The sequence below is a fragment of the Hippocampus guttulatus genome, chromosome 9 (assembly GCF_054856545.1).
Source record: "Hippocampus guttulatus isolate MCC_2025c chromosome 9, RoL_Hgut_1.0, whole genome shotgun sequence".
NCBI classification, from domain to species: Eukaryota; Metazoa; Chordata; class Actinopteri; order Syngnathiformes; family Syngnathidae; genus Hippocampus; species Hippocampus guttulatus.
This window is the reverse complement of record NC_141269.1, coordinates 2,987,788-3,548,215: the sequence shown is the minus strand read 5'-3', so window position 1 is coordinate 3,548,215 and position 560,428 is coordinate 2,987,788. Positions and strand designations below refer to the sequence as shown.

Below are 560,428 nucleotides of genomic sequence, written 5' to 3'. Positions count from 1 at the left end.
ATTTCAAATACGAGCCCTGGTAATGGTAGTTTCAATGGGAAATGGCCCACTTGCTGTTTGTTTTCCGGTAAAATGGCCGACTTGCCGTTCATTTTTGGACGTCGGTGATTGAGTTTTCATGATGAACGTGTAGATCAGTGAAATTGGTATCGGCGGACAATTTTTTATTTTTTTTTACTGTCTGAGGACAGGTAAGTGAGTCAGTTCTGGTCGTTCCAACTTGGTAAAAAAAAAAAAAAATCTCCAAAACATGTGGATGGATAACATGGTTTTTGAGTATGGATTCTTGGAATTTTTTTGTGTGTCCTACCAAATTTTATAACCGTAGATTGGTCATATTGGGGTTTTTGTTTGTTTGTTTTATTCTTTTTTTTTCAGCCTAGCGAGTCACTTCTGGGTGTCATGCCTGGGAAAAATATGAACATGGAGAAAGTTCAACACCAAAATGTCTGACTTTGCGTTTATTTTCAGGTAAGGGTCCTTGAGACTTTTTTGATATGCATTTTGTTATAGCAGACGTGTCTACTGAGTTTCACGTCAAGTGGTGAAACTGGTGTTGGGGCCAAATTCTTTCTTTTTTTTTTTTTTTTTTTTACTTTCCAGGCACATGGTTCTCCGTAACGAACATACACAGGTTTCATCCCAAAATGTCACAGAATTTTGTGGACATTGATGAAAGTGGAATTAGTGGACTATGGTTTTGTTCACTTTCCAAAGATGTGATTCAATTCTAGTGTGGCAGCGACTGAGGCAAAATCCCCTAAATGTGGGGTTCCATTCGAAATGTACGAGGTCCTTGAGTTTGAGTTTGTTCAGATTCTTGAGCCTTTTCTTTTTTTTGGTGGGTCAAATCATAAAAGACACGTCTCAAAATATTCCACTTGCGAAGTAGCACGATCTCCATGGGCAGAAATTCTAAACATTTCACTTGTAGCAAACATTGATTTTCATCGGGTTGAGCACACCTGCAAAATTTTGGGGAGAGTATGGATACAAGCCAAAACATCGATAATTGATTTATTCAAAAACTGATTTCTGGTAATGTCAGGACATTCCATTTCCTGTTCTCTGGTTATCATGACAGGTACACTTCAGCTTGACTTCGCCGAGTCAAGAAAAAGGTCATGGCGACACAACGGCCAATCTTCTGTCACCGCTATACTTCTGTGCCAGAGAGGCCAAATCTAACACTGTGGAATGTGCAGTTTTGACATTTTTTGCGCGACCTTTCGAGGCCTATTTTTCCAGGAAATTCGTAACCTTTGGGGAATTCCTTCATTTTTACCACATGCCAAAACGGGAAATTGATTGTCCAAACTGGCAGACGGGCTACACCAATGCTCACACTCCTTGACTGTGTCTTTACACTTCCGAGCCACATGACTGGTCATTGTTGGTGGCGCGGTGCGTGTGGGTAGTGATGCATGGGCTTCAATGGATCGTTTGTATGGTGTTGCAAGCGATTGATTCTAAGGAGGGGAGCAGGGGGGCGGGGAGCAGAGGGTCCAGCATCCACCACCTCTACATCCGAAGGCCTGCTGGGAGTTGGAGCTGCAGGGGTGGTACTGACTGAGGGTCACAAGGCATTGTTCAGCGCCCCCGCCCCACTCCTCTCACGCCGTCTGGAAGCTGTCACACACGTGTAATGGATGGTGAAAGAAACACCGCGAGGGGGAGGAAAGAAGGTGATGTGCTTTTGGGTGTTTCCTACTCGGCGACTTTGACGAATGGGAGGGATCAATGGGATGGCAGAAGCGCTGCAGTGACAGATGACAGGGAAAAAAAGAATAGCTACATTAGCTCACTTATCGGCTGTTGTAATTTCACTTACGTACATGTTAGGTACGAAGAGGCTAGCAAGGAAGGGGGAGGAAGCGCAGCTGCGTGGCGTTGCAGGCACAGGTCTATTCACGTAAACAACTAGGGTGCAGCTCATCCTCTGGCTTAGTGAATGTCATGGCTTGCGATACGCTTTTGGCAGGAGGCCCAAATGTGTCCTAACAGGCATCGCGCCAATATAAATATCACAAATGCGAAGCGCTAAGATGAAGTCTTTCTTTCACTCCTATTAATTTTTGGACCAAGAATATGACACGAATGTTCTGTGACAGTAGTGTGATGGTTTGGGGCTGACGTGCTACTCCAGGACCTGGTTAACTTGCTGTTCTCAGTGGAATTCTAGTCTTCAGGACAACATTTTGAGAATTTCCGTTTGAGACTTCAAGCGAATGCACATTTGGGTTCTGAATCACAATGACACTTGAAAACACATCATCAATCCACTTTGGAATTGCTTAAAATAAACAAAATGAAGGTTTTGGATTGGCCTAATCGATGTCCACACTTGAATCTGAATTCTAGATTAATAGTTAATACGACATTATGAAGAAATATTGATGGAATTATTTCATGAACAAAAATCTATTTTCCTCTTTTGCCCAGATGACAGCTTTGCACATCTTGGTATATTCGCAGTCAGCTTGATGATGTGGGTGCTGCTTAATAATGTGGAATGACTTTCAGATGGGCATTATCAAGAGTTTATAACTTGACTTTCTTGATCTCTTAATGTGTTTGAGACCATCTGAAAAGGTGTTTCCAATATTTTGACTGTTTTCAAAACCGCGTCGTGCATACTTGGGGTGGGGGTTGCGAAATCAAACACTGTGTGTTTGTGTGCGGGCGAGACAAAGCCAATGAGGCTTAATGAAGACACTTAAGCGTGCGATCACAGCGGACAGATGGCTTTCTGTTGTGCGTCCAAACGCTCGCGCGGGACACCTCGCCGAGTTGAAAGGAAGTGCCAAAGGCGATGCTGCCAGTGGGCTTCCATCCTCGGTGGAGGGTCAGGACCAGTCTGTGCGTAAAATGAAAGGAGAGGCCCATAATCGCAATGGCTGTGTGATCTCAAATTGGTGTGTGCATCTCACACTCAAGAGTTGCTGCGGAGACTTCTGGCTAGTCCAAACATAATCATTTTAGCATTATGCGTTAGCATTAAGCCAGTGGACTTTTATTAGACAAAATAATACTGTGTCGTTGAACATTTTGGCGTTTCAATTTACAATGGCTAATTTTCTTTTGTTTGACGCGTACATTTTACAATTAACTGAAACAGCTCGAAGCTAGCACGCTTGGGCTCTTATTTGGAAAACTGTGCAAGCAAGTCTTTGTCTTTCTTTAGCTTAAGTGATATTGTAGGATAGACGACTGTTTCTTGACCGTGAGAGAGTGAAGAGAATATTTAAATATTTAAATAATAATATTATTATTAAATATTTAATATAAAAAAGAGCTAAGAAATGCGGAGCTCCAGCAGGCGGCCCTGGGATCAGAGGATTATTTCAACCGGAGGCGGCTCCGAGCAAGGAGCCACTCGTAGGTGCGATTTGACAATGCACGTGTCAAAGCGTTGGCCCCGGCGCCAGCTACTGCAGAGCATCGGTAGACGGCGGCGTTCACATATCCGGAGGGGGCAGCGAGAGAGTAAAGCGATATTTTTGTTGGGTTTATACGTTCTGTTGACTCTCCTTGCTCCTTGCTGCTGCTGCTGCTGTGTTTGCAGCGTTTGCAATTGGGCTGAGAAAGAAAGAAGCGGCGAGTAAAGGACAAAGCAAGAAACAGAATGACTGGGTTTGTTGGTCTCAATTGACAGGTGTTTGAAGTCACTTGTTGCTAGGCAGAGTTTGTGATGGCAAATTAGTAAAAAATAAATACATAAGTAAACAAACAGTGAACTTATTTTTCCACTTCTACATGGAAATTTAGGATGCTTTTTAAACAATCGTGAACATGTTCTCCTCAGTTTGTAATGAGGGCGGTTTGACACTAGAACAGATAATTTATATTCCCGATTATTAAAAATGGGAAAAATATAACAAGTTTATAATCAAACTGAAACAATTTCTTTTTACTTTTTCGTAAAAATAAATAAATAAATAGAAAAATAAATGTAGGTCTTTCTGTTTCATGATCTGGTTTTGTACGTTTATTTTTCATTTGCTTGAGTTTTTATTTAATTACTTTTTTTATAAAACAGATTTTAGGTCCTAATTTCATGAAATTAAATTTTGGAACAAAATGTAATGTTTCAGTTGCAAATGATTTTTAATGATTATGTTCAGGTAAAATTTTCATTCATTATTTAAATTACCACTCATTCAAATTTTATTTAGCTTCTATGTTTTAATGATGAATTTTGACAAACATTCCAAGGTTTTTTTTCATCTGTATTTTTTTGTTGTTGTTAAAAAAAGCATTACTTTGGAATCGCGTTCTTGAATGAAACAGTATTTTCCACATAATGTATTGATTTCAAAAGAATATGTAAATATTTTTAAGTTACAATTATTCATGAATGAAAAAAAAATCCCCAAATATTTGTTTTACTTCTCTTGATTCATTTCTCACATGTTGATGTTCTGTTTTCATGATTGTAATTTTATCGTGGCCTTCCAACATAAAGTGAAGAGCCTTGAAATTGTTGTTGGTTTTTTTTTTTGCATGTTAATAATTGTAAACATGTAGGAAAGAAATTGCGCAACAAGTCCTGCACTGCATATGATGTGCACTGACGCACACGACGCCAGCGGCTCGTTTGAAGTCGGCGCATGGCTGGAAATCAACCCGCGCGCTGAGCGCTGGTCATTCCTTTGAAAAACAACAAAACACATTGCTAAAGAAAGGTACGTTGCATATGCTTGCCAACTCCCGCGTCGCTGTCAACGACTCTTCCTGCTGGTCATTTTTAATCCTTTGCCAACAACTGCTGATAAACTTGCTTGAAAAGTCCTCTCCCTGGAGTCGGGCGGAATTTCCAATGAATGGCCCAGGGGCGGAATTGTTTTCTTCCTTCCACGCTGCACCCACTCACACGCAGAAGAAACAAACACATAGACAGAAACACATTGAATAAGGAGAAATCCCCCCCCCCCTCTTTTCATCGAATTTATCTGTCTGGGGGCGGAGGGGGGCGATGGTGGCGTTGGTGTTTGGGGGGGGGGTCTTCATGGCAAGGCAGAACTTGTTAGAGAGAGGTAATATCAGGGTATAAATAAATCCTCCGTATCACAGATGTGTGAGGTGGGGGGAGAAGAGGGGCTGGGAGCATAAAGAGAGCCATCCATCAGTCTCCCAGGGGAGCGGGACAAATTAAAGCCCATAAAAGGGCCTCATTACTGGGGGCAGCTCTCTCCTGTCTCGGCCTCCCCTCATCTTTCCACATCACCTCTCTTTCCCGCGTTCGCTCTCTCAACGCTCACTCCTTCCCTTTCTATCTCTCACACAAACACACGTGCAAACACTAAACATCCCACTATCAAGGGCAAATGATGCACATAAAAATAAATAAAACAAAGAAGGAATCCAGGGATGCTGCTAATAAATCCGGATGACAATGTTCACAGGCGCCCGCTGATTCATTCCACTCTAGTGTGCACACATGCATGTACGAACATACATATAACACACACACACACACACACATACACACACACACACACAAAGAGAGAGAGAGAGAGAGAGAGAGAGAGAGAGAAAAGCTGGTATGGTAGTCGACTGGTTAGCACATCCACTTCACAGTGTTTTGCCCATGCCTGCGTGGGTTTTCTCCGGGTGTTCCAATTTCCAACCACATTCCAAAAACCTGCGTGACAGGTTAAAATGGAAGACTCTAAATTGTCCCTGGGTGTGAGTGTGAGCGCGGATGGTTGTTTGTCTCTGCTCATTGTCTCTGCTCATTTTTAAATTTTCACGTTCATGGGGTGTCCGCATTTCGATTTACTGTAATGTGTATTGTATATTCATAATGTGAACGTGAGTTTGAATGCTCGTTTGTGTGTTTGCGCCCTGCGGTTAACTAGCAACAATTCTAGGAGTGTATCCCGGCTTCTCTCCCCCGAAAGTCAGCTAGGATGGGCTCCAAGTCACCCTTATGAAGCCAAACGCGATTGGAAATGGACAGATCTCAAAGGGCTGTAATTCTATTGAAACGGGTTAGCTTAGCGACGAGCGAGAAGCTTGCCAACGGTGAGGAAAAACAGATTTTCTATGAAATTAGCCAGCAGTGTGAGCGCAAATTTCGCAATAAGTCTCCTGTAAATAAAAGCAATTCTCCGTCCATTTGGACAAAAGTATCCGCTCAATCCCGCACATGAATTATTGAGGTGGCGAGGGGACCGCAGAGCAGTCGAAGCTCCAATGCACCCGCGGGAGAGCATATTTCATATCTTTTTTCTTTTCTTATTTTTTGTGCACTGTGTGGAGCCGCCAATCAAGCTGTGATTTGGTATAAGTATCACTGTCGACACACGGCGATGTAAGAAGCCAAATATCTCGGCCCAGGCTACAAACTTTACGTACATAGTTGTCACAGCCTTTGTTTGGTCGTTTCAATTTCTGTTTCGGTGATTTTTGCCTGTTGGTTCCAGTTGATGAAGAATCTGTTACGGTTGGCGACATCTTGGCCAATGAAAATACAGGTTTTGGCTTCATGGTTGGGAAAACCTTGTTAGTTCGTGTTGCAGTTATGGTTTGTACAGTAAAGGCATGAATCCACCAAAAATCCTTCAACCAGTTGAACAACACTTTTCTGCTGATCAAGCTAGCTTTAGACCAGGACCACGAAGCACTCATATTCAAAGTAGCCCATATGTTACAGAATTCCTCTTTGGTTCACAAAGACACATTTTTACTGAACAATTGACAGTTTGATGTTGAGATGGATGTCAAAAAGAGAAGATGGCACACTCAGAGCATTGGAATCCCGCAAGGCTCTGTCTTGGCTTCACTTTTGTTTGACATTCATACCAAGACTGCCCAACCAGCATGTTATTATTATTATTGTTATATACTTTGTGATAGTGTATGTTACAGCCTGTGCACGCATGTCTCACATACTGTACATCAATTTTTTTTAAGTCGGTCACCTAAGTACGTGAAACTGAACGAACCTTCAGCACAGCAAAAAAAAAAAAAAAAAAGATGACGGCGGAGATCGGATTGATTTCCCAATCCATACAGCTGTTTTTAGACACGTGTCAACCGAAGCGGTAACAGCTCGGACGAAGGCTTAAATCACAGCTGAATCTGTCAGCAAGACGAGCGATTGTTTTTTTCTTGATTTGGGGAAAACAAAAAAAATGTCTGAAGAAAAGAAACCTAAAAGCTCCCAAACCTAGACAAAAACACGGAACGCATGTGGAGAAACACAATAAACCACATCGTTCAATCTATCGGTCCAATCAAGACCTTGAGGAAGCAAATAACACTGCCCCGAAATGGGTTACAGTAGGATGTAAACCAATGGAAAACTTGGCGAGCTGGTACAGACCTCGGGGGGATTTGACGGCCCCGCGGAGACGCCGTAAAAAGAGGCCCCGCGTAACATCTCGCTTTATTTTCCTCGACGCAACGCCAAGGCCCCCTCGCTTTCATACTTTTGTCTTTCCAGCTCCAAAACCCGCACGTCAAAGCGCATAGATGATGATTATTTGCATTAAATTATTAATATGCACATGGTAACCCAGCTGGGCTTTGGAGTCGGCGCAAAAAAAAAAGTTAGAAAAAATAAAAAATAATGGCACGCGCATTCTTTTCATGATGAGCACGGCGAGGAGCAACTTCAGAGCCGGTAGCCCCTCATTTAAATCAAGTCAGAGATGGTATTGATTCCGCACTCGCACCCACACACATGCCTTTCCAAAACATTTTTTTTTCTAATTCAAGGAGGGGGAGTGAGGGGGGGGGGGGTAAGTCCCCATAGAGCTCCAAACAAAGAGGACAGACTTGTTTGAGGGTAATACTCTTGTGCGCAGAGTGAGCCATACACTAACAAGAACGAACACACTTAAGGAAGTGGGAGGGAATGTTGTAAACTTCCTGGAATGCGCATCCATGGCCGACAACACTCCTGGTGAAACTGTTTGGATTTTAGGCGTCTTCCACATGAATGCGCCAAAATTCGGTGGTGCCCCTTGGAAAGTTTACAAAAAAATCAAGAACATATAGATAGCCCCCCCACCAAGGGTTTGGCTGATTGACACTGAATCGAACAGGAAGTCGGCCATTTTGGTTTAAAGCGAATTTAAAGTGAATTGCATTTAAAAGGGGCCTGGAAAGTAAAAGAAATATATCTTCCGTGACACCAGATTAATCGTCGAGGACCCAATACACATTGGGGGTGGGGGTGGGGGGGGGGGGGTGATGGGGGTGGGGTGTAAAGTGGGCTGTCCCCTACGAAGATCAAGTTAAGCTTTGGCTACAAGACAACATGGTGCCCACCGTGTGCACACTTGTTATGGGAGTGCCAGCCTGCAGAGGAATGGCGGTTTATTATTGGTGATTTCACACAGTTTGATGTGCACTCACAGAAGAGGGCCGTTGCAGGGGCTTTGCGAGCGAGGCTTTGTCGATGGATCGCCTGATCAAAGTGCTCGGCATGTCTCTTTGTTTGTTTCATGTGTACGGAAGCCACAGTTGGGCTCTTTTACGAAGCACCGGGTTGGGAAAAAAACTGCTAATTAAAACAAACAAACAAACAAATTTCCAGGCTGTTTTATGAATAGAGAACATTTGCGAGTGGACTGTCTGTGACTTATGAAGTGGATGTTTAGATTGAAAACGGAGAGAGAGAGAGAGAGAGAGAGAGAGAGAGAGAGAGAGTATACATTGGGTACTTTATGGAAAAAGAAAGTTTTCTGCTCACACAACACAGTCAATAAAACACTGATGTCAAACTCAAGGCCCGGGGGGCCCGATCCGGCCCGCCACATCATTTTATGTGGTCCGCGGAAGCAAATCAAGCATGTCAATTTGCATGATGCTTGCGAAAATCTCAACCAAAATTGAAAAATGTCATTTGTCATAAATAAGAGACATGTTGTAAACATTTTCTTGGAACCAAATCTCTCATTACAGTAACTTAAACAATAGTTGAATAAACGTATTTTTGGGGTTTCTTTTTTAAAATTTGGTTTCAGTCATAACAGCCCTGCAAGGGAAACGGTAACGAAAATGTGGCCCTTGATAAAAATGAGTTTGACACCCCATAAAATAACCATTAACACAGGGGGAGGAGGGAAGTGAAATATAGTGGGGATGAAAAGTCTACCCCCCCCCGACCAAATGGCACATTTTCGTGGTGTACAAAAATGAGACCAAGATAGACCTTTCAACCCCCCCAACCTCCCTCCCCTCACAGCCCCCCAGCCGCCCGTATTTAAAAAAATGAGAGTGGAAGTAAAAACGAACAACTGAGCTCACACGGTTGCACAAGTGCACACACCCTCTTCTCAAAGGGACGGACGGTGGCTGCGATTTGTGTTTGGCAACCTTATTCAGTGAAGCAAATTGACTTTGCAGAATGAAGGAGTGTTAACCTTTTCCACCAATACGTCTGAGCTGTCGCCTTTAAAAGTCACCTGGTCACACGATGCGTTTCGATTCGCTTTAATTCCGCGCAAACCGAGCAATCTAAGCAATTCATAACTCTTTTTCTCCTGTCACAACAACGCTTGTTTTTCCAACCCCGATGATCTTTTCCATTCGTAGCTGACCGATTATGGAGGCAAATGTCACATGTGTATGCACTCGAAAATGATGACAGAGGAGCTGCCTTTCAACATCGATGGCGCTGAACAAATACGTTCGGCTCGAACTCAAAGCAAGGTTGGTGCCAAAGTTTCGAAACACCGGCAATTGCCCCAAAAATTCAAAACGTTCGTGTGGTGGGGTCGTACACAACCCAAATTCGATTTTAATAACAAAATCTCATTCATACTGTCCATTCGAAATGGGAGTCAGCACACAACCGCCATCCGTTCAAGTTCTCCAAGTCAAGTTCAGCTGTTCTAGTAGGCTTCCCCCACCGTTTTTTGCAGTAACATCTTCAGTCAGGGAAAGGCTTCAAAAATGAAGATGAAAAGATTATTCTCGGCCATTTGTTCTTTTTTTTTTTTAGACAGACGTGTATTGTATTGATTTATGTAATGTGTAAGGAGCCAAGAGGAAGTTCCAGATCATTTTTCTGTTCGGGTTCCAGTGCTCCGGAATGACCAACCCACGGATATTCGAGCTGCTATCTCAGTAGAAATGTTTCAAACATGAGCAGTCTGGTCATCCTGGAAGAGGGGATTCCCCCATCTGCGGCCCTTTCTCAAGGCTTATCATTTTTCTCTAGATGGTTTTTTTTTTCAGTTTTTCCTTCCACTCCTCGGGATTAAAATCAGGGAATGTGGTTAATATTTGTCAACTGTGGCCATGTGAAGCTCTTTTTGGGCTAGAAAAATAAATTTGATTTGATAGGCCCGGCTGTAATTGCAGAAAAGTTTGGGAAAGGATGAAGGGGAAAGTTTACAGGATAAAGCCCTTTTGTTTTTTTTTTTTTTTCTTTTTTTCCCCCTTATAATGAAACATCTAACGCTCCATTGAGTTGATATTTAAAAGATGACAATTAGCATCCATGTGTCAAATTTCCAAACTTACTCGATGTGCTTTTCACAAGCGCTTGGGAAGCTGAAATCGGCAGTGCATGCACAAAAATATATATAATAAAAAAAAAAGAAAAAGGAGGGGGGGGGGGGGGGAAATCTGGCTGAAACTACACAAGAAACAGAGTGTGTCTTTTAATGAAGCAACCGTGGTCCTCGGTCGTAATTTTCAAAGAAGCAAGCCCAAGATTAAAGTCAAAGGAGTCTCCCAATGGCTTCAACTCGGCGCTGCTTTGAAAAATACCCCCAGTGTACAAAAATGCCCCCCTCCCTCCCCGCCTTTACTCCCCCACACCCACCACCTCTTCACCCAGCCCATCATCATCATCTTTTCGCTCGTCTTTGCTTTCTCTGCTGCGCTTGAGCCACCAATTCTCGCCCCCTGATCCTATCATTAAGAAGGCTCAGGCAGAACAAGGGGTGGTGGGTGGTGGGGGGGGGGGGCGTCCTTTTCTTGTTTCTTTTTCCCATTTCGTTTGCCCGCGTCGGTCTGCCAAGCGAGGTGGCGCCCGCCTCTTTAAGTGCAACAGACACCTCCACCTCGGCGACGAAACGCACAATGGCATGAATAATGGATGGGCCCGGGGCTTGACGCGTTAAGAACAGAGGAGGTGTGCCAGTAGCGTTTCACTTCAAATTTGTATTGTCTTTAGTCTCCGCCAGCCATCTACATTTCTAACACCTGCCTCAGTCAGATGTGCGCCGGTGCACTAGCCCCGGAACTACCTTTCATCTCACACACACCGTTAGCGGGGGGGGGAGAAGAGAAGCGGGCGGGGGCGGTGTGGGGGTGGGGTGGGGGGTAAAAACACACACTTTCAAGTGATCATTATCGAGTCGGGAAACCAGGACACAAGTTTCCCTCTTTTCCTTTGTAACCTTTCGTTAGATCGCTGCAGCACCTGAAACAGGAAACGCGTCGAGCGCTCAAAAAAAAGGTTGACTTTTAAAACGGTACGTGGGATATACCTTGGATTGAGCGAGACTGGGCCGACCCGCCCATCGGATTGGGTAATCTGAATGTTCTGGCGAATTCCAACTGGGACGAACCTGAGCAGAGTATTTTGTGCTCGGAGATGACACGCCAAAGATGTGCTGTACGAATACGGCAGTATTTGAATCTGACTTTGTAAAGTGTCCAAATTATTTTTGAATGACTGCATCAGAGTGAAAAACTGGGAACAGCTAACGGCAAAACCGAAAAAGCTGCCAGGCCTCTGGTAGAGGACACGAATTTGTAGGAGATGCGACACAGATGAGGAAGTGACGCTTCCTCGTGTAGCGTTCCATTGCGAGCAGACGTGTTCAATAAAGATTTTTATTTTATTTTTTTTTAAAGAACGTGGTTTCGGTTTTATCTCGAGTGAGAAATCATCATACGTCTCGGAGAGCAAAGTTCAGCCTGAGATGAAAAAACTCAAGCATCCGGAAGACTTTTATTTGGAAAGGTCATGCTTTCGGGTGATTTTAAAATTATACTAACGTGTACTGGTTAGCCAAATGTGCTCAATGCTGTTCAACTTCCTACTCACCCCCCCCCCCCCCCGCCCCCCCAATGCAAAAATGAAGTTTTATCCCAGGAAAAGTTGCCTCGGAGCTCCTCGACTTGGCTGCCAAGCTTCTTCATCACTACGTAATGTCTTCATGCATTATGAAGTCTTGGCCACGAATGAAAACGGCAGTCAAAACAACAAGTGATCAAATATCCCGACTTAACTAGCTTGACAGACGCCACGGCTTGACCATAAACATGCCGCCCCCCCCCACAAACTCCCCCCCGGTGGTGCACGCCCCGCAACTTCCAGAGTGGGTAAACATCACTGTAATATTTAACACAGGCAATGCCAAAGGCCTTCCCAAAAATATAAATTAAATAAAAAACTTTGCTCCCGCTGCTGTGGTTTGGGGATGTTTTTCCCAAGGTCGGTCATCGTTCCACCATTATGACATCACTCAGGACCCCGCGCAGGAGGATTTATCAAAGGGGTCGCGCGGCGTTCATCAATGGCAAAATATTCAGACGCGCCCTCGCCACCCCGAGAAGGGAAGCGTCTCCTTTTTTGCAACGGGGGCGGTCCACTGGCAACACATGAAAAAAGTTACAAAACATCAAATAAAGCGCTGAGGGAGGGGGATGATTAAAAATACAAAATCGTCGAGCTTGAAAGGAAGACGTGTGGAAAAGGAAGGAAAATTTTTGGTTAAAAAAAAAAATGGTGATTGAGCAGCACTTGATTAATCAGCTATCGTTTTCCTGGCTAACTGTCCAACATTACTTTTGATTTAACGCGGCGGAGATCAATACTCAGAGCTGCGGGTGATGTTTTTAATTAAGGTAATTCATGGCGGGGCTGATATGGTAAATTGCGAATGGCTCTGCGCACGGAGGGAGCACATTAGGTGTACGTAGCCCTCACACGAAAGGGGAAAAAAAAAGAAAAAAGAAAATATTGTCTTTTCGTTCTATTTTTTTCCAATCCGACGTGACCGCGCCGTTGCATTTACTTGGACAAACGCACGCGCGCACACACACAAGAATGCACGTTCATGGTGGATCAACTTGTTACTTTTGTGTTCGGGCTAACCAACACGCAGTAACAAACATCATCTTGACTTTTATTATGTTATGTGTTGCGTTATATTATTTTGTTATTTTATGTTAACTGTGCAAAGGTGCCACTGTATATGTGTATTCATTCATTCATTTTCCGATCCGCTTTATCCTCACAAGGATCGCGGGGGGGTGCTGGAGCCTATCCCAGCTGTCTTCGGGCAGTAGGCTGTGGACACCCTGAACTGGTTGCCAGCCACAAATATTCACCGCGTCAATCTTTCCGTTTGTGTATCTTTCACTTCCTATAACGTCCCATCTCACCATTTCCGAGCGGCGCGCTTGACGCTTTACTACTGGAGAGGAATGCTTTCAAAATCTCGCAGCGCGGCGTCGTATCGGCTGCTCCGACCGCAGTAAGTGCAAATCATTCCGTTGAACGCATCCGGAGGCCCACGAGCTATCGTGGAACCTTCGCCGAGGCCCCGCAGCCCACCACACCTCCCCCGCCGCTCCACGTCTAGCGTCAGGAATATGAAATGCTATGTTCACCCCCACCCCCAATTTTTTATTTTTTTACATAGGTAGGTTCAAGTGGCAAAGAACGGCGTGGGGAGTGACAGCCGAGCCGCTGCGCTTGCATGCTTATGCCAGCAGAAATGGCTTAAATACACCCCCATGAATATGCAATGACGCTCTGAAGAGTTTGACGACAAAGGAGCCGGCGCATTGTTTTTGATGATGCTACATCGCTACGCTTGTGTGTGTCGGATTTTACCTTTCTAACCTACTTACATGTGTTCCATTCCATCCTTGGGCTGCTTGACATTTTATGCCCCCCCCCCCCCCCCCAAATTGCTTTTTCATTCTTGTACGGTCAACCGCAAATTCCGCTTTTGTGGTCAGGCCAAAGCAGCTCAAGTATTCATTTGGTGCCAGGGAACTATGTTGAGGTGAGTTGAGGAGTTTTATTGAGATTCCTAAAAAGTAGCATGCAGGCTCCCTCTAGTGGTATGTAAAAGAATCACTGACTGTCCAAACTGGGAAAAGTTACGGTGGCTTCAACCTTTTTTTTTTCCAACGACAGGACAGTACAACTATCTTTTAATGTTGGTCATTGGATTATTTCTTGAGGTGGTACTTGGTGTAAACCTTTAAAAAAAAAAAACTTTCCTCGCCCATGGCTTGGAAATTCGGCAGTATGCCAATATGAGAAGCAGAGCCACAGTATTGGATGTACGGATGAGCAATATTAGCTTCGGAAGTACTCGTAATAATAGTAGTAGCGAGGCTATTTTGCTTTGTCCCAACATTGGGCCAAAATTTGTCAAATGATCTCCTTTCTTAGGTGTGACGATTATTTTGCTACACTAAAACTGCTAGCTTAGCAGCTCACTGATTCCTCCCAATAGTTTATCTTTTCAAAATAAGATTGCCGCTCTACAACCACGATGATAAACAATTATCCAATTATCTATTTTGGCTTAACTTGGGCAGAGGGCGGGGGGGGGTAGCACTCTAATTGTAGCGCACTACAATTAGTGCTACAATTAACCTGCTAGGTTCCCTGAGCCACAGAGTTTGAACCGGCCGTTCCATCAACGCAGCCCCCCCCCCCCCCCGCCCCCACCCCTCGCACTCCCTCTGCCGGAGATTGGCTGCCGTAATTGGTTCCCGCTCTGGAACGCTCACATTCCATCACACTTTATTAACGCCCGTCATGCCGTCCCGGGCTAATCTTTTATTCTGTTTTGCAATTATTGCAAAGTGGCGAGGCTTTTAAACGAGGAGGAGGAGGAGATGGAGGAAGAGGAGGAGGAGATAATGAAATTAACTTCCGCTAACTTAGAGCAATTCTCTGTGGCACAACGATGGCATATTCTCTGAGTCCGGGGAAATGTATGCAAATTTTATGCATCTATCGTCGCCTATTACCACTGCGGCAACATAAAACACAGTTTTTTCCCCGCAACAATTAGACTTAAAACGACGCATGTTAATCAGGCAGGGGATGTGCGGCTGAGACGTAATTGACAAAGTGCGAACGGTTGACAAGCGTCTGACGGGTTGTTTACGCCCCCGCCGCGTTGCCGTTGCCTTTCAAAAGAGTTGCTCGGTAATACCTGCGAGCTACCGTGGGGAATACTCCAGGGCATTTTCTCTCGTCTGTCTATTGTTGGTATATCAGCTTTGTTTGGTTCTTTTCTTCTTCGTTTGTTTCATGGGCGTTTTGTTGTTTGTAGCTTGTTGTTTTTTTTGAGGGGGGGTGGTGCTCTTACAATGGGGATGATCAAGTAGACACACTTGTCAAACCTGAGGCTTCAGTTTTGCGGGCCGAGGAAGCTTCCAAACAACCGGAGACATTCCGTGCAACGAGACTTCTTCAAAATTTGCTTGCTTCAAACCAAAACGAGTGACTTTCCGTTCAAATTTGGCCAAATGGCTCTTGGGACTTCGGTCCACCCATTGGTGAAATTGCTTTGCCGAGGATCGCCGCGACCGACTGGGGGCTCGTTTGAAATTTGAAATCCCTGGAAGGAATTTGTCACAGGACAGACTTTGAAATATTGAAATAAGTACATAACAAAATAGAAAAATGCTATTTGATGAATACAAATAAAAATGTTCAATCTTTTCAAGAACATTTCAATTGTTTGTCTTCTTTTTGGGAAAGTGCAACAATGATAGATTTTTTTTTTTTAATGTGGCGTTGATAGTTTGGCTTCTTTTCAGAAAAAAATTTAAAGAGCTTGTTTTCTTTTTAGGATTGTGCAACATCCATTGCGTGTCATCTTTTTGGGGAAAGTGCAACACTAACGGTCTGCATTCTTGGGAAAGTGTGACATCAATAGTTGTGTCTTCTTTTCACAAAGTAAAACTTCACGCTTTTTCGGAAAAATGCCACATGAATATCGTTTGTCTTCTTTTTAAGAACGTGCAACGACAACAGGTGGAATTGTTTTGAGGAAAGTTTAACGCCAACAGTTTTCCTTCTTTTCGGGGAATGTACAACATTCAGAGTCAAGTGCAACTGCAACCGCGTGAATTACGCGGCGACAAACAAAACAAAACAAAAAAAAAACTAACGGCAATTGCTACGGCATATTTCAGATTTAGTTCATGGACTGCCAAAAGCATATCGCAAGCCATGACCTCCGCTTGCCAGAAGCGGAGCTGCACTGCAATTGTTTACAGAGCCAACGTGTGTTCCTTATAGAAACCGCGGTGGCGAAACGGTTACAATTCGATGCAATCCGCTGCCTTCCGCGGCAAATTAGCCTGGATTTGCTTAACTAATGACCTCGCTACTCAATAACTAACCTCTCCTCTCCGACCCCCTGCCACCTCTGATGTGCCCCCCTCCCTCCCCCCTCCTCGGCTCATCAGTCACCCTGGCCAGCCTCTCCCTTCACCCCCCGCTAATGGTTGTTTGATGACCCTCATAAAAGGAGTCAATGGTATTGACGGAGCCCTCGGAGGACGCACCTAATTTGGATGAGGATCAATTCAGAACAGGGGGAAAGAAAAAGGGAGGGCGGAGGGGCCGGTTCGGGGGTCCGACGGGCACCTGTGACCACGCTTGACAATTTGCTTTCATGACACTCGGTCGTGTCACCATTAAATAATTGAATCCTCCTTTCAGATTGGATTATCACGTCAAGGGGACTCGGCGTTGCGTTTGCTGACTCCCGCGTGGTGTGTCGTTCATTTCCCGAGTCACGAGAGGAGTCGTTTGAAATGCTAAAAGGAAACCACCGCCAGGGCATTCGTCACGTGAGTGAAAGACGATCATTTATATCCTTACAGCAAAATGTCATGCAAGAAGAAATTCTTCTGGATGCAAAAGGAAGAAAATGTCATAGAAATCCCAGATAAAGACGAGTGGGATTTCGGTGCGGCAAAAACGTGACTTTTTAAGTGTTTCTGAAGTTTTGGGCCAGTAGCCGTATTCATGTTGAATGATTTTAATTCTTCCTGCGCTACGATGATGTCACAAATGCACTTTACAAACAGCAACCTGGTTGATTTTGAATGATTTTTTTTTTCATTCACCGTCCGCCATTTGAAAGCATTTTGACATGATCAAGACCCACAAAATATTGTGTTCGACGATCACGCATTTTACACACACTGAATCTACCAAATAAAAAATGCATATCAACGCTATCTACTTGTGGTTGTGCGTCAGTAAAGGTTAAATTTACATTGGTGCCATATTAGGCGCCAATGTAAATCCCCGTTGAAAAAACGGAGTTGACGAGTGGCTGCTTGCTCATGGCAGTGAATGTTAATTAATCAATTTCTTTACTTTGCCAAATATCGGAATCAGCATCAGCCTTTAAAAAAAAAATAGTATCAATCGGGCTCTAAAATAATTATTATCTTTTTCAAGCGGGCATTTTGACTTTTATTGGACGTGCTTCAAAATTCCCATTGCAAGTGAAAATGTTTTATTGGAAGCCGTGCATCCAACAACACTGCAGCTCTGCTTATCTATTTGGCTCTGGCGTGGTCATCAGCAGAACAGGAGGCAGAAGAAGACGACATAGTAATAGTTCCGGTGGCCAGAAAGGAGCGGTCAGCTTTAATCAGGTGCGGGAGCGCAGTTTCGGCGTTCCAGATATTTTCCTTGGCCGAAGAATAATCAGCGTCTGGCCTCTGCCTAATGAGACCCCGACGACGAAACCGGGAGCTCCGTTCTCATCATTTGCATGAGCAGGAGTCGCTCACGCCATCCGCAGAGACGCAAGGAAAAAAGGAAGTAAGGAAGGGGGGGGGGGGGTAAAAAAATTGAGAAAGTGGCGATCGGGTCGAGTTGTCTTTCGTCTAAACTCGGTGCAAAAGTGCAGAAACAAAAAAGTGATGTGATAAATGAGGCACGCCGTCTGAAGTCGCAGGCAGGAAAAGGAGATAAAAGATCAAGGTTTTGTTTTTTTTAATGGGATCCAACGGCAGGTCCTGGATATCTCTTTTGCCCCCGCCCGCCAATGTGGGCATCTCATCCAGAAGAGGACGTGATGAGACTGCATTGCTAATGAGGCAGCGCTCCACTCTTGACTCCACGGAGAGAGCCCCTGCCTTTTCTTATTCCCATTCATCATTAATTCAGCAACGTTGATCATTTCATTAGGCGTCGTCTTCTTTTTCTCCTTCTGTCTCTCTCTCTCTTTTATTTTTTTTGGCAGCACGTTTTCCAAAAGGCCATCATCAATAAATGATGGCCGACGGACGGCGGGCTGCCCCGACTTAGCTAAACACACTCTAAACTCTTTTCATTCAGCTTAATGTGAGCCTGAGCGTGTGTGTTTAAGTGGATTTCAAAGACGGCACTTGACTGAAGATGTAGCGCTACACATAGAGTGAAGAGGAAATGATGACCCCCACTTCGGTAATTTCATTTTATTTATTGACAGTTTCCAAGGAGATTCAGCGGAAAGCTGTCAATTTTGAACAAAAAGTGTAACTATGGCAAATGTGTCCAAACGTAAATATTTATTGTTTTCCAAAAAGACAAACATAACCAAATATTAACCTTTTCCGGGATCTTGACAGGAAAAAAAAATCTGAAAATAAATAATAACACTATTCGTGAAATAAATAATAACCAATCCATTTTTGTCTTACCTAATCTTTTCGCCATTATTCCGTTTTATTTGACAGGGGTATGTCCAAGATTTTTTCAAATGATTTTTTGGGGTGGGAGGGGTGGAGGGCGTGGTTGGACACAGACTGCAGAAGGGTGGAATAGAAACGTACGTTCTATGCATGTAAAAGTCTCAATCGTGGCCAGACTGAAAAAAAAAATGATAGTCCTTCTCTGGTATTGTTCAGGGGGCCGCTGAAATGTGAAGGTGGGCCGTATTGGGCCCGCGGGCCATAATTTGGGGGCCACTGATTTAGAGTCGATTGTCCATTCGTGATGTCCGAGTATTATTTTCGTGGCCTAAAACCACCCAATTTGGTAAAAATATTCAGAATAAATATTTGAATAAAAGCCTGAAACTGTAATTTATTCAGATTTACCTTGCTGGTGCTTGCGGGGAGGATAATGGCCGTGCATGTCGTCGTGTTTATAATCCACGGTGTTCGTGCTTCCTTTTTTCACCTCCATTACAATTTGACGCCATGGATCAGGGCTTTGCAATAAACAACCGTATTCTGTACCAAGAATGGCATTTCGGAAGAGCATATACAACTACCGCCTAAAATCCGACACACTCCTTTAAGCTACTTGCTGACGTCGATGCTACGCTAATGTCCATGCTTTCCATTACTTTTGATAGGACAGCAGTGTCCCCTGCTAACATGACCACCACATTGACGTGTGTTTTATCCTGCTCTAGTCTACTCTAAGTCTGTTTATCTATAACTAGATCAGTGTAAGCCGACCAAGAAAACCAAGTGCAGTGTGAAAAGGGCACTAGAGAGAGTCATCATGGAAACAATTGTTGCGTCGTGAAAAAGCGGCCAGGTACATTTGGAAATTTAATTCCAGATACCAGTATCGCTGTATGACAACAAATTGGGTGAAGAACCCCCCCCCCCTCCCCTAAAAACCCTCAAGGACCCAAGCCCAGAACTGAACAAGGAGTCTAACATTTTAGTTTGAAGTCGCCATTTTGGGCATCATTCGGGCATGGCGTCAATATTTGATCATTTTGAGGTTTTGCTTTGGAAATGGAGCTTCCAGGGACCCTTCATCAAATCTTTCAAAAAAAGGCGTATTATGCGATATATAGCGCCAGAATAAACTGTCTTGCAATAGTTGCGAGTTGTGATGTTTTGTGTAAATAAACCATTATCTAATACACCACACGCACACACACACACACACACACACACACACACACACACAACCACAGCTCTGAGGGGCAGGATCCAGGGATTACTCTAACCACATTTATTTATTAAGTCTCAATTAAATGCAGCTGTCCCAGGGCTTACTAGTGGCTTAGCGAGGAAAGCGATGACAGTCAAGCCCCTCCCACCCTCCTTCCTCCCTGATCTCACTTCCCTCCATTTTGCTGATTAAATAGAAGCGTTTCATGTGCGGACACAATGCTATTAATTAAATCATTAGACGAGCGCTTCGCTTATGAGCATTGGGAGCAGTGAGGAGGCACATGAGAAACACGCTGCAATAACTACTGAAATATTCATTAATAATGTAAAATAAAAAAAGGAAAAAAAAGCCTAAATTCATTGACAAGGATTACATGTGTAGAGACTTTCATTGGGGTCCCTTTTGGATGACGGCGCGAGGGGGGATCGAACAGGCGGCCCACACACACACACACACACACACACACACACACACGTGCACACAAACCTACAATATTAAGATTTTTGCATTTTAAATAGTTGTTTAATGAAATATGATAGTGGAGCTGTAATGCTGAATTATAAAAGCACACCTAGCGGTAACGATAAAAGGGAAGCACTCAACTACAGCAGAACCTCCGAAGCAATATCACCCGCCTTCATCGGAAATAATACAAAGTTAATTAATCTGTCCTGGGATGAAGTCTGTCACGATCATAAAACCAAAAGCAGTTCAAGCAACATTTGAACACTTGGAACTGTCATACAAGTTCAAAGTGAAGTCAATGAAGCTAAAAGAAAGTCAAACTACCCAACTAAGTCATAACCGCAGGCAAGAAGAAGAAGATGGTACGGTCCGCTGTCACAGGTTTTATGACATTCAGGGAAACTCATATGGGAGAAACAGAGTTCTATCTTTGTACAAAACAAATGGATCAAGTATATTCCCCTGAGGAACGCCACACAAATTATGCTGACTGATTGTTGTTACTTTGGATGGCGGCGAGCATCACCATCATTTTAAAAGTTTTGAGACACATGAAGACTCTGCCGACAGGAATCGAAAATGTAAGAAAACGATGTGGTTCCACTCGACATGGGTCGGTAGGCTTCCAGATTCTGAAGGTATGATAACCATGAGAAGAAATATTGCAGTTTCATGACACCATATTACAAGTGTTGAAAAATAATTTAAGTTTCAGCACTTTTGAAACAGTGACTTCTTAAAATTATCATCTGATACTTGAAACTTGAAACTGGTAACCAGCCCATGCCCAGTTTCTGCAAAACTTCAGTGTGTCAGTAAAGTTGTCCATAACTTGTGCGAACTTCTGTGCACTTTCTGCAAAGCCGTTTGTACCCTGACAGGATGTTATTGCGATGAGCAACATGGAGGGTTCAAAAGCCTTTCCAGAAAATGAATAGATGCACTATTGCACACTGCCCTGTGGGACTCCACTCAATAATCTTTCTGCCTGTTTGTTATTTTGGAGAGATGATCAAGATTCCTACGGGAAGTGAAAGCGGAAGAAAATTCTTCTAACAAATGTTCTTTTATCCAGAAAAACATCTTTGATGCAATAGATTTGAATGGATATACTGTATTACAATTCCCCGAGGGACTCCATTCAATATACTTTGGCTTTTTTTTTTTTGACTTGTTGTTGTTGGACTTGTTGAAATTGTTCATGCATGATCATCATTCAAGGTGAACTAAAATATTGGTGCAAGTGAAGATGCAAGTGTCGGTGGGATTTTTGATTTATCCAGAAGATTTATGACCCGAGATGTCACCTTTGCTCGACCGAGTTCTTCCACACCAAACTTATCCAAACATGCCTGCATGGGCCTTTCCTCGTGCACCGACAGCAGAAAAAGGTCTTCTTTAAACTGTTCCCACAAAGTCGTAAGGATACAACTGCCCAACATGGCTGGCTTGAATGAAGATTTAAGTATCCGGGACATGGCACCAATTGAAAAGTTCAGGTTGACATCTTTAATGTTTACACTATTATACTAATAATATGCATATTTTTAGTTAAACTAAATAGTATTTAATGGAGGCTAAAAAGGTCGAGACACGGCTAGCAGGTGTGGAGTCACACAGCTGTAGAGCTAAGGGCAACCGAGTCAGCACGGCGACCGCAGCTGCTACCACGATGATCACGAAAGCCGAAAAGCAGGAAGGGGGAGATTCCGCAAAGCGCCCAAATCCGACACGCGACAACAGAGTCGACGCATTGGCTTCCGGAGACGCCGAAGCTACAAAAGCAGATGAGAAGGCTGCTGCTCCCGCCTCGATGGAGCCGCCGCGCTTTCCAGCATCTGCCGCTTCACCACCCATCGGGGAGCCTCGGTGGGCTCTTCAAACGCCCTGTGTGGGTCCTCCTGCTTTTGATGCTCCTGGAGAGGGAGAGGACGAGCTGGGGTGGGGTGGTGCTAGTTGGGCGAGGGGGAGTGGGGGGCACTCCTCCGCCGGAACAGATGGATTAAAAAAGAAAATGTAGAGGAAACAGCACGAGACGAAAAAGCTGGGAAATTGTAACAAAAAGTAGGCGGCAGAAAGATTGTGTTGGAGTCAAGCCAGAGAGCTGTCAAACGACCAAAATTGAAAGATTGAACGGGAAAGTCGGAAAAAGAAAAAAAACGAGCTTGTTGCGACAGCTTGTTGTCAAACTCAATGACAAAAAATGTCGACTGTGTCATTGTCTTCCCCATTTTACTGACATTTTTGTTACCTGTTAATTTTACTGACCACAAAGCCTGACTCATCATTGTTTTATTTTGTTTAGTTTTGTGGGGTGACGACGACTGTTTTTACTGGAGGTATTCTTCAAAAAAACAAACGTTTTTTCCCCACTTTTTCAAAATGTGATTTTTAATAAAGGTGACTGTTTAGAAAGGCACTTAAAATAAAAACAGAAAAATTACTACAGGAATGTATTTGTAAAAGAAGTTTTTTTCCCCGCTCATTTATATTGTCTTGACGTCAAACCTCACAAAAGCTGTGACAGAAAAATTAGAGCTGCGATCCATTAAATGGACGGCGAGCCGTCTCCACCGGCAACGGCTCGACTGACAGGTGAGGCTGAAGGGTAAACTACGGAGACCGTCCGTCAAACAGACAAAAGGAGAACATCTTACGCCGTGTGATCCTCCAAAAGAGGAGACAAGCGGCGTCGGGAGTGGATTTCAAAAGTGCTTTTGGCAAGAAGCGACGCTCTGTAGTGACAATATAACAACGGAACAAGTGGCGAGGGACACTTTGAAGGTCGACGTGTCAATAGTCAACACATAGCTTTCGTTATTTTATTGGTTTTCGTGACCTGGAATAATCTCGATGTCGCTACATTGTGGATTTTCACATATTTTGCGGCTGAAGAGTCCCACTTGGAATATTTCCAGACCTCCCCCAGAAATGTACCCATCCCAAAATTCGCACAATATTCACCCTTATGTATTATGACGGTGAGAAAAAGCAGGCCCAATAAGGTGATGATGACACAAAACCCCGTGAGCGGCGGGGGCCCCAGTCCAGTGAGCGATGGACGCTGTGGGCGAGACATGAATCATGTGTCTGGGAATTATGTCGGCCACATTTAATATAGCCGCGGTGTATTCCTGTCGGGTCGCGTGAAGGGCCTGTGGGCGAGGCGCAAAACAAGTGCGTAATGGGCTCACAATTGAATCAGGTGTCTGCTCCTCTTAAGGAAATTAAGTTGCGGCTGGAGCTGCGCCACTTAATGAGAGGCGGCCTCGCCGACAGTGACGAATGACGACTGACACGGGCGGCCGAGGCCGTATCTGCATTTACGCCCGAGATGATTTTTCATCCCGGAGACCCGCTGAACATACACCTCCTCTCGCCCCGTTCCTCTCCCACCCACTTTGTCTCGCCTCCCGCTACACTTCTCCACCATCACAGAGGGACGCATTTGTGCCCCGTGTGGTGCCGGCCATTTATTTGCACATATACTGTATATTCCCAGAGAATAATGAAAGTTAATAAAGAGGGGCATCTTCTTTCCGTGTGTTTCCACTCTTGACGGGAGCCATTATGTGATATTGATGGATGCTTATGCTCAATTGTCACAGGAAGCCATGCACAGCAGAGTCCCTGCAGTCCAGGACACACCATAAAGTTACGTTTTAATCTCGATTTTATGGTGTATTATGGATTGCGAACACACCAAAAGTAGCCGTGTATTTACTGTCAACACTGCCGAATTTAGACAAACTTGGATCGCATAGCACAGGTTAGCTTATCTTATTGTAGATATAGATGGATTGCTGGATCAACATATTTGACATAAGGAGGGAATAAACACCAAAATCTGAACTGTATCGGGATTTACTACTGTCGTTTTTAGACAAAACCTGCAATTAGAGATAGTATAGCCTAGTTTAGCATAACATTGTACGTTAGCATGACGCTAGCCGTCATGATATGAAATAAACAATCAGCTAACTAGCTACCTCAGGATTAGCTAACTAGCTAGCTGGCTACCTAGCCAGCTAGATAGATAGATAGATAGATAGATAGATAGATAGATAGATAGATAGATAGATAGATAGATAGATAGATAGATAGATAGATAGATAGATAGATAGATAGGTTTATTGCCATGGGGTTTTGGTTTGGTAAGTTTTGGTTAGCAATAGTCTTAGATTGAAAGATATGGTTCACGAAACACAGCTGAGAGTTGGTGTTGCTGTTTTGTCGAGCAACAGAATTCAAATGAGCCCCACAGTTGACTCTCATTTGTGCGATAGGGAGGAGAGAAGGATGGTTGGATGGATGTCATCTGAGATGGGTTACATGCTTTTGTTAGTGGTGCTGTTAAAGTTAGCAACAGACGGCAAATGGGCACCACTGCTAGCATGATGGACAGGTAGGTCAGGAAGCGGACGCTTTACCGATCGTTCCAGTTACTCCTCTGCCTGGTGCAACTTTTCTTATGAATGGACTTCCAAGTTAAAAATGTCCTCAACCTAACAACCGTGTTCCTCTAGTTGGGGCGAGTGTCTGCAAACTCCCCACCAGTGAACTTTCCCTACTTATCACATTTCACTCTCTCGCCTTCACGTCTTTGATAGCCCCTGCCGCCCTCACCTCAACACCACACCAAATAAATAAATAAATAAATAAACCTCATCCAATGCACAAGAGAATCCTTAAAGAAGTCCTTCCTGGCAAGTGGACGGTTCCTGCCTACTGCCAAGCAGATCTGCCGGATGAAGCGCGCACGGCTGGAGAGGCTGGATCACAGTGCAGGCCATTAAAGATGAAGGACGGGTGGAGGGAGGAAACCGAAGTGGGAGGGCGGGCGATGGTAGCCTCACAAAACCGGGTGGACACTTCCCCCAGTAATGAGCCAGTGCCCGGAATACGGGGTCAATTATTCATAGTCAGTCAGAAACGAGGGATGAGGGGCAGAGCGAAGACTACTGATGCCTACTCAGGCGCGCGCACAGCGCCTGCAACTACACAACTTTAAAAGGCATACGTGAGTGACCACCGACTCAAATGGACGTCCACACAGAGCAGAAATGGCTACTTCCTGATTCGACAGCCTCAAATTCGCTACATCGGTGCCGCCAACTCTGCGAGTTTTGAGGGCTGGGCGGGGCTTAAAAAAAGTTTGGTGAAGGTTGTTATAATGCATCATATCAATGTAGATATGAGCAAAAGTAAACATGATATTCTTTAGGGGATGGTTGTGTATGTGTGTGTGTGTGTGTGTGTGTGTGAGTTGTGTGTGAGTGATCATCGGTGACTGTTCAACCTTATTATGCGTGATTCTACTTGCCCGTATTTCCTGTAAGGAAAACGTTCAACCTTAGAGGTTCCAAAGCATTGATATGCAATACAGAGCAGTGTTCGAATGGTGAAATGTGGAAAAAAAAATCTGCATGAAAAACCTCTCTCACATACTTTCCATCATCACGTGCGAAGAAACAAAAACCTGCAAGCGGCACAAGTTTCACCCCCCCAACCCCCAACCCCAAAAAACAAAACAAAACAAAAAAACAAGAGCCTCTTTTTACTGTCATGCGTGGTGGAAGGCGCTTATCAGAGCTATTCTTGGTTGCTGCAGAGATTTTGTTGGGAATTTTGCCGAGCTGTCACAGTTATCTCCCGGAGACATTGTTTGAACTGGGAGTGTAAGCGCTGACGAAAACGGCAGAGCTGGCATATTTACACCTCCGGTCTGCACAGGACGGGGGGGGGGGGGGGGGGGGGGGGGAGGTAGATGGGTTGGTGGTGGAGCGGGGGCGGGGGAGGGGACTTGTCACCTGCTTGACGGAATCATCTCACCACATTGTTTCACCCCCCCCCCCCCCCAGCCTCATTAGGGGGGCCGGGGATGCGTTTAACAGGGGGTGTTTATTTCATCAAGGTGATGGCGAGGCCCTGAGTGAAAAACAAGGAAGGCAGAAGGAGCAAGCGTCCTCTGGGGCAGTTCATAAATACGTGACATTTACACGTGCCGGGACTGGAAAGAATCCAAGTAGCCCCTTGCCACGTTTTGAGTGGAATAAACCAAAGAGCTAAATACTGTAATACTTGTAGGGTGTGTGCGTGTGGGGGGGGGGGGGGGGGTGGATCTGACACATTTGGAATTCCGACACAGTCACCCATCATCAGTACTGTCACAACTAAAGGTCATCATAAATCAAGAGTACACAGGATACCCGGGTTGTTGTTCTTGTGTGCTAGCTTAAACTTCTTAGGTAGACCGCCCTTGTCCAGTTTACGAGGCCGGACTATACGTTCTTGATACTGAGAAAGGCCCAAAACGTGGAAGAATGAAGAAAAAGAGAAAGAAGAAGAGGAATGTCAATTCTAGGCACAAAATAAACTAGAATAGACAACAATAATAATAATAATAATAGGATTGTATTGAAAAATGTATTGAATACATAATTCAATTTACAAAAATAACACAAGTATGGAAGTAACCTTCCTATATGGATGTAAATACAAACTGCTACTAATCATCATCAAAATAATAATACCCTTTTTTGTTATATGAAACAGAAAAAGCAAGACAAAAAAAAAAGAAATCCTCAAGAATTCTGACAAAATCGATACACATACTGGATCTTCCAATCCTGTTTATTCAATATGACCCAAAGTAACAAAGTTAAAAAATATATTTCAAAAAACGGCACGGAAGTTATTTGCACCTTTTTTTTATATGAAGAAATAACAACTTGGCGAAGGGGGAGAAAGAGAGCAGGTTGCGTTGCTTTGCCTCCTGCACGTAATTGTGTAAATATGTCAGGCAAACAGAGACGATCGCTCCCTCTCTCGTTTTTCATCTCCAGTCCTCAAGAGCGTGCCGCTAGCTTTGTGTTAGCAAAAGCACTTCTCCCCCTCCTCCCCAAACAACCCCCTCCGTCTATTCACCAGGTTTTGTTGGGGGTTTTAATCAAGTGGAATCGCATGTCCATCAACTCACTCTTGACTCGCTTTCACGTCCGGTCGGATTAAGACGAGGAGCCTTTTGTGAGGCGTCCTTTCCTCTCGTGCGGGGAGTGGAGGCCCCCTCCTCGTAATTGGAGGGTAAATAGCAAACTAAACGTCAGGGTGCTGTTTTGAGGTGAAGGCAAAGAAAGAAAGAGGACGGGTGCTAAACGGGAAATGAACGTCTCTTTCAACTGTGTTTCAAGCGTTTTTTTTTTAAACACTGAAACTTCTTACATAAAAAAAAAAAAGAACATTTACTTTTCAGAAAAACAACATTCCATGTGTTTCTTACATTATTATGTCTGAAATTATTATTTCCCATTGGAATAAATGTTTTAATGAGGTAGTATATAGTTTAATATACCATGGAATATTTATTTTAAAAAAACATACAGGTACATACATGGCATAATTAAATAGATTTTGAAAATAACTTAACAGTTTCTGTCATTCTTTCTCCTTCAATGCACAGTGAGGTCCTAATTCTGGCATGGAGACTAAGCTCCACTCTCAGCTTCTCAGTACGGCAGTGATGTTAGTTGGGTGTTTTTTTCACAGAGGATAAAGAACATGTGCCTGTATGTATTGTGATGTGTAGATGTGAATTGTTAGTCGTCGTTTGAAATGCACCACTCTTGGTTTTATGTTTACTTTGACGGCAACCGACAGCTTGAAGCCTCTTTTTTGAAGATTTTTTTTTCTCCTGATTACAGCTGCCAAATCGCTACCTGTTGTGAAGTGAGTTGAGTCATCTGTCAGCATCGAAGCGATCATATCTGAAGTTTGCAGTTGCAAGTCAAAGCAAAAAAAAAAAATTGACCCATCAATGGCTTGTACCAGGGGCGGCCCGGTAGTCCAGTGGTTAGCACGTCGGCTTCACAGTGCAGAGGTACCGGGTTCGATTCCGGCTCCGGCCTCCCTGTGTGGAGTTTGCATGTTCTCCCCGGGCCTGCGTGGGTTTTCTCCGGGTGGTCCGGTTTCCTCCCATATTCCAAAAACATGCATGTCAGGCTGATTGGACACTCTAAATTGTCCCTAGGTGTGAGTGTGGGCGTGGGTGGTTGTTCGTCTCTGTGTGCCCTGCGATTGGCTGGCAACTGATTCAGGGTGTCCCCCGCCTACTGCCCGGAGATGGCTGGGATAGGCTCCAGCACCCCCCGCGACCCTAGTGAGGATCAAGCGGTTCGGAAAATGGATGGATGGATGGCTTGTACCGCACACAAACTTAGAACAGGATGTCAGGTCACTCGCATCCCAAGGCATTGCTGCATTTCAAATCAATATTGATTGCAATGAATTCAAATGGCATTTAATACATTCCGACTTTAATGTCGATCAGACTTTTGCATTTAGAATTATGACCTAAACAGGCGGAGACTGATTTTCTAAGTTTCACCCTGTTGCTCCTCTTAAGCCACAACCGAATAAATGAATCTTGAATCTGCGCTGTTGTGCGGCTGTCATATTTACGGGTCGACCGCGGCGGGCACATCATGAGAGAGTCGACGCAATAAAAGTACAATAAAGCCTAGCCGTAATGCTATGGGCAATTAAACGGGAGGGGGGCAGGGGGTGTCACGAAAACCCCTCATCCATATGCAATGGCAAAATCCATAGGAATTGCTCAGTCATCCACTGTGTGTCTGAGGCATCGGCACACAATGGCACTTTTATCATATGCTTATCGGTGGCTCTTGTGGAGCTCGATCTTTTGGCCCCCCTCAATCACGGAGCATATTACTCCTCTGTCAGAGCAAAGCACTTCCTAACGACAGCCGGGCCAGCTGGGACCGAGCAGAGGGCAGGAGGCACATGCATTAACATAATAATCCAAGCGCGCTCCCACAGGCCCCGCGGCCAGACAGCATATTAGGTGGAGGAAGCCCACCGCCCCTCTGCCCACCTCGCACACTTCTCAGCCACTCGCCTGCCCGCACGAATCCTCGCGGAGGTCATTGGAGAGGAGGAAAAGCGGCTGCGCGCTAACTGTGTCAACGTGTGGCGAGGCCCTCATCAAGCGGCCCTTGATGTTGACTGAAGAACCGGTGAGGAAAATCAGTGGCAAAGATGAAATTATTGAGCAAATGTGGGGGGAAAAAAGACCCCAAAAATTCTGATGGATAATCGTGCAAACATAAAATATGTTATGAACTCATTAGCCATTAAAAAAATAGATAGATAGATAGATAATAAAAATTAGAGCTGTGAATAAAATAAAATAAGAACAAATATCAAATAATTGTAAAAATAAAACAAACAATTTAAATAAATGACAACATATATCAATAAAAAAGTACAATAAAATAAACTAGCAGTGTCAAGGGAAATCATGAACTTTTGACAGGGTAAGGATGGGAAAAAAGTGACAAAACGAAATGAAATGAATTGCAGTGATGCAATAAATAAATAAATAAATAAATAAATAGACTAACGAAGGAATGGCAAAGGCTGTGTTATTTTGCAGTGCTAACAGGCTAACAGTTGACTATGCTAACATAGAGCAAATCAGCAAACTGAGTGGAGAACTCGCTGGGAGACATAGTATCTATAAGAATCACCTATCTTGCCCTTTAGTCGGGACCTTTATGCAAAGAGAACTGATGAAGTGCGATCGTGCTAACAGTTGCTACGCTAACATCCAGCGAGACGTTGCACTGACACCGCATCGCAACAACAAGACAAGCCAGCAGGCTGACTGGTATTCCTGAGTGTAGGAAGCATCTCCTCGCCTCACACATCAGCTCTGAGGACATGATGGAACACGGGGTTGGGGGTTGGGGGGTGGGATAAGGGGGGGAGGGGGCTCGCTCCTTCTTCCCTGTGGCATTAACTGAGGTCTGTGATCTTTTGCACTGCCGGTCCCGTGGTGCCTCGCTCGGCCTTCTAAATCTCATGAGATGCCCGGTGTTGTTGTGATAATAAGCCCCAAAAACTATTTTTTTTAAAAAGCCATGCAGCTATGACACACTGCTTCTGCCCGGAGACAAGACAACAAAAAGGCACAACGTAGCAGCGACAACAAAAAAAAGACACTCCAGAAGGAACTCTCTTCTGAGAACCTTTGGAGAATTGTCGAATGCTAACATGCTAACCATTTGGAGGCCAACATAAAGCATCGTGGCAAGAAAAACGCAGGTATTGCTTCAGTAGATTGATACAGAGTGAGTTTACATTTTCCCATCTAGTTGGGTCACGTTTCAAATGAGAAAAGCTAAAACGATCACAGCTGCTAAGCTAACACAAGGCTCGAATTAAGTAGTTGCGCATCACAGTTTGCAAAGCAAACTTTGCATTTTGCGCCTCATCAAGTGAATAGCAAAAGTGAAATTCAACTGGTCCCGAAAAGCTACGCTCAGCCGGGGGCACACTTTCAAGTGTGGCAACGAAGCTCCAGCAGCTCTGCGCTACTTACGGCGCAGCAGCTAATAACGTGCTTTTGGCTGGCTACCGCTGCAGCTAATCATGTTGCGGAGTCACTCCTAAGTCAGTTTGCTACCTGCGTAGCAGCGAATAAACTCCAATCCATGCTAAATGCTAAGCTGACCCAAGATTGACATTGACGCACATCAAATGGTGGCAACTGTGCGCTGACTGTCATTTAACATGAGTTGAAATGTGACTTGTTCAGTCTCAGCACATTCTGAGCACATTGTGTTTCACAGCTCGTAGGTCACATTAGTGGTGGAAAGAGTTAAAAGTTAAGTTAAAATAAAACTTACTGTCTTTATTTCTTTTTATCCATCCATCCATTTTCCGAACCGCTTGATCCTCACTAGGGTCGCGGGGGGTGTTGGAGCCTATCCCAGCCGTCTTCGGGCAGTAGGCGGGGGACTCCCTGAATCAGTTGCCAGCCAATCGCAGGGCACACAGAGACGAACAACCATCCACGCCCACACTCACACCTAGGGACAATTTAGAACGTCCAAACAGCCTGCCATGCATGTTTTTGGAATGTGGGAGGAAACCGGAGCACCCGGAGAAAACCCATGCAGGCCCGGGGAGAACATGCAAACTCCACACAGGGAGGCCGGAGCTGGAATCGAACCCGGTACCTCTGCACTGTGAAGTCGACGTGCTAACCACTGGACTACCGGGCCGCCCTTATTTCTTTTTATTTATTATTATTATTTTTTAATAGCACAAAAAGTTGCCAGTTGGATATGGGTGTGTAGACTTTTTATATTCAATGTTAAGGTCAAACGAACAATCTGTGTCAAGCAGCAAACAGAAGAAGGTCTTTGAGGATTCAGAACACAGACCAAAAGCAGACGTAATTGTCACTCAAGTAAAAAGAAAAAAAAAATCACTATAATACTGTTTAATTGTGCGGGCAAAAAAAAGAAAAAAAATCTTCCTCAAAAAGACCATGGTAATTTTACCCTGATCAATTATTCATCACACATTTATAACAGTCTCGGTGCTGGGTGCAGTCGGTGAAGTCTCACCGAGGCGAAGAAATTCCCGTCTATGTCGGGATGCACAGCGTATGGACAATGCGTGAGGAAAAACATCCATCGAAATAGCTCTTTTTTTTTTTTTTTCCGGCCAGGTAGACTCACACATAAAGAGGGAGGAAAAGGTCACCCGGGGGATGCGATGAAGGGCAGCGTTAACTATGAACCTAAAGAGACGGCACGCTCAAAAAGAGCAATGCAAATGAGCATTAGCGTGAACTGTGCACCAGGAAAGGTAATATACATAATTGGAGAATGGCGGGGGGAAATCATGGGGGGGGGGGGGGGGGTGTACATGAAGCAACACTTCCCTTACTTAATAATTAATACAATACAGCACGGATGCATATCATCCGTCCATTGTGCCGTGAGACTTCTAAGTGCACTGGAATGTGGGAGATGAAATGGATAAATCTAGAAGAAGCGTAACTTATCTGTTCAAAGTGGGCGACTCAACGCTCAATATTTGTGTGTAAAACTCATCATAAGCCAGAGTTCATGGGCGAGTCAAAAGAAGGGCTAGCGAGGGAATCTGCGGGCTAAATCAACACTGAACACAACTGAGCTTTTCTGTGTGTGTGTGTGTTTATAAAGTTTAGATTAATGCTTAGAGATCATTATTAGTGTGTTGCTACCAAAATGTACACGTTTATTTGCTAACTCAATCTCTGCAGATCATTTTCCCCCCCGTAACTGCATCGTTGTCCCAGTCTTCGATTTTTTTAAACAGTAAAAATGGTTCAGGAAAAAGTGTAGATAGATTGCTAGCTACACATCTACACCGCAAATACAAAGTGCTAGCTAGCTAACTAGCTAGAAAGCAAGCTAGAAACTATGTCATTTACCCATGGACATACCCCCGATATCATTTTGTAATTTTGGCCTTTTTTTTTTTGTTTCAACTTTAAAACCAGGTCAAGGCATAAAAAGTCCCGATTAAACCAAAATATGCTGATGCCTCCCATGTTTGTTTGTTTACGAGGGGGGTGAGGGGCAAAGTCAGGAGGTGTTTAAAGCTGATGCTGCTCCTTCAAAGTGCCGTTGCATCCGACTTCCTGTTGTCGACGTCCTACAGCAGCCGCCGAAAGAAAGGAGTTAATTAGAAATACAAATTCTCCCAGATTGTTATTAATGGGAAGTGTAGAGTAAGCAAAGCAGATTTTTTTTTTTTGTGCCCGGGAGTAAATTCTCAGGTAGCTTTGATGTGCAGCCCGCGGCGGGTTCGCTCACTGCTGGGACAGTGCCAGCATCAGACATCTGGCTACTTTGTTGTCATTGGCTGACGGAGCACCCGAGGGAGCACTCTGGTGACACGCCGGGTCCTGGCAGAGGCTGGATGCAAAGAAAGGATTAGAGCTCAGAAAATCTCAAATCTCTACGGGAGTCCGAAGGGGAGGAGCTCGCCCGGGAGTTCCTCAGGGCTGTGTGCTGACACCACTGTTGATTCGCCGTACTTCCGATTGGGATTTGGAGAATCAGCAGACGGAACTGAGCAATTGCTGTTTGCGCGGCAGTGGAGGGTCAACATTGACTAGAAAAGGGCAGTGCCCCACCAGATGCGGCATTTGGCACATTTTACCCTCTGTCTTAAAATTAACCGAAAAAGTAAAACAAGCTAGCTGTCCCAAAAAATGGTTTCCTGACTACATAACCATGGTACATGGTTACTCCTGAACCCTGCATATACAATAACTTCCATCCCGCGATCATGGTTTCCGGGTTCAATGTTGCTAGATTTTTTGTTTTGTGTAGTTTATAAGATTTTTTGTTTTGTTATAACTCATTTATTTTGTGTACAGTTCCACCTTTAGCCACTAGATGGCAGTGCACCTACTTAGTTTGAGAGTGTAAATCGGAAAGACAAAGAGTGAAAACAGAAAACAGGTCTATTTCAAGATCATCCTAGTTCTTGATGGATTACTGAATGTTATATCCTCTGTAATCCTGCTTTTTATACCAACAGAAAGTGATGACGTACAGTATGTTGCCTTTATAATGTACAATGCAAACGGTGAGATGACAAGTCAAGTTTGTTAGTTTGGAATAAACGTGATTTGTTTCCTGTCAACATAGAGGGATCAGGATACTGAGGAAAACCAACATAAGCATGAGGAAACCTCTGACATGAGGCTTGACACTCTTCCACCATACTGCCGAATATTATCATGTGTGGCTCTGTTTTTTTGTCATTCCTACCTATACATGTGTATTAAGTTACTCCGCTGTCAAGTTTTTTTTTTAACTGACTGATGCACTTTTGCTGCGCCTCCAATTGTGCCGCTTCCATTCGCGTTCCTCGCACTTTCGCCTCGAGCGCTCCCGCACTGTCGCTCAGTTGTAAAGCGCTACTTCCACCTCAAAAGCTCGCCTGACATTCCTTCATCCAAAACAGTTGTTTGGAGGTCAAAGACAAGAACGCTGCCTAAGCAGCAGCAGCAGCAGCAGCAGCATTGGCAGGAGGGCAGAAAGCAGCCGCGACGTGACAGCATGAACCTTATTTATGGGATTGATTGAGGTATCCGTGTCTTTTTCCTCCCCCCCTTTATTTTCCCTCTATCTCCCGGCGTTTCCATTTGTGAATACAAAGCTGCGGTGACCCATAAATATTACATGGTGTGGAGATGCAAAGCAGGAATTAATGACTGGGGCGTGTGTGTGCGTGTGTGAAAGTGAGAGAGAGACAGAGAGAGAGAGAGAGAGAGGGAGAGAGAGAGAGAGTGCATGGCAGGTCCCTGCAGGATTGTGCTTAGACAGGCGGACATGGTTAAGGGTGTGGTCACACACACACGCACACGCACACGCTATATGGAGGGTGCTAACCTGCTTTTCTCTGTGTGTTGGATCCTTTAATTACTCACCCCTTGAGTTGTGCAATGGAACGGCAGTACAGCCAGATGTGAATTCAACAAATAAATATAAAATAACATTACAGAAAAATTATTTGAAAAATGGTGTGATGGTTGCAATTTTATGTTTTTTTTTTGTTCATCGTCAGTTGATTTTAACATATGGTTGCTCCTAGCTTGTTTTATATTGTGCTGGATCATATGGCAAAAAAATATGTTGTATTATCAGCGCAAATATAAAGTGAAATCAAATATAACAATATGACATATGACAGAACAGTTAAGTGAATTGTGAACAAGACTTGTCATCCAAAAAAAGGTGCTAAGGGCCACTATTCTAGAAGTTTGTCCATGCCATGCAAACAATACTGAATGGCAATGTTAGCATCCATGCTAACGCTAACGCACGAGCAGAAGCTACCAAAATCTATTTTTTTTGAATAACAAGTCAACATAGCACAAATGGGATGCTTTTGCGAGGCTAAAACGCTATAAATGACATGATTATAGAACACTGAGCTAATGACATGTTTAGCTATAAACAAAGTCCTGCTTTGCTTTCTATTTAGCTAGATGAATGGTGTAAGGAGGGCCCACTTGACACCTGTCACCCAACCAAGCATGCACCATTACCTCCTGGAGGGGAGGACACAAGTGGATGATGCGGGGGTGGAAGGTGTGTGTGTGAGGGTGACTCATTCCCAGCGAACCAGTCGAGCGTTTGAACATCATTAGCGTTACAGACCTGCGTCTTCGTGGCCCTGTCCAACCTCCTGAACGGCTCGCTTTGATCACCACATGTCAACACCAACGGCTGTATGCCGCGCACATTCGCGATAACGTCACGCTCACAGAGTTGGCAGGTAGCATTCGCGTGATGTTAGCATGCTAAGGCCACAGAGGGCTAAAGGAAATGAGGGAATAAAATGTGGAGTTCGTCCCTCCTATGCAGCTATCACAATTTGATTTTGAGGGGCAACTTTGTTAGAAAATGAATGGAGCTGGTACATTTCCCTGAGGGACTCCACTTTGGTTGGATGTCCCAGTCAACTTCATTCAAAATCATTTATTTAATGTACTACCTGGATTGAGACAAGGGAACTCTGCCCTTTTTTTAAATATACATTTTTAAAATGTTTTTCTTTCCCTAGATTTTTTTTTTGGTGGAAAATACATTTTTTTACAGTTTGGGAGTTTTTTTTCTTTTTGGCCAATTCATTTCAAAGGGCATCAGTTCTACATCTGATTTTCATTATTTGCGGGCCGGCCTGGTCTCTCGTGAATAGTCGGGTCCACCATATTGCCAAAACTATTGGGACAAGTGATGAATTACTCCTCCAGCAATTAAAAATTGGAGAAAATGTGCTTTTTCTTCCACTCTTCTGGAAAGGAAATACGGCGTGCAGTGATGCATAAGCTGTTTGAGTCGTATTTTCCCCTGCCGGTCGAATTCTGAATCGTACAACCCTTGGGGGACATACACGGCTGTGGATGAATGAAAATAGACAGAAAACTAGCGTCGCTTTCGATCGCTAACGACGCTTCATCATCTTTGATAGACAATAAACAAACGCAGGTAAGAGTGACGATGAACAGCGGCGACGCTCGGCTGTGAGAGAGACACACACACACGCACACACACTCTATCTCTCTCGCAGTGCAATGGAAGAAAACTGATCATTATAGCTGATGAGGCGGCGATGACAGCATGACAGGCGAGAGCTTTTTAATTTGTCGGTTCACATCGTGACACGCGCCATCACACGGCGGAGGAAATCTTTTCATTTGTGCAGAAGAAAGGGGGAAAGGAGGTCAATTAGCAACGCCGCTGACAAGCATTGTATTACCGCACCGGATAGTCAAACTAATGAGGGATGTTCGCTGCGGTCTCAGCCCGATTCTTGCGCGCCATAAATCACTTTGCGTGGCACTTGACATGCTTTATGCGAGGGAAGGTGTGACTCCTTCACAAGGCGCCTTTCCCCTCGCCGTAGCGAGTGTCGTCATCCGAGGTCAGCTTCAGTCGGAAGTAACGCGTTATGCCTCGTTAACCCCGCACCATTAAACGCAGTTCGCAGTATGATGCGCTTGACAGTGCGTGGAAGCATCCTGACCGCGATGTGAGATTCACTTGTTACGCAGTGACAAATGGTTTACATTCCTCCCAATGTAGCGTGATCTATCTCACTGGTATGATTCGAGTTTTTTTTTTCAATTTTAGGATGGACAGAGCAAAATCTGGATTTTGAAAGACTCTTGAAAATAACCAAAATGGCCCCAACGTGGCAGTTGAAATGACTCGAAACTAAAATGTCAGACTTGTGTTTTTTTCCAGCATAACTTCTTGAGACTTCTTTATGGGTCAAGTCATGATGGACGTGACTGTCACATTTCACGTTGGGAAGTGAAACTGACTTTGGGGCAGAGGATTTAGTCCAGTTTTATCTCACTTCATGACGCTTTGCAAGGAGGGACAGAGTCGGGCCAAAATTCGGGTTCTGGCAGAGGCTGGATGCAAGGAGGATTAGAGCTCAGAAAATCTCAAATCTCTACGGGAGTCCGAGGGGGAGGAGCTCGCCCGGGAGTTCCCCAGGGCTGTGTGGTGACACCACTGTTGTTTCTTTTTTGTACAGTGCTGTCTTAAAATTAACTGAAAAAGGAAAACAAGGTAGCTGTCCCAAAAAAAATGTTTCCTGACTTGCTTTGCAAGGAGAGACAGAGTGGGGCCAAAATCTGTCCCGGGAATCTGAGGCAATGCGGACGATCCTTATATTGTGGCGGACATGCACGGACAACTTTTCGTCGATGGTGCTGGACGATAGTTTTTTGATGGTGGCGGCCATGTTTAGTCACAATAGACGTGCGCACCAAATTTCCCGATCCTAAGTGAAAATGGCTTCCAGGGCTGAACTTTTGGGAAAACCTCTAAGCGCACTATCAAAGTATACAAACCCTACAAAACAATTTAAGTGCATGTTGGAGACTGTGGAGCTACTAAAACATGAGCAAGAAAACTTGTTTTCGTTGGTTATTTAAATAGTGTTCATGTCACCGAGAAGACATGCGCATTATTATATCGTAGAGTGACTTCCATATCTCACAAAGGCAATATGATGGTCGCCAAAAGCAGAGAGTGTAAGAAAAGATTTTTTTTGAGGGGGGGGGGCGGGGGGGGGGGCAGAGAGGTTTTTATTTGAGTGTCCGTCGGGTATTATATGCCTTCATATTGATCCATACTACCTACAGCTATGTGACACTATTATGAGACTTGACCTTATCATCTGCTGCCCCAGCGGCCTGTGGGCACACGGCGCAGATTCACCAGATTTCACCAGCAAATTCCCCCCGTTTCATTTCCAATGATGTGACCGGACAAAAATAAATTAAAAAAAAAAAAAGAAGAAATAAAATGTTTCACATCATTCCCTTTCAAAATCTAAAATGTTCAACATGTTCAACTCATTTAAGCAATCATGTGACACTGCCTGAAGTGGCCTGTGCTAGCGGGAAATTTCGCTTGCCTTGACCCGTGTAGCATTTTGTCCGAGAATGATGACTGTTGTTTACTGACCCAAAAACCAGAGAATTCACTACATACAGTGACAATACCAATTTTGCACCGTACAGTTGTAATTTTATAAATTGGCAAGCGCTCGGCTAGGAATACGTGGGGGTCGGGTGTTTTTAAACAATCATTCAATTCAAATGCATCTCATATAAAAATGACTTCAAACGTGTACCGAAATAAAAGTCTAACGATACCAAATGTTGAAATGCGTGTCTTAAAGCGCGAAAGACAACTGAGCTGAACTTCAGCTGTGCGTCCTTCTCATACCACTAGAAGGAGCCAGAGCGCCGCAAGTGGCAAAGTTTTCCCCCGAAGTGAGAAAAAGATGCCAATTCAACCCCTACGCGTTCTTCCAACCGTGATTTGCAACGTCATTATGTCCGGCGACGTTTTCCACAATCCGTTCTTATTTTGGTCCAATGAATTTAAACAACACATTAAAGCCGTTTCCTGACCTCGCGCGCCGAGGTTGTGAGGAGGGAGGCGGGAAGCAGTCGGGAGACTTGATCCACTTCCCTTTCTCTCCCTCCCTCTTCCTTGGTGAGCCGAGCAAGCGGAGATTTGGTAATAAAAACAGCTGTCTCGGGTGGTCTCGTGTGTAATTGGGATTGTTAACATGGAGAGCTCCTGGGGGACGATGAGGACGGCGGCAGAGAGGGAGCGCGGAATAGCAGTCGGCGAAACTCTTTGTGCAAAGCATACAGCAGCGAGAGAGTGTAGAAGATACAAAAAAAAAAAAAGCAAACAAGTCACCTGAGTTGTCGGAGCCTTTGCTGCTTGCGCTCGCTCTGTTTTACTTTTATTTCCATACGCTGCATTTTTCCGCTGCCAGAGAGCCTTGAAGTCAGCGTTGTGTACTTTTCTTCTTCTTTCTCCGAGCTGAACTCCACCGAGGTTTAGCTTTAAAAAAAAAAAAAAAAAAGGAAACGTTTTTTAATGTGTGTGTGTGATTTTTTTTTTAAGCAAGGTAAGAGTGCACACATCGCAGTGAAAAAAACAACACCTCTCAATTACTGTACATGTGTGATGGCGCCTCGCAGATGATCTGCACAGACGAAAAGGAACAATAGCATCGCATGTCGATGGGCTCGCCTTTCCTGGAGGCCTTCTTGGCATGATTTGAATTTAGTTTTAGCAATCAGATCATTTCTTCTCTTTATCACTCCCCCACAATTTGTAAAAAAAAACATGAAAAAATGTCACATCATAACATAATGTCAAAATAACCAACAACTAAAAGGATTAAGAAATGCTACGTTCTGCTCCCTTTTCAAATAAATACGAGAATTTGGGTTGTTTTTGTCAAATCTTGTAAATTTCTCCTCACACTCGCACTCTTAATCAAGCAGGAACAAGTTGAAGGAAAGAGCATTTTGCTGAGCTTAATTTTTCGAGATAGGGTCATTTTATGATCAGTTTCTTGACTTTTGTGTCTCATAGTCTACTTGGCATTCTGCATACTGCCATCAATGGTTCATTCATGCAAATCAGATCAAAGAAAAGCCCAATGATGCAAAAATCTTTTCATTCTTCACAATTTTCAACGTTGCTTTTACTTAGGTTTTCTTCCTGCTTAAATTGTCTTTGTGCGCAAGATTGGTGTCTGCGTGGCTTTTATTTCAAGAAATCGTGACTCTGGCTTGCTCTGATAAACAAGGACTTCTCAGTCTCGGGTGTTTGCGTGCTATGGCGTGAAAGAAATAACTTTGATTTGAGTTGGCGTCGACTCGAAGAATCCATTTTGCTTTAAAACCATGAAAATAAAACCATCAAAAGCTTCTTTCCCCAAGGTGTGGCAGTGGCCGCGGCCACCCCTGGCCACCACTTAGCTCCGTCCCTGATCCGTTCTTTTGTATGGATGCAAAATTTTGTTCTCGTCACAAAAAAGAGAAAAAAAAGTGAATCACTTTTTCTGTGAATCACTTAGTTTCTATTTTTTTCCCCTGATTTTTAAGACACTCCCCCCACCCCCACCCCAAAGAATGACTTTTTATGGGGTGCAAAATCCTACTTAATCCTCTCGGGAAAGGCGCAAGCTGATGTGTTAGCCAAGACAAATCCTGTACAAGCGATATTATTTCCATAACAAGCGTTCATTACAAGATGAGGTGTTTTCAAGTCTGTTTTCTATGAATCCCTTTTTTTGTGTACAAAATCCTTCAAAATCCTTTTGGGAATCGAGTGTTATGTATTATTCAAGACAATCCCTGCGCAAGCTTTATTATTATTTGGGGACACCTATAAACATGATCAAGTGCGTTTTGAAATCACATTTGTCCAAATGACTTATATATATACAGTATATAATTATATAAATGGTCAATTCTTAAGCAATTAGTGTTGTGGTCATCATAACATTTATTTGTTCAAGAATGGTTTGTTTCTTTGACTCCTTTTTTTTTTTTTTTTTTTGCTTCTAAATCCCACCAAATCCTTTCGGGAATTGTCCCAAAATAACCTTTTAGACAAGAAAATAACACCCATTATTTGAAGATTTTGTTTTCAAGTCTGTTTTCTATAAATCTCTTTTGTTTTTCCAAGCGAAAACCTACTAAATCCCCTTGGGGTTTGACTCCGTATTGGATGATTTATTATTTAAGACAAATTCTGTACAAGCCAGATTATTTCATAACACTTACATTACCAGAAGATGTATTGTGTTATTTGGGTGAAAATTTGGGGGTGATAAAGCTTTTCGAAATTTTGTGAAAATGCAAAACTTACATTTGTTTAGCAATTCGTGTGGCTCGGTGATACCATGTTCATGAAATGCTTTTTTTGCAAATTTTTTTTAAAAGTCGTTTTTATTTTTGGGGTACAAAAACCCAAATAAATCTTTCTGTTGACACTCAGGTATGGAGTATTATTATTATTTATTTATTTATTTTTTTACCAACCCCACTTGCGGATGAAAATTTTATCCAGGGCGGTTTAGCAGGGTGAAATATGAATGTTTTCTTCAAAGTTTTGTCAGCGATGCAGGCATGTATATTACGCACGTACACGTGAGCAGACACTGATCGGAATGGCTTGACGTCTCTCCCGAGTTGGATCGATCGCCCCTTCCCAGGGTGGAGGGGTTGGCGCCTGCAGCGCCCCCTGTCTCACCGGGGGAGACAACACACACAAACACACTCTCACATGCACACTAAGCACATGTTGACGATTCCCAGAGATGGACTCGACTTGTCGGTATGCATGCATAAATGAAACCCACGAGCTGCCTGTTCATGATATCATTTAACGCAAAACAACAGGCTGTCGCATGTATTTTCGTACTATTCATTTTTAAAAATTACACTACAACTACTCCTAATAAAGTACATTTGATATGGCGATATGATATTTCAGATTTTTTTAATTAGCCTATTATTATTATTCAACCTTGGTAGTTAAAAAATACTTAATAGGTGTAATGTGGATTTTCTTTGCTTGCTTATTGCATCTCTGGTGTGTAAATAAGAAGACTCACGTCTTTCGATTATTAGTAACACCTATTTATATCAATGTCATATCTCTCTGAAAGAGAGAGAAACAGTGAGAGAGAGAGAATTCCATTTCCATTTTTTGTGCATTTTTATCACCGGATTTTTTTTTTTTTTTGTTTAGAAAACCAAAACGTCATTTTCACATTACATGAAGATATATTAAAACGCTCATGTTGGACCACAACTTTATACCTCGGGTGTTGAAAAAGGCTGTAGCAGAAAATTGAGGCTCCGTTAAATTGCCGCGCGCATGCGCAGAGTCCCCCCCCCGCGGCGCCAACGATGCGGCGCCTAATGAAGAATAATAAATCATGAAAAAGGGGGAGCCGGAGCAGGTGTGAGTATGCCTTGCAAGCGTGTGTGTGTGTGTGTGATGGAAAGAGAGGGAGAGAAGGTGTGTGAGGGAGAGAAAGGGGGCGTGGACCGAAGAATCAGTCTGCCCACCGCCTCAGAGCGTCGCCACTTGGGGTCCCAGCAGCATTGGCATCGTGGCGGAGCCTCGGAAACCAACCTGGCCACCTGGAAAACTTTCTCTTCAGAAAAAAAACAAACAAAAAAACCCCCAAACAAAAACAAAGAAACTCGGCTAACTCATTTTTGCGGCTATTTTTTCGAAATTCTTTCGTCAACAAGGACTCATCCAAGCAGGTTAATTTGTTTGGGGATTTTTTTTCTACGTATGGAAAACTGACTCCTGTTCGATTTGAAAAAAACCCCCAGACGTGTGATAACTTTTTTCCTCCCCTGCATTGATTGAAATCCCAAGAAAGAAGAAGAAGAGGCGGAGTCGGAGTCATCCCTTTCCCCCCATTTTTTTTTATTTATTTCTTTTTTTTGTTAAAAAGGCAAGCAACGGCTGCTTGCTCGGACCCGCCGCCAACATGATGATGATGTCGCTGAGCAGCAAGCAGCCCTTCTCCGCCATGGCGCACGCCAGCCTGGCCGAAGCCAAGTACTCGTCGCTGCACTCGGTGGCCAACAACAACATCTCCACTTCTTCGTCGTCGTCTTCCGCCACCTCCAACGCGGTCTCCTCCTCGTCGTCGGCGTCCTCCTCTTCGGCGTCCTCCTGCGCTTCCTCCCGTCACAGCAGCATCATCAGCACCAGCTCGGAGGCGATGCGGCGCGCCTGCCTCCCAACGCCGCCGGTATGTAGATTATCGCGGTGGAACGTTTAAACTCGCGTTTCGCCCCCCTCCCCGTAATGAATTTTTATGACCTTGTTTTTTTGTTTTTTTTTTGGGGGTGGAAATGTTCTAAACTGGAGTGGAAGAAGGGGGCTGCCAATTCCCAGCTGACAGCCGTCATGTGTGCGTTCCATTTGCAATTGCAGAGCAATATATTCGGCGGCTTGGACGAGAGTCTGCTGGCCCGGGCTGAGGCGCTGGCCGCGGTGGACATCGTGACGCAGAGCAAGAGCCACCTGCACCACCACCACCCGCCGCCGCACCACAGCCCCTTCAAGCCGGACGCCACCTACCACACCATGAACACGCTGCCGTGCACGTCGTCGTCGTCTTCGTCCGCCTCCTCGGTGCCCATCTCGCACCCGTCCGCGCTGGGAGGCGGCGGCGGGGGAGGCGGCGCGGGCGGCCACGGCCACGGCCACGGCCACCACCACCACCATCACCACCACCACCACCACCAGCCGCACCAGGCTCTGGAGGGCGACCTCCTGGACCACATCACACCGGGCCTGGCGCTGGGGGCCATGGCGGGCCCGGACGGCTCGGTGGTGTCCACGCCGGGCCACCCGGCGGCGCACATGGCGAGCATGAACCACATGCACCAGGCGGCGCTGAGCATGGCGCACGCCCACGGGCTGCCGCCGCACATGGGGATGAGCGACGTGGACGCGGACCCGCGCGACCTGGAGGCCTTCGCCGAGCGCTTCAAGCAGCGGCGCATCAAGCTGGGCGTGACGCAGGCCGACGTGGGCTCGGCGCTGGCCTCGCTCAAAATCCCCGGCGTGGGCTCGCTGAGCCAGAGCACCATCTGCAGGTTCGAGTCGCTGACCTTGTCGCACAACAACATGATCGCGCTCAAGCCCATCCTGCAGGCGTGGCTGGAGGAGGCCGAGAAGTCGCACCGCGAGAAGCTCAGCAAGCCCGAGCTCTTCAACGGCGCCGAGAAGAAGCGCAAGCGCACGTCCATCGCCGCGCCGGAGAAACGCTCGCTCGAGGCCTACTTCGCCATCCAGCCGCGGCCGTCGTCGGAGAAGATCGCCGCCATCGCCGAGAAGCTGGACCTCAAGAAGAACGTGGTGCGCGTCTGGTTTTGCAACCAGCGGCAGAAACAGAAACGGATGAAGTACTCGGCCTGCGTTTAAAGACCCTTTCCCTTGAACCGGACGCTTTGTATCATAAGTTCCTATTTACGAAAAGACAACAACACACGCGCGCGCGCGCACACACACAAACAGATGAAACACATTTCCTTTTCATTATTTGTGCATAAGGAGAGAAAAAAAGACCGCGCGTGGGGGACGAGGAGCCCGTGGAGCGTGCAAGTAAGACTTGAAAAGACTTCATTCCACCCAGTTTTGAATTTCACGAAAAGAAAAAAAAAAAAAAAAAAAAAAGAGAAGCGAACGGGACAGAACGTGGAGCAACTGAGAGCACTTGGGAGTCTTTGCAGGGTCCACGACAGATGTCATAACAATAACGAGAAGAACGATGACTGCCAAATATTCCTCTTTGTAAATGCATCATTTACACCTTGGTTTGCGTGTCCAAACGTGCAATTTATTCGTATTCATTCCACTTGATTGAGAAAACTCATCAGGGATCGGCAGATTTTATGAAATCATTTCGAGTGTTTTGTTTTTACAAGCCAGCGTGGGCCTGCTGCTCCTTATGAACTATTTATGGAGTGAGGTCATGTTTACTTCATTACATATTTATTGGGATTCCCCCCCACCCCCATCTCCGACACCATCACCCCCTTTTTTCCTCCATATTTGTTTTCTGAGACAATTCACACGCCCCCCCCACCCCGATCATCTAAAGTGGTACAATCGATATAAATATATATATAGATATTATTTCCCCCTTTGCTATTTATTTATTTGTACCAATATATGCGTCGTTTTCCTTGTACCAATCACCTCGTTTGATGACTTTTGATTGATCGCTTCGTGGAAGCAGGAGACCGAAATGTAAATAATGTCAACGATTGCACATTTATTCTATTCGTGCAGGGTTTCTTTTTTTCCTCCTGTATTTGCGGTTTTAGCTGAAGTATTTTCTGTTTGATGTATGTTGGATTATTTTGAACGAACAAAAACTCTGCGTTAAATTATTACCCCCCCCCAACCCCTTATAATTTATTCATGGTATTTTATTTAACAATTGGAATGTGTCTTTCATTAAAGAACAAACTTTGCCATTTTCGAAGGTGGTAACAAAAAAACCCATCCAGACATGCTAATGTTATTTTATATTTATTAATTCGTCTGTTTATTTATTGATAAGGCAGGAGGGGAAACCGCTTTGACACAGCAATGTGTGCATGCACAACTCCGAATACCAAGGAAATAAATACAGAATTGGGCTCCCTATCAGACGCTACCATTTTTGTTTTTAAAATGCAGCTTGCATGAAGATATTTATTTCTTTGTGTCACGTGACTGGCGGCCGACCCATGCAGAGCTTATGCTTTACCTGAGAGCAAATGCTAATATTCTATTAGAGGCTTAATCAAGGGCTCTACGGAGGCCCAGAAGGCTCCCTGGAGTGGTTGGGAGGGTGTTGGGTCTGCTAGGGTGGGGGCGGGGGGGTTTCACCAGATGTCAGCCCGCCAGAAAAACAGCTCGCCTGCCAACGAGAGCCCCCGCCCCCAAACCACCTTTCTGTCTTTAAATCCACCCTTCCGAGGGATCTACATGAAGATTATGGAGGAGTTTCAACGTACAAGGAGAGCGACTTAGTAGCCACGACGAGCGCTTTGCAAGGGACACCATATTTGGCACCCTGATCACGTGACCTCAATGGCGGGAAGGGTGTCGAGATTAGAAAAGGAGCCATTTTGAAGGCCGCTTCAGGCCAGAACATTAGGGACACATGCAGAAGCAAAACAGCGATTTGTCGATTTTCTTTTTTTTTTTTCTGGGCCCATTTTAAAAGGATATTATTTTTCTATTTATGATGCACACATGCCAGCCACAACATTCAGCACGTTCTCTTTTTCTATATATCTATATCTATATATATCTATATATATAGATATATATATGTATATATACACACACATGACACTCGGTTAAGCTAACATCTAATTTATGAATTTAAATTCATTCAAGGTATATTTTGGAAATACAATATATTTACTTTATATTGAACGACCGTATGCATGACACACTAATTTGCATATCGGTGTCACGTTTTTTCTAACAGAAGAAAATATTTCAGACGTCTGAAATGCATTTTCGGTAAGAAGCATATGTAGTGCCATATTCTTGACTTTCTTAATCTTCTATTATTATGTACTTGAAATGAATTTGGCACTTACTAACATCATATGATAGATTCATAATTTTAGCTACACCTGCATTTAATTTGTAATTTGGACGAATCCATCTCCTGAATGGGGCAGAACTGGAAACGGTCACGATATAATTGAAAAAGGGCGTTTCAAACCGCTATCCAATGAAAATGTTTTAAGATTTAAAATGCTTCGTGAAATATAGTCAACACAATCAAAATTGCCAAGCAAATAGGCATGATTTTCATTGCAAAGTGACTTTTTTGGTTTACGTTTGCAACGGTACACACCGAGAGCCGTTTCCGAATATTTCATCTTTCATGGTCACCAAATTATCATCATTGCAAAGTCAAAAGTAGACACGGCGTTTGGTTTGGCTTCATATTTGAGAAACGCATCGAGCGATGTCATCAACAAGCTCTTTGCTAAGCAGACAGACATCAATTAAAAGATGCTACTGGTAACACACGCACACACACACATACACACACACACACTGCTCCCCCCTTTCCCGAAACGATCCATTCACTTAATACGCTAATAAGGGCGGAATTATTAAATTACACATGGAATTATGAAAAGAAGATCATTATGAAGCACCACTTAAGGAGTCATTAGCTGCTGCGGTTAATTACTGCTGGTCAGGGAGGGCCGTGGAGAGTACGTGTGTGTGTGTGTGTGTGTGTGTGTGTGTGTGTGTGTGTGTGCGCGCGCGCTTGTGAAAGAGGGTCGCATCGGGACGTGAAATTAACAATGATGACAAGCTGCACGGTTGATGGTTAGAGCCCACGTGAGGGGCGGGAATGTTGTCTCTCTCTCTCACACACACACACACACACACACACACACACACACACACACACACACACACACACACACACGCACACACACACACACGCACACACACACGCACACACACACACACACAAAAGCCAGCACTCCATCTTTCTCTCATTGGAGCAGAAGTATTTGGAGAGAGATTTTTTTTTTTTTTTGCAGCCGTCACACACCACCACATATATGTTTTGAACAAACTACTCAATATTAAGAATTGTGTCGACATCCTGCTTTAATTCATGACCTTCCACACGAATATGACATTTAGCATTTAGCAGTGACATGCAGACATTTTTTTTTGTAGCAGTGCACCTCCATTTACAGTCTTTTAAAATGCATCCTTTACACCAAAACAATCAATTACATACATGCATGTTGAAGAAAGCAGAGTGAAATCGTTATGTTGTTTTATTGCCTAAAATGTAACCATAGCGGCAAAAAGAAGACGCAAACAACGGTATTAGTTCAAATTTTAACGTCTCAGTATGACCCCCCCCCCCCACACACACACAGGTAAAAAGGCCTGATGAAGGGGGAACAAAATCCAATAAGCAGGTTCATTTAGACGCATGTGCACATCGCGCACGTATGTAGCTTACGTCAAACACGTACAAACAGGAAATAAAAATATACCACAAAGGGCAGCAGCCATGTTTCTCTTGGTCATAATTGTACACTGTATTTTGCTTTTTTCGATGCGTATTTTATTTATTTTGACTCTTTTGGCCACAATATACCCCCTTTTTCTCTCCCTTCCCCACTCTGTCTCTCACACGCTCTCACACGCACACACAGAGGGGCTAGTGATGAAATTTTAATGACGCCAGGGACTGTTGGAGCTCCGCCTGGGGACCCTCGAGTGGAATATTTTAACTGTACATTTACGCCAAGTGTCGGCCTTTCAAAAAATAAGAGATGTCGCACGAATTAGACGTCACCGTAAACTCACTCAAGCTCACAGTCGCACGCAAACTTGATCTGTCAACGTAAATACATGACCACCGTAGTTATTATTATTATTTTTTGTGTGATGGAACATTAATAACAGAGTCAATTTTATAGTATCCGTTAGTGTTCAAAGTGTTTTCCCCTATACATACAATCGAATCGGTGATGAAATTGTTTTAAAAAAATATGGACGGAGAAGAAAAAGAAAGCGGTGAATACTGCCAGCATCAATAGGCAGGCGTCCTCACGACCGCTAAAAATAATAGTTTTATTATGTTAAGAGAAGTTATTATTTCGTAAAGGCATGTGTTTATTTTTTACTATCATAATTTAAAATATAAATCCTACATCTAGCGCATTTCCAAAAAGAAGCCAGGAATTATTTTTGGACATTTTCGCTAATGTTTTGAACGAACAATTTAAATAAATTATTCACAGTTTATTTCAATTATCAACTCCCCAAAACATTTCTTAAAAAAAACCCAACAACAACAACGTAGTGACCACCTGCTCACACATGCGCAGAACAGACTTGACGCCCCCATTAAACATGAATGACTTCAATGCTTTTAAACACATGAAAGATATCAAACGTGGAAGACTGCACTCATAAAAAATATATAGAAAAATAGAGAAAATAGGTGAAATTGTTATGATGATTATTAAATTGTTGAAAATGAGCTGAGTCTTCATAAACAGCCGAAGTGAGATTTAAGGTTGGAGAAAAGCAGTGAGGTTGCAGATGACAAAAAATAAAATATAATAAAATAAGATAACAATCGAACTGGGGCGTGTCGAGTTTTTAATCACACATCCGATGCTTTTGTTTTCGTCGGCTCACATCGTAACGTTGACGGCGTTGCACTTAATTTAGCGGCTAATCGTGCTAGCCTAGCACGTCAAAGCAGGCGCCCTGACAGCAACATGGCTGATGCGCTGGGTCAGGCGGGGTCGCCTTGCGATCTCACCCACAATAAAGATGGCGTCAAAACGCCCCCCTTGACCATCCCAAATTTAACCGCCAAGCGGTCTCGCCAGACCCCCGCTCATACTGGCTATGTTCTCGGGCTAAGGCGTGAGAAATGTGTCTGTGTGTGCGTGTATTAAGGGTGACCTGGACAGGCGGGTTCCATTGCCGATCTATTAATGATCACTACAGTGAGTGCCGTGTTCACTCTCTTTCTCACACGCGCGCGCGCGCACACACACACACACACACACACACACACACACACACACACACACACACACACACACACACACACACACACACACACACACACAGTTTATACAGAGAGGGGTCATTTACATAAAGTCCTTAAGGCAAATAACTGTTGGGGGCTCTAATTTATATCTGATCGAAAATTAGCCGTCATTATGCGCGCCATTAGCTGTGTCTTTAATGTGCTTCTAAGTGCCATTTGTCAAGCGGCTTGTTAATATCCTTCAAGTCTTTAAAGTTGAGAGCTCATTAAAAAGGCTGCGGTGCTCCCATCGCCAAGCCGTTTCATAAGAGGAAAAAAAATGACATCACAGGGGAGAGGACAATGTGTTTTAAAGGGGTTGTTGTTTAACTTTGTTCCGGAAAAGTCAGAGATGTCTTGCAAATAAAGGAGCCAAGATACAATTAAAGCGAAATGTGCCGCAATGCAGTTGAAGCTAAATAGTTGGTTCAAAAATTGAGTAAAATGCAACTTGAGCAAAAATAGGCAACCAAATTCGGTCCGAAAATGAGCAGAAATGTAATTAAAGCAAAATAGTTTGTCCAAAAACGGACAAAGCACAACTGCAGTCACGTAAAGTCACCAGAGAGGGTCCAAAAATGGGCTTGTACCCATTAAAGTAAAAACATTTCATCACAAAACACACGAAAATGCAATTAAAGAAGCCCTAAATAAAATACTTTGTCATAAAATGGGCCTAAATTCAATTGACACAAAATATTTCACCAAAAGGAACGCAACTTAAGCAACATGGAAAGACAATTTGGTTGATAATGGGGCGCCTGGCTTGTCCACTAAAAAAAAAAAAAAAAAGAACAGACTAGGTCATAGTGATAGGGTCAAAGCAGCTGACGATTTTGTAGGTGGACAGTTGACTTGAAACCAAATATACGTCTCAGTTATTCCATACCAAGCTTTAATTGTTTCTTTTCTAACGTAATGCCGGCGTTTCCTTTCTTAAAAAGATGCACATGAAGGTTCATTACCAAGCTAGGCTGTCCTTTCCACGTCTTTGGTTTTGACGCTTAGTTATTGGTTACAACTCTTGCATCCTTAGAACCCACTTCCTCGTCCCCGCCCCCCCCCATCCCCAACTCCATTTTACACCTCCCCCCTTGACTCGCCTCCCCCTGATGTAACAGCACCCTCCAGGCCAAAGCAATAAAGGGAGTAATTAGAATGCTAAAGACAGATGTAAATAAAGGGAATGAGACAGTGGTGAGGGATGAGGCGTCGAGGTCACAGACTCGCGTACTCTCATCATCAAAAATGAAAAAAAAAGGAAAAAAAAAGCCCTGCAGCGAATACGAGACACACGCATGCAAATACACACGTGCACGCACGCTGCATTGAAGTTCAACCCATCTATCAAATTACATAACGCCCAATACGCGACGTGCTTTTTGTGACGATGGGTGATCCTGCCACCACAACTAGTTTTCTCTGCCCCATGACTCGGAGGCTAGGCTGGATGAAGATCCACCATTTCCAAGCCGGACTACAAAAGAACGTTCCAAGGGTTCAAGACATCCAGTGCCAGATGTAGCAAAGCAGCCCCACAACTTAAGAACCTCTTCCATGCTTTTCAGCAAGCTCCGAAATTATTCATTCCAGAATGCCTTGACAGTACTGAAAGTTCCTTGCAAGCTGAAAAGACTCAAGACATCCAGTGCCAGGTAAAGCAAAGCAGCCCCAGAACACAATGTTTCTCCAACAATTGAGGTCAGTGATCTTAACATTTCTGTCAAATTTCCATTAAAATTATGAGACCGATCCCCACATGGCGAACGTCTTCAACTTGCAGAAGCAGAGCACAGAATGCGGGGGAAAATAGTGCACTGTACAATTATTTTCACTCTTGGACGCAGCACTTCATACTCGACACAGTGTGTATGTAGCAGATGGACAGATAACCAAACAAGAATAACCCACAGCTTTGATGAGCAATCATGTACGTGCTGCTTATCAGAGGAAACAACACATTGCAGCTCTTACTTCAATGTTTTACTCTCAATCGCTAAAACACGGGGAAGAGTCTGTGTGTGTGTGTGTGTGTGCGTGTGTGTGTGTGTAGACGTCACATAAATATCAAACTCTTGAGATTACACACGCAGCGAGACAGAGTGCGAGGGAGAGCGATAGATGGGGAAGGGATCTGGGGCTAATTAAAATATTAGCATGATTAAAAATACATCAATGACGAGCACGCAGTCACATTTAACAAGGCGGGCCGCTCGTAAACGTCTCGGCTCCTCCTCATGACATCAGCGGCGTAGGTCGTCACGCTGGGCTTTGAAGGACGATGACGCGATCAAAAGGCAGCAAACAGTGTTGATCAAGTGGTGTCGGCACCTATGCTACGCTACCACGACATATGAAGTGTCCTGGCTGGTCCACCTAATTAGAAAAACTGCTAAAAGTACATCTGCCAGAGTCAAGAGCGAGATGAAAATCCAACTGTTGTAATAATTAAATATAATTAGAATTAATTGTAATTAATTGACTTTATTTTAGCATTAACCTAAATTTAATGTAAAAGACATAAATTTATTGCTTGTGTTTGTGAGAGAAAAAAAACATTGCATGATGATCCTGAAAAAAATAATTGCATATTATATTGGCATCGCAATATTGAGGGGAAGAAAAAAAAATTACATTCTTTCTCAAAAACACGCATCCCTCCCTTGAAACAGCCCAAAACGTGCTAGCTCGATGCACAGCTAATGTTTCATATTGAGGTTTTGCCAGTGACAGCTACCTTTCTTTCATTCAGCAAGTGCAAGATGGGCCATGTATGGCGAGTACGTGTACGCTGATGTAAACGTAACCAAACGTCACCTGATACGTCTGCATAAATATCTTCTCTATCTGCGCCTTTGGTGAAGGTTGATTGCCGCGGTTATATATCAGCCCCGGCGGCTCGGGGCTATTATTGCTTGTGATGAAGACGAGTGGCGTCGACATGCAAAATAAAAAAGAAGAAAAAAGTCGCGTGATTCAATGCCAACATAAAGAAGTGTTAATGACTGTCACAGGCCTTAGTTTTGGATGGCTCTCCTTACGCTTAGATTCTCATGCGCCTTTTTTTGTGTGTGTGTTGGAGCGTGGAAAAATGACGGATCTGTTCATAAGGGCCTCTTGTTCGATCACGCTCCAGTGTCATGTTGCTGCACCGATTTGTGATGACAACTATAGCATAGCATCAATAGCAACCGGATTGCCAATTTTCCTGGTCGTGGACCAGCCAGGACACCTCACATGTCGTGTTAGCACTCACACTAGTAAAAGCAGCATGAAATTGAACCACAAGATAACTTTTAAGATTCAAAGACATGTTGATGCCGCACAGGCTTGAAGAACCAACTTCAGTGGTCGTGGACCAAAAACATGCTTGAGAATTAACTTGAAATGTGAAACTAGACTTTAAAATTCCATCGTATTACGCACGTTCACAAAAAAATAACATTGATATACAGATTCAAAATTTGGAGAGCAGCCAGCACACCTAACATGTTGCATTAGCGCTAGTGTAGGATCTTATACTGCTGCTCATGGTACATTCAGAAGACTTGACATCTTGTTGCTGCTTGGTTTTTTGCTAGTTAGTTGGTTAGTTTGTTAGCTGCCGGATTAGCTGGTATGCTAGCAAACTAGCTAAAACTAGTTAACTCACTAATAGCTAACTGACTCACTAACTATAGTTAACCATAGTTCACTGTAGCCAGTTTGCTAACTGGTTGTTTGATATGCATTGATATTCAACACAGTCAAGCTATTAAGCTAATTGTAAGGATCAATTCAAAAATATGTAATTCTCAGGAGGTTAGCTTGAGCTTCGGACCACATCATTGTTGGTAAACAAACATCTTTATGTCAAGTTAGGACATGTTGCGTTAGCACTAGCTTAAGAGGTAAAATGCAATTTAGAGTACTGTATATTCAAACACTGACTTGACATCTTTAGCTTCTGATCTGGTGTTGTGACTCATTTGTAACATTTTATTTAGCTTTAGGTGAAGTGTTAGTTTGAAAATTTTCTTGTTAGTTATTATTGATTAGAGTCTACAGCATCCAGTTTAGTTGGTCAAGAGGATTAGCAGATTTGTGTCAGCACTGGCTTAGGTGTTAATAATATGGACTGCATGCATTGACGTAATTTCGTGAGTGTTGGGCCATGTTTTTGCTTTGTTTTTGTTTTTTGTTAGCTGGTTGGCTCGTCAGATGGTCATACTAATTAAAAGTAAACAAAACAAGCTAATAAATGATTGCAATGTCTGATGTTTGAATAATTTCCTCTTTTCAGTTGAGAGAGGGCAGGGGGGGTCTTCGGCCGTCAACCTTTGCATATCCTCATGGACAATACTTGCACAAACACGCTAACCTCAAGTTGAAGTCATTGTCATTTGTATTCCTTTGGGCAGGAAAGCACAACAGCAGCACATTTGATTGGAGTATCCCCTCAACCCCACCTCCAACACACGCACTCCGATCCAGTATACATTATTCACAATGGTGGGGTGGATGACTTTGGGCTGCGAACCACCTGCTGGCTTTTATTAGCTAATTAATGGTGATTTATCAGAGCCGCTAAATTGAGCGGAGCCGCTTTGCCTTCAGGTGTGCATGAACGGCATGTGAATTCAGATTGGGGAAATAAAAGGACGGTGTGTATTTGATGGGCAGTTTGTTCAGACAAAAGTGTCCCTGGTTCTCAAAAATCCAAAATGGAAGAAGATCCGCTGAATGGACAAGCAGGGGATGAGCAAATAAATCAGCATAAAGAAAACAGAAATGAAGCAAAAGTGGATTTGGAATGGGGAGGATGGGATGAGACAGAGCAGGACAGGAAAAGAAAAGACAAGCGGGACAGGGGAGGACAGGAAAGAATGGGACATGACAAGATGGGACGGGGGCAGGATGAAACCAGATAGGACAGGATAAGGCAGAAAAAAGACCGGACGTGACAGGACAGGACTGAGTAAGACAGCATTACATAGGACAACGGATGACTGAAAAGGTCAGGACAGGAAAGTATGCAACAGGACAGCATAGGGTTGAATTGGGTAAGATAGGATAAAACCAGGCATGAAGAGAAGGGACAACGTGAGAGAGGACAGGAAAGGATCAGATAAACAGATAAAACAGGATGGAATTGGGATATGGAATATAAAAAGGGAAAGACAACAAAAGAACACGACAGGACATGACAAGATAGGACAGGACATAACCTGTGATGATGTAATGCTATGCAGTACCAATCAACCAGAGTAAATCTCAAATCTTGGCACATTGTAAATCTGTCAGCGTGCAGTAGGATTGACAGTCCCATGACCTTCCCTATTTACCAATGTTCCTAAATGTAAAATCACCCGCAACCCAAAGACTTCATTGTCAACGAGACACCCTGTGCAAGACTGCGCGAGGCATCACAGGGCAATGCGTGCACCCGAGGGAGTCGGAGAAAGAAAAAAAAAAAAAAAAAACAGTGTCTCAAAGCAGGTGAGCCCTGGCAGGCAAAAATGTCAGCGTGGCGTCATTAAGGCATCTCTGCAAAACCGGGGGAACACGGAAGCGGGTTAAGAAGTCTCTGGCGGTCTTTTTTGCCGATATCTTTTCATCCCAGCTCAACTAAGAATTCAAAACGGGGGGGGGGGGGGGGGGGTAAACGGCAGAATCACACGCCGCCTCCAGCGATGCGCGCCTTGAAAAGAGAGTTTGTTGTGCGAGGTGACGTGTTTGCTCAGCGGGGATTGGATGCATCGAAGTCGTACGCTTTAAGGGCAGAACACAACACAGGTGTAGGTACGAGTGAAGCCGACTGTGTGTTTGTCACCTGGGTTGAACTAACAATTACGGAGGCAGGATTGCGCAAGAAGCCACCTGCAATTGCGGAAAAACAACACCGCGCAAGACAGGATAGGACAAGAGAGAGGGGAGGGAAGGACAAGAAATGGCAGGACAGGACAGATTAGGACAGGATAGCATCCGTTCTAGGCTCACGGCTAATTTAGCTGCACAACTTTAATCTTTGGTTATATTTAGCAGCATAAAACGTTCGCGTTCTTGTTTGTTTTTTTTTTACTAGCGCCGTGACATTCATCTTGTCTTATTAGTAGTTAAAATAGGCTTAAGGGATCTTTACTCCTTGTGCCTGGGAGGCGGGTCTTGACACATCAAGACCATTTATTTGCACACAAGTACAGTAGATTCTACTGTCGTAAATTTGCTCACGACACCGGAGGTCTGTGCGGAGCTTCTGTTGAGAGGCTAAAATCTGAGGATTTGGACAATATCGAGTTAAACAATGGCTCCGAACGATTACTCGCTGTGGATGAATTTTGGAATCGATTAATTATCGATTAAATTTCACAGTTCGATTTCTTACCCTTAGTTTGTGCCCCGTGGTGATCGTATTCACTCGACGCGGCTTTGAGAGTCAATCAGGACGTCTGTCAAGCTGTCGCATCAAAAGCCTCGCATGTCTCTGTGATTCTGACACTGACCCACAGAGGTCACAGTTTGAGTGTTTGCGTGGGGTGGGCTTGAACATACCATCGGTGTCCCCCTACCTCACCCCGAGGGGAAGGAGCCATTAATGAAGAAGAGATGGAGGGGGGGGGGGTGAAAAAAAAGGCCCTGAACTACACACGTGTGAACTGAAAATTCTGTCAAGGTGTGATGGTAAAAAAATGGAAATAAGCGCATTGCTCCGTGCCATTATTTCATTTGACGACCATGGGAAATGCTCGGGGGATGTCGGGGCAATGAGTTGAGAGTCGGCTGAATTAATGTTGTAATTCTTTATCAAGATGAGCCGCGGCATTACCTTGAACCGGGCGCCTTCGCTTTTATGCAAAACGCTTCCCGAGCCCTGCTTATTTTAATGATGGTCCTAATTTGTTGGCTCACTCTAAATTATTAATCTCTTTTATATTCACGCCGTTATTACGTGTCATATATCTATGGGAGAGTGGGGGGAATTTAATAGTAGATGCTGGACGTTAGGAAAAAAGGGGGTGGAGAAAAAAAAAGGGGGGAGGCAGTGCAGGAATGCTATGAAATATTAATAATGAGCTAAATATTTACCTTGGCGCCTGGTAGGCCACGCGGAAATGGCAACAACACTTACTTTATCATTTTTATAAGGGAATGATTTTGAGTATTTTTTGGGAGGTTGATTGAAAAAAGTAATGGGGGGGGGGGGGTAGAAATCCCAGAAATAAAATGGGAGCGGGGAAAAAAAATGATATAGCGATGATTGCCTTCAACACAAAAGGGCAATAGCAGTGATGACCAGGTGTGAAATTCAGACCCCAGCATTGTGGAATCCCCTTTCACAAAGACGCCGTCCCCACTTTTTCCAGCTCTGACATCACCGCCAGGTCACCTTAGCACCCCCGCGTTCCGCATTGTTGCCATTGACGCAGAACAGCGACTTGGAAAAAAGGCGGAAAATAGCCGACTTTGACCGGCGGCGTTAAAGGGCGGCTTAAGCCGCTGTCCATCAATCTACCACCACTGAACCATCTGTCAAGCTCGCCCCCTCCCACCCCACTCATACCACCCAGGGGTGCACCCCCTCAACCAGCAGACAGAAGGGGCCTGAGGTGCTAACCTCAACTTAAGCGGTGCAAAGCTAAGTGAAGTAGCACTTGCGAGGAATAACTTCCTCATGCTTTTATTTGTAAAAAAGAAAAAGAGAAAATGTGTGACTAGCTGGTGGTTTGAGGCGTTATCAGGACATATTTGTGTTTGTCCAATAAAAGGTGTGCTACTGCGCTCCACACGCTGCACAATTCAATTAATGTTCCACCGCAATCTATTCATTGGAGGCGCCCGCTGAGGAAGCCAGTGGGAGAGTATTGATTGGACTGTGTCATATGTGCAGGCGAGAGAGGAGAGGGGCGCCTAATGGAGTGAAATAAAGGTGGTGGGAAAGGGCTGTAATGAGGGTCCACCCCCTACAGGCAGAGGGGGAAAAAAACATACAGACTGTAAAAAGACGTGTCGCTGTTCTGTGTAAACCAGGGCGGTTCAAACCTTTTTCTCACAGAGGTCAAAAAAACAGAAGGATACAACCGCCCCATTTGACATTCTCAGACTTGAAGTGATTCAACCAATGCATCAAAGAAAGTATTTGAAATAATAATAATAATAATAATACAATCACGGTCTATGAAATGTAGTATTCTAATTCAAATCAACTTTGCGCAAGGCTTTTAGCATACAAGAGATGCTACAAGCAGCTAGCTAGATGAGAGACAAGCAAGACTGAAGCCACCAACTACCAGTATGATGACGCCGGGATCAAAACGATGATCTCTGAATTGATTTAACATGCAGAAATTGTTATGGAGCGATCACAACATGAATGACGTCACTCACACTTGGGGAGTAACACACAAGCTGAATTTTAATTAGAGCCCGACCGATTCATCGCTCGTATGATTTATTCGGGTGATATTAGCTCATTCAGAATCATCACAAATCGGCCATTTTTTTGTTGAAAATTTATTGGCCATTTAAAAAAATATATTAACACATAATGTTACCAAAATTTGTAATACAATATGTTCTATTCACCCCCACTAGTTCAAACACGCGACTCTGATTAATATTATGTTTGTGGAATATGACTTAAGCATAAAAATCTGCCTGTTTTTCTTCAACTCAAGGGGCGGCCATTTTGTCACTTGCTGTCGACAGAAAATGTCACAGTGTCAGCTTGTGAACCATCACATAGCCAAACCCAGAAAACAGGAGAGCCGTGACAGTCATGACCTGAGCCACTCTGTGCTGTGATGTCGTTTTCAATCCAGAGACAAAATGGCTGCTGTGATCTCATTTTCAGTCCATTTGGGTAAAAGTAAGCCAATCTGATGAAAAATCCACAGCGACCCAGCGATTAGGTCGGGAAAATAGCATTTTGTTTGATTCATGCACTTTAATAACTGTTGGATCAAAAATCACCCAAATTGGCAGTGGCTGCTTTTTGGGTTGTTCATTTAACCCCAAAATTTGAGTCAAATGAATAACCCATAAAACATTGAGTTGGTCTCTCTCTTTTTATTTTTTTAACTCTATTTGATTGTGGTTGTTGGTTTTTTCACCTCAATGTCTTTAGAAGGATTGAGTTATGTATTTACAAAGCAACACGATTTTTTAAAAAGTGCTGTTCTGTATAAAGAAAACCAACAAAACAAATTGAGTCGAAGTAACCAAACCAACGGCTCAATCCATTTTTTTTTTCCTTACCCAAATTGTTTTTTGGGGGGGGGGCTTTTTATTTATTTATTAATAAATTTTTGGACCCAACTGTTTTTAGTGAAAAGGTCGGCATTGTCGGGATGAGATGGGATGTTATGTAAGTTAGCGGATGCCAGAAAGGCCGCAATTATGACGTTTAAATCTGCGGGAAATCAACGACAAAGAAATCTCAGACCTGCTATTATGGCTCGGATGTAGCAAATGGATCCGTTCAAAGCTATTTAATGCACCACACCAGACACTCGTGATGACATGACTTCATCACCTGCTTGCGTCACGCAGTGACGTGAAATAGCTACAAAGATGCTTCGGACTGATTTGCAGTCTTTTGCGCTCGCTGCGGTTCAGGTTTTCATGGCCTTTGCCTTATTTCTCGGTCGCCTTCGAGCACGTGTCACGGAGGCCGTAATGATGGCACCATCAAAGCGCAGCTTGGCTGCCAATCATCCCGTCAACCGTTAAAGGGTGAGGGGGGGCAGTGGGGGGGCAGGGGGGGGGGGGGGGTACATGAGTTACAACTCTCGAGTGTCAGCTAATGACTTGTAGTCCAAACCGGCAAATTCCAGAGACTCTCAGGTGGCTTCGTCTTCCTCCTCGGCCCGTGCAGGCTCTGCCAAGATGATGAAAAGCGGGAGATAAAATAAACTGACACTTGCAACTCCTCGCGAGGAGCCGACAGCACTCCAGCATCGACTGAGACCCCGCAAACCCCCCAGTAGTCCCCACACCCTCCCCCACCCATTTTCCTTTTGTCCTCTCAACGCACAGCACTGTGGAGTAGAGACCTGTTTTTAGTGTCTCTTCCACGCAAAAGTGGTAACCATCCGCTATTGCCTTCGGACAATGAACTTTTGCGGACGGTGTGAAAGGGGCTTACGCTTTTCAGAGATCCATCAAAATTGGGGCATCAGTGCCAAAAGACCCAGCCATCATCTCCCGATGCCCAAAACGCAGCAAAGATGGGATAACGCTACCCTGCCCCACAAGAAGAGAATAGATTGTTGTCACATGGATGAAACAGACACTACTGTACTTGCCAGAAATTCCTGCAACTTCTTCAATCCTTTTCTGTCGGACTTTAGGCAGGCTCCCGAACCAGTTTTCAAAAATGTTGCCATATTTTCTCGGCTCGATGACTTCATAGAATGCCAATGCAACCGTGACGTCCAAAATGTTGTCTTTCAAGCACATAATGGAGGCAAAGTAGCCACCTTTGAAGGGCGCCAAGGAAAGAGCAGCGGTGACTTCTTCGACTGTTTTCGGATCACTGACCGTGCCGCTTCCACTCGAGGCACAACACTGAAGTGCGTGATGTACGCTAGCCTGAGACAGTCAGGCGCCATGCAACTGTGCACGACACCAGGACACAAAATAACAGCTTATTTCCAAAAAAAAATTAATAAAATGTCCACTTTAGTGACTGTCATGGAATGAAATTCATTTGTAAAATATGGATGTAATAAGGGCGGCCCGGTAGTCCAGTGGTTAGCACGTCGGCTTCACAGTGCAGAGGTACCGGGTTCAATTCCAGCTCCGGCCTCCCTGTGTGGAGTTTGCATGTTCTCCCCGGGCCTGCGTGGGTTTTCTCCGGGTGCTCCGGTTTCCTCCCACATTCCAAAAACATGCATGGCAGGCTGATTGGACGCTCTAAATTGTCCCGAGGTGTGAGTGTGGGCGTGAATGGTTGTTCGTCTCTGTGTGCCCTGCGATTGGCTGGCATCTGATTCAGGGTGTCCCCGCCTACTGCCCGAAGACGGCTGGGATAGGCTCCAGCACCCCCCGCGACCCTAGTGAGGATCAAGCGGTTCGGAAAATGGATGGATGGATGCTATTATTTTGACATGCATCGAATTCCACATGATTCATTGGATTCAGTTCATTCCAATTTCAACATATTCCAAAAATTACACCCTGCTGATGACAAAAATCTTCCTGATTCCAAAAATTCAAATCATTCACATCATTTCCACTTGAAATTGAATACAATCAGCTCATTCAAATCAGCTTGGGAAGAATTTTCAACACGCCAAAAATGTTGATTTTTTTTTTCAACAATGCATTTTTTCATTCAGCGTTTCAACATTCACGTGACATTTCTCCAGAAAATGCAAACATCTAGCATCCATCAAAACTGCCCAACACTCAATTTTGCTCAACTCCTCTTTGCACACCACATTTCCACCGCAGCCTGTTGCTGCAGCAAACTCGTCGGGCCTGAATGAATAGCACCCTTTGCTGGTTGCTGACAAATTTCGTGTCAGACGGGTGGCTTGATATCCATATGACAGAGAAAATGCTTAACGATCAATCAGCCAAAAAATAAAAATAAAAAATCCTTCCATCATGCCCGTTTTAGCAGCAGCTGCCTTGAGCCAGTGAATAGAGTCTGCCCTCCTATGCAGACTACACAGTATTAAATATGAATGGTGTTTGGGTGCCGCTTCATTTGCCTCCCCGTCTCCACGTGCCAATCCTTGTAAGTGGATGTTTCCGTAATGCGAAGCCTCCTCAGATGCGCGCCGGCTCCCGCAGCACACAAGACAAACAGTGGTTGTAACCTCGACCCCCCCCCCCCCCAGTCAATTCCCCCCCCCCCAACACCCCAAGCCAATGATTCCCGCGGAATAGAAAGTCAAGGAATAGAAGGGCCGACGAGGAGTAAAATGGGAAATTCCAACGGGCATCTTGGCCGTGTGTGTCTAACCCGGTGAACACACACGGGAGACGTGAGTTTGATAGAGTTATTACACACGGCTGCTTCCAGCATTTGTGCGCCTGAATCTATTATCCGCCGGGCAGACGGTTGGGCTAAGCTGGGATTCTGCCGGGACGTCTCATCACCTCTGTGTCACGGGTCAGGTAATTGCAGCAGCCACTGTGTGCTTTTCATTACTAAACTACAAACTTTAAAGGATTGTCTTTTTTGCCCCCTTCTTCTTCTTCCCCGAGATAGAACAGTGTTGACTTTAGCGGCGATTACGGTGTTATTATTTCTTCCTCTCAAAATGTAATTCTACAGGCAGCCGTTTGTCCCACAGAGGCAGATGGACAGACGTTTTTTTCGTGGTATCACGCGTATTGTGTACAAAGTATTTATTGGGCACAATTGTGATTTTTCCGCAAAGGAACGGGACTGCATCAGATTGTTTTGGGGGGGTTTTTGTTTTGTTTTTCTATTCTCAAATGTGACAGGGCAGCACTGCCTCCCCTCACCGCACATCCCTGATTGAGTTGTCCAGGTTACCTTGGTGTCATTTTTTTTTTCCGATTACAAAAACATGCCATTTGAACATTATATTCATTCATACCACTGAAACTCCGGAAGCAAAAAAAAAAAATCAAATCCTGACTGACTTTTCCTAAAAAAAAATTCAAAAACATCGTATCTATATTTATCTGTCATGTGAGAAGAGCATGCTCATTTTCACGGTACGTAACCCCCGCCACCTCCACACCGTGCGCCCATCGGGGAGTAGAAATAAGATGCTGGTTATCAGCGAATCCACCTCCCCTGACAACTGTCCAATTATGTATATGACACCGGGCCTTACTGTTTGCACTGCGAGTAATCAATAAAGGATGTGGCTGAGTGCACATAGATTTCGGCAGAACCGAATGCATGAAAATCACTCGGTGGTGAACAAGCCAAGGATGTCGGAAGGGGGGCGGGGGCGGGGTGGGGCTGATTAGGGAGCGGAGGGCCAAGTTTGATGGGGGTCTCAAATGGAAAGGGTGACAGGTGGGAGTGGGGATGAAAAAAGGTGGTTCCATGAATAAATGTAAACACAGACCCATGCAATTACCACCGACGGTAACCTTCTTGACGGTGCCTTTTTCTAATGAAACCACGCAGGGTACTGGGGCGTTTAATTGTATATTTATAAACACACATCTCACAGCCTGTTGAATGCAAGAAAAAAAATCCCACAGCTGGAAAATGGGATTGGGTTAAAAAAAAAAAAAAAAAGGCGGCGTTTGGGTTATTGATCTGCCAGATCATCACACGGATTGTTGCCTTGCGGAATAACTTCCAAGATGATCCACTCTTAAAACGGTGGCATATTTACAATTTCACTTTTTCCCATTTTGGAACAGTTGATCACAATTTTCATGGAATAGCAAGTGATCATATACAAAAAAAAACAACTCTACAGTCAAAAAGCTGTTTTACGCTCGAGTATATTTAACTTTTATGATTAGGCGTAATAACGAATTAAAAATTGTTGCCCGAAAAAGAAAGCAAAAGAGAATCCCATTCCCTCGGCCGTGTGACGTCACAGCACCGAAACGGCACGCCGGCTGAATTTATAGCCACACTTGATGTTCTCATCTGCATGCATAATATGCCGGCGTTCCCACTGATCCACTGCAGAAGAGGCAGGTCAAAAGCACGCTACAGTTATATCTTTTCTATTACCCAGGTTAATCAATAATTCATGGGTCACAATAGCAGGCGGTGCGAGCTGGGGGAGGGAAGTAAGAGGGGGCGGTGGGCAGTAGTGGGGGGGGAGAAAGGGGGTGCTCTCCCAAAACGGGAAGAGGAAATCAAAGCATCTCTCATCTGTCGCAGAATGTCGGCCATATTCGCAAACGTGACGATAGGTTGACATTTTCCCCTCCTCGGTCGGTCGCTACGTTGTGCTTTTTGAGCATTCATCACGCCGGGGGTAAAGCCTTAATAGCGCGGGACAGGCGGGCGGCCATTATGGGCTCCTCGCGTTTCTCACATAAAAAACACTTACGGCCCACGAGATGTTAGCGCACCGTGCATGAAGAAAGCTTTTTGATAGCGTGCTAATCTGCGCCATTACTGTGCGGGGTGATTTACAATCACTTAAAAGGCAGGCGCGCACGCGCACACACGGACGTACTCGCTGCTGGCAGGGCGGATAATAAAGATGCTGGCACATGTGGATCATTAGAGAGCTTAGAGTGAATGTGTGTCTGTGTGTAGGGACTGGATGCGGTGGCATTTGGCTTAATTAGTAGGCAATTGTGACATGAAAGAGACAAAGAGAAGACAACGAGGAGACAGCATGTGCTTGTTCAAAAAATTAAATGAAATAAAATGCGACCAGTGAGTGCACCTGCAGTAGAAAATGTAAGGATATATGTGGAAATATATCTACTCTAGATCGATCGATAGATAGATAATTAGCTTGGTAGCTAGATAGCTAGATAATTAGCTAGCTAGCTAGCTAGATAGATAATTAGCTAGCTAGCTAGCTAGATAGGTAGATAATTAGATAGCTAGCTAGCTAGATAGGTAGATAATTAGATAGCTAGCTAGCTAGATAGGTAGATAGCTCGCTAGATAGATAGATAGATAGATAGATGATAGATAGATAGATAGATAGATAGATAGATAGATAGATAGATAGATAGATAGATAGATAGATAGATAGATAGATAGATAGATAGATAGATAGATAGATAGATAGATAGATAGTCAATGTCATTGGGCGGAATTCTGGTATTTCCAAAATCATCACATCATTTGTTGCATCGTCAAAGAGCACAAGCCATTTTCAACACCCACAAGTATTGATTGACTATATATTTATAGTCTATACTATAGACTATACATAAGAAAAAAAAAGGAAAAAAGAAATCCATCAAATTGTGGCATAGGATGTTTCGGCCTGCTAAAGAGTGAATCGAACTGTTCCACTTGAACTCAGCTCAACTTCATTTTGAAAATATATCGAGATAAGTATGAAATCTTTGAGAGATCTTTGTTGGAAATGCTTCATTGACAGTACTGTCAGGGTCGATCATATGGATGAAAAATTACTACAAGAAACTAATTGTTTTACCTCCCTCGACTGAGTCCTACTATGTCGAATCAATCCCACTCAACTGACCCGAATTAAATCACTGCACTTTAAAAAGGAAGCATCCTTGAATCGTATCGCAACCCCATGTATGGAGGTATATATCAAATCGCCTTTTCTTACAGACACAAACATACGCATATAGTATTTGGGGTGTAAGAAAAAAAAACTATGTTAAGTGGAAAATCAATTTCAGTTTAACCAAACCCAATCAAATCTTGAACATTTTGTAATGTACTGTCACAGGTGACATAGTTTTTGTGACATTTTGATTTGGTGGTGTGCCGTGACATTTTTGTAATGTCATAATATGAATGTAACGAATGTGAGCCTTGGCTCAATAAATGCTGATCAAAAGACCTGAGGTCAAGGGACGAGGCTGTTAGAGGGAAAATATTCAAAGATGCTCCATAAGGTTGAGGTCTGGCGACGATTTCGCCAACACCATCACTTTTTGTCCTTTCATAGCAGATAATGCCCCAATGGTGGCGGTGTGGCGCGAACACGATGTTGCATCCACGACTTCAACAGCCCACCCGAGCAGTGATTTCGTTGCCGTGTTTGACACTCCCCGCGAGCAGGCGTCGTGCCACCCGGCGTTACACCTCGTTTCTTTCTCCCGTCGCTTCCTCAACGTGTTAAGCCGAGGGAAATTGCATCAATATTTCATGGCGGGGCCGCACCGATTCAACGGGTGAGGCGATAAACAGTCGGCCATTAATAATGCAGCGCGGTGACACTGACCTTATTTTGCGCCTTTCAACCTGCCGTCGCTGATATTTGGGGATGTGCGCCGCCCTCGAGTACACGCAAGAGGCGGAGCTCTTTTGTTCAAAGTCTGCGAAGGAGAAGAAGAAGAGGGCGGGTTGAATAAAAAAAACCCCCCCACAAACTTCCTGTTTGACAGAGGTTACGTTGCATTAACTGAGCACGGAAGCATATCTTCATTTTCTCAGAAACGCCGCTCGACAAGTGCCGCTGACAGGCGCTCGAGCACATGCCTCCGAGGTAAAGCGGGAGAAGCTTTGACAGGAAACTTGGAAAAAAAAAAAAAGACAAGGCGCTCTGCTTCAGGGATGCTCCTTCTGAAGCAAAAACACCTGGTCCAAGTTTAGGCCACATGTGTATAGAAAACCATCAAACACAATTACTGAAGGGAAAAAAACCAAATCTCATTTTAAAACGAAAATGATCTTTGTGTTGCTTGTACCAGTATCAGCACAACTACAGAATAACGAGGCAAGATCAAGGACGTCTCGAAAATACGAGCACTTGGTACGAGCATCGTGAGCGAGGTTGAATAGTCCGACAGGCAGATGTCGGCCTGGCAGAATTTATAAAGGCAGCTGGATCACGAGGATGATTAGCGACAGGTGAGGCTCTGGAGGAAACGCCCTCCGCTCCCACCGGATATTGAAAAAACAAACATGACAGGATCGTGAAATCCGGTTTATTAACTGTCCGGTTTATAAGCCATTTTACAAGTTTACAGTCATGGATTGACTGAAGAAAATTTGCTAGCAAACCTACTGTTAATTCATCATCGTCCATTTTGTTTTCACCCCATTTCTATATTGCGCAGAAGTTAATTCCATTATTATTTCATATTATTGTTAATTATCGCAATGAGGTAAATGTGTCCCTCTGCTGATGGAACAGATAAACGGCATTTCCATGCATCTCAATGGAAAACATTAACTGAGTTGGCAAACTTTTTGGTTGAAGGATGATTTCGGGAAACAAATTACATTCCGAACCCGATGTTCCACTGTTTATCTTTTCATGGGACACCACTGAAGGAAAGGCCAGCGTATGGTTTGTACAACAGCGGAAATCCGTTCCCTCCTCAAAACAACTCAAGACACCGCAATTAAGAGCCAATATGTGAAAGTATTTTTTTTCCTCGCTGGTGTCAGGTGGTGTGTTTGTATGACAAGATCTCAGGTGTGAATGTGAAGCTCGTGTGTTCAATTTGGTGGCACTGCTGTCACATTCGTACATACTCGAAGTTGAAAATGTTTGAAACCAAGGAAAACAATGGCACCTAACGTACAGTATCAAACAGTCCCTCCATTTTAAAATCGCAGATATTAGGAACACATTTAAAATGAGACTCCCGTGAATTGCGCTCTTTAATCCCATCTAATCCCCGCCCAGGACGGGCTCTCTGCAGATGTTCCCGTCCCGTCGTCTATCCATAATTGATGCAACAGGGAGGTCGCGTGTACCGGCCGCTAATAAATGCTTATTGACCAAACAAGCCAGCGTGGCAGCGAGGCGAGGAGTGAGGAGGAGTTACGAGGAGGGAGGGAGGAAGAGGCGGGGATAAGGAGGACTGCGAGGTGAGCGTCGGAGTGCGCAGAGTGCACTGGGCCAGCTGTCCGCTCTCCTTTCATCTGCGGGCTTCACGTCAGATACAATCTACCTCGCTGTCAAGCATCGGCAAACATCTCGCATCCCCTCCTCCCCCCCTCCTCTCTTGCTCCCTCCTCTATCCCCGTAGCCTACCACCAAGCCCCCCCCCTCTCTCCTCACCTTCTGTACCCCAAACCGTCTCCCCTCCTTCCCCCACACACCTCTCCATCCATCTCTCTGGTGGCCTTGCTCATTCTCCTTCAGCTGCCTCCTCCGACTTCAATGTCTCTCTGTTCACGCCACAAAAAAAAAAAACACGATATTTTCGATGACATCGCATTGGATTGTGTCGCCGGCGGTTGCCTGATTTACCGAGTTGATTTTGTTCGATCTGTCTATCTGTCTGTCAGTTAAGGGGTGCGCATCTCTTCTATAAAAGACGATTCGAGGCGTATCTCGATACAGGGGGTGGGATACGATTCAAGGATGGTTCATTTTAACGTGAAACAATTTGATTTATTTCGATTCAGTGGGGCTTTATGTATCTCACGATGCTAAGTCAACAAGAAAGGTTTGGACGCAGACAACAAAATAATCACATACTGTGATTTTTTACATTTTTCATTTTTTCCAGTGCAAAGGGCCCTCTTGTATAAAAATGACCATTCAAGGGCGGCACAAAACTGCTGAACTGCCATCTTCTGGTGATCGGTGATATTACAATATAAAATTACAGTCAGAGTATTATTCATACATACAGATTTTTTTTCATTCTTTTGTAAAATATATTTTAATATTTTGGAATGTTTCTGTTTTTTTCTGTGATTCCCCCCCCCCCCCAAAATTTGGGGTAACCTTTTTTTTCCCTCAATTCTTTTTATTTAATTTTTTTGAGTTTTTGGGAAAGAATGTATACTAAACGTTTATCAGTGTTTTTGAAGACCTTTATAAGTAGGTTTGCAAATAATTTTAAAATGTCTTAAATATTTCTTCTGCCTATACCAAACCTTATAAATACAGTTTATATTTTACTACTTTATTTTGAAACATCAACAGAATAGTTAGAAATTTTACAATTGAAGAAAAAAAACGACAAAAAAAAATAACCAGCTCTCTACATGACAACGTCTAATCATAAGTAGAAATTCTAAAAAGTAGAAGTAATGTACTTAATTTTAGACCTAACTTTTAATTGTCAACACAAGCTATTGATGTCACACACGTATCCTCCACAAGTGGCTCATTTCTAAGAATCAGCTCGGGGAAAAAGGCAAAGAGGACAACATGCCTCTTCTTTTAGTCTTGGCAAGGAAAAAAAAGAGACAGGCGTTTTTAGACACAAAAAACCCTAAAACACACACACACACACACAAATCTGGAAGTGAGCTAGTTGATGGAGTCGCCTTCGCCGCCGCTTAATTACCGCGCGCCGTCATGAATATTTCAGGCATATGCTTTCCCACTTTGTCATTGGAGTTCGGAACTAAGAGAAACAAGTTCATATGCATATTAATAAGGGGTGAGGAGGGGGAGGCGAAGGGAGGGAAGAGGGAGGGTGACAGCAGGAGGAAATGGCACTGGTTCCCCGGCAGCTGCTCTTTTTAGATCCCCCCTCAGAGGGAAGTGCCCGAGGAGGGCCTCCACCACAAAGGGGATAAAGGAGATGAGGGCTCTTGATGGAAAAGAGGCAAACAACCACTGGGACCCACCCAACCCCACTCCAAACCCCCCCCCCCCCCCCACCATTGCACCGTCCCCCCCCCCCCCCCCCACTTCACACTACCCCATACACCGCACTTAGCCGAGCCTCCGAGGAGTCGTGGCAAGGCCCTCGTTAGCATGCCCCCCCGCTAAAGCCGAGCTAATGGGCGGCGCTCGGATGACAGACTGAAGGTGATGAAGGCAAGGAGGGTGGGGGCCTCAGAGCCCTCTGCCGGTGGAAGCCGGGACACGCCTTGAAGACGAACATTACAGTGAGCCTTCCTTTTTTCGCGGTTCGGCAGTCACAAATTAACTTTTTCCTGAGATATTTTTTTTTGTTGGGGGGGGGGGGTTATTAGTCGATTAATCGTCAGATGGCGTCAAAGTCATACTTTTTTGCTTTGGCCTCAGCCAAGGTGAGTTTTTCAGGGAATTAACACCCCCCCCCCCCCCCCCACACACACACTTTACGACAAATAAATACCGGCTAAAAATAAAACAAATAGCTGCCCGGTGGTCTAGTGGTTTGCGCATCGACCACACATCGCAGTACCGGGTTCGATTTCAGCTCCGGCCTTCCTGTGTAGAGTTTGCATGTTCTCCCCGTGCCTGCGTGGGTTTCCTCCCACATTCCAAAAACAAGCATGGCAGACTGATTGAACACTCAAAAAATTGTCCCTAGTTGTGAGTGTGAGCGCGGATGGTTGTTTGTCTCTGTGTGCCCTGCGATTGGCTGGCGACCGGTTCAGGGTGTCCCCCGCCTACTGCCCGGGAACAGCTGGGATAAACTCCAGCACACCCCGCGACCCTAGTGAGGACGAAGCGGATTGGATAATGGATGGATAAAACAAATAATCGAAATGACCTTGAAAAAAAAATAATTCATGGGCTATCTCTGGTCATAACATGATTTAGGACCCCAAAAACCTTTCATGCACAAATAATGACAACCTGTAAGCTAATCAGCTGTCCGCTGTCCCCGAAAGGGTTAAAATGCTAATTTGGTCAAGTTGCACAAATGATGGATTAGCTCTACGTTTGGGGTATTCGCCAAACCTTTGTAGCAACTCTTCAAAATGGCTGTCAAGACACTTCCCCCTACCTTGATCGCGAGCATAATGACAGTTGAGTGGCGGGACACCAAACGGTCTAATTGAATTCATGAGCTTTTAAAAGCCATCATTTAGCAGGCAGTGGAGCATAATGATATGCTTTATTTAACATATGTAAACAAAGAGCATTATACGCCATTGCGCCTGTTTAATGAAGCGGCGCGTGTTTCTCATTGAGACTGTCCTTTTGCCAACCCCACACAAATAAAAGACTCCCTTCGCACTCCTTTAGTGCTTTGCAAAGTGTTTAAAAAAAAAAAAAAAGTGTCCTGTCCCGAGCTAATTACCACGTTTTCACCGCGCTCGATGAATTTCACCTCTGTCACATCTTTTTCTGCGACTTTTAGAGGCGGGTTCAAGCGGCGCGCTAATTAGTTTGACCTTAGCCACCGCGATTAGCGCGCCTCCCGCCGGCTGGCGGAGAGAACAAAAGCGCAGACGCCGTTGTGGTCCCTTTAATTGACGCTGTCGGGACGATGCGCAACGGCTCATTTGCATAATTCGGAACACAAATAGTACAGATGGACTTGGGTGAGTCATTTTAAACATTTTACAGTGGGTCAAAAATTGCTGGATTAAAAAAAGAGACTTTGGTCAATTTGACTCAACTAAGCCAATTTTTTAATTGAAGAAAATATTGTTGGCCACGAAATAAAATAAAACTGGACTGCTTCTATAAAACATAACTTACTTATAAAAGCAACTAAAATGAACAAAATTGCTTCGTTTTTGTGTTTGTCAATGAACTTCATTCATGAGCTGTCGGGTTTCGTTTCGGTATTATTGTACGGATGTGCGAAAACTGTATTTTACTTGACTACTTTCGATACTGATTGCAACTTTTTTTTCCGGTGCACTTATCTTATAATTATTATTCTTATCTAAAAAAAACTAAAACTAAGACAAAAATTTAAAAACACAATTAAAACCAAACATTTTCCAAAAAACATAAATGAATAAATCCATTCTAAATCCATTTTCCATCCATTTTCTGATCCGCTTTACCCTCACAAAGGTCGCGGGGGCGTGCTGTAGCCATCTCCGGGCAGCAGGCGGGGGACACCCTGAACCGGTCGCCAGCCAATCGCAGGGCACACACAGATGAACAACCATTCACGATCACAATCACACCAAGGGACCATTTTTGGAGTGTTCAATCAGCCTGCCATGCTTGTTTTTGGAATGTGGGAGGAAACCGGAGTACCCGGAGAAAACCCACACATGCCCGCGGAGAACATGCAAACTCCACACAGGAAGGCCGGAGCTGGAATTGAACCCGGTACCTTTGCACTGTGAGGTAGAAGCGCTAACCACTGGACTACCGGGCCACCCTAATTTAAATTAATTTACCGGTAATTAAAAAATAAATAATAATAATATATACAGTATATATATTTTTAAATAACTATGGAAAATGTCATTGCCTGCGCGATGAAGTTTCCACCTACACTGGCTGCTAACAGACTAAAAAGTTCCCGACTGGTCCAGTTTATGCGGCCTGGAAACATCTGTGTGAATATGTCCAAAGCAAATTTTGCGTCGGCCTAATTTTAGTGGTCGACTTGTTCGACGTTTCTTCCCCGGCTGCCGGGCCTTCTGTTTTACGATCAAATTGTGATTGAAATGACGGACGCAGACTTTTGAAAGGGGTTGCCGTGGGAAACTTTGCAATTGTCGCCATCACAGATCCCCCTGCAATTCCGCAATCTTTGTGTCAACATTCTGGTTTGGTTTTCCACTCGGAGAACAAGGCAGAGAAGACCAGCTTTTGTTTTGGTGTCTGTGTGTCTTCCCCCCCGCCCCACTATTACACGCACACACGCACACACACACACAGACTGGTTCCCTCTGTGGGGATCTGGTGTGATTATTACACTTTCAGTGGAGGATTTAACCACGGGCCAGTTGGGCCATCGCCTCAGGGAGGCCCCCCCCCACCCCCCATTTTCAATGCCCGCGTGCTACTTTCTCCCCCACTTTTATTGCCTCGCCTTTTATTCCGCCAGGCAGTCCCACTGACATCAGGGGGCTCTTAGAATAACTTGCCCGGGGCCATCGGATCCACGCAAACCTTAAATCAGTCGCAGCGCGCCCACACTGCGACGCCTTCCACATGTGAAAATGGAAACGGGCACCGCAGCGTTAACGAGCTTTTCTCCGTTTTTTTATTATGAATAGTGTCGGAGAATTTCTTCAAACAACGAAGTTTGGGGAAAACGATATTAAGAGAAGATGAGATGCATGCGTGACATCCATTGAAATGTAATGCCAGATTTATTATTTTTTTGTCTGCTTGTTTTGCCATTGGTATCGTGTCTGGTATCGGGACCCTCCGAGAGTATGCGATACCTTAAAATAAGGGACTCACCCAACAATATTCTTTCGTGCAACAAAGCAAGCAAGTGTTTTTGCTCCAAAACAAGTTTTTGACTTGTATCTCGAAGTTGAGGAACAATAACATGAGGCAATTTGTCATTCTGCAAACTCGTATTTTTTGCCGGTGTCAAAAAAAAAAATGGCTTCACCGCATTTTCATGAAAGAAAAATTGAAAATTGTTTTTGTTGAATTGCCCAACTTAAAATTGTATCAAAGATTGTTGTGGTGAAACTTTTGAGTTCACCCAAATTATTATAAATTCTTTCACAGTGCGGAAATCTGCCGTGTGACTGTTGATCGTAGTGCGTTTACATTGTTTATAACTACTGACATATTAATTAAGACACAATGTCCACTTTTTGACAAGCAAAAATAATCAAACAATGAAACCTTTAACAAGAGGCAATGGGCAAAGAGTTCTGCTCCCCAGATGGGAAATGTGCCATGACTTCAGAAAACAAAAGAGGACGAACCTCCAAAAAATAAAAATAAAAAATAAAAAAATACTAATTATTAGCTTCATTCACCCTACTTATCTAACACCAGCTATGGGTGGATTTCAAAAATATTTTTTCTTTGGTTCACATTTTTATCTTCAAGGGAAGTAAACGGTAGTAAGCGCAACCTAGCCCCCTCTACTGGTCGGCGGCCAAATATGCCCCCCCCCCCCAAAAAGAAAAGATTCCCAATACGAGCACTAGTTGTCACGGTCTTGCTGTTTGGATTTGATTTTTCCTATTTATTACTTGAGTGGCTCAGCGTGCGGTAGGCCGAAAGCTAACTTAAAAGTTAGCCGCTCAACTAGCAGAGCAAAGATGGAGAATGACTCGCGTTTTGAGTCCTTTTCTTCCACTTTCTTTGTTGTTTCACCCCTCCGGATGAATAAGTCGTGTCACGGAGGCCTTCTTCATCTTCTTCTTCTTTTTATTTACTTCGATGAACTCATCAAACCTCGACTTTCATGCCCCTCCCCTCGCAAAAAAGAAAAGAAAAGGGCTCACTCCATCTGGCGCAAACGGACTTGTGCTCCAAAAAAGTAAAGTGATGCAAAAAGGTGAAATCTGCTTTGGATGATTTCCCGTCTTCTTCTTCTTCTTCTGGGTCGTCTTCGTCACTCTCCATCAGGCTCGCCCGCCAGTGTGTTTGCCTTTTCACATGTGATGTGAGCGCCGCATTCTCTTTCAGACGTTGGCTTTTTGTGGCGCCCCCGCTGTTGCCCGCCTGCGCTAAAATGCTATTTTACACTCCCCGCCACCGGCACCCTTCCAGTTGGATTAAAATTGCAGCCGGGGCCCACCCTTTAAGTCGTTTTCATGCGATGTATGTTTTAGAGGGTGCGTCAATTGTTAAAGACGCCATCGGCTTTTTAAGCGCTTTCCATAAAAGTCGAGCCCGGGTGCTATTTTGCTTGCATAAAGCGCATAGAACATCTTAAAATGTGCCCCTCCAACAGAGATACGATAGAGGAGGTGATGACAAGGACGCCCCCTATAGGCCAATATGAGCAACGTCTTCTTTGCGGCATCATTTCAACAGTTGAGTCGATGTTGGCACTGTGGATTTATTAATTTTTTTTCCCCTTTTTACTTCGTTCCCTGGTGAAATGGTTCCACGCAATTTTTGTTATTAGTTCACGTTCCAATTGAAATGTCAAAAACAAATTGAAAAACAGCCCAAATTTTCTTTAAAAATTTGACAGCATCACAAATCAGACTCGATTTGGTCAAATTTTTCCCATCTTTCAACTTGGGTTGAGTAGAATTAATACATCAAAAATTGTTGCGCCGGGAAATTAGATCACCAAGTTGCTGTAATTTGGAAACTTGGAGAGAAAAAAAAATGATTTAAAATAGGTGGTTTAGTTTCTGGTAAATTCCGTTTCTTCTCACCGGGTGGTAAGAGTGGGACTTTTTTCATCAAATGACAATCACAAAATAACGACTATTCACATATTTTCAAGCTTTCTTTTGAGTGAATTTCATCTTTTTCCTCCTATTTTTTTAAAATCCTAAATTAAAGGATTTTCCAGTGAACACAAATTTTTCTTCTCATAATTTTTAGCTCTCGTAAATTCTAAACTGAAATTCTCATAATTCAACTATACTATCATATAATTTCAACATTTCTTGAAACATTATAAAATTACAACTTCATTCTCATAAATGACTATTGACTCACCATTTTCTAACTTTATACTTTTAACTTGTGATTCCGTTATCGTTACTCATCGACAAATACCGTATTTTCACGACCATTCGACGCACCGTATGGTTGGGCGCAGTCTCATTAATGGGTGCTATTTCTGTATTTTACACATAGACAAAACGCACTGTATTATTGGGCGCGATTTTAAAGTGGTAAAACATACGCCAGCTTAAACATACGGCATGCATGCGCGCACGCTAAAAACACGTTAGCTTGTAGCATACGGTAGCATGCCAAGACATACAGATACAAGCTAAAAACACGTTTTTAAAAAGGCAACGAAGCAAAACGGAGTTCCGTTGTATTTTATTTAGCCATCGTACAATGTACTCACGTTTTTCGATCAATCATCACCCAGAAATCCATCAAAGTCCTCATCCTCTGCATCAGAATTGAACAATTGTGCAAGTACCGGTAATCCATCAAAAACGCCGTGTTCCCTCTCGTTGTCAGTCACTCTCATTGCCATGTGGCTCCACAGAAATGATGCCGGCTTTGCCAAAAACTCGAACAACAGTGCAAGCAGACACGTTCGTCCAAGCAGCCACAATCCATTCGCAAATTGTGGCGTAACTCGCCCGGCGCTGCCTCTCACTCTTTGTAAAGTTGTGTTTGCCATCGATCATTCATTGTTCCCATGCCGCTCGCAACTTTACTTTGAACGCCCGGTTGATGCCGATGTCCAGCGGTTGGAGTTCTTTAGTCAAGCCTCCGGTAATAACGGCAAGCTCAGAGTTCATTTGCTTGACTTGGTTTTTCACCGCTGCTGTGAGATGGGCACGCATGCCAAAAGCATAACCGATGGCTTGAAGTTTGAACTGAGCTTCGTAGGCGTGTCTCTTTGTAGAATTTATTTTCGGGGGTTCTTAGAAACCAAAACCGAAGTTGTTTTGCAACAATGCACATAGCCACACTCTATACAGGTGTTGGTACCTGCTTGTAGCGTCGCTTTAGCGTCCACTTACACGCCCACCCTTCACTCATTGGCGGCCTGCTTCCCCGCATGCCTGTCACTCACGTCTGCCTTTTCTCTCTCTTTCTCTCCATATATGTATATATACACGCCCACCCTTCACTGATTGGCCGACTTCTTTGCCGCATGCCTGTCCACAGTCACTTCCGCCTTTTCTCTATATAAACAGCGTGTCGGCTGTCAGTCAGGTTTTGGAACTCAGCGCATAGACAAGACGCTCCGCATCATAAGGCGTCCTGTCCATTTTGGAGAAAATTTTAGACTTTTAATGGCGCCTTATAGTCGTGAAAATACGGTATACTTCCAACAGTTCAATGTCACTCCCACTTGAAATTTACCGTTAACTTAAAACCAAAATAATTACACATTGTGTATCGAAAACAACCAAACTACGTTGCCTTAGGAACTGCCCCCCACTAGCTTAATGCTAACATATAATGGAAAGGCTCACCGATGTGCTAACATGAGCATCAATAGTTGAGGTTGTACATCCCTTTAAGCAACAGACATAGCAACACTCACAGGTATATATTCTTTATCCTCGGTGTTGACTACCATGACAGCACATTGCTGAGTAGAAGAAGTCTGTTCTTCTCTGTTTGCGTCCGCACGACTATTATAAAGTGCTGCCTCCTGCTGGCTAAGGTGGGCGCACCACAGGGAGTAGCACACTGAATTGGAATGCAGCATTAAATCACGACGCGCAATCTGCTATACGTTTTACATTCTATTAAATGAGTTCTTGTACTTGATGTTTTTAAAAGTACAATCTTATAAATGTCTATTTTTCCTTAGCAAAGAACAAAAAAAAAAAGAAAAAAGAAAAGGAGGAATTCTAGGGAGGAATCTGCATGGTTTGTTTTCGATCAGCAGGATTTCACTCTGTATTGTTGAACACGGGTCAATCAAAAGTGAGCGAGATGATATTTGTCGAGGCTAGAATTTCTGATGCGGGATCTCATTAGCTTGCACAGGTGTACCTAATGTTGCAGCCTGTGCTGGTGGAAAATTAATTAGGTTGATACATGGCTGCGGGTGCTCTTGGGGTAACGCGGCATGTCATGATCCCCCAGCAAAGGGGGCGAAAAACACGTTTGCATTATGGCTAGCCGCTAATTATTTTTTAACTACGTCAACTCTGCCCGCGTGTTATAAAAACACAATTTACGGATGCCGCTCAACCTTCCCGTCCCACTTTTGAATCTTCATCAGCCCATGGCCATTCAAGACGAGCCGATGCTTTGACTCTGTCCATCAAGCCTCCGGACGCAACTTCCACCTCCAAAAGGAAAGTTAGCCATAAACGTATTCAAAAATCCGTCTTTGAATCATACATAAAGGGTGCAAGTGGGGGGCACTTTTAATTGTTTTAAGCTCGAGCTAACTAACCTCCCTGCGGTTCACGAGGTTGATCCGCAGAGATGAAGGTCAAAAAGTGATGCTGGTAATCTGACGCACGTCAGCTAATTATCCTGAATAGATTAAATGGAGATGATTTGATGAGAGCAGATTACATATTCCGTATGCTATGACTGGCCTAATTCTGTATGGTTGGAAGACCTGTTGCTATTATGTTGGCCACCGCTGCAACATGAATAACTACAGTAAGTTCTCGAGCAGGGAACACACAGTGTGTGTGTGTGTGCGTTCAGGTGCATTGGGAAATCCTGAGAAAACACACGCACACACACACACACAAAAAACAATCACAATCAGAGGAGTGATAGTTGTCATAAGTCATGATGCATCAGTCACTACAGTGTAAAGCTCCTCAAAATCTGTTGTCTTTTACACCTTGAAGCCAAAGAATCAGTCACTACAGTGGATGCCATGGTGCCGCAACCAAAATGACCAACATCCACTCAGGTAACCAATGTACAATGTTGACCCTGAGAAAGAAACAAGATTTTGAAGAGCTTCCCACAGTAGTGACTGATGCACAACTTCGACATCAAGAGCCGCCCCCCCCCCAAAAAAAAACAGGGGAAAAAACTGTTTTTGACAGTAGTCAATGATGCACAACTTTTTCAAGTCGCAAGTACATATTTTTTTTTTGTAGTGACTGACTGTTGCGGCAGCAGAGATTGGCAATTTACTGTAAATGCTGGAAAGGGGTCACTCGTTTTCTATCAGTGCTACTGGGCAACCACGTAGACACTGTTGAACCCAACAACAAGGGCTTTGATGCAAACAACAAAATCACCAAATACGGTATTTTTTTTTCCCAGTGCAAAGGGCTCGCTTGCAACAACATTAGCATTCAAAGATGGCACAAAACTGCGGAACAAGAAAACTTTCATTCCAAGAACTCATTTTGTACAAAAATCAACTCATCCAAAAAAAAGGTAACATTTTTGAGGTGCTACGCTTATCTTGCATATCATTCCATTTCGCAAAAAATATTAGGCCTACTGATAACGTCGTGAAGGGCAATATAAGACACAATGTAAGCGCAACTGAGGCATTTCCGCCATCTATGGGTGTTTGGCAATATTACAACTTAAAGCCACAGTTGACCCCTGCATCGTCAAAGTTCGGCACCTGCTGGATTTGCACAATCATAGATTATTCTTGCAGGGTTTTTTTACATATTACTTTTTTTTTTTTTTTTTTACATATTTTCGTGTTTTTCCCCCCCCACAATTTGGATTTATTTATTTATTGTAATCAAAAGGGCCACTCAAAGTGTAATCGCCGGTTGCCCATCCGTGTACCGGAGTACACGGTCACCTGCACCTATTTGAACTATTTCAACAAAGTCGGCCATCTTGCCTTGTCTCTACGCGAAGACAATCGGCATAATTTGCCCTACATCCATCCCATAATAGTCGCGACTGTTTGTCTCTATTGTCTTGTCAGTCAAGCCTGAAGAACACACACTTGAGCGGTTTTGATCACACACATACACACACACGCACAAACACACAAGCACACAGGGGCAAGGCTTTTCCTTTTCATATTCAAATGAGGACATTAACATTAGCCATCAGGCACGGCGCGGTCCCTCTCCGTTAACGTCTCATTTGAATATCTCATATCTCGGAGACGCGACACCACTTGTGACGAGCGAGTCATCTGGGCTTTTACTTTTTTGGGGGCGGCGGAGGTCCCCGATGCGAGACGACACACACACACACACACACGCACACACACGCACACACGTGCCACCTCCAGCATCAGTTCCCTCCGTCTGGTAATTTGTCGCGGGACGAGGATGAAGGGGGGTAACGAGCTGTCAAGGTTGTAATGGTGAGCGTAAACATGGCTAATTAATTAGCGGGCTGGTGAGGAAGGGTCAGGTCGCCCCCCCCCCCCCCCCACACACACACACACAGACACACCTCCCCTGCTGCATTATTAGCTCATATGTCACATATATAAATAAATACATCTGTATATTGTATCAAGGGGGGAGACCACCTGTAACAATCTCAAAGAAGGTGCGCTTTACGAATACAAAAAGGGGAGCCATCCCGCATTAGAGATGAAGAGGAAGAGGAAGAGGAAGTGATGCGCGTTGGGTGGCATTTACAAGTCGAAAGAGTCCGCATTAAAGCACAACACGAGCCCAAACCAGGGGGAAGCCATTGATGGGATATGACGTTTAGAAATAACAACTTTAAATGTTTTTTTTTAAATTGTAAAAAAAAAAAAAGAGAGAAAAAGAAAAGTCAAAGTAATTGTTCAATGTGGATGTAAAAATGTAAAATGATTGTTTTTCTTTTAACAAATATTTTATTTCACGACCATGATTTAAAAATTTGAGAAAGTATCTTTTATATCAATATATATTTGAATGTTTGAAAACCCTAATAATCCTGGTACTTGAAATGAAATTACATAGATGCATTTATAATGAAACAAAATACGTTTTTGCACCCAAATTAAAATCATGACAGCACAAAATATAAAAAGAAAAAGGAGGAAAAAAAGAGTGAACCTATTTGTGATTTAAAATTTGCAAAGTGATTTTTCGTCACAGAAAAATTTATTTTAAGAAATTACAAACATATTCCATTCAATAATGTCTTTCAACAAGTACCAGAATGACCAGTTAAATACAAAAAAAAATCTAAAATATCATTTTTGAATGAAATTAAAAATGAGGACACATTTGAGCTTATTTACAAATTTGTGGAGTTTAACGCCATGAATAAATAAGTTTTCGTTTCTAGCTTTAAGTAGCACATGGTGAGAAATGAACACCAAAAAAACCTAAACATTTCAATGAACCAATTTCTGGAAAATTTGACAAAATGGATTCACTGTTACTATGACAGGACTCTTGATAATATAAATGCTGCACAGGCCAGAATTTCAGAACCAAGTGTCCCACGGCCATCCTTTGCCCACCATCAGTCCAGTACATTTGTTCAGCAGTGTGTACAGTATATTTGGAGATGATGACTGAATGCCGAAAGATCCCACCATGCACTAATTACCAGTGGACTCCATCTCATTAACATGAGGCTGGATAAAGACGTGCGGAATGCCAATTCGTCCGCCTCAGGCTCTGTACTACTACCACTTTTTTTTTTCTTTAAAGTAATGAATGCTGACTTTTTTTTTTTTTAAGGCGAAATTCCCTCATGATATCCAAGAAAAGAAATTAGGATCTGTCTGAATTGGAGTTAAGAAGTACTGATCAGATCCTTGATGTATTTGTTTGTCTTAGGTGATGGAAATCACATGATTTCACCAAACAAAGCAAAAGCAGCTACCGTATAACAACCACAAAATACATCACGACATATAAGAGAAGACAATTCTATCTTTTAAAAAAGGTACATTTTGGAAGATATTTTTAAATGTCTTGTTTTTCCTTTTTTACTTGGCTACAGGCAACGCCAGCAAGTTCTGAACCTGTGCCGGGTTTTAACTTTTTCTTTTAATGACAGGAAAATATATATTCCAAAAATCTGAAAAAAGCAGAAGAAATCAGGAAATGCATGTTTTAAAAAAAATCCATAAAGTAGTCAAAAATGTGGACCTTAAAAAAAAAGTCTGAAATAAATTACTCAGAAAAATATATACAGTATTTCTTCTCCTTCAAGTGAATGCACTACATTTTCGTACCACTGCCTTTGTAACTGGCATTAATCAGACGTAGATTTTTCTTCTTCACTCTCAACAATTTTCATTTTTCAAAAGGAAATCAAAATAAACAGAGAAATCCATTTGGTATAAATTCGTTATAATTCCGCTTGACTTTGACTTTCACTTCTGTTGAGCTTTCCGGTCACGCGACAATAAGCCGGTTTGCACGCTACTCATTCAGTGTCACTGACTGGCCTGTAAAGTGACTCAATGTGGGAGGGGGTCTGGCGGGTTGGGGAATAAGGACCCGTGGTGGTGGTGGGGGGTGCGGAGGGTATTCTGCCACCATATGGCTGATCCAGGCCTTGCAGCCTCCCCAGGGGGTGAATCGCGCCTGGATCAGGGAAACCTAACGGTGCAGTTATGCACGCTGATCCGCGTTACGTTACCCCAGCTCAACCTCACACAGCGTCACACCACAGATGTGTCTTGCGCAATGAACACAGAGTGGACGGAGTGGATTTGACAACAATCAACAAGATGATCATCTACAATCAAAAAGAGCACAAACTGTTTTTGCGGCGATTACTCTCATGCTTCAATTCCTGTTCCTGCTGATTACTGTCAAGTGGCACCATGCCCCATCTGCCATTAATTGTAAAATGATTATCCTCCAAGACGCGGGAGCAGGAATTTGAGCTTTATTTATTGATTTATTTGATCGCTGATGGCGTTGTCATGCACTCGCCTGACTTGTGTGCGGGCAGCGTGGTAGCATCGGTTCCCACTCAGTGATGGTGTGAATGTGGATGTGGATGTGAATGATCATTTGTCTCTAGATGTGCCCTGTGACTGACTGGTGACCAGTTCAGGTGGAGTCTGCCTCCTGCCCAAAGTCAGCTATGATAGGCTGCTCCCTGCAACCCTGTTCAGGATAAGTGGTGTTGAAAACACCCATTGAATTCCTTTCTCCACTGATTCTGTCTGTGCTTGTTAAGAGTCAAAGCTGCATTTTATTTCCTTCTCAGTCCTAGGCAGGCATAGGAACGAGAATCTCATCTTGGTGGGCAGGTTTTAGTCCAATCCATTGATTTTCATCCTACCTCATGTCACACTCTCTGGTTCAAATACCAAAGGAATTCCTGTTTCTGCTGACGTTCTGCCAAGGGGCTAATCGCCATCTGCCCCAAGTTTGTCATTCAAACAGCCAAGTGGGAGTGACTGGTGCGCTGTTTTTTTTTGGTCAATTCTGCTTTGGAATAAGAGGCACAAGAACAGGAACAAGAATCTGAGTTTTGGGTTGATCAAAGCAGACGTATGCTTTTTGTCATTGTACATGTCATGAAACAAACGGTGCAGGAACAGCAACGAGAGTCTTCCTCCCCCTTTTAGCTTCTCAGTCCTTATTAATGCGACTGTGTGACGTCCATCACCCGTGCATCACTCCAGAGTCCAAACATCAACTGAATGACTGTTCCTGCTGATTCTCTGCCCAGGGTCATGTCACTTCCTGCCCCGAGTTGTCATTAATACCTCCGGCACTTTTCCTAACGTGTAACATGTTCTCCATGTGGTCCATGAGTTCAGAATTCTGCCAACATAATAATAATCATTTTGTTGTACTTTTGCACTTGAGTCTGGAGTCGACACTCATTCAATATGCAAAGAGAAATGTTGTGATGTGAAGTGCACCGGAACAGCAACAAGGAAAATACGCAATTTATTTGTGTTGCAGTGAGTTAATACCGATACGTTGCGTCAAATGGAATGCTTTCTTCTCCCATTCCTTTTAAAGTAATCTGAATATAATAGAAAACCCTATATAACAATAATAATAATAATGATAATAGAAAATCTAATATAATATATAGAAATATTGGGGAAAATAGATATAGAGTGCAACGGTTTCCTAAAGCATGCCGTTTGTTTAAGTGAAACAAAAAATGATCACACACACATATTCTAATTAAAAACAATGACTGCTTTACGACAGACATTTTCTTCATACTAAAATTTTCAAAAACCTTTTCCAATCAGTTACTATTTGAAAGATGTATTTGTTGTAAGACAAACTTTATTTTGATACATCAAAAATAAATCATGGAAGGTTCAGCGGGAAAAAAAACCCCGACATTTTTCTAAGTATGCAGCAGCACCTGTCGGTCAAGTCGGAGTACTACAGCCACTTGTAAGCAAGCTGCCGGATGAAAATGTCCCATCGCTTTTAATTCGTTCATTAACACTCGAATAACAAACATGAGACTTGTCATACATAATAGATAGCAATTAGGGTGCTAGGCGCTCTTCATCTTCTTCTTCTTTTTTTTTCAAGAATAAAATAAATAAGAAGTCGGGGGATGTTTTTTGGGACTCCAAAGCAGTCACACGCACGCACACGTACACATAGGCAGACACAGCGAGCAGTCAAGTCAGCCTGTTAGGAATAAAAACACTGCTTCCTTAGGACATACTAATGAATCATGTATTAAAGATAATCATTATTGGTTTATAAGGCACCGCTTTTTTTTTATTTTTGCCTCGCGAGTCCCTGGATGTGCAACAACGGGTAATGATGTAATAAAGCAAAAAACATTGGGAACATGATCGGGAGCCTCTGATGATGACGACATATGTATATCTACATATAATGTGGAAAAAAAAGACCATTAAATTGATTATCGGTTTTAATTAATTAATTCATTTATTTGACAATTAAAGTTCAAAGGTTCTATTTTCGTTGCCGACTCAAGTCCAGCCCAACGAGTGGCGCGAATCTGCGGGGGGAGAAATAATCTTGCTTTATTTTGGCATCGCTAGCTGTCACTAGTTATGACGAGTATTTGAATTTTTTTTGTTTTTCCTTTAAAAAAAAAAAGTTGGTTTCAGTTAGAATGAGTAGATTGTTGTTTATTTTATTTAGTGGTTAGCTTGACACTTTTATTTCTGGTAGGAATGTAAAAATAAATTGTTCAAATGACTTTTTTATTGTGATTTTTTCATGTTTTAAAGTTTCTTACTACACGTCTGACAAGCAAGCATGTTAAAAATCAAACTTGGATTCAGTCTTTTTTTTTTTTGTTATTAGTTACTATAAGCAATTTGTTGTCCCTACACTTTACTCTCAAGGGTGGTAACAACACTGCATGCGTGACAGTTAAAAATGTTAAAATGCTTATTTCAAATCGTGTATGCAAAGTTTATAAAAGTGAATTGTCGTGTATTACAGTGAATCCCTGCTTAAGACATATGTGACAAATGCATCACTTTTCTGTCCTCTTGCGGCGTTTTGTCGCTATGGAAGTATGTTGGAGTGAGTTGAGCTTCACTAAGACAAAAGTAGTCCTGTGATGCCATCTGTATGCAGTGATGAACATCTTTGGGTCAATTACTCACCGACTTTTCATATCCACCCCAGGGCTCTTTCCCTATCCCCCACTTATTTCTACAATTTCTGATCTGATCTTTTTTGTTTTTGTTTTTCCTGAAGAAATTGCAGGTACACCTAAGAGTTGTTGTATCAAAATGTTCAGTGTTGTAAAATAGTCCATTCCCAACTAAATCTAGCGTATCAAGTTTTTTTAACAATTATTGGCTCGATCATTCTGGAGCAAATTTTTGTGTCGTGACCCAGCAAGAGAAAAAGCATTCCGATATGCCAGAAGACAAACACAAGTACATGCAACCAGCCCTGGCACAGAGAGATGTGATTAGCCTCATTAAGATGCCCTGCAAATATATTGTGTATGATATAAGGGAAATTAAAGTTCAACAGGTGCAACTTGCTCGCCACACGCGGGTCAGCGTTCACCTTTCATCGAGCAGCCACCTTTGAACGAGTGCTCGCGCATGTGTATGATAAATGGAATAATTCATGATGGCGTCATTAAAAAATGAGAACTTTCTTTTCCGTGCACTTGCGACAGCATTTTGAAATTATACATAATGGACCGTCGAACGTTCTGAAGTTCCTCCGAACATCCTGGAGCTACTACTGCGCCGACGACGAATACCGCCCCCCACCTCCTCGCATTTCACCCGGCAGGAGAGAAGGGGAGGTAACGACCTGGGCTTTAATTATGTGCAGCGCTGGGGGATCATTAGCATAGATGGAGGTGCTGAGTCGCGCCAGTTAAGGCGCTATTCCACCTCTCATGTCACTGACGGCCTTGTTACTCAAGCGCAGGTTAATAAGCGCCTGATGTGAATCCACGCATGAGTGCAAGACCCTGAACTTTTTGACACACTTGTGGTTTTACTCGCACGACCTAACGCAACTCATTTTATTCACACGGTCCACTTTATTTGGAACGTCCTGAACTTTGGGAATGACGTTAGCAACGCCAAATCTACAGGCTGGCTCCTCCAAAGGCCGCATTTTCGGCCGCATGACGTCACTTCCGGTGAAACTCGACCGCACGCGGTGTCCGAATTCACATTAATCATGTCCAAATTCATCATGGTTTGTGCGGTTCACCGAGAAAGAGCATTTTCAAAGTCTGTGACGACATCTCTAAGTTGGCAGGCACGTTCGTTCTGGAAGGGGAATGTACATCTCATAGATGTGAAAGCGAATTGGCTCAGTAGCGCCCCCTCAGCTGCAGAGGACCGCTTTATTTATCCATATGAATTTTGGCTGTCGTGTATGGCATGACTCGATGTACAAAAAAAAAGTCTCAGGTTTCCATGATGTACAATGCACAGGAAGTCGGCCATTTTAATTTGAACCATTTTTTTAGGGCTATTTTTAAGGGCTCCTCGCAACCTCGTTCAAACACGCTACAATTTATTTGCTCCCTTTCTGAGCTTTTTGTTTGGGCCCTTAAAGGCCACCGTATTTTTCCTGAAGCTGGGTAAATTGTGTGAAAAAAATAGAACTCCAATACTTGCATTTGAAATTTTACACTGTCACGTCTGCAAATACAAAGCAGGAATCGTAACGCGATTTCACTTAAATTTTGAAGTTTTAACACAAGGCAAAGTTGAGTGTGTTTTTGTTGTCATCATGAACATTTTGCTATTAGATTGTTCATCACTGACACATGCGCACACACAGACACACACAGACACACACACAAGACACACAAAACAATTATAGAAAAATCTTTTTTTTTTTTTTTTAAAGTATGGCAACCCCTCATCAGACGCTTTGTTTCTGTGCCGCCACTATTACGAACAAATCCCTTGCGGGGGGCTGGTAGAGCAAACTGCAAGTCTTGCACATTATGAATTTTCTCTTGAAATGAAACTGGCCATTTTTTTCCTCGCCCCTCCTTCCTTTCTGTAGCCTCACAAAGCCAAACGTCCCCGCGGCCATTATTAGACACAAACGGCAACGCAATTAAGACCTGCGAGTCCCAAAACAACTGAGTGTGCACAAAAAAAAAAAAAAAAAGAGTGTTTTTATTTGCCTGAAATCACATACGCTTGTGTCTGCCTTACAGGTAAGTTTGAATTTCATTTGGCAACCGGGGATTCATTAACATATGCACAACCAGTCTTATTCAAACAAAAAAAAAAGGAATCTCAATTACAAAGGAAATTGGAATGGAGTTTTCTCCCCCCTGAGCATTGATTTTTTATTTTTTTGGGCAGCACTGGAGTGCTTAATCATCACACACACACAGACCCCAAAAACTGCCGATTGCGCACTGTCAAAACTTGTCACACCTTCCGAATATCTCCTACGTTCATGATATTTGGTCCACTTGATCGTACTGACTTTGTTTGCAAAATAACACACGTGGTCCCCACGCCACAAGAGACATGATTGGCGAAATGAATTTGGTCCCCATAAAGAAGGAAAACAAGAACAAACGTCAAAAACATGCTCAATGGGCCAATGCTTAAAAGGAAAAAAAAAAACCCTCTCAACTAACTTCCGGACAGCTCCGACATGCAAGAGAAGACATAAGAGGACAGAGATGTGTAAACCACATTTGTCCACACAAACCTATAATACAAGCACACATATACACTGAGGGATGAGCCTTCCAAAGGTATGTAGTTTGAAAGCATTCAAACTACATACCTTTGGAATGCTTTCACTCTTCATGAAATGTGATGGGTCTATAAACTGCTTTATTCATTCCACTCTAAGCTCATGTTTCATTCATTGATTTTCTGGTCAAAAGAATAGAGTCACGGAAAAGGGCAAATTTCGCCAAAGTCTCAGCAAAGAGCCGTATTGTAATTCACAATATTATCCCCATCCTTTGTCAGTATTCATCGAAACAGTCAAAATTCATATCATGATTTCATAACGCCACCATATAGAAATATTTTCCTTTCCCCTAACCATGAAGAAAAGACAACATGACTCCGTCATGCACAATTTATTATTCATCCCGGTCTTCTGTATTACAAATGGTCTCCAGATTAGGACAATTCGGGGGTTCCTCCGAACTATCAGGAGGGAGATGTTCCTTTTTATTGTTTTGGGGGGGTTTTTTTCCTCGTACAATACGAGTCAGCTGAGAGGCACTGGCCCCACAAAGGACCCCTTCGACAACGCCTGAATGTCGTGGGAGGAGAAAAAAAAACTGTCGCCGTGTTCCACTTGAGACAAACACAATTTCATATTAATGAATAATTGAGAAAGTTTCTCAACTAGGTTGCCGTGAACGCACACCAGCGTCACATCTAACTGTGTCATTGCTGATTGTGAGGGTGTGTGGGCGTGTGCGTGTGTGTGTCTTCCTACAAAGGTCGTGACATCAAAACTCATGAAATGTTATTCAAGAATGTATGCGGTTTAACTTTTGGTCTTACGTTGCAGGAAAAAAAAGAAATAAAATATTTTTTCTTTAACTTTTTCATTAAAAAAAACAAAATAACAAAAATTACTCCCTGTATGAAATGAAACGAAAATTCCGCCCAAAAAAACATTCATATTTTTTTAATACAAATTCATATCCACTTCACAAATTGAATTCCATTTTATTTTAAATGCAACAGCTTTGTCTTAAATTCATTTTTATATCACATTTTGTACAAAATCCTCTATTTTTAAATTACTTTCCGGATAAAATTTTCAGCAAAATTCCAATGAATTACTTTTTCTAATACATTTTGTGCAATTTTTTAGAAAATGATCACATTACTTTTCAAGAAAACTAAACCCACTAAACTTTTGCATGACTTGTCAGGTATTTTGCACAAAATCTTGCTAAATTCTTAGGTTAGTCATTGTACAGAATCTGGTCCAAAATGCAGCTAATAAAGTTAGAATTTTTGTTTGAAAAAAAAAACAATAATTCTATGGTTATTTTTTTGTCCAACGTTTTGTTTAACCCCTAATTTTTTAAAGTAACTTAATTTGAAATTTCAACTTCACTAAAATGACATGTTCACTTTTCATGTAAAATTCTCAACAAAATCTTACTTAAAATCTCTGAATCCATTTTGTGTAAAATGATGCACACAATCCCACTCAACCCAAAGGTTACTTTTTCCACAAAATATACAAAATCTTACAAAAACGATCATGAGCATTACGGGATCTTTTCTATCATGGGGAAACATTTTCCAATCACAGCTTTCTGTGTATGCTAATGTTAGCCTTGCCTGGCGCTAGCCCCCCTTGACCACCTGTTGGGCTGTCCCGCTAAATATTTCACGGCCCCTCCCGCGTTTCCTTGCCGATTCCTGCGCCGTGTTTTTGATGTTTTTGCTGCCGCTTCTCTTTCATGCACCGAAAACTTTGCATTGCATTCGGACGCGGGGCCGGAGAACGCTCTTTCCTCCCAAGCTCCCCACCCCCTCCTTCCCGTCCCTCCCTCACGTGTAGGTCTTTGATAAAAGCAACGGGGCTGAGGAGGTGCTGCTGGATGCCTTTCCAAAGGTCTCTGGGAGGCTGATTAGCATCGGGGAGCCGGCGTGCAGCAGCTTCTCGTTAATGAGCAGAAATGCCGCTTGGCTGCCATTCGACGGCTCGGTCAAGACTTATTACAGCCGACGTTTTCAACGCCCCGCCGCCCGTGCCAAGTAACTTGAAAGCTTCGCTCTTGTGCAGCGGATCTTGGCGTTGGACACTTTTGCTCGCCGATGGGAGGGGGTGTTCAGGGCGGGGGGAGAGGTTACACATGTGTTGCTGTGCGGATGGCAGCTGGCACGGAAAAGCTGGCACCCTGATGTTTTCATGAGGAAAGTGGTGTGACCACTCTGCGGTGGAACTCTTTTGATTTTCATTAGTTTATGTAAAATGTAAATGTCAAAAAAAAAATCCCTGTACATATATTCTTAGGTTTCTCATTAAAAAAATACTGGACTTTCTGAGTTATTTTTCATTTGGAATTTTGGATCATCCAAGAAAATGCACAACATCATGCTAAATACCTAATTTCTGAACAGTCACAAGAAAATATCTTTTACCAAAATTGTCACCCAAAAAACACTAAATTATGCAGTCAGTTTTCAAATTTAAACTTTTGGCTTTTCCGGGCCTGAGCTCATCCGCAATGGACTGATGCAAAGCGGAAACGTGTGCTGTGGTCTGACGAGTCCACATTTCGAATTGTCTTAGGAAACTGTGAGTATTGTGTCCTCTGGGCCAAAGAGGAAAATTTCACTAACCGATTAATGGGTTGATTGATTTTTTTTGGGGGGTGGGGTTTTTTTAAAAAAAAATAGTTTTGTTCCCTCCGTGCTTGAAACAACAAAAATATGAATTGCAGGCAGAACCTTGGACTGTTTTAAAATACGTTGTGCTTTAAAATTTGTTCAACTTTAAAACAGAAAAAGTTGGGGGAAAAAACGGGCGATTTTTTTTTGACGATTTCTTTTTTGGGGGGGGGGGGGGTGATTGTCATTATCTTTGTCTTATGTTGTTATGTGTTTTTAAAAAATGGGGGGGAAAAAATCTGTGAAAAATTGGCTGATTTTAAACGAGCAAATATATTCCAATGAAATCATCCCAGCCCGAATATCTGTTACTCGTTCTGAAGTTTATCACTTGTAACTGAGATTTTTGCAAAAATACAGACAGAATCTATCATAATTTCTACAATGCGGTTCTCCAACTAATTCAGCATCTTTAGGCCTTGGAAGAGTTTCACTCAAATGAGTCGTTTTTGGAGTAACACCGTTGAAAAGAGAATGACGGAAGCTCAGCCCTGAATGAAATTCCGAGTCTTGTGCCCTGGCGTCAGGCTCGGCTCAACGACGCTGTACACCAGTGATTTTTTTTTCACCTCCTCTTTTGTGTCTTTTCCCCTGTTAGAGAATTGGCGGCAGGGGGAGAAAGGCGAGAAAGATCTAAAACCCCTTTTTTTTTTGTTTTTGACTGAATTTACATCTTCCCCTCATTTCTCCCGCGTCGGAGAATTCTAATGAAGGGCAGAGTGGGATATCTACAGGGATGCGAGAGGACCTGGAGACAGGAGAGGATGCAGCCACGGATGGTGAGAAATTTCCATCAAAAGTACAATCAGGTTGGAATTTTAAAAGTGAATGTTTAAGTAGTAGTCGACGAGACGGCCTTTGATTTGCGCTCCGATCAAACCCGAGACGTCTCATTCGGAGAATAATGATTTTCCGCCCTTAATTTTTACGCCTTTTCTGTGCAGGTAGAGGGAGAGCAAAGCCCAGTAGTATTGGCCCGCCCCCCCCCCCCCGCACCCCCCAAGCCCGCCGACAATACGTGAGAGCACGCCAGCCTTTCTTCTACCACATTAGACGCGGGCAAAAAGAATTGGAAATGGAGATGTGGCATCACAAATCAATGCGATGCGGAGCACCACCACGCTGAAAACAAATAATAATTAAAAAATAATAATAATAAAATAAAGTCGGATAAATATGATCTTTAGATTGATTTTATGGGTAAAAACTTTATGAAATGTGTTTGTTTATCTTCCTATCCCACTCATTATTTTATATTACTACTCCATTTAAAAAAAAAAAAAGTTGTATTTCAAAAAAAGTTTAAAAAATTAAATTAAACTGCCTTTTGTTCCAAAATCAAATTTGTCTCCGTTGTCGGCAAAAAAAGTCGTGAACCTATTTATTTATTGACGTTCCACATTTTGTTCTTACATTACAATTCAAGTGGGATTATGTCATAAATTTCATGTAAAAGCGAGGTGAGAATTTAGCATTTAGTCGGATTTTTGTACAAAATTTGCCCCGCCCCCAATTTTTTTTTCTCCATCCATCGTCGAATCTACTGTGCTCTAATCACAGAAACTCCGCCTCACGGACCAATGGAGGAAGCCGAGCCACAAAAAAAAAAAATCTCGCCCGTAACGCAATGCGGGAAAGGACGCGTTTGTTTGCACAGAGCGTGGCATCGATACGTTCTATGCTTTCAAAATGTGATCTTTCAGACACGCGTGTTTTGGCTGCGAGCTATTACGCTTTCATGGCCTCCTTTTGTGCGTGTGTGTGTGTGCGTGTGTGTCGAAGGTTTCTGACCAATTATTTTCAGACAGATGCAGGGATGCAGAATGACTCGAAGCATCAGCTCTTTTTTTTTTTCTCCTCAACCCTCCGCCTAAGGTAAGGGGAACATGGCCGGAGGCTACGGCAGCCCCCGAGGGACATGCACGTTATATGATTTTATTTGAGTTTTTTTTTATAAACCACAAAACTGACATCTCTAATCTATTCCAAGGCAAACTTTAAAAACATCGACGGCTCCTCTCCCCAAGCGTGGCGCCCGAGAGGGTGTTTAGCATTTTATGAATTTCAAGTATTGACTTTTGACGGCAACTGATCAGCGATCCAGGGACCCAGACGTGTTTCTTTTGATGTATTTGGCTTGGCAAAATCAATACAGGATGGAACCGAGTTTATACCATCGATATGTACATTTCCTGTGAAATAAGTGTTTTGCTTTGTTTTTTTGAAATATGAGGTTAAAAAAAAAAAGCCTCGCGGGTTGCCTCCAGAAATGTTCCCCTTGCTTATGCGGAGGCCTCTTCGCAAGGTCACCACGTTTGAAGGCTGTCACCTCCACTTAGCGTCGCTGCAAAATAATGCGCCACACACGACAGCAACATAGCCCCCCTCCCCACCGAAACAAAAATTACGCTGGTGAACAAATACATTGACTAAATTTAAATCAGAGATGCAAGATTTTGGTTTGTGCGCTCATTCCGAATCTGCCCTTGTTTTTTTTTCTCTAGCAATCAAGTTTTCATAATAATAATAATAAAAATAATAACTTTAATATAAGAGTTAATATAGTAATACATTTAGTAATATTTATGGATTAACTTTAGGGTGTGGTTTGGCGGTGGTTGTATTTTTTTTTCCTGAAACTTTCATAGCTGTAAATTACAAGGCATGGTCAAATCTGTAGAGCGAAAGCTTTTCTAGGGCAAACTTAAAAGCAATTAAAATGAGGATCCCTCAATAATCGGATGTGCCAGAAAAAGAGTGAAGACATGTTTGAAATGAGCATCAAAAATACGTTTAGGGACACACAGTCCTCCCCGACTAGAATTTTAGTGTTGATCAGTGCAGTAATTCAATAATACAAAGCATCTTGAAAGTCATCTTTGAGGTGCAACCTCAATTGTTTGTCTTCTTTTTAAGAAACATAATTGCAATCCAGTTTTCACTCGGTATCAATGAATACAAACGACATCCCAAAGTTAATAAAGAGATCAAGAAAACGATCAATGCTTTTAAGGTCACTTGTGTATGTAGGACTATGCTTGTCATTAGGGCGGCATGAATAATTGAACGTGCCCCACGGTATTTGCAGACTGACTCGAGTCCAAAGTAAGACACAAAAACGGGACAATGCCGTTTCCCAGTAGGCCTAACGAAGCCCCGGGTTCCACTTGCCAGTTCTTCTCACTTGGACGACCATCAATCAGCATTTGTCCGGTTCCATCCCAGACCCTTTATCCCTCCCCTCCACCACCACCACCCCACTTCAACGACTTAAAGACTTCAAGTATGACAAAGACGCTTCAGAAATCTTAAATGACCTCAAGACTGACTCCCACCAGACCTAATCAATTCTGCTTCTCTCCAAACCTCGATAAAAAATGCCCCGAAGGACCACACGACGTGACGATCATCCATGAGGATATGTGATGCAATGAGAAAGGATATACGACGATATGAGCATCAATCAAAAGTAACATTTCTACAAATCCAGGCTGACGGGGTTGGATCTCAAAGAAAAAGATGAACTCCATAACCGAGGGGTCCCTCAAGGCTCGCACTAAAGTCCCCTTTTTTGGAGGGGGGGTGTGCATTCAAAACTAGAAGAGTGACAGAAAAACGGTTCCAGCATAAAAGGCAAGGCTGAATGTGCTACACATCGACAAAAGTATATCACCTACAAGCATTTACAAACACAACAGCTGAAGACCTTGGACATAAAAAGACCAAGCAGCTGAACAGGACAGGTTTAAAATATATATACAAAACTCCACAACTAAGGGGTTCCGCAAGGCTCACACTGAAGGCCCCCCCCCCCACCATATATTTTTTTTACACAAACTCAGAGCTAATACAGCAAGACGTTCAACTCACTGTTCTATGAACATTCACATCGGCACTCCAAGTAATTCCAACAGATACTTAATTTTGAAATGATTACACCACAGAGAGCTGTATGCCTCCAGATAATGACAGCTCAAGATATCCATCCATCCGTTTTCTAATCCGCTGATCCTCACAAGGGTTTGCGGGGCGTGCCGGAGCCTGTCTCACCTGTCTTCAGGCAGTCGGCGGGGGGGACCCAGAACTTTTTGCCAGCCAATCGCAGAACTCAAGATAGGTCTGTCTTAAGTTATTTTAATGTCCACAAGAGCCCCGAAATTTTGGCTCGGTGGAGCTATCTTGGCACATTAGCTGGCAGTGTGCACGAGTCGCGAACAAACGTGGACAGCGTGGGTCAGCGCAAACAGCCAAATCAATATTGAGCTTCTTCGCCGGCTTCTGCCGAGCCAAACAAGCGGAGTACAGGAGGAGACGTCACCTCGCTCCCACCGCCGCTAATTACTCCCGGTCTGCTCTCCCGGCTTGCTCGAAGGCATCGTGATTTGATTTTCACCTGCCAAAATGAATAAATGATCCTCATGAAAGAGTCATCTCACAGTTGCAACCCAACGCTAAGCCGAACTTTGTTTTGCGGGAACCGTTTGTTCCGACTTTGGATACTCAACTATTCCCGATGCCTGCCAATGTGTTCCTTGTATGCTGCTTCTTGGTAGCGCTTTGGTCTTACACAGCAAAGATTTCATTGCTGTTCATTAGCTTGCTGTCGCTTTTCATATAGTTCATCCAGGTGGTCTAAAAACTCAACCTAAAATGCGCGTGAACAAGACTCCGGTAATTTTTCAAAATAAAACATCTTCCAGAGGGCAAAATAAATGAAACAGAAGTGATGCAAGTTATTTATTCTTTCTATGCAGCCCGGCACCAAATCACCGGTGCCGGTCCGCGGCCCGGGGCTTGGGGGACCACTGCCCTACGATGTACGAGGGCTCACACTACCAACATTTGTGACATTATGATGGGGTGGGAGGTGGCATGGGTGGGGGCGGGGGGTCTCTGGGGCGGATATGTGTGTGGGTTTTTTTATTTTTGGTCTCTCTGCAGCACACATTGTCACGATTGCGGTTGTGTCCGGAACATATGCCTCACATTGAACATGGTTCACCGTACCAACATTCCCAACATTTTGGTGACCACTGACCGCGGACAAGCTGAGGAAGCAGGTTGCAGTTTTTCTTTTTCTTTCTTTTTTCAATTTTTTTTTTTTGCCTTTAGCTGCTTTGCCGTCACTCAGGTCCTCAAAGCCTGACGTTATTGTCTCTGTCAGCCGAGAGGCAGTGCTTTGCCACGGCTCGCTGTCACCCCTCCTGTCAGGCCGTGACCGATAACGCTGGCGCCGGTGCCAATCTCCCTTTTTTTTCAGCTCTGCTGGCTGTTCCTGGACTCCGTTTCGCCACTAATTAGCTCTTCAGAGATTTCTCCTCATAGAGGCAGGGGGTTGGATGATGAGGATGATGATGATGGTGGTGGTGGTGGGGTAGGGAAGGTGTCGTTGAGAGGGTTACCGGGGGCTTGAGGCGCGGTGTGGAGTGGAGTAAGGAGAGGAGAGGATGTATGTGGGTGAGCGAATATTATTGGATGATCAGGACCGTCCACTCGGTGATCACTGGGCCGGCAGAAAAGAGAGGTCAACGGAGGGAATGCACAGAAGCACGGATGAATGACGGATGGCTGCACGGTCGGATGGGCTGATGGATGCGTGTATGGAGAAATGACACTTGTATAGATGATGCAGACGTATACTTAGCCTGCTTAGATGAACAAATTGATAGGCAGAGTCGTGGGATGGATGCCGAGATGAATGATTGGACTCGTGGATGGATGAATGGATGGATGACAGAAGCGTGTGGTCCAGGCTCAATGGAGGGATGAGAAAGATGGCGAGATGGATGAAAAGATCAAGTCATGAATGATGGAATGATGCGGCGAAAAATAGATGGAGGGACCGACGGATGGATGGTGGTCAGATCATGGATGCTGCACGAATGAATGAATGGATAGAAGGATGGATCTTTGATTAAAGGATCAACAAATGGATGGATGGATGAGTGGATGGATGGATGATGATGATGCACAAATGAATGAACGGATGGATGGATGTTTGGATGAAACATTGACAGATAAACAGAGCGATGAAAGTCAAATAATGGATGGATGGATGTTAAAACCATAACTGGTTCAGGGTGTCCCCCAGCTACTGCCAGAAAACAGCTGGGATAAGCTCCAGCACCCTCCGCGACCCTTGTGAGGATAAAGCGGTTCGAAAAATGGATGGATGGATGGATGGATGAATGAATGCTTGGTCAAGATGCCCAATGCTAAAAAGATGGATGCATGGTTGGACACATAAATTGAACGGTGACTGTATGTGTAGGTGAATGGAAGGGTAATGTTTAAGATAAGATAAGATATCCTTTATATGTCCCACACTGGGGAAATTTACAGCCTCCAGCAGCAAGAATGTAGGCAGAAAGAAGAAAAAAAGTGTTGGAAGGAGGTTTGGTGGATGGCTGGATGACAGACTGATGAACGAATAGATATGTGTGAGACAAAACAATGTCGAATAAAGAGACTCATGAACACAGACAGATTCTGGATGGATGAATGGATGATCACGATATGGATGGATGATGGAATGCTCTCCTTTTATGGACAGAAAGAAGTTTCTTAGATGGTAGATAAAATGAAGCGGCGGACAGAAGCGAGCTGGCCCCCGGTTCGACACCTGCGGGTTCGAATTTGTCTTTTTCTCGTTTTTCCCAAAACATTCCAAAATGACTCGTGCAATTATGCTCTGACGCAAACCAAATGGATGTTCGACGGACGGAAAGGGCAGACCTGATGTTTCCTGACTCCGTTTTAAAGTGGCGTCCGGCCCTCGTGTCAAGCGCACCCTGTGAGGCTATTAGCATGGAGACACGGGGGGTACTCGGCACATGAAAAGCCGGCCCTGCTTCTTTGTCTTGCGCCGTGTAAATACCGCACCCGCGGAATATGAAAGTAGTGCAACGCAGAGCTACAAAAAATACAGGGAAAAAAAAAAAAAAAGACAGAGATCAAGAGCGGGTCTCGCATCAAGGAGGACCCCGAGGATGTCTTTGTTGTCAACTTCACAAGCAGCAGATGAGGAAACTGGCAGAAGGGGGAAAGATGCCAGAGAGGAGCTCAAAGGGATCGCGGGCGCCCGGGCGAGGTGATCGGTATTCCTCGGCAGTCTGCCTCCTGGCTCAGATCAGCGGGAGTAAGCTGGCAGCCAAGCCAGAGGGCATAACAGCACAAACACACCTTCAACACTAGGATGGTGAGGCGGGGGGGGGGGGGGGGGTTAAGGGGGCAGGAGTTGGACGGGGAACCAAGTGAAAATAAACACCCGCTAATTACCTCTCTTCGTATTTACGTGCGAGTGCTCAACACCGTCCCCTGAGGGACCTTGGCGGTGGCCACGGGTCGGTGAGGACACAACTCGCTTCTGTCTTCGGCGCCGCAGACATGGACCTCATTAGGGTCCCCGGATGGGTGGGCAGGACGCGCGTTAAGCGTTGTGACGGCCAGCAGATGTCCTGGCACAGGCTTGCTGCCTCTGTGCCCAATCGCCACACACGCAAACACACATACGCGCATGCACGGACACACGCATGCAAACGCACTCTAGCAACACCTGCAATGCAACTGAGCGATTAAGTGGATTGCCCAACAAGTTATCACCAGTTAGGCAAAATGAAAATATAGTGTTCCTAGGATGGAGCCCTGTGGCAAATAGCGAAAATGAGGGTATATCATTGCCGACTGATGCCACAAGATGGCGACAAAGCTCGTATTTTCTTTCAGAGCAGGCTGGCTATGGTCTGATGAAATAAAGCTCCTTCCATCATGTCAACGTAGTTCCTTTGCACCAAGATGCCACGAGAAAGCTCAAAAGCAACATTTTGGCTTTGCCCTGATCATAAAAACACTAAATGAGTTTTGCAATGAATAAAGGAGGAATCGGTTGAAAAAAATGACTACATTCTATGTATAAACTACCTTCTATTCCTAATCATATTGCACTTGTTAGACAATACTTTATCAAGTTGCAAAAAGTGCATTTTCGCCCAGAATGAAACACAAAACGGAATTTCCTATTCCGATCACACAGACCTTGAGTTTATGCGAAAGGCCAACTAATTGAATAGATCGGAATATATTTATTATGCTCAGCAAAAAATCCATTAATGATATATGATAATATTCACGGTTATTCCGCGTCTTGATGTAATATAACAGATCAATAGGACGATGAGACGAAGCTTTAGCGGAGCGCCTGCGGAGACCAAGCATCTCGCCTCAAGGCTGCGCTGAGGTCAAACACTGCGTGTCTGATACAATATGAAATTAATAAATTTCACAAACATACATAAGTCATGCCTACATAGAGGAAATATTTTTTTTTTTGCACGGTCCTAATAAGAGTTTCCCCCCCTCACGTCTCCTCTCCTGCTGGAGGTCAAAGCACTCGCATGATAATATGGATTGAATACATAAATGCAAAGAAGAAGAAGAAGAAAAACAATTAGACATGCATCAATAGCACGATCAATAACCGTGTTGGGTAATTATCACTTTTGGGATCGGGGGGATGCGCTCCCCCTCATCGATGAGGCCTAATTCGCAGGTATGACCTGAGGGCCGAAGGAATAAATCAAAACACATCAAGGTAAAGTGCGGGCGCACACACACACAAAATTCCTTTATGGCGAGTGTGAATCGTTAAATATTATTGCTGCAAATATTAAAAAGTTGAGCTTGTTTGCGCGCACGTGCGTGTGTATGTGTGTGTGCATAATGTTTCCCGATTTCATTAGCTCAGTGAGGTGTCACACATGGCGTGATAAAGCACTAATGTCAAAACACATAGGAAAAATACACATTGACATTTAATTTTTTTTAATATACTGTATATGCATATCTATACACATCCATACACACACAATATATATTCATTCATTCATTTTCCGCTTATCCTCACAAGCGTCGCGTCGACCTCACAGTGCAGAGCTACCGGGTCAATTCCATCTCCGGCCTCCTTGTGTGGAGTTTGCCTGTTCTCCCCGGGCCTGTGTGGGTTTTCTCCGGGTACTCCGGTTTCCTCCCACATGCCGAAAACATGCATGGCAGGCTGATTGAACACTCCAAAAATTGTCCTTAGGTGTGATTGTGATCGCGAATGGTTGTTCGTCTGTGTGTGTGCCATGCGATTGGCTGGCAACCGATTCAGGGTGTCCGCCGGCTAATGCCCGAAGACGGCTGGGATAGGCTCCAGCGCCCCCCGTGACCCTTGTGAGGATAAGCGGATCGGAAAATGGATGGGCACACACACACACACACACACACACACACACACACACACACACACACACACACACACACACACACACACACACACAGAGTATATATATGAAAACACAACCACACAACCTGGATGTTTAATAAAAGGATGATGATGATGACCACAGTTTGACCCAGCATGGGAGTCTTCCATATACCGGTGCACCATTCAAGCCCGGGCCTCCTGTTGTATTACTGATGCCGATTGGAGGAGACAATTCAGAAGGTGAGCTGTCTTATCTCCACACGCACAGGCCCACAAAAGCATGATCACCCTCCTCATCCTCACATCTGGCGGCTGGCTGCCATTGATTTTTCGAAGGCCTCGTTGCCTTTCCTTTCCTTCCCTCCTGCTCTCTCGACTCCTTTTGATGATTAATTCACAGAAGCAAAAGAGCAGTGGCCATTGCTTTGAAATCCTAACTGCTCACTCAAGAACCATCTGAGCATGAGAAGAGGAAAAGACGACTAACGGCGGGAGGGGTGGGATGTGGAGGGGGGGGGGCGGCTTTAGCAGGACCACAATCCATAATCGTACAGATTAATAGATAGACGGATGATGATGAAATCCAAGCGTAAGTGAACAGCAAAAATGTGCTGCCTGTGTGGAAACTGACCGACTGGACTAAATTTGTCTTTTTTTTATGTGCAAAAAATGTAGTAAATAGATGTTGCCTAATATTGTGGACAGTTAGTGTCGCTTGCCTATTTGGTCACTAGAGAGGGCTCGTACAAAAGTCAACTCACGACAGTGTACCGAGATGACTAAGTGAGTTTTTTTTAGGCACTCAGTGTAATATTTTTTAAATCATTTCTAAACTCAAGTCAATGATAATACTCCAAGTTGATTACTGTTACAAATGTTGTTTACTCCCCCGCCCCCCCCCCCAACGTTTGATTACAATAAATATAGAATAATAGTTATTCATAATGAAGTGTAGACTATACTACAATTTTATTTGGTGATATACAATTGAAGAGGGAGTGGGACAATTTGGTTTGGTGGGACATTTTGGAGGTGAAACCCACTCGTGGCACTAGTCGCAAAGTTTGACAGTCACAAGACGAGGTGCGTGTGAAATCGCAAAGCTTTTTTTTTTTTGGTTGCCTAAGGACTTAACTCCGAGGACTCACGTCATCCTTATAGCGAGACGTCGACTTTTGAATCCCAAATCCGGATCTCAATCCGAAAAGATGGCAAACTGTTGATAGTCCTCGCAGCAAACTTTGCGAGAAAACCAACTTCAGGCCGCGGTCCAATACGAGCGCACAGCGGGCTGCTCGCACTCGTTTGATCCCTCCGACTCGAGCGTGTTTGTTTGGCCCGCCGAGAGAGCCGAGAGGATCATAAAAGAGTCGTCGGGAAGCTCTCGGGGTCGCTCCCCGATGCATTTTTTAGCGCGCGATTAAACATATCGATGAATATTAACAATTAGCCGCCCGTCTTATTTCATCCAATGCCAGATCCAGGCGCTGTTTTTACCCACAAGCGGCCCCCGCCCCTCCAAACCGCCAAAAACCTCACTTCCATCTCTTGTTTGATACATCTCTTCCCCACCACCGGCAGCATCACATTCAAAGACGTGATACAATATACATGCTCCATCTGGTCAAACTCGGTGAACTTAAAGATACCTGTCAAGTGCAACTTTAAAGTGCGAGCGAGGGCCTAATCCACCAAGGCCTTCATTAAAAGGCAGAGCCCCACTTTCTTTCTCCCCCCGAACGTCTAAATGAGGGGAGTCTTCGCACAGGCTGGCGGGCTGCGAGGCAGAACGAGGAGCCGGGGGTCTTCGCGAGTGGGACCCCGGTTTCGTGGCTTTCATCACTTAGAGCGCTCCTCGGCTTGTGAAGTTGCACGGAGAGGCATCTGTCTCGCTCCGAGTGGGGAGCCAAAGAGACGAGGCGAGGGGGCCGGGAGGACATGGCAGCCTCCTTTTGTTCTGACTCTTCACTCATTTACAGACTCGTTCCGCGGCAATCGTTTCCACTTTGAAGATCCTTTTTTTTAAAAACTCTTTTCTTGTCCGTCATTGATTGGAAAAGCTTGTTTCTGACTTCGAGTATAAAGTTCATGTGCTAAAAATTATTAAGTAAGTATGCAAATATCGAAGGGTAGATGGACTGGTTTAGTGTCGATCGCAGCACATTCAAATCAAAAGAAAGAAGCAGAGCCGGCCTCAAAAACGATGCAACACTGACATCTAGTGTTGCTTTCCAAAAGTACACATAAAAAACAAGCACATAATACAGTGGTGATATTGGAATGTTTGGATCATCCATTAATTTATGTCCTCGTGACAAAACCGATATATTTACATATCAGTATATAAGTACTTTTTAAAATTTGATTTAGGATTTTACTGTTCGCGCTTACATCTTACATTTCAAAGATGGTTAAGTACTTTTAGAAGTTAAATGAAGTCATTAAATGCATCTCTTCATTCCACAGCCAAACTAAATATTCGATTATATGTTTGGGAATTAAATGGACTAAAGAGCATTTTAAGCTAGTGGCAGGATTAGCTTGAAGGGGAGACTTTATTTGAAGACTGGCTTCATGCATTGTGTGTGATGAACGCCACTGAATGTTTCTTTCAAACTCCATTTTAATACTGAATGACTTCCTGCAAACTTTTAATGGTTTATTTTCTCTTCTTTTTTTCCCATTGAGATATTGTTGGAACTGAGCCAAGGCCTGGCTGAACTCTGCGCCAGCAGTCACAAATTTCCCACGCTAGACTCCAAGTCATTTATAGTCAATAAACATCAACACTAGAAGACTCCTGCACACACTGTTTAAAATAAATAAATTAATTAAATTTTAAAAAGAAGAAGTTGTGTGAATTCAATGTTTTAAGACAAAAAAAAAAGTTTAAATATTTTATGAAATATTTTTGGTTTTCCTGTTGCGAAAATTCGCATTCCCACATTAACATCACAAAGTAATAAAAGTTGACGGAATTAACCTTGTATTGTGCCACAACTTAAAGGTTTAAGTTAAAACAAATGAACAAAATTGTTTCGGAGCAAACAACTTACTTGCTCTGTTGTCATAGCTTATTTCGTTTGTATCGGGGAAACATGTACAGTCAGAAGGCTACACGTTAATTCCATCACATAATTATTCATTAAAAAAACAAAAAACTCAATCTCTCCAAACGGAAAAATAATGCAATTTTCAACATTTTTTCCCCTTTCTTTGTAAAACAAGAGAACCCCGAGATTGAAGAAGCCCCACCACTCTTTGGCCGCTATTTGTGCTGCTGTTGTTATTGTTAAATCGAAAAGCGACGTCCAGCCTCTCGGAGCCTTGAAGCCATTTCCTTATAAAGTGTTACCACATGGAAGAGAAAGCCTCCATTGACGCAGTCACATGTTTGTCATTAAATGCTACGGGGAAAAAAAACACAAAAAGGCATCGACACATCAAGGCTCTTGGGTTGATAACGGTTCTAAATTATACTGCCCCCCCCCCCCAAAGTATTGAGACATTAAGGCCAATCACTTTTATATTAGACAGAAAATGTCAATTAATCTGTTTCATTTCTATTTTTTTTCCCATATAGACACGATTGTATTACAAGTTAGAGTTTTAACCGACATAAACTACCAGAGCGCAGCCTATGGATGGAAAAAAAAAAACCCTCCAGTAATTGCAATTTGGTAGGCATGTCCATCAGGAGCAGAACCACAAAAAAGGACGTCTCATTCAGCCATGCCTAAGAAGAAAGAGCAAGTCAGCCAGTTTGTTCCCAAGTGGCCATTTTAGGGGGTTTGATTCTCAGGGGGTCGTTCAAAAGTGAAACTTTTCCGGGGAGCACATGTCAACTGGCTACCAAATTTGAACCACAAATGCTCGACAGACACGTGATGCTAAGTTGGCGAAAATGTCGCCCGTTTTCTGAAGCTGAGCCCTGAGCATCTGTGATGTCATTGTCAGTCGACAGCAAGTGGCAAAATGGCCGCCCCGCCAAAGATGGCAAAAAAAACAAACAAACAAACAAAAATGGTTGGACTTTACTGCTTAACTGATATTCCACAAACACGATATTTAATCAGAATGCCGTGTTTAGTCTCGTTGGGCAAAATAGAACATGACTTCCCCTTTAACTCTGGCAGTGGCACAAGGGAAGCAAAATTCAACTGACAACCCATACATGCGAGCGCACGCGTGTGTGCGCGCACACACACACACACACACACACACACACACACACACACACGCACACGCACACACACGCACACACACGCAAACTGGGTGTGTTTTCCTAACGTAATTAAATCATCCCGTGCTCTGTCTATGGGCTCTCCCCGGAGAGCCTGCGGAGGCCCCACACTGACATTCCCCCCGCAGGTCAGCAGGGTGCACGTTTCCCTTGGACATGCTTCATGAGACCTCTCGCCAGACACGCCGACTGCAATTCTGGAACACGGAGCAGTTGTCCAGCTCAGACTCTTCTCCCCCACCCTCACCCCCATCACCGACAAGCGACATGGGCCCAAGATTAGAAGTCCACACCGGGTAGCCTCCTCGCATTCCGCAAGAGGTCATATAAGGGGTCTTTTTTATGTGTGCACTACTTATGCATAATTTACGAGACCGGTCATGACACCGCGAGCTTTGGATCAACACCACATTTTGCTTTCGCAGTGATAGAGCGAGCCAGCTATTGCTTTTCCAATGTGAGAAAGGGAAGAAATGTGACTTGCAGTAGCATTATTCACAGGGTAAGGAACAGGTGTCGAAGTCAAGGCCCGGGGGCCAGATCTGGCCCGACACATCATTTTATGTGGCCCTCGAAAGCAAATCAAGCATTTCAAGTTTCATGATGCTTGCTAAAGTCTGAACCAAAATTTCAAATTGTCATATGTAATCCACAATAACAGTCATTATTCTTGACTTCTTATTGTAAAACCAGTTATTGATCAGTTTGTTGTGCGCTGTGTATGTAATAGGTGGAGGGAATTAAACATGTATACGGTTTCCCAAAATTCATAGCGGCCCTCAAAGGGAAACCGTAACTACAATGTGGCCCGTGACAAAAACGAGTTTGACACCCCTGGTGTAAGGGATCAGAACATGGTTCAAAATTTGGCATGAAAAAGGAGAACGGTGACTCACAGTGATAAATGTCAAGTGAGGTTTGCAAACGCAAGCTACGTGTGCATCAGAAGACTGAGGATAATAGTTTTTAGTCACAACCTGGTCTCGGACTGAGATTTTACAAAAATGGGATTCTGCAGAGGTCAGTAACTTACTAGACTGGATTCTACAGTTTTTTTTTGTTTTTTTTAAGCCACAACGCAAAGTTTCCCCATTATTCTCAGTTGCCTTTTCACTATTGTTTTGTACATTTTATTTAACACAATGAGAAAAAAAAAATTGTGACCCAAGACCTTTCTTTCCGACACATGATGAGTCACCTATGGGGGAAACATTCAAAGTAGAGTCGATATCAACTACATTAGCCTTTTAGTATCAGTGTCTGGCATCGGCAGCCTCTGTGAGTACCCGATACCTTAAAACAAGGCCTCATTCCAATACAGATACACGTTATCTGTACATTTTCCCCCCAAAATGTTACATGATATTTACTTCATCTTTGGTGCGCAACACAATCGGTGTCCAAAACTGGGGGTTGGCTTCAGCTCCTGAGCCGACACAAATCCAATCTTCAACCTAATCATCAAAATCCACACCTACCTAGCGAGTGGGTTCACAAAACAACTCAGCATTTTTTTTTGTGTGTGTGTCTGAAAGAGAGATGTAATAAAATGTGGCAAATTTGAATGCTCAGTTTTGATGATTGTGGTCCAATTGAAACTCGAAATTGAAATTAGAATATTTGTTGTCGTTTGTTTCTTTAATTAATGAAGACGATTTTTGTGTATTTTTTTTCTGAACACAAATACATATTTTTTCATATAACAAAATTGACCTCAGGTTAATATTAATAAAAATAATAATTATTATTAATAATATAATGCTTGTATGTGTGCTATTATTGTTATTATTATTTATGTACAGCAAGAAGAGATGAGATATATTTGACAGATCTTTGATTCAAGCTTGTTTAATTGTGCCAGTGTACCTAATGAAGTGACCGGCCAGTGCAAGTTGGGGTTAGTTGGAACTCGTCTTGCCGAATTTGCCCTTCACGAGGCGTCAGGGCCTTGGAGTTGGCTAGATTGTGGCTTGTCAAGGCCTATTAATGCCGTACACGTCCAGACACGCAGAGCAGGAATCCCGCCTGGTCACATATTCAAGAAGGCGAAGAGGGGACGGAGTGTGAGTGCGAGGGAATTTACTTGCGATGCTGCTTCTTCAACATGGATCAATGTAACCTAATTGTCTTCACAGCAACCGTGTAACATGAGAGGCTTGATGAGGTTGCTTCGAAGCTTATCAGGGCACAGAAGGTCCATAATAAAGCAGACTTCAGACAACAATTGGGAATTCGGTAAGCTTACAGTCTATCGGCCAAATCGTTTTCCAACCGCCAAAGTTAAGATCAATCCATATCGCTTTCTTCTTAGAGAGAGTGAGCATCTCCATCTCACTTTTCAAAGGAACCATTGCGTCAGAGTGCCACGTCTGGATGAATTTGTGTTTACCTGGACCGATAATACGCGCGCAACAACATGTTAGCAGTATAACGTCCCCACAAAGTTAACATTACTAAAAGGCGAAAAAGTTAAAATCCAGGCTAGCTAACACGATTGTCGATATCGATGCAAGCATCGTGGGAGCGTGAAAATAGTACATCGAACCACCAGAAGAGTTCAAAATGACTCTTAAAAACTTTCATGCCAACTGCGACAGGTCACTTCCAAGCACGGATACCGAGGAGTAAAATTTCAAAGTCAAGACGGTAAGACTTTGTAGATCGTTGCCTTCACAGCCTCGGGGACAGGCAAGCAAACGTGCCAAGGCAGAACGCGAGGTGTGAGGTACAAGGCTGATGCACACGGCCACAGGAACAGTCAAACGTGATACGGCACCAACAATTCGAAAGGCGAAGGTGAGTCGCACGGTACAAGATAAGAAAACATGAAGCGCCGCTGCGATGCTTGGTCTTTATTGGACGTAGACCCAAAAAAGTCTGAGACACTTTGATTCTATATTTTAAGGCTGGTTTTAGAACCACGTGCACATTGTGAAGAACAAAATAAAAGCAGAGTATGTCTCCTTTTTTTCGAGAGGGAGCAACACATCAAAAAACAGATTGCAATCGGATTGCGTTTTCACCGTCACGCACGCCTGCCGTCGTCTTCCAAGAACGCTCAGAGTAAACACGCACAGGAAATGATCAACGTGTCGTTTGCCAGGACCGTTTCTTTTCTTTTCTCTTTTTTTTCTTTTTTTTTTTTTTAAATGGCAAGTTGTCGGTTTTACACGAACAAATGAACTTTGAATTAGATACTTTTCTTCTCCGCGCGAACATTCACCATATAAGTCTGGAGTCGCAGTGCGGACTCGAGGGAAGCCGGACTCAAACACGGCACGCAGCCTGAAGTTAATGACGCGTTACAATGTACGGCGAGCAACTTATTGGCCCGCCCTCTGCCTTTTTTGGGCGGCCAAGCTCATTTCCCTTTAGCTTTAATCATCTCACACAGGAAGCAGCGGTCAGAGGGCAGCCGACTCACTATCACTCTTTCCGCACTCTGGCTGATTCCGTATCGGACGGCGGCCAACTGCGCCAAAATACAATATCGCGGCCCAAAAATCTGAGTGCAAAGTTGTTCTTTTGATACTGATAGGAACTTGTATTCCATAGAATAATATTAACGTGCAGAGGATTGTGTGTGTGTGTGTGGGGGGGGGGGGTTATTTTTTTTTTTCAGGATAAGCTTGTGTGAAGTGACAAATGAATCACCTTTTTGTGTCTAAGGGGTTATCTAAATGAACTTGAGCTTTTTGAAAAGAATTATCTTCACTGATTGACACAAAACATGCTTGGACCAAAACGGGACACACCCCCAAAAGTAAAAAAAAAAAAAAAATTCAGGGACTCGTGGTCAAAGTGAAACAAAAAGTCAGCTCTTTTAAGCGGCCATTTTCGGCAAACTCCAATGTTTGGACTTGAAAAGACAAACTCCTACTTGGGAATTTTGACCAAATGATTTCCACCCAAATTAGGAAGCAGCAAGTATCTTAGGTAGACGGGCGATGCGCTAAATTGCTCCGTTTTTCTGGCTGAGCCACATTATGTGGGCGGAGCCTGTCGTCAAACTCTGATGATCATTTTGAAGATGACTGAAAAAGGCTGAGAAGTTGTTGTTTTTTTTCTTTTCTTTTATATCAGCACCTTAAAGCAGTTTTGCCAATGGACACGAAATTGAGTGGGCGTGTTTATCATAACAGGTTGCATCAAAATGGCCGCAAGTGAACAGGACGTCGGCCATTTTGGTTGGGATTTATGCCACATACGCCCCCCAATAGGGCAAGTTCTATACCTCATCCGATCAAAACTCAAACATTTCTAAGTACGCTCGCTATTTTGTTGGGTTTTAATGATTTGATTTCAGTTGTACGCGCTCGGTGGTTCTCTGACGGTCAATACCTGTCGGTCCATCGACTTTCGTCGGCAGAGTGTGGTCCCATTACGAAGTCTACGTTGATTTCCACCAACTCGAGGCCGCTGCATTTCTTCACAATCACACTTGTAGTGGCCGGAATATCTTTTCTCTGCCAGAAACACAAAATAAAAAAACATTAAGTATTAATTCTGAAGTTTGTTTTATACATTTATAATGTATTGACACTAAACCACACCCACTCAGGAGGCAAACAGCTTCTTAGTGTTGCGTTTCTTCAAGCTTCCTGGATTTAATTGTCAACACAGGTGGGCCCCTTAAGTTTCCCCCCTCGGGGGTGGAATACGTTTCCCATTAAGAGGGTCAAGGGTCGTGTTGGTGCTGGAGGCCAACCGATCGGGAGGGCTGCTTAGATAAGCGCAGGCCGCCAATTGTGGCTAATCAGCGCCATTAGCCATCAAAGGTTTTTATCTTTTGCTTTGAGTGCGGCGGATTCGTGTGAAGCACTTGGTGACTCTTGACGAATTGATCCAGTTTTGTTTTGTCGCAGAATGGCATTCAGAGCATAATTTCTCATTGAAGACTCGAAGACTGTTATGGAATCATCTCGGACAGACACATCGAAGACGTGCCACGGTTGATAAATTAGCGCCTTATCGGAGGCTTAACCACCGCCACATGCTTCCGAGTCTCGTCTGCCCAACTTGTGGGCATCTCCTGCCTGCTTACGATAAAGTCCACAGAGCCTCGTTTTCTGCTGCGAGTGGAACTCCGAAGGAGCCTTTACGGTCCGAAAAAAACTGATGAGTCCTGGCGTTTGGTAATCACAAAGGAATACAAACATAACACGACCCAGCATGAAATTCTGACAAGACCACGCGAGGGTGTTTGACAAGACGCCATAAACATTTGGAGAACTTTCCCAACTATGCTTTTAATCAACGCGCCTTCGGACCAAACAAAAACAAAAACAAAACGATCCGTGCAAAATCACACCAAGATGCGACTAATTGAGTCAAGATATTGATGGCTATCCGCACCATGAAACAATCGAGTAACTTCGACACTCGGCAAGAAAATCTCAGCTTTTCTCTTTCTGACGACCCTCGGCCATTCTCGGGCGACCAATCAACAGGCCGCCATGTGTCTAGGGTTACTATTAACGCCGTTGATGGCCCGAATGAGTCCGCCTTCAAACGTAATGACTTGGATGCTAAAAGGAGCGCTGAAAAACAACACCGGCGGCGATCGAGAGGACTAAGTGGAGGGATTTACGGGGAAGCAGTGGCAGGGGACCAGTCGGGAGGGTTGGACTAATTAAAACAGCAACTGGATTTGATGGAGATTTGGGAACAGGTTGCAGGAAATGGCGCAAGATTGTCTACAGAGTTCAAAACTCCAAGACAGCACACTGGGATAAACTGTGATCAGCAAGCAACCTGTAGCTAAAAAAAAAAATTAAATTAAATACATTTTTTATAATGCTAGATTTTTCAAATTTTTCTTTGATTCCTGGTGCCACAAAAACCACGCATTATGAACCCGAGACTGTTATTGTCAGTTTTATGACATTTGATTCTCACAGCTGTGTTGACAAAAACACTGCATTCAAATTGTCTGCAGATGTCTTTCCCCCCCACCAAAAAGCTGACACGAACAAAATAAGTACCTTGACCTCGACGTCAGCGCCTGCGCATTTTGCAGGGGGGGGGTTGTTTGTTTTTTATGTTGACAATGCCATATACGGCGGAAAAAGAAACTAATCCCAGTTCTGCATATTCCATGACATTTTGTTCAAATTACGTCTGGGATAGTCAAAATATGGATTCACGGGCTTACTGATGAGAGGGGGTGGGTTAGGCAAGGCAAGTTGGATTTATCAGCGCTTTTTAAAACAAGAGCCAGATTGGAAACAGGAATGTGTCCAGGCTGTAGGGAGTCATGTTAAAGACTCACTATCAGTGTGTCTGTGTTTAGCCCGTGGCCACGTCAATGACACGAGACTGAAGATATCATCGCAATGAGAATGTACGCGCGAGTGAGGACGCAACGATGGAAAGCTTTACTTCGGATCAGGTTATAGACATTAGATGTACTTTGTAGTTGCTCTTTCATTTTTGAAATCCCAAAGTACTGAGAATATTCACCACTAGCTGGCATTGGAACACGAACAGGAAAATAACTCAATGGGGAATATAAAGAGACGGTAACTCCATATAAAAGGCGCATCGGATTATAGGGGGCGCTGTCGGCTGTTGAGAAAATGGAATGCTTTTAGGTGAGCCTTATAGTGCGGAAAATACGGTAACTTAAAATAGTTGTTTTTGATGACGACAAGTGCTTCAAATCAAACGAAATTGGAAATTTGGTTGCTCCCCATTACCCCCCACACCCTCAAAAAAAAGTTTACGGTACATAATATTGCGCAAGCCAATACTACAAAATAAATATCTATATTTCCGCCGAGAGGAAAAAGTTCCCCAAAATTTGGTGAAAAGAACCCGGTCAATTCTCCGCTAGCTATTTTTCATCCGATCTCATCACGATTATTTGCGCCTCGCTTCCCAGCCTCCGAATGAAAACAGTTTGTTCATATCTTGCTATTTTTCCGAAGAGGACTAAAACCGAACGGACGCTGCAACGCCACGGAACCCGACGCTCATTAGCTTCAACTTTTGTTTGAGATGCTCTTGTGCCCCAAATTAATGACGCCTGGCAATATATTGAAATGTCTTCCTTCTGTCACAGCCTGTCACAGTAGAATTGGCCTCAAACCTCCTTCCCTTCCGTCTTTCTCTTGCTGTACCACTCTCTGTTCTGTTTTTTTTCTTCTTCTTCTTCTTCCCCCTTCTTGCAAGTGTCCCAGTTAAGAAATTGCTTACATCCTCTACAGTCTGGGGTTGGCTTGAAATTTCCCATCGGGCATGTACCGCTACGCAGAGAAAGAGAAGGGAGCGCACTTCGACAGATGCCGTCAGAGAACAAGCGTGTGAATTACCAGGCAGCCTGCCATCTTGGAGTTCACACGGAATGGCATTAATACCCGATTAGCATCCAAACAACAACAACAACATGAAAGCCGCTGCGGCGGCGGCGTCGACGGGGGAGCAGGTAAAGGTTGCATCATTTATATATTAATGGCTTGACTAACAAAGACTCTGCCGCAAAAAAGTTGAAATGTCACAGCAATCGAGGGACTTTGGAGGATTTTTTTCTAAGGGCGGGGGGGGGTTGAGGGTAGGGCGAAATGCCTTCAGCAAATCACGTCCCGATGAATTAAACATTCGCCACTGTTGACCATGACTTATTAAGCAGGCATGGCGTATTCATGAGTACAATTAAAGACGACACGATCCTGTTAATTTTGAATGCCGGTAAATATTGGCATTACCCAATTAAGTCACATCGGACGACGGCGGAAGCGCCCGCAAGTGAACCGTGAATGAGAGGAGGAAAGAAAAAAAAAAAGTTACAATTGAAGTTGAAATCAAAGAGAAAAAACAAAACAAAAAAACAATGACAGTGTTGTCATGCTCTTGCATGTGGGCAAGGAGAGCCACAGTCGATACACTTTGAGTGGGTTATTGAACAAAATTCCAAACGCGCAAATATAAAGTGTGCTGTCGGCCACATCTCACGCCTCAACGCAGACAAACCTCCAGATGTCACTCACGAGGCCACGCCCCTTAAAGTGGCTACACGATGATGCCGATTTTTTTTTTCCCCCACCAGCTCATATTACAAACACAGCATTTGAAACAAGGGTGTGTAGACTTTTGATACCCACTTATTCTGCATGATTTTCAACGGCACGTAACGAAGGCGCCGCGTGCAGTTTCGACGTCAACGTTTCATCTCCTCCACTGGTCTAAAGTGTTTTCAAAAAGTGGATTTTTTTTCCGATCGCCGTCTTCCTGCTTTCAGCGCACGTCACCATAAGCGCTCCATTTCCAAATCCATAATGGACCCAGAAGCACTTTTCTCCCCCTCCCCTGCGCTACCTTACATTAAACCGTCTTTGCCCATCAGTCGGGCGGCCTGTCATGGCTGAGAGCATCATCTGTCTTGATTGTGGTTATCACTTATTTGGATGGGGGTTTTTTTGTTGTTGTTGTTTTTTTTGGGGGGGGGGGTTCTTCAGAGAATGGTTCTCAACGCATAAGAACAATGATAGGGTGAGCTGATTTGACCCTTTCAGGTCGTGTGGACTGTGTTATTCCTGTCTCCTTATCTTTGTGTGGCGCAGGTTTTGACATCCCACTGATCTATGATGACAGCTTTTTTTCGAGGATATGCCCCCCCGCCCCCTCCACACACACAAAAAAAGCGGTCAGTTTTACTTAGCGGGACATTGCGTGGCCAAATCCTATATGTCGCCTTTGTCAAGAAGCCAAAAGGTGGCCCAAAAATTTTAATTGGTTCATCGACAACTAATCGATTAGCAAATTAAGCGACATCTTATAAAATGTTAATACGCGAGTCATCGTTTAAAACCATTGCTGAACTTGGATTGTCCAAAACTTGTGATTTAAGCCTCACAACGGTCATTTTCGGATTTGGTTGTCATTCGTGGAAGCAGAATCTTATCTTTTAAGTTTTGGTCGCCGAATTGTCACTCAACCCACGTGAATTTCCAACGACACTCCCTCTGTTGCGTCGGCACCGCGAGATCGGTCTGCCAAATTGCCAACTGCACGCAATGAGCCGTGCCCTCGCACGAAACTCCAGACCCGCCGGCATTTGCGCCCCACCACAGATGCACTGACATCCGAAAACAGACACACGCGTGTGTTCTCGTGTGAGCGGAGTTTTGAACTTGTAGCTCTCTTTGTGTGCAACAAGCATTGACGTCACCTTTGTCAAGCGGACGAGAAGCACAAAAAACCCGACGACGAGTGTGCGAGTGTGTTTTCGTGCGAGCGTGCGTGCCTCACAGATAAGTATCGGCAGGCGGTGTCTCAGAGAGGAGCGAAGTGGGAAAGGGGGTGGAGGGGGTGTTCCAAAGGGGGGGCCCGGTCTGTTACCAAAGGGAGGTGGAGATTTACAATCCCACCCAGTCAAAGTGCCTCGCTGGTGCTCTGAAACACACGTACACACACACGCGCCACAGGAAACGGTGAGCCATAATGCGACGGCACCTCGGAGCAGACGGCCGCCTTTGCTCAAACCAAGAGGGGATCCGGCTGCGGCTTTGATAGCGCGTTAATTACTCATGTGATGTGATACAGATGTCTGGGGGCTTCAGCTGAAAGTTTGCCTGACGCTTTCCGAGGGGGCCTGGCGGCAGACAATTTTATGAGAAGCGGTAGGTGGAAAAAAAAGAAAACCTGCAAAAACGGTATTTATTATTGATGGGCAGATCAGTTTGCGTGCTGTCACGGGTCCCGGCGGGCACGGCGCTGATGCTAAACTGTGCTGCTACTTGAAGGGCTGGCTGCTAAATAGTTCTTTGTGTACTTGGTGACAGGCGGGACTTTGAAACAGGAACGACTCGGGGGCGAAGGAGACGCGACATGATGCAAAGGGCTTTAACCGTCACGCTGACAGCTTTTGGAAACTTTACCTACTCTTTTCACGTGACAAATGCTGGTGGAGTCTGTCGCGGTTTCTACCCCCTCCCCCTGGACATTATTATTTTATTTTTTTTGCATTGATTTTAACATGAAATGGAGTCATCAGGAAAATGCCTTTTGAGTTTGAGGTACAGCGATTGTTATGACTGGATAGTTGGGCATCAACTAAATACGACCAAAATTATACAAGTTGACATACCTTAGATTGATTTTTTTTTTCATTAGGGGAGTCAAGCTGCGAGTGCATCTGTTCACAAACTAATGAATTGGTCTCACTGTAACTTGAACCGACAACAAAGTTCTGAATTGGTGGGGTGGTATTTTTTTTGTTGTTTTTTTTTAAGACCCAGAGATTCAATCCCAGGTAAGTATTAAAATGTATTTACTTTATGTATTAAAATATTAATAATAAGGATTCACGTGGTAGGTTAACCCATTCATACACCCTGTAACCTGATAAGCTATCCACTGTAGTAACCGCTGTCCCCGAAAGGGTTCAAGAAGGGTCCGAAAATGGCTGGGACTGATTGAGTTAATGGTAATTTGTCGTTCCTTTGAATTGAATCCACTCGAAAAGTTTGGGCTTCATAGAGCGTGACATGTTGTGAATAAACTTGACAAAAAGTTGATTCCTAGAGTAAAAATGAATGCTTACTTTCAACAAGAAACCCTCTCGAACCAAATCGAGTCAGGCCTTTGAATCGTATTCAACTCTCTGGTTGGGATGAGTCAAAGGAAAGCCTTGAAATACCGTCCATTTTGATCACCGAAGCACACACTCCTGCTGAAAATGGTCAAAATGGTTCAGGAGACATAGAATCAAGCTCCTCCCGTGGTGCTCTCTGTTCCCTGACTTCAACCCCACTGAAAAGCTGCAAAGTGAGCCAAAGAGAAGAGGGCGGAGGAGAGGACGCCGGTGTTTGGATAATTGAGAGTGCAAAGACAAATGGTCAATGATCCCTCTTTTAGGTGCTGGTTTGTTGCCATAAGAGGTTTGTACAATGGATTAACATCAGGGGGTCCAAATATTTGTGGCACAATCGATTAATCTAATTTTTTATTTATTTATTTTTTTTTTTAGGAAAAAAGTGGGATTTTTTTCCCCCTGCTGAATAAATGCACAAAAATATTTTGGTCCAACATAGTCCAGAAAAAAACAATTTTATTGGAAGCTAAAGAAGACATCTGAACCGGGGGTGCCAATAATTGTTGGCATTGAATCAAATCAAAACATTTGTTTTCGTGTGACGCACCAAATCAGTTCGTGAGTCCTAATTCATTCATCTTTATGTAATTTCCACACTGTCAATCTGAAATAAAACATGTTTTTTTAATTCGATTGAATGATTAATTAACAATGAACAGATCAATCAATTATTGGAAAAATAAATAGTTGCAGTCCCCATATATACACACATACGTGTGTGTGTGTGTGTGTGTGTGTGTGTGTGTGTGTGTGTGTGTGTGTGTGTGTGTGTGTGTGTGTGTGTGTGTTGTGCGCGCGCGCGATCATGTGCTCACTCATTATATAGCTAATCTATTGCTCAATTTTTTGCACCACAAAAACCTGCCATTTGAGCAGGCGTGTGTTGACTTTTTAAAAACATGTAGTAGCAGTGTTTTTTTTCCCGTTTTTGTTTCATTTGTCCTCTCAGACCTTGTTCCCTGTGACCGTATTTCCAATAAATATCCATCACAATACTAAAAAAATAAACACCTGTTCTTGCATTAAAAGCATGCAGATGCACTATTCATGCAGGTTGTAAAAAAAATACTAACATTTTGTCTCCATTGTGTTGCTTTAGTGATAACTGGGGAGCGGAATCAAAGCGCAGACAGCGTTCCATAATGGGCGACGCGGCCTTGCGTATGCTGCTGCTAATGGCTTGTATGGCGGCCAGAGGAATGTGTCAGATAAACAGCGCCGGAGCCGAGGAGGAGGACCCCAGGCCGGGATATCTCCAGCACTCCTCCACCCTGCGGCCCAGCCCGGGGCCCGCGGCCCACCCGGAGGCCGTGGTGTTGGCCAACGCCACGGTGGTGAGGAGGCCCGTGCCGCCGCCCATGTGTTTGGTGACCACCTCCATCAACGGCTACTTCAAGTACATCAACACGCTGATCTCCGTGCTGGTGTTTGTGGTGGGCCTGGTGGGCAACGCCACCCTGCTGAGGATCATATACCAGCACAAGTGCATGAGGAACGGGCCCAACGCTCTCATCGCCAGCCTGGCCCTGGGCGACCTCATCTACATCGTCATCGACATTCCCATCAATGTATACAAGGTAGAGCCGACGCCATATTCCTCCATAATAGTGTGAAACTCTCATAGCAGGCCGTTTTGTTTGCCAGCTGGAGGGGTGGAAGAGGGGGCGGGCAATTTTGATGGTGAAATACCATATATAGAATTTGTAATTTACTTATTATTTAAGATTTTTTTAAGCTTAAGTCAAATGAATAAAAGTATTGCTTAACCGTACGCCAGAGTCCAACATTAACGGTGGCCCGCTGGCCACCCTAAGTTCCCTGATGCTGGCCCTGACTGAGCCACCAGTACAAACCTCATCCAACAATAACATGAAATCAACACATTGTTGATATTTCTAATATCTAATCATCAATATTTTGAGTTTTATCCATGAAAAATGCCCCCCCCCCCCATTCACGGACACGTGTCCCACGTGCTTGTGTGCATTATTGTCACTGCGTCGAAACGCTTCACAATTTCAACCAGAGTTTGGCCGACGTATACCATAAATTTCATTCAGTATTTTTATAAATTTAATAATTAAAAATCATTTTTTTTGTTTTTTAAAGTGGCTGCCTTGATCTCCCAGCGGCACGACATACTTAGCTGCATCCTTGCTCCTAAGGCGACATGCTCCTCGACTTAATCCGCTGGTAGGCAGACAAATGCTATTATAAATTTGGTTTAAATATTGTTTTAAATCATAATATCTATATACTGGGGAGTGTGTGGCGCTGACGTCAGCACCCAGCTAATTATCCTCATATGGGAAGCTGCAGCAGCTGTGTGCACAAACTTTTGATCGCTTGAACACAAAACGTCAAGTCGCTCCTCACCCATCAAGAGTGAAATTACACAATCAAGTAAACCTTGAGCGCTGCTTAAAAGAGTAGGGCGCAATTTGACGGGAAAGCGCAATCAGTCGAGTCGCCGTTATCTTCTCCCCACCCCCCTCGTGTGGCCACATGGGCGATGAGAGCTCTGCAAAAAAAAAAAAAAAAAAAAGCCTTGAGTTGACCTGGGACATTAGTCACTATCCTTATCTGGAGGCCTTATGAAAATAGCAGCTCCAGGAAGATAAATCACTTTTTTTTTTCCCGCAAGAAAAAAAAATGGAATGGTGTGTTGATCCCTCAGGCCTTGTTTGATTTTAGTTTAGTACCCGTGCAGCTTCTTCGGAACCATTGGTCTGCATTCTTTTGATATCTATTCATGTTTGTTTTGTTGGGCTACTTGTATTGCATCAAATGTTAAACTAACGACAGTTCAGGTTCCTCCATTTTTTTTTTTTTGCTGGTACATTTAAAAACTCTTGTTTTTGTCTACCTCTCGTTTATATCAGGTAGAAGTACTTTATTTCCCAAAAGCCTACTTTTTGTTGAAAAAGACCATCATTGGCTGAAATCCTGCTTTTTATGCCAACATAAAGCGACGGCATTATCTGAGACATCTTTGGTGGAGATTATTGTACATTGTCAGATAAGTTCGTTCGTTTGGGAAAAAAAACTGATTTCTTGACTATAAACACACAGAGATCGGTACACTTGTCGTGGTTGTACAATACTTTTGTGCGATCCATGCTCTTGCTCTCTCATTATCCCCATTTCATTGTGTTTGTCCAAGCAAAATCAGACAAAAATCCACTCCGTTGGGGAAATGTCCTTAACGTTTGCATTTCATGCTGCTAAAATAGTTAAAAAAAAAAAAAAAAGGAACATAAATGGCCAGCACAGAGCTCCGACGGTCAACGCTTTCATGGTGATAAACGCACAACGAAGTGTCACAGTGACTCTTTAGTACGAAGGAGGGGGAAAAAAAAAAAAAAGGAAGCGGACAACGCTCAAACAATGACGCCCGGACCACTTTAAAGCCTCTTCCTCGGAGCTGTAACGACAAAGCCCAAAATAATCAAGGCGGCCGCAGAGTAAAAACAGTGACCCGAGTGCCTTTCCTCTCCCCTGTGGGAAAACTTAAACAGCTGGCATCAACAATCGGAGAATCCGGGAAGCTCCAACGCGGGGCTCTTCCCTTATCGGAAGCCTAATGCATCTCGTATCCCCTTGAAGGAAAAGTGGCAAGGCGACGTACAGTCGGCATCTCCGCCGCGCTTAGGCCTTAAGAGCTGCGTGTGACTTTTTGGATAGCAACACAAGGATGTGTCGATGACCAAATGAGACATTTAAAGTCAGCTCGCTCATGGGAAGACATGATGCCTACAGGAAGAGGAAAATAGAGGAAAACGGTGATGCGATTTCTCAATTCGTGTTTAGTTATAATTTTAATTTAGGTTTTTTTTTTCAGTTTTAATTTGTTTTTACAGCAAGTTCGCTCGGTATGTTTTTTTTTTTTTGCTAAAATTATTCAATTTAGTTTTTTTTTATAAGTTCGAGGTTTTTTTTGAATAATATATGTGCTTTCGTTGACAATGATAACCTTGGTTGGTCGACCATCTTCCACTTTTCAAGCTCCTATCCCCATTAGTGGCGAATATTTGCGAGCGTTTGCAAAGGGAGCGATTGTTGAGGGTCTCGTCAGGGTTCAAGGGCGCGAATGTTCACCGAGCGGATGCCAGACGCCAGACATTCGCCTTTATTTTTCTTGTTGCAGGGGAGTTAAAAATAAACTGCATAAGTTAATACATAAATAAAAAAAATTAATAACATACCTTTTAAAACTGACATTTTTGGCAAACGTTTGGCAAACATTTGCGACCTTGAATGAATCCTGACAAACATGAACGTGCATTTCACACACAAACACACACACACAGACACTTGCTAAGTGATACTCAATGATACGCTCTCATTGGCTGGTCAACATGTCAGTCCGCCAACATTACGCAACATAAAAAGGCTTTCCAAAGGGCCACGTAATTATCCATGTACTTGCTAAGGTAAATAATTAAGATCCAAGAATCTAATCCAACCCCTGATCTGTTCATTAATTGATTACAAGGTTTGTTTTCGAAATGTCTCGTCACTTTTATCATTGTGATTTCTTTTTTTTATCCCACCAGCTACTAGCGTCACGGTGGCCATTTTACGACAGCGCCTTTGGCCTGTTCCTCTGCAAGCTGGTTCCTTTCCTGCAGAAAGCCTCGGTGGGCATCACCGTCCTGAACCTGTGCGCCCTCAGCGTCGACAGGTCAGTGCTCAGACGGACGAGACTCCGAAAAGATGAATGAATACATAATTTAACAAAAGAAGGAACCACAAAGTCCGTCTTTTTTTTTTTTTCATTTTAGAAATATTTCCTTTGATTTTTTTTTTCATTAACACAGGTCAAGGTGACCTACAGTAAGTAACAGGAGGATTAAAGAGGGAACACTTATGTGTTATTTTACGATTTTTTTTTTTGAGGTCATCACTTGTTAGGAACCATGGACTAATTGCGGATTATCATGTGGGGGATGATGGAAACTTCCATTACAGATTAATGGGTCGCTATTTTTGCAACATTAAGTGCATGAAATATGCATCGCGGATCTAACGTACAGCGTTGAAAGTGTTCTTAAGAGCGAATGCGGTGAGGTCAAGTTCCACTCCGCCCGTGGCCGTTAATAGAAACCCCCCCCCCCCCCCCGATGGAAAAAAAATAATGACAGCCGAGTGCGGCAGACACAACCGGCGAGATAAGAGGCTCTCTAAGGCTCTCGTTTAACGGCCTTCTATTATGGGAAACGAAGATGATGCGTTTGAGAGGTTGTTTTTGCAAAAGTTGCTTCGATTTAAAAAAAAAAAAAAAAGATGAAGGCAGGGTTAGTTTAAGGTCAGGGTGATTCTAAGTCAGCAGGAAATTAAAGACGGACTCTGTAACGTGATGTGAACACGAAGACACGCACTCTCCTCGAGTAGATTTTTCAGATATCTATATTTGAGTATTTATTTTCCCGACTGTTCACTACTTTTACTCTTTATATTTGAGAAATTACATCTGTACTTTGACTTTTCTCAACCTCTGTGAATGATCACAACTTTAAAAAAAAAAGATGTACTGTAAATAGAGAGATGGAAACAAGATATTCTCTTTCACGCGCCTTATTCAAGAGAATTGTTCAGTTGTTGGATCATGGTGAATAATCTGGTCCATAGAACCAGGAAAAAAAAACATTTGAGTCGTCGTATTTTTTTCCAGGGGTAACTAATTTTGCATTTTATGGCGGTTGGTTCATATTAGCAAACCTGTGAGAATGCGTGAATGTTTTTAAGTACATTTCAGTCTGGACTTTTTTTATTTTACATACTGTAAATGGGCCTGAGGGAGTTTAATCAGTACTTTTATTACATATATTTACTTCCATGTTTCAATATTAGAGGATGATGGAAAAAAGGGACGGATCCATTTAGCGCTTCGTGAAATATACATGCCGCCATGTTGTCGAACAGAGAGATTCAAATGCGCCATGAAAAATATATTGTTTTGTCCATGAAATCTTGATGCGTGATTTTACTAAAACATTTTCGACAAGCTCTTTTCTATTAATGAAACAAACAAGCAAACAAGCCGACGGGCGGACCCGCCAAACGCGGAGGCCAGGGCCTGTTCGGCGCCGTCACGTAAATAAATATTAGATATTTTAAATAAACAATTGATCATCTCTCCACATGGATTCTTGAAAGTTTGATGGGGCGCCGTGCTGACTCGACAGTTTATGCGGCTGCCGTTTATCAAGCGAGAGAGGGAGAGAAAGAGAGAGCGAGAAAACCTGCTACCTATATCAAGATTGCAGACAATGAATGCCTATTTTTGGATAACGGCCGGTTACCTAAATCCATAGATGGACTGGTATGAATCGACGGATAGATATGAAGGATAGAGAGAATACAGACATGGCTTTGACTATAGATGTGGCTAGATATGGGGGATAGCTATAGCTATGGGGATAGATATGACTTAAGATGCGGCTATCCTGACGAGATATGGATCATAACGTTGATAAACATGAACATGATTTGGATGGGGACAGGCAGAAAGGGACACAGCACTCTAGTTAGCAAACTAGTTCTAGAGAATGCTTTTTAAATAGCTAGCTTGATGGCTATCACAACAGTTTTCTACTGTGATGGAATTGTAGCCAAAGAGATTGCTAGCTTGCAAGAGCGCTAACTTCAAGGACAGAAAGCACGCGAGTATTAAGCACGGCAGTGGGAATGATAGATAACACAGTCAACAGCTCACTAGCAAGTAGATACAGAGATAGTTTTACTGACTGTATTGAACCCTGAATTGTGAGTGAATGTCGTTACGAGAGTCTTGGCCACATGTACACACACACTTCAGGTGCAATTTTTCTCAATTAAATCAGTTCTAAGAGAGTTATTTGGAAGGGTAATGTTCTAAAACGAGTTTAAAATTATATTGAACTGTTTTGGGATCATATTTTGTTGCAGATTTACAATTTAAAGGGGAAGTCAACCCCAAAATGTCCTTTCCAAAAATATGTTCTATGTGCCTCCGCTAGTCTAAACATAGAATTCCGATTCATATGGTGTCTGTGGAATACGAGTTAAGCAGCAAAATCCAGACGTTTTTAGCCATCTTAGGAGGCGGCTATTTTGTAAAGAAAACTTTGGGTTGACTTCTCCTTTAAACTATTATCTAAGCAATTATATACTGTACATTTTTAGTGATGTATCAATTACCATCAATTTCTTGAAATTAGCAGCAGGGCCCAGTAGCGGCCTAGTAAATCGAGCATTAAATTAAATCTCTCTTTTTTCCCCCCTGTCGCAGGTACAGGGCAGTTGCATCTTGGAGTCGAGTGCAGGGCGTCGGGATTCCACTCTTCACAGTCATGGAAATCCTCTCCATTTGGGTCTTGTCGATGGTGCTGGCCATCCCTGAAGCCGTGGGCTTCGACATGGTCAGCTTCAACTACCGAAACCAAACCCTGCGCACCTGCATGCTGCAGCCCAAGTCAGACTTCATGGTGGTAGGTTGTCATCCCGCTTTTATCATTTGAACTGTTTGGCTTTGACTGGGGGCAAACGTGCTTGGGCGTAAATAAAGTGTTAAAAGACTTTCGTTTTGACTAGACAAAGCTTTTTAAGAGAAGATAAGAGGCACACCTGCTTGTGGGTATTGACTGTTTGGATTCTTTGTTTTTTTGTGCTTAGGTTTTGATTTGATTGAAGGTTGTTGTTTTTTTTTTCCTGAGGACATCATTGATTACGGGCCGAGTACAATTCCAAGACCTGATCCTTGAAGTCACAAAAAACTTAGGCCACATGCAGATTTAATCCATATGCGGACTAATCGAGTAATCACTCTCAGACAGTCGAAATAACATAGTAAAAAAAATAATAATAAAACAAAGCAAAACAAACAAAAAAAGGAGCCTAAGGCAGATTAAGAGCCTGTTGACTGTTGCAGCAATATTTGGTGGCATTTAGTACAAAATACTTCATAACTGTATTTAAGTGCGGTTCTCAGGTGTATCTGGTTTTTACTTGGGTGTTCATTTGTCTTCATTTGACTTAGATATCAAAAAGGTAAAAGAGATAAAAGTCAACCGTGGGTGCAATCTTGATTGATTGACTGTCTCCGTTTCTCGAAATGAATGGCGTGTTACAATTGTGACGTGAATGAGGTGGTATTGACAAAAATTGATTAAGGTGGGTAAATCCCTATTTAAAGGTAAGAAATGCCAGAATCTTTGCAAACATGAGTCCACTTCTACTCAAGCACAGAGTATGAGTATTTTTTTTTTTTTGCCTACTTTGGCAGTATCCATCCATCCGTTATGAATAAATAGCTACCAAATTGTAATCCCAAGATGGATATCTCTCTTTTAGTTCTACAAGGATGCCAAGGACTGGTGGCTGTTTGGTTTCTACTTCTGCGTACCGCTGACCTGCACCGCCATCTTCTATACCCTGATGACCTGCGAAATGCTCAACAACCGGAACGGCAGCCTGCGTATCGCCCTGAGCGAGCACCTCAAACAGGTTGGACGTACTCATTCCAAACGTCATTCATTCAGTCGAGAACCCGCCTCCTGACCCCTTGCGACTTTCGTGCCCCTCAGACCTCTTTATTACCCTCCTCCTTAAGTGACCCTTGATCCCCTTGCTTATACCTCCCCATTTAAAAGTATCCCGAGGGAAGAATTCAGTCAGACGCAAGACGGGTAGCTCAAGAGTCGGCTTGAGGAATAGCTAGCAAAATGGCACGGTAAATAGCAACCTCGAGACCAAGATAAATAGCTTGAGAGATGGTTTTCCAAATCCTGGTGGTTAGCACGGTGGATAGAAGGGTGAACGAACAGGTGGATGTGAAACAGTAAAAATAATCTCTAGATTGCTTAAGAGGATACAAAGAATGCTAGTTAGCATGATGGACAGTAAGATCACTAGCTAAAGAAATAGCTTGCAGAATGGTTACCTACATTGGAAGCATGACAGTTTGTATGATCGTTCAATCCATCAAAACATGCGCAATAGTTAACATAATAAATGGATGGCAAGAGTAAGTAAGCGTACAGTAAATACCCAGTGAGATAGCCAGCCTCGATAATTAGCGTTCCGAAAGTGGATACAAGACAGATAGACTGCGAGAGATAGGTTGTGGGATTGCTGACCTGACAGTTAGCACAATAGAGCGACATGGGTAGCTACTGTGCCAAGATTGATCATTTATAAGATATAATATCAATTTTAAACCAAAGGCAAAGATAATACTCGCATAGTCAATTGAACCACTTAAAAGAAAAAGACCATTTCTCATCACTGAAAATGCCGAGTACAGTCTCATGAACTCGCCAAGTAGGGTCCTCCTAAGAACCTTCTTCCTAAGAATGCAAGTCTCTTTGTCAACTTAAACAGCAAAAATGCCAAACGAGAAATGTTTGGATGACATTGAGGGAATAAAAGCTTACATTGTCAAAGCTTCGGCGTGTTTCAACGCAGAACTCGTAATAGCCCGTTTGCTCGTCTGTCTCCGACGTCTTTAATATGAAGAGACATCGTTGCTCAAATGGGAAGACGTCATGTTTTTTTTCCTCTCCTCGCTGCAGAGAAGGGAAGTGGCCAAGGCCGTCTTTTGCCTGGTCCTGATATTCGCCCTCTGTTGGTTCCCGCTTCACCTCAGCAGGATTCTGAAGAAGATGGTATACTACCAGAATGACGAGACGCGCTGCGAGTTGTTCAAGTGAGTCGAGGAGACCACTGTGTTCATGAAGCCATGCAACATCTTTTTTTTTTTCTTTTCAGTCAAAGCTTATGATTTTTTTTTTTTTACTATATTTCCAGCTTCCTTTTAGTTATGGACTACCTAAGCATCAACCTTGCAACAATCAACTCCTGCATCAACCCCATCATCCTCTACTTTGTCAGCAAAAAGTTCAAAAATTGCTTTAAGGTAATGTACTTCCTCCGATTGATAAGTGAGATTAGACAGTAAACTGGGGGGCAACAAATCTTAGTGAATGCCATCTAGATTTTCTAGAGTGCAGCTGCCATGTTTAGAGGGTAGCCTGAGGAATTGGGATCACAAAAATTGGAGTCCCAATACCAGTTTCACCGCTGGACTGGAACAGCAGAAAAAGCCTCTAAATTCCAAACCCAAAATTTAAAAAGTGGGTCTTTTGAATGAAAGTCACCATTTTAGTCAAATCAAATTTAGATTTCGGCCCATCATTTGATGAAACTCTCACGAACATTTTCAATGGTGTAAACTTTCCCTCAGAGGCCAAGGCAAATCACGTCTTTTGTTCACGACACTCGGAGCAAATGAAGTTTGTCACAGAGCTAACGACGTTATGTTTGCGATGATCTATGAATTCACGTTGTTTTGAAACTGCTGAGAAGTGTCAAAGAGGGGGAGGAGCCTGTGCTGGAGACAAAACATGCCTCGAGGCAAGCTGAGCCTAAGACACAGAAAGACTTCTTTGCAACCCCCCCCCGCCCCACTTGGCTAAAACGCTCTCAATCCTCTCTCCACATGACCCCCCCGCAGTCGTGTTTGTGTTGCTGGTGCTACTCGGACAGCCAGCTGAGCAGCATCGGAGCGATGAACGGCACCAGTGTCCAGTGCAAAAGCCCCGAGCCCAACAACCTACTCGCCGACCGCAGCCTGCGGAAAGACAGCGACTGAGCATGTGGCACTCGGACACTAGTCTAAACAGTTAGGCTTCCAAAATATACTATGCATTATTATGACACTTTTTTTTTCTTCTGAAATACAGTATACTTAGGAGTACTGATACAGCCTTGCATGACACTAGCAGAGGCACCAAGGAAAAAAAAAAAGGTTTCACAGGAACGGACAAAGTTGCCTGGAGGGCTTCGAATCACGGGATGCATTTGAACTGTGAATTACCGTCATGATTCCAGAACAAGGGCAGGACGGTGCGGCACAATGGAAAAGAAGACAACCAGCTGTCGGAGGAAATGACGGCAAACGAGCGCTCGCGTCCATCCCAGGAGTCGGAAAACAGGAAAGCGTGTTAGCGACGATTAATTCTCCATCGAACACGCCCGTGGATGTACTCATGATTCATTTAGCCTCATTGTGTCATCAACTTTTGAGCTTAAAGTCGCTCGGCATCTTTGAATATTTCACAAACGAATGTTCACAGAGACAGCATAGGAAAGATTTCCTCTCAAAACAATGTGACGGTGGCAGTATTTTTGCGATATTTTTGCGAGCGTAATTCATAAAACACGTACCCGTATGTCCACTTTTATAAAGTGATTTTATTTTTGGCCACCAATAGTAAATATTAATCAGTGACAAAGGCAGATGAATAGTAACACAGTCCATCCCTGCATGTTCACAATTCAGCATTCACAAATTAGATTTTTTTTTTGGAGCTTCAAATCTCACCTAGCTGCTGTTTTTGTAGTCTGGCCAAAGCCATGTCTAATATAAAATAGTAATTTGACGCCAGATGGGAACACCTTGCAAAGTAGCTAAGGTGAACTGAGGGGAGGAGCTTCATTTAGTCAGGCTTAGTATAGGCTTGTCTCATGAGAAAAAAAGTGCTTTGCCGCCATCCTGTGGCATCTTCAGGCAATTACAAAACCTTGTTGGATGGGCGTTAATCCCTGATATGCAGAACGTCATGTGAGTGAACTTGGAAACGTGATCATTGACTTCCGATAACAAGCAAGGGAACTGGTTGGTGGCGAGATTGTTAGAAGACGAACTTGCTTTAAAAAAAAAATCAAATAAAATACATCTTTTTGCTAATTTTGTAATTATTTTTATTATTCTTTTTAATTAATGGCTTATCTGTTTGTGTATGACCACATCATGGATTTTTTTCCTTTAAGTTAAAAGGTTCTACATATTTGGTGAAGATACAATCAGCTTTATATGAACATAACTTAGTCTTACAACTCGAAACAACTTTTCAGTCCTTGCTAGAACGTAAGTACAAAAGTAATTGAATTGATAAATAATATTTGATGGACAGTGTGTGTGTTGCCAGGCCGATTATGCCACGTGAGCACAGCAAACGCCCGCGCTAACTTGCCATTCCGCTGCTGAGCTAGTTAGCCGCAACAGACGCTAAGCTAAACCGGACGCGTCTATTTATTGGCAAGTATTCCCTTCGCAGCATCACCACTTGGTACCAAAGAAATATTCTGCCTTTAAGTGTAAATTTATTTTCGCTTCCCTAAACATTTGAATGCACCCGTCCGACTGTTTGATGTTTCAGTCCCATTTGCAATTTTTGCTTCGCTCAAATTCAGCTCAATATTATCTTCTATTTTCGGTTCATCCTGAATATTTACCCCAAAACAGACCATAAACCATTTTTGTGAGCAGTGTATGTATTTTTGTAAGTGTGTGTTTAAGAGTGATGCATGTACATCTTAAGTTGGGGTGTTTTGCACACTGTATACAGAACTGGCCAGATATGTACATATGCTATCATTGTTAGCATCACTTCTTATCCCAATAAATCCAGGTCCAGTGCAAGTTTATTTCCCCAGCCCGCGCTAATATCAGCTCCTCAGGGGGAGTCAAAAGGAGAGCTCTTGTTTCCCCATTCGGCATCTGTGAGAAAAAGACGTCTGGGAGTGATTGCAAGCACACAGTGACCCGCTGTGACCGAGTGAGGCCTTAAGGCTTCCTGATCTCCGTTCGCAGAGGATGTGGGAATTTGAGACGTGTAACTCGATTGTCACATGTGTTGCCAAAAAACAGGATCAATGAGGAGCTTGAGATTGTGTCGTTTCTCAGCTCAACGTGGCAGGAATGCATCTGTTTTCTTTGTAAACATTACCGTTCTGGTCAGAGGGGGGGGGGGGGGGGGGGGAGTACCACCTTGAGAAAAGCTCAAGGCAGGATCAAGCTGCGGCTAACTCAAAATACTATTAGACAAAGAACAATTTTTAAATCATGATCAATTCGTAACATTACGATGTTGCTACTGTGTAATATTGCAAAGTTCTCTTATAATATCATGCCATTAGTCTTATTCTTTTTTTCTTGAATTTCCAATTACGAGACTTTTTTTTTCGGGAAGACAGTCATCATGCTTGCAGACATTTGTGATTGGTATCGCCACCAGGTATCAATTATTGACCAATTCCGGCCTCATACATCGGGTAATCCCCAAGTCTGCTGATAGCAAACACCGATACTTCAAAGTATCTCTGACATTGAGTAAATTCTCCTCTGAAGTTGTTGCCGCTGTACTGCGGCAGTTTGACACATCGGCGAATCGTCGTCTGCGTCAGAAAGAAAGGTTTTGTCTCCTTTGTAATGCATTCTGGTAAGCGCCATATTGCCCAACTGTGAGGCACGATCCACATGAAAAGAAAAATAAAGCAAATCGGGACGGATGCCACATCCTTTAAGCTAAAACACCTCTCGGCTGTGATTAAACGCGACATATGTTTATCCACCCTTGGCTTTACCCTGCTCGACCGTCCCACGGAGAGACCCATTTGCTCGTGTGACTCGTGGCAAAGACGATGTCTTATTCATAAAAAGCCAAAAGGAGAAAGTCAAACATTCATGAACAATCTGTCCTGAAACAACCGTTTGGGTTGGGGCGTTTGCTACGGAGAATAAAAGTTCTGCCTTTTGTGAAGACAAATACATCGCATGGAGGAAGAACCTCCAAAGTCGTACAATTTGTTTTTTGTTTTTAGGTTTGTTTGGGGTTTTTTTTGTGTGTGACATTTGTTGTTAAACATGCAGGACTTTTTTTAAAACACTTGTATGGCAACGAATGCTCCAAAGACTTTCGTGGGCAGGAAGCTGATGAATCTCCATTTATATTTCACCTCCACTGGTGAGTAGTTTTTATGTTATGTTATTTTTATTCAGCATTATGATGGCAGCACAATGCACAATGTATTTTAACACAGTTTGGCCTGGTATCTAGATTTTGCTCCGCGACTGTATTGATGACTTCTCTAAATGCTTTGCCTCATAAGATATGATGAAAAATCTCACTGTAAAAGCATTTCAAGATGATTTTGTTTGGAAAGCAGATTTTTGTATTATCACCAAGGTGATATTTCTTATTTATTTTCAAGATACTAAGTTGGGCGGCCCGGTAGTCCAGTGGTTAGCACGTCGGCTTCACAGTGCAGAGGTACCGGGTTCGATTCCAGCTCCGGCCTCCCTGTGTGGAGTTTGCATGTTCTCCCCGGGCCTGCGTGGGTTTTCTCCGGGTGCTCCGGTTTCCTCCCACATTCCAAAAACATGCGTGGCAGGCTGATTGGATGCTCTAAATTGTCCCTAGGTGTGAGTGTGGGCGTGCATGGTTGTTCGTCTCTGTGTGCCCTGTGATTGGCTGGCAACTGATTCAGGGTGTCCCCCGCCTACTGCCCGGAGATGGCTGGGATAGGCTCCAGCACCCCCCGCGACCCTAGTGAGGATCAAGCGGTTCGGAAAATGGATGGATGGAAGATACTAAGTTCCAAAGCAAAAAAAAAAAAAAAAAAGATAAACAATTGTTAACGAACATCGCCATCTGGTGGAAGGCGTACATCATAAACAAACTTTTCAACCCCTCCCGCCCTGTTTGAAAACATTCTTCATTGATTGGCTCATGCAAACAATGCCGCCAATCACCTTAGGGGTCAAACACGGAAGCAGGAAGTAGCCAACCGAAGGAAACAAGTAAACTTTGAGCCTTAACACCAAAGAAAACCGAGTTGAACTCATTTGGATTCGTCAAAGGATCGACGATTTGTCTTGCTATTTGAATAGCGTTTCAATAAGATATTAAGATTAACGCGGTTTCGACAGCAGTTTAAATACGGCCACGTACGTCGTTTGTTGACATGGCAAAACGACTGCCGAGCTAACATTAGCCTAGCCGCTCGGCTTAGGGGAATTCAAGTCACATGAGCTGACAATAAACATGTCTTCCTAACAATAACGACGACTTTTACTCACTTGGAAGCCTTTGTTAGGATCGCCGTTCGTCCAACGTTTTTTTTTAGCCCCGAAAAGCTTGAATTCGGGTTCGGAATATTTTTTAAAAAACAGCCTGGCGTCTTCATGTCACGATGCCTTGTTCGTGTGGGAATTGGAGAAGATGGATTCGGCCTTTGGTGGTCTTGTTGTACATTTTACTGCTGCTTGTGGTCCTGCCGCTGTGCATTTGGGAACTTCAGAAGTCGGCGGTGAGTGTACCGCCATTACCTGAGCGTGGTGCATTATGGGGCATTTCATACGTTTCTAAAATGGTACATATTTTATTCGAATGAACTTTTTGTTTCCTTCACAGTGATTTCAAATATGTCATATCACATTATCATGTTTTCCCATACTTGTACGGATTTTGAAGGGGCTTAAAACAAAGCTTGGCATAAGAGCCGCCATGTTGGTCAGGTATTCGGCAAAACCAACCATTCAAAGGTATTTTATACAGTTGTTCATGTCACCTGCGTTGATTATTTTGAATATCATTGTTAAATATATCGTGTTACAGTATTTGTATTATTATTGTTTACATATTTTGGCTGTTTTAAAAGGGGTTTCAAAAAGCTTGGCATATTGGTACAGTATTGGGGGGAAAAACATTCAACGAAAGGGCTTTACCAGCAATATTGTCCCCAACAGCAGCCTGACAGCCACATGTTTAGCTAAAATGTTTTTTTTTTCTTGTTGTAAATTATTATTCTCATGGTAGGTTGGCACTCATAACAAGGCATGGTTCATAGCTGGGATATTTGTCTTCATGACCATCCCCATATCATTATGGGGCATCCTGCAGCATTTGGTTCACTACACTCAGCCTGAGCTTCAGAAACCGATCATCAGGTAAAGAAGCATTTCAAACTTGTACTGGAAACGACATTTAATTTTATCATTATTCCTTACCTTTTATTCCCCCCTCTTTCTAGAATATTGTGGATGGTGCCAATATACAGCTTGGATAGTGTGAGTTATTTTTGGCATCATAAAACCTATCGCTCCTTTTTAATGACAGCGCATACAAGTAGGTAAAGTAACAGTTAAAAAATAATAACCTGTAACCTGATAACATGATAAGCTGTCCACTGTAGTAACCACTGTGCCTGAAAGGGTTCAAGCATTCTATCCCCCACAAATATACCAATTTCATTGACCTTTTTTTTTTTCCTTCTCCTCAAAACTTTTGCAGTGGATTGCCCTGAAATATCCCCACATCGCCATTTACGTGGACACGTGCCGCGAGTGCTATGAGGCCTACGTGATCTACAACTTCATGACCTTCCTGCTCAACTACCTAGAGAACCAGTACCCGAGTTTGGTCATGATGCTGGAGGTCCAGGAGCAACAAAAGCACCTCCCGCCCCTCTGCTGCTGCCCGCCTTGGCCCATGGGAGAGTGAGTTCACTTCATTTTCGCAGACCAGTATTTTATTTAATGTATTTATTTTAATTGAGGGAGAAGTTTCCTTTCCTCCAAAGGGTTTTGCTCTTGAGGTGCAAGCTGGGAGTCCTGCAGTACACAGTGGTTCGACCCGTCACAACGGTTATCGCTCTGTAGGTCACACGTCATTCATATTTTGAGATATTGCTCGTTCGTTTTGACGCGTCGTCTCCTCGCACAGCGTCTGTCAACTGTGCAAAGTGTACGACGAAGGCAACTTCAGCTCCACCAACGCTTGGACCTACCTGGTGATCGTCAACAACATGTCACAACTGGTACTGTCAACTCGTCATTTTTCGTCATTCGTCTCTCTCATCGTGTCGCCAATGTCGTGTGTGTGCGTAATGTTCAAATCTTGTGTCCGTCCAGTTTGCCATGTACTGCCTGGTGCTGTTCTACAGGGCTCTGCGAGAGGAGCTGAGTCCCATCAAGCCGGTGGGCAAGTTCCTGTGCGTTAAAATGGTGGTGTTCGTCTCGTTTTGGTAAATACCGTCAAGGGGGTTTTCAAAAACACTAACATTTCAGGATTTTTTTATTTAGGAGTGGTGGCAACTTGATGATTTATTTTTTCTTCTCCAGGCAGGCAGTGCTCATCGCCTTGCTGGTGAAGGTGGGCGTCATCTCAGAGAAACGCACGTGGGACTGGCAAAGTGTGGAGGCCGTAGCCACCGGACTACAGGTGAACAAATCAAGCGCACACATTCATCAATTTTGCAGCCCGTTCGTACCGATTATTGTCGTTAGCCCCTTTGTGTCCTTTTTTTAAAAAATTGTTCATTAGCTTGTTTATGGTGTTTGTTTGTTCGTCAACCAAATAGTGTTTTTTCCCCCAAATTTTCGTGAACGAGATCGTGGGTTTTTGTTGTAGTAAGTTGGCTTTTTCTCTACTGTAGTTAGCTAACTTGGTCATTTGTCAGTTAGCTTGTTCGTTGTAGTTCGTCATCTTGACTTCTCATTAGATTCTTGTTGTTAGCTAATTAGTCAATGTGATTGTTAGTGATTAAGCTAGCTTGTTCACTGTTGTTAGTCAGTTTGAGTTTTTCATTTGGCTCATTGGTTGCAGTTATCCTGGCCGTTTGTCAGTCAGTTACCTTGTTCGCTGTTGTTGTTCGTTAGCTATTTAACGTGATAGATTAGTCGTTGTCATTTTCACCTTTCATTTGATTCAATCTTTCTTTGCCATTCATTCTTTTTCTTTCTCATTATTCGGCTAGCTTGATGACTTGGTGCGCGTGGCTCACTCCAAGCGTTTGGAAACTCAAATTTGACGTTTGGTTCTTCGGTGTGCACCTAAAAAATAATAGTGGTTGCTAGTTAGTTTGTTCTATTTTTATTCACTCGATCATGAGTTAGGTTGATGAAATGCTGTGTCTTTCTCAGGACTTTGTGATCTGCGTGGAGATGTTCCTGGCAGCTGTAGCTCATCACGTGAGCTTCACGTACAAGCCTTACATCCAGGAGGCCGAGGAGGGCTCTTGCTTTGACTCCTTCATGGCCATGTGGGACGTCTCCGACGTCAGGGCCGACATCTCGGAACAAGTCCGCAATGTCGGTCAGTGGCAACAATTCAATTCCTTTTTTTTTTTTTTTAATATCGCACCAAATCACAACAACTGCAAAACAGACTAAATGGAACTAGAAATAATTCATGTGAATATTAGACCTGGCCATCGTTAGCAAGTCAGTTGTGTGGGTTTGCTTGTCTGTTGCTCTCCATGCTAGTCTTAGTTAACTTCACCACTCCTTAGTTACCCCAATTCTTAGTCGAGTTGCTGTAGCTAGTCTGTTGTCGTCATTTAGTTGCTTTGATTGTTAGTCAGCCTGAACGTTAATCAGTTTGCGCGTCAGTTGTTAGTTAACATGTTAGCTAGTAATAATAATAATAATAATAGATTTTATTTATAAGCGCCTACATGATTGGTAGGTGGTTCGCTTGTGTCTCAAGTTTTGTGCAACTTCCGAGACAAAGAGTTGTTGAATTCTGAATTGGGGATGAAAAAGATCATTAGTCATAAAACAAATTGGATTCTCAATTTTTCTTTTCCTGTCTTACTTGACAGGTCGAACAGTGATGGGTCGCCCCCAGAAGCCATACTTTGGTGAGGCGCAGAGCTCTGGCGAGCGCTCCGGCCTCCTCTCATCGTCAGCCTCGCAGGACGCTATCGGCGAGGCAGCGTCTGATCCGCCGTCGCCCGGCGGACACTACCAGGGCATGGGACGGACGCCGCACTCCCTGTCGGCCCCCGCCGGCCTCGGCCATGGACAAGAAGTCGCAAGTGACGCAAGCAAGGACGATGATGATGCTGCTGATGATGATGACAACGACGGGGGCGGTGACGGCGGAGCCAAAGAGCCAGCCCAAGCGGATCTGATCGTCATCACTTAGTGGCCTAATCGTTCATGAACGGGCAGGCCCCGATGACTTTGCTAACTATGGCAAACCAATTCATAACATGACAGCTGCAAGAATGTTCCGTGTGGAAATGACACTATGTGGGATCACACAACTGACTCACACGTCTCATTCATAGACTTTGAAGTCACAATTTAAAGCAATAGCGCCTTTGCCATTCAACCTAATTTGTTACTGATTTGCAGGGATATGCACATCCGGGGTCAAATTACTCACTAGTTAACAATGTATGTCATGTACCAATTTGTGCCATGTAAGAAGAGTATCTTAGGGCCACACTGAAAAGTCACACTAATAATTACAAGAATGAAGATGGAATGTGATGAGAAGGCGTACATTTTTTATCAGAAAAAAAACACGACAATTTTGTTCTCATATCATGACTGTTGGGGGAAAAAAAAAATGTATCCAGTACTATATTCACCGTTTGCGCGTTACATCACAGCCTTCATGGGAAGGCCCCCTCTGCCTTGACGGACGGCAAAATAACTATTTGCGCCTGTTGAAACCGTCGAACTCCCGTAAAGCGTATAGCCCTGTATCCATTTATCGAAGCGATTATCTTCTAAAAATGGTCATCTTGCTGTGCTGTCAGATGTACTTATAGACGAGAGAAACCAAACTGGACTTTTCATCACATACCTAACGATTAAAGACGGCGATGGATAATAGCAATCAACTGAAAGGACTAGCAAGCCCTCCCAAGTTTTCGAGGATTTGCAGCGATCATTTTTTTACATTGTTCATGTATTTTACTCATAATCATTAAATTACTGCATGTTGCTTTGCGCAAACATAGGATGGAATGTGTAAAAAAAAAAGTCAGCATCCTAAGCAACTTTTACTTTTGCCATTACAGGGTATCCACCCCACCCTTCCGGTGTGAGAGTAACATCTCGTCCCAGGGAACAGCCAATGACAAAAAAAAAAAAAAAAAACGGGCTTGAGTCCTGACTTTTATATCAGCTCCAGCTTAAGCGGATACGACATTGAAAGCATAACGATAAAGGGGGTGCGCTGTCAAACAAAAACTCTGCGATTTGATTAAAACAGTGAACACAGCTGTTGAAGAGGTGGATGTCATGGCTAGATGGGCAAAAATAACTTATCAGTCGCTAAATCGCTCCCGTTTTTCTGTCCACTTCAGGTCGGCAGTCATTCACTGTTGCCGTACATCGTGGTGCACTCGCGTGATCACGTGACGTAGCTGCAACGGGTCAATAAAAAAACTTTTGTTGCTCTTTTCAGTGTGGCCCTTCATTCTAATGCCTTCCGTAGCTTTATTTTTTCCCAATAAAACAACAAATGGTGGTTTGTTCATAAAAAGACAGTACGTTTATATTTTCCCAATTGTATTTATTATTAAAATGTAGGTTTTTTGTTCTTAGTTTTTCAGAGGTGAACGCAACGCGAAAAGGCCAAGTGGCACAGTTGAAAAACAATTCATGCTACCACTCTGTTGCAACATCACTCATCTCTCCGCACCTCGATGGAGATGCTGCTGTTGCGGAGCTTGACGGTGAGCCGGACCGTCTCGCCGGCCACGACCTCAAGTGGGCGCTGCAGGACCACGGCAGCCTGCTTCCAGTGAGAGTTCGGGGCCAGCGTACTGACACGAGTGTCCTCATCCAGGTGGATGTCGTACCAGAAAGGCACCGCAGTGATTCTGCCCGACAATGTCGACCGGACCTAAGTAAACGGTCGTACAGAAAACCATTTGGTAAAGAAAACGACTTTGATTTGGATCTTATTTGACTGGACTTTATTCATGTTGCTCGTATAATTTTGTGTCACACTGTTGGCTAATTATTATTCTGATAGCTTTCAACTTGTTTCCGTCTTTCTGTATGTACAGCAACCCACCTGGACCTCCCTCTCGTCGTAGTTAGCGTTAGAGTCCATGAGGTCCAGAACAAAGAGCTCGGTCGGTTCGCTGAGGTGTCGACATGCCAACGTGGAAAAATCCAGGAAAACGTGGACTGGAACCTGATACACAAAACATAATTGGTTGAGACAGTTTTGGGTACACAGCATGCAGTACTCATTGGTAATTGAATCGTTTACACTCACTTTGAAAAAGGCTTGTGAAAATTGTGAAAAAAGTTTTTCGAGATGGTTGCCATCTTTTAATTGATTGTTTTATTTTATTTTATTTAATTGAAGCCAGGGGTGTCAAAACATTTTTTGTCGCGAGCCACGTCGGATTTACGGCTTTCCTCAGAGGGCCAATGCAAAATCTCAACATTATTTATTACCTCTGGCAATTTGACATTTCGGTACAGATTTCAGCAAGGATCATGAAAGTTGACACACATGATTTGCATCCGTGGGCCGCATAGAATGACGTGGCGTGCCGGATCTGGCCCCCGGCCCTTGACTTTGACACCTGTGCTTTTAAGAACATATTAAGCAGGCAATATTTGCAGTCAGGTAGTATTTATCCTCTACGTTGAACAACCAATATTAGCTTACAGTGTCGCCCCATCAGTTTTTGCCTACAGGGGCTTAAATAGCTAAAAAATCTTCACCAGGTGTCACACATTGGCAATTGAGATGCAGATTTTGAGCGACACACACACCCCAAAAAAATATATATATATACTGTATATATATATATATATATATATATATATATATATAGAGAGAGAGAGAGAGAGAGAGAGAGATTTTACTGTTACAAGACAAGCGCAATGTTCATTTTTTAGAATTACATTTGAAAAACCAATCAAAATAATTTCAATGTATGCTGTTTATTGTCTAAATTCACAGACAGCCGCAGCAGATAGATGAAATGACTAGCTACAGTAGTGGATAGCTTGACAGTGGATGGTGTTTATTTGCGGGAGGCATTTTATGGCGACTTACGGTGAACTGATTTATGAACGGTGCGATGTCGAAGCCGAGCGTGGCCTCGCGGCCCTGGACGGCACTCTCCAGCAGCAGCGTGTCTGACTCCACCAGCACGCCGAACATCATCAATTTATGTGGGAAGACGCGACCGCCGCACTCCAGCAGACATCTTGGGAAATGCAAAATAGGAACGTCGCAGGAGCTCGTAAAATAAGAAAATGTTGACTCCACACTGCATACGTCTTGCCTCACCTAGCCAGGGACGCCTTCTCCATCAGCTTCTGCCTGACGAGCCCGCACGTCTCCACGCAGTCCAGGAAGATGGCGCTCCACAATTTCTCGCGTGAGGGCCTCTGTAGCTCACCCTGCTCATCCTCGCCATGGTTGAGCCAAAACTCCAAGCTGCCCTCCGGAACGCCATTGGCGCGCGCAAGGCGTTCCAGCACTTCCTGTTGCTTGCTCTTTTCCACCGAGCTGTAGGCCTTCACGTCACCGTGGCTAGCAGCGATGAGGGACAGCATGGAAAAGCCCTCCGACACATCCAGAACGTACAAAGGGTCCGCAGTGAAGGGTTCCTATCCATTACAAATGACAATACAAATTATTAATTGGGTTTGTTTAAAAAAAAATTCATGGAAAGAGGACTTTGAAAAATCACAATAATTGCAAATAGATTATATTTCAGAATCGTTCAGCCCGAACACTTTTTGTCCACAATCATATAGGGGCTTTGAAATGGTCAAACCTAAGATGGGAGGAGTCATTGGTTAAGACTCAAGAACAATAGGTGGTCCCTGGACCCTGGTTTGAAAGCCCTGGAAATTTGTTCAATCAAATTCCATACGACTGCATACTTCACGAACCTGCGAAGGAACACCGGAAAGGTCCTGCAGACTTTGAGATTGGGCCTTCAACCGGCTGATGAGTTTGGACAAGGCGCCGGCAAAGCTCCGATGGTAGTCGGAATTGTTCAAGAGCGCCATTTCCGAGCACTCCAACATGCAGACGTCTTGGTGTTGCCGCGTTTGGAGCGATGCCAGGGCATTGCACAGCTCCACTTCCGCGTTGGGGACGAAGTCGTCGGAGTCACGAGGGTCCGGACACGTGCCGAGACGGATTTCCTGACCGGCTCGCAGCACAGAAACGCTGCACAGCCTGAGGTAGGCGTCCCGGCAGGACACTTCCACGATCAGCTCGTCGCCGCCTTTTAGGAGAAAACCTGACGGGAAAAATACAATTAAAATTAAGTTAGCATAACGCATCTAGCTGTGATGCAAGCATACAAAGTACTTTTTGGAGGGTTGGCTTTTTTAGCAATCAAGCTACTGTTGATTGAGGCATGATGATGACTGAATTCTAAATGAAGTGGAATCAAAGATCAGGACAAGGAGAGCAATGAGATTCAAAAGGACAGGGGGCGGGGTAAGGTGTGGTGTGGGATTCCTCCAGGAATAACATCTGTTCGTGTCTGCACGTCAAGATGAGAGCGATATGCATACTTCATGATCGCTAAAGACCGTCACAGCCGATCACGGCGCACAAAAACAGCGGACGGGAAGAAGCGGATGGAGTTGATGGGCATGAATGTTGACGGATTCCCGTGACGACGGCGACAGTTAAGTCAGCTGCCGTCTGGAGGATAACGAAGTGCGCGTCTGACTCCATTAGTGTCATTCTCTTCTGATTCCGGGTGGAAATGCTTGATGAAAAGATTTATGTGATCAACTTAATCAGTCCGTAAAGATTGGAAGACCCACTCCAAACGAGTGAAAAACATTATGAGGGCTGACCAATATCGATTTTTTTCAGGTTGATGCCAATACGGAATTTTGGCAAAATAAAATTATGACAACCGACTAATGACTAAAATACTTGTAATGGATGCTGGAGAGACTCCCAATCAATCCCAGGATGCCTTTGAGCAGGGCACCAAAACCTCGACTGATGTGAGACACCACTTGGCGCAATCCCTTGCCCCTTGGAGTTCTTCTTCCTTGACTGAGAAGTGATTGGTGGTGATTTGGCGCCATGCAATGAACAAATTCCCGTTTTACCCTTGGTGGTGTGCTCAGGGTAGATGGCTTGCTCCCAGCAGGTGTCCTCATGGGGCCCCGTTGACAGGCTGCTCTCTTCGTCCAGGTGCAGCTGGAACCACACCGCCAGAGCATCCAGCTCGCCCTCCCGCACCACTGGTAGGCGCACCCGCTGCACCGGCCTGGAGCTCAGACCTTCCAGCTCCTGCAAAGGACATACAATATTCTTATGTTTGACTTCAACTTTGGGATCTAAAAGCCCTACAGGCAAACCAAAACCAAGTGGGTCACATTCGGCAAATTAATAGGTCACAGGTACAAATTGTCATCATTAAAGAACATTTATTAACAGTGCAGGCATGGATTTAATGTTCATGTTATGTCATTGGGTAAAGGTGACCCCTTAAAAAAATTGTACATGTTTATACAGTATGTTTACAAAAAACTTTTTTACTTGCCAGACTGTATTTTTTTTTCTTTTTCGTTTTTTCTTGATCTTGTTAATCCACAAAGGTTGAATCCTCTTCTTGTATTTATTGTGGGGGCTTGTTTCTGAAAACCGTTCAAATTACATATGTATAGGTGGAGCAAAAAAGTAAAAATACATGTAACAAATTGGACATCCCTCATACAAGTGTGAGTCTCTTGACAATAAACCTAAAATAAAGTCAAACGAGATAGCCTGGAAGGTATTCACAGTGCAATACAGTCACCTAGTGGCAATTAAAGGTACTGAAGGAATTATAAATTATACACCTTTACAAATGTTATAATTAACTTAATGCAATCTAATTTAATTTTACGTCTTGCTTTTACTGTACTGATGAAGTAAGCTAGGTCCGACGCTAGTTTTCCAAGCGAAAGTTCTATTGTGAAAAAAAAAAAAACTAACTTCATCAGTCATTGCTACTGTTCATTCCTTTTGTATTCCCTTTCAAACAAGTTAAGCGAGTGACAAGGATGAATAAATTACGTCCGCTTGTCTGCAGTCCAATTGCCGAGCGACGCAGCGTCTGTGCTCGTCTGATAAACTTGTTAATAATAAAATCTGCGAGGAGCTCATGAATGAGACAATCCCCGGCAGGCCAAACATGATGCAAAATGTTTTGCTTCCACGAGAACAACGCCAGTGAAGTCATTATGTTTTGGATGATTCATTGGTGTGGTTATTAGGGCCCCATTTTTGATCAAAACATTTGTGACAAATATTATACATTTACAAAGTGCATATGGCAATGTTGCTTACCGCGTCGCGACATTTTTACGAGCTCTTTCGCAACAGGCATCAGTAAAGTGTAAGAATAATTAAGGCCTTATTTCTGAAAAGGTTCCTTTATTTCTTTCAAGGCAGTGGTTATTTGATGACCAGTATATTACTTTTTTTTTCTTGAATTATGTTTACAGTATTTGTGGAAATGTTGTTAGTAGTAGTAGGTAAATTTACAAGTATGATAATATTGTTCATAGTAATAGGTTTGCACACTTTATTTTTTTTTTACCTTTCTATTTTTCTGAGACTACAAGTTTCTTAAATACATTTTCAAATGATCGTTTTAACCCGTAAGAATTAAAACTGCTCACTGTATAATAATCTATATTTTTTTAAAAATCCCCATGACTTTTGATTACTGCAACAGGGGGGATGGAAATAGATCAACTGAGAATTAACAGCGCTTTAAAATAAGCAAACTAGATGAGAAAAATATATCATTAGGACAAATTATTATTATTGTTGCCGGTATTACTTTTTAACACAGTGATAGTGCCCTGCTGAAAACAGTCGAAGTGCACAAATAATTGATACCAACACAAAAAGGCAATGGCCAAGAAATGCTACAAGATGGTGGCACATCACTAATTTTGCCGTTAAACAAAGTTATGGCTTGATATATGAAGCCCCTCCCATCAATTCGTTTTTCTTTGTTCCAGTCCACACACACTTTTTACTCCTCTAAAAAGAATTTGATTTTTTTTTCATGTCTAAATTAGGTAGTGGGAAACAAAAAATACATTGTCAAGGTGGGGATTCTCCCCTTTGTAAGAAGACTTGACAAAATCTGAGCTATGATGTTTTTAAAACTACAGACAATCTCTTACACACACACACACACACACACAAAAACGTCTCCCGGAAAAGTGTTCAAATGTCGGCTCGCCTGCACGTGGTTGAAGTTGATGTGGAGGACGGTGAACGGCTCGGTGAGGGCCGTGTAGCCTCCCGGCAGCCTGCTGAGTCTCTCGGTGGTGTACGGCTCCATGGAGTCATCCGGCTCAGTGCTGCAGCTCACCGGACTGCGCAGCTGCTCGGCCGCCGCCAATGACAGACCACCCACTTCTGACACGCAAAGCCTGAACCAAAACCAGACAAAAAAAATCAATGAATAAATAAAATTGGTTTATTGCCTTTTTTCAGATTGTTTTGGCCTTTTGTGTCCATGTACATAGTGTGTGTGATGTCAATGATTGGCTGCACAGCCAACAGAGAGAGTTTCCACTTCTTCAGTTTAAAATTAGTTCTTCTTCTACGTCTTAAAATCCAAACCAAATCGCAAGCTCATTTCAGAGGTTTATCCCTGAACAATACGGTTTGTTTACTTATTGTGCCGACGGATCTCCAAGCACTCCACAGCCATGGCGAAGACGGTGGCTCTGGCGGGGATGACCCTCCCGGTCGCAGAAGGGTCCGTGGATGCAGTCTCCCCACTCTGTATGAAGACACAACACAAACGACTATGATGCAGCAATGCAAGATGGCAGCTCATTTCACAAAAGGGGAGTGCCACTGATGTCAATTGCCGTCAAAAATGTTGTTTTTCAAATTCTTTATTTATTTTATTTTTAGGGGATTGGGCTGATAAAAACGATTGGTTCAATTTATCAAGCTGGAAAAGTTATATTTAGATGTAGAATTGATGCAATGTACAGACATGCACGCACACACACAACTGAATACTACTACTACTAAATAATGTGCAAATAGTTCGTCAAATGTAAAACTCTGGCAATGGTGATATTTGTCAATCCATTATTTTGCCATCAAAAGCACATTTCCATTGTGACTGTGGGTATTTTATCAGTGAAAACGAGAGCATCCATTCTATTGGGACTCCCTTCCATGACTGCCTTTGTCGTTACCTGCGGCGGCAGGAGCAGGTGGTGCCAGGCATGGATGAGACTCTCGATGATACCTTCTCCGAACAAGCCAGCGTCTACCGTCTCCGTCACCACCAGCGACACTCTGGCAGATCAACAAAGCAAATGAAAGGGGGCGAGTTAGGAGGAGGGTCGGCTGGAGAGACAGATTTTTTTCTTTCTTATGTAGTGTTAGTACTGCCTCGAGATATGGTTCTACTCTTGGATTACAATGCCTACTTAAGTTTGCATCTGATTGGTCAAAGTGAGAGAAATGCATACAACGCATATGAAAGTCATAATTTATTGCACACCTTTGCAGTGCGCACATTGCATGTTGCATTTTCCCAATGACAATATTTTTTCGATATGTTGTGAGGCCCTAATAGATTACATGAGATCAATTCTCAAATGGTAGGACAGGCCCCCCTGGAAGCGATACGAGGGGGCATTTGTGTGACCCAAGGGGAACATGCGTTTTTGATGTATTGCAATTTCACATACATGACAGTAGGTGGCAGTGGTCATCTCATTGTTAGAGTGTGCGTGGGGATGACCAATGTGCAATGAATGACAAATCGTGGCTCACCTGTTTTGAGTTTGATCATGTGACGAATTTACAAACTCAAATACGATCCTTATCCCATCCTCGCAAAAGAACCTTGTGCGTACCTGTGTGGGATGTCCTTCGGCACTTCCATTTCCAAAGACTTCATGTGGAGGATCTTGGTGCCTTCGTCCATCCCGTTGGCCGCCACCACCTCGCAGGCCAGCTCGTACATCGTCTTGGAAAGCTCGCAGGCGTAAACCTCGGTGGCCCCCGCCTTCTTAGCGCACATGCTGACAATGGAGAAAATTGTCGGGAGTAACGTTAACGATGAAGCACGACAAGGTCGCGCCCAATCACAAAACATACCCGAGCGTCCGCATCTCACCCAAGGATCCCAGTGCCAGTACCTATGTCCAGTACAGTGTTGCAGCCACCGCGCACCGCCTTCTGGATGGCCTGCTGGTACTTGCGGTTGCGGCCGTGGTCATTGAGCATGAGGAAGTGCCAGCGCTCCACCAGCCAGTTAGCCACACGGTAAAAGTTCTCCCTGGCCTCCGGGAAGTCTGGCTTCAGCTTCAGGGCTTTGAAGAAATGGCCCGCCGCTTCATCTCGGAAGCCCATTCTGAGTTGTTTTTAAAAAATGGTTGACAAAATGTTATCCCCAATAGGTCGCGTTGGATTTTCATTGGCTAATTGCACGTCAGTTAGCGTTCAGAAAAATATACGAGTAATGCAGTCATGCTAACAGAAATATAGTAGACTTTCACATCTGCAGTAAGTGGCTCAGTAAGCTACAGTAATATTGTTTTTGTTTTTTACAGAGGATAAAGAATATATGCCTGTGAGTATCATTACATTTTCTGTCTCCATGAGTTGTGTTCAAATACCCGTTGCCAGATAGATGCTATTTGTTAGCTCATCAATGGTGTTTTACGTTATTTGTTAGCATTTAGCCAAGCCTCAGGTATCAAACTCAAGGCCCGGGGGGTGTGAGATCATTTTATGTGGCCCGTGAAAGCAAATCATGTGTGTCAAGTTCCATGACCCTTGCTAAAATCTGTGCCAAAACTTTCCATTTTTATGTGTAACAAATGTTAAACAATGGTGATGATTATTTTTTTGTTCCCCTTTTTACAGTGGCTTCAACAATAATTCAACTATTATCCTTGAATTCGGATTTCGAAATTAGCGTGCCATCAATTTGTGGTGTATATGTCAGAACACAATGAGACGATTAAACATTTATTTAGTTTCACCGTCATGATGGCCCAGTGAGGGACGCTGGAACTACGAAAAATACGATTTGGACACCCTTGAGCTACTGTCAGGGGATTTAAAACATATCTGTGTGGTCGTTTTCCATACGCAAAGTGGAAACTGTTATGTTGCATGACCATCAATAAAGGAGCTCATACCTGAAGAGGTGCTCGCCCATGCTGTTCAGAATGAGCTCATCTGCAGGGAAGAGCTCCAGTGCTTGCTCGTAGCAGCCAAAGAGGTCCTGAATGCGGCCCGCTGAGTCCAGCTCCTCGGCCCATTTAAAGAGTGTGAAGCGGAAGGACTCCTAGAATTTTATGAGTGTTTCAGTATTGGCATTGAGGTATAAAAGTCAGAATTTTGCCATCATGACAACACGAGTGCCACCCTGTTTGTTTGTGTTTTTTTAGCAGCGTGCTCACAGACATTACCCGGGCAAAGTCCTTGAACTCGGGCGCCAGGTTGAGGACCAAAAGGTAGTGCACAAATGCGGGCCCATAGTCTTGGCTGAAGAGGCACTGTTGGGCACTTTCCAAGGAGCTGGCCAGCAGTTCATTCCTGGCCGGGTCCTCTCGAGGACGCCTCCGGGTTCTCCTGCCACTGTGCTTTGGCTTTGCGCTGGCATTAGGCATCCCCTGGAATGGTTATGGGACATTTCGGAATGCATTCACATTCACGCCCCATAAAATGAAAAAGAAAATTGAACTTATTACCTCATGCTTTTTATCGCCTTTTTTCTTTTAATATTCTATTTTTCACGTCTCGCTATTAAACAAATAAAAAATAACATTTTTGCAAAATGTATATTCGTCATCATATTACCATTTTAATATTGTGATGTTTTGCTACTAATCTTATGAAATTGTAATTTTAACCCAGCAAATGTATGATTAGTTTACCTCAGAATGTTACACTATAAATCAGCATATATTGTATTGTATTGTATGTTGTTGTTGATCTTGACATGTTAAAAATTTTTCAGGCAATATTTTCAAACCACTGCTCAAGTAGTGCTGCTGTTTTGCTTTATCGTGTGATTTTATTATTCGTTTTTGTGTATGCAAGGAGCGTCACTACGAGGACACATTTGAGCATGGGCAGATTGACATATAGTACTCTAAAATTGGGATACTGTACTCTATAAAAAGTTATGTGTTAATGAAATACACCACACCAAATGATCTGAATCATGCGTCATGGACATGTATTAATTTTAAAAAATGCGACTCGCCACGCGTCACTATTGTTGACCCACCGTAAGAGTTTCGATCACAGCCAGGTAATCTCTGCAACGCGGTGCTTGTTGTCGTTTCAAAACAAAAAGTAAACAATACAAACAACGTTTTGGCTGACGTTTCGGGCACGCTTTACGTCAAAATATGTCTTTAATGATAAGCCTCCGGAAGGCTCTTCTTCTCCAAGGAGGCATCTCGGAGTTGGTTCCAAACAAGCAGAAAGAAACCACCAATACGTAAGGTTTCCCCCTCTCAATCCAAATACACTGGCCGCGTTGTAAAACGGAGTTAATAGCACTATGGAGCTAGCCGTGTCCTTACGGTAAATCTACTCGGGTGTTCAACACTTAAGAAAATAACGTTCCGCCTCAAAACGTAGTCTCCCTCGATTTTAAAAACGTCGAAAACGTTATTTCGCAAAGACATAAAACAATTCGAAAACTAAAATTAGAAACAGCCATGACAATGACAGCGTTGATTCGTGTTTGGTTTGAGATCCTGAGCTCTTTTATTGTACTATTTAAGCTTATTCGTGGTCATTTTTTGCATCATTTATTGCATTGATTTTTATTCAGAGCACCTCAAATTAGTTAGTTTTCACAATGTGCAACCTCAAAATGGACGTTTTTAAGTGATTACTTAAATGTATTTTCAGTACTATACTACTATTACCATTATACTGCTAATACTGTCTTTCTACGACCTTTAGCAGTCTTTCTACAGCTAGCACAGAGAACGTCCACATTTTAAACCAAAATGCACGAGATATGTCCGATATTACTGATGTCTGAAAGGCTACATTTCCAATCCAAATTATAATGGGCTTCCCCTTCATCTTGGCCAGACGGTCAACTAGCACATCTCCAAAAAAAAACCCAAAACAAAAATGGTTGCTTCATTCAGTGTGCGAGAAGATGTGTGAGCTGTGGCAGGACAACCCACACGTCTGAGCATCACGCAGTTCCTGGCCGAGAACATTAAAAGCATCCTCAATCACACCTGAGCTGTCTCCGTGGGATTTTCAAGACAAGACAACTCCAAGAAGGCCATGACGACAGAGGTGGATGATCCTTGGAGAATACCTCCAATATAGGATGAAGGGGAAAACTTGTAGTGTTTAGTTTTGATTTGAAATGTATTGTCTGTGACATCAGTCCTATAACTTTTCTGACATGCTCATTCGATTTTTGGGGTGGGGGGGTCACCGTGGCATGACTAAAACATGCATGGCAGGTTGATGGAACACACTGAATAGTCCCTAGGATTAGTTGTTCGTCCATGCGACTTGACTGTCTGGCAACATGTTCAGGGTGTTCCCGCCTACTGCCCAAAGACAGCTGGGATAGGCTCCAGCACAACCCTTGTGAGGAAAAGCACATTAGAAAATAGATAGATAGCTCGATAACTAAATAGATAAATGCGTGAGTAGAGGGTTAAACTGGGGGCGGATTTGGATGCCCTAATGCTCCTCGACGAGACCAAGAGTGTTCACTATAATTTTTTTCACGACGTCACATTATTAGCCAGCCCATAAGATACGAGGCTATTTGAACAAGTGACTTAGGTTAGAAGCTTGAACATTAATAAGGTTACCACGAGTGTTCTTTTGGTTTGTTTTTTTTAACCGTGTTATCTCAACCGTGCTTTTTTGATTGCAATTTGTTGAGTTGCCATGCAAAAGGGGAAGTGGTAAGGAATAGATTCTCTCAACAGCGCTGAGCACTCTTTGGTTGAAGTTTCCACCTACACGCACGTAGTTGTCAGCAGAGTTTCTCAATCTGTCACTTTGCTAGGTGGAGTGCGTCTATTGAGGGCAAAGAAAACATGCACGCGGCTGCTTTCTGACAACCGCCCTGGTGTGGACCTTCTTCTACCGATTCGACCCGTTTCTGAACAACACCGCGCCTCGCTTTTGCTAGCTCCTCTTTGCCCTTAAAATTTGACCACTAAAGAGCAACTCTCGCGCGCGCGTGATACAAGTAGTAAACCATGCTAACCGACGTTAGCCGCTCCGAAGCTAACTAGCTATGCCGCTGACCCAAAAAGTATAGGTTTTATCCCGGATTTTCTTTTTTTTTTTCCCCCTCCAAAAGAAGTCGAGAAGCCTACGGAGACATGGGACTTCACCCGCTGGAATTCAGTGAATGCTATCTGGACAGCCCCTGCTTCAGGGAGAAGATTAAGGCTCACGAAGCGGAGCTGGACAAAACCAACAGGTTCATTAAGGAGCTGTACAAAGATGGCAAGAACCTTATTAACGCCACCAAACGTGAGTCTACTTGTAGTGGTCTGTCTGGGCTCAAGTTTATTGGTTGTCTTGTGGAAAGGTCTACTCGCAGAGCATAAGGTTTGCAGAACACTCCCCCTTCATTCCTGGATAGTACGTTTGGCTGATGTGAAATGCATTGATGCGGTTCCGATTGCGTCGAGACGTTTCGTTTGCACGAAGACTCTTAATGTGCTGATGTGAAATGCATTGATGCGGTTCCGATTGCGTCGAGACGTTTCGTTTGCACGAAGACTCTTAATGTATCGTCATGTCTCACCAGTAACTTGCAGAATAGGAAATGTGTTGTCAAAAATATGCGCTTAAAAATTAATGAGTGCAACTATCACCTAGTGTAGTGGATGTGCAATTACACGTCATTCTAGTACACCTAAAAAAAAAATGTTACCCGGGCTTAGCCCCCCCCCCCCCCCCCACCGCCTTCAAACCCCTCACACCCCTCCTAAAATGTGATGAATCAAATATCATGACTGACCGAGACTCGTTTTTCCCCACCTTTTTGGTTGACACTGCAGCGTTCACCATGCCAGAAGCATTTAAATAGCAACGTGACAAGTCAAGTTTATTTGTTATTTATTTGTTAGCGCTATCACTCTTAGTCACAAAAGAGTCTCAATGGGCTTCACAAGTCTACAGTTGGCAAATATTAACGCCAATCCCTGATCTCAACGCCCCCTCGCCCCCAACCAAGCAACGAAAAACAAAAGATTTGCCAAAAATGACAGACTGTCAAAATGCTGAATCTGTTTAGAATAGCCCATTCAATCTGTGTTAAAACATTTTGAAAGTCACATGAAGGGTTCTGGAGAAATTGATTTCAAGTGAGAGTAAAATCGTATATCTTGATTCGTCACTACCAATATATCTCCTCGACCCTTTTGTTTCGCCTTTTACTCATCCCTCATCCTTTGCCCCCCCTCCCCAACAAACCCAACCTAAATCGCGCTAATGTAACATTATTCATGAGAAGAACATCGTGGGCAGTAGAAAAGTGACTGGTTGCTTTTTTTTCCGTCAATCTCTTCATTAATCCCCTTGAGAATCTGCAGCAAAAAGTGTTGCATCCCTGCAGAACAATCCTTATTCTACGGAGAGCGAATCTTGATTCTGCGGCCTGAAAGTTGATTTTCCGTGGGTGTTTTAAAAAAAAAAAACGTAGAGCGAATCTTGATTCTGCGGCCTGAAAGTTGATTTTCCGTGAGTGTTTAAAATAAATAAATAAAAGACCTAAAATGATCAGTGATAAAAAAATGGACTACTTAAGGAAAATTTCTTTTGGGAAATCATTTGCAAAACCAAAATATTGTGGAACATTGTGGTTATAAAATAATCAACATCTCCGTTACGTGACGTCCTCTTTACTGGACGTCTCCATAAAATGAAGAGAAAGAAAAGCTTTGCCATTTTTCCCCCGTAATAATCCCCCCTCCCACCCCGCCTGCATCGCCCTCTTTCGACATAAGATGTTAAATGAACCCCGACGCTTTGGCTCATATTAATTCGGTAAACATGGCTGCACGTGTCATCGTCTTTTGCGTGTTTGTGACTCGACGTGCTTTAAGGGGGTGCGTGTCACATCACGGACGCGTTCAGTTTGCATGAGAGGGACTCAATTTGGTTTATCATGTGAGCAAGCACATCAAAAGGATTTAACCCCCCAAAAAAAAAATTCTGAATTGGGTGTCACGCCCTGAAGTGTGAACACAGCTTGTCTGTCCACGACGATGAAAACGGCATGTAAATAATGTTTTGCAGTTCGCCCGTATTTTCCACAGATAGCTTTCAATTTTACGGAGAGTTTTCAAACCCGCGGCAAATTCCGTAATCACAGATTCCTGCGGGGCCTAATTTGTTCTGGGGGGTTTTAGAGGAGCTTGAAATTCTCATTTCTTGTTTTGTTTAGTTTTTTTGTTTCAAAAACTCCACAAGGCTGGCAGTCACTAGTCATGTTGCAAATTTAATGTGTCACACCAGACACGGCGGTGCTGAGTCACTCAGTGAAAGTGCACATTGTCACTTTCACTGCAGTCTTTTTTTTTAAAATTTTATTATTTTTTTTTGCTTTCCAATGGGTTATTTATATATATATATATATATATATATATATATATATATATATATATATATATTTTGTAACCTGTCCGTGCGGGTTGCCATGTCACTGCTGTATCCTATTGTAAAAACCTCCCGCCTGTTACATCAGGTACTTGGAAACCGCTCTCGAGATTCTTCTCTAAACCTTTACCCCAAATTAAACTAATTTAACAGTAATAAAACAATGATCCAACTATGGAGACAATAATAAAAAAATTTAAAAAAAGAGACCTCAGTGTTCTGGAAAGCAATGGCTCTGGAGCTTCTTGCCTGAGCTCTGATCCAGTCAGACCGAAGCCGATCCGGTACACTAATAAAACAATAATCCAACTTTTAAGGAAGATTAAAATGCCACTGCCAGATGCCCAGAGTGTCCTGGAATGTCCATATAAAGGCAATCCAGGACCAACAACATTTTAGAAACCAATGAAAAAAAAAAAGCTGACAAGGATACTTTTGATATCTTGATCAAACAATCTGAGTAAGAATTAAAACAGTCTTTTTTTTTTGTTTGTTTTTTTCTCTTGAGTCATCACTTTTCGGGCACGGTCTGACTTTGACCTCTTGTTGTCCTCCACCTCAGGGGCTCACCAGGAAGCCCGTCCTTTCTTCACTTAGCTCACGTTTTTATGGTGACTTTTTCAGGCCTTGAAAAGCATCCACAAAGTTAAACTCGAGTTTGGTAATTCGACTTGGAGTACGTTACATGAACCCAAAACGATGCGTGCCACTCTGCTTTGAGTTGCGCCATATTATCGTTGCTTCAGCTTAACTTCCCATAGCTGACCTCTGGTTGTTCCACAGTCCCCAAATTAGCCGAGTTTCAGGACACAACTTACTTTTTAGGACGTAAACTACTACCTATTGAGGAATAAATCCTCTAAAATAAACTCGAATCTTTAGGATGTCCTCTCTTTTTCAAGGTATGTGTTGCAGTTAAAAAAAAAAACTGCTCACGTTTTTGACCTCGGAACGTTTGCGATCGTGTGACGTCTCTCGCTCAGCGACTCCCTTCCATTCCCTCAGCTGGGAGGATGTCCCGCTACGGAAAGTCCTTGGGTTTTGGAAAGGAAACTTGGCATCGGGGATACCAGGGGGGGGCCAAGAGAGCCGTGACATGGAAGTGTCCACAAGAGGAGCAACAAGCAGATGGGCTTCTATTTCTTGGGCTTTCCTCCTCAGGAACCATGTCCTGTCTGTAACTGTTGCCCTTAGGAAACATGTCGATTGATGGTTTGTCATCCTCGAAAAAGTATGAGCGTATCTGACCGAAGGCCTTATTTGCATTTGACCTCTTGGTCCCTCTACTGGAATTACCTGGGAGTTCAAAAAATCTCATCGTCATTTCCGCAGCCGGACTTGCTTGCGCCACTCGCTGCCGGTCTCCCTAGAAAAGAGGCGTCTGGGTTTTGCGAGGGTCTGGGTTTTAAAGAGTAGTCGGCCTCCGCGTGCTTTGGCCCGCTCCGCTTCACGAAAAAAAAAATCACCTCGCGACTCGTGCCAAAGAGCCACATCACACAGCCTTTCATTAAACTTGCATTAGCCTCACGGTAGAGGTTTTCATCTCGGACCGGAGAAACAACAAGACGACAAAATAGCACTTTTGAGCATCGTAAAGGAAGGACGCCACCGTTGGCGGTGGCGTGATCGCTGTTGCCGTAAATTAAAAAAAACAAAACCAAAAAAAAAAAAAAAAACGAGAAAGAGATGCACATCTGCGACCAGCCACATGGTCATTGTTGCCAGGAGGCCTTCCAGCATGACCTCACTCCCCAGGCTTGTTTTGAGAATCAGGAAGTGTCAGATGGACTAATGCATCAACGGGATTGGGGGGAGGGGGTTATGATCTCTGAGCAAGGCTGCGGTAAGGGCAAACGTCGGAGGGGAAGGGGGTGCGGAGCGGATCAGCGTTTGTTGGACTGGAAAAGACGGCAGATTGAAACAGGAAGGGGCTGTGGAAAAGCAAAGCGTGCTTGCTGCTCTTTCAACGTCCGGGGGAAGGTGAGCTGCGACCGACGGGAGTGGAGCAAGCAAAACAAACGGCGCGTCGGGCGGATACGAAGACGACATCTTCAGTGCTTAAAACTTGGACTTTCCCTTTCTGATTTGTTTTCGGGGAAGCATTTGAATCAACTCTTGATGCGCTGCTCTCAAGACAACAATCGCAGCCACGACCTAAAGCGAAAGATTGAAAGAAATTGCAGTTGATGCAATACTCAATGGTTTTCATTTGACTTTTGGATATTTATGACCTAGTGGCCTGGCTTGGTCTGGAGTGTAGCGAACACACCCTGTACAAACGAAGACTTGCATTTTTAATGTGATATGAATTGTTTTATGCTCCCTAAACATGCACCACATTTGTTTCGGAATCAGAATAGCTTCTTTGTCGTCGTCATACTACAGCAGTGGTTCTTAACCTTCTTCGAGGTACCAAACCCAACCAGTTAATATGCACATTCACCGAACCCTTCATTAGTGAAAATAAATAAACAAATAAATAAATATATATATATATATATATATATATTTTACAAATTCAAGATATAACCCCCCCCCCCCCCCCCACGTTTTAAAACCAGAAAAAAAGTAAACATTTCGAGAGAATTTTTTTTATTTTTGTACGTACTCTCACAACATTCACACGTTGACTACAAAGCGAAACAAAATTTCCCAATGTACTGATTGGACAAGCAATGTCATGTGATCATCTGCAGCCAGAGATGGCCAAGCGGGCGTGTCACGTTGACACGTTACAATACAATACATCCTGATTTATATAGCGCTTTCATAACAGCTGCAGCTGTAACAAAGCGTTGATTCGGGTGTGTCTTAATCTCCACGGCAGAGGCTCCGTCGAACCCCTGAGACCGATTCACCGAACCCCTGGGTTTCGATCGAACCCAGATTAAGATCCACTGTACTACAGGGTGCAATGAAACAGAACAGATGCAACCCATCCAAGTGAGAGAAAAAAAACGGTGGCCAACAGGTTGATACAGAACGGGAGTCTGCCGGGTCACCTTTTACAGCAGCCCGGCAGACTCCTGTAGAGGGGAGCACACTATGGATTTGGAAAACAAGAAACGCTTCTGTGCACTTGGCTGTGCACTGCACAACTCTTTCCCTGAGTAGGGGTACACGTGTTGATGTGACACAACCGAGCCTGTTTGTTTCCATACTTTCCAGGCTGGTCACAGAAAAGAAAAGCATGCCTGTAACATCAGATGGCTGCAAGGTGGAGTCAACTCATGACTCATCGCCTTGAGCCGACGGAGTGGGGGTCTCTGGCTCTCTGCATAGCAACCAGCCAAGTTTGACAGTTCCCAGTTTTGCTCCAAAATGCCCCTCAAAACCCCACCCCAAAAAGTCATTGGACTCAAGTATGTCCGGGTATGCGTGTGTTTTTTGTGGTGGTGATTCTGTCTCATTGGTATAAAGACAAATTTCTGGGTGAATTTGACATTTTGGGATGACTTTTTTTTTTCTTTAATCGGGGACACAAACTCACTATTGCTTCTCTGAACGCTGCCTGTTGTTGATTAATGCCGGCGTCTCATGCTTTCATTCCTTGTGTTTTATGTCATGAAGTCCGCACAGCTTGTCCTCATAATGGCCTGTGTGAACCCTCCGCCCTTCAATCTGCTAGCCACGCGCGAGGCTTGCATCATCGCGCTGTGGCCGCAGGCTCGATCCGCGCCATTGCACTTGCGTGTCTTCAGTAGAATGCCACCCATCTTCCATTAATCTCAAATATTAATTCGACTCTTATAAGCATAACATTTTTTTAACCTGTCTCCAATTGATGTCATAAATACTGTGGCCTAGCTAGTACGGCTAACACCAGTCTGTTGTCGCTCTGACGTTACTTCACAAAACGAAGAGACAATTCATGTCATATATATATATATATATATATATACTGTGGCCTCACTATCGAGGCAGCTAATTCGCATGGCTAATGCCAGTCTGTTCTATCTCTGACGTTACTTCACAAAGCGAGGAGACAATTAATGTCATATACACTGGCCTTGCTATCGAGACAGCTAACTAGCATGGCTAACACAGTCGGTTTCCCTTCAGATATTACTTTACAAAGTGCGGAGCAGCAGAGACGTAGCTATTTGCTTTCTTCTGTTCGACATCGTGATTTTATTGAGAAAATTGAATATATACTGTATATATATATATATATATATATATATAATTAGCATTTACTAATTTACCTACAGAGTGCGTTCAATGGAAAAAAATATTTACCAAAATGTTTTGACCAAAGTCAGCTGCGATAAAGTCCAGAATGAGACTGAGCCGTATAGAAAATGGTTTGATTGTTAGTTAGCAGTTGCTCATTTAAAAAGTTAACGTATCGTCCTTAGGTGTCGTTACGAGGTTTACACTGGACCGCGACAAACTGTCGGAGTGACTTTGCAGTGTGACCTCACGTCATATCACGTCTTGTATGAAGCGGTGTCTCCGCTTTGTCAAGGTGTGTCCGGGTTCTTTGTCATGTTGTGAAAACATTTGTGCCATCAGTGGGAGCTGATCAGGTTTCCACTCTGTGTCTAACAAGAGTAAAGGCCTTACTTATTTCCAAACAGTTTCCAAGGGGCAAATAACACAAAATCAAGCTGGACCATAAAAAAAAAAAAAACAAGTTGCCCCCCCGACAGATAATGTGTTTTGCATGTTTGTTTGGTTGGTTTTTTTTTTTCTCGTATTCACCAAAAGGATCCTCTCTTTGGGACTCCTCCTCATCGTATGTAATGTTTGACAAGGCGGTCATAAAAAAAAAAAAAACCCTAGCAGTTGTGCAACAGTTTGCGAAAGTAGTTATGTCTTGACAGGGGTAAAAACAACAAAAAAAACTAAAATAACAGAGTTTAAAAGTAGCGGAGGTGCAAGGTGGCAGATTCGCCGACGGTTACCATTAGCAACCAGACTGCAAGTCAAGAAGAGCTATTCGTGCTGCAAGCGCCATGACAAGAGTCACCTTTTATGGGCTTGCACACCCTGCTCTGGATTCCAGCACGGTGTGTGGTTAAGATTTGTTCTAGATTAACAATCGGTTCAAAGTCAATCGCAGCGCTCCATACACTGCAATATTTTATACTGCCAAAACATTTTGCTGACCCGCTGTAGCTCCATTGCTGGTGGTGGAGGTGTTACCCTTGACTGATAGATAGTTCTGAGCACTTTGTGAAGAAAAAAAATCACTCTTATAGCCTATGATGAAGTTTCAAGTACCTACAAGCCCCCCTCTCCAAAAAAAATTGAAGTTTGTTGTTGAGTATGTTTGTTGGTTGTTTGGTGGATTGGTTGAGGAATCGTGTGTAAACTGAATCCATCTTTTTTTTTATGCCAACGTTCAAGCCTATAAATTCCCAAGTTGTTAAACATGGCACAAAGTGCACCTGCCATTTTGTCACGTAAGGCTTTAAAGTCCTTTAAACAATGCCTGCAAGCTTGAAAGGTTTACAGTTAGACTTTTGTACCAGCACAGACATTTTCAATGTATGCTAGTTTGTTTGCTGGCGCGATTTTTTAATCTTTTGGTTTTGTTTTTTGGTTGTGTTTTTTTCTCTAACTCATTTGACCGACACATATGTACATGCGTTGCTGCGCACGTCTCTTATTGGACATTTGGATGGTTAGTCATTCAATTTGTTGGTTGGTTTGGTGGTTTCAGAATTTTGGGGTGTTATTCAGTTCATTTGTTGAGTGGCAAGTTGTTGTCAATTTGGTTTGTTTGCTTTTTTTTAAAAAATTGATTAAGGAGATAAATACCTCCCCGACTTGTTAGTCGTGAACACACAAAAAACATTTTTCTTATGCACATCTTGCACCATTTCTTCTGACTCACAGTGTATGTCAAACCGCATGCGTTTCCTCTTCTTAGTGCTGAAGAGGAACCCTAAAGTTGTGCATCGGTGTCCCCCCCCCCCCCCCCCCTTGTGCTCACCTTGAGCAGACTGGCCGTCACGGCTCTCGTGTTCGGTGAGGCCATTACCTTCGTGTAATCCACAGCACGTGTTTGCAAACTCTTCAGAGCCCCTCGAAGCTAAAAGGTGACTCCAACGTTTTGTTGGATACTTGAACAGGAAGATGGTCTCTACATTGCCAAGTGGATTGTTTTCGTCAAGGCCGGAGACACGCCAATGCTCCCTTGCGCTGCACTGCTCCACTCTTAAAATACCCTGTCCGCATTCTGCCATGCTTCTTCCCAAGTGGGGGCGGGGTGGGTGGGGGACAACGCTACTGCCGTCGTATACATGCCAAGTCGAGGGAATCTCTGGAAATAATTTTTTTAGTTTTGCCCTGTGTGTGAACGCTATTTTCAGAGTCATTTTCTTTTTGCTGGTTGCCGTCGATGCGTGTGGATCGTCAACCCACCGCTTCATACAAGTTTTGACTTGCGGCCGGCCGCCCGAGCCTGGAAGACAAACAGGATGTTTGCAAAGGGGTTCACCACAATGCATCGGAGGGTGAAATGACGTGGTCGAAAGGCCGGGCGAGTCGACGGTTCACAATGCGTTTTCTGCCAAACATTCCCGAGGCAAATGCGCGTACAAGAAAAGCAGTGATGTCATCAGAGCCGTAAGAAGACTCCAGTCAGATTGCGCCGATGCCGTCTGGTGCAGATGGCGGAGAATGATGTCATTGTAATGCTGGCGGTTCTTGAGATTCAAGTTTAACTTCACGGAATAAAAAAAACTCAGCAGTACTTCCACCAAGTGCTGTGTATAATTCTCAAGCACACTTGACACCAAGGCCCCAGCACGTCATTAATTGCAAATCAAAACAATGCAAATCAGAATTTAAAAACAAAAATGGTGAACGGTTTTAATGTGCTTTTTCCAGAGTTGGGGATGGCGCAGCGAAAGTTCGCCCAGTGCCTGGGAGAGTTTCAGTTTGAGTACATCGGCGACGCTAAGACAGACGACGAGCGGTGCATCGGTAAGCGCGGCCTTTGTGGCGTCCTATCCGCCGAAGCGCGGTCGTCTGTGTCGCCACCAAGTGCAAATGCGTTTCTTCTTTGGTTCTTCACGTCCAGTTTAAATAGAATCACTCCCGTGCATTCTGACGGCAAAGCAGCATGATTTAATGTTGCCTCAAATGTTTTGAATGCCTCTATGGTGAACCCCCACTCTTCACGCTCTTCATCTTTTGCGCTTCAGTTCCATCGCCGATTTTTAAGCAGCTGTTTTCGAGTAGCTTTTTCCAGTATACTGACAGGTCAGTTGAAATTTAGACCGTAGGACTGAAAGACGCTGCGCTGCAACACGCCAAGGCACAACCGAGCTCTACAGGAGAGCACGCAGAACAAGAGGGAAGGTTCCGAACTCAACTGGAGTGATTTTTTTTTTTCATCCCCGCAGAATGTCAAGAATCAAACAGTTTATGTATCAGGAATTAGTTCAGTTCAAATCATTTTCCTGCTCCTTCTGGTGTGCCCCGCCTTAGCCACCAGAAGAACGTAGTATCGCTCAGTCCTACAGACAAACGAACAAAGTGTCACCGCTACGCTCGGTGACTTCATAAGCTGCAACAGTGTGACATTTTTTTCACAGAAGATAAAGAATATATGCCTGTTAATATCGCCTACCATATGCTGCACCACAATTATGTTCAACTATGCGTTGCTTCCAAGGACAAAAAGCAGTTTGGCTATCGTTGATAATTGTTAGCATGAGGCTAGCGACGAAACGCTTGAGGCAAAGTTATTTTCTGGTTTTGAATACACGTCATTTTCTTTGTTTTATGTTTGGTTTGACCGTAAACTTCAACTGGGAGTGGCATCAAACAAGTTTCACCATCATTTTATTTCTTTATTTTTCTCGTAGAGTGGGTTGAGTGATTTTTTTTCCTTTTTTGCAATGTTATCAGAAACCATGAAACTCATGTTTTCCAGATGAGTCACTGCAGGAGTTCTCCTCATTCCTGAGGAACCTGGAAGACCAAAGAGAGCTGATGGTGAGCGCCCTCGCCGACCAGTCAGAGCCTGCTTACAAAAGTCCGGGAAATACCTGCATGTGTGTTTTGAGTGTGTGTATTTCCAACCACAAGCACATACTAATGTCCATATTTGGTACTTGCATCTATGAACATCCTGCTCCGTCATCCAGCAAAAGGTCCCGGGAGGCAAATTTCATTTTGTCCAGCAACAGCAGCATCGGGGGGGAGGGGGGGAACTGCCTGCTTCATTGGTCACATGAATGCTGATAGTGTTGCGAATCCTGCCCGTCTAAGGGTCACCGCCGCTGCACCTTCATGGGAGTGGCCGTTGTGCTCTTCTCACTAGAAATCCTGCAAGCTCCAAGGTCATCGTTGTTGTCGTTATGTAATTAGAAGCCAGAGTCACAAACTCAAGACTCGGTGACTGACAACTGACTGTTTTTAGGGCCCCCCCCCCCCCCCCCCGAGACAGTAGTGCGGTTCAAGTGTGGGATGACATCACTGCGCAGTCAGGAAAAGTGGGACGGGCTGCAAGCGCAGACACGTCTCCGTGGCCGCAGTTGCAGGAGAACCCCCGCGCGAACTGGGGAAAATATTTTGCCTTTCTTGGTGGGACCTCCAAATGTTTCGTCACACTGGTTGACTTCTAAATTGTAATTATCCCCCCCCCCCCACACACACACAATTCATAAAAGGCTTTATTTAGTTAAGAGTGTTAAGGCTTCATTTAAAAACAACACAGAGATTCAAGTTGGAAGTTACATTTGAAATTAAATGTCATGTTTCCATAAACAAAGGTTTTATGACTTTGAGATTAAACATGAACCACCCCACCGCCCAAGACTCACCAAATATAAACCTAACCTCTATGATCATTTTAATCTGAAAGAAAAAAATGGACACCCTTTTTTCTTGAAATATTTTGTCTTTGTTCTCTCAATCTTATGATTTATATCTTGGAAAAATTCAGTGGGATGGAGACAGAGCCTTTAATTGAATCGAAAAAATCTGCACGTAAATGTGATGCAGCTACATGGGAGCAAATCACAATTTTGGTCTAAACATCATCATCAACATCAATGTCGTTCCTCTGTGCTAAGGTACCACAAAAATATTAACTTCAAAAAGTAAAGCTATTCCTTTTGAAGCTATTATCAACGGACTGATGAAGCAGCAGCTAAAGATCAAATGTTTTGACGGTTCTGGGCATGTTAATGGACACGAGAGTTTTGCATGGGCTGAATGCATGTCTTCAAAGGCAGTGAGTCTTCAATAGTCACTGACGGTATTTAACACGACAAATCTTTTGCGACGGGCATTGTCAGTCAACAAACGGAAACAAATCATGGAATGTTTCAGGTCTTGATGTGTTTTGCATTTTGGACGAAAGTGGAGTTGTTTTAACGGCGTTTGTCTCGGCTGCTGTCTAGATGAGAAACATCACGGAAACCCTCATGAAACCCCTGGAGAAGTTCAGGAAAGAGCACCTCGGCACAGTAAGGGTACTGTATGACGGCTAATTGCCTTCTTTTTTTAATCTTCCCCCCACGCCATCTAAATGAAAGCAGTTTGCCTTGCTTTGTTTCTCCCTCCGCTGAGATTGACACGGCTCTTCTTGGCACAGGCGGAGAGGAAAAAGTATGAGAAGGAGACCGAAAAATACTACAGCTCGCTGGAGAAGCTTCTCAACATGTCTGCCAAGAAGAAAGAGCCGCAGCTACAAGAGGTATTTGGAAGCACGCTCGTGGAAAAAAGCACATGTAATTCGAAGGATCTTACCGTTATTCTGTGGTGACCATTAGTGATATAACGTAAGTAAAATGAAGGGGAAAGAAATCACTCATAAACCCATGGAGACCGAATGCGTTTGGTATCACTTTTAACTCATTCAGTACCAGCCAATTCTGGACCAAGTCTGAAAAGACGTTTAAAAACGTCATTGGGAGTGAATGAGTTAAAGTACAAACTTCAGGAATGAATTTGTGGAAGTTGCTTCTTCTCTGTCTATTTTGAAAAAAAAGACGACAAGATGGATAGGAAACAAGAAGCAGCAATGGTCGCCATGGCAACTAAGTTTAGGTTTGCACAGAAACATTTTAATGTTAGCCATTCTAAGATTTAAAAGAAAAACTTGAGCGTGGTTAATAGCCGACGTTTCGTCATTCCTTGAGCACTGCCCGGTTTCAAAGCACAATCCGCTCACAATTTTTTGGTGCGCTCTGAATCGCCGAAAAGGCACATTTGAACAACGTTCAAAGTTTCTGAAAGGTCTATGTGAAGCAATTTCCGAACGTGCCCACGATGAGGTAACAAGGATTTGGAAGGGGGACAAGCTATCATGTGCATGGTCTCAGTTTTTGAAAACAAGTCGCCTCTCCCACCAAAAAAAATAAATAAATGACTGGTATGACTTAGAAGGAACAAATAGAGCAAGACCCCCCCCCCCCCAAAGAAAAAAACTGCAGTGGATGAAGTTATCGTCACAATTGAAAAGTTGCAATAACCGAACCCCGAAGTAGCGAGGAAACACTGTAAAGCAAACTAAAGGTGTGATTTTTAAAATTTGATTAGTTATATATCACACATAGTGATGGTACCATTTAGATATCTACAAATGTAGATCAACCGATTTGCTTTGATTCTTTTACCTGGCAGCTTTTTGCAATGCAAAATTCTAAAGCATTTATTCCCAGTAGACAACCCCCTCCCCCACCCCACCCCTATTAATCTACACAAGTTAACCACCAAAAAACATATATTCTTTTAGCTTTAAAATCGAAAGTAGTTTTTTTGTCATCCGTCCATCTTTTGTTTTTTTTTTTGTTTTTTTCAAGTGACGAATCTCAAAGCCTCCATGCCGCTCCTGAGCCTCTGAACGCTCTTGTTTAGTCAGGCCTTGTTTGGGTTGTGGTGTTCCGCCGCGAAGCCCCGTTCGGACCACGTGAAGCTCCCGGTGACGCAGCTTCGAGTGACAATTTTCCTGGCACGCTTTGCAGAGGAAGCATGCACTCTCTGTGACCGTAGCACCGAGGTCAGCCGTGGCCTGCTGCGGCGCGCACTACAATCCACGCTGCCGTCTGAATGGAGACCCCTGGCCACCTCTTTGGGTTGCTTGTTTTTGCTGTCCCATGTATGTCCATGTAAGGTGATAAGTGAGGACACTCGAAGCTGTTGACATTGCGACTGTTTAAACTTTGTGGCGCGCGGGCGCAGGGTCCACGTCCACACAGTGGCGTAATTTAGATGATAAAAATGAGTGGGCATTTGTCAGTACACATCTCGAGCAAATGCTGAGACGGCGGTGCCTTGACATACGAGTTTAGTTCATTCCTTGACTACACTTGGAACTCAAAACATTCACATGTGAAATTGTTCTTTCGTCATTGAATTTTTTTTTGAAGAAAAATACTGTAGATTGATTCATCTGTTGATTAATTGAAGAATTGAAATTACGATTCAGTCACAGGCTTCATCTGCAACATGTCAGAAAACAGTTGTATTTTGATTCAACACAGAACTCGCGGAGGACGACGCAAATGATAATATTTACTGTTGAGAAGGTGAATGAGAAAAACATTTGGCCAGTTTTAAATTTAAAAGGTATGATGAAAAAATAATAATAATTCTTTTGTTAGCTGCCAAAATGTGTCTATGAGCAGTCAGACCCGAAATGTGCCCCGCTGTGACAAAACTTGGGGCTAATTTACATAATAACCCCACACCGAGTAAAGAAAAGGTAAAATGACCTGGATTGTGAGCATGACAGAACATTTCACATAAAATGACAATAATAGGTAAATTAGCCCCATGTTAGGTCACAGTGGGGCAACATTCAACCCCGATTGCGCTCACATTTTGGCAACAAACCAAAGATTTTCTTGGTTGTTTGATTCACCGTGACGGTTGGTACGGCAGTCCGCAGACCCAACTAGTTGTATGAAGGCAATTCAGAAGTCATTTTCAAATCTTCTGTCTCCATTGACGCGAAGGCCCGAAGCGGAAGAAATCCTCCTGTAAGCTCTTCATTATTATAATTTTTTTTTAAATCCATTGATGTGCAAATAACATCTTACAGCTGATGATAGTCTTTCTGTTCGGATCGTAACACGCACATAATTACGGTGATTATCTCGCCGGGATTTCCTCCAGTCACAGGAACGTACACAGTATTTACCCAGAGTGGCGAGTCCTCTGTCCTCTTGCCATTTTTTTTTCTTTGCAGCCATGAATTCTGCTCGTATTTTTGTCCACAAACGAGACTTTCAAGCCACCGCCGGTTGATTTTAATCATCCTCGAGTTTGACCGAATGATTCAGACTCTCCGCGTAGCATCACATATTCCCCTCCAGCGTTCCTCTTCCAGCTCGTTGACGGTTATTCAAGCTCCACTGCTCAATTTTCAACGGTTTGAATCGAGCGACGACAAGGGAGAGCCCGCTAAGTCTTTGCGCACACTGCAACATGTTCCACTGGATTCCAGGCTGCATCTGTGCACGATTAGAATGATCTTCGCCGTGTGTGTGCGTGTTCTCTACAGGCGGACGTCCAGGTGGAAACCATGAGGCAGCACTTCCAGGAAGAGTCGCTGGACTACGTTTGCAAGCTGCAGGAGATCCAGGAGAGGAAGAAATTTGAGTGTGTGGAGCCGGTGAGTGACGTGCCCGGCCATGCATGTTTGCATGTACTAACTGTCTATACCAGGGGTGCCCAAACTTTTTGGACCGATGATCGACTTCTCGATCAACCAACCTCCCGGGATCGCCCCTTACCTATCCTGGATGCTGGTTACCGTGCATGCTAATTGGTACATACCTGCGGAGACCATTGATTTGAGCTCCCGGCTCGATTACTGCAATGCCCTTTACTTTGGAGTCAGCCAGTCCTCCATTAAGCGCCTTCAGCTGGTCCAGAATGCCGCTGCTCGCCTCTTGACTGGTACTCGTAAGAGGGAGCACATAACTCCTACTCTGGCATCCCTTCACTGGCTCCCCATTCATTTTAGAGTTATTTTCAAGATCCTCTTATTTGTTTTCAAATCTCTGAATAATCTCGCGCCACCTTACCTCTCTGAGCTCATCCGCCCCTACACACCTGCCCGGGGCCTCAGGTCTGTGGACCAGACTTTATTAGAAGTACCAAGAACTAAACTGAGGCTCAGAGGGGATGGAGCCTTTTCTGTTGCTGGTCCCTCTCTCTGGAATGACCTCCCACTGAACATTCGGCAAGCCTCCTCGCTGCCCATCTTCAAAACCCTCCTCAAAACTCACTTGTATTCTTTGGCATTCGACTCAGCATGACTTAGATTTGTTCTTGGTTTTACTGTTTGGTGCTTTCTACCGCCTTTATTACCGATTTGTCTTACTGTTTATTGTGCATGTTAAATTGCTCCATGTACAGCACTTTGTATGCAGCGATGGCTGTTTGAAAGTGCTCTATAAATACCGTTGACTTGACTTGACTTGACTGGAGCTCGAGCAAGTCTTGGCTGCTGGATGGCGTGCATATAACCGCCGTCTTGGGGGTGTTGGGGAAACTTGGCAAATGGGGTGATAAAAAGTAAGACCGTCCTTTATTTTAGAGGTTAGGGTTTTGATGCATCTAACTTTCGAAGCAGTACTATGCACTGAATTTATTTTCAGTCTGTGGACTGTTATACAGTACCAGTATTTGATTTGTGGTTGTTCTTTTTTTTTTTAACTACGATTTTTTTTTAATACAGTATTGCATAAAAAAGTAAAATGAATACTAAAACTAATAAAATTGAAACATTTTTGTCAAACTCAGACAATCCAACAAACCCACTCTGAAAAAAAAAAATTGAAATAAGAACCAACTACCATGAAAATTCCCAAACAATTATCACGCTGATACTGTATCCTAATTTTCTTCTTGTCACCCTATTTTTGCAGATGCTGGCCTTCTTCCAGACGGTCTTCACTTTTTATCACCAGGGTTTCGAACTTGCCAAGGACTTTGACCACTACAAACGTGCACTACAGATCAACATTCAGAATGTAAGTCATATCGTTGCAAACTTCCTGTTTCTACTTTCTCCGTACCGAGGAGAGAAAGTGGTTCCTAAATATTATGGCGGGGGTGGAACCTGAATCTCGAACCTACGCTACCATAGCAGCAGCCATAATTAGGCTCCAGTAAGCACACATTTTAAATACGAATTTAATGAAAACGCCTGAAAGTGTGTCACGAAATTAGATTTTCAAATTCCGGCCAAAAGTGTAAAACCGTAAGAGCGGCCGCCTATCATTTCGTGTAATCCTTGCAAATGTCACGCCTCCCCCCTCGCAGACGAGGAGTCGATTCGAGGGCACGCGCTCGGAGGTCAACGAGCTTATGAAAAGGATCCGAGAGGCGCCTCAGGAGTACAGACAGACGAGCCCAATCAGCTGCGAGGGATACCTTTACGTCCAGGAAAAACGTAAGGATTTCTGTTGCTGTTTAAGTCGTCTTTTGTTGTAAATACTGCTTAGCGTCCATACAAACGTGCTGCAAACTCGTTTGACTTGCTCCGACACTAACGGTAAAGCCCAATTTCCTTGTCCCCGAAAGGTACTTTAGTTGTCGTTTTGAAATTTTGACTTGACTTGATTTTCCATCACAAGTTATTATAAACTATATTTCATATCAACCTATCTCATCCATGGCGTTCTTTTTGGTTTGCAGGACCGCCCCCTTTCGGTTCAAGTTGGGTAAAACGCTACTGCACGTTTGTCAAGGAGCAGAAGATCCTGCATATGGTGACTTTCGACCACAGATCTGGCGGAAGGAGTGTGAGTGTGCCGTTTGCACAAATTGGATGTTCAAAGTTTCAGACCTGCTGGCAAAAGTTCTTTCATCCCGATTTGATTTTCGTCTTCAGGGTGAGACGGAGTCGGTCACGCTCAAGTCCTGCGTCCGCAAAACGACGGACATGTTGGACAGGAGGTTCTGCCTGGAGCTCGACATTACAGATCGGTAGGGTTCGATTTTCTTGTCTTTGAAATGGCGGCTCGTATTTAAATAGCGGCCATTTTATCTTGATTACTCAACTTCAAGCTTTCATGTTTTGTCATAAAGTCAACTCCTCGACCAATCGCGTCCATAAACAGCAGTCATCACACTTCTCAGTGGATGATAAACGCTGTGACAATTTGGGAAAGAGCGTCTTTTCAAGGAGTGGACTCTATTTCATACGGTGTTGGCCCTGGTCTAACTTTGCTGGTTTCTCTCAGGCCAGGCACAGCCCTCACAGTGCAGGCTCTGTCGGAGGGTGACCACAAATTCTGGATGCTGGCCATGGGTGGGAAGGAACCTGTGAGTCACTATGTCATCATCCGCAACTCGCTCTGCTATTGAAGTGGCAGCAAAGCGATTGTTGCGCTGACCCGCGGCTGCCCATTGCCACTGTAACAAACTTGTCTCATTACAGATCGGCCGCTATCTCGAGAGGACATATTCAAAAGAAAGAGGAAGTAAGTGTCGGGATGATTATCAAAGGTTTCGCGTAATGGGGGCCACATTGAAAGGAAAAGGGTAGTATTGCAAGAACAGCACTGTAACGTTACAACAAAATTCAGAATATAATAATATTGTCTGGAATAAGCTATAATTTCAGAGGCAGTAAGTGGAACATTTGAGAGAAAGTACGAATGTGAGCAAAAACCCCTCTGTTACAATACAATATAATACAATACATGCTGATTTATATAGCGCTTTCACAACAGCGGCAGCTGTAACAAAGCGCTTAACAAAACAGTTAACATAAAGTAAAATAATAAACACAACACATAACATAAAACACGGACAGTCGTGTAGTCCTAACCACTTTTCCGTCACACGCTTTGTTGTTTGAAGCAGTTTGAGATGAAAAAGGAGAGAATCGAAGTGTCCTTTAACCAGTGGATCAGAGACGTTATGCTCAAAATGTGCACACGTCGGCTACAAGCTAAGTTTCAAAGTCAACAAGAAGCTGTAGCATCCATTGACGAAGAAAGAGATTGGTTCACTTCTCCTGTCCCATGGAAATCCATTTCAATTCCAAGCGGCAACTCTCAGTTCCAAATACGGATCGGCGCTCTGCGCCAACGCTCCTCTCTCCTCATCCTCAACTTCAGCAGTCATCCATCCAGCCGCCCCAACGCCGTCTGTCCAACAGCGCCGATATATCCACTGAACAAAACGGGGTTGTGAAAAATGCTGCCCATTACAGCCGCAAAAAACACAAGCGCCCCCGGTCTGTCCAACACCGACAGTCAATGGCGCCGACATTCCTCCCAATCACAATTTGTGCTGGTACAGGCGTGCTGCTGAGAAGGCGCAACCACCAAGCACAGATACTTCTCCTTTGACGAATGTCGTGGCCACAAAACGCTGAAAACAGTCCATATCAGGTCCACACGATGAAACGACAAACAACATGTGACAAAACAAAAAGACAAAACAAAAAAAAAAGCAAGGCTCTTGAAGAGCACTTGCCAAGGCTGCCTACTCGGGCGCCATCTTGGGGTAAGAAAAAAAAATGCTACAAATAATTGTTGTGTTGCAGTCGACGCTCAGCTGGATGACGTGGGGCTGACTTTTGTGAAGAACTCCATCAGCGCCATCGAGACACGAGGTGAGCATCATTTAATGATTTCGTATACATTTACCAGGAGAGTTCTCGCTCTCAAAGTGAGGGAGAAAAGACTGCTGACAACAAAACCGTGGGGGAGGAACTACTCTTTTGCAGTATCTCTTTTTGCACACCAGGGGTCAGGCGTGCACCAGTTTTGAAAATGACTTCCCCGCAAAGAACCACAGTTGCTTTCTGCTGTATTTACATGCAAATGACAACTTGTCCAGCATTTATTTATTTAATGTCTCTGCTTATTCTTATACCACCAAAGCCTTTGCGATGCAACTCAAGCACCGTTTGATGATTGTTGCACAGGAATAAATGACCAAGGCTTGTACAGAGTTGTTGGCGTCAGCTCCAAGGTGCAAAAGCTCCTCTCCTTAATGATTGGTAAGTTGTTATTTGTTTTTGTCTTGTGGGGGCAGGGGGTTTATGATTTACAAACAGTTCCCAGGTGCCTTCCAAACATGTGCAACAACCCTTCAAAATTGCCATGAGTAGGCTATCTCAGAGCTCGGCCGCAAGTCTGGTTTTCGTAAAACCCGGGGAGTGGGGAGGCGGGGGGCTAGAAGTTTTGCAACTAGACAAGCAGATTCTACTTGAGCAGGTGAAGGCTAGAAAGAATTTTCACTTGTGGTGGCAGCACTTCATACAATTATTAATATGGAGTTGTGGTGTGGCGCAAGTTATGTGAATAGATTAAAAGGGAAAGTAGTAATTTTTTGTTTTATAAAGAACCCAATGTTGAAATAGAAAGCTCTTAATTTATTGAGAGTAGTAGTTGTACAATGACTACTACAATGAATTACAGGCAATACAGGAAAAAAGAACAAAGTCACAGTATTGCGAGAATAAAGTTGCCGTCTTGCGATAAATAAAAAAAAGTGATGCTTTTAATGTCAAGATTGCAAGATGTCAATGTTAGGAAATTATCAGAAAAAATTATTGTGTTGAGATTTTTTTTTTTAAATTGTACTGCCAACTTTACGAAAATCGAGTCCCACACTTTTGAGGATAGACAAAAATGTGCCCCGCCCCCCAAAATATACCAAATTATAGAATAGAGAATGTGATTTTGCAAGAATAATATGGTAAGTCACGACACCTCATGTATTAGTCATGCAGCGTATATACGCACGCACGCACGCACGCACACACACACACACACAAAGTCATCTTTTACCCTCAGTATCACTCCTCGGTCCTTCATTTGCCTACCCCGACATTCACCCCCACCCCAACTCCTGCTCTCGGGTTTGCCGCCTCCTCTGGCAGACGCGGGGCTGACTTTTCCAGCTCTGTGTTCAGAATGACAACAAACCCAGGCATCGGGAGCAGCCAGGCCTGTCTCGTCTTCCACAGAGCTGCACGCTCACGCCCGACGCGTTAGCCGACACTCTTGAGTCTACTCCATAGTAAAGCAAGTGAGGTCCAATGCAAGAGCGGCATCAAGAAATGTGCCATTGGAATCATGATAACGACACTCACTTGTTCGATTGTTATTGTTCAACAGTGGTTGTTCTAATTTTTCTCTTCACAAGCTGGAGGCTTCAAAATACATTAAATATAAAATGCATGAGATGTTTTTAACACTTGACTAGTATTTTTTTTTCTTTTTGCTAGCTTTGCTGCTTTGACCCAAACTAATGGATTAACTAAACAATTTTATCCAAGATCTGACCGGTAATATGTCTGGCAGATCTATTTAGCCGATAATCAAAACCAGTGGTGCAGATCCGTTCATGTGGTGCATGTAGCTGACACATCAGCGAAAACAACCCCCGCTCTCCATCCGCAGATTTGCCGAACTTTGTGACACCTGTCAGACGCCATCGGCAAAAGCAAATGAATCCCTCCAGAAAAATTGTATGCAGCTATGCTTACCTTTAGCCTTGGATATGATAGTGTTCCAGACAAGCTGCCATCACTTGAAAGTGGCTCTGGGTCTCCCCCCCAGCATTGCCACCAAGTAATCAGAGGAAGGAAGTGATGCAGTGGCGATGATATAAATTAGCCTCACTTGCTCGAACCAGCACGTAAATAGGGAGCTAACAAAAGAATGACTTGGTTGTTTGAACTCACACTTGATGGGTGGGCACGCATCCAACGAAAACAAAAACTCAACTATTTGCATATAAGCAATGATCTCATGTGTACCCCTCTTTAGCGCTTGAATTTTATTTGAAACTCATTTTACATTACCCTTAAAATAAGACAAAGCGTGGCGGTGACTCTCTGTAACAACCCAGGCTAAACTTAGCACCTTCCCTACAGGCAAGGATAGTCTTCCAGTCTGTATAACTTCGCCATTTTTAGGTGACACTAATGACTACTTTCCTGTCAGCTTTTGGCGCCAATTTGTGGCATTTTAGAAAATGCCCCCCACCCCTCAAAAACCCTGAAAAACATGCTTGCAGGTAGAGAACAGTTCCTACAGGAACAGTAATGGGTGGTTTGTGGCTAGCAAACAGCAAATAGGTGGTGGTTCACTGTGTTGTAACCCCCCCCCCCCCCCAAAATGTGTTCAATTACAAGCATTTGTCAAAAATAATCAAATAATCGAATCCGCATTAAAAAAGTGTCTGGGTCTGGAGTCTGCCCACTGTAGACCTGCAGCGTTGACTGCAAGGCAAAAAGAAATGAGTGGGATAAAGTGTCCTGGAAACGGCGGAGGACAAAAATAGATGACTAACGTTCCCGTGCCTGACGTATGACGCAGCACGCTTCTGCAAGTTCAATTCCCAGTCCGAAAGCTCTCCAGAGTCCCCGCAGAGGCTCTGAAGTAGTGAGGGATTAATTAATCTTGTAATTAGTGTAGAACCGCTAACTTGCTCTCGCGTCCACTGGGGCCGAAAGCCCTCCCAGCTGCAGCGCTTTTATCGCCTCGTACGTCTCGTTACAACTTTTACTCTATATATATATATTCGCGCCTCGCTCAGGAAAAGTCCCAATTTGCTGTTAGATTGCGGGCGCGTATTCCCAGAGGTGGCCAGTACAGAAACTCGTGTTGAAAAAAATTACTCTGGTTGAAGTGGAATTAGTCATTCCTGTACTTAAAAGGGGAACTGAACGCAAACATGTTCTTTGCAAGAATGTGTTGGATGTGCCCCCATTAGTCTAAATGTGGTATTGTGATGATGATTGTGTTATTTAATTATTTTTACTCTCCATCCTTTTCGGGGGGTCGCCATTTTGGCCAACAGCTCCCTCTGCTGTCGACTGAAATTGACGTCAAACCGCCCTCAGACTAACATTGCCAATGTCGCGGTTCAACTGTTTTCTGGGTTCGCTCCTGCGACATTCGCAATGGCAGCCCGAGGGCAGTTGTGATATCAAAGGACAGTGGATGAAAATGGGTATATATATTTTTTATGTATTTATTTCACTTCGAGAATATCTTTGTGTGATTTGTTTAGACGAGAAGAGCAACGAAGTGGACCTGTCCACCAGCGAGGACTGGGATGTCAAAACCATAACCAGCGCGCTGAAGCTGTACCTGAGGTAAGGTTCTGCCCATCCGTCGAATGCAACAAAAAAATGCCTAATTTTGCTTGATGAAAGCACAACTGAGTCGATCATGCAAGGTCGCCCGTCGATTCCGCACTCGCTGCCCAGATTGACGGCATGTGGGTGAAGCGCCGACATTAAAATGCACTTTGGCTCCAGCAAGCCAAGTCTGTTGAAATGTATGTATGTAAATGTAAGCAGTTTCGTACTTTAGGTTGACTCATTCGTAAAAGTTTGTCCCTTTCAAGCTGCCCTTTGAGTTCATCAGTCTGTTCTTCGACGGTACTTGTTGTTGTACGAGCATACGGTGAACGCCCCCAAGGTCCAACATGGTGGTTAATGTTCAATTTGGGATGCCATTTTCCCCCGTCGAAAATAGAAATCATCTGTCGTCAAGCTACTTACGTAAATCGTACATATTGTAAAATCCTGTGAATAACACTCATTTTATTTATATATATATATAGTGTGTATATATATATATATACTGTATATATATTTTTTTAAAGAACTCTCCTGTTCATTCATTTCCTAAAAGTTGTTGACTCGGGGAGTAATGTGTTTGACTTGTCTACTCTATGTCTGGCCTGTTGGGATAAGACCAATGTCCTCAGTTTCCTCCGAGACTTAAAGTGCCTCTGGACAGCGTCCAGCTCGGCAGTGAAAGTACCTTCAGATGAACTTGGTTATCTCAAAAAAGGGCGCTGTCTAATTCCCCATCCGTACCCCTCCACCCCTCCACCCGAGCCACATTCATCATGACTGTGCACACAACCCCATAAAACAGTTAACGGCTGCTATTTCTGTCTCCCCTATTCCTGCCCCTCTCACGTATTTTGACTCTCCTTCTGCAGGAGCCTTCCCGAGCCACTGATGACCTACGGACTTTACAAAGAGTTCATCAGCCCGGCGAGTAAGTGTTCGAGTGCAAGCAACATGGAAGTAGCAGTGAACACGTGCAGTATTGGGTGGAACAATAATCGCGAACAAAATGGTGGTTGCCGTTAAAAAGAGAGTGGATGTGTGAAGGTTTATTATTGCCGTGTTAATTCCTGTGAGCCCATCTATAGTGTTTCACATATGCTAGCATTGTGTGAGAAAACTTTCATGAGACAAAATAATGTGGTTTGGTTAAAAAAACAAAATGGCGTTGAAAGGACAGTGTTTCGTTCTCATTTCTGTTTCAGTTTTACAGTAAACTGGGTGTGAAGTCTTGAAGCAAACACTGGGCTCTTATTTGTGCTAGCTCGAGTGAGAGGAGTTACTTTAACTTTAAGTCGGGGGTTTTAATCATTGTAAGTGTGTTTTAAAAAGTTAAGATGTGGTAAAAGCATGCAAAAGTGGGAAACGAAGATTAGGATTGTTCAGTGTAATTTAATACACTCAAAAACACAAATTTCGAAGCTGTGTTGTTGTTACCTCGAGGAGTAGCCGTCCGCGGGGGGGTCACAGACTCCCCTTCTTCGAGTCGCCAATCTCTGCCCGCTCCGCTTTGCAGTAATTTCATAAAACCGAAGTTTTATCCTTGTTCAGTCTGAAGCGACACCCAAGTGCAAAACATTTTCATCGTCAATGGACATTTGTCGCTTGGAAACGAGTGGCCGCAGCAACAAATGTCCGTGCGGGAACACGGAAGGGGCCAAATATTGGTTCCGACTGCTGCAAATACATTTTAAGAATGTTCATTATAGTTTTTTTACTTCTTCTTTTTTTTTTGCCCTAAATGTCTTGCGGATTTTATTGTTTGTTTTTTTCAGTCGCAGGTGCGTCTAGTATGTATTCCTCGTGATAAAAGGGTTCACTTCACAAAATGGCTGCCATTACCAAATCATAAATGCCGTGTATTTGTGAAAGCACTTCAACTGAAATCCAGCACTTCAATCACACCTCGATTGGTTTTACTTCAAGTCCTTTGCGGTGCTCGTCGAGAGAGCCTCCAGCACGCCGACTGACTGGCTGATCTTTTCTTAACTTTGTCTCGCACTCACTTTCTGTTCAGCATTTGTTCTTGAAACTTCTGAGAGTTAAAGCATCAATGTAAAAATGACATTCATGAGCCACTCATCTCTGGAGCACTCTTGTCCGTGTGTGTGTGTCGCTTTACGTTTAATTTCTCTCTTCTTTTTTTTCTTCACCACCCTTGTGTAATATGTTATTTCACTTACCTACAAATGTTCCCTGCGACCTTGAATAGCAACCATCCTTATTTCAACCCGTGTATGATGTTGTTTTTAATTAAATCTTATTCAAAACAAGTGCTATAATTGGATGAGGTTTGACGACATTTTTATCAGGCGCTCGCAATGAGAGGAGAGGGGCTTTGAAAAGTGGATTAGCGGTGATTTTTTTTTTTTTGACGGATGACGGCGCACCCCTCCTCCCCCCCATGTCGTCGTTTCCATAGTAATGCTATCCGGCGTGGGCGCTCAGATGCCCAAGTGTGAGGAGATATTTAAGCCATTCTGGGTTTTATTTTTTTTTTAAATGTAAATCTGTCTCCTCTGCAAAGCCCGCTAGCCCCCCCCACCCCTCTCCATCCGCTTCTCCCACTGCCAAATTCCACCAGGCTTCACGCCGTATATTACCATTATGCCTCTTAAACGGAAATGCATCATTCCCTTGCCCTTAACGCCGCGTCCCGGAGCTTTATGGCCCCACCGATGATTGCGTCCTTACAGATCTGCTAACTTTTTATTTTTCGTAATGTGTCCTATTAGGCGCTTCGGGCCTATAAGTAGAATTGATAGGATGATTACAGTCTCTGTCCGCTCTTGGCTTTCTGCCACTTGCTTATTTGGGTGTTTTTTCTCTCTCTCCCCACCCCCCCCCCCCCCTTTCCTACAGAGGGCGGCAGTCCAGAGTCTCGTATCCAGGCCGTCCACTGCCTGGTCCACAAGCTGCCAGAGAAGAATCGACAAGTCCTCGGGCTGTTTATGAAGCATCTGGCCAAGTGAGTGATTGCCGTCCCTGTAGTGGTCATAGTTCATGCAATCTGCATCCTCCCCAAGCTCGGAACTCGCTTCGGCCTGCCTGTCTGTCTCCTCGTTCTCACTCCACATGCTTCTTCTCCTTCTCCCTCACTCCCACTCTTCAGTCTTCACTCCCCCTTCCCTGCTGTCACTCCATCTCTTTCTTCGCCACTGACGCCGCCAGCAGCCTCGCGCGTTAGCGATTTTCTTTCGCCTTTTCATGTGTTTTGACAAATAACGGCCAGAGGGTTGTAGATTTGCTCAACTGCAGATGGGGCGAGGCATCTGTTAGAGAATTTTTCTGAATTTTTGGAATAGCACTGAGCAGTGTCACATGTATTTTATTTGATGTTTTTAATTAAAGAAAAAGTTGCGTATTTCCATGGGACCATAAACATGGATGCGCACAACATCGTGCAGTGGCGGTGGGTGAGGTGTACGTGCGTATTCCAAGGTCGTCTAAACGATAAATTTAAAAAATGTCGATAAAACAAAAAAATAACAATGTCGGTAAAAACACTCTCTGGTTTTTTTTTACCCCCCAAATTCCTTCCAGAATTCAGAATTATATCACACTTGAAAATTTAACGACCAGGTAAGTATGAGGTAGTTACTGTCATGGCTCACACGTTCCGAAGCTGAGTCCTTGGGCACTGTGATGTCATTTTCACTCGACAGTAACTGGCATTACAAGGCAAAATGGCCGCCCCTTGAGATCGATAAATACAGGTCGATTATTCTGCCGAATTCACATTCTATAAATGTAATATTAATTAGAAGAACATTTTTAGACTAACGGGCGGATTTTTTTTTTTTTTTATTTTTTACTTCCGCTTTAAAAACAAGCATTTTCACTCTTGGAGGCAGCACTTCATTCACGACACTAATCTGTCCATCAGACAAAGCTCTTCTCACAATCGTGTGTCAGACGCCGCCATCTGGGTGCCTCTTGACAATGTGAAAAATAATTGCTCGTCACGGGCGGAGAAAGTGCGGAAGCAGTTATGATGCAAATTAGCTGAATTGTGACATCACAATCCAGCCGAAATGGCTCGCTCACTGTCACAATCCATCAAACTATCCATCCTTTAGATACAAGCGATTAAAAAGTTGCTTTTCTGTAAAATGTCCACTTTAAATCGATTATATAGTTTGTGCTATCTAATACTACACATACTTGCACGTCAAACCGCAACGGTATCTGTACCATACAGGGCTCCATGGCCATACTTTCAGCCCCACCTCTCGACTGCACAGCCGTGGGTGATCAACAATTGCGCATCGCTCTTTATCAGAGAGATTAGATCAGCAAGAAATAATGTTAGCTAACATTACAAGGTTTTACCTCGGCAAGCTTTTTATAAACTTAATATGAGCAAATTGAGGATAAGTAAATAATCCCACTCCTCCCTGGGGCGGCCAAAGTCTGCTGTATCTTATTTCATAGAATCCCACTGCGGGATCAGGCTCTTGTTGCAGGAGGGGGAAAAAAAAAAAAAGGGAGCGCTATTGAAATTGAATTTGGATTATCCGCCGTGAAATTCTCCAGACTGGATAGACTGGGGGGGAAATCTACAGATATATATTTATATATATACATTTTATTTTCACCCCCACCTCTTTCCTGGAGTTGGCGTGTGTGTGCATGTCCTGCGGGGGGGAAAGGAGGAAGCAAAGCCAGAATTTCACACTCCTATCTGAAATGGTTTCAGCGATGTTATAAATGCGAGTTGTCACCGGCGTTTTTGTCTTCAAAGGAATCATCGGGAGCTATTTAAGAAGCCGTTTCCCCTGCAGATGCGCCGCACTGCAGCAGAATTTGACTGTGAAATCCCTTCACCTGTCTTTAAAAAAAAAAAAAATCTTCAAAACGGAGATTTTTACCCCACTTTTTTTCCACCTCCTCACACGAACTAAAATGCTCCAATTTAATATAAAACAATTTCACGTCTTGATTCGATGCTTTGTCAAAGAGATATTACGGTAAAACTTAATAGAATTAATATAGTTGATACAGTGTTTAACAAATTGATGAGACGACCTGTCCTGAAAGCGAGCATCCGGGATCTGATGTGCTTTGATGCGGACGGACTCTTTCAATTTCTGCGAGCACTTGACCTTTTTCCCGTTTTGAAGAGCAATGAGAAATTTCAACCTTTTAGTCTCTACAAATGTGACAGCAATGATAATTAGAAAATATTTCAACATTTCTCCCTTCATTTCAAACATTTTGATTTAACAGTACAATAATAGAAAATGAACACAGTGAGCTACGAAAAATTGACCCCTCAGAAATAATGAAAATTGAAACATCATTTTAAAGTTAGGATCCGTCGTAAGCATCGTTACTACTTGCAAATGTGCGCCTTCACAAGATGACCCGATTGATTTTCGCCACGTCGCTCTGAAGATCCCGAAGGAAGTTCTCTTGTCAAAATCGCTTCATCTTTTCATGACACCCTACCAGCCGCACCTTTAGCTGCACCCCCTTATTGTTACTATTACTTTCCATCTGCCTCTCTGCGACCCGGTTGGGGACAACTGCCCTAGAATAAATCCATTTTCACCATGATACAAACCCTTGCCAAACGGTGTCTTTTTTTGTTTTGTTTTTTTGTATTTCTGACTGTGGTGTTTCTTCACCCTACAGCGTGGCTGCCCACAGCAAGCAGAATCTGATGACGGTGGCCAATCTGGGCGTGGTCTTCGGCCCGACGCTGATGAGGCCACAAGAGGACACGGTGGCCGCCATAATGGACCTCAAGTTCCAAAATATCGTGGTGGAGATCCTCATTGAGCACCAAGAGAAGGTAACAACTCTCGAAGGCGGATATCTCGGATTGGTGTGGAAGGCTAAATGGCAACTTCATATTCACCCAACTTTCTCCATCCATCCATTTTCCGATCTGCTTATCCTCACAAGAGTCGCGGGGGGTGCTAGAGTCTATCCCAGCTGTCTTTGGGCAGTAGGCGGGCGACACCCTGAACCGGTTGCCAGCCAATCGCAGGTCACACAGAGACAAAACAACCGTCCGCGCTCACACTCACACCTCGATACAATTTCGAGTGTTCAACAGCCTACCACGCACGTTTTTGGAATGTGGGAGGAAACCAGAGTAACTGGAGGAAACCCGCGCAGGCCCGGGGAGAACATGCAAACTCCACACAGGGAGGGCGAAGCTGGAATTGAACCTAGTACCTCTGCAAGATGAGGTCGACGCGCTAACCACTGGACCACCAGGCCGCCCACCCAACTTTCTATTTCATTTAATTTATTGATGTTTGACATGCTTTGTTTGTAGATAGGTGCACAAACTGTACTCCCCATTTATCGCATTTGACACATTCCAGACCTGGGGGGGTTTCGTGTTAGATTATGCACCACAAAAAAAAAAATCCACAATATTTTACCTCTGTAAACCACAATGTAGCGGGTGTTCACTGTATCGCTCTTAAAATCATTTTAATGGGGGAAAAAAAAAAGTTCGACCCAAGTGTTCTCCAGATTTTCTCTTTCGTACTTGTTGATGACTCACTTCATTACTAATTTTCCGTGCGTGGAGAGTCTCTCGGCCGTGGTTCGAAAGCGCGCCAGTCTCCACACCTATGAGCCAGCTAGGAAGCGAGCGAGCTCAACCCTTAATTAAGAAGAAATGAAACGCAAGCATCCAAACCCTCACTCGAGCGCGCGCGCGCGTGTGTGTGTGTGTGTGTGTGTGTGTGTGTGTGTGTGTGTGTGTGTGTGTGTGTGTGTGTGTGTGTGTGTGTGTGTGTGTGTGTGTGTGTGTCTCCCCCACCCCCCGCCCAACTCTTGGCAGCCGTGAACGTCAATCTGAATCTCAGATATTGAACACTCGTTTAAACAATGTAATACGGTTACGTGTTCATCTGATCGCCTAATCTCTCGACTCATAGTTATGCGCGCGGAACCTCAAAGGAGGGAAGAGGAAAGGTTTGAGATTAGTTTTCTAATCTGTTTGGAGCCGCGCTTAAATCAGACGGTGTGCCAACTAAGAGCTTTTAGTGTTGTGCGTGTGTCTGTCTGTGTTTTTTTTTCTCCTTTTTATTCCTTCGGCCTCCTTAATGGAAGGATGGAGAAATCAGCCTGCTGGCAAACCTATCATGAAATAATGGCAAATTCTTCTGCTGTTCAAAAGATAAGCACCTTCACCAAAGGTATTTATTCCTCATCATAAAGACAGCAGGAATGTTTAATTGATGAGGGATTTTATTTCAGGAAATTCTTTTTTTTTTTTTTCACACTAATACTTACCATAGTCCCTTTTACTAGTAAAAAAAAAAAAACAGGACTAATAAATCCTGACTCCATCTCCAGAAATGCCTGGCATATTTGCGGTTGCCTTTTCAAAATCAAATATTAACAGGGTTTTGTTTTTCTGTTAACTTTTTTTTTTGTGGAACCTTTTCCCATGGAAACTCAACTGTTGCCGTTTTTTGTGCTCTTTCTAAAACGCCACCAACGCTCTGTCTGAATAGGAAACTTGTTCCGTACCCAATGTCAAGGAGGCACCGAATGATGAAGTGATACATCCCAACTGAGTTTTTAAATTTGGACACATTCTCGTGCTGTTAAAAAGTTTTTGCCTCGGTCGTTACTGGAAAATACATCAAGTCTTCACCGCATTTGTTTTTTGTTTTTGTTTTTAATCAAAGCATCTCTAGGCCATGTATTTTGAAAGTTGCCATTGTAAGATGAGTTTGAAATGATGTTGCGAGTGTTTTGGAATTACGATTTGTGATTTTTTTAAAAAGTTAATTATGGAAATGGTAGTGGGGGTCAGTTTCATGCAGGTAGCGGTACATTTGGGTTAGTAAAACCCCTCGGTTACTATTTGCTGAATGAAATACAGTAATCCTATCCATTGATTGACAAAACTCTTAATGACCCGCAATCAATAACACTGCATCGTGCCCACTCTGGTTAGAATGCAGCGAGGGCCTTTTGGAAGCTGGAGCGTGGAGGTTTGGACCCAGGCGAGCGAGCGAGCGACTGACAGAAACTTTCCACACAGCCAGAGTCCAACTTCAGACTGTCAATACCCTGCGATAGCAGAGCAGCCGCGTTTTACATTCACCTCCATCTGCCCAGAGAGAGGCAGCCCAAAGTCTCAGCCAGATCAGATTTCACACTTTTTCTCTCTCTCTCTCTTCCTGTCTGCCTTGCTCCAACAAACTTTCTCTCTCATGCCACCCCCCCCCCCCCCCATGCGTCTGCCTCGCCTGTTCACACTTGCGTTTTTCTGCCACTCTCTCACACACACACACACACACAGAGTTATTCCTCGCACCGCCATCCTCCTCATCTCTGTGATCTTCTCGCAGGCTCTGTTGCTGAGGCTTCCTCTCTCCACGGCACGCCTATTCTCTTTAAACTCCACTTCTGATGTCTCTATGTAAACACTGCTCGGGACCAAACCCTCTTTGAATCCAGAACCTGTTTGTTTTATTCTACCAGAGAGCAGGGCCAGTTTCCCTAAAGAGGATACTTACTGAAGTTACTGGTACCTTTTGTCTTGGTTTTTTTTTTTCTTTTTTCAGGGGAGGTGGTATTTTTCAACTAGGGTTTCTCTCAGCTCCATGGATCATAATCGAATTGTGCTTCACTATAGATATGCACCTCTTGCATATGCCTGAAGATTCATGCATTATTCAAAAATGAATGCTTAAGCCCGCAATCTGAGCAAAAGTCTGGAATAAAAAATCCAGAATTCGCATCATGTGCTGCGTTCGAGCCTCTTGGAAATGGGACGTAGCTCAATTTAGGTTCAATCTGGCGCCCTGTTGCTTTTCGATGGTTAACAAGTTTCCTCCGAAGATAGGGAGTAATCATTAGTCGATTTATTTGCAAATTAGGTGGCCCGGTGATCCAGTGGTTAGCGGTTCGACCTCACAGTGCAGAGGTACCTGGTTCAATTCCGGCTCTGGCCTCTCTTGTGTGGAGTTTTATGTTCTCCCCAGGCCTGCGTGGGTTTTCTGTGGGTAGTCCGGTTTCCTCCCACATTCCAAAAACATGCACGGCAGGCGGGTTGAACATTCAAAATCGTTCCTCGGTGTGAGTGTGAGCGTGGATGGTTGTTCGTCTGTGTGTGCCCGGCGATTGGCTGGCAACCGGTTCAGTGTGTCCCCCGCCTATGGCCCGAAGACGGCTGGGATAGGCTCCAGCACGCCCCGCGACCCTTGTGAGGATAAGCGGATTAGAAAACTGGATGGATATTTGCAAATTACTTTGCGAATCACCCAATCTGTGGTCGCCGACATTGCGGCCGAATTGCAGAGGATTGCATTTGCATTTCGACTTCACTCAATAAAATCCCCAAGTTGTTCATAACTTTTACATTGTATGTTCCGTTCTGCATTTTGACTGATATTCTGACCTTCCCTCGGCTATTGATGTAAATGAGGCGATGTTTGTGGTCATCCTTTGACTACTCAAATCGTGCACAGATGCGCGTATCTTGCTGGCGCCTTGTTTTCCCAGCTCTTCTTTGCATTGCGTATTCAGATCTTTACAGACGCTCCCGAGTCGTGCCCTCTCTCACCCGCCGCCCCGTCCTTCTCCGCACCCACGAGGCAGTCCAAGAAGATGAATCGACAGAGCCGTCCGCTGGCTGTCTACAACCCGCAAGTTATGGACATTCAGAGCGGTAGGAGATGCCCCGCCCGTCTTATCGTCTTCCGTCTCCCATCCACCCCCCCCCCCCCCCCACACCAGATTTGAACGAGTGCAGATGGTCAATCGCACCAATCACAGCGGTTCATTTGGGCGCGTTTTGAGGATCACCGCGTTTGACAAACGGTAGTCTGCGTGACATCGCATTGATTTGTAGCTTCATGCCAGAGGCGTATTGATGCTTTTTGTATCTGGATGCAGTCGTTTCCGGATGAGGGAAAACTATTTCTTTTAATTCTAATCAAACAGACAAGGAAAAACTTGGTTAGAACACATTTGCTAGCCTGGTCAAGCCATGAGACAAACAAGGACCTGTAGATGCCAGTGGTTGTCCCAAGTGGCGTAGGCGGCACAACCGGCTCGAGAAACATCGACCAAAAACTTACTTTAGACCACGTGTCAAAAGCAAAATTGATCACTCTTTGGTTACCGCAGTAAGGAAGTCACCAGCATCTAGGGATATTTTGAACACATTAGAATGCTGCAATTTTCCTGGTTGTGGACCAGCAATTTGCTGTGCTTCAGTATTTTGAATCAAAAGTTCAAAACAAAGAAAATGTGTCCCCTTGCTCAATGTTGAAAGTTACTCTTAGATAACTGGGGTTGAGATTTTGGCGCAGCCTGGACACACTGTCCTGATCCCATTCATTATTGACGGCACAGGATACAGTGTGAGATGTCTGCTTGGTTTTGCAGACAGGTTGCTGTTTTTAAAACTGCATTGATGACCAAACTGCAGACACTGTCCCGTTAATTAAAACATTTTTATGTATGCTACATTACACCAACTCATCCTTTTTTTTTGGGGGGGGGGGGGGTCTTTGTCGGGGCTGGGGGTTGTAGTTCCTGTGAAATCATTCAAGAGGTCTGGCCCAGTCTAAATCTTCACATCGGCAAATTTTAATATCTGGGCTGGCTGTTGTAATCCCTTTTTTAAACTTTTTAAGCGGCCCCTAATAATGGATTTAGTCTCCGTTGTCTCATCCGTTGGCTGGTTGAAGGAAATGTAAGCGGGGATAAAACAAGAGTCTGAGCCTGTGTGTGATGCGACATGTGACCGACATCCCTCACTTTCATACACTTGTTGGCTCGCAGGACGCCACGTTTAGGTCACAAATGGCAGCAGGTCAATCCGAGTTTGTCGTCGAGCCAGCACTTACATTTAATCCCACACTCGGATACAGGTCATCAAAAAAAAAAAGACCAGACTATAATATTCAGTTGCGATGGCACAGCTCATTCACTTGTAAATTTTTGCCATGTTTGTTTACCACGGCTCGTGTATAAACGTGTCGATGTACAGACTACGGCATTTTTGCCAGAGAGAAATAATCACGTGAAAGCGCCCAAAAAATTGTTGCCTAATGCACCATTAGACAAAAATAAAATAAAAATGGAATGTTAAGGGTTATTGACTGCATGTAAGCATAGTTACACACACTACAAATGCATTTTCTATGGATTTTATACTTGCAGTATTTCAGTGTTGAAATCCAGTTTTAATGTGTTTAATTGTTTGTTTTTTTTTCGATATTGTGTCTATGGCCGATTTCCACCAAATGCAGCTGGTTTAACGGGGGCTTACTGGATCTACATTTTGTGACATTTGTGTTTGCTATTGTGCCGCGACCATTTTCCCATGCCAAATCAATGTATAAATGCCTGGGCTTAATAAAGTTCGGGAAAACACAGTGCCGTGCCGCCGCGCTGCCCTCGTTTCAAATCAATAGCCATAAAATCCGCTCATTTTGCTCACTCCGCATGATTACTCAACAAGTGTTGCTCTCGCTGCTGACAATGTGGCCATTTGATGTCGTATTGCCATTCATATTGATCAATCATTTAGCTTTCAAGCTTTCATATCAGGCGCGCCAGAGCTGGAAAGCCATTATAACCCGAGGGCAAGATTGTTCATGAAGAAAACAATTTTAATGAGTGCAATCCCCGTGTCTTTAGCCTGCGACGCCTCCAACCTCGCCGCGGACGAGACGTCGATGGGCAGCAACGAGTCGGTGTCGTCGCAGTCGTCGTCGGCCTCCGCTTCGGAGATGACGACCCCGTCGGAGAAAAGCGAGCGTTTGCCTCTCAGCGTCAGCCTCTCCTCGGGCAGCAGCAACTCCAGGTGAGTCACGCGCAACGCCGGCCCGTGAATGTCGTCCTGAATGTCGATGCGGCGAATGAATTGTGGGTTCACGCTTCACATCCTTCTTCTTCTGCTGTGTCATGTCTATGAGTTCACCTTGAGATCTTTTCCTCGCTCGCCCTTCGCCGAGTCCCATCAGCGCCTGACAGAGGGGGGAGATGATGCGCTTCGTTCTTTCATTCTGACCCCTCTCCGCTTGCGTGTCTGCCTCGCAAGATATGCGGGAGTCCTCCCACAACTTCTTCTTATGCCGTTCTCGTGCGATACATGTCCCACCCATTATTGCATCGTCGAGACTCGACGGGGGTGGAACGTTATGCCAAAAATCACGGTTGGCTTTTGTCCTCTGGCCTCGTATTTTCCAACATATGTGGCGTGATTTTGGAAGGATGGAAGGCAAGCAAGCCGGGAGGTCATCATGAATCTTCTCTCTTATTTGCTCGTCGGGACAGGTGGCCGCTCGTCCGCCGCGTAAGTCGTATTGACGTTGGCCAGATATTCATCTTGTTTACCCTGCTCGTAGCCGCAAGCCCCTGTCCCTTTATGAAGGCTTCCGCCGTATGTCACCGGGTGTCACCCCGGCTTTGTTCGCTCATAAATTGAAGCCCGGGCGAGATGGCGTAGGATCCGTTCGCTTGTTTGCGCCTCCCCCGGAGGGGCTCAAACCCCGCAGCTTCAGCCTGATTTCCCCCCCCAAAAAAGAGCTGGAATCTGTTCTGTTGGCCTCGTGAATGTCTTACCAATGGAGGTGATTCTGGAAAGCGAGATCATTTAGTGGCGCAACAGAATCTGTGTCTGTGGATCCTTTGAAGTTAAGAAAAAAACCTTTTGAGATGAATGGACTTTAACTTTCACAACGGAGGAAATACGAATCCATGTCAAAAACGGTGCAGAACACGCAAATTGTGTGCTGCTGACCAGAACGAGGGATGAAATGGTTTCACGGTGTATCAATAAAATTGACAAGCACAAGGTGACTTTGGTCATATACTCAAAATGTGAAAAGAAAATTGTTCGACAAATAAACACGAGAATGATTGCGATGATGCCGATAACAGTGATTATTTCCGTCCCCATCATCTTTATCTCCCATTTTAACACCTTTTCATCTCCAGTCAGTCACCGATGCCAATTTCCGCCGCCAATAACAGCAGCTTTGCTTCGCTTTTATTCTTTAAACAACAACGTTTCTTGGTGTGGCTTGAAAATGCCTTTGGCTCTTCTTCACCAATTCCCACGATAAAAAAGTCGTTGACTCGTTATGGTTCCCGTTAATGCTCGTTTCACGTCAACGGCATTTTTTTAGGGTGGGCGTCAATTATTCACATTTTTCCGCTTTTCATGACGGTTCCGTCCACATCCTCTTCGAATGACGGATTACTGTACATGTTTAATATCTGCTCATTGTGTCGTAATGTCAGCTATCTCCCACTTATCATCTACTAAATGTTATCTGTATGTATTTGGAAATATTCCCCACATCTCCCCATTTACTGCGTGTAATTATGTTTACCGAAGAAGCTTAGCTCTCTCGCTGATGGAGGAAGACAACAGATGAGCCACTGCAAAAGCTCGGCGCTATTTTTTGCCGCCGGAGCAACGGCAGTGAGCGATTTCCCTCGCTTTGGCTTAGTTGTAATATAGACAGCTACCCCCCAACCCCCACCAACGAATCCATTTTACCTCCGCCGCATTTAACGCATGTCTAGGGCAGCTACGTGTCCGCTAGTTGCTAACCTCAGCGTCGATTTATTTCGGTAAGTTTAATCGCCCTACATCGGATGCCGTTGATGAATGTCAGTGACTTTCCCCTCATCTTCACCCTCTCGGCTGCGACCGGGGCAAACCGCGGTTGCGCCGGGGTGCGGGTTAATGAGTGGATTTGCTGCACGGCGGCATTCGGTCCCCTCACCCCATGCCGACGCGGTGCGGTCGAGCCCGCCGCGGAGCTATAAATCATCCTCGAGCGGGGTCCCAACAGGGCTGCCACCGCTGGGTATGGACCGGCTGGGGGAAACCGAAACGAGAAAACTGCGCAGAATATCCAGACACTTTTCTGCAGCCGTCGCCCCCCTCCACCGCCGACAAGGCAACCTCGCATCCTCTCGACCTCCGGCCCCCTCCCCAGCCGTTCCCTTTAATTCCCCTGATTAGCGTCTCTATGGGAGCGGCAGCTCGCCAGCAATTTGCCCCATTATGTGATGTATTAGCGCTGGCCCTGGGGCAGGCATGGAACGCAGAGGGACGCCTGGCTTCTCTTCACGCTCTCCTTGCCTCCACCTCGGCGTTTACCTGGACCCCCCGCCTGCCGCTGTACGTCGAAGCCCAAGGAATCGGCAGTTGCGACAGCGGGCGACGTAAAGCACTGCCGCAGCCGCTGATGCTCCGGATTAGGGTTGAAGCCGTTTACCGATAAACCGTGATATGATTTCAGACGTTTTGTGTTAGCCTTTCAAATTGTCGCTATGGTTACTGACGTTACCGATAAACCGTGATATGATTTCAGACGTTTTGTGTTCGCCTTTCAAATTGTCGCTATGGTTACTGACGTACTTAGCATCTCAGAAAGTAGCAGTTGTCCTTTGGAGAACGAGGTGCAAAAGGTAGAAGAAGACAAAGCCCAAAGGATGCAAACTAAGATGACGTCAGACGCCTATGTTACCGATGTACCGCGGTGACAGAAGGTGGTGACAGATGACGTCTTACGTTACCCTTGAAAATACGACACTTAGAGATGATCTGATTTCACCAGTACAAAAACATGAATGCGGAAGATTCTCCAGACCTTTTGCGAACACCCGAGGCTGAAGTTAGCTCCCCCCCCCAACATGCAAAGACCTTCAACAGTTGAGTAGTGTCACTTTGACATCTCGAGGGTTTTGGCACCATATTTTGGCATCTTCGGACATTTGGAAAATGCAACAATACACCTGGAAACTCTGCATAGGACAATATTTCAATAACGTCAAAAGGATTGCTTAAAAAAAATGAAGAGAATGAAAGAATTTCCGACTTGTGTTCATACCGGTGAAGATGTAAAACTAGTGTACCGAGGTAGGATGATGAAGCATCTTGCAGTATGAAGAAGATGGCTGATCCTTTATTCTGTTCTATATGTATGGCCTTTTCCCAAATTAATATTCAATCAAAATATGACTTGCAAGCAAATTCGGGGCTACGTCACCATCGTAGGAATGGAACTCTGGAACTTCACTGAAGTATGTCCCGTATAGCGTAGGGAATCCTTGGTCCACAGCTACCATTGATTATGATGCTCTGGGGACGCTTTGCTACATCCGGCACTTTGTGCTCGTTGGCCTCTATTCACCTGGAATTAACCTGCTGACTCTCAGATGCAGAAAGAAACAAAAAGATAACACGACACAATGATTTGACACAACACGACACAACTCATTTGTCGGTGTAAAATGTAAGTACAGCACTCGCATGACTACATGTGATCATTGATTCCGAGGAAGTGGTCGGAGTCAAATCGATGGGAGTCCACATCATCCGATCGTTGCCAGCCTACATACTATTTGAACGTACGACACACTTGCACGGAGTTTGGCCTTCTTTGAGGCAATGTGAAAGGTTCATGCTTGTCGCCATAACAACGGGGCATTCACCTATCTTTGCATTTGCTACCGATGCTGAATACTTAAGCTAGTCAACGGTAGCTCATAAAACTTTGCCACTTTTTGACCCCCCCCCCCCCCAAAAAAGAAAGAACTGTTGCCAATGTATTGTTTTCTGAGCCTGAATGTATTTTGAGGTGTAAATCTGTCATATTTTATTCTGCAGAGCGTCCATGGCAGCAGCCTCCTGGTTAGGAGAAGGTCAGCATGTCTGCACTCCTGAAAAAGAAAAACCACTTGAAAGGTATTTAAAAATAAATAAATAAAATTATTCTACACTTACTCCTTAATGATTTAATTTTGCCATTATTTGCTTACGACATGAATGCAGCACAAGCATCAACCTCGTCTCCTTTTACTGTCAAAGGCGAGGCACCTGAAAACTCATTTGTCATTCTGAGTCGACTGCGATGAAATTGGGGGCTCATTTGGCTGCTTTTAGGTGCGACGCAGGAAATTGTAAACAGCTCAGGCCCTTACTCTGTCCAAGCCATTAATGTTATGAACACAAATGTTGATCGAAATTGTTAACCTGCAAACTCACTGACCGCGAGTTGCTTTCCACCCCCCCCCCCCCCCCCCAGCATCTTACCCTCCTTCATTGCGCGTCGTTGCAAGAAAAGAATATGAAATATTTATCAACTGCGCCATGTGTTGGAAGCACCCGGCGCCTACCTGGCAGTGCTGCTGGCTTGGAGTTAACACTTTGCGATGGCAGGCAAAACAGCCAAATGTTTTTTTTTCTTTGTTTTTTTCCCAGGAAAGAAAAAGCTTTCTTCTATGTCTGTATTTGCGCAAGCCAAATTCAGAATTCTCAGCGCCCTATTTAAATTGTTTCCACTCTCGGCGTTTGATGTGAATGCACTGCAAGATTGACATCATGCAGTTACAAATGTTTTCCAAAAAAAACGTAAGGCAGCGTAAAGAGATTAAAAAAACAACTCACGAAGAATCGGAAATCCTCAGATATACAAAACCAAAAATTAAAATCAGATATGACCAAGCAAATTGTGAAAAAAAAAACAAGATATTGAGAGCCTTCTAAAATGTTTATAATTGCCGACATGTTTAGTTTGACATCTTAATGTCAAACTCCTCTCACAATATTAGCCTTAAAAATTTGAATTTCCACAAACAATCCAGACTAAGCTCAGCTTCTTCCCCAGCATTCAAAGCTTATCTCTGTCGTTGAGCTGTGTCACTTTACGCTACTTCCTTGACACCAATGTACTACTTTCCTACTAGACAGGGCTTTGGCGGCATCTTGTGGCATCTTAGAGCCTTTCAGAAGGAGCACAAAAAACATGGATAGGTGAGTTTTTCAGCCAAGGATAGGTGGAATAGGTTCCACAGGGAGAAAAAAAACCCCTGCAAATTGGTGAGTTTGTGAATGGATAAGTGTGAATATGCGGGGCAGTATTGTAACAGAATAAGTCAGCGATGGGCAACTGCTGGGCCCCAACCACACTTTGAGTTATTTTATTTTTTTTACAAACCCTAAAATATACAAAAAAAATGCTGCTAAAAATTCATTGAATGTTTTCCACCCAATACGAGAGAAAACTGGTAGGAGTCCATGAAAAATAGAAAATACCCAAAATATATATATATTTTTAACAAAAAATAAATTCCTAAAAAGATGTGTGAAGATGAGAGTCGGCAGGGGTCGACTGTAGTTTTAAGTGGTAATATTGTAATATCACCATTCGCCTCTAGATGGCAGACATTGCTTAGTGGTGCTTTCCCTGGGTCTTATACTTAACGTTAGTCGGAATAATTCTTTTTTTTCCAGTTTGGAATGACATACAGGACAAACATAGAACTTAATAATATTAAACTTTGGAGTAAGTTAATTATTTCTTATTCATGCAGAAAATGAATTGGTTTGCTGTTCAGCAATTTTGTGCCGCCCTTGAATGTGAATTCTTACGCAAGCAAGCCCTAAAAAAATATATAGTATGTGTTAGTTTGGTTGTTTATTTCAAACCCTTTGTTGTTCTCTTAGGACAGTGGCTCTTTTATACATTGCACTGAGAAATGTATTATGAAAAATGGAATCTGTATTTTGTATTTTCAGGAAAATAAATGTGGCCTCCAGGATTTAAATTGCTCATCCGTGGAATAAGTTATGGCCTACTGCCAATATATTAGCTTTGTGTTTAACTAAACAGGCCCAGACTTCACATGTTGTGAGACTATATTATTAAACACACACACACACACACACACTCACACACACAAACGTTAGCGTGCCGCATACAATATGAACCAAACCTTAAACTCAAAACCAAAATATTTTACTGAGCCATGATTTTTTTTCCCCCGTATCGTTACACTGCTAAGAGCCACCCAATCAAGTCATCGTTCAAGGGAATAGTCAAATTCCCCTCCCTCGATCTCTCGCGCCGTTCGGAGGATCAGTTATGAGGTCTCAGGTCTCGACTGAACCGTTCGGTAATCCCCCACCAAATACTCACTGATTGCCTCCATTTTTCAGTGTCATCAGGAAAGCCAAGGCGGTGTACCCGTGCGAGGCCGAGCACGACTCGGAGCTCTCCTTCCAGGTCGGCGCAATTTTCAACGCCGGTAAGTGCTATCGCGCAATAGCGGCGGGCCGCGGCCGGCATATTGGATTGGGAGGAAAAACGAACTCCCAATCTGATCTTCCATCGAACGGAGAGATAAGACGGGAAGAGGGAGGGCCACGGTGCCGGTGGATAGGAGACTCAGATTTCCTCCCCAGAGGACCCACGGAGCCTTAATCACTCTCGCAGGAAATGAAGATTAGGTTGCCGTACAGATCCCACGATGCTTTTCCCATTGTCGTGATCGCCATTTTTTGACGGGTCTTTTGTTGTTCGTGAGCAACATTTCCACATACCACAATGAAACTATGGGACCTGGGATGGTGTTCAATTTGAGCAGTGGCTTCAAAATGCTCTTCAACTCACACGTGTGTCTTCCTTAAACCTGCAATGTCGCAAATGATTTTGAAGTATCGTGTATAGGATTAAGTCCATTATGCCCGCGCTCGATGGTCATAATTTATTGCAAGGTCTTAACTTGAAATCAAGGGGTGTTAAAATATCCAAAGTGTGTCTTTATTAAACCTGTAGATAACCTTTTATGGTTATGAAGAAAAAGTTGGAATATACTGAGCCCATCCTGAGTGGGCAAAACTTGTCGGCATCCAAAAGAAAAAAAAATGAAGATGGATACTAATAGTATGGGCAAGAAATTGGCATCACGTTTCTTAAAATGCTAATCCCGTATTGTTCATTCCTCGTGTTCATGCAAACACAAATAGAGACAAATAAAAACAGAATACATGATTTGCAAATCATGTTCAACTTATATTTATTTCAGGGAAATACACGACAAAGACAAAATATAGAATGTCAAAATGAATTGATGCTTTTAGAAAAATAATCACAAACGTGGAATTTTATGGCATGTGGCGGCCATGTTGCAAAACAAAGAGCAATGTCTCAAGCAGTAATATTTATTTGATGCGAGGCGGTTCAAGTGCCACACGCAAAGAAAATCAAAATAATGGTGAGATCCCCCCAAAAAACACTCACTTCCTGTGTGCTCTGTTCTTATCTTATCCGCCGACCACTGAACACCCTACTCCGAAAACACCTCACCCCTGCCATCACCACCACCACCTCCTCCTCCATGTCCCCTCCTTCTGCAGTGACCCAGTCCAGAGAGCCGGGCTGGCTGGAGGGGGAACTGGAGGGCAAGCGGGGCCTCATCCCTGAGAACTATGTGGAGATGCTGTAAACCTCCAAAATGGACACAATGAGGGGATTTATTAGTTGACGCCTTATTCTCACCTGTTGTGTTCTCTCAAGCCATGGACCTTTTTTTTTTTTTTTTCCACCCGCCCACTTATACATGGTATCCATGAGACACCCCTGGCCCCCTCTCACAGAAGCGCTTTCGGTCCGCCACTGTGCCTTGTCGAGCCCTGAATGTTAACGGGTATGTATGGCCATAAATCATCCACATGTTTTTTTGCTTGCATATTCCAAATGAGGTGCACTTCGATTTTTTTTGGCCTCCCAAAACTCTCTTTATACAATCGGTGCACTTTTTGGGCTTTCTTTCAGCAGACATCCAAACATCGCACCCCTCTGCCAATCGTGCCTTTTTGTTTTTTTTAATGTCAGATGAGTATGTTCATGTCAGCATCAGGAGGTAACTTTCTATTGAGATTATTATCGAAACCAAGTGTTTTATTATTTTGATCTTTTTTGGGGAGGTGGGGTGGTTTTTAAGCTTTTAAAGTTCACGTTGCCTTTTCCGGGCAGAAACACTCCTGCAAAACAACGTCTTGATTTAATATGATTTTATTTCAAGCGAAAGAAAAAAAATCTGATTTTTATGGTAAATAAGCTCGTAGAGTATTTCAATTCAATTTGTGTATGTATGGTATCGTGATGATGAATTTCACAAGGTTTTAAGGTGGAAGCACGTCACTTCAGTTTATCCCACCGGCGGTTGCAATAATGTCAAGTTTTGATTTGTGTTGTTTGTAAAGGGTTTTGGATTCATTTTTATACACCTTTCAATGGGGGCATTCTCTCAACCAATGTTCAATAAAACATGTATTCTTGCAGTGAAATAAATCTTCCAATTGGTAATTTTTCGAAGGAATGGTACTAAAATGGTTGTTTCCTGGTGCATTTTTTTCCTTTACTCTCTTCAACAAATACGGTCGAGACAGTCATTAAATTCTGTGATAAAAATCTTCCCAAGCAGTGGTGAAAATAAAACTGGCCCAAACTACAAAAAGACCCCACAGGCCATTGAAATCAACTCCCAGTTGAAGTCCAATGTCAAGACTAAAACACAAATCAAAGAATGACACTTTATTTTGAACCGCATCTTAGCCTTTCAGTCCGCTAGCTCTATGCTAATGCTAATTAGCATCTATGTGGTGGTGCTTTCACCCTTTAATCAACAGATCGAACACCCAAGTCGTTTTACTTGTTTATTTTTACCAAACATCGTTAATACATTTTTTCTGCTTGGTTTATTGAAAAAAACATTTACAGTCGAGTTTTCAAATTTTAACTTGCTTCTGTCATTGTATGCTAGCTTAACCGCTGAAAGTATCCCCGCTCATTATCCAAGATGATTAGTACTTGATTTATTCGAGCAAAGTAACGGCTATGCGCTTTAGTCTTTCTCCATTACACCCCCCCCCACACACACACACACACTAACTATGATATGCTTTTCACTTAGATTGTAAATGACCCACTAAAAACAACGCATCCATCATCCAAAATTGTTGGCGGTTGGTTCATTAAAATCAAAATAACCGCGTGTGTGGTTCGAGGGCATCGCAAGCGCCCGTCTTGAAGTGAGACCTAGCCAGCGCAACAATCAATGACTAGACTCAAGTCGAAAGTAAGCATACAAAGTAGGAATGTGCAGATGAGTCAGATAGGAGTTGGGAGAGGAGGACCAAGAGAAGCGGGAGGAGGCGGAGACAACAGACTTGACAGACAGTCTGGCTGGTGTCGCCTCTATGATTCAGCACTATTTCCGAAGTGGGGGCAGGACGAGGGAAAAGGATGAAGGGCCCTGAGGGTGGATGGTGGCAGTGATGGAGGGGGGAAATGTCACCCATCTCATCAGTGCTTGTTACATAATCACCGTGTGTGTGTGTGTCTGTCTGAGAATGCAGCTACAGTAAATACAGTGGAAACACTGCATAAAATCATACCAGTGCCAAACCTTGGCTCAGTGAGCACCGAAGGACTTGCTACACACAAGGATCTTTTTTAAACGAAAAAGGCATTTTCTGTTACAACGCGACGATTAAAAAAATACAAAAAACGACTGAACAGTTTTGATCGTATCGTATGTGCGTGAATCTTAACCACATGCTTGTTTTCGTTTATGCCGGCTTCCTTGTTCCTCGAAACGACTCGGCTAAATTTAACTAAATACTTATTATCTTGATTACGGGATAATGAACATTCTCATTTAAGTGGCTGAGCGACAATAAGTGGCATGCAAGTCAAAATTTGAAAACAAGACAACGTGGAGACAAAAGCCACTCGCTATTTGTTGAATTAAACTTCTTGGATAAGAACTGATTTCTGCTTTTCGAGCTGATCACGTACACAACGAGGAAATAGCTAACAGGAAAAAATATATATATATAAAAGCCACTTGCCGTTACTTTGGTTGAGCCAACCAAATACTAACAATCTCCGAGAACACTGGGAAGCGCATTTTTTGTTTAATTAGGCCAAATGTTTAGTTTTATTTTATTTTTTTAATTTTTGGGTGAAGAACCCAAAATTGATCTGTTTTTCTCGATTACATCAAGCTAGCTATATGAGCTATCGGATCCCCGTTTTCTTAAAAAAAATACATCAAATAAATGTCGGGATGGAAATAAACCTCAAAAATGGAACGGTTATGAGCTTTGGTCAACTAAAAAACAGCAGCAGAAAACAAAATGGATCTTACAACTGTGCACATGGTTAACAAAGTTAAGTGAACAGCCAGCTCCAAAGATGAGTTCAATCGGGATGATTGACGGTTAATAAACCATCTGAAGTTTTTCAAGAGCAATGACATCCAGGACAGCAAATTGACCATTATTTGGAGTTATCTTCTCTCTTAGGTTAATATCTATAACGTGGACAATCCGTATCGATGGAGTGTGCACACAGGATCGAAGAGTTATAACCGGACATCTTCATTTGTCCTTAATCAATGCTTCCTGGCGTTGTTCCAGCCACGCTGTGATGCAGTGTCCTTCATCTTTCTCCACCACCTCCCCACCTGTATGCCATCCATACTTCATGACTCGGCGTGCGTGTGTGTGTGTGTGTGTGTATATATCTTTTTTATACAATCCTATTTGGATATATGAATATATATATATATACACATACAGAATCTAATACACATTGGTGTGTATGTATCTCTCTGTCTCTCTCTCCCTCCCTCTCTCCCTCTCTCTCTCTCTCTCTCTATACATATATTCACACACATACCGTACATATATACATAAAACATACACGCACAGTATAAAGTATGCCTGAACAATCGACGGAACTGTGCGAACTCTGAATCTTGACGTGCTCGTACATGTGCTGAAAAACACTTATGCAGTTTAGTGTGGAAGCGTTTTTGTTTTTGTTTTTTCTTTTTATAGGCCATGTGGGTGGATTATTTTTTACGACACGAGAGGGATTTTTTTTATTTAAAGACTATGCGTAGACAAGGACTCAGGTATGTGGGGGGTGGGGTGCACATGCGCGAAAGCATGCCACATTCGAGCACAAAGCACGGAAGCATTTGTGTGCGTACGGTAATAGTTAGCCGGCTATTGATCATAAAATTTTACTGTTGTGCAGTTAATAAAGCCCAGCTAGGCAGTGTATCAACGCCAGACGACAGATTAGCTTAGCTCTAGCTTGCTGGTACAACAAAATACAGATGGTTTACTGGACCAAAACAAGGATGAGGCATCCTGTGAGGTGAAGTAAGATATTATAAATGAGGCTTTTTAAAGCAATTTAGTGGAGATAAAGCGCCACATAACTGCACTTTATTTAGCATCCCCTCCTTGTGATCAAATGTGATTTTTGTTGGACAATAGAATGTTTTTCAGGAAAAATACAGTAAGTCCGATTCAGGTTCATTCTATACTAGCTCGTTAGCGTGAACAAGAATAAGCCAACGCAGATATTGGGTGCCAGTCCGAGCTCCAGTAAAAGGTATTTGTACTTCCCGCCACTGCAAACTAACAACCACAAGCGAGCAAATGCAAGTGAGTTTTCTCGGGAAGACTTGGAGAAAGCCGAGTGTGCGGGGCTGCAAAAGTGGGCCAGAGATGCCGCCGCCATGTGCGCGGGCGCAGCCGTGAAGTCATCCTGATCCAATAGATTTTGTTTATCTGGCACCACTACAAGTGAAAGTGATTGAAAATCTGGGGGAGATTTGGAAAGGCCTTGCGGATTTGAATGGGGCGGAGGGTGGGAAAATAGAAAAATAAAGCAATACAGTCTGGCAAAGAGATGCGTTTGCAGATTGTGAGGTCAAGTGATTCTTTTTTTTTTTTTTTCTCTCTCCGGCCTACCTTTTTGTTTTGCTGGCTTCTGAGTCGTCCAGCATGGCGCCAATGCAGCTGTTTTAAATTCAACCGCAGCCAAATTGAGTTGGGCTTGTGCCCCTCTCAGTTGAGCCGAGCAATCAGTGGTCAATAAATGTCACGTTGCTTCATTAAAATGTCGGAATGAAATGCAATGGGAAAAAAGAAATAGGTTGTGTTTTTTTTAATTATTAAAGCCAGTTTGAACAGCTGAACTTTATTCGAGTTAAAAAGAGTCACTTTAAATTTTGGCACATTGCGTATTCCCATTTAACATGATTGGTAAACTAGCAAATAAATAATATATGTTTCTAATATTTTATTGAGTTGATTAAAAACAATGTCAAACATGACAGCAACGAGATGGAGTGACTTGTTGATTTTATTGTGGTGCTGGTCAACAATAGCGCCTTGGATTAGGAAATCATCTCAACAACAACAAAATAAACAAACAAACAAAAAATCCATCACTTGACACATTTTGTTACAAAATAAGAAATACTTTTTTTTTTTGTCACATGAGCAATGATGAGAGGAAAAGTAACCAAAAATTGGGAGAAAAAAGGTTGTCGATATCTTCTGTCTCACATTCAGGTACTAAGTCTGTCACAATATATATCGTACATTCATTTCTCTTTCCAACACAGAAAACGCGGCAGGGGGCAGGGTGTAGGGTTACACACATCCTTCCGTAGAAATGTTTTCCACTCAACAGAACAAGAAGGATTTTTTTGTTGTTGTTGTCGTATGTACAATAGTGTTGAACTGTAAATCGCATGTGATTAAAAAAAGGCACAAGTTTCCCTTTTTCGTTCTTTTGTGTCTTAAATACAATGTAAACATCTTGTCATCAAAACGCATGCATTTTTATCAACATCTTACAAAAAAAAAAGAAGTTAGCTTTTTTTGTGTGTGTTGACAAAAGTACTTAAATATTATTTTCCAGCAAAATATAATAATCTCAAAAATACTTTCCCAGTCAACCTTATTTAGATAGCGCTGATTCCTTACGAAGGACAAACAAATGGGCGGGAGCAGAGGGTTTAACTTGAGGGTCCCTCAAAAAAAAGAAAATGTTTGCGTCGCTGTCTTTTTTTTTCCTTCATAAATACAGTGGAACCTTCAAAGTAGAACAGGAATTTTATTTTCTCTCAAAACGATAACATTGGCGGTTACATTAACTCGATAATGTCCTGCAATGCCATTAAATTGCCACTAGGTGACACCCATTGGATGACTTCAAAGGGTGTGTGTAATTTTACGTTTTTTTTGGGGGGGTTGTTTTGTTTTTATGTCGTTGCTAACATTTGTAAATACTTGTGGTCATTACGTTTTTAATGGACTGTAGATGCCACATGATGGAGAAAAGCTGTTCTTTCGTTTTCCCCAAATCACTTCAACTTTGTCCCTTGGCACAAATATGCCATAAAATAGAGGCCAAGCACTACTTTTGTCTAATGGAAGCCTCTCAATTCACGTCGACATAGTTTCTTGTCTACAAGATGGCGCCAAAGTAATCCTTTTAGATAGAGCAGGAATAATTCTGCCCTATGAATCCTGCCTAGCAACAAGCAAAAGGCAATTTTTCCTGCGAAATGACCTGAACATGACATGTGACACGAGCACGATTTTTTTGGTATTTTTAATATTTATGATTTCTAATATATCTTCTTTGTCGTAAAATTTCGATTGCCCTCATTGCCTTGTCTGTTTTCCGTAATTTGTATTCTGCATATTAGACGTGCTACAAAATGCTACCTGGAAGTTTTACCATGGCGACAAATTGATCGACATTGTTCTCTCTGCGACAAAAACAAAAAGCAAACAAACAAAAAATTCCACTTCCAGCAACTTGGAAGTCTACCGGCCTGATGGAGGTTCCACTGTATTCAAAACGAAAGCCATCAAGGAGAGGTGTCCCCATTCCTTACTGCGCTCGTCCCAAATTGTCGACGTAAACGAGGACGTAAAGGACGACGATGCCCACGAGCTGCTTCTCAACCGTACCTCCTTTGTGCAAAAAAAGAAAATAAAGCAAACAGGATATGGCGAATCCACCAACAAACCCACATCATACACTTTTCACACTGTCAAATTAGGGAAAGTAGTACTTGGTGGTCTTGGGTTCGAGAGGCAGGGGGGCCGGGGGAGATTGCGCTGTTCACGCTCTTCAGTAGCATTGCAGTTTTGGGAGAAGTCTGCGTCAACTCAACAAGTGTACAAAATCATACCGTAACGCGTTCTTCCAAACTTTACAATAGCTCGCGCTAGTTTGTTAGTAGCTGTACATTAAGCAATGCAGATTAAGTCTCCATTTTAAACCAAACTGTACAGGGTGTGTGTGTGTGTGTGTGTGTGTGTGTGTGTGTGTGTGTGTGTGTGTGTGTGTGTGTGTGTGTGTGTGTGTGTGTGTGTGTGTGTGTGTGTGTGTCATTGCTATTCAATTAAAAGCATCTATGTCCAAATTTTGTGAGTTTAAACCCGAAACCAAAAATAATACTTGGTTTACAGGGTTTTTTTTAATATTCCCAAAAAAAGAGAGACCAAAAAAGTATGTCATTGTTTTGGGTTAAAATAATAATCTCGGGTTTTACATAATTTTTTTAACATACAGTATATGGTGGAGGTTTTGCCGAGAAAAACATCCCTAAAAGATTATTTTTAAGTTATTTTTGTCTTTTTTTTTTTAAATCTAAAAGTAATGTAAGGGGGTGTACTTGTACAACCCAAAATAGTTCCTCGCAATTTCAAAATGTTTATTTTTAGAGGGGTTAATGTAAAAATAAGAATATTTTTGCAGGGGGGAAAAAAAATCCAATTTAAGGTGATGATAATTGTACTGTAATTTAATGTTTGTTTATAGTTCCCTTTTTGGGGGGGGGCAATAATTCTTTTTAGGACTTGTTTTTTTTTATCAGCTTGATGACATAAAAATTGGACTCTAAATTGCTCACAAAATCGGGACATCGTTTTTGTTGTATCGCTATCGCGTGCGTGTGTGTTTGCATTGTTGCATTTAAAGTCACTGTACAAAGATTTCGCCTGGCATCGGTAAGAAATGAAGCACCTTCATGTCAAGGGAGCGGCTTGTCTGGGGGGGGAAAAATAAAAATAAATGCAGACAAGTCTTATAAAAATGCTTTATTTGTGGGAAGAGTCAGGTCACAAAGGGCTGGCTGGCTTTGCTTGCGAGTCAAAATAGACGTGAACTCGACAGCTGCTCTGGAGATAACACAAACGGCCGGCCGCCATTACCGCCCAGCCGGCCAACAACGCATTAGCGGCATTTTGTAGTTGTTGTTTTGTTTTTACAAACTGAATCACTCAACATTATTGTCTTGATTGTACAACCTCTCGAGTGACTCCATTAACCTTTTGCATATTACTTTGGATTGTTTCGCTGCACGAAAAAAAAAAAAAAAGTACCGTGAAGTCCAAAATAATTCATGCCCCTTGGCAGAAAGATTTGACGTTTGAAGTGAATGAGTGAGGCTGGAAAGGAGACAAGAAAGTGACAAGAATGCATTTCAATTTGTAAAGGCGTGGCCGTTTTAGTCGTGTGGCAGTTTTTATTCGCCTGGCGGGTTCTTTTTCAAGTCATTAAAATAACGACTCATGATTTTCATCTCGTATTTTGTAACGTCGATAGATAGCTACATTATTAGCGAGATAGTATGTCACAAGAAATTTTCGAGGGCTGAAATTTGAACAGGATTCAAACTTTATTCTCTTTTAATGATCAGGTTCTGGTAAAAAAAAAAAACAGCTGTTCTCAAGTTATATATTATTTTATGAAGATTATCACTTTTTTTAAAGTTCAGATTTTTTTTCCTCAGGGAAAATGCAATCATCCTGTATTTTTTACATGTTCATTAGATTTTTTTTTCACATTCAATTCAGATCCCCCCTCAAGAAAAAAAAATGATTTTTTTTCCCTCATAAATTTAAAATTGTTTGCCCATAAAAAAGAAAAGTTTTCTCTATTGTTTATTTTTGGTAAAACGACTTTATTCCATTGTTATATTGTTACAGTATGCATGAAGATAATCTAGATTGTTGTCAAACAAAAGTGTTGTCTTGTTTTTTACTCATAAATGAAGATTTATATAATCTTTTGTGATTAAAAGTTTTAGATAAAAATCCCAATTAATTTTTTTATGTAAAGTTTAGAAATGATATTTTTTCAGCTTTCTTGAATTTTTTTCATAAGTAGCTTTATTTCAAGTTTAGCTTTTTTTCTTCATAAAAGTCCTTTATGAACTTCAGTCTTCTAATTCAGTATTTTTGAACTTCACGACTGTCTGTTTTTCTTTCTCATTAAAAATATTTTGTAAAGTATTTTTTGAACTTTTTTTCTGTTCTGCATTTACAACTTTTTCCTCATAAATTAAAAAAAAAATCTCTTTTTTTCATCTCACCAAAATAATTATCCATCCATCCATCCATTTTCCGAACCGCTCGATCCACACGCGGGGGGTGCTGGAGCCTATCCCAGCCGTCTTCGGGCAGTAGGTGGGGGACACACTGAACCGGTTGCCAGACAATCGCAGGGCACACAGAGACGAACAACCATTCACGCCCACACTCACACCTCGGGACAATTTAGAGCGTCCAATCAGCCTGACATGCATGTTTTTGGAATGTGGGAGGAAACCGGAGCACCGGGAGAAAACCCACGCAGGCCCGGGGAGAACATGCAAACTCCACACAGGGAGGCCGGAGCTGGAATTGAACCCGGTACCTCTGCACTGTGAAGCCGACGTGCTAACCACTGGACTACCGGGCCGCCCTACCAAAATAATTATGACTTTTTCTATTGAAATGCACACCAAAAAAAAAAAAACCACTTAAATTGTCAAATCACTCTCCAGTTATTTTCCCCACTTTCTCGTGTTGTCTCCTGCATATTCGACACGTAAAAAATTCACTCGAGGTATGAATCATTTTGGACTTTGATAACACCAATTGAATTTGAAAGTGAGCTCATGGTGAAGCATGTACATCCGTTATTCATACATGTAGCCCTTGGAATATATTTATCTAGACCTTTGGCCTTATAGTCAAGCGTGGTGTTTGTTTATTTTTTTATGATACATGTATTTTTTTGTCTGCCCTGTAGTCCTGCTGTAGATACGCTGCAAAGCAAATGTCTAGCTATTGGCATGTATACCATATATTGATTTATGTATGTGAGAGACTGCATATAAGCCACAGTTAATTTGAGTGATATTTTTGTTAGGGATTTTTTTTTTCTTTAGTGCATCTGTGTCGTGGGGTGTGTTAGTGTGAACGTAGCACTAGCACATCCTAGGAAATGTATGGCTTTATCTCCGTTGAAAAGATCGTTAAGCGTCTTTGGGGTGCACAAGGAGGGTTATGGGGGGGGGGGGCATGGCAGAGGGATATATTCCCGACTCCGATCCGACAATCCCGGTCTTTTGTTTTCCTCCATCACGTCCGGATGGCGCACAACGACTGCTCGCGACGTTTTCCGCCCTTGCCGTTTCTCCAAAGTTCTCGGCCAAGCGTTTCTGAATGTTTTTCGGTTTGACTTTTACATTTTTTGGGGGGTGGGGGCCCCCGTCACTTCTTGTGGAAGTAGATGGTATGGGTGAGTCCCGACTCCACCTTTGGTATCTGGTCGCTGATGATCTCCACCAGCATGTCGGGGAACGCCACCTTCAGGGCCCGCGACTCGCGGAAGGTGTAGAAGCAGAAGTCCAGCAGATTGGCCACCAGCTGCCGCACAAAAATACAATATTATTAAATTTCCATTGGGCTTTTTTTAAGTCATTTCCAGCATTTTTTTTTCATCCTGAAATGATTTTAGTCTCTTAAGTGCTGATTTTTCGTTTGGTTGTTGTTCAATGATTATTAGATTAATTTATCATCAAGCAGTTTGTACATTTTGTAAATACCAGTATTTTCAAAACTTGATTCAGGCCCAAGAATTCTGCCTAGCAACAAGGTTTTTAATGCAACCGGCGGAGAACGATGAAAATGTAAATTCACAAGTTTATATCCGTTTGTTGTGAAATCGCTGAAAATATATATATATATTTTTGGGGGGGGGGGGCTACTATCAAATCTAAACTTTATTTGTGCCAAATTACGATGACATTTCTACGTTCACAGAAAAAATGGGTTTTGGTGGTATTGCAGCTTCATAAACAAAACAATCTTTCCTCATATATGAAGTATTTGTATTGCGATTTTGGCGTTATATTTTCTTGCGATTGGATCGATACCGAATTTTGCGGAACCGCAAATGCGCGTCATTTTTGGTCCTGGAAAAGGCACAAAAAAAATGACAAATTCACATAGGAGACCAACAAATTAAAATCAGCTCTTTGTAGGACTCTTATGTAGAGCAACCGAAATGGACTCTGGCTGTACCCTGCTTTGTGCAGCGGAATGGACTCCGACCCCTTTCCGGTTCAATCTACCTCACCACAAGGGGGCACTTACGATTTCAGCATCTATGAAATCATCGCATTCATGTTTGTGAATCTGGGCAAATAGGCGCTCTACAGCGACCACTGTGATCCAGAAAACTGTCACTTGGCATTGATCCCCCCTTCTGTTCTGGTCGGGCCGAAATAACCGCAACCCCTCGGGGGGCCGGATTGGGATGCGGTAATCCTTATTTGGAGCCACTGCATCAGCCAACCGCTAAGTATGATCCAAATCTGCTCTGCTGCCATTCCAGAAAGAAAAAAAAATCCAATGATATCAGTGGCCCAAAGTTGCCAGTGAGCACCTCCCTGCGTGTGCAACGCTTCCAAAGGAGGGGTGGAACTGCCGGGGTATACTTACACCATGCATGGCGTCCAGTAGCTTGGTGAGCTGGAAGAAGCGCTGCCAGGTCTGGCCCGAGTTGTTGGTTGCCTTCCCCACGGAGCGCCGGAGCTCCTTGATGTAATTAACTCGCATTTCCTCGAACGCCGCCTGGTTCTTCAGACCCTCTTTGGGAACTGCGAAGCAAGCGGATGCCACAGTCATTAGACAGAGGGGGGTCATTAGAAATGTCTTAAATTCAAGACATTTAAAAAACATTTATTAAAAACAGAAAAAAGGAAATACAATGACATGGCCTGAGTATAGTTTTGTTTTTAATTGTATGACGTACAATCACGACAGTCACACGGTGACAACTGAGCGAACTAAATTTCCCGCAGCACTGATTGGACAAGCAATGTCATGTGATCATCTGCAGCCGGTGATGGCCAAGCGGGCGTGTCATAACTAATTGACATGTTGAGTCGGGGATGTCATAACCTCCATGGCAGAGGCTCCGTCGAACCCCTGAGACCGATTCACCGAACCCCTGGGGTTCGATCGAACCCAAGTTAAGAACCACTGATACACACACACACACACACATATATATATACACATATATATGGGGGGGAGAGAGAAAAGATTTGGTTTGGCCCAAAAACGATAAGCCAGGAAGTGTGGCTTCCACATTTCAACAGATTGTCTGTGGCGCTGGAAAAGCGGCCAAACACGCGGACCGGCGGGAATGTTATCGTCTCGTAATTTCTTTGCGTTGAACACACGTCACCTTTTTATAGCACAATTTTTTTTTTTTTTAATCCAGCAACGCTTTTGAAGAGCAATGAGTCCACAGTGAAGAAGCAGCGGAATGGCTCGCCCGTTGGCCACTTCCTGTCAGTTAGCATCGCATCTGTTTAAGGACGGGATGCTGCTAAGGTCAACGACTCGGCACCGGGCTTGCGTATTCGTCTGATCATTTTTGGCTCTTTCGCGTACAGATGAGCAAACACCTGGAGGCGTGGCTTTCACCGGGAAGATTCAAAAATAGGAGAGTGTGAGGCGGACGGGACTTATTTCATGGCTGACATGATGAGAATGTGCTAATACCAAAAGCATGTGTTTGGGCTTTTGTTTTTTGGTCTTGTTTTTTTTTTTCTCCCTTCCTGCTGACCTACATATGCCCTGAATAGAATGTGACCTGGCATTTAGGAGCGGTACAGAGGATGTGCCCACTCCACGGACCCCCCCCCCCCCCCCCCAACCTTCCCCTTCTTGAAACAGGTCATGCTCCTATCGCGGTAATTGGTGCCAGAGATGTTTTCGCTGTGGGTAACGAAGCCTGTTTGGAGGCCTCGATATGCCTGAAATTTGATTTAAAACTCGCTCAGAGGTGACCCCCGGAAAAGTTGGAAAATATTGGGTGTACCGGTCCATCCTAACAACATGGATCAAAGTCTCCGAAAATTGACTGTTTTGTTGTGTGTGAAGCAGCCATTTTGGGAGCGAATTCCATGAAAAAGGGCCCTGGAAACACATACACACACACACACACACTTGTTTCACAGCTTGTTTCACAAACTGGGCGAACGTGTCAAGAAGCCATGCCTTGACTGAGCAGGAAGTCTGCCATTTTGTTGTGAAGCAGCCATTTTGAGAGCAACTTCCATTTTTTAAAAAAGCGGCAATCAACACAAAATTCTGTGCACGCGTCTTGTCACAGAAGTCACCCCAAAAAAAAAAAAAAAAAAAAACTCTGGTCAGCCTGCCTCGATGTAATCTTTGTATAATTGACTACCTTATCGACTAGTCCGTCAAATAATTGAGTCATCGGATAGCTAGTTCGAGAGCAACGCTATTTATTAATTTTTTTTAAATACTTGAATAAATGCACATATATCCGACCGTCACCAAGTCCCGACGATTTGGTGTTCTCAGCGGTGACTCATTTGCAGCATCATGTCCGTCTGCGCAGCAGTGAGGCCAAAGCGCGATGCCAAACGGGGGGGGGGGGGGGGGGGGTCATCGGACACCACGGGCTAGATTGAAACCCAAACCCAAGGTCAGTGAGAGCATTAGCAGCTCCTTTCTCATTCTCTTTACCCCTCACCTCCCTCCCCGTGCTTTCGTCGGTTCCGGCCCAAAGGCGCTCATTGCCCGCCCGTCGTATGCCGACCGGCTCTGACAACTACAGCGGAAACACTCGCCGTGAAAACGAGTCATGGCCGCTTCCCCGAATCTTATTGCGCGTCGCCTCGCTTTTCCAAACGCTCGAAGTAAAGAAAGGGGAAAATGGCAGCTCTTGGAGCTCGGCCGTGCTCGGTGGCAAAGCTCCAGGCGAGCGGTGAGCACCGGAGGGGGAGGCCTCGGCAACAGAAGGCCCGGCGATGACCCCCCTTTGACTCCCCTTTTGTCTTTGTTTTTCCAAAAATGGCTTCCTTTTTCACTCATCGGTTTGTCCTCAAATGTACCCCATTTAGGAAGAATCCATCTTGGATTATTTTTTTAAGAATATCCATCCTACTTTTTGGTCAAAAAAGTATCTGGGCAGGTTTTCACGACTTTGAGTTATTCATCAGAATATTTCTGGCAAATGACGAGACGGTCGACCAATTGGGTACTTCACTAGTCGATAGTTGACTCGGCATGTGTTCTCTGAGTGGCCTGTGCTTTTAAGTTCTCCCTTCCAGCACGCACGGTCTTGACGCGACAGTCAGTGAACTATTTAAAGTCAACTTAACCCTTTCGTGCACCTGATCAGATGATAAGCTGTTCGCCGTAGTAGCCGCTGTCCCCTGAAAGGGTTAAAATTTGGGAACGGTGACCAGGGCGGCTTCCCTGCACACAGCACGTAAACGTAAAAAGCGTTTTCAAGTGCGTCTTGAGCCACCAAATGCTATTCCTCAAACGGTTCCGGTTCCCGGAATTTCTCGTCATGTTTCAGTCGACTTCAGTGAAGCTCGCCCTGGTACGTTTTGTAAATTGTAGATCTCGGGCAAGCTCATTTTTGCTTCATCCTGTGTCTAAAAGCACAGTGCAACCTTCCCCCCCCCCCCCCCCTCCCGCCGTTTTCTTTTGAAAACCTTTTTGGTTGTATCTCAAAAGTGCCTTTTTCACCCAGTCTGATCGGGAAGGTCTGGAAAAATCTCCATCGTCGACGACTTTTCTGTGCATGCCGAACGTCCTCACGCGGCCTCGATATTTCCATTGATCGGCACCGGTGTCGCCGGTTCAAAGACGCTCAGACGGCACGCAGACTTCTCAAACTCGCCCCTACGCCGCTTCACCCCCCCCGGCCCCCATCCCCACTTCTCCTTCCACCACCACCGGCATGTCAAATTCATCAACGGCGGGTCCCAGTGGGCTTTTGAGACTTTTGGCGGTGTCTAATGGCCACTGACGGGTGTGAATAGTGACCGTCTGTCGAGAGTGAATGATGGGGGAGGGGGGGAAAAGTCACATTACAGCCTACCGATAATACAGTGACCAGGTGTCTTTTTCTTTTTTTTTTGGACACGGGCTCGTAGCTTCTTACTTGTGCTGAGAAGCAGCAGGACTTTCATGGAGAGGAACTCGTTGTAGGTGAGCTGCAGCCGAACAAACTCTTGGCTCACCTGCCTCATGCCCAGGCACAGGCTGTACATGGCAGACTGCTGCATCCGGTCCCTGGAAAATGGGGTCGAGGAAGGATATCGTTAATGTGGCGGCACGGAGACAAAAGGAAGCAGCACTCTTTTATCGTTGAAAGTATTGTTCGCTAAGATATCGAGCGTAGGAAGAAACCTCCCCCGGGCCTCAAAACAGTTTGCGAGGCAAAATTTCTCGTTTGAGCCTCATCGAAGCACAGCGAATAGTCAACAAAACAAACTCAAATGCAAAAATCTCATTCGCTGACGTGACTCAGCAGGGGCAGGCCACGCCTTTTAAAGCCGCACGCCTTCAAAGTCACATTTCGGAACTCGAGGATGGTGACCCCAAATGAACAGAAATCACGCTTGCACCTCGTGTGTATATTTTGCATTGGATGTACCTGTACATATCTAAGATGAGGCAGAGTAAGAGATAAAATGGTCACCTAAAATCATGCAATTTAATGTGATATAACGTCAAACAACATTTAGGTGACAGAATGTAAGTTATATCACTTGCGTCGAAACATAATACAGTCGAACCTCGTTTCAACGCTATCATGTTCACATTTCAAAATCCCGATTTCACGTCATTCGCTTTCCATTTGTTGATTTTGCTTACAACGTAAACTTCATTATAACAAGCTGCGGGAAGCTAACTGCCGCCGCCACCTTGCTTATGGACAAAATGTACAGCGCGGGATTACCCTCCGTTGCCTGGCAACATGAATGATCAACTCGATACAGTACATTGCTGTACTTTCACAGGCACGGCGCAAAAACTGAAGCAAATCTCGCACTCGGTGAAAGCTGAAATTATCTCTCACTTTCGAACGAGGACTCTCCCATACACAACTCCACCAAAACTACAGATTGGCAAAGTCGCCGATTTCGACAATCATCTGTAGTGGCGACAAAATCATGGCGGAGTTTGAGGCTAACAGACGGAAAGATGATCGATCGTAAACGGCCTCAGGGTGCGGCGCATCCTAAACCGATGACACTTGGCTTCGTGGGCGGCACTGGCAGTTAGTTGCCGATGGCGACTAACATTTGCTGACTGAATGTTTTCAGTTAGGAACGCGACAATCGTTTGGCTTATAACATCTTTTTTCTTCATATACGCGTATTTGTGATTGACGTGTCATACAGGTTTTTACACCTATAAACGTTCACACTGTATTATACATCGTCGTTGGCGTACACTATTGGAAATGGTTACGATGAACTACTCTTATGTCCCTCGAGGAACGTTCTAATGAGGCTCGACTATATATTGTATTAATTTATGGACATGTCGGATTTATGTGCCGTAGCATAATTTAAGACCATCCAATAAAATAATATTGCATTTAATGCCATTTCTATCGACTGCAAGTTAATCGAATATATCTAATTAGCATATTGTTCACGTAATGTACATTTAACATACCGTATTTACCGCACTCTAATGCCCTTCGGATTATAAGGCGCACCTTCAATGAATTTCCTATTTTAAAACTGCTTTCATATATTGGGCGCACCGCATTATAAGGCGCACAGAATAGAAGCTACGATAGTGGCTGAGGTTGCGTTATGCATCCACTAGATGGAGCTACGCTAAAGGGAATACAATACAATCCGGCTTTATTTATAGAGAGCCTTCACAACCGCTGCAGTTGTAACAAAGCGCTTTACAGAACATTTAAAATACCACGTCCAAGAAATTTGAATATTGATCCATATATATGGCGCATCGGATTATAAGGTGCACTGAGGAAATTGAATGATTTTAGGTGCGCTTTATAGTATGGAAAATACGGTAATGTAAAACGTAAGGCAATGACATCTGATGTCATGTCACCACAACATACAGAATGTCAGGTCATAACACGAACATGCCGACCTCAACAGAATAAAATGCGATCTTTGTGCTGAGTGGGGCTGCGCATATTCTCTCCAGCTGTTTTCTTGCTTGCTCACTGTCTAAAACGAGCTGCTGCTGCCGGTTTTCGCTGCTCTTTATTTTCTCTCCAAATTGTTTGTACTTGTCTCAAAATTCTTTTCCCTCGGCCGGAAGAAGCACTCATCCTGACGTTCGCGTTTGGGCAACTGACACAAGTCGGCGTCCATCTGAAGAAACAATTAGATGCTTTTTTTCTTCTTCTTCTTCTTCTTCCCTGGCCAAGCGTGACATCAGAATTCCTTTTTAAAGGGGGAACAAACGTCCCATCCCGCTTGAGCCGTCCGTGTATGTTACCGTGTTTTGTGGGCAAATCCTACTGGTGATATTTCTTCTAAAACCTTCGATTTTGCCTAACTTTGGCATTCATTGTTGTCACTTGTTAATTATTTAATCCTTTCATGCACAAATAATGATAACCTGATAAGCTGTCCACTGTCGTAACCGCTGTCCCTAAAAGGGTTAAGGCAAATACCGACTAAAAAAAAAAAGGACATTCGCTCTGCAAGTACCACCAAAATGACTGAGACAGTAGTGTAATAGGCCCAAGTGTTCATCCAAAAACAAGCCGTTTTATTTGTAAAAAGGAGACTTAATATTATTGTCAGCTACTTTAACACCGTGCTTGTAAAAATGAAAATAAATACTTCAATTAAGTTGAAAAGCATTTCCCATAAAAGTTCAATAAAATGTTGATCTCAATAAACATCGTACGAAAAAGTGAAATATAACTGAACTGTACTGTATTTTCGTATGTTGAAGCCACTGTAACGTTATGCACAATTTAAACATTTAATTGAGTGAGTCGATCGAGTACCACTAGGTGTCCTTGAACCACACTTTGAGAATCGCCGATTTCAAGTGTTTGAAATGTATTTTGCGGTTTGGATTTCACAAAATGACCTCTTTGCTGTTTTGTGTATGAAATTTGATGGTTCTCGGTGTTGGTCTCAACGAAGCTTGTTCAAGTGAATTGGGGAGCTTAAGTTCCAAATAAGGAGTGTTTTGACGCCATCTTGTGGCATCTATGTTGCAATTAAACTTTTTGTGGGGGAGGGGGGGTAGCAATAATTATTGACAGATTTGTGACATGAAAAATCGAGAGGTTCACTGTAGCTTACTGTAATGCCATCACAGGTGGGAAAGGAGAGCCAGATGCCCTTGCATAATAATATATATGGTATTTTCGACTCACATAATACTTGAAATATTTTTGGTGTGTTTGAAAAGTGGATTAAGAATATGTAAAGAGTATGGGCGGGCTAAAATGTATTTTGGGAGTTGTTTTCAATGTGGTCTGCCACAAATGTTTTTTTTGTTTTTTGCGTACGTGCGTGTGGACTTACTCGTTGAAGATGAGGTCAGGGGCGAAGTAGAGCAGCTGTCCGTTGGTGTGTTTGTAGGAGCGCCAGCCGAGACAAAACGAGGACAGGCACATCCACGAGTACTGGATCAACGTAATTTGGTCCTCGATGGGCAGGCCTCGAAAACCTTGGCAAGAACACACAAATTCAATCTGTGTTCATATTTTAATTTCCATCCATTTATTTAAAAACAAAAACAGGACAGAATTTCAAATTGACCTTGCAGCAAATGCCCAAACTAAAAAAAAAAAACAAGTACGATGACGTGACTGGTTTGGTCCGTAACATTAAAAGATGCGCGAAGATGTCGAGCGCTGTTTTCCAAAGTCAAAGCAAACGTTTAGCGGCTAAACCGACTGCTAGCTAGCATAGAAGGCAACAGAAATCGGAGAATATTCACTCTTCAGAGGCTGAAATGCCATGACTCGATCGTGTGATAATTGTTTAGTTGTCGATTAATCAATGCGCCTCTAGACGCAACAACATTTTTATTTTTCAGATAACCATCGGCTGTTTCTGATCACACAAAAATTACAATTTGGAGGCCCGTGCTTTTCTCCGGACGGCGACCTTCCTCACCAAAGTCTGCTGACGGTTGTAAGCAAACGAAACAAATCGCGTTTTCAGCAGTTTCCCAGAGCGGGACGCATATCTTTTCCCGAGTGTCGCGTTATCGCTACGATTTATTTGCAATGTGCACGTCAGAGGGTAACGCCGCTTCTGCTGCAAACATGCAAAATCCCATTGAGGATTCTGGTTATGATGCCTTTGCGAGGGCCTCCAGAAATAGACACCTGAACGGGAACGCTGCCAAACTCTCAATCAATGCCTGGCGAGGAGCTCCACATAACAACACCCCCCCCCCCCCCCCCAAAAAAAAAAAAAGAACGCCAACTGAGGACAGACGAGCGACTTATCCGCCGGGCGCTGGGACTATTTGCGTCTGCGGGGGGATGTCGGCGCGCTCATTCCGAAACATGTCGCTCAAATTCCGTCATGTGATTGACCGCTGCCTCGACGTACGAGTTCAGTTGGTTCCCTGAGCACACTTGTAACTCAAATTTTGAAAAAAATTTGACATATGTAATAAAAAGAACAAGGCTAGCATAAGCTTCAACATGAGAAAAAAAGGCAATTTGACCTGAAAAATCATGTCACAGTACAGCCATAATTTAAAAATAAATTTTAAATATGTATTTAAATAAAGAGGAGTAACTAATTTTTAAGTTTTAAAAATAAGGTACAGGGTTAATTTGACTCACAATTACTTTACTTTTTACTTTGCTACCGTTAAAAATGACTGTCAAATTCACACAAGTTAAGAAAAATATGATATTATTATTATGATTATTTTATATTCTTATTATATTTAAATAAAATGACAGGTTTTATATAAAAGATTCAACGTTTAAAAAAAAACCCCATCTCATTTGACTCACAATAAACCCCCCAAAAAACATTTTTTTAAAAACTGGCTAATTCAAAAAGAGAATGACTTTTATCACAATCATTTTGTACATTAAAATCAAAGCTTGATTTTTCTTTTTTTTTTTGTTTTCATGGGGCAACTTGACGGGCAACGTAACAGGATGGGATTTAATAGGCCTCTGACTTTGAAGCTAACCAGTTCATATTCACAGACGGAACATCCTTATCTCATCTAACTGCACTTTAATGAGACGCATCAGAGGCAACATCTGGCCAGAGCCGCCACGTAAATGCCTTCACTCTTCTAAGTCCACATTTCTATTTAACGCTCAAATAGGATTCCGTCGCTAATCTCATTGCAAGATTTGCCAAACCGTTTCCGGGCCTGAAAGCAAAGAAAAGCGGGAAGCCCGCCAGACAACGCGAGCGAGCGCGGGCATGAATATCGTCTTCGTTAAAACCATGCAATTGCATTACAAGAGGCTCTGCGGAGTGACATTTCATAGAAAGTGGAAGGTTCAACGTGCAAAACTAAAATGACAATTTACGAAATATTGTCCAATCAGAAATGTGTCTCCGTTTTTTTTTTTTTCCAGGAATCAGGATGTTAAATTTTTACTTTATAGCACTACGCCGTATTTCATTCATCACCGGCATTGTTGTTCATATTTGAATGCACTGTTCAATTCAACGTTATTGCTCCAAATGTCGTTCTTTTCAACTGAAAAAAAAAAAGCTAAGTCCAAAATAGCATCGAGGCCACCCGTCCGTCCGTCCATACTAACCTGGAAGTACTTTGGCCCACTTGACCATGCGCACCATCTGCTTGCCGGCCAGGCAGTTGAGGCTGGACAGCAGGTGGTCGGTGGTGTCGGGCTGCGTGTTATCGAAGCCCGAGTACACCTCTTCGGGCTCGATGAGCTCCAGCACACTGCAGATGGACGGTGGCAGGAAAGGTGTGACCACACTGGCCCCGCGGGGCATCAAGGCAGCGCTGGCGGCGTTGGCGTTAAGCTCCTTCTCCGACGACAGGAAGTCCACGCCGGCCGCCGGCTGGCTCTCCTTGGTTGACTGCAGGTCGTCGCCGACGCCCTTTAACTTGCCCAACTTCTTGGATTTACGAGCTGTCGGAAGGAGCGCAGCGTTAGCCGCAGTTAGCGAAGATGACCGAGCAAAAAATAAATCAATAGTGTGGGCTTTGGGAATCAAGAGTTTCATCAAACTTCTTCGAGTGAGGGTGGTGGTATGCGTGGTGAGCAGTCTGCATGAATGAAGAGCGAGACAATTACGCTAATCACGATCCTTGATGTGAGCTGTGAAGATGAAATCTGATTTGGCGGATGTAACTATTTTGGTTGCCTTTCGTCCGTCCGCTGAAGAGAATTATTTCCACTTGCTGAGTTGGAAAAATTTTGGTGTGGCTCCACCAACTGATGTCATAAAGGCGTTTTTTTTCAGCAGCTAATAGTGTCGTTTGAAAGTATAAATGTGCTTTATCTGCACAGTCAAAAGGAGACTTTGTGGCACTCAGGTATTTGGTCAAGAGGCAGCATGTAAATGGGAACTAAAATCGGACCTAAGATTGAACCTTGCGGTGCACCACAGGCAAGTCTTAGGGGTGGGCGAGTCTTGATTACCGATTGGTGACGGCAATAGGTTCGTTTTTCAATGATAGGAATGGGTGTTTGATTGTATTAGCATCTTAGCTACGGTACTACGAGTACTCACCTCCGAGGTTCATCCCGGCCTGGAGGCACTTGCGCACGCGGCACGCCGGGCAGTTTTTCCGTCGGATCTTGTCGATGATGCAGTCGTTCCTCCCGGCGCAAAGGTAGTTGTGCTGGCCTAAGAAACAAATGACGAAAGTCAGTGTATGATTCGACGTTTGGGGGGCAAAGTAGTGCCGTGCTCGCTCCACGTGAACCAGCACAGGGCACGTTTGTTGTGATTATGAACCAGCAGAGGGCACGTTTGTTGTGATTTGTCCAATGAAAAGCTGTTTATGATCAACTTTCATGAAATACTGACAATTGATTTGACTGATGCTTGGACGACCCCAGCATACTTGCGGGTGGGCACTTCCAAGATTTTTTAAATATTTTGGGGGGGGGAGTTTTTTTTTTCCCAAATCATGAGGGATGAACTTTTTCACCAAATTGGAGTTATTGTTGATCCACCTTTGAAACGGACAACGATGACGTCAGATGGACAAAGTGTCATTATGCGGCATCGAAATCATGAGATTTGGCAACGGTTCAAAATCCTGAGGAAAACCATGATTAACGATCAAGAAAAGTCACTGCCATATAGATATAAATCACCAAGATATACATCCCGCAGACTTCATTGCAGCCATAAAACATTGAAATCACTCTTGCAAAATGAAAACAGCGGTGTTGAATTCTTTGTGGTCCAATTCTGGAATAATCTGCTCCCTCCCAAGTCGCTAGCTAGCATACTACGTCCCCATCTTCACCGAGCATAAAGAAACAAGACTCGGAAATATGCTGTGCCAGTCATGAAAAGCAGCACGAAAGAGGAAGTCTACACCTTCCAAAATTAAAGCAGAGTACTACTGAACGTCGCATGTAGGCTACGAGAAGTGTCTCCAAGAAGCAGGCAGACGCGACAGAGATGCTAACGAGCCCCGCGTCTCGCCCTCGGATACAGGCTTCCTCCTTTTCCTCTTCCTCTTCTTCCATTTATCCATCCATCCTTCCCTTCTTGAAGCACCATACGCCGACACACACACACACACACGCACACACACACACACACACACACACACACACATAGTCCATGCCGCTCCACTTGGCAATTTGAAAAAAAACACACACAGACACACACACACTGCAATCTTTGTATCTGGCATCCCCAACACGCACACACACACACACACACACACTGTGAGCCCAGTGCATGACCTCGCTCTACATAATGAGCTTGTGTGTGTGTGTGTGTGTGTGTGTGTGTGTGTGCGCGTGTGTGTGTGTGTCTTCATGCTTTTGGAGTTGTTTTCATGTGCGCTTTTTGTACGTCCTGGCGTCCATTGCATTTTTGTGCCAAAAGCCAAGGAGGCGAGCTGCATGAGGAGAGGCAGCAGCTGTAGCCCCGCTTCACTATTTCTGGCAAAGTCACATGACCGTTACATAAGCACATTTTTCCCGCTCTAAAAAGCAGTAAACTGCGACACAGGAAACACATAGCAGGCAGGAGCAGTCAGTGGACCCAAGACCACCCCCCTGCACCCCCCCCCCCCCTCGATGCACAACACAAACTCACTCACACAAACACCGTTGCAACTCTTGACCGTTGGGCTCATTCCCCCGAGCTGGGTTAATGATTGTGAAGTTGACACGTGGGCAGAAGTCAGTAAATGTGCATGCACCGTCAGATGGATGCAAGAATGACTGAAATGTCACTGAGCATCAATCTATATAATAATGAGGGCCAGACCGATTAGATGTATTTATTTATTTATTTTAGGTCAATTTCGATCGACAGCAGAATAAAATTCTGATACCTGATTAATTGGCCGATTCATTTGTAAATGCCCACGACGACGATATGAATTACAAGCAGAAAATGTGACTGTTATACGATATTTTATACTTTAGCGTTGAACTTAGCAGAGAAAAATCTGTGTGGGTTATTTATTTATTTATTTTTGGGGTGGCGTGGTTGAATGTCATAAATTTTGCCTTATGTTGTAAGATAAAATAAAACCTTTATTCGTCTCGGAATGGAGAAATTCCCAATTTACAGCAGCAAAGTTATGAAAGGAAAAAAGTAGAACAAACAAAAAGTAGAGGAGCTGCTGTAAAGACAGCCACTCTCGCGGCACCAACTTGAAGTCACATGTTAATGTGTAAAAAAAAAAAACAATAAATTACAAGCCAGATTTTAAAACCAATATTGGGCGATTTAATTGGTTTGCCGATTAATCGGACGGGTCCTAATCAAAGTACATTCTGTGCACTGCCTTGACAGTCAAAGAGCAAACACCATTAGGTTTGTATCACGTATGCTCGAACACTGCAGCAAAGCCACATGATCGCAATGGATATAAAAAGTCTACACACCCCTGTTGAAATTTTCGTAATATAATAAAATGAGAAATCATTTCGAAACTTTTCGCATCATTTATGTCACTGAGAACATGTGAGTGGGAGCGTAAAAATGAAACCGGATAATATGCCCAAGTCTGCGCACCCTCTTATAACCGAGGATGTGGCTTTGTTCGAAATCAACCAAATGTACTCAAACTCATCTTAACTGGAAGTCAACACACACCTGATGCCATTAAAAATGCCTGATTAATAAGTCCCGTGTCAGGCTCAGATGTTCTAGTTGGCTTTTCCTGACATTTTTGTCCTCATTTATCTGAGTGCAAGCTATGGTCCGCAAAGAGCTTCCACAACAAGTATCAATCAGGCCAACAGCGATACTGAAAGAAACGCAGGAATTTCTGGCAAGTATTGGCTGCTTAGCATATGTGACAAATATCTCTTGTCTTCTTTCAAGCCGGACTACATTTTTGCAAAAACACACTTGAAATGTGTTTAAAAAGTGAAAAAAAGTCTGGTAAAAATGTAAGAATGTATTTTTCATTATTTATGAATGGCCGTATTATTTATTAATATTTTTTTTTAGGATTTGTGCATCCAGAAAATATATTCAGCATGTATTTATTGGAGCTTTTATGTAATGTTGCACTTGGTAATTGCTCACTCTGGTGTCTTGCTGCATCCTGTTACATCATTGTGCAAGGGAAACACTCTCTTAAAAAAACAGCGCGAGCGCACACACACACACACACACACAGACTTTTTTTGAAGTAAAGCCAAGCTGACAATTCATTTCTAAAGACAGTAACATTTTAAAGCCTCGAGGAAACAACAAGTGCGTGCCCCCCCTCCCCCTAATCTTCAGTACTGTACTCGCCAAGGCCATTCAGCGCCGCCGCTTACGTTAACGCAAAGAAGTCGGCATCCATTTGCTAAAATCCACGTCAACCGATGGATTAACACATTTAATCAACCTTTCATGACAAAAAAAAAACAAAACGCTTTGTCCAACCTGTGATGGCCGCGCATCAGCAACTGAAACCTCTGCGATGGAATTGTTAGCGGCGAGCGCCCAAATCACTGATAAAAAGATTTCGTTGTCTAACTTGTGTTTGTTGTTCACAGTCCGATGCTTACTCTGCACATTTGGCATTTCTTCCAACCCCGCGGGAATTATTGGCTCCAATAATGAGTTGTCGTTTCTTTTTATCGTCTGAATAAGTCTTTTTAAGGCTTTTTTTTAAAGCCATTTAGCATGTTAGCGTAGCTTCTTGAGTGTAGGGGGAGCCTCGGAGCTGAACATGCTTACTGCATATTTTCTAGGCTGCACATCGCTGCGTCTCTAACCTAAATACCTTCGACAATGTGGGTCACACGCACACTTACAGTAGCGTTACTCCTGCACTCACTCACACACACACACACATACTTGTTTGAACACGCGTCTGAGAACGTCTGGAGCCTTTGCGATTACGACTTGTATGTTGCTAGACGTGTTGGCGAGGTGGCTGCGCTCCAGCTGTTGTTACATAACCCCCCCACCCTCACACACCCACATGCACACACACGCGCACATACACACACACACACACACACACACAACCTGAGCCATTCAGTTCTGTGGGAGGCCCCGTCCCGAGCTGGAAAAAAAACAAAAAGCGATTGGACGCCCCGACAGCGCAAGCCGGCGTCCTCGCCTGACCTCTCTTTTTCGCCAGTGCGAGACGTAAGCGCACTGGCAAGCGCCGTCGTTTTTGAGCAAGGCGGCGAGTTGCTGCCGTTCGTAAATCTTTGCGCTTCAATGAGAGTGACGAGCTAAAAGGGGAATATTATTACGCAGCGCCGATGCGCCAAGCCGCTGAGGACGTGAATACTGCGCTGGTGTCCCTACGCCGATGCGCCGGGGCGCATGGAGCTGTTTATCAAGCGCAGCTGTCCTGTATTATTAAAAAAAAAAAAAAACTCAACAGAGGAGCGCTTGGCCGCTTACGCCGTTCGTTAGCGACGGCGTGACTTTAATAATAATAAGTCATAAAAGAAAAGTACAGTTGCGGATGTGTTAAGGTCGAGAGTTTTGAGAATGCTCAATCGTTACGGGGACGGCAAGGAGGTTTGCATTTCAGCAGCGGAGGGTGCGGGAAGGAGTGTCTTGGTGGAGAAGGTCGGAGAGGGAGGAGGGGGGGGGCTGATCGTGAAGGGCTTTGGAGGTGAGTAGGAGAAGTTTAAATTGAATGTGCTGGGGAACGGGGAGCCAGTGGAGGTTTTGAAGGGCGGGGGTGAGAAGGCGGGCGGCGGCGTTGTAGTTTATTCAGCCCAAATTCGAATCGGAAGTCAGCCATTTTGGGTTGAAGCAGCTCATACATTGATGGACTCCATCCTTCTGTGAATTTTATTCTGCTTATCCGGAGTCCGGGTCAGGTCGGGTAGCTGGCGTAGCGTCACGGGCTCGGAATCCGAGAAGTGTCCCTCCCCCAGCCGCTTCGTCCAGCTTTTGCAACGGGGAAATATGCATGAGTGTTGTAAAATATGTGTATTGCATATACTAGATTTTTATGACTTGGCGGCACCGGCGACTGGTTCTGCCTGTTATGCTGTCTTGAAAACCAGGAAATGGCTAAATCTGTCAGCCAATCAAGAGAAAGCGATAGCACGCTCCCACTTGGCCCCAGTAGGGAAAAACCAAGCTCTCGCATGTGGCGTTAAAGTTTGATGATCATTTCGAACACCCCCCCCCACCACCCCCCAAACATGCTTTCCTGCTTGGGTCCGCTTTACCCGAACGACAAGAATGAGCACCGCTTTCGTCGTTTTACCCTCCACTGTCGCTGGGTTCCAACCCTTGAATGCTAATTACTTTTGCAGCAATGAGCCAGTTAGCAGCCCAAACGTTGGCGCTCCCTCTAGGCAGGAAGTGCCGAAAGAAATCTGAATGAGGGTCAGGCTCTTCTCTTTTCCCCTTGTACGGATGCCCGCTCTCTGCTGTTCCTCTCCATTGCCCACTCAGAGAAGGAAATCGTGCAATAAAAAAAGGGTAGGCGGGGACGGGGGGGGGGGGGGGGGGGGGTCACGCTGCTGACGCATGGCTTCCCATCCCTCTCAATTCCCCCCGTCTCGTTATCTGTCTGACTTTTTCTTTGTCCTTCCTCCCCGCTGCATCGCCGTCCTCTGTCTCTCCTCGCCTCGTTGCGTCCCTTCCTCTCTCTTTTACACTTTGGAGCGGAGATGACGGGAGCGGGGGGGTCAGCCGAGTTGCGATTGCCCGGCAACCTTGGTGGCGTCACGGGCTGCCCTCATTATGCTGCGGCGGCGGCCCGCGGCGGCAGGTGTTTGCGGCGTCGAGAAACTCCGAGCGATCCTTTTGTTGATGTTATTTTAGGACGGACGAGACAACGTGAGGCGTAGGACATTCGGTCGGTCTCCCTAGCGACGGTGTGTCAACAAGGCCAGCCTGAACTCGGCATTTGATTTGGAAAGTGCGCGATGGCGCTTGTTGAAATTGTCAGCAGAGCACCCGGAGGCGCGTCGAGGCGGCTGACTGCACCACTCGGTCTGGTTTTCATTCAGCAAATGTAAAAATAACCCCTGAAGCGAACCAATTAAACCTGACCTCTCACCCCCCCCCCCTTTTTGACGGCGGTTCCTTTAAATTGTTTTATATTCTTTTTATTGTCTACATTAGATGATGTAAGCAAAATAAATAAATAAATAAACTCCATCGGCCACGGGTGTCAAACTCAAGGCCCGGGGGCCAAATCTGGCCCGCCATATCATTTTGTGTGGCCCGCCATTTAGTGGCTGACGGTGGAATTACACACAAAATTCATGAGGGCCTGATATGATGTTCGACATGTGCACCCATTTTCGAATCGCTCCATGAAACTTGTGTCTGGAGTTTGTTAATCTTTTTTTTCCTTTCAGCTCGTTTTTCATAGAATTCGCCCCTGCCAAAATGGCCAACTTTCTGTTCAGTTTTGCCTCTCCCGTCTTTCAACAACCCGACAAAGTTAATGCACCCGCTTTTTCTGGATAGTACAAGTTGGGCGTCTTACCTTCCACAGCTCTTTTGAAGAAGACCTTGCAGCTGCCACACGTCACCACGCCGTAATGGCAGCCCGACGCTTCGTCCCCGCACACTAGGCACACCTTGGCCGTCGAGGAAGGTTGCCTGAGCGGCGAGCTGCAAGGACACAAAACAAATGAGGCATCGCTGAGGCACCAACAGTATTTGTGTCACGTTCAAAATCCCCGTAATAAACACCAACCGCTACCCGAACAGGCAGATTTTGCTCAGAGTTGCTTCCCATGTTAGCCACCGCTAACCGGCCAGGCAGTTTCGGCTCTCTGAACCATTCACTCTGTGTTTATAAAAGCTAAATGAATGTGCCGGCCCCCGCCCCACCCCCCGAAAATTGCAAACGTAACACCATCGACCAGACGCTACCCGACCAAGCAGCACATATTATTGCTTGACCTGAAGTAGCTTGACAAAGCAATCGTATTTAACATGTGACAGCATTTGTTGAAGTGATCTGTGACTTTTCGAACAAGGCCAAAATACAAGGCAGGTTCGGGTGGCCCGACGTTGCCCCCAGCCAACAGAAGTCCAAAAGGGTATGTTTCCAATTCTCGATTCCCCCTCTCCTCACAATGGTCAAATTTCAAGGGCATCAGATTTGACAGAGCACTTTTCCCTTCCATTGCAGGCCAGACTGCAGTGACTGCACCAAAAAAAAAAAAAAAGTTCCAACTAAACAACAACCGCTACCCGACTCGACAGCTTGTAGATCATTATTACTTGGCCTCATCGCAAGCTTTCATAGGTCCAACTTCGAAATACTAAATAAAAATATCTCTAAATGCTTGATCCGCTAAGAAAAAAAAAAAGCGTCAAAACTACAGTTTGTGACACTAAGCCATTTCTGATTAAAATTTGCTCATATGGTCTCCAAAAATTGGTTATTAGCCTCCATGACGACTAATCAGTACCGGTGTTGGCCCTGCCAAAAAAAAAAAAAAAGATCACTCTCTCTTTCGTGCAGAGGTGTCAAACTCATTTTTGTCGTGCGCCACATTTCAGTTACCGTTTCCCTCGGAGGGCCTTTATGACCGAAACCAAATTTAAAAAGTCAATAATGGTTTATTGGAACTTAACTCTTGTTTAAGTTACTGTAATGAGGGGTTTGGTTCTAAGAAAATGCTTACAATATGTCTCTTATTTATTACATATAAAAAAATATATATTTTGGTAGAGGCCAGATCTGGACCCCAGGCCTTGAGTTTGACACCACTGCTTTAGTGTTTATAAAAGTAGACCTTACAGTTTAACTGGACACCGTCCGCTTCCCTTTGAAGCAGCTTGTGGTTATTTCATTTTTATTTATTTATTTTTATATATTTTTTAAGGATTCATTTTAAAGTTTGTTCGTGCTCAAGAAAAAAAAAATTACAGTCAGAGTCATTTTCTTTGGTTGTTTTTTTTCAAGCGCTTTGCCTAGTGCCCTATATAGAAATCGAATAACCCTCACGCACATTTCGTGCGGGCGCACACGCATGTAGATGGGTACACGGTGAGAACAGCTTGTATCAAAACATCCAAAGTGGCCTCAGCTTCCCTCTTCTTTTCTCCACTAATTGCCTCTCTGCCATCTAAATCAATGAGATGCAAGGTGATTGTCTGGTTAACATTCTCCTTCCATCCTTCATCAAGGCAGCTGCCAACCTCTCTCTCTCTCTCTCTCTCTCTCGCTCTCCCTCTCTCCCTGTCTCGCTCACATTTCCTCCAAGCTGGGAAGGGCCCCGGCGTCGGCGGCGCACTCGGATGCAATCAGGAGCGCTGATCTAATTCCCCCTCGTCCATCTACACACACATTCAATTTGTTAGGACGCTTAGAGGAGTCTCTGGTGAGGTGTTTGTCTGACTCTCTGGCACTGGGCCGTGTCATTTCCCCTAATGTGTGTGCGTGTGTGTGTGTGTGTATGTGTGTGCAAATCCAATCCATGTCCAGCCATGTTTTTCAGCATGTTAATCTACAGAACACACATGCGAACATACGCCGCCGGGCCTTATCAAACCGTTGCGAGCGTTGACATCGCAACCAATCACTCTGTACTGTGACGAAAGACTAACAAAAATAAATAAAAGCACACACACACACACACACACAACACGTGCGTCCTGACTCACATTAAGAGTGAGCCAGCCAGCCAGCCTGCCGGTCCATGAGCAAGGTGACTTTCTCTCCCCTAGAGGGGTATATAGGTCACTCACTGCGCGCTTACGAAAGCAGAGTTGACAGGCAAGGCTGCAGTGACTATGCACAAAAAAATTAAAAAAGAAAACAAAAAAAAAAAAGCCCCAAACTAAACACCAGCCGCTACCTGACTAGGCAGCTGGTGCATCGTTGTTGCTGGAACTGAAATTGATCCAAATGATATAAACAGGCAGGATAAGGGAGGATTCATAAACAAACCAAACAAACAAACAAAAAATGATCCCAGGTACTGCTAGCGTTAGATAGAATTCATTCCCCCCCGTCCACCACCCAACCGTCAAAGCCAGGGCATTAGCTTAGCATCGGGGTAAGCACGCAGCTCAAATGAGTTTGTCGCTTCCACTTATTTGTGTCGATAGCTGTTTTTTTCTGAGGCACTGGTCATGTACTCGTCTGTTGAACATGTTATTTTGGGGATGGTACACAGTTGCTTGGACAGGCTAATAGAACTTAAGCATAAGTTCTGAAAATGTGCAAAGACTGAGAACAATTTCGTACTGAATTGTTGAAGACTCCTTTTCACCATTTCGCTCGCTATTCAAGTATGGAGCGCTGCCATTTCAGACGACCTGGCCAGCGGTCCGCTCGCTAGCTAGCTAGCTAGCCCGCGAGACCCTCTATATTATGTCGATTGTAGACCCACACACGACACAAAAGTGAGTGAGTCGCTGAGTTATTGGACGACAACGACAACCGCGGTCCCTGGTCCGCAGGCTAATGAGCTAGCGAGCCTCAACTCGAGACACTTTTTTGTCCTCAAGGAAGCAAAATATTGTCCTTGTGTGATATCTGCTCCCCCGATTCCATTTATCCAATTCTGCGACCCTTCTTGCATCGCTCCTACAGGGGTAAATCCATCCATAAAGGGCCGCAAATAACGCATTATTTATGTATTTGATTCTTTGCTCGTTTATTTATTTATTTTTCCTGCTGCACATAACGCACACGCCAGAAACGGCCACAGCAGTAAAGATCGGAGATTCAAATCTCGGGACCTCAAAACCGGAAGGCTGTTAGCTGTTAGAGCTGCTAACCCAGAGGTGGGCAAACTATGGCCCGCGGGCCAAATCCGGCCCGTTGGTCTTTTTAATCTGGCCCGCCGAAGATTGGTACACGATTATGGTTTGATGTCAACGACTGCATTCATTTCATTTGGACTTGTAATGACACAGTTACTTGAAGTTGCAGAGCATAGTGAGGAAGGGGGAGACGATACGGAAGCCCGCAGTAGCGCCAAGTCAAGCAAATCCCGTTCGATACGACGGAATAATGTACTCTTAAAGTCTGAAAAAGGTGCCAAAAAATGCAAAATACTGCTTTTTAAATAAAGAAATCCAATTAACATTATGTTGAATTTAGTTCACCCTTTTGATCCGGCCCTCCATAATATTTTCTGGTTCTCATGTGGCCCTATGCAAAAAATAATTGCCCACCCCTGTGCTAACCGGTGCCCCGCGACGGCTCTAAAAAATATATACAGTATATATATCCCCCCCCCCCCCCCCTTCATCATCTCGCGTACGACCGAAGCGCCCTGCGGTGTTGTGAACTCGGACCACGATCTTCCTATCCCCCGACCCTCGTCACGTCTCATCTCCATTTCCGACGGCCGACGACACAGATTAAAAAAAAAAAAAAGTCTCATTCTTCGCCCCGCCACTTCCTTTTTTTTTCCCCTTCTCCCCCCTTCTTTTCCCTTCCTTTTATTTTTCTTCCTTCCCCGCAGAAAGCCCAGAGCTACCGCTTCATTGTTTTCTGCGTCCTTTCATCTCTTAAAGAGAACACACAAAGAGAGCTAACTGGTGGAGCTGATGTTTATTTCCCCCGACCGGCGCGAGTACACAAGGCCCCCAGTTTTCTGCCGCTTCTCAGACCGACCGGCGGGGGCTGCTTTCCACGCAGGATAATAATAGAACCAAAAAGGCCCAGTGTAACACAGAGATGTTTTGGGCCGTGACTTCTCCTCGAGCTTTTCCTCAAGTCATCTGCGCGCTGGGAGGAGGAAAAAGAAAAAAAGAAAAATGAAAAATGGGCTCGCAGCAGGGAAGTCCCACCAGTGATTCATCACATCTTGCAGTCAAAGGCGCTCAATCACGGACAGTCGAGTCACATCGGGCCTGACAACATGGCTGTAGAAGCTGCCTTGTCGGGTTGTGGATGGGCTTGGGGGCTTGTTTTTGTTTTTTTATTTCCCTGTGCTACTCTATCCACCATACAAAATGACGGGTAGACTTTGCTGAGCGTAGGAACTGCCTTGTCGGGCTGCGGATGCTTGCTGGTTTAGTTTGGGGCTTGTTTTTTTTTCTTTTCTTTTTTTAATCAAGGAAAAAGTTGGATTTTTGCAAGGGGAAAAAACCCCCCATAATTATTCAACAAAAACAGCTGATTTTTATTTGGAGTCTTTTTAGTTGAATTTTCTTTCTTCCTCCCTCCACTTTCTTTCTTCTTCATTTCATTCTTTCATTCTTCCTTCCTTTTTATTTCCTTTCTTTCCTTATGTATTTCCGTCCTTCCTTCCTGCCTTTTTTTTTTTTTTTTGCTCTTATTTCCTTCAAGTCCAACCATCCATCCTCTGTATATCGCTTATTCTCACCAGGGTGGCGGGTTTATCTGGAGTCTTTCCCGGCTGACTTTGGGTGCGAGGCGGCGTACACCCTGGACCGGTTGCCAGCCAATTGCAATTGTATTTATTCTTTCATAGAAAAATCGGTTGCCATTTTTGGAGGAGAAAACCCCCCAGCTCTTATTCTGTTGTCCCCCCCCGCCCCCTCATACTGCTTGGTGCAAACGTGCTGGTTACCTTCACCCATCCTTGACGTTACGGTAGCACTTCTGTAATATTTACACAACTGAGCACACGCAAGCTTCTCAGAATCTATTTATATTGCTCTCGACTTTGCATATTGGCAACGTGAAGGGAGCAAAACTAAACGGGGGAGAGCGAGAGAGAGAGAGAGAGAGAGAGCTTACATAAGACAGTCTAAACGTTTCGGCTGATCCCCAATCGACAGAGGGGAAGAGAGAGAGAGAGCGAGGGCGTACGAGAGCCAGCGGCGATTCGGTTACGCTCACCAAGGTGACCCTGGCATCATGCCCGACCGAGCGGCACCCGGGCGTACGGAAAGGCGAGACTTCCCCTTTTGTGACTTTGCGACTTCCTTGCGCTCTCAAGGTGGACGCCGACTTTTGCCTCATTTGTATATTTTCATTGCAAGCATCAAATATGCGCCTCTGAATCTTTTTCACTCCCAAATGTTTGTCGGGGTAGCCAGGACACAAGCCAATATTTAGATGTAAGCCTTTCGGGGACAGCGGTTACGACAGTGGACAGCTTATCGTGTAATCAGGTTCCAGGGTGCATGAAAGCAACAGAATGTAAACCGGTTCTTGTTGGCATCTCTTCTGAATTCAGTGCGGCCTGGACATGCCCACTATTCAATCATTGATACATTTAAAGCACGGGTGTCAAACTCAAGGCCCGGGGGCCAGATCTGGCCTGCCACATCATTTTATGTGGCCCGCGAAAGCAGCTCAAACACGTCAACTTCCATGATCCTTTCTAAAATGTCGACCAAAATGTTTAATTCTCATATGTAATAAATAAGAGATATATTCGAAGCATTTTCTTGTTGCCAAACCCCTCATGAAAGTAACTTAAACAATAGTTGAATCAACAGTTATTCCTGACTTCTTGATATGGTTTCAGTCATAACGGCCTTCCAAGTGAAACGGTAACTGAAATGTGGCCCGCGCCGACAATGAGTTTGACACCCCTGATTTAAAGCATCATGAATGCTTCAAGTTGAAGGTCAAGCAAGTTTGCGATAAAGAGAACGGCCTATTTCTCCCAACGGTCTGCAAGGATGGACCAGCTAGGAAACCGTCCCGACTCAAGCGCGATTTACATTCAAAGCAACATTATGTGAAAATGGGACTTTAACATGACATTAATGGGTCAACGGCTTGCAATAAAAATGAAAAAACATCCCTCGGTGGATTTTAGAGTATTGATGGACCAGCTTGGACACTGCGCCCCGTCCCCTCGAAATTTAAAGCAATTTCGTAACACGTAAAAAGCTTTGCTATGTGAGACGTGATGTCATTGTTGTGACCCGACCGGCCTCCCTGCTACATTTATGCATGCACACTCCGAGTGACCTTTCCCAAAATAGAAAATCATGATGATCACTCTCATGTACAAAGACAAGGCTGTTTTGAGTGTAAACAAAAGCACACGCACACACAAAAAGTCGGAGCCCAGGCCTCCCGAGGGAGCCGGTTCAGTCCGCGGCCAACGACAAACTTCAGAGGCGCGACAAACGAAAGGTGTCCCTGATGTTTCATTTCAAGTCCGTCTCAAATTAAAATGCCAACTCCTCGGATGCCCTTCGGGCCGGTGGGGGCGCCACAGGGCACGTTGACACAGGAAGCCATCTTGGATGTCCGTGACTTCCTGATTGCAGGCGGCACTTGCGCGTTTTTCAAAGTAACTTTGTCACGTCACCGATGACTTAATTTTAAAAGTAAGTTGGATGACAGGTTATTTTATTAGTTGCGTTCAGCAGACGGCGAAAGCGTAACATAAAAACGACACCTGCTTTGGCTCATACTTTCTTAGAAGTGCATTTTGAACAGCGATGTTTAAGGATAACTGCGTAAACGCGTTGGCGGCACCACTGAAGGTGACATGTGAACTTCTGTTCCAGCCGCCCCCAAAGAAACAACAAAAATTGTTGTTGCGTGTGTTTTAATGCGTACCGGTAATGACCGTACACGGTAATATTGTACTTGATAAAAACATAACCTAAATCACTTCATTAAATAGAACTCATTGTGATTCCCACTAGAGTTTTTGGCTAACAAGCAGCATATCATGTGCTGTCTTGTCTCAATAATTTTTGCCATAGTATTTGGAAATTTTGGTTCACACTTAACAAATTTTGCAGCAATGGGTTTTTTTTGGGGTGGGGGGGGCAGTTTAGTGAAGCCTGGCAATGAAGCATGTCATGCACTGTCTTGACAAAAGAAGTTGATTCGTCCTCGTACTTTGCCAAATGTTGACTCAAAATGTACATTTAAAAAAAAAATTATTCCCGAATCTTGGCAGAAAATAGCATTCAGGCACTTTTTTTTTGTTGGGCCCAACTAATTTTGTATCGTGAAAATTTGGGCACAGTTTGGGTCAAAATTAAACAATTTTGCATCAACTCTGCTTTTTCTCCCGAGATGGTCAAGACATGGCCTGAAGTATCTTTTCTACTTTGATTTTGACAAATTTAGGGTCAAACTCACCAACAGTAATTGTGTGTCTTCTTCCTGATTTCAGTGAGTCAAAGAAGCTCAATTTCCTCAGTGTTTGTTTTATTTTGGCGATGAATTGACACATTTTGTGTCCAGGATCTTGTTTTGTTTTTAGTATAATTTGTTTTTCCCCTTCCTGAATTTCGTCATTCTTGGCAGCAAGTAGCATTCCGTTCACTTTCTTTACACACACACACCCCAAAAAAAGCATGTATGTTTTCAGATTTTGGCACATTCTGAGTGACAACGAACAATTTCCAATTGCATCCAAGATCCTTTTTTCTTCTTTGTAGTTTGACAAAGCATGAGCGCAAGCAGCATAATCATGCGCCGTCTTGTCTGTCGAAGCCTAGTTGTCCTCAAATGTTGGGTCAACATGAACTGATTCAGCCTCCGACATATTTTTCTTGCTTCTCGAGCGGCATATCCTACACTTTCATCACGAAACAAGTTTATTTGTCCGCCTGTTTTGGCACGTTTGATTCTCTTTTCCTGTGTGACCCAAGCGAAAAGGATATCATTTCTGACGTGATATTTTAACGCTTTCAGGGACAGCGGACACTACAGTGGACGGCTTATCATGTTACCAGGTGACAGGGTGCATGAAAGGGTTAAGCTGGGCGGCACAGAGCACGAATGGTTAGCACACCCGCCTCACAGTGCAGAGGTGCAGGGTTCGATTCCGGCTCCGCCCTTCCTGTGTGGAGTTTGCATGCTCTCCCCCCTGTGCCTGCGTGGTTTTTCTCCGGGTACTCCGGTTTCCTCCCACATTCTAAAAACATGCACGGCAGGCTAATGGAACACTCTAAATTGTCGCGCGGTGTGAGTGTGAGCGCGGATGGTTGTTTGTCTCTGTGTGCCCTGCGATTGGCTGGCAACCAGTTCAGGGTGTCCCCCGCCTAATGCCCAAAGACAGCTGGGATAGGCTCCAGCACGCCCCACAATCCTTGTGAGGATAAACGGTTGAGAAAATGGATGGATGTATATTCTAAGCTAGCTTATAACAGGCGGGTGAAAATACAGAGCTGCGGAGGTCATTTAACCTCAATTAAAACAATATCGCCATTCATTGGCGGCCGCGAGAGTTCGGCCCGTCACGTGCGGCTCACATGCACCACTCATCCGCTATTGATGCCACGCCGTGGCTGTTTTTAGCTGCCCGTTAAAAATGGACGCAAACAGCTGGATGAAGGGTGGCCCGGTTTCCTCGGGAACAATGCAAACTGGGAAAATGATTAACACCTGTCGGAATGTTGATGATAAGAAGACAAATATCCCTGCTCGTCAGCCGAAATCTCCCTAAATAGACACCTCGCATGAACGCAGAGCTTCAAAGCTGCGCTGGATCAACTTGAGACTTTGATTTTGAAGCCAGCCGCCCACCTCACTGACCGAGATGGAACCGGACAAACGCAAACCAAAATGGTGTAGCTTGCAGTTTGAGAGGTGGGGACACGATAAGCTAAAGGATGTAGCAGCAGCCTGCTAGTGCGAAGCTAAAGGATGTAGTAGCAGCCTGCTAGCAATGTAACAAAAAAGTGGCGTGGTTTTGAGGGGAGGGGGGCAATGGATTAAAGGCTTGTATATTTGTTTCAATGAGGAATATTGATTTGAGCTTGGTCACGGCATGAATTAAACTTGTAAGTCAAGGTATCACTGCGCAGTATAATGCTACGGCTGAGGCGGCTTTTAGCGTCCTTGGTACCCACAAATGTCATTTTTGTGGTGAACAGTCATTCTGGCTGACTCTCTTTGCTGTACATTTACGATTCCACATTTGGTATCGCAGCCAAATGAATTGCCGACGGTCGGCAACTCATGAAAACCAATGGGTGTGCAGCTTGCTTTATTGCTTACGCCGCTTCCCGCTGCACGGCGCATGGCCGACTGGGTTCACGCAACAGGTGACCTCCAAGAGCTTAGAGGTCCGCGGCGGGACAAATCCCTGGAGAGGAAGATTATCCTGAAAAGTTTTCAGCCCTGACCTGAGCACACACACATAAAAACACACTCCTCATCGACTGCTCTCCGTACTTAGCATTAGCAACAATTAGCCTTGCAATGACTACATCCACCCGCCCCCGTTCCCACAATTTAAACCCTTACAATATAAGACAAAGATAATGCCATTATGAAACATCCCCACTCCTAAAAATGAAATTGTCAAAAAAGCTGCCGACGGTTGTTTTTTGAACTGCATTACAACATAAGACGAAGAATGCCATTCAAGCATCCTTGTTGGCACATTTTTGCAGATTTTTCAAAATAGACAAGCGCAAAGTATTGTTCTGCCCGTATTTCATCCCTCTATTGTTGAAAGCATTAAGGGAGCAAAATGAATTTTCATGAAATATTACCTACCCTTATTTTTGGCACTATAAGGCGCACTTAAAAGTATTCCATTTTCTCCAAAGCTCACAGTGCGCCTTATAATCCGATGCGCCTCATATATGGATCAATATTCTGATTTCTCTGACTGTATTTGAAATGTTCTGTAAAGCGCTTTGTTCGAGCTGCAGCGGTTGTGAAAGCTCGATATAAATCAAGCTGTATTGTATTGTATTCCCTATGGCGTCGCTCCATCTAGTGGATGGATAACGCAACCGCAGCCACTATTGCAGCTTCTCTTCTATGCGCCTTATAATGCGGCGCACCCTATAAATGAAAACAGTTTTAAAATAGGCCATTCATCGAAGGTGCGCCTTATGCCCCAATGCGCCATATAGTGCAGAAAATGTGGGAAATGATTCATCAGTTATCGGTTAATTCGTTCAACCAATATTGTCATCGGCCTCAAAACATCCATATCGGCCATACCCCAGGGTGTATCCCGCTTCTTTTGCCAAAAGTCCGGAATAGGCTGGAGCTCACCAGTGACCCAGAGGAGGTCAAGCAGTACAGAAAATGGCCGGACGGATGACAGATACTGTACCTCAACCTCAAAAAGCAAGTCAACTGAGCTGATGGGCAAAGGAAAAGTGAACCCGGCCTAAAGCATCGCTTTCCGACGTCGACCTTTCCGTCTCCCATGTGACGGTGGAGGGAGGTCTGACGCCAAATGTGGGTTAACGTCAGCTGACACATGTTGCCAGCGAGCCTGTGCAGCCACCGTCACATGTCATCATCCTCCATTCCCACCAGTCATTTAGCATCCCGACATGTGGAGAGAGAAGACCTTAGGGGGTGCGAGTGGGAGGACTCCACACCAACACAAACACACACACTCAGCCCATTGTACGACCAAACGACGGCTAAAGTTAGCCGCGTCATGGGTGTTTATTGTTTGTCCACTTAACAGCCGAGTGGCCGGCTGAAGTCGCAGGGAAGCAAAAAAAATAAAAATAAAACCCCACCAAGACCAAAAGAAGTGGGCTGTGAGCAGCTGGCTCCCGTCCAGGCGGTTAACACCGCCGCTGCACATTCTGCACGTCCGCTCGAGAAGTGCTCGCTCGTCAGCGCCTGGGAAGCAACTGACGGCACATCAGCGCGCAGTCAACTCTGAAATATGTGCTGGGACAGAGATGGACGTGGTTATCTTGCATCGTTTTATCTGTCCATTCATCCATTTTCTAGAACACCGATGGGGTCTGAATTTTATATATATACAGTATATTTTGTTGATTCTTTATTAATCGCACAACAAAATCAGTGTGTGCGTGTGTGTGCAATACTTTGTGTGTGTGTGTGTGTGTGTGTGTATATATACTGTGAATGTGTAAATGTGTGTGTGTGTGTGTATATATATATATATATACACACACACATATATATATATATATATATATATATATACACACACACATTTACACATTCACAGTATATTAGGGCTGAAACTACATTGGAGTGTGTGTGTGTGTGTGTGTGTGTGTGTGTGTGTGTGTGTGTGTGTGTGTGTGTGTGTGTCATTGAGATTTATCAGCAGTGAGTGTTGTCCAGCTGCTTATCTGCCCCTCCAAAAAAAATAAATAAATAAAAATCACTTGTAAAAATGACCCGTGAAGGTTGTTTGGATGCTTGATTCTTATCAGTCTTGAGATAATCACCACTGGGTGAGGGCATTACCATTCCACAAAACCTTCTGGAGTCACATTTTACGTTTATATGACGAAACCTCAACGTGTCCGTTCGAGGATCACATCCAAAATTGACATTTTGATATGGGGGAGAGCATGAAAACAGAATGACGGGATTACAGCCACGACGCTTTAGCCAGCTCAGCATCTGACCTCTCACTGTAAAAAGCTTGACATCACTTTTATAAAAAGGTCATCTCTAAGATTGCGAACCGGTAAGCTAGCAAAACGTGCACTCGGAAAAGAAAGAAAGTTGGAGGGCAAACACACACACACACACACACACGCACGCAGGAGTGGTGTGGTGTGGTTAAACTAAATGTGTCTGCGCAGTGACCTTTTTCAAATTCAGTTTGCTCACCTCTTCAGGATTAAAGGCCCAGATGGCCAACAGATGAACAATGCAGCACCTGCTGAGGGACATGACGCTATTAGCTTTGACAGAAAAAAAAAAAAAATAGCGCAAAAAAGGGAAAACCGCTGTCTGTGCATAATGGGCAGCATGTCTTCACGAAACGGTACAAAAAAAAAAAAAGATGAGCACTAAATTGCACACGGAACTTTTTGCAGCAATATGAACGACACCGAAGACTCGATAAAAACTATAATCGGCCACAAAAAAAAAAAGCACCAGATTTGACCGTAATTTTTTTTTTATTATTATTGTTTTCACAGTGTTCTTTACCACCTAATTCTACAAAATTGTGGGAATAATCACTCTTTAATTTCACAGAAAAGCGAGAAGTTCCATCCAGAATTTTTATTTCTTTTTTTTTTCAGTTAGTTTTAATTCAGTTTTAGCGGCGTTTTTAATCATTTGCATTTAATTCTATGAAAAGGCTTCATTTTAATTCCATTTTTATTTGTTTTAGTTTTGGATTTAGTTTAGTTTTTTTTATTTATACATGGATTATTTCTACGAGCAGGGTAAAGAAAAAAAAGTTCATTGTGTAACTAAAGTAAAGTGAGAGCTATGAGAGTCTGCACTCACAGTCCGTGTCAAAAAATAATCACGGCCGAATTCCGCAATCGAGCAAATGATCTGAAGCCGTGAAAAAAAATTGGGGAAAAAAAATTAATCAACTTCTGGCTGGAACACTGATGCGACGTCGTAAAGTTGAAGATTCGCTTCAACCCCGATTCAAAGCCAAGACGGTAGCAAGCTAACACAGGTCATGTCAGTAACCTTGACTCAGGTGAGAGCCGCCGCACATTTTTGGGATGCATATTTAATAAGGCGCAGCGTTTGCAGTGGTGCATGCGGCCGCCCTTTCCTGCAAGTCTCTCTGCGGGTCTGCGGGGGATTGTGGAATTGAAGGACAAAGTCAAGGCACGACTGAAAAAGCAGTAAAAGTTCATACACACGGACAGAGACGGTTGAGGCCGCTTTGAGACACGAGGAACGACATCACAAACTTTTTGGGGCATTTTCAGGCCGCTTGATAAAACATTAAGAAGTTCCAGACACATTCCACCATGATCATTACAAAGGGTTCTCGCGGCTCGCTATCAGCTGCTATTGTCCGGACTGCAAAGAATCGTCACTATATTTACACATAAATATATGTTTTGCATTTTTAGTGGACGGTGGATAATTTTGACTTGGTCAAAATGTTTAGTCCGGCCGGAACACATTGTTGGTCTTTATTTGTGGGGTGTAATTCCAGTATCAACCACTCGGTGGCGGAACAGCATTGTGCATAGCAGTGTAAACCTGAAAGAGGAAGAGAGAACAGGAAGTGTGAGCCTCAGAAGAGATTCGAAAGAGGGTATTGCTTGTCTCAAAAGCAACAGCATTTTTTTTTTTAATTGCACGTCTTTGGCCATGATTATTGATGACTAATGTGAGGTAAGTTACATTTCTTAGTTTGGGGGGGGGGGTGGAAAAACGGACTTTGCTCTTCTTATGCTTTCTCCATATAGTCAATGTTATTTTTAAGTGTGTTTCAAGACCTTTAAGCCTTTTGGGGACAACGGTTACAACAGTGGACAGCTTGCCATGTTATCAGGTTACGGGGTGCATGAAAGGGTTGAAATAAAATTCCCATAAATGCTCCAAAAAAAAAAAAAAAAACACATGCCATGGGAGTATTTAGAAAGGAAATGACCAAATCCTGGATTTCACTTATTGCTAAAACGTGACCCCCGCGATGGACGGCAGTTTACCGCACTTGTATTATTGTACTCTAATATAATATCAGCAGCCACTATTGTTTATCGTGATTGTTTCTGTGAAAATGTATCGTCCTAAAAATTATGTTCAGGCCTCATTTAAATGTCCCCTATTCAAACTACAGCCGGCAGGAAGGAGACAAAATCATCATCGAAGCCATTTGTGTACCTTGTTTTCGCCATTATTTTGCCTTGGCCAAATGACATGTTAGGATTTGATTAGCAGCGGGCGGCACGTTTTGGAGATCGCTCATGACGTCACGGTTCAAGAAGATCTCTTCAAGCTTTCCGTATGTTGCCCTTGGGCCGGAATTAGCATTCGCGCCAAGCTAGCCCGTAAGGCTCCTCGCAAAAGCCCCAATGGAAGCGGAGCACGTTGGAAATGCGACGTTCGGCGCCCGCCGTCATCTGACACCAGCGTCCTTGGCCTCTCGCCCGAGGCCGCTGCAGTCACGCGTTGACTCGTGTTTCGCCGGCACGGACGCTCGTGTATGAAGTTTTTTGCCACAAACTTGTCATTCAACCCCTCGGCTCCGCCCTTATTTTAATGAATGATAAAATCAGGCTTTGCCACAAAGACGGCGTTCAAACACAGCTCTCGGCCGGGGCTGGCAATTTCAGCATGTTTCCGAGGGAGAGGAAGACTGTCGAGTCATTCCTCTGTTTCCTCTGCCCCCCCCGCCCTCCCGACTGCTCTGCTCCCCTCTCTCTCTCTCATGTGCGCACCATCTTGACTTCTTTGCATGAGACGTGTGAAAATTGTGTCAAAATGTTAAAATCTAAAATCAGACAAATTGTAGTTTTTAAACATTTGAACAGGTCAATTTGCACAAATAAAATAAATAAATAAACTTAAGAAGGGAAAAATTCAGCTATTTAAATTTTTTTAATGTTTTATTTTATTTTAATTTTTTTGTGAAAAATGCCTATTTTAAGTTTTAAAAAACCAGCAAAATTTGGCCTGAAGTAAAATACGCCTATAAAGGCACCTAAAATCTTACAAGTTTAAACTTTGGAATCTGACCTAAATCGGTGTCGCACTGAAGTCTCGAAGTCACACAAATCGCAACCACATTTGGACAAAATCTTCAAAGCTCGCATGTAACCTGAGAGTTTGCGCTGCCAAATATAGCTTGAAATTTTGAGCCAGGATAAATTGCATGTCAAAATACACAGGCCCACTTGCCCAAATCTGGAAAAAATTTTATGGTGCCCTAAACATCTGGGTAAGAAACTAAGAATTGATCACATTTGTGTGTGTGTGTGTGTGTGTGTGTGTGTGTGTGTGTGTGTGTGTGTGTGTGTGTGTGTGTGTGTGTGTGTGTGTGTGTGTGTGTGTGTGTGTGTGTGTGTGTGTGTGTGTGTGTGTGTGTGTGTGTGAATGTAAAAAATGTTGCCTTTAAAGTCACCCAAAACCTCTGTGTTGGAAAGTAAGACTTGGGTTTTACAAAAATTTAATTTGAAGTAGCGCAGAACTACAGAGTTCACGCTTCCAAATTCAGGATAAAATTTCAAAAGCGACTCCTCAAATGTCACTCAAAATCTTTGAAATTTGAGATTCATATTAAAAATAAACCAAACAAAAATGTTGTTTTAAGTTGCACAAATTCTTAGCTGACTGCTAACGCTCTTTTACGATTATTTTTTTGGGGGGGGGGGGCTCCATTTGTCTGCAATGCTTACTTGCTCCAATTTCCGACAAAACTACACATTTAAAGGTCAAATGTAAAATTCCGAAGACGGACTTTGCCGGTGGTCTTTCTGTCATCGCTCGTGTTCCCTCAGCCTGGGGCCTTTCCACACCTCCACGTCTTTTCCCCGACATTCCTTCGCTGTCAGCGTCACGTCCGACTGCCGCTTTTGCGCCCTGAGCAATATGGACTACTTATTCCCGTTCCGATTAAAGCCATTTGCTCGCGGGTGACGTGCTTGCCAAACATCGATAGTGGCGCGGCGTTAAACAAATCCATACGCGCTGAGATGAACCGACGGCTTAAAACGCATCGCGGTTGAAACGGCTCAGCTGTCAGTCAAATCTGCATCTGTATCCATTTACAAAAACTTTTTCCCAGGCAATCTGAAAGTCGTGCGCAACTTGTGTGCCAATAAGCTCGCAGCCATGTTTCCACCAAGCGAGTCCAGTTCAATTCGTCACGGTAAAATTTCAAACAGCCATCTTGACTTGCACTTGTGTAGGCCATCGGCTACGTCAATAACACAGCAGTCAAGTGTCGACTTCGCCTTCCCGTACTGCGGGCGTTCTTGAACGTTTTTGGGTCCAGAGACCCCTCTTGGGAGAAATGAGGCCCAGGGGAGAAAAAAGGCAGATAAAGAGTTCACACTCACTATTTAGGATACACATTTCTCAGAGGTGAGCATGACGTCAGTACAGTACTGACAGTTCGTCACTGGCGGACGCCCATTTTGCTGACGAATGACGGGTTACTTAAATAAATAAATAAAAATGATGGACTCAGCACTGACGGAAGTGGGTTTTCGTCTGTCAGCGCTAACCGGGTCACTGAAGGAACGCCCGTTTTGCTGACGACTAACAGAAACATGACCGAAATGTACGTGAGAGTGAGTGCTCCTGTTTTCAATAAGATCTCTGTGCGGGCGAGGACTGTGATGATCAGCTGTGATTGGCTAAGGAGGCAGAACCGGGTGACGTCACTTTGACTTTGCTATGACAACACAAATCTTCAATCTTGATTTGAGTCTGTTGTACGCATGCGTATTTATTTGCTTAGAAACCTTCATGGTTGTGATTTTCTGTTGAATCTTGGTGAAATAATTTCGATTCAAGACACGTGTTGGTTCGTGGTGCTGAATTGAATTTGAGCAAGGTTGCTTCCATTGACGAGCGATGGAAACTCTCTCGCTTCCTGTACAGTAGGTGGCGGTATACACTAAAGAGCCATGAACCGCCAACGAACCAAGAAGATGGAGAAGCATTTGCGATTTTTAAAACAAAAAGTCATCCCACATGTCACAATGGGCTCCTAGTGAGCATAATGAGATTACTGTGCTACGTGTCAACAAACATGAGACCAAAAAAAAAGATTGAATATGAAAAGAAGAATCATCGAGATCCGCAAATAGTGCATTTTTGGGGGATTTTGGAAGTTATGTGTGTCACCGGTTGCACACTGAGTCCCACGCAAATGAATAACAAGTCTGGTCTGTGACCGGCAAAATCACTTTTGGCTCCTCATTGTGTATTAATGTCCAGATGGTTGGCCGTAATCTGCCCAGCTTCCTGTTTACAGACAGGTAGGGTTATAAAGTGTCTAAATATAACACGGGGCTTTATTGAAAAGGGTGCAGACGCGCTGATAAACGTGCCGGCTGACGCTAACGAGGAAGGCTGAAAGCACTGTTTGCTTTATTTACTGATTTATCACTGATTCATTTTCATTATTTTGCCGAGTAAAAAAATGTGTAAATGCCACGATAACTCATCAATTAAGCCTGATTTATCACGATTAGAATCTCACTTCCTTTGATAATGGATTTGTTTAGGTCTCTATTGGAAAACAAACTGCTAATCACCATGGTGGCCACTGCTAGCGTTAGCATGACTTGGCTTTTTTTTTTTTCTTTCCCAACAATTGATGATAAACAGCATAAATTCCAACAAAATGTCACCCAGAAGCAAACAGTACATATAGAGAAGTATATAAATCTATTATATGAAATAGATATATATGAATGTTCCACATCTAAAAAGTTAGAACAGATCAGCGCTAAATTTGGCTAAAAATGTTGTGAAAACAGCATTACAAAGTCACACAAAACTTAAAAGGAGAAATGCTGATTTATTTTTTCCCTAAAAATACACCTACCTCTATGTCATATAAGTCTTATATATATATATATATATATATATAAATAAATCTATATATATATATAAATCTTAGCTGACAAATGTGGCCAGATATTTCGGAGGAAAATCCACCACTCAAGTAAAAATTCAACTCTAAAGTCACACAGATCACAGCTAAATTCGGCCTTCGTTTTTCGGAAAAACTAGCGTAAGGAAATTTGTTTGTAAAGTCGGATAGAACCAGTTATTTTTTTTTTTAACTACTTGGCTTTTTTTTTTTTTACCATTCAAATTTGCCAAGGGTTGGGCTCGCCAGGGATAACACCATGTTGTGTCAAATTTAGAAGACATTATTTTCACCTTGCCGGCACTTTAATGCCAGTTATTCAATTAACTTTTTTTTCTTCTTAAGTGTCACTTCTTTAATTCTTTGCATCTTGTGACGCCGTTCATACCGTAGCTCACACACTTACTCTACTGTATGCATTATGAAAATCAGACTTGCTCTGTGAGTGCAGCTGCACAGGCAGCGTTTTCTAGGTCAAGCGCGTGCACGTCGCCGTGTCGCGCATATTTGCCGAGAGAACCTGCTTCCCTCCAATCTTCCTTCCAACTTTTTTTTTTTGGTCAGGTTAGGACGATGGGGTGCGAGGAGTGGAGGGGCTGTCGATGGAAACGTCTCACGGGGATCGACATGCTACATCGGCGCCGCGCTCCGTGTCACTCTGTTTTAGCGTCACTGAGATTATGTCAGCGCTAACCCGCCCCCGCTCGCCTTTCCCCTCTTACCCCACCTCGAAAAACTCTTCCAACATCCTCTTGGATTCTGAGGCTTACATGTCAGTCCCGTGATATCAGTGCCTTTCACATTAAGCGCCTTAAATGCGGTGTCAATGCATAAATGTGGGCCAATGAGTGGGCCCCCGCTCAATCCAATTAGCCGTAATGAAGGCGAGGAATCTCTGAAGCGACACTTTCTAATCGTTTTCCGCCACATGACTCTTACACAAAATATGCCGACTTTAAATAGCAGCCTTTACGTTGGACCATTTTCAGTACAGTGAAATTTTCACCTATTTACGATTACACCCATTCATGTTTTTTTTGGGGGGGGGGGGGTGTAAACAAATCCCTGCTTTGGCTATTTGTGAAACGACACAAGATGGCACCAAAGCCCTCCTAAAAGGAAAGTAGTAATCGTGTCAAAGAAATATGCTTAAAATTATACATATTGACAGGCGGCCTGGTGGGCCAGTGGTTAGCGCATCGATCTCACAGTGCAGAGGTGCCGGGTTCGATTCCGATTAATTTGTTTATTTTTTTTATTTTAGAAGCCATTGAAAAAAAATGTGTCGGACCTGTTGTATATGACCTTAAAATGACCGCTTCATCAAGAATACACAGATTTTAATATATTTTTGGCTATGAATGAGTTCTTGAGACATTTTTTGTGGGTCTGCTCTTGACAAGCCAGCCAACCAAATATGTTGCAAAGTCTAACCCACCTTTTTCATGTTGGGGGATGCTTCTGGGTCAATGTTTGTTTGTTCAAACAATTTATTTGGCTTTGTGTAGTATTAACAAAATTTGGTCCGGATGGACGTACTGTTGGACTTGACTTTGGCTTACGTAACATTGTGATAAATATAAAGCGTTAGATGGATGCAACAGCACAGATCTGAAAAGCAGATTCAGTGTTTACTTTCCGTGCTTTTTATACAAATAAGGCCTAGCGTGGTGGACACAACTATCAGTTGGTCGCATTGATTTTGGCACAACCCGCTTACACGCTCATTTCTTGCCAAGTTTGTCTTCACAGTCGCCCGACGCGACCGCGCCTTCGAGGCCGCACGGCGGGCTAACAATTGGTTCTTTTTTGGCGCCTGCGTTTGGCTCGCCCATGTTTTTGTCTCTCAGGTTTTCCTCACGAGAACATGTAAAAATAGTGTAAATTCCATGAGGCACAAGATCATGCAACCCCCCCCCCAAAAAAAAAACAAAAACAAAATGTATTTCCACCATGTGTCTTTACAGCTTGCTTGCATCGGAGCTAATTGGGGGCCAGTGAGTTCAGACTAGTCTTTAATTTCATCAAGTGACCCTGTTTCTCCGAAGTGTACATTCTTCCTAGTTGTACTCGCGGTTTCATATAATCAACATCTTTATTTAGGACAAAGCACCATTCATGGTAAAGTAATGACAGCATCGGTTCTAGTCATTAGGTTATTTAATGGTACACCCAGCACTGAAATGTGTCCCTGTTTTTTTTATTGACTGTAAATGTCGATTTTCAACGCAAAAGTCACTTCCTGGAATCAATAGCAAATGTGTGGAAAATGTTGAGCCTAGACAACTCGCACTCATCAACGTGCGTTATCATTTTCCCAGCGCCCGTAAGCCGCATTTTAGCTTCTTCGACTTGGCTGTTCATTATTTTTCTGCCGCCGATGAATTAGGGCTCGCGTTTCATGAACAAACAGCCAAATGAAGACCAAAATTTTGCGTTTGGATGTGGGGTGGAATGAAAAACATAAAGTGGGAGCCCGGCAATGTGGAAAAAGCCCGCATGTTGGCAGTGACACAGCTGTTGTTGACAAAATGTCACGAAGCTCACGTAAACCCATGTGGATCCGCGGGTCCCAGGCAAATCTGAGACCTCCATCTGGAAACAAAAGCCCACTTTTAGTCCCCTCGCTTGTCATCTGACGGCTTAATACTTGGAGAGGAAGCCAGTTATGAGTAGAGATGATTTAAAAAAAAAATATATATATATATATATATATATATATATATATAATTTAAGAAGGAAACACAATAATCTTCAGTGAGGGTCCTCACATGAAGAGTTGCCCGTCTCTTGTGTAGTACCGCCTTAAACCACGTGTGACTGAGGTCAACTGAAAGGGATGCCGTGTTGTTAGAGCAACAAGAAGAGGCAGAGATGGCCCTCAACTAAGTTGCACTAATAGCAGAGACATTGCATGCATGTGAGTGCGCGCAGATTTATGTGAAGGTTAATAATCAATGCTAACTTTCGCTAGCGGTGGGAGCGCGAGTCGACCTCACAGTGCAGAGGTAGTGGGTTGGATCCCGGCTCTGGCCTTCCTGTGTGGAGTTTGCATGTTCCCACCGTGCCTGCGTGGGTTTTCTCCGGGTATTCTGGTTTCTTCCCACATTTCAAAAACATGCATGGTAGGCAGATGGAACACCCAAAATTGTCCCTAGGTGTAAGTGTGAGCGCGGATGATTGTTCATCTCTGTGTGCCCTGCGATTGGCTGGCAACTGGTTCAGGGTGTCCCCCGCCTACTGCCTGAAGAAAGCTGGGATAGGCTCCAGCACCCCCCACGACCCTTGTGAGGATAAGCGGATTGGAAAACGGATGGGTGGATTGATGAACTTTTGTTAGCGCAGCTATGGCATTTGCATCATATGTTAGCATTAAGCTAAACTTTCTCCGCACAAAATTTTATGGTTTGCTCGAACACTTGGGTATTTTGTGTTTAAATATACAACCTTTAACTCTCTCGTTTTATGTGTCCATTTGAAAGTAAACCTCAACTGGGAGTGACAAACGGCTTGAAGCAAGCATGCGTTGCCTCTTATCTAGACAATCGGGGAGGGTCTTCGTGTTTTCATTTTCTCAAAGTGATGTTGTCAGATAGTCTTCTCCGAGAGGTTTTTGAGGACTGCGGGGTTAACAGAAACAGTGTAAATGACCTGACCCGTCGCTAGACATTCAGTACATTGAGAAGATTCTCTTAAGGACACCTCAACCGTGACCACAGATGCTCATAACGAACCGTTGACAAGTCAGAATGTTCCCGGGTGTCCGCCCCGTCTGGCGTCACGACAGCATCCCTTGAAATAGATGGGAGCCTTCCTAAAAAAAGAAGTGCCGCGTTGTTACACGCGTGGTGCATTCAAGTTCTCAAGATATTATTGTGATATCGCAGTCATTAAATCATTGTAGAAAGTTACCAAAAAATAATAATAAAAATAATAACAAAACAAAAAAAAAACATCATGCTACAGTACCACAATGCTGAATTCACTTTACTTGGTTTTATTTTAAGAAAAAGCAACACAGGCGCAACTTGTTGGACATATCTATTAGTATGTCGCTAATAGCTAACATCAGGCGCTAAGTATTACAGTTACGAATATTAAAATGATACTCGACATGCTCCCGTCATTTATCAGTCATTAGTCAGAAAAAAAGATTTGGTACCGTTCCTTTAAGGTCCATCTGCGCCCTATCGTTAGATGGTAAAAATGAACTCATAAAATCATATGACGGCAAACGAGAAACCACATCGGAATGCCAACATGTCCGCACCGCAGCTGGGTTTGTTTACAAGTATGTGTGTGTCTGAGTGTGTGTATGTGTGTGTGTATTAGCCACATGGGGACCAAAGCAAAGGGAGCCCTCGAAGGGAAATCACTAAACCACTCATCCATATCACAGATGTTCAATAAATTCCATCATGTCAAAAGTATCGGAAACATTCCGGCATTTTCTTTTCAAAAAAGCGTCAAGCTGTGCATTTGCTACCTGGGCATTCAGTGGGGACTTACGTTATCATCCTCTCTGTATCACCTATAGGGATAGGCAAGTACACATACGAGGTATCAGGTTCGGGCCGATACTGGCCTTAATTTCTTTTTTTTTGGGGGGGGCGGGGGTATCGGAGACTCATGAAGGCAGCCGATACCGGCCACAGATACTTCAGCCAAAAAAATAACATAAAATCTGACATTGAGCTAGTCTTCCACGGCAACAGTTGGCGCTCCAATGCGGCAGTCCGACACATTGGCAAATACCTATCTGTGTCAGAAAGAAAGGACGAGTGATTCCGAAGCTCCCTGGCAGATTTGACTGACACAGTGGCACAAACATCGAACAGCTAACGTCAATGTACTGCAACCAGTACATCCAAGAGAAACACTCCAAAACTAAGACTGTTGGGAATAAATTAAAAACATTTCATGCAATACACACACAAATATGTTGTAAATGTAGGTCAGTTCTTCTGATAGTGTTTCGGCTGGCCGAGAAGCACTTTCTAGCCCTGACGGACCACTACTGCGACAAAACCTCGAGTGACATACAACGACATCTGTAGCGACCGGCGTTAGGAATGCCGCTGACGGGATTGACAGCGGCAATGAGTAGGTAAGACTCGGAAGAACTCAAGTCAGTAAATGCACAGAAATGTTGCTTCTAACCTCACTTGGTGCTAATTAAGCAAAGACGCTATGACGGTAAAGTGTATTATAAGTGAGTTACTCCTTGTCATTACTGATTGAAGTTAATCGCTAAAGGTCACATACGTAAAAAAAGACCACATCATTTTCGAACCACTTATCATGTCTGTCGTCTTGCTTGCGGGCTGCGCAATTACTGTCACGTGACATATAACATGCTCCAATGAGGAGTTTCAACCAAATCCATAAGGTGAACCTGTAAACCCCTACAACGTGAGACAAAAAAAAAAAAGACTTGCGTAGCGATACATTAGCGCAAGCTAGCTTGTGAAACATGGTAAAAAATAGCAAGCAGAACAAAATGTGCCACACAACAAACCACATGACATCGAATTTGCTGGATAGACTCTCAAATAATAAGTGGACAGTAACACAAATAATCCCTGGCTAAAGTAGCATTTTTTAATAATGTCAATCAGCACAAGATAGCTATGTTCTTAAACAGCTGAATAATTTTTTTAAAAGCAAGAATTGTGCTCATTTGTGCGCTAATTGCTAGCATGCTAACTGTCAAAAGTCTAATCCAATTACATGCCAACCGTAGTAATATCAGGATCATGATTTGGTGGGACCATCAGCCTGACCACCCAACAGCCATTTCAGCCTTGTACAACCAGATGACGGAGAACATTTTGAAAGGGATAAAAGACTATCTCATTTTACTCGAAGATTTGTTTAAGTGCATTTTTTTGCGAATAGAGCCCGAGTCTGTTTTATTTTGTTTTTTTTTTTAATGCATTTCATTCACAGTTCTCCATTTCAATACCAGTGTTTATTATTCTGGAGAAATTAAAATTGCTCTGAAAAAGATATACTACTATTATGTTCTAATATCATTATGTCAGTGGCATCATTTATCGTGATAGTTGCTGGGAAAATACTGTATATTGTTCTAAAAAAAAAAGATCATGTGAAGGGCTCATTCATTTTTTAAGTGTTTGAAGCGGTAACTATAAAAAACAAAAAAATCAAAATCAAGACATCAAAAGATGGGTGGATGGGATTTGAACTGTAGAACTCCAGAGGCTAGAAAGATGGCCCTGAAACCTTTAGCTGCGCCTGCTCGCCATCTCTGGCCGGCGTCCAACAACAACATAGCGCCGATAAGCTTATCTAGCGAGGCAAAAATCTAGATAAACTAGGGAAAACCGGTTCTCCTATGACAGAGGGGCCCCCGAGCCAAAAGATTTGCATGCAGCGTCGCCCTCGGCGGGTGATTTGTAACTGAATGCACCACGCGCCTGATCACACCAAACGTGAGGTATCGTTTTTCCCATGAGATAAGAAAAGGGGCAAGGCAGGTGAAGCAAGATGATGCCACGATTAAATATTTAGGCCAAGTGTGTGACGTAACGTTGAACTTCAAGTGAGACATTCCTGTCAAATGCTGGCTTGACAAGCTGGGGGGGGGGGGGGGGGGGGAAATCCCATTTCGGATTTCTTTCCTCTTGTCAGAGCTTGTGAAGCGTACAATATTTATTAATAATAAATATGAGTATTTGTATCCTGCTGGGGAGGGGGGGTACTTGGAGGAGAGACTGTATTCATCGTGGACAATTATTTTTTTGGGGGGGGGCGGGAGACAGTTTCACTTAGCAACATGAAGCCTGGCAAACATTTCTATCTCAAGGTCGACCCACCTAAAAAAAATAAAAATCTTGAGAACCCAAACCAGAGAAGACACAGGAAGTCAGCCAGTTTGATACAAGGGTCTTATTTTCAAAGACTGACTCTATACAATTTTTGTCTGATGGCTAACACATTTTAACCTGGTAGACTAGACGGCTAGGTGACCAAAATTGCAACGAATTTGCGTTTTCATCATTGCACATAGATGCGGTACGAGACAGCAAAACTTTCCTGACTCGTCATAAAACATAAAACTCCAATAAGTCAACTCGACAAGGTCTTGAAAACTCAAAAAAAAAAAAAAAAAGCCCAGGAGCCAAAAGGCGATATTTTCTCAAGTTGTATTTGTCCTTTCTCCAGGGCTTCATGCTTAATGTACACGTCAGCCTCAGCCACAAGCTAAGCCAGTGGTTATGAGAACCCCATTACACATGCAAGATCTTTTTTACAAGAGTATTAGCAACGGGAGATACTAAACCTTGAAGACACCAAAAGCCATCTGTCTAGTTTCGATTGTCACCGCATATGACCTGTGTTCAACTTGGCAACGGTGGCGCGGCACAGGTGGACCAGAATCATGACCCGCCCATCTAATTTGTCATCTAAAATATGCCTCCGGGCAGAGTATAATATCAGCGTGCTTGAGTATGATTACATAAAACTCCTGTAATTAATCTCGTCAAAGGTCGTTTAGTTTTTCGCAAGTCGAATTGACGGTGTGTTGCGTTCAAAACAGAAAGCCAGGATAAGGAAGGGTGATTCACAGTTACGTAAAACTATCGGAATGTGGATGACGAAATGCTGCATAGACACAGATCTATCTATGTACACGCATAGACACAGTCGGTAGAGGTCCCTCATAGCCAATGGGATGCCAGGATGATGCTCGGTAATAGCCAATGGCAGAGCAGCTCGAAGTATATTGCGTTCAAGAAACACGGAACTACGAGAAGCAGCCCGCACTGTATTTTTTACCTTTCATATCTTCAAATTTATTTTGTAACAAGAGGCAATATTTTCCTGTTAAGGACGTTTACGTTAACTTGAAAATTCCGTATCAACAGACGTTCGTAAATAGAGATACCACTGTACGTTTATTTTTGTGAAAAGAAAATGGGCAAAATGATGCCACCTGATATCAGTACTTGTCCATCCCCAGTTGTTTCCTAATAATGGGATGGGCTCCAGCACGGTCGCGACCCTCGTTTAGGGTGCGCGGCTCAGATAGCGAATGGATGGATTGCAGCAGTTTTCCTGCATCTTGCATTGGCACGGTGACTCATTTTGTGATCTCATTCCGAGCCGCAGAGTCAGTAAAGCAAAACCTCGAGCTGCCATCTGATCCTCAGAAGCCTCTTTTTACATGCTGGGTCACTGTGTCACGCCGGCTTCCTAAGTTGCCCCGCGGAACGACTGAGATTCAGAAAACCATGTTGACTCGATTGCTAAGCCGCGTATAAATGAATCGTGTCTCTGTGTGTCGTTGTGACAATTTTGTCGAAATGATTTCATTCTCTAAACAACCCATTCAACAAAATAAAAATGTTTTATCTACTGGCTTTGGAAGTCGGATCATGACAAGAAACGATGACCCTTACTTTGTGTAAATAAACCAAGCCCCGACAACCTCGAATCGCAAAACAGATCCATTTGAGTATGTGCAAACAAGTTTCAGTGAGTTGTGTTTGTTGTGTGATCCATTTGCTTGTCTTAACAAAGTCGCAACATAAACATAAATAGATATTAATTAACATTCTTCTTTTGTTTTAATTCCTCTTAGTAAGTCACGGCGTCCCATCACCGGTATGCCATTTTTAGAAGAGACCCGTGGGCTGCTCATGTTGTCTTTGTGGCTAACGGGTACTGCTAGCACAGTTTTGTTTCCTTTAGATTTTTTTAGGACAATGCAAATGACTAAACAGAGCAGGCTCCCTCCCTCCTTCACCTCGGTGCATAACTGCTCAACCCTCCCCTCTCCGCTCACCGCGAAGGAGACAGCCAGTATTAGCAGTTATTGACGCCATGACTTTTTAAATCCATGCTAATCCGTCAAATCAGTCATCAATCTATGCCTACATTCAAATGCATCAAATTGCTCCATATCAAGACCTCAGTGAGTGACCGAATAGGAACGGGATTCACAAGAGTCGTATTTTCCTTTTGCCAATCCGAACCGATGTCATGTCAACGGTAGAATCGGAATAGCCACGTTGCATCTGGTCTGCATATGGTGTCGTGACGTGAATGCATAGTAGCGCTATGACGTTGATCTTGTTGGTGCGCAGCCCTTGACCGGAGCCTTATTTTGAAGGTTTCACGACCCAGTCCGCTGTTTTTAAGACACGTCACCAGGAAGTATTGACAGCTAAGATCAGGGCTGAAACAACAGCCAAAACGGTCAGTCAGGTAAGATTTTTCCTCTTCACCCAGAAACAAAACAAAACAAAAAAGACCTGTCTGGAAGAGAGAAACTTTAAACCTAGTGAACGCATCGTGGCGTCGTCATTTACATGCACACTTGAAAATGGCAACTTCCTACCAGAGCTTATCCGCGATGGGAGAGCCTGTTTTAAACCACTTTTAATTTGTCTTTCTCTAGCTTTTATCAAGTGTAATAACAATCAGTACCACTCAATGGATGTGTGCACTTCATCTCCATGAATCATGTGACGATGGCATCACCCTCCATGTTTCACGGCTGTAAAATGGCCGCCGTGATTAATGTCGTGGCGCGTCATGTAATCGCCTGATCGGAATAGGTCACGCCACATGTCAACAGTTGACATCTTCAGTCTGAATGATTTCAACCAAGATGACAAAAACATAAATAAAAATCCAGCTACTGACAACCTCTTAAGTCACTGTTCATGCTCGTCAGCAGACGGTCGGTCTCAAACTGAACTGAACAGGAATGACAGCTTCTCTTTTTCAGAATTTCTATTGAACAATGCAGCCCAGTGTGAAAATCCGCCGAATAAGCTACGCCTTTCCTGAAAGGGGTTTGCTGTTGCGTGTGGATGCCGTAAGATTGCAGCAGCGCACGTCAATCGGCGAAGATCATGAAACACGGCACTGTGCGTCGAATTTGTACCCACTCGTGAACCTATCGTACATCAATGAGTCAGCAGTTCAATGATTCAACACAAACAAATCACCTTCACATCAGTCAATACGGTGAGCTAGCTTAACTAGCCCAAATAACAGGCTAACACAAACTAGCGTGCCATCACAAGAATATGCCCAAGAGCATTTACCAGAAATGGTATGAAGTCATTCACTTCACCTTTCGGCAGTTAGACAATAACGCTATTACTGTGAAGTACCACAGGTGAATTGTAACGGCAAAGTCGGCTACTCGGGCTACAAAACGTTCGCTTCCGTCGTCTCGTTTGACTGTTCACAATGACAACAAACAAAACAGGAACCTCTAAAAGGCAGAGAAGAAAATAAATCAAACCTAACACCACCACAATTCCACCACACGGTGCCAAATACTTGAATTGCTTTGGCCCGAGCACACACACACACAGTGAGGAGCGAAGATTTTCCGCGAATAACAACAGGTTCAAAGAAAGAAAGAAAAAAACCGACGCCACCCTCAATGAAATGACAACGAATGCCTGTGAAAATTGGTAAGTGCTGAGCGCAAATAAAAGGCACACCACCCAAAAAGGTCAGCGCCATTAAGGACGCCACACCCTCGAGTATTAATTCAGACCCGCCTCCCATTTATTTATTAGATTTATTATTTTTTTCCGCACCACAAATGGCTCTCGACTGCATATTCAGGTATTTTAATGGCGCCAACTGAATGCCATCATAGGCAAAAGATGCTGTTCGCGTCTAATTGCGGTTGGCAGTGACACATCTGTGAAACACTTCTACCATTTCGCAAGCGACATCCCGAGGCGCAGACAGCGGTGGGGTAAACGTAGTCAGTGCGGCATTGATACGACTCTTGATTCAAGCTTTTAGTTCGACATGAAAAGAAGGGTAGGAGGTGTGATCAGACGGGGGACTTTGGTCTATTTGGCAACCGAAAGTCAAGTGCGGATCTGAATGAAGGATTCGTCCCCTGTAAAACAATTTCCCAACTCAGCCGAAATGGCGCCGTCATATAAACATTGACTGTGCAAGTTATTTTTATTAGTTGTCATACGAGTGGAAGCAGTAAAGTGTCAAAATACTTTATGGTTGTGTTAAAAACCAACAAAGGATTCTTCACACACGCTGTTATTGGTTTTCCCCACACTTGAATGTGTCTTAATAAAAAGTGTCTGCCGTTCTTTTGTCAAAATACACAATGTAGAAAGAATTATAGCAACACAGTGACAGCAATAACACTTAAAAAATAATAATATGAACAAAAAATGACAAGTATACATATATATATACTTTTATACACACACACACACACTACATAAATCTAATAAAAAATATATTATAATAAATAATATATAATAAAAACTGTCACACAAAAATTGAACGAGATGTAATGAAAAATAATACACGCAGTTCGTTTGGACATATTTCCTACTCCAATTCCAAGCTGGTACATTTTAAAGTGGAGCAATTCAATTCAATCACATCTTTGATATCTAAACAGATTTTTCCAATTCAAATACTTCCTTCCAATCCTACACCCCAATATGTGTCATATAAGTTTGGAATATGAGTAATTAAATATGACAAAATAATACAAAAAATATGTTCCATATGTGCAAAATAAATACAGAATATGGTGTTATTTTAATATTTCTAAAATATATTTTTTTTTAAAATGTAAAAAGAAAACAACTTATTTTACATCCAAATAATGTTTTAAAATTATGTAACATGAATATCAATGAAAAAGAAACTGACAATATATCCATCCATCCATTTTCCAAACCGCTTGATCCTCACTTGGGTCGCGGGGGGTGCTGGAGCCTATCCCAGCCATCTCCGGGCAGTAGGCGGGGGACACCCTGAATCAGTTGCCAGCCAATCGCAGGGCACACAGAGACGAACAACCATCCACGCCCACACTCACACCTAGGGACAATTTAGAGCGTCCAATCAGCCTGCCACGCATGTTTTTGGAATGTGGGAGGAAACCGCAGCACCCGGAGAAAACCCACGCAGGCCCGGGGAGAACATGCAAACTCCACACAGGGAGGCCGGAGCTGGAATCGAACCCGGTACCTCTGCACTGTGAAGCCGACGTGCTAACCACTGGGCTACCGGGCCGCCCCTGACAATATATATGTATATATATATATTTTTTTAAAGAAGTGCAGGAAACCGCCTCAGGAGCCCATAATTTGAGTTAAGTCAAAAGTGCATTTAATGTCACCAAAGTGGGCCGAGGGGGTTAAAAGTGCAACTCCAGCACCGGACGAGTACGAAAAGCCGCTTCTCTTGTCACCCGGCTGTATTTTTTAGGGAGAGGTTCAAGAGAGGACAAGCATTCACACATGCTGAGAGACCCCCACTCCACCCTCCCCCCCCCGTGTATACCTCCCCAGCCAACAGCGATCACACTTTTATGGGGATCCAGCCTGCACTGTGAGAATGTTAACGCGGCTTCTTGTCTTCGCTTTCGGGTATGTGCACGTCGGTGGTGGCTACAACAGCATCCCCTCAAGGAAATATTGAAAAATTTGCAACACGTACATGCATGTGTGTTACGAGCGGCATCTGGGGTCAACGAGACTGGCCCAGTTCTCGTTTCCCAGGTTACAGCCACTTTTAAGGATCAACAAAAGGCATCGGGTAGAGATTTGAACGTTATTTCCATTACGACGACAGTCTGCGTTTATTATTATTTAGTCATGGGGAAAGTATCGTCATTGGCCGGTTTTTGGTTACTTTTTTTTTTTTCTATCCTTATTTGGGCGTCTTCAACATTAACACGACTTGGTTAAAAATAAGCCAATATGGGTTCAAAAAAAAAAATCAATATGAGTACAACATAAAATAAAATAAATAACCCAGCAAAAAGAGGAAGAATTATTCAATGGAAGAACAAATTAATTTGAATGATGTCATGAAAGATATGAAAATGTTAATAAAACATTTGAAAATATATATATACTGTATATATATATATACATGTATATACATATATATATATATATATATATAGGTAAACATTTTTATTTCATTAAAGACAATAGAATGTTAAAGATTTTTGGATTGTCTGTCAAAATGTAAATTATTATATATATATTTTTTTCATACATACGGTAATTTTTTGTTGCACCTTCAAAAGTTAACGTGTCCTGTGAGGAAAAAAGGATGTTTGGTCACTAATTTTTATTCCATATGCACCTTGAAAGTATAAAATTTATTGATTTTTTTTTTACAGTTTTACACAAGTCAACAAATTTTTAGTTTTTTTAAACTTTTTTAATTAATGAGGTGCAAGTAATTTTTTTCTAAATATATCTATTTTTTGCGCTAATTCCAATTCTGCCCTCCTCTGCCCATCCAGTTTTCAATATAACAATAACAATCATATTAAATATGATATCGTAACATATTTAATCATATTTAGGAATTACGGGTTAGGTTCAGAAACAGTTTGAATATTTTTTCTGAAACACATACAGTAGCAACGACAGGCACAGGCACATTATCGAGTTCCTCTGGTTTAATGCATTGAGACATCAATGACTGTGCCAGCACGTGAGGGAAAGATGAATATTGCTCCACCTGCAATGATTCATTTGTTTCAATAGTTTGCGTAGCCAGTGGGGAGATGCGTCACGGCCGTCGGCGGGGCAGGAAAAACATCTTTTCATTCCAAAGAGAGTCTTCAATGCAAGAAGCGTTGGGCCTCTCGTTGAGCCAGCCCGGACCGATCATGCTAACTATTCATGAGCTCTAGGTGAACACTTCCATAAGGTGGGGAGGGGGTCAGGGTGTGGGGGGAATAACCTCATTTTGCTTGCAGCGAGTGATTTATTGATGTGCTCGCCCCAACGCGTAACAAGACAGTTTCAGAATATTATTGCAGACTCGGTGGGGGGGTGAGAGGGTGGAAGGGGGCTTGGACATAACTCCACTCATGACACTCTTGTTTTGCCTTTTTTGTGTACATTCCATGACCACCGGTGAAAGGTGAACATTTACGATGAGAGGGATATATATATTTAAAAAATAATTAATTATAATAACACAGTTCCAGATATATTTTGAGAAAGGTACCTTTCGAACACACTCTGAACACACAACGTATTAAAACATACTTTCTATCGCAGCTGACTGAGCGAGTGGCTGGGTTGCACCCTGGAGGGGTCGCCAGCTAATCGCAGGACGCAAACAACCTCACATTCATACCTAAGGTCAATTTAGAGTCTTCGGTGAACCAAGCATGCATGTTTTTGGAATGTGGAAGGAAGCTGAAGTACCTGGAGAAATGAGTAGTAAAAAGTAAAAAGTACGGGGACAAAAAGTAAAGTTCACACAAGAACCTAAGACGTGCAAACTACTCGACCACTGTGCTACCAGAAATCAATTCAACAGTGAAAAAAAAAATCATTTTAGCTCATAATGTCACCAGAGTAAAACAAGATTTTTCATTCCATTTGTTAAAACAGCAGCTGGCGTAAAACGGGGTCTTGAGGAACACCAGATGAAATAAAAGGCATAGAGGATGAACGGTAAAGAAAGTGTTGCCTTTGCTCCATTATTTTTAAGATAAGATATCCTTTATTTGTCCCGCAATGGGGAAATTACAATCAGAATTCAGAAAGGAAAACGCTGGGTAGGGAGAGGGAAAAAAAAAAAACCACGCTCGAACTATCCTCTTCTGAGGATAATTTAAGTCCGGGATTAAAAAAAAAGACCCTAGCACATAAATAAGCATATGACAGTTACAACAAGTCACAAGACATAACATGTAATAAGGGGGAGGATGAATGGGAATGGGGGGGGAGGGGGGTGACCGCGACGCGGCCGTCCTGACCAGCTGCACGGACACACGTGCGCTCTGCAGATCGAACCACGTCACGGGGGAAAAAGAATCGGAGCGATGAAGACGGTGATAATAAGGATGTGTACGCGCGTGTGATTGTCCAGTTGTGTATGTGTATGCGTGTACAGGTCATAGCTGCTTCGTCGAGGTCTGCTCATGAAGACAGTCCCGGCTTATCAGGATTTATCAGGAGGCTTATTAGGCCAGTTAATTCATGTGATGATAATGTGACCGCATTTAATTCGGTGTTCCTCAAGGTTCTGTCTTTTGCCCGTCAAAGTATGAATAAAATATAAAATTAAAATGATTCAAAACAATGTTCCAAAACATTTTTTTTAATATTTGAAAATGACTCACGTCCAAGTTTCATTCAAGTCTTAAGTGTATCCACCAAATGATTCCATGAGCCGCTATGTTTCATTTTACCGCCATTCAAATAAAAATAAAGCAGAAATGACTTTGTTGCATAAAACTAAAGCCCATCAGGATGGGCTGGTAGACGAGGAAAACTTTAATCTGAATTTATTTCCATTTCACTTCAATAAAGAAATTGAAAAACTAAAACAAATAGAAAGAACACTTGAATCTATTAAAATTGTCATAAATATAACCCAGCGAGAATACACCAGCAGTTGAGGAAAAACAAGCACTACAGAAATATTCCGCCACAAAAACAACAGGCGAGAGCTCACAATGCGCCGGGAGTCCACTTGTGCACGCTCAAGCTTTAATTGGCGATTTAGTATCCAGCTGTGTCTGAATTCATCAAATCATTTGCATCCATTGATTTAGCGGAGGAACATACAATTAAAGACTGATTAGGACACTCTCTGGAGTACGCCTTTTCGGCCCCTCGTAGAACATTGAGAGTTGGACGGCGTCCAGAGCGAGCCGCTCGCCTTGCTTGCTTTCATGCAACAGACACGACGCTGGCTTCCATCTTAGCACAAGGTGCACATGCTTTTAGCAATTAGCGATTAAAACTGATGCACATGGCGCTAAATTTAAGAGGGAAGACTCTAAAGTAGCATGAAAAGTTGTTGTCTATAAGTGTGAAATCTCGACTCGGGTGAAAAAAATATTCATGCACGTGTTAACTGGGAGTCAAGAAGACACACCTAGTAGAGTGCCTCGAATTAACTCCAAATAAAGTTCAGCTGTTCTTCTAGTAGACATTATTTGTAAAAGACGAAAATCTTTTTTTCAGTTAAGTTGGATAGTTAATGATATTTCTCTTCTCTTTTTTTTTATTTCACAAAAACGTCTTGTTTTTGAACAGGGGTGTGTAGACTTTTTATATATCATCGTATGCCTTCTTTTTACATGTATGCATGTTCAAAAGTGACTGCCTTTCTCTTTTCGTGAAACTCGTCATCAACGAGTGAGTATTTTTACTAAAGAGGGCGGCCATTTTGTCACTTGCTGTCGACTGAAAATGACATCACTGTTGCTCAGTTGTGATGTCATTTTCAGTCGACAGCAACTTGCAAAATGATTGCCAGATGAGATGGCAAACAAAAAACAGGTAATTTGTTTTTTCTGATTAATTCATATTCCGCAAATATAAATCAGTAAACGGATCATTTCTACTTCTTTTAATCTCGGCAGGAAAATACATTCAAAGATGTATATGTTTGTTGTGCTACACTTCCAAACACGTTGGTCATTGTTTGAATACGCGCCATCAAACTCAAACGCTTTGCATTTCAGTTCAAGTCTCATCATGAAAACTTGAACGGCACGTTGCGGGCATGTGACATTTGCGTAAAACAAGAGAAAAATCCTCCTCTCCTGGGGATCTTCAGTTAAAACTCAAAGAATGCTCCGATGAAAAAACATTTTTAATTAAAACCACTTACAGGGGAAACGAACAGTGAAAGAGAGGAAGAAGGGGAGCGAGGGGATTTCGCTATGTTATCCAAAGCTCTCGGCGGATCAAAGTTTGTAGGGATTTCGACTGGTTACATAACTTTTTCTTTTTTTTTTTTTAATGTCTATGCAATATTAGGCCCTGAATACAGTAGCAAAGATCTCTCTTTCTGTCTGCTCGGAGCATGTAGGCCAAGTCTTTCACTGACGTCCTGTCTGACACCAGGGCTAAGCTGGATGTCATTAGGACTTAAGGTGGCAGTGATCCTGTCGGCGAGAATACGAGCCAAAGTATGAGCCTTGGAATACCCCCCCCCCCCCAAAATGGCTGCTTCAAACCAAAATGGCCGACTTCCTGTTCCATTTTGGCCATAGGAACCAGAGAGATTTTCATGTGGCCTGTTATGATAAAAACATCCCAGCAGCCAGTGGTGATTTTTTTTTTTTCCTCGAAATTCACAGGCCCATTTTTCATGGCAAATCTTTAAAAAGATCCTCAAACATCGGCGGTATAATCATAAGAGCTTTGCAATTTAGTGTCGCAGATTGGGGGATATCTTGGTGAGTTCCTGAGAAGTCGTTTATCAAAGTACTCACAAAAGTAAGTACCAACCTGCGTATATATATATATATATATACTGTATATATGCATGCCGTCGGGCAGTAGGCGCGGGATACACGCTGAACTGGCTGCCAGCTAATCACAGGGTACAAATAGACGAACAACAATTCGCACTCACCATCACACCTATGGACAATATAGAGCGTTCCCATTAACCTGCCACGCATGTTTTTTGGAATGTGGGAGGAAACCGGAGTACCCAGAGAAAACCCACCCACCACCGCGTCTCTATATGCGCCTTGCGACTGACTGGCGACCACTTTAGGGTGAAGTCTGCCTTCCACCCAAAGTCAGCTGGGATAGGCTGCATGCACCCCCCCCCCCCCCCGCGACCCTGTTCAGGATGAGCAGTGTTGAAATTGATTGATGATAAATGGATGGATAAATTGATGGAGATAAATAAAATACACATAACACATAAAATACAAAGCTAATTTAAAAAAAAAAAGCATTTTCAAAAAAAAAATTAATCAGCAACTAACAAAAATTAACAAACCCACTCTAAAATTAATTTGAGCTAATTTACGCGCCAAAATCTCAATTCAAAACAAAATCCAAACCAAGTATACTGAAAAAAACCTATTGCAACCCTGGCTGAAGGCCATTTTTCTGTTCGCAACTAAGTGAGTTTTGGGTGGCCGTGAGTTCTGAACAGCTCAAATCCAGCACCATGTCGGAAGAACTTTTGTTTGCCGCGGCTGTTGGTCTAGAGGTGGTTGTTGCAGTGGTTTCCTTTCGCCCGTTCGCCTCGTTTCACAATCCAATCCAGCCCCCGAGCGCTCGTAATTGTTTATTTCGTCAGTCTGGCAACAAAAGCGCGTCATGAATCATTCATAATTCATGACGCTGCCAACGCTCTGGCCCATTAAATCACATATTTTTCACCCAGTGAACGCCTTTCGCGCCGACAAAGCCTGTGCTGAAGACGTCAAATGTCTTACAGTCGACCACACAGTACAGTATAGCGCGCGGCGCGATGCTTTGATCTCGTGGGAGGAATGATCCCGACGACTCCCATTTTTAGCCTGCGTTTCTCCAAGCGACTCACTTCCAAGTACCTCATGCTATAGCACATGACTGCAAGCGAGTGCCCTGCCTTCTTAAGAGACAACCTGTTGGAAATTCAGTCCGATAATTATCCACACGAGGCGTCGGCAGTGAACTTATTTGGATTGTAAAATTATTTTTTTTGAAATAATAGAAGTGCGTATGAATGCACTCAACAAATGGCTGTTACGAGAATACACTCATGCTTTGATGTGAATAAAGACAAAATATGATGGGGGAAAAACATTTAAGAATGAAGTCGGAATGTTATGGAAAATAAGTTGTAACGCTACAGAGGGGAAATAAGGAATAAAGTTAGAGTTTCAGAAATGGGTCGACTTAAGTCGGAATACTATGAGGAAAAAGTTGCTGTGTTCTGTGAATCAAATCTTTCGAGAAGAATTAAATTGTCATTTTATAGAGTTGGGAATTTGAAAGAAAAAAAAAGTCGTGAACAAACGGGTTAAATGTTTTTATTACGAGACGGAAATTTTAATATGAGAATAAAGATTTGGTTTTAAATGAAGCTGAAATATGAGAAAAAAAGTCAGAATGTTACAGAATCAAAAATGGAATTTTACAAGCTAACCTATTTAGAACTTACGACGGTAAGGTGGAAATATTTTTTAACTTGAGTCCTAATATTAAAAAAAAAAACAAGATATGAAAACAAAGTTGTAATCCTATTTGATCAAATTTATTTGAATGTTATTGGAACAGAAGCTTGGATTTGACATGAATCGAGTCAAACTAATCAGACAAGAAATTAATTATGTCGTCGGGGGGATGTTTCAGCGTTGAGATAATAAACGTTGCAATAGGTGGGAAATGTCGTCACGTGACAAGTGTAACATGACTAATTTTGCGTGAATCAATTTAAAATAGGATGAAAAAAGTTTGAATGTTACGACAATCAAATCGTCAGGTCATCGTTTACCCCAATAATGTTGCAAGAAGGTTTCGAGCATGAGAACAACGTCATTTTACGTGAATGAAAGGAAGATATTACATCATGAAAAGTTGGACTGTTATGAGAATGAAATCGGAATTTCAGATGGATAACGCCATAATATATCCAGCCCCCCACACCCCCCCCCCAAATACATTTACAAGATAATCTAGTGTATGAGAATCCTCATGCGGCGTGCCAGAAGACCACCGTCCCCAAGTTGCTCCCCATGTAAGCTAAAATCCAAACAATCGCTGTCAAAGCCAAAATCCGTCGCTTACCTGACCATGCCGTCACCGATGCAGTTCAGACCCGGGTATCCGTCGCCCCGGGCCGACAGCGAGCCCTGCGGCATGCCCGGACGCGATTTCCACGACTCCATCAAGGCCGCCACCGGCGATATTAGATTCAACAAGGGGTTGGACTGGTCCCGGACGTCGTGCCGCGCAAAGGACATTGTTCCCTGCGTGCCAATCTGGTAATGGAATGAGTGTCCGCTGGAATTAACTCCGACAATGGCCGAAGCGGGCACGCCGTTGCTCTCCTGGTAGTAGTCGCCATCACTGGACTCTTGCTTCACCCCTTTGGACAGGACGTCATTGGCGAACACGTCGGCATCGTAACTCCCGTTGAGGGACACCGGCGGTCCTAAGATTCCGGAGAGGCTGTATTCGTCGACGTTATTCCTCAGGGACAAGTAGGTGGTCTCGGACGCGGGGAAGAGGCCGAGCGGCGGAGACTCTTCGCCGTAGGACTGCGCGTTCATGCACCCGTCGCTTTTGTCGGGTTCGTTCTTGATTTGCGTGATAAACGGCGTACTGGAGGTGTTGCATTTGGAACCGCCCAAGCACATGCTCCGAAAATCAGTCCCGGGCTCGTTCTTGATGTACTTCACCATGCCCATCTGGTCCAAACCCACGTTGAACACCTCGCCATCCACCATCTCCACCTTGGGGAGCTCAAAGGGCTTGAAGTCCAGCTCGTCGGTCACAGCCGTGGCCTCGGGGCTACGGGTGTCACCCCGCGCCAAACCCAGTTCGCCGGTCGGACTGGGCGCCGGGAAGCCTCCCGAGGAAGGGTTCTGCGGGCTTCCGATGGCCATGGCCGGACTGCAGGCGGGGGGCCGGACGGCGGCGGGGCTGGAAGCGGAGGACCTGACGCTGCAGGTCTGCGGGGACCTCACGCTCGTCATACTCCGAGGGCTGGACATGGGGGACCTCAGCAGGGGCGGCGAGCCCACCGTGCTCGACTCCACAGGGCTGCACGCCGACGGATTCCTGCGCCTGGCTCCGGACAGGGCCGGATGGCTTACAGGCGAGCACGCCGGGCCGAAACCCGCCGGGGGGCTGGTGGTGGTCGACGATACCAGGTTGTTACCGCCGCCCGGGCTGGAAGTTTGGGGGCTGCCGGACAGCGACGAGGCTAGCATGGAAGCGGAGCTCGCCGGGGTGCCGACGGTGCCGTCTCCTCCGCTTGGCGGCGGGAACGCAAACCTTTTCAGCTTGGGGCTCCTGGCCGAGCCATGCTGGCTGTCCCCGAGAGAGCGCCCGCATACCGGGTAGTGCATTTTCCCAGGGCTGGACGAGCCCCCGTGCTGGCCGAAGGCAAAGTCCGCCTCCCTGGCAGCATTCATGTAAAGGCCCATGGACTCGGCCACGGTTTTGGAAAGCTCCTTGGAGTCCATTTCCGGTTTGGCACCATGCAGGGAGCAGTTGCTGATGTGTGGCGGGCCGAAGTGTTGGTTCGGCCCAGGACGAAGCACCGGCTGCTCCGGCTTCTTGGCGCCGCCCGCTTTTGGGTCGGCGACATTCGCCATGTCCAGGCTGGAGTCCTCGGCGGTACAGCCGAACTCCATGGTACTGGGGATCTGAGACCACCTGTTCTCTGTATCGCTCCCCTCAAAGAGACTTTGGTATCTTTTGGTCTCCATCGCTGGCTCATGGAGTCACCTTGCAAAAAAAATAAATAAATAAAATGTTAGACCAGTTCCAACCATGAGGTTTTGATATAAATATGCCAGCGAGCAATTCGATTAAATGATGACGACTGTGCTGTCCAATGAAATGCCTTCGCTTGTACATTTTGCCCCTCGTACCTTCCAAGTTTGAATATTACAAGGCTGAAGTCATAATTTTGCAAAAAATGAAGATGATGATTTTCCTTTTATAAAGTTTTCATCAAGAAACAGACCTACAACAAAAAATAAAGTCAGAATGTAACTTTAGGGGAAGTCAAACCAAAAAAATGTGTAAGCACAGCATTCTGATTAATGTTGCTTTCGTGCAATATGAATCAATCTGAAAATTGCACACCTGTTTTTATCCGTCTCACAAGGGCGGCCATTTTGCCACTTGCTGTCGACTGAAAATGACATCACGTTGCCTCAGGGCTCAGCTTGCGACTGTCACGGGTGAGCCATGACGGTTGTTACCTGACCCCTTTGGCAATGCAATGTCAATTTCAGTTGACAGCGAGAGGCAAAATGTCCACCGCCCCCGGTGGATTTTTCTGATTGATTTATATCCCACAAATGCAATATCAATCAGAATACTGTGTTGAGAGTATAGTAGGAGCACATCGGACATATTATTTTCAAGAAAATATTTGATTACACTTGCCCTTGTAATATTACGAGACTTAAAAAAGTTGTGACATTTTATGCGATAAAATTTTAATAGTACACGACAAGGATTTTATCATATGAGAATAAAATATAGCATTTGGAAATAAAGTTTTCATGAGATTAAATTCGTAATTCTGTGTGAACTACTTTGAGGAAAAAAAAAGTAAGGGTCTGAGAAAAATGAAGATATTTTAAGATCATACATTTCTGACGGGTTGAGATATTTTGAGAAAACAAAAGTGAATTATTTTCGCTCATTGAAATGTGACCAACAGCACCTCTGGTGGTCATAGCTCAGTACAGCACCCTGTATTACATCAACGCACGATTAATCAATTCCAAAGAGCAATGAATAATTTGGTGATCAAATGTCATCATGGCTGGAGTGGAGTGCCTCCAATTATGCTTGACTTTTTTCATTATCTGAACCGCTTTATCCTAACGAAGGGGCGCGGGGCGTGCTGGAGCCTATCCCAGTCGTCTTCGGGGTGTCGGCGGGGTATACCCCCTGAACTGGTTGTTGCCATCCAATTGCAGGGTGCACATAGATAAGCTACTCTTCACACTCACACCAATGGACAATTTAGCTAGAGTGATCAATTAAGTTACCCAATGCGCATGTGTTTGGAATGTGGGAAGAAACCGGTGTACCCGGAAAAAAACCACCCAGGCACGGTAAGAACGTGCAAACTCAGAAAAAGCCCGGAACCCGGAATCGAAACCTTGACCTCTCTACCGTGAGTCCAACGCGCTAACCCGTCAGTCCTATGTCACCAACCTTGACTTAAAACTTTTTTTAATGCAGATCAACACAAATGTCTGTGTCATTTTTGCATTTTAGAGGATAATACACAGCTTGACAGGTGGTAGGTGCCTCGTAAGAGTTAACGCGTCGACGTGACGTCTCCTGAGCTTCGTGCAAAATCAGTTCCCCTGCCTCACTCCTATTGGACGAGCGGACCCAGAGCTCACGCGCAGATTGGCTCCCAGCGCCTGTCAATCGAAAAGTTGCAAGCCTCGGCGGCCACAACAGTGCTGCGACACAAAGTTGGAAGGCTTTGTTTTGGTTCGGAAAAGACAACATCCACACGTTTTACGTTTAGGAACAGCCTAAATTAACCATCAAAACTGTTGATTTTTATATTGTTACGGATATGGTTTAAAGCCGTCGCGGCACGTGCATGAGGAGTACACACCCCCTTTTAAAATAATTTCAAAAGAACCTACGCCACGAGCTGCGTGCTTTTTTCCCCCATAAATACTGTAAATGCCATTTCAATTACATCGTGTTTGTCATTATGAAGTGAGTCATTTAGGTCGTAAAAGGTGGCAAACAGGCGTTCATGAAAAAAACTCGTTCATGAAAATAAGGCATTTTTTAAAATGATAAGAACGGATCCAACTTGCAAGCAAGCAGACTGGTGTTTTTATGATTAATATAAAATGACTAGCGTCAGTAAAAAAAAGTTAGTTAACACCTTTTAAAGCGGCTCTACGCATGCACTGAGCCTAAAATAGAGTCCATTCTTATTTTATTGAGTCTTTTGGCTTACCTTAAAGACTACATTCGGTGGGTGGTTGTCAGGTGTTTGCATCCAGAGGAGCGCCAAGAAAAGCAAATAGAAAGGAAAAAGTCGTGGTTATCGTCATAAATAGGAGTCGCGAAAGAGAGTGTGGCGCATAGTTGCGCCAGTTTTTTTTTTTCTACGCAGCTCGGCTCGGTAATAATAATTATTATGATAACGATCCTCAGCGAGCTTTGCAGCAAAAGCGCAAGCGGGGTCCGACGGTGTTCCGCTCGGCGTACTGCTTTGCTCGCTGGCTCGAGTGGAAGTGGAAGAAGGAGAAGGAGAAGAGGTGCGGGGCGGGCGAGCGAACGAGGGAGTGAGCGAGCGAGAGAGAGAGAGAGAGAGAGAGAGAGAGAGAGAGAGGTGGGGTGGGAGGGAGGGAGGTTGGGGGCGGACGGGACACCCGTCTCACTTGGGGTCCCGCGCCTTCGCTGTACGCTCCCGTCTCGATGTCGTAATGAAAGGAAAAGCTGTGATCAACATTAGACTTGCGTGAGGGCGTGCACGTGCGAGTGCGTGCAGTCTAGGTGGCTCGCTAGTCAGTTATAATTTAGGGCATCATCGGCGTTAAAGTCACTTGGGCTTTTTTTTTTTTGTATCGTTCGTTGCCATTGTTTGACTGTACAGTATGTGGAAAAACTCCTTCGGAGAATCACCTGTAACACGAGCCTCCACCAGGTGGCGCGCTATTTCAATGGACCTGTCATTTGCAAGAACCCCCAACCCGAATTAGCGCGAATTAATGAACCATGAACCAGATACAAATATAAGGCGTTGCTATTATACGAATGATGTGCATATTTAATAATGATAAAAGTAAGGCCCTGTCATAAATTACGCAAGTCAATAGATGGACGGACGAATGGATAGATAGAGAGATAGATAAATAGATAGACACCTCTTGATGGCATGCAAATGATCTGTTTGTTGACCTCTTGCCATTTTTGTACTGAACAACCCAGACAGCGAAAGCATGGGCCACTTAGTTCCATTCCTACACTTGATCAAACTCCTTCTACTTGGCATCACTGATACCCTTCTGTGGTATCATATTTAAAACAACAAAAAAAAAAGCCAAAGGAAAAAAGCATTCAACATGAAATAAGTAGGCTTCATCCATGACGAGTGATTCCTCTGACAGGCAGACACTTTTTGTCGGCCTGCTCATCTGCGAATGGGCCTCACGGGGCACGGGGATAGTGGGCACAGGTGAACTGGAGCGAGCTAACTCTCAGACGAAACCCCCCCCCCCACACACACACACACACACACCTCACCCTTGTCGAGATGTCGGCAGAAGGTAGTCATGAATTTGCAATATCACGAGGGCTGAGGAGCGGAAGGGAGGATTTGGAATGTACATTACAGTACAGTTGCAATAAATGGAACAGCGTCGCTAACTACCATAATCATTTTTCATCTTTCTCTTATGATTAATTCAACAGAATGGAGAAGTCCATCCATCCATTTTCTCTACCGTGTACCCTCATTGGGTACACGGTATATCCTGTTCCAGCTGACTTTGGGTGAGAGATGAGGTACATGCACCCTTGACTTCTGGCCAGGGAATATAAGGTTTAGAAAAGCAAGCGTTCACATTCATATGCATACCCACACACTCCATAAAACAAAGTTGGGTTTAAAAAAAATGCTGTCCACTGTAGTAACCGCTGTCCCTGAAAGGGTTAAATACATATATTTTTTCACATCATGACCGCGGAGGCCGGCTTCTAGATTTGGTGGGGCTCTGCCCCGAACTACAAACACAGTTTTTATTTAACTACGATATTAGGAAGAAGAAAAAAAATCTGCCGTAAACAGGTGTAAACAAATATCAAAACAAGTCAAAAATTGTGCGTTGACACAGATTCCCGTCACCTTTAGCTGCCCCACTACGAGAATGTCACGGCCGATCTAACTGCTGAATGAAATGCGTCGGCGCACCTCGCGCCGTACTATGCGCGCGCCACCTGGGGTTTGTTCACGCACCTCGCCACACAGGCTACGGACTGGTTAATGGAATAACATGTTTACCCCGCCGGAGACATACATACATATTCAGTGGGAACACGGGATTTATAGGTTGCCGCCAGACTCTGGATCAGACCATTAGCATGCCGGGAATTATCACTAAATAATACGTTTGGCATAACTGTGTCAAGTCGATTAGGAATTGATGTTCCGGCTTGTAAACATGCTTTCTGTTGAACAGATTTGATTGCAGGGTTCGATTCCGGCTCGGGCCTTCCTTCCTGTGTGGCGTTTGCGTGTTCTCCTCATGCCTGCGTGGGTTTTCTCCGGGTGCGCCGCTTTCCTCCCACATTCCCTAAACACGCATGGCAGGTTAATGGAGCACTCTAAATTGTCCCTAGTGTGCCTGTGAGTGTGAATGGGTGTGTTTGTCTATGTTTGCCCTGCGATTGGCTGGCGACCAGTTCAGGGTGTACCCCGCCTATACTGGCCAAAAACAGTCTGGATCGCCTCCGGCATGCCCGCGACCCTTGTGAGGATATGTGGACTTGAAAATGGATGGATGGATGGCCATCCGAGAAACCTATCATTTGTTTTCGATGGTGGTTTTTTTTTGGGGGGGGGTGTCAACCCCCACCCTCCACCCCCAAAAAAAAAGGGCGATCTCGTAAGCAATTTCATTTCATGACCAAGTTAACATTTGTCACATTAATTATGCCACACTTGGCTGCACTTTGTCTCCGTGGTCTCCCTTCATCTATTCGTAATCCTAACCTCACGTTACTTCTGCAGCTGGATGGACTGCGAGCGCTTTCCAGGACAGCGTCGGGTGTATAAATAGACCGTCAGACCCACAAGACACTTTCTACAGACGTAAAGCCTCGTTACGCATGAAAGAGTTCATTATTTCTCATCCGGTTCCCCTGAGTCCAAACAGATAACAAACAACGTCCCGCTAATTATCAAGCAATGTTTCTTTTTTTTTTTTTTCAACCACCCCCCCCTTTTCCTCGTGTGCGCCACCTTGTGTCTGATAATAAGCTGACAAATGGGTATTTTGTGCACTTCTTAGTTTCGTCGGCTGCTGAACACCCGGGAGGGTGCGGGGGGGGGGGGGGGCGACTGAAATGTGATGCCTGTGTCATGATTAATTTTGCAAGTGAACAGGCTCTGCGATGTCAGTGGTAATTAGGCATCACCTATTGCATAACACACCATGTGTCAGTGTGTGTGTGTGTGTGTGTGTGTGTTTGTGTGTGTGTGTGAGAGAGAGAGGCAGCATCTGTATGAAGAGACAAAGAAGTAATTTTATCGTTCATGAATACCTAGACAGAGTTTGGACGTGCCGCTCACGAGACGTTTGGTTAAGATCGGATCTCGCGGAGTCGGATGACGGGAGTTATTTTTTGTTTTGTTTTGTTTTATGGAAAATCGTCAAACTTTGTTGAGAAACTTTGTCAACACACATTGACGAAAAAGCACATTTTTTTGCAAGTTAGAGTCACCCGTCATGTGGTTCAAAATTGGTCGGACAAAATCTCCAGGTCAGGCTCGCCTTCGATGGACTCCTGGAAATAGTCGACATGACTCGAAAACGGCAACTTCAAAACAAAATGGCAGGCTTCCTGTGTCTTTTTGCGCTTGGGTTACTGAGACTTTTTTGTGAGCCTGTTATTGACAGACATGCCAATCAAATCCCATGTTGCTAAGTGAGAGTGGCTTTGGGGGCTGAATTTTTAAAACATTCGTGGCACTATCTTTGTACGACCCCTTGAAAATGAGACACAATTTGGCCAATTCAAAACAAAATTGCACACTTCCTATGTCTTTTCGGGCTTTGGGTTCTTGAGACTTTTTCGTGGGTCTATTCATGACCGGCATGTCCAACAAATTTCATGTTGCCAAGTTAAACTAACGTTTCAAAAAATATATTAGCTGTAGGGCAGGCAGAATTGTGCCCTTTGAATTCTGCATGGCAACAACTGACCAGGAAAAAAAAGATCTATCCTGCTGCACCTGCTAGCCAGCTAGCTCAAATGTTATTTATATTCTCAGGTGTTATTCTAAATTGTGTCGACTATGTTGTTATTAAGTACGTTGATAATGGATGTGAAAATTGAAAGTCGCTGAACAGGAAAAGTTGTGATCTTCAAAATGTAAAAAGGTGGTAAGAAATGTATTGGGTTAAGTTTAGTTTTAGACCGCTTTTTGGAAAATAAAAATAGGACTGACAGCGTTCTTCTACTTTTTGGGGGACCAATTATGGGGGGGGGGGAGTTGCAATTGTACCCTATGAATTCTGCCTAGCAACAAGTGACCAGGAAAAAAAAAATCGCTGAGTTGGATGCTAATTAATCTCTTCCCCTCGTCTGGTATCTTGCTATTGGCACAGAAATCGAATATTGGAACAAAGGCCGATCAAACCATTACGCATTAGGTGTGATGGCACATCAAGACCTCGTCTACTGCATTCCATGAGTGTCAGCTCGATGCAATTTCTCCCATTTCTTGCCAGCTATCTGGATAGTTTTTTAGTCGCGTATATCGTGTTTTGTTTTGGGGGGAACAAATTGCCGAGTGGTTATCCAAATGCCCTCAAAGGCAAAGTCTCATTGTCTCGCCGTTACATAAAAGCTTTATTTCGCCGGCTTAGACGCATCTAATTTTCAGCAGTGACCCGCAGCGCACCTGGCAAGCTGCGACACACGCCACACACACACACACGCCACACACACACACAAAACTTTCAAACTTTAAACCCGCCGATTTAACCACAAGAGCATTTATTAATCCGTCTAAAACAAACAATGGCCCCCATATCAGTCAAATTAACGCAGATTGGGATTTGACGCGCGCCGCAGCCAGATGGCCTAGCTCGCTCGCTCGCTCGCCCATGGTGGCAGCTGAGGATGAGAGCACTTCCAGAGCGGATTTCAGAGAATCTAGGCCAGCGAGAGCGGCCCGCCAGTCATGTTGCAGTGCGCGCTTCCTGTTTCAGGAGGACGCCGCAACTTGTGTTGTGTGTGTCCCGTATGCATGAGTGTTGCAAACAAGCTTTTTGGGGTGAGATGAATCCCAGCTTCCATATTTTTATATAAATTTTTTTGTCTATAATCACACTTGGTGCGACTAAATGTGAAGAGTTGAGTGAGAACGCGAACAAAAAATGAGCATGTGCAATTTATTTATTTATTGCATCCGCAACTGGATTTTCCAACCGTAGAGCATCTGTTCCTTCACACAAGTGAGACTGTGAGCACAAAAACACTTCGCAACCCACCCAAAATAAACAAAATAAATTATTAACAAGAATAGCACTCAACCACCCCCGCCCCCCAAAAAAAATTGAATTTTGGAATTTATCGTATTCACGCTGTTTCTGTAATCAGCAACGTTACAGAATGAGGCAGCAGATGGCAGGTCGCAAGATTCAACACACACACGCACACACACGCACACACACGCACACACACACACACACACACACACACACACACACACACACTTCTTGGACTGTTACAAGAAATGAAAAATGTGTTATCTTCCGCAATCAGCAGTGTGCATTGTGACAAAAATGAGGCAGCGGGTGGCGAGGCTTGACCTTCGTTGGCCACACCACGATAGCTGATTACATAAATTCACATGAAATCAAATTAAAAACAAAAATGGCAACCGAGCCGAGAGTCAATTTTGACCAATTTTGACTGTTTAAAACTTTTTTTTTTAAACATGAAATCGAAAAGAATCGCGAGAGGGGTTGTAATAGTTCGCAGGAATGAGTAGCCACCCTTTGGTCGTCATAGCAACGAAAAATTATACACTGTATTTGCATGAGACAGAACCTCCCCCAAAACCGAGCCAGTTTAACCAGACAAGTTGATATTAATTGCGGTATGATTTTTTTTATGTGCATTTTGTCTGAATAATATCAGCTAGTGTTCATTAAAATACAAACTTTGTTTTTAAATAGTGGAGAAAAAAAATAATCTGCTAAAAATGTCAAATCAGCATCTGGGTGCCTAGCGACTCTGTAAAAACTCAAAGTGCCAACATAAATCGCAGAGTGTAAACTCAGTGAAACGTAAGCGCAACTCCAGCGCAGGTGAGAGGCAAACTCTCGCTTTGCAAACATTCCCATGCAAGGTTTTTTTTCTTTTTTCACTTTGTGACTCATTATTCAGATGCCGAGGATCCATCTGGAAAGAGGCGAGGTTTGGCTGCCTTCCTGGCATCGCCATCGAGGGAAAAGTGTGCGAAATTGCGAGGATTCGCGTGCAAAAAGGTGTCAATTTGTCTGGTTTTGATGACCATTTTCTTTGCCGCCGCCGCCGCTTTTTTTTTTTTTTTTTTTTTTTTTTTTTTTTAAACACCAACGAGGAAGGGTTAAAGAAAACTTTTAGCAGGTCAGGAACACTTTGGGGAGTTGTTTCATCGGAATGGTAAAAGCAGGGGAGGAAGACGGTCGGGATTTCAGATGGGACTGAAAATATGGCCTCTTTTTAGCTGTCTGTCATCTTCGAATCTGAGAGTAACCAAGAGAATATTTCCATAAAATTCATCCTAAAGCTTTGACTCCTCCAAATGTGAATCATCTTTTGTCCTGTACGCAACAATTAGTCGGACCTGAACTTTTAGCATCTGATATGTGACAGTTAGTAGAGCCTGACCGATTTTTTTTTTTAGACCGATATTTGGCAGAAGAAAATTCTGATCACCGATTAATTGGCCTATTAATTTATATATATACAGTATATATACTGTATATATATATAAAGGCATATAAAGGTTTTCTTATTCTTACAACAATCAAAACATGAATTACAGCCAGAACATTGAACTGTTTTGTAGTACTTTGTCTATTGGTGTTTGCTTAACTTAACAACAGAGGGAAAATAATTTAAAAAAAAATTTTTTTTGGTCAATTTTTTTAGGGTGGTTGCGGAACATCATTATCTTATGTTGTAAAGTGTAAAAGTGTTTTTGTTTGTTGGTGTTTTTGTTTTCTTTTTTTAAGGCTCATTTTAAAAGACTGAATATCGTCCTGACAATGAGCAGCTTGATTGATCTACATCACGGGGTTCCCATTTTGGCCTTAAAATTGATGTCAAACTGCCCTTGAGCTTGCAAGGTGAGCATCACAGCTTGTCTCGTGATGTTCCGATCTGTTATTTGGGGTTTTAGGAGCTTTCGGTGCTGAGCTTTAGCAGTTGAAAATATGGCGGACTATCCAGTTCAAGAAAAAAAAAAACCTGCCATCCCTCATTAGCCAACAAATGGACGTAAGACAGCTGAGCGGATTCAGAGTCGACGCAAAGTTAGGAATAGCTTCTGCCCGGCGGGTAAGTGTATCGCCCCATTTTGATTCTTAATTGGGTGTACATTCCAAAAAGTAACACTTCAAACTGATAATAATTACTGTTGCAGTAACACTCCATTAGAAATAATGGAAGTCATGCTACAATCGTAGCAGCCGTGGCTAACGTCGGCTGGTTTACAATGCTAATGCTAGCTTAATATCGCTAGCCCTGCTATTTCGTCTAAGATGGGGAAACGTTTAAGTTAATATACAGTTGTACAATTTTAAACTTGTGTTTGTCTAGTCGCACCGTTTCTGCGATCTGCAGCTCTGACAAGAGCGGGGCAGTCACACAACAGCAATGATGATCTATTCTCGGAAATCACTGAGCAGCAGACCCAAAGAATTGTTGTCAAACGCGACTGAGGTTGCGGCTATTTTTTTCTACGTCTTTTGCGGGCTTTTTTTTTCTCAAAAAGCCTGGAAAATACTTAAATAAATGCTGATTAAAAAAAAAAAGCGTGCGCACGGCCTCTAACAACGCATTCATATAAATTACAAACTGGCAAAGTTGAAGTGCACACAGAACGCCAGCATTGCATGTGTGTGTGTGTGTGTGTGTGTGTGTGTGTGTGTGAATGGCCCGGAGTGCCAGACAGCACCTTCTGTTTGGATCGATGGCCATCAGCATACAACCCCCCCACCCCCTTCCCCTCCTTTACAACAGTTCTGCTGTAACCCACAAGGCTGGAGGAGGAGGAGGAAGCTGCTCTTGCAAAACAACTTTTTCTTCCTTTACGCTACGCATTATTTTCACGTTTGGATGCTGGTGGCATGTCGTGGGGGTTTGAGAGTGAAACTAAGTTTAAAAAAAATGTAAATAAAATAACTCCGGGAAGCAAATAGCACAATATGGCCATTGTAGCAGAACAAGCCAAACAGTATTTGTGTCTTAATTAGCCAAATCGAGGTACTACTAAGGATTTGTTTCATTAAAAACACGTTTCCAGGCACACTATATATTTGATGATTATACCACACTAGAGGACAATTCCCTTTTTTTTTTTAATTGAAGAAGGTGCAAGGTTGTGTGGTGTTTTGTTGCATTTCTGACATTCATTCCTCCACGTAAGACCACTTTAGTGCAATAGAAACAACTCACTTAAGTAGTAAAGGAGCAGTTCTCAAAGCATGAGATGACCTTAAAAAATCCACTAGCCATCTCGGAAATAAATATTATGCCGACTAAACGTGTATGGCAAGCTTAGTAGAGAAAAATTACTCAATTGTAATACGCAATTATATTATGGTGGTCTCTGGACGGCAAACTTGTTGACAATAAATTAACAGCGCCTCTGCTGGTAGCAGCCAATTAGTGCACTTCATCTGACTTCAGTTGCTTCAAACAAGATTGACAATTCATTTTTAACAATCACTTGCTACCGAATAATTGACAAAATTTCATTGGGTTGTTCAGTAGTCTTGTTAAGAAAAAAAAACTGACTCGAAATTTCATTTTTAAAAAATGAGAAAAAACTAAAATGTTAAAATGAGTTAATCCTAGCACTATGAGAAAAAAAAGAAAAGTTACTGTATATTTTTGCAGTAGTATGATTTGATATTTAGAAATTGTCTTTTATTTTTAATTATTTTGCTACCTCAGTGGCACCAGTTTGAAGATATATTTTCTGTATAACTGTGTGAGTCAATAGTTAGCCAAAAAGTGAGCAGCGCTTGTTTGTTTTTGAAAATTAATCTACCGTATTTACCGTCTCATACGTAATCTTCAAAGAGAACGTGTACAACTCGTGGCCACCCTGGAGACGTATTGATTTGCAAGGTTTCCTGGCAACCAGCAGACACCGCCGGAGCTGCAACTCGCTGTTTTTTTACACTCCTCATACTGAAAGAAACAATAACAACAAGTAGCGAGCTGGCGTGCAGCTTTGGAAAGGTGCTGCTGCTGCTGCTGCTGCTGCACATTGTCTGCTACTTTGTGCTAAGCTAAACAAAAAGGCTCGGAGCTGAAGATTCAGCACGCACATGTGATCTTGTCACTGCAGCTAAATATGCATAATGGGGGTCCATTTGGCCTCATTTCATTCCTGTTGGTTTTCCTGTCTGTGTCAGTGGTTTGGTATGGTTCAAACTTTCCTGGCTAGCGGAATGGAAATTCTGGAGCCCGGTTTGGCGCCATGAATGATTTGTGGAAAACATTGGGTAGAGGCCCAGATTCACCAGATTTCTAAAATTGTGCCCCGCAGATGATGTGATGTTGTTTTGCCCTCTTTGGAATTTAACTTTTGCTGCATGAAAAATGGAGTGGGAAAAATAATGGTAAGCTCGGGAGGTGCCACTTTTGAGGGCCTGTTTCGCTTTTATTTTTATTTTTTATTTTATTTTATTTTTCACATTGCAATCGTGTGAAAGTGATTCCAGCTCATCGGGGTCTTTCAAGAGCAATGTTGTCGCCTATGATACAGTATTTGAAGTGAAATGACATCATATTGTTGCTTTTCAGTTTTGACTGATCCGGAAGTCTATTCGAACCGTTATCTTCACATGGCACAGACAGTTTTACGGTTTTACATTTACACTGGCGCATCCAATCTTCCCCTCGCATCGCCGCAAGACATGTGCCCGTGTAGGAGGACATTTACGCTAAAGCGAAAGGCATCTGTCCTCCGATGACACCACCTCAAGTGATGACGACAGAAGCCGTAAATCGCTCCCGACGGCCAGCGCTTTTTAAATTTGTTCTGCGACCGAGGCCGCTTTTGATCAGGTCTATTTCGTTCCTGATGCTGTCGAAAATGACAGCAAAGCTGCTGCAGGGTCGTTGCAGTCGAAGCTGTTCCATGCCAGTGCTGCAGGTGGCAGTAAATCGCACTGCATGCCTGTGAATACTCTCATCCATCTAGGTCATTTCATTCTCAGCGCATTGAATCTGTCGCAGTCGGACTGTTTTGAGTTCCACCCCGAGACCGCCAGAACACAACAGTCCATTTGCAATCGATCCACCGTCCTGAGAGCAAAGCACATAACCAACGTGTTAAAAGTGACAAATGTACAATTTGGATTTGAGCTCGTCTTTCAAAAAAAAACCTGACAAGCTTCATTTGGTTTAACATGTAAAGATGAACCTACAAACCGTAATGTGTGCAAAGCAAAAAGGCCACACGTCAATATTTTTATGTTCGTGTATGGCTGCATAAAGATTTTCATTCCTCACCGAACACGACCGAAAAAACAAAGCTTTTCTCTGTGGACATAATGACAAAGGAGTCCACTTTGCTTTGAAAGAAAAAAAAATAATCGGGAACTTATATCGTCGATTAAAGCCGTGTGCCGTTTCCAAACCTCTCCCCAAAATTCATAGTCAAGTTTAGCAAAGCGTCGCCGCTCTCGCTGCCGTTGCCCGCGCTAACCTTTTGATAAGGCCCGCAGACAGTGTAAATTAAAGGCATTAAATCATGATTTGCCGGCCGCGCCGAGACATCCCCTTCACACTCGGCTGCTCGGCCCGCGCTGGTCGGAGCAGACAGGTCATCCGGCCGTAGTGACGAATGGCTTTCATCAAGGGGCCTGCGGGCTCCCGTGCCAGGGAAGCTAATATTTATCTAGCAGCGACCGACGTCGGCGAGATGGGCGACGATAGAGTTCAGGGGTGCGCGTCACAGATGAAAAGACGCAATTGAACGCTTCGCTTTGCGCCGTCTAAGCGCAGGAAGTGGAGTCCAGGTCATTGACTGTCTGGCAACATGCCTGAATTGCAATAATTGGTTCAGGATTACCGATTTTGATGGCGCATTTGACGCCAAATTGAATTGTCTGGAAACGGATGCAAAGTAAATCGGAAATTTTGTAATAATCATCATTGTTCATATATTTTGGCTTCAATATTTGCTATTTAATAACAAAAATATGATGATGGGGAAATATATGTCAAAATGTGAAGTTATTTGAAACAAGCATTGACGTATTGCATATATATATATATATATATATATATTTTTTTTTTTGCCAAACCTCACAGTAATTTTTGACCCCGAATACTTAAATTCTTGTTCTAAATGAGTTCATCTAACCATTAATTAACCCATATACAACAGGACGAGACAATCTCATGCTGCCATTGGCGTTAAAAGCCGTCAAAGTTACGTTGGCATTTTGTTGTTGTTGTTGTAGGTTTTTTTGTTTGTTTTGTTTTTGTTTTCTAATGCTGACAGGAAAATAATGAAATGTGAAATAGAGAATTGATGAGTAGAAGCTGTCAAGTGCAACCCCAAGACAGGCCATCACTTCACTGTATAAATATCTTGGTATGCAATTATTATTATTTTTTTTTTAGTTCAATCCAGTCAATGTGGTATATCCCGTCATTACATTGCAATTGCTCCTAAATATAGCCTCCTAATTAGTGCCAAATAAAGAAGTAATTAATGTTGCCGCGGTGGCCGTGGAATTGTCGTCGTGGAGGAAATATGGCTTGTCCAAAGCAGATGAAAAATGGAATGTTAATGAGTGGCACCTGGGTTAATGAGACATTTGCAGCTGCTCAACCAACGCCATTGTCCAAAAAAAAAAAGGACCACTCATTGGGCTCGTCTCCCATCAGATTGGGTGTTATCGCTCATTTCATTCTTTGAAACTTTTGTAATTGCAAAGTTTTGTAAAAGTGCAAAACTTCCTGAAAGTTGCCAGTGGACCGAATTTCACTAATTACAGCTTTAGGAATTTGTCTTATAAATCACTTTTAAATATTTCTCAAGTGTCAAGTTAGTTTGTGTTCCTGGAATAAGCGGCTCAACTAAAAGCTCGTCTTGGAAAAACAACAAATCTGCATATGTTATATGTCAATTGTCTTTATGTTAGTTAAAAAAAGTGAACCCGTATATTAATCAACCACAGATTTGCATATTTAAAGATGTTATAAACATATGTATAGTATATATAGTTTGATGAATGTAAGATATAATTTCGGTTATTTTTGTTTTTTAAAAGCACTTTTGTTTTCATTTCATGAACAAAAAAGATTTTTTTCTTAAATTTTAGTTTAGTTTTTTTTTTTAAAGGTTTCGTTAGCTACAAATAACCTTGGTGCTTAATGGAACAGCCAAGACACTTCTCACAAGTCTGCTGCTATCTTCTGGTGAAACGTAGAATAGCTTTTTTTGTTCAGGTGTATTTTCTCTTCTGGTCATAGTGGTGGCGGACCATGCATTATTAATTTTGTGCCACAGGCTGCAGGCCGGTGGAAATTTGAAAACGGGCCGCAATTGATCCCCAGGCCCGATATTGGACATGTCTACTTTAAGGGTTTGGTCTGGTTGTGTTATTTTACAAAACTTAACATCCTGCAAATGTTGGTGTGTAAATTTCACACCTTAATGCTTTCAAGAAATCTTACAAGTAGAGTATCTCTTTCATGAGTTTTGTATTTGGATGCTTCATCTTAAGTGAAAAATTCACGGCGAGACTTAAACCTTCACAGGATTCATGTAAAAATCCAACGATAAAATGTAATGTGGAAAGAAAAAAAATATCTCCATTCGTTTCCACTGGCCGTTTACGACCCCGTAAAGCACAATATGCATCCCGGCCTGGGATGCATGTGACACTTTATGCTTGGCGAAGACATTAAAACCATCTTTCTGCGTAATGGAGAGCAATCTGCATAATTTCCAGTCAACCTGCTTTACATGAGAGCCAGATGACTGCGTTGACTCTGATCCGAAGGTCGGAATTCCAGCGGCCGGAACACGAGAAGGATGACAAGCGACTCGGCCCTTTGCTTAATTTGCTCGGTTCAGGTCATCCCGGTCGGGACCGGATTTGCGGCTAAATCACCTGTTCTAGTTCATCTTTTGGGGCCCCTGCGATCTTGACTTTCTTGAAGGGATTTTTGATCTTTACCGTAGACCAATGGTCTCCAACACCCGTGCGGCCGACCGACACCGGTCCGTGGGTCATTAGGTGCCCGGCCGCACAGAAAGAATAAATAACTTACATGACTTCCGTTGTATTTATTCCGGAATCTGAAATATATTTTATTTTGAAATATTACCGGATCCTCTGTTACGTCCGTCTACAATATGTCACTCTTGACTGGGTCAAGTTACGTTACGTTAAACGTTACCAAAACGACCAGAGAGTGTTGCGGCCAGATAGGACGTTCCTCGTGTCGTGATTCGTGTTTGTTTATTATAGTTTTGAAAATACCGCCGTTTTCATGCAGGTAATATCATATTATTTTGTTGTATTTATCCGTCACACCTTAAAGGCCGTTCCCTGAAAATATTGGTTGACATTAAACATGACATGACGATGTAGTACCACATTGTGCCACAATATGCATGGCAGCATTGAGCACACAGATGAGCGATGGACAGCTTGCAAACAACGAAAGAATCTGGGAGTTTTAACAACACAGTTACACTTGATGCGTCATACCAAACGATTATATAGCATGACCAGGAGTAAGCAATGTGTCACAATGCCACAATGCATATGCGGCCAGTTGGGCAGTATAAGTCATGCAGCACTTGTCCTGCACAATCACGCCACGGCTCCAACTATCACCTCCACGCTGCGGCAGGCTGCTCGTCGTCGTCGCTCACCCACACACTTCATTACTTGAATTATTCAAATCACGCCAGGCTAAGACGCGCTTCTTGGAACGCCGGCGCAGGAATTTGTTCCGAAGATTATTGTTATGGGAAGTGCCGCAAGACAATTTAAAAATGATTTGAAGAGTCAAATGTAATTGGACATGTCGGCTTGTGCCTCTATCTGGATCTTTAGCGCATTTCTCCAAAGAATTTGCTCGTGTATATACAAAAAGGCAAAGTGAGACCGTTTAAATGTCGGAATGTTCCTGTTCAATTCCCATTGTCACACACCGGTGACGATCGTTTGTCAGCCAATCAAAAAGCAGCAACATTACTGGCCACCCACTGACAGTTACCACTACAGCCAATGTGGTTCAGAACTCAACGAGTTGTGTGTGTCTTTTCGTGCAATCGTGTGTATATTTTCCATGTATACAGTAACCCCTCATTTATCACGGGGCTTACGTTCCAATTTATAGTGACACAAAAGTAGAACTGTATTTTCTTAAAGCCTTATAACAGCATGAAGATACAGTACTATATATATATATGAAACAATCACTGAAACTTACTATAAAATATTTTGCTTTCATGGCTCTTTTTTTTTTTTTTTTTAAATTCAGCCCATGGCTTTGTCATTTCATCATCTATATTATTTCCGAACCAGCCAGGACACCACTTGTGTTGTGTTAGCATGAAGGTCAAAGCTTACCTTACTCTACAGAGCTTTTGAAGTCTTTGAAGACATGATGTTGGACAAGTTATGTTTGCATGTAGCGCCAACATTTAGCTTTCTTTTGTTTTTGCGACTTAGCCTGTCTTTTACTGCAGCAATTTAGCAGTCGTTACTTTCTTACATTGGCCTCAATTAAATCCGAGGAAACTGGAAAACTGATATTCAAGACTGCGCCACCACCTGTGCCTTTTGTTTACCAGGACTTTGTCTTATTTAAAATGCTACGGCTCCACAACGCCGCTCTTGTGACAAAACCCTCATTTGAAAGGAATTAAATGAACAAATTCTTGTACGCCGAAAGCTTCACAACATGTGAGACTTCACCCGGGCCAACGTGAGACGGGAACCAAATGGAAAAATGAGCAACAGATGGCAACGAGCGGGATGAGGAGTCGAAAACCACACCGCCGACTCAAGCCCGGAGAGGCTTTTGGAGACAGATTTTGCCTACAACATAGAATTTTTATGAGAGCGAGGCGGTGTCTGATAATCAGAGAAATTTATGTCTCATTATACGCTTTCTTATTCGCATTGCTATGCTACCCTTCATTAGCCTAAAGCAATAGCTTTGATTATCCACCTATCAACAAACCGCTAATGTTCTCTTTGTAATCAATTTAAAAGCCCATAAAATATGATCATATTATTATTTAAAATAATTTGATTTCTACTTAATTTTAAATAGCCTTTCGATGGTGTCATGACATTCCTATGACTACACAGGCAGGTATGGGATGTCCATTTTCAGAGCAAATATGATACACTGCTTGCCAAATGAATAGTTGCGCATGATTGTTTGTTTTTTTTTGTAAAGGCACAACTTTTCACACTGATCACATGAGATTGTGCAGGTGGACCTAATAAAGCGTCTTGTCAGGCTCCTCAAAAAGCACACAAATACTGTACGTTGTTACATCACTGCGACACTGAGTCTCCAACCAAGTGTGTGATTCACAGAGAGCAGCAGCAAAGCATCATTTGCTGCCGTCTCCACGCCACAGACCGCGATTGGGGAGCTGTTGCCAGGCAACAGATGCGAGGTGTAACATCCACAAACAGGACAGGCCCGTGTCAACTACTTCAATTCGATTGTTATACGTAAACAATTGGTCTGTATATACTCCTACAGGCGCACACACAAACTCAGAGGAGCTCATCACTCAAATCGATCCAGATTATAAATAAAGCAACGGACGGATGCCATGGTTGGTCTTATCGGTGCCAGTTGCTTTACAGGAGAGCATCAGTCAAAGCACCCGACACATAGCGATGCATTCCGTCATTCACTGCGCTGTATATCTGAATCCGCAGTGTAGCCTCGCAACAAATAACTAAGAAACACATAGCATAGGAATAGAACACAATCTCTGAACTCAAGGTTCAAACTGCATCGTGTTGTAGTAGCCATTTTTAAAAAATCCAGCCCAGTGCATTTATTAATTTTAGATCTGTTGAATTTCATTTTTCCGTACAGCTGCATTCAATCTTTATAACCATTTGATTTCAAACATTTAAGTGAAATGGGTTTTAAACATTTGTGCATTACATTTTAAATGAAGAATTCAGTAGTTGTTTTCCCACATTTAAGAGCACTTTTAATGTTATTAATCTTCACACTTGTAATGTGACAGTGTAATGTGACTTGCACAATATGATGGAGCTTTTAGGAATACAATTGCTTTGTGCTACTGTATTTTCAAGTTGGGGTAGTACTACTTTGAGGTAGTGTAAAATGTTTGAGAACCAACACTTTGTTTGACATGCATGCAAACTCAGGATGGAACCGAGGACAGCTTTCAAGTCAAGATGGTGCCCGAGTAGGCAGCCGTCAGCAAGTGCTCTCATGAGCCTTGCTTTTTTTGTTGTTTTTGTGTTTGTTTTGTCATTTTGTGTTTGCCGTTACGTCGTGTGGACCTGATGTGGACTTTTTTCAGCATTTTTTGGCCACGACATTCATCAAGGAGGAGACTCTGTGCTTGGTGGTTGCGCCTTCTCGGCAGCATGGGTATACCAGCACTGTTTTTGACTGGGAGGAATGTCGGCGCCATTCGACTGTCGTTGCTGGACAGTCCCGGGGCGCTTGTGTCTTGCGCCTGTAATGGGCAGCATTTTTCACAGCCCCGCTTTGTTCAACTGAGAGATCGGTGCTATTGAACGGTCTGCGGCTGGATGGATGTAAGTCTTGAGGAGCCGACGATGAGAAGAAAGGAGCGTTAGCGTGGAGCGCCGATGCGGATTTGGAACTGGGAGTCGCGGCGTGGAGTTTGAAGCGGATTACGTGGGACAGGAGAAGTGAACTACGGTAATCTCTTTTCGTCAATGGACGCTACAGCTTCGTGCTTGCTTTCAAAACTTAGCTTGTAGCAGACGTGTGCACATTTTCAGCATGACGTCTCTGATCCACTGGTGAAAGGACACTTTGATCCTCTCCTCTTTCATCTATAACTGCTTCAGACAACAAAGTGTATGCAAAAAAGTGGTGAAGAGTGCACGACTGTCTGTGTCCTATGTGTTGTGTTGTGTTATTTTTGTTATTTTGACTTCAAAATGGCGCCGCGTGAGTGGCTGCCTATCCAGCAGCTCCTATATTTTGTTGTTCTACTTCTTCCTTTCATAACTTTGCTGCTGTGAATTGGGAATTTCTCCATTGCGAAACTAATAAAGGTTTTCTTATCTTTTTTTTTTCATATATGAATTGCCAAAACATACTGGAAAAAAATACCTTGAAAATATTAATTGCTAATATGACCATGACTCTTGGATCCAAATCCATAGCTTTTATTTATTTCGTATCAAGTAAAAGCGCACTGGGGAAAGCCTCCCAAAGCTGTCAGTCTTTAACATACTGTACAATTGTGGAAAGCATCCAGTCCACATTTACATTTGGACACGACGCGTGTTGCACTGCTGGAGTCCCTGAAGGATTGAGACTGACATGGCTTCAGGTACTCCTGGGGAGAAAGTCTGAAGAAGTTGCTTCTTTATCGAGGGGAAAACTTGCTCACTGGAGGAGAGCTGTCGATTTTTGACACACAGAGGCCTGTCAAACAGCGCCATCTGCTGATCGAGCTTCCAATAAAACTAGACAATTTAGTTCAGAACTGCTGTTTTTGCCTTTACCGTTTTATACACTTATTAAGAGTGTTCAAGGACTCCTTAGCGACCACGTAGCCCGTCTTAAGTGTGTTCAAGTGGTAATTTTATGGTGTTTTGTTTATTTACTATGTAAAGGAGTCGATAGTTAGCTAAAGACCATTAGCTAACCGTTTCCGGAAATGGATTACGTCAGCCTTTGAAGGTCAAACATGTTCAAATGGGGGGTTGACCATACCCAAGGTCACGAGCTCTGCCGATGAGAGCGTCAAGCGACTCTGACGTCAGGCAAGTTAACCTGCCAGCTGGTTTGGTTCGTATGCACCGCGAAAGACAACCGTCAGCGTCCCAACTGCTCGTCATGCAAATTTTCTGACACATTCCATGTGCATGATGATGTATGCATCATCGTTCATATTTGCTAATCCTGCGGGCTTTTTTTAGGGGGGGGGGTTGCATCCATAACATTCAAAGTTAAAGATTATTCGCTAAAAACACATTTTATCAGTTTGAACATTAAATAGCTCGTCTTTGTAGCGTCTTCAATTAAGTGTATGTTAAACGTGTTTTGGAAATCATTTTGTATTCTGTTTATGTACAACACACCGTCCCAACTTCAGTGGAACTAGGTTTGTAGTCAACTCTTGAGATTTTTCTGTGACGTAGGGGATCTATTTACAGCGTTGCCCCGGCCTGCACATTCAGCTATTCCCAGTTTTGGGGGGGGGGGGGACAGATCCTCCATTATTCGCTTTAAAAAAATGCTTTCACTGTTTTTGAAACACGCTAAAATGCCACAAGATGGCGCCAAAGCCAAACTATTCCTTGTGCAAGACTTGGTTTATTTTAGACTGGATAAATTCCTTGTCCACTCCCTTCAGTTTCGATCTAAAATGCCATAAATGCATGTTCTATAGTGTTTACGTTCCGTGGTGGGCCCGGACAACCTAAAACCTTCCACTTCTTCCCCCTGAGGGACTCTTTGTTTTGGAAGTGTGTCAATATCGAGAATTGGAGCTCAGTGTTCCAATCATTTTGGAGGGGATTGGAAATGAAGCTGGGAATATGTTTTGTAAGTGCTGGTTTCTTTTGCACAAAGCATGAAAACAATGATTATCCTCCTGAGTTCGTCATAATATGATCATTTCAGTGAACGCAGTGAAGGGAACACGGACCCGACTTTGAAGACTTCCCCTCTGACCTGCTTGTTGTTTATAGAGGAGAATGGGACGCCTGTCATCTTGCTGTACAGGATATCCTGTTGCCTGGCTCCAGGAAAAGTGCTCCAATTTGCTTTCTGCGCTCTCACTTCCTCCCTTGCAGTCGCCTCACGCGGTACATCCGACACAGCTGGCTTGGGGAGGGAAGAATCCCGCAGGCGTCCTTGGAAGTACGTGGGCGGTATAGTTGTAAAAATCTCTTGATAGTAACTTCGTTCTCAGATAAACAAAAATGTATAGAGATATATTTTTTAAATAATATATTATTGAATATAATACAATAATTTTACAGGCATAACATGTTAAGATTAAAAAGAATATGATGTTGAAAATAAAGTCATAATGAGAATAACGTTTCATTGTTTTGAGGAAAGAAATTGGACCTCCCATGCACGGGAGAAAAACTCCACAAGGGTAATATTGTATTTGTATTTTTTTTATTTATTAACAAGTTGCAGTATTTAGAAAAACCAAGTTAAAAAAGTTCTATTTTTCAAAGAATGGAACCACAATAGTCCCAAGATAGTTGTATGATTTTAAGATAGTTAAAACGTTTCATATGCACATGTCACATTACTTTGTGCTCAAAATATTCATGAAGAAATGTAATCTTAACATGTTAACGTTATATTTTACAAAAGTAAAACTTCATACGACAAGAATGTGTTAATACAACGATAAAGACATTTTTGAGAGAAAGTTCATTCATTCATCTTCCGAACCGCTTTATCCTCACTTGGGTCGCGGGGGGGTGCTGGAGCCCAGTTCTCTTCGGACAGTAGGCGGGGGACACCCCGAATTGGTTGCCAGCCAATCGCAGGGCACACAGAGACGAACAACCATGCACTCACACCTAGGGACAATTTAGAGTGATCAATCAGCCTGCCATGCATGTTTTTGGAATGTGGGAGGAAACTGGAGTACCCAGAGAAAACCCACGCAGGCAAACTCCACACAGGGAGGCCGGAGTTGGAATTGAACCCGGTACCTCTGCACTGTGAATCGACGTGCTAACCACTGGACTACCGGGCCGCCTGAGAGAATGTTGTTTAATAAAACGCACGCACGCACGCACGCACGCACGCACGCACGCACGCACGCACGCACGCACGCACGCACAGTAAAGGGGGTTTGATTCCCCCTTCGGACTTAAAGAACCACCACGGCTGTGTCCAAAAACGTATACTGTACTGTACTTCGGTCTCATCGAATTGGGCAGGCATTAGGACCCGGAGACGTGAGTGCGGGTTGGGCTTCCGGGCTTCCCTGGCTCGCTCACGCGCTATCCATTCATCCAAACATCCATTGATTCATTATATTTGACACAATTCACGCTCGCTGGCCGCAGTCGAACCGCGGAAAGCTGATGGAACTCTTCTCGAACCTCCTTAAAGTTTCTTTGGACCAACTTCGTCGTCTTCAGGACAACTCAACATGTCGAAGCAACTAAGTCGAACCGCTTTTGGGCTCGTTTTGTAGCAACCTCTGGCTCTCCGATCGTCACCGAAAGTTGGTTTGGGTTTAAAACACCGCACGACATGTCGCTGAGCAGGAGCATCGAATTCGAGCACTTTGAGGAGCGCGACAGCAAGCAGCACCGGACGCCGAGGGCTGCGGGCTTCCACGCCGCCGGCTCAGGGTCCTCCCGGGGCGCGGGACTGGCGGCCAGTCCGGCTCACAGCGCGCACTGCAGCTTCTACCGGACTCGAACCCTGCAGTCGCTCACGTCGGAGAAGAAGGCCAGGAAAGTGCGCTTCTACCGAAACGGGGACAAGTACTTTAAGGGCCTGGTGTACGCGGTGTCCTCCGACCGCTTCCGCTCCATGGATGCGCTGCTCATGGAGCTGACGCGCTCGCTGTCGGACAACGTCAACCTGCCGCAGGGGGTCCGGACCCTGTATGCCCTGGACGGGGGCAGGAAGATCAGCAGCCTTGACGAGCTGGTGGAGGGTAAGGTGGTGAGGAAAAAAAGCAAGCTAAAGCGTACAATTTGGGAGCTTTTTTTTTTTTTCCCAAGTGTCCGTCTGGCCCAAAAGTCGAACCCCTGGCAAAAGTGATGGAATCACCAGTCTCTGAGGATGCTCATTCAGTTGTTTAAATGTGTGGAAAGAAAATTGATCACGGACATGACACAAAACTGAAGTCTTTTCAAACGTCAACTTTCTGGCTTCAAGAAACACTATAAGAAAAAAATTAGTCGTCAGTTACACGTACTTGTTTAGACCGAGGGGGGGGGGGGGGGTGGACAATATGCTCATTGTCGATATTGTGTATGTATCCTCTTAGACCACAGGTGTCAAGCTCACGGCCCGGGGGCCAGATCTGGCCCGCCAGATCATTTCAACTTCTCATATGTAATAAATAAGAGAGATATTGTAAGCATTTTCTTCTTACCAAACCCCTCTTTGCAGTAACTTAAACAATCGTTGAATCAACCATTATTCTCGACTTCTTTCAATGCTTTCACAGTCATAATGGCCCTCCAAGGAAAACGGTCACTTCAACGTGGCCCTCGGCAAAAATGAGTTTGACACCCCTGTCTTAGACTAATTCCTGCAATAAGTTATCACCGGCATGTATACTGAATTCTGTGTTGATCAGTGAAAAGGGTCAGAGGGGCACCGCTAAATTGCAAAGCCTTTTTTGCTAATCTAATGTGGGCGTCAACATTTGCTCACCATTTTGAGCGCTCGCCATGAAAAAGTGACGCGACGGCCCAGTCATTGGCGCTTACAGCTGCAATTGGTCGTAATTTGTTTGACTGGACTGTAAAATGTTATTTCCCCGGTGCAATTCAACGTCAGTTCAGTGCTTCCTCCATAACAAAGTTTTAGCCGACTTCACAGGCTCAACTCACTTTTATGGTCGGGATGAAAGTAGTGAAACCTCTGGACTGCAATCAAACGAAAACAGAGCTTCAAAGATATCCAGAGAGGAGTTCAGATCAGCCGACGAGCTACCTCTTGTCATCTTTCCCACTGCGTGGGTCGACATTTTCGCAGCGCTCAGCGGTTTGCTGCCATCGATTGAGGTCCGTCAACAGTTTTTTGTGCGCAAATCCAACGGAGAGCAATTGACTCGCGACTGGATGGGATTACTGAGCCGGACGTTGCCGCTCCGGTGAAAAAAAAAAGGGGGGGGGGGTGGGAGAAATGTTTATATTAGCCAGCATTGGCTTTGATTCATTGACCTGGATGCGAAAGGGGCGAATGAGTGAAAAACGTACTCAAGGTGTCATCAAGGTCCCTCAATTGACAAGACCGAAGAGCCCTCCGCTTCATTTTGATACTTTAGCTCTGGGCTCGGTTGTTATGGTAACGAACGCCCTACTCAGCATTTGCCTGAGGCCGAACCAGCCCCCGTACCACCAAATGAGTCCAACAACTAAAGCGTTGTCAATCTTATTCTTTTGTGTACTTGTGACAGAAGATCAGCAGAGACTATTTATAAAGTCAGTTTTAAATTGTGATTAAAAATGTATGGCGTATCACCTCGAAAGGCTACCTCTCTGCATTTCGGCAAATAGACCTGGGGGCGGGGGGTGCTTTAATGCTGGCACAATTTGCGGCCCTTTCCATCTGCCGCAGTAAATCAGGCGGGGTAGCATTCCAAGCCAACTCCTGCATAGTTCGTTCATGCTAATGGTTCACTTGAGGGCTTCACGGGTACAAGTCCGAGAACACATTTTGGCGCCTGTGCAAGCTTTGAACCTTTTTGTTGGACGCCTCAAGAGGATCGACTGCGGGACTGCAGCCTGAAAATGTTCGGGTTGTCTCATCATCGCTTTATTTTGGGTGGACTTTGTGTTTAAAAACAGCTTGCTAGTTCCCGTCTGGCGGGCTGCTTTGACCGCATCTGTCGTCCGCAAGAGGACGGCAGACTTGTCTCCCGGGGGCGACTGGAGGTGGGCGGCACCTCCCTTTGCCGCACCTGAGATCCGTGTCACTGGTCCTTACACAGTTGCGAGGTGATCCAGCCCCCCCGCCACCCCACCCCACCCCAATAGTTTAATGACAGCCGCATAAAAGTCCCCGTCCTCCTTCTGTGGCCTCGCTATATAATTAGCAAGCCGAATCAAGCCAAGTATCAAGGGAGACCTCGTCAAAACGGCCTTGTTACACCGAGAAGCTCCGTTCGTTCCTCTTGACACGCATTAGGAAACGTCAGCGTCTCTCTGGCACGTAGTTTTGAAAGGATTAGCCTGTGCGCCGCTCATCAACTGCTTCCCACATGCGCATCACCTGATCAGAGGCGGATGGATCAGCTGCGCTTAGCGGATTCAAATTCAAGCGCCGCAATCGGACCGATCCGCTGCCAGCGTCACACTTGGTGCTAGCTCTGAGGGGGAAATATTTGCGTGTCCACTCCCCGACTGGAATGCTGGCAGAAAATCTTGCCTTGGATGAAGGCCAGCGCAGCAGCTCACTCGGCAGGCCAATGTTGAAAAGGCCGAGCCTGCCTTTTGTTGACATGGTTCGATACTTGGCCTTCAAATGAGGAACGCGATCTCTTGATTTGAGGAGCTTTTGTTTGCTCATTAGATTTGCTCTCTGACAAAGTTTGTTCGCCCTTTCGACTTTGACGACGTATGGCCAATTCGGTCCGGGTGGACATCCGACGGTCGCTCCACGGTCTCTTCTTGCTTTTACGACACAAGCTCGAAGACAGCGGTCACCGACGTGGTGCCCGCGGGCGCCAGGTAGCCCGCCGGTGCGAGGATTGTGATTTGCTAGTTGAAAAAAAGATACAAACACGGGCAGCATTGTGACGCATCTTTAAGATGATCAGAGCCTGAAAATTAAAATCATTAACGATGCAAAATAACACATTCCTAATATTATTAAATGTACAGTAATCCCTCGTTTATCCCGATTAATGGGGACCGAAACCACCCGCGATAAACGAAAATCCGCAAAGTAGCGACCAATTAACATGTACTGTATATTTAAGAAAAATTGCCCCACGTGGGCCTTTGCGCTTGAGCAGAGCGCACTAACACACACACACACTGATTTTTGCGGACTTCAAAAAAAAAATGTTATGAATGTTTGAAAAATATCCGCGATGCGCCGAAGCCGCGATAAACGAACCGCGAAATCGCGAGGGATCACTGTAATTTGTACACACGTTATTTCAGACGCGTATCAATTTGGTATCCCTTCACACAATCGGTACACGTGAAGTAGCTCTCACTCTCAAAAAGGTTGGTGATCCCTGCTTTAAGACATAGTGGCGCGTGTCAATCAAACAAACGTTCGTTGACGTTCTCTGCGGCCCCGAAGCAAATGCTCCACTTTCTTTCTCTTCCCCCCCCTAGGAGAAAGCTACGTGTGCGCCTCCAACGAGCCCTTCCGCCGCGTGGACTACGCCAGGAACGTCAACCCTAACTGGGCCGTGGGCAGCAAGACGGGCACGTCGCGCTCCATGTCGTCGCTGGTGGCGCCCAGGGGCGAGCAGCAGCAGCAGCAGCAGCAGCAGCAGCAGCGCCAGCCCAAAGACTTCATCAAGCCCAAGCTGGTCACGGTGGTGCGCAGCGGCGTCAAACCGCGCAAGGCCGTGCGCGTCCTGCTCAACAGGAAGACGGCGCACTCCTTTGAGCAGGTGCTCGCCGACATCACGGACGCCATCAAGCTGGACTCGGGTGCCGTGAAGAGGCTCTACACGCTGCAAGGCAAGCAAGTAAGTGTCTTTGTTCAACGCGTGTTGAAGGGCTTCGTTTCCAATATGGTGCCAGGGGCAACGGTAGCCGCGGTTTGACGAGTGGACAGCTGGCAGCTTTGGAGCTTCTTTGTTGCCCTGGCAGAGTCAAACGAATCCTCTGCCTGGCTTGGCCTGGCAGCATGAGCATCGGTGTCAGCATTTTAAATTGGAGCGGCAAATCGGTGCCGTTGATCAATCCAGCTTCTTTCATCCTAAGCGGCTGGCTAAAGTAAAACCTCTCACGAGCACTTTGAAACAGTCATTCAGGCCATCGTCGCATCTCGGCTGAATTACTGCAATGCACTTTACTTTGGAGTCAGCCAATCCTCCATTCAGCGTCTCCAGTTGGTCCAGAATGCTGCTTCTGCCAGTGTGCACTGCCGGGGGGGGGAAAGAATACAACAGTAGTTTTCCGTCCAAAAACAAATTCACTCAAATATTTGTCAGGTCAAACATCTCAAATCTGTCATGTTTGCCCATCGCCGTCTCACCCGCGTTTTGTCCACAGTGGCCTGAAACATGGCTGCCGCAGCAGCTGCGCCCGCGCTGTCGACTTTGCCCTCAAACAAAACAAAAAAACTCCCCGTTGTCTCCATAACCTCAGAAATCCGCTTCATTTTCGATGATGCTTCACCCCAGAAGTCCAAGTGTGCCATTCGTGTGCCATTCGTGTGCAGCAGTTCACAGCGTTCGCAGATCATTGCCTCGATCGAGGTCAACTGCCCACATCGTTCTTCGTCAGAACCAGACTGACTTAGCGGCGCCCCTGTTGGTCGCCGCCGAGTAACGCGCTCCATTTTGAGCAGTTTGGTGATCCGGTGTAGACGGCGATTTATCAGCTGCAGCTGCGTCAGCGGTCCTAGTAATTAAAACGCATTCAATCGCGTGGGCACGTAATGACACGTCGCAGTCACGTCAACCAGGCGCAAATGAAGACACGTTGGAGGCCTCCGTCGTGCGCGAGTCAAGTTCGCGCCCACCCCCGTTCCAACTCGCCCCACTTGCGCAATTGCCGCAATGCGTTCTTAAAATATCATGAGGTGAGTGCTGGAGCACGTGCGACCACCCCACCCACCCATCCCTGAAAAAACAAACAACAACAACAACAAAACTATCTTTAGTGGTCAGTAATCAACATTTCATACGAAGTTAAATCGTCAATTCTTTTGCATTTTCACTCAACATTCTCTCCTGGAGTCCAAAGGCCGCTTTTTATTTTCCTTGAAAGCCCTTTGTTTGCTCACTCAGTCAAGCCAATAAACACAGTGGACACAACACACCCTGTGAGGGCTGACGCCCCCAGCTGCAGCCTACCATCTGCTCCTCCTTCAAAAAAAAAAAAAGAAAAGGGGGCCCAGCCACCCGCCCTGCAGACGCCATTGGAGTCCCACCAACTGCAGGCACACATAAACAGTAGTGGGGTGTCGCACACGTGCCCGCATGATCCCCCCCCCCCCCCGCAATCTACTGGGGCTCCATGCCACCACCGGATAATTAGACCGATAAGCTGGAAGGGAGCGCCCAAGCTCAGCTGTCAGGTGGCGTGCGTGCGGTGCGTGCGCACAATGGTGCTCTCTCTTGACTTGTGCTCTTCAGACTGAATGTTCATTCTCGCCGCTCATCAGCCGCCGCTTTGAAGACACAATCTCATTTTTACGTTGTTGAACTTCACCAAGAGCTCATCATATAATCAACCTCACCTCTATCGCGGGTTCAAAGGTCGCGGTCCCGATATTTTCTTTCTTTTTTTTTTTTTTGTGATTACACTCTCCTTGATATTTTTGTGTACTTGCACCTTTTCGCACGGAATCGTTTCAGCACCCACCAAGTCCACTTCTATCCCAAAGCGCTCAGTATCTGCAACTCGGAAGGTAAACAACTCGGCAGGGAGAGGAAACGAGCCCCAGCGCGGATAATTGGAACATCTGCTCTTAAAGAGCTTCTCTTTTTTTTTTTTTGATATGTGCCGCCTGTTGTCGATTGTCTCGCCTCAGACTAACGCGAGACTCATACAGATCCTGTTTGTTGGTCAAAAGTTCAGTGGCCCCAGAAGGCCGTTAATCGGTTCACATGAGTATCGCAACTTGGGACCGCTTTGCTTTGCCTTAAAGACGTTTTGCCTCTCATCCGTGCCGGCTTCATCAATTTATGTCGCCAAGGCTTGGATTGGTTTTCACCCGCCTAATTTGCTGCGGGTTATATGACACCAAATGAAGCTTGGTTAGGACTGCTGATTGAAAAGGGCATCGGTTTGTTGCGAGCAGCCATTTTGGAGGAGATATCTGTGAAAAAAACAGGCCTGGAAAGTTAGGGGGAAAAAAAATGACCCCATGACACCGTTTTAGATTAATTTCAGCGCTCATACTTTGATGAAATGCTTCGAAGACGTTCGTCCAAATGAGCCCCAATCGGAAGGCTGTTTAAAATGTTTATTTATTGATTTTTGCCTACGCCATTGAATTGATGAAGTTTTTTTGAACTTGACCGGTGTTAATATGAAGCCTCACGTGGTTTCTGATCGCGCGATCAACCGAGCAACAGCAAACGAAGGCCATTTTCTGGCTCTGGGCGACATTGCAGATCAAAGACACGACAGATTTTGGCTTATCTCCACCTTGAACGACTGTGGCATCATCTTCCACCGCTGCCTTGCTGGCCCCGATTCTCCAAAGCAGCCCTCGTCTCCCTCCCCCCCGCCCCCCTCTCTTGCCCCGCCATCAAAAGGTTTCACCGACGAACAGGTTCATCGTCATCGAGGGGCAACGCGCCACGGCGGCGGCAGCCTCAGACAGATCAGCGCGGTCGGCGTCGCACGGGGATGCCATCTGATCGTTTTCAGGGCCAAGTGTGGATTAAAGCGCCGGCATTAAGGTCATCGGAGGAGAAATTTGCTTTGTCCCGACCGCACGTCACGATGGAAGTTATCGAGCATTTTCTCTCCGCCGCCAAAAGTTTGCGAGGCTAAAACATTGACTTTCCCACGCTTCAAATAGTTTGCAAAAGTCCAGCAGACAACAGACGGACGGTTTTGTTTTAGGGTGGGGGTTGGGGTGTGTGTAGAAAGTGTGAACGGTGGCGGGGGGGGGGGGGGGGGCAAGAACGGGGACGGCGTCTATTGTGTTCCATTGTATGATGTCATCAGCCTCTCAAACGCTCTTTTCAGGTCCAGTCGGCATCACGTTGGGGGAGCGCAACCCCCGCCACCCGCCTGTATCATTAACTGTTGTCCGACAACTGCCTCCCGGCAGGTCGGAAAGACAAAAGCGGGGATTTTTTTTTTTTTTTTTTTTTTGTATGTGCAGGTCGCCAAACGTGAAGGGCAAGAAATGTCGATTGGCAGCAGGTCTTGCGGAAACTTTTGTGGTGGCTTTTGGAGCAGCGGTGAGCCACGTTTTTGGAGCCTCCAAGCGGGGACGCAACCGCCTTCATTCTACCTTTTTCGTAGCGCCGATTCTATCAGCTCGGCTCAACGACGCAAAACCACAAAACTGTTTAAGCGCACAGTTCGGAATCAGTCTCGAAGAACGTGACAACAGAACCCCCCCCCCCCCCCCCCCAACAAAAACCAGGCCACCAAATGGCTTGAAATCCTACCAAGTGGAAAAGAGCCCACCCAGATTAGTTTCCGTCCCACATCATGTGCCTCGTTGTCTTCCTGCCGCGCCGTTGCGGCCACGCGCGGCTCAACGAGCTTTGCACTTGAGTTGTTGCGACAAGGCGTCATTCCCAACGACGTTCCAACCTTTCTGGCGGCGTGATGGTTAATCCCGCCTGACAAAGATGGCCTCCTTTTTTTTTTTTTTTTTTTTTTGACCCCTTTCCAACCTCCAACTGTCCTCCCCAGTGCGCGCGCCGACGCGCTCGTCTCTCGTTGGTCGCCGAGGCTAATGACCCGAGATGTCGAGTCTCGCTCCCCGTTTGGCGATCAGTTTGCCCACCGTGTGCAATCCGTCGGTCATGTCCTTAATTTTGGCCGGCAGGAACCGAAAATTTGACATCATTGTGGCACCCGTCGTGCCTCGCCCGGAGGCGTGGGGATGGGGGGGGGGGGGCTACGTTTCCACGCCAGTCGTCCTTCGGCGGTCATCGCCCCTCGGGGCACCGTGCCGGTCACACCCGATGCCGCAATAGCCACGCCCTGACTATTGAGGCCGCCGCCCCTGCAGGCTTTGGTTGCCACGGCAACCGTAGCATTCGTCTCCCCGGTGCGCTGCTCAGCTGCCGAATTCCGACAACAAAATGACGCCGCCCGGCTTATGCATGTCAAACATGTCGTGGTTTTGCTGCGCGTGCGCTTAAAAAGCGGATCGTACGGGTGGACGGAAGCGGACCTGATCGGAACACGCCGGACCTTCTTTTTATTTGTCCAATGCCGTAAATGTGCTCGAGTTCCGTTTGGTAGCACCGATGACTGCGCCTGCTGCCCACATGAGCTATTTTCGGCTGTTCACTCCCGCCGCTCCTTTCTCGGTGGCGTTTGCTTTTTCGGGACACCTCGCACCCACACTGCACGCAGCAACATGCGATTAGTAAAATGACGTGGTTACCAACGTGCGGGGGCGATCATTGAACTCATCTTTTGCAGGTTCTCCCTTCCCACTGTTACATGTACAACAGCAGCGGAGGGACGCATATGGATGCTTGGTATTTCTTCTCCGTTCTCACCCGGCTTGGAATAGTTTTGGATTTTTCATGACAGTCATTTTTATTTTGTTTTGACTTTTTAAATTTTTTTTTATTCACTTTACATTCGTTTTTAAAACATGCCTGTTTGTTATTAACTTTAGATTTTTTTTCCAAACTTGCTTCGTTTTCTTTTAGTTTTTATTAGTTTTAGTATTAGTTTTATTTTATTTAAACATGGAATATTTGTTTAAAAAATATATATTTTACTAAGACTTGTATTTAAAAATAAATAAATAAAATAAAAACGGAAACTTTGACATCCTTTCTTCTCTACGGAGATAAAATACATCCGTTTAAAATGAACCTCGAAAGCTGAGGCTTTTGAGATCATTTTTCAGATTTCAGTTCATTCTTGTTTTTTTAAGCATTTTCACTCACTAAAATAACCTTGTTTTTTTAAAATTATTTTTATTTTTTCACTTTGACCAGCAAAAATAAGTCGCCCGTCGACAAAAATGACCTGATTTCACCTGCGGGTCTTGAATCGGATTTGTTCCAAATCAAGTCGGCAACCACAACTGTGTATGCACTTAAAAATGACATCAAAACTCACTTGACCCGCATGAAATTTGGTGGCCACGTCTACAATAACAGGAGGCATGAAAATTTCCACGCACACATGCTCCGCGCCCATTTAAAAAACATTTCTTTTATTGAGGTAGCCATTTTGGAAGCCAATTCCATGAAGAAGAAGTCAAGAAATTTCGGCGCAACCAAAAATCTCATCGACATGAAATTGCTCAATCGTCTTTATCCGAAAACAAAATGCACCAAAATTCTGCCGTGCTTTTGTTCCAGATCACGTGCTTGCAGGACTTCTTCGGCGATGACGACGTGTTCATCGCGTGCGGCCCGGAGAAGTACCGCTACGCCCACGACGACTTTGCGTTGGATCACAGCGGTAAGGCTTCCGCAGCCTTTGTGACGGGTAGGCCCCCTCCCGACGAACTGCGCACGCGTCCGTCTGTCGTTGCCGTCGTGGTTTCGTGTCGTGTTATTGCAGCTGTTGGCCACTGTCGCCTTTCTCCTCTCGCTTGGACCACAGAGCGTGTCGTGAGTGCGTATGTGCTGTATGCGTCGGGTGTTTCCCTTCTTTGTTTTTTGCGGCGGAGTTTTGTTTTGGTGCGGCTGCTCTTTTGATTAGCGTGGGGAGAGAGCGGTATTGATTTAAGTTCGTTCATTGATTGGCTGACGAGGGGTCAGGAACGGGAAGTGTGGCCAATGCGAGCGACCCTCGAGGGAAGGAATCCAAAGTTTATTTCGGTCCAAAGCGTTGACATCCTGTTGCACTTTATTTTTTTTTGTTCCTTGCAGTTTTATCAGCCGAACAAACGACACAAGACGCTCCCCGATCCAATCCAAGACAATGCCGTGTTCGCTGATGTCATGAGAAGGGCTTGAACAATGCTGGAAAATAATCAAATTATGATTTTTTTTTTTTCGTCAGTGTTGTGATTGTGTTTGAACCCTTTCAGGGACACCGGTCGATATCCGATTAATTTTTTATTTTATTTTTATTTTTTTAAATGCAGAAATGTGTCGGTTAGGCTTATGCTGAAATCAAGGCAAAGAGTTTATTTACGAAGCACTTTGCAGTCCTGACCCGCGAACACCAGCACTGCCATTGGCCGTCAAATCCTCTTTTATTTTTATGAACATCCAAGACAATTTGGAGTCTTCAACCAGCCACCGTGGATCATTTAAAGCTTTAAACGAAACCGAAACCGCACTTGTTTTGTTAAAAGTCACTTCGCATTAGCGTCTCTCTGTCCGTGATGAATTTGTATCAAACTGTCATCTGCCAAAGGGACAGTCGATGAAAACGAACATTTTAGCTCATTTCTGTATATTTACGTCCTGTAAGAAATGTGGAGGATGTACTTAAAAAAGATAAACAATAAAGATTGAAGAAATGAAAGAGAAGAAATAAAATTAAAAAAAACATGGAAATAGCCACTTAAAGTCTTCCATGAACCTAAAGCACAATTTCACCACAAATGAGCGACTAATCAATCACATCACGTCCGAACATCACGCCACGCGTCCGTATCGTCGTGGCATCGTGACGATGTGCCGTCATGCGGTCGACTCTCAGTCTTTGTCGGCCTTCTTTGACCATCGCGACAACATTTCGATTGATATTGTGTCAACGTTTGGCAGAGTGCAAAGTGCTGAAGTCGTCGCACGGTCGTTCGGTCACCCCAAACCGGACGAGCAAGAGTCCTGGACCTTCGCGACGCAGCAAGTCTCCCGGCGCAGGTAATCCACAAGGTGGCGCTCTTGCAGGCTGTTCTCCCGTCTTGTCCTATTCTCCAAATCCACATCTTGGCTTTTAGCGAGGCGTGCAACCCGCTACTCCACCACTCAGTGTCCTGCTAAATCTCCGGGTGAGTTTAGGACATGCAACACATGCTAACCCCGAGCCTTTTATTTTTTTTTTGGTTTTGTTTTAATATACACAAAGATGCGATCTTTCTCCACGCAGTAAACGGTCACGTCGCCACGTCGAGGTCGGCCAAGTCGTCCACGCCGTCGCCCACCAGCCCCCAAAGCCTCCCCGCTCTCAAGGTAGGCGATGCGTAGCTCAGAGGCAGGCCCGCGATGCTTTTGACCCACTTCAAAATCAATTCGGTATCGCGGCTGGCACTTTGGGAGTATTTTCTGGCGTGTGGAAATGTTAATCTGCTTTATCGCCGGATTTTTGATGCTTGCAGACGACACAGAGTCTAGATTGAGACGGCTGATGCAGCCAATTGGCAAAGGCGCGTGCCCCCTTCGTAGGCCGAGTCGAGAATTAGCGACGGATTTTAGGATTTGGTGACATGGAAGCGGCCGACTTCGCATCAACCCAAGTCCCTCAATGTGGTCTTAAAAGCACACGCACGAAAGTCGCAATGGGTTAGATTAGACAGACGGGTTCCTGTTGCCATGGTGATTGCAGCATCGATTTGATTCGAAGGCCAACTGTGATGATTTTTGTTCCTTCCGTAGACGGCTCCTTCACATCACAGCTCCAATTCAAACGTCAGCGGCTCGCTCAACAACCACCAGGGGGAGACAACCAGTCCAGAGGGTACGCCCCGGTCTCCTTTCCTCGTTCTCGTCCGCTCCCGTTTCCTTGTCGCCTTTTGACTTGGTCTTCTCATTTCTCCTTTTCGCTTCCCGCCATCTTTCATCGTCTTGCTTCTTCTCTCTTCCCAGATCGCATGCTCTACCCTATCCTTCGCGTTCTCATCTTTTCCTTTCCGTTACGTTCTTCTTCTCATCCGCAACAATGCGGACTGACCATCCTGTCCAAAAGAACCCGTGTGACTGTCGCCTGTTGATGCTGTGCTTAAATTCTACAGTTAACGGTCACCATGGCGACCAGACCTCCTCCGTCGTCCTGGAGAAATACGTCATCGGGAAAGTCATCGGAGACGGCAACTTTGCTGTGGTGAGAGAGTGCGTCGAGAGGTATGTTCACCTCAATGAACCTGTTGGTCCAATGGTAAGCACCATAAGTAGCGCAAAAAAAAATTTAAAAAAAGCACAACGACCCACACCCATCCAATGTTTATTTAACTCAGACCGAAACGTAAACAACGTATTTGCAAGAATAGGTTATCGTTGTAGCTAAGAAGATAATTACGTAAAACCTGAGATTCATGACCTTAAAATGTGACATTTGTCACATTGAAACGTCATATTTAAATTCTAACCTATTTCATTGCTTGACTGCAGTGCCAACTTTACACCAATAGAGGGAGCTAATAAACGGTGAAACTGCAAGACTGTTACCTTACAGACTAAGTATGTTGTCTGGAAATGTCTACGTAGAAAAAAAAAAATATATCAACATTTTGGACTATCATATATTTTCCTCACCACCCCAACAAAGATCCACGGCTGAAAAGTTTCAAAAACCGAAACTACCGATGCCACCCGCTAACGTGTGAGTGGTGTTTTCAATTATATGTTAGCATTAAGCTAAATGGATTGTCGTGAGCCGCAGCTGCTATGTAGTTGCCTCAATTACAAAAAGGTGTAGTTGTCTTTGTTTCGGCTTTCATTGAACAGCAAACTTCCAAACAGCTTGAAGCCTCTTTGTTGACGACATGTTGACCGTTTGCCAAACTGCCGACTTTTGCGGAGTGAGCGCCGCCACTGTATCGCATAAACAACCTAGCAGCAGCATTCACTTGTTGTAGCGTGTTTGTTTGTTTTTTTTACCAGTGAATTCCTCCCTTAAGGGACCATTAATTTCTCCGAGCTCTTCGCTAATTCTTCTCTCGCTCCATTAACTTTGTCTTTGCTCCCCGCTGAGCTCTTCAAATGCTTTTCTTTTTACGGTTATGGCTGCCGTCTAATTGCGGCGTGTCTGCTCAGGGCCACGGGAAGAGAGTTTGCCCTGAAAATCATGGACAAGGCCAAGTGCCGCGGCAAGGTAGCCGTTAATGTTTTTTTTTTCTTTCTTTATTCATTCCTGATCCTGTTTTTAATCCGAGTGTGTTTTGGCAGGAGCACCTGATCGAGAATGAGGTGTCCGTGCTGAGGCGGGTGAAGCACCCCAACATCATCATGCTGGTGGAGGAGGTGGACACGCCCTCGCAGTTGTGTCTCGTCATGGAGCTGGTCAAGGTACACGTTTGACGCGCACTATTGATTTATGTTCAATACAGAGCAATGCCTGCGTCGCGTAACGTATCGACAGTTCGTTTTATGACTGAACCTATCCGCCATGCTTTGCTAAAAAGCCAAAGCAATGTTACTTTGTGTTCGTTTGAATTGATTGCTTTTGTTTGTTTGTTTTTTTTCCATCTGCGTTGAGCAGTCCTGTTTTGTCGTCTTCCAATGCACCTCGGGCACCATCAAAAGTGAAAAATTCAAAGACGTAGCTACGGCTAGCATGTTATTTAGGCTCGTGATAAATGCTAACACGAAGGATGAGCCTCATGTGCTAGCTGCTTGGTTTGTTTGAAAATTGACTGAATACTCTATGTAACACGGGCTCATGATTGTGTACATGTTAGCTGCATGGTGTTGATGCTTTATGATCTCTCTCACCTTGTGGTAGATATGTGCAATCACTGGCCCCTTGTACTTGAAAATAATCACAGAACTTTTGTCCTTCCATTTGATCGTGTGTGCCCAAAAAAATGTATCAATTTTTCCCTCTTGACTCTTTGGTGGTTCGCGACTAGTCAACGCCACTCTGTCAACGTCATTGTGGAGTGATAAAGTTGATCAATTGGTGAGTTACCGGCGTGCTTTGCAGGGCGGCGACTTATTCGACGCCATCACGTCGTCCACTAAATACACGGAGAGGAGCGCCGGCGTCATGGTGCGCAACCTGGCCGCCGCCTTGCGCTACCTTCACCACATGAACATCGTCCACAGAGACATCAAGCCGGAAAACCTACTGGTCAGTTTTTGATTTTGGCTAAGCCCGCATCGGCCCGCCGTCACCGATGCCGTGTACCCGGCAGGTGTTGGAAAATCCAGACGGCACAAAGTCGCTCAAGCTCGGCGACTTCGGCCTGGCGACGGTGGCGGAAGGACCTTTGTACACCGTGTGCGGAACGCCCACGTACGTGGCGCCGGAAATCATTACGGAGTCTGGGTGAGGCGCTTCGTCTTGTCGTCGCGTTCGTCCATTTGCAAAGAAATACAGTTGCGGTACTTTCAATCGCTGAAATGAATCGAAATGAGCAGTTTAGCAGTGCAAAAATGTTACGTGCACATGTTTGATTGCTTAAAAGTTAAATACAACTGAATGACACTTATCACATGTAATATACCGAATTTCTTAAAAAATGGTTGAAGCCACTGTAACATCAGGACGTTTGAGCATTTAATTCAGTCGTTCTTTTCATACCGTGAGTGGTAGTTGTCCCACGCTTTGAGAATCACTGTCGTCGAGGACAAATACAAAAATAATACTTGCCTGTGAGTCGTGCTTCATTGTCTGTCTAAATGTGTTGCTCAACCGGTTGTGTTCGTTTCTAAAACCGCAAATGTCATCGCTAGCTGTTAGCATGTCACTGTGATTTGTATTGTTTGTTAGCGTCACGCGAACAATTCAAAACACCGCGCGTTGCTCCGCAGTTACGGCGTCAAGGTGGACATCTGGGCCGCGGGCGTCATCGCGTACGTCCTGCTGTGTGGCTTCCCTCCATTTCGAAGGTGCGTCCCGACGGGACGAGAATTCACAAATTAACCACTTCCACATTTGACTGTGCGATTGCGTTTCAGCGAGAACAACCAGCAGGAGGAGCTGTTTGAGCAAATTCTACTGGGCCGAGTGGAATATCCCAGTCCTTACTGGGACGATATCAGCGACTCGGCCAAGGTTGGGCTCATCTAACGATGTGCACCTTTTCACAAGAGCGCCATCGACACATTTGGAATTGCGTTTGTGCGGCGTGTCCCACCGCAGGAGCTGATTGGCAAGATGCTACTGGTCAACGCGGAGGCTCGCTACTCGGCGCGGGACGTCCATGCGCACCCTTGGGTGACGGTATCTCACTCGCTCGTAGGGCCGCACGCACGTTCGTTGGGCGCAGGAGGTGCCCGCCGTACTCACGCGGTGCCGCTTTTCAGGAGAACGACAACAAGGCCGAGAACAACATGAAGGCCGAGGTGGCGGGGAAGCTGAGGACGCACTTCGGCTCCACGGCCAAGCAAGGCGACGCCACGGCGGCCGTCTCGCTCATTATGGTAAGAAAACATCGCAAAGCGTATTTAAGGCCCAAGTTGACCCAGCGTTCAAAATTAGGCCGTTTGCGGGCATGTAGGAAGCCGGCGGCCATGCAAACGCCTCGCCGGGAAGGTCACCAAAGGGATTAAATAGGAATTTGTGGTTCATATTTGTTGGAAATGGACGTGAGAGTTCATGTCATCCTGCCGCTAAAACCTCCCAAAACACGTCTGCTGGGATTTTCAGAGGCCGGCTTACGGACGTCACACTTGACTTCCTGCCATCGTCTCCTGTTCTTCTTCATCGTCACACTCGCGCTTGTCTTTCAAATGTTGCTCCTTCTGCTGTGTGAAATGAGCTCTCGACTAAAACACATTCAAGAAAGAAAGAAAGAAAGGCGTTTCCACTTTCCACTTCTTCCTCACTGTAATCGAGCTCTGATGCCATCTAGTGGAGAGAAAATCTGTGATGGAGTTATTTTTAGGCTGACAATGTTCTTTTTTTCGGAGCTGCCTGGTGGCCGACTGGTTAGTGCGTTGACGTCACAGCGCAGAGGTTGTGGGTTCGATTCTGGCTCCGTCCTTGCCTATGTGGAGTTTGGATGTTCTCTCCGTGCCTGCGTGGGTTTTGTCGTACATTCCGAAAACACGCTCGGCAGGTTGATGGAACATTTTTTCAATTGTCCCTTGTCATGAGTGAGCACGGATAGTTGTTTATAACCATTTTGAAAAGTAGACTTTGGTGGCTCCAACCGAGAGAAGCTTCTTGCAATTCGCTGAAACCTTAACTGGGACTTTTTTCTCATCTCTCGTACCAGAAGACGGCCCTCGATAAGGAGACCCTCCAGCTCGCCGCCCACCCGCCGCCATCACCGGACCCCCCCAAATCCCCGGACGCTTCTCCAAGTGCCCCGGCGTCTTCGTCGTCGCCGACGACCCCCGAGTGTCCCGTCAAGCACGTGGTCTTCCTGCCGCTCTCGTTCCCCACGCCGCCCTTATCCTCCGCCTCGCCCCCGTCGCCGCCCGGCTTTGGCGCCATCGAGAGGACGGGGGTCGCCCAGGAGCTCGTGGAGGAGGTTTGAAACACGACGTGGCGAGGTCCGACACTGAGCCAAACGAGACTTGTTTGTATTTATTGAGGAAGGACTCAAGTGGAGAGAATGTTGCTTTTATCAGTCTTGTCTAGCAGAATTAATTTTAATTGACGACACATTTCAGATTTTGCTTTGGAATTGCGATACTGTGTATTTGTACCAGTGTTGTGTCCAACGACCGGCAACCCGAGGCCAAGGCCAAGGACCAAGGACTTGCCTCCAAGGCCAAGGACCAAGGACTGATTTTGAAGCTGAGGCCTAGCCAAGGACATGTATAAAACAATGCGATCATACCACTTGGCAGGTCTTCATGATTTGCAACACCCCTCCATCATAACCCCTTGCACTCCCTAACGCTTGAATGAAGTGTTTTTATTCAAAGAGTAGAACAGTCAGGATACGTGTTATTTATACTGAGAAAAACAAAAATAAAAGCAAATGATATACTGTACATTTATGAATTCATGTTTTAGTGCAGTCGTTTCTTATTATGAAGTAAATCAACACTCAACAGGCATGACGTGGCACGGAAGACAAGCTGAGAAATGACTATGCATACAAGTCAATCACTGAGTGCAGAAAAAGCGGTCATCTCTGCAGTGATCATTTTACAGTTTACCGGATCAGAAAAGTATGAGTCCCATTATGCATTGAGAGAGTCCCAAATTTCGAATTCTGAAATGGTCTACTTATTCAATTGCATATGATAATAACACAAACAACAACATATACATACAATGATAAACAAATGCTGCAAAAATTTAAATAATAATGTTTATTGTCATAATTTGTGAACCTCACATATAACTCCTTATAACTTTTCTTTATTTAACAGTGAACACAAAGTCCAAATTGGGATGCAGCTTACTCTTGAAGGGTATTTTTCTGTCCATCAAATTGTTGCGCTCTCCATGTCCTCTTTTCTTCTCATGCTCTCCTTCCTGTCACCATCTCGATCAGGAGCCAGATGTAGCCATCTTTTGATTGTGACATCAATTTCCTGGTCTGAGGCCCAAGATGTTAGGCTGTTAGGTCTCACAGCGGCTGTAAGAACTGTAAGAAAACAACAATGGACAGTGTGTTAGGAAAACAAAGTCAGTAAAGTAGTCAGTAAAAATAACCCCTGAAATTTCTTATAATAATACATTTCATTAAAAGCGTCTTTCAAGACACTCTAGGACACTTTACAACCAAAACTAAACTAGGTGTGACGCTGTGGGGCGGAATATTTGCCACCAAAAATTAAACCTGAATAACTTTTAAATAGTTTATATTGAATTTGAATGACGTGAATTGAAGGTCAGTAGTAAGGCGTTTTTAGCCGAAAAAAACGACCATGTATAGTAAGGCGTTTTTAGCCGAAAAAAAACGTCCATGTATAGTAAGGCGTTGTTAGACGAAGAAAACGACCATGTATAGTAAGGCGTTTTTAGATGAATAAAAATGACCATGGATAGTAAGGCGTTTTTAGACGAAAATAACGACCATGTATAGTAAGGCGTTTTTAGCCCAAAAATACGACCATGTATAGTAAGGCGTTTTGAGACGAAAAAAACGACCATGTATAGTAAGGTGTTTTTAGCCGAAAAAAACGACCGTGAATAGTAAGGCGTTTTTAGCCGAAAAAAACGACCATGTATATATAGTAAGGCGTTTTTAGACGAAAAAAACGACCATGTATAGTAATAAGTTTTTAGCCGAAAAAAAACGACCATGTAGAGTAAGGCGTTTTTAGACGAAAAAAACGACCATGTATAGTAAGGTGTTTTTAGCCGAAAAAAACGACCATGTATAGTAATAAGTTTTTAGCCGAAAAAAAACGACCATGTAGAGTAAGGCGTTTTTAGCCAAAAAAAATGACCATATATAGTAAGCCGTTTTTAGCCGAAAAAAACGACCATGTACAGTAAGGCGTTTTTAGCCCAAAAAAACCCCGACCATGTACTGCATAGTAAGTAAGTAAAACGGCTTACTATCCATGGTCGTTTTTTTCGTCTAAAAACGCCTTACAATACATGGTCGTATTTTTGGGCTAAATACGCCATACTATACATGGTTGTTTTTTTTCATCTAAAAACGCCTTACTATTCATGGTCGTTTTTTTTTCGGCTAAAAACACCTTACTATACATGGTCGTTTTTTTTTTTCGGCAAAAAATGGCTTCCTATACATGGTCGGGTTTTTTTCCGGCTAAAAACACCTTTCTATACATTGTCGGGTTTTTTCAGCTAAAAACGCCTTACTAAACATGGTCGTTTTTTTTTCACCTAAAAAACGGCTTACTATACATGGTCGGGTTTTTTTCCGGCTAAAAACACCTTTCTATACAATGTCGGGTTTTTTCAGCTGAAAACGCCTTACTAAACATGGTCGTTTTTTTTCACCTAAAAACGGCTTACTATATACATGGTTGTTTTTTTTTCGGCAAAAACCACCTTTCTATACATGGTCATTTTTTTCGGCTAAAAACGCCTTACCATACATACATGGTCGTTTTTTTCGGCTAAAAATGCCTTACTAAACATGGTCGTTTTTTTTCACCTAAAAACCGCTTACTATACATGGTCGTTTTATTTCGGCTAAAAACGCCTTACTATACATTGTCGTTCTTTTTTCGGCTAAAAACACCTTTCTATACATTGTCGTTTTTTTCAGCTAAAAACGCCTCTCTAAATATGGTCGTTTTTTCCACCTAAAAACGGCTGGTTGGGGTTTTTTCGGCAAAAAACGGCTTACTCTACAGTGTCGTTTTTTTCGGCTAAAAACGCCTTACTATACATGGTCGTTTTTTTCGGCTAAAAACGCCTTTCTATACATGGTCGTTTTTTCAGCAAAAAATGCCCCCCCCCCCCCCAACACTGAAAAGAAAAACAAAACGAAAGTAAATTAGAAGAAAGACACTCACACACCACACCACAAACACACATACAGGCACAGTGAAATCGCGTTGATCGCACAGTCAACTCGTGTGCGGTGACTTTTATGGTTAAACAATGAGAAATTTCCTTGCGTCCCAAAAACGCACATTATTTGGAACTGTGCGTCCCGTGGGAGAATTATGCGTCTAGGACGCGGGACGCAGAGGTAACGAGATGGCTGAATCTCTAAACATTCTCTGAGTACTGCTAATTATTACCACTCCCACTAATACTACATTAATTAATTTAATACCTTCAACTTCACAATAAGAATAAAAAACAATTAAATCAACCATGATTTTAAACTATGTATTATCAATATTCATTATTCCAAACATGAGAAAGCATTCAGCAAACATAACTGGAATCGAGCAAAAGGACTCCAAATCCCAACGGCCAAACCCGAAAGTGATGTGCCGACATTATTGATTCCAGCTGTAACGCAAATTACTTGGTTCAAACAAACATTCTAGTGCGACTGCACAAACGTGACGACTGTGCAAAAATAACTAAATAAAAGACACCACTGTTACAGAAAGGCTTTACACGCTATTTAAACTGCCGATCGCGAACGGAACGAACCGTGATTGAAACTGTGATGCCGCTCTTTACACGTTGTACTGACTGTCAGTGACAGCCCCGCCCCTCTTAAAGCGCCAGACAAAGTTACCAACGTGGGTTTCCCTGGATGGATTTTGTTTGATTTCTTTGTGATTTTTGTGGTCCTCTGGCCCACTTTATACCTGTGGACGAAGGATTAGGGGCTCTAATCCCTCGTTGTATCCGAGGACCGGCAACCCAAGGCCAAGGCCAAGGACTTGACTCCGAGGCCAAGGCCGAGGACCAAGGACCGCCCTTCGGTCCTCGAGGCCAAGGACCGGCTCGAGGAACACATCACTGATTTGTACTGACTGTACATTGCCTCGCTTCAGTCAGACAACCGTATACCCAAATTGATGATGTCATAGGATTTATTTCGACTCTTAAATATTGACTTGAAGAAGTGGAATTTATTTTTCATAAATCAGCAGTAATTTACCGCTTACAATAAATAAAGAACAATAAAATTATCTTCCCTTTATTTTGCAATATTGTATGTGGAAATTTAAGGGACCATTTTTTTTCATAATTCCATTTTAAAATACGGCTGTAACCAAATCCTGAATACTTTATTAATAAATTGTTAGTACCCCGATTGGCCACAAGAGGGCAGCAAGCGTCTTTGTCCACTCACACACTTCCGTCTCCTCGTCGAACCAAACTATTGGCCAATGACCCGAACTCCTATTTGATCACATTCTGACAACTTCTTCACAACCGTCTCACATTTTATTTCCAAGAACAAAGAGAAACCTACATTAGCGTTTTGCTTTACTGTGAATCAGTGAACTTATTTTTAGCTGTATGATTAAATACAATGCATCTTTAGTGATATCGCGCCGTCACAATAGCTGCAGCCGTAAGAAAGCGCTTTACGGGACATTTAACATAAAATAACGACATAAGTCCAGCGTTGTTTCTGAGAACTGCTCCTCGCCTGCCTCGCAAGGTCAAAAATGTGCTGGATGAATTGAGACGTGCTTGCAGATTTTGCTTTTCCTTGAAAGAAAGAATATTCAGTCGTACTGTTTCTGACAACTGCTTCATACAGTATCTGTGTTGAATTGAACCCACAAAGTCAAGTATTTACTATGAACGGAAAGATGCGGTCAGATTTTGATGTCCCCCGTTTCCCTCAACTATTTATTAGTATGAGCACTGTTTCACGGAAAAATTCTGCTTTTACTGTGAATCACTGAACACAAACTCGTTGCATTGTTCTTCACTGAATCCTTTCGGCACGTCAAAACGTTTTATGAAAACTGCTTCGCATCTGTGTTACGTTTTTTTCTGTATAAAGTGAAATGCATTTGCAGGTTTGTTTTTTGTGTAATTGCAAAACCAAAATTCTGCTGTATAATTCATATTTTACACCCGTGTGAAATGTTTCTTCACCGACTCAAACATGACTACACATTGCCATTTTGTGGATAAACATTTTTGGAGAACCGCTTCACACCTGTGTTGCATTTTTCTTTCCAAACCAAAACATGGACAGTGTAAACTGCACATTTTGCTTCCCTGTGAACGCCGAAACTAATATTTTGCACTTTTTGACAACTACTTCACATGCGTGTTGCATTAAAAAAAAAAAAAAAAAACCTTGGGGGAATGTCTCAATTTTTGGGTGTTTGGCAAGTCACCAGTCAGTACATAAGTTGACGTTAGAAAATTCCATTTATTTGTCAGAATCCTACACGCACGTGCGCACGCGCACACACACAACAACACAAGAGGGAGGGGGAAAAAACTCACCAGATGTCAGTTTAACGATGTAATCTTCGTGATGACTGGTTGGATGTGGTCACGTGACACGGTAAAGCGAGAAAACCGTCCTCTTACGCCGCTAATGTTAGCCGTTGAACTTTTTTCACGTCGTTTCTCGATTGCTCAGTCATTTATGCAACAACAACAAAAAAAGTCAGCCAATGATGCACAGATGGACGTTTTTAAATACGGAAGATAACAGTGAAAGTGTATAGATCTATATATCGATATAGATTTACATACATATTTGTATAAATCCCCTTCGATTAGCAACTAGTGAAAATGTTGCAACTTCATCAACCCCAAACACGCACACACAAAGTACAACATTCACCCTAAAGTACGCGGGAAATATTTGCATTGTTACGCGTGACACGAAAAGAGGAAAATAGACTCTTACAGCTAAAAATAGATTTGTTTTTAAACCACATGATAACCACCGGCAAACCCCCCCCCCCCCCCCACAGAAAAAACAATTCTTCATTGTTATCTGGAAAATATATAATATGTATATATATATATCTCAGTTTCTTCTGTGGTGGTTTTGAAAAATAACTTCTTGCTGGGATACATTCAGCATTGACTCCGCACGGCGCCGCTGACAGGGTGATGTTTGCGTCACGCGTGTGACGCAGTTTTGGTAGCTTGGTTGGTTGGGTTTGGGGTCAGTACCTGGTCTGGTACTCGTGGTGCCACCTGTTGAAGTCGTTGTAGAACAGCACGATGCTGCCCGACGCCATGCCCGTGATGATGCACCTGCATCACATCAACCACACGGGCAAAGTTATTTTATTTCTGGAATCATTATTTTCTGTTGGGCATTCCCGCAACACTTGTGTATTTATTTAGTTACCGTATTTTCCACACTAAAAGGCGCACTGGATTATGAGGCGCACCTTCAAAGAATGGCCTCAATTGTAATTTTTTTTCATATATTGGACGCGCCGCATTGTAAGACGCAATCTACAATGCATCCACTAGATGGAGCTACGCTCAAGGAAAGGCCAACAGAACGATCAGATGTCAGTAAAATGTGTTTAATAAAGCAGCGACACAGTTCACTTAATCAACAGCAAGTTATACCATTTGACTCGTTAACGTTGAACTTTCTTGCCGCTGCTCTATGTACGTGTTCAACTGCGTAACACGAGGCGCATCAGATTTTAAGGTGCGCTGTGAGCTTTTAAGAAAATGGAAGGCTTTTCGGTGCGCCTTTTAGTGCGGAAAAGACGCTAGTTAGTTCGTTATGTAGAGAAAGAACTGTTTTTATTTATTTATTAATGGATTAACTTTTGTTCAGGTACATTTTAAATGCACCTTCAAGCAGTTGGTGAAGTGAGGTGATGACTACGTGGGCTGGGTCGATCTAGCTTTTTTTTTTCTTTGGTGGCCGATGCCGATTTTTGGCAGAGGAAAATTCTGAGAAGTGATTAATCAGCCGATTAAAAAATCGAATAGCTAATGGGTAAAATAACGATATTTTTTTGTGCCCTTAACACTTATAACAACAAAGATATGAATCGCAGGAAGGGGCGTTTGATTCATGTACAACACTTTGTCGTGCGCTATTCATTTAACAGGCAAAAATTGGCAGATTTCTTTTTCTTTGTTGCCAATTCTACGTCTTTTTATAATGTGATCATATGTGTGAAAAAAATAAATGATGAAATCATCAGCCAGCCGATAAAATCGGTCAGGCACTCATGGCGACCGGGAGTGTTTTGGTGAAGCGGCTGCAGTTTGCTGACCTTTGGTCATGAGACATGGCCATGGAGCGGATGCCGGCGTCGCAGCCCGGGTAGGCAAACAGCGGCTTGAGGTCGTGCACCCGAAGGACGGAGATGACGCCGCCGTCGCCGCCCGTCAGCAGATACTGACCGTCACGACTCAGCAGCATCGCCTGCCGATGGGGAAACACAAACACCTTAAAGAGGCACGCCATCTTATGTTCCTCGGAAAATTCATATCGTCTTTCCACTTTCTGATTTTTTTTCTCCCAACAAGGTATAAAAACACATGTTGCACTTTAAAAACGTTATCATAATGTTGTGAAGATATTCCTTCAATTAGATGACAACTTTTCTTGTATCACTTTTTTTTGTCAAGACGTTTTTCATATCATCACAGAATTCTCACCAAAATCACTCCCAATTTTTCCTGAAAACAGATGATGAAAAAAAAACTGTAAAATTCTTTGTCAGGATTTTAATGAAATAATTTAAACTTATTTTTCTTGGAAGAAAAAAGTTCTCCCAAGAGGTTATTTTACCTCAATATTGCAGCTTGCGACTTTCTTGTCCTCACAATACTACAGTGTGACTGTAAAGTTTGCATTTTCTTGGAACAAATTAAAAAGACAACTTTCACAAAATCCCTCATGTGCTTTCAAGTGTAATTCTGAAGTCATTTGCCCTTTTTTGGACCACGATTTATTTTTTATTGTATTTTTTTAAGGGCCAAATAAGAGTATATACGGCATCTGTGTTTCCGATTTAAAAGAACCTCGTAAAATAAGTCTAAAATATGGATGCAACATGGTTCTCCCGCCAGTGCGTCGCCGCAACGGCGTGTTCCCCCGCTGCGAGGCTGACATTTACTCGGCTTTTCCCGCTCGCCTCCGCAACACGCGGCCGAGAAGCACACAAATCACCGATCGCCGCCGCCGGCTTACGGACGACATCGCGCGTTTCTTTCCTCGCAGGTGGCGTGGTCATGACCGAAGGGAAAGGGGGGGGGGGGTGACACGTGTGTTGAATCAAAATCACATTAAAGGCGAAAGTGAAACTTAAACCGTCAGTTTGGAGGAATCCGTGCGAGTCACAAATGACGGCGGCCTAAATCAGAGCGGGTTGTGTTTGTGTGTCGTTTTCCAAGCGCGGGATCGGGAGTTCTGGTTTCCATCAAGCGCGGGCTTAATTGGCGCGCGGCTACGCCATCCGACGTGGCTGCCGCGACTGGAGCATGACTGAGTGTGAGGAAAATGATGACCGTCGATGCCTTGAAGTGGAAGCAAACGATTGTTTTGCCACAATGACGCATGGAGGAACTTTTCAAATCAGCCCGCAAAAGTGAAAGAAAACATTTTGCGCACCATTTAAAAAGAGTTGCCGGGTGTCTTGACAAGTAAGATCAACCATGACAATGCACTTATCAGTTCTGTTGAAACCGCTCACCTCACGTCCTCGAGAGCCAACGGTTAATATTTCACCCGGTGTTCCTCAAGGCTCTCTCTTTCGCCCAATGTTATTTCCCCCAAAAATGTGCAGACTATACGGCCATATTTCTAGTTGGGTGAAAAATGACGAGAATGGTTTTTTTGTGGCGTTAATGAACATTTCTGACATAATCCTCGGAAATCCTCGTCTGCTACAAACGTGTGCCCGAGACTGGAGTTCCACATTTACTGCCACACAAACCAGAAAGCTTTCAACGCTCGGGCAGTTGGCTTATCCATGACGCCGCAGAAAACAATTGTAATTGCATTCAACAAATATGACTGCTCTGCTAACTGGTTGGATTTTGAACACAAATTGGGTATTTTTTCACATGGGCAAGCAATGGGAATGACTTTCCTTTGTGGATAGGATGGAAGGCATCAAACGATGTGTAGAAAATGTGGAAGTCATCGGCCCCCTCCCGCGACTTGTAGTGTTTCCCGCCCGCCCACTGTTCCAGACTCGCTACAAAGTTGCCCCCCCCCGCCGGGAGGCCGACATTTACTCTGCTTTACTTGCTGGCCCCAACGCGGCACGGCTGGGAAGTACACAAATCAACGACTGCGCCCGACGTGGAGCATTTGTCTCCTCGCAGGTGGCTTTCACGGGACTCAGCAGATAAAAATGGGGAGGTGAGCCAACGTCGGTTCGTGCCTCCAACACCGCCGCCGTATCTGCGTTTCTTGATAGAATGCGCAGAACGAATGGATGTCATTCTTTTGCAGCTCTGCTTACAGTCGTGTTTCGAGTTTTGGCGGCGGCAGTTTGAATTCTGTCATGGATGCAAAAAGTAACAAAAGCATCTGTTCTTTGTGTTGCGATAATATTGTGCATCCGGCGACACTGCAGATCTGCTTTGCGTTTTGTCTCTTTGAGACCACTGTTTTGTCGTTTTTAACGCGCAAAAGCAGCCAAAATGTCTCAGATTTGAGTTTCCCCACAGTAGAAAATGGATGGTTGGTATTTCTTTTTTTAGAGTGTGTGGAAAATACGCATCTGTGCAGCCAACAACAGTCCAGCTCTGCTTAAGCGTTTTGTCATTTTTGATTTGAAAAGGAGGGATTTTCAACACCACTGTTTTCAGATCTACGCCAGGATGCGTATTCAACCTTGATCATTCACGGCCACTGATTCCAAGTATCGATGCCCTTTTCACGGTAAAATTTCAATGAACACAATGACAGGGAATTGAGATTCCCTTCAGATACGCGTGGAGTCCGCCCTTGTGTCAAACCGTGGCAGTTTAGCGCCAACTACTGGTGAGGAAGAGTTTGCCAATATCCGATTTTTGGGGGGGGGGGGGTACCTTCAGTATCGTTGCCGAGTATCGACGGCCTTCAGTATTGTCGCCTTGTATCGACACGCGTCACGAGGACCAGATACCTCAAAATGAGGTGAACGATGAACCGATACTGATTTCTGGAATCGGTACTCGCACGTCCCTCGTGAACTTTATGGAAAGGCAGAGAGTCCAAAGAGCCCATTCATTATTTGACACAAGTCAATTTTCCATATTTTGGACTCAAAATGACCTACCCAGGTCTAGGTTCATCATTCTGACATGACCCATTTTCCGGGGGTTTACGACGCAATCGTTTCTGCTTTTCTGAAAGTATTCTGGAGTGCACGACCTCGCCGACGCCCAGCAGGAGGCGCCGTGCCGGCAGAAAAGGCGGGACGCCGCTCGCTCGCTCGTAAATCCTCCGCCGGACGAGCGACCGCTCAAGGCAAATGTTCCGCCGCTCAGCGGGAGGTAAGCCGGCCCGGCCGGCTCGTATGACTCCACGAGAAAATGCGCTCAAATTCTCCCGACTTCTCGCAGGTAACAAATGGGAGCAAAAGAGTCGAGATTTACGGCACCGTTAAGGCCCCCCGTCGAAAGTTGGGGTTCTCAAATTTTCTGGGTCCACGGACATGGACAAGGGAGACATTTTTCCAAGGGTCCCCCCTCACCCCTTCATGATCCTCACGCCAACTGTACCCCTCAACGCAACAGGAATGAAAAGAAAAAAAACAAACAAACGTCTGAACGCTACAAGAAGAAACGGGACATATTTTGAAAGCAATGACATATGATGAGAATTAAGTCGGATGTTTTCACAATGTTTTTTTTTTTTTTTGGGCGGGGGGAGATAAAAGTCAGTCTTAAAAGGATTAAAAAAATTCAATAAAATACGATGACATAAAGGTTTAAAAGTTTAACAAGGGGGGGAAAAAAAGTCATATATTGTGAATTTGTAAATTACGACGTGAGGATGGGCACAGACGTTTTTGGAGCCTCTTTAATGTTTCGTGAAATAGTTGACATGCAAAATCACACGTAACCTAACTACCGACCCGGAAAACAAACATTAAGAAGCAACATTTATTTGGTCAGCTTACGTTTGACGTCTGTGCCGCAAACACTCCATTTTTGAGGAACACATTATTATATAACACATTTATTCAACAACCAGGGCTTCAAATTAAACGCGGTAAAACTTGAAAAAGCGCCTCTGGCTGGCAACCAGTTGAGGGGGTCCGAAGACGGCTGGCAAAGGCGCCAGCGCGCCCGCGACCCTCATGAGGATCGTGGAGGGATGAAAGAACAAATTCGCAACCAAGTGGAATAATAATTTTAAGAAAATTAATAATAATATTAAAATCACAATCAGGGATGCCGTTATCAAATATTTTGGTATTTGGATATTCTTCTGAAAATTCTATTGAATATTCAACAAGCATTCAGACCCAAAAATAAATAACTAAATTTTATATGAATTTTGCTTGGTTAAATAAATAACACATTTTATTTAATAATAAACAACATTTTTTTCCATTTCCCCTTTAAATTTGGTCTACGCATACGCGCAAAAATTAAGATTCCGCAGGTTTCTCAGTCTGTTTTTTGGGAGCGCGTAGCGGCTATGAAATTCAAAGTCATGAGTATTTGCTGGGAACAATCGAGTTGATCAAGTTGAATATGAAATATTGTCTTTGTGGTGTGAATTAAATATAGGTGGAACAGGATTTGCAAATCATTGAATTCTGTTTTGGTTATTCATATATATATATAAACTAATAAAAATTGACCTAAATTAAAAAATATATATTAAAAAAAAACAATAAAAACCAACACACCAGGTATGAAAATTGAAACTATGCAAAAACAAACTGAAAAAATAAAAACAAAGTCAACACGAAATAAAACTATCATGAACAACCCACCACTCTTCTAACCCTGTGCTGTACCAAATAATCCAAATATGCGCACCGTTACACCCCAAAACATTTTGGAGGGCAAACGGAAAGGATGAAAGCCTCATCGAACGGACAATGTCAATCTTCTGTGGGACGGCGTCTGCTTCCAGGCTAACTTCTCACGGGGAATCATTCCTTTTCCCTCTCGTGAACGTACAGACTTGCCTTCGTACGCTCCCGATCGCATTTCACAGCGGCCATGTTTGCAGTGGCGTGAGTGAGAGCGGCGCGCGGCCGCCGTGTTTCAGGCCCGACAATCACCGGAGGCTTCCTAATGGGAAACAGACGCGCGGCGTACATTTACATTTCCCAGGCCAGGCCGGAAACAACAGGTCGGGCCAGGCCAAGGCGGTAGCTGCCATCCTGTGTCATTTTAGCCAAGAAGAGAGGAAGTCTGGGAACGTGAGACGGAGGCGCGGGGCTGCTGGGGGTGGGGTGGGGGGTTAATGGCGTAGGTGTGCGAGCCCGACGGCAAGTGCGGAATGTTCAATCGTCGCGCGGGCGCCGCGTACCCGATGCGAGCTGACAACGAGCGGCGCCCATCAAAAGGAGCGTTTCCTCTCTGCGTGAAAGGGCCGCGAGGCCTGTTCAGAATGGGCCTTTAATCAGGGTGACTTACACGAAGACCCCCCCCCCCCCATATCACTGGCCTCAGGAAGTGACATAATTGAAGTACTATCGCATGTAATGACTAGCATGAACACAGACCGATGAAAAGGAAGTGACCTCACAACTGTCGTCGGGCAGGTAACGTTTGGCATGTGGACTGACCAATAAGGAGGCGGCGACACGACTCACAGACGTAACAAGCAACATTTGTTTTTTTTGTTTTTCGAAGCTAAATTGTAATTGAGTAGTTTTAATTAGGCGCAGACCAATTTTAATTGCCTGACCAATTTAATACAGACAAAATTCAGAAAATATTTTTTTATAAACCTATACCAACTTAAGAAATAAACTTATAAATATTTGATTATTTTTGTTTATAATGTAATGTTAGTGTTTTTTTTTAAAAAGGAATTAAAAAATGAGAAAAATGTATTCAAAAAAATCTGCCTTTTTTGGCAGTTTTTTGTTGTTGCAATAACCAACCGCAATGGGTTGATTTTTGTACAAAATAAAATCTGCCTTTTTTTGCACCCTGTTTTTTTTTTTTGTATTAGCTGCAATGCGTTGACCGACCTTGATGGCGTCCTCCACCCGCATGTGCCCCAGCAGCTTCCCATTGACACTGAAGACCCCAAACTGTCCTTTGTCGTAGTAGATGACGCAATGGCCCTCGGCCGAGGCCTGGATGAGGCGCGGCCGCGAGCAGCCCTCCGGGCCCTCGAGGGTGCCCAGCAGGTCCCCGTTCATGGAATGGATCAGGCACGGACCCTCTGCACACACCACGTGGGGGTTTGGGGATTTAGAGGGAGTCGGGGCAAAGCGGCGGGAGCGGAAAGCGAAAAGCGGCTGACCTTTGCATCCGCTGAGGACCAGACCCAACTCGGCGCACACGCAGGCGCACGTGACTTCGCAGTCGTGGCCCGTCAGGATGGCCCGAGGTGTGGTGATGCCTGCTGGGGAAACAAACACACGCGTCACAACCCGCGCACGACAGTCAAGCCGTTTGTGGTCAGACGAGACCCCGTTGGTTGTTTCGGTGACCCAAACCAATGAAGAGCAAGACGGTGCCGGACCTGATGACTGGAAGTGATGAAACTAATCACGAGGAAGCTTTTGAATTCAAATTGCTGGTTGGAGTCGGTCTCGGAAGCGTAAAAAAAAAAAAAAAAAAAAAAAAGGCTATTTCTGTGTTTTTAAATTTTTCAGTCTGTGAATGTTTATTTAAATGCTGTTTCGGACGATGGAACAGAATTTGAATGTCTTTTGGTTTGAATGATGGTTTCTTAAAATAAATCAATAAATAAGAAGACAAGAAAGTCACACAGCAGTTGCAGTTTTAAAATGTCATGACTACCATGTCGACAAACCACTGAAGAGGATTCAGATGTAAGCAGCTAATTCCGGGCGCCGCACGAAAAAATATGTCAATGTACCTGCCATTGATTGGCCAATTCTTCAAAAATCCTGAAAAAAATGTCCTTGGCATTGAATGAGTTCAATGACATTGCCAAATTGTATATATATAAAAAAAAATCTAATAGATTTTCTAAATTAAAAATTTGATGTATTTGGAAAAACACAAACAACAATGTTATAAGAATAATCCATATTTTTATAATCATAATTTTCAAAATTATGATGAAAAAATATTTTTTAAAAATGTCCTTGGCATGGAATGAGTTCCATGACATTGCTAAATTGTTTTTAAAAAAAAACAAATCCAAGTTTAAATGTTGTTGTATTTGTAAAAAACAATACAACAATGTCAAAAGAATGCCCCGTATTTTTCGTTTTTTTTACAATCATCATTCAAATATGAAGTCATTGACAGTCATTTTGGAATGTTGTGATGCCTTTGATGCTTTCCATTTTGTCGTCGGCAGATGTTTCCGTTTGAGAGCACATGTTGGAAGCCGAAAATGAAGAAGAGGAGGAAGCATTTATGCGCGTTTGCTTTGGCACGAGCTGAAAGGAACCGCCCCCCCCAAACCACTCGCCCCCCAAAAATAAAACCTGAAAAAAAACCCTGAATTTCGTCTGTACTAAGTTTGGACTTCACTGACATTTTTAATTATTCGCGCCGTATCTTGAGCTTGAGCACATGCAAACATCAAATGCAATGTGATACTTTTAGTGTTCCAATGCTTGGACGCTTACAAAAACTAAAAAGTCGTTCATCTGCAGAGAAGCCGTTGCCACTTTTGTACTCTTTTTTTTTTTCTTCCTTCTCTCAATTAAAAAAATACACAAGCGGCTAACAGTCAAGTGTCATTTCTGAGTGTGACCAGCTGATGGCGACGTTGTCTGAGGAATCGGTGCAGGCTGCACTTGAGCCAATCGGGGCCCTTTGGTGTCAACATCACCAAGTGTGTGTGTGTGTGTGTGTGTGTGTGTGTGCGCGTGTGTGATGTGCAACCGAGTGCAATGCGCCACGAGTGAGCTTTTGGTCAAAGTCAGGCATTGTGAGTGTGTCACTGCGGTCGGTCTCTTGCAATGTGGCATTGAAGGCTTCGTCAGCTCTGCCGTGGCCTGACACACAAATCATGTTGACAGTCGACAAGATGCGTTACACAATCGGGTTCGATCAAATCCAATAGGCCGTATTCGTTTTTTGTTCTTTGAGCCGTTTTGATTTGAAAAGGAGGGGAAAACATTTTAGGGTCTATTATAATTCCTCAAAGGTATTTGTGAAAGTAAAAATGGCGAATGAGGACTAAGATAATTGTGAAACAATGGAATAATTCTGAAGGAAATTAAATTTGTTTATATTGAAATTGACTCGAAAGGGAAAGTTGCAAAAATGTATGGAGAAAAAAAAGCATTGATGGTATTTTCTTGACAGGAAAATAATATCTGATTTCAAATAATTAGTTGGACAACAATCAATAATTATTGATTAAAATGTTATTTTTTTAATTGAAGTTCTTTTTTTAACTAAAATGAAACGATCAAACATGAACACTGATTATGAGTCGAAAAGTTACCGAAAGAGTGATTTGTTTTTCAACTGAGAGTCTGAAATGATTTATCTTGGTCTCATATCACAAAAACCTGTCATTAGAACGGGGGGGGGTGTTGACTTTTGATATACACTGTCCATATCAAAATATAGATGGATCGAGATTTATCTGGATACGTGAGGCATATACACACATTGTAAATAGAGAAGTACTCATTAAATCGTGCGTGGGGAAAAAAAGTTTGAAAAAAAACAAAAAAAAAACTACCGGGATGTATGACTAAAACAGATGATTGACATGAACGTGATGTCATGCATCCTCAGTGTTTGATGGCGCGGTAACCGAGTGCCTTTCCACGCACGTCACCCAACCACGTGCTCGTCCGGCGAATTAGCATCCGACGACTCATGTGCGCGCGATGCTTTGATGACTGCTAATGCAGCATATGACCAAGTATAACCCCCCCCCCCTCCGCCCTCCCCTGGCAAAAGTAACATTTTTCACATTTATCGACCGTGTGACCCGCACGCCTCCACCCCTTCTCAGGCGGCGCTGAACTTTCATGTGCCCGCCAGCGGCGACCACCCCCGCCCCCACCAGGACGTCCCATTTTGAACGTCTCCAAGTGGCCCTCACTTTCACTCCGCACACAAACACGTTACAGAAACTCAATCTGTGCATAGGGGAGGGGGAGCCCCACCCCCCAAGCACCCCCACCCCACCTTCACATGAAACAAGTTGTTACTTCACAAGGAGAAAGCCGTAAATCATAATATCTCAACTGTCCAGCCGGGACTCGATATTAAGGGCGGTGCCCACCGGATGGCGCTATTCCCCCCCCAAATATCAGACAGAGGCATCGGTTTGATTGTGGCGTTTTCGCCGAGCGGTCAACTTGTTGGGCATTCAAACAACATACGCCATATTTTCCATTTGTTGATGTGTGACAAATTCTTCCCCTTCAAGCTGATAACATTCACTTTATGTTTCCTTCACGCACCCACACACAAAAAGGGGGTGGGAGGACCTTGGAAAAATACACATATATATTGAAGGGAATTTTAAAAAATCAATCAATAAAATAAAATAAATCAGAATAAGCAAATTTGGAACTGAACTGCGTTTATATGAGAGTCTGCTTTTGGTTTCCTTGTGTAGCCTAGCGTTTGGTAGCACCTCCAAGGAACTTTTCCAGTCTCCCGTCAACATTGTGTGTGTGTGTGTGTGTGTGTGTGTGTGTGTGTGTGTGTGTTGTGCACTTACTGGCGGCGCTCTCGCCGATGCTGCTTAGCTTGCCGTTCCAGTACCACAGTAGCAGAGTGGCGTCACGCGAGCCCGACACCACGTAGCAGTCGCCGCCGATGTACGACTCGGACCGGGCCAGACACGTCACCACGTCGCGGTGACCGAACACAATCTGAGTCAGCTTGCCTACCGACAAAAAAACCCCCACAAAAACAAAAAGGGAAGCATCGACATGGAGTAATTTGGTTTCTGCATCAAGATTCCATAACTTGAAGCATGTAATAAATAAACACGGTCATCTAATGCAATCATTTCAAAGGGTGATCTTGGCAAAGGATAAAGAATATATGGCTGTGAGTATTGCCGTATGTTCCGTCTGGATGCGCTGCGACTGCTCGTGTTCAAATCCAACAGATTTAAATGTTAATAATTAGCACCGTGTTGATGCTACTGTCGTCAGTCCAACGATGGTGTTTTTGCATTTTGTGTGTGTGTGTGTGTGTGTGTCAGCATTAAAATAGCAGACTGTTGAGTCACAAAATGAATCTGATAAGGTGAAAAACAATTTGAATCTTGAAGTGAGCATTTGGCTTCTCTCTTTGACGCTTGTTGCGAATAGTTTTCCTTTATTTTAGTTTTATGATTTTTTTTTCTGGTTAAAAAGAACTTTTTGGGGGGCATTTAAGAACGTGAAAATATGTTTTCCAACATTTCTCTGAAACATACTCGTTTGATCATGGAACAGTCACCCCGCGTGATTTTCATGTGCACAATTTCTCATGGAAGGGGTCACTTCATTAGGGACATGTGGAAAATCGGATATCTTGAACACGACGGCTCAATGAAAATTCAGATGAACTTCACCCAGAGCCAAACTATTCCAATGTGGGTCCGAATGTTCTCAGGTTTCATGCAAGTTGAGTTAGTCACTCCCACGAGCGAGCGTTCTTCTCCTTCCAGGTACAGAATTCAGAGGTGTCCCTAATGTTATGGCACTCGAGTGTCATCCAAGGCGGCGAACGACGAGATAATAGCGGGACGTGACGGCGGCGGTTTGCACTTTTTGTCACCGTCCGTCTGCTCGTTCTGCAAGATCAACACACGAGCGCTCCGACTCGCGCGAGAATAAATATTTGTCCCGCGTCCGCGTGTGCGAGAGGCTAATTGCTGTCAGATTTCACCTCCTCCGTCGACCGCGGCTTCGCCGTCTAATCCTCATTAAGAGCGACCTCGGCCCGTCAAAGTCACGCTTGACATTTGCACCCCAAGGAAAAAAAAATAAATTAAAAAAAAATCTAAAAACGTCCATCTAATTGAGTTGTATCGGCATGAAAAGATGAGTGTTATTCAAGAGGGCGGCCTCGAAACCAACCATGTCAAGCGTTTGACGTCTTGATAAACACACAGGCGGGGACGCCATTGAACGCACGCGAGCGGACCCGCTCTCATTCGAAATCATGCACGAACGCTCGATCGCTCACACAAATCTGCTCTCACACAAATATACGCATGATCACACTCTCAACACACACACTCATAGCCTCTTATTCGCTCGCAGGCAGACTCATTTTCATACGTTCTCGCGACACACACTTCCATTCTATCACTGCCTCACCCCCCCACACCCACACACACACGTTTCCACACAATTGATCATTCACACACGCACACGCACGCACACACACACACACACACACACACAAGCTCGCACTCACTCATAGTCTCTCACACTCTGACAATCACTTTTCTCGACACACACACACACACACACACACACACACACACACACACACACACACACACACACACACACACGTGCGCGCGAGATTGGACGTGTGAGACTCCATGTAGCAATCAGCCCTGTGTAATTGTTAACCGCCCTGTTGCGGAAGGCGGGTGGGGGGGGGCAGTGTGTGCGATTAAACCGTGTTCCACCTGTACACCCCGGTGGCAGAGACACAATCGAGCCATCTTTACACACACACACACACACACACGCACACCACCTCACCTCTATTAAACATGCGGGGAGGGGTTGCGCGACCTGGTGAAATTGATTCGGAGGCACTTTGTGGAGGATTGAGAGTGCAAAAGAAGAAGAATAGAGCAAAGAGCTGCGTGCAGATGAAGGCGGGACAGTTTCATTCCGGAGCCCCGACCTACTCCCAGATGGCTGCATTGGCCGGAACAAACAGGAGAGAAAACATTCTGAACAGCTCTCGGTAGAATGCATGACATGCACAAGCAGAATAATGAGAAATGACCTCATTGACCAAAATGGGGTCATCCAAATATTAGCAAAAAAATAAAATAAAAATACGTTGAATAAATAACTACTAAAATATATGTTTTGAAAAAAATCTACTAAAAAAGAATTTCATTCTATAAAATGTGTAAACAAAAGCCAACAGAGAATAATTGCTCCGTCCAGTAAATGCAACTTGGCTGCAAATGTGACGGAATAATAATTTTGGATTTGATCCTTGAGCGCCGTTGGGGTGTGTCCAGAGGATGGTGCTCGAGTCAAGGCCGCGAGAGCTCCTTTTCCTCCTTTTCTGGCTGTTACGCTTGCGTCTTTTTGCCGCACGATCGGGCTTAGCGGATTTCACGCTAATCAAGCCGCAATTTGCATCCCGTGTTCGGGGGCTGACATTTGGCTTCATGGGAGGGAAAAGAAAGACTCACGGGCAAAACGCAAGAGCTTTTTAGAGATGAGAAATCATTCAGGTGTCGTTCCATCACGCGCGCGATTAGGTCACATGAAGTGGGGGAAAAAAACGTTTCTGCGATATTATCAAGTCTCATCCCCTGAATGAATTGCCCATTTATTTCTTGGTTCGCTGGACTTTGACGTTAAAAGAGCTCATGCACGTCCTTTGTGGGTTTTTGTCGCCACCGTCGCCTCTCTTACCTTCGTGATGCTAACATAGCAACGTCGCACTACTACTCCCCCCCCCCCCCCCCGATTATATGACGAGCACAATCCCTCACGAGGTATCGCAAGAGCCTCCGCCAAGTCGGCGTTGACCTACCCGTGTCCGTGGAGTAGATTCGGAAGCTCTTATCCCAGAATCCGCAGAGCAGGACGAAGCGATTGTCGGCCGTCACGATGAAACACTGCGAGCTGATCTGGATGCTTTGGTCCAGGAGGTCCGAGATCTGCCGCCGGTGGCTGCCCATGTTGCTGGCTGAGGAGAGAGTGGACGCAAAACATGTCCCATCAACTCCAGAATGCTTTTCTCTTGTGAATGTGAAGGAGGAACCTCAAAACTACCAGATTAACAGGGGAAGGCTGCTGGTCCTTTTTTTTTTTGTGGCCTAGAAGCACCCAATTCCGTTCAAAATCGACCAGTGTTTTTAGCCGCATGGCTACAGTGAGGTTAAGCTAATGTTTATGCTCTTTTACTTCGAACAGGAAACTCTCCACTGACTCGCTTTTTAGCCTGCTCTAGTCTACTGGACGTCCGTTTATCTTCTGATAAGAGAGCAGGTAAATTCTGAACGATGCGATTTGGAAAAGTATTGTACTAAAGGGCGTTTTGAGTGAACCGGACTTTATTTCGGGCCTGTTGAATCAAGATTCCTCAATATTTTGAGGCCGACTGGAATGATGGATTTTCTTTTGCGTTAATAAGGACAAGAAGTGGCACCGAAAAATCCCCCCCTTCCCTAATTATGTTGATGGTGGCAAACGAGTTACGGTTGAATTCAAAACTGCCGCTTCTCCCCGTTATAAACGGTTTCGGATGCACACACTTCATTTCAGAAGGTGGCGGTAACGCACCAAAATATTTGTCGTAAGAAAGTAGAAGAAATGGCCTCTCACGGCAACAAACTAAGGGAGCGTCTATTCAGCTAGCTTGCTAGCTTAGCACGCGGCATCCGCTACAATAAGGATTTACTATTTAGAGCCCCAAAAGGCTCAAGAATTGACTTTGATTCTAACTTTCGGGCACAATGTGATGTGGGATTCTAATTAAGGTAAGTCGTTTTAAAGTAAAAAGGACAACATTTTTGAAGTTTGACATCTAACCAGAAGTTGTTCTCTGCCATTACCATCATTATGGAGTGATGGATTGTGGGTAATAGTCCCAGATTTAATTTTAATATATACAAGTCGGACCTGATTACAATTCGCAGGGCGAGCCCAATATGAGAAAAAGTGCGACTGTTATCTGATCTTTCTTCTTGAGCGTCACCTCCAGTACATTCTGGGATTAGCTTTCTTTCTGATCTTGGTCTTTAGTTAATCTAGTTACATCTGCTAAATCTGAAATTTAGTGCTCCGGGCGTCATAAACAAAGATGACAGTCCGATAATCACAGCAATAAAAGTACAAGAAATACAGTCCATGAGCGAGGGTCACATTCCAACACGGCTGCATTCTATTTTGTTGCCACGGCGATTAAAGAAAGAAAACATTAAACACGCTGACGGTGGTGTTTACGGGCCCTGAGAGGCTGACTAACGATGCAGACTTCACCTTCCGGCAGTCCGGACGGAGGCTCGCTGGTGAGAAAGTGCACTCGGCTGACCCGCGCTCATCCTTAAGAGGCATCTTTGGGTTTATTTTATGTGACGGATGAGTCCATTTGGAATGTGGGGGTGTCAAAAAGGCGAGAGAACAGGTGTCAAGAGGAGTGCCTCCAAAAAGTGAGAAAGGCCAGCGGCACCTGCACCGCGCGCTTTGACGTTTCCCAGCATCCCCAGCACTGCTTTTTGGAATGCGCCATGTGTAAATATATTGCTGATAAGCACAAGATCGGCTCAGTGGATGCGCTCACTGTAGAAGTGGAGACGTAAGGTGGTGGATGACCCCCGCTGCATACTCCATTTGTTACGTTGTTTTCATCCTACATTGATCCGAAACATCTTCGCTCCGATTCACAATCGCTCTCCGTTTTTTTTTTTTGTTTTGTTTCATCTATCTAAATGCATGTTTGTTTGCATGCTTGTTAGCCACAACAGCTCTCTGGCTTTTGTGTCGGTTACCTCGTATGACTGTAGTTCTAATATCAATCGACTGTAAATCTGAAACGGATTGTAGACACACAACACGCGGGAATGAGTTATGCGGCCATTGTGCTGAAGGGGGGGTCTCATTATTGTTCAACATAACAGGCTAACTCACTCCATATAATTGGCATTACTGCCCTCTAGCGGAATTCACGGTACATAGCACTCATCAATACTGTCATCGATTTTGTTTTCGAGTGGGCCTGGAACTTCTTTCATGAGATGAACTGGGGTTCACTACACTACGAACCCTTTCAGGGACGGCGGCTACTACAGTGGACAGCTCATCATGTTATCAGGTTGCAGGGCGCATGAAGAAAGAGCCTTCTGGATACCGTCAATCAAAAATGACGACGCGAATTTAAATGCAGCTCTTCAAGAATGGTCAAGGTGTCCCTAATAAAGTGACTGATGCGTGTCCACGTTGGAAGTGAGGTGAAGTCTCACACACGTACACGAGTGTGGCCCACTTCCACCACCACACCTCCTCCTCTCGTCTGCATCATCATCATCATCATCATGAAACAAGTCGTGAAGGATGAGAGGCGGCCATATTTGTCCTGACAGCCCATCGTCAGCCCGTTCTCAATCACGCATTATTACCGCATTCGTATTCATTGCGGCTGACACGCGTCCTTTTCCCGGCGCTCAAATTAAAGCAAAGAGGATGCATTGGAAGGGTGGGGGTGGGTGGGGGGGTATGGAAAGGATGGTGGGTGCGGGGTGGGTACTTGATGATGAAATGCCGGGCCTAGGCCACAGCTCATTGCATTCCAATTTGCATGCAAATGGCGGCGGGCGAGAGCAAGGCCTATATCACAGGAAGACAAGCGTCTACGGTCATGAAAATCATTTCATGCACATATGAGCTTGTGCAGCAAGGGCTCTTTGAAAAAAAAAAAAAAAAGAAAGCGCACCAACGAGAGGGTCGATCTCCACAGGAAGTTGGTAGTCCTGCTGCTGCACCGCCGAGCTGGGGTGACCTGAAAGGGAAACAAGACACACGAGATGATTAGTGAAATGTCAGCGGGCGGATGGCTGGATTAGACTTCATTGTGGCCGCAGTCAACCAACGTGGTCACTCGCCGCCACCCCCGCAGTCACACAGGCGTGATGTCGGAAAAGCTGCAAAGCGCAATGCGGGAAAGTCGATTTTGAGAAAGCTTACAGTGTGTATTAATTACAAAAATACAAAACTGAAGTTTGAGAGGATATTCACTGGTTTCGGTGCTCAGGCCAAAGCCATAAAATTGGCACTCTGGCGCTATCTGGTGGGATCTTGCAGTCCTCTATTTTGGGAGTCAGATACTTCAGAAAAAAATAAAAGTGAGACTATATTGTGGTTACGCTTGGGAGATAAAGTCAGAAGAATTATTGCAAACGTCATCTATAGATCATACTTTTGAATTCAAACTAATCTGATAGGATTATGACTTTAATCTTTCAGCGTTCGGTTTTCCTTTTCAGCGCGGGCTCAATACTGCTACGTAATGAATCACTAGTTGACGACCGTACCGCCCAAAATATGTACACATGACTAATTAAGACAATGAGATGTCAGCAGTCTGGCAAAATGGGCCGCTTCGCTCCCATTTGATCAGCCGTCACGTTCACAAATTTCGGAAGATCAAATTTGATATTCCTGCCAGAGTGTTGGATGGTTCGGGAATGAATCGGGCTCAGCTGATGGATGGAGGTGGACGTTTGGCCAAACGAAGGCTGCTAAGTGTGTCACATTTCATCTAAGTACAATCAAGGGCCGTCCCGCCAGCAGATCAGTCGAAGATTGAGCGGGGGGGTGGGGGGGGGGGGGGGTGGAATTTTATTTATTTTTCTGTGGTCACAGATCTTAGGAATGACGATGGCGGGAAAACGACAATGCAACAAATTCTTCTCGGTAATCAGCGGAGATAACGACAACAAAAAAAAAAAACGTAATCAAAAATCTTGTTTGAATGCAGGAAGATATTTCAAAGTCATAGATACGTGAACTAGTACGCTGACAAAAATGCAAAAATAAAAAACACGAGCGCGGGCCAAAATCAGTCGCAATTATAGCAAAAATTGAAAGAGTGAAAAATAGCAGAAAAAAATTAAAACAGCAAAATTATGTATTGGAAATGCAAAACAGGAGTAAAAATAACAACAATTGTAAAGATCACAAAACAAACCAAAAAAAGTACAAAAATAGTAAAAACTGCAAAAATAAAAATTAAAAATAGCAGAAATAGTTATATATTTTTTAAGGTAAAATGAGTTGAGTTAAATGATCAAAGATGTTGCAAAAATAGTAGCAAAAACTACTCAACATAGCGATAATATCAAAAATCACAAAAACACCTAGATTACTGTTGCTAAATATTTTAGCAAAGTAAGTACAAATAAAGTATATGATTTACAAATGAACTTCTTTCAATAAAAACACTCATAAAAAATATAATTCATTTCTGTTGTCTTATTTGTTATTATACAAAATATAAATAAAACCAATAACAAAAAAAAAAAGAGTTAATGGAAAAATTCACCAAAAATCGGAGGTGCTTTTGGCACGCAACGGCATCGCAAATGTGAGTGTAAAAAACGTTTTGCTGTTTTTTTTTTGGTCAAAACGACGACAACGCTGATCATTGACACATCGGAAGCGCACGTGCCGGCGTCTGACCTGCCAGGCCGTGCCACTTGTTGACGGCGAAGACGCGGCTGGCGGTGACGGTGATGACAGCGGGCGCCGCCAAGCCCGGCTGCGTGTTGGCGGCCACGTGGCTCACGGGCGAGTTGGACGGGAACTTGAGCACCATGATGACGTCCTGCTGCATCTGCTCTGTGAACATCAGCGGCGTCTGCAGGAGAAGATACTGTTCAGGTGTGCCCCCCCCCACCCCCGACAAAACGAGGGATGGTGGCGACGTGCAGACACGATGGGGATGGAAAGTGGGGAAACGTGGTTTTATCGGGGGAGGGGCGGAAAAAAAGAGAAGGAGAAAGAGCGTCAGGACAGGTGGCTAGAAACACTGAGAGGCTTTTATTTGGCCGAGAGAAAAGTTCAACCGGGAAGTCCAGAAAGTTAGTCATGAGTAAAAGATAGAACAAACAGCACTAAAGATCGGAAACGAATAGTAAAGATAGCACAAATAGGAGTTAACGTTTAAAAAAAATAAAGGAACAAAAATAGCCAATTTAGCAGCAAAAACTGTAAAAAACAAAACAAACCCCCCCAAAGCAAAAACTATATACATTAACACAGTAAGTCAGCATAAAAATAGAATCGAAATGAATTTTATTGCAATAAAATCAGTTTGGCAGCTTCTCAGTTAGCAGGGATGTAGATAAAGTCGTAAAAACGTTTTTTCAAAATCTATCTTAAAAAAGTAATGAAAGAAAAATAGTATCAAAAGAATTGGAAAGATAAAAATGGTGGCAAATACAAGCACAAACTAATCGTGAGCATAGCCGTAACGGTTTGATAAATAGCAAAAACAATAGTTAAGATACTTGAACGCAAAAACAGGATGCACTAAAAAGTTCCACGGACCCGAAACTGAACACGAAATTGGCCATTTTGGGTTGAAGTAGGTTGGCGAAAAACCACAAAATCAGGCCGAGTCACCAGTTTCAGTGATCAACACCAAATTGGGTGGACATGTCTGTCACAACCAGATGCACCAAAAACTCTCAAGGACCAACACCCAAAATTCAAGAGGAAGTTGACCATTTTGGTTGGACGAAGACATTTTAGACGCATTCCTGGGCTTCTACTTTGACAAGAACCCAATTGCGAATATTTTAATTTTTTCCTCTGCCTTTTGATGATCATTTGGAGGGTTTGCCGCGCTATGGCTTTAATTCTTATTGTTGCCTTTAGTCCACATGAATCGTGAAGCAGCATTTAGCTCGTGTGAAGAGAACACAGATCTGAGTTTAACATCAAAGAAATAAGTAAATCCACTTTGTGTGTGTGTGTGTGTGTGTGCGCGCACAACAGCGAAACAGACACACTGGCGGTACGATTAGGACTAGCTCACATGCCGACGCTTTTTACAACACACTCCAACGGAGGAGGTTAAAAGACTAAAGAAGGTAAAGAATCTTGACTTTGCAAACATCTCTTTTGAATTAGCTCTTAAGTGAAGCGTTGAGTGTGTGTGTGTGTGTGTGTGTAGTGGTGGTCCGCGGGCAGCTGTCAGCACCACAGGGACACGGCGCTAATAAGGACTCAAGGGGGTTTTCAGGGCCCATCACAGGCGGCTTCGCATTTGGCCCTTAAAAAAAGCGGCCGCACTTCACGCTTTTTTTTTTTTGCTGAGCTGTTTCAATTCGGGCGGTGGGAAATTGCGTAGGTGGGAAAAGTGTCCTCTTTGGATAGACCATTAAAAAAAAAAATTCTGTCGCCCCTTCATCACCATTTAGACGTGCTTTCCCACGTTTGAATTGAATTCTGTTTACATACAATAATAAATTCATATTCATGAAAAATATGTTTTGAAAAGTGCTACCACTTTTTGGGATGTACATTTCATTCATGTCGATCGGTGAAATGGGTTCAGTGGCTGATTTCTAATTAAAAAAACAAAAATGAAAAATCCAGGCCCCTCTTCATGGAATTTTTCTGCTCAAAATGGCGACTTCAGGCCAAAATGGCTGACTTCCTGTTCAGTTTCAGGGATGGGTCCTTGAGACTTTTTCTTATATCCATTTATGTTAACCAGTGAAACTGTCATTGTGGGCTATTTATCCGACCTCGTGTGAGGATTGGAGCGCCATGTTTGCGGCCGGGATACACACATTTGCAAAAACTGCTCCGTTTTTGAGCACACTGAAGCATCATCAAGATTCCACGAGCTATCAAGACAGTATCGGCAATAGCAAAAAAAATATAATAATCAGAGAATGCGTGTATCTGTGTATATTTATGAAATCGAGCGCTAAAAACTGTCCAGAAGCACTTACCATTTGCATAGCCGAGCTTCGGGGGGTGTGCGGCTCGATGAGCAGCTGGCAGGGGGTCTGCCCGAAGCTTTGAATTTGAGACTCGACAGCCTGGGAAGACACAAGTAAACATATCGAGTCGTCTCTAATGCGCCGAACAAATCTGTATGGCTTCGTATCAGCGACCGCGTGGATAAATGCACACTCTCGCTCATATGAAAACACTTTTGCACTGCCTTGACACACGCGCGCGCGCGCGCGCACCAATTGATCCTCCACAGAGGGCGGCGGCGTGCAGGCTGGTTAGGTGGTGTTAATGAAGAGGTATAGGACCATAAATGTCAGAGTCGACGCCGGCCGAGCGGCCTCTGGACATTATCACGGCGCTCACTGTCATCGGGACTGCAGCACGCCTTTCGGGGGGTGCAACCTCGACGAAAATGTCTTTAAAAGTAATCCAAAAAAATATTCCAAAAAACTAACAAGGAGAATTTTGAATTTAGAGAAAATTAAAAATGAATTTCTATGTCCAAAGTCCGTCATATTAATATTACAACAACATAATGTGTATTTCGAAAGCATAAACGGCCCAAAAAAAAAGTGTTAAAAAAAATAATCACGTAAACGTGAATGATAAAAGTGATTTGCAACAACAAAAAACATTTGAAGAAGTTGTAAGGACAATGTTTGAAAAATGATAGATCAATTACAATCATTCCTTCTTTGATTGCTGTAATAAAATAACTTTTTTTAAAAAACAAAATAATTTGACACGGCATGTAAAATAAGTAAATAAATGAGAAAAAAAAATCTGTGATAGCAGCGATATGCAGCCCGGTCGATGTGGCAGCAGATTGAACGCGAATGTGATTCGGGAACCACAAAAAGCTCTGGCGGCTGAAACATTAAAACAATCCAATTGTTTTTCAAACGTGATCCTCAAATAAATGAGAGGCGACAGCAGAAAGCGAGGTCAGAGTCAATTCAACGTGAGGGCGATAAGAGCGAGGTGACGTGAGAATAAGCGTCAGAGTTTCTGGCCGGGCCAAAATGATGACGGCGTGTCGGCCTGCGTGGGAGTGACGGTTTGTGCGAGTCGACTGACTCGCCGAGGCTGCGTGAGAGCCGGCTCACGCTTGGAGACCCACGAGTGCTATTTTGCATGAGGAACACCAGCCTCGCTGCTGCATTGACTTGAAAGCACGTTGATGCGAAAAGCATATTTGCTCAACAAGACAACTTGAAAAGCGACTTGAACCTCAACAAAAAGGGGGCAGTCGGGGAATGACCACACGACAATTGAATTCAAAATTTTTCTTTTGTCGAGACATATCGGGATTTTGTCAGCGGCCATGATTAAGGTGATCATTTTACAACGTATTTTTGTTCTTAAATTTCCAGGCTGCTTTTTCATGGCGAACTGTCAAAAATAACAAAACGTTTAACATCACAGGATGCCCACATTCGATGGCATGAATGTTTCATGGTTTAGCGTTAGCTAGCCGTCTCGGATAGCTGCTTCCAAATGGGTCACGTTAGGGCAGATTTTCTTGTTGCCAAAGTAGTAACTCTGGAATGTATCCAGAGAATTTATCCTCTTAAAGCTGGAACGGCTGACAATTTGTCCCGTTTCACCGACGGCCATCAAAACATTTTTCGTGTGTTATGTTAGACCAATGATTGATTGAGCTGCTTTCAAGTGGTTCTGTGAAACAAACACAGTTAGCATTTCAAAAGAACAAGCTCTTATTCTTTTCGAAATGACTGTACATTCTCAATTCTATTCTGTTTTAATGTCTAAATTCAGAGTGAAGATGTAGGCCGCTACGTTAGCTTAGCATGTGACTCTGCTTTTTGCTTTAGCGCGTTCCATGACATCAGCGGTTGACTTCATTGAGCGAGACAGCGCCCGATTGTTTACGCGGCTGTGTGTGAGGTTGGTGTGGCAGCAAAAAAGAAGAAATGTGCCTTTAGTTTATTTTGTTGACATCAAGTCACACATGAGCGCGAGCGTAGTGAAAGAGATCCTTCAGAGCGCCTCGTCAGCCTCGTCCAGCTGTGGGAAAACATCGGAGACGCGGCGCGCTGTGACTGCAACTTCCATTCACGGAGGAGAACGCTAACATTTTCCATACCGGCCGGCGTGCTAAGTGAGAGGACAGCAATGCATCAGTCAAGGTCATAAAGGTTGCCTTCTCCTCTGCTTAAGCATTTTGCGCCCCCCCCCCCCCCCGCCCCCCCCTGCTACGCTGCGAGTCAAAATGGCCTTTTTTTTTGTTGTTGTTTTTGACATTCATTAAAACTGATCTCTATTGCACACCCAGCAAAGTGTGTCAACCCCGCTTGAGCGTTCGATAACACTCGGATGAAAGTGAGCAGGTAGCACGACTGCCGTTCGGGAGGTTCGAACGGAGCAGGAGCGTCAGCTAATGCGTGGAAGCGACTCTTCGCAGCCACTCAACCCGTCTTCATTAGGGTGACGTTTACGAGGTCTCCACTGTAGGTCAGCGCGTCCCGTCTTATACGCAGGTGATTATATGCTGGGGAGTTGGCGGTGGGGGGGCCCTTGGCCAAGGCCAATCCCTTTTGGGGGCGCTGGCCCATGTCTGATGAGGCTTTTCTATATTCTATACATTTAAATGGCGGCGACGCCCTCCGACGCCCGACGTTGCTTGATTTACGCTGCCGCTTGACAAGACGAATCCGCATGTCAAACGTGACAAATTTAGGCTAATCTGTGCCGACAACACAAAGAGGTGAATAAAAAAAAGGCGGTGCAATTAAAGTGGGGAGGGGAAGAAAAAAAAACTGAATTAATTTTTTTATTAAAACGAGATGGGAAAGTGTCCACCCACAATTGTATTTATTTGTTGGCTAGTTTCCTTTTTATGAGGTCATATATATCTGGTTTTATTTTGTTCCTCTATGTTAGTGCATGTCTCGTATTTTCACTCTATTTTTCTTTGAAAAAAAAGAGTCATTCAATAAAAACAAAAAGCTCTACGTTTTATTTTAATTACTAGTATATACATTTGTGAATTCACAAAAAAATGAAAAAAGTTTTATTTCATCCAAAATTTTGCATTTGAAAAAAAACAAACATTTCAAGTTGTATTTTAATGGAGTTGTGATTCATTTCACCTATTAAAACGATTCTCATTTTACTGATGGAAAAAAAGGGGCAAAATAACCCCCCCCCCCAAAAAATCACAAAAATCTAATACAATGATAATCAGATAGATCGAATGTTCGGTATACTTGAATTATTCGACTTCACTTTAAACTCACGATGTATAGATTTGTTGAACTCACTTTCCTATTATTGTTACATTTAATTGATAATTATTCTACCCCCCCCCCCCCCAAAAAAAAAAAACCGTCAGACACAGCCTGCCAGACCAAATCGTATGACTTCATCAAACACTGAGATTTACTGTAAGGTACCCAAAGACTAAATAAACAACCAGTGGGATTTTTTTTTCTCATTTCCTTGGAACCCCGCTGAAGTCCGCCAAGTGTGCGCAATCCCGACGAGGCTCAGCAGCATTGTGAGAAGTTGCAGGATTTTCCCGTAATCATGAGCGAAAGAGGGGGAAGCCCTGCGCGGCCGTGAGAAGGCCACGTCGGCTGCGTGCTTCTCTTTATTTGGTCAGAGGCAACACAGATGTGCATTAATGTATCTGCGCACACACACACACACACACACACACACGCTCTCCTAGTAGAGGCAAGACAGGAAGTAATCATGCTTCTGCAGTGGTCTCGGCAACATGCCCCAAACTGTGCCGAGATATTCCAAACTCCCCGAAAGACGGAAAATGCATACAAATCCTGTTCGTTTATGTCCATGCGTTTATAAACACGCACGTGTATGTGGTCACCGAGCAGAGCGTGGGCACGCGTGTGTATTTGTCTACTCATCAAAATTCTACAACCTATTTGAGGACGGATGAATTTGTCCTTATCACGGTGAACCTTGACTTATTGCAGGTACGTCGCAGTGCATGGCATCAACAAACAGGCTGGACATTTTCACATCAGGGTGTCCTCGCTTTTGTTGCCGGCCGCTTAGACATAAATGGCCGCATGTCGAATTATTTCGACGGGAGGCGGTCAACTGTCGTAAATGGTGTACACTGACTTACTTTTTCTTCCATGTTGCCCAAGAATCAAATGTATTTTTATTGCGTATTTACATCCTAGGCATGTTCGTTGGATATTAAAAGTCTACACACCCCTGTTCGAATGGTCTTGCGACAGTGTCTCGCGCTGTAAGGTGTGACCACTGAAATGCCTGAAAAACTTTCAAGAAAATCTGAACTTTACTTGGGGTGAATCAAAAGCGCTCTAAATGATGGCAGGTGTGCCTGCTGACTGCCGCGAGCGCGGTTGGTTCGTTCTGAACACAGTGAGAAGAGGGTGTGCACACTTAGGCAACCACATTTTCCTCAGTTGTTTATTTTTTCAATTGAGCTGTACTGGTTGTAGGTCCCTGGTTAAAAAAAGTTTGTCAATTCTCACAAAAATGTGGCACTTTTTCTTTTTATATCCACTGTTGGTGTGTCTTAAAATAAGGACTCGTTGAAAACATTTCTGTCTCTTTGCAATGAAATTAGCCATTAAGTTTTTTTTCATAAGCTCATGCGCTGCAAGGCATCAACAAATGTCCTTGTCCGTGTGTGTGTGTGTGTGTGTGTGTGTGTGTTTGGATTGGGCCAAACCAAACCAAGCAACCAGGAACACACAAGCCACTTCCCCGGTCAACTACTTTCTTCCTACCAAACAGCAATCAAACACAAAATGTGCGTCTCGCTGCCGTGACAAAGAACAGCCTCCGGGAGAAAAGCGCAAGTCGCGCTCAAAGCGAGCTCGCCGCTCAGTAATGGCCGACTCCGGGGACACGGCCTTTGTCGTCTCAAAGCTCCCGCACAGCTCTCGGGGGTCGGTGACGAGCAACAGGCCCCCGCGACGCCACTTCCGCAGGAGCTGAGCTTAAGAGGCAAAAGGCTCGGCCGAGCCGGGACGGCACTGCGTGGGTTTATTTAACTAATTAAGGCGAAGGACGACATGTGAGACGTGAAGACTCGCAGATTCCACTCGCCGAGAACGTGCTAAACCAGGGCTGGGCAAACTTTTGCACTTTTTTTGGACTGTTACAACGGACTGATGGGCCAAGTAGTTTCGGGATGAGGTGGAAAAAAAAAAGGCTCAAATATGTCCGTAAAATATCTTATTTGAATTCTTGCTATTTTTAGCAATCATTTCATTCCTGTACCATATGTGAGCATCCAGCATGAAATCGATGAGAAGACGCACTGTCGTGTTTTTAGCCACAGCTCAAAAAGCAGCGACTATGTACAAAATGACCACTTTCAGCTATGCGATTGCAACACCGGAAAAAATGTCAATAAGAGACTACCGTATTTTCCACACTGAAAGGCGCACTGGATTATGAGGAGCACCTTCAATGAATGGCCTATTTTGTCTTTTTTTTTCATACATTGGACGCACCGTATTATAAGACGCAATTTACAATGCATCCACTAGATGGAGCTACGCTCAAGGAAACACCGACAGAACAATCAGATGTCAGTAAAACGTATTTAAGCAGCGACACAGTTCACTTATCCAACAGCAAGTTATAACATTTGACTCGTTAACGTTGAACTTTCTTGCCGCTGCTCGATTTCCGTGTTCTACTGCGTAACCGATCGCCTTAAGTTTGAACTCTGCATTGTCAGCATATCTCCAGCAAGGAGCCATTTTGGGGTGGAAATATTACCGTAATGACCATACACGAGGCGCACTGTGAGCTTTTAAGAAAATGGAAGGCTTTTAGGTGCGCCTTTTAGTGCGAGAAGTAAGGGAATCGGCTGCCGCCACGCGCAAAAAGGACATCATGTCGCCTACCAATTAAAAGCTTGTGGTTCTCTCGGGTTCAATTCCAATTTACACATATGAAAAAAAAAAGGCCATACTCCGTTCCCTCTTGGTGTAAACAAAATATCCAAGTTGCCGGGCCAACTGATTGGTCAAAATGACTTTGCAACATGCCCACTTTGAAATCCAGGCGATACTTCCAGGGACAAAATGGCTTCAGAGAATTACACAATAAATAAAATGATATTTGATAGAATAAATATATAATGTAGAAAATAATATTGTCTCAAAGTAATAGAAACATTCAAAAATTTATGAAATCGTTTTAAAGATTATTTTTTAAGTGTTTCATCCAAGTTTTGGCGAGCAAAAAATACAGAAAGCAACCCCCCTACCCCAAAAAAAAACAAAAAACAAACAGACATGGTTTTACCAAAGTGTCGGGACACCACCATCACATGCCCAAGCCCTTTTTTTTTTTTAGACTAAATAACACGCATGCACCAGCTGCTTGACGGTACCGCAAATGTGTGTGCGTGTTTTTATGATCCGCAAAAATAATGAAGAAGCACTGATCCATTACTGGGGACTGCGTGTAAACCAAAAGACGGGGAAATGAGCTTGGGCTTGAACTGTGCACGTGTGTGTGCGTGCGCGCAAATGACCGCGGCGGCACGGTCATGAATCTGCATGCGTACGCCCGCGTGTGTGCGCGGCTGTAAGGCCAGAGCACATCTGGATGGGAATTAGGGTGAATGAGGTGATAAATCAAAGATTCACCCCTGGTGCCCGTCAAGCTGCGGCCACTGAGCATGAAGGGCATCTGAAGTCGTGCGGTGTCTCCTTGTAAAGCCGCAACTCATCTCCATCCCCGCTCAAAAAGACCCTCGCTTCAAGTAGAATTGCTGCTTTATTACATTTAGCCATGCAGGAGTCCAGATGACCACGAGACACACAGACAGCTACGTTAGAGGTCCCTCTTAGCCAATGGGATGCCAGGAAGATGTTAGGTCAGGGATGTCAAACTCATTTTTGTCGCGGGCCGCATTGTAATTACCCTTGGAGGGCAGTGAGGACCGAAACTGTATAAAGAAGTCAAGAATAACGTTTTATTCAAGTATTGTTTAAGTAACTGGAATGAGGGGATTGGTAACAAGAAAATGCTTACATTCTGTCACTGATTTATTACATATGAAAATTTGAAATTTTTGTACACAATTTAGCAAGCATCATGGAAATTATCGTTGATTTGCTTTTGCGGGCCACTTAAATTGATGTGGTGGGCCACATCTGGCCCCCGGGCCTTGTGTTTGACACCGGTGTGTTAGGTAGTCGCCAATGGCAGAGCAGCTCCAAGTATGTTGCGTTCAGGAAACTCGGAGCTGCGAGTAGCAGTCCATACATACCTTTCGTATCTACAAATTTCTTTGGTAACCAGAGGCAATATTTTGACCGTTGAGGCGTTTCGTAACTTGAAAATTTCGTAGCAAGAGACGTTCGTAACTAGAGGTACCACTGCATATATATTTTTACGTGCGATACTATAAGCCGATAATCGTTACAAGACGATCCGCGCTCCAAACTCAAACAGCGCCGACAGGAACGCGGCCAACGAGCCGGTTGCTGGCTCGCCGCTTTTTTTTTACTTCACATCAGATTGGCGAACTTGTCATGAAGTTGTTTGCTGGGCTGGGTTTTTTCGTCGCAGCGGTTGGCGCGCGTCGCTTTCGGGCTTGTGCGTTCAGAACGGAGGCCATGAATAATGAACGAACGCCGAGGCGGAGGCTCGGAGCCGTCGGAGTGCGAGACTTGGTAGCGGAGTGCTTCGCTCAGCGATATCGGCGCCGCGCATTGTTCATGCGTGCAAGCGTTTTAGCAACACGACTAATGGCCTCTCCGTGAAGTACCGACGCAGAGATGGAACACACGCTTTTTATAATAATCACATTATACTTCCATTTGCCCTAATGTGCACGTGTGCTCAATTGCTGACTCAGCAGGCTCTTCAACGGAATGCAACCTCAGGCTTGATCAGGCCTTGAGGAACCAAATTGGTTACTGAGATGGCTGTCGTGTACGCACGTTCAGACCCCCCCCCCCCCAAAAAAAAAAAATCCAAACGCAAAGAAATCCAAAATTCATAAACATTAAAAAAAAAAAAAAATCAATACCTAGAGGTAGCCGTTTTTGAGTTTGATGTTGCCAAATATGGTTCCGCGGGAAACCAATATGCGTCTCACCTCTCTGAGCACGGGGTCACCGATGGAGCTGAGGTTGACGGCGCCTTCGTAGGTGAGATAGTAGAAGACGTTGAGGGCTCGGGTGGCCTCGGGCCCCTGCTGCTTGTAGCCGAAGATCAGGTCGATCCACTGGTGGAGCTGGCATGACACAAACTCGCTCTCCAGAGCCTGCGAGACGACATTCTTGTGTCATTTTCAGATCGAAAACAACCATTCAAAGAATGAAAATTCACTTTTACAGTGATTCGGCGATTGTATTTTTGTGGGGTTGGTTTTAGAGTACGCATGCAAGTCCAATAGTGCCCTCGCGCTCGCATTGCCAACGTCACAGCTCAGGTGTTTTCCGGGTTTGGTCATGTGACGTTGGCAACGCAAACCCGAGGGCACCTTGATGCCAATTTCAGTTGACAGCTGGGGGTGGAATAATGTCAAAATGGTAACACGTATTCCATCAACGTGATAGGAATCAGAAGACCACCTTTAGGCCAGTGGGGGCACATCAAACAAATGACTGCAGAGAACATTTTGATCTGATTTCCCAGACTTGAGCACTTTCGGTGGACTGCCACATGCAAGACAGCACTGAGCTAGAATTTAGATGCAGCGTATTTAAGAAAAAGAAGAATTAGAAGCAGAGAAGCTGCAGTAATCCCACAGAGAGATTTTATGGCTGCGAGCACAGCTTGCGCAGCTGCTCTGGGTGTGAAAGACAATGCTAATTTCTGTTAGCCTGTCTGTGGCATTTTACATTATTTGTGAGCATCATGCTAGCAGACCGGCAGCAGATGAAATTATTGGTTTCAAAAGAATATTTCGGTGTTGTAATACACAATGTTCAATTTTTTTTGGTTTTAATGGGATACGTTTTACCGTCGGCGTCATTCGGAAGTGGTGACAAAACGGCTTGAAGCAAGCACTCCTCAACAGGGTTTCATTGCAGATGCGCACCACCGTCCCTAAACATGTTCATCATGTCATTAGCAGAGGAGCGGTAATTCCTCGAATGTCGTCAAGTCCTCGGAGAACGCCAGCGAGCCGTTCCCTGCCACGCAACCTGCCAATAATTTCGCTAACGAGCAAAAAGCACGACACGTCCATATCTGATCATTTGGGGAGCATCCGGCCATTAAAGGAACTCTTGTTGTTCATTAGGGAGACATTGCGAGGCTGCCGTCTTTGTTCTTCTCTCTACCGAGTGCGCCGCAGAACAGAGAGATGCTCGCCGCTTTGCCTCCTCATTAGCCAGCCATAGAGGGGGGGGGGGGGGGGGACATTTATGGCGGGCCTCGTGAAAAGAAGGCAATTGTGTTAATTTGTGTAAAGCTGTCGGCGCCACAAAAGCCCCTCTAAGCACAACCAAATTAGAATGAGACAGTCCTTGATTGTCATTGCTGCCTTGTGTCACATTAATTTGCGGCAAAACATTAGCCGGCACTGCACTTAAACGGCAATTTATATCATTTAATTTTTTACGGCGGAGCCGCAGCGCATCCCTCACTTAAATGTGACTTTTTGACAGCTCGTTCCGCCGCTAATTCGTCCCCAATCTCTTAATTACCTGCTTGCAATCATGTAAGAAACTGCGGGGAGAAAATAGGAGAGTGCAACTCAGACACAGACCATATTTTTTTAAGTGCGTACAGTATTTTTTTTTCTTTTTTAATCACTTTCAAGAAGTATTTCAAAAGGAATTTCTTACGGTGATATGACATGACATGGAAATGCTTCAATCAATCAACTTAACAGCATAATCTTTTCATTATTGCCTGACATTTTTATTCTTTAGTAACTTTTTTTTTTTTGTAAAAATTTGGAATACAGAAGCTATCGCACCTCACACATAATATGTAACAGGGCTCGGGTAACAACCAATCATGGATCATCTTCAGAAAACAGGTGAACTGTGATTGGGTGTTAACTGAGTAACTATGATGTCATTTCCTGTGGCCAGAAATGGGCAAAATGGCCGCCTGCTGTGATGGCCAAAATCAGGTGGATTTTGAGGCTTAATTTATATTCCACATTTTTTTCCCCCAAGCTGGTGCCCGAGTTGGCAGCCGTCAGCAAGCGCTTTTCAAGAACCTTGCTTTTTTTTGTTGTTGTTGTTGTTTTTGTCTTTTGTTTCGTCACATGTCACATTAACCAGAAAAACAGGTTTTAAAGTTTTGAAAATAAAAACACAAACAAAATATTGTGGCCTTTAACATAAAACTTTTTTTTTAATTGTCAAATTACGAATGTTTCCTTCAGTTGATAGATTTGTATGTGGTTAAGGCTGGAAACAACCGAAAAAAAAAATCAGTTACTGGGTTAATGTTTCTAATCAAGTTACGCTTCTCAAAAAAAGAACAACTGTGAAATATTAAGTATTGCGCATTTGACTATGTGCCAGTTTGGGCGTGTTGTGTTGAAGGAGCAGAAGGTTTGGGCCAGATAGCGGAATCCTGAGGTGGGATCGAGTGTCCCCTTCACAAGGAAGCATGCAGGATTATTGATGGGCCAATTAGCATCCAGTTTTTGTGCCACCCTCATCCACAGGGGCTGCTGTGACAATTAATGAATAATTTAGTAGCCTTTATGTAAATTATGACAGGGAGGGGCGGGGGGGGGGGGGGTTGAAGTCATCACAATCCCAAGTTACTATTATTTCATATATGACGAAGTACATGGATGAGACTCACATTTGTCATCAGTGGGGCGATTGCCTTCATAAACAATAACCTTACCGAAATATCAATTTATATCCATGATAAGTTAAGAAATTCATATCAAGCAGTCGCATCAATCTTGGTATGTTGAAACAAACTGCCAAATAAATGTTTTTTAAACTTCGGTTGGCACTCTCAAGCCAGTTTTGCGGGGCAACGCCCATGCCGTCTGCTCAACGCAAATTCGCACCAGGTTGAACCTGGCTGCAAAATTTAGTGAGTTTATGAGTGTGTGAAAGTCTTCGAAATGGTACTTTATTTGGTCCAAGAAGAATAACTACAAAGGAGTAATGAAGTTACCAGAGTTGAATTTCAAGCGGTTGTCAAAATAGGCAAACAATAGCTCTGGGTCTGCATGGGTTCGAGCTCCGCTGATTGAGGACCCCTCCACTAAATATCCTATAACAGTCAGAAGTGTCTTTTCCAAAATATCACGACCGTTCTCCCCCCCCCCACCCCTTTCAGTCATTGGGTGGGGGGGCTGTCTCACAAAAGCCAATGAAAATACACCCAAAAAAAACGAACATGCCCAGACTGGGTCAGATTACTTGAATTATTTTCCTCTTTGAAACATAAAGCATGTCACTGGACAAAAAAAAAAAACAAAAACAAAAAAAGACTTGACCACCCGCCCCCTCAAAAAAAAACCCCCAAGAGACATCTGCAGACCGACACTTTGACTGAGTCGCTGTCAACATCGGACACATTACAGACACCATATTGTTATTTTTTTCTAAAGACACGACATCCTTCCCATAAAGTCCCAAAATACAAAGGGATCAGTTAAGCATCTGGCTGACACTTAGTTTTTTTTGATCACGATCTCCAAAATGTGACCTAAAAAAGTTGTTTTTTTGGGGGGGGGGGGGGGCGGCTTTTAGGTCATGACTATGATCCGTATTTTCCTACTCGAAAGTTTGAAAGGCCACTAACGAGTCTTTGTGAAATGTTTCTACGCCTGCTTGTGGTTTGTGGCTTTTTCATAGTCCACGCCGAGCGCGATTTACCTTAAGGAAGTGAGCCCAAATACTTTTGGCTGCACAAATCCATCCGAAAGCCACCTAACAAGTCGATGCGCTCATTTGCATGCAAATGCATGCGCATGTTTGATGCATAATTGGTTGCACATGCTTCGTGCGGTGTTGTCAGCGCTACAAATGTTTTTGGTTTTGGATCGATTACAGAAAGATAACGCAAACACGGATCAGGTGTGTATACAGAAAACATGTTTTATTACGTCCTGTTTAGGAAGGGGCGCCTCGGGTTTACTACACAGTTCCATTCTTGGCGTACCGTTTTTCCCTCCATAATTTACCATTTGTAAATTCTCCTATTCCCCCCCCGCTGCCCCCCTCCCCAACCATTATTTGCTGACAAACTCACTTGTTTGTGGTCATAATATTGCTTTGGTACCATCTTGTGGCATCTCGTTGCCAAGAAACTAGGTTCAGGTGAGGGGAGGAGAGTCATTAAGGCTATCGCCCTTTTCGAATAGAAAAGTAGCGCATTGACACCATTTTTACATCACAAGATCCCACACAAATTGTGCGTTGCTTTATATGCATTACCGCCACCTACAGGATTGGAAGGGAAGAACAACAACCAGCAGAAAAAAACGGAGTCAAGTTCATGCTGAGGGTCATTCGGGTCTTGACGAGCTCTCCACTGAGTCCGGTTTTTGATTTTATGATGATGAAACAGCGCGATTTATGGGGAGTAAGGACTGAGACCTGCCGTGAGGAGCAAAAATCTGCAGGTAAGCGACGCCCACCTTGCTTGGCACAAAGATAGCACCAGATGGCCCCTGGTGCTAAACAATATTTTGTTACTAGACATGGCTTTAGTCTGAACACAAAAACAGCAAATAGGTGAGTTGTTGAGTCAACACCAAAGTTTACAAAAGTCAAACTCAGAGACGAGGCCAATTTGAGAATGCCAAACCGCATACATGTTGGGGGGTCACTGTATTTAAATTGAAATAACCAAAATCCCCGTCATAATTCGTAAATTGTCATCATTAAGTACAACTGTGCCACCCCCAGCCCCCTTTTTGACTTTTCCTTCCTGGTCAGCCTTCTTTTTTTTTTCACGCCCCCCCCACACCCTTTTTTGCTCTTTCTTCCAGTCATTTGATCCTCGGGATCAACTCCCTTGGACTCGCTCCGGCCCGAAGGTTGACAAGCGCTCTGATTAAAGGGCTTATTAAGTCGCTGTAAACGAGAAGCCGACTGTCATCCAGGGAAGCCCGGACCGAGGGGCCCGCCTTGACATGGACATGGGGGGGGGGGGGGGGGGGTGACGTAAGGAAGGAGAACCTCGGAGCAGCCGTTTGGTTTATTCACATGCGAGAACCGCAGATGGGCCTTGGGGGGAAGGGGGAGGGGTTCAGACCCCCACCTTCCAACCCGCTTTGCTAATTAGACAGGTCAAAATTGCAAAAGTTGCGGCCGTGGGTCAACGGCGACAGTCACGGGCAACTCGAAACCCGATACCAAACCTTCCACCGCCTTCATCCGCTCGAAGAGGAGACTCGAAGTGGAAAAGAATCCCAAAGAGCAGTGATTGGACCGGTATCTCGTCAAAACAAACACGTCTCGTCAGGCCGGGGTGAGCTAAGTGGTCTCATTTACGGCACAAGACAAGCAAGTAAACAACGCTGATTGGGAAGTAAATGGGCAAATCTAATGGCAATGACTCAATGCTTTGGTTTGGTTTCATTTCGGGGTTGAAGGTGACAGACACTGATGGAAATACTGTACATCTAGAACATAAACGGAAACAACGACACAGAGAGGCGACGTAGCCTAAATTGCACCACTTTCCACATTTGCCAATATTCCCACAAGAAAAAAAAATCAGATTAATGAATACATTGAACAAATGTTCTTCAAATAAAACATTTCTTTAAGAAAGAAGTCAACACCACAATTTTCTCTAACGTAAAATGTTCTTTGCACCTCTGCTGTGCTAGCACTGCAGCTACCGCTTAGCTTGTGCCTTTGACGTTCATGACTTACTTAAAAAAGTTCAACAGAAGCCAAAACAACTAACGCGACTTGTCCGTCGAACGGACGCCGAGATAAGGACAAAGTTGAAAGAGAAGAAGAAGAAGAAAAGCGTTTATCCGGGAGGATTGAAGGGAAGGACAACATTAGCGAGCCGGCATGTCAGCAGCAGTAGATCAGCGCATTTCTCAGGCTCTCCGTCCGTGATGTCACCAAAGAAGAGGAGCGAAATAGCGGGACGGGGAGGAGGGTGGGCTCGTAAAAGGCGGTAAACATGTCCTCCCTCTGCCGCACGACGATCCTCCTCTGGCCAGCGCCGTCTGACATTAGCCAGATCACCGCCAGCGCCTGGCCTACGCCGCCCTGTTCCCATTGCGCGGCGGTGAAGAGTAGATTAGCGTGGCGCTAACGGGGAGTGCTACTGACATTCACTCAGTTGGCGCGTCAGTCCATCTTGCGGTGGTTTACCTCAACTCACACGTGCGTCCCGGCGGAGAGCGCAGAGAATCTGGTGGGATTGACATTTATGCGCCAGCTTGGATAAAAGGGGAACGCAAACAGACGTCACATGACGCTTCATTATGGATGGCCGCCGCTGTGAGCGCTCGGGGAAGCGTGGGAAGAAATGTGGGAGCTACTTTCGCTTTCTATATCATAACGTAGATCCACGTATACAGGAGTAGCTTACGAGAGCTCAATTCAGTGAGTTCGAGAGCTTTTCCTTTGGCTGGTATAGACACAGAGAAGTGAAATGTTTGTGACTTTTTTTTGAGTAGTGTTGATATTTTATTTGATTATTAATTGTAAGGGGAAAATGTGGTGAATATTTTTTCTGTTGTTCATTGTTTATGAAAAAAAAAATTATGCTCATGGCTTGCTAGCTTGGCTGGCCAAAGATTCGCCATTTTCAAGCACAACAATGTTCAAGCCCGGAAGGTAAAGAAAAGCTGCAGCGTTAGCTTCTAATAAGCGGCTCATACTTTGGCAACACGATAGTAGGAGAGTATTTTTAATGTGGCGATGTATCTGCTGCATGCGCCACAGCCACATATCCACCATACTCATGGACAAGTATAATTTGGAGATGAAGTGCTGCCTCCACAAATGAAAATACAGTGGTGATGTGACTGGTTTTGGAGGACATGAGCTGTCACTTAGCTGATTTTTTTTTTGTTTCAAGCAAAAAACTGTAATGACGACTTGATGATGGTAGAAAACTTCACAATAGGCTGCAAGTAGTAAAAATGTTGTCGCAAGCTTAATGCTAACACAATGCAACACGCAATCGAAGGCATCAGTATAGCCGTAGTTATAACCCTTTAACAATGGCTATTTGACCATAAATGACCTGTAACATTTGAATATAGCAAATAAAGCAAGAGTGACAGGTATGTATTCTTTATCCTCTGCGTAAAAAAAAAAACTACTAATATTACTGCTGCTCAGTTGGGCAACTCTTTCGTGTATGTCTAGAACGGATTAATGGCCTTTGCATTCAATAATACAATGGAGAAAGATGCTTTGAGTAAGAAGATTTTGCGTTACATATTAAACTTGTGAGTGAAGACATCCCGTGAAAAGCAGACAACAACCTGGACTATAAAGAGACAGACACACATTCACACTCACATTGTCACGGAGCGAGAACTGCACCCTCACAAGTCATGCGAGTGAATCACTACACAATCAGTGTTGTGACAGGGGAGCCGGGCTGCCATTCAAAGGTATGGAAATATGGTTTGCGTCATATTAATATGCCATGTGTCCATTCACGCTTCAGCCTGGTCTTTGTGGTTTGCTGTGTTTCAACAGCTGCAAAGTGCACCAAATGCCCCCAAGGGAGAAAAGTCGTTTCAAGTATGACATGCATTCGCAGAAGACAGAAGGTATCCGCTTCGCGAATGACCAATGCGTGGTTGGAGATGACCCCGCCAAGTGCAGTACAGTGCGTAATTTGGAGGTGGACCTAAATTTGGGGGTCTATAAAGTCGCGGCAAGTTAGCATTGTTTCAAGACTCTCGCTACTGAGGTGTAGACGCATGTGTAGGCATAAGAAAGAGTTTAGACGATGATGGTTTTATCACGGTGACAGCTTGACCATGAAACAAACGAACTCGCCATCCGCCGGCAAAGGCTGAGTGGAAACGACAACACTGTGTTGTGGTGTCTACCAATGAGGGTTGAGCATGTGCTATAGCTTCTCAGCGTCAAGAGTCAGAACCATCGCTCGTCTTGTCTTGAACCTTCAACACCAGTGATGGGGAACCCCCCCCCCCCGCCCCCCTCTGAAAGCACAACACATGATTTACAAAGCATGCAACTTATAATACAATAGCCCCGTGTATATGTGTTCATTGTGTGTGTGTGTGTGTGTGCGCGTGTGTGTGTGGTTTGTTGGTCTGTCAGCGCCACGACGAGAGCAGCACGCCTTTAAGTATGCAAATATGAGAGCAGGGATATAGGGAGCAGAAAATGTGAGATGTGTAGAGTTTTACTACTTTGGACAGGAATGGTAGCCCCTCGTTTACCCCGGGAACATTCTTTGAATTACTACGGATCAGTGCCTGGTTTGATGGCCCAGAATTACACCCAAAACACAAATAATGAAGGCAAATAGATCATTGTATCTTCAATCATCTTTCTCCTTTGAAATGTATGGCAGGGCCATTTCATTACCTCCATTAAAAATCCCTGCCAGCAAAAATAAAATGTTGATGGTTTGGTTTTTAATCCAAGAAAATTAGCAGTACTTTATCAAAACGTGGAGTGATTACAAAATTAAAAAGAACGTAAACCATTAAATTAGTGTGCAAACAGGTGTTGCTTAAAGGGTTGAAACCGCAACTGTCAATGCTAACTGTGAGCATGTCAATGGCGCTTTGCTTTATATGTTAGCAGGGGCCGTTCTCAACAAAGACCGCTCGCTGCTGCTGTGTTTCTAAACGGAAGAAAAAGAAGACGCGCGCAGTGTATCTGTTGCAGCAGTCATAATTTACGCTGGATTCGTTTTATTGCCCGGCGAGCAGCGCTCGCAGCTAGGAAAACAAGCTGCCGTTTGGCATGATGGCGACGGCAGCGAAGACAACGACGACGCCATGTGTAATCCTTTACTCTGAGAGTCTTTTAATGGCCTCTTCAGATTGGACCTTAATTAGCTGTTAATCATCTCGGGCTCATAACCGCAAGTGGAGACAGCGGGTTGGAGTGTGTATATGCATGTGTGTGTGTGTGACTAAATCCGTGTTGCGGTGAGGCCATTAGCGGGCCCGGCAGCCCAAGTGAGCCAAACAGCCCATTAAGTCCTTCACTCTTCCGTCTCTGCTCAGTGCCGCGCTCATCCCTCTCGCGACGGTGCCAGCTGACACCCTGAAATGCCAGCGATCTGTCACAAGAGCAAGCCTGTCCACCCACGCAGCCGTACCTCAACCTCATCCTTTGGCACCATTTGGGCTTTCCTTCTTTTTTTTTTTTTTCTCCATTGAAACCAGGCCACCCTCTTTTTGGGGTCCATGAGGGTTGAGCTTTTTTTCATGTTGCTCGTATGTTCATATGATGAGTGAAACCTCTGCTTTTGTCATTCTTTGGTTTTTGTCATTTTCGAGATCTTTTTCAACACTGAGTAGTTGTTGGTACCCCTCTGTTAATAAAAGATAAACCCACAGTGCTCACAGACATAACTTCAATATGACAAAGGTAAACTGCTTAGCGATGGAAGGTGGGGCTGGGGGGTGTTCCTCCAGCCTTTACCTTTTCTGTGCTCATCATTTTCTTTCTAATCACTCAACCCCTTTTTCATTTACTTACTCTGGTTTATGTTTAGTGTGGTACACACCACGCCGTCAAACAGCACGACGACTACTTGCGGCATTATAGAACGAATGACTGATTACGTTTGAAGTCATTTGCGATGCCAATTAGATGACGTACCTTAGTTGAACATGACACTCGGGTCAAATTACTTTTAATCATTTTTGCCTCGGCCTGTTTGGTGAGTTTTCTTCAAATTTGGGCCACAATTCAATCAATATCCGATTTTCATTGATTAATCAAGTCGAGTCAACAGTATTTATAGAGCACTTTCAAACAGCCATCGCTGCATACAAAGTGCTGTACATGGAGCAATTTAACATGCACAATAAACTGTAAGACAAATCGGTAATAAAGGCGGTAGAAAGCACCAAACAGTAAAACCAAGAACAAATCTAAGTCATGCTGAGTCGAATGCCAAAGAATACAAGTGAGTTTTGAGGAGGGTTTTGAAGATGGGCGGCGAGGAGGCTTGCCGAATGTTCAGTGGGAGGTCATTCCAGAGAGAGGGACCAGCAACAGAAAAGGCTCCATCCCCTCTGAGCCTCGGTTTAGTTCATTATTAATCAAATTAATGTTCATTAAATGTGATTCATTATCACTTTCATTAACCGAAGGGTGAGTATTTTAAATATGCACATCTTCTTTATCAGCTTTATCGCATGTACTCGCTTACGGGGCCCACCAATTTTAGGTCTTTTCACTCTAGAAAAAAAGAGTGTGAATTTGCGAGAATTTGACATGGGGATAGAGTGCCGAACTCCGATGGCGACGAATCCTTTCAGAAACGTGAAAAGAACGCCACAGTTGAGCAGTCAGTGTTTGGACAGGCTTATCGCCATCAAGGCTGTCTGTCTCCAAAGGATGCAGCCAATTTGGAATATACTGTAAGGACCTGAAACTACATGACCGGGAACATACAGCCTAACAAAAAAAGAAATAAAAATTGAAAGAACCCCAATCCTGAAAATAAAAAGGATATTTCTATAAATATGATGTATTCTATAAATTATTTGTATTTTAAATATGAAAGCACTTTTGGGCCTAGAGGCGTAGAAAAATACAACACAAAAGGCATGCAGATGGACCCACAAAAAAAAAGAAAAAAAAAAAAGACATGATGCATGATTAATGATCGGGGTCTGGTCATATTAAGCGCTTGGTTAGCAGGTCCCAGTGGCCACAGTCATTCAAAAGGCTGAAACGCCCGCTCAGAGATGGCCAGAATGTACACCGTCAGGAAATAACAATGTCATTTTGAGTTACCAGCGAATTCATTCTAATTATGTTCCTGGGCGCAAAGGAAACCTTTTGTCGGAAAGCGAGCGGCGAGGCTTACCTGCCGATTGATTCGCACAAACTCCTCCGGGGTCTTGGCCCAGGGGGGCAGCTCCACGTCCGAGACCGCCGTGCCGTCTTCCATCACTCCCAGGTTGTACGTGTTGGCGTTGACAAACATCTCAGGGAGGTAGTAGAACTCCGGAATCAGCTCCTGCACCGTGAACAAAACAATTGCGATCTTAGAACAACACCAAGTTTGAGCTGGGAACATTCTAGACTAAGACGTGGATTTCTTGAGTCTTTTTTGTGGGTTTCTCTCATGATAGACATGCCTACCAAATTTGAATGTTGCCAAAGAAAATTGGCCCGAGAGGCTGACTATTCCCTGACGAACGTTTCCGTTGAAACAACTTCAAAATGTTCAAGGTCCACTCTGCCATGCTCGGCTCAGAAACAATGACGAAAATTAAAATCCTTCGCCAGTCGTCATAACCCATCTGTCTTTTAAATATATAACGATCAAATGTGGTGGAAATCGGGCAAAATTTACAAGATCCCCTGGAAGTTGATCCAAAAATGTTCGCTTCAAATCAAAACGGCAGACTTCCTCTTATTTGTCCTTCGGAATTTTTTGGTGGGTCTCCTCATGACGGCAGAGTATGACGGCTTTATTTGCCTGTCTCAACCAACACAACATATTCTCCGCACGTACGACGGCGAGACGCGATCCGGTTATGACAGCGAAGACGCGAGCCCTTCCCCAACGCTAACAAAGCGGAACTTGTAGCATAATGAGCGTAAACAAGTGCAGACAAAGCTGCCCTCGGGGTTCCCAGCGCGTGTTATTGTTAGAGACCATGCTTCTCCAATTAAGGCGCCGCGAAAGAACCACAATGCCTCATTGCTTGGCCCCCGACGTGTAAACAACTGCGATGATTAAGGTGGAAGTTATACAGAACCATGCGGTGAACTGTGGACATTAAAAAAGATTACATTTCGTCTTTACTTTTTTTGGGCTGCTTTTCATGCTACGCCAAGACACGGTAAGTCATTTTTGAGAAAAAAAAAAGGGATACAAATAGTCAGAATATCAAAATTGGAATCTTCTTTGATGCTACTTATTTTTTGGTAAAATTAATGGAGTGGGACAGAATATCAATTACGTTTCACTTTTTGACTGGTCATCTACTTGAAATAGCTAGGCCAAGTTTGGTGCTATGCATTTTGGACGAACAAACCCAAGACAACTCAACTCAAATGTATTTAGAAAGCACTTGGAGACAAATCCATTGAGCTTCAGAATGGCTTATTTTCCAGGCAGTTTTCACATTAGTTGCACTTTAAATAATGATAATATCCACAACCCAAAATCTGAAACACTTTGACGGCAAAAAAAAAAAAAAAAAGAATTTAACAGTTTTCCAGGGATTTCAGCTATTGAGCAACTATTTTTAAATAATAAACTCTGGGTTGGTACTTTTTGGTTTTTATTTTTAGGCTTTCTTTTACACTGTCAACACAAGTAAAAGTGCAACTTTCATCTTTTCTCAGCTTACAACACCACCAAATTGTTTTTCAGGCTTAAGGACGTTCTCTGTGTATCATGTTGGTTACACCTCTCACTAAACTCAGTCAACGGCATCCATTACAGGCAAAACCATGCACATATCTGCTAATAAAAGCTCAAACGTTAATCTCTTATGTTTTACGAACCCAAATGTTTGAAATGGGGAAGACCTCACCGTTCCAATACCTTTGGGGGCGAGTGTATAAAAGGGGCAATGAGATCTCCAAGCAACACAGACAAATGTCGATGTAGACACAAGGGCTCTAAAAACAACACGGCGCTTCCCCTCACTTGTGAAATGTCTTCACTGCGCAAAAAGATGACCTCCGACTTAAAAAAAAAAAAGACCCCACTCTTAACGAGACCCCGGGCTCATGGGGGTTCAGCGGCTGCTGTAAAAGCGGGCAGACACACACACACGCACACACACACACACACAAAGTACGCTGACGAAATACACACAGAGCAGCAAAAGCTGGAGGGCTCCACTCGAAGCCGCCTCGCATGCAGCATAATGTGCAGTGGCCCCTTTCCTTGGCCTGGTCAGAGGCCAGCCCCTCTGATCCCCAATCCTGTCCTGTCATGGGTCACTGCCCCAACCCCCCCCCCCCCACCCCCATCCCCTCTGCATTTCCACTGTTGCTACTTAGAACCTCTGCAGGTTTCTCTGATGCCTTTAGGCTGAGGCTAGGGGTCAAGGGATTGGGGGGTCACGCTAGCGTCACCCAGGCTAGAGACACATTGAATCTGGGTGTTGTAGCCTATTATCACCCCTTCGCCCTCACTCTTTGTTTTTGTTTTTTTGTTTTTTTTTTTAAGTAGAAATAACACGCTGGGGCTTTTTGCCCTCTGGAAGGGACGATGGGCTTCCATGAATGGCTCTAATGCTAAAGCTAAATGGTATACTTGCCATGCTAAATTGAAATGTCTCTTCGCTAATTCCTCCTTTGCGTTGGGAGTGAGTGTGTGTGTCCGAGTGGAAAAAGTCGACAGACGTGTATAGAAAATGTATGGAGTGGGGGGAGAAATGGTGCGGTCCAGAGTTCCTCGTTTTGAGGTGATGTTTAGTCTCGGTAGACCGATCCTGGTTAAGTTGAAGGTGCGTAATTTTGGAGGGGTACTTAGTTTTTGTTTTCATCTGAAAAATGGCCAAAGTATTTTGTTTCAGGTTTTGTTTCAAAAGAACCCCCCCGCCCCTCCCAAACTTATCAGGAGATTTTTTTTGTTTTTGTTTGCATCTGAAGAAAACATGCTCAGTGTTTCATGTGACAGATATTAAAAAAAATTATATGAACGTCATTAGGCAGAGAAGATTTAGCGTTTTTTTTAATCGAAAAACAGTAAAAATATATTTGTTCAGGTTTTACCTAAAACGAAAAAAAAAAAAGATTTGGAGATAGCAGATTTTGATCGGACGATATTCCAATGTTGTGATGCGGTCCAGATCCGCTCCTTATGTTCATGTGACGTTTAAGCCCTCTTGGTCTGATCCGCCTTGACGGGTCTGGACACAGGGACACAACGACCGCTTTCGCAATCAAGCGCCGGCCAACTACGCTGTAACACGATCCACATGTTTTATCTGTGGGGTGAAGGAGGGAGAGGGGCGGTGGGTACCGGCGCGCAATCAAGCGGCAAAACCCCGCGACACCCCACCAGCGCCCCGATTCGGTGACCCGGTGCCAAGAGACCCTGAGCTGGAAGCGTTGCTTTGACATTGAATGTCGGACTGTAAATGTTTTAGAGGAACAGTTAAAAGTGAGCAAGGACTAACTTGGGCTGTTTTGGGGGGCAGGGGGGGGGAAAGGGGGGGCACATCCAACAGTGCAACTGAGATTTCGAGGGGGGGGGGGTCCAGGTTATGGGCTGGCTGAATGGGAGACAGATGAGGATTAGTCTCCGGCTTTGATCACAAGACCGGGAAGCTTTCATTGCCACGGGATTGTAATTGCTCGTGACTGGCCATCGCCAGTGCCTTTTTCCACTGCCGCTCTTCCTTGTCTATCGGAATATTCCACGGCCTTACTCATAGTTTACAGCGGAACGTCCCTCAGCTCCTACACTTGAGAGTCAATCACACTGTAGGTGGAACAACACGTCATAAAATCTGGGAGCGAGCGTATCTCAAGACAGTCTAAAAAAAAAAAAAAAAAAAAAAGCTCTGATGACACAAAAAGTCCCGAGATATGTTTCTTGTCACCTTTTTTTCAAAAACGGTCACCAGAGCGGTCGGCAAAGTGCCAACACCGAGTGATTATTTTTTTTCGAACCGTACCTTGACATCCGACGTGTCTCTCTGGCAGTTCCTCCAGGCGCGGGACACCGATGAGAAAGTGCGGTCGGCGTGGTCAAACTTGCCTCCTTGGAGGTTGAGGAAAAACGTGGTAAAGGGCTCCTGCGTGTCACCAAGAAAAAAAAGGAGCGCTGAGAGTTCATGCTGTATGGAATCAAATCGAAAGCGTATTATATGATAATAATGTAGTGAAGTTTCAAAACTGTCAGGTGAGATGTCGTGTAGTCGAGCTGATTTTATACTAACCCTGCAATTTGACAAAAACGTTTCTTACTAGATTTCCACCAGATTTTAATGCTGCTTAATCAATGTGATAGCTGCAACAGGTTTCAAAAAAGGCTGTGACAGGTGGCCAAAAAGATTGAAAAAGTTGAGAAATGCTCATCAAACACCTACTTGGAACATCTGTATGAAAAATGTGTGTGTGTGTGTATGCATGTGTGCGTGTATATATATATACACACACACACACACACACACTGTATATAGTACAGCGAGTTTAATACGGCCCGACAGGATGTCAAGCCATAAATCCACTCTTGAAGTTGGCAATTTGGAAAACTGGGGATGGAAAGTGAGACCAAGCTAACTTTAGTTAATCCTGCGTGTTAACTTTAATTAACTTTAATTAATACTTATTGTGTATTTTTTTTAAATCTCACACATAAGGAACACACAAAAATGTTTAAAAACCAAAATGACCACTAAAACAAACAAAAAAATCATCTAAAATGAAGCATTTCCCCAAAATATTTAAATAAATTAACCCCCCACCAAAAAAAAAACTCAAAGTGAAATAAAAATTATAATGAAAATTCCAGCACTATTAGAACTCCGTTTACAAGTCAAAATGGCAATAATATGGCAATTTTTAGAACAATGAGTCATTCGGCTCTCCTATTAATGCGTTCAAGCTTGTTACAAACACAACGGGGGGACGGCAATCCCAGTGTGCCTTTAAATCCAATAAAGCCATGCTCCTGATGCATTTCTAATCATGTATAATCTTGTTAGGACAGATCAATCGTGGTCTCACTGGCCCGACCTCCGAGTGAAATGCCGGCCATACACCTAAACATCAGCGGCGCCTACCACTGTACTAACAAATAATTTATACAATATATGAGAGGGTCATCTGTGGGACATTAATAGGCTTTGGAGAGTTTTAACGTGAGGCTCAAGCAGTAAAGCGGCCTTAGCATAAGCCTGCTAATGATGCTCGTGGATCAATGCGGCAGCTCAACTGGGACTCGCTGACAATGGTGAGCTAGTGGCGCAATAACATACAGAGGGGGGAGAAGGAAAAAAAAAAAGAAAAAAAACTTCGTAGCCTCCCGATCCCTGGGGGGCGCTATGACCAGATTGATGGCACCCACTCAACAGAGAGAATATTGCAGTGTGTACTGAGTCTCTTAAAAACTAATCTCAAGCAGAAGCCAAATTTGATTGCGGTGTGGTGGTCTGCGAGGCCACTCGGATTAGTTATTTTTCATACAGATGATAATGTATATATATTATATAAAATACATACAGACATGCTGAACAACTGGAACATCTACGCTCCAATCATTTCATTTTTTTCACCAAGGATAAAGAATATATGCCAACTTGTATGCGGACTCGAGTCAGTTGATGTTTTGCTACTATTTACATTCAAATATGTTGTTTAAAGGTTCAGAATTACCGCGACATCGATGCGAGTTTCACTATTCTGCATTGTGTGTTCGCGTTAAGCTAGCAGACTTTCATAGGACAAAGTGTATGTGGTTTGTTTAAATACACAATGTGTTATATTCGGCATTACGTTTAATTTTATGACAAACATGAATTGGGAAAAGCAATAAATAGTTGGATACAAGCATTTCATATCTTTCACTAGCTGCTTGTTGTTAAATTTGGTGCCACCATAGCTAGTGCTCATATATTTTTTACTTGCAACTCAAGAAAGAAAAAAAAAAAGCAGGTCATATCTTGGAAAGACTTGAAGGGCGGGCCAATTGTAAGTCGAGGTACATGAATCACATGTTTCAAGCCACGGTATGAATGTGAACTGTACGCTCTGTTAAGTACGCTTACCATGCGCAGTAGCCACATGAGAGTAAAGCTGGAGGTGGAGTAGTGGGTGCCATAGTGGAACTTTGGCACCTGGTCGTCGTCCCACGACTCGTAGCGGTCGGAGAAGAAGGCGGCACGCTTGGGGTTCAGGGCACCGACGGGCTGTGGAGGGATTTCAACATTAGTCTACTTTGTATGAGCATTAACGGCTCATTAATAGCACTTGAGTCACCCTGTATAGTGGAGAAAAAAAAAAAGATGAAGTCATATTAATTTGCCATCAGTCTGAGAATAAGCAGTAGGCCTTTGTCTGGAGGCTGTTATTTAAATCCTCATTTATAGAAATCACTTTCAGGATGCTTCGATTTTTATTAGCCCTCCGCTGGTCACGCCCAGCCCGCCCTTAATCCATCACATCCACACACAAACATAGCGGATCAATGCTAATGGAATGATGGCCTTTTGAGGATGAGGGCCGAGCGGGGTGCGGATCAATGGCATCTCTTTCATATCATAGGCCACCTGTCACTGGTAGACTCACGCCGGACTCGAAGTATTGATTTGTGCTTTGGCTACTGTTGTGTGCTTGGGTAATGGGGCGTGTGTGTCTGTGGTTGTGTGGGTGAACCGCTTGGCGAAAGCGTGTCACTTTTTCTTTTTTTACTCCAAGGGTGGGAATCACAGTCAATATTTGTTCCAACATTGAGGACATGCAAAATTTCCAGAACACAACAATATCAATATTTACCGATACTTTTTCCAGTAAAAAAAAAAACAAAAAACAAAAAAAAAACAGCCAACAAGATTACATTGGGGTATAAAAATAAAGTTTAGATGAAATCCCCCAGATTTTAAGCATAAAATATTAATACAGCAATCCACCAACAATCCAACCATCCATGACATCGACGAGAAAGGAAAGTCCTCATGGACATTAACCACAAAAAGTAATGGAAGAAAGTTGTTATCCTACTACAAAATTGTACTTTTCTTACAAAATTTTACCATAGAAATATAAAAAAAGGCTAATATGATCACTTTTTTTTCCCAGGCGCAAGCAATTTTTTTCTCACACTATATCTTTACGATACTTCGTCCCGATCAGAGTTTGTCATCAAATAGATGACAAAAATGAATCGGCACAACTATACACAGTGATGGCAAATGTACCTGAGTGTGCGTTTGTGTGTGCGCGTGTGTGGTTTTACAGAGTGCCACCGCAGTGCTGTGTAGCTCCGAGTTGACAATGATACACTGTGGATTCCTCGGGGTGGGGGTCCGCCAGGGTAAGGGGTGAGTACACATGGTGAATTATACATCACAGCCATTGCTCTGATTTATAACCCTAATAACAGCCGACTCATTAAAAAAAGAAAAGGCTTGAAGGAGGCATATAAAATAAGAAATAGTGAAAGTGCCACAGTGACATCGCACAAGTGCACGTGCGCGGGCTGGTCTGACATCATTAATGCTGTAAATTATAGCGTAGCGGGGGTTGGGGTGGGATGGGGTAGGGGGGGGGGGGCGCTCTGGTGCGACGTTTACAGTGCATACAGCAGCGAGGTGCTTCACGAGGGGCGGAGAGCCCCCTCCGCAGGCTGCAAATTGGCCCAATAAGTCACCAGGACCGACGAGAGGTTCAGATCAACGAGTTAATAGCACAGTTCTAATTAGACTGGAGAGTTAGCCAAAGGAAGCTAACGCGCCACAGCCATAAGATAAACATCTGCAAATTAGTCTCGGATTAATCCGCAAAAAAAAAAAATGAGTTGAACTAATTAAAAGAAAGAAACGACTCCCAGGAGAGTCCACAATCCAGCGCAGTGGCTAATTTGCAGCCCACTAATTGCTTGTCATTTTATTGAATGTAAAATAACACAGGAAGGATTAGCGGGGTCTTCAAGAAGCTTTAAGAGCTTTTCAAAACCATTTGTATCAAATTTAAGCCTGTGTTTGTCATGTATGAATGAAAAGGAAACAATAACAATAACATGTTACATGCGAAGAATTTTCTTCAAAAGACATGACCTTGTGGAGGCGAGTTATTAGCCAAAAATACAGTGGTACTAGTGTTGGTTTTGTTTTACTCCAAATTGTCCCAAGGTGTGAGTGTGAGCGCAGATGGTTGTTCGTCTGTGTGTGCTCTGCGATTGGCTGGCGACCTGTTCAGGGTGCCCCCCGCCTATTGCCTGAAGACAGCTGGGATAGGCTCTAGCACCCCCATGACCTTTGTGAGGATAAGCAAATTGGGAAATGGATGGATGGATGGATGGATAGTTTTAGTTCTGTTCTTCTCTTTTTGGACGAGTCAGTTTTTAGTCGACTCAAAGTCTGAGCATTTCAGTCATATTAGTCAAACTTGTCCATGACTATTTTATTCTCGTTTTAGTTCATGAAATCTGATGGCGTTTTAGTCCAGTTTAGTGAAAGATAGATGGAAAACTTGCCCAGCTTTGATGAATTTGCGGATGAGGATTGATCAAAAAAACAACGAGAGTACATGATTAAATACTTCAATAAAGTACAACCAAACTCAGTTTTGCTCCAGCTGCCTTTGTAAAAACATAAACTAGCATGCATCTTTCAAGCTAGCATACTTTTTACCATGCCTGCGTCCAATAATGCAAGTGTGCCTTGTGCAAATACAGAAATAGCACGACAGGCACTGCGCCTCTGAATACGGTGCGGCTTACGGTCGTGAAAATACAGATTCTTCAAAACAAAATGGCTGACTTCCTGTTCAATTTGAGGTCTTCTTTCATGTGTCTTGTTATCATAGACATGTCCACTAAATTTGATGTTGATCGGTGAAACTGTCGACACTTTCATGAGAGCGCTAACTGAGTGAGTTTGGGTAGGCTTTTTGTCATTATTTATTTTGGGGCGTTTCGGTTCACAAGTGATAAAGTAAAATGGCTGGCTGATAATTTGGCTATGCCAAGTGCTGTGAGCCATGTATCAGTAAAGGTCTTTGTGTTTATGGCAGCTATTGCAACAGTGGAAATGGTTGTAGGGGAGGCACCCTGGGGGGGATTAACATATGGGTCACGCATGGTTCAAAAATCAATACGCCATTAGCTCATGCGGCTACAAGAGGTCTGTTATGGCACAAGGCTGCGCTCGATAACACCTCGCTACAATGCCATCGCAAAAACAAAACCGAACACAAAATGAGTTCCAGAGTCTGCATATTGAGACTACTACAACGTTATCTCTGAGAAAGGGGAGGGGGCAGCATTTGATGTCAGCTGGAGGTTAGAGTTTATGATAAGAAAGGCCCCGGGGTCACTTCGGCGGTGGAACGTAAATTGCGTGTGGCCTCTTGCGCCGGCGGACGATTATAGTGTGTGACACGACGAAGCATTGCGTTCACGCCACTTTGGCTTCTCAATGTCACGGTGGGAGGGCTTGTCACGTATTTTCGTTTTCTGGACAAGACCGCAGCCGGCATGACGTATGAGGACGGTGAGAAAGATGCCTTAAGTGAGAGGAATTAGGGTGGTCTTGACTGTCTTCAGTGGAGTCTTTTTTTACTGTGAAGCACGTCCGACAAAAATAATGGTACAGTAGCGTAGTAGTCCTAAGTATTATATAAATAAATAAAAATCTTAAAAAAGAATAGCTCGGTGTTCCCTCGCTACTTTGCCTTGCTATTTTTCTTCTACGTTGGACCAGCCCCCACACCCCGCAAAAAAAATCTTTTGGAGGGGGGTATTTGTTAAAAACAAACAAAAAAACCAACAACAAAAACCACCATGAAAATTAGACAGCTTTTGCCATCAGTAGCTCGGTATTTTGTATTTTAAAAATGTGTGTGTGCGTGTGTGAGGGGGTGGGTGGGGGGTCTTAACGGCTTTGAGGCATAAATTGCCCCCCCCCCCCAAATTTAAAAAAAAAAAAAAAGGTCAACCTATTTCGTGGAAATTCACTTGGAACATATTACCCGTGAAAAGTGAGGTAACACGGTAAATTCAATATTAATGTAAGCCACTGTAATGGAATGCAGGATGAATATTACGGATGGATGGTTTTATAGATGGATGGATGGACAGACAGATAAAGAGGCAGGAAGGCAGATGGGTGTACATGGAGATCAACAGATGGACAGATGGAAAAGCCGGCAGACTATTGGATGGATGGATGGCCAGCGAACTAAGCAAAGAGAAGGATGGATGCATAGACGGATGGTTGGATGTCTAGACATATGATAAACCAACAAGCAGTCGGAAAGATGATGGATGGATGGATGAATTGATTTTCCATTTGTTAGACTTGAGCAATGCATAGCGGTACATTTCTTCGATGTTCATGCCTCTGTTTCATTCTGACCAATACGAGTCATTTGAAACCCAAGTCAGCAGGACGGTCATAAAGAAGAAACGAAGGCCCGGCTGAGCTTTGAAATGTCACAACAATAAAACGGCAACGCAGAGGCGCGCACATGATCGTCAGAGCAAATGTGGGGGACGAGGGGGCTTGATTGAGTGGGTGGGGAGGAGGGGGTGTCTTTGTTGGCCTTTTGCACACATTGCAGTCTGCCACGCTCCAGCGAGCGTACACGGATACCACATGTATGTCAACGGCATGAATAAAACGCAAGTCATACACATCTATTACCACTCCACTCGAGTGCTGCGCAGTGGCGTTGTTTTGTCACATTTCAACCTCTGCCGGTGTAATGTGACGCCGCAAAAAGGAATCGCGTGGCTTCCCATCGGGGAAGTGAAGGCTCAAGTAGAAGATGAAGGGAGAGCTCTCCACAGAGGAGCAGATTGAAAGTGAGAACTGGGGCGAGTGCGAAGGGATGAGGCGTCCACTGCTTTTGACAGGCCGACAAGGGAATGATCGCATTTCCGTATGATTTGTTCCATGGTGTTACATGTGTTTTGAATAGAATGCGCCTGTGCCCAAATACCGAGTCGACCTGCTTCTGATTGGGGCTCATTTGGATCAATTTTCTGGTCCCCGTCAAACCAAGATGGCGGCCTTCCTGTTCAAACCTGGCCATGGGTTCTTGACACTCTTTTGTGCGTTCTGTTCTGATAAACACACGCACCAAATTTTGTGTCTGTAAGTGAAAATGGTGATGGGGGCGATTTCTTTTTTTCTTTTTCACATCGTAAACGTGTCGACAATACTTGCTCCTGACCGTGGGCTCACTTGGGCGGATTCCCCATGACACGGGTGTCGAACTCAAGGCACGGGGGCCAGGTCTGGCCCGCCATATCATTTTGTGTGGCCCGCGAGAGCAAATCAAGTATGTCAACTTTTCCATGATGCTCGCCAAAGTCTGAACCAAAATTTTAAACGGCCAGACGCAATCCATCACTACATAGAGATGGTGCAAGTATGATCTCATTTCGTACTTCTTACATTAACGTAAACAATGGTTGAACTAACCACTTTGTTGTGAACTGTATATGTAATAAGTGGCGGTGATCAAACAGTGATACGGTTTCACAAAATTCATAACGGCCACCTCAGGGAAACTACAACGAGGCCCACTACAAAAATGAGTTTGACACCCTCGCCCTGTCAGATGTTTGTGAAAGTACGAGCCCCGGAATTTGCCACAAAATGGATGCTTCTAACCAGAATGGATGGTTTTCTGTTTCTATTCAGCCGTGGATCCTTAATACTTTTGTCCAACAAATCTTCTGTCTTTAAATGATCGTCTCCTTTCAGCTTTACACGCCAGTGTCTGGTCTTACCTTGGACAGATCTCGAAAGTTGCTGGGCAGAGTCAGGTCCAGTTGTTCCGCTTCGTAGTTGGTGATGATCCAAGGGAAGACGGGGTACTGATTCAAGTCGTTGTAGGTCCGGCCTGGCGGTAGAGAAGAGAGGTGAGGACGCGACGTGTGACAAAAGAAGAAGCGGAACGTGGCGAAACGGGCCCTCACCGGAGATTGTGTTGAGGAAGATGAGGTACTCGAAGTTGGAGATCTCGCGACGTTGCCAACGTTGACTCATGTTGGAGGCCTTGAAAAGCTGCTTTGGGGTGGCCAGGGAAATACGCCTAAAAACAACGCTTTGTTATTGTACGGCTGGGAAAACAAAAATGGAAATTCTTACCATGGTAAAAGCTAAGCATGCTCACGGAGAATTCTCATAAAGTTAATTCTGGAATATCTACAGTGCGGAAAACGATTGAGACAGTGTTATCCGATCGCTCCAATATAGTGACACAGAATACTCACATACAATTTTTAATTCACGGCGCGCTAAAGAACAAAACACAGTGGGGGCGGGGGGACCCTAACAGGCCTTTGAGTTCTACTTGACTCTTACGACAACTGCCATCGTGTGGAAAAATATGCAGAGCTTCACTCATTAAGATAAATATGCAATTGGCCTGAAGGCGCACCCTCGCTCATTCACACTCACACTCACACACACACACACACACACACACACACACACACACACACACACACACACACACACACACACACTTACCGTGTGCTACATGTGGTGGCACAAAAACAAATGAGTCCCAATCCAATTAAAACAAAGGGGAATGATGGAATAAATCACTGTCAGGGCGCTGATTGCTGTCATTAGGGTTCTTAAAAGTGAAAATATGAACCCGCTTACACCACAAGACCTTTTTTCGACATTAAAATCAAGGAATCATCGACATTAAAAGCTTTTTTTGTTTGTTTTTGTTACCTCATTGTGGATAAATGTTTGCATTCTGCTAAGCAGCTGATGAAAAGGAGAAGAGTGAGTCGAGAATATATCGCAACTAACATTGCGCATGTGAATGTGCATTGTTGGCTAGGTGAGCTGCTGTCGAAGGTCAATGAGGCAAAGTGACCCTGCTCGGTCTGCAAACTAACCTGATTAATGGACCTGAACACACACACACACACTCCTACCATGACCACACTCAGTCATCACCCGATGCACTCTTGTTCATTGAATAATTACACAGCGTGAAGGTATTAATTACTTTTTTTTTCCTATCGCTGCATTTTTTTCCCCTGCACAAGATGTTGTGGTTCAAAAAAGATAACATGCAAATAACATATAAAGTAAAAAGGACACTGAATGGTTTCATTTGGTGTAAAATGTTTGGCCTCATTCAATATTGTGATACTTTCCACAAAACAACTTATCAGTATTGTACATATTGTGTAAATATTAGTCATGATATTATGATCCATTCAACCATCCATTTTCTGAACTGCTTTATCCTCACACGGGTCGCGGGGGGGGGTCTATCCCAGTCGTCTTCGGGCAGTAGGCGGGGGTGGGGGACACCCTGAACCGGTTGCCAGCAAATCGCAGGGCACACACTGTCGAACGACCATCAACGCTCACACTCACACTGAAGGACAATTTGGAGTGCTCAATCAGCCTGCCATGCAAGTTTTTGGAATGTGGGAGGACACCGGAGTACCCGGAGAAAACCCACGCAGACGGGGAGAACATACAAACTCCACACAGGGAGGCTGGGGCTGGAATCGAACCCTGCACCTCTGCAGCTGACCACTCGACCACTGAGCCGCCTTATATTATGAGTTTTTTTGTTTCATTGAATATTGAAAGACTGGAAAATCAATACGCATAAATGTGCGTCTAACCTGGTCTGTGGGAGGCCAAAGTTGGTGCCGAGGCCCACGCGGGGAAGACTGTGGACCACCTTCTTGACGGTGGCGGCATCGGGGAAGTTGAACATGACAGCAGCTGTGGCATATTTACATTGAATATTCTTCAATTAAATGTTTCCAATGTTGAAATAAATACAGCGATACCTTGACTTGCAAATTCCCCAATTCACATTCCAGCTCACTGAGTCAATTTTTTGTGACCTATGAGTGAGGGTTTTTTTTTTTTTTTTGGTAAAGAAAGAAGCCAATGTCAATTCAGCCTTCCCTGAGCATGCCTCTCATCTGTGGTACCTCGAAACCACGGACTATTACTACAGCTTCACTGCAAAATACATGTTTCATCATCAAAACTCCATTCATTATTGTATGTATTTAAAAAAAACGGTTTCAAATGTGTAATTATTACTGGATTTTTTTTAAAATACAGTATATGCACAGAATATGATAGAGCACTATTATACTTATTGAAACACTTCATTGAAGAAATTGTTGGCAAGTTTCGAGGGCCGGAATGGATTAGCAACATTTCCCTTGGGAAAATTTCAGTTACGAGATTAGAACGATCCGCATGATCACGGTGTCGATCAAACTGTTAAGCCAAGGTACCACCGTATGCCGCCGCCTTACTTCTGTTGGCCATAAAGATCTCCAGGGCGGTGTTCTGCAGGAGGTAACGTCTGGAGAAGATGGCCCGGATCTCTGTAAACAGCCACTTGCCGTGAAGACCTTCCGTGTATGCTAAAATCTACAACAACAAAAAAAACAAACAAACAAAAAGACATTGAAATAAAAGACAGCTTTAAAACAGGCCCAACAATGGAAATAAATATGTTTCAGCAACCCGAGTGTAGTGGGAGGATCACCCCGGTTCGTTTTTCACCTTCCAGCCCAAGCAGCACGATTAATGTGTTTTATTGATCAGCCTCCATAAAAAATAAATAAATAAAAAAAAAGAGATTCCTTTAGTGCTAAAATGGCGGCTATTTAGCACGTTGAAAGATGATTTATTGTGGGTGGTGCTGGTTGGAGCCTTCTTGTGAGAAGAGGAACACCTCGTTAGCACACCAATGTGGGGCTGACGGAAATAAGAAAGTAGTGGAAACAGCTCCCCACAAAAAATGGCCCATCAACGGCATTTTCGGCATCTTCGTATGCCGAAAATGGACCGAAAGACTTTTTGTCACCAAAACAACTCATCTGAAAATGAATATTGTGATGACGCAAGAAACAAACTTGCAGTTAGAAGAGCTGCTGCATGCCGCTGCTGCTTCTTCTTCTACGCTCGCCCGCGAGACTAATCCACATTTAATTGAACTCCAGAGACTTTGAAGTGAGTCTCTCGTATTCCTCGGAGAGAAGGCCCAAGCGGTGGTTGTCCTCAGCTGGTCCCCTCCGCAGGCCTTCTAATGAGCTCCTTTAAACTCAACAGCCAGCTCGCCTCGGCTCACCAGCGCACATTTGCCTATGTGCGATGAATAATAACAATGTCTCTAGAAGAAGTGCTTCGTGACAGCTAATGCCTCCCACCACTTTTTTTTTTAAACAATCGTAGACAGCTTTAAAGAAAAAAAAAAAGGCCTTGTTAACAAAGCGGCGTTAAGTAGAGGAGTAGCACGTCTAAAGGCAGGAATTAGCAGCAGTGCGGAGGAGGTCAAAGAAGCCATGTTGACAGCCATCAGAAATCGTTACGCTCACACCCGTCGTACGTTGACCTGAACTTCAGTTTCCTTTGAAATGATGGCTAAAACGCCTCAGCAAGGCAGCAGCGGCCGTCATCAAAATGGAGTTAAAATTGTTTCCATGGGAGGAGTCAATTGTTAATCTCAAGATATATTAGCTGCAGTTCAATGAAACATAATGAATGAATGTTTTTTTTTTTCACAACTTAGAGCATTTGCCAGGTGTCAAAAATACATGGCTGTGACATGCTTTTTATTCAACCTTTACATGCAAAAAAAAAAAAAAGAAATCATTATTTAAGCACAGTGTTACTTCAAAGTTTCAGTTTACTATCAGATTAAATAGATATATTTTTAGGAATAAAACCTTTGTCTCTGTGCGACTGTATTTCAATGTTGGTCATGGTCAAAATGACCATTAACGGATGTGGCCCTCATCAGAAGCTAACACTGTTAGCTTTGTCTACCTATGAATCAAACACCACTCAGCGCAACTGCGCTTTTCGTTTAATCCGGGACGGGGGAAACTCAAAATCACATTTTTAGAAGCGCAAAACAAAATATTGACTTAGTTGTTTGATTTCAAACTCGTCTGGGTTGGTCACACCTTGAAGCTCATCGCTAACAAGTGAACAAGCTAGCTAAAAGAAACCCAGTGGCAAACGGATAAGATGAATAACCAAATGAGGAGGTACCAAAATGAAATCTTCAGATGCGCGACAAAAGAGTACTCGGCGAGTAACCTTTCCCCTCCCCGAGGGGATTGCGGCAATCCTCGTCCGTGTCAAAAAGATGCACACAACCGATGGGAGTTCCGGAGATAATAGATGCCACAAAGCGGGAGGCCGACAACTATCATATTTTACCACCATGTGACACTCACACAATCTCAATGTCCCCCTCAAATCATCCTCGCCCCCTCCCCACCGCCGCCGCCACGGTCTTCGTCTTTTTACCTTGCAGATGAAAAAGCGGCGCAAGTGACAAGCGACCTGACAAACTATCGGCGCCGTAATGTGACCACGTCCGGGACAAATGGACACGGTGTGGAGGTTACTGTCCATGCTGGAATGATTGCAGATTCCGAGATAAATAGGAATGCTGCAAGTGGATCAATCATAACAGGATATGCTTTCAGAAGCACCAAAATACCAAAAAGGTTCAGGTCTTGATTAAATCTCCAGTCACGGTGACCCCCCCACCACCACCACCACCATTGGCCATCATATGGATTTTCCTTTCACATTCCAAAACAAAGATGCATAGAACTGCAGTTGCTCCAGCAGAAATTAGTTTTAACAACGTTCAAAAAAACTTAATTCAAAGAAATCATCAATTTTGAGGGTGACTGATGAGGACAAACACGACCAAGCCACCGCCCCAAATGTATTTTGCCCATCTTACAGTTGCAGCGGAACATATATGTTCGATGTTATTATCCGGCAGGCAACATTCATCAGCTCCACAAATCATTCAAAATCCCCAAAAGTGGTAGGCTGGCTCACTTGTTACATTACTAAGAGTTGAATCTATTCATGTTTTTGGAGGACACTCATTTAGATATCCCTCATCCGCATCAAACGAACCGTCAACGGTTCGTTTGGGAGATCAGTGTTGTGGTGGCGACCTAGGTTGAAATCTTTCATGGCCGATAGCGTCTCGAAGCAAACTCGGCAAAAAGCCTTTGTGTTTAAATTTGGTGAACATAAAGCATGATCTAAACCGATATTGTACGCTCTATATTGGTACAGTAATATAGTTTTCGGTCAGATCAGAGTGAACCATGATAAAAGAGCTTTTTAAAAGAAGAAAAGTGAAACGAAGGTCAAAACCAAATCAAGGCGGCACACTTCTATTGACATTTCATTCCGAGAGAAACGGCGTGTGCGCATTCGGGTCGGCTGCAGCAGCAGATCAATTTGAAGGCGTCACGCCGCAGAAAGAAAACAAAGGAACGCTTGATTGCTAAGGTCTGCGCGCCTATTTCAACCTGTTTGTGCGCGTGGCTGCCGCTGCCGCTGCCGCTCATTTCTGCGCCGCTGTCGTTTGTCACTGTCAGAAGCCCAAAAGGCTGGAGAATGAAGAGGGACACGCCGAGAAAGAAAGGGGGCTGCGGAACCAGCGCTCAAATGGAAAAGAAAGCGTGAAGCCTCGACTCTAGCACCTGAGTATGCCGTTTTCCAAACGCACCATCTTGTTAGAAAAGGCGGGTTGAATCTATAATTGGGACATTGATGAACCCGCACGGCATTAGGGAGTAGCTAGGTAACGACCGCGGTGTTTTGCAGCTTTTTGAACGTGGCGTTTTGTTTGAAAACGGTGAGAATATGACAAACTATTGATGGTTCAAAATGTCTGCAACGCAGAAAAACAATGACGTCATGAAAGGATTGAATCTGGCTCGACTTTCATCACAATCGACTACAAAAAAAAAACAAAAAAAAAACCTTTCGGATGCAAACACGCACCAACAATGATCAACGGTGAACTTGAAAACAGATGAGCCGCTGCACTGCCCTCATGAGCGTGTTTTCGGCCTGATAAGATGACGCCGCCGGCAAATGAGTGCAACGATCTGTTTCGTCGCAATGTAAAAAGCCCCCCCCCCAAAAAAAAACGTGAGACAAATTTCTAAAAGTGCGGAATAAATCAGAGCATCTGCGTCTATTCGTGGAGGCGTGGAGGGGGGGGGGGGGGTGAGGTGATTGAAGTTCAATTTGTTGCCTGTTATTAAGTGTTTCCGCATGGCTGCCTCGGTTAAAGGATAATGGATGAGGGATTTATCATTACCTTTTTTGGGTGGAATCAAGAGCTGTGTGCGAGATAAGGTGATGAAATTAATGAGCGGGAGGAAGAGAGGTGATCCATCAACATCAAAACGCAGGCGCAAGAGAGGAGCGAGCGCATGGAACATTCATAAAAGAATACAAACAAACAAAAAAAAAAAAAGTCCCAACGGTGACCTCATCAGCATTGAGGCTCACCAATTGCTTTTCAATCAACCAAACGACGCCTGCTTCACATCCATTCACATTACTAGTACGGCAACAAGATTTTGCTATTCTGATCAGGAACAGTAACGTAGTTTGCGTCTCGTGTAATTAAATAAGCCACCCAAAACATTGAAAAGCCCACAAGTGTATTTATAGAGCACTTTAAATCAAACACCGCTGTAGACAAAGTGCCGTACATGGAGCGGAAAAAAAAAAAATCCCAATTGCAGTCTTGAGGAAAAAAAAATATAGCAATTGAATTCTTTGTTCAAAATCGTTCAGCAGTCTTGTTGTAGCCCACAAGCCGGCAAACCGGGCCCTGTCAGTCGGCTCGTCAGCAAACGAGTTCATCGGACTAACGAGTGAGCAAAAGGCACCTCAACGCCCCCCCCCCCCCCCCCCGCACCAACCCCTGACTCCCTAACAAGGGCGTCTGTTGGCTGTCTGAGCCCGCCGACCAATCGGGACCCTCGTCAGCGTTGACACAAAGCCTCCTCCGGCCCTCTGGAGCCAATTAAGACGGATTTTGCTTTTGAGATTGAGTGATAGGCAGGGGGAGAAAAATAATAATGGAGGCTGGATTCTGGATTGCATAAGCACAAGGATGGCGTCAAAGAGGGACAGAAACCTTTGGGGGAGGTGCGAACGCAAAAACAATGGCGGCTAATAAGTAAAAACTTGCATCCACATGACTTGGCTTTCACACTCGGATGGTCATCCGGCAGCCAGAGTGTTTCCGTCGCTTGAACCGGTAGACCATGACGCAATCACTTACTAGAATGGGGATCTCTGCGCGCTCATTTTGTTGTTTGGGACGTTGCGGATTTTTTTGTTTGTGTTTTTTTAGTTGAGCTGGAAATTGCAAAAACTCAAGCCGTTGTCTCTGCTCCCCCACGCTGTTGCTGCGTCCCCATAATGTGCAAAATCTACGTCCTGCTCAACTGTCCATCAAACATGATCTGGTAAAAAGAGATGCTTGAGAGTCAAAATAACAACACCGAGATGCTGTGTAATTTGTGGCAAGACGTATTTTCATAGTGTAACATAGCTAGCTAGCTCATTGCACGCTGTCATGGTAGTAAATAATTCACAACAGCTATTGATGGAATTAAGATGCTCAGTTCTTACATCGTGGGAGAGAATTGAAAGAGTTATGTTTTTAACAAACTTATATATTATATAATATATAATATTGATCAGTTTTGTTGAATTTTGAAATATACGATTTCCAGTTCTTCTCTTTTGGAATAAAACTAATAAAATAAACAGAAACTCAACAAAAAATCCCAGGTAACCCAATGTGCAGAACAAACAAAAATCTTGTTTGCTTGTTGTTAAAATCACACAACCTTATTGTCCTGTTCTGCAAAAGAAAAGCCAAAGCAAGCAAGCAAAAAAAAAAAAAAAAACATTTAGAACCTGCGAAAGATTTTTGCAACTCAAGTGGGGGGGTTTTTCCGAAGAATTTTTGTCAAGTTAGGTTGTACACAAGCTCATGTTTTACCTCTCTTAATACAAAAAAATCATAAAGCCAAAGAAAAAGCGATCTCTCGCAAGACACCAAGAAAAACTAGAAAGGATTTTGGAGGATATGCAGTTAAAGTACTTGAGTTTTCCCGATTTATTTAACGGAATTCGTCACATGATTATATATATATATATATATATGTTTTTTGTGGGGAGGGGAGGGGTGGCAAGGTCACACATTGTACAACCTTAATTTTGGTCGTTTATGTTTCCACAGTACAACCGAATAAAATCGCGCATCTTTCCTCAAACCACTGCGAGTACAAACACACCACGCTTTCAATTTTTGATGACGACCATTACGACACAACCGTCAAACGTGGTCAAAATCGCCGTTGTTTACCGACGAGTGACAGGACACAATTGTTCCGTCGACATGCTCCTAATTCAGGATGTAATCACCGCTCACGCATAAGAAAGAAAAAGTTCCCCTTCCCCTCGAGGGAAGTCAAACAAACTAGCGGCAGGCAAGAAAAAATAAACCAGAGTAAAAAGGCTGCGGTGGGGTGCGATTTAAGAGGAGAATGAAAGGAAAATAAACAAGCCCAGCATGCAGTCAGCATCGCTCTGAGCTTATGAAGCACACCCTCACCCCCACAAAAAAGAAAGAAAAAAAAAGGCCTCAAAGCATTCAAGTCCCCAATCGCCGAGTCTGAAAAGTCCCCTTTGAACGCGTCTTAGGGGCCACTTAGTCTGAATTTAGCCTATTAAGGATTAAAGCCTCTTTTCAGTGTTTGCTAACAGGTTAGCCTTTTCTGCTGCCATCTCTTCCTCGACTGCTTAGCCTTTGTGAAGAGGCGCAAGAAAAAAAAAAAAAACACTCTCGAGGTTAATTCAAGAAGAAATGACAAAGTGTGCATTAAAAATGATTCTGCCTTTGAGCAAAAGATCAGTGCGAAATGATGCAGACAGGAGACCACTGATTTTGCTTCCAAAATTAACATTTGCCTTTTGAGGGGGGGGGGATATATATACTGTATGTATGTATATATATATATATACCTGTATATATATATATATACTGTACACACACACATAGTATGGAGAATGTCAAAAATAATGTATAATTATAAAATTAAATGGGAGTGGAGTGTGAAAATAAAATGATCCATTATGATTGTAATGTTTTTTTTTGTTCTTCTGCCTCAGTAGGTTTTCTTTTCCATCATGTGCCTTAATTGCTCATTTGTTTCTAGAAAATGTTTTACTTTTCTGTTTTATACATTTTGATTCCCATTTTTGCTGATTTTTTTAAAAAAAAAGTAGATCTTGCTATTTATATTATTTGAAAAGACTGTCATATTTTATTTATTTTTGTTTTATTTGCAGTGGTCATCTCTCTCAATTGCAATTCCATTCTTGCACAAGTGCATGCATGTTTTTAAGTTTCTTTTTGTTTCTTATCCATAACGTGGATACAACACACCCATGTGCTTTGCACTGATATTTTGAAAGTCGATGAGACAGGCCAACCTTCAGAACGCACCGTGGCAAACAGACAGACAGACGGGTTCGGACGGCTGACCGCCTCCTATCGCATTGGCCCCGCTTTGCCATCAATTTGACATTTTTGTGGCTATTTCGTGACGGCTTGGCATCTAAAGCTGCCAGTGCTGGAGTAAATTCTTTCCTAATCCTGCTATTGTGGTGGGTTTAAGTGGGTGCGGGGTGAAAAGGAGACCCCTCTCAGGGAATTCGAGGCTGGGCATCCAAAGCGGGCTTTGAAAGACCAGGCAAAGAATAGGATTTAAATTGATGCTTTGTATATCGTAGATACTGTATATAACACGATGGTAAACTGCCCTGCAGTTGTCGTGCTGAATTCCCCTATAGCGCATGCATTTCACAAGACTTTTTGATAAAACATTCTGTGGACTGACAAAAGTTGAACTTCTTGGAAGGTTCTGTAGCTCCTTACATCTGATGTAAAAAAAAAACAGTATTTGATAAAAAGAACATCATGCCAACAGTCAAACACAGTGGTGGTGTAATCGTCTGGGGGGTGCGGTGCAACAGCAGGACCTGGACAACTTGCTGTGATTGATAAAAGCATCAGGGATGGCAATGGCTAGTGATGAAAAAAGCGGAAAGGGGCGTGGCCTGGACGGGGCGACCAATCACAACAAGTAAGACATCATACACGTCCAATCGCAGGGCTGTTTACAATCGGAAGATGGAAAGACTGATCGGGAGAGCTCGTGAAAACTCGACGATAAGGTACCTGACCCCCCCTAAAATTTTCTCAACGGATTTAGACGATTCACAAAAATGATCAATTTAAGAAATAAAACGGCGGATTTCTATCCGTGGAAAATTGCCATCCCTGAAGCATACAGTCTGCTGTCTATGTAGACATGGGTCAGATAAATTTGGATTTCTTTCCCCTTCATAATTAAATCCATCATTTTGAAATGGCCTTTTAAAATTATTTGCGTTGTCTTGTGAGATATCAAAACTGGTGTGATGATCTGGAAGCAGACAAATACTTTTGCACAGCACTGAGTAGAAAGAGCTGCATTGCCACAATAGTACAGAATAAACATTATTTTGACATTTCTTGAGAAAATTTGTGTTGCTTGTCTTTGTTATGGCTGAGTCTGTCATGTGCCACAACACCCCAATGGATGCCCCATTTCGAGCGGATCGCATGGATCATCAACCCCAATGGCAATTGAGGATTGAGAACTCAGTACTGCAGCGTTGTGCGTTCCGTTTGCCAGACGAAATCTTAAGACAACAGGCATGGTTAAAAGTGTATTTTGTTTTCATGAGGCTTCCAAGCGGTAAGTATGCAGATGAAAAGATACTTCCCCGCTTCAGACCGCTCAAGCTATTCATAGATGATCCCCAAGTCCATTTACAAATCCAAACAGCCGCCCGCTTTGGGTTGGACAGTCGCTCTTTCAATTCTCGCTGACCCCCGGGCCCAATAGTGAGCGAACAGCAGGTACACAGGTGCTGATTGTAATATCAGCGGCTTACCAGGCGCGCTGGCATCTGTAAGCAGGCCTATCCATCAGGCGGCGGTGTCGCCTTTGACACAGGGTGTCGACGGCAGCCGAGGGGAATAAATGATGGAGCGAGGGGATCAATCAAAAGGAGGTGGGGAGGGGGGGGGGGCAGCGTCCCAGTCAAGCCAAGAGACAAGGCATGATGGAGGGGCTTGGCTCAGGTGCGAGCAAATGGGGGGGGGGGGGCAGCATCTCTTTGTGTGAAGGTGCTCTGCGGTTTGAGTTGAGTGTGGTTGCAAAGCCGAGTTGAGTCAAACTTGTTTACTAGTGAAGCTCTAGAAGGGACACATTAGTCATCATTAGATGGCAAGGGGACCACAAAAAAATGCCTTAGCGCAAAATTGACTTTACGTGGACTGTCCTACCGGCTTACCGCTCGCGTAAGTGATTTCTATTAGCCTGATTTTGAAACTCTCTTGTATAAAGTAGGAGAAACAAATCTCGTGCCAACGCTACATGCGGGACTGCACATAAGTGGTGCACACTGAAAATATTAATAGAGTACCAGATTCAAGCCTGTCACTGTGCATTTGCGATGGACAGATGTGGTCTTTTCAAGACCGATCCCAATTATTAGTTGACAAGGAAGCTGATAATCGATATTTGGAGCCGATAGTCGGTTGCAGTAAAAAGGAACATGTTGGCGCCGTTTGAATAATACAAACTTCAACACTTAAAATAAAGGCCTTGAAGAGTCCAAAGCAAACGTGGTGAAGCAGCAATTAGCTGTTATGCCGCACTCAAATGGAATAGGCTGCTAACATTAGTGAAGTCCACGCCAAGTGTAAATCCAGGTAGGTTAAAGACCAGTTGGTTTTTTTCCCCCCCAGATTCATGGTTATGGGCTTTCAAAGCATTTTCAAACAACGTTTACCACGTTTATAGCAATGTTCGTCATTTGAGTAAGCAATTTTTTTCTTTACTTTGCTTTTAAGTGCTGTACTTTAACTATGTGAAGTTAACTCGTGTACAAAATGCGCTATATCAACAAAAATGCCTTACCTTACAGAACAGTATATTAATGAAACAGCAAAGTCAGCAGCAATTCAGACTATGAGCCACTAGCCTGTTTTTAGCCAAGGAAACAGAGCTCAGATTTTCTTGGATCAATTCCTCTCGTCACGAATCAAACAGAGTAAAGTAGATAGACTTGCACAACTGTTTATTGCTTGTGGTTTTGGCCATGGGTAGACAGAATCGGTGCCGGAATGCAGCAGCGAAGCCACTGTCAAGAGAGAACTTTAAAATACGTCATATGGTGGATATCCGGGACTCCCTTGTGCATAGCTTATGTTTTAGAGCAGATTTTCCCAACCACCCGCACACAGGCCAAGGAGGAGAGTGACGCAGCGCTCCAATCATCAACTACATGCAAGATTTTTCTTTTTGCACAAAGATCATTCATGCATTCATACTAAGGAAGAAATTGAAGTGGAGTTCCTCAGGGAAGTGTACAAAATCCATTCATTTCTATAAAGGAAGCATCAATCTCGTGACCGTAAGAATTCCAAAAATGTTGAGGGGCCTTGCAGCAGTTTCATTGGTGTACAGTATCGCCAAAACCACATAGCTTCTGCTATGAATGTCGGTTCAATGTAAACCAAAAAAAAAAAGTGGCAACTGCTGAAATTTGGATGGGCAATGCCCCTTATGGAGAAGCGCCATTGTTTTCATGGTGCTTAGAGTGCAGAAAGAAAGTCAAAAGTCTTCCTCCTGCTCATCATCGTCATTGTCATGGTACGGCCGAGTGATTTATGGACTAAGCTTTGTCATTTGGCAAGCGGCAAAAGAAAGTGGAGGGGCGGGGGGGTGTGGAGGGTCAGCAGGGTGTGTTTCCTCAGGCTCATTGATAATGACATACCTGCGCGGCCTGTCCGTTAGCCCGATAGCACAAACTACTTAGGCTCTAACTGGAAAATCAATAGCCTGTTCGCTTGGAGACCATGCTTCTTTGTGATTGGCAGCCGCAGGCTGGGTTGGAGGAGGGAGGCGGGGGTGTCATGAAGGGTAGCGGTCCCTCTTTTGGGGTAACGATCGGCTCGCTCTTTTCCCGAAACACTCGGCTGATTTTCTCCGAGCGAGCGAGCATCAATCCAGACGGCGCGGCTTACCCCGGGTAGCCATCACCGCCTCACTAATTAGGCTTAGCAATGTCTTCTCAATGGGAGGGGGACAGGGGGGGGGGGGGGGTTGTCACTGGATGCTGACCTTCAAGGAAGCGTACAGCAACACTTTGAAATGGTTTGGTGTAGAACAAAAATCAGTTTGTCATCATATTTGGAATCAACACTTTGGAACACCAAGAATTCTCTCTGTAGTTTCCTTTCTTGCAGTTACTTGGAATAAGACGAATGAAGCATTTTGACTTTAAAATGTGCCCTTTTTTTTTTTTTTGCAATTTAATGAAGTGCAACAAATGTGTGATTCGTTTTAATGTGAAATGCTTTGATGGGTTCTTTTCATTCTCACTTTTTTTTTGGGGGGGGGCGGGGTGAGTCACACCCTGTTCATATTTTCAAACTCCTGAAGAAGACTTCTGAAGGAATTGCTAGTTTGCCATTTAGAAACTTCATGGCTCAATTGGGTGACAGAATCTGTCGCAGTATCCCCTCCTGCCCTCACCCCTCAATCAACTTTACATCATACGGTTTCTTGACAAAACACAGGGACAAACGTCCTCACTTCCTTATTCAGTCAGTATTAGAAGCCTTTAAAAGAGGCTCTGCAACAACACATGCAATATTGATGCCTTGCGTTGAAACACAGAGTGCTGCGTGCGCGCGCACACACACGAGCATCTATCTACCGAGCAGATGCTTCGCCCCGTCCGCCAATTAGTCGCCTGCGATGATTTTTCTCTTTTGCAGTGAGCAGCTGCCGTGAGAGAACGCACATCCCTAACACACTTGACGTCGGGGATGTCTGTTTACACGTCTGATGCGTTTGTATTCGTTGCTCATGGGGGGTGGGAAGGGCGGGTGGCGTTTGCCCCCCATAATTGCAGCCATAACACGAACACGATGCTGAGTAGATGATATCTTGTGTATGTTTTGGGAACAAATCTGGCCTTGGAGGAGGTTCTCGTCATCGTAAGTGTATACACAGTAGCTTGACGACCAAATATTTAAAGAAGCCAAACATTTTTTGCTGCGTTTCTGCCAAGATATTTATTCTTATCAGGCAGTTTTATATGTATGAGCATTTCATTTGCTTCAAGCATTTTTTTCCACCTTTCAAAAGTATTAAATCTTACTGTTGACATCGTCTTTCTGGTTATTATTAAGCTTAGCATCAAAGAAGAAATACCATAATTCTACATAGGTGGGACACTGTAAGTTTGAAAGAGGAAGAGTGAAAACGAAGTTCGTAAAGCCAAGACTTGTTTATGCTGAAGAGAAATGACAGTCAAATTCTTTTTGGTCCTGCTTTGTATGTACACCTACAGAAAGCGACGGCTGTCAGTTCATTTCAGAAAGTCCATCTGCGGACACAATTTATCGACATTATTTTGTGAGCTGATACGCTAAGTTGGTTCGTTTGGAAAAAACTGAATATGTTTACTGTGTGCTTAAAGACCTTTAAAAACATTGGTATACATGCAACATACCAAGATCACAAACGTCACTTGTCGTGGAGGTGGTCTGGAATTTCACCCCAGCAACATAGGGCGGGATTATTATTTTTGAAAAGCTAGTTTTTAAACGGCTTTCATTTGTCTCAACCTTAATATTTCTTTTATTGTTTTTGACAGGGCCGCCCCGAGCAGATGTGGGCTAAACATCGCGCGGCAGACTGTGGATCTCACACGTAGCATCTGGACTAGCGCAAGGGGCGGACGGTGGACCAGAACAGATCCGTTATGTCTTTATAGAAGCCCCCCGGCTTTGTATCACCATATATTATGCTAAGCTATGGCTAGCATGTCCTTCATAATATTTGGACACTTCCTCTCTACCCCGTGCCGATTTATTCCTACGGAGCTCCGTGCGAGATAATAAACAGTCGCACACCCACGCGATCCGCCGGCCCCAGAGTATTCCTCCTCTTTATGGTCCAACCCCACATTAGGACATTGAGCCGTTACTCACAACAACAAAAATGGGAGTTAAAAATCCTCACCACGAGACGTTGGAAAATATCGAGAGACATGAGCTTGTGGAGTGTCTAAATACTTAATTGCATGTTTGGCTTTTTCTTTGTCTTCTTTTGTGGTCTCAGTCATAAAAACATAAAATGTGATGCTGGCCATGGAACTGGAAAGGGAGCTTTCTGCATTCCAAAGACTACAATATGAGCAATATGGTATACTTCAGGTATGATGAGTCAACGTATTCTGATTATGTTTCCATGGAAAACAACCAATGACCACGACAAGAAAAAAAATCGATTCCCTGTTCTTTCTCCACAACAGCTGTAGTCTTCAAAGAGCGAGTAGTTTTACTTTCTTAGTTTTCCCAACACAGCGGTTAACATATTTTTAGATTTGCATGACAGTTAAAAACTTCCATCCAACCATCCACTGTCTGCTTATCCTCAAAAGCCTCGCAGGTGTGCTAGAGCCGATCCCAGCTGACTGAGTGGGGGGGAGGGGGGTACCCCATCTCTCACCCCCACCCCTCCAGTCACAGGGCACATATAGACAAGCAACAATTCACGCTCAGATGCACGCCCATTGATAAAAAAATAAATAAATACAATTACAGAGATGTTATCAATAATACGAATAGTTTTACTCAGGCATAATTTTTACTATGCATTTAATCCACCACATTGCCAATCATGGTCTCACTCGTCACTGCAAATCTAGTCAAGAGTGGTCTTTCAATGCTTTCAGCATTATGGCATTATATTAACAAAAATATATATGTAATAAAAATCATGATGAAGTCCAGAGTGTGCGTAGCAAAGGAGAGTTAATTAATCTTTGCCTTTTTTCTGACAGCTCAGCTCTCACAGCTGGCCACTCGCTCGCTATCCTCCCAATGCTCAATGCTTCATGCAGGCACTAGTCTTAGATCTGGCCACCAAATGCAGTCGGCATTTTCAAAAAAATAAGTGCGCGAAAATAAAGAAAGCTTAGCATTACTTTATATCCCCCCCCCGGCTGCGATCGTCAGCGCTGTCGGCTGCGAAATCTCATAATGACATTTTCCACATGGCAATAACAGCAGGGGCAGCAGTTGGCTCTTGACCTATATTTAATATTTCAATCAGAATAATTGTGTGTTTTTCGTCAAAAAATGTCGGACGCGAGTGCTGGTGACTGACTTATCGTCAAGGTAGCGCCACTGTGTTCTTATTAATACGTGATAAAGAGCCAGGAGTCGGACCCCGGTGGGGAAAGATTGTGGTTGTCTACAGTCATATAGAACTCCTTGGATGTGGCTGCTCGATGTCTTCATGTAAGTGTGTGGGCGTGTGCCGTCACATCATCTACACGTGTGTGTGTGTGTGTGTGTGTATATATATATATATATGTGTGTGTGTGCATTTCATGAGTGCAACAACACGAGGTCCTGTTGCAAAGTCGTAAAAAAGTTGCACGGTAACTCAGACCACATTTGAAATGTAGAAATAAAAATAGTTGGTCAGAGTAAATATGTAGAATTCCCTTTAGGGTGTTTTTTGTTGTTGTTGTTGTTGTCAGATTAGCAGATGCACATTTACATGCAATTTAAATATCATGGAAATCATATTTTAATAATGAAACAAGGTATAAAATGAGTAAAAGCATTTCATATAACACCGCATGAAAGCACACCTATGTATCTATGAATGCATCACTGACGATTATCGAAAGTATGATGAGCATTTATTCATAATTATCACTTGTACGCAAGTGTGACATTTTATGCTTATTCAAAAAAAAAGGTGACCAGACAACATGTTCCTTACATATATTAAATATATAAATGTGGTGCTGTTGTCTTAATTACGAATAAATGTTTTTCCTCTTGTACACACTCACAACCATTCTAAATACTCTAGTCCACAGAATGTCACCATTGATACAGGGGCTCCCTCTAGTGGTACGTGAAAAAAAAATTCGAAATCTAATTATCTTTCAAAAATATGAAATACAATCAAACATACTACGATTATGCTTGTAGCTATGCAAAAAGTCTGTTCAAGATGTGATTAATCTAGTGCAGCACTTTTTTTTTTTACTTGAGTACAGTTCACTTGTCTTTAACTTTGAAAATATGTTTAACCCCATTTTTGTTTACTTTATACGCATGCAGTTCGGTCCCATTAAACTTTGAAGTACATTAAATCTGGTTTCAAAGTTTTTGAATGGCTTATTTTTGGCAAAACACATCCAATCAGTTTGCTATTTCCACTTTATGTACATTTAAAGTGTATCTCGAAGCAGTTTCCTCCTTGCATTTATTTATTATTTACGTTTTAGAAAATAAACCTCAACCTCGTTTTTGTTGAGCACCTGGACTTTCTATATGCTACTTTATTTGAGTGTTACTCATTATAGTGGTGCTTGGATAGCAAACTATTTTTTTAAGTGGTACGTGGGATAAAATGTTTGAGAACCACTGACTGCTACATACCATTTTTTTTCAATGCCATATTTTGAACAAAAGGCAAACAAATGTGCATTTTTGTTATTTAAAGCTAAAATATTTGAAAAGTTCCAGTGCCTTTTTGCTCATTTTTATTCACGGATCTTTTAAATATTAGCGGTATTTTTAAAAAACTGTATTTTAAAAAAAGGGTCGCTACCCCCCCCCCCCCCCCCAATGCACCGAGGTGGATATGACGGTCAAGGTGTTCGCGTGGACTACTCGCGTTATGTTGCGGGTGTATGTTTGTGTCTCTCTCTTTCTCTCTCACACGCGCGCTCACTTTCTTTCTTTCTCTCTCTCTTTTTCTGTCGCTCGCCCCCTTCCAGCCGCCTCGGCCGTCGCTGATTGGCTGCGCGGGGGCCGGGCAGCCTTCACTCCTGCTCGAGGAGCAAGCCGGGGCTCCTTCACTCTTGCTCCGGAGAGCCATTCATAAAAGTGCGGCTTGAAGGACGAGCGGGACCATGAGCGAGCCGCAGCGCCCAAGTCGGACTTTGTAGATCCGGGAAGCGGGAGTAGCAACTTTTTGGTCGTTCGGAGCTGCGTTTTGAGTTCCCCCGGTCCCCTTCTCCCACCCCACCGGTCAGCGTTGGATCCGTCGGCCTACTGCGACTCCCCGGCGTACGGCCCGGACCTGTGCCCCAACATGATCGCCACGCAGGCCAAGCTGGTGTACCAGCTCAACAAGTACCACGGCGAGCGGTGCCAAGCGCGCAAGGCCGCCATCGCCAAGACCATCCGCGAGGTGTGCAAGGTGGTGTCGGACGTGCTGAAGGAGGTGGAGGTGCAGGAGCCGCGCTTCATCAGCTCGCTGAGCGAGATCGACGCGCGCTACGAAGGCATGGAGGTCACGTCGCCCAACGAGTTCGAGGTGGTGCTCTACCTCAACCAGATGGGCGTGTTCAACTTCGTGGACGACGGCTCGCTGCCCGGCTGCGCCGTGCTCAAGCTGAGCGACGGCCGCAAGCGCAGCATGTCGCTGTGGGTGGAGTTCATCACCGCTTCGGGCTACCTGTCGGCGCGCAAGATCCGCTCGCGCTTCCAGACGCTGGTGGCGCAGGCGGTGGACAAGTGCAGCTACCGCGACGTGGTCAAGATGGTGGCGGACACCAGCGAGGTGCGGCTGCGCATCCGCGAGCGCTACGTGGTGCAGATCACGCCGGCCTTCAAGTGCACGGGCATCTGGCCGCGCAGCGCGGCGCAGTGGCCGGCGGCGCACATCCCCTGGCCGGGGCCCAACCGCGTGGCCGAGGTCAAGGCGGAGGGCTTCAACCTGCTCTCCAAGGAGTGCTACTCGCTCACCGGCAAGCAGAGCTCGGCCGAGAGCGACGCCTGGGTGCTGCAGTTCAGCGAGGCCGAGAACCGGCTGCTCATGTCCGGCTGCCGCAAGAAGTGCCTGTCGGTGCTCAAGACGCTGCGCGACCGCCACCTGGAGCTGCCCGGCCAGCCGCTGAACAGCTACCACATGAAGACGCTGCTGCTGTACGAGTGCGAGAAGCACCCGCGCGAGGCCGACTGGGACGAGGCGTGCCTGGGCGACCGGCTCAACGGCATCCTGCTGCAGCTCATCTCCTGCTTGCAGTGCCGCCGATGCCCGCACTACTTTCTCCCCAACCTGGACCTCTTTCAGGGCAAGCCGCACTCGGCCCTGGAGGCGGCCGCCAAGCAGACGTGGAGGCTGGCCAGGGAGATCCTCACCAACGCCAAGAGCTTGGACAAATTATAAGAAAGAAAAAAAAACACGCAAACTCCCGGCTTGTACTTTTTGCTTTCTTCTTTTTTTTTTTTGCGTGGTAAAAAAAAAGTGACATCGTTTGGGGGCTTTGGAGCAGAAGCAGGAAAAAGACACGAAGGTACATTTGTTCTCCTTTTTAAATGTTCTCACCAAGTGAAGAAAAAGGAACTTTTATTTAAAAATGCAATGAAAGCAACGTGCCAACTGGTTTTCCTTTGATGGGGAGGGAGGGGGGGGCAAAACAAAAAATGTTAATAAAATGTTGGAAGTTTAAATCGTAGGTCCCGTGGCATGATTTAAATATATTTTTTTCTCTTTTTGGGGGGCAGAAAAAGATTCAAAGCATTTAAATGACTTTTTTCTGGCCCATTTTACTGGAACTAAATCGCACGAAAATGAAACATCTAAATGAAATGTAGAATATACTTCAAAAGATACTGCCGATTTGCAGACCGTTTAAATTCATCCCACTGCTTTTATTTCTATGCCACGTGTGAACAGCGTTTATACAAATCGATGACTTTTTCTTACCCTCGCGACGTCCTCACGTTCAGAATTTCGAATATGCGAGTGTAGCCCTCAAAACACATTTCAATGCACTCGACCGCATTTAGTGGAAGGAAAAGGGCCACCTGTAGCTTCACAAAAGTGGTATCAAATGTAGATTTTCATACTCAAGATGTCCTTTTTAATGTTCATTGTTTTTTTTTTCAGCTCCGGCACCACCTTTTTTTTTTTTTGCTTTATACTTTTACCACAAAAAAAAAAAACAGCAGTGACAGTTAACGTGAATGAAAATATTCCTTTTAATTTATATTAGATATACCACGTCCTCTGTGGGCCCGTAACTCGTTTTGCTTCTGAAGACAAACGCTTGCATGAAAAAAGGGAGCCTTTTAAGTGACTTGCGTGTGTGCGTGCGTGTCTTACCTTTGGCTCGATGGCCTTGAAGGCCGAATCGTCCTCGTCCACCTCGAAGTAGAGCTCGGAGGCGGTGATGGATAGCGTGCCTCGCACCACCGCCACCGGAGCAACCAGCTGGGCCGTCGTGCTCACGTTGACCGGGCCTGCAGGCAATGCATGCATGGTGCACGCCCGCAAAGCCAGGAGCGGGTAATGCGCAAAAAAAAAAAAAAAGAAAAAGAAAAAAAGACGCAGTACGTTAAAAACAACAAGGACGTATCGTAGAAATAAACGTCTAGGCTAATTAATCCTGTGAGAGGGAGAAGGGAATTTAAAAAAAATCAAAGGAGAGAAACGACGCCCCACTCAAATGGAAAGAAAATATTAAAAATGCAGCTGAGAACCTGAAATGCTCCAAAATGTTCCGCATGTAAAAATGTTCGCGTTTTGTTTCTTGTAATTTCGCAGTGACTTTTCAATCCATTTTCGTCGTTTTCATTTGTGACAAATGTATCGTTAAAACACACACACACACACACTCACACACACACACGCACACACACACTATGAATTTACATAAATAATCACTCAAACCAAGGGGAAAATCTTTTTTTAAAAAGGCCAACATAATCCCGTTGAACATTAATTTAATAGAGCCCTGCACTGTATAAAAGGATTACATCATCCAATCGGATTACCAGACGATAATATTTGATTAGCAGTATTTTGATGTGAAAGGGTGACAAAAATGGCATCAAATTGGGTTTTTGGTCAACTAAAAACCCATATCTGCAGTGTAAACCTATTAGTGTTACTTAAAGTGTGTGTGCGCGCGCGCGTGTGTGTGTGTGTGTGTATGTGTGTGTATACACATTCACTCATTTGAGCCATATAAACAGACTTGCATCATCGCAAATGAGATCAAAAAAATGTTCATTTACCCAGAACCCCGCCCCCCACCACCAATTTTTTTTGTATCAAAATGTTTGAATTAATCTTTGGTAGCATATCCCAGGTTCCTGTCTCATATTTGTAGTCTGTCGTGCAGCTAGCCTCAAGGATTTCAATTCTTTTCAGTTCGTGGCGCCATGACAGGGTCAAAATATTAGGAACAGCTCTTGGTTCAACCGCAATACAAATATGCACAGTTGAAGTGGAAATGTTTGGAGTCGACGACCAACGGAGCCATACTGGGCACCCTCCAATTTCTTTTATACCACTGTGAGGGTTTGTAACATTTTGGTGCTCTTATTGAGTGACACGGGCACAGTCAAAACATTAGGGACAGCTCTCCTGATAAATCAACTAGATATGCGTCATGGTAAAGAACCACTCTGTAATTCCAATTGACAGCCTCCATTTCTTGATATGATCTTCTGTATGAGCTTGTGAGAACATTCGAAACACTTGTCATCCACACTGTAAAAAAATAACTTGTAATTTTTTTTCGGTGGTGGCGGTAACTTAGTTTGGAACAACTTTGAAATATAAATTATTGACATTTATGTCACCAATGTTAGCTTGACAAAACAAGCTAGTTGTTTGCCCCATGACAACTTGTTTTTGTCTGTACTTTTAGGGGGACAAGAGACGATATACAATTAGCTCTGTAAACTCTTTTCGTTTTAGTGATAATGAAGGAAAGGCAATTATCATATTGTCGTATATCAAATATTCTGTTGAAGTGTCCAACTTAAAATGTCGTCCAGGTTTGTGGCTTTAAAATTTTGAGTTCACCCAACTTTTAAAAAAAAATTTTTTTTAACAGTGTTATAACCCCTCCTGGCACCATCCAAGTTTTTTATGGCATACTGTTTAGGTTTTTAATATTTTTGGTATCTTACCAAACAGCTAGACGAGAGGGACAAAATATTAGGGATATCTCTCATAATAAAATGTTGAACTGGGAAGCACTGTGGTAGACAACCAGTACCCAACCCCAGTGACACCCCCCCCCCCATTTTTTTTAAAATAGTTTTGTTGGGAACATTTAGACATGAGGGTCAAAATATTAGAAACAACTCTCAGCTTGAGAGTAATGAACAATAACAACCACATAACATAAAACCACATAACCCCACTGGGCACTCCCCAATTATTATTTTTGTTGTTGTTGTTTTTTCATACCGGTAAAGTTTTCAAGCTCTTTTTCCTCCAAAGACGACAGCGTGTCATCGTCGGCATCCAGCGAGGCGTCGCTCTCAGAGTTCTGGTGCGCCACAGCCTGAGTCTTGATGGACTGTTTGCCTTTCAACACGTCGTCTTCGGTCACTGTACGACAACAAGAGGACATCCATGAATGCGGCATGCTTCAGCACAGTGCTCCTCAAGCATTTGACACCACCTTCAAAAATATTAAGCTCTTCAAGTGCCACCATAATGGCCAACATGAAAACATCAACACCATGGTGGAAGTTTTATTTCCAAAAAGTCAAAGTAAGGTTAAGTACAGTTTGAACATTAACACGAGGTGTAAAAAAAAAAAAAAGCCTGCTTAGCGATTCAATTGAAATAAATTACAAATATAAAAATTGTTGTGAAACAGTTGCTAAAGACTACAGGCAAATACACACCCTTAAAACTGCTGGGTCCAAAATAACCCAATGTCGGTCAGAAAGTGGACCAAACTGCTACTTGGGTCAAATCGATCCAAGTAGTGGGTTGGTCCTTTATTATTGTTTTTTTTTTTTTAAACCAAAACTGGGCTATATTTGACCCAGTTTTAAGTATGTACTGTACTGTACTTAAAAGTTAAATACAACTGAACTGTGCAAACAAACAAATAAATAAATAAGAAGAATAAAAAAGGGGGCACTGTGGATTTGAAAGAGTGAATTAATGTTTCACTCATATGTTGTGAATTTTATTTGTATTTAAATCGGTGATTCTTTCACGTACCACTAGTGGTCACTGTTTTTTGTACAGGAAAGGCAAACAGTGTCGGACCAGGGAATAACAGTACTTTCGAAAATATTCTCAATTTTACTCACATCAGATAATTTAATTAAATCATCAACTTTTTTTATTTTGAAATAAAACATGCAAGAACCCTCTTTAGACTGTTTAGCGAACAGGAGGCGCAGTTTCATTCCCTCTAGTTGTACATGCAGGTTAAGAAGAGAGGAGTGAGACTGAAGTCTGAAGGCGCTGAAATTGTAATCTGGCGATCACAGCGTGCATGATGTCACTCACGTTTGCAAACAGCTGAGTTTGAAAGTAAACAACTGTAGTTTTTTTCAACAGCCAATAGCCGAGCGAGTAACGCAAATGGTTCAATTATCTTGTCCCACTTCTTCACTTCACGTGACTTAATTTTTCGTGTCGGCTTCACGTTCGGCGCCGAAGCACCTCGCGGTTGGAGCATCGTAGACAAGCAGTGAAAAGTCCAACAGCGACGATAATCTCTGCTCAGAGAAAAGAGGAAAAAAAAGAAAAGAAAAAAAAAACAAAGCCGTTATAAACATGTTGCCGGTGAAGGTGCAACAACACGCGGCGACCCTCTGCTACTGAATGGCAGGGACAAAAACCGCCATAAATAGCCCATGACGGGTTAGCACAACGCACAATGAACATTAAATGACGCAAAAGGTGGAAAGGTAGAAATTCACGAGAAAATTAGCAGAGCTGCTGTGACAGGCTGCCAGCTCGCAGACGTCTCATTTCCTGTCGGATATAATGGGACTGTTAACTTCACGTATCTGGCATTAAAAGGTAAACATTGTCGAAGGACTTCGATCAATGTCTCAAGTGCTTCGTTGTCTCCGACTCTCCGTGTTCAACAATTTTAGTACTAAAATCAACTCCATGACGTGTTATATAGAAAATAGAAAGTGAATGAAAAGTAAAGAACGCCTTGAGATTTTAACTAAAATAAATACAAAATACGATATAAAACATCATACAAATTCAAATTAATAATAAAAATCAAAGTCAAAATCAAATAAAAACACCACAAGTATCAAGAAATTGAAGACAATGAATATACAACAAAAATCAATAAAAAATATAATTTAAATATTTTAAAATTTAACAAAGGAAGGTTCATGTTTATCTCCGACACTGTTCATTTGGGAAATACATAAATACATAAATAAAGAAAGAAATAAAATAGCGCATGACATTAGGCAGCCTTTTCCCAAACTTAGGTTAAGAGTTTGTTTTCTCCATACGGCAAAACGTCAAAACATTTATCATGGTTTGATCTGCTTGTTTCCAAGGCAATAACACGAAGGGAGGGAGCACAAAAAAATGCAGCCAGGGATGGCACAAAACCATCAGGTTTTTGATAGAATACAAAACAAAAACATTAGGAAAAGCTCATTAGAACAGCTGAAGTTTATTTGGGCACCATCAGAGGCATTTTAAATGGCAGCAGGTGGGCGCTGACTTTCTATTTAACATCAATTTGAATTTGACTGGTTCGTTGTTAACACTGCCACATCCCCATTTATAAGAGGGTGTGTGCACTTGTGCAACATTATCTCAGTTATTTTTACTTCCCCAGCCAAAAATATATATTTTTAATTAAGATAAGAAATCCTTTATTAGTCTCGCAATGGAGAAATTCCCAATTCACAGCAATTAAGGTTATAGGTGACACAGTGGGAAAAGTTTTTAAATTGCACACCTTGGTAAAATATTTTAATATCACAAAGACCTGAATCTGAACTGGGGTGTGTCGTCTTTTTATATCCACCAAATGAGTGCATTTGTCATGACATGTGACGGCATGCTAAGGTCACACCAAAGCAACAAATGAGCCTGCACTGAAACGGGACTACCGTAACACCACAAACACTGCGGGATGGAAAAGCTAACGTGCTATAAACATTCTCGTGCTGCGCATGCACACAAACATCATGACGCTGCTCCGGTGGTGTGTGTGTGTGTGTGTGTATGCGCGTGGGTAATGTTTTTTAATCCAGTCAGTCAGCGAAACATTGTTGTGTTGTCTTCCATCAACACCTGAAGGTGGATCAAGACAAGTTAAAAAAAACAACAAAAAAAAAACATGCACAGCTGCAACTTGCGTCTTTGAAGAGTCGGGGGCCCGTGGGGGAAAAAAATCCCTTGTCATAGAAGAAAATATGCAGCCGGTTGATATTTAGAATGCTCTTCCTGTAATTAGGCCTCCCTGGAGGATTCCTTAGTTAGCAGCACTGAAATTACTACCAGTGCCCCCCAGTCCTAATACGTACCACATGACTGTGTTCACACCAGGCCGGTGGGCATGAAAGACGGGGGGCTCCAAAACGGAGATGGATTTCAAATTTGACGCTTTTCACTTGAATACGCGCCCCCCACCCTACCGCGCAACCTGTTAAAAGCCACACTAGAGTAGCTCGATCTTGAAAGATATCTTGGATGAATGTGTGAGGTCATTCCCGAAATTACCAAAGTAGTCAATCGACATGTTAACATTTTCAGTATTAACACAATATTGTACATTATATGTATTTAATGCATATTATTTCATGCAGTGTTATCATCTAGTCGAGTGTTTTCTGAGTTTCCATGTTAAGAATTTAAACACAAAAAAATGCAATAAAATTAAGTCAAATTTGAAATGAATTGGAGATAAATAATACAGCAAAGAAACGATACACAATATTGAGTGGGGGGAACATAGAATTGAATGTGAGAATTATTAAAGGACACTATAAAACAAAAATGAGACAGGAAAAAAAACAGGGACATCAAACCAGATCGCCCCTGGAGGGTGCGCTCGTACGCCCCTACCACCGTTTGTGCAATCAAATTACAGTCAAAAGTTTTGTCGTTTTAGTTCGCAGTTGTATAAGCGTCACTCTACGATTACACTGGGTTATGTTTTTTTTTTTTTGACAAAAAAAATAGAATTGCTGTCCGACCAAGTGTGTAGTTGGGAACAATTAAGCGTCGGTGTTAAATAAACCGGAAAATATCCATCGTATTCAGTTTGTGCAAACATTTGCTATAAGTTATTAGTACAAGATTTCAGGAATTTAAGACAAGGAATTAGCCTATAGGCTATTGATAATGGAACAGTCACAAAATTGAGAATTTACATTTACAATTACTTTTACAATATCGAAAATCAAGACGTCCTAATGCAAAAAAAAAGTATAGAGAAGATTTCGGTTGTTTTTCGGATTGAAAACATGACATCTGGTAACTGTTGCGCTATATTATTGTTTTTGTTTGTGAAAAATGATTTTGAAAAAAAATAAAGACTTCAAAAAATATATATAACGTACGAGCCAAAAACTGGGAGCCAACCAAAAACGATCACGACGATAACCAAGTTCTAAATAGCATGTTGCTGACAGGCCTCGTTAAAAAGCAAAGCGGCTAACTTTCCACTTTTTCTTGGTCCAGCAATTAAATTGTCAAAAATGAGTCGTTGGATGACCAGAACACAGACATTGGTCTTCAGGGCCACCCCCCTTGGCCATGGCGAGGTGGTACTTTTCAGACGTAAACAGCCGACTGTGATTTACCGGCAGCCTTGCGACCATCTTGGCACGCCGTGAATGACGACAGTTGTTCGTAACGTAGAAATCCCGCTAGTACCCCCCCCCCCGACACCTCCCTGCCAAATCTGAATTCAGGTCCATCCCTGTCCCCTAAAAGAAAGCGAGAGGGTGCATTTCTTTTCGCACCCCCCGCACTCCCCCACCCAGTCTTGTTCTTCTGCCTGCCCCTCTGCGTGCGTGTGATGAACATAATTACAGCCAGATATGACCTTTGCGCTCCGTGCTTGGAAACCAGGGCCCGACGTTCTCATCTCCAGTCGCGCTTCCGCAACAAATGTCGGGTCGGCGAAAACAAGACGAAAGGTTACATCGGAGGGGGGAAAATAAAGTCTGAGTTATTTTAATGATCTATTCCCAGGGCATACTGGGCTTTTTTTTTTAAACTCCTCTGATGTTGTTGTGCTATGACAAGAGAGGCGACAAAAGAAGTTGGCCACATTTTGAGATTTCATTGAAACGTTGAAATTCTTATGGAGCACACTAACACCTGCCGAGGGTAATCAATGTCATTTTTTTTTCTCCTTTTCTTTTTTATGACACTCTTGTGGCTTTCGAACCCAGTAGCGACCTCTTTGTTTGATTGACCTGTTTGAACCAGGCAACAAAGGCAAAACTTGATGTGTGAGGTGCTTTAAATGCTAGCCAAAGGACTAAAGGGGCGGGTGAGTGAGGTCGTTTTCAGGATAATCTGTAAATTAGCACAGGGACGGGCAACTGGCGGCTCACATGCTCTGAGTGGCCGCTTGATTAATTAAAAAAATATATGTATACACACACACACACCGAATTTCTCCGTCTATAAGCTAGGCTAGGTGAACATTTGCCACTTTCAACCAGCCCGATTATACTCTCACACAATCAAAAACCAAAAGGTAAGCAGAGCTGCATTGAGTTTCGGATGGCCAGAATCCAGTAGTTGTCCGCATAGTGGCTGCGGGGCGCTATTTGTGTTCATTAGCCTTTGCGTATTTTAGCAAAAGCATGTGACAAACATGTTATTCGGACACCCATTTTAAATGGTGAAACAAAATGCACACCGTCCTCTTGAACTATTCCCAAAAGAAAGTAAAAAAAGGGGATAGAAATGTTACTTACCACTGATACCAGCCACTGTTTTGTAGCAAAGAAAGAGAAAAATGAACATTTTAAAAGCTGTTGCCACTCAAATCACAAGTGAATTTAATGTGGTACCTGCCGCTAGCAGCTAGCAGCAAGCAGACTTACCATGATCAGCGGCGGCCTTGAGCGTGGCCTCCGAGTGGGTGGATCCAAAGGGGTTCCTGACGAAGCGGCGACGCCGTCTTAAGTCGTCCTCCCAGTAGTCCAGGCGCCAGAACTCCCTGGGCCGGCTGCAGCGAGACAGCGAAAGGTACGAGCACATGTGTTAGCAATTACCTAGCCAGCGTGCTCCGGCCCGTCCCGGCATTCGCGCTCGGGCCGGGCCCAAGAAAGCTGCATTGTGTGTCAATCTTTGTCAAAACCTTCAGAGCAGCTATCGCCAAACGGGCGGCCGCGAACCGGTAGCCATTTGTGGCAACATTGAATATCGGCTCGCGCTGAGCTACTGAACAAAAAAACATTTGGATCAGAGTCTGAAAGAAGTTTTATTTTGATAATCAGGTGCATCTGTTGTGTCTCGGTAAATGGTAGTTAAAAAAATAAACTTAAAAAGTCCATAAATGAGCAACATTTCAGAAGAGTTTGTAAAAGAGGTAAAAAACAAAAAAAGAAATTGAACATTTAAGTGCATTTTGTAATTGAATCACAAAGCACATTTTTTGTCTTATATTCAAGCAGAGTGTTTAATGTTGAAACTGCATACAATAATGTTGCAGTAGCTTCCAGTAATAGGTGAGACTTTTTTGGGGGGGGGGGGGGGGGGGGTATTGCCTGATTTTTGATATACACTTGAGCAATATACTCAAAGCAATTATCTTGAAATCTACGAAATCTAGCTCAATGCAATTGAACTGAATGAATTCAATTTGATGTGCTGGCCAACATCTTTCAAGAATAAGAATGCTGCATTTGAGAGACTAACGGTTAAACAAAGATAGCATCACAAAAACTTTTTTTTTTTTTTTTTTAATGGCGGTTATTTCGCAAACTGGTCATGTATGGAATGTGTGCTGTCTGTGTGCGGGGGGTTGTTATGGTTTTAGCAGTGCGGCGGCTGATGGAGGAACCCCGGCGTGCTTTATGCTCCAGCTGGGGGCGCCTCGCAAATCTTCCTCTCTAATGGCAACGATCACACTGCGGCCCTTAAAAGAGCTTTGCGGGAGAAAATGACGACAATTTCTCCAAAACGGGCCTCTTAAAACCTAGACGTTTGTTTGGGGGGGGGGGCCTTAAAAGGCATCATTATGTATCAGCTTATGGATAAAACTATTAAGACTTCCGCCAAGGTCCGACTGTTAACTCAAGTCAGATAGAAATCATGAAGTTTTGTGAAAAGCCAGCCGGACAAGATTACATCATATCCCATTGTTGGAGCTTTGTATGTGATGGAGTAGCAGCCGATCCGGAATGTCCTCAACTTTTCACACCAAAAAGTCAGCCGGGATGGGCTCCAACTCACTATTACCACCCTGTCACTATAAAATTACTATTATTACTAACGTTGAGTAGCTTTACAGGAGATTACGAGCGGTACCATGAGATATCCTGTAAGTTCAATTCATTCCTTGAAAAAAAGAGCACTTTATGACGCTGCACAAAAAAAAAAAAAAATACATATAATGTACTGTAAATAATCACACGGTACGTGCCTCATAATTTAATGCTGCAAGCCATTTCATTGTGCTGCTACTTCTGGTGTGCCCATGTTCACCACTGGGAGGCAGTATAATGCTGCAAAGTCATGCAGACAAACAAATCAGAATAGACTACTTCGAGAAGAACTCGAAAAGATACTATAATATAATGGTAGTCATTTTTCAATGAGGATAAAGAATACATGCCTGTATTTTTTTTTCAATATGAACTGTGCGTTGTTTCTTCACTGCCATACTTCAAAAAAAAACAGACAACCGACGCTAAGTGCGCACATGCTAAGGGTGTTTTGCATTACTTGTTAGCATTAAGCTGTGCGGACCTCGCGTAAGGTAATGCTATGTTGTTTTGAAAATACACCACAAGTAATTCTCTCGGCTTGATGTTCGGTCAGACAGTTAACTCAGACTGAGAATGACATGAAACAGCTTGAAGCTTCTTTTTTCATATTTTTTTTTTTAAAAGAACTGTGTACTATTTGCTGAAATGCTGCTATTGCAAAGTGAGTTGGAATTTGAACTTGAGATAAAAAAAACCAAAATGAAAAAAATCTCGACTGACGGCTTGTATCACGAAAAAGCCTGACAAATCGTACTTCAAGGCGACACTGAAACTGGCAATTAGTCCGGGTCTACCGCACTTCACTGAGCGGTAACCATTTTGCGTCTCGAACCTTTCGCGTGCATACCCACCGTGTGTTTGCCTGCGATATTGTGTGCATTTCATCATTCTGCCTGTGATGGTATTCATGGAAGGAAAATAATGATTCAACTCTGGATCAGGACACAACATGTCTCTCATCTCCCGAAAGGGCGAGGGGGGGGGGTGCTTGGGGGAGTCCTCTATGCGCCTCACACAATGCACATTAATCCATCAGGAAGGTGAAGCGGTGAGTTGGAGTAATTAGTCAGAGGAAGGATGGTAAAGTATGGGGGGGGCGCGACAACCTCTGCTAGTGTCGGGCTGGAAGGGGGTGACAATGGGGGTCCTAATGAGGGCTGAGCGTGAAATATACCTCGACCGCTCGCGCTTCCGCAAAAGTGATAAATTATTCAGCGCTCATTCATCCCGCTCCGGCGCATCCTTGGCAGGATTTACTGCTTCGCTTTAGTCGCCACCGCACTTCAAAATAACAACAATTAAAATAACAAAAGGGATGGGGGGGGGGGGGGGGGGATGTGCGGTGGATCACGTGAACCACTTTTGTGTGATTACGAATTAGTGCGCTCATAAAAAGGCATTTGGATGGCCTTCTCGTTAAGCCAATCTGCTCTAAATACAGCAAGGAAAGAGCTAAATTTATACAGTCTTAAAACTGATGTCACAGAGCAGCACATGACACCCACGCACACACACACGCACACACACACACACACACACAAAAAGGTGTCTAAGGTACACTAAATGCTTCCACAGAAGAGAACATGCGACAATGAACCACAGCCACATACTCGTCTCTGTGCCGGCCGTTCATATTTGATTATTAATTCACAGAGATTTAAAAAATAAAAAATAAAAAATCACAAGCGGACAAGCAAAGCCACCCCAGAACGTAACCTCCATGATCACAGTACAAAACTGTCCTTTGAGGCACTTCCTCTACCAATGCTTCAGACCACACCTCCACTAGTTCAGTTGAGACTCACTCATGAGATGAAGAGAAAAGCTAATGGCCCTGACAGGTTCAAGACTAGGCTTTCCATGATTAGGATTTAGGAGCCGATCACAGATTAAAAAATGAGAAGCGATGATTGATCCAATCAGAAAATGGACCAATTAACTGTAACTAATTTACTGTACAGTCGATCCGCTCTAATTATGGCGGATTGGGACAAGCCCAGCCCACAAGTAGCCAGAATTTGCATGTAGGTGAAATGCATGAGGGGGAAAAATATGAACCCAAAATCAGTAATGACCATCCAATAATTATTTTTTTTTTGGGGGGGATGCCTTGAATTATTAACAGCAGCACAAAAGGTCCCTGCAGTGAACGAGATTGCATTTGCTTTGAAGTCTTATTTTGCGTGTCCGACCAATGTCACTGGTCGATGGTGAAACGATGACATTACAACCGATCACCAATTTTGCAGAAAACGCTAAATATTTGCTGATCCGATCCGAGTGCTGTGTAAAGTCATGTGGCAAAGTCGCCTCAGAACATAACGACCATGTTTCAGTCGAAAACCGCCGAATGTACTGTACTTCCACAAATACTGAAGAGGAAAGGAGCTTGCCTCAAGATTGGCTGCAAATTTGATCTTAACTTTCCCAAGAATTTGTCCCCCAAAGATTTTATGTTATCGCAAATCCTGTTACGATTGACATGTACCGTATTTTCCTCACTAAAAGGCGCACCTAAAAGCCTTCCATTTTCTTAAAAGCTCACAGCGCCTTAAAATCCGATGCGCCTTGTGTACGGTCATTACGGTAATATTCCGACCCCAAAATGGCTCCTTGCTCGAGACATGTTGAAATTTAAGGCGATCGATTATGCAGTTGAACGCGGAAATCGAGCAGCGGCAAGAGAGTTCAACGTTAACGAGTCAATGTTATAACGCGCTGTTGGTTAAGTGAACTGTTTCGCTGCTTTATTAAATAAGTTTTACTGGCATCTGATCGTTCTGTTGGCGTTTCCTTGAGTGTAGCTCCATCTAGTGGATGCATTATATATTGCGTCTTATAATAGCGGTGTGCCCAATGTATGAAAAACTTTACAAAATAGGCCATTCACTGAAGGTGCGCCTCATAAATCCAGTGCGCCTTTTAGTGTGGAAAATATGGTACACCCAATTTCATGTCAATCAGTGAAATTGGCATCAGATATTTAGGCCCCTTTTTCATGCAATTTACCACAGAAATGGCGGCTTCAAATTGGGTTCCAATATTTTTTTAATTGTTCATTATAGTTCATTTTTTATTCACTTTGACTTTTGTTTTAATTCATTTTTAGTTTTACTCACAATTTTTTTGGGAACTCAAACTTTATCAAACATATGGCACTAGTCAAGTACAATTTTTATTTTATTTCGGTCAGTAAAATGTCTTTTCAAATTTAGTTCGCATCAACCGAATTTCGTGTAGATTGATGAAAGAGGCATCCAGGGCTATTCTTTTTTTGTTTGTACTCGCAACTAATGGCAGAATTGCTCTTTAAAACATTTTTTTTTTTTAATCAATGAGAAATCGCTGGCCTTAAACATAAATGCATTGCGGTTCTTCAACGTCCTCCCATGGCCTTTTCAGTGTGCTTAAGACAAATTATTTGCCATCCAAGATTGGCAAAAATGTTCTTTTAAGCGCCATGAAATATTTCTCCTTCCATTCCCGAACGTGTGAGCGAGTACGGCAAATGTCGCCGCTATGTAAATGATACGAGATGACCTTTCTCGCAGCGAGCGAGCGAAGGCGCTTTCATATATCACCACAAGTGACTGCACTTGGGCACAAACAGTCATACATAACCTTTTCCACTAAATTAATTTGGTTGTACGGTCAATGAGAGTCGAGGATTTCCTGCCCCTCGCTTATTTGACATTAATGCCGCTCGCTATTGGCGGGGCCCCTCAAATTGCTCAAATGCCGCCGCGTAGTGCCAGGGATCATTTGGGGGGGGGGGGGGGGCATTTGCATAAAGCGCTTGTTGGGGAGAAAGGCCGAGATTGAGGATTTGTCATGTGGGGCGATCACTGCCACGCTCTTTTGACAAAGAGCCAAGCACTCTGGCGAGTCGTCGCCAGACTCAAATTAAAAAAAAATAAAAAATAAAAAAACAGGAGCAAACACCTTCCCGCCCGAGATTGTTTGCTGTGATTAAGTCCCAGCCGGGTGATTTTCCACCATGCAGCTTTAAAGAGAGCATCTATATGTTTGTATGTTAATTCCCCCTTGGCTAATGGTTGGGAGATGAGGTAACGTTCGGGTCAAAGAAACACGAGACTGGCTTGCAAAATTGGCAGCAACAACCTTCAAAGGGTTCTTACTTTGTTTTAATAAATGCGATATTCTCGCAAGAAAAGGCTTACCGATGATTTGAGTGAGTTTTTGTCATTCCAGGACACACGGTATAACCAGCAGCCACTCGAGCCAATGAATTCCAATTCAGCCAAGCGCTTCCAAAAAGCACTCCGAACTAAAAAGACGCGGTGATGTTATATCCAAGCAGCTTGTGCAGATCAAAGTGCTCCCCAGGGTGGGAGGCAAAGGGGCTGCCGGTACCTCACCCGAAATGAAAGGATGCAAATTGAGGCCTAATTATCAGCAGCTTAATGTGCGCCTTGACAATTAGCAGCAATTACACTCAGTAAAAAGCGGGTGTCAAAAAAGGCACACAATGACACGATCATCTAAACGGTGATGATTAAAACATTATGTCGTAAATCGTGATTAAAGTCGGCAAAACATAGTATCTAAGCAGGTGCAAAAATTTTTTTTTTAAGATGTGACAATTATTTGTAAATACGGAGTCGCGTTGAAGTGGCACCATCTGTATTTTTGATGAAGCGTCAATTTTTTTTCCTCCCCGTGTTTTTGACAACAGTCCGTTATGGCCATTTATCACCGCCGCTGCCGAGTGTAATGAGGGCCATCCGCCGGACCCAGGTTGCATAATTCTGCCATTACTGGCCCATTTTAATAATCCCCTGACCTCCAGCTTTCAGAGATGCTCTTGAGCGGCGGTGACAAATCTGACGGCGCGGCGCAGCGCCGCGTGTCTGTCACACCTCGAAAAATAAGACAAAAACAAAAAACAGCAGAGGAGCTCAAGGTTAGATGGGGATAATTCGCTCAGGGGGATAAAAACAAGAAATATACAACCATAGATGATCATAATGTATCCTGTCATATGGTTTAGAATGTTTAGAAAGTACAGGTATTTGAACGACATTGACTGGCAACACAAATGAGCAAAAATGCCATCACTTCATCAATATTGATGCAAGAAAAAACATTTTTGGTCCATTTTGGACATCTCAAGTAGGTATAAATAAGCCAAAATTTGAATGCAATTTAAAATTTTTAATTATGATGAACTTTGTAGATTGCACGACTGAGTGAGTTTTGAAGGAAGTTCAGAAGCACAAAAATACAGGATACTCGTAAAAATTGAGTTTTTGAGAATGGCGGGGCCCCCGAAGGTTTGTTCATCGTCAGTGTATATAGTAGAATAATAGGAGCAACATGAAAAGTGGCTGTCAAATTTGTGGAATTTTTCCACAAAAAAAAGCAACAAACAAACAAATCGATAGATCGATCGATCTCCATAACAGCTAAATTCATGGAGCAAAAAAATATATTTCTAAATCTACAAAAGATATATATTTTACAGCACCACATTTCTCTTCACAACAAAAAATGTTTCACTTGCCAATTTGAAATCAAGCGGTAAATCAAGCGTCGCAGCAAATTTTGACCCATTGAATTGGGAGACCCACCAAAATTTTAGCCCATACGAGCTCATTTGTGGGTATTTTTAATTGAAACTCAGAGAAGGAGTTTCCCAACCAGCAAAATAAAGAAAAGCTTTGAAACGATATTTTGGAGTTATAATGAAGTTATACTGGTACACTCTGATCTGAAGGTGTTTTCTGATAAAACCTTCCTTTGAGCGATAACCCAAACCCCCCCCAAAAAAATGTTCCAACACAAAATAACTGATTTGTCTGGAAACCATCACCCCGTTTTCAAAATTTTTGTTACGGTGTACTCAGCATGAAGTACTGTAGTCATTCCAAATAGACTAATTACTTAAGCATTTACAAAAAAAGACGATGTAACACAAAATAATAAAATGAATATATATATTTTTTTGTGGGAGTGGGCTTTGTGGAGATGCCTGCTATTTGGATAAAGAGTAAAGTTCAACACCGAGGCTGTTCTCGCGCGGCTTCTTTACATGTCCCTGTTTGTTCCTCAGTAGTAACAGGAAGTGCTGGATTCCCGAGATAAAGGCCTTTTTTTTTTTTGCGGTGCGGGGGAATCAAACGGCGAAAGCGGCAAAATAAATGACCTGCTGGCGCTCGGGCGTAATTACAGCTGCGGTTGAGTGTAACAATCTATCAGGAGGAAGAGGAGGTGGTGAAGGTGTTAGTCAAAGGAGATAGCCTTTGACTAACTACTGGCCCCTGACAATCGATACGCGCCACATATTGCACCTGGCGAGAAAGTGAGGTGGGGTGATAGGGTTTTTTTTCATTCAGATATTGATCAGCCCACCTTTTATCGTGACCTTGGCCATATACTTTCTTAAGGGTATATGAAACTCATAAATCTGAGAGTTGCAACCCAACCAAGTCCAGCCAAGAGCAGCCATCTTTCATCGCGCCCTGCGAGGCATTCCGTAGCTGTTAAGCAGACCACATTGAAGAGGATCCAAAGACATGATTAAAAGAGCATGTTTCAAAGTCCAGTGGTGCCTTGACTTAAGACTTTAATTTGTTGCCTCAAAACACTCATATTTCGAACCACCTTTCTCTATCCAACGGGAAAAAAATGTGATGAATCAGAATAGCTTTATTGATGGTAATCAAAAACCGGTTCTCGGTTCTTTGGCACCGTTTGCCGTACTCGTAAACGATTCCCTTATCAATTCCAGTTGGGGAAAATGACGTCACCGCGCACGTTATTATTTCGCGCGGCTCGCAAGAAACAAGGGCGCCGAACGCTTGCTTGAATGTTTGTTTAGATTTTACAAGAAAGGATAACAACAGGGCAACTTGTATTAAAATTTAATTGGCGGGAAGAAACAAGAGCATTATGCGGGAGCATTTGCACGCACAGCATGCGATAACTCGATGACGGTCGCGATTTGATCCGCTTCAGAGTGCTCGACACGAGAGAGGCTTAAAACTACTCTAGTGGCCAAAATCTCTCAACAGCATCCAGGAATGAGTCCATCCTCTATTATTTCTTTCTTTTTTCTTAAATCTCTCCTGAACATCGAAACAACACAAATGCACATAATTCCGTCAACAGCTGCATCTGATTGGTGACGGACTTGGAGTGTGACATCTTGCCCGGTCCGAGTCACAGAATGAAATTTATCCGGTCGTCTGAAAGCGCGACCATTGTGAATGACCAAAAACAAAAAGTCATTTAGTTTGACAAGGCCAAAATAGAAACTACAGTGAAATGATGCTAAAATATGATCGTTTGAGGCCTCATTAAGTATGTCAACCCAAAACTTTGAGTTCATCATTTGAAATAAAAGGACTTGTACCTTTATATGCAAAAAGGCACATAAATCAATCCAGATTCTTTGGGAGGCGTGCCGTCTCTGAGATTTAAGGCTGTTTTCATGATGATTGATGATTAAAGAAAATAAAAATATATATTTTGGGTTATCAAACGTTTCAAATTATTAAGAGAAAACAATGAATACCGTCACTGTCATGCTTGTATGAATGCGAATAAAAACACGTCATTATCAAGTAGCCGTTGAACTTCACCTTCTTTCCAAACGCTCGAACAAACATTTACATCTGCGAGACAGCTTTTCTGCCGTGTTAACATATTAACATATGGACATCCTCAGCCGTCAATACGCTCCGCCGTGACACGTTGCTGCAGTTCCCGACCACTGCACTGTATACACAGCGGAGGTAAATGTTAGCGTTTGGGGTTATATTGTAACACAAGCTTGGTCGCACGGTAGGATGCTCGCTGTTATTTCACATCTGTCAGATGTCATCGAACACATCCTTTTTGTCCCGAAACTCAGTCAGCTGAAGGTTGTCCGACGATATCCATGTCCATAACCGGAGGCAGGGCTAGCTTACATTTCTTCGTGTTGTGTGTTTTTGATGGACTGCGGCAAAAGCTAATTGTAGTCGAATGAGATGCAGCTGCCACCGCTCAGCGTGAGGTCCAGTTTTGTGTTCAGATTTGTTGAAAAGCAGAGCAAAAAATATTTAAATGGCTACAATAGATGACGTGAATGATTGCAAGGGGTGCTCGGTTTACGATGGGAGTTCCATACCGATGGCAGCAAATGTCACACGGATTTCTATACAAGTCAGAACGCAAGATCAGTTTTTTTTTGGTTTTTTTTTAGACCCAACAAACTCCTTTCTCACATTTTTTTAAACGCATTCACTGCCAGCCCAGTTAAAATTGATTGCTGACTTATAATAGTGGGCAATGACACTGAGGGAGTTAACCTCTTTACCGCTAGCCCATTTTAAATGTTTTTTTTTAATGAATTTTTAAAAAATCTATCTTTGACGTCTATAGCCGTCACTGGCAGTGAATGAGTTGGCAATTAGAATGAGTGTCGATACTTTGCAGTTGGGCGGGGGCCCATTGTATTCACAAAATCAGGGAATTAAAGTAATTGTTTTCCATAATCTAACTCCACCCCCACATCCTCCCAAAAACTTTCAAGTAACAGACTCCCCCCCTCCACACACACACACACACACACACACACACACACACACACACACACACACACACACACACACACACACACACACACACACACAAAAGGGATTCTCCCCCCCCCCCCACACACACAATGATTCCTTTTAAGATGTGCCCATTTGTGAGTAAAAATCTATGGCTGAATAAAGACTGGCAATCACTGGCGAGGTAAGTCAAAGCTTGATTTTTGGGGAGGGATTTGGGCCATTACCAGCGGTCGTAACAAAACAACTTCCAGGTTTGCATATCTTATTTTTATTTCCAGTATTTCCTTTGAGAAATTGTGTCCGTGCGCAGCTCGGATTTAATTTGATTTGACTTTTATGACAAACATCTGCTTTGAATGTTTTTCCTCATAAACATGTAACATAATTGAAAATGGATGGTGCCGCTCCACATGATTTAAAATGCACCCACTAAATTTGGGAATATTTATTTGTTTGCCAGCTGCTCTGCACGCTGACTTTTTCAGTCAGCCAACAACACCGCCGACCGTTTTGCATGCAGATTTTGTATACTCGCTGACGTACACTGCGAGAAGAGGAAAGGATATCTTTATTTTCACTTGAGATGAATCTTTTACTCTGCCTTTCATCCGTCCTCTCTCTCCGTCTTCCTGCCCGTATCGTGTCACGCATTTCCGAGGGTGCGTGTACACGAAGCGCTGATAATCCCCATTGACGTGCCGAAGTCCTACTTCCTTTTTCAGTCCTGCGCCGGTAGCACCCCCCCAAAAAAATAAAAAATTTGCACGAGAAGGGGTGACGTAGACATAGTGCAGGCCTCGGCTTGAACGCGTGCGATACATTCACAATTATGTATCATAATTGTGATTTAGGTCTGTAACGGAGAAACGTCCCGGGAGAGATTCATCAAGCTGCCGCGGCTTCTCGCGCGCACATTTGTCTTGTGATGTGAACACGACTGTCCTCGCCGTGGAGTGTGCAACTGTCTACAGGAAACTCTATGGAAGAAGTGTGAAGCTCAGCAAAGCCTTTTCTCAAGTTTGTTTCATGGCCAATCCTCAAAACGAGCGTGAACCTTCAATGCCATGCTCTGCCCATATTAGAGAGGCAAAAAAACCCACCATATATAGTACCGGTAATTAGGATATCACCTTCTGATTGGTGTTTGTTTGGGCAGATTTTCTCGTACAGTGATTCTCAAATTGTGGTATTCGAGCTCCTCCTTGTAGAAACCCTGCCCATGTACAATTCAGTTGGGCTTAACCTTTGAGTAAAGTTTTTTTAAGAACACATACGCCCCACAAATTTCTTTAGAAAACGCTGACAAGCATTCAATATGGGCTTGATGTAAAAATCCGCAAACGTAAATTTGCGGGTGCCGAACTGCGAATATGCATCGACTAAGTTTATGTTGTAATATTAATATTCACCACTAGATGGCAGACATGACTTGGTTGCCATTGAAGCAGGTCTTTTACTGCCCTACACTAGAACATGAGAAGGCCTAAATATTGTTTTGGCAGATTTGGAATGAGACAATGGACAAACAGTACCTTAATAGTATCAAAAGTGAATAGATTTTTTTTTTTTTTTTTTTTTTTGCTCGGCTGTTTTGTCCCATCGTTGAATTTGCACAAAATTATTTCATAATTTGAAAAGGTTTTTCTTAATTCAAATTGTTTTCTGAATCTGAACAGATTGGCCATCTTGATTAAGCAAGCAAGTTTGTTGGGTTTATTTTATTTTTAGATTTTACCGCCCATATTATTTCCGGGGTGGGATGCACATTTGATGAGGATATTTAAGTTAAAGCAAAGAGAGCAAAAACATTCAAAAAGTACAGTGACATTTAAAAAATGTGAATGGCTTTTGTCGCATGGTCCAAGTCTATTTGAGTGTTTTCTCCTTCCATCTCTCAGGGGCATAGTGGCAAAATGACACGGCACAGCATGAAACAGTAATGCCAATATCAATAGTTTGTCCATTACAGGTCAGCTAACTGTCCAGCAGAGGGGTTACAAAGCTGTCCATTTCCCATCTCGCAATCAATACGGGCCATACTGTTTAAATTTTGCCCGTATTGATTTCCTCGGCGGCGCGCCGACCTCGCGGCGCATTCGTCTTTTTCTGAAGGGGCGGAAGATTTGATTTAGTGGGGAAAAATTGGAGTGCACATCACAAAGATTTTTCGCCAGGCGGGAGTGTGACAAGTCAAAAAGATGGATGTCCCTCGGCTGGGAAGCCTCTAGCCTAAGGGTGTCCATTAGAGCACCTCTGCTGCAGAAAATGAGCTGCTCGTATGAGGGAGAGCAAAAGGAGGAGGAGGTGGGGGACGGCACGGAGGAATAAAGCCTGAATGAAAAGGGGATGCTGATGCGGCCATAAAAAAATAAAAATAAAAGTGAGACAAAAACACCAGGGAGATGGGTTGCCCCGGGCATTCTCTAGAGTTGTTCAGGAGAAAATGTGTATCATAAAAGGAAATTGCTCATTAAAACAATTACGTTTTATTAGAGCCCCGTGTCCTCGATTGCTCCAATCTGCACCACCCGTATTGGTTTACGTCACCCGTATGGCATACTTTCTGAAGCCCGGCTGAGTAGGGACTCTGCTCGCAGTACCTGCGAGTGTGGCTGGAAAGGTGCATGTATTGCGATATTCCAGTACGCAGATCAAATTAGCTAAGGGACAGAAGATGTAACTCACTTCGTGCTCCAGCCACAAGCAAGGTCGAATGCTGATGTTGATTTCTCTCCCTGTTATTCTCCCATTTATTGGAGGATTTACTGGTCGAGAAAGGTCAAAAGAAGCCTGCAAGTTCTATAGCATACTCTATTTGGAGTTCTGTACTCTGAAATTAAGGCTGCTATGAGTGTAAAAACGTTTCAATCTCGACTCGAGATACATTTTCATATTCCTATTTGGCCTCTTTTACTGCCACTTCTCCACTCTGCTCCTCAACATCTCTCCTGCTTGGAATGGGGCTAAGTGGTGATGATTAAAGTGAGGTTGTTGCAGTCGGGATTCTGAATCAACCAACTGGGACTGGTCCTGAGGAGGACCACTTTCCTGGAGGTGTTGCTGAGGAGCATGCTGAAAAACTCGACCGGGACAGTTTCTGGGGAAGAACTGCTTCCCCAAAGGTGTCTACCTTGCGGCACTTTGTGGGCCTGAGAAGTCTTTTCAGACTATTTCGTCACTAAGAGCGATGTAAATAAACACGACTCGCTAGCAGTTCCTAATGTTTCATTAAATATCGTGAAATGTGGTTGGTGGCCGGCGCAGTTCTGAGATTGGAGCTTCAAAGCTCAGCTCCAAACTGTTAGCATGAAAACGAGTTATGAGCGCAACCGTGATTTTTTTTTGTCAGGCATACAAATCCAATGTAGCCCCCCCTGGTGAGCTATAACAATCTAGAATGCACGCGACATTGGTCAGTTTATAAAAATGAGAATGAGGAAGAGACAGAAGTAAAAAGGGTCGAGTGTTTCCCAAGAGACCGCAAGACGGGCATCCTCCATCATACCGGCCGACTTCATATGAAACATGCAACCTGACCTGAATAAACACAACGTGGACAGACTGCGTTAAAGCATACACTGCATGATATTCGCTTTCATTCCAGGAAATAGGACAGGCTGACGTGTACGGATGGACGGATAGTCCCAATCCGTCCGCTTTGCGGGAGACGTCCTGAAGCGGGACGTGACAGACGAGGGCGCAGAAAACGACGGATGCTGTAGGCGGGAATCCTCAACGGATGCGAACCAAACAAACATAAAGACGAAGGATGGGGGCGGAAAAAAAATTACAACTCACATAACGCCTGTTCCCTCTCGAGGCCGCGGCTGCTGTGAAGCGGGATATTAAGACACAAATTGCGTTCAGGCGGGTCACGGTGATATTAGACGGCGGCAACAATTCCCAGCAGCGAGACGGGAGATAATATTTTCATTCACCGACTCTTTATTGAAGGGAAACTTTGGGGACTATGCTTTTTTTTTTTTTTTAAAGCAGGTGCGTGCAACAAAACGGTTATAAGAGTGGGTGTACATTGTCTTTGATTAGAAGAATGCCTTGCTGAAGAGGCTGCAGGTACACGTGTTCCTTTTTTCATTTTCACAGGCCCGTTTCATTAACTGGTTCCATTGTTTTTGGTTATTTTTTTTCTCTCATATTGAATTATTTTTTAATCCATCCATCCATTTCGCGATCCCCTTTATCCTCACAAGGGTCGCGGGGGTGCTGGAGACTATCCCAGCTGTCTTCGGACAGTAGGCAAAGGACACCCTGAACCGGTTGCCAGTCAATCGCAGTTATTTTTTAATAGTGTACTTTTTCTCTATTTTTGGTGTATTTTCCGATACAATTTTTTATATATAAAACATCCCTCACATGGGCCCACAGGTATTTAGATTTTTATTTTATTTTTTTACAATTTTCTCTGCAGCAGATGTTCCCGCAAAGAGAACCCCGCATAGTTCACCGCCACTCTGGTGCGAAAGCCGCGCCACCTGACCTTCACAGTAATTGACCAAAAATATTGACGTAACAGCACCAGACTGATTGTGATTTATGAAAAGAGCAGCGGCGCTGCGAGGCCCCGCGCCAATGGCTCGGCACGCCCATCGGCGGCCATTAGGAAAAGCATCAATAGCCGCCAAGGTCTGTAATGGGAGACTTTGAGGCCAGGGCTAGTGTAGAACACCAGCTTCCATTTGAAAACGGAACTGCCTTTGTGTCTGTATACTACAAAAGAAAAGGAGGAGGAATGAGAGAGACGTGGACACTGAAGTACAAGACGAACAAAAACCAAAACCAAAAAAAGGCCATACATCGAGGCCCTCTGGGGATTGTGGCAGCCTAACAAGCATCGTCTGATGGACATTACACACTCGAAGGCGTCAGGGAGTTGAAACATAAACCCTTGACAATTAGAGTTTCAAATTGGTATTAACGTTAATACCGTATTGAGCAAACAATGTATTATATATTCCCGGAATCGCTATTGCTTCGGACTTGTAATGACTTGTCATATTTGGGGATTTTCTTTCCTACGTTTTACATTTTCATTGAATATTTTTGTTGATCAGTACCTGCCAGAGGAGGCCCCCCAGGCTCCGTGCTTGTCGGTGAGGATGTTGACGATCTTCTGGATGAGCTGCGTGGCCGTCACGTGGTCTCGGTACTTGGCGGCACGGATCAGGTGGTCGCACATTTTCTCCTCGTCGCGCTTCTCGGCCGAGTACTGAGCGCAGTTCGACTTGAGGAAACAAACGGGGGTGAAATTGTTAAACAGCTCTGGCGCACTCCCAAAATGTTTACTACATTCAAGAACCCGACAGACGGCATACCACCTTTACCTTGCACAATCACCCTTGACCCCGAACACATTAAAACAAAAAACTGAAATCATCAATGAATAATATCAAAATCAGCATGGAGGAAATGATTGAATGTAAAAATGTAATTTCTTTGACCATCCACACAACTGCACAAAGATGGCACACTCCCCCACAGGAAGCGCATCTTTCCAAAAAGCACATTTCAACATTTTCTACAATGTAAAATCATTCTACTAGGATACCATGAAAGTTTTAATCTGGCGCAGCCCCTTTGTGGTGCTATTCAAGAATTTCTAGTTACCCCTTCAATTTCTCGAAGAAATGCACTGAGTTACGGTCAGTGAGAAGGGGGCGACAAAAGAGGGTAGGGTTGGTAATTTCAGTCCTGGTGTCATGTTGATTAATAACAGTGGACACATGGCTACTAATGCCCCGCGGCACACCCAATCACACGATACCGAGGACATTTTTCTCTGTCGGAATATGTTATCGGGACAGAGCCTTTTGAACCAATGCTTTTCCTGTTCGCAAACAGCTCAAAAGCAAGGAGCAAGTTGACTTTCCACGTATTCCTGTAATAAAATTAGTCTTAAGAGACAATGATGCATGGCAGATGGTTAAAAACCCATTTCCCAAAAGTTCACTTCATAAATTGCTTCCTCTTCATATCTGACAGAAGATCCATAGATATAAATCACATTCGAGGAGGCTTTTTTCCGCGGGTGTAAGCGCCTTAATTATCAATCTATGTCTCTTTGTGCGCCATCAGAGTGGGTCTTGACCCTCAGAGCGAGTGTGATGAGCGAAGGGAGTACAGCTGGGGGGGGCGTAAACGTTTGGAATCTAGGCCACAAAATGGTGGCTGCGAATGTCATGTGACCATCTGTCAGAGGAGGTCCAGGCACCAAAGTAAAAAGGGAATACGTACAACATGTGTCAAATGGAGGAGCGTGCATTATTCGTCCATCCATCCATTATCTGAACTGCCTGATCCTTACGTGGGTAGCGGGTATGATGGAGCCTACCGCAGCCATCGTCGGGCCAGAAGAATCCATAAAACACAGCAATGTAACCGAGCAGACATCCTTCGCTCAGTTTCTAAGGGTCAGTGCCTATCGGGGAGGCTCTTATTTTTGCAAACCATGCCAAACGACCTTGGGTGAATGATCCACATACAGTGGTACCTCAACTTACGAACGTCTCTTCATACGAAATGTTCAAGTTACGAAACGCCTCAACAGGAAAATATTGCCTCTTGTTACGGAAAAAATGTCAAGATACGAAAGATAGAAATACAGTATGGGCAACTAGTCGCAGCTCCGAGTTTCCTGAACGCAACATACTTGGAGCTGCTCTGCCATTGGCTATTACCGAGCACTATCCTGGCATCCCATTAGGGATGCCCCACAGATTAGGGCATTTACATGGAAAACACGTCTTTACGTACTACATTTTCTTGTTCAGAAATTTCTTCCAGATCCAATTAATTTTGAAAGTAGAGGTACCACTGTACTGCTTCACCGAGGTCGAAAATAAGCGCATGATTATGCCAAGCCATCTACCAAGGTCCAGATAGTAAAAATTTCCATTACACTTGTCTTGCTCTTGTCATGGATTTGCAAAGTCTGCAGTGCGATGGCATGAGCATAAACAAACACTTCATTGAGCCGTCTCTTGACCAAAGCCAAGTTCGGAATGGTTCAAATTCAAAGCCTCAGCCCTCAGCATTAGCGTCCAAGCACCATGAAACCACAGCGTTAGGCTTGTTTTTAAGCGGACAAGAAATAGGAGTTAACTACCCGGGTCACTCCCACAAAGCGGACTTTAAAATGTTAATGAAGGTCAACATGGCAAAAGGACAGACGCAGCAGTCTTTTCGGGGGAATGTTGAGGCAAGCACGCAAACTAAATTAAATGTTCCCTGTCGCTTGACAAACATGCCTCTTTCGGTAGCCCGGCAAAAATGTAACTTTCCTGGACCCTTTTTCCATTGACCGCATCCTCAAAACGACTGGCTTCATTTTCAATTTGAGTTTCCAGGCCGTCGTCATGCTATTCGGCCCCAAAATGGGTGATCCAAACGAAAATGGCTAACTTCTGTTCAATTTCAGGCAAGGGTCCTTGGTACTTTCTTGTGCGTCCAGTTATGACAGATATGTCCACCCAATTTTACGTAGGCATTGGTATTGGGAGCAAACGTTTTTCTAACTTTCTTTCTTTTTTTTCCAAGTGTAATTCACCCTAAAAAAATGTCTGCTTCCAACCAAAACTGCCAATCTCTTGTTCACAATTGGGCCCTTGAGACTTTTTTTTGTGCATCTTGTTAAGATAAACATGGCCACCCAAGTTTGCGTTGACTGAGGATACTGGTGCCGAGGCAAATTTTCTCCAACTTTCAAGGCGTATTTTTTTTTCATGAAATCTGCCTCAAAATGGTTTCTTCAAGCCAAAATAGCTAACTTTGATTTCAAGCCTGGGTGGGTCCTTGAGACGTTTTTCATGCACCTTGTTATGCTAGACGTGTCCAGTTTCTTGTAGAGCCGTGAAAGTGGTGTTGGGAGCATGTTTTTACTAATGGAGTGACTTTTCCTCAGTCCACACAAATTAGCGAGTTTTCAGGCATGTCGAGCCCCCCCCCCACCAAATGCCATCAATTCGTCGGAAGAATAATAACAAACAGCATCTGGCGTTGAGACCCTAAATACGCGTTCTGGCATTTACCAAAGCCGAGTGTGACTTTGCCGTGATGACTCGCGACACTAATAGTGGGCAGCACCTTCGCGGGCCAGGCTTACCCGAGCAGACAGCACCTCGGCAAAGACCAAAGGATAACAGTTGGCGTTAATCGAGTCAATTACGCAGATTCGCGTCTCCCGCAATTCCTTCACCGGTCAAATAAATAACAGTGGATGTAGTTTCAAGAGGAGGAGGGCGGGAGAGTCCGGGAAGTGACTGTGAGGTGGAAAGAGCGGAGATCATCTCCAAAAACCACATCATGGTACAAAATGGTAAACGAGGGAGCAAATCATGCTTTAAAAGACAGTCCAAGGTTACATTTGTAGAGTTATAAGATCAGTTTTCATACTCTAATTTCAGGGGGAGGGACTGAGGAGGGGGGGGGGGCCAGATGAAATGCCTTCTCGAGCTGACAAATTGGGAATACGTCTCCAAGACGCATTGAAAATTTTTCAAAAACATGTCCCCCTCATGACGGAACGTACAAAAAGATGGCTCAGGGATTTACTTGCGAAATTAAACAGGTCACCAAAAATTAGTCTTCTGACACAAATTGAATCGATCAAGGCTAGAGTGGGTGGACACGTGTACCAAGCAGACGCATGAATAAGTCTCAAGAACCAATGCCCGATGAGGAACAGGTCAAGTATCCAAAGCCGCATGTACTGCCCGGTATCAGAAAGGTGTCGGCACAGATGTTGATAGTCCAATCCGGAGCGTATATGATGACGTCTCCAAGACTTTGCCTCAGCCACCGCCCTTTACACCTGACACCGTGTTTCCCCACTTTTCACCTTGTTGCAGTTTAGCGTGCAGTATTGTCCCCGCGGCATGTCCTTGACTCCAAAGTCTGCGTGCAAAGATGTCGGCAAACGTGAAGTGATGGAGTAGACGCTTTCTTCTGGGCGGAAGAGATGAAGAGGCTGCCATCAATGTACGGTGACCATTCCATTAAAGACAACGCGAGAGGAAGAGAAGAAAGATACTTTGTGCCGTGTTAACCTTGATGGCCGCGAGCAGGGATCTCTTTTAACTGGATTAGATTTTTTTTTTTAACCCCCGAGAGAGGGAAAAAAAATAAAATCAATAGTGGGGAGCGGCAGCATGACAGGAGCATCACTCCAGAATTGAAGTGGCTGTCAGCCATTGTCATTTGCTGACTTTTGTTCGCCATTGTTCTTTTAAACCCTCGTTTTTCTCTCTCTCGTGCCCATTGTCTGAATTCCCCGCTGATGTTTTATGTTGCAATTTGGAAACTACGGGTCAAGGGATCAAGTGCAAGTGGGTCTTTTTCCGGAAAAAACAAAAAACAAAAACCAATTGCCGGACCCCCTCCGAGTCTCCCTATAACCTCTTTTGTGTTTTCCCCATGTATCTGCATTCTGAGCTATCAGAAAAGGACAAGGCAGATTCCCCGCCATCATCCGGACCCCTTTGTTGTAAACCATACCCCGCGGGAGTACTTGTCAACGCACGTGAGAAATTGGAGCCCATCGCGGAGCGACGGCCCGGCGGCTACGCCGCCGAGCGTCAAGAGATTGCGAATCAAGCATGTTCGTGTCTTCAAACAGAGCTTTAAATTCCCGCCTCTAATGTTTTTTTTTTGTATGCGGCCATACCCCTGGACCTTCCTCTGTCACTCTAATTGATAAACAGAGGGCTGATGCGGTGTAATGAGGCTCTGTTCTCCTGCCAATTATGCTGGTTAACCCTCACAACCCACTGAGAGGAAGAGGAGGAGGGGAAGGACGCATCAAGCGACAAGTGCAGCATTTAAATAATGATGAGAGTGAACTCACACGCTCCCTCTTTATTCGCATGCAGGAACGCTCGCTCGAGAGTGTGTGTATGCGCATTTGTGAAGCGCGTGGCTACAAGGTGAGCTGAAAAGCTTTAAAAATTAGCACCAGTTTCCTTGACGGACATCAAAGGTGGATCTGTCTATCAAGGCACAAATATGAGGACCCATGACGTAAACGTAACTATTTCAGTTGAAAACAACCATTTTTCAGGGGGTTGAGAGTTCTGTGGAAAACGGACCTTAGAAGTTTGAAAAAATGTGTCCAGGTTGTCAATTTCACCCACTGACACAACATTGTGTGGACATGTCAATCATAACAAGGTACATGAAAATGTCTCAAGGACCTGTGTCCGAATTGGAAGAGGATTGCAGCCATTTTGGTTTGAACCACCCGCTTGTTTGACAAATTACAACAACCGGGTCAAATTTGAGTGATTTCCTTTCTGCCGATTTTGTTTCGGAAAGTCTATGATTTGTTTATTATCTGTTGAATATTTCCAATGGCGAAACCGGTGTGAGGTCAACACTAGGTTGGGCGTTCAGCAGTGGATTTTGTGACCGTGCCATGAAACGCAACAAGAGCCAGGCAGGAAGCTCAAATGAAGCCCACAATGCAGTTAACAAGTTCTTCTATTTCTTCTTCTAACACCGCTGTGTATTTTCAAACAGTCTGGTGGCCCTGTGGCACCATGCTGCCTCTCACAGGTCAGTTTTGGTCCTACAGTGTGTGTGTGTGAGACGTTCCATGTCGGTCTTCTCCAGACCGCTACGTCTGCCTACAGTGTCAGAGCTCCACATCGAGGACTACAAAAACCGGCACGGCCGGACCAAAAAAACCCCGCAAATGCGGCACTTGGAGGCATGCCCTCGTATTCTATTCGTTCCTTGAGCTGCAAAACTGGTTTCCATCATCTCGGGTCCAGTTTATGACTGTCCGGCACAAGTAAAGAACAAGGTGCTTTTGTTATAGACGCGTCTCCACCAATAACAATCCAATGATAATGCGGCACTCCACTAGACCGAAGGGACGATACTAAAAACTGGGAAGGTCTTTGGATAGGGGAGGGGCGTGGGCGTCTGGTCAGTCAGACCCGCGCAATGAAATGAGGTGCAGAGAAAGCACCGGGAGACTTCATTACGCTGACAAGACAGCGGGACTGAGACAGTTGCGTTCCCCTGATGCTCTTCTGCTCCACTCTGCCGGGAAAAGCTTGCACATCACAAAACAAGCCGCGATAGAATAAACATTTGGACCACGGACTCCGCATTTGCTATGAAGCTAAAAACGACGAGTGTTAAAACTAGCTTTGTGGTGTCTGGATTTTCCAATCATGACGTGCCGTGTCACCGTTTGGACATGACAGCTTGTGCACAGCCGGTGGCGGTGTCAGTCACAAAGCGGTGAAAATAGCCTTTGGGGGTTGGGGCTCTCTGCTGCGACGACAAGTGTGTTACACCAATTCCAACAATATAAAGGGTGAAACCATTGTGAGAGGGTTCAACGTTGGATCACAGAGATGGCCCACTCTGTAAACGTTCCTTTTTGCCAATTTCTTGTATTCTTTCGGGCCGTCGGGTAAGAGGGGCGGGGATACCGCACTGCAAGACTCATCGGCTCAACGTTAATGTTATTCATGTGGGGCGGAAGGGCTCGCATCATTTTACAAGCTCAGCGGAGGAAAGACAATGACGGCTAACATTAATTAGCGTGCTATCGTCTGGCTTTCCTTGTATCTCTCCCAGCGCCAATTCAATTACTCCACATAACGGCGGCGGGATAAAGCGAGGGGCTGTATAAAAAAAAAAGTGAAGAAAAAAAGGGATGAGAAAGAATAGAAATGACATGGGTCTTGCTCACTCTTCTCTATCTAGACCTTCTTATCTGCCCTCGTGGCCCTGAGAGCACCACATTTCATCCCTAATGAACAGCCCCATAAAAAAAAAAAAAGAAAAGAAAAAGAAGGACTTCGATTTCTCCCGCATTGCACCCGCCCCCGCATTCCGTTTTCCCTATCTCTCGAACGCCCTCTCTTTTCCGGCTCCCCGGCGAGATATCTCTGTCTATCATTTGTTGTGTTGTGATCTGGAGATTCCCTTCACATTAAGGATTGAAGTTATCACTTTTACATGTTAAGCTTAAAACTATGTTTCGCAGACAGACAGACTTTTGACTATAAACCTCACTCTGAGCCTTGCAATATGACCGCCAGTTGAACCTTATGAGGTGACCTTGATTTGAACTGCCTTGGCAACAGAAAATACAGTTAACACCTTTCGTGAACATAGACCACACAAGTACGTAAGCGCGTCTGGTGGCTCGATTGCGGTTTCCCACCTACAGCTGTGTTCCATCCAGAACATTAAGTTAACTTCTGAGAAATGTCAGAGCATCTATCATCATGTTTTATAAGAACACGACATCAAGAACATCGGAGCATAAAAATTATGAAAAGAAATAAATAGAAACCAAGGACATTCAAACCGTTATCCAAGGGAAGAAAAAGAAACCAAGGACGTTCAAACCACCATCCCGAAACAGAAAAGGTGATGCCCATAACAGGAAAAGATGATACCCATAAGGAGATACGCCCCGCTTAGAACATATAAGACTCGTATAGGGACTTTGTTTTTTTAGCGCATTTGTGTCTTGACCTCAACACTTGTTTGTATCACACTTGTGCCCTGAACGTTCAGTAAAACCTCTTGCAAGAACTTCTCCATTTGCAGCCTCTGATTTTCGCACCTCAACTCAGCCCGAATCCAACGAACACGCGGAGGACCTGGGGGAAGCGGAGGGCGGTGAAGGGAACCCACCGTGTCCACAACACCACGCCCCCCCCCCCGCTTGATCGCCTCCAACAGGATCCTATTAGATAAAGAACCTTCAACGGTAATTGGATTTCCCCACCTCGCCAGCCACACTTTAAGTTATCTTCCGTATCGAGTTCGCCTCAAGACCGTGATAATAACTCATTCAACCGGTACCGGGATTACTCAGTTCCGTCCCGTGGCGTTCCACGCAAAACTATGTTCAGTGGAGAAGATTTCGGGCAAAAGTGAATCCCCGCTCTATCGTAGTTCACCTTTGGTGCCACTGCTAAAAATCTTTCGATCCTGGTCAAAAGTTGAGTATAACTTCTCGGTCAATGGCTCAATAGTTTGGGAATTTCTCAAGTTCGTTTTTTTGTCTGGCTGAGCAGAAAGGTATGTTATAAAAGTGACTCTGAAAATGGAAAAATAAAATCCAAACACCTCCACTGGTGCAAGAGGGCAGGGAGGGCTGCGGGGGGAGGGGTTGGCATGTTTCATTGGCCTGTTATTTTTATTGGTGCGGCGCAAAATGAAAGCGTGGGCTCCATCAGGCTGAAACAGAGCTTGCACCCAGGCAAAAATCAATAGAGCAATATCAGAGAGGGACTTATCAGGGGCTCTCACTTCTTCCCGGGGGGTCAGTGAGGAGTGAGCCACATTTGGGAGGGGCGGCGGCGGGGGGGATTCAATTGTGAAAAGATGGAGTTTTGGGGATGGACAAACAGACGCTGTCAATTAAAGAGATGTTTCAGCTTTGTATTACTTACCCCCCACCACCACCAGTGCATAGTGCCGCTTCATTGAAAAACATAACTAGCCTGGTGGACACAAACAAGCAGGTTTGCACAAGAAACTATGGGTACAAAGTCGTAGTCTGTCATGCTAGCTGTATAAACTATGTATCAATAGATGATAGAATAATCGATACGATAGATATTTAACAGCGGCAGCTGTTATGAGCCGTGTATAAAAGTGTTTCAATTTATCAATTGTACATAGAAACCGTGTACCGCCATCTTAAAGCATGCGTCTCTATGTATGAATTTTAGCTCTGTTCCTTGCCGTGTCCCATCACGCGTGCATGTCAAGCGAAGACTAAACCGTCCACAGGTGTCAACCCGAGTGCGACTCAACGTTTGTCTACATGCGACGAGTCCAGAGTATATCCTGCTTCTCGTACCGCAAGTGGGCTGCAATGCATTGGGCTCCAGCTAAACCATGACCCTAATTAGGACAAGCGCTATTAATAAAACGGATACATGCGAGAAAGGGAGGTGTTTATCAGCCATAAGTGCACCAAGTGACTAATTGGTGTGTGGCGTCTCTTTGAGGTAAAAACTTATTTTTCTAAGCGCTTTGCCCTTTCGTTCACACTGTCAAACGGTTTTATAGTGCACTTAAAAAACAGCTCTTGGAAACCTTTAACCAGGGTCCTTTTTTTTTTTTTTAGTAGATATACATTTAGTACTTGGACACGTGTGGACCAAAACTGGTCTCCTGGTCATTACGTGCAATTCAAAAAAGTGTCAGTAAGAGCATAAAAAAGTATATGTAAAATTGAGGGTGATGCTCAGGCCCGCAGCTTAGCAGTGGAGCTGCAGACACACAGTCAGGCTACTAATGTCTCAGGCCTGTCTGCCGCTTTTAATGCCGGGCCAGATCCTGAGTAAGGGGAGGACGCCATATTCCTGTCATAGGGCGAAATACACCCCCAGCGGGAGTATTATGGACAGGATCTCTGCAGGACAGGAAATGATTGCGAGGAGATCTAGAGAGCAGCGGGTGGGAATGGAAGAAGGGTGGAGGGTGCAGCCGAGGGTGCCTACAGTTGGAAAGAGAGTTCCCAGTGAATGGCGACGTTTGTGTTTAGCAGAAGGGGCGTGGCGGTTATGCCACATTAGCAAAATGTTTGCTTAGCAACATGTGCCGAGCGTGGTGTCCCGTTCACCGCAAGCCTTTTTGGGACGGACCCGACCCGACGGGCAACTTCTAAAGTTGCCGAGTCAGCTCCTCTGAGATATTGAGTTGTTCTTGTTTTTCACGGCTTGTGTTTTCACACGGAGCCCAAAATGATATTAAGTGGTTCTTTTAACATGACGGGCCAGACTCCACCACTGAACACTGACCTCTGATCAAGTGTTACATTTGATTCCGTGCCAAGCGAGAAAAAAAAAAAAAAGATTTGGTCTGTTATCATTTTAAAAATGAAGCAACATCCAAAGAACTCCAGACCTCGCTGGCCTCAGTTCAGGTGAGTGTTCACGAGACTATCATAAGAAAGACACTGGCCAAAAATGGCATCCATGGGAGACTTCCCAGGCGAAAACCCCTGCTGTCCAAAGAGAACAAAAAGGCTTGTCTCACATTTGCCAAAAGACATCTTGGTGATCCTCAAGGCTTTTGGATAAACAATCTGTAGACTGATGAGTCAAAAACCGAACTTTTTGTAAGATGTGCGGCCCGCTCCATCTGGCGTACAAATGGCACAGCATTTGATAAAAAAAGAACATTATGCCAGCAGTGAAGCATGGTGGTGGCATTGTGATGGTCTACGGCTGCTTTGCTACCTCAGGACCAGGACAACTTGCTGTGATTGATGGAACAATGAATTCCGCCGAGTACCAGAAAATCCTGAAGGAGAACATCCGGCCATCAATTTTTGCCCTTAAACTCAAGCGTTCTTGGATCATGTAGCAGGACAAAAACACACCAAAATAAAAATCCACAGCTAGCCAATGACTGAGTTTGGAAACCAATTCAGCCGTTTCAATGTGTATAAATCATCTCTCTTCGCAACGAGTAAAAAAAAAAAAAAAAAAAAAAAAAAAAACATGATTCTCCATGTATAAATAATGCCAAAAAACTGCCATGTATTTACATTTCATAAATCATGCATCTTCATGGATTTCCAGGTGTTTCTTACCTCGAAATCTGCATGTTTGTGGATGTCTTCAGCCCTCTGCCGACTGAGGATGAACTCTGCTTCGTTTGCCACACGGACCAGGTGGTCTTTCATGGTGTGACTTAGCAGCCTGGAGCAAAGGAAACATTTGCATACTTAGAATATCATCCCTTTGTTATCATCCCTCGCCGTCCGCTTCTCGGAAGGCGAGATCCGGACGCGGCCGTGTAACAGCCATAAAACGATGGGTAAAATAAGCATACCAAATGGGCAGAAAATCTAATTTGCACGTGAGAGTGTGACACCGGCATCCCGGGGCGCAGGTGCTAATTGATTTGTTAATGATATGAATCTTGACAGGAGGGCCGGCGAGTGTCCGGCCCAATCGGTACTTATCTATACTAATCAAACACGCATGTTGTGGGCAAGGAAAGAAAAGAAGAAAAAAAAAAACCTCGCTGCATGGCCCCGAAAGGTCAGCGGTGTGCAAAGTGGAACAATAACAGACGAAGGGCCAGAGAGGAGGGACTGCATGGGGGTTTAAGGGGGACGGGCGGTGCTCCGACTGTAACTAAAGCCTGCTGTTTCAGCGCAAGGCAGCAGGGGAGCAGAGGCGCCGGGGCCTCGGCAGCCTCTCTGGCCCTGACCCTGCTATCAATAACCGCTGCGATGCACGCACACGCATCCGTACATTTCGAGTCTTGAATGTATGTCCTAGTTCGTACCATCGGTGAAGAAATCAACTTTTTAACAGTTGGTCCTATTGACACTGTTGCCTCCATTTGAAGAGGCAGAACAAGTGCTGACCTCAATTCATAAATGGTGCATTTGGCAACAAGGAGTACGCGATTCTAGCATCCTCACTTTCGTAGTGGCAGTGGTTATGTTGGGAGACGAACGATTCGAGTTTCGATTTTCTCCAGATATGAGCCGTCATTCGTTTGACTTTTTTACTTTGACTTGCAAGCGCAAACTTGAGAGGCAAGCTGTGTTTCGTGGCAATAAACTCAACTCACTTCATACCAAGCAGCAGTTTGGTAAATAGTAAATGATTCTTCAAAAAAGAAGCTTCAAGCCTCAAGCTGTTTAGAGCCGCTCCCACTTAAGTTTACTGTCAAACTAAATAGAATGTAAAACAAAGATTACACGCTTGGGGAGGGGGGGGGGGGGGGCTCAGCCACTGACTCGCTGGCTTAATGCTAACATTCTGCTAAAATTCTATTGATGGGCTAAAGATGAACACAGAGATACTACATACAGTGCAGACTGGCGGTATAATGGTGACATAATGGTTTCCATTTGGTTGCTTACCTGCCTTCGTTGACCAGCTCGATAAAGGCCAGACCGGCGTTCTTCTGGATGGAGTTCTGCCATTCCTGCAAACACAGAAAAAAAAAAAAAAAAAAAAACCGAACATTATTCCTTTGGATGGTAGGAGCTGCATTTAGGAGGTATGCCAAAATCATCCGCTGATTAGAAGTTGAAACATTTCACCAGTCATGGGACAAACATTGTGGAAGTGAGGGACTGCTTTGGCCAGCACAGGCGTGAGAATTAATGGCCGGCACTGAAAGAGCCAGGCTCAAAGTGCATTTATCACTCCGAAAAAATATAAATTTCCTCCTCTCTTTGACCAACGTTTTGCTTTGGAGGTGTCAGTCCAAACAACCTGACCGCAAGAGACCCTCCATCGGTTGGGGGGGCGAGACGAGGGATGGAGGGAGGGGAAACGCGGCGGTCGGCGCGACTCTCATGTTCTGTTCCAACGTTTCAACACCTTTCGACGCGAGCGTCAAAAGAATAATAAAGCAACAAGGTTGCGGGGGCCTGTCTGAACCTCGCCTGGCAGGTTCCCCCCGCCCCCTCCTCTTTTCCCTCACTTCCTCTCCGGGGAGTTGAAGAAGTATGCATGAAAAACCTCATGTGAAAGAGTTAACGACTAAACTACCCTTTAAGAAAAACACGACGTGCCCCTCGAAGCAGCTACAGTACATATTCCACATCACTTAATACAAATGAGCCGTGTTTTGACAGGACATTTTATTGGACTCTTAAGGTCACTCTGGTGACTGCATAGAGCCGCTTCCAAAGTTCAGCTCGGTTTTTCTTTAACTTGAGGCATCCAGACAGGACTCCAGAAGATTCTCTCTTTTTTTGTTTCAATATTTCTTCAAATTTGGTGGTGATCGGACACAATTTTTGCAACAATTTGGTGTTTGCATGACGCCTGCCAAAATGACTGCAAAATGTTTGCATTAAGCCAAAATGGTGGACTTCCAATGTGGGCACAGCGTACTTTCTTAAGACTAAATTTTAACGATGATAAACGCTTACATTTGTACCAATTTTGCTTCATCCATCTCTCCAGTACAGGTGGTTGAAATTTGATGTAATCGGACAAAACGAAAATAAAATGTCGGCTTCAAACCAAATTGGCCATCCTTTTGAATCTTTTCAGGCATAGGTTCTTCAAACTTTTTCATGGGGCTACTCAAGATGGACATGCCACGTTAATTTCATGTAGTTACGTGAAATTAGCTTTGATACCTTCGCAAACGTTTGTCTCTCGTCATCCATCTGTCTCGTATCCAATTTAGTAGCAATCAAACAAGGTCAAGGTCAAGTTTATCTTTACAGGACTCCTGGAAATTACCAAAAGGACCCTAAAATGGTTTCTTCAGCCAAACATGGCAGAATTTTTGTATATCTTCTGGCATGTAATTCATGACAGACTGCCTGCCAAATTTCGCTTCACTGGCCAGAGAAAAAATCTCTCGGAACCGTTTAATTTTGAATGACCCCCTGGAAATGGCCAAAATGACCCTACAATGACATGCCAACTTCCGGTGTTTTTTTTTTTGTTTTTTTTTGGGGTGGGGGCCCAGGATTCTTGAGAGTTTTTTGTGGGTCTACTCATGACAGACATGCCTCCAAAATTCAAGCAGCTGAGTGAAACTCACTATGTGGCTGATTTAACTATCAATCAACCAATAAAGGCATAACATTTGAATAGCAATGATTTTTTTTTCCCACTCAAAATACGCATGTGCAAAAATATTTTCGAGCAATTCTCTACCGCTGATCAAGAATATGTCGCCACTTAAGGAAATATGACTTCAAAATGTAACTAGCACATGAAAGATTGGCAGTGAAAACAAAAAGTACTTTCGCATCACCTTGTTTTCCCCCCCTAGAACTCTGCTGTCATCGTGTCGCGAGCTGATAAGAGGAAACCGCGTGTTTATGCGCACCGAGCAACTCTACGGTAAACTTAGGAAGCCCGCCGGGACGAAGATATCTGCGGAAGGAAGGATCAATTTCCAAGAATTCCTCATCTGAAGCCAGCGCCTTTCACATACGTGATGATTTTTGAAGGAACGTATGCGAGCCCGGAGGCATCGCGGCCAATCACTCCGGCGAAAACGGCCTGCGCGCCATCACTTGCGCACGCAACAACACCGCACTTAACCTCAAACTCGCAACTGTTTTTCATCCCGACGAATCCTATTGGCATTGACCGCGTTTACCATCCGCTCCAAACAAAGAAGGGCGCAACGGGGAATAGGAGCTCACACTTGGGAGGCTGGCACTCCGTGGCGCGACAAGAAAAGAAGCCTTGAGGGTCTCGAAGGTAGAAGTAGAAGTTGAAGGACATGAAACACGAGTGTTAGTTTGCCTGTTGGCTGTGGGGATATTCCAGACCAGACTGGGCCGCGTTCTCTCTCAAGCTCTCTCCCTGCGCGAGCCGGATTTCAAATAAACACCACAGGAAGTCAGGCCATAAATAGAGTCACTGCAGGAGCAAACGTTATATTTCCTTACACGATTTCTCGTAAATACTCGCCAGGCGTTTTGGTACAAAACTGAGGCTGGCTTTACACCACGCCAAGTGATGTAATTCCATCGACGGAATATGCCGATGGATGATGTACACACACGCGCACGTCTACCCTAAACAACACGCCCATCTGAATAAAAAACACCCGCGGTCAATCAAAGCCACTGCCAAAAATCTTTTTTAAAGCGCAGGGGTCCTCAATTAAAAGTTAAACAGGTCCAGTTCAGGAAAATGCAGTCAAGTCGATCAGACTACATAACAGGCATTCAGATTCAAATGTCGTCGTGTTATGGTAGTAGTACTCCTATTGTGTGTGTGTGGGGGGGGGGGGGGGGGGTTCTTTGTTTTTTACCCTGGAGCATGGCAAAAACTGATTTCGAAAAAAAATATCCATGTACTTGTGAAAAGATCAGTCCTAAATAAGCAGCAAAGTTAACACAATGTTACATAGATATGCTATCTATTAAATTGACAGTATGCTCGTGGGAATTTCACTCCGATAGCAATTTGAAAGGTTGAAAATTGGACAATGGGTCGCGGCACTTTTGACCCGTTCACTGACAAAGCCACCGGAGTGTTACCTTTACACAAAAATTGACATTTTTTTCATCAACATATTTTTTCATCAGCTTAAGAATTTTGTTGTCGACAATCGTGATTAACGTTGAGTCGATTAATCGATGACATCAGTGATTTTAGTTATTTATTTATTTTTCGCAGCACACCTAAACCTGTCGGTCCATCATTGGACCGACAGGTTTACGCGACAAAGATGGAGTTACACTTGGTGTCGCTGCCGTCGTCACTCGCCGCCAGTCGCATGGTTTGAAGTATTATAAAATGAGTGGTGATCAGAATAGCCAAAGCTAGCAAGCTGTTTTCCTCTTATTTTCATACTCTTGGACCCAGGCAGGTATACGAAGAAGCCTTGTTGGCTAGACATTTTGTGCCTCTGGACAGTGTACAGTTCGACGACTGAAGGAGTCCTCAGCAAATTGGCCTAATGGGAAGCGCGATGACAAAAACATGATTAACTCTTAGTCGGCAAGCTTTAAACGCGGAGTAGACGCGGAGTAGTAAAGTTGACAGGTTGACGAATTTCTTCAGCGCCTAATAAACAGTGATATCGGATGTGGATTATAGAGTGCTTAAAAACGTATTCGAGCGAGGAAAAACAAGACAGTGACCAGGCAACATCGTAAAGTGCTTTAATGTGGATTCTTTCAATTTCAGTGAATTTGACCTTTTTACCCCATCGAAGCGGAATGAGGAATTTTCAAGTCAAAGTCACCCAAATTGGAGCCAGAATCGAGCACTTTGTGAATCCAACTGAGCCGACCGTCCAAAAACTGAAAGTGAGCTAGCAGAATAAAGCACAAGCCAGCATCCAGCGCTGGTCGAAAATGAGCGCTGACGGACGCCTTCGGCATTTGGCGGCCCCCATCGACATTTGGCGGACACAAGACTAATGGCCTCATTACTGGCTACGAGGTGGCGACTCTTCTGGAATTAAAAAAAAAAAGCGATGACCCCGATCTGAGGAGAAGAACTTGCTGATGGAATATTGGATTTTTTTTTGGGGCCATCCAGCGGCGTCACCGCTTTTTACGGCCGCAGTAGGAGGGGGCTCTGGCGAGGGGAGTATGACCACCAGTGCCCCTGATGAGAGGATACAAGCAGCCATTTGTGAACTCTCACCTTTAACCCGACCTGCCGACAGATGATCGGGTGGAGAGTGTGGGCTGCCCCCTTGATCATGATTGGAAGGCTAGGGGGAAATTCGACCGACGTCGCATCGCAGCTCAAGGGGGAAGCTCATCCAAAAACTGAATGGGGCACACACTCAGCATGTGTGTTCTGTGGCCACGACGTTGAGTCGAAGCACACATGCCATGCACTTCCGTCATTACAACTCATTATCCATAATCAACATCCAAATATACCGCCACTACGGGTGAGAAAGAGCAGACTTCCAGAGCGAGCGCGGCTTTCAAAATCAGGCTTGAAAAAAAAAAAAAAGAAAAACTATTTAAAAAATATAAATAAAAATCATGTCGCCGCTTTCCCAAAACAAATAAGTCACTCGTGCTGTTCGGTGACATCGCTCATAATTACAAGTATTTGTGTATTTGCCAGGCCAAGGGCGAGTTCAATTCTGATTCAATGACATATATCACATGGAGCATTTTAAAGGCAGAAATCAACGTACGGCAGTCCAATTGCATCAATTCATGACAAATAAACCCCCCAAACAGCAAAAACAAAGGACTAAAGTGCATATGACAACTTGCATCATGACATCTCGCATCTACTGTACACAGTGGGCAACGGACAAAGGAATGAAGGAATTAAGGAAGGTACCAAGGAAAGATGAAGGAAGGAGGGAGAAAAGATGGCCAGAGGAAGAAACAAGGATGGGGAAAAGGGTAGAAGGAATGAAGGATGGGTGGAAGGACAAAAGTATGAAGGAAGGACATAAGGACAAAGGATTCAGTGAAGTGTGTATAAAGAGGAAGGTAGGAAGAAAAGGATAAAGGAAGGACAGAAGGAAGGGAGGAAGAATGAAGGAAGGAAGCAAAGCAGACTAGGAGCAAGGAAATGGATATGTGAAAGGAAGGATGGACAGAGGAAAGAATGGAAAGCAGGCAGGAATAGAGGAAGGTAGTGAAGGCAGGACCGATTGCTTTATTGTATATGTGTAGTGTTTATGTAGTGTTTGTGTTTCCTCATAAGAAAAGCACTTTTGACATACAGTATTGTAGTTTGTTCCCTGACTGAATGCGCGCGTCTTGTTTGCGAACCAAATGCTGCTCTTCAAACTCAGGCAAGGTCCAAACCTTGACTTTTGCTTTTACTGATATGTGGAGTGACGACGAGCTGACTATTTGGAGCCAACGTCACAAGTGATCCCCCGGTGGCAAATATAAAAAAGAATGTCATTCCACCCATATGAAATTCAAACACACCATAGGGTCCATAGAAATTTGATGTGGCTAGCGTTGACATGAGCTACGGATGAAAACCAAACTGTAAACGTCCCAATAAAGCGGTGATAAAAGGTGCAAGGCAAAGTTCATGGGTGAAACATTTGCTTCGGGGTAATTGTTTCCTCGTGTTGGGTCCAAAACCCGCTCAAAGAAACGGATCCAACGCTCGCTAAAAGACGTAATAGCCGCCGAGGGTGCGACAACTTTTGAGGCCCCGGACCAGGGCAATGACAAGCGTGAACTCTCCTTTTTTAACAATCAATCACGTCCGAGACCTTAACGAGCCTTTGCGCACGATCTTGATCTGAAGGCTCCCGAACACGTTTTCTTATCAGCGGGGTGGCCGGCCGAGCAGCAGGGAGGAACATAAGAAAAGATTCCAAGGTCTTCAGCGCACACGACCCCAAAGAAAGAAAACATCACTTGAACGTTGGCTCGCTGCAGGACAGGCGCTCGACTGAAACACAATTTCACACCACGCTTGTCGGATCAACAAAGGAAACCCAAATTAAAACCTTTAAGGATGCCCTTTTCCAGTTTCCAGGTATCTTAAAGGGGAAGTCGAGTCAAAATTGTTATTTAACAAAAGTATGTTTTATGTGTCCTCACTGGCCTAAACATGGTATTCTGATAAATATTTCTTTTGTGGAATACAAATTAAGCAGCAAAAGCCACCATTTTTATCCATTTCGTCGGCGGCCATTTTGCCATGTTGTTCTTTGCCTGGCCTAGCCTTCAAGACATGGGCAGGAGAAACCGTAGGGTTATTGGCTTATGTGATTTCGCCAAATTGCGTCGTCCCAATGAGGTCAATTTTAGAAGAAGCAGCTAATATTTTATATTAGATTCATTTGGACAAGCTGAAGCTTTGTCGGGGGGGGGGGGGGTGCTAAAGATTTCCAATCGCTGAGCGGAACAAAGCTGGATGCAAATGCTAGTCAAGCTATTGCTAGCGACAACGCTCCCATCGAAAATAGAGGCAATGCATGCACGTTGAAAATAAGCCACAGCTTGCTCAATTCTCAATCATGAGGCAGATTTAAATTTTTTTTTTGGTCAATGCCAAAATTTATGCGATCAATACAGAACATACATGCCTGCTCCCCCCGTCGCCAATGAACATCGATCGGCCATAAGAGGCTTTGACTTGCGACCACCGATCATGTCCTTTTTTTCCCCAGGAAAAATCGTCCGATCACGATTGAAAATTGGCACTGAAAGGCAAGTTGTGATTAAAAGTTCTACTTTTCATCATGTGTCCGTCCCCTTTAAGTGCTCTCTCATCTGATTCTCGACGTGCCTTCCTGTCAGGAAGGGCCCCTCTCGACCCGGCCTCCTCCCCGCCGCCTGCATAGCTGGCAGAATTAAGTGACAGTTGGTGTTAGCGTGTTTTCTCTGCATCTCGCAGGAGAAGTGCCTTTCCATGACGTGACCTTGTGGAGAACGACAGCGGGGTGGACGCAGCGCCGTGTGGCACGGCCGTAAAGGGGCACCGGGGGGGAGGGGAGAAGGAGGGGAGAACAACACTGACTCGCACCGGTCTTGAAGTTTTTGCTCGGCCGTTTGACGGCGCAGCGTGGTGCGCCTTCTGACAAGTCAGGGGGAAAATGATGGCCCAAAAAGTATTTTTGTCCTCCGGATTCACTGCATTCCTCGCCACTTCTCTCACCTCTCGGCCGGGCTCCCCGAGCGGTCGGCGCGGCGCAGTCTGCGACTGATCCGTCAAAGCCTCGCTCGAAGGAAATATGACCGCTGAACTTGATTTATTGCTATTCTGAGGCCGCGTTCCACTTGAAACAACTTAAACTTCAAGCCATAAAAAATATGGACAATATTCATTCTGGTTCTTTTTTTTTTTTTCCAAACCACTGCCAAGGTGAGTCAGTTTTCCAACAATCAAGTTATTCACATTCAACTGAACCAAGTAAAGACGTCAAATGCCACACGAGCTTTTTCTGAAGAAAGGACTGATTTGAATCGTCAGGGACTGGGGTCGAGCATTCGCAAAGACGTAGAATGTTACGTTATCTCCGCGCCCTGACCGCGCGCAGCAAATTCAAGGTTTTCCTGCTGTCGGTTTTGAGACGACCGGATAGACTGCGGAGTCCTGTTCTCTCTAACAGCGGGGCGGCAAACGTCTCTCTGGCCGCTAACCCGGGGGTCAACGGGTGAAAGGGTCAGGAGGAGCCAAGTGTTTAGGGAAGTCAATGTCTGTCTCCCCACAGGCTGACAAGAGAGGTGCCCATCTGTTAAACAGGTTAACTTTGACTGCGGCTACTGGGAACAAATGATAATGCGCCCAAAGTGGATTACTGGAGAATTATGTGAGCCATTGCTCACTGCTAATTGTTAGTTATTTATAGTTTATTTACATCCTTTTTAGAGCACCAAAGGGGAATGAATGTTAAGACAAACACAATATGTTCTAAATTGAGGCCGACTGGCTGCTGTCGTTCTGCAGAGGTTTGTCGGCCCTTGGTGAATGCGCTTAATGAATCCAGAATTCAAGATTAAATGACAGATTACCATTAAAAATTGATTATTCATAATTATTAATGTATTGATTTTAAACCAGTGGTTCTTAACCTTTTTAGAGGTACCAAACCCAACCAGTTAATATGCACATTCACCGAACCTTTCACGAGTGAAAAATAAATATATTTTTTTTTAAAAATTGAAGATATTAAAAAAAACAACAAAAAAAACGCATTTATTAAAAACAGAAAAAAGTAAAAAAGATCAAGAGATAAGTATTCTTTTTTTTGTAATTTATGACGTACTATCACGACAGTCACACGTTGACTACCAAGCGAACTAAATTTCCCGCCGCACTGACTGGACAAGCAATGTCATGTGATCATCTGCAGCCAGTGATGGCCAAGCAGGGGTTCCGTCGAACCCCTGAGACTCACTCACCAAACCCCTGGGGTTCGATCGAACCACTGTTTTAAACCATCTTATTGCATACATAAATATTTTAGGCTGTATTGAAATATTCTCATATTTTTTAATACCATTTTATTACATCATTAACATTTTACACCTCGTTTATTATTCTTGCATTTCATTTCGAATGACACTGGGTGGTCCCTTGATTAAAAATCTCAATTTTTGTACAATTTTGTTGAAGTTTTGTTATTCACAAATCCAATATGAATGTGACTTTTTAGTGAATTGTACAAAAACCCTCATTCAAGCGCTCAAGGGGTGGACATGGCGCAATCTGGCCTTCCGCTATGCTGCCTTCCCTATTACTTCCTTCCTTCCCACTCATGTCCAGGATGCATTTTTGATAAATGGCTGAAGGATGGATGGGCTGACAGAGGGCCGGACAATAATGGCTGATCTACAGGACACAAATGCAGCTACTGGGGAGATTTATGGCCTCGTGCGCACACGCACTCGACCAGTCGGGTAACCGATGAGATGATTTCTCATATCGGCGCCGGACCGAGGGGGAAGAGCGCTTCCCCTTGTGCGCGGGACATTACTTATTAATTCGACACTTTCAAGTCATGGAGCCGGTAAACGTTAAGTCGGACGTAAATGTGACAAAGATTGGGAGAAAGTCAACCTGTGCAGGTAAGTACGTTTTTGATGGAGGGCCATTGTATGTAATACGGGAAAAACTGACAGACACAAAACCTTTTTCACCATAAAACCGTACCTTACATAAAATAGCCAAATGGACATAATTGTACATGGTGGACAGGGTTCTGATTGATGGGTAAATGACAGAGTGAGTTACATAATGGATGGTGGTTGTTTTCCAAAGCCAAATGTGACACGTTGGAAGTTTGGGAAGCATTTAAAGTTTGATCCAAGCCATACTACAGCGAGCCGAATCAGGACTGAATGACGACGACAAATGAGAATAATTGCACCAAAGCGTACATTTAAATCAATCAATCCATCCATCCATTTTCCGATCCGCTTTATCCTCACAAGGGTCACGGGGCATGCTGGAGCCTATCCCAGTCGTTTTCGGGCAGTAGGCGGGGGACACCCTGAACCGGTTGCCAGCCAATCGCAGAGCACACAGTGACGAACAACGATCTGCGCTCACAATCACACCTAGGGACACGTTAGAGTGTTCAATCAGCCTCCCAAGCATGTTTTTGGAATGTGGGAGGAAACCGGAGTACCTGGAGAAAACCCACGCAGGCCCGCGCAGAACATGCAAACTCCACAGAGGAAGGCCGGAGCTGGGATCGAACCCACGACCTCTGCACTGTGGGGTCGACGCGCAATCCATGAGTCCGCCGGGCCGCCCCTCGTTTAAATCAAATCATTCAAGTTTTTTTTTTTTTTTTTAGGTCACAGCACAGAGGCGGCCACATCAAAATCGCCAACGACCTCCTCCTCGCAGCTGACACATCAGACTTGTCTTTCTCCTTGACCTCTCAGAGGCTTTTGAAATACTTTCGCCACACAGTCTTCCAAAAATGACATCTGTCACAAGTAATCCCCCCCCCCCCAGCAATTCTGCCATTTTTGGTGTGAATTTCGAAGAGCAAATAGTCGAAGGATTACCTGGAGTAGACATGGTACTTCTTGGAACTACTGTACAGTATAGAGCCATTAATCCTCCGTTTGTATATGCAGCAGTCTGTAGTAATCAATAGCGCGACGCCACCCGAGCAGTTAATGTCTTCGCAAAATGGGCCTTTAATTGGAAGGCCTGTTGTTGCCGTTGAGAAAAGAACCAGCCATCAAAGAGTGGTTTACCATCGCCCCCTCAATAGTGTGATGATGTGGTGGCCAACGCGACTCTCTCGGGGGTCCCTGATTAAAAACTGCTCTGGAGTCCCTTGCCTCCTGACCCTTCAACCCCAGCTCTACTCCATCTCCACGCACGGGAAATTAATTAAAATTTCACACGGAAAGGGTGAGATCGCATCGCCGATGAGGTGGGCTTGGGAATCAATCAAAAGCATCATGCCCCAATCCACTCAAGATGGCCGCTTGTGTGCTTCCTGTGCGAGAAATGGGAACTTCCTGGGCTGGGAGGGAGGGACAGAGGGTGGGGCCGGCTAAATGACATCATCAATCACACACAGGAGAACAAACACACGCACGCACACACGCACACGCACAAATGATTACATGCCGTAATTTAGCCCAGAGGAAAGTCTGTCCCTGCGTTTCCTTTTTTCTTGCTCACAATAAAATTACATTTGCATTAGCTGTGAAAGAATTTGGCCCAGATGATTTATGGAAGCAATCAACACTGTGCGAGCCAATCCCAGTGGTTCCTTGTAAAGTGTGTGCGTGTGCGTGTGCGTGCGCGTGCGCCTGCGCCTGCGTTTCTGTAGATTTGGTGGGAATGGCTTGGCGCAAAAGGAGCAAAGCCAGACTCGGGGACCGAAGAGGAGTGGGGGAGGAGGGACGGATTGAAGCACTGTGGCCTGGCTGTAACAATCACAGAGATTCCGCCTTTGATTAGATTAGCATTAAACAACACTCTGACAGATATGACAAATAGCAGCATTAGAGCCTGTCATTCTCGCCTCTATCTCACCGTACTCGCCACCGTTATACGAGGGCCGACGTCGCAGGAAGGGGTTAAAAAACGCGAGCGGGAGACGGCATAAAGCCAGATGACAGGTACTATTTATTTGGCAAATTAAAGCTGATAAAATAAAAAAAGGAACGTGTGCTTTCCGGTGATGTATCATTAATCAAATGTGGGGTTTTTTGTGTTATTGTGCAGTAAATCGAGAAAAACAAACCGTTATTATCAGCTATCCTGGTAACTTGAAAATAAATCCACTGTATTTCCTTAAATAAACAAACCTAGCCCTCAGTGTTCCTACGGAAGCGATTTATCCCGAATTTGTGCCTAAGTTGGAACACACGATAAGCTAATACAGGAGTAAAGTTGATCCTGATTTTACACAACACGTGTAAAGTGTACTGAATATGCTAGCTCGCGCTTAACAACCTGAAAATTGATTTTTCTCCCGTGTGAAAGCTTCCGTGAATTTGGACCGGCTGCTATTTTCAACGACACCACATCGTGCAACTGCGATTCCAATTGTGAATCGGTGCGAATCCACTTGCAAAAACCAACGGCCGAGATTTGTGAAATCTAGTGGCAGAAACTGCACACTGTGCGAATGGTGAGTGGAGTTGCGCCCCATTGCTCAGTTGAGTTTGTTTAATATTATGAACAGTGTTTAATATTCTAAAAATACTGCTGTTGTGTTATGAAGTTCCTTTGCAAATCACGTATGGAAATATGGTGAGTGATTCAAAGTATAATGAACAAAATGGTGGGGCAACCGCTTTATTGGATTCAGATTGACAGCAGTAACAGAGCACCCATCGCCAGTGTGATGCTAATCGGGTATCCCGCAATGACGCTATTGACACCGGCTGTCATCGATCCGCCCCTGCCTGCTTATGATCCGAGAATTAGTATTCATGGATGCGGTGGCAGGCTAAATAAACTTGGCAAGGTAAGCGTCCAGAAGACAAGAGCCAATCAATGCAAAGCACTATCAAATCGACATTATCCTTCCTCGGCGGTTTGGGCCCACAAGGGGCACCGTGAGGCCGGGGTCAAAGGGTAGGCGGGCGGGTCGCCCACCCTTGACCCATGCGGCCGATATCTACAAGCAAAGGCGGCTTTCGATCCGGTTTCTCTGCCTTCGTTGGGGGGGACGGGACCAGAGCGGGAATGGAGAGATAAGTGACCGGATGGGCTCCGAGTCCTGCCTCTGTTGTTGTGGTGGTGGATTTAGTGCACTCAAGGTGAGACTGGTAAATCAAAACTATGGCAAACGGCATCTGAGAGAGGAGATAAAGATGCGAGACTTGCCTGTGAACACAGCAGCATGACGAGCTCCACCACCGAACTGCTGGACTTTATGCACACCAGGCCTGGGGGAAATACAACAAGACAGAGAGTTGGTGTAATTTGACAAAATGGGCGCCTTTTTCCAGCGAGCCGTGTAGTCCAGTCCGTCACGCTTTGAAACAGCACAAGCAGACCAGGGTTGCGCTTCCACCGCAATTAATACTCGAGTGACAGGCATTTGATCATTTTTCTTCGGCGAACATTGAGGATGACAAAAATAAATTTGGGAGTATATAGGTGATGATAAAACAAAGCAAACAAAAGCTACATTTCATCAAAGCTACAGCTAGAATTGTTTGAAATTGATTTTAGACGAACCTCCAAAGTGAAGTGGCTCAAAACACGTACCATTTGTGGTGAGAAGATAAATCAAAATAAAATGATAAAATTTGGAGAGATCAGGCGTGACCAGATTTAAATAAATAAAGTGATACCAATTAGACTGGCCGGGTTAAAAAAAAAAAAATATATATATATATATATATATATTTTTTTTAAATGGTATGATTTGGAATAATCAGCACTGCTTGGTAAAAACATTCATGCGGTGCTTCACCTGAACAAGTATTAGCTAACATGGTCCCCATCTGTAAGGGCGCGTCGAGTATTGATGCGCCTAATGAGCTGACATGATGCGAATGTAAACTAATACATATTTGAGCTTTGAATTACAGGTCCGACTTGGGCCGGCATATGTCTCCTATTGATCCCTAATGGCCAACCACGGGGACGTTTGAAGAGATCAAGGGGGCCACTGGAGTGTCCAGAGGCCCAGACGAAGAGATGGGACGTAGATATGTACAACAACACACCTCCCCCTGCTTGCCTTCTACAGTCACCCCTGACACCCCCCCCCCAACCCCGTCCTGCAACTATCAATCAACTTTCCATTTTGTTTGGTGGCAGCAGACATCCCAAACACTGCTATTAGGGGCCTGGCCTCTGACCCGGGCCTCTGGAAACCTTCTAGCGCTGCTACTGGCTCATCAGCCTACTGCGTGAAAGGCAGTTTAAGCAGCAGGGACGAGATGGACCAATCAGAAAGTGTCTTTACAGAACCTTAATGGTTACGTTCACGTCAGATTTGTAGGAATCCGATCCTTTCCTAACAAGATTTAGCCGCATGTTTGCAACGAAATTCAACCGACATGGCAACAACTTTCGGCGCAACATTTCTCCTCTTGTCACTTAACATAGAAGGATGGAGGGAGCGAGACAAGACGCTCAAAACAGAGATGCCTTTTTGAGCTAATTAATGTGCTTTAACCTAAAAAAATTGCCCCAAGGACAATATGAGTAGCCCACAGTTTTTTTCCTCCAAATATCTCAACAGTGATGAGACGCTGACTACCGTATTTTCACGACTATAAGGCGCCATTAAAAGTCTAAAATTGTCTCCAAAATGGACAGGACGCCTTATGATGCGGAGCGTCTTGTCTATGCGCTGAGTTCCAAAACCTGACTGACAGCCGACACGCTGTTTATATAGAGAAAAGGCGGAAGTGACTGTGGACAGGCATGCGGCAAAGAAGTCGGCCAATCAGTGAAGGGTGGGCGTGTATATATACATATATGGAGAGTAAGAGAGAGAAAAGGCAGACGTGAGTGACAGGCATGCGGGGAAGCAGTCCGCCAATCAGTGAAGGGTGGGCGTGTAAGTGGACGCTAAAGTGACGCTACAAGCAGGTACCAACACCTGTATAGAGTGTGGCTATGTGCATTGTTGCAAAACAACTTCGGTTTTGGTTTCTAAGAACCCCCGAAAATAAATTCTACAAAGAGACACGCCTACGAAGCTCAGTTCAAACTTCAAGCCATCGGTTATGCTTTTGGCATGCGTGCCCATCTCACAGCAGCGGTGAAAAACCAAGTCAAGCAAATGAACTCTGAGCTTGCCGTTATTCCCGGAGGCTTGACTAAAGAACTCCAACCGCTGGACATCGGCATCAACCGGGCGTTCAAAGTAAAGTTGCGAGCGGCATGGGAACAATGAATGATCGATGGCAAACACAACTTTACAAAGAGTGAGAGGCAGCGCCGGGCGAGTTACGCCACAATTTGCGAATGGATTGTGGCTGCTTGGACGAACGTGTTTGCTTGCACTGTTGTTCGAGTTTTTGGCAAAGCCGGCATCATTTCTGTGGAGCCACATGGCAATGAGAGTGACTGACAACGAGAGGGAACACGGCGTTTTTGATGGATTACCGGTACTTGCACAATTGTTCAATTCTGATGCAGAGGATGAGGACTTTGATGGATTTCTGGGTGATGATTGATCGAAAAACGTGAGTACATTGTACGATGGCTAAATAAAATACAACGGAACTCCGTTTTGCTTCGTTGCCTTTTTAAAAACGTGTTTTTAGCTTGTATCTGTATGTCTTGGCATGCTACCGTATGCTACAAGCTAACGTGTTTTTAGCGTGCGCGCATGCATGCCGTATGTTTAAGCTGGTGTATGTTTTACCACTTTAAAATTGCGCCCAATAATACAGTGCGTTTTGTCTATGTGTAAAATACAGAAATAGCACCCATTAATGAGACTGCGCCCAACCATACGGTGCGTCGAATGGTCGTGAAAATACGGTAACTAAGGAGAATTAAAACAAGAAGAAAGTTACCATATATTTATTGAAACTACTCTTCTGTTTTTATGAATCTATACTTTGTAGATTGTGAAAATGCCGTTTCCAAAAAATGGTCATTTTACAGCTGTAATTTTAATACTCATATAGTGCCTTGCTGGAACAAAAATATGACCTCATGCTTTATATACGATACAATATAAAACACAATAATTAAAATAATATATTTCCTCATTAAAACATATAATTTAGTTTTTTTTTTTCAAAGTTCAGTTTTACAATCAAACATGATGTCCCGATCCGAAACTGTTTGATTGCCAGTGACCGTTTATTTTCACGGGTGACACTGGTGATGGAAACGGATGCTCACGAAAAAGTTACAGTATAAACAGCATATTTGGGCAACTCGTTAAAAATCCGAAAGATGAAATATGATTTGAAGAGGAAAAAATAAAGAATTTTTTTGATTGCGCACGAATTCTGCATTGCAGAGATGTCTGAAATGTTCACCCTCCGACGACAACACTGTACTGAAATGCCGAGAAGTCGGATTTGATAGGCCTTCACCAATTTGCTGTCTCACATGACAATGCCCAAGCTAATCGCTGTCATATGCCTTTTTTTTTTTTGCATAGTCTGACAATTTGTACTCCCGCAGCGGTCTTGAAGGCATGGTAAGACTGCGGCATCATACTCACTGGTCCCCTCGATGAGGAGCTCCTGTCCATGACTGCCCAAAAGCGTCCGGGAGAGGAACGGAGCAAAGTCCACAAAGATCTCTCTGAGGAGGGGGGCCGCCTTTTCTAGGGCATGTTCCAGACGCTCCGAGATACTAGAAAAAAACGAGATGAGATGACGGGCAAAAAGTCAGGCAACTCTACTCGAAGGTCACTTTTTTTTTAAATGAGGAACACTTGAATCAATAGAAAAAGATATGTACAAGAATGCATGTGTGTTGTGTGGTGTGTGTGTGTGTGTGTGTGTGTGTGTGTGTGTGTGTGTGTGTGTGTGTGTGTGTGTGTGTGTGTGTGTGTGTGTGTGCGTGTGTACAGGGTGGAGAAAAAAAAAAGATGAATCACCTCATATTGGGGGCTGTGTGCTGGGTCACAGGGGAGAGCGCTGGGACAGATGGCAAGCTAGCGCTGGCTGGAACCTGGCCACCGGCTGCAGAGGGAAACCATGGAACTCTGTTATTAGTCTGGACTCGCACGCACGCGCACAAGCGTGCACAGACGCCCAAGGCAATACGTTATAAGGCCAGCAAAGTGCCATAAACTGGCGTAGAAACATGCCTCTTATGAAATCATACAATGGCTTCCATTCAAATGTTGGAAGAGAGGGGAGGGAGCGATTTATGGTGGAGTAGGGCAAGTGGGGGTACAAGTATAATTTTTATGGTTAAGATAGTGGATGATGTACTCCGGGCACAATACGTCTTCCTTATCAATTTACAATTCAGAGCGTTTCATGATGAGGCCTTTAAATTACATACTTAGAGACCGGTAATGTTTCACTGCCACTCGCTGAGTACGCGCCCACGCAATCTCCCCCACCCCACCCCAAAATACGCCCACCTCCCCACCCTGCACCACTGTGCCGAGAAATAAGGTTGCACAATTTGGAGACTGACCAAAATGAATAGTCAACATCGGTATTTATCTTGCTAAATGGCATATTGGTGTACTCTGGTCCTTTTTATGGCGAAGAGTTAAAAAATAAAATAGGAAGAGCATAAATCACAGAAACAGAACTTAAAAGAAATGTCGTGGTAGCACAGTGAAGAGTGTCTGTCCGAGCTGCTCAGCACAATATGGTAAGAAGAAAAAATGTGATGGTGACCATAAATCACAGAAAGTTATTATGATGTCACAGTACTGCAGTGACAACGGTGGTAATAGGGACTGTGTCTTGGCTGCTCAGTGGAAAAAGAGGAAAACTAGGGTGACCATAAATCACGGAAATAGAATGTAATGCGCGGTGGTGTTAGCTTAGACACAAAAGACAGTAAAGGGAACCCTATGATAATTATTGTGAAATGTTGGTCGCATGGTGAAGACGATGGCAGAAACAACTCGGTCCTGGCTAATCGATGCAATGCAGCAAAAAAAAAAAAAAAAATCGGAAAAATATGATGTGACCACATACCATGCAAATTGCAATGACTGCGATATGAAGGTAGTATGGCGACAATTACGCAACTCTGTCCTAGGTGATTAATACGATACAACAAAGGCAGAAAAATGAGTGACCATAAATAACGGAAAGTGAAATTATCGTGAGATAGAGGTAATGTAGTGACAACAATGCTAGTAGCAACTCTGTCCTGCCTGCTCAGTACAATATTGCAAAAAATTGTCAAATATGATGGTGATCATAAATCATGGAAATTGAAATTCTTGTGACATTGCGGCAGTGTAGTGATCACGGTAGAAGCAAGTCTGCCTCGGCTGCTCAGTACATTACAGCAAAAGAGGAAAAATAGGATGGTGACCATAAATCACGGGGAGAAAAAAAAATGTCGATGTAGCAGTGACGTACTAACGACTGTGGTAGGAGTGATTGTCTTTAGTCTGTTCAGTACAGTATGGGAAGACTGCAGATGTATGGCGGGGTCCATAAATCTCATGCATAACACATTTTAATGCAATGTAGAACTAAAATATTATAAGAGGTGGATGAGTCTGTGTCAGAGGAACCATCGATATGATGGCAAAGAGGGAAAAACTATGATGATGGCCATAATTACGTAAATTTAACTTATTGCAACACAACGGCAGCATAGTGATCCAAGAGGTGGACGAGTTCCTGTAATGGGTCTTATAAGCTGCAAAGAGGAAAAATAAAATGGCGAGCAAATCACCGAGCGCAAACTTCCTGTGAAGTAGCAGTTGCACGAGCGGCATCGGTGCTAAAGGGGGATTCTGTATTAGCTGCTCAAGTTCAGCAAGCGAAAGAATATGACGATTCCCATAAATGACGGAAAGCAAAGTGAGTAGGACGTTGCAGTGAACAAATACAACAAGCCGCCTCGACTTCAACACTCATTAGGTCATCGCAGAGCAATTCGGGCCCAGCTGGCTGTTTTTGTTTTTTTTTGACCATTTGATTGTTGGTCTAAAGTCGACGGGATGAGGCAGGGCGGCGCACGCGCTACGCAGTCTACCTTTGATTGATCCGCCAGTAGATGGGCCTCCGCGCACCTCGTAAATAATATCATGCACGGCTCAAGATGGAGGAGCAAGAGGAGGATTACACTCCTTGCTTGTTTTTCCAGCCGGGGCAGTCTCCAAGAAAGGATAACTCCTTGGGAATGACATGCGTGATGTGGTTTGGGATGACTGAACGTCCATGTGTGTGTGTGTGTATGTGTGCGTGTGCGGGCATGCGTGTGAGCGTGTGTGCGCGGTGTTAAGTGTGTACGGTGACTGCACAATCATATGGCACTTTACAGTAGGGGTCGAGAAACCGTATTTGTTTTGTCAAAATGGACTCACCAATCAGCAAATACAGGGGAAAAAAATATTTTTTAGAATTTAATTGAATTTACTGATAAAAGGCAATCAAATCTATCAGTTACAGTGGTGTCTCAAAGCAAAGTTCAATTTAAAAAAAAGTTTTTTTGTTATTTTCCGGTGTTGTAAAATGACTTTCAAAATAGTGCAAGCCAAACAAAAACTACATATCATATCAAACACATTAATTCATTTAAATTTCATGTTGAAAAGTATTCTAATTGAGCACAATAACTACTGTAAAATATTAAGAGTATTCAGGACTGCTTCAATGATTAATAAGTTTATTAATTAAAATCATTCTTTGAACATTTAACATTTTTAAAAAGTCCGCTTCATAAATGTTATTCATGAGGGTTTTTTTTGTGCGTGTCAAAAAATCTTTTACGAACAAATACTTCTGTTTCACATAGTTTTATTTATTGGTTCTTCATTTATTTGTGTTTATTCCCCCCCCCCCCTCTATATATTTTCTAATCCTACTTTGAAGCAAAATCACTGGAGCTGGAGTTTCATGCCATTAAGTGTCGCACTGGTGTGTGTGTGTCCTGAGGCCTTAGATAAGCACATTAAGCTACACAAGCCACACAGGAGTAGCATTGTTGAATAAATATTGATTTCTGGCAAAGCCAAGTAATTCAGTCTGCGCCCTGCACGCCCTCTAAGTGTGTATATGTGTGTGTGTGTGTGTGTGCGTGCGTGTGCGTGTTTGTGCATCTGCTGACCCTCGGCATTGCTGCTGGTCTGTGATGCATCTCCAGAAGAAACCACGGCCACGCCATCAACGGGAGTCACGGGGGGCACGCTGGGGGGAGCGACAGCGGTATTGGCAGCAGCGGCGGATGCGGCGGGCACCTGAGATGTCACGCCTGCTTTCTTGGGGGCAAGCACAACACTCCTGCATGACAAAAGACAACATTCACGTCAATGTACACAACAGACATATCAATGTACGATGACGCAAAAAAAAAAGCTCATTCGGTCAAAGGATTTTACATTTTCAGGATTAGAGTGACAACGTTTTGCTTTTGAGTGTAACGTTCAGGAGTCAGCCTGAATATTTTCATAAAATATAGCTTTAGAAGTCACAAAACTTCAACGACGGCTCAGAGGATCAACACTGGTTTTGCTTTTTCTTTGAGACATTCACTTTAAATCACGGGAGTCAAACTCAAGGCCAGATCTGGCCCACCGTGACATTTCATGTGGGCCACGAAAGCAAATCATGCGTGTCAACTTCCATGATCTTGCTAAAAATCTGTAGCGAAATGTCAAATTATGTGTCATCAGTAATGTTGAGATTTTGCAATAATTTTGCTACCCTGTTTATGCTCACTCGAATAATTGAACAAAGTAGTACAGTTCAGCGATTTCAAAATTTGTGGTGTGGAAGTCACAATTCGATGAGACGATTATTTTGGTTACACTATCATAATGGCCCTCCGAGGAAAGACCTCTCTCCAATGCGGCCTGTGACAAAAATGAGTTTGACATCCCTGCTCTCAAAGATGGTGTCGCCTAAAAAAAAGGGACGTTCAGTGAAGAATAAAAATATACACAGTAGAGGAAGTATTTTACTTCTTAGATTAGTGGTGCCCTTTGATGGGATGAATTCACAAGGTAATAAACAGTGACTGCTTTTCATGCACATTGCTGCTTTGTTCTGGAAAATTTGCCATTTACAACTCGCAATAAAGGTTTGCCGTGATTCGCAGTCCTTTAAATTTTCTGGAAAAATACACCTTGAGATGTCTCCTGCGAGAGTGTTTTTTTTCTTTCGCTTTTTATGCAAAGAATTGAGAATTCAAACTACTTATAAACTGTCGCTTTCCAAATCCCATAAAGTCTTGATTTCGTGCAAGCCAGTTCAGAGGATCATGGGATTTTTTGCTGCTGGTATCCGCCACTCCACACAAAAAGTGACCATACAGTTGGGGGTAAAATAATGCGGTTGGAGCGAGTGTGGGTTGAAACGGCAGCCGGGGAGGCAAACGGCACGCTGCAGATAAGCCGTCAGTCTGGAGCAGGGCTATGACAGAGCACTGGCCATATCAAAGGGAGGCTGGCCCCGCTTATCAGTGCTGACACAGGGGAAGCAGAGCCTAATCACTGACTGCTGCTGCTGATGCTGACACACACACTAATGCACAGGCTTGCAGATGTACGGTCAAACATGCAATGCACATGTTTAAGTACAGCGGAAGCAGAACAAGACCAAAGGATGACGCACGGTCTTGAAGAAACCGACGAGCGTGAGTTAAGCCTGGCTCAGCGGGTAGTAAATATAGCACAAACCTCCCTCTCAGAGTTAGCATTCAGGCTAACCAATCGAACGCAAGTCTCCTCAAACTGGCCAAGTAGACAGGTAGGTTACCGGAAATGGCTAAAGAGTTTAACCAGGCTTGCCAAGTTCTCATGAAAAGAGCCCAGGAATTAACACAAGCAAGCTAAGTTAATCCACAGTCGGCTGAACCTCACACAAGTTTACACAGACTAGTCATGCTAGTTGGCAGGCTAGTGAAAATAGCCCAAGAGCATAATTTAGCTAGCAAACATAGCACAAACTGTATGTTTACCTAGAAGAGTCAATTTAGCACACAGGGTAACAAAGCCGGCACACAATTTTCTACTCAATCAGCCTCCAAGTCCTCCATTTTACGACTTATCTGTGGTCCTATTTGTTCTTCATTTTGTGACATACAGTATTCTTTATTTCCAGTCATCCATTTTGTAATGTGTTTTTTACAGTTCTACATTTTGCAACGTATCAGTTACAGTACTCCATTTTGTGACGTCATTTTCACTCCTCCATTTTGCCACATTTCCATTATTTACAGTCCTGCATATTACGATTTGTCTAGACATCCGTTTTGTATTCATTCTGTTATTCGCAAAACTCCCGTTTGTTATGTTTGTCTCTTTCAGCAGAGCACTTGAGTTGTTTGCCGTGCTTTATTTTATGACTGATTTGCATGGGTCAAATCAATCAGGTTTTTCTTCCTGACTGGAAGCAGGCCCCAGACATTATCTACCAAGTTTTGCTTCCGTTCAGATACCCATAAGACAGGACAGCCCTATCAGGATGTGAAGAAGAGCGCCACAACTAGCTGAATGCACATTCTATTCATGGAAAGCACCATCGAGTGCATAAATAGACGCGTGTTTGTGTGGAGCCTTCCATCTACTTGTAAAGGAACCGGTAAATTATTCAGCAGGTCATTAGCCACACTTATCATGAGTGGGCCGCCCCTGACAATTAATGAGACGTCAGCCAGCCACAACACGGGAGGCCTAAGGTGCGTTGTGTATTATTGAACATTTTGAACCTGTTATGTTTGCGTCAAGTAAATGTTGTATTCTGGTAATCACCACAATTTCAAATAAAATGAGGGAACGTGTTTGTGTGTATAACTTGTACGATGCCTCCAAGACCAGCCTCAAAGCTGCCAGGACGCACACTGGCATTAAATAAGATGATAAATAGAAAACGTAAAGATCATATTTCCACGCATATACACCGTGCTCCAATTAGTCATCTACTTAAGAGGATGAAAAATAAACGCCTCCCTCAAATAGAAGACTCCTTTTACTGCATCAGGAAAGGGGGGCGGGATTAAATATGATGATCTCAGTTTATGCTTAACTTTCCTCACATGGAAATTAACAGTCCTCCCTTTTGTGACATTTCATGCAGTCCTACATTTGGAGTGCTCCTTTTGCGACATTTGCAAATGACAGTCCTACACCTTGCAGTATATTGGTTATTGACAGACTTCCCGTTTTACAGTCCTACATTTTGCAACACTTTCATTATTTTACAGCCTCAACTTTGCAATTTTTGTTTTGGTCATTAACAGAAATACGTCTTGCGATATTTGGCGTCCTCCATTTTGCCCAATGCAGTTTACTGCGCCGTTCTCCATTTGGTAACGTTTTTATCGTTTGCAGTCCTCCACTTTGAGTCATATCCATAAGTTTTGCAGTCTTCCATTTTGGGACATATTCATGATTTACTCTGCTTCATTTTGTTCATTTTTGACATATTTGTTACTTCCAGTCCTCATTTTATGACATTCCACTATTTACATTCCTACATCTTGTGATATATTTGTGACTTGCAGTCCTCCCTTTTATGACATTCCGACGTCTTGCGATATATTTATTATAGACAGTCCTCCATTTTGCAAACGACGCGATTTCAAGCGACAGTTGCAGTCCTCAATTCTGCAAAACGTCCATCAATTCCAGTCCTCCATTTTAAAGCGCGATTCGAGAAATTAAACTTGCCGTCATTCAAACGCTATTTGAGATTCCTCCCGAACGCTGCATTAACAACACTTCACGATGGACACAAGTCTTCTGTACACGCACGGCAGGAATGCAAACAAGTGCGCCCCGTGTATATCCCCCCCTGGCCAACGCTCGCACATTCTGCTGATCTAAATCAGCGGCTTGTACAATGACACTGTTTAGTTCTGGTTCGTGTCAGCAAATATTTGCAGACTGACTGTCATAACAGGGGCACGGCTGAGAAATGGATGGGAGAAATCCACCAGGTCTGCGCTAGTAAATAAATCAGCTGGGGGGGGGACGACATCGTGTGGATACTTCCCCCTCTGACCCACTCCCGGTTTTTATCTGGATTTTCTTGCACCCTCCCACCCCCATGTCGTCCTCGTAAATCCAAGCGTCTGGACGCGAGGAGAGGTGGCGTGTTTTGGCAAGCACGTCTGTGTAGAATGTCAACCCGTCCCGTTGTCGTGTCGTGTCTTGCTTGTAGATGCCAGCCGTGATGGACGTGGCAGATGAAACGGTGTTCGTGCGCGCGTAGTGCACGGCGGGAAAAACTAATGAGAATGGAGAAATCACTACATGAACAAAATGAGAAGCTCCAAATTGGAACATCCAACGGAGGCCTGTGGAAAAGATCGCACTGGATGTTTACGAGTCCCAACCTGAGCAATGTCCTCGTGCAAAAGAATTACCGGTCATACCTCAATATCCATATTGCATATTTATCAAAATTAGAATTTATGAGCGCACACATTCAAGGAATTTGCTCATATGGTATTTATTTTCAGCGCAATACTTCAGGGATTGGGAAAACTTCAAATAAAGTTTTCGGTATTCCCCCCTCCAAATGAAATAAAAATGTGTGGTGGGCCTATGAGTTTCAATATCATATCATATTTAGCATCTTTATACGATATTATTTACGCCTTTAAGAAAATATTACTTATGTTTAGTCCTGAAAAGAGCACTTAACCTGCCACACAAAAATAAATAGATAATGAATAATAATCAATGATGATTGATCAATTTTAGTGGTGAAAAATAAAAATATTGAATTTTAAATCTTAAAAAGGCAACACCATATTGATTTCATCATAATCATTTTTACATTTGTACTGGCATAATCTGACCAGCGTCAATAACCAATCCCATTGTGGCCCCGCACTATCGGGCCACTGTTAATGTAGAACTCTGTTCCGTCATAAATATAATTCTCTTCGCTTTAATCGTCTTCCGTTCCTCACAGCTCCCGACAAAAGTTACGGCTCGTATGTATTCAAAAAAAAAAAAAAGTTGAGGTACCACTGTATTCATTTCACCTCAAGTTGCAGGCCTTATCGGCCATCTGCCTTATCGTGTGAGTTTATGTTAAAGCCCCTTCCTGCCCCTGTTGAAGGTGTCTGGCTGTGAACGGGGCCTCGCGTGTGTTGCACGAGGAGGCTCCCCAAACTGTTGGTATATGGTTTCCAGCGCTCCTCGAGTCCTCAGTAAAGCAGCCAGCGGGCAGGAGCCAGTCTAATCCCCCTGATATGGGGAGCACCCGCAGACCTGACAAAGCATTCCTCAGATAAAGACACGCCGTCATCACAGAGATGTTGCGGAATTCCCATCGTTTTTGGTGGGCGGGGGGCGTTGGGGGTCATACCCGCAGACCGACTGACTGGCTACGGGGAGGAGGTGTTTTCTTCAAAATGTGAGAACCTCAACTTTGACAGTCTCCCCCATGGAGGAGTCTCTTACTCATCCTCAAAGTCCAAATGTAAAACAGACCCAAGGACCATCGTTCTCACCTGGGCCTGTCTGCGGACTCACCACATGACTTTTTCCACTCCTCCCCGCCCCACTGCAGGGTTACCGGCATTTCGAGCAGACAAAGTCGGTTCAAAGGGGTTTCTGTTACAAAATGTTCCTCTGGATGCAAACGGGGTACCGTGCAGAGACGGCTTCAAGGTCAGCAGCTTTTGTCGGGGATGAAACTGTCGACTTTGAAAAGGAATTGGAGTCTGGGGGAAACCAGTGTCCACCAACACACAGGAGCAAAGTGGAAAAATAGGGCTATACAGTAATCCCTCGTTTATCGTGGTGAATGGGGACCAAAACCACCCGCGATAAACACTGATGACACCCAGCTCTACCTCTCCTGCAAGCCAAACTCCATACTCCCACCCCCCTCCCTCACCTCTTGCCTCTCCGAACTCAAAACATGGTTCACAACAAACTTTCTTAAATTAAATACTAATAAAACTTAAGTCCTCCTTCTTGGCACCAAATCCACTTTATCCAAAGTAAACAGTTTTTCCTTCAACATTGACAGCTCCCTAGTGTCCCCCTCCCCCCAGGTTAAGAGTCTGGGTGTCATCCTGGATAGCATGCTCACCTTCCACTCGCATATCAACACCATCACCCGCACTGCTTATTTCCACCTCCGCAATATTACCAGACTTCGCCCTTCCCTCACCCCCCGCACCACTGCTATTCTTGTCCACAGTCTTGTCACATCCCGCCTTGATTACTGCAACGCTCTCCTCTTCGGCCTACCTCAAAAGTCCCTTCATAAAATCCAGCTGGTCCAAAACGCCTCTGCTCGCATCATCACAAAAACATCTTCCCAGCAGCACATCACCCCCGTTCTCCAACAGCTTCACTGGCTCCCTGTTCAACATCGCATCAATTACAAACTGCTTCTATATACATATATGGCCATCCACAACCTGGCCCCTCCTTACCTATCCGACCTTCTCCAGGTGCATATCCCCTCTCGCTCCCTCAGATCCTCGTCCTCCCTCCGCCTGTCAGTGCCCCCTGCCCGACTGAGCACCATGGGAGCCAGAGCCTTCAGTCACGCTGCTCCAAAGCTCTGGAACAACCTACCTCCGGACCTCCAAAACTGCACACCTCTTTCCACTTTCAAGTCCCGTCTAAAAACACACCTGTTCAGGATTGCCTACAACACATAGCTCTTCCATTTCCTATGTTTTTATGATTTTATGATTTTATGTCCTGTTTTTATATAATATCTCGCTTACTAATTTTTACATTGTATTTTCTTATTGTCTGTACAGTGTCCTTGGGTGGCATGAAAGGCGCTTTTAAATAAAATGCATTATTATTATTATTATTATTATTATTATAAACGAAAATCCGCCAAGTAGCGACCAATTAACATATATATATATATATATATAAAATAATAATAATAATAATAATAGATTTTATTTATAAGCGCCTTTCAAGACACCCAAGGACACTTTACAATAACAAAAAACACAAAACTATACGGGTTGAGCAGCGGCAGCCAAAACTGCCCCACCTGGGCCTTTGCGCTTGAGCAGAGCGCATTAACACACACACACACACACACAGGCCAGCGATCCCCGCTGGCGTGCAGCAGACGTGTTTATGAGTAGTCAATTAACTCATTCAGTACCAGCCAATTCTGGACCAAGTCTGAAAAGATGTTTAAAAACATCTTTGGGAGTGAATGAGTTAAGGTTGTTTAGACAATTAAGGATGAAGAGACCTGCTTTTGTTCTTATAAGTCTCTCTCTCTCTCTCTTAGCAACACACATACACTCACCTGCGTGCCCATGCGTGCACCCCACACACACACGTGCCCCACGTGGACCTTGCTCACACACTAGCACGCATGGTGAATAACACTTAGACACTGATTTTTGCGGACTTCAAAAAATAAATAAATAAATAAATAATTTTTTGGTGATTGTTTGAAAAAATCCGCGATGCACTGAAGCCGCCATTTTTTTTTTACTTTAACGCACTTTGTGTTGCACATTTGTGATAAGGTTTGTACATCTTAAGAAGGGTGTTTACCTTTTTCGTATGATTGAACGAGGATGGGTAAAAAGTGGTTGACTTGTTTGGTGTTTCCCACACTTGTCGGAGTGTGGTATGAAAGAGCTGAACTCGTGATATATTGATCCCAAAACTGTTGGAGCAATATTGATGTTTGAGCCGCTGAAAATTAGAGTGGGCCATTTTGATTTTTGTCATTTTTAAGTTCAGTACAGAAATGAATAGACAATCAAGGTTTAGTTCCTATGTTGACAGGTAGGGGACAGTTCACTCTTGCACGTTGCACTTTTCCCTGATTCGTCATTGCAAAAACAATTTCTTCTTCCAAGACGCCAACAACTATGAAACCAAGTTTCACCTTTCACAAAAGCATCCCAGAAAGTGAGGAAGACTCAGAAAGTGCTTAACTTGGGCGCCAGTGCACTTGCAAGTCAGTAAAAGTGACAGATAAAATATTGATCGATGTGACAGATGTTTGGCCTTGGCAACAAACTAAGACCGGAGTAAAAAAACAAAAAAACAATTTCTGTCCAAACAAATATCCAGAATAAATTATGACTGCCATAACAACACCCAGATATACCGTAAAATCCTTCAGATTGGATTGCAGCCATAAAAATAAATCACTCACCGGCAAAACAACAAAATGGAGTCAGCCCATGATAGTTTTTGGTGGCTCATTTGTATTTGTGTATTTCTGTGGGCACATTTGTGTCAAGAGATGCGCTCACCTGTCAAAAGATCGGATCTGCAAGGAATCCCTGGGAACGTCACCCACGCCCACCCCGCTTCCCAGAAAAGCGGGCGGCAGCAGGCCAGGGTCCACCATGATGTCGTCGGGCGGGGCGCTGACCAGGCTGCGCAGGATGTCCTTCACGTTCTTGCCCTTGGCTTCGGCCGGTCTGACCTCTGAGGACAGCGTGGACAGGGCCTCCGAGACGGCGTCGGGTCCGTGGGCAGCACCGCCAGTGGAGGACGCCTCCGCCTCACTGGCCGCGGCGATGGAGGCGTGCTCATCGCCGATGCCGGAGTCGTAGCGGCGGAGGGCGACACCATTGTCCGACTCTGGCAACGCAGCCGCGGCACCGCTGTCTGTAAAGAATGTCATCGTTCAATTAAGATTAAGATATCCTTTATTTGTCCCACACTGGGGAAATTTACAGCCTCCAGCAGCAAGAATGTAGGCAGAAAGAAGAAAGAAGAAAAAACAAACAAACACCGTTCAATCAATTAATCAATTAGTGGTCTCTTACAAGGGTGACTAAAGATTCATGAATCCCCCAAAAATCAATTTGGGGTTTCATATCTGGATCTAATGCCAAGGTTAGGTTTTCAAGGTGGGGTTTCAAGTCAAGTGCGTTAAAGTTTCAAATTAGGGTTTCCGGTCTGTAACAGCAGCAAGCCAGTGTTGTGATATCAAGTCCGGGTAAGGTTTTCACGGTAAGTGTTTCCAACCGGCGTTCCAGAGGTACACTTTCAACGGTGGGCGTCAAGCCTGGAGTAGGGTTTCAAACAAAGGGTTAGGGTTTCAAATCAGGCCTCCTATACCTGTGCTGCGGGCCGACTGTGATCGCTGGGGATGCTTGTTGTCATTGTGGGGCTCCAGGATGTCTCGGTACTTGGACACCATGAGGACGGAGATGAAGTAGACCACAGCCAGAGCCAAGAACTGAGCCTGCTTACTGTCCTCCTGGAACAAAACAAGAATACTAAACAACATCCGTATTGATGTGCGCTTGTGTATACATAAGTACAGCAGAAAGTGTCACGAGAGTCCTGTCAGGGGTTCCTTTTGCACCGAGCCTTACAGTTCTTCGATGAAGATAATGTACACAACCGTATGGAGGCTACAAGCGAGAGAAGCCTATTTTGTTTTACGAATTGTACAACGTTGGGGTTTTCAGCAAAGCTAAGGATTTCAATTTACTGCTATGTCCTGACTTATGAATTACTCCTGACTTCTGTTTTGACCACAATTGTTTGTCAGAATGTTGTGAACACTGAAGGGACAGCAAGTCAAAGTGTTTAACAACTCCAACCGAAGTTGATAAGTGCATTCTCTTTCTTATGAATTCATGGTTAGTTTGCCATTAGTTTAGCATTAGCCAAAAACGCTTTGATAAATCAAATTGTTTATTGTCATACAGATAAATTTATTGCATGTGTTTGTTCGAAACCACACGGGAAGACTTTTTAAAAAACGATTGCATATTAAATCGCAATTGCAATAATGAGGGAAAAAAAAATCAACAATAAAAAAGTTTTTAAAATAGGACAAATTTGATTCATCCATCCATTACCCGAACTTATGCTTTCAAATGAGGGTTTAAAATAAGAGTTAGATTTCTCAAGTTAGCGCTCCCCGTTGTATGGGCCGATTGATTTTAAGGGATGTAAAATGAAACGAAACTGTGGGGTCCTGGTGGAAACAAAAACCATACTGACCAGTTGTCAACAGCTTTTGAACTTAGCCGTGTGCGGGCGTGCTTTCCACAACTCACAATATCTCGGAAGACGATGGCCCTGAGGCGGTTGATGTCCATGTCCTGCAGCAGCCGCTCAAAGTCGCGCACGGGAGACATCCCGCCCGTCACCGCGTCCACAGGACTCTGCGCCAATCATAAGAGACATTTGATTTGTTCGCCGAGACACAAACGCATACGTGTAGCGGCTTGGGTATCCTCTGGCAGGAGGACGGTGTCCTTAACATAATGGCTTTTCTATAGAACGGCTGCATTATGAATGAGGTTTAACACACGCACGGCGACGGTTCAGGGAAGGAACGGCATGACTTTTACTGGAAGTCGCTGGATCAGATCAACAAAACAACAAAGATGAAGGTGGTGGGGTGGGGGGGGGTAATACAATAAGCTATGAGCTAATGCAATAATGTCCGGTGCTCAGTGGTCAGTGGGGAGGAAAGGGCAGAGCTTGTATCTGGACTGGAAGTGACTACAAAGGGGGGGGGGGGGGGGGGGGGGGGTTACAGGAGCAGAATAAGACATCCTGGGTATGACTTGCCTGTGCAGACACAGATTTGCCGGAAATGGCTGAGTTTGCTTCTTTGCTGAGCTTCAGCTGAGCCTGCTGACACTCCAGGCAGTTTCTCACCGCCATTGCGCACACTACAAGGAGCAAAAGAGGTGATGAAAACAGAACTCTGCTGTACATAATCGGCACACTTGATTTCCCCCAGCTGATTAGGAAGCTTTTATTCAACATGGCAAGGCTCTAGGCTGAGACCAATATGGGCACCGAGACACCCTAATTTCTTTCCAGGAAAAAAAATAAAATAAAAATCGGTTGCACCAGGAAAAGCCTTTCAAGGAGTTGTGAAGAAAGGTATTAGTGACTCTCAATACCTCTGCAGCAACGTTTGTTTTTCTTTTGTCTGCATATTGTATGTTTTGTTTTTATATTGCTTTTGTTGTTGAAGTGCAAATACCGAAACAATGATGCCATTAGGTTTACAAGGTGATGCCAACAGTGTCAGCCTGGTTCAGTGTATCTGCCCCAAGGTCGTACAGTGCAAGGCATGCTCTTGAATCACACACACACGCACACCGACCGACTTGTGTGTGCCGAGTTGGCAGTGAGAGACACTTTCCCCTCCTCGGCGGCAAATAACATCTTACCCTGATGCGACTTCACTTCACATGTGGCACACTTATAATCTAATGTCATCTAATGTCATCTATTGTAATCCACAACCCCCACTCAGCGCTACTGGTATTTGACAACTGACAAATCTCAGCCTTTGGGAAAGCGGAGGAGAGAATTATTCCGTCTGGAAATGGCCCGGCTTTTTCCATTAGGACCACTCTCTCATACGGCCATTTGTAAAAAGGAGACGTATGGGAGGAGGGGAGGAGGGCTGGTCGACGCTAAAACCTTGTTACACTCTGCCCAAATCCGATTAGGGCGCCTTCAATGGGAAGCACATACCTCATCAAATATTCATTTCATAACAAACGTGGCTGCTGATTTTCCAACGCCGGTTCTGCAAGACAGCCGTTGCGGTTCGTTGCTATTGTAGTACAACTTTGCATGAGAGAGGGTTTCATTACTGTATCCTGCACTTAGGGTGACAAAATGGGGTTTGAAATTAGAGTTAGTGTATCCAGCCGGGGCTCGTGTTTCAAGTAGGGCCTGACCAATATGGATTTTGTGAGGCTGATTCCAATGTTTGGTAGAAAGAAATTTCAATAACTGATTAATCAGACAATTAAAAAAATTTAAATAAGAGGAAAATATGTTTTTTATCCCTTAGTGCTTGCAACAACAAAGGTATGATTTACAATACTTTGTTCTTTAATATTTAATTGCCTTTACAAAAGAAGAAAAAAACCCTGCTGATTATCAGTTTGTTAGTTTTTTCAGGGGGGAATGTTGTTTTGTATTAATGTATCAATACAACCCCCCGCAAAAATCTAAAAGTGCAAATAGGGTTCAGACAACGGTTAGGGTTTCAAGCGTGGATTAGGGTTTCAAGTAAGCCTTCAAACTAGGGTTCAAAGATACGGTACAGTACCAAGTTTTTCAATTAGGATTTGAAGCCTGGTTTCGTTCTTCAAAGTGGGGGTAGGGTCTCTTGCCGGAATTGGGCTTTCTAATTACGTTTTCAATCCCGGAATCGGCTTCCAAAGAAGGTTTCGGCTTCCATGTCACAATCTGGTTAGGATTTCAAATGAGGTTTTCTAGCCTTGGTGAGGATTTCAAGCATGTGGCCAGGTTTCCATGCAGCATTCAGGTTTCAGATTCGGGTTTATTTGTGTTGCAGGTGAGCACATCCAGATCAAATGTATTATTCTAGTGTATTTAACAGCCTGGAATAAAAGGTATGAAAATGGCCTGGGGGGGTTTGGGAGAGGGAGGCGGGGGGGCTTCGCTCCACACGGCGCAGTAGCACAGCCGAGGCCATTAAGTCTAAATCACTACATCACGATAGCGACCGTTTTATGACCATTGCCATGCGGTGGGGGTTATAATAACAAGATAAGGGAAGGAGAGCAGTACACACAATGGCAATTTTTCAAAAAAAATAAGAAACACGTGAGAAAGCGACCCTACCAAGGCGGAGGCACTGTCGCAGGATGCCGCCCGACGACATGTTCTTCTCAGCCTCGATCTCGGCAAAATTGAGCGAGCTGGCAAAGACCAAAATGTCCATGAGGTTGACGAGGCGCTGCAGGAAGGCCACCGAGGCGTCCAGCGTCAGGCCCTGAGAAGGCTCGATGTCCTCCAGCTCGTGCTGGACATCACAATAGACAACGCAGATATGAAAGCAGCAGGGAAATGGAGCAGAAGCAGACTGCAATTTGTTTGCAAACTAAAATGGCCACCGCAAATAGTGTCTGCATTCAACAGCAGGATGGCTATTTGGGAGAACATGAATGACATTTTTTTTCTTCACTCAATTAGATTTTTTTATTTGTAAAGCTGCATGTCATTTATTTTTAACAAGCTTATTTCTTCAATTTCTTGACAACAGATTAAAAAAAAGTTAAATCTTACTTCGATTAACCAAAAATTGTTGACCTTTTTGGGAGATTTGTACCAATTAATTCCAGTCAAGACATTTTGGCTATTGTCACCAAAACCGAGTCAGTAAATGGTCGGTTATGACAAAGTGGACAAAAAATTATGATAATTATTGCCACACAAATTAAATAAAACTACACAAGTTGGTGAATTAACTAAATTTCATTGTATTTAAATAGTCACGACATGAATCGGATTTAACTGAAAAAAAATTATCACATATATCTGAACATATCTTTGCTGCGATCTGTATGTTTAATTCCAGGCATGAGTAAGATCCAATCAACGGCCTTCCTTCCAGACGGTATCTATTTGAAGGGGCGGTGCTTCGTCTTGCGAGCGAAGAACGCACTTGTCTGGATTTTTCCATGAACGCTGTTGCTAATGTAGTTACAACCAACAATAAATCTAAATGTCCGAGTCGTATAGAAGGACAGCATCTCATAAAAAAAAGTAAGGTCAGACCACAGACCAAAAAAACAAGCTAACGATGTTAAGGAATCGACCAACAGTGGGATAACGCGACTGACAGAAGGTCAATGCGGATGGATAACTCACTCTTGTGTGTGCGCCCGATCGTGTGTCACTGGCCCGAGACTTACCGAGGAGGAGGTGGCGGCGGAGAGCAGCGGCAGGATGCCGCCGCACGCCATGACCAGGTTGTCCACCACCTGCGAGATGAGGTGCACACTGTTGTGCACAAACACCACATTGTCGCTGCTGTTCACAAAGTCCAGGACCGTCTTGGTGGAGTGGCTGAAGAGAGAAAAGTAGACCAAATTTCGGTTTCAGAAAAAGATTGCGTTTTCAATTCAAAGCTTCAATCCTCAGCTTCAGTTTCAGACAAGGGTTAGGCTTTCAAGATCTGTATTTTGCGCCTGGGTTAGAGTTTCAAAATTAGTTTGAAGATCTGCTTAGGGTTGGTTTCAAGCCAGAGTTTAAAGCCAGCGTTAAGGTTTGCAACAAATCTTGGGATTCTAAATTACAGTTTCAAACCAGGCTTAGGGTTTTTAGCCTGGATTCAGGTTTTAAGTCAGGGTCGGGTAAAGTTCCTCTCAAGAGAACAAGAGATGGCTGGCCTACCTCCTCCATGCTTGCACGTCTGTTTCAATAGCAAAGAGCAAGTCTGTGAGGAGGCGCTGGTGCATGTGGGACCAGCGGAACTCCGGGATGCGGAACATGGTGGAACGCGGCACAGAGGTTCCGCTCTCTCTCGGCTGGGCTGAGGAAGGTCCGCCAGCTGCTGTCGTCGCCGTTTGGCTTGTCTCCTGTTGATACCGCAACGATATTATGAGGGCCGAGGAACACCACGTAAAAGTAGACTTTTTAATTGCTTGTGTACAAATCGTAAGGTATCTCGAGTGTCCGCCGACCTGTCAAGTGTGAAATGAAACAATCAGCTAAAGCTTTTGTGAGCTGCCTAGTTCCCAAAATACCAGCCGTTTTGCTGCAAAAGGCCGTAAAAGCTGTCAATGACGCCAGAAAGAGTGGGGAGATTTGAGAAAAAGATACATACTGTTGAGTGCGTCTCCCTCAGTTCCAGTCTCTCCGTGTCTAATGCTACATTGGCCACATCCAGACGGGCTATTTTGATTTCTTTGGTCTTTTGGATAGCAGTGCTTCTGACAGCCACACTGGAAGGGGATTCCTCCCCAGAGACGGTTATGTCTTGACTCGGTGAAATAGGATCTGAGCCTTTCAGGTCCTCCTGCCCCATAGAGGGTGCTGTTGGCGGCTGGTCGGTAGCTGCGGGTTCCTCTTCCGGTGGGTCTGTCACATCTTCATCTGCTACAGTGGTCTTCGGTGCTGGGTGGGTCTCCTCACCCTCAGGCACCACAGCTCTGGTTTCTTCATTGTTTTCTTCTAAGGCAATTTCCTGCAATTCACCAACTTCCCGCTTTATATCATGCCCTTCATTTTTTCCGACCGAGTCCTCTTCAGTTGCAGCAGAGGCGTACGACAACTCCCCCTGGCTGTCGTCAATGTGGTCGCTGACGGAGGAGACTTCCGCCAAGTTCTCATTGAAGACTGAGGCACCCTCCAGCAAGATGTTGTCCAGAGGTGCCGCAGGGTCGGGAGAAACTTGGTCATTCTTGGGCTCATCTTCATTGGTAGGGTCTCCATCTTGAATGACTTCTCTCTCTACTGCTACAGGATCTTCACTCCGAGGTGCTTCTGGGAGATGATCCGGCTTCTCAATCGCTTCCTGCTGATCTGTTGTTCCACACGGTTCTTCTAAGTGGTTGTTTGCAATCGCAACATCTTCTTTGGAAGCCTCTTGATACAGCCTCTGCTCCTCTTCCACCACTTTGGACATGGTAACGGATACGTCCAGTGGATCAGACTCTTCAGCTGAGGGTTCGTCCACCGTCAGCTCGATGACAGTCGAGGGGGGACCGTTGGTACACTCGGCGGTCTCGGAGCTCTCGCTGGCTCCAGAGACGGTACGGATTGTGCCGAGAGACCCGGTGGATTCTTGATGCTGGTACTGGCGGAACATGCGGGACAGGTGTTCCTTGTGCTGCTCGAAGGTCACCTGCAAAGACACAAACCAAACATTCAGTGCCATAAAAAGAATGTAAAAGCAACCAAAGGTAGAGTCCCGATGAGATTAGACCTATGCCGCAGTCGTAGTCAGTTGATTCTCAAAGCTACCATGTTATCATGACTGTAAATTAATTTGCAAGATTCTGATCCCCCCCCCAAAAAAAATTAAAAAATCAGAAAAGGGCCATTCATTTTTTTTTCATTGGTTAGGGATTGCCCCGAGAATTGAATTAATTTTCAGAAAGCTACTGAGTAGCATTCTAGTATTGATTCAATAGCATTTGAGGCTAACTGAGCCATGTGACAAACCCTCCCCTCTCTTATACACGCAGCTACTTAAGACCTATTAACCCCGATCAGTCTGGCTTGCATCAGATAGTGCCGGATGGACCAGACTGCTCGTCCATAACCACAATGGTTGGCGGTGGCATTTGAGGAAGAGGCCGCACTTGTAAGCAATCATAGATTAGCGGCAGATGCTATTAGCCCGCGTCTGCCAGCAGTGCGGAGTGCGTGTCCGGCATTGGCAAATCCTCCCACGCCTAATACAAGACCTCGCATTAATCACTGGGGCTACAGGACAGAAAGTCAAAGATGGTGCTGGAAGAGGGAGGGGGGCATTTGAGTGAAACTAGACCCACTTTGCAGCTTTTTTTTTTTTACCTGAGGCTATTTGGACAGCAGGAAATGAGAGAGGGTTGGAGGGCTAAAAAAGAAAAAAATGACTAAAACCGGAACTAGAGGAGTAGAAAGAAGGTGAGTAATTGGAATGAGAAGAAAGTAGAGCTGGGAAGAAAGCAAGGCTGATTGTTTGTAATTAATTAGGCGTTATTGTTCTAAATTAGCCTGCTACAAGGTTGATCATTAATCTTCTGTAGTGGGGAGCCTGACTACTAATCCATAGCTGCCTCCTGAGTGCAGCAGCAGTTGTTATTCCAGACGCCCCCCCCCCCCCACCAAACCCCCACCCCCACCCCACTCTTCGTCGTTCTCGCCCAGACTTCAGAGCCGCCCTGCCATTAGTATGGCCTTAATTGAACGTTAGGCAATTAAAAGCCTGCATTCCGGTTGCGATGGAAATGATGCGGTAGGGCGGAGTGGAACATAACATCAGTACACAAATACACTGGACTTACAAGGTGTACGGGTGGTTGGTTCTCACAATCTTAACATCAAAGACATGGGGGGGTATACGGTGCAATACAACGCGATGCGCTACAGCAGAAAGACAGATCAACGGTGAGTTCAAGCTTAAAGTCGATTAATCACCAGTTGTGTGTTTTGGTTTTAACATCCAGGTTTTGGGTCCGCAGTAAAAAAAAAAAAACGCCTGACAATCGAGGGTTTGCTGACTGACAGGTGAAAAATGCTCAAATGTGGCAAAATATGCAGCAGATTACGGTACCAGAACAAAAGATGCTGGTGGTAAACACACTCCGGGACGCGTCGTCTGAAAATGTTTTACCCCGTTTGATGCTTATGAAACAAAATCATGAAGTCAAGTCAAGTCAAGTCAACAGTATTTATAGAGCACTTTCAAACAGCCATCGCTGCATACAAAGTGCTGTACATGGAGCAATTTAACATGCACAATAAACAGTAAGACAAATCGATAATAAAGGCGGTAGAAAGCACCAAACAGTAAAACCAAGAACAAATCTAAGTCATGCTGAGTCGAATGCCAAAGAATACAAGTGAGTTTTGAGGAGGGTTTTGAAGATGGGCGGCGAGGAGGCTTGCCGAATGTTCAGTGGGAGGTCATTCCAGAGAGAGGGACCAGCAACAGAAAAGGCTCCATCCCCTCTGAGCCTCAGTTTAGTTCTTGGTACTTCTAAGAAGTACCAAGTAATAAAGTACCAGTAATAAGTGGGAACATATTTGCGAAGGCGCGCATGCTCTCGTGAGGATTGCTCATATTTATGAGGCCTCGTCCTCCGACGGGTGCCGGCACCGCTCCGATGAATATTCAATGGGTTTGGATAGGAGAACGGGTTTCCTCGAGAGGGAAAAGGCAAGAACGGGCGCCTAGCGACTCGTTTTCTAATACACACACACGCACACACACACACACACACACACACACACACAGCCCTGCAGCAGTGGGATGGGCAGAGCAACAGTGACAAACAGCTTCAGCGCTACAAAGGTGGCAGGAAATCTATCAAACGGGACAATAAAATTGCAATTGAGTTTCTTTAGGTTTTTTTATAGAGCATGCATGTATCTTTTGAGGCGAATCAGAGCGCTCGTAACCGTGTGTGTGTGCGTGTGTGTGTGTGTGTGGGGAGCTGGAATCTTACAAGAGTTACACAAAGGGCTTATGTTTTTATAGCCTTTTTTTTTTTTTGCTTTTAGTCAGTTCAATGACAGAAAAACACAAACAAAAACTATTCCACAAAGATTTGTGCAGATTCTGGATTTTTAACACTGCTGCCATATTTCTTTCATTTCTCAGCGTATAATGTAAAACTGTGACATTCTGAAGCTGCATGACCATGTAAAAACACGAGACATTTTGGTTAGTCACTCTCACTTTGGAGCCTTCTATTAAGCAGAGAACAACATTTGGACATCAAGTGACTCACTGTCAAGCAGCAGAAGCATTCTCCCAGTCACTCAACAGTGAGGTGTAAGTATATCATTATTTTAAACTTAATGTACTCAACGTCGTATTATCAAACATGAATGAATGAAAAAATACTGATGGAGAAAAAGGATTGCTTTTAAAATATTACCTATAAAAAATATTTGAATGTACAATAGTAACTTTCGAACAATTAATTCTAAAGGGATTTAATTAAATAGCATGAAAAAGTATCAACACAAACATTTTCTTGAAAGGAATATATATTCTACGCAGCCCCAACAGTTTAAACACGGCATGCTGATGCATATGTGGAATAGAAGTAGTAAAATCCACCCATATTTGGGTGGACTTCCCTTTTAGAGAGAATATAATCACGGTCATAGACAATCTAAAATAGATGTTAATAAAGAAATCACTACATTGGTAAAAATAAATAAATAAATAAATCGACATACAAATATGAGAAAATATGTTAATCAGAATGTAGCCATGGTTGTACATGCATTCTTTAAAGTATAATAATACAAATGCAATGTGATATTGAAACGTGATTAAATGATCAAATGAATGGATGCATAGTATTTTAAACCTGGACAAAAGTCACTATGACCAACATTTCACTGTTACAGTCATTGAACCATACAATTCAATTATAATCATATACGTTCGTAAGTTGAATAAGATACCAGTCACTCGTGCAGGCATTCCATCATACACATTTTATTTTGGTCCTGTGGTCCCTTGAAAAGCACTGGCGACAGTCTACCTGCGCCCCCTACAGGTTACCAAAACTCTCTGCACCCACACCGTGTCAAGTGGGTGCCTCACATCACAAGCACATCTTTAACTCACCCTTCACTCTGGCAGGGCTTTTAACTCGCCCCCCACCCCTACCCCCCAACCCACCCAGACCACAATCCCACACCGTCCCACGGCTACTTCACCGTTTTGGAACAGACCAATGTAACATGATAGCCACAATGACTTTCTTCAAGCGCTAAACGGGGCTTTTTTGCAAATAAGAAGTGCCAGCAGTTGATTTTCATCTGTGAATGAAAGCTATTCTATACGTAAATAAAGAACCAAGAGAAGCTGACTTGACTGCTAATACTGACACCCCGGCTTTGGTGTTACTCTAATGGGACTGCTATAGTTGAGCGGAAGGTGTGCTAATTTTGATGAGTTAAAAAACATTTTATATAAATATTTATATATACACACACACACACACACACACACAGTGGAACCTTGTTGCAACGTACCTCGAGGGGCATAACGAATCAGTCAGTACATTATAACGGTAGTTTTTGAGAAGTACTAATACAAAATAGGTATGTGAGGTATAGGTTGTATTTTTGCACACCGCCATCCTTCATGTTCTACACCAGCGGTCCCCAAAAGTGTAATTTAGTTACAGTCAAATTCATGAATAAAAATGATAATAATAATAATAATAATGGAACCATTTTTAGAGAGGGTGGGGTGGGAGCGTTCATCAGCGTGTGATAGTGCTGTCACCAAGCAGTGAATAGGCATGTCTTTGGAAAATATAGTTGGATGCATGAAAAACTGTCGACAGGAAAAGCAAAGCCTCCTTGGTGTGGGAAATAATGAAAAAGATGACGTGACTGATGAATAAAGCGGTGTCGAAACCTGCACTGGTGTCTGTATGCGTGTGAGTGGGCCATAATGAGCTCTCTGACCTTGGCGTGGGTGATGGACAGAGTGTCCACCCAGACGCGCCAGCCGCCCCATTCATACTTGACGGCGTGGTAGAGTAGGATGCGGAAGACGGCGTACACCATCTCGGTGACTTTCTGTTCCTCGCTGTTGCACGGGCTGATGAAGCAGAGCGACAGCATCCACTCCTGCCACACGGAGCACTGCAGCAGGCTCCTTGGGGCAGACACATGGCATGAGGAAGGCGCATGGGTGTGTGTGTGTGTGGTGGGTGGGGCATGTGTTCGTTACCTCCGGTTGTCTCGGCTGTTGTTGAACAGCTTGATCATGTCCGACAAGAAAACCTTGCGCACCTCCATTGTCTCCGGCAACAGTGGGGAGTTCTTCAGCAAGTTGGCTATGACCTTGAGAATCTCTGAAACATATGTTACTTTTTTTGTTTTAATGTTCTTTGAGATTTAAAAAAAAAAAAAAAAAAGGGGGGCAGGGGGCAATCGAATAAAACAATATTTTAGATTTTTTTAAATATTGTATTTCACATGGAAAAAAGTCAATATTACAATATTAGATTTAAGGGGTTTTGTTGTGAAAAGTTCTGTGGCTAGTTGCATTTTTGCAATAATAATCGTATGATTACATGATTGAAGCCGTTTTATTTCTCACGAAAATGCAAATGATAGTGGGGTTTTTTTTATCAGAAAAGGCATCATATTCAGGTAAACTGCTTCAGACAACAAAGTGTATGCAGAAAAGTGGTGAAGATTGCATGACTGTCTGTGTCCTATGTGTTGTGTTATTTTTGTTATTTTGACTTCAAAATGGCGCCGCGTGAGTGGCTGCCTTTCCAGCAGCTCCTATATTTTGTTGTTCTACTTCTTCCTTTCATAACTTTGCTGCTGTGAATCTGGAATTTCTCCATTGCGAGACTAATAAAGGTTTTCTTATCTTATCTTCATATTTGGAAGAGAGAAAATAATTCTCAATAACAAAAATCACATTTTTGTTGAGAACATTTGTTCATTTGTCACTAAAATTTTTTTTGGACTGGTCAGGGATGAAAAAAAAATTGAGAACATCACTTAAGTGAGAATTTACAGCTATTAATTTCTGTGACAGTTTCAATGTAGCCATTTGGCTTGTGGGGTAAGGACTATTACTAGAAAAATGTCATGCAAAGCCCATTCGAACAGCTGAACTTTAATTAGTGGCCGTTGTGTTTGAATGTGACTGGTTAATTCTGAACACAGACAGGTCTCCTGTTGTAAGAGGTTCTGTACACTTTTTCCCCCCTAACTTGCTTCACTAAAAGATTTTTTGAACTGGTCACATCAATGATGGAAAAGTTTTGAATGTATCTTGGTCTCTTTTTTTTTTAAATATCAGAGGAACCTGTCATTTGAACAAGACTGCAGAGAGGTTTTATATCAACTGTCGTTACTAGATTGGACACGACGTGCAAATCATTCTGTCACAAACAATCCGAAGTCTGAAAAATGGATGACAGAAGAGAATATTTAAAGTATAGATAGCTATCTTACAGTAATGCTTTCGGTATTGCTTGGGCCCCCGTAGAAGGTTTGGCTCCAGTTGCGATGAATTACCGAGACAATGTCAGCAGTTGGGGTTTGGGTTACACTTGCCTCTTCAGACCTTGGCGCTAACAGTCGCCCCCTTAGCTCCGTCGTCATTTCTACGCTTAAAGTCGTGCAAATTATGAGTCGCTGAACCTTCACCGCCAGAAAATTAGCCAAGCAAAAAGGACGGAGGCATGGCGTAACCCTCCCGTTTTGTTTTTCGAAGTTAATTTGAGGGAAACGGCACTTCCTCAATGTAGTTTGATTGGCTCTGGCGTTCCTAAAGAGTGCAATCAGAGGGCTGTTTTGAGACTTTGTCACAGATTAAAATCAAGAAAAGGTGCAGGGGGCGTAGGAGAAGCATATCACCATTCGTACAAAGTGATCTGGCCCGGCTGGGATGCTTTTTAACATAGCCGTGGCTGCACATAATCAGCGTGGGACTGCAGCCGGACCATGTCACATTAAAGAAGCCAGCCTGAACTCACGCCAGACCTTTTTTGGGGGGGAATTTACTGACTGACTGCACGTGTTCCTGTGTAGAAATAGAAATGAAGGAGGAGTGAGCCCACAACACCAAGGCGCATCAGAACTATAATCGGGGGTCCTTGATTTTATGTCTATAAATACAGTACTAGTACTAGTTATTTGCAGGCGCTCTCTAGTGGTATGCAAATGAATTATTGTTCCAGGACGGTGTAGTGGTAGAGTACTTCGCATTTACAATTAATTTTTCGTAATTTCTTTACACTTTAAACGTGGTCTTTTTTTTTTTTTTACTTATGTGGGATACATTTTAATTAAATCATTAAGTTGTTGTCCCCCGATGTTTAAGCACAGTGTTAATTTTCAAACGGATTAAAACAAAAAGACAAACTAGAATGCTGCTGTCCAACAAAAGGCACGAACCTCCAATATTCTTGAGTAACACTGTTGTATTTTCAGCAAAATAAAATAAAAAAATAAATAGACACAGGTTGGCAAAACATAATTTTTGACAGACTGTTATTCGACAGCATACAAACAAGGATTTACACAGGAGGATTTTTTTTAAAATATATCCTCGTGTACCAAATGTGTGTGTTGTTTGTTGGACCTGTGCATTGCAAAGCAACTGTTTCCTTGGGGAATGGAGTTGCCGTGCAGGGAGCCAGACAGAAGGTGTGCTGTGTGGCAATGGGGTGGGGGGCGCTAGTGATTTCAGGACAGGCACTTACGTGGGTTGATGATCTTCACAGTGGAGTCGGGTTCCGGATGCTGTTTATGGATGACTTGTGTGCAGATCTGCTCGGCGAGGATCTGAAGTCGGAAGGGAGGTAAAATAACACGCAACGATACATTCACATGGCACATCGTTGTCATAGCATTATCGTTATCATAGCATTATCTTGCTTTATTGAAAGTGAGCCGACCTCAAAGAGCACGTTGTAGGTGGTCATCGAAAACTGGGCCGAGTGGAGCATCAGGCGCTCCGTAAGCAGGGAGAAGAGACCGTGACTCAGCATGACCTCTGACTTCCTCCTGACGTAAACAACAACAACAGAGGCAAAAGCAGGGAGAAATCAGAAAAAAATGCAAAATCATTCTTTTCTGAGAGAGAAAAAAGTGCGGAAATGAAAGTTTCAGCATACTGAATAAACCAAAATGTACACCTAAAACCATTCATGCCATTTGCAAAATTCGGCCTCCGACTATTCATCGGAAAATCGATTTTATATTATAAAACTGAATTCACCTCACCCACACTTACAAACAAAAATATATAATTTATATTATTCTAAAACTGGATTTGCATAATGAAAGGCTTGCCCCTATGTACAGACAAAGATATAATTGATCGTTGTTATAATTCGAGGCCTCGCTTTATTTGTGGAGAAAAATCAAATATTTGACATTATAAAACTATATTGTATGAAAAAAAAAACCCACATTCTCATTCCCCCCATCCCCTTTGTGGGGGAAATTTCCAGAATACAGTCATCGTTTTCATTAGAGTGCGGCCCTGGCCGATTTTATGTGCAAATAGTGTCGATTCACAAGTGAAATGCCTTCTTGTCCATTCAATATAATCATAACAGAAATGGTGCTTACTTGGGGGGCAAATGTTTGAGGAAGTATCCCAGCACTTTGAGCGTCTGCACTCTGATCCCTTCGCTTTTGGATGCCAGAAGCTTGTAAATCACACTGCCACCGAGATCAAGAATGAAAGAATATTTCACATGAAGTTGTCGAGGGGCAACATTCAAACAACTGCGTGCATGCTCCTGCTATACCGAATGCCGTTCCGCTGGTCAAAGGCCTGCACCATGGATCCAGGATGTTCCGACATCAGTGCCACCAGCAACTGCAGCACATCCATCAGGTTGTCATCCTATATTAGGACAAAGACAAGTGACACATTTTTAAGATTTTTTTTTATAATTATGCACCACCTCGAGCCAAATATTCACAGATACCAATTTGGGATTTTGTTTGCTTGTCTTTTGCATAGCAACGGCAAGAGACGAAGTGTTGAACAATGGTGCCATCTAGTGGTGATTTTGTACACCCACCTCGTGCATGGTGAGGAGATAGTTGAGGATGCTCTGGAGCTCGTCTTCCTTCACACCGGTGTCCTGAAACAACAGTGGAGGTGTCTCATTAGTAACCAGGGTTCTGTCAAATGCAAAAGAAAAGCTCAACACTGGGGGGGAGTTACTTAACAGAGGAACCCAGAAATTCCAAACTGTGAGGCATTGTGTCAGGCAAGTACGCATATACTTTTTAGATGATGGCTGAAACCAGGTCAGTTCAAATTTTCTAAATAAATACAATTAAATCAACACAGTTGTGTAGGGGTAAACGGTACGTAGGGTGTTTTTGGTAGACGGTAATTTGGCACTCTACCGATCAATTGCAATGTTTGCTGATGTCATCATGCTTGTCCGAGGGTAAAAAAAATAAAAAAGGCTCCAAACACGTCTGACGACGAAGCGGGTAGAGCGGCCAGCAGCATTATTGTAAACGAGCATACAGCTAGTTAAAATATAATGGAACTCTCATGTTTTAATTCACTTGGAACTTTACCTGAGTAACTTGCTTAAAAATATCACAAAACCTGATATTCTATCAAGCAAACTGTCGCCATCCTACTGTAACTAGAATAGTTATGTAGTCCCTCCACATTGTATTGGATTAAAAAAATAAATAAAATTTAAAAAAAGAAAAAAAAACAATATTTTGTTCCGTACTTGAAACTTTTCAAATTTCATTCTAATGCAAACGACGAGTGTAGCTATTGTTAGCGTGATGAGCGGGTCGAAAACTAGCAAAGTACTGAAAAGTCTTGCCTTTCATTATTTTCCTGAGTAGCCTCTCCTAGCCAATCGTAATAAGGTCATGTCATTTCCACTTCTATGGTTAGAATCACACATTTTGTTTGCCAACACACTGGTACAGTTTTTGTAGGGGCAGCAACCAAAAAAAAAACCTAGAAACGTTGGATCCTAACTGAGCAGAAATCACAATCAATGCTGAGCTGAGCAACGACAAATTGTGGTTGCAGTTTGAATTGGGCCACTTGTGATGTGTCACATAGGTGTGTGCAAGTAATAATAATAATAATAATAATAGATTTTATTTATAAGCGCCTTTCAAGACACCCTACTAGCTTACCTTCATTATGAGCTGCTTGACAAACAAAAGCAGAAAGGCTCGCAAAGACAGCATTTCCTTTGGCCTTGGACCATCTGGAAAAACGATGGAAGCAGAGCGTCAGTCGATTGTTTGACGTGAACGGCAGTCGAATCAAGTACTTGACGGACACTCACCGACGCCTTTGGGCACAACTCCGCTGCGGTCATGCGGATTGACCACCCAGTAGTAGTACTTGAGCGTGTGCATGACCTGCAGCACGGTGCCCACCCGGCGGATGGCGTTGTAAATGGTGACGGTGCTGATAAACTCGGTGGCCAGGTACGTGTACAGAGTCAGTTGCACCTGCGAGGCAACATCAGAGGAAAAAGGAGACAACTCAGTGGGATTTATAAGTGATTTTTGAAATACTCTTGTCAATTTTAGTCAAATTGTTACAATTCAAACAACTGTTATTGCAAAGCTATCATCATGCTGCCATTGTGATTTTTGTCAATTCAAATTTTATTTCTTAAACGATACTTGAGTCATATTTTTCTAAAGTACTCTAGTAAGAGTACACATTTTAGCTACTCGACTCAGCTCTGGCCCTGTTAGAGTACTTAGCGAGCATTTTTGCCATATCGCGTTGTTACCTTGGCGGCGGCATGGATCCAGATGGCGGGATTGAACAGAATGTGGTCGCACAGCTGCTTGAGCAGCAGGATGCCGTTCTGCAAGTTGCTCAAGTACCGGGAGAAGGCCAGCACGATGTCCAGGACGGGTCGCGTTACGTGCACCTTGGATGACTGCAGCGGGGTAAACATAAGAGGCACAAATGAGATGATGACGTCTGTGAAGAATGGCAAAGGCCATTTGCCAAGCACACAAACAGCTGTGACCTTCAAAGAGGAGAAAATGTAGAATCACATCAAGTCTGTTTGACTGGTCACCAAAGCCACGCTAAGACGGAGCACTTAAAGTTCAGTTCCGTGTATACATGAAATACCGTGCTTCAGAAAACGATGCGGCCATCGAGACCATTCAATATTATGAAGTGCTTTCATGTGGACTCCTTCAATTCCAGTGAGCTCTTGATGTTTTGCCATTTTTGTGAACTCTCGCGGTGAAATGACCAAAACTTGAAAATACATTATGACTAAAATGTATGTTACAATTGTATTTTTGTTCCAAATGCAATGATGGGCATGATCAAGAATGCACGTAAATAAAAATGTGACATCTGAATCCATCATCGATAGTCCGATTAAGTATTTTTAGTTGTTTCATTTTATATAACTTTTTATTTTTCTCTTCTGAAATTCAAGTAAAATGTTTTAAATTCTCCATTGAGAAATATTGTGCTTTTATTTTTTCTTTGTTATTCTTACGCTTTACAGATTGAATGGATATATAATTGACCAAAAGCAAGGTTGCCGTTTTGGAGGCTTGACGGGTGTACGAAATGGATACTGGATATTTGACCCACCTTTTCCAACGTGTATCCAATGACTAGGAAGCCTTTGCAGGCCAGGACCTGCTCTTGCATGGCTACAGAGTTCTTCAGCAGCTCCATCACAAAAGATAGCAGCGTGCAGCTAGGAGGCAAACGCGCACAGAGACAAAAACAGTCACAACCGTGACGGACAGGAACAATAATCCACGTGAGCTGCTGCTGCTGACAAAGCCCGGAGTGCGAAGGGGGCCGAACACAACATGTGATGTGATTGAATGAGGGTGTCGTGTCCTCGTCGTTCCGACGCATTACGCCTCGAGAAGGACGAAAGGGAGACAGGACCATTAAGACACGTAGGTAATTCTTGTCAAGCTGGCATGCGAAAAAACGGAACGAATTAGTCATGAAACCCAGTCGTGCCTTGTGGAAAGTTGGATAAAATTAGCACCATTGACAATTGGTTGTGCGGACGTGTATTGTAAACAGAATACACGCCATGCATGACGTTGACCAGGATGTTGGCCATTTTGGTTTGAGGGACAATGAAAAAGGGCCGGAGGAAGTTTAATAAAAAATTGCTCCTGTTATCAGTTCCGTCAATCGACATATCACACGACACGTAAAAAAGTACCAAGAAATGAACAGCAAGTCTGCCATTTTGGTTTAAAGCGGGCATTTGCGGGGCAAATTCCGGGAAATCGGAATGTGGAAAGTCAGCTATTTAACTGATCCAGACAAAATTCAGTGGACACATCTGTTAAGACAGAACGTATGAAAAAGTCTCAAGGTCTTCATGACCGAAATTAAATGGGAAGTTGTTCATCTAGGGTTGAAGCATCCATTTGGGTTTGGGCCATGAGAACAACTTTCATCCTCGTGTGGCCTCCTCCATGTTGTGTCTCATCTTTGTTAAATCACGTTTTAGCGTGCAAGGTTTCTGCCTTGGAGGAATAGATTCGATCGGTGGTGGAACAAGAATCGCAAACCTCGTTTGCGGGATGCTGCGTTGAGATGACCGTAGCGCACACAGTATGAGCCAAACTATTAAATACCAGTTGTATCTTCATAGGAGTTTAAAAATCTCTTAAAAATAGATTTTTTTGTTTTAATCCTTGTGCGTACCTAAGAATGACACTTGGTTCCCAAGTGTTACCATTGACACACTTGTGTCGATGCACTCATCGTGTGTTTTTGATATGAACCGTATGTGCGTTTCCATAGTTACCAGACAGAGGTGTCCAGCTCGTGGCTGGAGGGCTGGCAGAAGTCCAGCTGTGCAAAGAGGGGGAAGAGGACCTGCACGCCACCAATGGAGTGAATACCGCTCTGAACAGAGTGAGTCACCACCGCTTTCACATCCTGCACGAACAACGCCACAATGAAGTTACATTCAGCCATGGCTCGATTCAACATGACTATTAATGATGTCGAACAAAAATGACATCCTCCGATGTCTAATACCACCACAATACAGGTAACATTGTGCAAATTCCCAATACTGTATTTTACAAAACCAATGATGTATAAATTCTCTATTCTTTACCATTTCTTTGACTGTGCTTTATTTCTAATAAACACTCAATGTCACATACATATTAGGGTGAAATTTTTAATTTTTTGTTTAGAGTAAAATTAACGATCTATGGTGAAGGGATATTAATTCATTTTAATTTGTTTTGTATTTATATTTGTAATATAGCTTTATTTATTTGTGTTGGATGTTGTTTATTTTTAACAATCACTCAAGTGCCACCTAAACTTACTTGGTGCAAAATTTATTGATTTATGAGCACTCTTTTTGTCACTTTATAACATAAAATACATGAATAAACAATTGTAGTTCTTTTTTTTGTGTTTTGGATAAACACTCAGTGCTGGCTAAATTTGCTGAGTGAAATGTTAAGATTCTTTTGAATTTTATTATCGTAAAAAAAATAAAATGAAAAATACAGGTTCGCCTTTTTTGCATAGGTTTGTTTATGCCATTCTTTGCACAAGGCACTTTTTACAATCTGAGACCTTATGCTACTGTATGATATTAATGCATCACATGGTAACATACAGTATCGGAAGCTGGTTTTAGATTCATTTACTTTTTCAGCGTCATTTCTCACAGGGTGCTGCAGTATTGCAAGCTTGTTGGAAAGCACACTGAAAACACTTTTTTTTAATGAGAGGGAAAAGTCAAAAACTGTGAGAAAAAAAAATCAAGAGGGAAAGGAGCACTGTATGTGTGTTTGTGTTTGCTACTTGGACAGTGTGTGAGCATCCTAATAAGCAAACCTGCAGGTATTGCCAGCAGGTGAACCTTCTGCTCTAATGATGCGGCTATACTGAAAACTTTCTCCACCTTTGCCAAAGTGAGGGGGATGAGTGAATGATTCCTAACACAGTGACTGTACAGAATCATTCACTCACGTTTCCGACTCCCGAGTTTTAATATCTGCAAACTTACTCTCGTCGCTTACGATATAATGAAGACAATAGTGGATAAGGGAGTGATTCTGAACACAAACACAGTTTACCTGGAGCATGAGCGCGTGCGGGGAATGCACAAAAATGGAGGCGTTGTCCTTGGGAGAGGACTCAAGGCAGAGTTGGGCATCGGTGGCGCGGGCGTTGTACGCAAAAGCAATGGCGGCGGACAGCTTGCCATCGTACAGCAGCATCTTGTGGTGCTCGGCAAACAGCAAGTCGCTTTCAGCCTTGTACTTGAACGTCCCCTGAGGGGCAATGAGGAGAGACAAGATGAGGAGGAGATATAAAAAAAAGAAAAGGAAAAAAAAGGCCTCGCAAAGTGACGGCTGTCTTTCTGTTTTGGCCCTGAGGTGCCTGAAAAAAATAACTATATAAATAATATGCAGCTGCAACAATCCAAATTGACAGCAGTGATCTTTATCGCCTATCTTTTCATATCTTGTCTGTTGCACTCAATCACATTTTATCATTTCTAATTTTTGGTCTTGGACTCTATTTTGATTTCCTCAAATATTGTCAGCTGTTTACGTACTCAAAAACAGAGAAATCGTTCGATAAAAACAGGCTGATTATCAAAAGCCTTATTAGACAGGGTCAATTCAGTAATCTGGTGGTCATATTTTCTAGGATTTTGCCAAAGAATGGCAGATTTGATACGGGCTGAATTTTTCGGTACTGCGCCATCTTCTTTGCTTGACTAAATGACAGCTTTTAAAGGACTTGGGAAAAATTCCAGTCTGAAGTGGGCTACTGACCAGATGAGTGTTTTGAGTTACAAGCATTGTTATGGAAATAAACGGCTCATTCAAGGAATCGCTGTGCTAACAATATACTATATGTTTAGTAAAAATAAAAGTTTTTTGGTCAGTAGTGCAGTTGAAATGAGCAGAGTTGTCAAACTTCTCTCCATCTTACCTGATACCCTGGCCCCAGCTGGTAGATGGCAAGGATCTGCGCAGCATTGAGGGCTTCTCCAAATAAGTAGACGGCACCCATCTGGCCACAGAAGACCCGGTTGGCGTCGGCCGTTTCGGACGAGCCTAGGAAGCACTTGTCGAATGTCTGTGGGACAAAAGCATTCTGTTTTTGAGCACTCCAAAAAGCGGGGAAAAAAATAACATTTTAAAGATGAAAAGAACACGTATTAAGGTGTGATGATAAAAAGAGGCAAAAATAGCAGCAAAGATGTTCGGACAACATGCTATAAATATCCTCAATGACAGCCTCGCTTCGCATTCGGCGCCAGTTCTTTTTTGATGCGCGACTGGCGACTCTAGTAATCCTCCATGCTGTGACAACAGTGCATGCAGTGATTTGTGTGTAATGAGCAGAAAAGAGGTGCAACTTTTACACCATTTTGCCCCCTTATAACTACAACCAAAAATGAGAGACTGGAAATAAAGTCCTTCTGTAAATGACAGTACTGTATCCAAGTGATGAATTAGTATTTGACAGAATACAGGAACTGAAGGAAACTCTAGTGTAGAGCTACGTTTTTGGGGGTTTTTTTCAGCCAGGTTGAAATGGTTCAAACACATCCACAGAATTGGTACACCCCGATTCCCATGCGCCACAAACCGCTACCTCAAGCCGTCACCATCTCCCTAATTAAAAAAACAAACAAAGAATCATTTTCTAGGTTAATTTTAAGTCGTAGAACAGCCTTTCCCGGTCTTTTAAAGCCACACCCACCCACAGTTGACTCGGCCCTCTCTCCAACCACATAATCAGCCCCGGGGGCGCACCGCAGTTTGAGAACACCTGTCTTAGACCAATTAGCCACGCTTTCGCAAAGGCTTTCTACTTACATCGCTGGTGTTGACAAACCAGGCGATCTCTCCAAAGGATGCCAGCTCACCGTTGACGTAGCAGCTGATTTCGCTGTTTTTCCAGCGGTTGTAGACATGTACCAGAGTCACCATGTACCACTACAATGGAAGAAACGACAGCTTTTGTAAACAGAATGGCCAGATGACACAATTATTACCCCCCTACCCTGTTGTTTGATTTTTCGTTCCCATCTTACCTTCTGGGGTTTGAAGTCGTACTTCACACAGTGTTGGAATCCTTTCCCCTTGGTTTTCAATGAGGTCACAATCAAACAACCGCCTACAAAGTGTGCCGAATAGCCGAGGCCTTTACTGGTGCGGAAACTGAACGAAAAGCAGAGAAGCGGGTGGGTAAGATTCCGAGGAAGGAAACTGTCTCGCTGAGATCGGGGTGAAGGAACCAAGACTGACCAGTAGAGGTAAGGCTTGTCTTTGTCCACATTGAGGTTGTTGAGAGGGTCCATGCGGAGCCATGTATGGAATGTAAAGCCATTCTGGTACGGCCATTTTGCAATGGGTGGAAGCGCTATTGCCTGTTGGTAAACCAACACAACAAGACCAAATTCATTGTAATATGTTTGGGTGGGAGTGGCGGGGGAGAATTTGGTAGATTGTACTCACGGCTGCGTTTTTGCCAGGGAAGCTAAAGAAGGAATCTGGGCCATTCCTGTGAGCCATGTACTTCAACACTGACAGGAGCTTCACGGCATGCCGAGGCTGAAAGAATCCAAAAAGAAATAAATAAAGGTCCTTGCGTAACGTAGCCTAGCCCTGGGAATGCACAAATTTGGGTAAAGCTGAAGTCCACACGAAATAAACCACTGCGCTTAATTAACCAGTCAAGCAAACAATTAGTTTGTCGATCAATCTGGACACAAACAAAACAGGGATGGAGATATGTTTTTTTTTTTTTTAATCCAGGCATTTAGCTGTTTATTTAGTGGTAGTTAAGTAGGTCTAAAACTGTTAGTCAGGTAGGGAGATAGAATGATGCTATAATGCTGCATTGATGCAATGAATTCTACAAACACGCCTCAAGAGGTGAACTGTTTGATCGCTTCGTATATCTGCAGCGTCACACTGCACAGGAACCAAAAGCGCCAATGAGAAGTGAAGCAAATCCTCCGGACCAACATCATGAGCTATCACATCTGTGTGACAAGGACATCGATCTGGCGAGGCGGGGGAGGACAACGCGCGGCCGACGCCTTCTCAGCACATTCTTCGCAAATATGCCCGAGACAACAACACTATCCGACTCACCCACTGGCCTTTGTCTCCTTGCAGTTTGCTAAAGAATAATTTCAGCTCTTTGACAGTGATGCTGTAGCTGGCTAGCACACCCAGCATGTCCACCAGCAAGTCTGTAAAAAAAAAAAAAGGGGGGGGGGGGGAGTCAGAATGGTCAAGCATGAAATCCAATTGATGTACATGAGCAAAGTCGACAAACAAATTGGATGTCTTTGCCATGAAACCATGAACTTTTGATAATGGCATATATCAGGGGAATGATCTTAAAAGATGGAACGTTTTCACTTGAGTAAACATCTACTTTACCCTCACTTGACTGCACAGTTGCTGGAGGCTTGCGCTGTTCTCGCTGGCGAGAAGAGCACTGACGCAAACACCGTCCCGTCGGAATAGATCCCAGTAATGCCGGCAATTTCCCAATGTCTCACAACAGAGTTGTCGCAAAGCCTTTTATCCCCGGAACCAAAAATGTCCCCCAAACAAGCCTCACTCCCACAAAAGGAACCAAACTCCCATTTACACCTCAGTTGATTTCACGTCAATCCAAAACATTTTAAGTACGAACGTGACAAGATTTCCCAAAATTGAGTGTGTCAACAAAACAGTCCTGATTTTATGTTTTAGAGATTTGGTGGGGGGGGGGGGGGGGGGGGTTGAATATTTGGGGGCTAAAAGCGAATAAAAAGTGCTATTTTGATATAGCTTTTCTTACATAATGAAAAGGTCAAACCAATTTAGTTGGAAAAATATTTACATTTCTTTCACCCAGTCAGTCAGTGTCCCCACTTGGCCTTGCGTACCTGCGATCATGCTGTCGGTGTCGGAGATGCGCCGCAGCACCAGCTGAATGAGGCCCACGTCGGTGCACGCCTGCAGGTTGCGCACGCTCTTCTTGAGAATTGCGGTGAAGATGCTCCACACCTCGGCCTGGCCGGTGGGCTCGCACTTATCCAGGAGCTCCACCATACACACGATGCTCTCGGGCTCCTGGATGATAAAGTTCATCTCCAGGTCAAACTGGCCGCCGACCAGCTGGGTGGGGAAATGGAGAGAGGAAAAAAAAAAGAGGAGAGAGGAGGTGAGAGGTGAATTTTAATCGTGACAGTAACAAAGTGTGCTTCAAAATCCATCTGCCAAATTTTCAGGATTTGAAGGTTCAAAATCAAGAAAACTATTTGAAGCTGAACCTTTAAGTTATGTTGCGGATCAAACAAAAAATCTAGACAAATATCAAGGGTGTGAAGTGCATATTTTGTCTACATTTTAAATGGAGTTTTTTTTTGTTTTGTTTTTTACAGTCTCAGGTGATGCTGTGGGTGAATATGACCCATTTTGAAGCACACAAATATAGAATAATGAAGGTGTGCTGCAACCATGTTACGCTGCGTGTCATATTGACTCATTTTTAAATTAAAAATTAAAAAATACAATACTGCACAAACTATTTTTTCTAGATTTTAAAATGGGGAAATTTACACGAAGTAGATTGTGTGTCAACGTAACCCGATTTTAAGTTTTTAAAAATCTAGGGGGGAAAAAAACTTACTCTCTTATAATATTGAGATTCAAATTATTGTTTTACAAATGTAAAAATATGTATTATCAGTTTTAAAATAATGTTTTGATTTTTCTTTTTGCTCGCCTGACTTTTTCTTCATTCGATTTTTTTTGGGGTTCCAGACGCACAACAGCAAACAATCTCAGCAGCGCCACGCTCAGATCAAATGTTCTTTGCGCATTGGCAAATAAATGGTGCCGCCAGCCATAAAAGTCACACTCTCTCACGTCCAAATTGCGGCCGTGACGTTTTTATTATTGAAGCCGGCGTAAACAAAAGGAGATAAGGAAAAAAATAACAACATGGATGTCAATTTCATTCCGCCAGTGAGGCTGTCATGTTCCGACTCGACGGCACAAATGAACACGGCGTGCGCCTACACGGCCATTACGCCGGCTGTGCGTGAAAACAATATCGGATCAAGGAATGGAGGCTGTCCAATTAGAATGACTGAGGTGAGATTCGGTGCTTGCGTTTGTGTGCTCTGCGCAAGATAAAGGAGGCACGAAATCATATGGCTACCCCTTTAACCTCGCAGCGGGATACCAACAATGACACCATCCATCTTGTACCCCAAAATAAATATATAAATAACAAGGTTGAATTCCTGTTTCGCTGCTGTATCTTAAATCACGTCCAAAGAGAAGTACAGCACGCCGTGATCCATACATCAAGAAGTGATCAGCGATGGAATGCGCCTGGCTCTGAAGCGACGCCAGGCATTCTTGAACTCTCGTGTTAAAAGGGAGAAAGTCGTGAATTTGAGGTCACGGCGGCCCTGGCGCCGGCAAACAACACGTGAACGCGGAAAACCAAATTATTTTCGACAGGTTGGTGCCAAGATTGAAGAAAACGGACGACAATGTTGTGAGCCGAACAAGTAACATAAAATAAACAACTCTTAAAATGCCTTCCCGCAGCTCCCCCGAGGAAATTAACAATATCTGCACCCCATTAAAAACGTTTTACGCCACATAAATGTACATGCTGACTACTTTTTCCAAATATAAAAAGTGGACACGCTTTGCCAGGTTTTAGTGGTATGCAAAAATGAGACCAAGATGAATCATTTCAAAACTTTAACCGTTCATGTGTGTGACATACGTATGTTGGTCTAATTTTTTTGGTTTTTATTTTTAAAATGGCATTTGAACAAGGGTGTGTAGACTTTTGACATCCACTATATCTCATCAAAATATCTAACCAACGTAACAATATCCATGAGTAACAGCTACTGCCAACATGGATATACTTCTTTTTTTTTTTAATACAGACAATACACCAAGTGCACTGTTCGATTGACATAGCCACAACTCCAAGAGATATATTTGCAATTTTAAGATATATACAGTATATATAATCATCATCATCATCATAACTAAAAATCATTCGAGAATTTGATTGGCCACTTGCATTTAAAGTGTGAAAAATCTTACTTCCTTCTTTTTAGGAAAGTGTAACTTGTAATTGCTTGAATTCTTTTTTGGAAAATGAACAATGCAGATCAACTTGCCTGAGGTTGGACTACGCTGCTGACAAACCGTTTCTGTTGTTTTGCTCTGTTAACAGTCAATCTTTTGGACAGGAAGAGAGATTTTTACAGCGCCCCTACAAGATTAAACTTTTGGTTGAACGAGTGCAGCTGCGTCCAGATGTGCCATCGGCCTCCTTGGTGCCCCCCCCGCCCCCACTCAGAAAGTTCTGATTGATGAGGCTGCCACTCAAAGCGACTCCTCCATCCATCATTGTTGACCGATGACAAAGAGGACAGATAGAAAATATGAAGACAAGCTCGTTGACGCACATTGTGGGGACACACTCTGCATTAATTACAGGGGGCTGAATTTCCCCCCGCTTTGATTCGGAGCAAGTCATTATCTGGTCGTGTGATGTCACGCTGAGAGTCGAAATTAATCTGATCTTGAGAAGGACCCTCAAAGAGTTGTTTGATTTCATCTGTGTGACAGCAACTTCAAACGGTGGCGTGCCATGCAACTGAGGCATTCAGAATGCTTTGTACAAAAAAAAAACAAAAAAAAAATCACAATATAATAGAAAACATTTGTGCCATGTTCATCGTCTTGAGCAGTGCAGAATCAATATTTTGCCAATAGCATGACAATACATTTTTTAAATACACACACACACACACACGAGAGATGCCGATTAATAAAACATAATGTACGCAGTTGGCTAGAGACGTGTTTTGCTCATTGAACTTGGCTTATTCTGACCATCCGATCAGATGATTAGGGGGGAGAAAAAAAAAGCAAACATCGTTGCGGGCAAATTTGAAATTTGATTGGTTAAAAATAACAGCTAATATTGTTTAAATTACATGGGCTGATGTGGAAAATATTCGATGTATTTTTTATTTATTTATTTAATTTTTGGGGGGGGGGCATTGTAAACCTTGAATTTGCTCCGATGCTTCCGAGATAAAACACGGCACCATAATATGATTGATCGACACATCCTGGAACAAGGGCAGCCAAAAGGAAACACCACCAAATGAAGAGCATTCGTTTTGAGTAAATTAATACAATTTTATAGCAACACATTATACTCGTTAATTAGGTTAGAGCTACTGATAAGCGTTTCGGCTATCATCCGCCACAGCATTCAAAACAACTTCACCGAATGAATGGACACAAAAAACAGAGCCCAGCTTCATCATTCACATCCAGTCGCTATTTCGGGAACAAGCAGTCCAAGGTTGCCAGCTGCAGCCTGGGCTCGATCCCAAGAGCGCTTGTGCACCTAAACACTGCAGCTTTATGGCAACCTGACACCAGATCTCCGGCTTGGTAACCTAGCCTGCCCCCCATCCCCAACCCCACCCGAGGTCTACCTGAATTAATCATGGCTGAGCAGCCACTGGGGTGCAACACCAAGTACCTTTTCTACGGTCACCATGGTGAAGCCCGGCAGGGATCATGGGGACGTAGCCCGATGCTAGGCTAATGTTTTGAAGAACAAAAGAAGACTTTGGGGAAATCTACAAATGTGTTTGGCTGGTCGAAAAATCACGATCAATCATTTGTGATCAACCGCCGGCGTACTCGGCTTGCGCTCGTTTGCACGCATGACTGCCACTCACCATTTCAAAACAGCCAGCCAGCCAAGAAGCCCCAAAAGCACACACGCATAGTAATAAAACGCATGCATCTCTGCCGTGTCACAGAGTTGCACGCAGAGGCCGTTGGCTACGTAGTCCAAGTCAAGGTTCCGCCGCGTTTTTGCCTGATACGGCGGTGCCTTAGGACTTCAACTTCAATTCCATCCATGATCGAGCTGGCTCGTAACCCAAAATGCCCACATCGCAAATCATCTTTCCTCATTGAAAGGAATGGGAATGGCCACATAAGAAAATGCAGTGAAAGGAAAAAGGGCATTTCATAATATTGTATTTTGTAAGACGTGGACGGCCGTGACGACGTTGCGGAGGTTCCCGGAAGAATCCTTTTAGGAGTGCATCAAGTCATGGCAGAAATGGTTTGGAAAGTGAGTTGGACTCCAGGGATTATTTTGAAGGGAACAGTAGTTTGTCGTTTGGGATTTGAACGAACCCATTTGCGAATGGCAATTTTCAGACACGCCAACAATTCAACTGTCTTTGTTGGAGCGCTAACGCATGTGAACACGAAGTCCTTATAATCGCGTGTAGTTAAATCTCACATCGCTACAATTTGAATCAGACCAAACACAGCACGTACTCCTGTTGTCATTTGTTTGGACAAGTTCCACATGACAACATCTGATCCGCGCATGGCAATATCGACCTTTCGATGAAGGCCACACGCAACCGCTTCGTTTGTCTTTTTGACAAAAGCGAGGCCGAAAAACACTCCAAACGAGCTGTCGAGGCGACAACACGTCGATGGCCTACTTCCCCCCGCCCCAACAACAGCCCTTCAAAGGCATCCTCTATTTAACGAGCCATCTCATCAAACCAAACGCGGTTGAGTGCCTTGGTCCATAAGAGCGCTTAGGCAAGGAGATGCGTTGGTCACGGACGGATAACACGTGAGCTATTTTGACGCCGCCGAGACGTCAAGCAAACAATGTGGTCCGAAGGATGCTTAAAAAGGCACGGGGGGAAAAAAATGATAGCTCCTTCCATGAAGAAGCTTTACAATACTGTGAAAAATCTGCTGTTTCCGAAGCCTTACAGATTGACATAAAAAACTGTTTACATAAAAGCATCGGCCGCTATAAACTAGAAGCGTGATTTCTAACTCCGCATCAGACCATCAGATGCACCGCGGGGAATGAGGCAATTTCCCTTAATTTCTTTCTTTATTTATTTGAAACTATCTATGCCCGCGTTGCATCGTGACACGCTGAACAATTGAAATGCTTTTCCACTAGATGTAAGACGAAACAAAATATGCCGGTGTACACATTTTTGTGATATTTTCGGTGAACGGAAAATCTGTGCCTCGGCTCGATAAAGGTAGAGAATCACTGAACTCGAAGGTGGGTTCCAACCGCATGCCGTCTGCCTAGTAAATTCCAACAAAAATAAAAATAAGATCGATGAGTCCAATCCATCATTTTTTTTCTAATGAACCCCTCAAAGGAAATTTGACAGTTCATCCCTCGTACAGGCAGCAGCCGGGGTTTCGTAGCCATGTGTCTGATTTCAGAAAGGACTATATTTTCCGCACTATAAGACGCACCGGAGTATAAGGCGCACCTTCAGCGAATGGCCTATTTAAAAACAGTTTTCATATATAGGGCGCGTAAAATAGAAGCCACAATAGTGGCTGCGGTTGCATTATGCATCCACTAGATGGAGCTACACTTAAGTGAATTAAGAAAATACAACACAATACAGCTTTGTTGATAATCGAGCTAGGGTAACTTAAGAAGAAACGGCGACCAAAGCCAGGGCTCCCACTTTCATGCTTGGCAGAGATCATTCAAGAAATTGTGAAGTGGAACACCACACTTTTCCCACCTTTCTCTGATATTCAATCAAATGTACTTCCGAAAAACAAATGCACCAGCGAACAATAGGTCAATGCACGGAAAGATGTAATCGGACAAATTGCTTTCTTAAACCGAATCTCCCTTTCAAAATGCGGTGTCCTCCACACCACCTCCCCAGACATTGACCTCATTAGTCTTTGCCACTCTCATTACACTCTTTAGTTCCCAGGAGAAGGATTTACATTGATGATCACACGGGGAGGTGCTCACTGGCACGAGGCAAGTCGCTTCATTTTCTCCCGTTTGTTGGTCAAAGCAAACCGTGCAGTGAGCATGACAACAAACCATCCACTTCATGAACATGATGCAGGAGTGGCAGCAAAACAATGACCGTGAGTGGACTGCCCACATTCGGCAATTGACAAATAAAGAATTGCACTCAACCGACAAAGTTCTCATTGGGCTCACATGCTTTATAATCACTTGTATTCATTCATTCATTTACTTATTCATTTTCAGATCCGCTTTGTCCTCACACGGGTCGCGAGGGGTGCTGAAGCCTATCCCAGCTGTCTTCGGGCAGTAGGCGGGAGACACCCTGAACCGGTTGCCAATCAATCGCAGGACGCACAGAAACGAACAACCATCCACACCCACACTCACACCCGGGGACACGTTAGAGTGTTCAATCAGCCTGCCATGCATGTTTTTGGAATGTGGGAGGAAACCGGAGTACCCGGAGAAAACCCTCGCAGGCCCAAGGAGAACATGCTAACTCCACACAGGAAGGTCGGAGCCGAGCTCATACCCACGACCTCTGCGCTGTGAGGTCGACGCGCTAACCACTGGACCACCACTTGTATTCAGATTGGGACATTTGACACGGTCATGGGATTTCTTTTGTTTTGTTTTTTTTAAGGCAAAATGTGTTGATGGCAGGCGGGGAGCAAGGTGAAATGGTCTATTTAAAAAAATAACAAACAAACAAACAAAAAAACCATCTTTCAGCAGCTTTCCAAGAATATCTTCAAAAGAGCTTCAATGTGAAACGCCAACTTCACAGCAAGGGTATGGTTCCACGACCCATTCCGTTCATATAAAATAATACGGAGAATATTTGTGCATCTCCAAATTCATAAAAGAGAGCACCAAATGGTGCAAAACACAACATTGCTGACATCCAGCGGCATTTTTAGTGGAAGGGTTGGCTGCCATCACCAACAAAATTAAAGGGCTTGTGAGGAAGTTCTCCTAACACGCAAGCCTGACACTTCTCTCTTTCTCTTTTGGTCCAACGAAATCAGCATCTTTGCAGACCGAACGCTCGCTTTTAAAAGCTGTGCAAAACATGCAATACGTGAAGATTTTTTTTAATCTTCGTGTGTAGGCAAGGCGGTATGAAATGTTTGGCATTAGTCAGGTTCACGCTGAAGAATGCGCGAGCGGACAGAGGCGTTGTCGGAAAAAGGAGGCGATGCCATCTCAAAGTAAACAAAGAATTTCCTTGTTTGGTACATGCCATTGACCCAACGGGTCATTGAAGCTCTGCGCATTTACTGGGCATGAGATTCACAATATCGGGATGATATATTCAGAAGCAGCAGCCGTTCTAATTCAAGCCGACTGCCTTGTGTTGGCTCTCAAACCAGTTTTGCAGGTATTGCCCTTCGCATTCGACGCCCTCATTATTACTTCCACTGGCGGTTAGTGGCAGTTAACTACCTCATCCCACCTACAGGTTTTGCATTTGCAAGACAAACTGCTCAGTTTAAAAAAATAAAAATCAAGTTGTCGCGTTGTGTGTGGCCAACACTTTCTTTTTTTTTTTTCCTCGTGTAATGGGTGGAGGTAAGTGTCGTCATCAAGGACGATTTTACTTGGGAAAAATCCTGAACGGGAAATCTGCAGAAAGCTTGGAGCGTTACAATAAAACGTCTCTCCTGCGTCACGACGTATAGTCACCTCTGTCAGTCAGGGAATGTAGGACGGAGTGCTGACTCACTAAAAACTGTCATTCAAACTGAGCATTGTTATGGTTGATCATTTTTGATACTGTGTGACTGTGCTAAAATTATTCACCTATATTATCAATAATTTCCCGCAGGAGCTTGGAGTAAAGTAATCCCTCACTAGAACGCGGTTCATCTTTCACGTTTTTTTTTTTTTTTTTTGTCAACGGCCCCCGCTCCTCATTGCTGTGCAGTTCCAGGACAAAATGTTCTGGACAGTTGTTCTCAAAACTGTCACTTGTTTGGAAAAGAAATTGTTTGTTTTTTGACATGCTTGGGCCTGAAAAAAGGTTTCAGTCAATACAAAATTGGAAACGTAATAATTGTAAAAAAATAATAATAATAAAGACTTAGGGGATTTCACTGATCAGGGGTTCTTTTTGGAATGTAACCGCAGCGATAAACGAGGGATTACTGGACATCAATCTTTGGGATCAGTCAGCATCTAATGAAGGGAAAATTCATTTTGGTGTTTTGCTTTTTCTTTTTTTTAACTATGTCATTAGTCACCTTGGCACAACAACTAAGAGGGCGAAAAACTGCTGTTTGTGTCAGTGACAACATACATTAAGCCTAAAAACACCAATCCGAAAAATTGCTGGTCTGAAAATTACTCGTGCGTCCTGATACGATCATGTTTTCCAGACAATGTAGGAGGGGGTTTCATCCTCATTTCACCTCAGGGGTATCAAAAGTGAGTTGATGTGAGAGGTTATGATTTCATCGAATGATGTCGGATGTCAAACCCATAACCCCAACGACGCGCACGCAACCTCTAACATTTACGCTGCGCTGTGACCAGCGCTGCCCGTCTAGACACGCGATGGGACGTTGAGATTCTCGCAAAAGCCCGATGCTGAACACTTTGAGGTAACCGTGCAGCGAAGGCGTAAGGTGAGAATGCAGAGTTTTGAAATGCTCGTTCCACGCCCAACAGATAAGCCGCAGGTGGGGGCGCCACATTCCAGCCCGTCGTGTTGGCTGACGGACGTCACATCCGACTGTCGCACTGTGGTCTTTATGCATGCGGCACTTTTGCATTCCCCGTTGGCGTGTCAACTTTTAACGTCACGATCGACTTTAAGATTGGCGCTGCAGATACAGAAAAATGATATCACAAAACTTAGAGAAAATGAAGGGAGTGTGATGTTTTCTTTAATTTCTTGGTTCATTTTTAATTCTGGTGCCTACTAAAGTGAATCAAGTGGCTAAATGACGCCAAAGAAAAGATGGAGGGCCGGAAAGCACCGGTTTAGGCAGCACAATGCGATCACTATCAAAGATGTTTTAAAATTCTGAGAAAAACACAAATTACCCAGCAAAAGTCGGTATGGATTCAGAGTAAATCGATCTACGGCACTGGCATGAACAGCACTAATCGAAGAAATGACGACCGCAACTGACCCAAAAAAAAAATGTGATTGGGTTCTTTATTGGTTGAAAAAAAAAAAAACATTTGCTACACTATATCATAAAATATTGATAACTAAACTCGAACAAAATGGGATTTGAGGGATAGTTTCAAATTGGGTGAGGAGCTATTTGGAGAGGAGGCATATCACCTATATAAATTTATATTTGTATTTATTTATTTATTTATTTTTGTGCATGCAAATACTTCATGTTTTTCTACTTTCTTCCCTCCCAATGTTGCTGCTGTAAATTGTGAATTTCTCCATTGTGAGACAAATAAAGGTTTTCTTATCTTATGGCATACAACAAACGTTTAGATGGAGCACAACAGACTTCTGGAGAGGAAAAAAAAAAAGAAGGCTTTTTTATTTTTCATTTGTTGTTCGGCACTGAGAAGAAGGGAGTCTTTGCTCTCCCTTGCAAGTGTGTGAAATTGTGCACCGGTACCCGGCGGACGCGTTCTTATCTCCATCAAAAGGCTTTGATCACCTGGGTTCGGAAATGTTACTCAAAATGCCTCTGGTCATTTATAACACGTGCTGCTGATTTCATTGTGAGGGATGGAAATGCACAAGATCTTTTGCTTTAGGGGAAAGTACATTACCAAAAAAAAAAAAAAAAGAAAAAGTTCTTGAAATTGTCTGATGGTGTTATCTCAACATTTGCCTACATGCACTTAATCAGCGAGGACAATCCCATTAGAAGACAACTAGGGCAAACAAGCCTGATTTGGATTAGTACCAAATGGCCGGAAGTTTTATGATTAAGATTCATGTATAACAAAAAAAATTAAATCAGCTCAATGATGAAAACTGTCTCAACGCACAAAAATGAAGGTAGGGGTGTATGATTAATATTAGCATGATTCAAGAAAAGGAAAGAGGGGGAGGAGGGATGTCGAACTCTGATGCAGCAGGAGTCAAACATCCCAGAAAAAGTCCCCCAAAAACTATCGGTTGGAGAAATGAGAGGAAAAACTACAAAAACACTTCTGAAAAAAGTGCTGACGTAACGAGACTGAAAAGATACAGACCTACAATGACAAAAAAGACTTGAAAATAAATACAGACTACTTGCAGGAGAAAGGAAGTCTTTCCGTGGATCGCAAAAATCCACAAGTAATTGACTGCCCCACCCCTCCAAAAAAAGATTTATAACGGCCTTTTGTACACATAGCTTGGTAGTTCCTTGGCACCAAGATGCCACCGTGTAACCCTAAAATCAGTACTTCTACCATCTTTTACGAGAGCAACAAATAGTTTTTCAGCAAAAAAAGAAATGAGAATATCCCACCACACCCCCGCCCCAAAAAAAAGAAAATAGCTGAATGCTGCACTGGGAATATGCGATGGGGTCGTTTCACACGCAGTCTCTTTCCATCGTGCCAAAGGAAGCAAGACTCAAGAGGTTAGCGGCGCCGTCCTTGCCTTCAGGTAAAGCCGCATTCCACACCGATAACTCGTCAAACTCCGGCGGAGCCCCACAGATCGGCCGCGAGCCCAGCTGTCAGGCCAGCTGTCCTTCACTTGGTCCAAAGTGACTCGGCGTTGCCTCAAAGTGACATCGGCTGCCGAGGCCAAAGAGTAAAGCGTTTTTTGTGTTTTTTTAAATGGACGAAAAACAGGGTGGTTTGGGGTGAAAACGCAAATTTAGGTGGATAGGTCGGTCGGTGTATACAGATACTGGAATGCTGCATTTTGTGTGTGGCCACACTGGAGAGAAAATAATGACATGACTAGCCATATTTGGGAAAGAAAGTCGTATATCGGGCCAATTGGTTAAAAAAAAAAGTATCGTTATAAAAGAAAAAAAATCTCAAAATATTAGATTAACCTCAAAAATAAATACCTTTTTACCTATCAATTTTTGTGTCTGTGTGTGTTGCATTCTTTTTTTTTCTTTTCAGTGCAATAATCCATTTCCATTGCCGTACGGAAGCAAGCCTTTTGCAAATAATAAAAGTAGTAGTCTCTGCCCCAACAAAACGTCCGCACTAGTGGACCGAACATGCACAACTTTGACACGCAGTCATTTAAAAAGGATCACATGCACACACACACACACACACACACACACACTTTCAAAATAAATAAATAAAATGACTTCCTGGCTGAAGAAGAGAGTCAAACATTTACGAGGCCTTTTCTCAGAGGTTGGCGAGACAAAGCTGACCTTTGGACGGCGAACAAAGAGTCCAATGGTTCTGCTTTGATCGAGTTTGGGAAGCTAGTTTCCAAGGTGCCTTGCTTTCAAGACATGTTTCATATGATCATGAAATCATATGGATTTAAAATTTGGGATAGGAGAGCAATATCGTCTTCATCTTAGGGATAGAAATGCTAATTAATTTGTCCTATTAAAATGGCGTATCCATTCATCTATCGTCCCTCAAGGAAAGAGTGCCCGACCCATCACTCGTCCTGATAGGAGGAGCGCAGAGTTCGCCAACAGGATGCCCACGGGCCTCTCCTAAAAATAGCTCAGCACTGATTGGACATTGTGATTTCCTTGTCATGCTGTCGACGTGACCACTTGTAAATGTGGACAGTTGCCGCCTTTCAGAAATAAAGTCTTGCGTGCGGATATTTCTCAACCCTACCTTCTTAAAAGCATTGATAGTTATTGCGAGAAATGATGGCGATCAGTGTTTCCACATAGATTAGTAGAATTCATTATGAATAATAATATAAAGGTAGTTGAAATGAGCTTATTTCAAACGTGTGTATCAAACTGTTATGTCCCCAAAAATTAGCTTTAGCTTTTTAAAGTTTTATTAAGATAGGGTATGGTTTGGATGTATGGTATATACAGTACTTCTTATGGTATGGTTGTCGTTTTTTTTTTCTTTTTAGCACCGCGGTGGGGGACTGGTTAGCACATCCGCCTCAGAGTACATAGTTGCAGGGTTCGATTCCAGCTCCGGCTTTCCTGTGTGGAGTTTGCATGTTCTCGCCGTGCCTGTGTGGGTTGTCTCCGGGTTCTCCAGTTTGCTCCCACATTCAAAAAACATGTGCGGCAGCTTCAAGGAATACGGGGAATTGTCCCTTGGTGTGATTGTTAGCGCGATCGATTCATTTTCCGATCCGTATATCCTCACAATGGTCACAGGGGGTGCTGGAGCCTATCCAAGCTGTCTTCGAGCAGTAGGCGGGGGACACCCTGAACCGGTTACCAGCTAATCGCAGGGCACACAGAGACGAACAACGATCTGCGTTCACACTCACACCTAGGGACAACTTGGAGTGTTCAATCAGCCTGCCGTGTATGTTTGTGGAATGTGGGACGAAGCCAGAGTACCTGGAGAAAACCCACGCAGGCACAGGGAGAACACGCAAAGTCCACACAGGAAGGCCGGAGCCGAGATCGAACCCACAAGCGCTGCACTGTGAGGTCGACGCGCTAACCACTGGACCACCAGTATGACAATATGGTACTGTATTGATTTTATGGTATGGTACAATATGTTTTCATGGGCATGTTATGATTTTTTTTTCGTTGAATTATGTGCATATATCTGTCGGTGTAGCCATCTACAGTATAGTAGTTGTGAGTTTTGGTTCGAGAGAGATGCTACAAACCACGGTACCAACGGGTTGACGGTGATCGAAAGCCGCGTGGCTCCAAAGTAGGGCAGTGACTCACACCCGAGACTCTTCCCGTCACTATTGGTCTTTTGCAGTTACTTTATCCGTGAAGTGGAGGACGAACACGGGAGGGCATACGAGGCCGCCACTGTAGGCAGGGGTGAGCAATTAACATAAGGCCATTACACAGACGCTAGAATCACGCATATACAGCTTGGCTACATTTACGGTATGCAAAAGGCATTGTAGAACACATATTTTGTAAACTACACAAGCCACTGGTATGGGGCGCACACGCACACACTGCCTCGGGCAACAATTGGCCAAGACACACCAGAGAGCTAACCCAAAAAATTTTATTTTGAGAGTATTTTAAAGGGGTGGGAGGAGCAAACATTTTCTGATGAATACTTCTAAAAGGATGAAACGAGTGGTTATGTTTTGATGACAATGTCATTGTAGACTACCCAAAAACTATAAGACAGACCAATTTAAAATACCACAAGATGGTGGCAAATCCCTGAATAATAGGCAAGTGGTACGGGTGTTGCAATCATAATTTGTGATATTTAGTGAATCCCGCGTATCTGTGGTTTGGCATTCACGTATTTTCCAATTTGCGTGAGACAAGGCCATTTCTAATTTAAAAATGATTGCTGTGGTGCCCAATAACTACATAGGTGAGAGGAGCTTCATTTAATCAAGCCATAGCCTTGTCTAATAGACAACTGTAAGAGCCACGTTTATTTTATTTATTTGCATTTGCGGCAGATGGCCACAGGTGGCAGTGCAGGTGCTCTCTATTCCATATAATCAGCACAAGTAAGTGATTAGGGGGTGGGAGTGGAAGATCATGCATTTTTTTTACCACTCAGACACACGACACTCATTGACAAAATCTAATCATACCATCATCACGACTGAAGTTCTTGTTTTCGTGAGTTAAGTCATATTTGTGTGCGTAAAAATTACCCCACGGAGGAAAACGGCAAAGACAATTGTTTGCTTGAGTGGAGGCCATCGAAAACATCTCCCACACCAGAGCACAGCGACTCCAGGAACCAAAGACAGTCACGACAAGAACATTTACGTTCATATTTTTGCTATTTGCACCAGGGCCGTGAATAGCGAGAGAAAACTATTTACAGTTCAATCTAAGCAATTACAGTCAACCCAACCGGGTGCTCTAAGATAGCAACAATGCACTTAAATGGGAAAGGGTCAGTGAAAATCTGCCTCTAGAATGTACACAATCATGAACTCCTGTTATTCAAAAGAGTATTCAGTAGCATTAGCGATACTATTAGCTCGTACACTACCCTGAATAACATCCCAGAGGAAACTCGATGGCGACACCACACATTTGCCAACCAATACACAAATCCACTTGACACAAATGGCATTACCTGCCATCTCAGCTTTTAGTATTTACACGGTAATAAACGTTAGGGCCTACAGTCAAATTGTGACGGAAAAGTTGACTACCACACGGGCTATAATTAGCTACATCAGCAGAGAAACAGCTTTCAGTTTCACTTTTGACTGCACATGAGGTGCATTAAAAAAAAAAAAAAACACACACATGGCGGTTATAAACCAAGGCCAAAATAATTAATATTATATTTGGGTAGCTCTTGGCTCTATCCGTGTTCCTCGCAAATACTTTCTTTGTGAAATTATGAAAACTGAAGAAACGATCAGCATTCAACCGGTGTCCTGGAATGTATTCCAAGGCACTAAGACTGCAATATTTCATCACTTTATTGATTCGCAGGCTACATCCAAATTGCCGTTTCTTACGGGCATGAGCTTGAAAAGCTAAAGAAGACTCTGGTTCTTTGAAGATCTATTTTAGCAGTCTTGTAACACCCATAATGCTTGCACAAAACTGCCTCGCCAGCCAGTTGATGTCTTATTATTAATGAAATACATTTGCCTCGCACTGCGACGAGCTTCTTAACTGTGACAAAGCAGTTTTGCAGGTTCTACCTTCACCACTGCCACCCCATCCCACCACCCCCTTCCTGCCGAGCTCCAGTTGCATGTCGTCCTTCACACTGGCCCCCCTGTTCCCTTTTGTCGCACTCTCCCGCCGAAACGTCCAATTTGAGAATCTTGTCAGTATGCCACCAGACGAAGTAAGAGAAGTGGCCAACAGGTTGTACGAACACATACTACCGTACGTACATACACACTGTCACTGACCTGGATATGTCGCAGGCTGATTTGCTTCTCCTGGCAATGAGGATCCTGACACCAGTCATCGTGTCACATTCAATTTACCGCTTCCACCTTGCTTTTTCTGCACGCGTCAAACCTAATAATTACTCACTCGCCTCAGTCTGTGATTATAAGTCCTCCCCGATACAAGTGACACAGAGCACTTATGTATAAGAGTCTGGAGCAGCAGCTTCTTTGATAAATTATGAAAGTAATGATGGATTGGTACAAAATTCAAACCACCGTATCGACAATGTTATCAATGTTTGTAAACACTAAGCAGCAGTATGCCTACAGGTGACATAAAAGTGATTGACTAATGCCGACTTGAAGGGAAATTTTAAAAATGTGTTCAGGTTTTGAGGTTTCAATTTTTTGTAATACTTCTGTCAAAAGAATCTAGATTAATCCAGTGCAACCGCCAGAGAACATCACAAGACTGTCTAAATCACAGGTGTCAAAGTCAAGGCCCGGGGGCCAGATCGCTCATGAAAGCAAATCAAGCATGTCAAGTTCCATGATGCTTGCTAAAGTCTGAACCAAAATTTCAAATTGTCGTATGTAATCCACAATAACAATCATTATTGTTGACTTCTGATTTTAAAACTAGTTATCCAGCTGTATATGTAATATGTGGAGGTGATTAAACATTTATATGGTTTCCTAAAATTCATAACGGCCCTCCAAGGGAAACCGTAACTACAATGTGGCCAGCGACAAAAATTAGTTGGACACGCCTGGTCTAAATGATGCGGCAGGTCAGATCTGGCCCCCGGGCCTCGAGTTTGACACCTATGTTCTAGAATTTACCCAATCTCATTTACCCAAAGAAACATGTTATGCAAATCCAAAAAGCAGGTGGAAAACATCAAAATAATGATCCATTAGAATCATACGGCAACTTTTAAGTAACTCAAGAACGCTTCAGGAGGGCACAGGTTGGCCACCAGCTGATGGGATTTGACAGTGAACAGCAGCGTGACAGAAGAGTCCAGTGAAAGTCCAACATGCACGGGTGGACATAATTTGTGTTTTTTGTGAGACTACATCGCTCTTTTCCCTAACATGTCACAATTATCCCAGCATGAAGGTGCTACCTGGGGCCTATTCTGAGCCCGGATAATCAGCTTACCAGGTTGAACACAGTCTCCACGACGTCTCGGTTGGAAACTTCCCCAACTTCCATGAGGCCGTCCAGCACGGCGAATTTCATCCGGATACCTCGTATGGGCACAGCGGGGTTGAGCGGCAAGGTGCCCGGCGCGGTTTCCTCGCTCGCCATTGCTCAAGGTGGGACCCGCAGGGCAGGTGTCGTCCACAGGTAAAGCCACCTGTTCAACTCCAATGGCGGCGGTGATAAGTCAAAAGGGGGGGAAATGAGGAAAGGGAGCGGAATTTATGTACCTCCCCCGGTTAGTTGGTGGCAGTCGATAGGCACCTAAGCAAGAGTACGTCCCTCGCCATTCACGACAAATAAAGTCAAATAAAGTACAAAGAGTGTCGCTCCGCGGTGTGAAATGCCTCCGCGAACTACTCCTCTTCTTTTAGTCCGTAACTTGATAGTCCGCAGGCGGATTAATGCCGTCCAAAGAAAAACAGGGCGAGGTGAGGTGAAAGGGTCGCGGGTAGCAGGTAGAACCACGGCGAGCCCTTCGCCGACGTTCGCGTCCTCGAAAAGCGACCAAAGAGGAGCCACTTTACAACCGGCGGAAGTTGCTATTGTCATGGAGTCCGCGCACTTGACAGGTAGCGGCGCCAAACTCTCGAAGCTCGGACAAACGCTGACTGCCACCGCCTCAGACGGAGGGGTCGGAGAAGGAGCAGTGGGGGAGGTGGTGTCCGGTGGCCTCGACGAGCCCAGAAAGTGCACTCAAGCCGGCCTAAGAGAGTGAAGCGTTCGCCCAGCTGCTCGTAGCGCCCACCTTCGCTTCCTGATTTCGCTCCCCGGTAGCTTTCAGACCGTCACCGCCATGACAGTGGAAGCCCTCGAGTGGGAACGTTTGCGCATGCGCGGCGACGAGTAGTGAGTTGGAGAGGGCTGATTCCGCTCCAGAGGTGGCGGGCGAGGCAGGTGCGCGCAGCTCAGGTGAACGGACGCGGTCGACACTCTTTAACGTCGTCCTTTTGTCACCATTTACATGTTCAAATGTGTACTTTGTGCCACTTCCCATAGGAGGAGGAATGAGATATGTATCGAAATGATATCGTGACTTGGCAATCCAGCATTTACGACAAAACTAACCCCTCGTCAATCGCGGGGGTTGTGTTCCAGACCATCACTGTAGAAAGCGAAATCCACAATGTAGAAATGTCGTATTTTACTCCATTCTCGGCGTGTTTTATAACATGTATGGTACTGCAAAAAAAGTCTTCACTAAACACACTTTAAAACAATACAAACACATTTAAACACATAATATAGTGAAAGAGAGAAATGTATGGCATTATAATATGGTACAAGTAGTGTTTCAAAAATAGAGTAGGAGCTGGAATGATGGCAGCACAGAACTGGCTTGAGTGTAAGTTCTGACACCTCACTTTTCTACCCCTTTTGTGTTGAAAGCAATTCTCAAGTCAAGTCACTGCAGCGGCAGTATCACACCATCACTGTATTTTACATAAAAGGCTCTGATAAAGCAGGCTCTCATAAACTAACAGGGAAAAATACGAGTGATGGATAAACATGCCTCTGTGAATGATTGAAGGACATGGGCCAGTTCTAAAAATATTTTCATGAATCGTCAGTTACAGTGACCTCTCCTGGCTAAAAAGTAAACCGTATGTTCAAAAACGTCATTGTCGGTGAATGCGTGTATTTATTGTGTTGTTGGTGAGAGAATGCCGGGGTTGGGGGGGGGGCATCGTGTGGGTGTGCTTTTGTAACTATGGCTGAAGGTGATAGGTCGGATGGGCAACACACAGATTTTTACTGAAATCCATTTCATTATGTTATGGGGTGCATAAAAATATATTTTGCTCATTGGAACAGGTGAGGGTAAACATTTTAATGGTTCAGCCAGTAAGCGATTCTTCTCTTCCCATCCAGCGGTGGATCAGTCATGTACTGCTGCACCAGTAGCATCCGTGATGGCTGCGGAAAGGAATCACCTAATTTATCAATCATCTGACCTGATCGTGAAACAGTCAGGTGATTGATTCAAAACAATTAATCAGTTGCTGCTTCTGACATAAGTCAAGTGATTTGAAGCAAGTTAGAATTGGAGTTTGAACCTTGTATTGAAGTTTCAGTGTTGACCTCCTATCAATTTACAAAACACTGTGTTTACAGCAGTAATTCATGTGTGGGCACATAGTGGACCGTTGACTCATCACCTGGCATCACCAGACCAACTGGAGAGCGAATAAATCCACATGTATTGTATTGTTTCCGCACTGTTAACCTTTGTGCTGACACGACTTACCAAGGGTATCAAACTCAATCGTACAGGGGACCAAAACTCATAGCATTTTTTAGGCCATGGGACAACCAGGATAAACATTTTGAACAGACTAAAACAAAACTTTTTGAAAATAAGTTTGAATTGGAACAGACATGATACAATATTATTCCAATATAAATCGATTTCAACTTAAAAGCATTTATCTGTTGCTCTATGTTAAAAAATCTCAAAATTATACCAATTTCAAACATGCGCTACTAATTGCCACATGGATCCCACAGACCAGTACCTGTGAAAGCAAAGATATAAACAATTGATACAGCAACTCTGACACACCCGCTGCGTGCCTCCAGAGACGTTAAGCTATCGGGGGGCAAAGTGTCAGCGCATTCCATGTATGGAGAAGGCATGAAAACCAGAATAACAAGGATACCTACAGTACCTCTGTTGTATACAGTTGCAGTTGAGTAAGTCTACTTTGAAACATAAACCCTAGTTCTAAACCCGACATTGAAACCCTTACCCTAGTTTTAAACCCTATACTTTCAAACCCTAACTCATGTTCCCAACTCTAACCCTATTTTTAACCACCCCCCTTTTTGAAACCCTATACCTAGTATTAAACCCGATATGCAAACCCTTAACCCTAGTTTTAAACCTTGTAAACCCTACCCCTAAGCTTAACCCCATCCATTTTCTAATCAGTTTATCCAAAGCTTAACCCCATCCATTTTCTAATCAGTTTATCCTTACAAGGGTCGCGGGCGTGCTGTAAACTAGAATCTTGAATCGAGAATTATTTTACAATAGAATGCACGTAGATGGAAAACTTGCCCCCAACAATGTGGCGGTCGCGTAGGCACGTCGCCGGTGTGCTCGAGTGTGTGCTCGACACTGTGTGCTCGAGTAGGCGTCGCGAGAGGACGTCACAAAAGCGTCCCTCGAGCTCGTTCTCTCTAACTCTCGCGCGATTTTCTCCTTTCCTCCTCTTTCACTCCCTGTAGCCAACATGGCAGTCGGCAAGAATAAGAGGCTGACCAAAGGCGGCAAAAAGGGTGCCAAAAAGAAGATGTAAGTACGAAATACAGATAGTAGTGTATTAAAGAACCCGTTCACTTCAGTTCGTGACCGAAAACTCACTAAAACAATACCGGATGAGCACGATATTTGGCGGATAAGTAAGGCTTCGGCTACTGTGGTCGTTGCGGCCCTGTGTCGTTGGAGCTTCGGCTTGAGGTTTTGTTTTGCCGTGTCCGTGGATGCATTTGGTTTAAATATTGGTTAATTTGGTAATTAACTTATTTATTGGCCGCGTAGTGATAACGAGAAGTTGGGTTAATAGTTTTGCTGTGTTTGACAAGTTTATCTCGTTTCCTGAAGCTAACTCATGTTAGCACGGATTTAGTCGGCGTCACATTTACTTACGAGTTGTACTGTACGTGTAATACATAATCTGCACATTTGTGAGTCGTAAACAACTACTGTTGAATTGATATGCAGTGGAATTAATTGAAATGTGAGACTTGCAGTCGGAATGAATTGCACCGGTGTAATGTAGGAAATGGGTGAACACACGTCTTTGGCAATTATGCGATAATTCAGGAATATCATCAATGTTTTGACTAATGGAATGGTGTGTAAAGGCAATGCAATGTGCAAGGAGGTAAATATGAAATGCCTGTATTAGTTGTTTGGGTGTTCTGAACTTGAAACATGGAAAGTAGTAATTTAATAATTGAAGAATGAAACGGAGATGGATGGGGGAAGGAGATGGAAGTGTTGTCTAATCATTTTTGTTGACAAAGAAGCACGCTAACTAGCTCGATCGAGATATTGATTTTATTGTTTGGGGAATCCACATAGGGGTGTATGCTCAGCTCTTGTGACTTGTGTCACTTTTTTCCTAAAAACTTGTTACTGCGTTGCTTATTAAAAAAAACAAAAGCCTGCCTCGTTTTAACAAAACATCCCTGAAGTGCCAAAAAGAGCATCTATAACATGAAGGCCTATAGCAACATCATCTGTACTTTGTTACAAACGATGCAGTATTGACCTGTTCTCGATACATAGGCAAGGGGAAAGAAAGTGAAGCTTTGCAACGTGACTTCCAACAGTTTCAAATACAAAGCAATTGCAGTTTGGAAAAATAACACAAGTGCAATGTTGACCCCATAGCAGTTGTGATGATATCAGCTTTTAGAGCTGGAAATGACCCAAAATTAGATAAAAGTTGCAACTGCAAAATGTTTTCTGCAGAATAAAAACAAACTGTCAATTCTTTCAGTGTGGACCCTTTCTCCAAGAAGGACTGGTACGATGTCAAGGCGCCAGCCATGTTCATCATTCGCAATATTGGCAAGACCTTGGTCACCAGGACTCAGGGAACCAGTAAGCCTGTTTTTGTTTTGGGTTTTTTTTCTCCTCTATTGCTGAATATTACATCGACCCGGGGGATATATGTCTAAAGTGCAACCTTGGTTTAATCAATCAAAACATTTTTCCACATGCGTTTGGGAGATTATCACATGTACGTGCCAGAAATTCCTGCATCGATTGAAATGTTTGTCTGCCTCCTTGACCGGTTTCCTTCTTATAGTTTTATCAATTTTGAGTCATGCTACCCTTCATCGCATTCCAATTGATCCCTTGGCAATGATATTGTATCTCTTTCCCGGCTGATACCATTGAAAAAATGAGATCCTTCTCACACTGTGAAAGTTCTCTAAAGACCATGGCTTGTGCTGGAAGATGACAGAAATGTTACACAACCAAGGAGCAGCTTTGTTACTGATACCTTGGCCCGTTTCGACACACTGTGCAGCTAGCAATCAAGCTATGTGTACTACCTGAAAAAATGTCTACCCTTAACTTATGTTTTGTCTTATTTACGATACAGCGGCAAAACGTAATGTCGTGGCTACACTTTGGTGTGGCTTGGAGATATTTTTTTTTCTTCCCTGTTTAGCTACATTGGCTAAGAGGCTTCGTGAGCCCAGTTCCAACTCTGGTTTTAAATAACATAATATGACCATGGTTATTTGCTTTGAGAGGCAAATTATGACAACTTGTTTGGGTCCCAAATGACTGTGTGATTAATGCCATGTTGCTGCCTTTTTTTTTTCCTCACCGCGGAGTATTTACTCGTCATCCAGATGGCCTCAAACCTTTCATAATACCGGCTGTGCCGTGTCTTCACACTCTCCCAGGAATCGCCTCAGACGGTCTGAAGGGTCGTGTGTTCGAGGTGAGCCTTGCCGACCTGCAAAACGACGAGGTGGCCTTCCGCAAGTTCAAGCTGATCACGGAGGACGTGCAGGGCAAGAACTGCCTCACCAACTTCCACGGCATGGACCTGACCCGTGACAAGATGTGCTCTATGGTCAAGAAGTGGCAGGTAACTTTTTTTTTTGTTGTTGTTGAATGGCAATAATCTCGACATGTAAAAAAAAAAACGCTTCAAGGATGTCCACTTTTATATTTCTGTGACTCTTTGATTCTCTTACAACCAGATGATGCACATGACACTATGTTCGGTGGTCACTTTCCTTTGAGGACCTTGTGTTTGAAGCTTCTTGAGCGCAAGGGTTCTCAGCGGGTCATGGCCACTGAACTTGCTGTCAGTAGCAGGTTACAATTGAGATACAAACAACCAGCATGTCAGCCATCACCAGGCACCCCACTTGCAGACTAGCCGATTGTTGTCCCATTAACAGCCAACTCTGCCCCTCTTTCGCTGACTCCCACGTCACTCAGCAGGCCAGGACCCATCTTTTAAAGCCACACTCACGCTTATAGTTTTGTCCAATAGTTTGTGATGTAATGTATATAAAAGTCGATTCAAGAATCAAAATACTCGATCATTGCAGCCGTGTCATAGTCCCTAAACATGAGGGTGTTTTCTCAGACCATGATCGAGGCCCACGTGGACGTGAAGACCACGGACGGCTACCTCCTGCGTCTCTTTTGCGTGGGCTTCACCAAGAAGCGCACCAACCAGATCCGCAAGACCTCGTACGCCCAGCACCAGCAGGTGCGCCAGATCCGCAAGAAGATGGTGGAGATCATGACCCGCGAGGTGCAGACCAACGACCTGAAGGAGGTCGTGAACAAGCTGTGAGTGGCGCGTAGTTGAGGCTTCGGAGTTGTTACCATCCCTCATTAAACTGACATTTTGGCGTGTTTGTTTTCCCTCTTCCAGGATCCCTGACAGCGTTGGCAAGGACATTGAAAAGGCCTGCCAGTCCATTTACCCCCTTCACGATGTCTACGTCCGCAAGGTCAAAATGCTAAAGAAGCCCAAGTTTGAACGTAAGACTTGATTTCTCAAACTGAATCCACATCTAGCCCATTCACAGTTGATGCCATAGCTTTGGATGCACCTCCAAACGGCGGGGCGATAATTCTATCACATCCCAGCCAACTGAGTTGAGTTGACTCGCTGGGCTTCGACAACCAGTTTTTAGTGCAGCAGTGCAAAAGGAAATTGATATTACAGAAAAGGTCACATCACTTGTTTGGTAATATTTTGGACATTTTAAGTGGTTGGAATGGTCCCCCCTCCCCCCATACACTGGTTTGACATTGAATTAAAATAACCTGATTTATTGTGTCTTGGATCATTACAAAAGGCTTCGGGCATGTTGGGCATGTTTCTAATTTGATTAGCATAGTAGACGTGAAGAGATTTGAAGTGCAGTTTTTGGTTGAAAAATATTGAAAGCCGTTAATTTTTTTTCAAGTGTGTTTATAATAGGGGGATCTGCAGGTGCCCAGAGCTGGTCCTTTCTGCCATTTTTTTTTTTTACCATCTCAATTTAAATTAATGGTGTTTTGTCCACTGGTTGTTAAATGTCCATGTTTCTCCCACAGTGGGCAAACTGATGGAGCTCCACGGCGAGGGCAGTTCAAGCAGCACTGCCAAAGGATCCGGAGATGACACCGGAGCCAAGGTGGAGAGGGCCGACGGTTATGAGCCCCCCATCCAGGAGACCGTCTAAAAATAAATGCCCTCACAGATTTAATAATTAAAAAATGTAAATGACCAACCTTGGACTTGTCTTGTCCTTGCTGTTCAATGAAAAGTACGAAACTCCAAATGTGTCGGCATACTTTAAAAAAGTACATTTCTTTTTAGTGGTCTTAAAAAAAACATTTCTTTGTACTTCAGATAAAATAGACTAAATGCTACTTGACAACAAGGACCGCTCCTGGAATGCTCGAGAAATTGTAAATTCTGGGTAATATGTTGCAATGCAATAACAACCCACCAGGTAGCGCCAGTGTAAAACTTATTACAGAATTGGTAATCAAAGAACACAACACGCAATTCTAAATGTAATGCAGCAGAAAATATTCACTGATTTTTAATACTTCATTGCACAAGTACTTTAAGTTTGAGTCCAAACTTCAGAGCACTTGAACATAGTCTTTAGGCACTAAGGCCCGTTTGCCCCTCAAGTCACCCAGGAACCATTCATCGTTGATTGACTCCAGGTTGGTGATGATGTCCCCGACCTGTATCAGAACCAGTTGTTCCATGTCAGAGTAATGCCAATGCTTTATTACACATTTAAAAAATATACTTGGGAGGGGGGGGACTACCTGCAAAGAAAGCTCCTCATCGCAGTCTGAAATGAATTCGTACATGGCCCTTCCCTTCATTTCACCAGCTTCAAACTCGTTAGTCGGCAACTTTGGACCTGTTCATAATCCAAAATGTGGGTAAAAATGGTCAGTTAAGATGGATGTAAACTATGTTTTAAAATCCTGAAATCCATATCAGTTCGTCATGGTTTGTTAAATCAATGAAAAAATATTTTAAGTAGCAGCAGACGTAGGAAATTACAATTGTTTGGGTCACTTGTTGCTCGGTAGAATTTGTAGGGCTCAATTATTAATGCCTCAAAAATAATTAAAATCTATATATTTTTCATTTTAGCTGGAAGAGAGAGAAAGTGTTTATCTTTCCCCTGAACAGTCACAAAATCAGTATTTCATTCAGAGTTGCACTGCACGTCATACCCGTGCGACTCTCCACAAAAACCTTGGGAAAGATTCCTTCTTTGCCGTTGAGTCTTCCGCAGCTCCATTCGGCATCGACATGCCTGGTGACAAGAATGCAGTCGCCCCGCTTGAAAGACAGCTCATCCTCCGCATTGGCGTCAAAGTCATGTTGAGCCAGAGCCCACTCTACAGAGGACTGTGGGGGCAACACAACAAAGTGTTACTGACAACCTCTGTTTGGAGTAATAAGAGCCTCTCAAAGAACAAACTACCGGTATATTTTTTGTGTTTGTTTTGTCACTTTGTGTTTGTTGTTACGTCGTGTGGACCTGATGTGGACTTTTTTTCAGCATCTTTTGGCCACGACACTGCTTGGTGGTTGCGCCTTCTCGGCAGCATGGGTATACCAGCACTGTTTTTGACTGGGAGGAATGTCGGCGCCATTTGACTGTTGTTGCTGGACAGTCCCGGGGCGCTTGTGTCTTGCGCCTGTAATGGGCAGCATTTTTCACAGCCCCGCTTCATTCAGCGGAGAGATCGATGCTGTTGAACGGTCTGCGGCTGGATGGATGTAAGGCTTGAGGAGCCCGACAATGAGAAGAAAGGAGCGTTAGCGTGGGGCGCCGATGCGGATTTGGAACTGGGAGTCGCGGCTTGGAGTTTGAAGCGGATTACGTGGGACAGGAGAAGTGAACTACGGTAATCTCTTTTCGTCAATGGACGCTACAGCTTCGTGTTTGCTTTCAAAACTTAGCTTGTAGCAGACGTGTGCACATTTTCAGCATGACGTCTCTGACCCACTGGTGAAAGGACACTTTGATCCTCTCCTCTTTCATCTATAACTGCTTCAGACAACAAAGTGTATGCAAAAAAGTGGTGACTGTCTGTGTCCTATGTGTTGTGTTGTGTTATTTTGACTTCAAAATGGCGCCGCGAGAGTGGCTGCCTTTCCAGCAGCTCCTATATTTTGTTGTTCTACTTCTTCCTTTCATAACTTTGCTGCTGTGAATTGGGAATTTCTCCATTGCGAGACTAATAAAGGTTTTCTTATCCATCCATCCATTTTCCGAACCGCTTGATCCTCACTAGGGTCGCGGGGGGTGCTGGAGCCTATCCCAGCCGTCTCCGGGCAGTAGGCGGGGGACACCCTGAATCAGTTGCCAGCCAATCGCAGGGCACACAGAGACGAACAACCATCCACGCCCACACTCACACCTAGGGACAATTTAGAGCGTCCAATCAGCCTGCCATGCATGTTTTTGGAATGTGGGAGGAAACCGGAGTACCCGGAGAAAACCCACGCAGGCCCGGGGAGAACATGCAAACTCCACACAGGGAGGCCGGAGCTGGAATCGAACCCGATACCTCTGCACTGTGAAACCGACGTGCTAACCACTGGACTACCGGGCCGCAGGTTTTCTTATCTTATCTACTATTTGCATCAACCATTCGGAGAATATTATCTCAGTATCGTGAGTAAAAGGTTAGCTTTACATTTTGTTGCACATTTTGTCCTGATGAGCTTTGCTTTTATTTAATTGTTGAAGGTTCTGAGAAGATGATGGAGATGAATCTTTGAGTAGCCCTCACAGATATAAACCTTATAAGAGAACATGTTTAAACAATTGTATTCTTACCAATTAAGTGCATGTATCACTTTTCCCAAACTTCTTGATACAACCATAGCGACACAAAAATGTGCCGTAGAGACAGAAAATAATGTGAGAACGCCGTGGAAAAAAATTAATATTTTCAAGTTCAAGGTGCGCTTAGCGATGGCAGCGCAAGATGGCTGCCAGTGGTGTCACATCTTGCTACAGTGAGTATGTGGCATTGTTAGTTCTTTATAATAATTCTTTCATAGAGGATAAAGAAGATATCCCAGTGAGTATTGTGATATAATTTGTGTACACGTGTTGTCCATTTGTGTTAAAAAAATGCGTCCGTGCTAACGATTAGCATCTAGGATTTTCGACATGTCAAACGAGCTTCATTGAAGGCAACATCGTTTGGTTGATTTAAATACATTCAATCTGTCATTTTCTTTTGTTTAATTTGACAGTACATGTCAACTGGCAGTGACAGTTTGAGGCCTCTAATAGTTCACTATTTGCCAAACTGCTTCCCATTGTGAATTGAGTGTACATAACATACAACACCTGTATCTCAAGTTTGCGCTTGCAAGTCAAAGCTAAAAAAAAAAATCGACTGAATGACAGCTTGTTTCTCAAAGAACACAGAAATGGACCCACTCATAATGCAAGAAATCATTGTAAAAATAAATATGGGCTACCTGAGCCGGTTTGACAGCTTCTGGCTGATGACTGGCCATGCCTGGAGAAGTGACACAGAATTCAAAGTCACATGCGTGGGAAAGTCTGAGTCATCGGAATGCAGAAGGACTGAAATAAATTTTCCAGAAAACAAACAATATTTTTTTCTCCTATATTTCAGCTAAAAAGGATTCTATTTTTCACCCTGCTTTAATTTAACCAAAACACGCCCCCCACCCCCGCATTAAACTATGTCTCTCCAAAATTTTAACAATACCACAACCCAGAGATAATTGAGCAAAATCCCAGCCACTGGAAATAACTAAAATATTTTGTTGTTTTTAGAAGAATTATGTACGTGTGTCTTCATTCAAAATTGAACCTTTCATGATAAAAAAATGTATTTAAAAAAATCTTAGCTCTGTAATCTATATTGGACATAAACACCAAATCAGGAAGAAAGGTCGAAAGAGTGGCACTTTTTTTACTCGTGGTGCATTACTTCTTACCTGGTAATGCGACCCTGTTGGGATTCGTCATACCCTGGGGCCAAGTGGGCGTTGACGGCAGATCTTCAACGACTTCCACAAAATTGAGAGGGAAAATTCCGGAAGCGGTGCCCAACTGCCCGCGGGCCCACTCATCGCCAACGTAGGCTTGCAGCCGGATCACGTCGCCCTCCATGAACGACAACTCCTCCCCACTGTCGCCCTCGAAATCAAACCTAGCCACACATCTGGGACCACTTAAAAAAAAAAAAAAGATATGTAGGGTGGTTGATAGGTCAAAGATCAAAAGATCTTTGAGGGTCTACACCCCCTGTTCAAACGACAGAATTTTTTAGACAAATTATTTCAAAACTTTCTCCGCCATTATACTATTAACCTGAACAACCCTATTGGGAAAAAAGTATTTGAGAGCAGGGATATGAAAAAAATACAACCAAGATAATGTTGCACAAGTGTTCACACCCTCTTATAATTGGGGATGTGGCTGTGTTCAAAATTAATCAGCTGCATTAAAATTCATGTTAAACGGAAATCAGCACACACCTGCCACCATTTAAAGTGACTGTGATTCACCCCAAATAAATTTTAGCTGTTCTAGGAGGCTGTCTATTCCATGTCACAAAAACTGGAATTTAAGTACCGGTATTAAAATAATTCTTTAAAGAAAAGAAAACTTACGTGACTATAGCAGAAAGTGGCTTTGGTTTCTTCTCGGGAGCAAGTTTTGGTGGTGCATCCGACTAATTGGAGAAAGAGAACAATGATCATGCATTTGTACGATACTATTGATGAGGACTATCACTTACTTACCAGCACTTTGACGAAGTTAACTGGGAAGTAACCAGTGGATCCTTTACAAATCCCCCTGTACCATTCACTGTCCATGCGCTCCACCATGTTGATGATGTCACCGGCCTTCAAGCCCAGCTCTCCTGGACCCTCTAATGTAACAAAAAAAAACAATACTTGTCAAGTCCATATAATATATCTTTTTTGATCAAGCACAGGTCACCTTATGTCAGAGTATTATTTCGGAGCAAGCAGTTAAAGTCAAATTTGTAGTCACTTGTAGTATTTCATTATTTGTGTAAATGTTTCAGCTAAAATGAAAAAATAAATTGATTAAAAACGGATGCTAATCTAACCGCGTCAAGGCTTTAGTTATCAAACCCTTTTTCGATACTTGCGATATCAATTTCCCAAAGCATCAAAGAAACTCGTGCTATGAGTCATTCAAAATATTGTCACCTGGAGTGAAGTCATGCAAGGCTTGAACGTTTAATCCTTTTTCTTGCTTGCCAGTTGGATTTGCAGCCTGCACAAACAACCACAGTCTCCATGTTTACGCATCCAAGGTCTGAGCCAGCATGAACAGTTACTTCAGGGGCACCGTTATGAACAAGCCCTATGCATCCTGCCCAGCAACATGCGACTTGACAAATTTAACGCAGTGACGTATTCAATTTTGTCTTCAGCATTTTAAATACACGCGTCATCGGATTCCAGTTAGATGATTGACTTGGCCATTGCCTAACATTCCACTTATTGGCCTCCAACAATACTTCTTTTGCTTTCAAGTCATCGTACATCAGCGCTGTGAAGCGCCGCCCATTAAGGTCTGAGAATTTGGCTGAGTATGAACGGATAATCTTGCCTGAAAGACTTCAGAATTCCTCCCGCTATTGTCAGCAGATACATCAGCAATAAATACAAGGGAACCAGTTCGACTGGCAGCCTAGCACATATTCTATCATAACTCCATCTCACCTGGAATGATAGTTCTTCGCTGTGGCTCCTGTTAGAGTCCGGGGCGGCGGATCCATGCGGAAGCTTGTGGAAAGGACACACACACACACACACACGCACAAAAAAAAAAACGTCATTGGAAACACAATTACAGCAGAACGGACATGCTTTTTTCACCAATCTTCTCACAGTGTATTTGTCATAGAGGCGATGGCCCTGAACAGGTCTGGGAGGCAGGAGGAACCCTTTGGTGGGCTTGGTGGCCTGCACGCTGGGTGGCGGCGGTCGTCCAGGACCAGGTTTAGCCGCAGGTGGGCGTGGCGGGAGCGGTTTTGTGATGCCTTGCCGCCTGAAGTTTCACGAAAAGGCATCCCTTCAATTATGAAATAGAAATGGGTTTTTTTGTTTTTTTTTAAGTGAAGTTTTTGCTTCCACTCACTGATTTGGCAGCGATGGAACCCTCTTGTCCTTTAATAATCCCTGCAGAAAATAATGAGGATTTATGCTCTGCGTGGCTTGTGTGTTGGTTCCCAGCCTAGCTATCGATTCAATGACATTCCAATGTCAATTGTAATGCACTGATCGAAGAAGGTAGGCTTACCGGTACTTTGTTTAATTATTATTGAGTTCATAACCTCCTATTCAATGCATACTGTACCTGAGTTGGGATGCTGGGTAAGGATTTTTGCCTGGGAATGGCTGCGGTGCCTGGAGCGCCGACAGGTTTCCGAGCAGGAAGTGGAGGAGGATCGCCCTGAAGACTCTCTGTGGCTGATGGGAGGTATCAGCTGTTGGGTTCCATGGTGCTTTGTTTGAATGCTTTGTATTTTAGCTACGCGGGGGCTCACCAATTTGGCTGGGGACTCTGATAGTGGTGGGCCTTTTTGTTAAAGGTGGCCTCGCCTTGACAGGAGCCGGATCTGAGGTCACATGTCAATAAGTAAACATTAGTTTGACTCACATCACAGCTACGCGTAGTTAGCACTTTTGCTCGCTTTTGATATCGAGGCCCTTGCTTGTCGCGCTAATCTTAGCCTTAAGACTACGGTCAAGATTTTTGTTGCATTCAGACACGTGCTTTGTTTACATCGAAACAAGGATAGTTTGTTTAAAATTGTTGATTCCAATTGAAAGGCTATTTTCGAAATGGGATAGATTAGCTACTTTCACAACTCAAGATATCGGTGATCTTGGATTAAATTGTTTTGTGGTCCTTTTACTCAGAGCGCATTTGAATTTGTTCATTTCGATAAAATGTAATCAAAGGACTTAAATATTCAAGGTGAATGACAAAAATCACTCCAGGTGTTCTGATCCAAGAAACTGTCTCCGTTGTCCCGGTTCCAATCTATTGATGACACACTCGAAGCTGAGTGGCCATTTTCATCTGACATCATCCCATTCCAAGCCTGACAACGCTTCAGAGCTAAATTTCAAATCCCACCCAATTCTGTTTCAATTCAAAACCAAAATTCGACTCACTTGGTGGAATGTGGGCATTTTCGTCATTCCTGGGCATGGCGGCGGAGTTGCGGTTGTTGATGTTGAGGTTGGGCTTCAGTGGTTCCTTTGGTGACTTCACTGGCATTCTCGGTGGCAAGAGTGGCGCCTCGTCATGGATGCTGTAATCCCTGGTTAATACTGCCGGGCGTGAGCGCTGCGGGGGTCCGCCCTTTGTGAGCAGGGTCTCCAATTCTTCTCGCATGGGATTTCCAGCAAGTTTCTGGGGCGGCTGAGGTTTGAAAACGGCTGTCTGATCCTGCCTTGATACATTTTGACTGTCCTGAGCCAATACAGATCTGGAAGGTAGTGGAGGTTTAGCGGACACCTGTGGCTTTGCCGGCTTTCTAGGAAGAGGCTGTGGTCTGATCGGCTCGGAGGCACTCCCGTGCTCTGGGGGGAGCTGGCTCTCAAAGGCCTGGATCCTGGACTGGATGTTTCGCTGACTGTTCATCTCGCCATGAACTTGTTTCTCCGGATTTGCTCGGTCTCTGTTCGGACTAAAGACGTCCAGCAGCTCCTTCAGATACTCATTTGAGGAAATGTTAACAGCATCTGTGGGGAGCTCATCATCTTCAAGTTTGACCAATGTCTGATTGTTAGCTTCGGTCTGTTTTCTGGATTTTATGCGAGGAAGCGGGGCAGGTCTGGGTTCTAAGGCGGGAACACAAAAAGTTGTCGCACTAGGGCTTGGGTCGGGTTGCACAGGTGTTTCCCAGTGGACCGTGACTGATCTTTTGTACCGATCTCCTGAGTCCCGTCTTTCTTGTGACTTGTGTGGACCACTTTCAGAAGCACCTTCAGGTCTGAGCAAGGATGGTCTTGGCGGTTTTTGCGGCTTTTTACCTGAAGAAGAATCACAATCAGGAAGGGAATGAGATTAAAATGCATCCCCAGTGCAACATCCATTGATTTTACCGGGCGATTTTTCCCTGACGGGGTCAGTCTGTGTGGAGCAGGTCGTGGTGATACAGGGAGAAAACCGTCGGGGAGCCGCGGTGGGCCGAGCAATGTGCTCCTCTCGGGTCTTTTCTTGAATCACCTGGTCATAGGACGGTGGGGGCTGAGTCGTAGAAAACAGAAACATTAGCAAGACCATTTCTAAACTTGTTTTCATTTGAAATACCAAGGAATCAAAAGTCCCAAAGACGGGTATCCCTAAGAGCCACCATTTAAGGTCGTCAAGAAGCCACCAAAGTTTTTACAACCTTTCTTTTTGACATCATATTTGTAGCATTACTAGTCCACAAAAATATGATAAAATCTTATCTAATTAGTTACTTTTAAGTTGTACTTCAGTGGAATGTCCTCCAGGTAGGTTGGTTACAGAGGATGCTCAAAAGTTACAGTTCGGAATTAAACCGACATTTTTACAGCCTTACTCACGTGAACATGATAAAGACCCAAGATAGACCAAACCTGGATGCCTGTGGACCAGCTGGATTGAGGGTCGGAAGAACAAACCACGGGCGATGCTGAGAACCATTTGTTGTCATCCGAAGGTTCCCCGGCGATGATAGTGATCTCTGGTTGCCTACAAAAACACAACACACCATTCAGCGCACCAAAACCCACAGAGCATCGGTTCAAAATAACATAATCTAGCAAGTAACTCCTGCCTTTGTCAAGAAAAGGACTTTTTAAATACCATGGGTCTCTCGTGTTGTCACTCAAAGACTTTGCCCTAGTTGCGAATCAACTTACCTGGAATGCAAAAGATCTGCTTTGCTTCTGTCAAGATGATCTGCGAAGATGAAAAGAGTGTGTTTTTTTTAGTCATGTTGTGTTGCCAGGAAAGACTGCTGTCTCTATTTGAAGTAATTATTATCTGTAAAATAAAACTGTTTCATTCTTTTTATTTGATTTCATGATGTTGTGATGCACTGTATGTTTTTTTATAAAGTACACTATTGTGGAGCACTATTTTTCCTCATTAAAAAAACACTACAACATTTTTTTTGTTTTTGGGGAAGGCTAGAACGGATTAATGGCATTTCCCTTCATTTGAACTGGATATGATGATTTGAGTGTTTTGTAAGCGTGGTCACGGGAGAAATTCAATTCTTATCTCAAGACGTCAGTGTATTTAACTTTCATGTTAGGTTGACACCATCATGTCATCGGCCTGTAGTTCGTCATTATATTTAAGATACGTGGCATTTTTTAAATCTATCGATCTCTCGTCATTGTTCCTCTGTGATGTGTATATTGTTGAGAGATTGTTATCTAAAGATTTGTTTAAAAAAAAAAAAAGGACCGTCAGTACGCCATCCTATTTTCCAGTCATTGGGATTAAAAATTAACACACGGATTCAAAAGAGACCTGATGACTATCTAAAAAAATTGACGGAGAAAGTCCAAATGTCAAACTGAAAGCACTCATGCGGCATAAAGCAGATGCAACCATTTTAGTTAAAGAACGATACGTTTGAAATCCACATAAAAAGCACCTGTCACATCTGCAACTTGTTTCTTCCGTTTACTCACCTTCTTCAACGACACCGGTGTTCTTTCGTTTTTCAGCCTGACAAAGCTTTCAAGCTACCACCACTTCCTTGTTTACATACGAAAGAAAGAGGTCCTTTTACACCCACGGGTGCGCCACACCTTGCACCTCAAGGTGGGATTACCTGCCGAGGAGCTATATGAATTACAATTAAGTCCACCATTAACAGCGTGTTTCCATTCAGATCCTCTTTGACGGATGACCTAGTAAGACTGAATAGGTTTGTGCCAGCGCGCGCGCGCGCGTGTGTGTGTGTGTGTGTGTGTGTGTGTGTGTGTGTGTGTGTGTGTGTGTGTGTGTGTGTGTGTGTGTTTTTGTGGTGTACCTGTGACAAAAGGCACAAAAGTCACACACCCACAATCACCATGTTGAACCAATCACATTAGGTGGAATGCGGTCCGTCAGGAAGTGGAGCCCATGCCACATGACAATGCCGGAGTAGAAAAAGGTTTCACATCAAAAGATGAGCAAGTATAACATCAAATGGTGGGGGGGGGGGGTTAAAATGATAAGAATTCAAAAAAAAGAAAACGCCTGGCAAAAGCAAAATGAATAAATGAGAATTAAAACTTCAAAATTTGCCAGAAATTTGGTGACATACAGTACATACATACATACACACACAAAATTGTGCAAATCTTGCAAAAAAATATGAAAGAATTGCATGCATGAACCTACCATGCACATTTTTGGAATTTGGGAGGAAACCGGAGTACTCGGAGAAAACCCACATCTTTACAATTTGACAAAATGCAGGTGAGCTTACACCTGCAAAAAAAAAAAGGAATTGCTCAAAATTTGATGCACATTTTGGAGAAAAAAGAGGTCTTGGAATGTTTCCAAATGTTGCTCCAAGTGTTACCCAGCCAAAAATATTACAAGAATTAGTAAAAATAAGAAATAATAAAATGTGGCACATAACTGGAATACCTGACAAAATGACTTAATGTCATGAGTCTGAAAAACACAAGAACATTTCCTTGCAGGTTAAATGACATTTGCAAGAAAAAAAAACCTTACTCATCAAAAATGGACGCTCGAAAAATAAATAAATAAATAGATAAATAAAAATACAATGCGTGCGTAATTTAAAAGATCTAAATGTTAAAAGTTGAATTAAATTCAGCTCTTCTGCAAAAATAAATAAATAAATAATCCAATCTTAAACAAATGCTTTTTTGCTTAATTTGACCTTGAATCAAGCTTGTACAATGTCCATTTCTCATTTGCAATGTTTCCGTATCTTCCGAAACACAAAAGTGAACCAGAGTGGATGTTTAAACTGCAACGTGCCTTGATGTTTTTGTGTGAGTGGATACTAGCCCACATGATCTGTGAAGCCGCTGAGGTCAGCAGAATACGCCCCCCCCCTCCCCCCATCACAACTGCCTCTGTGCCGCTCCAACATATGCACACATGCTGACATTTTATACATGCTTTGGACCACAACAGGTGCATGGCAGCTGCACAACAAACCACCTGCCTGCTTTGTTAAACTCACAATATTTAATCTGACAAATATTTGTTTCATGAGCACACTCGTAACTATAAATGCTTTTATCTCAAATCATATTTCCCTATTGAAATGAATGGAAATGCCACTAATCCATCCCTGTATCTATTTAAAATAAGGAGTAATAAGTTAACATAGAGTAAATTGAGTAGAATGTCGTGAATTAAAGAGTTTGAAGATCATGATTTAATGCTGCAATCTAATTAATTGGGATGCTCCTTCTGGTGTGCCTGCCTTGGCCATCGAGAGACAGTCATGCAGACACGAAGGAAGAATTCTTATTCTACTACTACAGTAAGTGCCTCTGTAAAACACTGTAGTATAAGTCATTTTTGTTGAGGATAAAGAATAGATGCTTTTTTGAGTTATCTTGTTATTGATGGACTTGTTGCACCTTTGTGTTTGAATATATTCATTGCTTCTAAAACCATGACTGTCGATGCTAACTGTTACCATGTGGCGTTTTACATTGTTTGTTAAGATTAAGCGAAGTCGATTTACCACAAGGACAAAGCTTTTTTTTTTTTTTTAAATATACAAAGTGTAATTCTCCTTGTTTGATGTTTATTGAGACAGTTAACTCCTTGAAGCCTCTTTATTTTGATGAACTGTTCATTACCTGCAAAAGTGCGTCTTATCGTGGCTTCACGGGCATTATACAGTGCTTGTATCTTAAGTTTAAGATCACTTGTAAACACAAATGTCCAAAGGCATCATTGTGTGTCTTTTTTACTATTACAGTCAATTTGAGTTCTAAATCTAATCAAGCTTGTAATGCCAACCTACCTGTTGCTTGGTGGATAACACGGTGAATTTCAGGACGCTCCTCTTCTTGCTCTCGCCTCACTTCTGCCATTATGAGTTACAACAATGAAGAACAAGAAAGAAGTCATCACAAAGGCAATTATTTCGATAATGAAGCATGTGTTCTCTTGAGAGAATGTGAGTTTGTTTCCGCGGCGGACAGAGTGGTCCTGCCAACTGCAGCACTTTGTGTGGGTGGGACACAGTCAACATGGACCCCACCCCACACTACCACTGAGGCATAGTTTTGTTCTACAAGTTTTAAAATACCAATCAATTACCTACTGTAACTGCAATACTACGCGGTACCTTACCACACCAGTTTATGATATGATACCACGTGATCAGAACATACCATGTCCATACACAGTGCTAACATACCACAGCCTTTTTTAGTACTGTATAATCATAATGTACTATACCTGATCACAATACCATACCACACCATACTGTACCAAATTACTTTTCTGCACTAAGTGACCCTCTGTACAAGGGTAATAAAGTTTGGAGAGGTATTTGTATAATCACTGTAATTGTAGTTATATTATATACAGTAGTACTATAAAAGTGGTTTGTGTGCCACGAATTTTACTCGGGGGTCCCTCTGGTGGTTTGCTGATAAATCAATGCCAAAATATGCTTCAGTTGTGTTTAACTTTGAAGTTAAATACAATTGCATTGAAAATTTCATACATGTTTATTTTTTACATGTGTTTAGTTATAAATGAATGAGTATTTTTTAAATTGAATCATTACTTACAATTTTTCCTAAAAAATATTTGTGAACGTTTTGACTTTCTTCTCAACCCAACTGTATTTGTAGAGCACTTTAAAACAACCACCACTGTATACAAAGTGCTGTACATGGAGCTAAAATAATTCACACAACAACAAACAATATTCTCCTGGCAAATTACACTGGAGACATGCGTGTCTTTTTTGGGGGGGGGGGATTTACTGCAGCATTTTATACAGTTGATCACAGTACTCTGTTCGCTTGTTGACAGCACCTGGTGGGCATTGGAGGAAGCGCCCTTGGGTGGTTTAGGTCCTATTTGGCTGAGAGAGCTTTTTGTGTTTGCTTTGGTTGCTCCGAGTCACGAACTGCCCCTCTGTGCTGTGGTGTTCCGCAGGGTTCAGTTCTGGGCCCTCTGTTGTTCTCACTGTCCTGTAAAATTACTTATTTTCATATACAGTATCCATTCATCACAAGGGTCGCCGGTGTGCTGGACCCTATCCCAGCTGTCATTAGGTGGTAGGCAGGGTAAAACCTTGAATTGGTAGGCAGCCATATAAAGGCACACATATAAAAAAAAAAACATTGACACTACCAATCACACTTAACGACAATTTAGAGTGATCAATTAAGCCACCGTGCATGCTTTTGGAATATGAGAGGAAACCGAAGTACCTGGAGAAAACCCACGCAGGCACGGGGAGAACACGCAATCTCCACGTTGGCGTATTTTCTTATGTAGTAACTTCTTTGTCCGGTAGAGGGAAGCAATTAACAAATTCAGTATTACATTGCATCTCTTCGGAGAGCTCTTCACTTTATTATATAAAATTCCAGAAAAGAATGTCACATTTTTGGAAATTAAAAACTAAAATAAATGAATTTATCTTATTATTATTTTCAAAGGCAAAACTAAGAGTCGACGTGACACGTCGATCATTTGAGTGGGCGGGACTAAAGGGTTTGTCTCTCTCCTCTCTTCACCTTTGCAGTCGCATCGCTGCCTTCCGTCCACACCTCTTCAATTTTACACGTCAAGACCTGCTTAACTTCGGGATTTGAAGGACTTAAACTGTGTTGTGAAAGTGGCTACGCGTCTGTAAGGAAGAGGTAAGAAAAATAGAAGAACATGTATGCCATAATGCTTGTGTTTTTCCTCGCTCTTTCTAAATGTTTACACTCGCTGTGACTCCCAGTTTGGCTTCACGTTACGTGTTGCGAGAGAGTTTTTGCGCATGCGCGGCTGTGACTGACACGCGCGTGTGGTTCGGTGTATGATTACAAATACGATTACTTTTAATACTTTAATGTTACGAAGGTAGCACTCTGTATCACATTTTTTTCCGCCCATGAAAACGAATCCTTTGGATGGTCTTCTGTGTGGTCAAAAGTATTGGGAACTCCTTAAAATTGCCACAAATACCCTCAAAATCTTCCATTTTTCTTGGTGTTGTTTTGTTATTGATGTGTGAAACGTAAACGCAAAGTTCTCTTGCTTCTTTGTTTAGATTGATGTGACGGCTCTTGGAGCTCAATGATCAGGTGTGATGCAGGTGTTGCGTTACCTGATGAGGTGACACCGGATGTCATTCCATACACTCTGGATTATGCTAGTCATTAGCCGTGATGCTTTTAAAAAAAAAATAGATTATAACACTGGATGATGTCGTGCTCTGTAATTTTCATTTCCCCTTTTACCATCACCAAAGAGCAAAAGCTCAACATGAAGTCATCATTCAAATGTATGACAACACGTATTACTTAGTAGGAATATGCTGATTATCACGAATGAGGATAATAATGAGTCATGTGATGTATTGCATTGAATTTCATTGGCTGAGTAGCTGAGGTCAAACTAATGTGATTACATATCACGAGTCACTAGTTTAGGAGTGTCTCGTATAAATTAACATACAAGTTCTGTCCAAAAATGTTTCTCACAAGGAGTAACAAGGCTTTGTTTCATTTGGTGCAGGAGACTGAGTCACGGTCAAGAAAAAAGTAGGTTTTGTAATCTCCAAAACAAAGTCACATTCAAATAGCAATTGCAAAAGATTTTTTTTTTAAATGAAATAAATTTAAATGAAGGCCAATCTTTATATTTGCAAAGAAGCAACCCACTAGTGTAAATAACCAAAACAGAATGCAGATTTTGTTCTTTTATATAACCTTGTGAGTGCCTCTTTGTCTAGAAATGTTGCAAAACAAAGTGGAGATTAATATTTGGATTATACAAAAACAACAATTTTGTTGAGCAGATGCCATCGACCAGATCAGCTGTGTCCCGAGTTTGGGATTAGCCCCTAACGATCCCCCTCTCAAAACACCTCCAATGTATTTTTTCCATGTCATTTATTGTGCCAATTTTAACCCCTCAGTGCGAAATGTTATTTCAAAAAGGCATTACAGTTTACAGAAATTGTATAATAAAACTTTTAGAAAGGTTGAAATGTAACACTATACAGTATAAACAAAAACAATCAGTTTCGTAAGCTTCTCCTTTTTGTGGAAAGTTTTACGAATTTAACATAAAACTCAGTTTGACCCACTTGTGTTGCCTTTCATGCCAGCGATGCCCTACATATTGCATACAGGGCCCTGTAGTATGGATAATATATCCACAAAGGTTGCCTAAACAGACTAGATTGACAGGGAGTCATTTGAAAAATGACATGATGAAAGAAAAGTGACAAACATCGGCGTTTTAATACTAGAGTAGACTCAATCAAGTTACACCATTCCAACTCAAATTACACAACTCGGCCATAGCTAGGCGCTAATAAAAACACCTTGAAGGTAAATTGACGAACAAATAAAAAATAGTCAAACCAGTTCTTTTTTTAAACAATGTAAAAGCAAATATTTGATGAACTGATGAATCAACATTCAACTCAAACTCTCTTCCACATGACTTGTTTGGATCGCTAAAATCCGTCGACCTGCGTCTTCACCCTCTCATGGCCGTTTTGGTTTTTTCACCTGTGCGTATGACATCATGCAGACAAGCCAGCAACGAGATCGGTGAGGCAGACGAAAGCCTATTGTACGCCCACCCTCATCGAAACATGAAAGTCGGAGTGATGTCATCGCATACCCGCATTGTGTTCATACAATACCTCACTTTAGCTTCAGCTTTGCGAGTGTGAAGGTTGCGAGCCCGAAGATAAAACAAGCTAATTTGTTACCGTCCTTGAAAGATGGTCGGAAGAATATGTGTGGTTGATTGGAATCAGCACCCCGGCCAAAGAAAATCTTCCCTTACATATTTTCTTTCATCCTTTAATGACTGTAAAACTAATCAAATCACATTTTTTTGTGTTATTTTTCTGAAATGCTATAAGTGGCTACAAGATGCCATCAAAGCCCTGACCAATCGAAAAGTAGTGCTTAGGTGCCATCTTATCTATGAAAACCTCGAAACATTTTGATGGGGGCAGCGTTTTTCTGTTTTTGGTCTTAATCTCCTGTCAATAGCGTACAACCCATCTCAATTTGTTTTTTGGTGGTAAACGCTAATCGGAATCTATGGTCATGTGTCGTCTGAACTTTGTTCATAGCTTTCGTGTGCTTTTCATCAAAAAGTAACATTTTTGTCCTTTTCTTTTTTACTTCACTGGAAAGAAAAAATATGACAAACTCAAAACAACATTTAGGTTCACGTTCGGAGAGGCGCCGTGTGACTTGTTCTTTCAAATTCTCATCTTGCACTTGTCAAGATATTTCACATTTGCTTCATTCTTTCACGATGAGCTCAGTCGAAAACATCTGCCACATATCCAGTATTTGAACAATTGTCAAGGTGAAAAAAAAATAGCAATAAAGAAAGCTAAACATTTCAAAACGCTGACGGAGCTTGTTAGTGCTGCAAAGCCACATCTCTGGTTGCGGAAAGCGCGTACCAACACTTTTCACCGCTCTGAACAAGTCAAGTGAACAGCACTGAGGCTAATGCTAGCACAACACGAGCGTCGTCCAGGTCCACCGTCTTTAATTAAGGAGCACAAAGTAGGGGAGAAGGTTACACTGGGAATGGTATAGTGCTCATGTTTTATTTTATTTTTTTAACCATATAAAGTTTGGGGTTTCAACATGAAATAATGTAGACGTCAATATGATAGCATGTAGCATTTCTTCCCTGCTGTGTTGTTGACTTGCAACGGCGACTTCGCGTGTAGCTTGAAATGTTTGATCAGACGCTATCCCTATGGTTGTGTCGCCATGGCAACTGCCCGGAAACTCTTCAATGCTTTCTCTGAGCAGAGATAAAGGAAAACTCATCATATGTCAGTAGAAGTAATACTGCAGCAAGAACATCGTGGGTGTGTTCGGTTCTGCCTGGAGCTATTTGGGCATGGCACACCTGTGCAAGCCTGTACAAGTGACGACAGCAGCTTAAATTTGATCAGAAAAAAACTCCTTCGGGACAGTTTTTTAAAATTAAATGTAATTTATTTTTTAAATACACACTTAGCAGTTGAATTAATTGTGTCAGAGCTTTTAACTCAGTTTACTCAATCAAGCCGATCACGTCTTCCAAGTAATGTTCGTCCCGCTCGCCGCTGACCAAGTTGTCCACGATGTTTATTTGAACACTCATTTGACATGAACGAGAAAGCCACTTCACATGACCACACGGTACGATTCCCACGATGGATGGCATGAAGGCGGCCTCCCGATTGCCCTCACCCCCCACCCCTCGCCTCCTCTCTCTTGCAGTGACAATTTAGCATGTTGACCCTAATGGTCCAGGACAATGCTCTTATTGTCTTTGCGGTCTGGAATGTTGAGGACTTCCTTGAAGGAATGCGGGGATGAGAAAGCGCTGACGTTGCCTTTTTTCGGGGGGGGGGGGGATGGACGCTCTGCCTGCTGCACATGTGGAAGTCGTCATCTTTCATTGTGGACTTTTTCTCACCCCCCTTTTTTTTTTTTAAATCTCCTCCCCTTGCGTCCACGTGCTTCTCGGAGTATCTTACTCACGTCCAGTCATTTCCCAGCATGCTTCGCCTCCCACACTCATCACACAAACCATTCCCAAAGGCTCTCTCTCTCTGTTTTTATGAAGCCGGCGTGGCATGAGGACGTCTTGTTCGGTCGAGCCCCGCGTTCCTGCTTAAAGATGCTTCGACGAAGGTAGGACCACAAGAGCATTCCCTTACATGGAATTCCAACCCGATAGCAAAACTTGGAACGACTTCAATGGGAATTCAAAAATGGGCCGCTGTGATTGGACAGAAGGGACGTTTAGGAAGGGCTCAGATTTGTTGTCGTGACAGCTTTACAGTTGTTGAATCCTTCTTGAGTGCGGTGCCCACACAATGGAACAATGCAAGCAGGGTTACAAGCGTTCTAATCCGAGCTTTGTTGAAAAATGTGGATGGGTAGCGCTAAACAAGAATTAAAAAATGAAAATGTTTTTTAAATGAGCTGTAGTTTCGTCTACAAATGAGCAAGAGGACAATGCCAAAAAGAAAACAATAATTGTACTGTGATTGTTTTTTCCCCCTCCCCAAGAAAAAGTCATAATTTTATGGTGCGAAAGTTCTCCTACAAGGGGAAAAAAGACTTATTGCAAGAATGAAGTCATATTTTCTTTTTCGAAAGAAATTGTAAATTAATGAAATAAATTGAGATATTAGTGTTTTGTTAAAAGATTATTTAAGTAGAGTAGGGCTAAAACTAACGCTTCTTTTAAAAATTGAATTTAATCTGTCAATTGTTTTGTCAATGAATCACACAAAAAAAGATACGTGTTTTAATTTTCGTCCCTTTATTCCAAAATCAGGACATTATTTCAACTAAGCAGTTCAGAAAACTAATTATGATTCATTTACTGGTTTGCCTCACAACATGCCAGAAAGTAAGCATAAATGTTCATCGTTGCTTTCCCGAGCAAATGTTTTTTAATGTCGCAAAAAGGGAATCAACTTGCTATCATGGAGAGCAACAAAAATCTGACAGTATTTTACTGTTTTATTTTTTATTTAAAAAAAAAACAACACAATTTTCTATAAATTCCTTTAAAAAATGGAATCTTATGAGATAAACTGATAAGGCAATATTACAAGAATAGTTGTATTTTTTTCTTACATTAAAGTTGGAATGTTTAGATGCACACAAAAAAAAGCTTGTAATTTTACAAGAATGACTTAAAGGCAGCTGCACGAAACTACATGTTTTCCCCGAACACTTAATATTTTTGAAAAATTTTGATTTATTCAAAATGTAGATTTCAGGCACCGAAATAACCCTTTTTAATGGCATTGTTGCATCATTTATCCATTTGTTTATTTTTAACAATGATGTCACAACTACATATGACACTCCCAGTGGCACAAGACTCGTTCGTATCCTGTGTTTGGAATCGTGACTGGAATTGCCCGAGCAGGTTAAACAGGGTTGTCAAAGCAAACCGCTGTCTTCCATTTCCAGTCGCCTACTCCAAACGAGCATGTTTTTCCTATGGCCAAACGGATGACGACTTTCTCCAATGAGCCGCAGAGTTCCAGTCCTTTTTGTCGGCCTAGCGGGCATTGCTACGCAATAAGCAGCCAGCGAAAAGATTTGTTTTCCCGTCCGGTTGGCACATAGCCACGATCCGCGCTGGAGGCCTCTCAGAACGTCTGGGCTACTCCGAAGAGCAATTTGACAGCTCGGCCCCAAGTGGGCTCCTCCACCCAGTCATGTGACTTCTCGTGTTATTGTTCCTGCATGCCTAGCATAGCTGGAGCGCGGCGGCGCAGGAGGGGAACGGCGCGCGGCGTTGTCCTTCAAAGAAAAAGCGCCGCTGCCAGGTTTTTTTTTCTTTTTTTTTTAATGCCTCAAGCAGGTCCTCTGCGGTGAGTCTGTCTCCGGTGGTTACGGCAGGCGGGGCCTCCCTCCTCTGACATGGTGAAAGAGGCATAGAGAGACCGGTCCCCGTCATGGCCTCCATGGTCGCCAACGGAAACCAAGATGGGCCGTCCGTGGTGCTGCAAGGGGCGGATCCAGAGACATGCATGATTGTGTTCAAGAACCACTGGGCTCAGGTAAATGTCTGTGAAGAAGTTAAAAGAAAAAAAAATACAATGACAGCAAGAAAAAACTAAACACGCAGTCTTAACCTGATGACAGACCAAGTTCGAGTTGCAACTTTGTAAGAAGTGTAAGTAAGAGGACCGCTGTTGATCGTAACACCCAACGCAAAAGGCGTGTATGACAGCTTCTGTTGGAGGATTTTATTGATTTTTGTCAAATTTCCACAATTGTCACTTTTAAACAAGATTTTTTTTTTTTTACCTGCTTGAAAGAATTTTGACCAATTCGTTGCGAGGGGGAAAAAAGTTAAATCAACACCCGATTATCGAGCATTTTGTATAATCCACAGCAAATTTCTGTTAGAATATAATATTTATTTATTTTTAACCAGGTGTTGGGCGGGGGGTTCTTATTTTATTTACATTTTTAGGAGACGTGCGGGGGTTTCTTAGAAATTTCACAGGATTATATATTTTATTATTATTTTTACCAAGTACAATTCTTGATTATTTTTGTCAAAATGTGAGTGTTTCCAATTTTGAGCGCATTTTCATCCTCGCACTTCATCACGTCTGAATATTCAAAGAACAGTTAAGGGGCCCAAAAAACACATTTGGTTCGCACTCTTCAACGTTTTGACAACAAACGTGAAAAGAGGAATGACATATTCTCCTCAAATAACTCCCCCCTTGTCTCAAAATGAGAATAACGATTGGGTCAAGTCTCACTGTCCCGTCATTGAGGCGAGGCCCGCTGAAAAGTATTTGTCGCGGCAGTGACGGCGCAAAGCGCTCCAGCCGTGTCCCGGCAACACTGGAGGGCAGCGCGGTTCCTCTGCCAGTGGAATCTTGGCAGTCTGTCTCAGCTTGCCCCAGTGGAACTCGCTCGCAGCGCCGCCACACCCGCGTGAACCCATTTCTACGCTGCTTTGGATTTCAACAAGATATTTTGCGCAGCTCCGTAAGCCTCCCAAAAGTCCTCATGCATCATCTCCCAGGATATTTTCTGCGTGCAACCTTTTCCAAGGATCTCTCCTCGGAAATGTACTCGGGGAAACGCCCGCGATTCGAACAGTTTCACTTTTGGCACCAACAAGGACATTTTCATTCCAGATGTGCAGGCCTGTAGAAGCTGAACTATCGTGAATGTTGACGCCGACGCTACAAAAAACACTTTGTTTAGCCTCTCTCTTTGTTTTACCATCCAGCGGTTATTGAACGGAAATATATATTAAGTCAAGTGTCAAGTATCAAGTACAACTTTATTGTCAAATACAGCACAGGTGAAATTTATGTTTTACCCAGTGGGGTCAAGGCGTGACTCTTTCTGTATCGTTAGCTGGGATGCACTTTCCAACATTTTCATTTTCTTCCCCTAAATTTCTGCACACCACGGAGGAAAGACAAGACAAGAAATGTTGGTCGGAAGAATTTCCCGGGGGCTTTCATCTTGTTAAAATTCTGGCTGTGCCAAGAAAAGTGACAATGGCACTCTGCGCAACCGATAATCATGGCAGCCTGGTCATCCTGGAAGGGGGGTTCGCCCATCTGCGGCCCCTCCTCAAGGCTTCTTTCTTTTTATTTTTTTTTTTTTTCCTTGCCCTCCTGGAGGTTAAGGTCAAGCGATGTCGTGAATACTTACTCAACTGTGGGCCCGTGACGCCCTTTGAGACCGTTTGTGCTTAAGGGCCACAGAAATAAATAGGACATGACAAGTCTTTGGTTGCGCAGCGCTTGAGTGCTGTTTGTTCCGCGAGGCGAGGCTCCCAGCGGGCTCCCGTTTCCATCGACCCGCTCGTGTTGTGCGGCATTTGTTTGTTGCCACAGCAAAGGTAGATGACGGAGGAGGCTGGCTCGATTGTCGCCGGGGGTGGTGTCGATGTCACACACGCTCAAGGAAAAGGAAATAGTGCATGCACAAAGGACAGTGTCTCTCCCTTTATTTGCGCGTCTAATCGTATCGTGTTTGATTATTAACTTGTCGGCGTTTGGGGCAATCCCTTCCGTTTGATGTTGATATGAAAGGTGATCGTTGTGTTAAAAAGATGATTAACTGGAAGTAGCTATGTCAATGTCGGTTTTGCATTTTGGAGTGAGAACGTAAAACTGTATGGATGCTCATTTAGAGTTGGGGCTTTTGAAAAATAATCGAATTGTCTCCCCCCCCCCCCCCCCCCCCCGCCCCCTCCTTCAATATTGCGATTTAGTAGGCGATTGTTTTTTAAATAAATGTTTTATCCTTATAGGCTAGGCTAATGCTAACACAAAGGCGGCAAATGAACCACGAATTAAAACGAAAGAACTTGAACTACTCCTAAGCCTTCACTAGGTGCACTCCAGTTGGATTTAACTTTTAGTGTACGTGCATTCCATTTACAAGTCAACATTTTAGAATTGTTTGTTGCCAAACATTTATTCAGGGACAAATTGGGGAGTGTGTCGTAGATTTAAGAGTGTTTGCGTAACCTTTAGGGAGTGTTTCAGTAAATTTGATTGTTTAATCCACTTAAGACTTTGAGTAGATCCAGCACTATTTGGGTTACGTTGCACATGAACGCTTGGGCCTACTACGCAACTGGATTTTAATGTTGCTATTGTGATGATATCTCAAGGATTTTTATTTTTTTTTTGAGGTGGGTCTTTGTCTAAAAAGTTTGAGAACTATGCCTTACTCGACTTCAAAATAAGCCTCTAGATAGCAACATGCTGTGTTTATGTTTGAAGTTTTATATCAACTCTAAATTCCCGTTTCTTCTGTGCAGGTGGTGAAAATTCTGGAAAAACATGACCCGTTACGCAGCGGGACTTTGGCCTCGGCGCCCTCGCTGGGCGTGCTGGGCCCGGGCGGCGGGCCGCGCTTTGGCCCCGTTCCGGGCGACGAGGCCAGCGCGGTGCAGAACTACGTGGAGCACATGCTCTTCTTGCTGATGGAGGAGGATCGCGGCAAGGCGGGCGCCATGGGGCCCATCCTGGAGTTTGTGGTGCTGGAGAACGTGATGGAGCGCCTGTTCGTGTGGAGCCTGCGCCGCGAGTTCACCGACGCCATGAAGCTGGAGCAGCTGAAGATGTACGAGATGCTGGTTTGCCAGTCTCGCCAGCCCCTGCTGCACCACAAACCGGTATTGCGGCCGCTCATGATGCTCCTGTCGGCGTGTTCGGATTCGGGGGGCGCGCCCGACGTGGAGGCCCAGCTGGTGCTGCTCCTGCACCAGCTCTGCTGCGTCCTGGCCAAGGACCCGTCCGTGCTGGAGCTGTTTTTCCACACCAGCGAGGACCAGGGCGCCGCCAACTTCCTCATCTTCTCGCTGCTCATCCCCTTCATCCACCGCGAGGGCACCGTGGGGCAGCAGGCGCGAGACGCGCTGCTACTCATCATGTCCTTGTCGGCAGAGAACGGGCGCGTGGCCCAGCACGTGGCGGAGAACACCTTCTTCTGTCCGGTCAGTGCAACAGTTTGTCATCGAATCAGATTTGAAGTTCATCATCGTGAATGCCACGTGAACGGAACTGTCACTTGTGTACTTCTAAAAGGAAAAGTTGATGAAGTGATTTATCTTTGGTCTGCATTTGTTGAAATCACAAGTCGACTTCTATCTCCACTCTGTACGACCAGCCATTCAATTCTAACCTCGGGTAAATGCTCATAAACGAAATCATATTCCTTCATCGATGTCATACGGGCCTCTGATAAGAAAAAGGCTCCATGGCCCTGCCGCACTGCAAAGTCTTTTTCACGTGTCTGGTGTTTATTTAATTATGCTAATCTCGCATCCGCAATGCCATTGTAGCCTCAGGCTCAGACATGGCATGGTAGAAAAAAAAAATAAGCAGCTTTTGAAACCAGTCCATTCCTAACAATGGACACCCCTGAATGACACGGGCTACAAGGATAATCTGACTGAGGATAAACTGCCACTAATGCTGTTCTTTCTGTTCTCCTAATAACCTGAATCAATTAACCCGAGAGAGCAAAGGCATCCAATGTTGCTAACTGCTAACGGCACGCTTCAGCATTAGCAATTAGCAAGTGATCTCTTTTTGCTTTCATGACATGATTTTTTTTTTTGTTGTTGTTGTTTTTATTGCTAACCGCTAACAGCAACGATTAGTTGTTAATAGTCACATGTCGATGATTTTGCCGATTAATCAATGAATCTGCAAAATCAAACACGTTGATAGTTCATCCCTATATTCATCAACACGACATTATTTCAAATACACAGTGCAGGAAATGCACCTTTTTTGAAATTAAGATTCTGTTACTGGTTTGGTCCGTAACGTGACCAAAAATAGGTAAAAATGTGGACCGCTGTTTTCCAAAGTAAAAGCAGTTGTTTGCACATGTTATATTTTGATTCAACACAAGGCTCATAAGTCTGCTTCCATGGAGGAAAGTGGACAATATTTACGGCTGAGAGGCTTGGAATTTAATCATCGTGTGACCTTTGGACTTCAGGTTCTTGCCACGGGCCTCAGCGGTCTGTATTCATCTCTGCCTACCAAGTTGGAAGCTCCCAGTGACGAGTGGCACTGCCTGCAGAGGGACGACTGGCTCCGCGTACCCTCCTTGGTCCAGTTTCTCAATTCCCTGGAATTCTGCAATGCTGTCATCCAGGTAAAAAAAACAAAAAAAAACCCAAATTAAACGCTATAAACTTTCAAGCCTTATTGCCAACTCCTCTCTCCACTTCTCAGATAGCCCACCCTGATATCAGAGACCAGTTGTTGGGCTACATCTACAATGGCTTCCTCGTGCCTGTACTCGCACCCGCGCTGCATAAGGTTCAATACGCATAGCACTTTTTTTTTTTTTTGCATTTTCCAAAATATATTGTTCTAATAAGTAATGATAGACACCATGTTTTTGTCAACTAATAGCAACATAGTGGAACATTCACGTTCACGTCCTTTTTTGTTGCTAACTTTCACCAGCACCTTTTTATCAAATCGGCAGTTTTCTAAAATTACCTAATAATTTACTTGTTAAATTTGTCTAACTGCTAAGAGCAGGGTACTTAATTAGCAATTGGCATTTTGTTCACTTGTCACTTTCGCTACACTTTTAAAACGATCGTTCAATCGCGTGGTTTTTTTTGTGGCTAACGGCGCATTGTAGCATTAGCAGCATTTTGCAAAAATAGTTCAACCACCTTAAAATGTCAAATGATTGTTTCATGTCAGTATTTCTGTTAAGACCGTTTGGAACGTGAGCAATTAGCCTTTCACAGACATCATTTTGCTAAGTTACTTAAATGACAGTTTCATGTGATATTTGGTTGCTAACTGCACAGCTTAGCACGAGCAGTTAGCGTTTCGATAAAAATCTCCCATTGTTATATTGGTCAAAATCCAAATCTCATTGGAGGTTTTTGTCACTCACTGCCAACAACCCATCATCATGCCAGTCGTCATCTCACAGTATTAAATTGGCAGTTTTCCATCAGAATTGTTCATTTTCATTTTTCGGGTGACACCATGTAGCTGACTGTCGAGGAAGTGATGACCACCACGGCGTACCTGGACCTATTCCTGAGAAGCATCAGTGAGCCGGCCCTGCTGCAGACCTTCCTGTCCTTCATCCTGCTGCACCGCCACGAGAACGTCCACATTTTGGACACGCTCGTCAGCCGTATCAACACTCCCTTCCAGGTATGCCACCGAGATCATAGATTCAATTGCCATTTGAACCATTCACGTTGTATAACTGGAGAGTGTTGCCGTGGCAACACCGGATTGCTGATCCAGCTATGTCAATGAAATGTGTTGACCAACAGTCAACAATGACACACCTACACATCAAACACGTTTTTTACATTTTTTTATTTTTTTCCCCAGATTTGTACTAGAACTACGACTTTTTGAGCAAACACTCACTGACTAAACATGAGCTACACCTGAAATGTTTTCCTTTTTTTCCTCCAGCTGGGCATCGTGTCACTGGCACTTTTCCGCACTCTCATCGGTTTGCACTGTGAAGATGTCATGTTGCAACTCATCCTCAGGTGACCAAAAAAAAAAAATAATTAAAATATGAACTCCGAGAGGTTTGTTCACCGCGCGCCATGTACATCCTCAGGTACCTGATCCCGTGCAATCACATGATGCTGAGTCAGCGGCGCGTGGTGAGGGAGCGTGACTTCTACTCGGCGTCGGCGGCCAAGATCCTGGCCTTGACACCGTCCTGCTGCTCCCCCGACAGCAGCCCGCCGCCGCTCCGACAGCTCGAGTCCATACTGTTCTCCAAAGGTGAGTCCTTTGCACTTCAAGAGCAATTCAAAAGGCTGGGAAAACAAAAAAAAATCCCTTCAAGCCTGGCTGTCTTGGACTTCTTATTGATTTTCCCTCAGACGGCATCTCGGCTGAGGGCGACCCGGCCGGCAACTCCTGGTGTACAATTGGCTCCGAGATCTATTTGGATGTCAGCTACCTCCACTACCTGGACGACGCCCACGAGCGCATCGGCGTCTGCATGCGGGCGTGCCGGGTGTGGTCGGCCGCGTACGACGGCGAGGACCCGCCTCCGGAGAAATACAAAGCGGGTGTCCTGGAGGAGCCGGCACCCAGGAAGCCAGCCCCGTGGGGGGCATCCTTGGCGATGGCGCAGCACCCCAGAACCGAACTACCGGCCAACCAGTTGGACCTGGAGTGGGACGACAGCTACGACGCGTGCCCGCCCGGGACCGCCAAGCCCAAACCTGCGCCTGTGTCGCCTCCTTCCGCCGAGCCCCCCAAGCACATCGAAGAGATGCGAAAGTCGGCTATTTTGTTGGTGAAGGGCTCCTACATCGAGGAGAACGAGTTCCAGGATGACGTCAAGGTCTACGATCTGGTAGCCAAGAAAGACACCGCAGCCACCGTGGCGGTGGCACGCAAAGACTCGAACCTCCGGAAGAACGGACTCACCCAGAAGCACACGGCCGAGAATGGTCAAAGTCCAACCGACTTGGGCCAGGACCTCCTGGTTCAGTACGAGGAGCTCATCCGGACGTTTGACAGCAACGCAGGCGCTAAAGCCGGAAAATGTGACGGAGAAGCAAAGGATGACGCCGTGGCACAAGATGAGGAAATGGATTTCACTTCCTTCTCGCCAGAGACGCCGGAGCCGGAGAAGCTGCAGTCGCCGTTTGGGTTGCCGTTGCGCGGCTCTGCCAGGAGTCAGTCAGCGCCTTTTACAGGTTAGTTGGCAACGTAGTTTAAAATCTGAATCGGCTTTTTTGGCCAGGTAAATTGAAGCAGCTCTCCAATTGACTTTTCATTATTTCGCAATACTTAGTGACCTTTTTTGTCCCACACTCGACAAATACTCCATATATTAAGTTTGCCCATTTTATTGATTTATATATCTGTAAAAGTTAAAATGATAAGATTAGCACTTGAAGTTTGCATTCACAATGCTACGGTGTACGGTAGGTGTGAGCATTTAATCAAAATTCAGTCATGATTTAAATTTTGGCTTTTCAGGATTCTAAAAGCAATTATAAACCAAGAAAAACGATGTATGTGCTGAAGGCTGTAAAACTAAACGCACAACAAAAGCAATAACACTGCAGTCAATGTAGAATCCCATCGAGAGGCTAATTGGAAAGTTAGCATAGATTTCCTGATATGATATTCCTCCAAATAATGAATATTCACACACAAATGATGTAGTAATGGCGAATACAACACCACTGAAGAATATATCGATTTCCTAATCTGACAAAAGAAGCTGTACTAATCAAGATCTATTTCAACTTTCTTCTTAGACTCTTAATCTGAATGCAAGTGTGTACTCTGTGCATGTATGGCGCAACACTGCCCCCAAGAGGCCAAGGCGCACATAGCGGAATCAGCCAGTATTTATTTTTATTTGTTGTTTTTAAAATTTGTGTTATTCCAGTATATTCTTATTTTACTGTGTTGCTAATTGTCTGGTTGTTCCTTAAAGTTATGTTAAAAATTGAACAAATAATACCTTTTGAAAACATTAATAATTGTGTGTATTAATTGTGACTTGGATAATGATGACAATTTTTCCATAATACCCCAGCATGTGGCTCCTCTTTGCTTTTTAAAATGCAAACCAACGCTGCCCTCTGCTGGTTGGAGTTAGAGTTAATATTAATTCTCATTGTAGAAGTTATTTGTCCTTTCTGCCAACGAGCAGAAAAACAGACTGATGTTCTGACTGGGACTTTACCTTGTTGCTATAAATAAAACTGCTCAAACGTCGGTAGGTCCCTTTATCAGCGTCCTGTTGTCCCGCCTGGAGAACATGCTGACCAACTCGGTGCACGTCAACCTGTTGCTGACGGGCATCCTGGCACAGCTGGCTGCTTACCCTCAGCCTCTGCTGCGCTCCTTCCTCCTCAACACCAACTTGGTCTTCCAGCCCACCGTTCGCTCACTCTACCAGGTGACACATACTTGGAGATTTAGGGCCGTCGCAGACAAATGGGTTTAGAAAATCGACTATCCTCTCATTCCATCAATTACTCGGGTAATCATGCCTCCGATTGATTTCCTGTCAGGTTCTGGCCACGGTGAAGAACCAGATCGAGCAGCTGGCTGCAAGCAGTGAAGACTTTCCCGAGTTGATTGTCGCCGCCCAACACTGGCTACTGACCAGGGACACGTTGTACGGAGAAGCAGGTAATGGCTATGTGTCGCGAATAAACCAGTGACGGGGAAAAAAATAGATCAGTAATAGAGCTGTTATACAGATATTTTATATAGAAACATTATTTTTTGCTTGGCATTCAATCGTAAGAGAAATGTTTGGCATGTTGCTCAAGGGTACTTTGGCAGTTCCATCAGTACACAGGCACAGTACAACTTTACCGATTGCCACATGATCATCGTCCGCAAAGGCTTATATTCTTTATCCTCTACACAAAAAAAGACTATTTCTGCATCCTCGTGGTGTGGCCAAGGCGGGCACACCAGAAGGAGCAGCACAATGAAATGAGTTGAAGCATTAAAATCAAAAGATGCACAAACTGTTTCCATTTACTTCTCTATGTTCTATTTAATTAGGTTTGTACTCTCTTTTTATGCAGTAATATTCCACATTTATTTGTGAACGGTACTGATTGTTTTTTTTTTTTTGTGAATAAAGTGGAACATATTCCATACCTGCAAAATAAGGTCATCGGAATCATTGAACAATCTCTTAATACGACGCAGTGTTTATGAAACGAGAACATGTTGTTCAAGTGTGACAACCAAAAAGATGCAATATCGATCTCTCTTCTGTTGTACTGCTTGGAGGTAGCTCATGCGGATTGTGTTGTCCTCCTCAGACAAAAGCAATCGAGTGCGAGGCGGCGGCATCCTGAAGAGCTCGCCACCACCGCAACCGAGGTCCATCTCTGCCGAGCGGACCGACGTGTTCGCCACCGTCCTCTTCAGCGAGTTCCTTAAAGAATTGGCCGCCTTGGCCCAAGAGCACTCCATCTTGTCTTACATTCCCATGGAAGAGTAATTCAACCCATTATACGAAAAACAAAGACATTTTATTTTTCTATCAACTTTTTAGGCCTCCAACCAAAGACACGTTCGATATACATTTGTATTTATTTCATTTTTGGATTTTTTTTTTTTTTTTTTTTTTTTTTTTTTTAGCAACCACCGGCCCTTTAATGCAATTGTCTCAGGGTGGGCGGCCATTTTGAACTCCAGCCTGGCCTAGCGTTAGCGACATCAGCATCAGCAAGCACAATCTAGGTATGGACTGTCTCCTTTCGAGCGATGCCATGGCCACCTTTAAACCTCACAAAGTGACTTTATTATTCTTTGTACCTCAGAGTCTTTGAGATTGAAGCCATGTTTTCGCTACTTTCGGTCACTCTGGCCTATTTAATGACTTGTACATATTCACTATGCAAATTAATAAGAATATTAATGAATATTGTCAGGTAAGGTGGTTGGGTAATTTAAGTGTTCCTCTCTGCGCTATTTTTTGGAGGGGTGGGGATTGTTATGTTTTATTTATCGCGACATAAGCTCGCATTGTCTGTTACAAGGCGATCTTTATGCTAGTGCCTTTTAAAAGATCCATCCATCCATTTTCCGATTCGCTTTATCCTCACAATGGTCGCGGGTGGTGCGGGAGCCTGTCTTTTAAAAGATACATTATGGAAATGTTTTCCATATTGTAAGACTGTAAAAACAATACTCGAAGGATCAAAAAATGCCAATACATTTTTACACACCTTGCAAAAATTAGGCCATTTTTACATGCCGACTGTCTCTGGCTGATTTTTACTTGATATACAGCACTTTGCATGCAGCTATGGTTGTTTTTAAAGTGCTCTTTAATTAGAGTGGAGTTGAGTTGTACTGAAAGGCCAATGCCGAGTACAGCCCTTCTTTATCGCCGCGACTGGTGGAGCTTAGCGGGTGAATAGGCAAGAAAAAAGCCACCATAAAGGCAGCACTTCATACACTTTACTCTTTATGTGGCACATGGACATATTCCATAGTACGCTGACCTGCCGAAATTCAAATAGCAATTATGTGCCACCTATCAGAAGCTAATCTGTGTATCCATCCAAGAAAACCCCATTCGCATATGCTAGCTTTTTAGCTTTGATGTGATAGCTTCTGTGGGGCATTTTGGTGTTTCTGCATTGTAAGTGTTTTAGACTGTACTATACAGATGCATTCATTTCAGATGTGACAAGTGGGCAAGCATTTCAGAAGCCCCATGATAACATACAAGCTTTTAAAAAGTGAATTTTACATATGCCTCCTTCAAAAGTTATACATGAGTTGTAACAAATTCAAGTCAAAAATATTTTCATTGCGTCACCTGACTGGAAAGAATCAAACTCATGATTGATTAAATACGACAATGAACAAAATCAAATTTGTACTTTTTTTTTTAGGTTCATAAAAAATCTTTGACATGTGATGTCATCTTTGAACAGATGAATGTAGTCATGTTAAATTCAGTTTATTTGAAATCCTAATGTCTGTTGTGACATTTTACAAGCAATAAATTACGCAAAACAATCTCAATGTTGTGCTTATTTTATTGTCGTAACATCAACGGAAATAGCAGCACCATGGTGTTTTTTTTGTTGGTCATTTCGACCAGCGTTTGTGAAACTATGGTAGAATCTGTCTCCACCTTTTTGGGGAGGGGGAGTAGCCGCCCCTGGGCAAGCCAACAAGTGAACATCAATCCAAGCAACAAGAAGCATGGCAAGGGACCTCGGGCAGCTAGCCGAAAAAGAATGACCACGTACAGTATAGTAAGGCGTTTTTAGCCGAAAAAAATCACCATGTATCTAGTAAGGCGTTTTTAGCCGAAAAAAAAGAACCATGTATAGTAAGACGTTTTTAGCCGAAAAAGAATGACCACGTATAGTAAGTCGTTTTTAGACGAAAAAAATCACCATGTATAGCAAGGCGTTTTTAGCCCAAAAAACCGACCATGTATCTAGTAAGGCATTTTTAGCCGAAAAAAACGACCATGTATAGTAAGTCGTTTTTAGCCGAAAAAAAAGGACCATGTATAGTAAGACGTTTTTAGCCGAAAAAGAATGACCACGTATAGTAAGGTGTTTTTAGCCGAAAAAAACGACCATGTATAGTAAGGTGTTTTTCGACGAAAAAAACGACCATGAATAGTAAGACGTTTTTAGCCGAAAAAACCCCACCATGTATATATAGTAAGGCGTTTTTAGCCGAAAAAAACGACCATATATAGTAAGGCGTTTTTAGATGAAAAAAGGACCATGTATAGTAAGGTGTTTATAGCCGAAAAAAACGACCATGTATAGTAAGGCGTTTTGAGACGAAAAAAACGACCATGTATAGTAAGGCGTTTTTCAACGCAAAAAAAACAACCATGTATATAGTAAGGCGTTTTTAGCCGAAAAAAAACGACCATGTAAGGCGTTTTTAGACAAAAAAAAGGACCATGTATAGTAAGACGTTTTTAGCCGAAAAAGAATGACCACGTATAGTAAGGTGTTTTTAGCCGAAAAAAACGACCATGTATAGTAAGGTGTTTTTCGACGAAAAAAACGACCATGAATAGTAAGACGTTTTTAGCCGAAAAAACCCCACCATGTATATATAGTAAGGCGTTTTTAGCCGAAAAAAACGACCATATATAGTAAGGCGTTTTTAGATGAAAAAAGGACCATGTATAGTAAGGTGTTTATAGCCGAAAAAAACGACCATGTATAGTAAGGCGTTTTGAGACGAAAAAAACGACCATGTATAGTAAGGCGTTTTTCAACGCAAAAAAAACAACCATGTATATAGTAAGGCGTTTTTAGCCGAAAAAAAACGACCATGTAAGGCGTTTTTAGACAAAAAAAAGGACCATGTATAGTAAGGCGTTTTTAGCCGAAAAAAACGACCATGTATAGTAAGGTGTTTTTAGCCGAAAAAAAAGAACCATGGATAGTAAGACGTTTTTAGCCGAAAAAATCGACCATGTATAGTAAGGCGTTTTGAGCTGAAAAAAAGAACCATGGATAGTGAGACGTTTTTAGCCGAAAAAGAATGACCACGTATAGTAAGTCGTTTTTAGACGAAAAAAATCACCATGTATAGCAAGGCGTTTTTAGCCCAAAAAAACGACCATGTATCTAGTAAGGCATTTTTAGTCGAAAAAAACCCCGACCATGTATAGTAAGTCGTTTTTAGCCGAATAAAAAGGACCATGTATAGTAAGACGTTTTTAGCCGAAAAAGAATGAACACGTATAGTAAGGTGTTATTAGCCGAAAAAAACGACCATGTATAGTAAGGCGTTTTTCAACGCAAAAAAACCAACCATGTATATAGTAAGGCGTTTTTAGCCGAAAAAAACGACCATGTAAGGCGTTTTTAGACAAAAAAAAGGACCATGTAGAGGACGGCGTTTTTCGATGAAAAAAACGACCATGTATACGAAGACGTTTTTCGACGAAAAAAACGATCATGGATAGGAAGGCGTTTTTAGCCGAAAAAAACGACCATGTATTATAGTAAGGCGTTTTTAGCCGAGAAAAACGACCATGTGCAGTAAGGTGTTTTTAGCCGAAAAAAAAACAACCATGTATCTATACGTATATATAGCCTGAGATACGTATAGTAAGGCTAAATACGCCTTACTATACATGGTCTTTTTTTTTCGGCTAAAAACGCCTTACATGGTCGTTTTTTTTCGGCTAAAAACGCCTTACTATACATGGTCGTTTTTTTCGGCTGAATACGCCTGACTATTCATGGTCGTTTTTTTCGTCTAAAAACGCCTTACTTTACATGGTCGTTTTTTTTCGGCTTAAAACGCCTTACTATACATGGTCGTTTTTTTTCGTTGAAAAACGCCTTACTATACATGGTCGTTTTTTTTGGCTGAATACGCCTGACTATTCATGGTCGTTTTTTTTGTCTCACAACGCCTTACTATACATGGTCGTTTTTTTTTTCGGCTAAAAACTTCTGACTATACACGGTTGTATTTTTTCGGCAAAAAAAGCCTTACTATACATGGTTGGTTTTTTTCGGCTAAAAACGGCTTACTATTCATGATCTTTTTTTTCGGCTAAAAACGCCTTACTATACATGGTCGTTTTTTTCGTTGAAAAACGCCTTACTATGCATGGTCGTTTTTCTTGGCTAAAAAAGCCTTAATATACATGGTTGTTTTTTTCGGCTAAATAGGCCTTCCTATCCATGGTCGTTTTTTACGGATAAAAACACCTTACTATACATGGTCGTTTTTTTTCGGCTAAAAACGCCTTACTATTCATGGTCGTTTTTTTCGTCAAAAACACCTTACTATACATGGTCGTTTTTTTCGGTTACAAACGCCTTACTATACATGGTCATTTTTTTTCTGCTAAAAACGCCTTACTATACATGGTCGTTTTTTTTCGGCTAAAAACGCCTTACTATACATGGTCTTTTTTTCACGGCTAAAAACTCCTTACTATACATGGTCGTTTTTTTCGGCTAAATACGCCTTACTATACATGGTCGTTTTTTTCAGCTAAAAACGCCTTATTATTTATGGTCGTTTTTTTCAGCTAAAAACGCCTTACTATACATGGTCGTTTTTTTCAGCTAAAAACGCCTTACTATACATGGTCGTTTTTTTTTGTCTAAAAACGCCTTACTATACATGGTCAATTTTTTTCTTCTCAAAACACCTTATTATACATGGTCGTTTTTTTCGGCTAAAAACGCCTTACTATATATACATGGTGGGATTTTTTCGGCTAAAAACGTCTTACTATTCATGGTCGTTTTTTTCGTCGAAAAACACCTTACTATACATGGTCGTTTTTTTCGGTTAAAAACGCCTTATTATTTATGGTTGTTTTTTTCAGGTAAAAACGGCTTACTATACATGGTCGTTTTTTTTAGTCTAAAAACGCCTTACTATACATGGTCTTTTTTTTCGGCTAAAAACGCCTTACGATATATACATGGTGGGGGTTTTTCGGCTAAAAACGTCTTACTGTACATTGTCGTTTTTTTCGGTTAAAAACGCCTTCCTAACCATGATCGTTTTTTTCGTCGAAAAACGTCTTCGTATACATTTGTTTTTTTCATCGAAAAACGTCTTCCTCTACATGGTCGTTTTTTTTTTGTCTAAAAACGCCTTACTATACATGGTCTTTTTTTTTCGGCTAAAAACGCCTTACTATACATGGTCGTTTTTTTCAGGTAAAGACGCCTTACTATACATGGTCGTTTTTTTCGGCCAAATACGCCTTACTATACATGGTCGTTTTTTTCGTCTAAAAACACCTTACTATACATGGTCGTTTTTTTTTCGTCTAAAAACACCTTACTATACATGGTCGTTTTTTTTTGGGGCTAAAAACGCCCTTCTATACATGGTCGTTTTTTTTTTGGGCTAAAAACGCCCTTCTATACATGGTCGTTTTTTGTTTTGGGTTAATGTTCAATAAAATAAGTAAAAAGCCATTTCTTTGCTTGATAATTGTTGCTATTTGCAGTCAGTAGCGCGCAATATTTAGTTCACCAAGTCGTTTATCAAAATGTATGCTAAATCTGTCATAAATATTTAAAAGAAAAGCTAGTTAAAAGAGCCGTTTTAGAGCCAAAATGCAGTAGTTTAGTTCGTCCACAAGGAGGCGCCCCGTTATCGCGAATCTCCATTTTCCCCCAAACGTTCTCTCAATGCAAGACTCCCAAAAAGTCAATTTTCATCTACAGGTACTTGCATGTGCCAGTATTTTTTTGTCGCTGACAAAATTCCGCTTAACACTAAAGCCCACTTATCAGTAATATAAATATTTAAACCTTACTTTCAAACCCAAACCCTCGTTTAAAACCCTAACTCCATTTTAAGTTCTACTTTGATTACTTCTCGTAGAACGGAACTGTACGAAAGCTGCATGACCGTTTCCCAACCTTGAGGTTGGTGGATCGATCTTCATTGCAACCACGTTGACCTGTCCTTGAGTAAGACACCGAAGTGGGTTCACCATTTCATAAAAGCAAGTCTTTATTCATTCTTTGCATTTCACAGAAGAAAAATAATAATTCTTATTTACATGAAATCAACAGACGCAGCTAGAGGGGGCGTATTGCTGGTCGTTGAGGTAGCCTCGTCCCCTCATGCACTCTCCGAAATCTCGTCCAGCAGAATCTTGCGCACCACGATCGGGTCCGCCCGGCCTTTGATCTCCTTTTGAACCGAGCCCATGAGCTTGTTCAGAACTTTTTGGTTGCCTGCTCGGAAGGCCTGCACCTTAATGCAACAAAGGGAAAAAATATCTCCCATTCGATTGTAATGCAAATTATTTCTCTGTTTGTTTAGCACTTTGAAAGCGAATTTAAAAAGTTGACTGGGCAGCTCCCAACCTCGTGCGGATGCGAGTCCACAACCTTGGCGCAGACGTCGCGCAGCCGCTGCGCATCACTAACAAGACCCAAGTCCTGCTCGCTGACGATCTCAGCCGCCGTCTTTGCACCTGACTGCCTCCACATCTCCTGAAACACCTGGCGCGCGCACGCGCACACACACACGCGCACACACACACCCACACACACACGTGAAGAATTCCAACCACCACGGTTTGTGTCTTGTGTGTCTTTCCTGACCTGTTTGGCCACTGAAGAGGAGATGCTTCCCGCTTCCAAGAGCTCCAGCAGCTGGGCCATGGAGGACGGAGACACGGGACTGAAATCACAGCAAAGACAAGCATTGCATAGTCATCACCTCATCCATCCTTCCGGGGGGGGGGGGGGGGGCATTTTATGGTCCACCCAAACCATAAAATGCCTTTGTTTGATAAGAAAATTGTAGATAAAAAAATAATTAAAAAAAAAAAAACAACATCAAGATCTGCACTCGGCACGTTTGGTTTTGAGTTTTAAGTGAAACTCAATTCAACAATTTTCGCGTCAATGTGGTCCACGTGTCCTATTTTGATTAATATTGCGTTTGCGGAGCAAGATGAAAGCAAAATGATCCTTTTGAGACAGGCCGGCGAGCTTCATGCCAACAACCAATGCAAAATAGTAGTTCATGGATAGTCCTGGCAAAACAGTCAAGGGCCACAGGTTGCCATGTTTGATCCGGACGTCACATCATCTTCCAGAGTCACGATTCGCGGGAGAGTTACTACTTTCCTTTGACCGCATGACAGTTGACTGCCTCTCCGCGGCAGCCAGTGAAAGTGCGTTGGCGTCACCTTTGGCCGACGTTCAAGTCTTGCTGTTTGAGGAGGGCCAGCAGCTCGTTGGTCACCCAGCCAATCACCTTCCTCGGCTCCCGGCCGGTGGCCTTCAGCACACGCTCAAAGTATTCCACCAGGCCGTCCTCGTTCTGCAACGCACGATGGCACTTGCGTTTGAGTTGGACGGTCAGGTCGATTTCAAATATTTGGTGGCTTTCGTCCCCACTGTCATGCACTGCTTGCACTAACAACATGGCTGCAAAGCGCAGCGAATTTTCAACGATACTGACCAGGAGGGTGAAGGCGTGCTCGGGCAGGATGCCGCGCGTCTCCACCAGCCTGTCTCTCGTCACGGCGGGCAGCTCGGGAAGCTCGGCCCTCAAACTCTGCACCACCACCGCCCGCCGGACGTCGGTGCCCGCCGGGACCGAGGCCGAGTCTTCGTACACCATCAGAGGCGGCAGGTTGGGCTCGGGCATGAACCTGAATGGCAAAGATGACGATGGGTGGCGTGGGCGCGACATTCCAATCAGCTCCTTTGGCTGTCCGGGACCCTGTCCTGAAGGTGGTGCTAGGTAAACAACTCGCTAACATTCTAACTAGGTGACTAACTGACCCCCCCCTGACTATTTTTTTTTAAATACCGTTTTGCCTGTTAAGGTACAATTTTGGTCAGAGCTCTTGTATTGGATCTCAGGTGCGGCTCATGTTCTCCTCATTCGATGCAGCGAGTTTTCACCTGTAGTCCTGGAGACCCTCTTTGTCCCTCATGGGCACGGTTGTCCTACAAAAGCAAAAATCAGATCATGCACAAAGAATGCAACCTAAATTCATTGGCCAGGACGGGAAAGCGTTTGCGAAAACGACGCTTGTTCATCATCACTAGTGTGACGATGAACGAATCCGGCACGGGTCCCGCTCGTACCCAGATTTGGAATCGTAAGAGCGCGTCTCGTTGTGCACGCTGCCTCCTGTGCGCAGGATGTCCATCTGTCTCTGGATCTCGTAGTCTGGCCGTGAAAAAAAAAAAAAAGAACATCCACCCGTTTTCGGATGACATTTTATACGGCAGCGGAAATTGACGTCAACGTGCCGACGGGCTCGGCTCGCAGCGTCGCGACGTTCGTGAGTTAAGCCCCGTGGCCACTCTCACGTCAATTTCGAGTCGACGGGCAGCCATGCGACACGCTTACCGATAGCCCTGGCCAGGTATCGGATGCTGTTGATGTTCTTCACCTCCGTCCTGACGCCGAGCGGTTCGCCAGGTCTGTGCACCGACACGTTCGCGTCGACTCTCAACTGGCCCTCTGTGGAGAAATCATCGGGAATCCGTTTTGGAGGGTACCAAACATGGAACTCCCTCCCTCAGATCTTCTATTTGTGTTTTGAGTGAGTGAGCATCATACCCGACATGTTTCCTTGACAAGTGCCAAGGGCCTGCAGGATGAGCTGCAGCTCCCGGACGGCCGCCGCCGCCTCCTCGCCGCACGTCATGTCGGGCTCCATCACCAGCTCCATGAGGCCCACGCCTGACCAAGACATCAGATGGCTTCAATGTCCGGCGGGAGGACAGCAACGCCACGCCGGGGGGGGGGGGGGGGCTCTTACCCGCCCGGTTGAGGTCGACGAGCGTCTGTCCGCGGGCGTCGTCGTGCAGGCTCTTGCCGCTGTCCTGCTCCAGCTGGATCTGCTTGACGCGGACGTTCTTCGGAACCACCCGGTTCCCTTTCTTGCCGCCGAGGAGGCTGTAGTTCAGCACGCCGTCCACCGCCACGGGCCGCCGCTGCTGCGTGATCTGGTAGCCCGCCTGACAAGAAATGTAGCGCATACTCAAATGCCAGGTAGCGTAGCGTGTCGTATCGGTCAGCCATATCAGCATTAGTTTTCGGTATCGGGTACTCATGGAGGCCGCCGATACCAGCCACCGATACTCAAGGCAAAGAAAATCTGACATTGCGTAAGCCCTCCTCAGCAGGAGTTGGCGCTGGACCGCGGCAGTTTAACACATCGGCGAATCATCACCTGCAGCAGACGCGAGGGTTTTGTTCACAATATCAACTTTTGCCATTTGAATGGAGCAATCGGTCAGCGGTAATCAGGTCAAAAAGAGATTCCCACCGAACCATTCTGGGTCATACCTCAAATTAAGCGGCTTGTTGAGTGCTTTCCGGGTCGAATAATTATGTCAAGCATTTCATTGAGCAGTGAGCGGGTCAAATGTCAACTTATGACCAACCGCATTTTGTCACCGCTCACTGATGAGGACGTTCCAAAATCTATGATCTCAATATTCCCTCATGATGTGACAACATTTCAAAACTCTTGACCTTATGTTTTTAAAAAAATATATTTTATCTTATTATACAAACCAACACAATAAAACACCATAATGATAATCACATTACCGCTTAATCGTGCTTTTTTGGGGGGTGCGTCTCCATTTTCTGCCTATAGGGGGCAGTCAAATCAAACTGCAAAAGCTCTTGGTGCCAAGCAGTATTTGAACTCAATTCATGCGAGAGAAGCAAAAGATGTTGGTGCCCCCCCCCACCTATAAATTAAATACCCGCTCTCATTCTTGCTCTTCTCTTAGCTTTCTTCAAAAGTTGGAGGGCGTATGCTCAGTGGCAGAATAACAAGCGCCAGTTTAACATCCTGGCTCTTAAAAAGTGCTCAGTATGATCCATCCATCCATTTTCCGAACCGCTTGACCCTCACTAGGGTCGCGGGGGGTGCTGGAGCCTATCCGTAGGCGGGGGACACCCTGAATCGGTTGCCAGCCAATCGCAGGGCACACAGAGACAAACAACCATCCACGCCCACACTCACACCTAGGGACAATTTAGAGCGTCCAATCAGCCTGCCCTGCATGGTTTTTTTTTTGGAATGTGGGAGGAAACCGGAGCACCCGGAGAAAACCCACGCAGGCCCGGGGAGAACATGCAAACTCCACACAGGGAGGCCGGAGCTGGAATCGAACCCGGTACCTCTGCACTGTGAAGCCGACGTGCTAACCACTGGACTACCGGGCCGCCCTCAGTATGATTAATATGCCAAATATGAAATAATAAGAAACAACTGAAAGTCAATGATATCAAAATTAAAGGCTGGCTGCACCTGTTCATTAAAATGCAGCGGCTGCGCTGTTGCCTTTACACTCTCAAGGTTTCTTCTTTTTTTTTTTCCCCCCTTCCTGAAAAGCACGAGAATAATAAATATTTCATCTGTTTCTCGTATTCCTCGCGCTGCCCCCTCAGTGCGTACGAGCTGCCCACGTTGCCGCGGCAACCGTATCGTAAAAGGTGACTCATACTCCACGAGCAAGGTGGGAAAGGAGCGCAGTGGTGGGACTTCACTGACAGAAGAGCTTCACCAGGAAAACGTGAATGTGGTCATTTGAGCAAAATGTATGACCATTCATCACGATCATCCTTGAGCGCATTCATAGTCTAACAATTTCAACATATACATTTCAACTGATTAACAAGTATTAGTTTTAGGGTATGTTTATATCTCTTGAAATCATTTTTGGAATAAGATTTTTTTTTCCCAATATGGAAGAAAAATATTTTAAAATATTTGTTTAAAATATAATGTGCACATTTTTCGTACTTTTTTTTTTTTTTTTTTTTAATTTTGAATATATTATCTGAACCGCTGTATGGTCACGAGGGTGTCAGAGCCTCTCCTGGCTGGATTCGGGCACACACACACACACGGAAACATGGGCTAAAATAATATCACTTGCCTTTTGTATATCTACTGATGTGTGCACAAGTGGCGGGCCATACTGCTGTTCAACAAGAACGCCAGCTAGTCATCCGTCTGATTTTAATGGCCAGCGTTTTTTCGCTAGAACATGTCAATAATGCACATTGCACAATCTCATTTACAAATGAATCTTTTCCCGCCATTTTTTTTCAATGCCGCCAGGGAAAATTAACAATCAGCAAGTCTATTGTTTGCTTGTTTTTTTTTTTTTTTTTTGTTAGTTTCGTTTTAATGGATCTCCTGAATGTTCTGAACCGGAGGAAAGCTCCCATAGCAGAGCTCTGCGAGAACGTAGCTAGCTGACGTCGCGGTAAGCCACCCGTGCCAAATCCAAGTCACTCGTTTGGTTGCCTAACACTGCCTAGCTCATGCTCCTTAATAATCCCAGCAAACAAATGAAGCGAGGAAACAACGTTTTGGACCGAAGACTCACAGGGAGATCGGCGTAAAAGTAGTGCTTCCGGTCAAAAAGAGACTTTCTGTTGATGCGGCAGTTGAGAGCCAAGGCCGTCATGACGGCTGCCTCCACACAGCGTTTGTTCAGGACCTGGCGAGGCACAAATGGCGGTGACGATTCCTGATGAACCAAAGATGTGAGGATATGACGCTTGGGATTGAAAGTACTTACAGGTAACGTGCCAGGTAAGGAGGCGTCGAAGAAGGACACGAGGGAGTTTGGAGGCGACAGGAAGCGGACGGCCGAGCCGGAGAACATTTTAGTGCGGGAGTGAATCTGGGCGTGGATCTCCAGGCCGACCACACCTTCCAGCCGCATGGGAACGCTGCAAAGTCAAGAATAAAGTCAGAATATGACAAGAAAGTTTTTACAATTAAGTCGGGATACTATTGAGTCAAATGTTTGTTGAAGAATAAAGCTACATTGTTATGTGTAAAAAAAAAAACAACAACAATGAAATCATATTACTGGTAGGATTACGCTGGACTGTTAATGCGAATAGTCAAACTGGAATGACAAAAATAGGATAACAGATCGCGTTGCAATGAGAAAAAGAAAAAAGGGGATATTTTCAGCCATAAGGTTTGTTGTTATATCAAAGTTTAAACGTTGTGAGAAAAAAATTGAACCCAAGAATGAAATTGTAATTAGGAACTTTGTTAGGACTTTGGATAAAGTTGCACTCTTTTTTAAAGAAAACAAGAAGGTAAGGTATTGTAACATTGCGAAAATCAAAAGGTATAAAGTGACTCGAAACAAAGTTCACGGAAACATGACGTCAATAAAATATTAGATCACAGTTGCCAAATTATGAAACTTCAGTCGCCATAATACAAGAAATATTTTGTGGTTTTACGAGGAAAATGGGAGAATTCGAATATTTGCCAACGCACAGTGCAGAAAGACTAATTTGAAATAGTCCGAGGAAGCAACAATACAAAGGTCTTGAAAAATGTCAACCTTTACAAGGCTATCGTTGCTGCGTAATGAGAAAAGTTCTCAAAATAAAGTTTGCAATTTATGAGGAACAACGTCATACTGTTGGAACTAAAAAGCTGAAAAATTACAATAGCTTTCATGTTGTCAGGTGTAGATGTATTTTGATTTGTCGACTTTACAAGACACCGTGTAGGAAGGGGTGTCGTAGTCAAATGACAAGAAAAACATCGTAGCTACGAGCCCGTACAGACGAGCTAGCAGGTTAGCAGCGAAATTTATTTCACTTTATCGTCCTCACCAACCTTTTAGTCGTGCTCTGCAACTGACCATTATATCGCAGACATTCTACGTTCAAACTCCGGACTGTAAAATACGTATGAGGACACAATAATAATGTTCGTTTCATCATTTTGTAGCGAACTCTTGCTGCAGCGACGGGGGCTGCCATGTTTGTTATTGAAGCGCAGTTAGGGAATTGTAGTTCTTCACGGTGTAAAGACACATTTCCGGGTTGTTTGGCGGGGCATAAACGAGTAGCAATGAATAAACTTGCAAGGTGATAAGACCCGCAGTTACATATGGGAATTGTAGTTCTTCACGGCGTGAAGACACATTTCCGGGTTGTTTGGCGGGGTATAAACGAGAATCAATGAACAAACTTGCAAGGTGATAAGACCAAAATTGGTAATGTAATTCGGCATAAAAAACGCTCAATTTACTGAATAAATTCGTAAAGTTTGTCAAAACGAGCAATCATGGTTTCAGTGTACAATTTGTCAACGTTCAAAATAAATCAGATCGGGATCGCGTATCTTGTGAAACATTCTTTAGTTTGCACACCTACACCGAATGTACAAGACCGAGGCCCTTGCCAGGCAATGGCGATTTGTAGTTTATGGACTTACGAGAGTAGGGGGAAGCAAAGTAGGGAAATGACGAAATGTTTGAACATGTTCTTTTAAGCAGTTTATTGCGGACCCTCCTGCCACTGCGGAGTACAGTACGGTACCATGTTCAAGGAGCGTGGCTCCACGCAGGAAGAGTCGTTCTTCAACGCGTGTACCGGACGTTAGACTTTTAAAATGACGTATTTCCGGGTTAACGTTTGGCGGGACGAGTTGGAAGAGGAGCTCAAACCTTGGAACGACGTCGCTTCAACATGATGGCCGCAAACGGAAAGACATGCGACACCGGTCCGGTGAACGGGACCGCGTCACATGTCGGTACCTCGGGTGAGGAGAATCGCTTCACCTTCAGCCCGGGGCCGAGCGTGGAGGACATCCGTCGCATGCAGGCCGAGTTCACCGACGAGCGCGACTGGAACAAGTTCCACCAGCCGCGCAACCTCCTCTTAGCCATGGTGGGCGAAGTAGGCGAGGTCTCGGAGCTCTTCCAGTGGAAGGGCGAGGTGGCCGAAGGCCTGCCCGACTGGAGCGACTCGGAGCGGGAGCAGCTGGCCCATGAGCTGAGCGACGTCTTCATCTACCTGGTGGAGCTGGCCGAGAAATGCCGCGTGGACCTGCCGCAAGCTGTCCTCCGCAAAATGGCCTTGAACAGACTCAAGTACCCCGCAAGCAAAGTGCACGGCTCGGCCAAGAAGTACACCGAATATAAAGACTGATTCTTTTTTTTATACAATGCGGGACTTTGGTGTTGGCGATCATGTCTTCAGCTGCTGTTTGGACACCGTCAGTGGTCTTGAAACTATTTTCGTGCTCAAAGTTACTTTCAGACAGCCGACAATGCTTTTACATGTTTTTTTAAATTCATTTCCATGGGTCATCTAAACCCAATTTGGAAATAGTCCACACAAATGTAATATATAACTATGTTGTGAAACTTTAGGCATGTCACAAGCCCCGCGTTTTTCGATTCACTTGTGCTTTTTTTCTGTGAAAGCATTCAAAGTAAAATGTTCTTTAACTTTGAATTACAGTCGTCATTCCAACATAGTATTTTTGCTTAAATTACATGAATGAAAGTTTTCAAAATTTTCTCCGATTTATGACACGTTGTATAGAAAGCTAATTCATTTGACAAATGATGAAAATACAACAACAAATCGATACCATTATGAACAGCTGATTGCAAAACCAGTTTCCAAAGAATTTACATTGCTGTGTACATTGTAATGTAAATATAATGTACATTCCATTAAAAAAGGCTTTGTTTGTCACTCCCAGTTAAAGTTGACTGTGAAGATAAAAACATCAAAGACAATATTACGTTTTGTGTTTCAAACCAAATAAAATTGCTTTAAAAATGGCCCTGCTATCTTAAGGCAAACATAATGGAAAACGCAATTAGACGGGCTAGCGATTAGCGCTGCTAGTGCTGTGTTAAAACCATTTAATAAATGGAAGATTTGAACACAACCAGACAGTACCCACAACGCTTTATCCTCTGCGTAAATTAACTCCTGTTACAATGTAATGAGTCAGAGTAGAGTAGCATTGCCGATTTGTTTGTCTGTATGACAGAATTAAGAAACGACATAACCGAGATGGTCACGAATTGTGATGAAAATCATTTTCAGCACAAAATGTTCATTTTGACTGACGGTGCCAGCGAAGTGTTAACTATGGTTTGCCTCACCACTGATCACAGTGCGTCTCATACGTGAGCGTGGCAAGAGGCTTTTTTTCCTGAATAATAGAAAGCTTTTTCCTTGCCTCCACCACCAGCATGCCGACGTACGTTTGGCGTGTGGAGAACGACGGCCGGCCGGCGGCGACGTCCCGGCTCAGCTCAATATTGACTGATCAAAGTGGCGGAGTGTGACTGCGGGAACTGGGCTCGAGAAAAAGCAGCCCGACTGCACTGTCTGTTCTCATTTTGTGCATTGAACCCACGTTTAAGTGAGAGAGTGCTAAATGGGGGGGGGGGGGTTCTCATACGGCGCTCTTGAGCTCGTATCAGAACTCCGGCATTAGAAAGGAGAATAATGCTCACTTGGAGTTGTGGAACATAAAGATACACACAGTATATAAGTTAAAAAACAAACAAACAATGAATACATTTATCCATCCATCCATTTTCCGAACCGCTTGATCCTCACTAGGGTCGCGGGGGGTGCTGGAGCCTATCCCAGCCGTCTTCGGGCAGTAGGCGGGGGACACCCTGAATCAGTCGCCAGCCAATCGCAGGGCGCACAGAGACGAACAACCATCCACGCCCACACTCACACCTAGAGACAATTTAGAGCGTCCAATCAACCCGACATGCATGTTTATGGAATGTGGGAGGAAACCGGAGCACCCGGAGAAAATCCACGCAGGCCCGGGAAGAACATGCAAACTCCACACAGGGAGGCCGGAGCTGGAATCGAACCCGGTACCTCTGCACTGTGAAGCCGACGTGCTAACCACTGGACTACCGGGCCGCCCTGAATACATTTACACACCAAAAATATTTTTAAAAGCTGCATCTTGAATTTTTAAATATTTAAAAATACATATTTTACATGTCTCCATGTACTGATAAAAATAACATTCTCTCATTTTTTGAAAATATTTCAAACATTGTTACTTCTCAATTTACGGAAACATTGTTTTAATATTTTTACTGTACACGAAAACCACACCAATGTGAATAAAATAGAAATGAAAATAAATCCAAATGAAAAGTCTGGAAAAAAAAAACAATTCTGGGGGCTGAATTGTGAACGTTGAGGCGGCGGACGGTGATAGCGGCGCGCGTTGTACTTCAACTGCACTCTCTGAATGGCCTCCAAGGCTATCCTCCGTCAAAGAGACTGTTGCTACGAAGGACCGTTGCTATGGAGGAGGGGGGGGGCGTCCTCGCCTTCACTCAGACACGGACCACCGAAGGGGGGAGCCCCTTCTCCCTTCATTGCCAACCTGATGCTGGCGGCTTGGAAGGAAAAAAAAAAAAATCTTGAAAGTGTGGAGAAAATGGGTCAGAGTAACACAAGTGGGTGCTGTTTTTTTTTGTTTTGTTTTGTAGGATGTGTCACTATTATCGCCGCCGCCCACAGATGGCTGCAACGAGGCTGTATTTGAAGGCAGATGACATCGTACTGTCCATCAATTGCAGCGAGAAAAAAAAAAAAAGATGGATGTCGTACGCTATTTGAAATGACCCTCAAATGTCGCCTTATTTTCAGGATTTTGTTTTTAAAAGGTTGCCCTAATTTGAAATGTCCTTCAAATGCAGCCAGAAAAGTGTCAGGCGTGATGTTTTCATGTTTGTTGTTCAACTCGGTGTACTATCCAGACATTTTCCCTCCACGCCAGGCGAGCGTGTTTCATTGCAGCATAGCGATGAGCCCCTGCTAGCCGACCCAACTTTGCCTTTGTGATCAAGTGTGCAGCAGAAGCCAAACCTGCCCTGGGCGTCTTTGTCCACGCGTCCATTTGTCTCTCTGCATTTCTGCTCAGGGTTTTTTCTCTCTCTTTTTTTCTTTTCTTACCGGGTCATCACACGGTCACCACTTCCTGCTCCTTTCTTCTTCTCCACTTGTTCCCAGCCGAGGAATTTGTGGACCCTCTGCGTGACTTCGTATCACTCTTGAAGGGGGGGGGGGGGGGACAAAATAAATAATAATAAGAATAATACATAAATAAATAAGACAGAAAACCGCAAATCACAACACAAAAAAAGGAATTTACAATGGTACATTTTTAACGCTTTCATGCAGCCTGTCACCCGATCACATGATAGGCTGTCCACTGTCGTCCCTGAAAGGGTTACATTTGGTGTTTAAAATATTTTAATATGAGCTTTTTTTTCTCCTCGCTTTTCCATGAGCTGAAAAAAAAAGACATAAAAGAGGCTGACATTTTGTGCTTCAGGTATTCCTGATATATATACAGTATATGTAGATATATATTTTAAAAAGATATAATTTTGATCATTTGTAAAATATGAACATATACATTCGGTTTCTTTGTATTGAGAATTAAAGATGAATTAGAAATATATATCATCATAAATACAATTCCTACAATAATAATAATAAATATATATACATACATGTATTTATATATAATGCTTACAATACTTTTAATAATTTTTAAAAAAAATTCTTCATTGTGTGTGTGGCAGGTTACATTGTCCATTAAGGAGATCTGCCTCTCATCTACTCGGGACCTCCCACCCCCTCCTCCCTTATCCCCCCCCCCCCCGCAATAATACCAAGGGGGGGGGGTGTTTGTATTCCGGGGCCTGACAAAAGCGGCCCCACACGACAATCGGCGGAGATAATTCAGCCCCTCGCCAGGGACTTAAAGTTCACGGCGAATACACCGTCATGTGTGTTTGTGGCTGTTTCGGGGAGGGGGGGGGGGGGGGCAAATTCCCGGCATCTACAGGGAGGCTGGTTTAATTATTGTACACACGACTCGTCTCATATTACCTAATAATTGCTTTTCTCTGGCGCTGCGCGACGAGGAAATGGAGTTCGGGATCGATGGTTTTGCCACATATTTCATCACGGGGGGGGGGGGGGAAGAAAAACAAAACATCAATAAACGGCAAACATTTTCACGGTCGGCGATAGCATCGCCGGTCTTTAAAGGCTTTAAACACTATCAGAGAACAAAATGTGCCGCTCGTTCGGGGGACGCGCGCGATTGGTTTTGTCGCCGGAGAGACGCGAGGGTGTGAATTACGTGTGGCAAATGGTGGATTTTTGGATCCTTTTTACATAATAATTAGTGGAAGCCGCTCCAAAGGGGGCGCTAGAGTGCCGCCTCGTTGCTCAGTTGAATCGATTTGAATAAAAAGAAGAAAAAAAAGGAGAATTCAAAAAAAAAAATTTTAAAAAAATCAAAATAGTATATTTGGACGAGCAGATATTGACAAATAAAATAGTTTAACCCTTTCAGGGAGAGCGGTTACTAAAGTGGACAGCCCATCATTTGATCAGGTTACAGGGTGCGTGAAAGGCTTCATTTCTGACCGTTTTGCGACACGCTTCCACTTTGGAGCGCAAAAATCTTAACCCGGCGACTCGTATTAAAAGTTTGACATGCGCAGTAACTCCTCTTGGACGCAACAGATCGGGCCAAGGTGGGGGCCTTCCATTCTTAAATGCATTTCCCCACCTAAGAGCCGTCATCGCTTCCGGCTTTTAAGAGCGGATGTGCGTTGACGTTTTATCGTACTTCTGCAATTTGAAAGCAAGGTTTTGTCATGCCGGTTTTCTACGACTGCTCTCGTTTTTGACTCACTGCCCCTGCATGAGACAAGCGTGCCTGCGCGCGTCCGTGTTGGAACCTTCTTCCCCATCGCGACTGATCTCGCGTGAGGTCCAAACATTTGAAACGACAGTTTGACCAAAGGAAGACCCACCCAGTTGGAATGCCATTTTCTCATTTGCACTTGAACAAAACGCACGTCTTTCCCTAATACAAGCGCGGGGTGCGAGGGAAACGGTGTGGGACGAGGGGGCGGGGTGGGGGTGGGGGGCATACCGGACAAAAGCCAGGCCATTGGCACTGGTACTCTTTTCAAGAGACGGCGGCGCACCGCTCTCTATTAAGGGGGTGTCGCTGAAGGGGTCCGTTCCCACCGCCAAACGCTGGACAGATGGGACGGGGAGAGGCCCAGAGTACTTCTATTGTCCGCCAGAGCTGGTTTTTATTTGATTTTTTTTTTACGTATTGTAAAATTATTTCCATCCATCCATCATTCTATTAATTTCTTTAAACTTTTCTGGCCATTTTTTTTTTTTCCCTTGCGGAGGCTTTTCACGATGCTCGTCACATTTTGATGATGTGCATCGTCAACATTCGACTGCGTAGGTGGAAAAAGCGTCGAGTTGCTTATCTATCGTGGGTGTTCTTGCGTACCGTTGGGGCTCATTTGGCCAAATTCCCTCGTCGGATTTGGTTGTAGCATATGCGACCTGGAATATGCCCTAAAATGGCTGAATCGAAACCAAAATGGCGACTTCCTGTTTAATTTTGGGCATGGGTCCTTGAGACTTTCTCCATGTCCGCCCGCATTTGATGCCAATTGTGGATTGGAGTGACATGGCCTAGTTTTTCCCCCAAACTTCCCAGGCCCCATTTACATAAACCCACCTAAAAAAAAATCTTGAAACTAAAATAACTGACCTCCTGTTAAATTTCCTTGTGATGAGAGAAGTTCACCAAATTTGATGGCGATCTGTGAAACTGTGCGGGGGTAGTTTTTCCAAATTTTTAATTTTCATGAAATCCGACATAAAATGCCTACTTCAAATCAAAATGGCTGACTTCCTGTTCAGTTTTGGGCACGGGTCTTTGAGATTTTTTGTCTATCCTGTTACGATCGACGTGTCCACCAAATTCGGTGTTTGTCGGTGAAACTGGTGGCGGGTGCCATTTTTCATGGAATTTTACTCAGAATTTACCGGTCCGGTTTGATCCAAAATGGCCAACTTCCTGTTTAGTTTTGATCACAGCTGTTTTTGTTGTTATGATAAACATGGCTGCCAAATTTAATGCTGATTGGTGAAACTGGATCCCCGCGGCTAATTTTTCCAAACTTTTCAAGGCCTCTGAAATGACTGATTTGAACAAAAACCAGGTGCCAAGTGAAAACATGGTGCTACGCGTCAATGACACCCCGCGGGGGGAGTTGCTGCGATGATTCCACCACTGCCCCAAGTCGTACCGTGACATTCAATGCAAATGAAATGATCTGATGTCAACGACGTGGAAAAGTCGCGGGAGGAAAAAAACGCCATCTTGATGCATAATTAGGTGACAAAATATCCCGACAACACACACATGGACGGGAAAAGTGGTGAAATTAGACCAACGCCCCCAACGCGTCAGTGCTTTTTAGCATATTTGTTGCACATTTTAAGGAAATGTGGGTCACGGCCGCGCTCCGCGTAAAATGTTTGCATGAATTGCCGATTAGCAGCTTTTGGAGCTGGTCCCTAAAGACGCTGCTTCATTTTATTCAGTCTGCTTGGATTTTTGTTGATTTCACACACAGCCTGGTGAGGTAAAACAAAAATGAAATGAAAACTGCTCATCTTGAAGCCGGTCGAATGATGTCACGGAGACGAAGCCGGCATGGATTTGCAGAGCGTTATTGTCACCAAGTGGCCTTTTATATCTCATGCTGGTTGCAGTCTACCGACACCAGCGGCCAAGTCGGGCAACGTATTCACGGGAGTAAAAAAAACGAATCTGACAATTTGTTTTATTGCCGCCTGAGATGACGTCTCACAAGATTTGCTGCCGCAAATATGCCAGGAAAATACGACATAAATCACTTCAACATAGTTCCTTGGCATCTAAATACCACAAGATGGCGCCCCCACCCCAAAGAAAAAAACTAGAAAAAGATGCGCAAATAAGTAAATCCTGAATATGTGAGGGAACACTACCAAGTCGAGAATACGACCCGCCTGTAATAAATAATCCTCGATGGAGGTTGTGACACAGCAATGAACTTGTCATCATCACGCGTGGCGGATGGATGAGCGGCAACGAGCGTCCTGCCTTCGTGTGCCCCCCCCGCCTCCCTTAATGGCGGCCATCTTCCCTGGACCGGCTCCATTAATTCAGGATGGAGGAGGGTGACATTGTGTCCGTAATGGCCGCTTTTATGTCCGACAATAAAAGGTTCAATGCGACCCCCCCCCCTTTTTTTTTAAAGGGACGCTGTTTTCAGTCAAAGTCACACAACCTCCCAAAGAGCCAACATGTGATTCATCGCACAGGCATACACATATTTGTATAAAAGCTAATAACCAAGCGTCTTCTCTCTTGCGATTATACGTCGTAGAATCGTTGTCCTAATCCGGCACGTTGGCGCAAATTCAGAGATCAAAACGTCATTCAAACCCTTTTTTTTTTTTTGTGGGTGTGAGTGCTGTACCTTTTCATCGGTTAACCAGCAATTTCCTTTCCTTTCCCTATTTTGGCCCGGCAAGACCAACTCATGCAATTTCAATTTGCCCGCTGTCTGGCGAGCGCCGCGCGCGGCTTCAATAACGGCAACCTGGCCACCGGGACGTCATTAGGATGCACCTCCGTCACGCGAGCCGAGCGCCACCGGAGAGACGGCCCGCAGAGGTACCCATCAATTCCGGTGCAGAAGGAACGATTCGACTTTGGCGGCAGCCGTCGTCGGTCCGATGTCGGGTTGAGGCGTGGCGGGAGGCTGAGGGCGGAGATTAGGCATTGTGGAAAGGACGCTTATCGCGCGCTCATCTATTTGGGAATCCCGAGAGATTCGAATTGAAGTCGGCGTGCGCATTATGAAGGGGGGGTGGTTGCGCACACGCACAGTGACTACATACAAAGACACAAGAGGGACACGGAGGCCTTCATATTAAAATGAACAGAAAAAAAGGCGCGCACACACATAAGGCCACAGAGCCAGGGTGCCGGAGTCTATCCCAGCCGTCTTCGGGCAGTAGGCGGGGGGACACCCTGAACCGGTCGCCTGCCAATCGCAGGGCACACAGAGGCAAACAACCATCCGCGCTCACACTCACACCTCGGGACAATTTGGAGTGTTCAATCAGCCTAACACGCATGCTTTTGGAATGTGGGAGGAAACCGGAGTACCCGGAGAAAAGCCACGCAGGCCCGGGGAGAACATGCAAACTCCACACAGGGAGGCCGGCAATTCAAATGTGGTGGGTGAAGAAATGACAGCAAGCGTGAACGCTGAGCTCATCTCAACGCCGACTGGCGATTTCTAGATAAGTCGAGCGTCTTAGTGAGGAACGTGACTTCCCGTCATGTCGCCGCCTCCTTTCTCTCTGTTAGCCAATCAGTTCCTGTCGCCGCTTCAACACAACGAGACTGCAAAATTGATATTTGGGCTTGTCTCATAACAATGAAACTCTTATCAACTCTTTCACGGGTAATATTCAGATTTTTGTCTTCACTTATATTCTCATGAATTTTTTTTTCTGCATATTATGATTTTTTTTTTTTTTTTTTTTTTTTTGGGAGAGAGATGGGGGGGGGGGGGGTATTTCGCCGTCATGACAAATGCGAGATATTGTGGCCACAATTGTCGGAACTGGAGTGGAATTCCGTTCCGTTTGTCCCCCTGCATTCATTGAAAGCTCTGAAAATTCAGAATTTTCCAGAATGCATCATTTGAGCCTTTGCGAGTTGTTCGCGCCCGACGTGCTGCATTTTTTGGTGCGACGCTTTAACTGCGTGTTTCAATGCGGAAGAATCACAGAGTAAGGTAGCCAGCACAATCTTTCCAAAAAGAAAAGAAATAATTAGCAGCCAAGACGAGGGCTCCGTTCGACAGCTCTACGAGGCTAATTCAGGACCCCCTGCAGGCGGAGCGCTTTGGATTTAGGGGGCCAATGAGAGCAAAATAAATCATACAGTCGCGTAAACAAAGCCTGCTGCGCAGCATCAGAATTCACTTGGAAAAAAAATTGGATTTTCTTTGGAATAAACTTCACAGACGGCGCTAAAAAAAATTTCATTGCATCATTTACATTGTATTTTCTTATTGTCTTATTGTCTGTACAGTGTCCTTGGGTGGCATGAAAGGCGCTTTTAAATAAAATGCATTATTATTATTATTATTATTATCATACAGGGGATATAAAAAGTCTACACACCCTTGTATAAATGGGTTTTTTTTTTCGGAAGTATTTTTTTGGACTAGTGCGATTTCTCGTCTGAAAAATACAGCACAAGGTTTGATGATGTTGCCTTCTGAAGTCCAGCTGCCCCAAAAATAAAACAACAAAGGCAAGTAAAATAGTTGCCTAAAAGAAAATGTGCAGTCAGTTTGTTTTTACTTTTTTTTCAGTTACTTTTGATTTTTTGTTCAGTTTTATTTATTTATTGAAATTCTTCATAATAATTTTGTTTTTATTAGTTTTAGTATTACTTTAGTTATATATTTTTTAAATGGAGTATTTGTCGAGTGCAAGGTAAAAAACGGTCACAAAGTATTGTGTAAAGCTCTTGTATGATATAAATTGACAAAGACAAAAATGAAGGACATTTTCATTGTATTTATATTTTGTTTTATAAAAGTAAAATGAGCTTTTAGTCTTTTTTTTCTTGAGTTTTTATTCTGTTAAGAAAACTATTTTTTCCCCCGTTTTTTTGTTTCGGCCATTTCAATATTTTTTTTGTTCACTTCAATAACCTTGATGTGAAATAAAATGTCATGCAGTATGCATAAAACATTTTTGGAGAAAGTCGCTTACGTCTTTTTCCAAAAGCGAAACAAACAAAAATGCGAGCTAACTAAATACCGAAGTAACTAGCGAGCAAAGTCTTTGAACTAGCGGTGGGGTTTTTTTTTGGCCTTGAGCTTTTTGCACCCCAAAATCATCTTTTTATGGGCAACAAGACGGGGCGATGCAATCTTACCGTATGAAAGAAAAGGGGCGCAACGAACAATCTGTCATTGTTTGGCCGTGCCGCTAGATTGCTTGTCTACGTTTTATGCACGGCCATAAAACAAAAGACGTGCGCGGTGTGGGGAAGCGCGCGCCTTCTATTGTCAATATACCGCTCGGCATCACGATCAATAAAAAGCGGGTTCCGATTGAACGAGTGTCCCGAGAACCTCCCGCGCTGGCAGCGTCGTCCCTCATTACGCTCGGCCTCTCCGGCGTGCAAATGTCACATTCCCCGCAAGGTCTTAATTAGCATCCTCAATCACGAGCACGCAACGCTTTGGGCATTTAATTGCGGCACCGAGTCGCTTAAACGATACATTGGAAGTAGCTGCGCGGGGGTGACGGGATTGTGCCAGACTGTGAAACGCGGTGGTGGGCAAAATGTGGCCGGCGGTGTTTCAAGACATTTATTTACACACCGTCATATTTGTTGAGCTCATTTTTTTCCCCCCAAAAAATATTTCGTCGTAAAATTACGGCTGACCAATTACGCCGCAATTGCTCGGTAGAAATTTGTGAAGATTGTCGTCGCGAACGCCGAACTCATTCAATGTCAAAATGTAAAAATACGTTTGCAAAAACCCTACCATTTAGCGCCAAGACGTAAAAAGACATTTTTGGTGGGGGGGGTTTTTTTCTTAAAAAAAAAAACAAAAATAAATAAAATAATAAAGGGCTTCGCGCAACTCCTCGGTAACAAGGCGGTGGGGGAATGTGTGATGTGCGAAAGCAGTGTGGTGGTGAGAATATGGATACAATTATTCTCGTGTCTTTAGTACTTTTTCGAACATTGGTTTTTTTTTTCCCGCCCTGCACGCATTCTCCTTCGTACGCTCTTGTACTGACCGTCATAAGTTGTACCTAATGATCCGTCCAGTGAGTGCAGATGATGGACAGCGGCGGCCGCGTCCTGTCATCAGTCAGCCCGTTTTGCGACTTTAATCACAGTCGGCCATTCACTCGTACACTTCGCCAAATCGGAGGCCTGAAATATTGCCGTTTTTTTTGAGGCAGGAATTCATTCCGTTGGAGTCATTTGTTGCATTCCGGGGACGTCGGCTGACTATAAATGTCACATTTGCAGGGATTGACGTGTGCTATACGCTAATTTAGATGCTTTTATGCTGCACTTTACATATTAGACACCAGTAAAAAAATTTCCCTCCTTTTACAAGCAGCTGAAGATAACGGCGGCGAGGGAGGAGAGAAACAAATCACTTCCATTTGGAAAAAACAACCCAACGAGACGCATTTAGACGAGGACGGAATGATAACAGTGGTTGCTTTTAAGACAAGTGAGCGAGTGAGTGAGTGGGTGGGCTGACGACAGGCAGATGGGCTTTATTGTTTCATGATTTGATTTCCAATCATTTGGAGGTATCGCATATTCCACGGCGGACGAGCTCTTGAGCATGTTTAACAGTGTGGGGTAGTTGGTGGGGGGGGGGGGGGGGATAATGACAGCCAACTTTATGTGGTGTGAAATTAAATGTAACTAATATCTGAGTGTATAGACATAAAAGTGAGTCACTGCCGATTCGTGACTCAAAATTTGCAAAACGCACCCACGAGATGCCTTGACTTGTTTCTTTTGAATGATCCCGTGGTCACACTCAAAACACACACACACACACGCGCACACACACACACACGCGCGCAAAATTCTGATCTCAAATCATCTTTCCCTATTGAAATGAGTGGAAATGCTTTCAATATGTTCTGGCGGCAAATGTTTTTCAATACAGTAATAAAACGGCACTCTTCAGTATTAGGTTTTATGAAAACATAGAGTCACAACAAATTTATGTAGAAAGATGATGCATCATGAGAATCCAAAGGGCATCCTGCAGCTCGCTCGGGTGTGCGCACCGTGCTACCAGGGGGCAGGATAATGTAGATTTACGACACACAGATTCAGTGATGAAACGCAGTATAAGGGTGTCTCACCTAAGATGCAATAACATTTGTGGTTTTCACAGAGGATAAAGAATACATGCCTGTATTTTTAAAAGTTTGTTTTGAAATTTTGACTTTGCCCGACTTTTCAACATATGCAATATTTTAAGAGTCAGAGGGCAACCATAACACACTTTTCTTGTTGGTGCTGGGTCCCAAACCTCTACGAATAACCGGGCTTCATTGTAGATGCTATGTATCACCAGCCCCTTGACTTTCTTTTTGATTCTTATTTTATACTTTGTGAAAGAGCATATATACCATGTGGGGGGATTATGCCGGGGGCCCTTTAGATATTTGTTGTTCCCCCTGCTGTTCTGAGAGTCCTCGTTAGTTAGTACGGAAGAAAAGTAATTAGATGGCTGCCTGTGAAGTGTAGCAAAGCGGCCCCGGCGGCAACTCTCATCCCCATTTCTTCACCCCCCCCCCCCCCCCCCCCCGCCCCCCTTACTCTCTCTCCGCTTTTCCAAATAGTTGACGAATGAGTGGAGGATGAATGCGGCTCGGATCTATGCACAGGCAGTGTGCAACCGACATACTGTATACGGTACGGCCTTTTCAATTCAAAGAACAAATAAAACTTGGGATGAACTATTTGAAATGCCTTCAAGACAAGGAAATCATCGAGTCTAATCATAATTAATAGATGAACGGGTCCCTCGCGCCACCTCTTTTAAAGGCAAAACCTCAAGGAACCGCAAAGATCAGAAAAACTGAAAGAGAAGAAAAACAAAAACAAAAAACAAAAAATATTTGCAATTGTTAAAACTGTCGCCGAACATCTGGCGAACATCTTTACAACTATGACCTTAAACAATCGGTAACGGAAAAAATAAAAATCAACATCCGCGATAGTCTTTTTCTTCTATAAAATATCAACAATGAAAATGTGCTTTTGATAGAAAATGTATTTACAATGACTCACCACCGTAACAATTTTAGTTTTGAGAAACTTTACAAACTAATTGCACGCTATTTAGTAGTAGTCGTAGTATTTGGTAGCGTGTGTGTGTGGATGCGTGCCATGCATGTGGTGTGCCTGTATGTGTGTGTGTATACGTGCATGACCTCATCGCTTCTACTTCAAAATTTAAATAGTCTCAGTCATCTCGCTTTTGCGACAGTCTTTGTTAACACGAGAAACACTTTGATCACTCGCAAGCTGCTTGTAACGGTCGCATTTCCGACAGTCCACCAGGTTTTAGGAGCTTACACATTTTTACAACACACGGTGAGATCCAATGCTGCCATCTGCTCGCCATAGTCAATGTTTTTTCTTTTTGGGGGGGGGGGGGGCGGGGGGGGGGTGTTTTTTAACTTTTCCTGCTAAATGAACAAATAAGAATTGGCCAAGACTTTATTTTAAAAAAACAACAAAAAAAAACAGCTGACGGCAATTGACATCGGCGGCGTTCCTAGTTTGAAGGCATTTCTTGTCAACGATGCTAAAAGAGGTAACTCGGTGCTACAAACCAAAATGGACAATTTCCTGTTTAATTTTGGGCATGGACAGCCTGAGACTTTTTGTGGGTATTGTTATGAGGAACATATCCACCAAATTTGATGTCGCTCGGTGAACATATGAATGGGGGATACTTTTTCCAAACTTTAGAAGCCGTTTTCCTGAAATCCACCCCCAAAACGTCTTCTTCAAACTAAAACGGGCAACTTCCTGTTCAATTTATGTCCAAAACAGCATAACATTTTTGGAGCGGCATGAAGGCAGGATGTCACTTCCTGTTCCGTCACCTTTCAAGGTGAGCAGATTCCATCAATAAGGCACTAACTGTTAACTTTGAGAGGGAAAACTTTTGCACATCCTCCTGAAACTCTTTTGCGTTCATTTAACCTCAGGCCTCTTAATCCTCAATCTCTGATGATGTCATCCTAAAGCGAATCAAACATCACTCTCCGGGGGTCCCGTCTTCACTTTGGCATACGACCGCGGGGAGGCGCCGTCTTTGTTTTCCCGAACACCTTGACATAAAAGCGCCATTCATCCCAATCTCTGCAGCTAATGACTGCTTTTCCAAAAGAGAGGAAAAGCCTCCCCATCCATCACCAGACACCTCTTCGACACTACCGTGGCATCATTAGGACACTTTTTTTTCAAAGTTTGTTGACTTACCCTTGTCAACGAGTTGGCGACATTGACACCTGGCTATTTTATTAGTTTTTTTGCTCAAAGGTCTACTTTGTACCGGTGGATAATATTCCACTCCAGTCCTGTAGGTGGCAGTAACCCGGTCAGTGAGATGTTTTCCGCAAGCTGATCGCATGTAGCATTAGCTCAAAGTGGTTGCTATCACGTGTTGCCCTTCATGGTTTTCTTGTTATACGCTTGCAGATAGCAGTAGCATTAGCACCAGTGGCTAACTTTCCACTCCTGTCCTGTAGGTGTCAGTATAGCGGTCGGTTAGACGCTTTGCCCTTTGTATCTTTCTTATTTTACGCTAGCAGATACCATGTTGTTGGTTACACATATTTTCCTTCATCGCTAATTTTGTTATCGCTTCTCGCGGTTGGTTTTAGAACTGCCATTCGGTGCACTTAAGTAATGAGAATTAATCTTACAACAACAAACACAAAAATTGGGTTCTGACTATGTAGGGAAAAACAACACACGGTCAAGAATGTTCCACTCTGGCGCTGTCGGGGGGGGCCATTACAAAAAGGAACAGGAGGAGAACTACCACAATGGCTTGCTCGTCAGTAAATTTTGTATTTATTTATTTTTTATTATTTTTAAATTAAGTTTACATGGAAACACATGAAAATTAGCTGTCCTCCTCCTACGGCACTGCTGTGTATGTGTATTTGGATAGGCAATTCTACAATTGATCCGAGCACGACTCCAAAGACCACTCAGTGGCGGTTCTGTGAATGTCAAGATGAGGGAAGCATCAATCTCGCGCGAGGAAGACGACAAGTGCGTGGGAGGAGCAGCTTGGAGATGAAGATATCCATGTGTGAGTTTTTCCATAAGGGCCATCGCGATTACAGGCCTCACATTTCAAGTGCCATGCGACATCCAAGTCATCTGATTGGATTTATATATGCTACATCAAAAGCTGCCACTCGAGCAAACATTTCATCTTGCCGCTGGCTCTAGGGGGGATTGCAGTGGGGGAGAAGTTCATCTATAGAGTTCTAACAACATTGATGTTCACTCTGAACCTGAAGCACTAATAAAATATGTCCTTCCTAATAGGATGCTAACACGCTAACTATTGCTATCCTAACAAAGAGCAATAGAGCAACCTGGTGACTGACCACACAGACCTTTCACGCACATATGTTCAAACACATATGTTCATATGTTGTGGGGGTTTTTTTGGGGTGGGGGTGGATTAATAAACAGCCAGCTCACCTCTGCTGCTTCATTACATCTTGATTGGAGCATCAGAGGCCTAATTAAGAAGCTCCCATTCTGAACACGCCACCGACCGGGCAGGAACGGTACCCCCCCAGGGGGGGGGGGGGGGGTCGAATGCACTGCAAAGGAGGAGGAGCAAGAGGAGCACACTGATTAATGTGGAACATAAAACGGAATTTGTCTCATCAAAGCTCCAACGCGGAGTAAAAAGGACATTCTGAGGCGACAAACTTGGAACGTGTTAACCGTTGGTACGCTAACCGATAGCAAGATGGCGACACGAATACATCAAGGAGGATCAAAAAGGATTTTACGTCAGAAGAGAACTCATAAAATGCTCGTCAGACCTTTGAATAAACACGTATAACATGTTAATATGCAAATGGTTGTTACGCTAATATGTACCGTTGCAAGAAAGCGACGCGAGCGCAACACGCATTGAGGCAGCTTGAGAGGGATTTTACATAATGCATGAAACCAGATCCTATTCAAGAAAGAAAATTGATAAAATGGTGCTTTGCTATGCTAACGTGCATCGCTAAGGGTTTTCCATCTTGCAGTGAGGTTGGGTACGATTTCAAATGTATGCTAACATATAGCAAGATAGGAACCTGAGTACAGAAAGCGCTATGGCCGAGAAAGATTTGACAATATATCTTGACAATAAAGATTTGACAATATATTCATGTATTGGGCACAATATCACAAGAGAAATGATCACATTCTTCAGATACAAGCTGAAGTCGTTTTGTGGCCAGGCTTGTAACTTCGAACGCTCATGTTTCAAATCATCAGTCCCCATTGAAATGAATGCAAATGCTACAAATCCATTCCAGCCCCCAAAACTCCAAAACATGTGGACGAGTGAAAGAGTTAATGTATCGCGATTTAACGCTTCTAATACTGCTCCTTCTGGTGTACCCACCTCGGCCACCAGGGGGTAGTATAATACAGTCACACAAACAATTGAAGAAAACAATCGCCTGTCTGTATTCACATTCTCGCTGACTCAAAATGCAGAGGAAAAAGAATACAGTATATGCCGTCTGTCTACATGTGTTGCTTCAAGTATCCTCTGCTTAAACAGCTCTGAAACTGCCATATAAGATGCTAATCGTTAGCATGTAAATGACATTTTCCATTGTATGTTGCCTTTCCCTTTGGCAGCCGTTTGGTTTCAAACACACAGCGTGTAATTCTTTTTGCTCTGTGTTTAGTAAACTTCAACCGGGGGACACGATAAACAGCAGCTTTTTAAAAAAGAATTTCGTCAAAGCGCTGCTGATTGAGACGCCAGTTGAGATGAGCTCACTTCCACTGTACAGTCCTCTGAAGTTTGCGCTCGCAAATTTCCAGCTGAATTACGGCCTGTGTTTTGAACGAACTCGTAGATCAAGACACCTTTTTGTATACTGTTTTTGGGGGGGGGGGGGGGGAGGGTTATAGGCAAGAAGGGCGCCTTTCAAATACAAACAGGAAATGTGTGTACTGCTGCCGCCCCCTCGTCTTCTCCATCTCCGCATGATGAGATGATTCATCACGGCAGACAGTTTCCTGAGAGCCAGATGAGATGAGAGTGGGGACGCTGTCATTTTTCAATCTCCCGAAGAAACACACAGAGATAGTGACATCGAAAGAGGGAGAGAGAAAGGGCTGAGAAGCCCGCCCCGCCGCCGGAGGCCGATAGAACACAAACGCATGACGGCCGAACCCCCACAGGTGACATTTGTCCGGCACTTGTAATTAAAGGGGAGGTGGGGGCATGCTCCCCTGCCTGGGAGAGGACCTCCCCTCACATTAGGCACACTTGAGGAATGATTGACGGCACTTGGATGGCTCTTTAGTTGCTTCGAAGCCCCCCCCCCCCCCACCCACCCCCCCCCACCCACCCCCCGAACCAATTGACTGAATGCAATATAATGTGCTCCAATTAATGTAACATCATTGAGTAGAATTGAATAGAGTAACATATTTCGTCTTTTTAAAGAAATGTTACTACACTGGACAGTTAGTCAAAAGCTGTTTTCTGCATGCATGAGGCTTGATGTAAAATTCAGAAGCACTGCAGTGCACACGACGAGTGTGTCATCAGCCACTGTCAGTAAAAAGTCATTAAAACCAAAATGGCTGACCAGACGTCCAGAAGAATACACTGTCGTGTCTGACGCGCAAATGTGACATTAAGACTGATTAAAACAGCTTTTGAACAGCTGCTGACTGTAGTGACTGATCACCGATGAGTGACAGCCGTCGTTCGGCCAAGTTATGGTTTCCTGTTTACAACGCGCGACTTACACTTAACGTGACAGTTGATCCAGACACACATTCAACGTACTACGCCCAACATAACACATTTAAACAAGGATTAATAACTCTTATCGCGGAACAAGTTCAGCATTGCACGGCGCAATGCATCCTGGGAATCGGACACGAATACAAAAAGTACAAAATTGTGTAGAAACAACAGCAATTTCTAGTCTTCCCATGAACCGTTGGCAGTTCGTTTGAAGCACATTAAGTCACCCATCACTGGTATTATTAATTTTTTGAAACCGTAGTCTGTTCAACATTGTGCTCGTTCGTAAAGACCTTCACACAAGCTTTGCGCTTGTTTGTAGCCTTACATGTCAACAAAAAGCTACAGACGTGGTGCCTTTACCGATTTGGAGCATTTATTCACCTTTAGTTGTGAATACCGCACAGTACGTTTTCCGGCACTTTTGAAAATGACCAAATGAACTATCCGCAAGGCCGGGAGGAGCTCGCAAAGGCTTTTTTGTTGTTGTTTTGTACTTCAGCAGATAATTTCAAATGAAGCCGGTGACAGGATTGTGGAAGGTGCCCTCTGGTGTGCCCCCCCCCCCCCCCCCGCTCTCCTCAGCTGCATTCAATTCCCCCCGTGCTGCACCGACTTTGAGAGGATTCTGAGTTGGGCCGCATTTCGCTGAACCCCAAAAAGTCCCAATAATGACTTTGCTCATTTGCAGCCAAACAGATAAGACGTCCTTTTCGCGACAGTCGCTAATGTAGCTGCGAGCAGCCAAAGTGGTTTAAAGCCCATTTCACACTCGGCTTCAAAAGGAAAGTAATGGGCCCGGAACAGCACCGACATCACACATGTGGAACTTTGGAGAACAACCCCACCAAAAAAAAAAAAAAATCTGTGACTGGCACTTGACTGAACTTCCAAGAATGTATTGGACTACCTATCATTAAAAGTGGGAAGAGTGAGGTGCTTTAATGCGAACTCTTTCCATTGGCTATTCTGATTTTTCTTCATGCAATCTCCCAACTTTTTTTTTCTCCCAACACTATTTTCTCTCCACATTTTGACTTGACTAAGGCCCCCCCTTGATTTTCATCCACATGAGACGTAACAGTCCTCGTGCCGCATAGCCGTAGTCTTGCTATGTTTCGATGCGTCCTAGCTTGTTTCTCTCTTGACAGAATCGGCTTCAGAGTTGCAAAAAAAAAAAAAAAAAAGAGAGGCCCCAAAAAAAAAAATCCTCATAGGCGAGATCAGGGAAATTTTCCACGGTCCACACGACGCGGCCCCAGACACTTGTAGCGTACGTCACGGCCATTAGCAAGGTGAAAAAGCCCAAAATGTTTGATTTCGGGAAGTTCTAAATTTCCAATTAAATTGCAGATTTACAGTAAATTGCAGTGTTTTTTTAAAAAATGGTTTTAATAAGTGGTTGCACCACTCAGCTCACCCACTAACTTCTATATATACATACATGCGTTCTGACAGGAAAAAGAAGCAGCCGGAATGGAAGTGCCTTTCCATTCAATTAGAGCTTCCCGGTTTCCCACGCGGCTGCCACAGCTGTCAGCGTGACTGCGGCTCAAACTGGCGCCCATGCAGGCACTTTGCCCAATTTATTCCACACAGACTTTCAAAAACAATTTGAACTTGTTTACACATTTGCACAATACATATTTGACATTTTCACACTCGCTTTAGCAGGACCTGTGGAAGCTTTTGAAATGGATTTGTTCAAAGCCATAAAAACAGTAATGATGGATTTATCGTTTTTTAATTTGATTTATTTTAAACATCGTTGGTGAGAAAATTATCCAACTACTTTTGTCTTTTACATCGTAGAAGAAAATCATTTACACTTTTTTTAAATGCATTTTTCAAGAAAATTTGCAACTTAATTATCAAAACACTAAAGACGATTTCCACGCCCATCGCCAGTCCTGCACGACACAACTCTGTGTGGAGACAGGTTCGACCTGATGTTGGTCGTTTTGCAGGCGAGTGCAGGACAGCGGGTCTGCAAGAGGTCTGCGCCGCTGTGGGAATGTTTGCAAAAGACCCACATCATGGCCAATGAAAGTGGCTCCTTTTATTCCCTTTAAATGCAGTGCACTCAAAAGCCCCAATTCTTTATGGTCGATTTTTCTTTTGAATTGTAATATTTATTTCTATGGCTTTTTTTCCCCTTGTAACATTCCAATTTAAATTTCACAATATTCAGACCAATTTTTTTGTAAAAGTTTGAACGTTTTTCCTAGACATAAAATATCTTGATCCTAACTATATGACTACTCAATGAAGATTTAATTTTTTTCTCTTTTACTTGCACACGGCAACTTTTTTTTCTCAGATCATAACTTTCGCTTACATCTGCGATCGTTTTCAAATCACACTCCAATTTGATTCTCTCACATTGGCTGGGGATATTCAGGTATTTTTCAGGATAACACGAGCGCAGCTACCGAATGTGTTTAATTGCATTATATAAACGTCAGATCCAATCGGTAGTCGTGTCCCTGGTGGAAAAACATGAGCCTACACTCTAATACTGCTCCACTAATGACAAAACCTCCTTTATCAGCGACGTCGGCACCCGTGCCAATAATCCCACCGACTGCCCCAGCTGAGACGGAAAAGAGATAAACGCGATCGGACAGGTCGGCCGAGCTTCGTCGCTGTTAAACCCCCCGACAGACTCGTCAGTGAGTGGCAGGCCGATCCAATTAACGGCACCCGGCACACGGCAAGGAATTCCTGTTTGTCAAAATAAATAAATAAAATAAAAACCTAATTGATCCACAGGTTGAAATATTGAGCTGATGAGGAACTCTTTAGCCCTCTAATGACTCGACTTAATGATGCATCATGGGAGGATTGCTGTGATTAGTTGTGACAGCAACGCATAGCGGCTGCTCTTGTTATGCTAAACACTGTTGTGTACATACATACAGTCGCTGGAGTTTTCACCTCAGGTTTCGCAAGACAGTAAAAGATGCCCACTGGTATGAGGAGACATCAGGGCACAATAAGGACTACTAATTGTTTTGGATGATTACCACTACACACCGTTTCGGACAAAGTGATGTCATCCAATCAGTTTCATCAAACGTTTGCAATCAAATTAAGTTGACTCTTTGAGTGCCTTGTATTTGGAAAAGCGCAACACAAGCCTAGAAAAGCCCAAATCGCATCAAAATTCCAACTTTATCCTGATAGCATTTTACTTGAATGCTAAGTTTTGTTTGTTTGTTTTACGAATGCAACGGCACACCGCTTAAACCTCTGCCAAGGCAAGAAAAACACTGAAAATGTTTGACTCATTTGATTAAAATAAAATTTATCATGACAAAATTATACACTTCAACTTCGGTGATGGTAACGCCCATGTATCACAAAATGAGCAACGACTATTGTAGTAATCTAGCTAGCTAGCTAACTAACTAGATACCTAGCTCACAACAAAATAGTCATTGACCAACCAACAAAAGAACCAATTAACAAATGAAGTATTTAACCACATACCGAGCTCGCTAACTAACTCAACAACTAAAGTAACTAACTAGCTATCTAGCTAACAAAAAAAATAGTCATTGACAAACCAACAAAAGAACCGTTTTAACAAATGAAAAATCTGACCACATAGCTAGCTAGCTAACTAACTAGATATCTAGCTAACTCACAAAAAAAAAAAGTCATTGACCAACCAACACTAGAACTAATTAACAAATGAACTATTTGACCACATAAATAATTATGGGAGTCCAAAGGGCAAGGGCTGAACAGAAGGAGTCCATTTCCACTGTGCTTTAGTGTCTGCTGACTTCACATCCTATAATCCTTGAACAGGATTACGATATGCGATAACGCATCACATCCTCTCGGACGGCATCCCGAGAGTGCTTTGGATGCGGTGAACGACACCAGCGATAGCGGCCCGCTGCTCACAGAGCCAGATAGCCTCGTTCTGCTCCGCTTCCTCCAGGCTTTATACTTGACTTCAGCACGCAGTGTAGCACGGAACTCATTCCCTCCACTTTTATGATCATGCTTTTCCGCATCGCTTGTGAGAAAATAAACACCGGAAGATATAGTGCCGCAGATTGATTAAACATGGTCAACCTCCTTTTAGAAAATGGAAAATCCCAACACAAGTTGCTACAAGGCACTTTTACAGTCATTTCAAAAGTGCTGGACTGTGTTTAGCTTGATTTAATTATTCATGAGAAATGAAAAATATGACCTTGAGTGTTTTCTAAAAACTGCATTTGCAACTTTTCCATCTAAGTTGTTTTTTTAATCACAAACTTTTTTTTATTCTATCTATACGACTCCAAAACTATTTTGTCATATTCTGAATTGTTCTCGCAGCATTTTCTCATGATGTCAACATAACACGAATTCTCACGCCTTTTTTTCCTCGTAAAGACTTTAAAAAAATGTTCTGAAATACAAAGTGAATTCCTTTGAACACAGACGTCCATCAAAGCCCCTAAATATGAAGCATGTGTGACTTATTTGATTGTAAAAAAACAAGAACATGCAGTTCCACTCCTGTCCTAGAGGTGGTGGTAATCGTGATGAGAAAGCACTTACCATCTGCTACACACGCTAAGATTTGTTTCCCAACTAACATCCTGTGACTTAATCATTAAAAAAAATATATATTAAAAAAGGAATGAGAATATCATATTGTTTGACCTTCCGTGCTCAAAACCAGACAAACACAATGAGACTGCAGCGCACGAAGAGTACACAACAGTGCGGCCTCAGCAGGTGTGTGGCGCTGACGCTCACACATTATGATGAAAGGTGAGCGAGGAGAGGCGGAGAGCCAGGTCTATTTTTAAGACGCGTGGATGCCACCACAGCCGCAGCGGCGTTGTTGTCTGCTGACTATGCCACTTCACTTAGTTGGAAAGTCGGGACAATGATGTCAAGAGAGCGGCTCGGGTTCACTGTAAGATGACATTTCATGATTAGGACATTACCAGTGCGGAGACATTATGCAAATGTTTCCATTGCATCTATTAATACACAATTTATGAAATTCTGATCATGTGAAACGCCGTCGCACTGTTTCATTTCAGCAAAACATTAGCTTTACATTGCATTTTTTTGGCACCTTCTCATACATATTTTTCGAACATTCACTTTTTTTCTCAAAAGATTAACGTTTCAATTATTTTTCCTGAAAAATCCAAACCTCCAGACTTTTGCTCTCACAACTTGACAAACTCACTCTTACATTGACTTTGTCCTCACAATTTTGTGACTTTTTTTTCTTGCGGCACCACAACCTTTATTTTCACACCCAAGACTTTTTTTTTTCTTTGTAGCTTCATCTCACATGACATGACAACTTTTTTTTCCACACAAGATTAGGACTTTTTTGAAACATTACATTTTTTTCTTATCATTATTATTTATATTGCAACTTCATTCATGTTATCAGGTTATCATTATTGGTGCATGAAAGAGTAAAATAAATAAATAAAAACCGACTACAAAATTGCCACTAAAATTGATTCACAATTCAGAATTCCAGCACCACCTATTTCCTTTCGGCAGCATTTCCACACATGTAGCCATGATTTCATTCATTGATTTCTTTCTTTCTTTCTTCAAAACACACCTCCACAATTCAGTGGGCTATATCACTGTGAAATTAGACCAGGCACTCAGTCGGCGTCCAGCCCGCCCCTTCAGCTTATCCGTCTTCTTGGCCTCTTAGCAGAGCAGAAGAAAACGCTCCCCACCTCCACAGGAAGCATCAGAGCTCGTCCCAAAGCAATTACAAGCCTCAGCTAAACACGCCGCCGCCGCCTGATATTGTTGCGCGACGTCTCTCGTCTCCCTCCTACTCCCAGATAAAGATGATCACCGGAAATCATCCAGACAACTAAAACTACAAAGTTGTCTCCAGTTTTGAAATGAAGAACCCCCGAGAAGAACTTATGAGGATCGAAAGTTAATTGGATTGTTGTGGAAGTGGCAACATTTATTATTTATTTTTGGGGGAGTCGAAGTTAAGTCATTATTCGTCACTCAATTTACTGCCTGTCAGTTTAAGAAATAATACATATGTTGGGTTAAAGTGCTTGAGGTTAGGGCGGGGTGATAGGAAAATTGTCAAGAAGAAAATATGAGTAGTCGCCGGGTAGGTTTAGATGTGCGTTTGGGTTCATGTTAGGAGTTAATGCGATGGTTGCAGGTTAGCTTTTGGTTTAGGAAAAACGGGACAGGAATTTGGGATAAGCAGGCAGCATATACAAAAAAAAAAAAAGATTAAAACTTTTTTGTTCCTTCAACAGAGTGTACCTTTTTTCGCCGTTTTCGAAAGACAACTACAACATATAATTGCTTCCTTCAATATTTCTGTGCGCGACCCTCTGAGGAAAAGCAAAGAGAGTTGCTCTTACAGCCCCAAAGAAATTTGAAAAAAAATTCTCACTGGATTTTTTATTCTTAAAAAAAAAAAATAATAATAAAAAAAAGACAACGACCCAACAAGTCCCCCTTTCCAGTCTGGTTCCTTGATGGATTTGTGAGACAAATCCTGTGGCGTGACAGGTCGCGACCTCCGACTAATGGCCGACAACAAACTATTACCGTGCTTGTAAAAGTGTTGTTTGTGCCTTAAACGTCACACAAGGCGCCGCAAAGCCCCCCTTTTCATTCCACAGATAAAAATTTAAAGTGGCGCCACGGTCAGCTGGCGTCACCTTTATTTTTTACTTCCGGCGTAAATAACAAGTCAAGCACCTGCAAGTTAAGGGGGGGGGGGGGGGGGGGGAAGAAACAAGGCGGCTCAGGTCTGGTGCCACCGGTCTGAAAATGGAGGCGACAGGATGGTGATAGGGAAAGAGAAAGAAAAAAAAAAACTGGCAAATAGCCACATTTTGAGTTCCACTCAGCCTGCGGGAAATCAAAAATGTGAGCTGCCACTCTGCTCATTCTTCACTGGATGTGCACACACTTCACTGGGGCTAACGCTTCCAATCAGTGGAAGTCACACACGCGCAAACATCCGGATGGCTATTCGTATAGGTATATTTTGGAATAGTATTCAGTCATTATTAAACTATAGAATGGGGAAAGAAATCTCGTCAAAGAAAATAAATAAATAATGAAACATGTTGAAATAAGAAGCAAATATTTTTGACTCGGAACTGTGTTGTATGTAAGGTTCTTATCGTTCACGAAAATTGACTAAATAAGTCATACAAACATAAGAACTAAAATTGAAAAAAAGTTTGAGGTAATGGGCTTAAATTAAAACAAAACTGCTTCAGAAAAAAACAAAAACTAACTGAAACTACATCTTACATTTATAAAAGGTGTGTGTGATTGTCACTCTCAGTTCATCTCCCTTCCTCCTCTCTCATTGCACTGTTTGGTGGACCATAAAACTTGAAGCAATTCCAATTTGAGGCTGGCCCCCGGTTATGGAAGCGCAGTCCCGTGTCCTCTTGTTGTAAATAATACATATAAAGCATGTACACAAGTGCATTGGCACACAGATAACATGCTTCGTTCCATAACGTCGTCCAAAGTGTGTCTCTGTGGCAACACAAGGAAACAATTGTTTATTTCCTCCCATTTGCATAAACAGTGATTCTTAACATAAATTAATCTGTTCGCACACCACATTTTTAATTTGGGTCTTGAGCGGAAAAGGTTTGGGTAATTGAAACGGTATCAGTTGGAGTGTTTAAAAGAGAGCTTCCAGTTCACACGTTTGTATTCTCGCTCAAGGTTAAAGCTCACTGTTCACTGTTTGCACTCGTGCTGCAGTTTGCGCTGACCTTCCAAAGGCCGCGACTAATCTTCTGTCATCATTTATTCATCAACCGGTGCAGATGAGATCAGCAAATCACAATGCAGGCTGTATAATTTGTTCTGTGTAGGAGAAACAAAAAGTCGAAAAAAGAGGAACGCGAGGAAATTAACGTGTGCAAAGACATGGCGACAAACAAAAACGTCAGCCGACAGCGTGACAGTGACAGTGGGTCTTCCAATCTATCTCCCCTGGCTGGCTCGCCGTCCTTGGGAAATGTGCGCGGCGTCAAGGACGTTCCTGCCATTTGGAGTGATGGACAAACAATAAAAGTAGCTGCGAGTGGCGAACTGAGAGACGCGATGTGATTTGTTTGACAGCAACGCGCCGAAAGCCCGATGGACAGAAGCTGAAGACGCAATGAACAGCAGCGACACCAACAAGGCCAGACAAACTCAAACTCCTGTTTTTAATCCTCATTTCATATGAATGGTACTCAAGTAAATACGGTACTGTAGTGGACTGAATAGAGCTACAAGAGTAACCAACGCTGTTAAGAACAGTCCTAAAAAGGTGCAGGTCCTACTTGGAGGGAAGGAGTTATTTTGTTGTTTAAGATTCAGATCTGATCGAATGGCCGTGACATATGGGGTCCATCAAGGGTCAATCCCTCGACACCTCATTTTTTGCACATTTTGTCAAAACAACCGTTTTCGATTATATTAAAAAAAATTAATTTCCCAAATAAATTGAAAGGACACCTTGTATGAAATTGAGGAAAAAATTACATTTTCTACTAGTTTAATTGAAATACTGTGCCTATGAAAATGACAATGGGTGTAAGCCGAGTGGCGCAATACAAACACTACAATACTCAAAAATAGTCAACCATTTGTTTTAGTCTGAAATCTGACTAAACCAAGCGGCTCAATACAAAACATTGATTATGTCCATTTATAATCACGGTGCTCTTTGAAGCAGAATATTTTCAATGCGCTCAGGATATTATACATTATCGGCTATTTACTACGCATTTTAAATGACCGCGGAGCGTGCCTTCGTCTTTGACGTCAATATTTCAAGTGCGGGGGCGAATGTTGAACTTCTTCATCACTCCTTTCTGTGATCGATAGCGTGGACGCGTCCTTGCATGCAGACAGTATGACTCAGCAAACAGAGTTAAAAATTAAGAATTCCAAGTTTGATTTTTTTAAAAAAAGGCTTTTGGGTGATCGCCATATATAGATTCAACAGACCATGTGGACATTTGTGCTTTGCGGTGGCAATATCAACAGACGCGTTTTATCGGACAACGAGGACGTACGGGCTTTACATTGAACAATCTGGACATTGTTTTTATGAGACAGTGCGGACATTGGAGCTTTGAATTGGACAATGTGGAGAGAGGCGAGTTCTTCCGTTGGACAACATGCAGCGATAACCTGCTCACCAATATGTCGCCTGGGTCTCACTGGTAAAGGTGCACATAAATACACACCAACGCACACGTGCGCACAGGTGAAATGAAAGAGAGCAGCTGGAGGTTTTCTTTCTCGGGAGGCAAACAGATGGTACAACATTAATTAAGCAAGGAGCTGGACCAGCGCAGAAAGTGTCCCCGTGTGTCTCAAATCCAAACCTTTGTCAAGAGAACACCAAGCGCAGCCTCTTTTGGAGACAAAGAAGAACCCTCGCGAGGGCACTCTTGTAAACATCTGTCTTTCGAGTCACAAACTGTGCACTTAGGGCTCTATTTTCGTGCCCAGGTCAAGTTTCCGCAGACAGGCGCAAGTAGAAAAGGGGAATTTGCGCTGTGGTGGTCGTGGACACAGCCGGTTTAATTCCTGGCCGATGAAAGGGGCTCCGCTCGTTGTGTTTTAACTCCAATGCGGGAGAAGAGGAGAAGCGCGCGCACACAGTCTTTGACACTGCGGAAGCATGAATGGACTCGCCGGAGTCGATGCAAAAGATTGAAGATCGCAAAGTACGTTTATAAGTAAATGGATCACAGATCACTGATGTGAAGTGGACACTCGGAGACCATTTTTCACCGCCGTCCTTTGTGTCCGTGTGTGACCTCCCCGCCAGCTGTGCCATAACCAGGGGGGTGATTTTAAATAGATATGAAAGCTCGGGGTGTCCCGATCCAATATTGACATTGTTCTGATATAAAAAAAAAATAATAATAAACAGTACCAGAGAATATCGGTCCCCATCCAAAATCACCAATATTAGCACTCATACACACATCGCAGCCGCCGCTCCAAACATCCGGCAAGCAGAGCAAACCCCCGTGCACGTCGCGACCTTTTTGGCGTCATTGCTGACTCGTTCGTATTCCGCCCGTTAAATGCCACCAAATGTCACGTGAAGGACTCGCTTCTCCCTCCACGTCATGCCATAAATATGATTGCAACCAAAGGGGCCCGTGACACCGTGTCAATCACGATTCCCTCGACAACCGGCCCCTCGCCAACAACAATTAGGAGGCGGGCCATTGGTGGGAACTGGAAGAAGGGAGGGTGTGTGTGTGTGTGTGTGTGGTGAGGAGGGGGTGGGTGGTCTGGTGTTTAGGGGGACTCAAAGTCATTTCACGCTGGGGTGCAAAGCAAAGGCGATTACATCGGAGAGCAACGAGGTAAATAAGAGTCACTGAGGATTGACCAGAAGCGGCAGAAGTACTCACACTATGTATTTAGAAGTAGAAGTACTTCAGTTGTGGAAAAAAAACCCATATATACATACATATATATATATATATATATATATATATATATTTTTTTTGTGCGTAAGGATGTCTCAGTGTCAAAAGTGACCAAAAAAAAAAATACATCGAATTTTGGTTCAGATTTTCAGCAAAAAATGTGAAAGAACAAAACCTAGCAAGAAACACGAAGTTGACTTTCATCTTTCTCCACTTTCTGACGCCATGTCGGAGGTCTGGTTTCAAACGTAGGTACAGTCGAACCTCATAACAACGCTCCTCGAAGGGATGAACCAAATTTGTACGTACTAACGGTAGTTGGTTGCAACCTTTTTCAAAGAAAAAAAGGCCGCCAACGACGATGTTTAATACAGGACGAACATTTATAGATGTCAAAACATGAACATGTAATACAGTGTAAACATATAAATGACGAATAAGTGTAGAGAGCGCAGCATGAAGAAAAAAAATGATTTTATTAGACGTGAAACAACTGTCGCCTTTCCTGCTTCATCTCTGAAAACATTCTGTCAGCAAATTTCAAGTGCCTTCTCCGGTTCAGGATGTGCCGCACCCCGAAGCCGTTTCCGATCATCTTTCAATCTGTTGGCCTCAAACGCTGCCATGATTTTGAAATTGACGATTTTGAATCGCAGTCTCATCTGAGCGTCCATTTCGACAAGCGAGAGACAATTTCAGCCTTCGCAGACAGCGACATTTGCTTCCGTTTTTGCGCCGTGCCTCCGGAAGTAGAACAACTTATCGAATCGATCATCGATGTTGCTAGGCAACGGAGGGGAATCCCGCACTGTACATTTTGTTCAGAGGCAAGGTCGCGGCGGCTAATTAGCTTCCCGCGGTTCGTTGTGGCGAAGGCCTTTTCAGTATTTTGTGGGGATTTTGAAATGTGAACGTTAGAGGGGCGGAAACGTAAATTGGCTTACGTTAAAAAGAGGTTCGACTGAAGTAAAAGTAAAAAGTAGTCGGGAAAATAAACACCGAAAAATGGCCCCAAGAGCAAAAACAACGTATTTGTACTTCCCACCACTGGTATTTACACAGTCCTACACAAAGGGACACGCTAATTGAAAGACTTGACAAATAGGCTGACCTCGCATTCACGCTACCCGTAAACACCTTTTTATATGGAAAGTGCAAGGGGGGAGGAAGAAAAAAAAACAAAAACTGACGTCTATTCACGGTCCGCTCAGCAATGTGTTCACGCTCCGCCAAAGGACCGGTCGGGAATAGCAAGTACTCATGGAGCAGACTTTGATTGACAGCGTTTTGTCCCTCCGTCGCAAGGGCAAACAAACCCGAGCGCCTGAAACTTTTTCCAGCCACGCAAGTTTTTCCTCCATTGGCAGCGGCCACTTAACTTTGTCACGAAAAGCACTTCATCCGAGGCTCCAAAAGGAGTCGGACGGCTCGGCTCTGTTACATGCGCACCAAAGAGGCGAGTGAAGCGAGCGGGGCGTGTTTCGGCAGAGAAGCCGCCACGCGGGCACAAAGCGGCGATTGTAAGATGTATCTCGACGGGGAAATCGGTGTTTCGTGAGAGCGCCAGAGAAGCAAACACGGCGACACGATGGATGGATGCGAAGGCGTGACGTGCAATGGATGAAAGGTGGATGGCTGGCCGATGGATGGACGAATGAAAGGACAGCAACATGCACGGTTGGCCATGTGGTTTGGTGGACGATTGATTGGATGGATGGATGGCAAGAGGCACAGAAAGAGAGATAGAAGTGACGATGGATGGTCGGCGACCGTCGTGGAAAGACCACATGGATCGATGACGGCGGAAGATGAACAGGATGGATGAATGAGGAGACAGATGACGGACGATGAAGGCATTATGAAGCGATACAAATGAGCGCGGGTGGCGATTGAAGATTGACTTGATGGATGGTGGATGGTTGGCAAAAACCTTCTGGCGGGATGGACGGATGCGTCGTGACAGTTTGTCGATGGGCGTGCGTTGAGGCCCAGAATCAGCGTCGGTTAAAAAGGAGGCAGGGTGGCACGCAGTCGAGGGCAAAAGCATATTTCCACGTCCGCATTCCACTCCAGGCGCGTGTGGGCGGCGAATGAGTGACGGAAGGTGTTTTGGACCCAGGCGGGCCACTAATGGCCCCCGCGCGTCTGCAAATGTCAAGCAAGGCGGCGCATGGAAATCACATCCGGCCGTAAATGGTGACAAATGGAACGCGACGGCGTTCGTGCGGAAACCGACCTGTCATTACAGACTCGCAGGCGGAGGGGGGCGGTGACACCCCGGCCGGCCGGACGACCGTCGCCGGCGATGCGCCGACATTATCTGATGTGAGCCGCTCACCTGTTATGTCTGCGACCGCTCGGAAAACGCAGATGGATGGATGCGTGGACGGATGGAGAACAGGGCAGATTGAGGTCCGGGCGAACAGATAATGCACGGCGGACGGAATCCGATGGGTTATCGAGTCGACAGAAGGTGAAAGGACGATGGGTGACGAGATGCTAGCAATTGCTAGCATCTCCACAATGTTGCGGTAGGGTTAGCGAACAGTCTGTGGTTGGCTTCCGGGTCGGGTTGGTGTTCAAACTCGCACTATTGTCAAATGAGAATTACGGTCGGGTTAAGGCGCTTACACACTCCCATTTAATTTGTGCAGCACAGGGACGAACGACGGCAACATGGCACAAGGTTGCCCAGATTGGGCGCTAGTTGCTAGGAGACTGAAAATGCAGTAAGTAGCCTGGTTGGTGCCTTTTTTGCAATCGTTTGGACATCAAGCAATTGGGAGCTTGCCAATATGTATTTGTCACCATTTTAACGGAAAGAGAATGAGTAGAAGGACAAGGAGAACAGCAGCTTTAAAAAAAAAAAAAGATATGGGTCAGCGCAATCGTACTGGAGCGGGAGGACTGGGAAAGTTTCGGCTCGCATGTGCTTGTTGCTTTTTTTTGTGCATAAAACAATTCAAGTAATTGGATTGCTTTGAACTAAAAAAAAAAAAGTCAAATTGAACAAAAAATATTTGACCCATATTTGGATGATTTTGGACCCCGTCTGACCCAACTGTTGTTGTTGTTGTTGTTGCACAAAACAATCCAAGAAATGTGATTGCTTTGTACATAAAATGATAATAATACAAAGAAAAATAATGTCATTATGGGTTAACAAGGGAAACCGCTGCTTGGTGGACCCATAGTAGTCGATCCCTTTTGAACCCGACGGTTTTGAGATTGCACACAGTTGGATTTTTTGGGGTTATTGGTTCCAATGAATAACCCACAAAACAAACCAAACAATTGGATTGTTTGGAATAGACCCCCGCCCCCCCAAATAATATATAAATAAATAGATACCCCATTTAATTAATTAATTAATTAATTAGATTAATAATAATTAAATGATGTGGAAAACAACTGTAAATAGCACTGCGATTTATCCATTTTGTATTTATATTGCACTTAATTGAACGGTGTTTGTTTGTTTTTTCTTCTTTCTGCCTACATTCTTGCTGCTGGAGGCTGTAAATTTCCCCAGTGTGGGACAAATAAAGGATATCTTATCTTATTTGTATGTACAAAACAACCCATAATTTTGTTGTTTGTTTGTTTTTTGTAACTTGAAAAAATGACTGTTTTGCGATTCATTCATTTGACCCAACTTTTTGCGTGAAAGAAATAACCCAAAAAGTTGTGTCAGTCCCCTTTTGAGCGTGTATGGTCAAGGTTACAAATGTGCTGCACCAACGAAGCACTGCCAACGCCCTCAACACGAGTCCATAAATTAAGTCCTCACATTAAATCTTAGCACGTGTAACATACGGTTGAGCGTTCATTAAGGCCGAAAGGTAACTGCGTGCTCCATCTCTACACAGAGCGGCAACGTTTTTCCCTGCGAAGGCTTGATGATAAAATATTAAAGCGCGCGGCGAGGTGAAAGCGGCGGCGAGCGTCTCCGAGGCACGCCGGCTGGCAGCCGCTTTGTTTCCTCGCCTGCCGGCCCGCCGTTGATTTAAGGCCCCGCGTCAGCGGGAGCCTCGACGCGGAGTGGAAAGTCATTCATCTCACCTGCCTGCTCATGGCACGGTTAGCCGCCCGCCGCTAAAGCTACACCCGAGTGGGGGGGGGGGGGGGGGGGGGCTTGGTGTGCGGGAGGAGAATTTGATGAGCAACGTTAAAACTGAAAACATGCATGACGGTACCCGAACCGGGGTGGAAAAACAACAGCGGGGGGGGGGGGGGGGGTCGTTAGCGTCAGAGTGGACATCGGAGCTTAACAACGACCGCTAAGACAACGTGGAAAAACAACATTGAGAAATTGCAACCATCAACCTTGATCCAGAAACTGTATTTTTTGGGTACTGGACTCACGTTTTGTGCCAGATCCAAGAAAACATTCTTTTTAGTCATGGATTGAAGACGGGAGGAAAAAACAAAAGCTTTTGGGCCTGAATTTAACCCTTTCAGGGACAGCGGTCACTACAGTGGACAGCTGATCATGTTATCAGGTTACGGGGCGCAGGAATGGGTGAAGAAAAGCAAAACGAACTTTTGGTGCCGGATTCAATGAAACATGAGAATTTGGGGTGCTGGATCTAAGAACAAACCCACATTTTGGGACTACCAGATCCAGGAAAGCGCATTATGGTGGCAGCAGGTGCCAAATAAAAGAATGTAGCCATCTTGTTGGTGTCGAATTCCAGAAAAAAAGAAGCTGATTCTAAGAACGAATCCAAATTTTTGTGTGCGAATCTCAGAAAGAACCCATCATTTTGGTTCTTGTTCATAGAACCTGATGTCGGATTTCAGGAAAAACATTTTTGGTGATGGATGGAGAGTGGCTGCCTTTACAGCAGCTCCTCTACTTTTTGTTCTTCCACTTTTTTCCTTTCACAACGTTGCTGCTGTAAATTGGGAATTCCTCCATGGTCAGACAAATAAAGGTTTTCTTATTCTTATTATCTGAGAAACCCTGCGCCGCTTATTTTTTCTTTTTTTCGCTAGATTCAAGAAAGAACCCACATTTTGGTGCTGGATCCTAATAACCAATTAAATACACATATAATTTTACCAAGCGGATGCTAACCGAAATAGACGAGCATGAGTAACCTGACTTGATTTGAGTTTAATTTGACTTTAATTCAATTCTCTTTACAAACCGACTTCAAATGCAGCCTGCGGAAATTCATGAAGATTTCACGACGCTGCCAACCGTCTCGCCCCCAATTCGTTCACGCTCCGTCGGCCGTGCTCGCCGTCATCAACGGTTCGCGTAATTAATTGGCCCCTATTAAAAACCAATGAATCAAATGGATGATTTATTCACGGCGGACATGTTTTGATGTTGTTGATGAGGCCTGTGGGCCACGGGGTTGTTGGCGTTCGTTGCTAAGCTCGCTTTTGTCCGCATGAAATGAACATGACAGTGACGGCAAAGCAGATAAATGCGGCTGTGCGAGAATAACACACACACACACACACACACACAATTTGGCCACAATGACAACACGCACACACAGGCAACTAACTGGGTGTGACATCATAGGAGGAAACCCCCCCCCCCCCACCATTTTCCTAGTTTGCAGAGATTTTACAGTAGGGGCACGTGGATACAATAATTCATAGTATTGTTGTTAACAAAACACTATTTTTGAGTCATTTCCTTCCTCAATGTCATTATCTTTGCCTTGTGTTGTAAGGTGTTATTGTTTTTGAAAAATGGCAAAAATATATACAGTGGTACCTCTTAGGAAATTAATTGGTCCTGTAAGAAATTTCTTAACTAGAAAATTTTGTAAGTAGAGACGTGTTTTCCATGTAAATGCCCTAATCCGTTCCAAGACGCCCAAAATTCAGACATAAAGCAAAAAAAAATTACATGACTGATTCTGCCATTCTCCCTGTCTTTTCTCTGCAGTGATGGGGGCAGCAGATTCCCCTCCCCCATAATTGAGGCCTCACTAATTCTGCCTAGCAACAAGTAGCAATGCGTCTACCAATCATAATCAGAACGATGAGCCCTGTTGGTGGCTAATAAAATGTCACTTTCGTGTCCACCTATCTTTTATCCGTTTTGACAAGGCAATGGAGTCCTCTGCCCGAGTAAGTCACAATACTTTTTTTTTTTTTTTACTTACCCCAGTATCACTTTCTAAATGATTGCACACTGGAGTTTTGGCTAATTCCCAGCTTGGCTAGTTTAGCCATCTTTCCTTGTCCTTTCTATTTTTCTGTGACTTTGGTTTAACTGAAGTTTTGGTCAAAATGCACATAATAGTAATTTGAGTAATTTTCCGTCGATATGAACTCAGGCCACCACGAACCAGCAGAGAGAAAATGGAAAAAAAGATGCATACAAGCATCCGTGATTGTCTCAGAGTGTGAGAGGAGACAAACACGAGCGGGACGTCAGCTGGCGCCGCTACTTTTCATCTGCATCTCCTTCCTCTATCCAGCCAGCCAGCAGCACACTCGCTGCATTTCAATCACTTGACTGGAGAAAAGAGAGCACGAGAGATGCTGAAAGCAGCGGCGGCGGCTGCATGAAGGCTGGACATGACAGACACTCACACGTTTCAAGACCAGATGCCTTTGATGTTGTCCCCCTCGGGCGTTTCTCATCATTCATTTCTCTTATTTTGCATATTTATTACTGCCCAAAGTCAGCTGCGATTGGCTCTGGTACGCCCGCGACCCTTGTGAGGTTATGCGGTTCAGATAATGGATCGATGGATTTTGAGTATTGATAATCAGTATCGTGCCAAGCCTGGCCAGCCACCGATACTGATGACATCGACTTGCCTCTCCATGACATTTAATCGATTGACCGATTAATCGGTTATTAGAATTTTATTTAAATACAGTAATGGCACCAGGCTTAAAAAATTAAATAATCCAATCAGACCCTACACCACAACGTGACCTTTCAAACCTTGCGCCGGTGTTGCCACTAACAAGCTGCCAGTCTGGCTTCAAGCAGACGCCTGTCGAAGAAAGGAGGTGGCGCTAATGAGCTCACCTAAGGAGAGCCCGGGAACATCTGTGCCTGCTTCAACGGGTCGCGGCCTGGTTGACTTTCATGTTTGCTGCGTCACATCAGTGGGGGCGCTTGACTGAAAAGAGGCAGCGCTCGATTTCACGATAGGGCTGCACCGGTCGGTGCCATACGATTGGGTTGTTCATCTGAATAGTTGGTCGGGCTACTTTGATGTTGCGGCATGTCAGTTCGCATTAAAATCACCTCACAGACACTCGTTGTTGCCTCAAAGTCGACCGATTACAACAATAGCACCAAAACTGGTCTTTTCATTGATTATTCAGCAGGAAAGTATGTTGAGATGATGACATTTGACGGGCATTTCAGAGAATTTGAAAATCTCACCCACACAAGCATGCAGGATTGCGCAAAATATGCCCTCCCCAGTATGTTTTTTTTTTCTTCATGTTGTTCATAATATGCAGCTTTACATATTGTGTATATAAATAACATGCACACACCTGACCTTCGAGGTAATCTTGGGAGCATTCACTTTGCCACTGAATGTTGAACGCGCTTGACGATCCAAGGAAGGATGACCAGTCTCCGGGAAAAACAGCTGTAGGACAGAACAAAAGGACAAGGATGGATAGGGTACGGAGGATTATTATTAAATGAATAATGACGGAAGGATACCCAGGTCGCGGACGGAGGACGTTTTCATGACAATCCTAGTTGAGGTTTTCTGTCAAACTACAGTTCCACTTTGTAGATAATGGATGCGTGGATATTTAATTAAAGCATGCAAACTATGCCGCCTTAGGAACGGCCTACTAGCTTAACGCTAATATGTAATGGAAAATCCATTGGCGTGCTTTAAGGTTAGGATCGATAGTCTCTGTGTTGCACGAGTTGTAGACATATAAGTAATCACACTCATACATATACAGTATCATTTTATCTCCGATGAGAAATGGCCGATATTAGCGCAACTTACTCAGTAAGTAAAAGAAGAGGGAGTAAGAGGTCTATTCTTCTTCTTTGGTGTCTGCGTAAGTGTATCACGGTATACTGCCTCCTGGTGGCCAAGACGCATAACTCTACTGCATTATGTATTGTCTTGTAAGAAGAGGATGAACACATAAAACAATCATCTCATCTGATGGACCCATGGAGTTTCATGCTAAAAACATGAACTCATGATACAAAAATGAACTGTGATGAATACATGATTACATTAATTAATAAAACAATCAATGTTAGCCTAAAAAAGTAATTGAAACAAGGGGGAAACGATCATTAAAACATACTGAATAATGATTAAAAACACGATGAATGCATTATTCAACAAAAAAAAAGAAGAAGGATGAAACCCATTCTCTCTCTCTCTCTCTCTTTCTCTCTCTCTCTCTCTCTCTCTCACACACACACACACAATTAGGCTACTTGAGACTTTATCAGAAAGCGAAGAGCATTTCATTACAAAACAAGCGTGCAATTAACATAACGAGTTGCTTTTGTGGATCTTTGATTAATGAGGATGCTCCCTCATGCAATATGGATGCATTGCGACGCACCCCACTCATCCTCAAGTCCCCCTCCTCCGCACGCGCGTACGCAAACACCGAAACACGCGCACACACTCACGCACAGTCTCACACACGCGCACAAAGTATCTAGAGCAAAAAATGAAACGACTGGCAGTTTTCATTTGGAATCAAGCTTAACGTCACTTCACATTACTTGTGATTTCTTGTTCGTGTTAGAAGACGTTGTTTGTGTGCAGCAGCTCCACCGCGGTGCATCATCCCCCCCCCCCCCCCCCCCCCCAGTTGTGGAGCTTTGCTGGCGCTGATTAGAATGCGTCACGAAAAAGGCGAATTGAAGTGGAGGGCCACCTAACAGGTGAGACAGACCTGCATCATAAAACGTAAAAAAAACAAGCGTTAATTAAAATCTGTTTTCAATGTTAGTTCTCTGCTCTCTGCCTTCTATTGATTTTCCTTTCGCATCCTCCACACTTTCACTGTCAAAACTGCAGAACTTGCATATTTACCGCTCAAAAGTGGGTTCCTTCAGTCTGCGTTATTGCATCATACTTATTTCGAAAATTTCAGTGAGTTTTATTTTGTTGGTTTTCATTCATTTGAAAAGGCTTCATTTTAATTTCGTTTTAATTCATTTTAGTCGTACTGGAACGACAGTGAATTCTTTTATTTTTGAACAGGGGATTTCTTGCGTGCAAGCTCAAGACACAGATGGATGGGTGGATGGATAGACGGCTACATGGACAGACAGATACAGTAGATTCGAGGGGCGGAGCCAAAAGGGTGATGGCCCCACCCATCCACCTTGGGGAGGGCGTCCACAGCAATTTACCGACTGTTCCATCTTTTTACGGCAGACTTGATTTACGAAGACGGAGCTTTGAACATCAGGTCAGTAAACAACACTTCATCAGTTTTTAATGTCGGGCTCCTCATTTAATGGCACGTACAATGTTCTATTTGCCTCGTAAATTTGGAACCTGACTCCAAGGGCAGCGCCTCACCAGCCACGAACCTCACCGCATTGCTGACCGGGAAACTTTCCATCCAGTGTGGATTTATCCTCACTCGAGTCGCTTCGGTGCGTATGTGTCGGCCGCATCATCCTGAGAGCTGTTGACCCTCTCACGTGGTGAAACGAGAAAGAGATTGGCGAACCCATTTAAGAATTCTTGTCTGTCATGAGGTTCAGACTTGGTTCGTCTCACAAGGTAGAAGTATCGGGGGGGGGGGGGGGGTCTCAAAAAGTAATATCTGTTCTTCGTGAAGATAATGAATCTATGCCTGTTATATGGTTTGTCTACATATATAGCTTCAGAAAACTGTTGCGCAGTCACCACATTAGATGCTAATCGTTAGCCTGAGGAGGTTCGCATTGTAGGTTAGTAGTCACGTCCCAGAGGCGAAGTGATCGCTTCAAATACACGTGTCATTCTTTTTGTTTGATGTTTATTTTGACAGTAACGGAAGAGCTACAACAAACAGCTCGGGTCGCTCGTATCTCAAGGCGCCACTATTTTTCTTATTTTTCTGAGGCCAAACATGATGCGGCGCAGTTGCAATCATTGGGAAAGTGAGCTGTGCCTAATATTTCATCTGTTTCTTTGATATGATGCAAGTGATGTCATCTTCTTGCCGCCTCTCATGTCAACGTGTCGAAAACTTCACGTTTCATCTTGGCGGCCTTTGATCACATTTTTTTTTGGGGGGAATCATCGTCATGTGAACCATGTCCGCCACCCTTATCCGTGCCCCCACCTCACCCGTTTCATCCGCAGGT

At 43.7% G+C, this 560,428-nt stretch overlaps 15 protein-coding genes and 2 long non-coding RNA genes across 33 annotated transcripts; 9 read left to right on the top strand and 8 right to left on the bottom strand.

Moving 5' to 3' along the window:
* The first annotated feature begins 42,166 nt into the window (after window positions 1–42,166).
* pou4f2 (POU class 4 homeobox 2) lies at window positions 42,167–45,249 on the top strand. The gene is made up of 2 exons (XM_086121062.1): window positions 42,167–42,838; window positions 43,024–45,249. The coding sequence occupies exons 1-2, from the start codon at window positions 42,572–42,574 to the stop codon at window positions 44,017–44,019; spliced, it is 1,263 nt and encodes a 420-aa protein (XP_085977188.1). The 5' UTR covers window positions 42,167–42,571; the 3' UTR covers window positions 44,020–45,249.
* A 66,240-nt stretch (window positions 45,250–111,489) lies between these two features.
* ednraa (endothelin receptor type Aa) lies at window positions 111,490–124,475 on the top strand. 2 transcript variants are annotated; one of them, XM_086120543.1, is made up of 9 exons: window positions 111,490–111,581; window positions 111,694–111,770; window positions 113,844–114,321; window positions 117,301–117,428; window positions 120,018–120,216; window positions 121,079–121,231; window positions 122,299–122,432; window positions 122,534–122,642; window positions 123,240–124,475. In XM_086120543.1, exons 3-9 carry the CDS (start codon window positions 113,887–113,889, stop codon window positions 123,375–123,377), a joined length of 1,296 nt encoding a protein of 431 aa, XP_085976669.1. In that variant the 5' UTR covers window positions 111,490–111,581; window positions 111,694–111,770; window positions 113,844–113,886; the 3' UTR covers window positions 123,378–124,475. The 2 variants fall into 2 exon arrangements, with proteins under 2 accessions (XP_085976669.1, XP_085976668.1); XM_086120542.1 differs by lacking the exon at window positions 111,490–111,581 and having other exon boundaries at window positions 111,590–111,770.
* Window positions 124,476–127,324: 2,849 nt separating this feature from the next.
* Window positions 127,325–132,856, top strand: tmem184c (transmembrane protein 184C). The gene is made up of 10 exons (XM_086120217.1): window positions 127,325–127,879; window positions 128,389–128,519; window positions 128,603–128,639; window positions 128,863–129,068; window positions 129,152–129,226; window positions 129,295–129,388; window positions 129,483–129,595; window positions 129,693–129,792; window positions 130,494–130,665; window positions 131,174–132,856. Exons 1-10 carry the CDS (start codon window positions 127,763–127,765, stop codon window positions 131,497–131,499), a joined length of 1,371 nt encoding a protein of 456 aa, XP_085976343.1. The 5' UTR covers window positions 127,325–127,762; the 3' UTR covers window positions 131,500–132,856.
* An 11-nt stretch (window positions 132,857–132,867) lies between these two features.
* On the bottom strand, window positions 132,868–142,890 carry prmt9 (protein arginine methyltransferase 9). The gene is made up of 14 exons (XM_086120216.1): window positions 142,604–142,890; window positions 141,780–141,983; window positions 141,507–141,655; window positions 140,477–140,713; window positions 140,214–140,381; window positions 139,545–139,647; window positions 139,005–139,114; window positions 138,566–138,758; window positions 136,431–136,614; window positions 135,240–135,595; window positions 134,629–134,951; window positions 134,392–134,545; window positions 133,390–133,512; window positions 132,868–133,215 (listed from the first exon to the last, which is right to left on the bottom strand). Exons 2-14 carry the CDS (start codon window positions 141,978–141,980, stop codon window positions 132,994–132,996), a joined length of 2,523 nt encoding a protein of 840 aa, XP_085976342.1. The 5' UTR covers window positions 141,981–141,983; window positions 142,604–142,890; the 3' UTR covers window positions 132,868–132,993.
* Window positions 142,891–144,333: 1,443 nt separating this feature from the next.
* Window positions 144,334–187,128, top strand: arhgap10 (Rho GTPase activating protein 10). Of its 5 annotated transcripts, none has more exons than XR_015101811.1 (23): window positions 144,334–144,852; window positions 153,826–153,921; window positions 154,877–154,938; window positions 156,351–156,422; window positions 156,545–156,646; window positions 159,458–159,568; window positions 160,830–160,934; window positions 161,227–161,356; window positions 161,602–161,708; window positions 161,798–161,892; window positions 162,150–162,231; window positions 162,347–162,389; window positions 163,463–163,531; window positions 163,847–163,921; window positions 166,948–167,032; window positions 167,893–167,951; window positions 169,883–169,988; window positions 172,658–172,817; window positions 176,531–176,672; window positions 178,655–178,820; window positions 182,646–182,723; window positions 183,725–185,065; window positions 186,177–186,245. XR_015101811.1 is itself a non-coding variant. In XM_086119862.1 (23 exons), exons 1-23 carry the CDS (start codon window positions 144,699–144,701, stop codon window positions 186,263–186,265), a joined length of 2,271 nt encoding a protein of 756 aa, XP_085975988.1. In that variant the 5' UTR covers window positions 144,334–144,698; the 3' UTR covers window positions 186,266–187,128. The 5 variants fall into 5 exon arrangements, 4 of the variants coding, with proteins under 4 accessions (XP_085975988.1, XP_085975990.1, XP_085975989.1 ...); XM_086119862.1 differs by having other exon boundaries at window positions 156,351–156,416; window positions 184,977–185,065; window positions 186,177–187,128; XM_086119864.1 differs by lacking the exon at window positions 186,177–186,245 and having other exon boundaries at window positions 183,725–183,791; window positions 184,977–185,065.
* A 3,843-nt stretch (window positions 187,129–190,971) lies between these two features.
* nr3c2 (nuclear receptor subfamily 3, group C, member 2) lies at window positions 190,972–255,275 on the bottom strand. The gene is made up of 9 exons (XM_086120612.1): window positions 254,977–255,275; window positions 251,082–252,749; window positions 213,864–213,991; window positions 207,476–207,592; window positions 206,533–206,871; window positions 204,302–204,446; window positions 200,920–201,050; window positions 197,424–197,581; window positions 190,972–196,346 (listed from the first exon to the last, which is right to left on the bottom strand). Exons 2-9 carry the CDS (start codon window positions 252,728–252,730, stop codon window positions 196,191–196,193), a joined length of 2,823 nt encoding a protein of 940 aa, XP_085976738.1. The 5' UTR covers window positions 252,731–252,749; window positions 254,977–255,275; the 3' UTR covers window positions 190,972–196,190.
* Window positions 255,276–275,173: 19,898 nt separating this feature from the next.
* On the top strand, window positions 275,174–292,527 carry dclk2a (doublecortin-like kinase 2a). Of its 4 annotated transcripts, none has more exons than XM_086119943.1 (17): window positions 275,174–275,868; window positions 279,236–279,597; window positions 285,103–285,232; window positions 286,465–286,563; window positions 286,641–286,691; window positions 286,790–286,872; window positions 287,296–287,377; window positions 287,652–287,760; window positions 288,673–288,730; window positions 288,805–288,924; window positions 289,562–289,708; window positions 289,773–289,906; window positions 290,392–290,469; window positions 290,539–290,635; window positions 290,723–290,818; window positions 290,887–291,003; window positions 291,804–292,527. In XM_086119943.1, exons 1-17 carry the CDS (start codon window positions 275,457–275,459, stop codon window positions 292,062–292,064), a joined length of 2,436 nt encoding a protein of 811 aa, XP_085976069.1. In that variant the 5' UTR covers window positions 275,174–275,456; the 3' UTR covers window positions 292,065–292,527. The 4 variants fall into 4 exon arrangements, with proteins under 4 accessions (XP_085976069.1, XP_085976071.1, XP_085976068.1 ...); XM_086119945.1 differs by having other exon boundaries at window positions 275,175–275,868; window positions 290,723–290,803; XM_086119942.1 differs by having other exon boundaries at window positions 275,176–275,868; window positions 291,801–292,527.
* LOC147199875 (uncharacterized) lies at window positions 278,677–280,557 on the bottom strand. The gene is made up of 2 exons (XR_015101821.1): window positions 280,110–280,557; window positions 278,677–279,995 (listed from the first exon to the last, which is right to left on the bottom strand). It is a non-coding gene; the product is annotated as an uncharacterized LOC147199875 (long non-coding RNA).
* A 4,725-nt stretch (window positions 292,528–297,252) lies between the features above and the next one.
* lrba (LPS-responsive vesicle trafficking, beach and anchor containing) lies at window positions 297,253–472,858 on the bottom strand. Of its 7 annotated transcripts, none has more exons than XM_086119001.1 (57): window positions 472,007–472,858; window positions 455,956–456,187; window positions 455,168–455,268; window positions 454,526–454,621; window positions 454,316–454,437; window positions 454,102–454,228; window positions 453,884–454,003; window positions 452,991–453,137; window positions 452,123–452,320; window positions 450,823–450,956; window positions 449,631–449,739; window positions 448,798–448,950; window positions 448,339–448,507; window positions 448,184–448,257; window positions 447,082–447,144; window positions 446,803–446,900; window positions 446,621–446,713; window positions 445,942–446,050; window positions 445,747–445,828; window positions 443,247–443,370; window positions 442,979–443,171; window positions 437,658–438,677; window positions 437,225–437,409; window positions 436,744–436,897; window positions 435,671–435,851; window positions 433,622–433,725; window positions 433,102–433,209; window positions 432,149–432,290; window positions 431,332–431,692; window positions 423,220–423,392; window positions 420,062–420,146; window positions 419,681–419,814; window positions 416,359–416,420; window positions 404,022–404,086; window positions 402,732–402,840; window positions 392,212–392,378; window positions 377,184–377,308; window positions 377,055–377,069; window positions 371,572–371,715; window positions 369,472–369,608; window positions 351,649–351,766; window positions 350,995–351,097; window positions 349,309–349,424; window positions 349,120–349,232; window positions 343,430–343,570; window positions 341,336–341,455; window positions 337,552–337,704; window positions 326,693–326,860; window positions 318,594–318,683; window positions 316,309–316,501; window positions 314,564–314,629; window positions 311,663–311,818; window positions 308,649–308,816; window positions 305,277–305,378; window positions 304,999–305,195; window positions 299,110–299,261; window positions 297,253–298,117 (listed from the first exon to the last, which is right to left on the bottom strand). In XM_086119001.1, exons 1-57 carry the CDS (start codon window positions 472,154–472,156, stop codon window positions 298,027–298,029), a joined length of 8,412 nt encoding a protein of 2,803 aa, XP_085975127.1. In that variant the 5' UTR covers window positions 472,157–472,858; the 3' UTR covers window positions 297,253–298,026. The 7 variants fall into 7 exon arrangements, with proteins under 7 accessions (XP_085975127.1, XP_085975129.1, XP_085975130.1 ...); XM_086119003.1 differs by having other exon boundaries at window positions 305,277–305,375; XM_086119004.1 differs by having other exon boundaries at window positions 316,309–316,486.
* mab21l2 (mab-21-like 2) lies at window positions 367,226–371,749 on the top strand. Its single transcript, XM_086119008.1, has 2 exons — window positions 367,226–368,659; window positions 371,605–371,749. The coding sequence occupies exon 1, from the start codon at window positions 367,453–367,455 to the stop codon at window positions 368,530–368,532; it is 1,080 nt and encodes a 359-aa protein (XP_085975134.1). The 5' UTR covers window positions 367,226–367,452; the 3' UTR covers window positions 368,533–368,659; window positions 371,605–371,749.
* Window positions 472,859–475,192: 2,334 nt separating the features above from the next.
* Window positions 475,193–479,320, top strand: rps3a (ribosomal protein S3A). The gene is made up of 6 exons (XM_086119037.1): window positions 475,193–475,346; window positions 476,560–476,663; window positions 477,482–477,669; window positions 478,180–478,388; window positions 478,474–478,583; window positions 479,145–479,320. The coding sequence occupies exons 1-6, from the start codon at window positions 475,285–475,287 to the stop codon at window positions 479,270–479,272; spliced, it is 801 nt and encodes a 266-aa protein (XP_085975163.1). The 5' UTR covers window positions 475,193–475,284; the 3' UTR covers window positions 479,273–479,320.
* A 281-nt stretch (window positions 479,321–479,601) lies between these two features.
* Window positions 479,602–487,152, bottom strand: sh3d19 (SH3 domain containing 19). The gene is made up of 15 exons (XM_086119035.1): window positions 487,050–487,152; window positions 486,289–486,960; window positions 485,655–485,726; window positions 485,465–485,577; window positions 485,246–485,286; window positions 484,996–485,155; window positions 484,828–484,890; window positions 484,309–484,375; window positions 483,871–484,001; window positions 483,739–483,800; window positions 483,061–483,296; window positions 482,572–482,612; window positions 480,297–480,474; window positions 479,877–479,974; window positions 479,602–479,789 (listed from the first exon to the last, which is right to left on the bottom strand). Exons 2-15 carry the CDS (start codon window positions 486,758–486,760, stop codon window positions 479,682–479,684), a joined length of 1,842 nt encoding a protein of 613 aa, XP_085975161.1. The 5' UTR covers window positions 486,761–486,960; window positions 487,050–487,152; the 3' UTR covers window positions 479,602–479,681.
* On the bottom strand, window positions 486,961–491,181 carry LOC147199869 (uncharacterized). The gene is made up of 5 exons (XM_086119149.1): window positions 491,112–491,181; window positions 488,011–488,050; window positions 487,726–487,840; window positions 487,244–487,369; window positions 486,961–487,152 (listed from the first exon to the last, which is right to left on the bottom strand). Exons 1-5 carry the CDS (start codon window positions 491,179–491,181, stop codon window positions 486,961–486,963), a joined length of 543 nt encoding a protein of 180 aa, XP_085975275.1.
* Window positions 491,182–492,852: 1,671 nt separating this feature from the next.
* On the top strand, window positions 492,853–509,882 carry fhip1aa (FHF complex subunit HOOK interacting protein 1Aa). 2 transcript variants are annotated; one of them, XM_086119033.1, is made up of 13 exons: window positions 492,853–492,975; window positions 496,931–496,998; window positions 498,695–498,893; window positions 501,644–502,321; window positions 503,338–503,496; window positions 503,577–503,663; window positions 504,363–504,530; window positions 504,804–504,883; window positions 504,958–505,127; window positions 505,229–506,056; window positions 507,098–507,276; window positions 507,392–507,512; window positions 508,163–509,882. In XM_086119033.1, exons 3-13 carry the CDS (start codon window positions 498,789–498,791, stop codon window positions 508,342–508,344), a joined length of 2,757 nt encoding a protein of 918 aa, XP_085975159.1. In that variant the 5' UTR covers window positions 492,853–492,975; window positions 496,931–496,998; window positions 498,695–498,788; the 3' UTR covers window positions 508,345–509,882. The 2 variants fall into 2 exon arrangements, with proteins under 2 accessions (XP_085975159.1, XP_085975160.1); XM_086119034.1 differs by having other exon boundaries at window positions 498,692–498,893.
* Window positions 509,883–514,318: 4,436 nt separating this feature from the next.
* gatb (glutamyl-tRNA(Gln) amidotransferase, subunit B) lies at window positions 514,319–521,676 on the bottom strand. Of its 2 annotated transcripts, none has more exons than XM_086120897.1 (13): window positions 521,593–521,676; window positions 519,920–520,073; window positions 519,725–519,838; window positions 517,129–517,327; window positions 516,927–517,049; window positions 516,714–516,827; window positions 516,446–516,530; window positions 516,260–516,304; window positions 515,811–516,003; window positions 515,536–515,669; window positions 514,943–515,021; window positions 514,703–514,840; window positions 514,319–514,589 (listed from the first exon to the last, which is right to left on the bottom strand). In XM_086120897.1, the coding sequence occupies exons 1-13, from the start codon at window positions 521,637–521,639 to the stop codon at window positions 514,455–514,457; spliced, it is 1,560 nt and encodes a 519-aa protein (XP_085977023.1). In that variant the 5' UTR covers window positions 521,640–521,676; the 3' UTR covers window positions 514,319–514,454. The 2 variants fall into 2 exon arrangements, with proteins under 2 accessions (XP_085977023.1, XP_085977022.1); XM_086120896.1 differs by lacking the exon at window positions 521,593–521,676 and adding an exon at window positions 520,990–521,169.
* Window positions 521,677–521,760: 84 nt separating this feature from the next.
* dctpp1 (dCTP pyrophosphatase 1) lies at window positions 521,761–522,952 on the top strand. Its single transcript, XM_086120898.1, has one exon. It carries the CDS (start codon window positions 521,847–521,849, stop codon window positions 522,306–522,308), a length of 462 nt encoding a protein of 153 aa, XP_085977024.1. The 5' UTR covers window positions 521,761–521,846; the 3' UTR covers window positions 522,309–522,952.
* Window positions 522,953–524,222: 1,270 nt separating this feature from the next.
* LOC147199865 (uncharacterized) lies at window positions 524,223–558,138 on the bottom strand. The gene is made up of 5 exons (XR_015101888.1): window positions 558,099–558,138; window positions 557,623–557,720; window positions 537,379–537,503; window positions 525,120–525,216; window positions 524,223–524,560 (listed from the first exon to the last, which is right to left on the bottom strand). It is a non-coding gene; the product is annotated as an uncharacterized LOC147199865 (long non-coding RNA).
* Window positions 558,139–560,428: the final 2,290 nt, after the last annotated feature.

Coding starts and splice junctions, on each gene's coding strand:
- fhip1aa (XM_086119033.1), top strand. CDS start 498,789: ATGGCCTCCATGGTCGCCAACGGAAACCAAGATGGGCCGTCCGTGGTG. Junction 498,894..501,643: donor TCAAGAACCACTGGGCTCAG/GTAAATGTCTGT, acceptor TCTTCTGTGCAG/GTGGTGAAAATTCTGGAAAA. Junction 507,277..507,391: donor CCGTTCGCTCACTCTACCAG/GTGACACATACT, acceptor ATTTCCTGTCAG/GTTCTGGCCACGGTGAAGAA.
- tmem184c (XM_086120217.1), top strand. CDS start 127,763: ATGCCTTGTTCGTGTGGGAATTGGAGAAGATGGATTCGGCCTTTGGTG. Junction 128,520..128,602: donor CTTCAGAAACCGATCATCAG/GTAAAGAAGCAT, acceptor CCCTCTTTCTAG/AATATTGTGGATGGTGCCAA. Junction 129,227..129,294: donor GTCACAACGGTTATCGCTCT/GTAGGTCACACG, acceptor CTCCTCGCACAG/CGTCTGTCAACTGTGCAAAG.
- mab21l2 (XM_086119008.1), top strand. CDS start 367,453: ATGATCGCCACGCAGGCCAAGCTGGTGTACCAGCTCAACAAGTACCAC.
- arhgap10 (XM_086119861.1), top strand. CDS start 144,699: ATGGGACTTCACCCGCTGGAATTCAGTGAATGCTATCTGGACAGCCCC. Junction 160,935..161,226: donor TACAGATCAACATTCAGAAT/GTAAGTCATATC, acceptor CCCCCCTCGCAG/ACGAGGAGTCGATTCGAGGG. Junction 163,922..166,947: donor GCTCCTCTCCTTAATGATTG/GTAAGTTGTTAT, acceptor TGATTTGTTTAG/ACGAGAAGAGCAACGAAGTG.
- nr3c2 (XM_086120612.1), bottom strand. CDS start 252,730: ATGGAGACCAAAAGATACCAAAGTCTCTTTGAGGGGAGCGATACAGAG. Junction 197,582..200,919: donor CCTGCTGCTTCTCAGCACAA/GTAAGAAGCTAC, acceptor CTTGCTTCGCAG/TTCCCAAAGAGGGTCTGAAG. Junction 196,347..197,423: donor TACTGGACGCCATGCATGGT/GTAAGTATACCC, acceptor TTTGTGCGGCAG/CTGGTGGCCAATCTGCTGGA.
- lrba (XM_086119001.1), bottom strand. CDS start 472,156: ATGGCGAGCGAGGAAACCGCGCCGGGCACCTTGCCGCTCAACCCCGCT. Junction 446,901..447,081: donor ATCTCCTCACCATGCACGAG/GTGGGTGTACAA, acceptor GTCCTAATATAG/GATGACAACCTGATGGATGT. Junction 436,898..437,224: donor GACGTGCAAGCATGGAGGAG/GTAGGCCAGCCA, acceptor TTCTCTCTTCAG/CCACTCCACCAAGACGGTCC.
- dclk2a (XM_086119942.1), top strand. CDS start 275,457: ATGTCGCTGAGCAGGAGCATCGAATTCGAGCACTTTGAGGAGCGCGAC. Junction 286,564..286,640: donor CAGCAAGTCTCCCGGCGCAG/GTAATCCACAAG, acceptor CTTGGCTTTTAG/CGAGGCGTGCAACCCGCTAC. Junction 286,692..286,789: donor GTGTCCTGCTAAATCTCCGG/GTGAGTTTAGGA, acceptor TTCTCCACGCAG/TAAACGGTCACGTCGCCACG.
- dctpp1 (XM_086120898.1), top strand. CDS start 521,847: ATGATGGCCGCAAACGGAAAGACATGCGACACCGGTCCGGTGAACGGG.
- rps3a (XM_086119037.1), top strand. CDS start 475,285: ATGGCAGTCGGCAAGAATAAGAGGCTGACCAAAGGCGGCAAAAAGGGT. Junction 476,664..477,481: donor CACCAGGACTCAGGGAACCA/GTAAGCCTGTTT, acceptor ACACTCTCCCAG/GAATCGCCTCAGACGGTCTG. Junction 478,584..479,144: donor AAAGAAGCCCAAGTTTGAAC/GTAAGACTTGAT, acceptor TTTCTCCCACAG/TGGGCAAACTGATGGAGCTC.
- prmt9 (XM_086120216.1), bottom strand. CDS start 141,980: ATGCCTAATGCCAGCGCAAAGCCAAAGCACAGTGGCAGGAGAACCCGG. Junction 140,382..140,476: donor ACTGGCACTGGGATCCTTGG/GTGAGATGCGGA, acceptor CTCCATTGTCAG/CATGTGCGCTAAGAAGGCGG. Junction 139,648..140,213: donor CCGAAGGACATCCCACACAG/GTACGCACAAGG, acceptor TTGATCTGCCAG/AGTGTCGCTGGTGGTGACGG.
- LOC147199869 (XM_086119149.1), bottom strand. CDS start 491,181: ATGGCAGAAGTGAGGCGAGAGCAAGAAGAGGAGCGTCCTGAAATTCAC. Junction 487,370..487,725: donor GCTGGTCCACAGGCATCCAG/GTTTGGTCTATC, acceptor TCTACGACTCAG/CCCCCACCGTCCTATGACCA. Junction 487,153..487,243: donor GCTCCACACAGACTGACCCC/GTCAGGGAAAAA, acceptor ATTCTTCTTCAG/GTAAAAAGCCGCAAAAACCG.
- sh3d19 (XM_086119035.1), bottom strand. CDS start 486,760: ATGAACAGTCAGCGAAACATCCAGTCCAGGATCCAGGCCTTTGAGAGC. Junction 484,002..484,308: donor CTTGCATGACTTCACTCCAG/GTGACAATATTT, acceptor TTGTTACATTAG/AGGGTCCAGGAGAGCTGGGC. Junction 483,801..483,870: donor TTAACTTCGTCAAAGTGCTG/GTAAGTAAGTGA, acceptor TTCTCCAATTAG/TCGGATGCACCACCAAAACT.
- ednraa (XM_086120543.1), top strand. CDS start 113,887: ATGGGCGACGCGGCCTTGCGTATGCTGCTGCTAATGGCTTGTATGGCG. Junction 114,322..117,300: donor TTCCCATCAATGTATACAAG/GTAGAGCCGACG, acceptor TTATCCCACCAG/CTACTAGCGTCACGGTGGCC. Junction 122,643..123,239: donor AGTTCAAAAATTGCTTTAAG/GTAATGTACTTC, acceptor ACCCCCCCGCAG/TCGTGTTTGTGTTGCTGGTG.
- pou4f2 (XM_086121062.1), top strand. CDS start 42,572: ATGATGATGATGTCGCTGAGCAGCAAGCAGCCCTTCTCCGCCATGGCG. Junction 42,839..43,023: donor CCTGCCTCCCAACGCCGCCG/GTATGTAGATTA, acceptor TTGCAATTGCAG/AGCAATATATTCGGCGGCTT.
- gatb (XM_086120896.1), bottom strand. CDS start 521,135: ATGGCAGCCCCCGTCGCTGCAGCAAGAGTTCGCTACAAAATGATGAAA. Junction 516,828..516,926: donor TTGTCAAGGAAACATGTCGG/GTATGATGCTCA, acceptor ATTTCTCCACAG/AGGGCCAGTTGAGAGTCGAC. Junction 514,590..514,702: donor TGGACTCGCATCCGCACGAG/GTTGGGAGCTGC, acceptor TGTTGCATTAAG/GTGCAGGCCTTCCGAGCAGG.